Source organism: Rutidosis leptorrhynchoides, chromosome 6, assembly GCF_046630445.1.
Source record: "Rutidosis leptorrhynchoides isolate AG116_Rl617_1_P2 chromosome 6, CSIRO_AGI_Rlap_v1, whole genome shotgun sequence".
NCBI lineage: Eukaryota > Viridiplantae > Streptophyta > Magnoliopsida > Asterales > Asteraceae > Rutidosis > Rutidosis leptorrhynchoides.
The window spans coordinates 66,704,079-67,238,509 of record NC_092338.1 but is presented as its reverse complement, the minus strand read 5'-3'; the positions used below and the strand labels follow the sequence as shown (position 1 = coordinate 67,238,509).

General features: G+C 33.8%; 7 protein-coding genes, 4 long non-coding RNA genes, 1 other non-coding gene and 1 pseudogene across 22 annotated transcripts; 8 read left to right on the top strand and 5 right to left on the bottom strand.

Moving 5' to 3' along the window:
* The first annotated feature begins 93,205 nt into the window (after positions 1-93,205).
* On the top strand, positions 93,206-97,649 carry LOC139856204 (TMV resistance protein N-like). Its single transcript, XM_071845457.1, has 4 exons — positions 93,206-93,790; positions 94,817-95,924; positions 96,000-96,335; positions 96,503-97,649. Exons 1-4 carry the CDS (start codon positions 93,318-93,320, stop codon positions 97,457-97,459), a joined length of 2,874 nt encoding a protein of 957 aa, XP_071701558.1. The 5' UTR covers positions 93,206-93,317; the 3' UTR covers positions 97,460-97,649.
* A 3,952-nt stretch (positions 97,650-101,601) lies between these two features.
* On the top strand, positions 101,602-103,792 carry LOC139852638 (TMV resistance protein N-like). Its single transcript, XM_071841951.1, has 2 exons — positions 101,602-102,090; positions 102,488-103,792. Exons 1-2 carry the CDS (start codon positions 101,618-101,620, stop codon positions 103,608-103,610), a joined length of 1,596 nt encoding a protein of 531 aa, XP_071698052.1. The 5' UTR covers positions 101,602-101,617; the 3' UTR covers positions 103,611-103,792.
* On the top strand, positions 103,770-106,810 carry LOC139853719 (TMV resistance protein N-like). Its single transcript, XM_071843084.1, has 3 exons — positions 103,770-104,006; positions 104,174-105,043; positions 105,779-106,810. The coding sequence occupies exons 1-3, from the start codon at positions 103,770-103,772 to the stop codon at positions 106,304-106,306; spliced, it is 1,635 nt and encodes a 544-aa protein (XP_071699185.1). The 3' UTR covers positions 106,307-106,810.
* Positions 106,811-148,076: 41,266 nt separating this feature from the next.
* Positions 148,077-150,643, top strand: LOC139852643 (uncharacterized). Its single transcript, XR_011761142.1, has 3 exons — positions 148,077-148,863; positions 149,199-149,318; positions 150,272-150,643. It is a non-coding gene; the product is annotated as an uncharacterized lncRNA (long non-coding RNA).
* A 1,242-nt stretch (positions 150,644-151,885) lies between these two features.
* Positions 151,886-152,362, bottom strand: LOC139853718 (uncharacterized). Its single transcript, XM_071843083.1, has one exon. The coding sequence runs from the start codon at positions 152,360-152,362 to the stop codon at positions 151,886-151,888; it is 477 nt and encodes a 158-aa protein (XP_071699184.1).
* A 6,382-nt stretch (positions 152,363-158,744) lies between these two features.
* LOC139853717 (TMV resistance protein N-like) lies at positions 158,745-175,455 on the top strand. Its single transcript, XM_071843082.1, has 3 exons — positions 158,745-159,040; positions 166,320-166,960; positions 175,178-175,455. The coding sequence occupies exons 1-3, from the start codon at positions 158,745-158,747 to the stop codon at positions 175,453-175,455; spliced, it is 1,215 nt and encodes a 404-aa protein (XP_071699183.1).
* Positions 175,456-179,826: 4,371 nt separating this feature from the next.
* On the top strand, positions 179,827-452,938 carry LOC139853716 (TMV resistance protein N-like; annotated as a pseudogene).
* On the top strand, positions 199,931-203,118 carry LOC139852639 (synaptotagmin-5-like). Of its 4 annotated transcripts, none has more exons than XM_071841954.1 (9): positions 199,931-200,387; positions 200,462-200,563; positions 200,749-200,772; positions 200,878-200,967; positions 201,079-201,229; positions 201,309-201,539; positions 201,628-201,912; positions 202,395-202,508; positions 202,698-203,118. In XM_071841954.1, the coding sequence occupies exons 5-9, from the start codon at positions 201,098-201,100 to the stop codon at positions 202,842-202,844; spliced, it is 909 nt and encodes a 302-aa protein (XP_071698055.1). In that variant the 5' UTR covers positions 199,931-200,387; positions 200,462-200,563; positions 200,749-200,772; positions 200,878-200,967; positions 201,079-201,097; the 3' UTR covers positions 202,845-203,118. The 4 variants fall into 4 exon arrangements, with proteins under 4 accessions (XP_071698055.1, XP_071698053.1, XP_071698056.1 ...); XM_071841952.1 differs by having other exon boundaries at positions 200,749-200,823; positions 200,893-200,967; XM_071841955.1 differs by lacking the exon at positions 200,749-200,772.
* On the bottom strand, positions 227,731-227,837 carry LOC139856533 (small nucleolar RNA R71). The gene has a single exon (XR_011762009.1). It is a non-coding gene; the product is annotated as a small nucleolar RNA R71 (small nucleolar RNA).
* LOC139852640 (uncharacterized) lies at positions 237,633-240,519 on the top strand. Of its 4 annotated transcripts, none has more exons than XR_011761134.1 (5): positions 237,633-238,038; positions 238,373-238,722; positions 238,976-239,156; positions 239,321-239,412; positions 240,051-240,292. It is a non-coding gene; the product is annotated as an uncharacterized lncRNA (long non-coding RNA). The 4 variants fall into 4 exon arrangements; XR_011761133.1 differs by lacking the exon at positions 237,633-238,038 and having other exon boundaries at positions 238,061-238,722; positions 238,976-239,000; positions 239,127-239,156; XR_011761135.1 differs by lacking the exons at positions 237,633-238,038; positions 240,051-240,292 and adding an exon at positions 240,324-240,519 and having other exon boundaries at positions 238,061-238,722.
* On the bottom strand, positions 337,637-339,504 carry LOC139852641 (uncharacterized). 2 transcript variants are annotated; one of them, XR_011761137.1, is made up of 4 exons: positions 338,958-339,504; positions 338,247-338,332; positions 337,861-338,064; positions 337,637-337,763 (listed from the first exon to the last, which is right to left on the bottom strand). It is a non-coding gene; the product is annotated as an uncharacterized lncRNA (long non-coding RNA). The 2 variants fall into 2 exon arrangements; XR_011761136.1 differs by having other exon boundaries at positions 338,247-339,504.
* Positions 339,508-344,791, bottom strand: LOC139852642 (uncharacterized). Of its 4 annotated transcripts, none has more exons than XR_011761139.1 (7): positions 344,735-344,791; positions 344,534-344,585; positions 344,206-344,307; positions 343,804-343,907; positions 343,550-343,692; positions 342,946-343,146; positions 339,508-340,944 (listed from the first exon to the last, which is right to left on the bottom strand). It is a non-coding gene; the product is annotated as an uncharacterized lncRNA (long non-coding RNA). The 4 variants fall into 4 exon arrangements; XR_011761141.1 differs by having other exon boundaries at positions 339,508-340,499; positions 340,667-340,944; positions 344,206-344,585; positions 344,735-344,772; XR_011761140.1 differs by having other exon boundaries at positions 339,508-340,169; positions 340,667-340,944; positions 344,206-344,585; positions 344,735-344,772.
* A 69,605-nt stretch (positions 452,939-522,543) lies between the features above and the next one.
* Positions 522,544-524,264, bottom strand: LOC139853715 (protein LATERAL BRANCHING OXIDOREDUCTASE 1-like). Its single transcript, XM_071843081.1, has 4 exons — positions 524,037-524,264; positions 523,275-523,522; positions 522,848-523,175; positions 522,544-522,780 (listed from the first exon to the last, which is right to left on the bottom strand). The coding sequence occupies exons 1-4, from the start codon at positions 524,262-524,264 to the stop codon at positions 522,544-522,546; spliced, it is 1,041 nt and encodes a 346-aa protein (XP_071699182.1).
* Positions 524,265-534,431: the final 10,167 nt, after the last annotated feature.

Genomic DNA, 534,431 nt, shown 5'->3' with positions numbered 1-534,431 from the left:
AATGATAATATTAGGGGTTGGAATGGAAAAAGAAAAAGAACATGGTAATCTCTTTTATCTCTCTCTCTTTTATTAAACAAGAGAAACATTATCTCTCCTAATTAAACAAGATAGCCCCTTACTCAAACTTTACTCAAACTTTCTCACCAAACCCAAACCCAAACCCAATTTACTCACCAAACCCAATTTACTCAAACTTTCTCAGATCTAAATCTATCTTCTCAACCGCCTCCGCAAATCTTCTCTGCTCCTCCTTCTTCCTCTTCAGGTCACCATCAACACGACGGTTTGTAAGTTCCTTCGCACCCTCTCCGTTTCCGCCCACCGGCATCTCGCCGGTGGTTCGACCTTTTCTTGTTTTCCGTTTCAATAAGGTTCAACCGCTCCCCTGTTCTTCCGGCGTCGATGGTTTCGCCTTACCTTTCCGGTAACTTTAACCGTAACCAGGCGGCAATTTCGTGCCTTTGTGTTCGGGATCTGGTTCTATTAGGTTGTTGGGTGGGTTTTGGGTTCCGGTTCGTCGGAGTTATGGGGTCTGCTGCTGCTCCCTCTCGGTCTTACATTGCTGCCGTCTCTCTTTCTCTGGGGTGTTGTAGGCGGCGAGTTCCTTCGGAACTCTACAACCACCTCGGTCGGTTTGGGGTTTTGTGGTGTGGCTGGGTGGGTTCTTGGCGGGTTGCGGTTGGAGTGTTTGTGTTGAGATCTAGCGGTTCTCGGTAGTTTGGTTGACTGCTTGAGTCCGGGGTCTGTAAATGTCCTTAGAAAAATTGGCGGAGATGACTGGTCCTTATATGGTTCGTTTCTGTTTTTGTTTAGGTTCGGTTGCTGCTTATTTGGGTCTTTCATTCCATTTTTCCCGTCGTTGAGTCTTTTATGGGCTTGATGTTGTTGCCGGCGTTGTTGACTTTGTTGACTTCGGCAAATAGGCCTCGGGTTAGGTGTTCTTGGGTTGCCCGGTGTTTGATTTGGGTACGCGGCTTCTGAGGAATGACGTTGCGGTTGTGAATACGGGATCGGGTTTATGTATTTGTGTTAGACTTAGGATTGGTGGTTTTATATGTAATCTCTTTTTCAATTTCAATTTCAACGACGCTCGTTTTGTGAGCGTTTGTCAATGAGTTTTGGTCGTGTGTGACCAAGTACTCACAATCAATGTAACTCCAATGTACTCCACCGGATCTTCTGATCTATTATATATATATATATATATATATATATATATATATATATATATATATATATTAATATTTTCGCCGGAAAAAAAAAAAAAAAACAAGATAGCCCCTTTATGACCATAGGAATATAGGATCACTACTAACTTTTAATCACAACCATCCATTTGGGGTATCAACTAACAAAAAAACTAAATTAGCTAATCATCCAGTTAAATGACTAACATACCCTCATATTAAATTGTAATCTACAACAGATACCACTCAAATATCCTCCAAACATTGAATCAGAAAACCTAATCACTCTTCCAATCTCTCTCTCACGATCTTTCTCATTACACTAATTATACATCGTACTAGATCGTTCAATAAATGGAATTAACAATCAAATGATCGATTGTTAATGAAATTCATAACATGCGACTAATCAATCATCTCACCTGTTTCATCGTCTACTCGAAAAGCCATAAATTCAAACAAGTGAAACCCTTAACCCAATAATCAATTATATTCAAATCGATCATGATCCTCATACGATTAAACGCTTGCGTATAAGAGCATTCCTAACCATGACGCCCTTTTTCAGATTAACACAATGACACATCAACGCCACATCAGCAATTTCTCTTTCATCACTAACCAATCACATTTTACTTCAAACCATGAAATACATACTAAATTAATCAATAAATGCTATATGTACAAGTAAATCAAACTTACACTTCAGTGAATCAAAATGATGAATTTTGACGAAATAATTGGCTAAATGAAATTGGCAAGTGATTGGCAATTCACTCCAAAGGTGATTATTGACACTAAAGAATCCTAAGGGTATTATTGACACTACCATTGTGCTCTAAGAAAATTTTCACAGATTCAATCTAAGGTCGGCATAATCTCACTATTATATGTCGGATTCAGTTTGTGAAAGTTGTCGTGTAATCGATCATCAGGTACGTCATCATCTAATTTGATATGCTGAATAAATTGATTCTTATAATTTGAATTTTTTATTTGATGCTTATATTATATCGATTTATCAGTTACGTCATCTTCTATTCTAATTTTATGTAAAATTCGATTCGATGGGAAAATTAATGGGCTCCAAAAACGACGCTTTGGAGATCAAAGGGTTTCCAATCATATCTTAACATACTTGTATTCAGTTAAATTTGTTTTGGTTTTTTAGTGATTGATTTCCTTTCTTTGTTATGGTATTTAATTTGTTATCAGTATGGTATTTAATTTGTTTAGGCATAGTCAAAACCGGAGATCATCGCAACGGGTGGTTTACTCCCCCTCGGGTGATCCCGCTGTTAAAAAAAAAAGTATGGCGTAACACCAATCTTCACAAATTCAACATCGTTCGGATAAGGTGCAACACGAATTTTAATTTTTTTTCCGCCTGTAAAATAAGAGAAGACCCATTGTATTTTTCTGATGATGACGATGGCTTGAAACTGGTAAAAATGAAAAGTAGATAGAAACTTGATTATTTGGGTTTTTCATTTGAATTGCAGCTGCATATGGCGTGCGGACCCTAAGTTCCCTTTTTTCTCTTTTATAGGTTATAATCTTCATGTCCTAGTGTTGTTCAAAGGATGAATCCAAGCATTGATTTTATAAGCTTTGTATATTCCTTACTGAAATCGATGGAAGAAATAGATTACCAGGGATTTTGAGCAATGGCTCTTTTTCTCCATATAAGATGAATTCTAGCATGTTCATGTAGAAGATGATAAGTTGCTCAAATTCTATGCCAGTAAGTATTGTTTCACTTTATGATTACAATTTGTTGTAAAAGTTGGTGTATTTCAATTTGTAAAACTATTGTTTTAATCTATTCCTAAGTTAAAACTGAAATGTATTTCAGTTTTAGATAATCGTACAATTAGTGTAATTACAAAGGTATGTTAATTTGTAGGTTTTAATATACTGAAGTTTCTTATACAAGTGTCATGTTAATAGTGACATGTGCTGATCGAAAATTTTAGAAGTTACTCAGGTGTTGTTTGTTTTTCTGTCTACAGACCTTATTATGTCTTATGTCTGCGCGCCCGCAGATGTTTTTAATGCAGACAGTTTATTTTTCTGAAGACGTAAGATAAAATAATGTCCTATTATGTCTGCAGCCTCGCAGACTTAGAAATGTGCTTCTGAGTGCTGCAGACAGAATTAAGTTATGTTGCAGACATAAAAACAAACAGTCTCCATTATTCAACATGCAAACCTTCAGACTACATCTTCTTAACAGAAATGGTCCGCAGATCTTCAGACAAAAACATCTTAAAAAACAAGCAGCACCTCAGATTTTATATTAGAAGTTGCTGTTACATGACATGATTTGAGGTTGAACTTCAAGAATCAATATAAAAAGCCATTTAAATTCGATGTATCATCCATGATGTCGCTTCATTTAAGATTATCTTGTTGTCGTTAATGGGTGAACTTAACTCTTGTTATATCAATAAACATTCTTCCTTTTAGGTGTAATGGGTCCCGTTTAAACTTTTGAAATTTTGATTGTTATTGCTTATGGGTCACTTTAATTTGTCACTTTAGTTTCAATATAATAGTTGAAATTCTCGAGGCATGATAACTGAAAATCTGTATATAATTACGTTACATATGAAATTGATCGGGGTGGGACAGTTGGAAACAACTCAGAATGTGTTCATGTTAAGATGGGTAATATCGGGTTCCTAGTTGAAATGGGTCAGAGTTACGGCGGATCAGTAACTATGTTTTGTCCTGGAGTTATAAACAACTGACAAATATTTCTATTGTATCAACAATATGATTATAAAGCAAGATACAAACTTAATGACAATCTACTTTACTATAAGAGTTTAGGACACTGTAAGCATTTAAACGAACGGTTCAAGAAAATGTCTAGGACTAGGAATTCTGGTTAAAAAGTCAATGTTGACTTTTTTGTTATATTAACTTAATTACATGTATGGTCACTGTGGTTTGTCAAATCTTGCAAGTTTAGTCACTATGGTTTTATTTTTGCAAGTTTAGTCATTAGGGTTTTAAAAAATTACAAGTTCAATCACTCAAGTTGACTGATGTTAATTTAATCCGTTAGAACACATCAGGTGCTGATCACGTGAGGGGTAATTTCATCAATTACCCTTTAACAGGAATGGCATGCTTACATGTGAGGGCATTTTAGGTATTCTATCACTTTCCCCTTTTTATTTACCTTCAACAACCCTATTTCAATTCCAAAACACAATTTCACTGGTGGGCTTATGAACACAAATCAAGTCAATCATTATCGAACAAAAATCCCTACATGTAATTCCAAAACACCATCTCTTTGTTGCAGACAAATCTCAGAACAACCACCGTTTCCAGTTGATGTCAATTTCACCATTTGTCATCGTCGTCCGGCATCGATGGTGACCGGAGTTTGGTATAGAAATTAGTTCGTAACTATATTCCGGCATTGAAATCATCGTTGATAGATCTGGTTTGTAAGGTCTGACCCACATCTGCAGATTCCATAGATCTGAAACCCAGATCTGCGGATTCCGTCGCTGTCCGCATTAGATTCCGCCACCCATCGGAAACTCATGTGTTCGATCATTGATTAAGGTGTCGATGTGGGTGTTTGTGTGTGTGAAATTGTTCCTTTGAACAAGATTCTTATCAATTTTTAAAAAGTATCATTATAGGACAAACGCATAAGAGGTCAACCGTAGCACCACCACCTCAATTGCAATGTTTACCGTTACTGGAACCGGGAATATGTTGAAACAAGAAGAAAACGGTGGTGGGGGCATGAGACAAAGAGAAAATGATATAATTGATGCTGGTTTGATTTTAATACTCACCTTAATTTCCACCATCAAATATTCTTGAAATATGAACAACACACGTCTCTATTTTTATTCTCGAAGATATAATCGAAGTCTTTTTATATTTAAATTTTTTCTTGGTTTATGAGAAAATTGAGTTTGAGGATAACATTAGACACTTCGGAACCATTGTTATTAATGGACAAAACAGGGTGGAACCCATTTGAGATTTGGATGCGTCTCATTTTTGGGGAATAAGAAAATTAAGCAGCAGCAGCAGCGTTTAAGAAAAATGACAAATATACCCTCATGTGTTAGACATGTGATGTGACTTAACAGCTTAAATTAACGTCTGTTAGACGGAGTGATTAAATGTGCAAGATTTGCAAACTTCAGTGACTATCTTTGCAAGAAAAAAAGTTTAGTGACTAAACTTGTAATATTTGACAAACCACAGTGACCATCCGTGTAATTAAGTCTAACTTTTATTAAAAAGTGAGTAAGGTAATTTAAATAGGATTGTATTGTGTATATACATGTGGGTCACCATAATCACAAATTGGCAACTTTAGCATGTGTGTCGTTTGCATTTGTCATCTTGTCTTTGTTGTTCATTTTTGTTCTTGAAAATATATAATAATGCTACTAAATTTTACTATAGTTTTTGTCAGACTTTAAGAAAATCTTGATTAGTTATATTTTTATACTCATTATTATTATTTATTACATCATTTTGAGGCAAGAATTGTCGAAGTAACCATATGACTTTTTATGCAGTAACTGATTAAGATACCAGGAAACAATATTGGAAAATGGGGCAGAAAGCCAGATGTGTTAGTTACTTGTGTTAGTGGATGATCAACTTCCTTGGAGAGATTGTTGTCTTTCATGGTGCCATGAGCTAATGTATTTTCACATGGAGTGATAGATAATTGAGTTGAATTCTTCTATTGAAGATTTTTCTCACATTAATTATTGTAAGCATCGCCATGAAATAAAGTTATGGGCAAAAGTGGGTAACAAGTGGTATGGGCGGGGTAATGTATAGATTGAATGCTATACGTATATTCACTAACAGGTATACTAAAAAAAAGTTTGAGCATTACTGGTTAATAAGTCAATCTCTTCTCTCTTTTCTCTATATAATATAACAAAACCAATCTGCAAAGGAGATTGACTTTAAGCCTACATGTCAAATGGCATACCCTAGATTGCAAGGTACGATTGAATAACAAACGTCAGATCAAATGTCATTCCATTATTGGCCAATGTATAGTGGCCAATTTATAGTGTCTAATGCATGAAAACGACGTGTACAAGTGAATTGCCCCTTGGACATGTATATATTCGTAGAAGAAAAAAAAAAGGGAAAACAGATAAACTTGACACAAGTTGCCCAAAGTGTATTTTGTAATTCCTTATCACGTTACTTGGAAATTACCATTGGAATAATAAAAAAAATTATTATTCTTATTCAGCGTATGAATTAGTTATAAACATAGAGTGTTTTGAATCATTTATATATAACATATTTACTCAACCCGCCCATTTGTCATCTCCGTTAGCATTCTTCTAATATTTATAGTTTCGTGAAATAGCCAATTATTTTGGTTTGGAGAATTACAGATTATACATGGAAAACGATCAAGAGGTAAGATTGGACTGCACTATGAGAGTTAGCTCATCTACGACTAGAATTAGGAGACGGTGGAGTGTTTCACGGGTGGAGAGAAGGAAACTTTGAATTCGCACCTACTTATAAGTACTGAAGATTTAATTTCAACTGCTATTTGGGTACCCCCTTCCTAGCATGTCAGGAGAAAAACAATGGACACTAGCATGTTATGCACATCTTCTAGATATATCTATATATACCTCATTAATGTCAGTACAATATTTAAATTTAAACAAATTATGTTAAATGATAATAGAAAGTTTTTTAGTTCAATGCATACATACGAAGGAACACCAAAGCTGAATACATTTTGTTGCAAGTAAACGAAAGTGGATATTTTAACTTTTGGATTGGAAACAGACACCGGGGAGTTATACTACAACTAAACTTGTAGTTTTTGACACTTTTTGATGAGTTTTTAACGTTTAAAAATGTGAATACAAGTTAGAAACGTGAAAAAATATAGCATCAAAATTTTGATGCGTGATAAAATGTTGCGTCAAAAATCTAAATATTATTAACTTTTTGACACTTTTAAGTGTCATTGGGTTCTACTTTTTTGACGCTTTTAAGTTTCAAAATTTGTTTGGCCTTTATACGTGTCAAAAACATTATTCACCTTTTAAAGTGTCAAAAATGATGAAAACGTTAAAAAAATGAAAGTTTTTTTTTATTTTTTTTATTTGTAGTGAGGTTGGAATTATCGCCCTCTCGGGTAACCCAAAAATGAAAATGTGACGACGAAATTTTTGACTAAATTTAAACTTAATCTTATAATGATTTCCACACGATAAGCAAAGTCTGTAATGTTGAGTCTCAAAGTTTTGAACTGTTCATTTACCCTTTGACTGTACTCGACGATTCACGAACCATTGTGTGAAATAAATATGTAAATAAATAGGTGTGTATATATATATATATATATATATATATATATATATATAAGTGTATATACAATAACTTGAGATAATTGTAAGAGCTAAATTGTAAAATAATAAACGATATAATAATCAAGTTGTTAATAATCTATACATATAAACGTATGATTTATGTACATATTTATTATTAGATGTATATTATAATATATATATAAAAGGTATAAATATTCAATTATATATATATATATATATATATATATATATATATATATATATATATTATATAATAATTATTAAACCATTACATATTCAATGAATTGTAATATTAATATATGAAATTATAATTTAAAATATGGATATTATATCAATATTATTATTAATACTTTTTCTAAAATAAATATTAAGATTAATATTATTAAAAATTATTATATATTGATGTAAAAATTTGTTACATGTAATTTGTTATATTATTATTAAGATTATTGTTATCATTATTATTAATTAACAATATTATCATATTTTTATTATTATCTTTAATAATATTATTATTATTAATATTATTATTATTTTTATAGTATTATTAATAGAAAATAATACACTATATTATTATTAACATCAATAATATAATTTTTATCATTTTTATGATCATTAGTATTATTATTTATTTTTTATTATTAATATAATAATAATAATAATAATAATAATAATAATAATAATAATTATTATTATTATTAATGTAGTTATTAATTATTAATATTATTTATATAAAATTATATATAAATGGAAAACAGAATCTCAATTTGTTACGAGTAGTTATCAATCTGTATTCAGATTGATTTCTTATCCTTAATACTGTTACCAGTCGAAATCAAGCTTCAATTAACAAACCAATTCTGTTTTGGATCTTTATTCAATTTTCTTAGCTTCCTGTTTCTGATTTATTCACTGTCGACACCCATATCCTGCATAAAACAACGATTAGCTAATTAATTATAAACCATACAACCTCACACTACCAATTACAATTCAATGAAATCATTAATAATCTCAAACTGATCGAATCAAAATCAGAAAAACTGAGGAACGCATGTAAAACTCTGTTCTTATATTGAATTTTCAAACAGTTCGAATTGTTAATTTCAAAAATTATTAATGTAATATTGTTAGAAATACTCATTTAAAACAATCTGGAAAGTTTCATTTGTCAATTTGCTATATTGAAATCAAATTTTGGAGTCAAAGTTGATTTTGAAAAAGTCAAACTATTTGTTCATCGCCAAATTTGATTTCTAGTTGATGTTTTAGGTTCAATTGAGGTTATAGAAAGTTTCTAGGAGATAAATGAAACCTTTTTCATGTTGGGATCGAGGTCTATAACTGTCTATAAGGTCGAGTTTGATTTTTAGTTCATTAACGATTTTTTTTTAAACTGTTACAGCTAAGATTCTTATTTGTTTTGTTTAAATGGATTTAATCCAGATTGAGAGTCGTTCTGTATAAATTTTTAGTCTTAAAACTAATTAAGAAACTTGATACTAACATGGTATGATCCTTGATCGTTTTTCAATTTGAAGAAGAAGAATATAATAAAATACTGAATATAAATAAATGGATCCGTGTTTAAACAGAAAAATAGTCATGGAGCCATGGTTTGGTGTTGGTTCGTGTTTGCAAGAGGTCACGGGTTCGAGCCCGGTTTGGGGCAATTATGTTTGCAAAAGCTTGTAAAGGGTATAATCCTTTTATTTCTATTATTATTATTATTATTATTATTATTATTATTATTATTATTATTATTATTATTATTATTATTATTATTATTATTATTATTATTATTATTATTATTATTATTATTATTATTATTATTATTATTATTATTTCTATTACTATTATTATTATTATTATTATTATTATTATTATTATTATTATTATTATTATTATTATTATTATTATTATTATTATTATTATTATTATTATGATTATTGTTATTATTGTTATTATTAATGTTATAAACATTATTATTATTATTATCATATGTATAAGTATTATCATTATTATCATTATAAGTATTAATCATAATATTATTTGTAATAACCTTATCATTTTAGTATTATTACCATTATTATGATTATTATTATTATTTTCAGTATTGATATATGTATTATTAATATTATTATTATTATTATTATTATTATTATTATTATTATTATTATTATTATTATGTGTGACGACCCAGAAATTTCCGAACAAATTTAAACTTTAATCTTTATATGTTTCCGACACGATAAGCAAAATTTGTTAAGTTGAATCTCAAGAATTTTAAACTATGTTTATACATTCATTTAAACCTCGACCAAATTCCAATGATTCACGAACCATTATATGAACGGATATGATTATAGATGTATTCGTATATATTATAACTTGAAAACATTAACAAAGTATTAGAAGTATAATACTTTACATAAACGTATTTGTTTCAAAATATATATTCAAATAATTATCGATGGAATTAGAAGATGTTATCAAATAATTGATTTAACAGTTACATTGAATTACGATTACGAGTCTCTGTTGAGAGGTCCACTTTGATTTAAGAAATATATTTTCTCTTTAATGGTATCCGGAATATTTGGTAAATGTGATTTACAAAAGTGTCATTAACAAGAGTTACTCAAAAGTTAGTAATCATTTTCGTTTAAATTTCAAAAGTGTACCTTACTCGTGTCCTTGATAAATCAACTATTTAGTTTTCATATTAAAAACATTATTTGGTAAAATAACTACTATTATTTAAAACGAATTAAATTATATAAAATGAACTTTGAAATGTAATTGGTTTTGAAAGACTAAATATTATATCATTAGATAAATATTTCAAACATATATATTATGTACAAATTTACAATTCTACATAAATATATATATATATATTTTAACTTAGTCATAAAACGTCCTGATTTAAAATAATATATTTTGATAAACAACGAGTCACTGATTTTTAGAAGCAAATGATCACAATGCTCAATTTTATAAGTTACATTTTTTAAAAGGTAATATATCGATGAGAAAGTCAAATTATTAATAAGGGTACACGTCGCGTAACGTAAAAGGCTAGTTTTCTAAACGTGCGAAAGTGCGTTCGAAAAACCGAAAGTAGAACATGAGTCGAGTGACAACGTACGTTTCATTTTAGTAAAAATTACATTTTTACCATGATTGTAAATATAATATAATATATAATTAATTATATAAATTAAATAAATATATATAAATAATACGAGTGTCGGCAAGAAAAAGTTAAACGAATGTGTAATGGTCACTTGACCAATGCGACCGCATGGCTAACCCATGCAAACCCCATGCGATCGCATGGGGTGGGTTAGGTGGGCCAAATGTCTTAAAACTCGATCGTTCTCACATTCTGATTCACAATCCATTTCTCTCTAAATTTATATTACTCCGTATGTAATTTATTTTATTTAAATTATTATTATTATTATTATTATTATTATTATTATTATTATTATTATTATTATTATTATTATTAAGATTAATATTATTATTAATCTTATAGTTAGGAATATTATTATTAGTATTTATACATAAAATACTACGACGGAGTGCTGCTCGCGTAATTTCAAAATAAGTTTTTCGAGTAGGATAGGGCTAAGGAAATTATGGGTTATAGCTATGGAGGTGATGGGTAATGTTTATGGGTATGCTCGTGAGATCAATTTAGTGTTTATCATCTTCGTTGCGTCTACGTACCTTTCCTGCAATATTGAACCTCAATATTGATACGTGAGTACTCGTAAATAAATTTTTACATATTAATAGTGTATCCCTGACTAGTGCAATATAGGATTATGCATGCTTGTACTTTTGATATTGCCATTAGTTAGGTTATGTTGAATCCTGAATTAGTTACATATGCGGTTGAGATAAGGTATAAGATATGCATGTCGTTGGAAAGCTAGCTAAAAATTAAAAGCTTTTCATTTAGATATCGAATGGTTTCGATGAACGGATTTGAAGTTATAGTCAATTGAATTTTTGTATTAAAAATGATTATTATTATCGTCGTTATTATCGTCGTTCTAATTTTTATCTAATTACTATTATTATTATTATTATTATTATTATTATTATTATTATTATTATTATTATTATTATTATTATTATTATTATTATTATTTTTATTATTATTATTATTATTATTATTATTATTATTATCATTATCAATAAAAAGTATTATCATTAAAAATTGTTATTTTTATTATTATTACTATCGTTATTATCGTTAAAGTTATAATTAGTATTATCATTAATATTATCATAATATTTATTATTATTAGTATTACTATGATTAAAAACTAAATATTAGTAACACTTAAATGTTATGATTACTATTATTATCATTAACATGAACGCGATATAAAAGACGATTTAAAAACCATTAACAAATTGATTAGGAAATAATGTGTATGAGTATCATGATGAAATTAAAATATTGTAATATATTGATTTAGATAAAATTGTCGTTCTTATTATTTTTATCATTACTATTATTATTAAAAGTATCGTTAGTATTAAATCTATCATTTTTAATAAAAAGTGTCATTTTAATGGAAATGTCATTGTTAACATAAAATATCATTATTATTATCATTTTAAATAAAAATTAATATTTTAAAGTTATCATAATTAGAATTATCATTTTATCATAATATCATTTTTAGTAAATATAAATATTGATATTTTTATTAATAGAATGATAATAATTATTATTACAAAATAATACCACTTTTACCTATTATTATTATCGATATTATTTTATCAAATAAATATGTAATACAAAGATATTTTACTACGTGTAATATAATTACATTAATACTACCTATTATATTATTTTTATGATATTAAATGAACTTTATAAATGTTATTACTTAAGGTATATAAAAGTATATTTTTATTATAATAAATGAATTATATTATTTACTCTAGAAAAATCTTTTAAAAATATTAAAAAAATATAAAACGACGATATTTAAACTATATAATAATCATGTATAAATTTTGGAAATCATTTTGAGTCAAACTGACTTTTGTTGACCTCTGCATATTAGCCTCGAGCATTAGGATTGTGATACACTACAATTTAACCTAAATTGTTAGACAAATATTGACCAACATATAAATATATATAATTAATTTAGGTTCGTGAATCCGAGGCCAACCTTGCACTTGTTCAATGACGTAATATGTATTTTTACTACGAAATACAGTATGGTGAGTTTCATTACTCCCCTTTTGAATGCTTTTGCAATATATATTTTTGGGACTGGGAATACATGCGCTTTTATAAATATTTGACTAAATAGACACAAGTAATTAAAACTACATTATATGGTTGAATGATCGAAGCCGAATATGTCCCTTTTGCTTGGTAGCCTAAGAATTAGTAAACCGATCTACTAATTGACGCGAATCCTAAAGATAGATCTATCGGGCCCAACAAGCCCCATCCAAAGTACCGGATGCTTTAGTACTTCGAAATTTATCATGCCCGGAGGGTTTCCCGAAATGATGGGGATATTCTTATATGCATCTTGTGAATGTCGGTTACCAGGTGTTCAATCCATATGAATAATTTTTATCTCTATGTATGGGATGTTTATGAGAAATGGAAATGAAAATCTTGTGGTCTATAAAATTGATTGAAATGAATATTGATGATAAACTAATGAGCTCACCAACATCTTGGTTGACACTTTAAAGCATGTTTATTCTCAGGTATTAAGGAAATCTTCCGCTGTCCATTTGCTCATTTTAAGGATATTACTTAGAGTCATTCATGGCATATTTCGAAAGACGTTGCATTCAAGTCATTGAGTTCATCAAGATTATTATTAAGTCAAATATAGTTGGATAGTGGATATTATGAAATGGTATGCATGCCTGTCAATTGTCGATGTAAAGAAAGTTTGTCTTTTAAAAACGAATGCAATGTTTGTAAAATGTATCATATAGAGGTCAAATACCTCGCGATGTAATCAACTATTGTGAATAGTTTATATGGTATATGAACGAGTCCTTTCATTATGATTGTTATTATTAGTGTTATTATGAAAAGATAACACAAGTTATTATTATCTTCATTAATATTAGTATTAGTATCATTTTATAAGTATTAGTATTATTATTATTATTAAGTGTTATACATAAATTGGTTATTATTATTATTATTATTATTATTATTATCACTAATAGTTGTATTATTATTATTATCATTATGAGTAGGATTATTAATATGAAAATAATACAAGTTATCATTATTTTAGTATTAGTATCACTTTTGTAACTATTAATATAATTAGTATTATTATTAAACAAAAGTATCTTTATTAACAATATCATTATTATTATTAATATTATCATTTTAATAAAGTTATTATTAATATTAGTTGTAAATTAGTAATATCAAAACTATCACTTTTAAACAAATAAATATTTTGTACATAAAACATATTATTTACATATATATTAATATTCTATATATAAATCATATTAACATTACATATATAAAAACTTACATACAATAAATTAAGTATTTTTAATATAATATTAAATATATATAGATATCAAAATAACTATATTAATCACTTTAAATACATATACAAAATAAATATATACAACATATAATTTAAGATATAAAATAAAGTATATATTTTTAAAATGGAATCTAGTATAAATCTTATATAACTACAAAATATATATAAATAATATATATTAATAAATGAAATTTTGAGATTTCAATTATATGTTTTAATATATATAATTGATATAGGTTCGTGAATCCGAGGCCAACCCTGCATTGTTCAATATCGTCATATGTATTTTTACTACAAAATACATTATTAGCAACAACCATTTCTTCATCTATTCATTGATTTTTGTAGAGGGAGAACGACAAGAAATCAACAACAATACTCTATCTGACTGAAGTATGAGAGAGGTCTAATGTAGACAATAATTCTTTTTCTTGCAAAATACCTCTAAGTGTAATAATAAATAGACAAAATGCTTATTTCGTCCCTGTATTTTTCACTTTTTGCCCGTTTCATCCCTGTATTTTATTTTCTGCTTTTTTCATCCTTAAAAGCATTTTAAAGTTCTTATTTCATCCCTCACCCTAACGAAGGTTAACTGAGTTCGTTAAAACTATTCACAGGACTATCTACATCATCTTAAACTAAATCAGTATACATTCCTTCAACCGTCAATCAAATTCACATAACTTTATCATATCATGAAACAAAATCTATACTAATCTGCTAGTACAAAATTCATCACAAAAAAAAAAAAAAAAAAAAAAAAAAAAAACATAATCTTCTTAGTGATCATAAGTCTAAAAAACCAAGGAAAGAATCTGAATGTCTTACACAACAAGCTATTGATATATGGAGTTACAGATACTGCAAAATAAGAATAAGTACTCAGCCATGGGTGTTAAAAGCTTCCCAAGGTAAATTTTGTGGGGCCGGGTTAGTCAAATCTCGAGCCTGTAAATACAAATTAGTAAGTTTGATCATACTTGAGGAAGCATATGCATCTAAAACAACAAAGTTAACACATGTGATTATACGTCAGATACATATCTAGTGCATCGCTAAACAAAATAGTTAGCAGACCGCAAGAAACTTAATTCCATGAGCATTTGCTAATATACGAATCCTCAAAAGATAGGAAAACAAACACATTAAAAATTATATTCAATTTTAACCAACAATTTTATAAAATTGAAGACAAACAAACACGTTGGAAATTCTATTCAATATTAATTAACTACTTTATAAAATTGAAGACAAACAAATGGTTAATTAGATTAATAAAACACAACAATAAAATAGTGAGGATAAACATTATAGTGTTAATTAGTATCTCAGGGTTTCAAAATTATAGACTATATATAACTTACGTGATCTTCTGTAAGAAAAATGACTTACCGACACCACATCCAAAAACCATCGCAACCATAGCAGCTAATAGTAGCAGCGACCATAAACTGCAACAATACCTGATGAAGTTGTGATGAAAACTGAAAAGAGCAAAAAGATTAAATTTGATGTTTGAAGAAGACCATTGAAAAGAGCAAAAAGATTAAATTTGAAGTTTTAATCAGGTCTTTGATGGAAACTGAAAAAGTTAGGGTTGTAGGTAGATGAAATTGGAATAAGATGGATGAAATAAGAATAGGGAAGATTACGTGGATTAAGGCATTTAGGATATATAGAATTAGTTGAAGATCACGTGATAGTCATGTGAATAGTTTTAACGGACTCAGTTAACCTTCGTTAAAATGAGGGATGAAATTGAGACTTTAAAATGCTTTTAAGGATGAAAAATGCAGAAAATAAAACGCAGGGATAAAACGAGCAAAAATTGAAAAATACAGGTACGAAATGGACGATTTTATCTAATAAATAAATACACAAACAATTTAAACAAATTTTGTTTTTGGAAAAGTCAACTCTTTTAAAAGATGAAAACTTTCTAATAAATTGAGGCTCAGATTTGTTTACAAACGTGGCAAGAGGATTAATCCATGGATTAATCCGCCATGGCTCCAATAACAAAGGTTTCAAACTGTGAAGAATAATATCACACTTCACTATCCTCTGAAATTGCCCACCTAAGCTACACATCAACTCTAAAACTTGCCCCATTAACAATTCAGATAAATATCATCACCGCCTCCTATTATTGTTGTTGCGTCATAAGACGAAAATACCCTCACATGCTATATGCTATGAAAAAAGGCAATCCAAACACCCTGTGTTAATAATCTTTGAATGCTCAGACTCAGATATGGCTGAACAGCATCTCAACTTTCTTTCTCGATCTCTATACATACACACACTGACACACATAGAATGAAACTATGAATGAATGAGGGTTGTTGATTTGAAGCAAAATTAGAAATCACGGGCTGCGAGAAGGGCAACCACCCTCAGAAACCTCAATTTTCTTTTCGCAAGCCTCGTTCTTTGATCCAAGTTGTTTTGTAAACCTAACCCTAAAATGGACTGGACTGGTTCAGCTGAAAAATGTGATTAAATGTTTAGTTACGTTAGATGATAATTTAATAGGGATGGCAAAAAGACCCGTACCCGATGGGGAAATCCGAAACCCGACATTTCTGGGCCGAGTTCGGGCCGGGTTTTGCGGGTCCGTGGGCCGGGTATGGGGATGGTTTCAAAATTTTATCCGGGTTCGGGGACGGTTTTAGACATAAATCCGATTACCCGGCCCGTATACCCGAAAAAAGACCCGATCCGACCCGTTTAAATTGCAATTATATATATATATATATATATATATATATATATATATATATATATATATATATATATATATATATATATATATATATATATATAGTAGAGGGATCAAATGAGAACCATTTTTAGAATGAGAACTCTGAGAACTAAGGTAGTCGAGCAAAAATTTGGACGCGGCCGAACAAAAATTGTTCTAGTCGAACAATTTTAATTTTTTGTCTTTTAGATGCATTGTTTGCTTGGTTCTACATTTTATGTAGAACATGATGTAGAACAGCATGTAGAACATGCTGTTCTACACTTGTTCTACATCAATTTTCATCAAATTAAGTTAGGGTTTAGATTTAGGGGTTTAGGGTTTAGATTTTAGAGTTTAGGGTTTAGGGTTTAAGGTTGAGGGTTTACGGAGTAAACGCGAAAACTCTAAACCCTAAACTCTAAATCGGGCTAAATAAAAAAAAAAAGAAAAAAAGTTGATTTTGAAAAAAAAGGTGAAATTCGAACAAAAAGGTGAAATTCGAACAAAAAATGTATGATTCGAACAAAATGCTTCAATTGGAACTAATTTTCGTTCTACAATTTTGTAGAACCGAACAAAATAATTTTAGAACCGAACAAAAACGGGAAATTCGAACAAATTTTGTGAAATTCGAACAATTTTAGGTTCTACTTTTTTGTAGAACATGGAGGAATTCGAACAAAAATTAGGAAATTAGAACAAAATAATGTAGAACATGATATGTAGAACAGAAATGTAGAACGAAAATTGATTTTGTGCTTTTGATTTTTTGTTCGACTTCATTCAAAATTGTTCGGCCGCGTTGATTTTTTGCTCGAATATCGGTTCTCAGGTTCTCACAGTAGAATAGTTTTCAGTGGATCCCTATATATATATAATGGACCAATCGAGGGATAAGCACTAAATGAGGTACAAACGGGATAAGTAAAATTTCAAAAAAATAAAATAAAAAAAAAACGATCCTTTAATATGCAAATAGAAGAAAACGAAAAAAATTTAAAAAGTTTTTTAACAAAATTGTTCGAAAATCGATGATGAATGGTAAACATCGATGATGAATGGTAAAAATTGATGATGAATGGTAAAATTAACCATTCATCTGGTTAATTTATCATTCATTTTGTTCGCGATTAATGATAAAATTAATCAATGCTAAAAAAAGCAGATGAATGGTTAATTTAACCATTTATCTGTTTATGATGAATGATAAAAAAACAGATGAATGGTTAATTTAACCATTCATCTGGTTTTTTTTGCATTGATTAATTTTATCATTCATCGTAAACAAGATGAATGATAAATTAACCCGATGAATGGTTAATTTTACCATTCATCATCGATTTTTGAAAGATTTTGAATTTTTTTTATGAAAAAAATTGATTAGAGGTGCATTTTAATGCAGATTTATGAATGTAAAAAAAAATTCAAATTTTTTTTTTATTTTGCTTATCTCGTTTTTACTCCTTTTAAGCTTATCCATGAATCGTGCCCATATATATATATATATATATATATATATATATATATATATATATATATATATATATATATATATATATATATATATATATATATATATATATATATATATATATATATATGATTCAACTTAGTGGTTGGTTTAAAAATATGAATTTAGGTTGACAACTACACTCCCTTTCAGTTAGTTTAGCATGTATTATTGTAGTATATATAGTAACAGTAGCTCGATTGCATTTGTATCTATTTTTGTATCCTCATTTTTATATATAGTATTGTGTATGGCCTTTCAGAAAATTTTGTTTGGTTTAAGCAAACTTGCATATACTATAACTACGTATTAGATTAACATTTAAAAATTTCACATAATACCAATAATAATCTAAAAACAACTGCTTTACGTGGTTTGTCCAATTATATATATAGGGGACCCGAATACCTGTGGGGAAACCCGAAACTCGATAGTTAGTAAGTAAATGGGGACCCGCCAGGTTTGAGATCGGGTTTGGGACTGGGTTTCTTAATCGGGTTTGGGACTGGGATTACCTGGACCCGGCCTGTGACGATCGCTCCAAATCCATATGGACGAACACGTCATTCATCGATTTCATTGCGAGGTATTTGACCTCTATATGATACGTTTTGTAAACATTGCATTCTTTTAAAAAGGCACACCATAAATGAATATTTAAATCAAAAGTTTTCGACATCTGATGATTTCTACATATAGACAATCACCGTAAATAATAGTTTACAATAGTACTTCAGTTGACAATGCAGTCAAAATAAGATACATGGTGATGATTTGGTGAATGCAACGTTTCCTTGATAAATATGTCATGTAAGACTCCATGCACACATAGCTTGTCTAACATATAAGCAAACAGCGGAAGACTTCTAGGGAACCTGAGAATAAATATACTAACAAGTGTCAACACAAAGATTGGTGAGTTCATAGTTTTAATGTTGCGCATAATCTGTATATAAAGGTGGATCATAAGATTTCAGTTGTTTCATCCAGAAACGTTTATCAAAATATTCTACGAAATTGAGCACCCTGGTAACTAAACTTAACGTATATATAATTTATACCCTTTGTATAATCATCTTAATAGTACACGCAAACCAACGTGTACATTTCTCAAATAGCATACGTCCGTTAAAAGGCTAGTGCTCTAGCTCGGACGGGGATATCAAGCCCTATGGATCCATATATAACTACTCGCGCCCACCAGTTCTTATAACCGGCAGTTACTAGTTACCAAAGCTAAGGGATTTTTGGTTCAAACTCGGTGTAGAATTTAGTATGTACTTGTATCCATTGCGTTTGAAATAAAATGTATGTATTCTCAGCCCAAAAATATAGATTGCAAAAGCAATTAAAAAGGGAGCAAATGAAACTCACTTTAGCAGCATATAAAGTCGTTCACCAAAATGTGATTGAAACTCGGATTACCAAATAACCGTAGATCTCAACCTAGAGAACATATGTTGGTCAATAAATGTCTATTAAGCTAGGTCAGGTCATAGTGTATCACAATCCTAATGCTCGAGATTGACATACAAAAGTTATCCAAAGTCGTTTCAAAAAGTCAATTTTGACAATAGTTTAACAAAACGAGACGTGCCTTACATAAGGATTCATTTACTCGGCTAGTAGTATTCAAAAATCCAATTTATCAATCTTATAAACAAGTTGTTTAAGTATCAATTGCGGATTCAAAAGCAATTTCAATTAACGTCAATCATAATTCAGTTGACCATATCTTTTAATCCATTCATCGAAACTATTCGATATCTAAATGAAAAGTTATTGATTTTTCGCCAGCTTTCCAAAAACATGCATATCATATACCTTTTATCAGTAATATATGTATTTACTTCGTGATTCATCATAACTGTTTAACGACGAAATTTAGCATACAAGCATGTATAAATATATATACTCGGGCACTAGACATGGATATACAATTAGTATATAAAAGATAAAATATGAGTGCTTACGTATCAATATTGAGATTCAATATTGAAATGACCCGTCCTAATCCATCCGGACGAAGTCCATATCGATTATAAACGATTCACAACAGTTGATTACATCGCGAGGTACTTGACCTCTATATGACACATTTTACAAACATTGCATTCGTTTTTAAAAGACAAACTTTCGTTACATCGACAGTTGACAGACATATATAGCATTTCATAATATATCCAAATATAATTGACTTAAATATAATCTTGATGAACTCAACGACTCGAATGCAACGTCTTTTGAAATATGTCATGAATGACTCCAAGTAATATCCCTAAAATGAGCAAATGCACAGCGGAAGATTTCTTTCGTACCTGAGAATAAACATGCTTTAAAGTGTCAACCAAAAGGTTGGTGAGTTCATTAGTTTAACATAAATAATTATTTCATAATTTTTAATAGACCACAAGATTTCATATTTCCATTTTTTATAAACATACGTCCCATGCATAGAGACAAAAATATCATTCATATGGATTGAACACCTGGTAACCGACATTCACAATATGTATATAAGAATATCCCCATCATTTCGGGATCCTCCTTCGGACATGATATAAATTTCGAAGTACTAAAGCATCCGGTACTTTGGATGGGGCTTGTTGGGCCCGATAGATCTATCTTTAGGATTCGCGTCAATTAGGGTGTCTGTTCCTTAATTCTTAGATTACCAGACTATATAAAAAGGGCATATTCGATTAGATAATCCAACCATAGAATGTAGTTTCGATCACTTGTGTCCATTTCGTAAAACATTTATAAAAGCAGCGCATGCATTCTCAGTCCCAAAAATATATATTGCGAAAGCATTTAAAAAGGGAGTAATGAAACTCACGCATATAAATATTTTAAAACAGTTAATAAAGCATTTGCATGTATTCTCAGCCCAAAAACGTAATGAGTAAAAGGGAGCAAATGAAACTCACTCTACAATATTTTGTAGTAAAAATATTCATTCGACGACACTGAACAATCCAGGATTGGCCTTGGATTCACGAACCTATATCATTCATATATATATTAAAACATAGAATGAAAATCAACTAATTCCATCTATTAATTATATAGTATTTATATATTTAGTGTTGTAGTTTATATATATAATTTGTACTAAATTCTAATATATTTTATATCTTAAATTGCATGTTATATATATATATATATATATATATATATATATATATATATATATATATATATATATATATATATATATATATATATATATATATATATATATATATATATATATTATTTATTTTGTATAAACATAATAGAAATATTAATAATTTTAATATATAATTATAGGTAATATTAATATAATTTTAGTGTAAGTATATTTTTATCTACAAAATATTTATTTTGTTATAATAATATAATAATAATAATGATAATGAAATTTTTAATAAAAAGGTAGTTTTAATAATAATGTTAGTTATAATAATAATATAAATCTTATTAAAAATGATAATTTTTAAAAAATAATGGTTCTTTTAATAACAATAATAATAATAACAAATATAATAATAATAATAATAATAATAATAATAATAATAATAATAATAATAATAATAATAATAATAATAATAATAATAATAATAATAATCATAGTGAGAGAATACTACCTCAAAGTAATGCCCTAAAAAATATAATGCCTCATTCAGGGCTTGAACCCACGACCTTTCGTATAACACAAACACCCTGAACCGTCCTCCTATCTTTGTTTTTCTGATTAATATCCCGATTTAATTATCTTTAACCCGTATTATTTTGTTTCCCCTTCTTATTCAAAACTAACCCATTTAATCTCATTCATCATCATCCCATTATCTTAATCATCTTGTTACTCTTCATCAACCATTATCATGTATCATTATCTTTGTAAGTATCTTCATAATCATATTCATCATCATCATCATCACAGTTAACAATTTTATTATCCTAACTTCGTTATCGTCATGTCATACCCGATTATCATAATCATACTCATAATCTAATCTTCCTCATCTAAGTTTTGAAATGGGTATGTGATGGGTTTTGGTTTATTAGGAAACAAACATTGGAACTCGCCTAACACTTAATGATAATCACAAGCTTCTATAATCCTAACCATTATCATGATCTCGTTAACACCATCATCAACAAAAAAAATATACGTACATGGCTCAAGCTGAACAAAACTCTCGGCCAAACAGGAATCTAAACAGGCCCTTGGTTCACGGCCTAATTCCTATCTTTAGTCCAATGATAAATCGAATAAGAATAGTCCACGAGCCACTTATTAATATGCAAGGTTTAAACCAAGACCACTAGACAAAAAGAATCCATTATTTAACTACTACTATATTACGCTGAAGGAGGAGTATCGAATCTTTTGGGATAGAAAAAGAAATCACAGCTCATCCATAGACTTTTGTTTTCCCACTTTGTTTGCCAATAAATCTTAGATTGTCCCACTTTATTCTTTTTTTTTTATACCCAAGTGGGGTTGTCAGGGTTTGGTAAGTGTATTCCATAAAGGAAAGTAGTAGCCTTTATATAATAGGCAATATAAATTAATCTATAGAGTAGGAAATTTAAAGAAGTACCATTCGTTGATGGGTGAGTGATTCAAGCAGCAAGAAAATATAGGAGTAGCGAAGTAGACATAAAACATGTATATAGTAGTAGAATAAAGAGTTGCAGGTTTGGAATGGGTTATGGGAGTCATTGAAACAGAAACTAAGTGGTGTTTGCGATAGATATATATACAGGAAGAAAGAAATGTAGCAGTTTCAACGATGAGCTTAGTTGTCGATGGTTTGCAGGGAGTAGGGTGGAGTGGTGATGATTTAAGTGGGTTTTGTGCAGCAACAACAGGAAACAAATAGATTTTCGTGTGTACGGTTTAGATAAGTGAGGGTAGTTGTAGTGGTCATTTACAAAGGTGGTGTTCAAACAATGATAAAGTGATGGTTGTACTCGACCATCAATGGAAACCGATTAGCAGTTGAAATACATGATGATGGTTCATGGTTGGTGGCCTATGATGAAGGTGAGGATGATGGGTTTGATGGTGGCTGTATGATGGTAGTCCGGCTGCAGGAGGTGGAGGCAGTGGCGGTTACAAATGGGAGAGGTGAGGTGGTGTTGGTTGATCATATATGGAAGGTGATGTTAGTGGATTGATAATTGAGGAAGATACACATATATATTATATATATACATTGTATCTAGTTAGATAATGATAAGTTAATAATAATTAAAGTGGACTATTATATAACTTTAAAATATCTATGAGGAGTTGGAGAAGACGTGTGAAACAGATAGTACACTTAATTTAATTCGTGGTTAATTTTGCAATCAAACAAGTTAGTGGGATCACAATTCCAATCAAAATAGTAATCAAAGAATTATTTGCTAGTGGATGTGAGGTCACAGAAACAATAACATAATTAAATCATGTACACAGTATAGCCATCGGTTCAATTGTCATTTTATTACCGACAGTCCTATTAGGGATAATATTTGTGCTCCGTTGTTAATTAGTGGCGGTTAAAAGTGTTCAGAAAAATCTCATATTTTTAAATTAACTGTGTTTATTTATTTTGGTCATTATGGTAAAAATTCAATCATTAATTTATTACATAAAAATTACATCAAATTATATTTCAAATTATTATTTATATATACATACATACATATCTATCTATACTTAATTGTTCGTGAATCGTCGAGAGCAGTCGAATGTCAATTGAATATATGAACATTGTTTAAAAATTTTTCTAGACTCAACATTACATACTTTGCTTATCGTATCGAAATCATATAAAGATTAAGTTTAAATTTAGTCAGAAATTCCCGGGTCGTCACAAATATTGTAGGAAAGTATGTAGACGTAACGGAGATAATAAACACTAGGTTTGACTTGCGAACAATACCCATGAATATTACCCATAACCTCCATAGTAATAACCCATAATTTCCTTAGCTCTATCCCGCTCGAAAAACTATTTTGAAAGTGACATGCTCATGACCTCGACGTAGTATTTTATATATAATACTAATTAATAATAATACTACTAATAATATTAAGATTAATAATAATATTAATCTTAATAATAATAATAATAATAATAATAATAATATAAATACGGATTATGATATATGTGTGTGTAAAACAGAGACCAGAATGCTCGAGCTTTATAGTGTGGCCAGATTTCAGACTCCATGCGATCGCATGGTTTCTGTGTGTTATGGCCATGCGATCGCATGGCCTAGGATTCCAGCTCACATCTGATTTGTAATCTAGTTCGTCGACATATTAATTTATTATATATATAATATATTTAATTTATATAATTTATTATATATTATATTAAATACACGTGCATAGTTGACTTGTAATTTTTGTTCCGATAAGTCGTACGTTGTCACTCGACTTATGTCCCGGTTCCGATTTTTCGAATGTCCTTTCGTACATTTAGAAAACTTGCATTTTACGTTTCGTGTCACGTACCTTTGTCAAAATATAGCCTTAAGTTATCCATGAACTATACCACTCAAAGTATATCTTAAACTTTCGAGTGTTTTGGTCATTTACTTCTATAAATCATCGTCTCGCTATTTGTTAATATATATATAATGTATACATTTTCATTTTAAAATAGTGTTTTACTGTAGCAAAGTTTTTTTACTGTAGCAAATAGTGATTTTCGAAAACACTGTAGCTTTTCGGGTACTGTAGCAATTCGAAAATACTGTAGCAAATTAGTGTTTTACTGGTTCATCTTAAACGTTTTAGTTAACTTATCTAAATATTAATCGAATCAATAATCGAATGTTAATATCGTTTACTAAATAACTTGAAATCACATATATATATATATATATATATATATATATATATATATATATATATATATATATATATATATATATATATATATATATATATATATATATATATGCACATTAAGTTATATATATTGTTCGTGAATCTTTGAGAACAGTCATAGAATAATCGATTACAGGAATATAGTTCCAAAACTTTGAGACTCAACATTACAGACTTTGCTTATCGTGTCGAAAATATTAAATTATTTAAAGATAAAGTTTTGGTCAGAAATTTCCGGGTCATCACAGTACCTACCCGTTAAAGAAATTTCGTCCCGAAATTTAAGTGAGGTCGTCACGGTTACTGTGATGACCCGAAAATTTCTGACCAAATTTAAACTTAATCTTTGTATGATTAACATTTCCGACACGATAAGCAAAGTCTGTAAACTGAATCTCAAAATTTTTGAACTAGTTTCATATATTCAAATACCTTTCGGTTGTTCTTGACAATTCGCGAACAATTATATGTATATAGATATATATATATATATATATATATATATATATATATATATATATATATATATATATATATATATATATATATATATATATATATATACTATAACTTGAAAACGTAACAATGGATTAATTGTTTAATACCGTACATTAAACTTATTGGTTTAAATGTTTATTTGAATATATATGATAAGTTGGAATATTAATTGTATGAATAACTTGCGACGTATATTTTAAAACGTGTTTAAAAATATTGAGAATAGATATTAACTTGGTTATGAAACGTTTGATAAATACTATTATATTAATAAATAACGAGACAATGATTTATAGAAGTAAATGACTAAAACACTCAAAAGATTAAGATATACTTTGAGTGATATAGTTTATGGATAATTTAAAGCTATATTTTGACAAAGGTACGTGTCACGAAACGTAAAATGCAAGTTTTCTAAGTGTACAAAAATGCATTTGAGAAACCGAAACCGGGACATAAGTTGAGTAACAACGTACGAGTCATCGGAACGAAAATTACAGGTCAACTATGCACATGAATTTAATATAATATATAATTAATTATATAAATTAAATATATTATATATATTTAAATAATATGTCGACAAACAAGAAAACAAAAGTTTGTGAGCTGGATCAGAGGGCCATGCGATCCTTGAAGCACAAATCCCATGCGATCGCATGGGGTGCTTTTTCAGAAAAAGTTCTATAAATTGCACGATTCTGGTTCAGTTTTCTCACACTTTATATTACTCCGTATTACTTATGTTATTTATTTAATTTATTATTTATAATTATTATAATTATAATAATAATAATAATAATTATTATTATTATTATTATTAATATTAAGATTATTATTATTAATCTTATTATTAATAGTATTAGTATTATTATTTTTACGATACAAAAATAATAATATATATATAATATCACGACGGAGGGATGTCCAAATGATTTCGAAACGGGTTTTCGAGCGAGCTAGAGCTAAGGAAATTATGGGTTATTGTCAAAGAGGTTATGGGTAATATTCGGGGGTATATTTGTGAATCAAACCTAGTGTTTATCATCTCTGTTGCGTCTACGTAATTTCCTACAATATTAAATCTCAATATTGGTACGTAAGCACTCATATTTTATCTTTTATATATTAATTGTGTATCCATATCTAGTGCTCGAGTATATATATTTATACATGCTTGTATGCTAAATTTCGTCGCTAAACAGTTTATAATGATTCACGAATTAAATACATATATTACTGGTAAAAGGTATATGATATACATGTTTTTGGAAAGCTGGCGAAAAATCAATAACTTTTCATTTAGATATCGAATAGTTTCGATGAACGGATTAAAAGATACGATCAACTGAATTATGATTGACGTTAATTGGAATTGCTTTTGAATCTGCAATTAATATTTAAAACAACTTGTTTGCAAGATTGATAAATTGGATTTTTGAATATTACCAACCGAGTAAATGAATCCTTATATAAGGTATGTCTCGTTTTGTTGAACTATTGTCAAAATTGACTTTTTGAAACGACTTTGGATAACTTTTGTATGTCGATCTCGAGCATTAGGATTGTGATACACTGATGATGTAGCGTGAGGGTACGAAATAGTATTATTTTTAATACAAAATACTACAAAATATGACACAAGTTTTAATTATTTATAGAGTGGGATATACCTAAATCTTGCTACAACACTATAGGCAGTGTACCTAATCGTAGAGTAGTGTAGTTTTTAGTAAGTCCGGTTCGTTCCACAGGGAGCTGGTGATACTTACTATATTTTTAACAACTATATTTATACAAAATATATATAATTATATAAGTAGTAATATTATTATAAAAGGGGGGTTTTACCGTTTAATGACCGGAAATTTGGTCGACTGGATGACGATTCTAAAGAAAAATCAACGGCGGCGATATTCGCTAAATGTCTTGATCGAGTTACAGGTGGTGAACGTATGACCGGCGGCGAACGTCTTGCTCGGTGCATTCACAGAATATCCTATTAGTTATAAAAATAATAAGAAAAACTTAAATAAGCTATCCAATTAATAGACTTTTCTGATTTTTGCCCACGTTTCGAATAGCCAAAAGATACAGCAGAGGGGCAGGATTCGTTTGGTCTCAATATAATTGAGGACTGTTTGGCTCCAACAACCCGTTCCACGTACAAATCCAACTATTACTACGAACCAGAAAAATGTCAACGTCTATTAACTTAACCACTTAGATAATTTCTCTTTCCGTTTAAGAAATATTAGATAAGAAGTAGATAAAATTCTATGTCCTATGACTAGAATGACGAGAAATAAGGAAGAAATATATTGCGCGTCGAAAAGTGTCGAAAAATGAAAAAGGCGAAGAGTGGCTTATAAGACTTAAAAACACGCGATTAATCCAACCTTATAACTATTACTATCTTAAAATTAAAATTACAAATGGAGATTACTAATTGGAATTGTAATTGATACATAGGTAAAAGCGTTGAAAAATAAGAAAATAGCACGAAAAATGGCGTCGCAAAATTCTAAAGCACCTAAAATTTAGTCTAAGGAATAAGCACTTAAGGGATTTTACGGCAAAGCCTAAAAATCTAAAAAAAAAAAAAAATAAGCTACGGCAAAAACTATGTCTAAAAACTAGGTACGAACGAAAAAAAATTACAAATATTACGCTAAAACAAATAAAAAGATACAAAATATAAAAATAAACTTAAAGTTGTAAAAAGTACAATTTTTATAAAAATGTTATTTTTATATTATTATTTATAAAAGTATTAATTTTTAAAAAAAAAACGTACATCTGTTTTCCTTTGAGATGTAAATGTTTATGATTAACAAGGAGTTGGTAATGAGCTGTAAAGTGGCCAACATCTTAATGCATATGTTATAAATTCCAAATATGGTGGACCTAGATTGAAATCATAAGCATGCAATTTGAAGACCTTGTGGGACGATTTTTATGAGTTGATTTTTGTTTCCTTTCTTTTTTTTGCCACTACTGCTACACGCATTTACTTGTTATTAATTAAAGATACCAAACTAAAAAGACGTTGAATAGTACATTAAGATAATGATGATGAGGCTTAATGATTACATGATGATAGTGATGTGTATGGTGACAAGTTGACGATTAGATAAAGAAAAAGAAAGCGTGTATAAGCTATTTAGTTACTTGAGGAAGTACTGGACTATTTATCGGGCTCCTTAAACGATAAATGGAATTTTTTTTTTTTTTTAATAGGCAAAATCTTGAAAATAATATTTTTTTTTTACAAATATAGATTAAAATATAGATTAAAATAAACCTAGATGTTATAGATTATGCTTTTGCGATGTATAATAAATAAAATTAAAAAATTCTCGCTCAACTGGGTGTTTAAGAGAATGATTCTTGTCCACTTGTTATTTTTCCTCATAAAAAAAAATATGAGGCGTGATTATAGATTATATTTTTTTTATATATAATTATATTTTTACAAATATAGATTAAAATATAGCGTTTCGCGCTCTCCCCGGCAGCGGCGCCAAAAACTTGATGATGTAGCGTGAGGGTACGAAATAGTATTATTTTTAATACAAAATACTACAAAATATGACACAAGTTTTAATTATTTATAGAGTGGGATATACCTAAATCTTGCTACAACACTATAGGCAGTGTACCTAATCGTAGAGTAGTGTAGTTTTTAGTAAGTCCGGTTCGTTCCACAGGGAGCTGGTGATACTTACTATATTTTTAACAACTATATTTATACAAAATATATATAATTATATAAGTAGTAATATTATTATAAAAGGGGGGTTTTACCGTTTAATGACCGGTTTGTCGATTCTATATTTTAAGCGCAAAGATAAATGACGATAATTAAAGTGCGTAAAATAATGACAATAAATAAAATGACAGTAAATAAAATTGCGAGTAATAAAATGACAGTAAATAAAGATACGATGAGAAATATAATAAAAGAATTATGCTTATTTAAACTTCCGTAATCATGATGTTTGACGTGTTGATTTTAATTTATTACCATGGGTTAATTGTCCTTTGTCCTGGTTTATTTGATACGTCTATCTGGTTTTTGTCCATAATAGTCCATCGGTCATAAATATAAAGTGCGAGTATCCTCGTCAAATTACCCTTATACCCGAAGTCAAATATTCCAACTGATTAAGGATTTAAACTGTGACGCAGTTATCACTTCTGTCAAAAATTACACCAGTTATCAATGTATGTAATCCACCCCTGTTTTAATTAGTTTATGAATATTAATTCATCCACTTGATCAGAATGAATAATCAATTACCCAACCCAATTGATTAATTAAATGATTATAACAGATTCCATATGAACGTCACTAAATAGGACAACCATAATCATTATTAATTATTAGGTTAATTAATTTGAAGATAGGTTCGACAGACTCCAATGAGTTGTCACTCAATTAGACAATACCCCCCATCTATTAATAGTCAATAATCCAATTTCCACAAGTGTCGGTCTTTTGCCCAAACCTTAATTATGGTCCAAAGTTCAATAACCCAATTTTAGTAATTAGCCCAACATCATGAGTACTTCATTTTAAATAAGCATAATAACGACTTAGCTACGAGACATTAATGTAAAAAGGTTGAACATAACTTACAATGATTAAAAATAGCGTAGCGTTACACGGACAGAATTTCGACTTACACACTCAAACGATCTCTATCATAAATCTTATTATTATCATAATTTAAAATTAAAATTAAGATTATTGTTATATCTGATTACATTAACATTATGATAGAGAATTATAAATATAGATATTGATATTTGATATAGAAAAGTAAGAAAAAGATAGAAAAAATGATCGAAAAAAAAGTCTCCCATATTTTGATCGTAAATCATCGCTTTTATAGCGAAATTAGAATTGAAATTTTCATTTACGACCCCTGAACTATGCTCAATTAACAACTTTTTATTATTTAATATTATTCTTATTATGAATTATTTAAATATTATATTTTATTCTTGTGCATAGTTGACTCGTAATTTTTACACCGTTGCGTCGAGCGCTGAAAGTTGGTTCATGCCTCGGTTCCGGATTTTCGAACGCCCTTTCGTACAATTTTATATCGTGTACTTTGCGTTTTGTAACTTGTACTCTTGTCATTTTTAGACGTTCTTCATCAATAATTTGAACCTTTTTGATTGTATCTTGTACTTTTGAGCTTTTTGGACCTTTGCGTCTTCAAATCTTCGTTTTCGCCTTTTGTCTTCGCACTTATTTAAAATAAACGAATATTACTCGAAAATGGAACAATTGCAACTAAAATCTTGTCTTTCTTGGGGGATTTTGCTATGAAATATATGTTCCTTTTTAGCCTTATCAATATCCCCACACTTGAGCGTTGCTTGTCCTCAAGCAATACAGTCTTGAAATAATATAATACATCACACGAATCACTTCTTTATTCTTCACACTTTGTACATCAGTGATTTTGATAGAGCGGTATAAACAATGATATTAACAATAGAACCATGGTTAAAGGTGGGTGTGTCATCCACAGTTGCCTTGGGTTTAGGTCAACGACACTTGCAATCAAATAGCCGATTTACTTTCAGTTTCCAAAGCAAAGTGCACATTTGAAAGGCGGTTTACAGTCCCACATGACTATAAAAATGTAGATCCTTTAGGAAATTGGATCTTTATGAAAACATTTGATCTTTTAAAAATTCAAGCTAGATTTTACCCTAGACAAGTTTTCTGATTTGACCCACCATCGGTGTTGCAAAATATATTTGTGGATCAATATTTTGGCTAAAAACATTTAGGTTCGTGTAATCCACTGCTATCCCGGTATCGGAAAGCACACATCCAGTTTACTTGTTCCGTATATTACCTTTCGGTAAACTACCGTCCGGTTGTAAAGGAAAGCGATGAACAAGAAACTGTTAAGGCAATGTCCCGTGACATGCATTTGATTATGGTCTTTTAACGTGTAGGATGCTAGAACTATCCTTGGTAGGAGTGATAGTAAAGATCATCCTATGATTTTTCGGTCTGGCACAAGGTCCTGTCTCCGACCATGCTATGCAACCACCGTTCTTACGGTTGACACCCGATTTGGTTCAGGTGACCTAATGAATTCCAGGTGAATTCCTAGGATTTTACGTTCAATGGTAATGAACGCATTGAAAATGGGTTTTCAGAAAACAAATCGGTTTGTAATTTTGATCAAAATATTTTCTCGTTCAAGCTCGAGTTTAGATATCATTGAATTCCATGAGTTTGAATTCTCAATCTTTAAGGTCAATCTCAAGGATTGAGTAATATCAGTCTTAAAAGCTGATTTTTAATCTTTAAGGAGATTATCCTTTCTGGGGATCTGATTCATTAGTCTTATCAAGCTAATTTGCACGGTGCCCCCCATTGTACGAGATAAATCCTTCTCATGGTTAGGATAAATCTGATCACATGGCGACCCTGTTTGATGCTGAGGTCCGTGGATTTCCTGCTGATTTTAGAGATGACTTTTCTAGATTTTTCGTCAACCTACAGCTGGTCTGGACGACAACTTCTTGACCTAAATCAAGAAGCACGTGTCTTTTTCGGAAGACTTTACTTCCTTTTAATGATGGAATTGATTCATCGTGTAGATCCATCTTTCTTTAAAATATATTACAGTAAACCGGGTAAAACTGATTAGTATCGTCCAAAGCAAAAGTACCTGCAATAATTCTTATACAAAAATGTGATAGATAGTTTTTAATTGAATAACTTGGTACATTCTCCCCATACTTAGCTTTTATTTATTCTTTTCTTTGCCTTTTTATTCTCTTCTATCCCATTTTAAATGAATTCAAGCGTTTTGGGTTGTTTCTCAATTTATGTCCTCGAGGTAACAATAATTTCGGCATTAACACCTAGTTTTATCGTTCATAAATATGTATAAACATGATTTTGAATTCATTTAGTTGAAATTTTTTCAAATTTTCACAAAATTTGGCAATTAAAACAAGTGTAAACCCGAAAGAATTTATAACCCTTCCCCACACTTGAGATCTTGCAATGCCCTCATTTGCAAGAAATCAGTAAAAATTTAAATTCATGAGGGTGATTAGTGTAGAAAAATGATTAAAAATACCGAGTTTGCAAACATATTGTTGTTATTTCACATTTAATATTTTGTTTCTTGTCGTCAAAATTAGTACCTTTTTCTGAACTTAATGACAGTCTTTGAAAGTGCGTTGTTTTACCCTGTTTTGTATATAACATAAAATACAAACATATATATACATATTTTTGAAGTTTGGTATATAACCCCACGTTCAAAAATTTAGAAAATATAATATTTTTTTGGCATACTTTAAATCAATATAATAATGATAACAAAATTTGTCGCCCCGCCCTCGGGTAAAGCAATTTCGGTTCAATGACCTAGTGTTCAACTTACGACGAATTTTAGAAATCATTTTTTTTAAACTTAATGAAATAAAGTAAATTTTTGTTTTTAAATACACACAAAAATTAAATTTAAAAAGCATATTAATTTCATATAAAACCTAAAAAAAAATTCAGAATGGAGGGAGAAAACTAGTTCTTTAGTGTCTGCTAGCGGAAAAGACCAATCGGATTCCATTCTCGGAACTACACGAGAACAGAACAACTAATTCTAGATAACATCGTCTTCTTTTTAGAACATTTGAATCTCCCCACACTTAGGTAGCTGTGGTGTTGAAATTGTGATTAACTTCATCGTCAATTTCTCTTGGTCCATAATCAACTTGCATATCTGTGACTTTTTCTTTAAGCCATTGGTCGGATTCATGTGTTATATCCACAATTTCAACTAGCTTCGCCTTTTCTTTAGGCGACAGATTGGATACTAATCGGTTACATAACTTAAAGTTCCCCTTGGTTCTAGCATCGCGAATTCGTTTAATAAGTTTCTTCATTGAACTATTAATAACGGGATTATCTAATTTCGTATCAACAACGGGGTTCTTTGTTATCAAGTCATCATTAGGCGTTACTTCATTTTCCCCACACTTAGGCGTTTTATTATTGTTAAGCACTACCGTTGGAGTTGGTAAAACAACATGGTTCTTACCAATCGTTTTTGCTGATTCAACGGTTTTGGTTGGTGGAGATTTTGACTTTCGAATCATAAAGGTGATTGATTTGTCACCACTTTTAAGTGTCATTCTTCCGTTTCCTACATCAAAGAACGCCCCGGTGGACGCTAAGAATGGTCGTCCTAAAATTAGAGGAATGTTTGGGTCCTCTTCTATGTCAATGACAATGAATTCGACTAGAAAGGTTAAATTGCCTACTTGAATGGGTAGGTTGTCAGCAATTCCAACTGGGTGTTTAATGGTCTGATCAAAGAGTCGAACACTCATATTTGTTGGACTTAACTTACCTACACCTAATCTCTTATATAACGAAAGAGGCATAACACTCACACTCGCACCTAAATCTGCTAGTGCATCATACATGACACAATCACTAAGTAGACAAGGAACAATAAATTCACCCGGATCACCTACTCTAGGTGGAGGTTTTGGTGGAACTGTATTCACCGGGTTTATTTCTACGGTTTTTGTTTCTTGTACTTTCTTCTTCTTTTTCTTCTTCTTCTTTCCAATGGTATCACCAAATTTATTACCTATTACTTGCTCATACTCAACCCCTTTTCTTGGAAACGGGATGGGTGGTTTGTATGGTGCCACCACTGGCTTTACATACTCGGGTGGTGGTGGTGTAACTTCTTCATTGTTACTCACATCTAAAACCTTCCCATTTTCTTGAGCTGGTTTTTCAGAATTCGTTGAGACCATATTAACATTCTCATTTCGAGGATTTACTTCAGTATTACTCGGTAGCTTTCCTTGTTCCCTCTCACTCATCATGCTAGCAAGAGTACCTACGTGTTTTTCTAGATTCAAAATGGAAGCTTGTTGAGTTCTTAATGACTGATCAAACCTCTCGTTCGTTTGGGTTTGAGATGTAATAAATTGTGTTTGAGATTCCATTAGCTTTGCCATCATTTCTTCTAGATTTGGCTTTTTCTCTTCGGTTTGTTGTGATGGTTTATACAAGCTAGGTCTTTGTTGATTGAAAGTGTTGTTTTGAGTCGGTTGGTTATTCGGACCTTGTTGGTTATACCAGTTATTTTCGGGTCCTTTTGGATTGTAAAGAATGTTTTGATTTCGATTTAAGTTTAGCCTTGGCGGTTGATAATTATTTTGATAATTATTTCCCGGCCTTTGGTTCATATAGGAAACATTCTCACGTTGTTCCATCGTTTGTTCAATGTGACAGTCTTTCATTAAGTGTGGTCCACCGCATTGCTCACAACTAATTCGTATTGCGTGAATATCTTTATTCATCTTTTCCATTCGTCTCTCGAAAGCATCTATTTTTGCGGAAACGGAATCAAAGTTATGGCTAGAATCGGCTCTAGCCGCTTTAGATGATCGAAAGATATCTTTTTCTTGGTGCCACTCATGCGAGTGGGAGGCTGTGTTATCAATAATTTTGTAAGCTTCAGTTGCGATTTTCTTCATAATGGATCCACCAGCGGTTATGTCGATGTCCTTTCATGTAGCAACGTTGACACCTTGGTAGAATATTTGTACTATTTGATAAGTGTCTAAACCGTGTTGAGGACATCCTCTCAACATCCTTCCAAATCTTGTCCACGCCTCATATAATGTTTCATTTGGCTTTTGCGTGAACGTAACAATTTCTCCTTGAAGTCTCACGGCTTTGGATGCCGGAAAGAATCGTTTAAGAAATTTTTCAACTAAAACATCCCATGTGTCAATCACCCCTTCAGGTAACGATTCTAACCAATCTTTGGCTTCTCCCTTTAAAGTCCAGGGAAACAACATGAGATAGATCTGTTCATCCTCAACTTCTCGGATTTTGAATAGTGTACAAATTCTTTTAAACGTACGAAGGTGTTCGTTAGGATCTTCATTCGGTGCACCACTGAATTGGCATTGGTTAGTTACCATGTGTAGAATTTGTCCTTTGATTTCATAATCTGGCGCATTAACGTTTGGTTGAGTAATTGCATGACCTTGGCCAGTGCGTTTAGCTCTCATTCGGTCTTCCATACTTAGAGGTTCTAGATTTTCCATGATTGGAAGTGTTGTATCCGAATCACTAGAGGTTTCTGATTTAATAGTTTCTTCCTCAACAATCTCTGTTTGTATGATTGGAGGTTCCGGAGGAATAATTAATGGATCAGGGTCTCTGAATTGTCCCTGAGTATTCTCTGGATTCTCAATTGTGAGGTTTGTTTCAAAAACTGGATTATCGGAAATTTGAGTTTGAGTAATTGGTCGACTGGATGACGATTCTAAAGAAAAATCAACGGCGGCGATATTCGCTAAATGTCTTGATCGAGTTACAGGTGGTGAACGTATGACCGGCGGCGAACGTCTTGCTCGGTGCATTCACAGAATATCCTATTAGTTATAAAAATAATAAGAAAAACTTAAATAAGCTATCCAATTAATAGACTTTTCTGATTTTTGCCCACGTTTCGAATAGCCAAAAGATACAGCAGAGGGGCAGGATTCGTTTGGTCTCAATATAATTGAGGACTGTTTGGCTCCAACAACCCGTTCCACGTACAAATCCAACTATTACTACGAACCAGAAAAATGTCAACGTCTATTAACTTAACCACTTAGATAATTTCTCTTTCCGTTTAAGAAATATTAGATAAGAAGTAGATAAAATTCTATGTCCTATGACTAGAATGACGAGAAATAAGGAAGAAATATATTGCGCGTCGAAAAGTGTCGAAAAATGAAAAAGGCGAAGAGTGGCTTATAAGACTTAAAAACACGCGATTAATCCAACCTTATAACTATTACTATCTTAAAATTAAAATTACAAATGGAGATTACTAATTGGAATTGTAATTGATACATAGGTAAAAGCGTTGAAAAATAAGAAAATAGCACGAAAAATGGCGTCGCAAAATTCTAAAGCACCTAAAATTTAGTCTAAGGAATAAGCACTTAAGGGATTTTACGGCAAAGCCTAAAAATCTAAAAAAAAAAAAAAAATAAGCTACGGCAAAAACTATGTCTAAAAACTAGGTACGAACGAAAAAAAATTACAAATATTACGCTAAAACAAATAAAAAGATACAAAATATAAAAATAAACTTAAAGTTGTAAAAAGTACAATTTTTATAAAAATGTTATTTTTATATTATTATTTATAAAAGTATTAATTTTTAAAAAAAAAACGTACATCTGTTTTCCTTTGAGATGTAAATGTTTATGATTAACAAGGAGTTGGTAATGAGCTGTAAAGTGGCCAACATCTTAATGCATATGTTATAAATTCCAAATATGGTGGACCTAGATTGAAATCATAAGCATGCAATTTGAAGACCTCGTGGGACGATTTTTATGAGTTGATTTTTGTTTCCTTTCTTTTTTTTGCCACTACTGCTACACGCATTTACTTGTTATTAATTAAAGATACCAAACTAAAAAGACGTTGAATAGTACATTAAGATAATGATGATGAGGCTTAATGATTACATGATGATAGTGATGTGTATGGTGACAAGTTGACGATTAGATAAAGAAAAAGAAAGCGTGTATAAGCTATTTAGTTACTTGAGGAAGTACTGGACTATTTATCGGGCTCCTTAAACGATAAATGGAATTTTTTTTTTTTTTAATAGGCAAAATCTTGAAAATAATATTTTTTTTTTACAAATATAGATTAAAATATAGATTAAAATAAACCTAGATGTTATAGATTATGCTTTTGCGATGTATAATAAATAAAATTAAAAAATTCTCGCTCAACTGGGTGTTTAAGAGAATGATTCTTGTCCACTTGTTATTTTTCCTCATAAAAAAAATATGAGGCGTGATTATAGATTATATTTTTTTTATATATAATTATATTTTTACAAATATAGATTAAAATATAGCGTTTCGCGCTCTCCCCGGCAGCGGCGCCAAAAACTTGATGATGTAGCGTGAGGGTACGAAATAGTATTATTTTTAATACAAAATACTACAAAATATGACACAAGTTTTAATTATTTATAGAGTGGGATATACCTAAATCTTGCTACAACACTATAGGCAGTGTACCTAATCGTAGAGTAGTGTAGTTTTTAGTAAGTCCGGTTCGTTCCACAGGGAGCTGGTGATACTTACTATATTTTTAACAACTATATTTATACAAAATATATATAATTATATAAGTAGTAATATTATTATAAAAGGGGGGTTTTACCGTTTAATGACCGGTTTGTCGATTCTATATTTTAAGCGCAAAGATAAATGACGATAATTAAAGTGCGTAAAATAATGACAATAAATAAAATGACAGTAAATAAAATTGCGAGTAATAAAATGACAGTAAATAAAGATACGATGAGAAATATAATAAAAGAATTATGCTTATTTAAACTTCCGTAATCATGATGTTTGACGTGTTGATTTTAATTTATTACCATGGGTTAATTGTCCTTTGTCCTGGTTTATTTGATACGTCTATCTGGTTTTTGTCCATAATAGTCCATCGGTCATAAATATAAAGTGCGAGTATCCTCGTCAAATTACCCTTATACCCGAAGTCAAATATTCCAACTGATTAAGGATTTAAACTGTGACGCAGTTATCACTTCTGTCAAAAATTACACCAGTTATCAATGTATGTAATCCACCCCTGTTTTAATTAGTTTATGAATATTAATTCATCCACTTGATCAGAATGAATAATCAATTACCCAACCCAATTGATTAATTAAATGATTATAACAGATTCCATATGAACGTCACTAAATAGGACAACCATAATCATTATTAATTATTAGGTTAATTAATTTGAAGATAGGTTCGACAACTCCAATGAGTTGTCACTCAATTAGACAATACCCCCCATCTATTAATAGTCAATAATCCAATTTCCACAAGTGTCGGTCTTTTGCCCAAACCTTAATTATGGTCCAAAGTTCAATAACCCAATTTTAGTAATTAGCCCAACATCATGAGTACTTCATTTTAAATAAGCATAATAACGACTTAGCTACGAGACATTAATGTAAAAAGGTTGAACATAACTTACAATGATTAAAAATAGCGTAGCGTTACACGGACAGAATTTCGACTTACACACTCAAACGATCTCTATCATAAATCTTATTATTATCATAATTTAAAATTAAAATTAAGATTATTGTTATATCTGATTACATTAACATTATGATAGAGAATTATAAATATAGATATTGATATTTGATATAGAAAAGTAAGAAAAAGATAGAAAAAATGATCGAAAAAAAAGTCTCCCATATTTTGATCGTAAATCATCGCTTTTATAGCGAAATTAGAATTGAAATTTTCATTTACGACCCCTGAACTATGCTCAATTAACAACTTTTTATTATTTAATATTATTCTTATTATGAATTATTTAAATATTATATTTTATTCTTGTGCATAGTTGACTCGTAATTTTTACACCGTTGCGTCGAGCGCTGAAAGTTGGTTCATGCCTCGGTTCCGGATTTTCGAACGCCCTTTCGTACAATTTTATATCGTGTACTTTGCGTTTTGTAACTTGTACTCTTGTCATTTTTAGACGTTCTTCATCAATAATTTGAACCTTTTTGATTGTATCTTGTACTTTTGAGCTTTTTGGACCTTTGTGTCTTCAAATCTTCGTTTTCGCCTTTTGTCTTCGCACTTATTTAAAATAAACGAATATTACTCGAAAATGGAACAATTGCAACTAAAATCTTGTCTTTCTTGGGGGATTTTGCTATGAAATATATGTTCCTTTTTAGCCTTATCATACACTATGACCTGACCTAGCTTGATAAACATTTATTGACCAACATATGTTCTCTAGGTTGAGATCTATGGTTATTTGGTAATCCGAGTTTCATTTTGGTGAATGACCTTATGTGCTGCTAAGGTGAATTTCATTTGCTCCCTTTTTAGCTTTTGCAATATATATTTTTTGGGCTGAGAATACATGCAATTTATTTTAAACGCAATGGATACAAGTACATACTAAATTCTACATCGAGTTTGAACCGAAAATCCCTTAGCTTTGGTAACTAGTAACTGCCAGTTATAAGAACTGGTGGGCGCGAATAGTTGTATATGGATCCATAGGGCTTGACATCCCCGTCTGTTCCAGGTATAGAAACCCTAGCCTGAACTATAAAACAGACGTATGCTATTTGAGTTTAGTACACGTTGGTTTGCGTGTATTGTACATGTTGGTTGCATGTATGTTAAAACAGGGGTACTTATTATAACGTTAAAGTTTAGTTACCAGGTTGCTCAATCTTGTAGAATATTTTGATAAACGTTTCTGGATGAAACAACTGAAATCTTGTGATCCATCTTTATGTACAGATTATGCAAAACATTAAAACTATGAACTCACCAACCTTTGTATTGACACTTGTTAGCATGTTTATTCTCAGGTTCCCTAGGAGTCTTCCGCTGTTTGCTTATATGTTAGACAAGCTATGTGCATGGAGTCTTACATGACATGTTTATCAAGGAAACGTTGCATTCACCAAATCATCACCGTGTATCTTATTTTGACTGCATTGTCAATTGAAGTACTATTGTAAACTATTATTTACGGTGATTGTCTATATGTAGAAATCATCAAATATCTAAAACCTTTGATTTAAATATTCATTTATGGTGTGCCTTTTCAAAAGAATGCAATGTTTACAAAACATATCATATAGAGGTCAAATACCTCGCAATGAAATCGATGAATGACGTGTTCGTCCATATGGATTTGGAGCGATCGTCACAGCTAACAATAAAAATATTTTCATGATGAATATGAGTTGATAAATAGAATTTTATCACCGTTGAATAATATGGATAAAACAATCCGATTTCTCGAAGCGTATGAGAGAAGTTATCGTAAAAGAGTGAAATGAAAGAATAGATATTCGTCTTAACTTTTTTACGTAGTTACGATTGATTTTCGGAATTTAAGGAATAGAAAATCTTCATAATCTAAATAAGATTTGATTCTTGGGAATTTAAGGAAATTAAGATTTCCTTTAAATGCGTAATCTGCCTCGATTGCTATATCTGATATTTCGCTATAAATTGACCTCTTTCGTTTCATTATTTTCACAACTCCTATAATCTTCTTTCTTATTTCATATTTACAAAAGATTGTGAAATGCTTCATCCAGTTCTGATTCTTGATATACTCCTAACTTTCATATCTGTCATTCTTCTTTTTCATCTACCGCCAGAGGAAGTTATTTTCTTCTACTATTACCTTGGGGTTATAGTATTTTTCATTCTTCCGTGTCTTTATATTGCTATACGCATTGATATAAACGGTTTGTAATATATGTGTTGTTGTCAGGCTTTATATTTTCCCTTATATTTAGGAGCTCCATGCTTTCGTTTTTCCTTCCCGACGTCAAGTCAAGCGAATAATGGTCCAGAATTCGTAGCTATACATTTCAGAATTAACATAGTTAATGTTCTAAGAAAGAAATTGTAATGACACGATCTTGATTTGTCAAATTACCAGAATATCTGGAAAAGACCGAATCATCAAGAAAAGTATTTTCTTGATATATTTAGAGATTAAATAGAATGAAAGAGTTATGTAACATGGTTCATGATGAGGGTGTGATATGTGAACCTTTATCACGTTCCATTAAAAACTCAGCATGACTTACTGTAATATAATCACGATGATCAAGTGTCATTATATTATACTAACTCATGCTTCAGTTCCCAACATTACTTCAAAACATCCATTTTTTTTTTTTTGAATTTTTCAGATTTTAGAAACTAAAATAGTTTCTTTTATAATGTAACACAGATAGTGCGAAGAGATGAATGATTTCCGATAAGAATAGGTATGAAAATATCTCCAGAAATATCGAGGATATTTATAATGAAAGATACGATGATATCTTAGAATTTCTAATATCAAAGGATGATGCGAAAAATCTGTCTGTGAAGGTTTAGAATAAGAAGTAAGGTTCTTACTAATGGTTTCAGCAGTCACTGAATCTTTTGGATTCTTTGAAGGTAGGTTCAGTCTTTGTGATTTATCCACAGCCTCTTTCATACTTTACTCAATTCGTTTTTCAGTTCCAAACCTTCTCTTTTTCTCAGCTTTACCACCATACTATTATTTATCATCAAACTTTTGACTGTTAAGGTTGTTTACAGTTTTTGCTGCTTCATCAGCATTTTTCCAATTTCAGAGAACTAGTTCATAGTTTGGGATGTTTTTCAGAAACTTCATATTCAAAGTATGTAAGTCTAGAAGATAGATGTTATCTATATATAACTGTTGGCGTAGAATTGCTGCGAAGTTCGAAATACTGATTGCTAATTCCTGGTAGTCGGTATGGCAATTACCGTTACAAGATGTGGATGAGTACATGATAGGGTTTCAATGACCAATTATAATGGTTTTTTAGAGAGACTTAAGTCACAGATTAATGAATTTGCTGGTACGTTTACTGTTAATGTGGTGGAACATAAAAGGTTCCCCAGTAACAAAACGCATATATCAAGGTTACAATAAGGCTTAATCTGAAAAGTTGAAGTTGACTGGTTGGAAGTGTGATAAAAGTGGATACTTTGAAAAGGGATTGCAATATTATTTTTAGTAATAACAATGCTAAAGGATCTTTCACATTTTTGAAGTCAAAGTATAGCTTTGAAAGATGTAGAGATATAAGAATGATGTCACCCGTTAAATCTTGACTTGGATTCTGATCCGTCAATATCAGAATATGTAATTGAATTTGTATGGAAACGATTGTATATCGCTGTGAGCATAGTTAATAATTTTTTTGAATCAAAGTTGAAGAATGTACAGTATAACATATTAATTGTGAACTTATATATTTCCCGGGAATTACCTACCCGTTAAAGATTTCACAAGTAATATTTTGTACAAAAGAATTTTCATTACAGTCTTTATGAAAATATATGTATGTATATTTCTTCAGATGTAATACAGATTTAATGAGTTAATATCATATTAAGATCATTTGATTTTCGGCTTGACTTAGAAATGATTAATCTTTAAAATATTAAAGATTACATAATCTTTACGGAGTATTTCGCTAATGAAATCAATACTTCATTATTTATTCTTATAGATATTCCTTGGTGAAGGGTGTGGTGCTCGTGGAAAATTTGTGTGAACCTTACAAGGCACATATGATGTTTTCTGGAAAGTTTTGAGTACATCGAAAATGAAAATGTAAAATCAATTATATAATTGAATAATACACCTGGTTTATTATGAAATGGAATTCATTAAGTTGAAACAGAGATTGTATTTAACAATGGTTAAGTTGTTAAGGAAGGATGTACATCATTGCATATTAGTAATATGAAATAACCGAGTAGTACCTACCAGTTAAGATTCACAGTAATAGCTTAGTACGAAAAGATTTATTTTTATTTCAAAATTCATATATATTAAATATACATAAAATTTCTTCAGGGGAAATGAGTTAATACTTCATCGGTTATTGTTGCTGGTATTTCTTGGTAACTACGAGGCGTATGACATTGATGTTCAAGGTACATATTGTGATGTTGAGGCTTGCGGTGCGGATGTTGTTGGTGGTGGTAATGGTACTGTTGGTGTTGTTGTCGGTGGTACTGTTGATGCCGGTGATTCTGCTGGTGCTTGTAACCTTTGCACCATATTCTCCAAAGCCACTACCCGAGCGAGAAATTCGTTGACTTCTTCTACTACACCGGGATGATTGGCGGTTCGAACGAGCGGATGAATAAGATCCAGAATTTGAGAGAGTATATGATCATGACGAGATATTCTGGAGATGAGAGAGAAAATGGTATTACGAACAGGTTCGCCGGTAAGTGCTTCAGGTTCTTCGCCAAGAGGGCAATGTGGTGGATGGAAGGGATCGCCTTCTTCTTGTCTCCAATAATTAAGTAGGCTACGAACCTGATGTGTGCAGCGGTGTATACGAAATACTATTATTTTTACTACGAAATATTACACAAGTTTTATTAATTTACGGATGGGATATACCTAAACCTTGCTACAACACTTATAGGCAGTGTACCTAATCGTAGAGTAGTGTAGTTTTTAGTAAGTCCGGTTCGTTCCACAGGGAGCTGGCTAAGTTTAACGCTATATTTATTTTACACTATATTTGTATAACTATATATATAAGTAATATTATTATTATTATAAAAGGGGGGTTTTACCGTTTAATGACCGGTTTGTCGATTTTAAATAAAGCGTAAAGATAAATGACGATAATATAAATGACAGAATTTAAATTGCGATAAAGTAAATTGCAGTAATTAAAATGACAGTAAATAAAGGTACGATGAAATATGAAATAAAAGTATTATGCTTATTTAAACTTTCGTAATCATGATGTTTGACGTTTTGATTTTAATTAATTGTTGCCCGGGTTAATTGTCCTTTGTCCTGGTTTATTTGATACCTATCTGGTTTTTGTCCATAATAGTCCATCGGTCATAATTATAAAATGCTCGTCAAATTAACCTTATTCCCGAAGTCAAATATTCCAACTAATTAGGGATTCGAACTGTAACAAGGTTTTAATACTTTGTTAATAATTACACCAGGTTATCGACTGCGCGTAATCCAAGGTTTTAATACTTTGTTAACAATTACACCAATTATCCTTGTATGTAATCCACCCATATTTTAATGAGATATGAATATTAATTTACCCACTTGATCAGAATGAATAATCAATTACCCAACCCGAATAATTAATTAAATGATCGTAAAAGATGTCGTATAAACATCACTAAATAGAACATACATAATTATTTTAATAATTATTAGATTAACTAATTTGAAGATAGGTTCGACAGATTCTAATGAGTTGTCATTCGATTAGACAATACCCCCTATCTATTAATAGTCAATAGTCCAATGTCCACAAGTGTCGGTCTTTTGTCCAAACCTTAATTATGGTACAAAATTCAATAACTCAATCTTAATTTTTAGTCCAACATCACGATTACTTCGACTTAAATAAGTATAATAATAACTTAGTTACAAGACATTAATTTAAAAAGGAAGAACATAGCTTACAGTGATTATTTATCGCGTAGTGTTACCCGGACAGAGTTCCGACTTTAAAACCCGTAAAACATTTCTTACAATAACCCAACTAAACCATAATTTATTATTAATCTTAAATTAAAATTATAATTATAATATAAATATATTACATATAGAGAAGAGAGATTGATATTTTTGTGTACCTAACTCGTCCGAAAAACTGACTTTTTATAGAATGTGGCCTGCTACAGTAACTCATGCGGTCGCATGAGATTTTAGTGCAAATCTCATGCACTCGCATGGGCTCATGCACTCGCATAAGTTTTATGCCTATTTCCCATGCGATCGCATGGCAGTCAGATCCAGCTCACATATTTTTTGTTTGCTAGTTTGTCGACGTTATTTAATATAATATATAATATATAAATAATTTATATAATTATTTAAATATTATATTATATTCTTGTGCATAGTTGACTTGTAATTTTAGCTCTGTTGCCTCGCGCGTTGATAGTTGGCTCAGGTCCCGGTTTCGGTTTTTCGAACGTCCTTTCGTATAATTTAATATCTTGTACTTTGCGTTTTGCGGCTCGTACTTTTGTAATTTTGAGACGTTTCTCATCAATAAATTGAACCACTTGAATTATATCTTATACATTTGAGCTTTTTGGTTATTTGCGTCTTCAAATCTTCGTTTTCTTCTTTTGTCTTCGCACTTATTTATTTAAATGAATATTACATAAAAATAAAATAATTGCAACTAAAAGCTTTACATATTGGAAGGATATTGATACTAAATATATGTTCCTTTTTAACATTATCAGAACCCATCCCCAATTCATCCAGAATAGATGATGGCTAATTGGTTGATCCATTCTGGTTACACTGTCTTTGGAATTCAGGTGAATATCCATATCGGAATGGCCGTCAGATTTTAAGGAATTTGAACTAGATACGGGATGCATCTTGTATAATTAGGGAGATGATTTTTGATATGAATTAGATTATAGAATTTAGTTTGGTATTCTTCAATACATAATTTACATATGTATATATAATACCAAATTCCATAAATCACGGAGAAATTTTCGGAAGATGTCAGGAAAAGTTTACAGTAACAGATACGCTAAGATATGAATTTTAGTCTATACACTATTTATGCAATAAATGCAGGAAAACGTGTCTAGACTTAATAATGATAAGCATGTAATTTCCGACAAGAAATGATAAGCAAAACTTTTAACATGCAGACACGGTCGAAGTCCAGACTTACTAATGCATCTTAACAACTATCAGTTAGACACACTCATGCAAGACCTGGTTCGCTAGGACCAACGCTCTGATACCAACTGTGACGATCGCTCCAAATCCATATGGATGAACACGTCATTCATCGATTTCATTGCGAGGTATTTGATCTCTATATGATTCATTTTGTAAACATTGCATTTTTTTAAAAAGGCACACCATAAATGAATATTTAAATCAAAAGTTTTCGACATCTGATGATTTCTACATATAGACAATCACCGTAAATAATAGTTTACAATAGTACTTCCGTTGACAATGCAGTCAAAATAAGATACATGGTGATGATTTGGTGAATGCAACGTTTCCTTGATAAATATGCCATGTAAGACTCCATGCATATAGCTTGTCTAACATATAAGCAAACAGCGGAAGACTTCTAGAGAACCTGAGAATAAACATACTAACAAGTGTCAACACAAAGGTTGGTGAGTTCATAGTTTTAATGTTGCGCATAATCTGTATATAAAGGTGGATTACAAGATTTCAGTTGTTTCATCCAGAAACGTTTATCAAAATATTCTACGAAATTGAGCACCCTGGTAACTAAACTTAACGTATATATAATTTATACCCTTTGTATAATCATCTTAATAGTACACGCAAAACAACGTGTACGCTTCTCAAATAGCATACGTCCGTTAAAAGGCTAGTGCTCTAGCTCGGACGGGGATATCAAGTCCTATGGATCCATATATAACTTCTCGCGCCCACCAGTTCTTATAACCGGCAGTTACTAGTTACCAAAACTAAGGGATTTTTGGTTCAAACTCGGTGTAGAATTTAGTATGTACTTGTATCCATTGCATTTGAAATAAAATGTATGTATTCTCAGTCCAAAAATATAGATTGCAAAAGCAATTAAAAAGGGAGCAAATGAAACTCACTTTAGCAGCATATAAAGTCGTTCACCAAAATGTGATTGAAACTCGGATTACCAAATAACCGTAGATCTCAACCTAGAGAACATATGTTGGTCAATAAATGTCTATTAAGCTAGGTCAGGTCATAGTGTATCACAATCCTAATGCTCGAGATTGACATACAAAAGTTATCCAAAGTCGTTTCAAAAAGTCAATTTTGACAATAGTTTAACAAAACGAGACATGCCTTACATAAGGATTCATTTACTCGGCTAGTAGTATTCAAAAATCCAATTTATCAATCTTATAAACAAGTTGTTTAAGTATCAATTGTGGATTCAAAAGCAATTTCAATTAACGTCAATCATAATTCAGTTGACCATATCTTTTAATCCATTCATCGAAACTATTCGATATCTAAATGAAAAGTTATTGATTTTTCGCCAGCTTTCCAAAAACATGCATATCATATACCTTTTATCAGCAATATATGTATTTACTTCGTGATTCATCATAACTGTTTAACGACGAAATTTAGCATACAAGCATGTATAAATATATATACTCGAGCACTAGACATGGATACACAATTAGTATATAAAAGATAAAATATGAGTGCTTACGTATCAATATTGAGATTCAATATTGTAGGAAAGTATGTAGATGTAACGGAGATAATAAACACTAGGTTTGACTTGCGAACAACACCCATGAATATTACCCATAACCTCCATAGCAATAACCCATAATTTCCTTGGCCAGTGCGTTTAGCTCTCATTCGGTCTTCCATACTTAGAGGTTCTAGATTTTCCATGATTGGAAGTGTTGTATCCGAATCACTAGAGGTTTCTGATTTAATAGTTTCTTCCTCAACAATCTCTGTTTGTATGATTGGAGGTTCCGGAGGAATAATTAATGGATCAGGGTCTCTGAATTGTCCCTGAGTATTCTCTGGATTCTCAATTGTGAGGTTTGTTTCAAAAACTGGATTATCGGAAATTTGAGTTTGAGTAATTGGTCGACTGGATGACGATTCTAAAGAAAAATCAACGGCGGCGATATTCGCTAAATGTCTTGATCGAGTTACAGGTGGTGAACGTATGACCGGCGGCGAACGTCTTGCTCGGTGCATTCACAGAATATCCTATTAGTTATAAAAATAATAAGAAAAACTTAAATAAGCTATCCAATTAATAGACTTTTCTGATTTTTGCCCACGTTTCGAATAGCCAAAAGATACAGCAGAGGGGCAGGATTCGTTTGGTCTCAATATAATTGAGGACTGTTTGGCTCCAACAACCCGTTCCACGTACAAATCCAACTATTACTACGAACCAGAAAAATGTCAACGTCTATTAACTTAACCACTTAGATAATTTCTCTTTCCGTTTAAGAAATATTAGATAAGAAGTAGATAAAATTCTATGTCCTATGACTAGAATGACGAGAAATAAGGAAGAAATATATTGCGCGTCGAAAAGTGTCGAAAAATGAAAAAGGCGAAGAGTGGCTTATAAGACTTAAAAACACGCGATTAATCCAACCTTATAACTATTACTATCTTAAAATTAAAATTACAAATGGAGATTACTAATTGGAATTGTAATTGATACATAGGTAAAAGCGTTGAAAAATAAGAAAATAGCACGAAAAATGGCGTCGCAAAATTCTAAAGCACCTAAAATTTAGTCTAAGGAATAAGCACTTAAGGGATTTTACGGCAAAGTCTAAAAATCTAAAAATAAAAAAAAATAAGCTACGGCAAAAACTATGTCTAAAAACTAGGTACGAACGAAAAAAAATTACAAATATTACGCTAAAACAAATAAAAAGATACAAAATATAAAAATAAACTTAAAGTTGTAAAAAGTACAATTTTTATAAAAATGTTATTTTTATATTATTATTTATAAAAGTATTAATTTTTAAAAAAAAAACGTACATCTGTTTTCCTTTGAGATGTAAATGTTTATGATTAACAAGGAGTTGGTAATGAGCTGTAAAGTGGCCAACATCTTAATGCATATGTTATAAATTCCAAATATGGTGGACCTAGATTGAAATCATAAGCATGCAATTTGAAGACCTTGTGGGACGATTTTTATGAGTTGATTTTTGTTTCCTTTCTTTTTTTTGCCACTACTGCTACACGCATTTACTTGTTATTAATTAAAGATACCAAACTAAAAAGACGTTGAATAGTACATTAAGATAATGATGATGAGGCTTAATGATTACATGATGATAGTGATGTGTATGGTGACAAGTTGACGATTAGATAAAGAAAAAGAAAGCGTGTATAAGCTATTTAGTTACTTGAGGAAGTACTGGACTATTTATCGGGCTCCTTAAACGATAAATGGATTTTTTTTTTTTTTTTAATAGGCAAAATCTTGAAAATAATATTTTTTTTTTTTTACAAATATAGATTAAAATATAGATTAAAATAAACCTAGATGTTATAGATTATGCTTTTGCGATGTATAATAAATAAAATTAAAAAATTCTCGCTCAACTGGGTGTTTAAGAGAATGATTCTTGTCCACTTGTTATTTTTCCTCATAAAAAAAAAATATGAGGCGTGATTATAGATTATATTTTTTTTATATATAATTATATTTTTACAAATATAGATTAAAATATAGCGTTTCGCGCTCTCCCCGGCAGCGGCGCCAAAAACTTGATGATGTAGCGTGAGGGTACGAAATAGTATTATTTTTAATACAAAATACTACAAAATATGACACAAGTTTTAATTATTTATAGAGTGGGATATACCTAAATCTTGCTACAACACTATAGGCAGTGTACCTAATCGTAGAGTAGTGTAGTTTTTAGTAAGTCCGGTTCGTTCCACAGGGAGCTGGTGATACTTACTATATTTTTAACAACTATATTTATACAAAATATATATAATTATATAAGTAGTAATATTATTATAAAAGGGGGGTTTTACCGTTTAATGACCGGTTTGTCGATTCTATATTTTAAGCGCAAAGATAAATGACGATAATTAAAGTGCGTAAAATAATGACAATAAATAAAATGACAGTAAATAAAATTGCGAGTAATAAAATGACAGTAAATAAAGATACGATGAGAAATATAATAAAAGAATTATGCTTATTTAAACTTCCGTAATCATGATGTTTGACGTGTTTATTTTAATTTATTACCATGGGTTAATTGTCCTTTGTCCTGGTTTATTTGATACGTCTATCTGGTTTTTGTCCATAATAGTCCATCGGTCATAAATATAAAGTGCGAGTATCCTCGTCAAATTACCCTTATACCCGAAGTCAAATATTCCAACTGATTAAGGATTTAAACTGTGACGCAGTTATCACTTCTGTCAACAATTACACCAGTTATCAATGTATGTAATCCACCCCTGTTTTAATTAGTTTATGAATATTAATTCATCCACTTGATCAGAATGAATAATCAATTACCCAACCCAATTGATTAATTAAATGATTATAACAGATTCCATATGAACGTCACTAAATAGGACAACCATAATCATTATTAATTATTAGGTTAATTAATTTGAAGATAGGTTCGACAGACTCCAATGAGTTGTCACTCAATTAGACAATACCCCCCATCTATTAATAGTCAATAATCCAATTTCCACAAGTGTCGGTCTTTTGCCCAAACCTTAATTATGGTCCAAAGTTCAATAACCCAATTTTAGTAATTAGCCCAACATCATGAGTACTTCATTTTAAATAAGCATAATAACGACTTAGCTACGAGACATTAATGTAAAAAGGTTGAACATAACTTACAATGATTAAAAATAGCGTAGCGTTACACGGACAGAATTTCGACTTACACACTCAAACGATCTCTATCATAAATCTTATTATTATCATAATTTAAAATTAAAATTAAGATTATTGTTATATCTGATTACATTAACATTATGATAGAGAATTATAAATATAGATATTGATATTTGATATAGAAAAGTAAGAAAAAGATAGAAAAAATGATCGAAAAAAAGTCTCCCATATTTTGATCGTAAATCATCGCTTTTATAGCGAAATTAGAATTGAAATTTTCATTTACGACCCCTGAACTATGCTCAATTAACAACTTTTTATTATTTAATATTATTCTTATTATGAATTATTTAAATATTATATTTTATTCTTGTGCATAGTTGACTCGTAATTTTTACACCGTTGCGTCGAGCGCTGAAAGTTGGTTCATGCCTCGGTTCCGGATTTTCGAACGCCCTTTCGTACAATTTTATATCGTGTACTTTGCGTTTTGTAACTTGTACTCTTGTCATTTTTAGACGTTCTTCATCAATAATTTGAACCTTTTTGATTGTATCTTGTACTTTTGAGCTTTTTGGACCTTTGCGTCTTCAAATCTTCGTTTTCGCCTTTTGTCTTCGCACTTATTTAAAATAAACGAATATTACTCGAAAATGGAACAATTGCAACTAAAATCTTGTCTTTCTTGGGGGATTTTGCTATGAAATATATGTTCCTTTTTAGCCTTATCATACACTATGACCTGACCTAGCTTGATAAACATTTATTGACCAACATATGTTCTCTAGGTTGAGATCTATGGTTATTTGGTAATCCGAGTTTCATTTTGGTGAATGACCTTATGTGCTGCTAAGGTGAATTTCATTTGCTCCCTTTTTAGCTTTTGCAATATATATTTTTTGGGCTGAGAATACATGCAATTTATTTTAAACGCAATGGATACAAGTACATACTAAATTCTACATCGAGTTTGAACCGAAAATCCCTTAGCTTTGGTAACTAGTAACTGCCAGTTATAAGAACTGGTGGGCGCGAATAGTTGTATATGGATCCATAGGGCTTGACATCCCCGTCTGTTCCAGGTATAGAAACCCTAGCCTGAACTATAAAACAGACGTATGCTATTTGAGTTTAGTACACGTTGGTTTGCGTGTATTGTACATGTTGGTTGCATGTATGTTAAAACAGGGGTACTTATTATAACGTTAAAGTTTAGTTACCAGGTTGCTCAATCTTGTAGAATATTTTGATAAACGTTTCTGGATGAAACAACTGAAATCTTGTGATCCATCTTTATGTACAGATTATGCAAAACATTAAAACTATGAACTCACCAACCTTTGTATTGACACTTGTTAGCATGTTTATTCTCAGGTTCCCTAGGAGTCTTCCGCTGTTTGCTTATATGTTAGACAAGCTATGTGCATGGAGTCTTACATGACATGTTTATCAAGGAAACGTTGCATTCACCAAATCATCACCGTGTATCTTATTTTGACTGCATTGTCAATTGAAGTACTATTGTAAACTATTATTTACGGTGATTGTCTATATGTAGAAATCATCAAATATCTAAAACCTTTGATTTAAATATTCATTTATGGTGTGCCTTTTCAAAAGAATGCAATGTTTACAAAACATATCATATAGAGGTCAAATACCTCGCAATGAAATCGATGAATGACGTGTTCGTCCATATGGATTTGGAGCGATCGTCACAGCTAACAATAAAAATATTTTCATGATGAATATGAGTTGATAAATAGAATTTTATCACCGTTGAATAATATGGATAAAACAATCCGATTTCTCGAAGCGTATGAGAGAAGTTATCGTAAAAGAGTGAAATGAAAGAATAGATATTCGTCTTAACTTTTTTACGTAGTTACGATTGATTTTCGGAATTTAAGGAATAGAAAATCTTCATAATCTAAATAAGATTTGATTCTTGGGAATTTAAGGAAATTAAGATTTCCTTTAAATGCGTAATCTGCCTCGATTGCTATATCTGATATTTCGCTATAAATTGACCTCTTTCGTTTCATTATTTTCACAACTCCTATAATCTTCTTTCTTATTTCATATTTACAAAAGATTGTGAAATGCTTCATCCAGTTCTGATTCTTGATATACTCCTAACTTTCATATCTGTCATTCTTCTTTTTCATCTACCGCCAGAGGAAGTTATTTTCTTCTACTATTACCTTGGGGTTATAGTATTTTTCATTCTTCCGTGTCTTTATATTGCTATACGCATTGATATAAACGGTTTGTAATATATGTGTTGTTGTCAGGCTTTATATTTTCCCTTATATTTAGGAGCTCCATGCTTTCGTTTTTCCTTCCCGACGTCAAGTCAAGCGAATAATGGTCCAGAATTCGTAGCTATACATTTCAGAATTAACATAGTTAATGTTCTAAGAAAGAAATTGTAATGACACGATCTTGATTTGTCAAATTACCAGAATATCTGGAAAAGACCGAATCATCAAGAAAAGTATTTTCTTGATATATTTAGAGATTAAATAGAATGAAAGAGTTATGTAACATGGTTCATGATGAGGGTGTGATATGTGAACCTTTATCACGTTCCATTAAAAACTCAGCATGACTTACTGTAATATAATCACGATGATCAAGTGTCATTATATTATACTAACTCATGCTTCAGTTCCCAACATTACTTCAAAACATCCATTTTTTTTTTTTTTTGAATTTTTCAGATTTTAGAAACTAAAATAGTTTCTTTTATAATGTAACACAGATAGTGCGAAGAGATGAATGATTTCCGATAAGAATAGGTATGAAGATATCTCCAGAAATATCGAGGATATTTATAATGAAAGATACGATGATATCTTAGAATTTCTAATATCAAAGGATGATGCGAAAAATCTGTCTGTGAAGGTTTAGAATAAGAAGTAAGGTTCTTACTAATGGTTTCAGCAGTCACTGAATCTTTTGGATTCTTTGAAGGCAGGTTCAGTCTTTGTGATTTATCCACAGCCTCTTTCATACTTTACTCAATTCGTTTTTCAGTTCCAAACCTTCTCTTTTTCTCAGCTTTACCACCATACTATTATTTATCATCAAACTTTTGACTGTTAAGGTTGTTTACAGTTTTTGCTGCTTCATCAGCATTTTTCCAATTTCAGAGAACTAGTTCATAGTTTGGGATGTTTTTCAGAAACTTCATATTCAAAGTATGTAAGTCTAGAAGATAGATGTTATCTATATATAACTGTTGGCGTAGAATTGCTGCGAAGTTCGAAATACTGATTGCTAATTCCTGGTAGTCGGTATGGCAATTACCGTTACAAGATGTGGATGAGTACATGATAGGGTTTCAATGACCAATTATAATGGTTTTTTGGAGAGACTTAAGTCACAGATTAATGAATTTGCTGGTACGTTTACTGTTAATGTGGTGGAACATAAAAGGTTCCCCAGTAACAAAACGCATATATCAAGGTTACAATAAGGCTTAATCTGAAAAGTTGAAGTTGACTGGTTGGAAGTGTGATAAAAGTGGATACTTTGAAAAGGGATTGCAATATTATTTTTAGTAATAACAATGCTAAAGGATCTTTCACATTTTTGAAGTCAAAGTATAGCTTTGAAAGATGTAGAGATATAAGAATGATGTCACCCGTTAAATCTTGACTTGGATTCTGATCCGTCAATATCAGAATATGTAATTGAATTTGTATGGAAACGATTGTATATCGCTGTGAGCATAGTTAATAATTTTTTTGAATCAAAGTTGAAGAATGTACAGTATAACATATTAATTGTGAACTTATATATTTCCCGGGAATTACCTACCCGTTAAAGATTTCACAAGTAATATTTTGTACAAAAGAATTTTCATTACAGTCTTTATGAAAATATATGTATGTATATTTCTTCAGATGTAATACAGATTTAATGAGTTAATATCATATTAAGATCATTTGATTTTCGGCTTGACTTAGAAATGATTAATCTTTAAAATATTAAAGATTACATAATCTTTACGGAGTATTTCGCTAATGAAATCAATACTTCATTATTTATTCTTATAGATATTCCTTGGTGAAGGGTGTGGTGCTCGTGGAAAATTTGTGTGAACCTTACAAGGCACATATGATGTTTTCTGGAAAGTTTTGAGTACATCGAAAATGAAAATGTAAAATCAATTATATAATTGAATAATACACCTGGTTTATTATGAAATGGAATTCATTAAGTTGAAACAGAGATTGTATTTAACAATGGTTAAGTTGTTAAGGAAGGATGTACATCATTGCATATTAGTAATATGAAATAACCGAGTAGTACCTACCAGTTAAGATTCACAGTAATAGCTTAGTACGAAAAGATTTATTTTTATTTCAAAATTCATATATATTAAATATACATAAAATTTCTTCAGGGAAAATGAGTTAATACTTCATCGGTTATTGTTGCTGGTATTTCTTGGTAACTACGAGGCGTATGACATTGATGTTCAAGGTACATATTGTGATGTTGAGGCTTGCGGTGCGGATGTTGTTGGTGGTGGTAATGGTACTGTTGGTGTTGTTGTCGGTGGTACTGTTGATGCCGGTGATTCTGCTGGTGCTTGTAACCTTTGCACCATATTCTCCAAAGCCACTACCCGAGCGAGAAATTCGTTGACTTCTTCTACTACACCGGGATGATTGGCGGTTCGGACGAGCGGATGAATAAGATCCAGAATTTGAGAGAGTATATGATCATGACGAGATATTCTGGAGATGAGAGAGAAAATGGTATTACGAACAGGTTCGCCGGTAAGTGCTTCAGGTTCTTCGCCAAGAGGGCAATGTGGTGGATGGAAGGGATCGCCTTCTTCTTGTCTCCAATAATTAAGTAGGCTACGAACCTGATGTGTGCAGCGGTGTATACGAAATACTATTATTTTTACTACGAAATATTACACAAGTTTTATTAATTTACGGATGGGATATACCTAAACCTTGCTACAACACTTATAGGCAGTGTACCTAATCGTAGAGTAGTGTAGTTTTTAGTAAGTCCGGTTCGTTCCACAGGGAGCTGGCTAAGTTTAACGCTATATTTATTTTACACTATATTTGTATAACTATATATATAAGTAATATTATTATTATTATAAAAGGGGGGTTTTACCGTTTAATGACCGGTTTGTCGATTTTAAATAAAGCGTAAAGATAAATGACGATAATATAAATGACAGAATTTAAATTGCAATAAAGTAAATTGCAGTAATTAAAATGACAGTAAATAAAGGTACGATGAAATATGAAATAAAAGTATTATGCTTATTTAAACTTTCGTAATCATGATGTTTGACGTTTTGATTTTAATTAATTGTTGCCCGGGTTAATTGTCCTTTGTCCTGGTTTATTTGATACCTATCTGGTTTTTGTCCATAATAGTCCATCGGTCATAATTATAAAATGCTCGTCAAATTAACCTTATTCCCGAAGTCAAATATTCCAACTAATTAGGGATTCGAACTGTAACAAGGTTTTAATACTTTGTTAATAATTACACCAGGTTATCGACTGCGCGTAATCCAAGGTTTTAATACTTTGTTAACAATTACACCAATTATCCTTGTATGTAATCCACCCATATTTTAATGAGATATGAATATTAATTTACCCACTTGATCAGAATGAATAATCAATTACCCAACCCGAATAATTAATTAAATGATCGTAAAAGATGTCGTATAAACATCACTAAATAGAACATACATAATTATTTTAATAATTATTAGATTAACTAATTTGAAGATAGGTTCGACAGATTCTAATGAGTTGTCATTCGATTAGACAATACCCCCTATCTATTAATAGTCAATAGTCCAATGTCCACAAGTGTCGGTCTTTTGTCCAAACCTTAATTATGGTACAAAATTCAATAACTCAATCTTAATTTTTAGTCCAACATCACGATTACTTCGGCTTAAATAAGTATAATAATAACTTAGTTACAAGACATTAATTTAAAAAGGAAGAACATAGCTTACAGTGATTATTTATCGCGTAGTGTTACCCGGACAGAGTTCCGACTTTAAAACCCGTAAAACATTTCTTACAATAACCCAACTAAACCATAATTTATTATTAATCTTAAATTAAAATTATAATTATAATATAAATATATTACATATAGAGAAGAGAGATTGATATTTTTGTGTACCTAACTCGTCCGAAAAACTGACTTTTTATAGAATGTGGCCTGCTACAGTAACTCATGCGGTCGCATGAGATTTTAGTGCAAATCTCATGCACTCGCATGGGCTCATGCACTCGCATAAGTTTTATGCCTATTTCCCATGCGATCGCATGGCAGTCAGATCCAGCTCACATAATTTTTTTGTTTGCTAGTTTGACGACGTTATTTAATATAATATATAATATATAAATAATTTATATAATTATTTAAATATTATATTATATTCTTGTGCATAGTTGACTTGTAATTTTAGCTCTGTTGCCTCGCGCGTTGATAGTTGGCTCAGGTCCCGGTTTCGGTTTTTCGAACGTCCTTTCGTATAATTTAATATCTTGTACTTTGCGTTTTGCGGCTCGTACTTTTGTAATTTTGAGACGTTTCTCATCAATAAATTGAACCACTTGAATTATATCTTATACATTTGAGCTTTTTGGTTATTTGCGTCTTCAAATCTTCGTTTTCTTCTTTTGTCTTCGCACTTATTTATTTAAATGAATATTACATAAAAATAGAATAATTGCAACTAAAAGCTTTACATATTGGAAGGATATTGAAACTAAATATATGTTCCTTTTTAGCATTATCAGAACCCATCCCCAATTCATCCAGAATAGATGATGGCTAATTGGTTGATCCATTCTGGTTACACTGTCTTAGGAATTCAGGTGAATATCCATATCGGAATGGCCGTCAGATTTTAAGGAATTTGAACTAGATACGGGATCCATCTTGTATAATTAGGGAGATGATTTTTGATATGAATTAGATTATAGAATTTAGTTTGGTATTCTTCAATACATAATTTACATATGTATATATAATACCAAATTCCATAAATCACGGAGAAATTTTCGGAAGATGTCAGGAAAAGTTTACAGTAACAGATACGCTAAGATATGAATTTTAGTCTATACACTATTTATGCAATAAATGCAGGAAAACGTGTCTAGACTTAATAATGATAAGCATGTAATTTCTGACAAGAAATGATAAGCAAAACTTTTAACATGCAGACACGGTCGAAGTCCAGACTTACTAATGCATCTTAACAACTATCAGTTAGACACACTCATGCAAGACCTGGTTCGCTAGGACCAACGCTCTGATACCAACTGTGACGATCGCTCCAAATCCATATGGATGAACACGTCATTCATCGATTTCATTGCGAGGTATTTGATCTCTATATGATTCGTTTTGTAAACATTGCATTCTTTTAAAAAGGCACACCATAAATGAATATTTAAATCAAAAGTTTTCGACATCTGATGATTTCTACATATAGACAATCACCGTAAATAATAGTTTACAATAGTACTTCCGTTGACAATGCAGTCAAAATAAGATACATGGTGATGATTTGGTGAATGCAACGTTTCCTTGATAAATATGCCATGTAAGACTCCATGCATATAGCTTGTCTAACATATAAGCAAACAGCGGAAGACTTCTAGAGAACCTGAGAATAAACATACTAACAAGTGTCAACACAAAGGTTGGTGAGTTCATAGTTTTAATGTTGCGCATAATCTGTATATAAAGGTGGATCACAAGATTTCAGTTGTTTCATCCAGAAACGTTTATCAAAATATTCTACGAAATTGAGCACCCTGGTAACTAAACTTAACGTATATATAATTTATACCCTTTGTATAATCATCTTAATAGTACACGCAAAACAACGTGTACGCTTCTCAAATAGCATACGTCCGTTAAAAGGCTAGTGCTCTAGCTCGGACGGGGATATCAAGTCCTATGGATCCATATATAACTTCTCGCGCCCACCAGTTCTTATAACCGGCAGTTACTAGTTACCAAAACTAAGGGATTTTTGGTTCAAACTCGGTGTAGAATTTAGTATGTACTTGTATCCATTGCATTTGAAATAAAATGTATGTATTCTCAGTCCAAAAATATAGATTGCAAAAGCAATTAAAAAGGGAGCAAATGAAACTCACTTTAGCAGCATATAAAGTCGTTCATCAAAATGTGATTGAAACTCGGATTACCAAATAACCGTAGATCTCAACCTAGAGAACATATGTTGGTCAATAAATGTCTATTAAGCTAGGTCAGGTCATAGTGTATCACAATCCTAATGCTCGAGATTGACATACAAAAGTTATCCAAAGTTGTTTCAAAAAGTCAATTTTGACAATAGTTTAACAAAACGAGACGTGCCTTACATAAGGATTCATTTACTCGGCTAGTAGTATTCAAAAATCCAATTTATCAATCTTATAAACAGGTTGTTTAAGTATCAATTGTGGATTCAAAAGCAATTTCAATTAACGTCAATCATAATTCAGTTGACCATATCTTTTAATCCATTCATCGAAACTATTCGATATCTAAATGAAAAGTTATTGATTTTTCGCCAGCTTTCCAAAAACATGCATATCATATACCTTTTATCAGCAATATATGTATTTACTTCGTGATTCATCATAACTGTTTAACGACGAAATTTAGCATACAAGCATGTATAAATATATATACTCGAGCACTAGACATGGATACACAATTAGTATATAAAAGATAAAATATGAGTGCTTACGTATCAATATTGAGATTCAATATTGTAGGAAAGTATGTAGATGTAACGGAGATAATAAACACTAGGTTTGACTTGCGAACAACACCCATGAATATTACCCATAACCTCCATAGCAATAACCCATAATTTCCTTAGCTCTATCCCGCTCGAAAAACTATTTTGAAAGTGACATGCTCATGACCTCGTCGTAGTATTTTATATATAATACTAATTAATAATAATACTACTAATAATATTAAGATTAATAATAATATTAATCTTAATAATAATAATAATAATATTAATAATAATAATAATAATAATATAAATACGGATTATGATATATGTGCGTGTAAAACAGAGACCAGAATGCTCGAGCTTTATAGTGTGGCCAGATTTCAGACTCCATGCGATCGCATGGTTTCTGTGTGTTATGGCTATGCGATCGCATGGCCTAGGATTCCAGCTCACATCTGATTTGTAATCTAGTTCGTCGACATATTAATTTATTATATATATAATATATTTAATTTATATAATTAATTATATATTATATTAAATTCACGTGCATAGTTGACTTGTAATTTTTGTTCCGATAAGTCGTACGTTGTCACTCGACTTATGTCCCGGTTCTGGTTTTTCGAATGTCCTTTCGTACATTTAGAAAACTTGCATTTTACGTTTCGTGTCACGTACCTTTGTCAAAATATAGCCTTAAGTTATCCATGAACTATACCACTCAAAGTATATCTTAAACTTTCGAGTGTTTTGGTCATTTACTTCTATAAATCATCATCTCGCTATTTGTTAATATATATATATATATATATATATATATATATATATATATATATATATATATATATATATATTTTTATTTTTTTTAACGACCCGGCTTTTTCGACTTGCTTTTGTGCCTTGTATTTTTGCGAAACTGCGTATTTGTGCGTACTGTGTTACTTTATTACTCCGGAACCTTGGCACACGTGTTTTATATTCATATTTACTTTAAAACGTGCCTTGGTGTATGTAGAATGCTTAACTTGTCCATTGGATGCTTTATAACCGTTAGTGTTATTTACCGTTACGTTTAAAACGCGGACTGCGCGCACGTTTGACTTTTGTCGGAACCGGAACTTTTGGACTGCGAAATATTAATTATTATTTTCTAATAATAATTACCTGGGCCTTTGGATACTTAATTTTATTTATTTAATTGCTAAAGCCCAATAGTTAGCCTTTTTGGACTTTTTACCTTGTTGGGCTCAAGCCCACCCTACTCTAGCTAGTGACCCAATTAATTAGTCCCAAGTATTATTACTAGTAGCCCATAATAATAAATAAATAATAAATTAATTAATTAATGAGTCATACTAGCATAATGGATAAAGATTATCAACTTTGTTACATAAGATTATAGCAAAAGGACATACTTTAGACACCATTAGCCAAAAAGCAAGATTTTGTCCCCCCTCCCCCTCTAAATTTCGTCCACCACCTCCACCATAGGCCTTGCCACCTCATCAATCCATGTGAATCTCTAATGCTTATAAATACTAGCCTTTAGCCTCTCATTTCCACACTTGATCATTTTGGCATTTCACACACTTATTCTTTCTTTCTTTCCTAGCTTGTAAGTTCTCTCTTTTCTCCCTCTTTTCTTCTTAATTTCGTGGCTATCATCATCATCAAATGGAAGATCAAGTTCCTTTTAGCTTTGATCTTACTTATATCTTGTTGATTCAAGCATGAATCTTTCAAGAACATGGAAGATTCAAGCTTTTAGCTTGAATCTTCATAACTTTTGTAGATCTACTTCTTTTATACTTTAAGCTTTCTATTTTATGATAAAGATTCAAACTTTTGTTTGTAATCTTCATGCATCTTCAAGATCCAATCTTTATGCTTCAAGATCTTCAAGAACAATCAAGATGCAAGCTTTCTAGCTTGAATCTTCATATCTTTTTGTTAGATCTAAGTTCTTTTTGCTTTGATCATATTGTTTTGTAAAAAAGATTCAAACTTATGTTTGTTATCTTCATATATCTTAAAGATCCAAGCCTTATGCTTCAAGATCTTCAAGAACACTTAAAGGTTCAAGCTTTCTAGCTTTGTAACCTTGTAACTTGTGTGAAATGGATCCAAGATCTCTAGCTTTGGGTTCCATCACCTCTTTTCACTTAGATTGTGTTCATACTTGTTAAATTGATGTAAAGTTTGTAACTTTAGTTGTTATTGTGACTTGTATTAGTGTTAAGACTAAGGATATGATGTAACCTTGGTTCATCATCCATCTAAGACTCATGAATGAGTTGTATTCTTACTTGGTCTTAACATATTATGTATTGATGGTGAATCTTGGTCAAAATTGATGTTAAACCATCAACGAGTTGTACACTTGAAGCTACAAGCATCAAGGATGAGAACCGTGATGAGCATTGAGCACCAAGAACCCCACCGGAGCACTTGTCCACTGATTTTCGTATCTGATCAGATCACCTGGGCTACTGTAAAGTTTATTTTCAGTTATTTTGGTTCGAGTAGATGATTTTCCATTTAGGCCTCGTCTTAATCCGAGTTACGGTTTAGGATTTATGGCCCTCCGAGAGTCACTACACCCTATTAATGTTGTGCTAAAATTTCTGACCTACTCGCACTTAAACCATTGCCACGGTCAAACGAAGACGAGTTAGGTCCTGAAAATTGGTCAGCTGTTAGGGGACTCATATACGGAGCCATAGCCACTGACCATGCGTCTTTTCAATTTACGTAGAGGTCGTAGCAGCTGACCGAAGTCAGCCTATTGTTTCGATCTCTATTCTTGTCAAACTCACTTAGCTTTTATGATGATGAATGATGATGATGATGACACTTAAACTTATTTTATGCACTATTAGAACTTATTAAGACAACCTACTGACCTAGTAACCTTTGATTTAGGTTGACGACCTTTCGGACCGACTTACTACTTGCGTACTTTCATTACCGACTTTACCACTTTTATCACTTTGAGTTATAGCATCCCTTTTTACTTTAAGTATTTTGGGACTGAGAATACATGCGCTTTTTTACATTTTACATGTTAGGCACGAGTACTTAAACTTTATATGTGTGTGGGTTATATAACGGCATAAACATTCCCTTTAGCACGGTAACGTTTAGTCATTGGTTTTTGAACTGGTCAACGCGAATCTTAGATATGGATCCATAGGGTTTGACATCCCCACTCGGGCTAGTCGCGCTAGCATTTAACGGGTGTTTAATACTTCGTAAGTCATACGCACTTTCCAAGTGCACTTTCAGGGGGTTATAAACGTTAAGTCTAGTTACCGGGTGCCCACGGTTATACATATACTTATTCATACTGATTTGAACATACTATTTTGATACTCGGTTTGCAGCACTGAAATCTCGTGGCCTACGTTACATTACTGATACAAACAAACTATAGCTCACCAACATTCGTGTTGACTTTTTAAGCATGTATTTCTCAGGTGCTTAGACTATGTTGCTTCCGCTGTTAAACTTGCTGTTCTAGTCTTGCTGTTAAACTTGCTGTTCTAGTCTTGGTGTTAGACTTGCTGTTACAGACCTGCTGTGTTAGACTTCCGCTGCATTACTTAGAGATGTCTCAAGCATGGAACTTTACTTTGCATTCGCAACTTATGTTATTTTCAAAACGATAGCTTTGTAATGACCTTAGTATCATGTACTCATGTTAATGTTTCCTATTTATCTTTTGTAAAACGTTATCTTCTATGAATGCAAATCGATTTTCAAATAGCATATAGTGTTTGACCTTGTAATGATCATGTTTTTGGTGATCCGTACATGATGGTTTTGTACGGGGCGTCACATTTGGTATCAGAGCATTGGTTGTAGGGAATTAGGTTGCATTAGTGAGTCTAGACCGGACCAAGTAGGATTCACTAATAGGACTAATCTACAACTTGCTAGTTTACTTGTTTTTGCGGACCACTGCATGCTACTATGTTATATTACTGCATGTTACTGCTTACTACTACTGTATGACACTGCTTATTTCTACTGCTGTATAATCTTACTGCATGCTACTACTTACCTTTACTGCCATGCGAACTTACTGTATGCTTATTTTACGCTGCTGCATGCTACTATCTGCTTTCGCTTGTTACTTCTGTTTAGTACTATTTTCATTTCCATGCTATGCACTGCTGTAGACGATCTAGGCTGCTGTAGTTACTATGCCTGATTACGTGCTTGCTACCCGTCTGCTTTTCGCTATACCGACTTGAAGAACTTATCTTTCCTAATTCAGATATTTTCTGAACCCTTTTCCCCACTCTTCTAACTCTAAGTACTAGTAATGTAATCCACCTGTTACTACCGTTCCACCATTCCAGAAATCGAAACATTACTTCACGCAATCTAGGAGGATTTTTCGGAGTAACCGCACCTCGAGCTCACCCTAGTTAGCCACGTACAACGTATGAACAATAGAAGGTTGTTCAGTTCCCGCAAGTTGACCCGTATCCCGTACGATTTCATGACCGTCACTTATCTCTTTCATTCTTCACTACTACTCGACGATCTAATGACACTTCCGGACTTAGGTCCCTAACACTCTTACGCAGTGGAGAATTCGGGAGGACATCTCCTTTCACAAGGTCAGAGTGCCTTTTACTGATGCTCAGCCATACCCAAAGACTTGGGAGTCGCCTCAAGACATATCGTATTACCACTTGCTACACGTACAACTCGACACGAGACCCCAATGGAATTTCTAGAAAGGAACCTAACGACACTACCTGAACCCGAACATTTTGAAGAAATTTCGGGACATTTAGGCATTGATGCATGATCTGCGGGACATACGCACCCACACCGAGGAACCGTGAGATTAACTATGTAGATTATGTTTTGAGATAGCATAGATAAAGCAATGTTATATGAAACTGAGTAGAACTTGAAGTGATCACGTTACATTAACCATATGGAGCGATATTGGAATGAACGCGCGATTTAGTACAATATAATGACGCCAGGCCAGCGTGATTATATTGAAGTAAATCATACAGAAGTCCCAACGTTACTACATGAGGAATATGAAGTGATTCAAAGGAAATTTTGGTAGGAACTGCTTGAGTATACGCATTATGGTCCGTTAGAGGTAGGGAAAGAATAACCACGTAGCCTAGATACTGTAACCCAAAAATTTGTTATAGATATAGACACCCTGAATACTTAAGGAAAAAGTTCTTAAACAGGAAAAACTTTGGACTTACTTGCGGTAGAGCAATCATTACCTCAGTTATGGAGACTAGCATGGATCTTGATTTTAGTTAGGGTACATTTCTTCACAACGTTTATTGTCTCGAAGTTGTTTAATACTAGAGTGATAGAAACCTTACATCTAAGAACCTTAGTGTTATGACTAGTAAGCCATTAACAACCATGAGGGTTAAGTATTCTCTAAGACAAGTTAATGGTAATCTGACAGAGATAGAGGAATAATTTAAGGTAGTACCTTAAAATTAACAGGTGGGTCATTGGAAATGACCTCATGTCAACAAAACTTGGAAAGTTTTAAAGTAGTAGTTGGAAGTTTTAAAGGATTAGTCATCTACGCACAATCAGATGTTATTTGAGAAGGTTGATAGAATTTTTCGCGGTAGTATAATAAGATTTAGTTGGAATGGACTTTAAGATTAACCTAATACTCATCAAGTCAGGAAGCTTGATATAAAAGTTGGAATGGACTTTAGGATTAACCTAATACTCATCGAGTTGGGAAGCTTTGATGAAATAGTTGAAACGGACTGGCTTTCAAGGATGAAAGCGAAAGATATTGATAGTGACAAGATTATTCGCGTACCTCGATAGGATAGTGAGCCAAAAGCCATCTAGGTTACTTCAACAACCCGAGATCCCACAATGGAAATGGGAAGGGATGACAATGGATTTCATCCCGAAGCTGCCGAAAACAATAGGCAGTTATGACACTACCTGGGTTATTGGTGATCGTCTCACCAAATCTGCTCACTTTCTAACTACGAAAGAAACCGATACTATGGACAATGATACATAAAGGAAATTGTATTCCGTCACTTCGGCAATTCAAATTCTATCTTAAGGACTACCCAAGAATCTTATTCGATGCTCATTCTTACCCGACTCTGAATCCTAACTTATCCCGAAAGAATTCTTATTCGATGGTAATCACACCAACATCCTTCTTACCTCGATATTAGTCATATCAGTTCGAGATTTCCAAAATCAATGGGTAGTTAATTCCCATCCTCATACTCTCCCTTTCGTATCTCACTTATAAGCAACAACTTTACACTTAAACATTTTTGGTCGAAGGACTTATGCACTACTAATAGTCATCAACCACATTTAGATCCAACAGTTTTCATTACCTCGTAACATTTTTGCTCAAATGTCACCCGAAATTTTCAAAAAAATCTTTTACTCGATCTTTTTCCAACTTGTAACCTCCGAAATATGAAAATTTAGTTTGCTAAAAATTTTTACTTACACTATTTTACTGTGCGATCCTCTCAAAGTTTTATGAAAGTAAATTTATTTTATTTACCGTTCGTGCGAATTTTTGAAATCATATACGTTATATACAATAAAGTAAATAATTACTTATTTTGACAGATACATATGAAATTTTACTTTTACAAATCAAATCTTTTGTTCAAAAGATATTTTACCTTGAATGGTACAAGTTGTACATAACCCTAGATTACAAAGAACTTCGTTTCTTTTCTTACATTGTCACCTAAAACGATTTCTATAAAAACTTTCGTTGCTTATTATATAAAACTTTTCGTTGCTTATTCGTATCCAAGTCATCATGAAGACTTTACAACCGTCAAAATTGAGTGATTTATGTGTGTGTAAGTGATGAAGGCACTTACTACCACGCCATGCAGAGCCTTAGGGCATCCACTAACACTTAAACCATTCAAAGCTATTGCGTTACCCCAAGGATCTTATTTGCCACGCCTGTTAGAACGATGCTCTTTCTTACATAACTCGAAGTCCTGACTTATTTCAAGAGATTCCCATCTAGAGATATTAACACCGTCAGTATTCCGACTTTAATATTAGTCATAACCTATTTGGCTTTCTGCAAAGTCAAGAAACGATTAACTTCTCATCCTCACGCCTTACCCTTCGTACCTCACTTTTTAACGGCTTCACACGTGAACATTTTTGCCCAAAGACTTATGTTATCAAAACTACATTTAATTCATTAGTTTTCATTACCTAGTAACATGTTAACCGATGATTCAAAGATTTTCCACTCAATCTTTTTCAACTCGTAACCTTTGAAATGCGAAAAACTATGTTTATCAAAAATTTCCACACGTTGATTTTTACACGTTGTTTATTTGTGCGGTCCTCACGAGATTTATGGACAAATGAAAGTACTAAAAACTTTTCTGTCACTTATGCGATTTATAAAAGCATATATGTATAAATTTACCCTTACTTATTTTGGTTAATACATTCCAAGTTATACCTCCAAATTATTTAAAAATCGCTCCTTTATTAAGTTGAAGTCAAATGGTTTTGAGCAAATGATACACGTTGTACATACTTCTAAATTTACCAAGAACTTCGTTCCATTTATGTTGTCGCATCAAACTTTTAAAGGCTTTTCAAAACTTCCTCGGTTGATTTTATTAAAGGTTTTCGTATTAAACTACACCATGTATGGATCACACTTCTTTTCGCCCCCCGTTAGGGATAAAAGCTTACTATTAAGATCTTTATTAAAAACTCTTTAGCCACTTTGGATGGCAGATTTATAAATTTATTAGTAAGTCTTTGTGCTCGTAAAATGTTCCTCTTAAGGTTAGACTTGGCAAAAACGCGGGCAGATAAATCAGTTCTCTGGGACCCACCCAGTGGTCACCCTATCGTAGGAAAGGCATTAGGCGGGTTTCTACTCTCAATGTTTCACGACTAATCGCAACACCCTCGTAAACATCATCTCTATCAATCAGTATGTTGAGGTACAAGAATCATTTTTTTGAGATTCTTTTCACTAAGAGAAAACCATTCTTTATGACCAAGAGTTCCCGTATCTTCTCATCTGCGCATCCCCTTAAGTATAAGGATAAATTCAGGACAACCCGCTCGAAGAGTTCACTCTCGTTCCAAGATTACACCCTTCGTGCGATTTCTTTCGGAAATATAGTATAAAATACTTTAAGAATCTATGAATCTTGTTATCCTCTTGGAAGGGACTGCTTAAAACGTCTGTAACACGGATATGGTTACTCTACACATTCCTTCCTTCATTGGTTGCAACTATATGTTGTTCTGGTTAATGTTAACCCTAACTTCAACATGTAACTGAAAGGATAAAGTTACGTTATGGAACTGTGTTTTCATTTCATCTAAGGATAAGTTCACCTGCAGTATGGTAAACTGGGTGATATCCTTCATTGTTCGTTCAGACCGCCCTGGAGACACTATAAATAATTATGGCTTGCATTGTATATAAGTCCGATTAGTCACTTCCCGCTAACATTTCAATTCATTTAGTCAAATGAAACGTTCTTAAATATCGAGTTCATTATGCCTATGGCCTCCTTCCGAAATCAAGGGGTCAGTAAAATCCGTGGCTAACACTATCCAGACATCAAATCACATGGTTGTGATCACCATGTTTTCCGTTCTACCTGTCAGCCTAGTATTGCGACATAAGCGCTCAATGTTTTAGATGAGTTTAGTAACATTCATGATGCATTTTACGCATCCAGCTTACTGAAGATGCCTGTAAGGCTAAAAACATCATCTTTCCCTCTGTGGATACATATATTCGAATGACATACTCATGTTAACCAGAGACAAAATCAATTTATTGATCTCTTAGGACAAGAGACTTAATTAATGGCATATATCTATCCTTACTTTTATACGCCCAAGTACCCTTCGAGGCAAATAACTCACTTCTGAGCCCACGAGTCTCACGGAACTTTGATACGCTACTTCTTATTTAAATACTGTACCATTTTTGGTCACTCCTCAAATTTCGGGACGAAATTTGCATTAACAGGTAGGTAATGTAACGACCCGGCTTTTTCGACTTGCTTTTGTGCCTTGTATTTTTGCGAAACTGCGTATTTGTGCGTACTGTGTCACTTTATTACTCCAGAACATTGGCACACGTGTTTTATATTCATATTTACTTTAAAACGTGTCTTGGTGTATGTAGAATGCTTAACTTGTCCATTGGATGCTTTATAACCGTTAGTGTTATTTACCGTTACGATTAAAACGCGGACTGCGCGCACGTTTGACTTTTGTAGGAACTGGAACTTTTGGACTGCGAAATATTAATTATTATTTTCTAATAATAATTACCTGGGCCTTTGGATGCTTAATTTTATTTATTTAATTGCTAAAGCCCAATAGTTAGCCTTTTTGGACTTTTTACCTTGTTGGGCTCAAGCCCACCCTACTCTAGCTAGTGACCCAATTAATTAGCCCCAAGTATTATTACTAGTGGCCCATAATAATAAATAAATAATAAATTAATTAATTAATGAGTCATACTAGCATAATGGATAAGGATTATCAACTTTGTTACATAAGATTCTAGCAAAAGGACATACTTTAGACACCATTGGCCAAAAAGCAAGATTTTGTCCCCCCTCCCCCTCTAAATTTCGTCCACCACCTCCACCATAGGCCTTGCCACCTCATCAATCCATGTGAATCTCTAATGCTTATAAATACTAGCATTTAGCCTCTCATTTCCACACTTGATAATTTTGGCATTTCACACACTTATTCTTTCTTTCTTTCCTAGTTTGTAAGTTCTCTCTTTTCTCCCTCTTTTCTTCTTAATTTCGTGGCTATCATCATCATCAAATGGAAGATCAAGTTCCTTTTAGCTTTGATCTTACTTATATCTTGTTGATTCAAGCATGAATCTTTCAAGAACATGGAAGATTCAAGCTTTTAGCTTGAATCTTCATAACTTTTGTAGATCTACTTCTTTTATACTTTAAGCTTTCTATTTTATGATAAAGATTCAAACTTTTGTTTGTAATCTTCATGCATCTTCAAGATCCAATCTTTATGCTTCAAGATCTTCAAGAACAATCAAGATGCAAGCTTTCTAGCTTGAATCTTCATATCTTTTTGTTAGATCTAAGTTCTTTTTGCTTTGATCATGTTGTTTTGTGAAAAAGATTCAAACTTATGTTTGTTATCTTCATATATCTTAAAGATCCAAGCCTTATGCTTCAAGATCTTCAAGAACACTTAAAGGTTCAAGCTTTCTAGCTTTGTAACCTTCTAACTTGTGTGAAATGGATCCAAGCTCTCTAGCTTAGGGTTCCATCACCTCTTTTCACTTATAGTGTGTTCATACTTGTTAAATTGATGTAAAGTTTGTAACTTTAGTTGTTATTGTGACTTGTATTAATGTTAAGACTAAGGATATGATGTAACCTTGGTTCATCATCCATCTAAGACTCATGAATGAGTTGTATTCTTACTTGGTCTTAACATATTATGTATTGATGGTGAATCTTGGTCAAAAGTGATGTTAAACCATCAACGAGTTGTACACTTGAAGCTACAAGCATCAAGGATGAGAACCGTGATGAGCATCGAGCACCAAGAACCCCACCGGAGCACTTGTCCACTGATTTTCGTATCTGATCAGACCATCTGGGCTACTGTAAATTTGATTTTCAGTTATTTTGGTTCGAGTATATGATTTTCCGTTTAGGCCTCGTCTTAATCCGAGTTACGGTTTAGGATTTATGGCCCTCCGAGAGTCACTACACCCTATTAATGTTGTGCTAAAATTTCTGACCTACTCGCACTTAAACCGTTTCCACGGTCAAACGAAGACGAGTTAGGTCCTGAAAATTGGTCAGCTGTTAGAGGACTCATATACAGAGCCATAGCCACTGACCATGCGTCTTTTCGATTTACGTAGAGGTCGTAGCAGCTGACCGAAGTCAGCCTATTGTTTCGATCTCTATTCTTGTCAAACTCACTTAGCTTTTATGATGATGAATGATGATGATGATGACACTTAAACTTATTTTATGCACTATTAGAACTTATTAAGACAACCTACTGACCTAGTAACATTTGATTTAGGTTGACGACCTTTCGGACCGACTTACTACTTGCGTACTTTCATTACCGACTTTACCACTTTTATCACTGTGAGTTATAGCATCCCTTTTTACTTTAACTATTTTGAGACTGAGAATACATGCGCTTTTTTACATTTTACATGTTAGGCACGAGTACTTAAACTTTATATGTGTGTGGGTTATATAACGGCATAAACATTCCCTTTAGCACTGTAACGTTTAGTCATTGGTTTTTGAACCGGTGAACGCGAATCTTAGATATGGATCCATAGGGTTTGACATCCCCACTCGGGCTAGTCGCGCTAGCATTTAAAGGGTGTTTAATACTTTGTAAGTCATACGCACTTGCCAAGTGCACTTTCAGGGGGTTATAAACGTTAAGTCTAGTTACCGGGTGCCCACGGTTATACATATACTTATTCATACTGATTTGAACATACTGTTTTGATACGCGGTTTGCAGCACTGAAATCTCGTGGCCTGCGTTACATTACTGATACAAACAAACTATAGCTCACCAACATTCGTGTTGACTTTTTAAGCATGTATTTCTCAGGTGCTTAGACGATGTTGCTTCCGCTGTTAAACTTGCTGTTCTAGTCTTGCTGTTAAACTTGCTGTTCTAGTCTTGGTGTTAGACTTGCTGTTACAGACCTGCTGTGTTAGACTTCCGCTGCATTACTTAGAGATGTCTCAAGCATGGAACTTTACTTTGCATTCGCAACTTATGTTATTTTCAAAACGATAGCTTTGTAATGACCTTAGTATCATGTACTCATGTTAATATTTCCTATTTATCTTTTGTAAAACGTTATCTTCTATGAATGCAAATCGATTTTCAAATAGCATATAGTGTTTGACCTTGTAATGATCCTGTTGTTGGTGATCCGTACACGATGGTTTTGTACGGGGCGTCACATATATAATATATACATTTTCATTTTGAAATAGTGTTTAATGTAGCAAAGTTACTGTAGCAGAGTTTTTTACTGTAGCAAATAGTGATTTTCGAAAACACTGTAGCTTTTCGGGTACTGTAGCAATTCGAAAATACTGTAGCAAATTAGTGTTTTACTGGTTCATCTTAAACGTTTTAGTTAACTTATCTAAATATTAATCGAATCAATAATCGAATGTTAATATCGTTTACTAAATAACTTGAAATCATATATATATATATATATATATATATATATATATATATATATATATATATATATATATATATATATATATATATATATATATATATATATATATATATATATATATATATATATATATATATATATATATATATATATATATATATGCACATTAAGTTATATATATTGTTCGTGAATCTTCGAGAACAGTCAAAGAATAATTGATTACATGAATATAGTTCCAAAACTTTGAGACTCAACATTACAGACTTTGCTTATCGTGTCGAAAACATTAAATCATTTAAAGATAAAGTTTAAATTTGGTCAGAAATTTCCGGGTCATCACAGTACCTACCCGTTAAAGAAATTTCGTCCCGAAATTTAAGTGAGGTCGTCATGGCTAACAATAAAAATGTTTTCATGATGAATATGAGTTGATAAATAGAATTTTATCACCGTTGAATAATATGGATAAAACAATCCGATTTCTCGAAGCGTATGAGAGAAGTTATCGTAAAAGAGTGAAATGAAAGAATAGAGATTCGTCTTAACTTTTTTAAGTAGTTACGATTGATTTCTGGGATTTAAGGAATAGAAAATCATTGCATTCGTTTTTAACGGACAGGCATGAATAGAAAATCCGCCCTGAAATGACCCGTCCTAATCCATCCGGACAAAGTCCATCTCGATTATAAACGATTCACAATAGTTGATTACATCGCGAGGTATTGACCTCTATATGATACATTTTACAAACATTGCATTCGTTTTTAAAAGACAAACTTTCTTTACATCAAAATTTGACAGGCATGCATACCATTTCATAATATCCACTATCCAACTATAATTGATTTAAATATAATCTTGATAAACTCAATGACTCGAATGGAACGTCTTTTGAAATATGTCATGAATGACTCCAAATAATGTCCTTAAATTGAGCTAATGCACAGCGAAAGATTTCTTTAATACCTGAGAATAAACATGCTTTAAAGTGTCAACCAAAAAGGTTGGTGAGTCATAGGTTTAATTTTTATATAATAATCATAATATTTAATAAGCTACAAGATTTCATTTAATTAAATGCGCAGAATCATTACAACTGCAAAAATCATTCATACGATGAGTCGCCTGGTAACCGACCTTAACATAGTGTGCTTAAGATATCTGGCATCATACATTCCACTATTCAAATGTATGACAAGAACCCTTCGAAGTACTAAAGCATTTCCACTATTCGAAAATGGGGGTGGTTGGTGCTCGTAGATCTACCTTTAGGATTCGCGTCAATTAGTGTTTTCACTAATTCTTAGGTTACCAAGCATAGTAATAATAAGTACAGATATCCGGTATAATAAAACAATCGTAGAATGTAGTTTCATGAACTTGTGCTTATTTTGTAAAATATTTATAAATTTTCAAGTATTCTCATCCTAAAATAATTTAGATAGTAAAAATGGGACTATAACTCACCATACTGTATTTCGTAGTAAAAATACATATAATGTCATTGAACAAGTGCAAGGTTGGCCTCAGATTCACGAACCTATATTAATTATATGTTTTTCTATGTTGGTTAATATTTGTCTAAAAATATTAGGTTAAGTCATAGTGTACCACAATCCTAATGCTCGAGTCTAATATGCAAAAGTCAACAAAAGTCAATTTGACTAAAAATGATTTCAAAAATTTATACATGATTATTACATAGTTTAAATATTGTCAATTTATATTTTTAAATATTTTAAAAGATTTTACTAGAGTAAATAATATAATTCTTTTATTAATAGATATAATTTTTATATAAAAATATACTTTTATATATCTTAAGTAATAAAATTTATAAGGTTCATTTAATATCATAAAAATATTATGATAGGTTTTATTAAGGTATTTATATTATTTGTGTTACATATTTATTTGATATAATAACATTGATATTACTAATAATCAAAAGTTGTATTATTTTGTAATAATAATTATTATTATCTTATTAATAAAAATATTAATTTTTATATTTACAAAAAAAAATGATATTATGATAAAAAGATAATAATAATAATAAAATTTTTGATTAACAATGATATTCCTCTTAAAAATAATAATTTTTCGTAAAAATGATATTTTTAATATTAATAATACTTTTAATAATAATAGTGATAAAAATAATGAAAAACGTTAATTTGATCTAAATCAATGTCTTACAATATTTTAAATTTCATCATGTTACTCATACTCATTATTTCCTATTTGATTTGTTAGTAGCTTTTAAATCGTCTTTTATATCGCGTTCATTTTAATGATAATAATAATAATCATAATAATTAAGTGTTACTAATATTAGTTTTAATTATAATAATACTAATAATAATAAATATTATGATAAGGATAATACTAATAACTATTTTAATGATAATAATAATAATAATACTAATTATAACTTTAACGATAACAACGATAGTAATAATAATAATAACAATTTTTAATGATAATACTTTTTATTGAAAAAAATAACAATAATAATAATAATAATAATTTGATAAAAACTAAAACGACGATAATAACGACGATAATAATAATCATGTTTACAAAAATTCAATTGACTATAACTTCTAATCCGTTCATCGAAACCATTCGATATCTAAATGAAAAGTTCTTAATTTTTCACTAGCTTTCCAATGACATGGATATCTTATACCTTATCTTAGCCACAGGTGTAACTAATTCAAGATTCAACATAACCTATCTCAGGGCAATATCAAAAGTACAAGCATGCATAATCCTATATACTCGAGCACTAGTCAGGGATACACTATTAATATATAAAAGTTAATTTACAAGTACTCACGTATCAATATTGAGATTCAATATTGCAGGAAAGGTACGTAGATGCAACGGAGATGACAAACACTAAATTGACCTCACGAGCATACCCATGAACCATACCCATCACCTCCATAGCTATAACCCATAATTTCCTTACCCCTATCCTAGTCGAAAAACTCATTTTGAAATTACGCGGGCAGTACCTCGTCGTAGTATTTTATGTATAATACATAATAATAATAATGCTTAATACTCCTAATAATAATAATATGATTAATAATAATAATAACAATTATAATATAAATAATAATAATGAAAAACAGAGGGAGTAATAGAGTGGATATATGTGTGTGTGTTCGTCCGAAGCCAGAATGATCGAGCTACATAATGTGACCAACTTTATGACCCCATGAGATCACATGGGGTTCTTCTTTCTTTTCATGCGGTCGCATGACACAAGGTACCAGCTCACATTCAACCAATCTCTATTGCCGACACTCGTATATATATTTATTTAATATATATTTATTTAATTTATATAATTACTTTTATATTATATTATATTTACGTTCATGAAAAATATAATTTTTACAAAAAAGACTCGTGCGTTGTCACTCGACTCATGTACCACTTTCGATTTTTCGAGCGCACTTTTGTACGTTTAGAAAATTAGCCTTTTACGTTACGCGACGTGTACCTTTAATAATAATTTGACTTATTTATCAATAAACTACTTTATGAAAATGTATCTTATAGAATTTGAGCGTCGTGGTCGTTTGCTTCTATAAATCAGTGACTCTTTGTTTACCAAAATATATTATTTTAAATTGAGACGTTTTATGACTAAGTTAAAATATATAGATATTCATATACATATTCAGAAATATAAGTTTGTGTTCAAAATCCTTATTTAATAATATAACATTTAGTTTTTCAAAACTATTTATATTTCAAAGTTTATTTTTATTTCGTTTAGAAAAATAATTTAACGCGTAACGTTTTCATTTTACAAATTTAAATAGATACAATTAATTTATGTACTAATCGTGTTAAATATCAATTGCGTCACTATGCGAGTGTTACTACCGTGTACTTGAGTTAAAAACATATATATTTAATGTGCATGTTTTAAATACACGTTACAACCAATATTCCAACTTACGTTTATTTAATCAACTGCAGTTTAGATAGCCAAGTCCTATTATATCAACAAGTGTTTTCGTACAGTTGAAAACTACATCAATTGATTACTATGAAACTCCATTGATAAACATATGAAACAATTACTATTATGTAAAGTATTTATATTAAATAGTTCGTTAACGTTATCGAGTTATAATATATACACATATTCATATATAATCATTTACGTTCGTTTAATGGTTCGTGAATCATGAGAATTTGGTCGAGGTTAAATGATTGTATGAACATAGTTTAAAATCCTTGAGATTTAAGTTAACAAACTTTGCTTATCGTGTCGGAATCATATAAAGATAAAGTTTAATTTTGGTCGAAAATTTCCGGGTCGTCACAGTACCTACCCATTAAAGAAATTTTGTCCCGAAATTTAAGCGAGGTGGTCATGGCTAACAATAAAAATATTTTTATGACGAATATGAGTTGATAAATAGAGTTTTGTCGCTATAGAGTAATAAGGATAAATAATTCAATTCTTCAAAATGTACGAATGAAGCTATCACAAACAAATGAAAATGAGTAAATGCAGATTTGAATTAACTGGTGACATAGTCCTAGTTGAATTCCGGAATTCAAGGGATTTAAAGAAAATCTTCGAAATCTAAAAGATTTGATTCTTTGGCGAGGAAGGGAATTAAGATCTCTACAATTAAATACGGTGATCTGCCTCGATTACTCTTTCTGATATTTCCACTATAAATTAAACTCTTCCGTTCCATTATTCTCACCATTCCTATATTTTCTTTCTTAATTCATACATCCAAAAGATTATGAAAATGCTTAATCCATTTCTGATCCTTGTCCTTATCCTTACTTTCGCAACAATCATTCTCCTTTTTCAACTTCCACCAGAGGAATCTGCTTACTTCTACTTCGCCCTTGGGATTATAGTGTTTTTAATTCTCCCGTGTCTTTATGTTGCGATAAACATTGATATACACGGTTTGTAATTTATGTGTTGTTATCGGGCTTTATATCTCCCCTTATATTTCAATGTCCCTATTTCTGTTTCCTATAATCATTGTCATCCACATTTAATACTACCTCTTATTTGCTGCGATTTATACTCCAATTTCTATTTCAGAGCTTTGTCCCTTCGTTTCTTCTTCTTGCGATTGGGCATCTCTTGTAATAGTCCATAATTCGCAGATATAAATTTTCGAATGAACATTGTTAATGTTCTAAGAAGGGAATGGTAATGGCACGATCTTGATTTGTTAAATTACCAGAATACCCTGGGAAAAGACCGAATCATCAAGAAATATTTTCTTGATATTTTAGAGGTTTAAATAGAATACAAGAGTCGTGTAACATGGCACATGATGACGTTAGAGTCTGTGAATCATCACGTTTCATTAGAAACTCAGCATGAATTACTGTAATATAATCACGTTGATCAAGTGTCATTATATTATACTAACTCATGCATCAGTTCCCAACACTACTTCAAAATATTCATAGTTTAAACTCGAAAGTTTACAGAATATAGAAACTAATAGTTTCTTATATGATGTAACACTGATAGCGCAAAGAGATATATGATTTCAGATAATAATAATTATGGGAATATCTTCAGAAATATGGAGGATATTTATAATGAAAGATATGATAATATCTTAGAATATCTAAGATCAGAGGATGATGAAGAGTATTATCCACATGAGTTTAGAGTAAGGAGCAAGATACTCGCTAAAGACTTCAGCATGCATTGAATCATTTGGATTTTTTTTTTGAATTCAAGTTTAGTCTTTGTGATTTGTCCACGACTTCCTTCATAGTTTCGCATAATCCGCTTGTCGATACTAAATTTTCATTCGAGCGTTTTCAACAATCCATTCTTGATCATCAACTTTTGACGTTTAAGGTCATTTACATTTTTTTTTTTGCTGCTTCGTCAGCATTTCAAGAACTAGTTCGCAGTTCAAGGTGTTTTCAGAAACTTTACATTCAAAGTATGTAAGTCCAGGAGATAGATGTTATACATACACATATATCTATTGGCGTAGACATGCTGCGAGATTTCAAAATACTGATTGCTAATTTCTGATGATTCGTATGGCAATTCTCGTTACAAGATGTGAATGAGTAAATGATTGGATTTTGATAAATATAATGATTTTTTGGAAAGTCAAAGATAAGTGAAGTTGTCGGTAAGTTTATTGCTAATGAAAGGTTCCCCAGTAACGATGATGAAAGGGCAACGTATATACCAAGGTTATAATAAGGCTCTTTCGACTGAAGAATCGAACTTGGCTTGCTGGAGCTGTGACAAAATTAACTACTTTGGAAAAGAACTGCAAAGTTATTTTGGGTAATAATAATACTAAGGAATTAGCACAATTACGTGTTAAACATTTACTCAGTTTCCGAGAGTTTTTCAGATGCATAACTATATGCATCAATCTTTTCTTTAGTAGATGAAGTGCAGTTGATTCATCCTCTCAATTGAGGTGTTTTCAAGAATTATGAAAGGGTTGAATGCAGATTGTAATTGTCAAGATACAAATGAGGTTTAAGATGAAATCTAGTAGCAAACTTGAAGAGATGTTTAGTTTCATATGTTTTAATCAATATTTTAATTCATTTTGATTGTCCAATGTTGGTCCTCAGTTGATAGTCCACAGTTAGCAATTCAATAATTCATATATAGTTATATATATAATATTCGAATTAAATAATACGTATCATGACCTGTGTACATGTCTCAGACTCGATCACAACTCAAAGTATATATATTATTGTAGAATCAACCTCAACCCTATATAGCGAACTCAAGCATTACAACATATAGAGTGTCTATGGTTATTCCAAATAATATATATACATGCGTCGATATGATATGTCAGAACTTTGTATACGTGTCCCGATATTTAAAGTGCGTAAAATAAATAACAGAAATTAAATGACGATAAATAAAATTGAGAGAATGTAAATTGCGATAAATAAAATGTAACCGGTTAGCTAGGAACAGTTAGCGTGGATTCTTAACAAATTTCTTCTCATAGTTAAATTGTTTGTTTCTAACAAATTTTATTTTGTCCAATGTTTTCTTCATTATGCCACTTGTTGGATTCTGAGAATTCAAAATCCAAATATAAAATTTGAATGGAAATAGTTATTTTGTGGTGAACAGATTCGTATATCGGTGAATGTAAGTAGGATAGCAAATGACTGTTGAACCAGATTCGCAGAATGTACTGTGTAACTAATTAATGTGCAATCTAAATATTCCTCGGGTATTACCTACCCGTTAAAAATATTTTTACCATTAACAGTTTGTACAAAAGAATTTTTAATTACAATCTTTATGAAAATATATATACATATATATTTTCTTCAGATGTAATCATAGATTTAATGAGTTAATATTAAATTAAACTCATTTGATTTACGGTTGAAACTAGAATTGAGTAATCCCTAAAACTTTAGAAATAAGTATTTCTTCAATGATATTGAAATTATGAATCAATACTTCATTATTTGTTGATGCATGATGTTGGTTTTTGGGAAATTCTTATGAACTTCGCAAGGTATGAATGATTTTATTTGAAAAGTTTCGAGTACATCGATGATGAAAGTGTAAAATCAAACATATATTTGAATAATACACTTGATTTATTAAGAATTGAAATTTATTGGATTGCGATAGAGATTGTAGTTAATGATGGTTAAGTTGTTGATGAAGGACGTACATTATTGCATATTTGTAATATGAATTAACCGAGTAGTTAAGATTCACACAAAATAGCTTAGTACGAAAAGATTTATTTTGATCTCAAAATTTATATATATAAAATATATATATAATTTCTTCAGAGGGAATGATTAATACTTCATAACTCGTTGATACAATATACGTGTTATCGATTCGTAATGATGTCCACAGTGATTCTTGAACTGACGGAGTTTGTGATGTTATAGGTGTTGCTGATTCTGATGATGCTGGCGGCACTGACTGTGCTGGTGAGGCTAACGGTACTGTTGCTGCTGTTGGTAAAACAAGTCTAGCTTGTAAATAACACACCATTCTTGTCAGGGTTTCTGATATTCCTTCTATCATTTTGGCTCACTCAACTGATTTATGGTTAGGGCTAAAATAGATAATCTCTAAGACTTTAGAGATTATTTAACCGTAGCGGAGTGTTTTTCCAATGAAGTTAATACTTCATCGTTTGTTGTGTTTACTATTCCTTGGTATCTACAGAACGTATGATATTGGTACTCGCAGAATATAGGTTGTGATGCTGAAGTGTGGGGTGCGGATGTTACTGTTGGTGGTACTGATTATGCTGCCGATGCTGCTGCTGGTGTTTGTAACCTTCGCACCATATTCTCCAAAGCCACTACCCGAGCGCGAAGTTCGTTAACTTCTTCTATTACACTGGGGTGATTGTCGGTTCTGACGAGTGGATAAATAAAATCTAGAATTTGATGTAATATATAATCGTGACGAGATACTCTGGAAATGAGAGAGAAAAATGATGTTTCGGACAGGTTCGCCGGTAAGTGCTTCAGGTTCATCGTCAAGAGGGCAATGTGGTGGATGGAAAGGATCACCTTCTTCTTGTCTCCAATGATTGAGGAGGCTATGAACCCATCCCCAATTCATCCAGAATAGATGATGGCTGATTGATTGATCCATTCCGGTCACACTGCTTTCGGAGCTTGAGTGAGATTCCATTTTGAAATCCGAGTGACTTGAATTGATGACGAATTCCATTTCGTATGATTTGAATAAGGGATTGATTTTTGAATATTGGATGGTATTCTAACTATATAGAATATCTATATATATAGAGCAAAAGGTTTCATAGATTACGGAGGAATTTACGGGATATGTCAGGCAAAGTTTACAGTAATAGATACGATAAGATATGATTTAGCAGATACGCTAAGATATGAATTTTGTCTATACACTATTCATGCAATTAATGCAGCAAGACTTGCCTAGACTAAGAATGATAAGCAGGAAATTTTCAACCCAAAATGGTAAGCAAAACTTTTTGACATGCAGACCAGGTTTAAGTCCAGACTTATTAATATAATCTAACAACTACTAGGTCGAAGTCCAGACTCACTAATGCATCCTAACCACTTATCAGTTAGACACACTAATGCAGACCTGGTTCGCTAAGACCACCGCTCTGATACCAACTGAAATGACCCGTCCTAATCCATCCGGATGAAGTTCATCTCGATTATAAACGATTCACAATAGTTGATTACATCGCGAGGTATTGACCTATATATGATACATTTTACAAACATTGCATTCGTTTTTAAAAGACAAACTTTCTTTACATCGAAATTTGACAGACATGCATACCATTTCATAATATTCACTATCCAACTATAATTGATTTAAATATAATCTTGATAAACTCAACGACTCGAATACAACGTTTTTTGAAATATGTCATGAATGACTCCAAATAATGTCCTTAAATTGAGCTAATGCAAAAGTCAACAAAAGTCAATTTGACTAAAAATGATTTCAAAAATTTATACATGATTATTATATAGTTTAAATATCGTCGTTTTATATTTTTAAATATTTTAAAATATTTTACTAGAGTAAATAATATAATTCTTTTATTAATAGATATAATTTTTATATAAAAAATATACTTTTATATATCTTAAGTAATAAAATTTATAAGGTTCATTTAATATCATAAAAATATTATGATAGGTTTTATTAAGGTATTTATATTATTTGTGTTACATATTTATTTGATATAATAACATTGATATTACTAATAATCAAAAGTTGTATTATTTTGTAATAATAATTATTATTATCTTATTAATAAAAATATTAATTTTTATATTTACCAAAAAAAATGATATTATGATAAAACGATAATAATAATAATAAAATTTTTGATTAACAATGATATTCCTCTTAAAAATAATAATTTTTCGTAAAAATGATATTTTTAATATTAATAATACTTTTAATAATAATAGTGATAAAAATAATGAAAAACGTTAATTTTATCTAAATCAATGTCTTAAAATATTTTAAATTTCATCATATTACTCATACTCATTATTTCCTATTCGATTTGTTAGTAGCTTTTAAATCGTCTTTTATATCGGGTTTATCTTAATGATAATAATAATAATCATAATAATTAAGTGTTACTAATATTAGTTTTAATTATAATAATACTAATAATAATAAATATTATGATAAGGATAATACTAATAACTGTTTTAATGATAATAATAATAATAATACTAATTATAACTTTAACGATAACAACGATAGTAATAATAATAACAATTTTTAATGATAATACTTTTTATTGAAAACAATAATAATAATAATAATAATAATAATAATAATAATAATAATAATAATAATATTAATAATAATAATAATAATAATTTGATAAAAACTAAAACGACGATAATAACGACGATAATAATAATCAGGTTTACAAAAATTCAATTGACTATAACTTCTAATCCGTTCATCGAAACCATTCGATATCTAAATGAAAAGTTCTTAATTTTTCGCTAGCTTTCCAACGACATGCATATCTTATACCTTATCTTAGCCACAGGTGTATCATAACATATCTAAGGGCAATATCAAAAGTACAAGCATGCATAATCCTATATACTCGAGCACTAGTCAGGGATACACTATTAATATATAAAAGTTAATTTACAAGTACTCACGTATCAATATTGAGATTCAATATTGCAGGAAAGGTACGTAGACGTAACAGAGATGACAAACACTAAATCGACCTCACGAGCATACCCATGAACCATACCCATCACCTCCATAGCTATAACCCATAATTTCCTTAGCCCTATCCTAGTCGAAAAACTCATTTTGAAATTACGCGGGCAGCACCTCGTCGTAGTATTTTATGTATCATACATAATAATAATAATACTTAATACTCCTAATAATAATTATATGATTAATAATAATAATAATAATTATAATATAAATAATAATAATGAAAAACAGAGGGAGTAATAGAGTGTATATATGTGTGTGTGTTCGTCCCAAGCCAGAATGATCGAGCTATATAATGTGACCAACTTTATGACCCCATGCGATCTCATGGGGTTCTTCTTTCTTTTCATGCCGTCGCATGACACAAGGTACCAGCTCACATTCAACCAATCTCTATTGCCGACACTCGTATATATATTTATTTAATATATATTATATTTAATTTATATAATTACTTATATATTATATTATATTATATTTACGTTCATGGTAAAAATATAATTTTTACAAAAAAGACTCGTACGTTGTCACTCGACTCATGTACCACTTTCGGTTATTCGAGCGCACTTTTGTACCTTTAGAAAATTAGCCTTTTACATTACGCGACGTGTACATTTAATAATAATTTAACTTATTTATCAATAAACTACTTTATGAAAATGTATCTTATAGAATTTGAGCGTCGTGGTCGTTTGCTTCTATAAATCAGTGACTCTTTGTTAACCAAAATATATTATTTTAAATTGGGACGTTTTATGACTAAGTTAAAATATATAGATATTCATATACATATTCAGAAATATAAGTTTGTGTTCAAAATCCTTATTTAATAATATAACATTTAGTTTTTCAAAACTATTTACATTTCAAAGTTTATTTTTATTTCGTTTAGAAAAATAATTTAACGCGTAATGTTTTCATTTTACAAATTTAAATAGATACAATTAATTTATGTACTAATCGTGTTAAATATCAATTGCGTCACTAGGCGAGTGTTACTACCGTGTACTTGATTTGAAAACATATATATTTAATGAGCATGTTTTAAATACTCATTACAACCAATATTCCAACTTACGTTTATTTAATCAACCGCAGTTTAGATAGCCAAGTCCTATTATATCAACAAGTGTTTTCGTACAGTTAAAAACTACATCAATCGATTACTATGAAATTCCATCGATAAACATATGAACCAATTACTATTATGTAAAGTATTTATATTAAATACTTCGTTAACGTTATCGAGTTATAATATACACACATATTCATATATAATCATTTACGTTCATTTAATGGTTCATGAATCATGGGAATTTGGTCGAGGTTAAATGATTGTATGAACATAGTTTAAAATCCTTGAGATTTAATTTAACAAACTTTGCTTATCGTGTCAGAATCATATAAAGATAAAGTTTAATTTTGGTAGGAAATTTTCGGATCGTCACAGGCCGAGTTCAACCCAAAGTCCGATTATGATGCTCGGATTACAAACAATCCATACATAAACTAATATCATCATTGCCATCTCCAAAAATTTCATACTTCATTTCATCAAACAGCGATTGACAATACACACACACACAAACATATCTCTTTAGAGTTATGTTTAAGTAGACAAAGATTGAGATTGAGATTGAGATGGTGGAAACAGATATTTGCGTAGACAAAGATTGAGATTGAGTTTGTTTGTGTTTTCGAGCATCATTTGCTTCAGATCCCTAATTTTTTGATTTGGAGATTTAAAACTGTTACGTAATTAATACGGGATTATCACCAAAATACCCTTTTTTTGAAGCTTGTTGACTGACAGCCCTAAAAAAAAAAGTTTGACAATTTTCCCTCGCAAGGCGCAAGACACCTTACGTCCTTGCGACCTTGCGTCTTTGCGACCTTGCGACGTTGCGACCTTGCGTGTTTCCCTAAAAGAACTAGTTAACTGATCAGTTTGCGTTCACTGTTCCCTTACAACCACACACATACGCAAACTCCTCTCTGGTGCCCTTTCGCTCGTCATTCGCAAGATCGTTATCAAGCTTTCTTACATTCTCCAAACACTCGCAAATCACTCGCAAAATCTTCATCATCATCCTCACGCCATCCTCCTCACATCTTCATCGTTACTAGATCTTCTTCATCCTTCCATCTTCGATCTTCCCGAGTACAAGCGAGCTTCTACGCCACCAACATCATCGAATCACCATCATCGTTCACTATGTCACAAGAACAGGTTAGATTTCTTAGATCTATGTTATATTATTCGATCTACTTCATAGTTCTTAGATTTATGTGCTAAAACAAAGTTTTTTCACTCTTTGCACGCCAACTGTTCGATAAAATGTGTCAAAGAAATTTGTTGTTTGTATTTTGTGTTTTTAATTGTATATTATTGAGATTGCGTACGATACACAGGAATTTTTGCTAGATTTAAGTTGTGTAACTCTGTTGCTATGTAGACGCAAGACAATCCTTGCGTCCTTGCATATGCCTCACAATGTACGCAAGGTGATATTTGCGTCCTTGCGTTTGTCATTAGGTTACATTTGCATGTGCACACAAGGTGATCCTTGCGTCCTTGCATCTTGGTGATAGGTTACGCAAGGTTAACCTTGCGTCCTTGCATCTTGCACAGAGGTTACGCTAGGTTAACCTTGCATCCTTGCGGCCTTGTACGCAATCTCTGTCTTGCGTGCTTTGCGTCTATGTGATTTTCTTCTGATGTTCTTTTGACTTTTACAGGGCTATGTGGAAGGTAAATTGACCATGAAGAATACGTTGACCGTGATTCCTCAGGTCAAGAAAATGTTAACTGAGAGACAAGAAAAATTATTTAGAAGTACATGCTTTGGTCCCTGGTTAGATCTTTCATACACGGGTAATGATCCTGGCCTAGTACATGCCATGCTCCAACGGAAATGTGAGTGTTTAGCAAAATTAGATGCTAGTAAGTACCCTGAAGAGCAACAAGATATATGGTTTCATTTTTCTCCTAATTTTATGATTAGATTTGGTCGGCGTGAATTTTGTTTAGTCACCGGCTTTATGTTTGGTAGCCGGACGGACATGGCACATTACATCCCTCGAAATTATGAATCTAAGACCGCACCCATTAGACGGCGTTGTTTTCCAGAGCGTCCCGATGCCAGCAACATTTTGGTTAGTGATATACAAAACATCCTTATCAAAAAACAAGGCGATGTAAAGGTTCCCAAGGTTAGTGAAGATGATATTGTTCGACTAGCTATAATTTTGATCGTAGAGAGAGTGTTTATGGGGAAGCAGGGGCAACATGTGGTTAGTAAACAGTTTCTATGGTTGGTTGAAGATTTCAATAAGGTGAACGCGTACCCATGGGGGTCTCGTATTTGGGATGCTACTTACTCAGCGGTGAGCGAAGGTTTTGAGGTTCGAGAAAGCCAATTAGAGAGTGGGGGTGGAAAGGCTTACACTTTGGCTGGTTTTATGTGGGCATTTAAGATTTGGATCCTCGAGGCATACCGTCGTACCATTAAGAGTTTTGCAACCAAAACTGATAAGGATGGAGTACCAAGAGCATTATTTTGGAAGCGTTCATCTGCTGAAACCTTTACAGTGTCTGACTACCTAAAACTTTTACATATAATGGTTAGTTAATATCTCCAAGAGCTTTTTATATAGTGTATATACAGCAGTTTCTGTTTGAACAGAGCAGTTTTGTGTATCGCAAGAGGACACAAGATAAACCTTGCGTCCTTGCGTATGTCGCAAGGATGTCCTTGCATCCTTACGTGTGGTCCCTGGGTTATACTTGTTACAGGCGCAAGAACCATGCTTGCGTCCTTGCGTGTGTCGCAAGTTTACTCTTGCGTCCTTGCGTCTATCGCAAGATGCTCTTTGCGTTCTTGCGTCTTGACGCAAAATGACTTATGCGTCCTAGCGTCCTTTTGTTTTTACTAATATAAGTTCATTTCAGGATGATTGTCCGAAGAAAAAAAGACCTTTTCGTTCCCTGCACCCATCTGAGATAGAGAGAGGTTGTTAATGGTGGATCCAGAGTTCCTCTTACTTTCAAGGAGAGGTTGTTGAAGACGAGGAAAATACACAAGATGATAATCAAGTTGAAGAGGAGTTGGGTGGCAGTTTGAAGGAATTATTGCAGGAGGAGTCAGAGCAGACCTCGGACCCTCATCCAACACAAAAAGGCAACAATTTGCAGGAATTATTGCGTATGGTTAATATGTTGACTAAGAGGGTGGATGATCAAGAAAAGGAGTTGGCTGATTGTAAAAAGAAGCTTGATGATCATGAAAAACGTTTGAAAGAACAGGAACACCAGGAACACCATCAGGTAAACTAGGCGCAAGGTTGTTTTGCGACCTTGCGTCTTGCCTGTTATATTGGCGCAAGGTTTTCCATGCGTCCTTGCGCCTGAGGTTAAATCAGACGGAAGTACCATCTTGCGTCCTTACGTCTTGATTGTAATTTAGGCGCAAGTTTTACTTGCGTCCCTAACTCAGACGCAAGGACTTATTTGCGACCTTGAGTATGTCTTCTTTTCTTATTTTTTGCGTTTTGTTCATTATAGTGTGTTGATAACAAGGATGCATATGTGGATCCTCGATCTTTCTCTGACAATGATACATCTCCGATGGGTTGTTAGACGTGGGAAAAGAGAAAGAAGGCCCACTCATGTTTTAAATTCCCCTTTCACAATACCGGGCTACAGAAAACCATTGGAGAAGGTATGTCTGTAACATTCACCAGACGCAAGGTTTTCCTTGCGTCCTTGCGCCTGATGTTTATTAGTCCTTGCGTTTTGCGTCTTTGTTTACGCAAGATATATCTTGCGTCCTTGCATATGATTGCTGACTCATAGATATTATACAGTTGTCTGACGAAGTAGCTTCTAGAGTAAAAAGGCTGAAAGTTTCTCATCAAGGGACTAAAGAAGCTGAGAATGTGTTGCCAATGGAAACTGAAAAGCCTAATGAAAAAGCTGTTGATAAATCTGTTAATAAACAAGAAGAGAATGTGGCTCTGGTGTCTGAGGAAATTCAGGAAACTGGTGATTTGCCATTGGTTAGTGAAGCAGAAAAACAACCAGACCAGAATGAGGTGAGTGAATGACGCAAGGATCTCCTTGCGTCTTTGCGTATACTTCATTGTTGGACGCAAGACCTACCTTGCGTATTTGCGTCTGGGTCACACAGTTTCCTTGCGTAGTTGCGTATACTTCACTGATGAACGCAATACCTACCTTGCGTATTTGCGTCTGCATTACACGGACGCAAGACAATTCTTGGGTCTTTGCGTCTTTATTACTATTTTTTTTTCAGAAAAAGGAAAGGAAGAGAAAAAGGAAGGAAAAGGATTGGGTTGGTGAGGAGGAAATTTGGTCCATGGTTGATAAATTTATAAACGATCAAGGAACTTTGCAACCACCACCACCAAATGCATGGAGAGATCAAAGGAAGCATGTGGGGTCAGCAAAAGATTGGAAATCACTGATCCTTAATAAGCAAGATACGCGTTGCATGTTCATTTTCCAAAATGAAACTTTCCTCTTCATTGATGCTGAGTTTTGGAAACGTTTACTTGGAATTGCATTTTCTGGTTATTTGAAAAACATAGTAAGTTTGTTAATAATTATAAACTTATGGCATGTTTTGTTGTTGCTTTATAACATTCATAATCAACTTGATCTGATTATAGCATATTGATGGATGAGCTACCTTCCTGTTGAGATTTCGGCAGAGGTTTCTGCCCCGAGCTAGCCAGATGTCCTCGAGTCCTCAGTTTCCGATTGCAGATTATACATGTAGTTCTCGATGGACGATTATGCCATTGGGTTTCCTCAATCAACTAGAGAAATTCAAATCCTTTTATGATAATGACACTCAGGAGGAGGAGAAGGGGGATACATCTAATCCTGAAGCAGAGGGGATCATTAAATCCAATCCCCCAGATTATATGTATTTTATTGGTCTTGGGGATGGTAGTGATGACCTTTATCCATCCTGGGCTGAATGTGATAAGGTTAGTGCTTTTTTTTATATCAACTATCCAGTTTGAGTAAACTGTAATAGGCGCAAGACAAATCTTGCGCCCTTGCGTCAGTACGCAAACACTCTCTTGCGTCCTTGCGACCCTCGCAAGATTAACCTTGCGTCTTCACAATGGACGCAAAGTCAAACTTGCGTCCATGCGTCCACTCGCAAGGTATACCTTGCGTCCTTGCGCCTGACGCAAGGTCTACCTTGCGTCCTTGCGTGACTCGCAAGGTCAACCTTGCGTCCTTCCTTATTGACTTTTTATGTTTCTTTTGTTGCAGATTTTGATTCCAGTACATTTTTCAGATCCTGAACATTTTATACTACTCACTTTGAACTTAGATGAACAGAGAGTATTAGTCTATGATAGTTTAAAGGGTTGTTTGAAAAAAGGTCAACTCGAGGCTGTCTTCAAAAACTTGTCAGACAACTTGCCGATATATTTGAAGGCTATTGATTACTTTAACAAGAAGTAGGACTCACAAATTGTTGACTATTATGAGAACAGAGAAGATGTAGAGTTGATGATCGAGAATGCACCGTATGTGCCAATGCAGAGTGGTGGCCATGGTGATTGTGGTGTTTGGGTCTGCCTTCATATGGAGAGGATAGTTTTTGGTTGGGATCAGATTGACAACATTGGAGACCCTAAAAAGGCTGCTAAGGACTATAGAATTCGAATGGCAAGAACATTCTTCCGTGCACGCTTTGATACACAGGAACCACCACCACCAGAGGACCCAAAGGTTGTTAATTAGTTAACTTGTAGATGTAATTATTATACAGTTTTTAGGTAAAACATGTAATTTTTGAATGTAAATAATCTGGGATAGACGCAAGGCTTTTTTTGCGTCCTTGCTTCTGGTTATTTGTCAGACGCAAGGTATTGTTTGCGTCCTTGCATCTCTTTAAATGGCATACGCAAGGTTTTGTTTGCGTGCTTGCGTATGTTTGATGACATACACAAGGTTATGTTTGCGTCCTTGCGTCTCTTTAAAAGACGTACGCAAGGTGTTGTTTGCATGCTTGCGTATGTTTGATGACATACGCAAGGTATTGTTTGCAAAGTTGCGTCTTATTAAAAGCCATACGCAAGTTATTGTTTGCGTGCTTGCGTCTGGTTGATGACATACGCAAGATTTGTCTTGCGTTCTTGCTTCTGTATGTAGGTCTATCCATAACACAAATTTAAACAACAAACTGAGACTGATAAACATAAACAATAAACTTAGACTGATAAACATAAACAACAAACTTAGACTGATAAACAACAAACTGAGACTGATAAACAAGCAACTAATTCTGGTCCCCTAATTCTGGTCTAAATCGTACGTTCAATAAAATTGAGACTGATAAGCTTGCGAAGGTTTGACTTTCTCTTTCGACTTTGACTTTGATTTTGAGGCTGTTTTTTTAACCCTCTGAGAAGTAGATTCACCGGTTAGGTCATAAGAAGCGCTACATGTTGTTCGGTTATGACCTGCTTGCATGCAACTAGTACATGTTCTTACTCTCTTTTTAGTTTCTTCACCTTGAGATGGAATCCGATCGGTACTTTTTGGGCGTCCAGGTGCTCTTTTCTTTTGAATTAGGGGCTTTACGATTTTCAAGATCTTGGGCACTGGATCGGACCATTCGGATCGATGGGGCAAAGGAAGGATGTGTTCGGAATATGTATTTATATAAGTTTGAGACAAGAACCAATGTGATACATAACATGTAACATCTTCCACTCCGAAGAGTCGTGCTGCTGCCAATACATGTCCGCAAGGTATGCCTGATAATTGCCATTGCCCACATGTACATGTTCTATCTTCTAGATTAACGAGGTCGTTTTTCCTTCCATCACGCACCTCTATTAGATTGTTTGTAGATGGAAATGCTTGCCATCTTCTTGATTTGTTCGTCCTCTTACCTAATTTACGTTCAACATATGGAGTAACCGTCGAAGTAAGACTAACTGCTTTGTTGTGATGTTTGAAAAACCAATCATGTATAGAAGCGCGAAAAAATTCCAATAACATGCAAACTGGTAGTTTGCGAGCATGTTTGGATAGAGCGTTAATAGACTCTACACTGTTGCTAGTAAGGTATGCATACCTAACATGATCAGCATGGCTTCTGGACCATTTGTTGAAACCAACGTCATTTAGATACTTGTGAGACGCTTTTAATCTTCGTTGAAATACACTAACATGATCTTGAAAATCTGACAAACGATAAGCCTTAACCATTTTTCAATAGTGCCATTCAAAATATTTGAATTTGTTGGACATCGTTTTTATGTTCATGAATAGATGACGTCGCAAAAAGAGTGAAAGGCTTCAGGAAACACATTTGAAATACCATGTGCTATTGAAGGAGCACGATCAGAAATAAAGGTAATCTCTGACATACGATTACTCATACCACAACTCTCTAAATGATCTCTTAGATTGCCAAAAAACCATGACCAAACCTCGTTTGTCTCGCCTTCTCCAATTCCATAAGCCAATGGCAAAATTCCGTTATTAGCATCCATTGCAACAGCGACTAAATTTGTACCCAAGTATTCAGCTTTCAAATGTGCACCATCAACGATGATAATAGGGCGAACATTTTGGACAAATGATCGTATCTGCACGCAAACAAAGCAAATGAGATTGCTATTAGTTTAAGATAAAACAATTTTAGGATGAGTGATACTTACAACTGCGCCAAAAGACATGTAACACGTCACGAATCTATTTTCATTGTCAGTCACCACATTTGTCATGCTTCCTGGGTTATGAATCTTAATGTTATGAAGATAAATGGGAAGCATTCGTAACGATTCATCCATACTGCCACGAAGCATCTCTATTGCATGACACTTGGCTCTCCATGCTTGATTGTAAGAAATGCTCACCCGAAAACGGTTGCCAACATCATCACGTATATCTTTTGGATTATAGTCTCGATTTGTAGCTTTGAACGATTCCATCAGAATACTTCCTAGCACCTTTTTGGAAGCATGTTTATTATTTCCCATAATTTGGGTACGTGAGCATGTGTGTACGTCATGCAATTTCTTTACGATGAAGTTGTCAGTGTGGCGTATTTTGTATGCACTACATTTTCACTCACAATTTGGCAACATGCATTTAGCAGTGAATCGAGATTTGTCCGACTTTACAGGCTTAATTTGGAAGTTTTCTTCAAGACATTTTGTGTATAGATGGTTTACAAAATCATCCTTGTTTAAAAAAGTTTGTCGAACTTTAATCAAATCGGATACTCTATAACTGGTTGTTATTTGGCTCGTAGATTCAGTCTCTTGGTCATGCTCACTCAATAAAAGTGGCATATTCCAGAATACATCCTTTTTTTTCTTCCTCTTTTTCATCTTCATCTTCATCTTCTTTGTCATTTTCTTCCTCCGAAGCACTAGACGCGACAACTGATTCAAAAGGGTGATCTGTTTTTTTAATTTTACATACGTTCTCAACTCCATAGTTGAAGAAATCAAACTCTTCTGTGTTTGGAGGTGGTACTTCAGGTCGTGCTTCTTCCAAATTGGGTGTCTGAAGGTTTGTGCTCTCCTCGTTTGTTGGTAGGTTTTGTTGGACATCGTGTGTTGGTAGGTTTTGATGGACATTGTGTATTGGTAGGATTTTCACTAACTGTAAGTTTTCTGGGAGTTGATGCATTGTAACTTTGTCGACAATGTAAATATTAATAGGAGCATTTGATATTGCATGTTGTAGAAAATCACGAAAGTCTTCATAATCATCAGTAATATCAAAAACAAGATTATCGACAACATATCTCATTGAAACAGGAGCATTAGGTGGCAAATTAATTTTTCTAAGAACATTTTTTAACAATATTCTTCGAGTAATTGGTTTTTGGGGAGCAACTGGGAGTTTTAATCGTGTTCTAAAACAATCTAGAGGCAAATACATAGGTAAGTTATTAATAAATTGAAAAGAACCACCACAACATATATGAATAACAAAGGTTTCATTATCACTAAAACTCATTATTTAAAACAAAGAAAGTTACCTTAATGACGCTTGAAATTATATGATTTATGTGGAAATGGTGGAAATGAAGTGAAAATAGAGCTGGTAATATGTACCTTATATGAAGTGAAAAAGTTATCCGTAATAGTACAAAAATCGTACAAAATCTTATCCACGAAATCATGAAAATCTTATCGGGATAAGACGCAAGACGCAAAGGCGCAAGTCGCAAGACGCAAGGGGACGCAAGTCTCTTTGTTGCGTTTGTCATTAACGCAAGGTCGCAAGGTCGCAAAGACGCAAGGTCGCAAGGACGCAAGGTGTCTTGCGCCTTGCGAGGGCAAATTGTCAAACTTTTTTTTTAGGGCTGTCAGTCAACAAGCTTAAAAAAGGGCATTTTGGTGATAATCGTGTGCCAATTAATACTCGTACGAATATTCGTTAATGGGCTTGGTTTTGGGCTTGGGACCTTGCCGGGTAGTATCGATAAATTGTCGCAACTTGCAAATATGGTCCTTTGTTGCAACTGTAACTCAACTATGTAAGTTGACTTAATACGGATCGATTATTAGTTTCATCATCTTTTTACACCTACCACCATTTCACTCAGTCAAATAAACTACTACTGTAGTAATTATTATACAGATCTCAAACGCGTCAATGGCTTCTTCTTCTGGATCACGGAAGTATGATGTGTTTCTTAGTTTCAGAGGGGAAGATACTCGCAAGAGCTATGTCGATCATCTCTACAAAGCTCTTTCGGATCAACTAATTCACACTTACAAAGACGACCAAACACTTCCTCGGGGCGATTCTATCGGTCCATCCCTGTTGATGGCCATCGAGGAATCGCAAATTGCAGTCGTTGTATTCTCGGAAAACTACGCTGATTCATCATGGTGTTTGGATGAACTTGTACATATCATGAAGTGCAGAGATGAGAGAGGACTGATAGTTATACCTATATTCTATAAGGTGGATCCATCAGATGTGAGGAAGCTGAAAGGCCAATTTGGAACAGGATTTGCCAAACCAAAGCGCGATAAGAGCATCATCAAAGAGGAATTATGGAAAAAAGTAATCGTTGATGCAAGTAATATTTCAGGATGGGAACCCAGTCACATAGCTAACGGGTATTCTCTTTTTTCTTTTTACTTCATTATAATTATATTTTCTTTCTTACAGAAAGTTACTCATGTTTTTAATCATCTATTGTTTTATTTATCAATTTCAGTTATAATAGCATCACTTGTTTTGACCCCTTATAATCGATCATTAAAATTAAATAGTCAAAGCATTAAATATTTTGTTCCTTTAGTTTCAAACTATTAAAGATTAATGACAGATTAACTGATAATAGGCGAACAATGATCGTAACATAGAGGAAGTCAGGAGTTCAATCCCGTTGGCTACATATTAAACAACACAATTTCATCCCTGCCATGAAGTATCCACTCATGGCACCTTTCCCATATCGCGATGGGGGCGGGGTTATTATCACTGCATCGGCATAGTCTTAACGGGAGATGATCGCAACGGGTGGTTTAGTCCCCATTGGGTGATCCCAATCGCTGTCAAAAAAAATAAAAAAAAATTGATCGTAACATTTTTTGTGATATTGATTGAATTGCTGCTTCAATTATAACTGGAGAGTTTTATATTAATTTAATAAAGACTTGCCGGTCTTTTTTTTTTTTTTTTGGGAAACTATTACTTGTGAATGTTCGGCTCTAGTTATTGAGTAGACAACGAGCGTCGATTTATTGGCGACTTGACTGACTCTTGGAGCCTAAATTAAATTTCAGGCAGGATTTAAAACCCATGGAAATTTGATTTTACCATTTTCATGGCGTCTCAATTTAATTTTTAAATTTTTTTTTCTACTTATTGGCCGGAGGTCCACTCGGAAGCAATCTCTCTATCCGTCGAATAGAGAGAGGGATGACTTTCTCTACTTTTGAGAGTGTTTTCACCCTGGGCGGATAAATGACTTGTCTTTATTCTCGGATAGGGGAAGGATTGTCTACATCTCACCTTCCCCATACTCCACTTATGTGGTATTGAGTTTTGTTGTTGTTGTTGTTGTTGTTGTTGTTGTTGTTGTTGTATTACTTGTGAATGTCAGCATACACTAATCATTCTTAATCTCGAATATTCAGGCATGAAGCAGCGGGCATCAAATCAATTGTTGATACGATTTTAGAAAAATTGTTTTCCTTCGATGAAGATGCCGATGTTGATGAAGACCTTGTTGGAATGGGGACTCGCTTGCAATATTTGGAATCACTGCTTGATATTAACTCCAGTGGTGTGCACATGGTTGGGATATGGGGTGTTGGGGGTATTGGCAAAACAACTCTTGCTTATTGTGCTTATGAAAAATTCTCTCATCATTTTCAAGCTCATTGTTTTATTGACCAAATTCGGGAGGAGTCAACAAAACATGATGGTTTGAAAAAAGTTCAAGAGAAAATTCTATCAGCTCTTTTGAAAACAAATGTGAATGTACAGAGTGTTGAGGAAGGGAAAAAAATGATAAGAAGGAGGTTACGTCGTAGTAACATTTTAATTGTTCTTGATGATGTTGATCAAGATGACCAAATAGAGGCGTTAGCTGGATCCTATGAATGGTTTGGGGATGGGAGCCGAATAATAATTACAACTAGAGATGAGCATTTGCTACACAGAGACAAGGTGCAGATATCTCATGCAAGTTTACTATCAGATGATGAGGCGATTCAACTCTTTAATAGACATGCAATGCAGAAGGATAAACCTCTAATAGAAGACTATGATACGCTTTCGCAACGCGTGATTTCTTATGCAGATGGGCTCCCATTAGCACTTAAAGTTTTAGGATCTTTACTACGTGGCAAAGACAAGAAGGTGTGGGAGAGTGTCTTAGAAAAGATGAAAAACATCCCAAATCCTACAATCATGGAAAAACTCAAAATAAGTTACGATGGACTGGAACCTAACGAAAGAGAGTTATTCTTGGATATCGCTTGCTTTCTTAGGGGCGATCATGTAGATGGCGTAAAGGAGATATTTGAAGCTTGCGGGTTTTACCCTGATACCGGGATCCAAGTGCTTAGAGAAAAGGCTCTCATAACTATTTCGGAATATGGTACGTTTGAGATGCATGATCTGGTTCAAGAAATGGGCCACTACATCGTTCGAGGCCTACATCCTAAAAATCCCGAGAAACATAGCAGGGTGTGGAAGGAGGAAGAAATTGTAGAAATGTGTTCTGGGGATTCAGCAAGGGTAATAGTTAATTAGCTATCTTTGATATCCCTGAAATTGTTGCAAATTTAACAAGGTTTTCTTCCATTATTGCAGGAAAATAACGAGATTGAAGCAATAAGTTTTTTCTGTTCTGATAAAACAGTATTAAGGTTTGGTGACAAGTCATTGGGGTTTTTCAAACTTGTTTCGAACATGAAGAAATTAAGGTTGTTAATTGTTAAAGGAGTTAGGTTTCATGATGAAGATGTTGAAGGAGATAGGTTTCATGATGAAGATGTTGAAGGGCCTTGTTTTCTTTCAAATGAGTTGCAGTATATTTCATATAATAATTATCCTGGAAGTCCGTTTCCAGCAGATTTTCAACCAATGAAGCTTGTTGTTTTAACGTTGCGTTATACCTTGCAGAAAGAACTTTGGCAAGATTACAAGGTAAACTCAAATAATGTTCCTCTAAGTAATTTAACAATTAACATATTTAACATACAAGTATTGTAGAAGTTACACCTTGTAAAAAGGAATTTACGCCATAAGTATAGAGTAAATATATCAATACAGTAACTTAGTCTTAGCTTTAAAATTTTACTTGTATGCATCAGCGTCTACCACAACTGAAAAAGCTTACCATCGAGTATTCGAAGAAGTTAGTCAGCACACCAAATTTTGATGGATTTCCATGTCTTGAATATCTGAAACTCCATCATTGTGACAGTTTGGAAGAGATCCATCCATCACTTGGAAACTGTAACAGTCTAGTCAACCTATTTGTAAATAAATGTAAGAAGCTTAGAAATTTTCCAACCATCGTGTGTATGAAGAATTTGGAGATTCTTGAAATCATTAAATGTCAAGCGCTTGTTAAGTTCCCAGAGATCCAGGCAAGCATGGATAGCTTGAAAAAGTTAATTATGAAGAATGTTGGGATAGAAGTTCTGCCGGCCTCATCAATTGGATACTACTGTACCAACCTTATTTTTCTAAAACTGACAGATTGTGAAAAATTGAGAAGAATAGAAGGAAACTTTCATGCCTCGAAACACTTGGAAAAGTTGAAGATCAAAAATAAGCATAAGCTTGAGAAGCTGCCAAACGATCTGTTTAGTGTATGTGTATGTAATTTAAAAAGGTTGGATCTCAGTGATTGTAAATTGGAAGATGGAGAGATCCCTTGTAGTGTTGGTGAGTTATTCAACTTAATAAAGTTGGATCTAAGTGGAAATAACTTTTCAAGATTACATTTTAGCCTCTTGAAACTTACTCGCCTCAAAGCACTCAACCTCAGTGATTGCAATAAGCTTCTAACATTTCCGGAACTTCCATCCAATGTGGATTTATTTCTAGGGTATAATTCCGACTCACTTGAATCCATGGGAGACTTTTACAAAAACTGTAAGAGCTTATCTCTAGTTTTTCTTGCTGAGTCGAATGATGTCAGTGGTGCAGAAGGATTACTACAATGTATGCTCCATGTATGTCTCTCTCTCTCTCTCTCTCTCTCTCTCTCTCTCTCTCTCTCTCTCCCTCCTTTTTACTTGTTTGGCATATGGCATATTTGAGTAGTTATTTTTTTAATGAGGGGTCCATTTCGCCTATTAATGATGCCTTTCTCTAAGAAATCACGGGTCCCTCGGGTTATAAGCAATGGGTGGAATGGGTTGTGTTTATCACGGGTCCAACAAGCCCCCTCCAACTAGGAGGTTGTGGGTTCAAGTCCATGGACATTTGTAAATATTCATGAAAAATCGTATAGGGTGTGTGAGTATCTTTCAAAAGAATATAAGTGTTGGGATCATGCTTAATCAATAAGTAAGTTAAACTAACTTTCAGAATTTCAATTGTGTGTTTTACACCGTTTAATAACTTGAGGGTTGTAAATCACATATTTTTACAATTTTAAACTTGTGTTAAATTAAAGTGATGCGAACTGTGTGTTTGGAGAGACATGGAAAGAGTTAAAAAAAAAAAAATCAAGGGAAAATAACTGGGTCACCAGACCCGGCCTGTTTAATCTGTTTAATAACTTGACCCCTTTGAATCCAGACCCAATCCTAAGCAAGCAGTCCATTTTTGCAGGCTTTGGGTTGTGTGTATGAACATGCTGTTAGAATTACAGGGTTATATATATGTATGTACACTACCCGTTCAACAAAAATAATGATTGTGTTGTTTTGATTAGGGAAAAGCTATAAATCACCATATGGTACTCTGTGTTGATGGCCTTGAGATTCCAAAGACGTTTAAACCTCCTCTGCTTGAAGGAAGTAGATGTAGATTGCAACTTCCTAAGAATTGGTACAATGACTTTTCTGGATTCTTAATGTGCGCTGTCTTAACGGAAGATGATGCTCCTGACATTAATTTGAAGCACGAGCAGAGTAATACGATGGGCATGAATCTTGAAGCTGAGTTATGGAACGAGTGTAATGATGATGATTATGTTACATCAGTGAGTTATGTTTCCTTTGATTCACTGAGACACACTACTTGGTGGGACTCCAATTCCAACGCGGTTTCATTTTCATTCGAAGGCTGTCAAAATATATGGTGTAGTGGTTTTGGAGTTAAGCTGGTTGCCAGAGAAAATGAAAGTGTTACAACAGAAACAGCTACAGATTCCTCTGAATTTTGGGAGGACGAAGACGATTATACGTTCAAATTCAATTTTGTAGATGATACAAAGTCGTCTTTGAAGCTTCGCTGTTAAAGCTACTATGTGCTTCCACATCCCTTTAATTAATTGCTAGTACTAAAATTAATTGCTAGTACTAGTACTGTTTCGGGATGGGACTCCACTTCCAGCACAGTTTCAGTTTCAAATGATTTCACTGGAGGTCTATGTAGTGGTTTTGGAGTTAAACAGCCACAGATTCCTCTGAATTTTACGAGAACGAAGACGATTATACGTTCAAATTCAAGATTGTAGATGATACAAAGTCGGCTTTGGAGATTGACTATGAAAGCTACCACGTGCTTCTCCACATCCCTTTTAATTGCTAGTACTAGTAATGTTTCAGGATGGGAACCCAAGAACGTTGCTATCGGGTTATTCTCTTTCTTCGTTTTCATATTTCCTTTATTTTATGCTATTTGTGTTGTAATTGACACGGTCAATAAACTTGTTTCACTGGTTGGGAGTTTACTTCTCAAATGACTAATTGATATCTCATGAAAAGTGGTTTTGTGTTCAAGTTATATAGCAAACAATACTTTGGCCATAAAATTGTTTCAGATAGGTTTAAATTAGGATATATTAGGATGTTAGTAGGTTACTCATGTTTTTTAATCAATCATATTATATACTTATATATTAGTTTGTGATATTATCACTTGTTTTAACCGTTAGCTCTTGACCTTCAATCTTCATTTTGTCATCGACTTCATTGAACGTTCGTCTATTTAGACATCTTCAGAAACAACTTAAATTATCTTGGAGTAGTTTTTTAAATGCTTTGTGCAGATGCACCTATCAAGTACGATGGACATGAATCTTGAAGCTGGGTTATGGAAGGAGTGTAAGGATGATAAATATACATGGGTGAGTTATGTTTCCTTTGATTCATTGAGACGCTACTTGGTGGGACTCCACTTCCAATGCGGTTTCATTTTCAAGACCTGCGTCGATGAAGGGGATATAAATAGCAAATGTCGCGTGTTTGGGTTTACACTTGTTTCGAGTAGAAATGAAGTAGGTCAAACAACAGATTTTTTTTTTCTTTTGCTAAAAAAACGTTTACATTAAAACCAAGTCTTTTCATCAATAGATGAAAAGACGAATAGAGTTACAAAAGAACCAAAAGCACTGCAAGGCTCAGAAGCAGTAAACGAACACTAACACTAAACAAGAATCAAAAGCTAACTAAAACCGAGCATTGGGCATCCGGATCACAAAACGAGCCCGGAACACAAACAAATACAAGTCCCAGTTAACCCTATATAACCAAATAAGGACAAAAAAACTCTAAAAATAACCATCTCAACAACAGATGATATGCCTAAATTTAGGGTCCTAAATGATACCAAGTCTGCTCTTGAGTTTTCTTTAAGTCAGTAAAAAGTCAATCATGTAAGATGAATTAGAAATTTGATTCACAGAATCAGTAATTTTAACAAACACGAACGATATAATGATGCTTGCAAAAGTTTTCATCGATTTGTATTTTGTTAAGTATTTGTAAATGTAAATATTAGTACTGTACAAGTCAATCAATCCCTAAATTCTGTATGCTGAACAAAGGCCCTGTTAACTAATTAAGTGACTCCTTACCCAGACGATTGCAGTTCCCTTAAATCATTGTTACTATACAACTATCACTTTGTTTGACGAAGTAGCATCTAGGTAGTTAACTAGATAAAAGAATAAGGAAACCTGAAACTAACTATATAAAATCTTCGAGGTACAAACAAAGTCAGCAATATGTACAATCAATTACGTGCATCTAAGAGAGATCAACTGGAAATAATGAGCTCGTACACAGTGGGCATGGAGGATCCCTTCTATCTTTATAAGTAGTTCTTGTTTCCAAACAATCAGCATGATAAACATGACCACAAACAAGAACTGCAGCAGCAACAGAGGTATCACTAGTAGAACCCGAACATAATCCACATAGCATCTTCCTTGCATAAGAAGTTATTACATCTATTACCACAGATATATTTGCTCTAATTCTATCTGGTCTCCATTAAGCCTTTTCCTTCCTCTCTTCACCAAAAATGAATGATCAATTAAAGTCGAAAATGTTTGAAAATTCTAATTTAAGAAAATGTGACACAGTTTCTGTTAAAGTTAGTCACTTTTACAGAGTAGGGAGACTTAAATAAAAGTGAAACCTGTGTTACCTGAACGTGACTCCGATTTATGACCAAACTTTGAAGGGGGAATAGTTTTCCCATGAGAGGTTGATGTGGCAGGACCAAGATTTTTGTGTGAATGTTGGACTTTATAGTTATGACGTGGAACCTTGAATGGTAATGCACGGTTAAGATTATGGTGGTGGTGGTTGTGGCGGTGGTGACGGTTTGGTGAATGGTGGTGGGCATTTGGTGAACCTTCTTTGATATTTGAATGCGATGATGAAGGAGCATTTTTCTGGTAAAAAGTACGAGTAGATGTTAGAAGAAAAATGCAATAAGGTTGCAGGGCATTTATCTTATATTTCCTTAAACCATTCATGTTTTATTCATTTGCATATTTTCATAAGATATATATACTCAATTTAGGCAGGAAAATAGGCAAAGAAAAGACGTTAGAATAAAACCGACCTCTTTTGATGATGATTCCATTTGAGAGTCATGGAACTTGAAGGCTGCAATATTCGATATGAACATGTAATAGTCAGTTAATCTTAAGTTTTGGAAATATGTTCTTCACTCAAATTGAAAATCTAAATGATCATTACTCGAAATTAAAATGTAAATGTTCATTACTCAAAATGAAATGTAACTTTGATTGTGGTCTGAAGAGCTTGACAATAAGGGAGAATGTCAAATGTTTTGTTTGTATTTAGTGTTTGTGCGATATGTGCCAAGGTCATGGTTAGTCAGTAGCAAATATAGATCGATGGATCTTGTGGATCAGAATTACTAGAGTCTGAATCAATTTGTATGTTAGTTATATCTTGGGACACGTGAGCTTATCGAGATAAGTCCGTGACACCTACCACCATTTCTTTCTGTCAAATGAACTAATTATTATACAGATCTCAAACGCGTCAATGGCTTCTTCTTCTGGATCACGGAAGTATGATGTGTTTCTTAGTTTCAGAGGGGAAGATACTCGCAAGAACTATGTCGATCATCTCTACAAAGCTCTTTCGGATCAACTAATTCACACTTACAAAGACGACCAAACACATCCTCGGGGCGATTCTATCGGTCCATCCCTGTTGATGGCCATCGAGGAATCGCAAATTGCAGTCGTTGTATTCTCGGAAAACTACGCTGATTCATCATGGTGTTTGGATGAACTTGTACATATCATGAAGTGCAGAGATGAGAGAGGACTGATAGTTATACCTATATTCTATAAGGTGGATCCATCAGATGTGAGGAAGCTGAAAGGCCAATTTGGAACAGGATTTGCCAAACCAAAGCGCGATAAGAGCATCATCAAAGAGGAATTATGGAAAAAAGTAATCGTTGATGCAAGTAATATTTCAGGATGGGAACCCAGTCACATAGCTAACGGGTATTCTCTTTTTTCTTTTTACTTCATTATAATTATATTTTCTTTCTTACAGAAAGTTACTCACGTTTTTAATCATCTATTGTTTTATTTATCATTTTCAGTTATAATAGCATCACTTGTTTTGACCCCTTATAATCGATCATTAAAATTAAATAGTCAAAGCATCAAATATTTTGTTCCTTTAGTTTCAAGCTATTAAAGATTAATGACATATTAACTGATAATAGGCGAATAATGATCCTAACATTTTTTGTGAGATTGATTGAATTGCTGCTTCAATTATAACTGGAGAGTTTTATATTAATTAAATAAAGACTTGCCGGTCTTGTTTTTTTTGGGGAAACTATTACTTGTGAATGTCAGCATACACTAATCATCCTTAATCTCGAATATTCAGGCATGAAGCAGCGGGCATCAAATCAATTGTTGATACGATTTTAGAAAAATTGTTTTCCTTCGATGAAGATGTCGATGTTGATGAAGACCTTGTTGGAATGGGGACTCGCTTGCAATATTTGGAATCACTGCTTGATATTAACTCCAGTGGTGTGCACATGGTTGGGATATGGGGTGTTGGGGGTATTGGCAAAACAACTCTTGCTTATTGTGCTTATGAAAAATTCTCTCATCATTTTCAAGCTCATTGTTTTATTGACCAAATTCGGGAGGAGTCAACAAAACATGATGGTTTGAAAAAAGTTCAAGAGAAAATTCTATCAGCTCTTTTGAAAACAAATGTGAATGTACAGAGTGTTGAGGAAGGGAAAAAAATGATAAGAAGGAGGTTACGTCGTAGTAACATTTTAATTGTTCTTGATGATGTTGATCAAGATGACCAAATAGAGGCGTTAGCTGGATCCTATGAATGGTTTGGGGATGGGAGCCGAATAATAATTACAACTAGAGATGAGCATTTGCTACACAGAGACAAGGTGAAGATATCTCATGCAAGTTTACTATCAGATGATGAGGCGATTCAACTCTTTAATAGACATGCAATGCAGAAGGATAAACCTCTAATAGAAGACTATGATACGCTTTCGCAACGCGTGATTTCTTATGCAGATGGGCTCCCATTAGCACTTAAAGTTTTAGGATCTTTACTACGTGGCAAAGACAAGAAGGTGTGGGAGAGTGTCTTAGAAAAGATGAAAAACATCCCAAATCCTACAATCATGGAAAAACTCAAAATAAGTTACGATGGACTGGAACCTAACGAAAGAGAGTTATTCTTGGATATCGCTTGCTTTCTTAGGGGCGATCATGTAGATGGCGTAAAGGAGATATTTGAAGCTTGCGAGTTTTACCCTGATACCGGGATCCAAGTGCTTAGAGAAAAGGCTCTCATAACTATTTCGGAATATGGTACGTTTGAGATGCATGATCTGGTTCAAGAAATGGGCCACTACATCGTTCGAGGCCTACATCCTAAAAATCCCGAGAAACATAGCAGGGTGTGGAAGGAGGAAGAAATTGTAGAAATGTGTTCTGGGGATTCAGCAAGGGTAATAGTTAATTAGCTATCTTTGATATCCCTGAAATTGTTGCAAATTTAACAAGGTTTTCTTCCATTATTGCAGGAAAATAACGAGATTGAAGCAATAAGTTTTTTCTGTTCTGATAAAACAGTATTAAGGTTTGGTGACAAGTCATTGGGGTTTTTCAAACTTGTTTCGAACATGAAGAAATTAAGGTTGTTAATTGTTAAGGGAGTTAGGTTTCATGATGAAGATGTTGAAGGAGATAGGTTTCATGATGAAGATGTTGAAGGGCCTTGTTTTCTTTCAAATGAGTTGCAGTATATTTCATATAATAATTATCCTGGAAGTCCGTTTCCAGCAGATTTTCAACCAATGAAGCTTGTTGTTTTAACGTTGCGTAATACCTTGCAGAAAGAACTTTGGCAAGATTACAAGGTAAACTCAAATAATGTTCCTCTAAGTAATTTAACAATTAACATATTTAACATACAAGTATAGTAGAAGTTACACCTTGTAAAAAGGAATTTACGCCATAAGTATAGAGTAAATATATCAATACAGTAACTTAGTCTTAGTTTTAAAATTTTACTTGTATGCATCAGCGTCTACCACAACTGAAAAAGCTTACCATCGAGTATTCGAAGAAGTTAGTCAGCACACCAAACTTTGATGGATTTCCAAGTCTTGAATATCTGAAACTCCATCATTGTGACAGTTTGGAAGCGATCCATCCATCACTTGGAAACTGTAACAGTCTGGTCAACCTATTTGTAAATAAATGTAAGAAGCTTAGAACTTTTCCAACCATCGTGTGTATGAAGAATTTGGAGATTCTTGAAATCATTAAATGTCAAGCGCTTGTTAAGTTCCCAGAGATCCAGGCAAGCATGGATAGCTTGAAAAAGTTAATTATGAAGAATGTTGGGATAGAAGTTCTGCCGGCCTCATCAATTGGATACTACTGTACCAACCTTATTTTTCTAAAACTGACAGATTGTGAAAAATTGAGAAGAATAGAAGGAAACTTTCATGCCTCGAAACACTTGGAAAAGTTAAAGATCAAAAATAAGCATAAGCTTGAGAAGCTGCCAAACGATCTGTTTAGTGTATGTGTATGTAATTTAAAAAGGTTGGATCTCAGTGATTGTAAATTGGAAGATGGAGAGATCCCTTGTAGTGTTGGTGAGTTATTCAACTTAATAAAGTTGGATCTAAGTGGAAATAACTTTTCAAGATTACATTTTAGCCTCTTGAAACTTACTCGCCTCAAAGCACTCAACCTCAGTGATTGCAATAAGCTTCTAACATTTCCGGAACTTCCATCCAATGTGGATTTATTTCTAGGGTATAATTCCGACTCACTTGAATCCATGGGAGACTTTTACAAAAACTGTAAGAGCTTATCTCTAGTTTTTCTTGCTGAGTCGAATGATGTCAGTGGTGCAGAAGGATTACTACAATGTATGCTCCATGTATGTCTCTCTCTCTCTCTCTCTCTCTCTCTCTCTCTCTCTCTCTCTCTCTCTCTCTCTCTCTCTCTCTCTCTCTCCCCCCTTTTTACTTGTTTGGCATATGGCATATTTGAGTAGTTATTTTTTTAATGAGGGGTCCATTTCGCCTATTAATGATGCCTTTCTCTAAGAAATCACGGGTCCCTCGGGTTATAAGCAATGGGTGGAATGGGTTGTGTTTATCACGGGTCAAACAAGCCCCCTCCAACTAGGAGGTTGTGGGTTCAAGTCCATGGACATTTGTAAATATTCATGAAAAATCGTATAGGGTGTGTGAGTATGTCTTTCAAAAGAATATAAGTGTTGGGATCATGCTTAATCAATAAGTAAGTTAAACTAACTTTCAGAATTTCAATTGTGTGTTTTACACCGTTTAATAACTTGAGGGTTGTAAATCACATATTTTTACAATTTTAAACTTGTGTTAAATTAAAGTGATGCGAACTGTGTGTTTGGAGAGACATGGAAAGAGTTAAAAAAAAAAAAATCAAGGGAAAATAACTGGGTCACCAGACCCGGCCTGTTTAATCTGTTTAATAACTTGACCCCTTTGAATCCAGACCCAATCCTAAGCAAGCAGTCCATTTTTGCAGGCTTTGGGTTGTGTGTATGAACATGCTGTTAGAATTACAGGGTTGTATATATGTATGTACACTACCCGTTCAACAAAAATAATGATTGTGTTGTTTTGATTAGGGGAAAGCTATAAATCACCATATGGTACTCTGTGTTGATGGCCTTGAGATTCCAAAGACGTTTAAACCTCCTCTGCTTGAAGGAAGTAGATGTAGATTGCAACTTCCTAAGAATTGGTACAATGACTTTTCTGGATTCTTAATGTGCGCTGTCTTAACGGAAGATGATGCTCCTGACATTAATTTGAAGCACGAGCAGAGTAATACGATGGGCATGAATTTTGAAGCTGAGTTATGGAATGAGTGTAATGATGATGATTATGTTACATCAGTGAGTTATGTTTCCTTTGATTCACTGAGACACACTACTTGGTGGGACTCCAATTCCAACGCGGTTTCATTTTCATTCGAAGGCTGTCAAAATATATGGTGTAGTGGTTTTGGAGTTAAGCTGGTTGCCAGAGAAAATGAAAGTGTTACAACAGAAACAGCTACAGATTCCTCTGAATTTTGGGAGGACGAAGACGATTATACGTTCAAATTCAATTTTGTAGATGATACAAAGTCGTCTTTGAAGCTTCGCTGTTAAAGCTACTATGTGCTTCCACATCCCTTTAATTAATTGCTAGTACTAAAATTAATTGCTAGTACTAGTACTGTTTCGGGATGGGACTCCACTTCCAGCACAGTTTCAGTTTCAAATGATTTCACTGGAGGTCTATGTAGTGGTTTTGGAGTTAAACAGCTACAGATTCCTCTGAATTTTACGAGAACGAAGACGATTATACGTTCAAATTCAAGATTGTAGATGATACAAAGTCGGCTTCGGAGATTGACTATGAAAGCTACCACGTGCTTCTCCACATCCCTTTTAATTGCTAGTACTAGTTATGTTTCAGGATGGGAACCCAAGAACGTTGCTATCGGGTTATTCTCTTTCTTCGTTTTCATATTTCCTTTATTTTATGCTATTTGTGTTGTAATTGACACGGTCAATAAACTTGTTTCACTGGTTGGGAGTTTACTTCTCAAATGACTAATTGATATCTCATGAAAAGTGGTTTTGTGTTCAAGTTATATAGCAAACAATACTTTGGCCATAAAATTGTTTCAGATAGGTTTAAATTAGGATATATTAGGATGTTAGTAGGTTACTCATGTTTTTTAATCAATCATATTATATACTTACATATTAGTTTTTGATATTATCACTTGTTTTAACCGTTAGCTCTTGACCTTCAATCTTCATTTTGTCATCGACTTCATTGAACGTTCGTCGATTTAGACATCTTCAGAAACAACTTAAATTATCTTGGAGTAGTTTTTTAAATGCTTTGTGCAGATGCACCTATCAAGTACGATGGACATGAATCTTGAAGCTGGGTTATGGAAGGAGTGTAAGGATGATAAATATACATGGGTGAGTTATGTTTCCTTTGATTCATTGAGACGCTACTTGGTGGGACTCCACTTCCAATGCGGTTTCATTTTCAAGACCTGCGTCGATGAAGGGGATATAAATAGCAAATGTCGCGTGTTTGGGTTTACACTTGTTTCGAGTAGAAATGAAGTAGGTCAAACAACAGATTTTTTTTTTCTTTTGCTAAAAAAACGTTTACATTAAAACCAAGTCTTTTCATCAATAGATGAAAAGACGAATAGAGTTACAAAAGAACCAAAAGCACTGCAAGGCTCAGAAGCAGTAAACGAACACTAACACTAAACAAGAATCAAAAGCTAACTAAAACCGAGCATTGGGCATCCGGATCACAAAACGAGCCCGGAACACAAACAAATACAAGTCCCAGTTAACCCTATATAACCAAATAAGGACAAAAAAACTCTAAAAATAAGCATCTCAACAACAGATGATATGCCTAAATTTAGGGTCCTAAATGATACCAAGTCTGCTCTTGAGTTTTCTTTAAGTCAGTAAAAAGTCAATCATGTAAGATGAATTAGAAATTTGACTCACAGAATCAGTAATTTTAACAAACACGAACGATATAATGATGCTTGCAAAAGTTTTCATCGATTTGTATTTTGTTAAGTATTTGTAAATGTAAATATTAGTACTGTACAAGTCAATCAATCCCTAAATTCTGTATGCTGAACAAAGGCCCTGTTAACTAATTAAGTGACTCCTTACCCAGACGATTGCAGTTCCCTTAAATCATTGTTACTATACAACTATCACTTTGTTTGACGAAGTAGCATCTAGGTAGTTAACTAGATAAAAGAATAAGGAAACCCTTCTATCTTTATAAGTAGTTCTTGTTTCCAAACAATCAGCATGATAAACATGACCACAAACAAGAACTGCAGCAGCAACAGAGGTATCACTAGTAGAACCCGAACATAATCCACATAGCATCTTCCTTGCATAAGAAGTTATTACATCTATTACCACTGATATATTTGCTCTAATTCTATCTGGTCTCCATTAAGCCTTTTCCTTCCTCTCTTCACCAAAAATGAATGATCAATTAAGTCGAAAATGTTTGAAAATTCTAATTTAAGAAAATGTGACACAGTTTCTGTTAAAGTTAGTCACTTTTACAGAGTAGGGAGACTTAAATAAAAGTGAAACCTGTGTTACCTGAACGTGACTCCGATTTATGACCAAACTTTGAAGGGGGAATAGTTTTCCCATGAGAGGTTGATGTGGCAGGACCAAGATTTTTGTGTGAATGTTGGACTTTATAGTTATGACGTGGAACCTTGAATGGTAATGCACGATTAAGATTATGGTGGTGGTGGTGGTGGTGGTTGTGGCGGTGGTGACGGTTTGGTGAATGGTGGTGGGCATTTGGTGAACCTTCTTTGATATTTGAATGCGATGATGAAGGATAATTTTTCTGGTAAAAAGTACGAGTAGATGTTAGAAGAAAAATGTAATAAGGTTGCAGGGCATTTATCATATATTTCCTTAAACCATTCATGGTTTATTCATTTGCATATTTTCATAAGATATATATACTCAATTTAGGCAGGAAAATAGGCAAAGAAAAGACGTTAGAAAAAAAACCGACCTCTTTTGATGATGATTCCATTTGAGAGTCATGGAACTTGAAGGCTGCAATATTCGATATGAACATGTAATAGTCAGTTAATCTTAAGTTTTGGAAATATGTTCTTCACTCAAATTGAAAATCTAAATGATCATTACTCGAAATTAAAATGTAAATGTTCATTACTCAAAATGAAATGTAACTTTGATTGTGGTCTGAAGAGCTTGACAATAAGGGAGAATGTCAAATGTTTTGTTTGTATTTAGTGTTTGTGCGATATGTGCCAAGGTCATGGTTAGTCAGTAGCAAATATAGATCGATGGATCTTGTGGATCAGAATTACTAGAGTCTGAATCAATTTGTATGTTAGTTATATCTTGGGATCTATTTTAAATTAAGTTCCGTTTTATTACAGAAAAAGAAAAGTAAGAACAAACGGATATGTAGCCTACGTTCAGGGGGCGGAACGTGAGTTTTTATATTAGGGAGGCCAAAACTGAATATTCAAAGTAATTAAATAAAGGGATTGACTAACTCATGCCCTAAAGGGGATAAGCTAAACCTATATTAATACACTCAAACTTTCCAAAATTAATATATAAACTCAATTAATAAACTCAACAATTTCCATTTATACATAAATATTTATTGAAATTTATATTATTCATGGCAAGTTTTGTACATTAAATACTTCTTATCTCATGCTCTTAGGACACAAGTTAACAAGTTAGATAATCCCAATAAATAAATATATAGTAGTAGTACACCACAAAATGAAGGGGGTAGGGTTACTCTCGAAAGTTTTAGGAAAGCCCATTAAACTTTAAAAGTTCTTAACCCATGAAATATTATAAAAATTACACTGCTAGCCCAAAAATATGTTTACGCCCTTGCCTACGTTTAAACAAATACACCCAGCATTGACACACCATAACGTACAATTAAAACATACAAATACAAGCCAATAAACCAACAAATAAACATAAATAAACAAGAAGCTACAGCCCCATCGAGCACAAAACCTCTAAATACATAAACACTCGGTCACAAACTAGAACACCACAGAGGGGCTCCAACACTCCCATCACAAACGGTGAAAGTTGAGTCATGAGAAATCCAACAAGACACATCTATCGAGAAATTCAAGAACACCCACTCGAGATCAACTTATTGAAAAAATCTCTCGTAACTAATAAAACCGAGGAACCCACAACATCCGTGAGCCACCAAGATCTATCGTACAGGCATAAACCACCGTTCGGGTAGTCAAAAACCCTCGCGAGACCACTGAAATGTCCCGTTCTTATTGATTAAAAACGTTCCATATTAATTGATTTCGTTGCGAGGTTTTGACCTCTATATGAGACGTTTTTCAAAGACTGCATTCATTTTAAAACAAACCATAACCTTTATTTCATCAATAAAGGTTTAAAAAGCTTTTACGTAGATTATCAAATAATGATAATCTAAAATATCCTGTTTACACACGACCATTACATAATGGTTTACAATACAAATATGTTACAACAAAATAAGTTTCTTGAATGCAGTTTTTACACAATATCATACAAGCATGGACTCCAAATCTCGTCCTTATTTAAGTATGCGACAGCGGAAGCTCTTAATAATCACCTGAGAATAAACATGCTTAAAACGTCAACAAAAATATTGGTGAGTTATAGGTTTAACCTATATATATCAAATCGTAACAATAGACCACAAGATTTCATATTTCAATACACATCCCATACATAGAGATAAAAATCATTCATATGGTGAACACCTGGTAACCGACATTAACAAGATGCATATATAAGAATATCCCCATCATTCCGGGACACCCTTCGGATATGATATAAATTTCGAAGTACTAAAGCATCCGGTACTTTGGATGGGGTTTGTTAAGCCCAATAGATCTATCTTTAGGATTCGCGTCAATTAGGGTGTCTGTTCCCTAATTCTTAGATTACCAGACTTAATAAAAAGGGGCATATTCGATTTCGATAATTCAACCATAGAATGTAGTTTCACGTACTTGTGTCTATTTTGTAAATCATTTATAAAACCTGCATGTATTCTCATCCCAAAAATATTAGATTTTAAAAGTGGGACTATAACTCACTTTCACAGATTTTTACTTCGTCGGGAAGCAAGACTTGGCCACTGGTTGATTCACGAACCTATAACAATATATACATATATATCAAAGTATGTTTAAAATATATTTACAACACTTTTAATATATTTTGATGTTTTAAGTTTATTAAGTCAGTTGTCCTCGTTAGTAACCTACAACTAGTTGTCCACAGTTAGATGTACAGAAATAAATCGATAAATATTATCTTGAATCAATCCACGACCCAGTGTATACGTATCTCAGTATTGATCACAACTCAAACTATATATATTTTGGAATCAACCTCAACCCTGTATAGCTAACTCCAACATTCACATATAGAGTGTCTATGGTTGTTCCGAAATATATATAGATGTGTCGACATGATAGGTCGAAACATTGTATACGTGTCTATGGTATCTCAAGATTACATAATATACAATACAAGTTGATTAAGTTATAGTTGGAATAGATTTGTTACCAATTTTCACGTAGCTAAAATGAGAAAAATTATCCAATCTTGTTTTACCCATAACTTCTTCATTTTAAATCCGTTTTGAGTGAATCAAATTGCTATGGTTTCATTTTGAACTCTATTTTATGAATCTAATCAGAAAAAGTATAGGTTTATAGTCGGAAAAATAAGTTACAAGTCGTTTTTGTAAAGGTAGTCATTTCAGTCGAAAGAACGACGTCTAGATGACCATTTTAGAAAACATACTTCCACTTTGAGTTTAACCATAATTTTTGGATATAGTTTCATGTTCATAATAAAAATCATTTTCTCAGAATAACAACTTTTAAATCAAAGTTTATCATAGTTTTTAATTAACTAACCCAAAACAGCCCGCGGTGTTACTACGACGGCGTAAATCCGGTTTTACGGTGTTTTTCGTGTTTCCAGGTTTTAAATCATTAAGTTAGCATATCATATAGATATAGAACATGTGTTTAGTTGATTTTAAAAGTCAAGTTAGAAGGATTAACTTTTGTTTGCGAACAAGTTTAGAATTAACTAAACTATGTTCTAGTGATTACAAGTTTAAACCTTCGAATAAGATAGCTTTATATGTATGAATCGAATGATGTTATGAACATCATTACTACCTTAATTTCCTTGGATAAACCTACTGAAAAATAGAAAAATGGATCTAGCTTCAATGGATCCTTGGATGGCTCTAAGTTCTTGAAGCAGAATCATGACACGAAAACAAGTTCAAGTAAGATCATCACTTGAAATAAGATTGTTATAGTTATAGAAATTGAACCAAAGTTTGAATATGATTATTACCTTGTATTAGAATGATAACCTACTGTAAGAAACAAATATTTCTTGAGGTTGGATGATCACCTTACAAGATTAGAAGTGAGCTAGCAAACTTGAAAGTATTCTTGATTTTATGAAACTAGAACTTTTGGAATTTATGAAGAACACTTAGAACTTGAAGATAGAACTTGAGAGAGATCAATTAGATGAAGAAAATTGAAGAATTAAAGTGTTTGTAGGTGTTTTTGGTCGTTGGTGTATGGATTAGATATAAAGGATATGAAATTTTGTTTTCATGTAAATAAGTCATGAATGATTACTCATATTTTTGTAATTTTATGAGATATTTCATGCTAGTTGCCAAATGATGGTTCCCACATGTGTTAGGTGACTCACATGGGCTGCTAAGAGCTGATCATTGGAGTGTATATACCAATAGTACATACATCTAAAAGCTGTGTATTGTACGAGTACGAATACGGGTGCATACGAGTAGAATTGTTGATGAAACTGAACGAGGATGTAATTGTAAGCATTTTTGTTAAGTAGAAGTATTTTGATAAGTGTCTTGAAGTCTTTCAAAAGTGTATGAATACATATTAAAACACTACATGTATATACATTTTAACTGAGTCGTTAAGTCATCGTTAGTCGTTACATGTAAATGTTGTTTTGAAACCTTTAGGTTAACGATCTTGTTGAATGTTGTTAACCCATTGTTTATTATAACAAATGAGATGTTAAATTGTTATATTATCATGATATTATGATATATAATATATCTCAGTATGATGTATATACAGTTAAATGTCGTTACAACGATAATCGTTACATATATGTCTCGTTTCGAAATCATTAAGTTAGTAGTCTTATTTTTACATATGTATTTCATTGTTAATACACTTAATAATATATTTACTTATCATTTAACATAATTAACCAAGTGTATCAATATATTAATATGATTCATATGTACCTAGTAAGACGTTGTTATAACGATAATCGTTATATATATCGTTTTCGAGTTTCTTAAATTAATAGTCTCATTTTTATGTATATAACTCATTGTTAAAATACCTAATGAGATACATACTTATAATAAAAACATGTTAACTATATATATAACCATATATATGTCATCATATAGTTTTTACAAGTTTTAACGTTCGTGAATCACCGGTCAACTTGGGTGGTCAATTGTCTATATGAAACCTATTTCAATTAATCAAGTCTTAACAAGTTTGATTGCTTAACATGTTGGAAACATTTAATCATGTAAATATCAATCTCAATTAATATATATAAACATGGAAAAGTTCGGGTCACTACAGTACCTACCCGTTAAATAAATTTCGTCCCGAAATTTTAAGCTGTTGAAGGTGTTGACGAATCTTCTGGAAATAGATGCGGGTATTTCTTCTTCATCTGATCTTCACACTCCCAGGTGAACTCGGGTCCTCTACGCGCATTCCATCGAACCTTAACAATTGGTATCTTGTTTTGCTTAAGTCTTTTAACCTCACGATCCATTATTTCGACGGGTTCTTCGATGAATTGAAGTTTTTCGTTGATTTGGATTTCATCTAACGGAATAGTGAGATCTTCTTTAGCAAAACATTTCTTCAAATTCGAGACGTGGAAAGTGTTATGTACAGCCACGAGTTGTTGAGGTAACTCAAGTCGGTAAGCTACTGGTCCGACACGATCAATAATCTTGAATGGTCCAATATACCTTGGATTTAATTTCCCTCATTTACCAAATCGAACAACGCCTTTCCAAGGTGCAACTTTAAGCATGACCATCTCTCCAATTTCAAATTCTATATCTTTTCTTTTAATGTCAGCGTAGCTCTTTTGTCGACTTTGGGCGGTTTTCAACCGTTGTTGAATTTGGATGATCTTCTCGGTAGTTTCTTGTATAATCTCCGGACCCGTAATCTGTCTATCCCCCACTTCACTCCAAAAAATCGGAGACCTGCACTTTCTACCATAAAGTGCTTCAAACGGCGCCATCTCAATGCTTGAATGGTAGCTGTTGTTGTAGGAAAATTCGGCTAGCGGTAGATGTCGATCCCAACTGTTTCCGAAATCAATAACACATGCTCGTAGCATGTCTTCAAGCGTTTGTATCGTCCTTTCGCTCTGCCCATCAGTTTGTGGATGATAGGCAGTACTCATGTCTAGACGAGTTCCTAATGCTTGCTGTAATGTCTGCCAGAATCTTGAAATAAATCTGCCATCCCTATCAGAGATAATAGAGATTGGTATTCCATGTCTGGAGACGACTTCCTTCAAATACATTCGTGCTAACTTCTCCATCTTGTCATCTTCTCTTATTGGTAGGAAGTGTGCTGATTTGGTGAGACGATCAACTATTACCCAAATAGTATCAAAACCACTTGCAGTCCTTGGCAATTTAGTGATGAAATCCATGGTAATGTTTTCCCATTTCCATTCCGGGATTTCGGGTTGTTGAAGTAGACCTGATGGTTTTTGATGCTCAGCTTTGACCTTAGAACACGTCAAACATTCTCCTACGTATTTAGCAACATCGGCTTTCATACCCGGCCACCAAAAATGTTTCTTGAGATCCTTGTACATCTTCCCCGTTCCAGGATGTATTGAGTATCTGATTTTATGAGCTTCTCTAAGTACCATTTCTCTCATATCTCCAAATTTTGGTACCCAAATCCTTTCAGCCCTATACCGGGTTCCGTCTTCCCGAATATTAAGATGCTTCTCCGATCCTTTGGGTATTTCATCCTTTAAATTTCCCTCTTTTAAAACTCCTTGTTGCGCCTCCTTTATTTGAGTAGTAAGGTTATTATGAATCATTATATTCATAGATTTTACTCGAATGGGTTCTCTGTCCTTCCTGCTCAAGGCATCGGCTACCACATTTGCCTTCCCCGGGTGGTAACGAATCTCAAAGTCGTAATCATTCAATAATTCAATCCACCTACGCTGCCTCATATTCAGTTGTTTCTGATTAAATATGTGTTGAAGACTTTTGTGGTCGGTATATATAATACTTTTGACCCCATATAAGTAGTGCCTCCAAGTCTTTAATGCAAAAACAACCGCGCCTAATTCCAAATCATGCGTCGTATAATTTTGCTCGTGAATCTTCAATTGTCTAGAGGCATAAGCAATCACCTTCGTTCGTTGCATTAATACACAACCGAGACCTTGCTTTGATGCGTCACAATAAATCACAAAATCATCATTCCCTTCAGGCAATGACAATATAGGTGCCATAGTTAGCTTTTTCTTCAATAACTGAAACGCTTTCTCTTGTTCATCCTTCCATTCAAATTTCTTCCCTTTATGCGTTAATGCAGTCAAGGGTTTTGCTATTCTGGAAAAGTCTTGGATGAACCTTCTGTAGTAACCAGGTAGTCCTAAAAACTGCCGTATGTGTTTCGGAGTTTTCGGGGTTTCCCACTTTTCAACAATTTCTATCTTTGTCGGATCCACCTTAATACCTTCTTTGTTCACTATGTGACCGAGGAATTGAACTTCTTCCAACCAAAATGCACACTTTGAAAACTTAGCGTACAATTCTTCCTTCCTCAATACTTCTAACACCTTTCTCAAATGTTCACCGTGTTCTTGGTCATTCTTTGAGTAAATAAGTATGTCATCAATGAAAACAATGACAAACTTGTCAAGGTATGGTCCCCACACTCGGTTCATAAGGTCCATGAACACAGCTGGTGCATTAGTTAAACCAAACGGCATGACCATAAACTCGTAATGACCGTAACGTGTTCTGAAAGCAGTCTTTGGAATATCATCTTCTTTCACCCGCATTTGATGATACCCAGAACGTAAGTCAATCTTTGAATAAACAGACGAGCCTTGTAGTTGATCAAATAAGTCGTCGATTCTCGGTAGTGGGTAGCGGTTCTTGATGGTAAGTTTGTTCAACTCTCGGTAGTCGATACACAACCTGAATGTACCATCTTTCTTCTTGACAAACAAAACAGGAGCTCCCCACGGTGATGTACTTGGTCGAATGAAACCACGCTCTAAAAGTTCTTGTAATTGGCTTTGCAGTTCTTTCATCTCGCTGGGTGCGAGTCTGTAAGGAGCACGAGCTATTGGTGCAGCTCCTGGCACAAGATCTATTTGAAATTCAACGGATCGATGTGGGGGTAATCCCGGTAATTCTTTTGGAAATACATCGGGAAATTCTTTTGCAATAGGAACATCATTGATGCTCTTTTCTTCAGTTTGTACTTTCTCGACGTGTGCTAGAACAGCATAGCAACCTTTTCTTATTAGTTTTTGTGCCTTCAAATTACTAATAAGATGTAGCTTCGTGTTGCCCTTTTCTCTGTACACCATTAAGGGTTTTCCTTTTTCTCGTATAATGCGAATTGCATTTTTGTAACAAACGATCTCTGCTTTCACTTCTTTCAACCAGTCCATACCGATTATCACATCAAAACTCCCTAACTCTACTGGTATCAAGTCAATCTTAAATGTTTCGCTAACCAGTTTAATTTCTCGATTCCGACATATATTATCTGCTGAAATTAATTTACCATTTGCTAATTCGAGTAAAAATTTACTATCCAAAGGCGTCAATGGACAACTTAATTTAGCACAAAAATCTCTACTCATATAGCTTCTATCCGCACCCGAATCAAATAAAACGTAAGCAGATTTATTGCCAATAAGAAACGTACCCGTAACAAGCTCCGGGTCTTCCTGTGCCTCTGCCGCATTAATATTGAAAACTCTTCCGCGGCCTTGTCCATTCGTGTTCTCCTGGTTCGGGCAATTTCTAATAATGTGGCCTGGTTTTCCACATTTATAACAAACTACATTGGCATAACTTGCTCCGACACTACTTGCTCCGCCATTACTCATTCCGACACCATTTGTTCCTTTCGTTCTATTAACCCCTGGTCCGTAGACCTCACACTTCGCCGCGCTATGACCGTTTCTTTTACACTTGTTGCAAAATTTGGTGCAGAACCCCGAGTGATACTTTTCACACCTTTGGCATAGCTGCTTCTGATTGTTGTTGTTGCGGTTATTATTGTTGTTGGGATGATTGTTGTAGTTGTTGTTGTTGTTGTTGGGCCGTTTGTTGTAGTTGCGATTGATGTTGCGATTGTTGGGATAATTGTTGTGATTATTGTTGTAATTGCTGTTGTTGTTGTATTGGTGATTCTTATCACCGTTTTCCTCCCACTTTCTTTTGACTTGCTTCACATTGGCCTCTTCAGCAGTCTGTTCTTTAATTCTTTCTTCAATCTGGTTCACTAGTTTGTGAGCCATTCTACATGCCTGTTGTATGGAGGCGGGCTCGTGTGAACTTATATCTTCTTGGATTCTTTCCGGTAATCCTTTCACAAACGCGTCGATCTTCTCTTCCTCATCTTCGAATGCTCCCGGACACAATAGGCACAATTTTATGAATCGTCTTTCGTACGTGGTAATATCAAATCCTTGGGTTCGTAACCCTCTAAGTTCTGTCTTGAGCTTATTGACCTCGGTTCTGGGACGGTACTTCTCGTTCATCAAGTGCTTGAATGCTGACCACGGTAGTGCGTACGCATCGTCTTGTCCCACTTGCTCTAGATAGGTATTCCACCATGTTAACGCAGAACCTGTGAAGGTATGCATAGCGTACTTCACTTTGTCCTCTTCAGTACACTTACTTATGGCAAACACCGATTCGACCTTCTCGGTCCACCGTTTCAATCCGATTGGTCCTTCGGTTCCATCAAATTCCAAAGGTTTGCAGGCAGTGAATTCTTTGTAGGTGCATCCTACACGATTTCCTGTACTGCTAGATCCAAGGTTATTGTTGGTATGTAGCGCAGCCTGTACTGTGGCTATGTTTGAAGCTAGAAAAGTACGGAATTCCTCTTCATTCATATTCACGGTGTGTCGAGTAGTCGGTGCCATTTCCTTCAAAATAGTCAAATGGAACAAGTTAATCATACAGAATATTAAGAGTAGTTAATAGTATTTCGTAGCATAATATGAACTCATTTATAAAAGCTTTTTCTTCATATTAGCATTTTATAAGTTTAAATTCGGGTAGTACCTACCCGCTAAGTTCATACTTAGTAGCTAATATACAATTCAACTACTACAATTCTATATGAAAAACTGATTATAATAATATTTCGCGTTCAAACTTTTATACAATATTTTACAAACTTACAATACCGCTTATTTTACATAAAGCATGAAATATAACACACAATAACTTTGATACACGATAGTTGTGAAGATAATTCTAGCTAGTACACAAGTCGTTCAGCAAAGGCAATAAAGACACGTAATTCATACGTCCAGAAACAAGTCATGCATTCTGGTTTTACTAGGACTACTTCCCATCCTTGGTCTTGTGGAACATAACCGTTATGGCCGTTGATAAGACAGCGTGTTGTAACATCGTCAAAGGGACGAGGGTTACGTAATGTCCAACAGTCCCGTAACAATCTAAAAACCTCATTTCTTACCCCAATTACCGACTCCGTCACTTGTGGAAACGTTTTGTTTAATAGTTGTAGCCCGATGTTCTTGTTCTCACTTTAGTGAGAAGCGAACATTACTAATCCATAAGCATAACATGCTTCTTTATGTTGCATGTTAGCCGCTTTTTCTAAATCACGAAGTCCAATATTCAGATATATTGAGTCAAAATAATTTCTTAACCCGTTGCGTAAAATAGCATTTGGGTTCCCCGCAATATATGCGTCAAAGTAAACACATCGTAACTTATGGGTTTCCCAATGTGATATCCCCCATCTTTCAAACGAAAGTCTCTTATAAACCAAGACATTCTTGGAACGTTCTTCGAATGTCTTACAAACTGATCTCGCCTTAAATAGTTGTGCCGAGGAATTCTGACCGACTCTAGACAAGATTTCATCAATCATGTCTCCGGGTAGGTCTCTTAAAATATTGGGTTGTCTATCCATTTTGTGTTTTTAAACTGTAAAATAGACAAGAGTTAGATTCATAAAAAAATACTTATTAATACAAGCAATTTTTACATATATCATAAAGCATAAGCACACTATATTACATATATTACACCACACGAATACAACTATCTTATTCCAACTCGCTCGTTTCTTCTTCTTCAGTTTTGGTTCGTTTTGCCAAGTTTCTAGGGATATATGATGTTCCCCTAATACGAGCCATCGTTATCCACATTGGTTTAGAAAAACCTGGTGGTTTAGAGGTTCCCGGGTCATTGTTACAACTTAAGGACTTCGGGGGTTGACGATACATATAAAGTTCATCGGGGTTGGAATTAGATTTCTCTATTTTTATGCCCTTTCCCTTATTATTTTCTTTTGCCTTTTTAAATTCAGTTGGGGTAATTTCTATAACATCATCGGAATTCTCGTCGGAATCCGATTCATCGGAGAATTGGTAATCCTCCCAATATTTTGCTTCCTTGGCGGAAACACCATTGACCATAATTAACCTTGGTCGGTTGGTTGAGGATTTTCTTTTACTTAACCGTTTTATTATTTCCCCCACCGGTTCTATTTCTTCATCCGGTTCCTCCTCTTCCGGTTCTGATTCTTCTTCCGGTTCCGACTCTTCTTCCGGTTCCTCTTCGGGAATTTGTGAATCAGTCAACGAATCATTCCAATTTACATTTGACTCTTCATTATTATTAGGTGAGTCAATGGGACTTGTTCTAGAGGTAGACATCTATCACATAATATCAAACGCGTTAAGAGATTAATATATCACATAATATTCACATGTTAAAAATATATAGTTTCCAACAAAATTTGTTAAGCAATCATTTTTCAAGTAAACACGGTCGAAGTCCAGACTCACTAATGCATCCTAACAAACTCGATAAGACACACTAATGCAAAATTCTGGTTCTCTAAGACCAACGCTCGGATACCAACTGAAATTTCCCGTTCTTATTGATTAAAAACGTTCCATATTAATTGATTTCGTTGCGAGGTTTTGACCTCTATATGAGACGTTTTTCAAAGACTGCATTCATTTTAAAACAAACCATAACCTTTATTTCATCAATAAAGGTTTAAAAAGCTTTTACGTAGATTATCAAATAATGATAATCTAAAATATCCTGTTTACACACGACCATTACATAATGGTTTACAATACAAATATGTTACAACAAAATAAGTTTCTTGAATGCAGTTTTTACACAATATCATACAAGCATGGACTCCAAATCTCGTCCTTATTTAAGTATGCGACAGCGGAAGCTCTTAATAATCACCTGAGAATAAACATGCTTAAAACGTCAACAAAAATGTTGGTGAGTTATAGGTTTAACCTATATATATCAAATCGTAACAATAGACCACAAGATTTCATATTTCAATACACATCCCATACATAGAGATAAAAATCATTCATATGGTGAACACCTGGTAACCGACATTAACAAGATGCATATATAAGAATATCCCCATCATTCCGGGACACCCTTCGGATATGATATAAATTTCGAAGTACTAAAGCATCCGGTACTTTGGATGGGGTTTGTTAAGCCCAATAGATCTATCTTTAGGATTCGCGTCAATTAGGGTGTCTGTTCCCTAATTCTTAGATTACCAGACTTAATAAAAAGGGGCATATTCGATTTCGATAATTCAACCATAGAATGTAGTTTCACGTACTTGTGTCTATTTTGTAAATCATTTATAAAACCTGCATGTATTCTCATCCCAAAAATATTAGATTTTAAAAGTGGGACTATAACTCACTTTCACAGATTTTTACTTCGTCGGGAAGCAAGACTTGGCCACTGGTTGATTCACGAACCTATAACAATATATACATATATATCAAAGTATGTTCAAAATATATTTACAACACTTTTAATATATTTTGATGTTTTAAGTTTATTAAGTCAGCTGTCCTCGTTAGTAACCTACAACTAGTTGTCCACAGTTAGATGTACAGAAATAAATCGATAAATATTATCTTGAATCAATCCACGACCCAGTGTATACGTATCTCAGTATTGATCACAACTCAAACTCTATATATTTTGGAATCAACCTCAACCCTGTATAGCTAACTCCAACATTCACATATAGAGTGTCTATGGTTGTTCCGAAATATATATAGATGTGTCGACATGATAGGTCGAAACATTGTATACGTGTCTATGGTATCTCAAGATTACATAATATACAATACAAGTTGATTAAGTTATAGTTGGAATAGATTTGTTACCAATTTTCACGTAGCTAAAATGAGAAAAATTATCCAATCTTGTTTTACCCATAACTTCTTCATTTTAAATCCGTTTTGAGTGAATCAAATTGCTATGGTTTCATTTTGAACTCTATTTTATGAATCTAATCAGAAAAAGTATAGGTTTATAGTCGGAAAAATAAGTTACAAGTCGTTTTTGTAAAGGTAGTCATTTCAGTCGAAAGAACGACGTCTAGATGACCATTTTAGAAAACATACTTCCACTTTGAGTTTAACCATAATTTTTGGATATAGTTTCATGTTCATAATAAAAATCATTTTCTCAGAATAACAACTTTTAAATCAAAGTTTATCATAGTTTTTAATTAACTAACCCAAAACAGCCCGCGGTGTTACTACGACGGCGTAAATCCGGTTTTACGGTGTTTTTCGTGTTTCCAGGTTTTAAATCATTAAGTTAGCATATCATATAGATATAGAACATGTGTTTAGTTGATTTTAAAATTCAAGTTAGAAGGATTAACTTTTGTTTGCGAACAAGTTTAGAATTAACTAAACTATGTTCTAGTGATTACAAGTTTAAACCTTCGAATAAGATAGCTTTATATGTATGAATCGAATGATGTTATGAACATCATTACTACCTTAATTTCCTTGGATAAACCTACTGGAAAAGAGAAAAATGGATCTAGCTTCAATGGATCCTTGGATGGCTCGAAGTTCTTGAAGCAGAATCATGACACGAAAACAAGTTCAAGTAAGATCATCACTTGAAATAAGATTGTTATAGTTATAGAAATTGAACCAAAGTTTGAATATGATTATTAACTTGTATTAGAATGATAACCTACTGTAAGAAACAAATATTTCTTGAGGTTGGATGATCACCTTACAAGATTGGAAGTGAGCTAGCAAACTTGAAAGTATTCTTGATTTTATGAAACTAGAACTTTTGGAATTTATAAAGAACACTTAGAACTTGAAGATAGAACTTGAGAGAGATCAATTAGATGAAGAAAATTGAAGAATTAAAGTGTTTGTAGGTGTTTTTGGTCGTTGGTGTATGGATTAGATATAAAGGATATGAAATTTTGTTTTCATGTAAATAAGTCATGAATGATTACTCATATTTTTGTAATTTTATGAGATATTTCATGCTAGTTGCCAAATGATGGTTTCCACATGTGTTAGGTGACTCACATGGGCTGCTAAGAGCTGATCATTGGAGTGTATATACCAATAGTACATACATCTAAAAGCTGTGTATTGTACGAGTACAAATACGGGTGCATACGAGTAGAATTGTTGATGAAACTGAACGAGGATGTAATTGTAAGCATTTTTGTTAAGTAGAAGTATTTTGATAAGTGTCTTGAAGTCTTTCAAAAGTGTATGAATACATATTAAAACACTACATGTATATACATTTTAACTGAGTCGTTAAGTCATCGTTAGTCGTTACATGTAAATGTTGTTTTGAAACCTTTAGGTTAACGATCTTGTTGAATGTTGTTAACCCATTGTTTATTATAACAAATGAGATGTTAAATTGTTATATTATCATGATATTATGATATATAATATATCTCAGTATGATGTATATACAGTTAAATGTCGTTACAACGATAATCGTTACATATATGTCTCGTTTCGAAATCATTAAGTTAGTAGTCTTATTTTTACATATGTATTTCATTGTTAATACACTTAATAATATATTTACTTATCATTTAACATAATTAACCAAGTGTATCAATATCTTAATATGATTCATATGTACCTAGTAAGACGTTGTTATAACGATAATCGTTATATATATCGTTTTCGAGTTTCTTAAATTAATAGTCTCATTTTTATGTATATAACTCATTGTTAAAATACCTAATGAGATACATACTTATAATAAAAACATGTTAACTATATATATAACCATATATATGTCATCATATAGTTTTTACAAGTTTTAACGTTCGTGAATCACCGGTCAACTTGGGTGGTCAATTGTCTATATGAAACCTATTTCAATTAATCAAGTCTTAACAAGTTTGATTGCTTAACATGTTGGAAACATTTAATCATGTAAATATCAATCTCAATTAATATATATAAACATGAAAAAGTTTGGGTCACTACAACCACTATCGAAAACCTCAATTTTTTGAAACCGGACAGAGTCAGCAAAAACGGTAACAAACTAACAACGTCCATCCCACCCGAACAACAAACGACGACGGGGAAGATGGAGCAAACAAGTCCGGACATATGGCAAACAAGAAAATAATTAGTGACTGAAAAAACAAAGACCGAATGTTTCATAATGTGAATGGTAAAATTGAATGATTAAGCACTGAATGATTTATGAATTATTCAAAAGTTATTGAGTTAGTTTCGAACGACTACTTATTTTATACTGTAATAATTTTGAATAACTTCATGATCAATCATTCATCAGCAACATAATATAGAATCGATCCGGAACGAATACTTGGAAAGAGACGATTAATGGTAATCTGAAAAGAGCGGGACCTAGAGGTTGAGATCTTGGGTTTGTCTTGTGATCCTTCGTTTATTTTTTATTTTTTTCTGTTGGTTGATTTCTATTTAGATCGTTTGGCTTGGATCATGTATTTTTTTCGGGTTATAGTGGACACTCGTTTATAAATAGTTTTTGTTTTGAATGATTGTTTTCTAGGCTCGAGCTTTCGTGTTCTCCGTTTCTTTTGTATTCTTCGTTGAGGGCGTTTTTCTTCGTAAACGATCTCGTTTTTATATGAGTTTTAGTTTTTAGCAAAAATAAAATAAAATAATAATAATAATAAATTTCAGTAACATAATAATAACTAGTGAAATGACCCGTGAAATCACAAATTCGTTTAAACAAAACAGTTTAATAATATGTTTTACGTATTAAGAGAATGTAAATATTAAATTCGTTTAGTTTAATGACTCGTGACAACGAATTCCGACTAAGAAACTTGTCGTTGTTTTTAAAAATATATTGATGTACTTAACTTGGTCAGAATAAATGAACAATATGGTTCAAAGTTTGTACACGTGTTTATGAGGTGATATGTAAAAGATCATACAATTTGTTTTAAAGATTATACATATGGTCATGTGAGTGTTTTATCATAAGGTTGTACATAATTTTCAAATATTGTACATATGGTCCTGAGGGTATTTTACCATAAGGTTGTACATAATATTTCAAATATTGTACATTTAGTCAAGAGAGTGTTTTATCATAAGGTTGTACATAATGCTCCATATATTATAAAATTAACATGTTACTATTTTTACTAAATATAGTGACATTATCATGAGGGTTTAGAATTTTTTTTCTTTATTTTTGATTATTTTAGGTTTAGATAAATCTTATTTATGATATCATTAAGTAGATTTAATTTAATTGTAAAAAATAATTGTATTTATGATACCATTTACATGCTCTTACATTTTTTATTTTTTCTTTTTGATTTTCTTTATAGAATGGAAAAAGGAAACTATTAAATCATCATTTTAGCATTTTAATAGAGCTTATAGATTATAGTTAGATAGATAGATAGGTAATAATAGTAAATAGTACTTAATATGTCCCATATTAATAGTTCATTATTCTATTTTGAGATGTAACAAATTAATAGTCCACTTCCATAAATGTAAAAGAATAAGAAGTTTAAGTTCTATTATGCCCTTAGTTTTTTTTTTTTTTTTTTTGAAAAGCAAGTATTATTGAAACAAAAACCAAGGATACAACGAGCATGAGCAAGCTCATGAGAGTACACGAACGGGTTTGCAGAGAAAGCAAACCATTACACGAAATAGATTAAGTAGAGTACAATTATGCTATGCTAAAAGAAAACGAATTACACTAAATGAAGATAAACACAAGGGTCGTTTAGCCAAGTAATCCAATCTAGCTTTCGCTTCTTCAATCTTTTAGAGGTCCACTCGAAAGATTTGACTTGAATTTCATTTACCGCCACCGGGGTATTCCAACTTTTGCCTCGAAAAACCTTCTCGTTTCTATTCCTCCAAATTAGATAAGAACAAACCCATTCGATAGCTTGCCAAATTTTCTTTCCAAGTATCACACCCCCAGTTAGGGCCTGGGCGAAATGTGACTTAATATCAAAATATACCAACATATTATAATAACGAGAACAATACTAAATGAGAAAGTTAAACTTTATTGAGTACGCAGCGGAAAATAAAATGTCGTTACAAAGGAGTAAAGTAAATATTTAAATGCAATAGTAATAAATGCGATAATCTCTTGATCCTATGTCCAAGTAGCATCACATAAGCAGTAGATAAGTAAGCTTGAATCAAACAGCACCTGAGACAAAACATGCTAAAGTGTCAACCAAAAAGGTTGAGTGAAGTTCATAGGTTTAACAAAAGTTTGACCGTAGTTTTAGACCACAAGATTTAGTTTGTAAAGTTGATCTCCCGCAGGATCAAAAAGTTATGCCAAAGCATGATATTTAGACTAAACGTTCAAGTTTACCCCATGACAAGTTGTGTCTGTCCTTGTCGGTTTAATTTCATTATCAAGTAATACAAAGACTTAGTCAAATGTATCGGGGACGTTACTCCCGATAGGCCTACCCTCAATAATTAAGCATGCAGCAGCAATTAAAAATATCACTGTAGGGACTTAGTCGGACATAGCCGGGTATAGCATAGTTTAACAATTTGGTACTTGTGTCTAAATTGTAAAAAGTAAAAACAGCATGTGTCTCACTCCAAGTAAAGTAAGTAAGTTTGCTAGCAATAAAGAGGGGTTATGAATTCACCTTAAATAGCAGTTGAAGTATTCCACGCAAGAAGGAAAGTAAAGCAAGTAAATGATCTGGATATCAACCTAGAGGTATAACGTTTGATTAGTTAATGTCTAACTGACATAAATTATGTTTATTAATATAGCAACTATATTGACAGTGACGGTTTTCGAGAAAAGTTCCTATTTCTCAAAAGTTTCTATTTTTGGAAATTTACTATTTATGGAAAGCTTCCACTTATAGTAAGCTTCTAGTTTAAGAATGTTCGGGTTATAATTCTTAACAAAGATGTTGTACAATCTCGCCCAAACTTCGTTGCTAACATGCAAGTCACTCGAATGATCTATTGTTACCGAGTGGCCCAGGATCTCTTGACCAGGATCTAAGTCTTGGCATTCGACATCCACAAACGTCCCATAATGGTAACAAAGATCACCCTAGGCCACAAGTAGCGGTGATGTTTGTAGTCTTTGTACGCTATCTTTAATTATAACCTTCACGTTAGGTGCGTATATACATATATATTCATTAATTCGATTTTAATTATAATTCCTATATATTAACTCATAAAAATACTTTTATAATTTTTAGTAACATATATTACTAATTATAACATGTTATTTATTTTATTTTTAATTGCATATAATTTATAACATTATTTACATGTTTTGGTAAAAAATAAAATAATAAACCGAAGTAAAAAGTAAAAAGTAAAAAGTAAAAAGTAAAAAGTAAGAAAAGAATACTTACTAGTAGTAATTCTTCAAAAAGAGAATGAGAGAACTTTTGGTGTGAGTTTGAATGAGAAATGAGAGGTATTTATACTTGAAAAAATTAGGTAAAAAGAATAAAATAATTAAAAGAAAAAGAAATATTTTAATTTTTAATGGGATTTTAAAATTCAAAAGTATTAAATGTTAGGTCATGGGATAATGCACAAAATAAAATAATAAAAGTAGTTTTTCCATTATAATTTTTTAATTAAAAAGTAATTTATTTATTTTTTTTTTAATTTTTTTTTTAATTTATTTATTTATTTTTTTAATTAATTTATTTTAAGGATTTTTTTTATATAAATAAACAAATTGATTTAGTGCTTTTCCAAGAATATTTGTCAATATTTTTTTTTTAATTAATAAATACAAATTTTGCATAAAAATAATAAATAATTCGGTATTTTGTATTTTTAATAATGATTATGATTTTAATTATTAAACTATAGTTTTAGTAAGTTTGTAAATATTATTACATTTATATATAATTGGATTTATTATATAGTTAAATATATAATACATTAACTAAATAATAAAAGTGATACAAAGTTTATATACTTAGTTAAATTATGTCAAATTATATAAATTAATAATATATTATTTATTTAAGCGTACATTGTTGACTAAAAATTACTATTCGGTCAATATTTAATTGTATATAACAACTCTTAAAACATATAGTCAGGCGGATAACCCTAGGGTTAATTCACTAAATTTAGAAGTCGAAAAGTGAGGGTTGTTATAGTACCTCCCCGTTAATAAAAACTTCGTCCCGAAGTTTTAGGTAGACTTCTCGGATGCATCAGCGGTTGAGAAGAGATGGGGATATTTCTGTTTCATTTGGTCTTCACGTTCCCAGGTATACTCGGGGCCACGTCGTGAATTCCAACGGATCTTAACAATAGGTATGGTGCTTTGTTTTAAGCGTTTAGCAGATCGGTCCATGACTTCTACGGGTTCCTCTATGAAGTGCATTTTATCATCAATGCGAATGTCATCCAAAGGAATAACGAGAGTGTCATCAGCAATACACCGTTTAAGATTTGAGACATGAAACACATCATGTACTTGACTGAGTTCGGTTGGTAGTTCTAATCGATATGCCACGGGACCAGTTCTTTCAGTGATTGTGAAAGGTCCAACATATCGTGGACTGAGTTTACTTCGTTTACCGAAACGGACAACACCTTTCCAAGGGGATACTTTCAACATGACTTTATCTCCAACTTGGTATTCGATGTCCTTTCGTTTCTTATCGGCATAACTCTTCTGTCTGCTACGGGCAGTTTCTAAACGTTGCTTGATTTGAACGATCTTTTCGGTAGTTTCGTGAATAATTTTAGGACCAGTTAAATGTCTGTCCTCAAGTTCATCCCAACACAGAGGGGATCTACACTTTCGTCCATATAGAGCTTCAAAAGGTGCAGCTTTAATGCTAGAGTGATAACTATTGTTATAAGAAAATTCAACCAAAGGCAGATGTCTATCCTAGCCTTTGCCGAAGTCGATAACACAAGCGCGAAGCATATCTTCTAATGTTTGAATGGTTCGTTCACTTTAACCATCGGTTTGCGGATGATAAGCAGTACTCATGTCGAGTTGAGTTCCAAGAGCAGTTTGTAAGGATTTTCAGAATCTGGAAGTGAATCTACTGTCGCGATCGGATATGATTGATATAGGAACACCATGACGAGAGACAATTTCTTTGATATACAGTTGTGACAATCTCTCCATCTTGTCGGTCTCCTTGATCGGTAAGAAATGAGCAGATTTAGTAAGACGATCTACTATGACCCATATAGTATCATTTCCACTAGAAGTCTTGGGCAATTTAGTAATAAAGTCCATAGCGATACATTCCCACTTCCACTGCGGAATATCGGGTTGTGTCAACATACCAGAAGGCTTTTGATGTTCAGCCTTGACTTTCAAACAAGTGAGACACTTACTAACATAAGTAGCAATGTTGGTTTTCATGTTAGGCCACCAGTAGAATTCCTTCACATCGTGGTACATCTTACTGGAACCCTGATGAATAGAATACCTAGTCTTATGCGCTTCATCCAAGACTAGTTCACGGAGATTACCGAAGCGAGGAACCCAAATTCTGTTGCCAAAGTACCGTGTACCATTAGCTTTCACTTGGAGTTGGTTTTCAAAACCAATAGGTCCTTCACCTTCGATAATTGTTGGTTTAATAGCTTCTAATTGAGCTTCACAGATTCGTGAGATAAGATTCGATTTGATTTTCAGATTCAGAGCACGAACACGTTTAACGTCGTCTTTTCGACTAAGGGCATCGGCAACTACATTCGCCTTGCCAGGATGATATTCCATCTTACAGTCATAATCGTTCAATAACTCGAGCCATCGGCTTTGCCTCATATTCAGCTGTTTTTGATCAAAGATGTGTCGAAGACTTTTATGGTCAGTGTACACCGTAAACTGGGTACCATATTGATAATGTCTCCATATCTTTAATGCAAATACCACGACACCTAACTCAAGGTCATGTGTGGTATAGTTCTCCTCGTGTTTCTTCAACTGTCTAGATGCGTAGGCAATAACCTTTTCACGTTGCATTAAAACACAACCAAAGCCTTGCTTTGAGGCATCGCAGTAAACAACAAAATCGTTAGTACCTTAAGGTAAAGATAGAATTGGGGTTGTGGTCAACTTCTCCTTCAGAATCTTGAAAGCAGATTCCTGTTCTTCGGACCACTCAAATTTCTTCCCTTTTTGTGTTAGCTTCGTAAGAGGTTTAGCAAGAAGTGAAAAATCCTTTATAAATCTCCGATAGTAACCGGCAAGTCCCAAAAATTGGCGAATATGCTTCACAGTCTTTGGTATCTCCCAGTTCTGAATAGCAGTGATTTTAGCAGGATCAACATGTATTCCTCTTCTATCAACAACATGTCCAAGGAATTGTACGGTTTTGAGCCAAAACTCGCACTTAGAAAATTGAGCATAGAGTTGTTCCTTTCTTAAGAGTTCAAGAATCATACGCAATTGTTGCTCATGTTCTTTCTCACTCTTGGAATAGATCAAGATATCGTCAATGAACACAATAACGAATTTATCGAGGTAAGGCTTGCAGACACGATTCATAAGATCCATGAATACAGCAGGAGCATTGGTCAAACCAAAAGGCATGACACAGAATTCATAATGTCCATATCGAGTACGAAAAGCAGTCTTAGGAATATCGGATTCCTTGACTTGGAGTTGGTGATAACCAGATCTCAAATCGATCTTTGAATAGACGCTTGACCCTTGAATTTGGTCGAATAGATCATTAATGCGCGGCAACGGATAACGGTTCTTGATAGTAAGCTTGTTAAGTTCGCGATAATCAATACACATCCTTAACATATCATCCTTCTTCTTAACAAACAGAATAGGAGCTCCCCATGGGGACGAGTTAGGACGAATGAAACCTTTATCCAATAGTTCTTGGAGCTGGTTGGATAATTCCTTCATCTCGGAGGGTGCTAAACGATACGGCGCTTTAGCAATAGGAGCAGCACCATGAGTTAAATCAATTTGAAATTTAACTTGTCGAGGAGGTGGAAGATGAAACGACCCGTCCATATTACTATAAACGCAGTACGTTATTCATTGGTCCCATAGCGAGGTATTTGACCTCTATATGATACGTTTTTAGAAAATATTGCATTCGTTTCATAAAAAAAAACACACCATTATTATACATAATGCATGTTTTAAACAGGTGGGCGATTATTTAAGGAATAATCCCCATATTACATCGGTTTACAAATACTAGACACGTGCCATAACAGTCGAATATATTACATGGCAAAGGTTTTATTGAATGCAACACTTCATTTAAACAAAAAACATGAGACTCCATGCACAGCTTGCTCAGATAATGCAACAGCGGAAGACTTTCTTAAGGACCTGAGAATAAACATGCTTAAACAGTCAACACAAAGGTTGGTGAGATATATAGGTTTAAAGCTAGCATCGATATAAATATAGACCACAAGATTTCATAGTTATAAACATTTCAATAAAGATATTCTATAAGTTGTTGAGCGCTTCGGTAACCATACTTAACCAATAATGTGGCATATTCCCTTTATTATGAAATCTCCCTACACTGTACCAAGTGTAGTAAAAACGAAGTACTATGCAACCGTTTACGATACTAGAGCGACTAGCTCGGTTGGGGTTGTCAAACCCGATAGATCTATCAATAGGATTCGCGCTTACATGTTCTTACAACATGTAAATATTAGTTACCAAGCTATTAGGGAAGATATGCAAGGTGGTACAACTCAACGTAGAATATATTTTAAGTACTTGTGTCCATAGCGTAAACCATAAAATGCATGTATTCTCATCCCAAAATGTTTTTAGAGTTTAAAAATGGGACCATATACTCACGGTAGTAAAAGTATATTAATAATAAGTTTTCAACTTATTAAAAATATAGCCGTCGTCCTTGGATTCACGAACCTATAACAATAATAATGATTCAGATAATAATGCGACATATGAATAAAATAAAGCAAGTTCATAGAATACTTATTAATTTTTAACATTTTCATGTTAGTAATCCTTTGTTAGTTGTCCTTTGTTAGTAGTCCTTTGTTATTAGTCCAAATATAGTCTAATAGTCCAATAGTCCAATAGTCCAACAGTCCAACAGTCCAACAGTCCAATAATCGGTATGTATATATAATCTTAGAATTACCCCACGGCGTATTGTATACGTATTTTTATAGACTCAATCATGACCCATGGTACGCGTATTGTCTTAGAATTAACCCAGACGTATTGTGTACATGGTGTCTTTCGATTTATCCGAACGTATTGTATACGTATTGTCATGGAACGTACCAAGATTATTATATATATACAATCTCGGAATTATAATATTTTGTTATACTAATGATAACATGTCTAAATATATATAGGATATAGGAAAAGTTAGCAAGGATATGGTTAATATAGTTTTTATAAGATAAATTTCGTCCATATAAAGTTAATTTTAGCAGATTTTGTTTTGCTCGCCAAATATTCGTTACAACTCCGTTTAAAGTGAATCAAATTGCTATGGATTCCTTAAGAAGTTAATTTTTCAAAACCAATTCGAAAAGTTCATCCCAAGTAGTAATTTTTAGAGTTTTACCCTCTTTTTGTGCCGGTGGTCAGATTTGGAAGAATCCCGGCATCCACCCGATATATGATTTTTGATAAAATACTTCCACTTTGTCTAAAATCATGAAAAAATTACTGGAAGTCTTATTTACATATATTAACATATTTCCAAAGTCTTAGCCTCGAACTCAAAGTCTAAGATAGGTTTTTAATTCCCAACCCAAAACAGCCCGCTTTTTACCGAATAGAGATTAAACGATATATGTTAAGTTTCAAGGTGTTCTTCATATGTACAAGTTATAAGTTCTTATATTAACTTAATTTAACATAATAATACATATAAATAAGTGTTATTAGAGTTAAGCTAGAAAGATTAGATTAGTTTTTCAAAAAAGTTTAGAATCAACTAAACTATGTTCTAGTTTATAAACTCTTATATAGATAGCTATAAACATATGTATTGGACAAGAGTTGAAGTAGAGTTTTTACCTCAAGTTTAGAATGTAAAGTTGCTAGAAAGAAGTAGTAGAACAAAACTTGAGAGAGTTCTTGCAAGTGTGTGTGAAAATTGGAAGTAAAAACTGGAAAATGAATGTGTAAAAATGAGTTAGAAATGGTGCTTATTTATAGGCTCATAAATTTGGTTTTTAGTGAAAAATATCTAAGATAAGTTAAAAATCATTAGGTCATGCATGACATAATACATCAATAATTGAAGATTACTATTCGTATATACCAATAGTAAATACTTCTAGAAGCTACGTATAATACGCGTATAAATATCGTATAAATACGTAATTGTAGATTTCTATTGGTATATACCAATAGTAAATACTTCTAGAAGCTGCGTATAATACGCGTATAAATACCGTATAAATACTGTATAAATACCGTATAAATACCGTATAAATACTGTATAAATACCGTATAAATACGAGTAGAATTCTTGAAAAAAATGAACGGAAAATATGAATATAGCTATTCCTTATTTGTATATTATTAAGTATATTCAATACTTTTAAAGATGTATTTACACTCATAATACATTGTATGTAAATACATTTTAACATAAGTTAATTACGTCGTTTAAAAAGTAACATATATATTGTCCGAAAACTCCTTAAATTAATAGTATGAAAATGTATATATAATACCTTGTTAATATACTTAATGAGATATTTAATTATCATATTTTCAAGTTATATATATATATGTATATATATATATATATATATATATATATATATATATATATATATATATATATATATATATATATATATATATATATATATATATATAAAATACAAGTTATGACATTCGTGAATCGTATGAATAAAAGGGTAGTCAAATGCTTATATAAAACTCTTTCCGGAGGTTCAAGACTTATTAAAATTCATTGTTTATCAAGTCAAAAATATTAAATAATGTAAATAGTATAATCAAGTAGTCGGAAAAATCCGGGTCATCACAGTACCTACCCGTTAAAGAAATTTCGTCCCGAAATTTGAAGTAGTACCTATTCAATGGGAGGTGTTTGTAAACAGATGTGGATACTTCTGTTTCATCTGGTCCTCTCTTTCCCAAGTGAACTCGGGACCTCTTCGAGCATTCCAACGAACTTTAACTATTGGTATGTTGCTTTGCTTGAGCTTTTTGACTTCATGGTCCATGATTTCGACAGGTTCTTCTATAAAATGCAGTTTCTCGTCGATTTGGATTTCTTCAAGAGGAACAGTGAGGTCTTCTTTTACAAGGCATTTCCTTAGGTTCGAGACGTGAAAGGTATTGTGTACTCCAGCAAGTTGTTGTGGTAGCTTAAGTCTATAAGCCACTGGTCCAATACGTTCGATGATCTTGAATGGTCCTACGTATCTTGGGTTCAGTTTACCCCTCTTACCAAAGCGTATCACACCTTTCCAAGGTGACACCTTTAACATAACCATGTCATCAACCTGAAATTCCAATGGCTTCCTTCGAACATCGGCATAGCTCTTTTGACGACTTTGGGCGGTCTTTAATTTCTCCTTGATTTGCACAATCTTTTCTGTAGTCTCCTGTATGATCTCGGGACCAGTTAGTTGTCGGTCTCCTACTTCATACCAACAGATCGGGGATCTACACTTTCTTCCATAAAGTGCTTCAAATGGTGCAGCTTTAATACTCGTATGGTAACTGTTGTTATACGAGAATTCTGCTAATGGTAGATATTTATCCCATCCGCTTCCGAAATCGACCACACATGCTCTAAGCATGTCTTCAAGATTCTGTATGGTCCTTTCACTTTGTCCATCGGTTTGCGGATGATATGCAGTGCTTATATCTAAACGAGTTCCTAGGGCCTCCTGTAGTGATTTCCAGAACCTTGACGTAAACCTAATGTCACGGTCAGATATAATGGAGATAGGTACTCCATGTCTAGAGACAACTTCTTTTAAGTATAGTCGTGCTAATTTTTCCATCCCATCCTTCTCCTTCATAGGTAGGAAATGTGCAGACTTGGTGAGACGATCGACAATTACCCAAATGGTGTCGTAACCCCATGTAGTCTTTGGTAGCTTCGTGATGAAATCCATTGTAATACATTACCACTTCCATTCTGGGATTTCTGGTTGTTGCAGTAGACCTGATGGTTTCTGATGTTCTACCTTGACTTTGGAGCAAGTCAAACATTCTCCGATGTACGTTGCAATATCAGCTTTCAAATTTGGCCACCAAAAGTGTGCCTTAAGATCTTGATACATCTTTCCTGCTCCGAGATGTATCGAGTATCTTGTTTTATGTGCTTCGTCTAGTACCAATTTTCTTAACCCTTTAAACTTCGGTACCCAAATGCGTCCAGCAAAATATCGGGTTCCGTCTTCCCGTGTAACAAGTTGCTTATCTAACCCTTTAAGCATCTCATTTCCAAAGTTTTCTTTAGAAAGAGCTCCTTGTTGAGCCTCCTTAATTTGGGTGGTGAGGTTCGTACGAATCTTCATATTCATTGCTCGTACTCGAATTGGCTCTCTTTCCTTCCTGCTTAAAGCATCTGCTACTACATTTGCTTTCCCGGGATGATAGCGAATTTCATAGTCATAGTCGTTTATCAGCTCGATCCACCTCCGTTGCCTCATGTTCAGTTGTTTTTGGTTGAAGATATGTTGAAGGCTTTTATGATCGGTATACACAGTACATTTAACCCTGTACAAGTAGTGTCTCCAAATCTTTAATGCAAATACCACTGCTCCCAATTCTAGATCATGAGTCGTATAATTTTGTTCATGAATCTTTAGTTGTCGGGATGCATATGCAATAACCTTCTTTTGTTACATGAGGACACAACCAAAACCTTGTCGCAAAGCGTCACAATAAATTTCAAAATCATCGTTTCCTTCAGGTAACGATAGAATAGGCGATGTAGTCAACTTCTTCTTCAATAATTGAAATGCGGCTTCCTACTCAGAAGTCCATTTCTTCCCTTTGTGTGTTAATGCTGTCAATGGTTTGGCTATCCGGGAAAAATCTTGAATAAACCTTCTGTAATAGCCAGCAAGACCCAAAAATTGGCGTATTTGCGTTGGAGTCTTTGGGGTCTCCCACTTCTCAATAGCTTCAATCTTGGTTGGATCAACCTGAATTCCTTCACTACTAACAATATGACCAAGGAACTGTACTTCCTTCAGCCAAAAGGCGCACTTGGAAAACTTTGAGTATAACTGTTCTTTCTTTAACAGTTCCAATACCAACCTTAAATGTTGTTCATGTTCTGTTTCATTCTTAGAATAAATAAGAATGTCATCAATAAAGACGATAACAAACTTATCTAAGTACGGACTGAATACCCTATTCATGAGGTCTATGAATACAGCTGGTGCGTTGGTCAACCCGAACGGCATGACCAAAAATTCATAATGACCGTAGCGTGTCCGAAATGCGGTTTTCGGAATATCTTCATCTTTAACTCGCAACTGATGATAACCCGATCTTAGATCGATCTTGGAGTAAACACGTGATCCTTGCAGCTGATCAAACAAGTCGTCAATTCTCGGTAATGGGTACCGATTCTTGATAGTTAACTTGTTTAGTTCACGGTAATCTATACACATGCGGAAGGATCCATCTTTCTTCTTAACGAATAAAATCGGAGCACCCCACGGTGAAGTGCTTGGTCGAATGAATCCACGGTCCAGTAGTTCTTTTAACTGGCTTTGTAACTCTTTCATCTCAGATGGTGTAAGTCTGTATGGAGAACGAGCCACTGGTGCAGCTCCTGGTACTAGATCTATTTGAAATTCTACAGATCTAAATGGAGGTAATCCCGGTAACTCTTCCGGAAAGACTTCAGGAAAATCTCTTGCCACAGGCACATCATTGATGCTCTTCTCTTTCTCCTTCGTTTCAACTTTATTAACATGTGCTAAGATAGCATAACACCCTTTCTTCAAGCACTTTTGGGCTTTCAAACAGCTAATGAGTTTTAGCTTTGAGTTACCCTTCTCTCCATAAATCATTACTGGCGTTTTATTCTTACGAGGAATGCGAATTGCCTTCTTGGCACAAACAACTTCAGCTCCTATTTTGGACATCCAGTCCATGCCGACTATTACGTCAAAACTTCCTAATTCTATGGGTATCAAATCAATTTTAAACGTTTCTCCGGCTAAATTTATTTTACAATCACGGCAAATTTTATCGGCTTTAATTAGTTTACCATTAGCTAACTCAATCATGTACTTAGCATCTAGAGGTAATGATGAACAAATCAATTTAGCGTAAAAGTCTCTACACATGTAACTTCTATCGGCACTAGTATCAAATATAATAGATGCTGATAAGTTATTAATGGTAAACGTACCCGTAACAAGCTCTGGGTCTTCACACGCCTCTCTAGCATTAATATTAAACGCTCTTCCACGTGCAGGTCCATTATTCTTCTCTGGATTCGGGCACTGGCTCTTAATATGACCCTGTTTCCCACACCCGTAACAAGTAACAGTAGCCAAGGCAGTTCTATTTGCATTGGTTGCAGGAGTCTTGGTGCCATTTGTATTTGTAACGGGAACCCTACAATCTTCAGCAATATGACCCCTTCGATCACAATTGTTGCACACCACATTACAAAAACCAGAGTGATGTTTGTGGCATCTGTTACATAAGGGATTTCGTCCTTTGTAACCCGAGCTTGAACCACTACCCGCACCTTGCGTGGTTTCCTGTTTCTTGAGAGATTGTTGTTAGTGACCTTGATCACGGTTTCCATTCCACTTTCTTTTGTTATCCGATACCTTGGCATCGGTATTTGATGCATTCTTATCCAGAATGATCTGGTCCATTAGCTCGTTTGCCATGGTGATAGCTTCATGAATTGTCTTAGGTTTGGATGCTGTAACATTGGCCTTGATGTTTTTTGGCAGACCATCCTTGTACAATTCAATCTTTCGCTCTTCAGTTGGTACCAACTCAGGACATAACAAGGCTAATTCCATGAATCGCCCGTTATAGTTGGTAAGTTCCGTGCCGACAACTTTCAGATTACGTAACTCGGCTTCCATTTTCCTAACCTCGTTCCTTGGGCAGTATTCGTTGATTAGCATATTTTTCAACTCCTCCCAAGGAGTATCATATGCTGCATCGCCCCCTACAGCTTTTACATAGTTTTTCCACCATGTAAGTGCACCATCTTGTAATGTGCATGAAGCATACTTGGTCCTATCTCCTTCCATACAACCACTAATTTTAAATACAGACTCCAGCTTTTCGAACCATCGGGTTAAACCGACTGGTCCTTCTGTTCCGCTGAATGATGAAGGTTTGCAACCTTGAAACTCTTTATATGTGCATCCAACACGAGGATTTGTGTTGTTTGCTGCTGCTCTTGCCGCTTCAACCCAAAGCACTCGATCATTTACGCGTTGGTTGATAAGCTCTTCAATTTCTTGTTCCGTCATTCGATTCACTCGAGCCATGTTTCTTCAATAAACATATAAGATAATTAATCACATAGAATATTATAGATGTAGCGAGTAATTAATGGTACATCGTGGCATATTAATAATATGAACCCATTATTATAAAAGCCTTTTCTTTTTATTAGCGTTTTATAATTATTTCTAGGGTATTACCTACCCGTTAAAGTTCATACTTAATAGCTTAGTACAACAATTAACTACTACCATCCAAGTAATATTCTATCATGAAAAACTAATGCATTATCATTTCACGCTTTACTCTTCAATGCATTATGGTACAACAATACAATACCACTTATTCACATAAATTTATTTTACATAAAACATATGTAAGATAAAGTAAAGCACACTAGATAATATTATACAATGTGTGAAGTGATGTCGTAGCGAAAATGGTTTTAAAAACGGCGGGGCCTCTTGTTATCAGGTACTGGCATAACGCTTATTCGAGCAGTACGTTTATATCTTGGTCGGGGTTCTGAGGTACTTGATACTTCAATAGAGTTGGTAAGACAAAAATGATTAGGGGTAGAAATGTCAGGAGCACTTTGTACAACAAATGCTTTATTAATTTCCGGATTTGGAAATTTTGGTTTGGCGACTACAGGTTCCTTTGCCTTTTTAAATTCTTTCTCAGTTATCTCTTTTACTTCCTCCTCCGCCTCAGGATCGTTTTCAGGTTCTTTCACTTCCGGTTCTTCCGGAAATTGTGAATCTTCCCAGAATGTGTCCTCTTTCGGGTCTTCATCATCATCAGACAAATTGATGGTCGATACTTTTGCTGAAGATTTGGACTCGATTTCGGAGTCGTTGAAAATGAATACTAATTCGAAGCTAGATGCAGACATCTATCACATAATAACTAGTGCATTAGTAATATACCACATAACATTTACATGTTAAAATATTCAATTTCCGACCAAAAATGATAAGCAATGGTTTTCAAAACAGACGCGGTCAAAGTCCAGACTCACTAACGCATCCTAACAAACACCGGTTAGACACACTAATGCAATTCCTGGTTCGCTAAGACCTCCACTCTGATACCAACTGAAATGACCCGTCCATATTACTATAAACGCAGTACGTTATTCATTGGTCCCATAGCGAGGTATTTGACCTCTATATGATACGTTTTTAGAAAATATTGCATTCGTTTCATAAAAAAAACACACCATTATTATACATAATGCATGTTTTAAACAGGTGGGCGATTATTTAAGGAATAATCCCCATATTACATCGGTTTACAAATACTAGACACGTGCCATAACAGTCAAATATATTACATGGCAAAGGTTTTATTGAATGCAACACTTCATTTAAACAAAAGCATGAGACTCCATGCACAGCTTGCTCAGATAATGCAACAGCGGAAGACTTTCTTAAGGACCTGAGAATAAACATGCTTAAACAGTCAACACAAAGGTTGGTGAGATATATAGGTTTAAAGCTAGCATCGATATAAATATAGACCACAAGATTTCATAGTTATAAACATTTCAATAAAGATATTCTATAAGTTGTTGAGCGCTTCGGTAACCATACTTAACCAATAATGTGGCATATTCCCTTTATTATGAAATCTCCCTACACTGTACCAAGTGTAGTAAAAACGAAGTACTATGCAACCGTTTACGATACTAGAGCGACTAGCCCGGTTGGGGTTGTCAAACCCGATAGATCTATCAATAGGATTCGCGCTTACATGTTCTTACAACATGTAAATATTAGTTACCAAGCTATTAGGGAAGATATGCAAGGTGGTACAACTCAACGTAGAATATATTTTAAGTACTTGTGTCCATAGCGTAAACCATAAAATGCATGTATTCTCATCCCAAAATGTTTTTAGAGTTTAAAAATGGGACCATATACTCACGGTAGTAAAAGTATATTAATAATAAGTTTTCAACTTATTAAAAATATAGCCGTCGTCCTTGGATTCACGAACCTATAACAATAATAATGATTCAGATAATAATACGACATATGAATAAAATAAAGCAAGTTCATAGAATACTTATTAATTTTTAACATTTTCATGTTAGTAATCCTTTGTTAGTTGTCCTTTGTTAGTAGTCCTTTGTTATTAGTCCAAATATAGTCTAATAGTCCAATAGTCCAACAGTCCAACAGTCCAATAGTCCAACAGTCCAATAATCGGTATGTATATATAATCTTAGAATTACCCCACGGCGTATTGTATACGTATTGTTATAGACTCAATCATGACCCATGGTACGCGTATTGTCTTAGAATTAACCCAGAAGTATTGTGCACATGGTGTCTTTCGATTTATCCGAACGTATTGTATACGTATTGTCATGGAACGTACCAAGATTATTATATATATACAATCTCGGAATTATAATATTTTGTTATACTAATGATAACATGTCCAAATATATATAGGATATAGGAAAAGTTAGCAAGGATATGGTTAATATAGTTTTTATAAGATAAATTCCGTCCATATAAAGTTAATTTTAGCAGATTTTGTTTTGCTCGCCAAATATTCGTTACAACTCCGTTTAAAGTGAATCAAATTGCTATGGATTCCTTAAGAAGTTAAGTTTTCAAAACCAATTCGAAAAGTTCATCCCAAGTAGTAATTTTTAGAGTTTTACCCTCTTTTTGTGCCGGTGGTCAGATTTGGAAGAATCCCGGCATCCACCCGATATATGATTTTTGATAAAATACTTCCACTTTGTCTAAAATCATGAAAAAATTACTGGAAGTCTTATTTACATATATTAACATATTTCCAAAGTCTTAGCCTCGAACTCAAAGTCTAAGATAGGTTTTTAATTCCCAACCCAAAACAGCCCGCTTTTTACCGAATAGAGATTAAACGATATATGTTAAGTTTCAAGGTGTTCTTCATATGTACAAGTTATAAGTTCTTATATTAACTTAATTTAACATCATAATACATATAAATAAGTGTTATTAGAGTTAATCTAGAAAGATTAGATTAGTTTTTCAAACAAGTTTAGAATCAACTAAACTATGTTCTAGTTTATAAACTCTTATATAGATAGCTATAAACATATGTATTGGAAAAGAGTGGAAGTAGAGTTTTTACCACAAGTTTAGAATGTAAAGTTGCTAGAAAGAAGTAGTAGAACAAAACTTGAGAGAGTTCTTGCAAGTGTGTGTGAAAATTGGAAGTAAAAACTGGAAAATGAATGTGTAAAAATGAGTTAGAAATGGTGCTTATTTATAGGCTCATAAATTTAGTTTTTAGTGAAAAATATCTAAGATAAGTTAAAAATCATTAGGTCATGCATGACATAATACATCAATAATTGAAGATTACTATTCGTATATACCAATAGTAAATACTTCTAGAAGCTGCGTATAATACGCGTATAAATACCGTATAAATACGTAATGGTAGATTTCTATTGGTATATACCAATAGTAAATACTTCTAGAAGCTGCGTATAATACGCGTATAAATACCGTATAAATACTGTATAAATACCGTATAAATACTGTATAAATACCGTATAAATACGAGTAGAATTCTTGAGAAAAATGAACGGAAAATATGAATATAGCTATTCCTTATTTGTATATTATTAAGTATATTCAATACTTTTAAAGATGTATTTACACTCATAATACATTGTATGTAAATACATTTTAACATAAGTTAATTACGTCGTTTAAAAAGTAACATATATATTGTCCGAAAACTCCTTAAATTAATAGTATGAAAATGTATATATAATACCTTGTTAATATACTTAATGAGATATTTAATTATCATATTTTCAAGTTAAATATATATATATATATATATATATATATATATATATATATATATATATATATATATATATATAATTAATACAAGTTATGACATTCGTGAATCGTAGGAATAAAAGGGTAGTCAAATGCTTATATAAAACTCTTTCCGGATATTCAAGACTTATTAAAATTCATTGTTTATCAAGTCAAAAATATTAAATAATGTAAATAGTATAATCAAGTAGTCGGAAAAATCCGGGTCATCACAGAAGACCAGGAAGATCTTCGGGAAACACATCGGGAAAGTCTTTAACCACTGGTACATCTTCAATACGCTTCTATTTCGATTCAATCATCTTAACATGAGCTAGAATAGCTGGATAACCTTTCTTAAGGTATTTGCGAGTTTTAATACAGGAGATGATGTTGAGATTGGAACCACTCTTTTCACCTTGGATGATGAGAGTCTCTCCATTTCCCAATGGAACATTAACAGTTTTATCGTAACACATGATATATATAAAACACTTTATATTATTAAGGAACGAGGCATTAAATAAGCCTTTTAGTGCACGATTCGGAAATAGAAATAGTTTTAAGCCATAGCCTTTACATAGATGGAAAAATAGGAAAGATAACTAAAGAATATTAAGATTGAAATAATCTTCATATTTCTTCTTCTCGTCCTCAAACTGCTTCATCACTTTTTCCATGTTATCCTTCACAAGTTTCTCTAGCCTTTCGGTTTGAGAGTCGAGGGACTCTTGGATAATTTCCTTCAAGATTTTGTTTTCTTTTTCTAGGTTGTTTAGACGCACTTCTATTCGAGCAACATGACGTCTACTAAACTCCCTATTCTTCTCACAGCTACTCTGAAGGTTGATGATAACAGTCTTCACCCTTACATGCTTCTCGTTATTACAGAATAATGGACTGGTAGCGGGTTCGGGTTGCTTTCTCTTTAGAATTGGGTTTTCAGACGATTCTTCCATAGGCTCTTCTTCGGGTTCATAATTGGAGAAGTCGCTGTTGTAGTTATGGAGGTTTTGAAGAGCATCCCATTCAGGAGTACTAATCGGTTTATGTACCAATGAGTGAAAAGAGCCAGAGTTAGCAGAATCAGCAGGGCTTTCTCCTTCGCTTTCAGATCCTTGAGTTGGGTGAAGTTCAGGATAAGCAGGTAGTGTATCTGGACTATAGTTTGGTGAAGCAGGACTGCAAGAAGGACTTCGAACAGGTCTTAATGTTTCAGAGTGTCCCACACCTACTTCGGTAGTAGGGTTGTGAGTTGCCTTGTTAGGCTTGTTAACGCTTGGGCTTGACATCCTATCATTAGGAAAGAGACTTTGATTAGCATTTTAAGCCAAGATTATCAAAGCAAGGTTGTTAAGATTATAAGATAATCCTAAGTGCTTTAAGTCTAAGGCAGGAAAGGTTATAGTTTCCTAGATTGCTAAGGCACCCTAGCTAACACATAAGGCACACACAAAAATGCAATCCTGGTTCTCTATAACAGCCTGGTTATGCTCTGATACCAATCTATCACACCCCCAGTTAGGGCCTGGGCGAAATGTGACTTAATATCAAAATATACCAACATATTATAATAATGAGAACAATACTAAATGAGAAAGTTAAACTTTATTGAGTACGCAGCGGAAAATGAAATGTCGTTACAAATGAGTAAAGTAAATGTTTAAATGCAATAGTAATAAATGCGATAATCTCTTGATCCTATGTCCAAGTAGCATCACATAAGCAGTAGATAAGTAAGCTTGAATCAAACAGCACCTGAGACAAAACATGCTAAAGTGTCAACCAAAAAGGTTGAGTGAAGTTCATAGGTTTAACAAAAGTTTGACCGTTGTTTTAGACCACAAGATTTAGTTTGTAAAGTTGATCTCCCGCAGGATCAAAAAGTTATGCCAAAGCGTGATATTTAGACTAAACGTTCAAGTTTGCCCCATGACAAGTTGTGTCTGTCCTTGTCGGTTTAATTTCATTATCAAGTAATACAAAGACTTAGTCAAATGTATCGGGGACGTTACTCCCGATAGGCCTACCCTTAATAATTAAGCATGCAGCAGCAATTAAAAATATCACTGTAGGGACTTAGTGGGACATAGCCGGGTATAGCATAGTTTAACAGTTTGGTACTTGTGTCTAAATTGTAAAAAGTAAAAACAGCATGTGTCTCACCCCAAGTAAAGTAAGTAAGTTTGCTAGCAATAAATAGGGGCTATGAATTCACTTTAAATAGCAGTTGAAGTATTCCACGCAAGAAGGAAAGTAAAGCAAGTAAATGATCTGGATATCAACCTAGAGGTATAACGTTTGATTAGTTAATGTCTAACTGACATAAAGTATGTTTATTAATATAGCAACTATATTGACAGTGACGGTTTTCGAGAAAAGTTCTTATTTCTCAAAAGTTTCTATTTTTGGAAACTTACTATTTATGGAAAGCTTCCACTTATAGTAAGCTTCTAGTTTAAGAATGTTCGGGTTATAATTCTTAACAAAGATGTTGTACAATCTCGCCCAAACTTCGTTGCTAACATGCAAGTCACTCGAATGATCTATTGTTATCGAGTGGCCCAGGATCTCTTGACCAGAATCTAAGTCTTGGCATTCGAGATCCACAAGCGTCCCATAATGGTAACAAGGATCACCCTAGGCCACAAGTAGCGGTGATGTTTGTAGTCTTTGTACGCTATCTTTAATTATAACCTTCACGTTAGGTGCGTATATACATATATATTCATTAATTCGATTTTAATTATAATTCCTATATATTAACTCATAAAAATACTTTTATAATTTTTAGTAACATATATTACTAATTATAACATGTTATTTATTTTATTTTTAATTGCATATAATTTATAAAATTATTTACATGTTTTGGTAAAAAATAAAATAATAAACCGAAGTAAAAAGTAAAAAGTAAAAAGTAAAAAGTAAGAAAAGAATACTTACTAGTAGTAATTCTTCAAAGAGAGAATGAGAGAAATTTTGGTGTGAGTTTGAATGAGAAATGAGGGGTATTTATACTTGAAAAAATTAGGTAAAAAGAATAAAATAATTAAAAGAAAAAGAAATATTTTAATTTTTAATGAGATTTTAAAATTCAAAAGTATTAAATGTTAGGTCATGGGATAATGCACAAAATAAAATAATAAAAGTAGTTTTTCCATTATAATTTTTTAATTAAAAAGTAATTTATTTATTTATTTATTTATTTTTTTAATTAATTTATTTTAAGGATTTTTTATATAAATAAACAAATTGATTTAGTACTTTTCCAAAAATATTTGTCAATATTTTTTTTTAATTAATAAATACAAATTTTGCATAAAAATAATAAATAATTCGGTATTTTGTATTTTTAATAATGATTATGATTTTAATTATTAAACTATAGTTTTAGTAAGTTTGTAAATATTATTACATTTATATATAATTGAATTTATTATATAGTTAAATATATTATACATTAACTAAATAATAAAAGTGATACAAAGTTTATATACTTAGTTAAATTATGTCAAATTATATAAATTAATAATATATTATTTATTTAAGCGTACATTGTTGACTAAAAATTACTATTCGGTCAATATTTAATTGTATATAACAACCCTTAAAACATATAGTCAGGCAGATAACCCTAGGGTTAATTCACTAAATTTAGAAGTCGAAATGTGAGGGTTGTTATACCAAGTGTCGTCAGGTTATTTGCCCCGTTTCCACGCATGATTTCATTTATACTAAGGTTTGACATGTTGCCCAAACCCCACCAATTATAGATCCGATCCCAAATTTCCAACGCGTGCTTACAAAAGATTAGGGTATGATCCACGGTTTCTAAGTCATCATCACACAACGGGCATCGCACACTATGCAAGTCTAACCCCCTCTTGTCAAGTTCGGTCATGACGGGAAGCCTTCTTTGGCATGCCCGCCAAGCAAAGATCTCCAATTTTTTTGGAACTAAGTTGTTCCGCATAGTTTCGTAATTGTTAGAGTGAATTGTGAGCAATTTATTATCAATATGCAAGGCTAGAGTTCGCACAGTGAAGATACCGTCATGTGAGATGGCCCATGAACACGTGTCTCTACCCGTATTGTTGAAATTATAGCCCGCAATCAACTCAGTTAATTCGTCCAGCTGACTTCGTGTTCTGCGTGAAGGTGAACGAATCCAAACACCCTGAAAAACAACTCCCGAAACTGAATTGCTGATCCTGTCTCTGATGCAGACCTGTTTCGAATCTTCCAGCATGTAAAGGCGTTGAAATCTGTCCCATAGTTTGCTGCCTCCGATCCAGTTTGCTTCCCAAAACTCTAATTCTGATTCCCTGCTGATCGAACGGATGAAAGAGTTCCGGAAGTTGATGTCCAAGTCTTGAATGTGTGTACCTGAAAGAATAATGTTCCTCCAAGTAGTTGACTTTAAGGAGCGAATTTCTTCACTCCCCAAATCCAAACCACCGCAAGAACCATAAATACTACGAATTAATTTTGCCCAAAGTGAATCGGTTTCGGTATAAAACCTCCACCACCACTTTCCCAAAAGCGCGAGATTTTTACTTTTTAAAAGCCCAATGTTCAACCCCCCGTTTTCATAAGAGGAAACAACCTTTTCCCATTTGACCCACGGAATTTTTGAGTTTGATTCCGACCCGCCCAAAAAAACTCTCTCCTCACACTCTCAAGTATTTTTATCACACTAGACGGGGCACGAAAGATCGAGAAATAATACAATGGAAGGCTACTTAGGACCGAGTTGATGAGAACTAATCTTCCACCAAAAGACCCTTAGTGTATGTTGATAGAATTAAAGGAGAAAGAAAATGTAAGGGTAAAACTGGAAAGTAGATAGAAAGTACATATATTTTCTTAATCTGTGTGTTTTTTGTCAGTGTACTATTAATATGTGACGGAGGGGGTAATTTATTTATTTATATTTTATCTATCAACAGCAAACAATACACGGCGCGTCTTTTATCTTTTACAAACACTATCCAAAATTCAAAACTTTTAGGGCACAATTTGTATGTACCTCAACTCATTGCTACTACTCTCAAATCTCAATCATCGTTATCACATCAATTAATATACAAATTAACAATGCATTATAGGGTTTCTCCCTCTAAAATTCAGTCCAAACAGGGTTGACGATGTAATTCCAGCTTCAATTAATAAGCTTTACTGCAAGAATCAAATTAGAAGTCGGGTAAGTATTGAATTTATTTGTTTATTGATAGTATCGAAATTAAATTTTGTGTGTATATGTGTTTGGGTTGAGTTTGGATTAATAATTTTTGAACTTTTATCAAGGGAATCTATAAACTGATGATTTATGTATGTATTCGCTTTTGAATTTCGGTTTGTAAAAGAAAAGATGCTAGTTTTGTGGTTGTAATTGCGTTTGTAATGGAATTGTGCTGCCAGTTTGTAAAGGTAATGTAAATAAGTTAGGGCGCGGATATAGTAATGATTGATACTATTTGTATCTCATGAATACGTTTTGTAGTTACTTATATTAACAAGTCTAAACGTTAATGGAACGAGAGTCACGAAGTATCAAATTAATCACCAATTGAGGTGCATTTTTTTTTTTTTTTTTGAACGGCTATTTTTTGGCATCAATAGATCATTTATTTCAACGACCCTCATCATTTGCACGTAACACCCACGTTCGGGCGGAAACCCGAACCCGATCAACGGTACCCGGGAACACATCCATTTGGGCAGTGTTTCGGGTAGAGGTCCGTGAACGAATCCGGTAAAACCTTCCTACGGATCGAACTCATGAACTCTCCCTATCCCATGACTTAAAGGACATGGGGGAACCGTTGGGCTATGCCCGCAAGTTCATTGAGGTGCATTTATATGGGTATGAAATATAATAACCTTTTACACAATATGGACTTTGATTAAGTAGGTCCGTGATGTTTTGGAAACCAAAAAGGCGTATTTAAGAATGTTTTGTGATGATCAAGTAAGTGAAACTAGGATAAGTGTTTCGTAACTGAAACACATGAAATTCATCGGAATTTTCCATGGCTCACGAATGCGCCTATTGTGCCCATTTTGTTGGTTTGATGAATAATACATGTAATATTTTTTTTTTGGCAAAATAACGATAACATTGAACGGATCCAAAGATCAACAAGTACAAAACAGTATAAAGGGAAATCCAAATAATGGCTAAACAAAGAGTAAACTAAGTAAACGGTCTACTAACAGGGTAGAGACACACTTTACTAAACTACTAATCAAAACAAGCCAACACGGATACCCTAAATAACGTAAGTACTAAAATAAGGTAAAAACAAAAACAAAACACAAAACAATCCTACCGCCGGCCACCCACCGATGGGCAGCCGGAAAACAAAGCCGGAGATAAAACCGACCACTTCCAAGGAACCGCCACTACCGTAACCCAAGGCGAGAGAACGTCACCAGAATTTGATAAAAGGCAGCACCCATGAAAACCCACCAGAAGCACCAAACCGGCAAAAAAGAGGACGGCCGGAAAAGACGAAATACACCCGGAACCACCACGCCACACGATCTCGGAGACATCTGCCAAAAACCCCAGCACCACCAAACTCAGAAGACCAGAGTGCCAACGGGGCACTCGTCGCCTGGTCACCGAGAGGAGCAGAACCAGAAATCAGAACTCCGGCGAATAAGCAAAAATTCCGGCGAAGTTGCAAACCCATCGGAACCACGATCAAAGGCAAGATCCACGAAGAAGAAGCCTCTGTAGCACCGACGGTCGAGAGAACGTCGACAAGCCGGTTTACGGAAGCCACTCCGGCGAGATCTAGACACATAGAAATAGATTCCGGCGAAAAAGCAAGAAAGGTGGTCACCGAAGAAGAAACAACCCAACATACATCGAGGATCCTGACTACCTCTTAAAACCTACCACGAGAACAGCGGCAAGAAAAAAGAAGCAACCCGGAAAACCTTGTCGTCTGCCGGAAAAAAAAGGAAGAGATCCGAGCCACCGGCGAGATGCCGGTGGCTGGAGAAGAAGGAAAGAAAAGGTTCACAAACCAGCAGTGAAGAAAAGGTTCAAAAACAACGGCAAAGAAGACGACTTCCGGCGAGTTCAAAAAGAAAAGGAGAGTTGCACAGAAAACGAGGTTAGGAGCGTTTAGTAAATTGGTTTTGTTAACGGGTTATTATTTTTTTTTTTTTTGATCTCTTCCACTTGAGTATTGGTGAATTAATTAGTTTGTGCCTCTACTCATTATTAATGATGGACAGTAGGTAGTCACAAGTGAAGTATTGAACATAAATAAATGAACTTTAAATAGCATCCTATTCAAACTGATTATTCCTAAATATAGTCGCTTAAAAAACGCAATCACAAACTCTATAAGCTCTTTCAGTTCTATAATTTAATTGTTTTCTTAAATTCTAGTTTCATAAACAGTAGACTGCATGATTGATTCCTTTTGATATACGTAAGATTCAGGATCTTAATTGTTGTTTCCTCGTGTTTTCAAGAATCATGTTTTCAAGAGCATTGTCTAGTTGTGAACTTGTGATGGTATTTTTGAAGGTGAACACCCTGCCAACTAGTTCAGCATGCACAGTATGACTCATCTTTGTTTCTTTTCATTATTCCGATAATTTTGCTTATGTGTTCAACACAAAGACATAAACTTTTTACTGTGCACTTGTCATATAATATGTTTTATATGTAGTGGTTTCAAAAACAATATCTGGTGTCATTTCTGGTGTGCTCTTTTATGTTCTTATTCAGCAATAAAGTTTCTGGTGTTTTTTTGTTCATATTCAGCACTAAAGTTTGTTAATGCTTCTAATGCACACTACATGTGGCAAATTCGACCCATTTTGTGTAAATGGGTCAATCTGGTTTGCGTTTTTATGGTCAAAATGAATCAAATAGTATTTGTAGCTAAATGGGTACATTTCAAATGGGTTAAAAGCCGAATATAGAATCTTCTTGGAAGTGTAGTTTCAATAAATCTGAATAGTTAATTTTTAAGATGTTGTTTTAATGATCTTATCAGTCAACATATACTGATTATTTATTTATTTATGGATCAACAGCACCTGACCTGACCCAACCCCTTTTGATCCTTACTAAAAATAGCCTATTGACCTATCATGAAACCCACCCGATCTACCCATCTTGCCACCTTCTAAGAGTTTGGGGATTGGTCAGTATGTAGCTCAGTGTGGACATCAACGTTAAGTTCAGCAGTGTGAACCATATCTAAGGGGAGTGGTTCAGTGTGTAACACATTGTAAAAAGGGACCCACAAATTAATTTCAGCCAATTAGATTGCAAAAGTAATTAAATATTAAAATCAAATTGGTCGGACCCACCGTGCTCTTCTCTCAAACGTTCATCTTTTAACACAGCCCCTTCCACATTTGTCTTCCACGCTTTGAAAGAAGTTTCCACATTGGAAAATGGCTCCACTCGTGATTCCCAACATAAAAGAACCTGTTGTGCGTAGCTGTCAATTTGTGAAATAGTGAATTACTTAAAAGACCTTTTTGTTATTCATTTGTCAGGTTCTGCACAAACAATTACCTCTGTGGATCCACGGGGGCCCACTTATAGCGCCGTGTTGGATGTTCAATCTTCAGGTAAAGACTTGATATACACTCTTCATGGTAATACAAAACTGCGTGTTTTAGAACGAAAAACTACTGCAGAATGTGGAGTATCGTTGTTGTCTTTTGGGAACAATTACTATTCAGGTGTAAAGGTGGAAGATAGTTTTTTTATTTTTATTTTTTATTTTTATTTTTTTTGTGATCCGGTTGTGTGTCTGGTGGAACTACGGATGTCCGGTTGTGGTTCGTTGGTCCGTTGGTGGTTCAGTGATCCGGTGACGGTCCGGTCTTGGTTTGTTGGTCTAGTGGTTAGTTTGGCACCAACAATGTCAAGCTTAATTCGCATTTTAAACTTTTAAGAGTGTATTCACTACCTCTACAACTTTGTTTGTTGTTAGTTTGACACCAACACATGCCAAACACATCCTCTCTGAACTCTTCTTTGCCGCTCATTTTTTATGATTTCACTCCATTCTTTTTGCTGACAAACAAACTAATAATGCCGATCACTTGGAAAATAATTTTGTAAATTAGAAACCGTTTTCTAAAGTTAATTACAGTATTTGTTTGAATTTGGAACTCCAGAAAATATAGCGAAAGGAATAAAAAGACATAATAAGTAAATAAGTAATGAATACTTAATATGCTTGGAATTGTGTGAAAAGAAGTTAAATGTCTTTCACGTTGCTATGGCATAATTGCAAATAGTCCAAAGTTTCATCAAGTCATTATTATTAGAGAAAATTGCGCGGATAGTCCCTGTGGTTTGTACCCGCCAGCATGGATAGGCAAAGTTGCTGTTTTGAGTGTGGATAGTCCTTGTGACTTAAAAGTAGAGCAAGGATAGTCTAGTTCACTAACACTGTTAACTTTTTCCGTTAAAGTTAGTCATGTGCCAAGTATGTGAGGGTATAATTGTCATTTAACTTTCAGATCTAAACTGAAACTTATTCTAATTCAATATTCCAAATCACAAACACAATTCAACATCATTCAGATTCACTCCACATTTAAACAGAAAATTAAATTTTCAAAATTATATTCTGTCTACTGTTCGTGATTCATTCACTAGTTCATCAAGCTTAAAATTGCATCATCATCATTTGATGTTATTCACAACGAATTGAAATCAGAATCATGATCGCAATTCATCTCGTGAAGCTATCTGCTAATTTACAGATCCTAACTCCTTGAATCGTGTTCATGATGTTTTTGCTCGTGTTCATCACTGATTTACAGGTTTGAAGAATTTTTCGATCTCGATTCTTCACAAACAATTCAAATCGCTGCTCTAGGATCATTTTCAACGAATTTTAAGGATCAATTCCATCAATTTCGGAATTCCTGGCCCATACAGTTCACCAAACATCAATCACCGTTAAAACTTTCAATCATTCCTACTTCAATAGCTATCACAATTTCACAAATATTAAATTCCAATTTTAAACAAAACAGATGCAACTTACTCAAATTCATATTAAATTTATCTAATTTATGCACATCATCAAAATTATAAATGGATAATTAATACATGGCTATACATATATGATTGTATTTATATAATACCTTTCAAGAAGAAGAGTGTTTTTTGCCTTCACATTGAGGACTAACTTCAAAATTCTTAGAAGGATATTTAGCAGTCACCATCCCAACCTCAAACACCAAATCATCACCGTTAATTTTAATTCCAGTAATCCCCCACCACTGAAAAAAAGCCCTAACCCTAATTCCATTAAGCTCTGCAATTCGATTCTCCACGATCTTACCAGTAACTTTCTTCGAATAAGTAGCTAAGTAATTATCCGGTAGTAAAAGAAGCTTGCAAGGAGTTCCGAGATCGACGGAAAACTCACCGAAAGTACGGTTCAGGTTATATGAACGGACGTCTGTGGAAAGTAGTCCGATGGGGAAGCCGTGGTGAGTAAGTACAGAGTGTGCCGTTGTTAATGGTGTCAACAGTAGTGGATTAGGGTTAGGGTTTGATGATGAGATGGTGATAAACAAGGCGAGAATTAGGGTAGAGATAAAGAAGAGGGATGAAGACATTGTTTTTGTGTGTGAGTTTTTTCTGATTGGTATATGTGATTTTTGGAGAGAAATAAAAGGATATAAAATTTATTTTATATTTTTTAGATGATAGATGATATAACCAATTGAAACGACGAAATTGAGGGTGACGTGGTGGGGTGTTTTAACCAAGTTAGATTTGTTTGTTTGATGAAACTCCTTAAATGACGAAAATACCCTCACATGCTTGGCACATGATTCAATTTTAACGAAAAAAATTAACAGTGTTAGTGAACTAGACTATCCTTGCTCCACTTTTAAGTCACAAGGACTATCCACACTCAAAACAGCAACTTTGTCTATCCATGCTGGCTGGTACAAATCACAGGGACTATCCGCGCAATTTTCTCTTATTATTATTACCATTTTACCATACATACTAATAGACAAAAGTTATTATTAACAGTACTATTCGCACACTTTAATCACTTGTAAACTGCACAACAACGGTTGTACACCGGCCACTACTCATGTGAACAACACTATTCACGTGAACAGTACTATTTCACCATATATACTAATAGACAAAAGTTATTATTAACAGTACTATTTGCACGCTTTAATCACTTGTACACTGCGCAACAATGGTTGTACACCGGTCACTATTCACGTGAACAGACTATTCACGTGAACAGTACTATTTCACGGTACTGTAGTAATTTTTTTTTCCCTCGTAACAGGCTTTTTCCCATTTTTTTTTTTTGGTTTCCTTTATATTTTTCTTCACCCGTAGCAAATATCTGCTAGACAAAAAATATGAATAGTACCGATGGTTTCTTTATAATTAGCAGCAGCAAATATCTACTAGGCAAAAAATATGAATAGTACCGATTGTTTCCGTTATATTTTTCTCTACCCGTTGTAACAATTTTTTTTTTATTTTTCCTTTTTTGGTTTCCTTTATATTTTTCTCCACCCGCAGAGATGCACCTATATTGTTAATTTAAAATAACATTTAAAACTTTGACGGGTTATACCTTTTAGTTCGACTCGATTTGCGCTTCAACGACATCATCGTTAAACTAAACGCAATAACATACATTGAAAACCAAACCCCCGGCGCGAAGCGAGGGTAAACAACTAGTTTTAGCTATAAAAAAAAACAAATACTCCGTAATAAATATCAATAATTTGCGATGAATTTTTTTTTTTTTTTTTTTTTTAATTGGGATGAAGATAATATTCATTCCCTACCGCGAAACTTGGATGAAAATGTTGGAAGTTAAACTTGATTTTGAGCTATGTGTTTTGGATATGGGCTTGCAAGTATACAAGTATATGGATCAAGATTGTAGTCCAATATCTAGAAACTTCTTGTAATATCTAGTAGTGAAAGTGAGTAGAAACATCTTGTAAAATATCTAAGATAATATTTAGGAAATATCTAGATAATACTTAGAAAATATCTAGATATTAGTAGATGATGGCGAGTTCTAGACTACTCCATTGAGTAGTATAAATAGAGGGCTTCACCCCTCATTTGTAATCAAGCAAAGCAAAGCAAAGCAAAGCAAATCAAGTAATAAACAAAGCCTTCAAGATCAATCAAACATCTAAATCATCAATCCTCTCTCCCACAAATAATATACATAACCTCCTATTTCCAACAAATTGGTATCAAGAGCTTGGTTCGACAAGATGATGGCCAACAATGTCATCACGTTTCCTCGTCTCACAAAGGATAATTATGATCGATGGAGCATCCAAATGAAGACCTTCCTAGGTGGACAAGACTTATGGGAGATTGTGGAGGAAGGCTATGAGGAACCTACAGAAAAAGGTTCTCTCAGCAAGGAGAAAAAGTTATTGAAGACCAACGATCAAAAGGCTCTTTCCATCATCCAACAAAGTGTAGATGATGGAGCTTTTGAGAAAATTGCAAGTGCAACCACCGTCAAGAAAGCATGGGAGATCTTGGAGAATTCTTTTAAGGGAGTTGATAAGGTGAAAAAGGTTCGACTACAAACACTACGAGGTGAGTTCGAATCCTTAAATAAGAAAGACTCGGAATCAATTTCTGATTATTTTACAAGAGTCTTGGCAGTTGTCAATCAATTAAAGAGGAATGGTGAAACTTTAAGTGATGTGAGGGTCATTGAGAAAATTCTTAGATCATTAGATTCAAAATTCGACTATATAGTCGTAGCCATCGAAGAATCTAAAGATCTAGAATCAATGACTATCGATGAACTCATGGGTTCACTACAAGCCCATGAAGAGAGGTTCAATAAGAATAATAAGGAGCCATTGGAGCAAGCTTTACAAGCAAAACTGTCTTTCAAGGAAAAGAGCAGTGAAAAGACTCATCAACCGAGTCAAATAGGTCGTGGTCAAGTACGTGGCCGAGGACGAGGGCAAGGATATTTCAAACGTGGAGGCTACAGTTCTTACAAAAATGAAGAAAGAAGCCAAGATTTTCACTCAACAAGAGGTCGCGGGAGAGGCTACACAAGTAGAAGGCCAAGGTATGACAACTCTCAAACTAAATGCTATAATTGTCATAAATTTGGCCACTATGCTTCGGAATGCGAGAAGTCAAACAATTACGTGCAAGCAAGAGTAAATTTTGCACAAGAAGATAACGAAGCCGTGGAAAACACTTTGTTACTAGCATGCAAAGGTGATGACAACGGAGAATCGAATTTGTGGTATCTTGACACGGGTGCAAGCAACCATATGTGTGGTGACAAAAGCATGTTTGTCCAGTTAGACGAGGTAATAAGTGGAAATATCACCTTCGAAGATTCCTCAAAAGTCCCGGTTAAAGACAAAGGTAAGATCCTCATCCGCTTGAAAAATGGAAGGCATCAATTTATCTCTAACGTGTATTATGTGCCCAATATGAAGACAAATATACTGAGTATTGGACAACTCTTAGAGAAAGGCTATGATATTCACATGATAAATCGTAGTCTTTATCTAAGAGATCAAAAAGGAGGTTTGATTGCTAAGGTGCCAATGTCAACGAATAGGATGTTCTTGCTAAATATTCAACATGACATTCCAAGATGTTTAAAAGCATGTTTCAAAGATAATTCTTGGCTTTGGCACATGAGATACGGGCACTTAAATTTTGGAGGCTTAAAATTATTATCAAGTAAAGGAATGGTGAAGGGTTTACCTCCAATTAATCATCCGGATCAAATATGTGAGGGATGCCTTCTAGGAAAGCACTTCCGAAACAGTTTTCCAACAGAAGCTTCTAGTAGAGCGAAGAAACCTTTAGAACTTATTTACACGGATGTGTGTGGACCCATAAGCCCACCGTCTTTTGGTAAAAATAGATATTTTCTTCTATTCATTGATGATTTTAGTCGAAAGACATGGGTCTATTTTCTAAAAGAGAAGTCGGAAGCTTTTGGAATGTTCAAGAAGTTTAAAGCATTTGTGGAGAATCAAAGTGGTCTCACCGTAAAGGCGATGAGATCCGATCGTGGAGGAGAGTTCACATCCAAGGAATTCAAGGAATTTTGCGACAACAATGGGTTACGACGTCCTCTAACACTTCCGTATTCACCTCAACAAAATGGTGTTGCGGAAAGAAAAAATAGGACCATTCTTGATATGGCTCGGAGTATGTTAAAGAGCAAAAGGATGCCTAAGGAGTTTTGGGCTGAGGCAGTGGACTGTGCGATCTATCTAGCAAATCGCTCGCCCACTAGAAGCGTCAAGAACAAAACGCCCATTGAAGCTTGGAGTGGAAGGAAGCCCGACATCTCACACCTTCGAGTGTTCGGAAGTGTGGCATATGCTCATGTGCCAGATCAGAAGAGGACGAAGCTCGATGATAAAAGCGAGAAACTCATATTCGTGGGCTATGACTCAAGTTCGAAGGGTTACAAGTTATACAATCCCAAGACCGGTAAAGTAATCTCAAGTCGAGATGTGGTGTTCAATGAAGAAGCAACATGGGATTGGAATGTTCCCGAAGAGGAGAACTACGACTTTCTCCCTTATCCATTCGAAAGTACTGCAAGGAACGAAGAATATCTAGAAGTTCAAGAACCTTCTAGTACACCATCTCCGCACTCTCCACGTACTCCAACCACTACACCTAATGAAGTGACACCAACATCAGGAGGAGAATCAAGTAGGCTACAACATCACACAAGGAGCATTAGGGAGTTGTACGAGGTAACCCAACCTATGGAGGATCTATCATTGTTCTGCCTTCTTGCCGATTGTGAGCCAATAAGTTATGAAGATGCAGCAAAAAGCCAAAAGTGGAAACGTGCTATGGACGAAGAGATTCAAGCAATCGAGAAGAATAATACGTGGGATCTTGCCACACTACCAAAGGGACATAAGGCTATTGGTGTAAAATGGGTGTACAAGGCCAAGAAGAATTTCAAAGGTGAAGTTGAAAGATACAAGGAAAGGTTAGTGGCGAAGGGATATAGTCAACGAGCCGGCATAGACTATGACTAGGTATTTGCTCCCGTCGCTCGTCTAGAAACTATAAGATTAATAATCTCACTTGCGGCTCAGCATAATTGGAAGATTTATCAAATGGATGTCAAATCCGCGTTCCTTAATGGCCACTTAGAAGAAGAAGTCTATATAGAACAACCTTTGGGATACATCGTGAAAGGCCAAGAGAATAAGGTGCTAAAATTGAAAAAGGCCTTATACGGGTTGAAGCAAGCGCCTCGGGCATGGAATAGCAGGATAGACAAGTATTTCCAGCAGAATGACTTTACGAAATGCCCCCATGAGCATGCCCTCTACACCAAAGTTAGCAATGATGGAGATGTTATGATTGTGTGCCTATACGTAGATGACTTGATATTCACCGGTAGTAATCCAAAAATGTTTGAGGAGTTCAAGAAAGCAATGGTTCGGGAGTTCGAGATGACCGATATTGGACTTATGGCTTACTATCTTGGGATCGAGGTGAAACAAAAGAAAGAAGGAATATTCATATCCCAAGAAGGTTATGCGAAGGATGTGCTGAAGAAGTTTAAGATGAATGACTGCAAGTCAATGAACACACCGGTGGATTGCAATCTCAAATTGTCAAAAGATGATGAAGGATACTTGGTGGACCCAACACAATATAAGAGTTTAGTTGGAAGTCTGAGGTACCTAACCTGCACGAGGCCGGATATTCTCTACGGAGTTGGACTAGTAAGTCGATACATGGAAGCACCTACAATAAATCACTTGAAGGCGGCCAAGAGGATACTTCGCTACATCAAAGGTACGATTGACTATGGCCTGTTTTATTCGCCTTCTGATCACTTCAAGCTAGTTGGATATAGTGATAGTGATTGGGCTGGAGACATAGATGATCGTAAGAGTACGAGTGGTTTTGTGTTCTATATGGGAGACATGGCTTTCACATGGAGCTCGAAGAAGCAGCCCATTGTGACTCTGTCAACGTGTGAAGCCGAGTTTGTTGCAGCAACATCGTGCACCTGTCATGCAATATGGCTCAGGAAGTTACTAAATGAGCTTAAGTTTTTTCAAAAGGAACCCACGGAGATATATGTGGATAACACGTCTGCGATTGCTCTAGCAAAGAATCCAGTCTTCCATGATCGAAGCAAGCACATCGATACGAAATACCATTACATCAGGGAGTGTGTAACAAATAAAGAGGTGCAGATAAAGTGCGCGAAGTCATTTGACCAAGTTGCTGATATTTTCACAAAGCCTCTAAAACATGAGACGTTTCAGAGATTACGGAATATGCTCGGAGTGACGAAATCAAGTTTAAGGGGGGCTGTTGGAAGTTAAACTTGATTTTGGGCTATGTGTTTTGGATATGGGCTTGCAAGTATACAAGTATATGGATCAAGATTGTAGTCCAATATCTAGAAACTTCTTGTAATATCTAGTAGTGAAAGTGAGTAGAAACATCTTGTAAAATATTTAAGATAATATTTAGGAAATATCTAGATAATACTTAGAAAATATCTAGATATTAGTAGATGATGGAGAGTTCTAGACTACTCCATTGAGTAGTATAAATAGAGGGCTTCACCCCTCATTTGTAATCAAGCAAAGCAAAGCAAAGCAAAGCAAAGCAAAGCAAATCAAGTAATAAACAAAGCCTTCAAGATCAATCAAACATCTAAATCATCAATCCTCTCTTCCCCAAATAATATACCTAGCCTCCTATTTCCAACAGAAAATATTAATAGTATGAAACCAATTCAACGGTATGTGGAAAATTAAGGCAATATCCTATCATCTTATCTTTTTGGATGGCTATAAAGTGTTTCTATATTATTATCTTTTCATTCAGCTAAAATAATACAGTAATAATAAGCTTCTAGTTATTATACAGACTAGATCTCAAACACATCAATGGCTTCTTCTTCTTAGTTATTATACAGATTAGATCTCAAACACATCAATGGCTTCTTCTTCTTCTTCTGCTGGATCATGGAAGTATGATGTTTTTATTAGTTTCAGAGGAGAAGATACTCGCAAGAACTATGTAGATCATCTCTACAAAGCTCTTTCGGATAAACTAATTAGCACTTACAAAGACGACGAATCACTTGTGGACAGCAACTTGAGAGGCATGCCGGGTGGAAGTTGTTGCGCAAGCAATAAACAGAGCCAGAAGACCTTGTGGACAGCAACTCGAGAGGCATGCCGGGTGGAAGTTAACAGAGCCAGAAGACCTTGTGGACAGCAACTCGAGAGGCATGCCGGGTGGAAGTTGTTGCGCAAGCAAAGAGCCAACCACCCGTAACAAACCAACCACCACTCATGCACCTTTACGGTAGACATCCCCGAAGCCACACAACTAAAGGAAACCAACCAAGCTCAAGAGCAAAGAGAGTCGTCCTCAGCCATAATGGCCCCAAGATGCACCGAACGATGCTAGACACCTAATCATACAAACATACATACAAACATAAACATACATACACACAAACATAAATCTATATACATGCTTACATCCATCCTTACACAAACATACCTACGTACACACATGAAATGTACCCACGGACATACATACAACCATACATACATACCATACACACCTAGATAAGCATACATATTACATATATACATAACTAGTTACATACACGCATACATACAAACATACATACATACCTACATAAGCATACATACATGCAAAAACTTACATACCTACATCTGTATGCGTTGATACAAACCAAGTCATCCATAAACCTATGGACAAAAACATACATGCATGCATACATATATACACACCTACAAACAAACAAACAAAACATACATACATACAAAAACAAACTAACAAACATAAACATGTGTACATACATCACACACACAGCCATACCTACATCCCACATACGTGCACACACATATAAACACATACCAAGAAGATGTACGGGTAAAAAGCAAAAACGAGAAAAACCTAAATCATTCAGCATGAAGATACATACAAGCGTAGACATACATACATAGATCACTTAGAAAGAAGCTACATAAGCAAACATCCTCTTTGCATACCTACATACATAAGCATAATTACATACATAACAAAAACTTACATACATACGTCAATAAACATACGTCCATACATACAAACAAACAAACATGCAGGCATACATACAAAAACCTACTCGTTTAATATTACTAAAAATAGTAGATTGAAATAGTAAAAGTGATAGTAGTAGTAACACTAATAATAATATTAGTACTAATAGTTAATAAGGATAGTAATAGTATTAATATTGATAATACTTATACTAATAATACTAATAATTAATAATAATAATAATAATAATAATATGCTAATAATAGTAAATAGTAATAATAGTAATAGTAAAATGTAATAATACTAAGGGTACTATAATAGTAGAAGTGTAACAACCCAGCCCATTTTACAATCAAACACGCGGAATAAATTTTTTTTTTTTATATCAGTATAGTGCGCGGCGCGCACCACCATATGTGCGCGGCGCGCACAAGCCCAAAACAGTTCTGTCCAGTTTTGCAATTTTTCAAATAAAGATCTCCCACTTCCCGACATATTTAGACGAAACGCTTTTCACAATATGTTCTAATATGAAAAACTCATACGATTCAATCATAAAATGCGTTTTACAAAACGGGGCCCACATCGTCCGTTTTACGAGTTTTGTTCAAAACATACAAATTCGACCATAAGAGTTTAAATTCCAAACGACACTATGAGCATGGTGTTTGGGGGTTAAACTACCCAATCTCGGTCAAACTTCAAAAGCTATAACATCCAAAAGCGTCCTCTATCAAACAAGCGGGATCTCTAATCCAATCGTACGCCCTTACCCTTGTCAACGCCCGAGCCTATAAAAAGATAAACAACGAGAGGGTAAGCAAAGCTTAGTGAGTGCAACAATTATACATACACATATATAACCCATCTATTTGCATTCGCACCCACCAAATACCTCATACGAGAATATAACTCAATTAGCATACCGTCATACTCATAATGCTAGTAACTCATACACAAATCACAATACCACATTAGCATATACTCAACACAATGTATATATATATCGCATGCTAAACAATATCCAACAACACAATATGGTTAACCATAACGCTATGGTGCTACCGGCACGTGGTTTACACCATACGCTGTGATGACCCGAAAATTTCTGACCAAATTTAAACTTAATCTTTAACGTTTCCGACACGATAAGCAAAATCTATGAAGTTGAATCTCAAAATTTTAAACTATTCAAATACCCTTCGATTTTCTCAACGATTCGCGAACAATTATATGTAAATAGATACATTTATATACTATAACTTGAAAACGTAACAAAGTTTTAATTGCATGATACCGTACATTAAACTTATTGGTTTATATATCTATTTGAATATATATGATTTCAAGTTATTTAGTAAACGATAGTAACATTCGATTATTGATTCGATTGATATTTAGATAAGTTAACTAAAACGTTTAAGATGAACCAGTAAAACACTAATTTGCTACAGTATTTTCAAATTACTACAGTACCCGAAAAGCAACAGTGTTTTCGAAAATCACTATTTGCTACAGTAAAAAAATTTGCTGCAGTAACTTTGCTACAGTAAATGCTATTTCAAAATGACAATTACAAGTTTTCTCAGAGTACGAAGGGACACTCGAAAAACCGGAACCGGGACATAAGTCGAGTGACGACGTACGACTTATCGGAGCAAAAGTTACAAGTCCACTACGCACGGGAATAAAATATAATATATAATTAATTAATTTAAATTATATATATTATATATATTATTATTAAATTATGTCGACAAACAAAAAGTTAAAACAATGTGAGCTGGATCAGAGGGCCATGCGATCGCATGGCCTTGATGCCCAAAAACCATGCGATCGCATGGTGGGCTGGGGCAAGTCAGATAGTATAAAACGCGAAGCCAGTGATCGAATTCAATTCATATTTATCTCTCTGCTTTCCATATTTATATTTAAATTTATATTATTATTATTATTATTATTATTATTATTAAGATTAATATTATTATTAATCTTATTATTATTAATATTATTAATTAGTATTATACATAAAATACTACGACGAGGTTATGAGCGTGTCACTTTCAAAATGGTTTTCAAGCGGGATAGAGCTAAGGAAATTATGGGTTATTACCAAGGAGGTTATAGGTAATGTTCGGGGGTATATTTATGAATCAAACCTAGTGTTTATCATCTCCGTTACGTCTACGTACTTTCCTACTATATTGAATCTCAATATTGATACGTAAGCACTCATATTTTATCTTTTATATATTAATTGTGTATCCATGTCTAGTGCTCGAGTATATATATTTATACATGCTTGTATGCTAAATTTCGTTGCTAAACAGTTTATAATGAATCGCGAATTAAATACATATATTACTGGAAAAAGGTATATGGTATGCATGTTTTTAGAAAGCTAGCGAAAAATCAATAACTTTTCATTTAGATATCGAATAGTTTCGATGAACGGATTAAAAGATATGATCAACTGAATTATGATTGACATTAATTGGAATTGCTCTTGAATCTGCAATTGATATTTAAACAACTTGTTTGTAAGATTAATAAATTGGATTTTTGAATATTACCAGTCGAATAAATGAATCCTTAAATAAAACACGTCCCGTTTTGTTAAGCAACTGTCAAAATTGATTTTTTTTAAAAATAACTTTTGATAACTTTTGTATGTCGATCTCGAGCATTAGGATTGTGATACACTATGACCTGACCTAGCTTGATAGACATTTATTTACCAACATATGTTCTCTAGGTTGAGATCTACGGTTATTTGGTAATCCGAGTTTCGGTCACATTTTGGTGAACGACTTTATATGCTGCTAAGGTGAGTTTCATTGATCCCTTTTTAATTGCTTTTGCAATATATTTTTGGGCTGAGAATACATGCACTTTATTTTAAAAACAATGGACACAAGTACATACTAAATTCTACACCGAGTTTGAACCGAAAATCCCTTAGCTTTGGTAACTAGTAACTGCCGGTTATAAGAACTGGTGGGCGCGAATAGTTGTATATGGATCCATAGGGCTTGACATCCCCGTCCGAGCTAGTAGCGCTAGCCTTTTAACGGACGTATGCTATTTGAGAAGCGTACACGTTGGTTTGCGTGTATTATTAAGATGATTATACAAAGGGTACTTATTATAACGTTAAAGTTTAGTTACCAGGGTGCTCAATCTTGTAGAATATTTTAATAAACGTTTCTGGATGAAACAACTGAAATCTTGTGATCCACCTTTATGTACAGATTATGCAAAACATTAAAACTATGAACTCACCAACCTTTGTGTTGACACTTGTTAGCATGTTTATTCTCCGGTTTCTAGAAGTCTTCCGCTGTTTGCTTATACGTGATATAAGTTATGTGCTTGGAGTCATACATGCTGTATACAAGAAACTTGCATTCACCAAACCATTACCATGTACCTTATTTTGACTGTATTATCAACAGATGTATTATTGTAAACCATTTAAATGGTGATTATCTATACGCAGGAATCATCAGATGTTAAAAACCTGGAATTTATATATTAATTTATGAAATACCTTTTCAAACGAATGCAATGTTACAAAACGTATCACATAGAGGTCAAAACCTCGCGATGAAACCAGTGAATAACGTGTTGCGTCAAAAGGGATTTTGACCGGCCGTTACATACGCATTTGAGTCTCACTCTTTTATAGTGCTACCGGCTCGTGGTTCACACTTTAGCGCTACCGGCACGTGGTTCACGCTTCATTTTATAGTGCTACCGGCACGTGGTTCACACTTGATGCTACCGGCACGTGGTTCACATCCAAAGTTTATAGTGCTACCGGCACGTGGTTCACACTTGATGCTACCGGCACGTGGTTCACATCCAAATACTCGTCACATACATGTTATGGCACTACCGGCACGTGGTTCATACCATAACATTCACAAATAAATACGCCATATACATATACGCATAATTATTCCACTCACCTTAACGATTCGGTGACGATTTTATACTTCCGCAAGCTTCAAAGCAAAGTACCTAATATAATAAGTACTTCAATCAACACATAAACTAGTTGGACTTATTACCAACAATTCACTTAAGTGCATTTAATGACTTAATGCATTAAATGCCCCATTTTCACCAAAACCGCCCTTAAGGGCCAAGACCATCATTAATCACTTAAAAGCTAGTGATTAAGGTCCAACAACACTAATTATAACATAATTAGGGTAATTCATACCCATAATCCCCAACTATGTCAATCGTTACTCTTTTGACCATTTTAAAGCCAACACACCCATTTCGGGTCATTCACAAACCCACATACACTCATTTACTAAACATCTAGGTGTGCTAGTAATTAACTAACCCATTTTAGGCTCATAAAACTCAATTAACACTTTGAAACCCTAGGTTAGTTACTATTGAGTCTTCATGACTCAATCTTACCCAAGAACACCCAAAATCACCAAATATGGGTTTTAATGTTCTTCATTTACACAAACCCTAACCCTTAAACAATTAAAATAAGAAATCAAAGTTAGAACATACCACAACAACCAAAACGTAGCTAGAGAGGAGATGAACAACTTTAACACTCGCACTTTGGCCCGAGAACAACTTCTTCCTCTTAGATTGGAGCTTTCTCACACAAGAATCACTCTCTCTCTAAAATTGAAATAAAAGAGATGAAGTAGTTGGAAATGGAGTGAGAGACACCCCAAGATCTGACCTACTGACCTCAAACTCGTCCACAAGTGAAATTACCAAAAAGCCCATCAAAATATCAGATTAAAACAAGCAGAACCCGGCAACAGTAATAGTGCGCGGCGCGCACCATTAGGTGTGCGCTGAGCGCACTAAGCCCAGCTCAGCTTCTGACTTCTGTTCAACTGCACAGTCATTCCCACACTTTATGTACTCTATTTACTCTGCTGTACAATGAAGATTAGGGTCTTACAAGAAGTAATAATAATAATAATAATAATAATAATAATAATAATAATAATAATAATAATAATATTACTGTTATAAATAATAACGATAATAATAAAAATAATAATAATGATAGTAATAATAATAATATTATTAATAATACTAGTATAATAACACTAATAAAAATAATAATAGTAAAAAGCAACCCTACTCTACACTTCTAATTCTAGCCCTCCACGCATCCCTATCAGAAGTCATGTCCTCGGTTAGCAAAAGCTCCTTCATGTCGAGCCTTAAGAAATACTTTATAGTTTTACTCTTACTTTTTTTCTAATTTTTGTTTTATAAACATTGGGTATAAAAGAAGTTTACTGACTTTCCAAAAAAGAATAGTGGAATATTAAATTAGGATTCACTATAGTAAGTCTATATATCAAAATTATCACACAAATTAGGCAACTGAATCTACTTGTGTCCTAATTAGAAAAAGAGTAAGAGTGTGTTTGTTTACCTTTTAATTGAATAGCATTCAGCGCATTTGTTACTGACCTCTTAATGGCATATGATGATGAATGGTTCAACATTCAGTGCTGAATTATTCAGAGTTGAAACTCTCTATTAACCATTAAGCATCTAATTAATATCATACTTAAATAATATACAGAACACTTATCAAACAAAGATATCGAATTTTTTTTTCCATTTTAAAAGTTAACAAGTTTTGGGGTCGACCGCGCTTCGCTGCTGTCGCAGTGCAGTTGACCATGTAATAACTTTTAATGGATATTGCTACTAAATGTCTACGTAACTTTTTTCGTACATAATTATATGTTTTCAATTAAAATAATTTGACGTTAATGAGTCTAACGTAACTAAAAAGAGAGTTATAGCCGCGCGTTGCGGCAACGATATCTGAAAAATGAGGTAAAAAAAAATATTTTTTTTTTCTATATAAGTATATAAGATAAAATAAAATAAGTCATATAAATATTATAAAAAATGTTAGACTAAAAAAACATTTATAAATAAAATAATGGAGTGAGAGGATTAGATTGAAAATAAAAAACTTTAAGGGGTAAATTAAGAAAAAAATATGTGTGTGTGGGTGGGGTAGAAAGAATTAATGGGATAAAGTAAAGAGAGAGAGAGAGAGAGAGAGAGAGAGAGAGAGAGAGAGAGAGAGAAGCTGGGACTCGAGCCCGTGACCTCTTGATAACCATTCTAACACGAGTTCAGCTAAGGATTGATTAGAAGAATTCTATTTCGCTCTGAAATAAATTTTTAAAAATATGATTGATGTTTTTTATGAATTTGTTTAATTCGGTTATGAATGTGTAAGAAGATTGAGAGAGAAATGTTCAAAATATCTCTGTCAAATGCTTAAGGATATTACAAAATGAGCTCACATAGTTTCAACTTACGAGGGGAAGGGGTTATTTCTATTCTTATTAAACATCACAAACCCACACCATTATTTGTGTTCTAACAGAATGCCACCATAAACAAATCATCTATATGTCAAATGTGCAGGCATGAAGCAGCGGGCATAAAAGTAATTGTTGATACGATATTAGAAAAATTGATTTTCATAAAGTCAGATATTGATGATGACCTTGTTGGAATGGGGACTCGCTTGCAATCGTTGAAATCACTCTTAGATTTTGAGTCAGGTGGTGTGCACATGGTTGGGATATGGGGTGTTGGGGGTATTGGCAAGACAACTCTTGCTTATTCTGCTTATCAAAAAATCTCTCGGCAGTTTGATGGTCATTGCTATATTGACCAAATTCGGGAGGAATCAGGACCACATGGTTTAAAAAAACTTCAAGAGAAAATTCTATCAACTCTTTTGAAAAAAGATGTGAATGTACAAAGTGTTGAAGAAGGAAAAAATATGATAAGAGGGAGATTAAGTAGTAATAAAGTTTTAATTGTTCTTGATGATATTGATAAAGATGAACAAATAGAGGCTTTAGCTGGATCCCATGAATGGTTTGGCAGTGGGAGCCGAATAATAATCACAACTAGAGATGAGCATTTGCTAAAAAGAGATAACGTAAGGATATATCATGCCCGTTTATTATCAGACAGTGAGGCGATTCAACTCTTTAATAAACATGCAGTGCTGAAGGATAAATCTCCTACAGAAGACTATTATACTCTTTCATGGCGTATGGTTTCTTATGATGGAAAATCGTGTGTACTTTTACCAAAACAGATTAACGCAGCGGATAGTTAAAATAATAATCTTTTATTATTTTATGAACAAAATTTAACAAGATTAAATTTTCACTTATTTAATGAAACATGCACACGATTAATCTTTCCCAATGATCTAGTTACATCATAATAATTGTCATGAATATAAAACAAAAGAGGAGTTAACGATATACCTTTCTTGAAGAATTGATGAGACGGAGAGAAACTTACGATCAAAAGTATGACCGTCTCTTTGGATAGTCCACACTACACTTCAAACGACCGTCAATGGATGCTAGTCCAAACCCAAGTAATATTAATCAACCTTTGGTTAATATTATGAAATCAAAATATGTAATATGTGTTTTAGTTTTCTGAAAATAATGAATGATGATTACTCCGATGGTACAATATATATAGAAATATGAATTCATAAAGTCGTATTTCTCAAATACTTCAGGGGTATGTTATGTAACTTATAATTAATAATTTCTATCATGTCGCTTTCATGTGAATAGTAAATTAATTAATTTCGATTCATTTACTATTCATATGAATAGTAAATGAATTAATTTCGATTTACTATTTTGTTACTTGAGTAATATATATACATCATATATATATTTTATTTGACGTCTCGGTGTATATGTGTGTGACCCCGAAGGCTCAAATGATGTTGGCCATATAGTTATATGTTGTACCTTGCACATTAATCCTACAGACTCCCACTTGTGCATGGCACAACACCAAGTAACTATACAAACAATGGTAAGCGTCTAGCAACACGTCATTGTCCCCAAATTCATGTGAGGGTAGTTTCTCGAAACTGTTTATGGTAAGTTTTAAATGTCATTCGTCCTTTTGTTTCAGATACTTTAGTTAAACTTGAGATATGGATCATCGGTCATTCTCATTTGTTTAACAATTTTGTTTCTCTATCTTAGAACTGAATTAGATCACCAAATTAATTAAGTATCATCTTAATTACATCTGGGTGCGGCCACACAAATATCTTATTCATTCATCGATGAGCTCAAAAAGTATCTAACTCCAAACATTTTAGAGGAACAAATCCTATATTGCATACACGTGTCTATCACGGGCTTTACATTATACCCAATAATGGCCTTTATAACAGCCTTATTCAGGACAGCGTTTAACCATATCAAAGTACAATGTTCCACACATCAAAACTGGCGTGCATCTCAAGTCTAAGGACATAAAGACATGATCACTAAAAGATTCACTACTGACAATGATCCATGTAGTGACATCTCGGATGGGTCATTCCAACATTCATCATCAATGAATACATATGAATTTTGGTCTCAACAAGTTAACTATTTATCATCAATAAATATAACCAAAACTTCATATTAATCTTAATTCATGTTATTCCCATAACATAACCGATTATGGAGATTTTGAATAATCAACAATTATTCATGGATTAAACATGCTAATATAGAACACATTGATATAAATGAAACTGATCATACCAACTATATATCAATTCATAAAGATAAAACTGCTTAATGTTCCAAAAATATCCAAATACTAAATTACAAATTAAAAAGATCAGCAGCATAATGAAGTCCAATACTACTAGCATGATCATCATGCTTGTTGTGTGTCATGGGCTTCGTGAACGGGTCAGCCACATTATCATCTGTATGAATCTTAAGAATACTAATATCATTCCTCTCAACGACTTCTTGAATGTAGTCAAACTTTCGAAGAATGTGTCTGCTACCTTTACGTACACGTGATTCTTTTGCAAGTATAATAGCACTTGAATTATCACAGTACATTTCCATAGGGGATTCAATGCTGGGAACTACTCCGAGTTCAGCAATAAACTTCCTAATTCAGACAGCTTCTTGAGCAGCTTCTGAGGCAGCAATGTATTCTGCTTCCGTTGTAGACTGTGCAACTGTGCTCTGCTTTGAGCTTCTCCAATCACCTGCCCCGCCATTCATGACAAAGACATACCCTGACTGGGATCGAGAATCATCTCGATCAGTTTGGTAACTAGCATCTGTATAACATCTAATACTCAACTCTTCTTCCAAACCACCGTAAACCAAGAACATATATTTAGTTCTCCGCAAATATTTAAGAATGCTCTTAACAGCAATCCAATGTTCTTCACCTGGATTCTGTTGATAACGACTCGTCAAACTCAAAGCTAACGACACATCAGGTCTATTACATAACATGGCATACATAATGGATCCTATAGCCGAAGCATACGGAACACATTTCATTCGTCTTATCTCATCAGGTGTGATAGGACTTTGAGACTTGCTCAAGGTTATGCCCTTTTGCATGGGCAATGCTCCGCGCTTGGAGTTTTGCATGTTAAATCTTCATAAGATTTTGTCAATGTATGTACTTTGACTCAAACCAATAAGCCTTTTGGATCTATTTCTATAGACCCCGATTCCTAGAATATACTTAGCTTCTCCAAGATCTTTCATGGCAAAACATTTTCCAAGCCAAGATTTGACATCTTGTAAAGTTGGAATGTCATTTCCAATAAGTAGTATGTCATCAACATACAAGATCAAGAAGACAACTTTGCTCCCACTAGCTCTAATGTAAACACAGGGCTCATCTTGGTTTTGAAAAAAACCAAACTCTTTGATTTTCTGATCAAACTTAAGATTCCAGCTCCTGGATGCTTGCTTTAATCCATAAATGGATTTTAGAAGCTTGCATACTTTAGTAGGATGCTTAGGATTCACAAACCCTTCCGGCTGAACCATATATACGTCCTCGCTTAGGTCGCCATTTAGGAAAGCGGTTTTGACATCCATTTGCCATATTTCATAATCATGAAAAGCAGCTATGGCAATAAGTATCCTAATTTATTTAATGCTCGCTACTGGTGAAAAAGTTTCCTCATAATCAATTCCTTGAGTTTGAGTATAACCTTTTGCCACCAATCGAGCCTTAAAAGTGTTTACATTATCGTCCATGTCAGCCTTCTTCTTGAAGACCCATTTACTGCCCACTGTCTTGCAATTGGGTGGAAGATCAATCAAGTTCCATACTTGATTATCTTTCATGGACTGCATCTCTGCCTTCATAGCATCTCCCCATTTGTCAGATTGTGGATCTGACATGGCTTCACCATAACTAGAGGGTTCATCATAATCCCCTAGATGAGGTTCATCTGAATTAATCAGAAGATTTAACCTCTCAGGTTGATGAGGAGTTCTACTAGATCTACGAAGTATAGGTGCAACACGTTATGGCTCACCAACAGTGTGTTCAGCTTCAACGTGCGGTTGGCTAGTGCCTTCAGAAGGTATGTTACTTTGTGATTCTTGAATTTCTTCAAGATCTACTTTACTCCCACTAACTTCTTGTAAGAGAAGATCTCTTTCCAAGAATTCAGCAAACCGAGCAGTAAACACTTTGTTTTCAGCTTGGTAGTAAAAGTAGTAACCCATTGTTTCCTTTGGGTATCCCACAAAGTGACATTTGATACCTCTGGGTTCTAACTTGTTTGAAGTGTCACGTTTCACATACGCTTCACAACCCCAGACTTTCAAATAAGACAACTTAGGACTCTTTCCATACCATAATTCATATGGTGTCTTTTCTACCTTCTTGGTTGGAACCATATTGAGTATGCGTGCAACAGACTCTAATGCATAACCCCAAAAAGACATCGGCAGAGTAGTTAGACTCATCATAGATCGAACCATATCAAGTAAAGTTCGATTCCTCCGCTCCGACACACCATTATGTTGTGGTGTGTAAGGTGGAGTGAACTGTGAGACTATCCCACGATTCTTCATGTGGTCCAAAAACTCTTGACTCATATATTCCCCTCCCCGATCAGAGCGAAGGGCTTTAATGGTCTTTCCAAGTTGATTCTCTACTTCATTTTGGAAGATTTTGAATGTTTCAAAAACTTCATGTTTATGTTTCAGCAAGTAAACATAACCATATCTACTATAATCATCAGTAAATGTAACGAAGTATGATTCACCATTTCTAGACATAGTTCTAAAAGGGCCACATACATCAGTATGTATTAGTCCTAAAAGATCTTTAGCTCTTTCCCCTAAACCGGAGAAAGGAGCCTTTGTCATCTTTTCACATAAACATGACTCGTATACATCAAATGACTCAGAGCCAGTTGATTCCAAAAGCCCATCAGATTGGAGTTTTGAAATGCGTTGCTTGTTTATATGACCAAGACGACAATGCCATAGATAGGTATTATTCAAGTCTTTCTTGACTCGTTTGGCAGTACATGTATATATAGAATTATTATTTGAAATTACACCACGCATATCAATTTCAAAAATACCATCACGTGGAATAGCATTAAAATAAAATACATTATTCTTAGAAACTGAAATACCAAAGTGCGTAAATGTTAGTTCAAAACCAACATTTTTCAAAAGAGAAACTGAAATTACATTGCTCGTAATACTAGGAGCATAATGACATTGTTCCAACAAAACAATAAGACCACTAGGTAGAGTAAGCTCATAGGTGCCAATACCTTCGACAGCAGCTCGAGCCCCATTCCCCACTCTTAAGTCTAGTGTGTTGTTCTTCAGTCTCTTACTTCTTCTCATTCCCTACATATTGTTACAGATGTGAGTACCACAACCAGTATTAAAAATCCAGGAATCACTAAAAAAAGTATATAACTGTATATGAAATATACTTGATTTGCTGGTCTGGCCAGCTTTGCCTTTTCTCAACTCAGATAGGTAGGAAGGACAATTCCTCCTCCAGTGGCCAACTTTTCCACAGTGGAAACATTCGGCGTCTTTCACTGGGTTTTCTTTCTTGGGAGGTGGTGGAATCTTTTTCTTAGCAATTGACTTGCCTTTTCCTTTTCCCCAAGTTTTCGACTTATTCTTTTTCACCTTACCATCCCTAATCATTAGGACACCTGGATTGGAAACCTTATATGGAATATCCTGTTCAGCAGTTTTGAGCATCGAGTGCACCTCTGCCAGAGATTTCTCCCAACCTTACATATTGTAATTCATTACAAATTGGTGATACGATTTTGGTAGTGAAACCAAAACCGTGTTCACAGCCAAGTTAGGCGGCAAGGTAGTTCCAAGTTTTTCCAATCGGTCAATGTAGCTTTTCATTTTCAAGACATGAGAGCTCACTGATTGACCCTCCTCCATTTTGCATGTTTGAAGAAGCTTATAAGTTTCATATAACTCTTGACTAGCCTGTTTTGAAACATATTTTTCAGCTCAGTCATCATATCATATGCTGTACGATCTTCCATTTCCTTTTGGAGGTCAGAAGTCATACTAGCAAGCATGATTAAAGCTATCTTCTCTTGCTCATCAAACAACTTCTGATAAGCATTCTTTTGAGCAGCAGTAGCTGTCTCAGGAGGAGCTTCGGGTAAGGGTTCTTTAATTTTGTTCAACTTCCCTTCATATTTGAGAACAATTCTCAGGTTGCGGTACCAATCGAGGAAGTTTGAACCATTGAGTTTCTCCTTCTCCAACAAAGAACGGAGGGTGTTTTGGTTTACGTTTTGATTGTTTGACATCTACAAAAGAACAAGGTTCAATTTTAGTATTTTCGATATAATACTTTAATAAATTAATTACCCAAGTTTTAATATATTTAAAAACAATTAATTTACGAAAGCCTAAGATCCACATAGAGGTTCCATAACTACATCTGTTGATCAGCTAGCAGTTATAGAGTCTACTGGTAGGTAGCGAGTACCAATTGCATCACAGGTGCAACTCTTAGATCTTTATGGGACCTTGAGATATGTGTAGTCTAACAAACCACTATTATCTATTGGCATGTTTGTCCCATCCTTGCCTCGAACTCAGATCTCATCGTGAATACGATTAAGTCGTCCAATTTGGAAACAGTGGAAATTCAGCCTAGTCTCACTCGTAACTGAAAATCCACCTCGTGGCTATAATTCGATTAGGTCTCACCGTAATCAAAAAATAACGAGGAGTGTTTGCAAGCTCAATGGATGGCATGACTTAAATTTGACGGGTATTTTGAAAATGTTCGTGTTAACAAATAATGCATGCACACAAGATTCGCTACACTATTTGTTAAAAATCATTTTAACCAATTTTATATACGTCGATCGTGTTTATGCGTCTAGTTTGTTATTTTATTTTATATAAAAAAAATAACAAATACACATTGTGTATCATTTTAAAACATTTTTAAAAGATGTCGCCCATATATATTATTTGAGTTTCAAAAAAATATTTAACTTTAAACTCATTAGAGTTTAACTTTTTAAAATCATCAATTTTAACCTTTGAAACTCGTTACTAGTTTTATTTGATGTTTTCATCAAAAACATTTAGCATACATTATAATCAACAATTAAATATAAATGCGTAAAAATAAAACACAACCATACCATGCATCACACACACATAGCCTAGCCCAAAAATCCTATGCTTGATCCCATGAGCCGACATGGGATCAAGAGGTCAAACTAAGGGTAATATCATAGCTCCCACTTAATTTAAGAATCAAATGAAAACTTGACAAACGCCATTGTTGTAAACTTGACCTGTTCGCCATCTTCTAAGTCAAACTCCACGTTGCATCTTTATCTTTAATCTTCATCTTATTACATATATTTAAAATTGAAAAATACAACTAATCTAGTACTTTTACAATTTAGAATAAACTTAAATACAATACTATGAAAATTAAAAAATAAATATAATACAACTTTGGCTTCAAATGGCCTTTCTAATAAATAATCAACATGACATAATATTGCCGTAATCAACAATCACAACAATCATACATAGGTTGGGGCATTATAGGCTATGTGTGCAATCACAATTTTAATAACTACATTATTAAAACCATGGTTGCAAAAATCGGGAGAACTCGGCGAGAACTCGGGGAGAACTCGGAATTTCATTTCTGGCGAGAACTCGTTTTGAAATCGGCCAAAAAATTGGTCAACGACCAAAAATCGGTCAAATCTCCAAAAAATCGGCCAAATCTCGGAAAAATCGGTCAAATCTCAGAAAAATCGGTCAAATCTCGGTAAAATAGGTCAAATCTCGGAAAAAAACTCGATAAAATCTCAAAAGTCAACGAAAGTCAACTGCCGATAACTCCCCGAGTTCTCCCCGAGTTCTCCGAGTTCTTGTTTTGGAGACCCTGCCGAGAACTCCCCGAGAACCGATTTCTGCAACCTTGATTAAAACCTACATATGGCTTGTCCATGGTTACAATGCATGTGTACAACCATGGAATGAAATAAACAACAATTATTCAAGCCATAAAAATAAATTCAAAATTTATAACAGTGATTTTTTCCAGATCTTATTTGTGCGTCATGAGGTAATCAACAAAGTTGACTTTCAAAACCATAAAGGTTTTGACTGTTACCAATTCACCACAAAACTAAATCTAAAGAAAATCACGCGACAATTAAATGATGTAAAAGCGGCTCGGATACCACTGATGGAAAATCGTGTGTACTTTTACTAAAACAGATTAACGCAGCGGATAGTTAAAATAATAATCTTTTATTATTTTATGAACAAAATTTAACAAGATTAAATTTTCACTTATTTAATGAAACATGCACACGATTAATCTTTCCCAATGATCCAGTTACATCATAATAATTGTCATGAATATAAAACAAAAGAAGAGTTAACGATATACCTTTCTTGAAGAATTGATGAGACGGAGAGAAACTTACGATCAAAAGTATGACCGTCAACGACCGTCAATGGATGCTAGTCCAAACCCAAGTAATATTAATCAACCTTTGGTTAATATTATGAAATCAAAATATGTAATATGTGTTTTAGTTTTCTGAAAATAATGAATGATGATTACTCCGATGGTACAATATATATAGAAATATGAATTCATAAAGTCGTATTTCTCAAATACTTCAGGGGTAGGTTATGTAACTTATAATTAATAATTTCTATCATGTCGCTTTCATGTGAATAGTAAATTAATTAATTTCGATTCATTTACTATTCATATGAATAGTAAATGAAATAATTTCGATTTACTATTTTGTTACTTGAGTAATATATATACATCATATATATATTTTATTTGACGTCTCGGTGTATATGTGTGTGACCCCGAAGGCTCAAATGATGTTGGCCATATAGTTATATGTTGTACCTTGCACATTAATCCTACATCTTATGCAGATGGGCTCCCATTAGCACTTAAAGTTTTAGGACCTTCACTGCGTGGCAAAGACAAGAAGGAGTGGCTGAGTGCTTTAGAAAAGATGGAAAATAACCCAAATCGTACAATCATGGACAAACTCAAAATAAGTTATGATGGACTAGATCGTGTTGAAAGAGAGTTGTTTTTGGATATTGCTTGTTTCCATAGGGGCAATCGTGTAGATCGAGCAAAGGATATGCTTGATGCTTGCAAGTTTTATCCTGATGATGGGATCAGAGTGCTTAGCGATAAGTGAAATGTCCCGTTCTTATTGATTAAAAACGTTCCATATTAACTGATTTCGTTGCGAGGTTTTGACCTCTATATGAGACGTTTTTCAAAGACTGCATTCATTTTTAAAACAAACCATAACCTTTATTTCATAAATAAAGGTTTAAAAAGCTTTACGTAGATTATCAAATAATGATAATCTAAAATATCCTGTTTACACACGACCATTACATAATGGTTTACAATACAAATATGTTACATCGAAATCAGTTTCTTGAATGCAGTTTTTACACAATATCATACAAACATGGACTCCAAATCTTGTCCTTATTTTAGTATGCAACAGCGGAAGCTCTTAATATTCACCTGAGAATAAACATGCTTTAAACGTCAACAAAAATGTTGGTGAGTTATAGGTTTAACCTATATATATCAAATCGTAACAATAGACCACAAGATTTCATATTTCAATACACATCCCATACATAGAGATAAAAATCATTCATATGGTGAACACCTGGTAACCGACATTAACAAGATGCATATATATAAGAATATCCCCATCATTCCGGGACACCCTTCGGATATGATATAAATTTCGAAGTACTAAAGTATCCGGTACTTTGGATGGGGTTTGTTAGGCCCAATAGATCTATCTTTAGGATTCGCGTCAATTAGGGTGTCTGTTCCCTAATTCTTAGATTACCAGACTTAATAAAAAAGGGGCATATTCAATTTCGATAATTCAACCATAGAATGTAGTTTCACGTACTTGTGTCTATTTTGTAAATCATTTATAAAACCTGCATGTATTCTCATCCCAAAAATATTAGATTTTAAAAGTGAGACTATAACTCACTTTCACAGATTTTTACTTCGTCGGGAAGTAAGACTTGGCCACTGGTTGATTCACGAACCTATAACAATATATACATATATATCAAAGTATGTTTAAAATATATTTACAACACTTTTAATATATTTTGATGTTTTAAGTTTATTAAGTCAGCTGTCCTCGTTAGTAACCTACAACTAGTTGTCCACAGTTAGATGTACAGAAATAAATCGATAAATATTATCTTGAATCAATCCACGACCCAGTGTATACGTATCTCAGTATTGATCACAACTCAAACTATATATATATATTTTGAAATCAACCTCAACCCTGTATAGCTAACTCCAACATTCACATATAGAGTGTCTATGGTTGTTCCGAAATATATATAGATGTGTCGACATGATAGGTCGAAACATTGTATACGTGTCTATGGTATCTCAAGATTACATAATATACAATACAAGTTGATTAAGTTATGGTTGGAATAGATTTGTTACCAATTTTCACGTAGCTAAAATGAGAAAAATTATCCAATCTTGTTTTACCCATAACTTCTTCATTTTAAATCCGTTTTGAGTGAATCAAATTGCTATGATTTCATATTGAACTCTATTTTATGAATCTAAACAGAAAAAGTATAGGTTTATAGTCGGAAAAATAAGTTACAAGTCGTTTTTGTAAAGGTAGTCATTTCAGTCGAAAGAACGACGTCTAGATGACCATTTTAGAAAACATACTTCCACTTTGAGTTTAACCATAATTTTTGGATATAGTTTCATGTTCATAATAAAAATCATTTTCTCAGAATAACAACTTTTAAATCAAAGTTTATCATAGTTTTTAATTAACTAACCCAAAACAGCCCGCGGTGTTACTACGACGGCGTAAATCCGGTTTTACGGTGTTTTTCGTGTTTCCAGGTTTTAAATCATTAAGTTAGCATATCATATAGATATAGAACATGTGTGTAGTTAATTTTAAAAGTCAAGTTAGAAGGATTAACTTTTGTTTGCGAACAAGTTTAGAATTAACTAAACTATGTTCTAGTGATTACGAGTTTAAACCTTCGAATAAGATAGTTTTATATATATGAATCGAATGATGTTATGAACATCATTACTACCTCAAGTTTAGTAGGTAAACCTACTGGAAGTGACAAGAAATGATCTAGCTTCAAAGGATCTTGGATGGCTTGAAAGTTCTTGAAGTAGGATCATGACACAAAAACAAGTTCAAGTAAGATTTTTACTCGAATTAAGATAGTTTATAATTATAGAAATTGAATCAAAGTTTGAATATGAATATTACCTTGAATAAGAAAGATAACCTACTGTATATAACAAAGGTTTCTTGATCTTAGATGATTACTTGGAATGGATTAGAAAGCTTGGAAGTAAATTAGTAAACTTGAAGGGATTTTTGAAGTGTTCTTGAAGTGTTCTTCCTATGATGATTATAGCTTGATTCTTGAAGTGATTTTTGATGAAGATGATGATTAACTACTGGAAAAATACGTTCATAATAGTGTGTGTGTTGAGAGAGAATTAGAAAGAGAATTGGAAGTGAAATGGAGTGAATGATGAGTGGTAATTGATGAGTGGTGAGTGGGGTTAAAAGGAGTTCTAGTTAGTTGACTAGCTCATGGTAGAAGTTAAAATTGATTAGTCATACATGACATAATCAAGAGTGGAATCCCATGCTAGTTCCTATTGGTATATACCCATAGTAAGTACGTTTTGAAGCTGTGTATAATACGGGTAAGAATACGACTAGAATTCTTGATGAAAGAAAAGAATGAGAAAGTAACTGTAACCATTTTCGTTAAGTATGAGTGTTTTGATATATGTCTTGAAGTCTTACAAAAGTATTTTAATACATCTAAATACACTACATGTATATACATTTTAACTGAGTCGTTAAGTCATCGTTAGTCGTTACATGTAAGTGTTGTTTTGAAACCTTTAAGTTAACGATCTCAATTAATGTTGTTAACCCATTGTTTATTATATCTAATGAGATGTTAAATTATTATATTATCATGATATTATGATATATTAATATATCTTAATATGATATATATACATTTAAATGTCGTTACAACGATAATCGTTACATATATGTCTCGTTTCGAAATCCTTAAGTTAGTAGTCTTGTTTATATGTATATAACTCATTGTTAATATACTTATGGAGATACTTACTTATCATAATCTCATGTTAACCATATGTATATCCATATATATATCGTCATGTCGTTTTTACAAGTTTTAACGTTCGTGAATCGCCGGTTAACTTGGGTGGTCAATTGTCTATATGAAACATATTTCAATTAATCAAGTCTTAACAAGTTTGATTGCTTAACATGTTGGAAACATTTAATCATGTAAATATCAATCTCAATTAATATATATAAACATGGAAAAGTTCGGGTCACTACAATAAGGCTCTCATAACTATTTCGAATGGCAGGTTCGAGATGCATGATCTGGTTCAAGAAATGTGCCACAACATCGTTCGAGGCCTACATCCTAATGATCCTGAGAATCATAGCAGGGTTTGGAGGCATAATGAAATTATAGAAATGTGTTCCAATGATTCAGCAATGGTAATGGTCAAGCTAACTTTTTTAATATACACAAACATACATATACATCGATACCCATGAAACCTACTGTATACTTATAACGCAAATATAACAAGGTTCTGTTTTATTATTGCAGGAAAATTACAAGATTGAAGCAATAATGTTTAATGGCCGGTCTTCTTCGGAGTTTTCCAAACTTGTTTCAAACATGAAGAAACTACGGTTGTTAATTGTGTCTCCCACAGAATATGCACGTGATATTTCTTGTCAAGATATTGAAGGGCCGAGTTTCCTTTCAAATAAGTTGCAGTATATTTCATATGACCATTATCCTGGAAGTCCGTTTCCAACAGATTTTAAACCAAAGAAGCTTGTTGTTCTAATATTGCCTCATACCTTGCAAAAAGAACTTTGGCAAGGCTGCAAGGTAGACTCAAATGTTCCTCTGATTTAACATATATTTACAAGTATAAGTGTATAACAGAGGTTACACCTTGCAATAAGGAATTTACGCCCTAACTTTAGAATAACTATATCAACACAGCTACGTACTCGTAGCATTAAATATTGATGTAACTATAAAAACTATATTAGGTAACGCGCATCACATTTTTTTGGTTCCTTTTCGGGCCCGAGTTTCCGAATCGCTTTGCGAACCGACTAATCTCGAGGCGACAGAGTCGTGCATGGAATGCTTCTTTCTCAACTTCCAAAACATCAACTATTTTTCTATTGATAAATTTGTCCTTTGTCTAGTTGTCAAATTCCTACGAAAAACTTTTGTAAGACATTAATGTTTTAATCATTCCTTTTAATTTTATCATAAAGTTATGAAAATAATATGTAATATATAATATATTGATATATTAAGTTACTATTATACAGTAATCATAAAGATAGTTTGGAGGTCCTTCGGGAAGAGCTTTCCCTCGGTTAGAAGGAGGGAAGACTTTCTCTACCCTTAGTGGAGAAATGACTTACTTTTACATCTCACCTCCCATATATCTCACAGTTTTAAGATTGGGTATCGTTGTTGTTGTTGTAACAATCATAATGATACTCTGATAAATAATGTATTAACTATGTGTTGGCAAACGTCAGGTTCTACCACAATTGAAAGAGCTATACCTCGAAGATGCAGAGAAGTTAGTCAGCACACCAGATTTTGATGGACTTCCTTGTCTTGAATATCTGAAACTCAGTGATTGCAAATGTTTGGAAGAGATCCATCCATCACTTGGATATCGTAACAGCCTAGTTCACGTATTTGTATCTGATTGTGAAAACCTTAGAACTTTTCCAACCATTGTCTCTTTAAAAAAACTAAAGACTCTTGAAATCGAGCATTGTAAAGAGCTTCTTGAGTTCCCAGAGATCCAAGCAAGTATGGATAGCTTGATAAAGTTGTATTTAAGGTGTGTTGGGATACAAGTTCTGCCAGCCTCATCAATCGGTAAATACTGTACCAACCTTATTCTGCTAAAATTGGAACATTGTATACATTTAAAGAGAATAGAAGGCAACTTTCAAGACTTAAAACAGTTGGAGAACTTTGAGTTGAATGGTTTGTATAATCTTGAGAAGCTTCCAAGCAATCTCTTTAATTCAGAATGTTCTTTAAAAAGCTTGGATCTCAGTGACTGTCAACTGGGAGATGGAGAGATCCCAGGTGATGTTGGTGAATTATGCGACTTAAGAGAGTTGAATCTAAGTGGGAATAGAATTTCAGTGTTACCTTTCAGCCTCTTGCAACCTACTCAACTGAAACTACTCAACCTGCGGCATTGCTACAATCTTCTTGAGTTGCCCGAACGCCCATCAAGTATAACTATACTTACGAATGGTTTCCACTCACTTGAATCACGGAAGTATGATGTGTTTCTTAGTTTCAGAGGGGAAGATACTCGCAATACCTATGTAGACCATCTCTACCATGCTCTTTCCGATCAACTAATTCACACTTACAAAGACGACGAATTACTTCCTTGAAAGACGACGAATTACTTCCTTGGGTGATTCCATCTATCCATCCCTGTTGAATGCTATTGAGGAATCACAAATTGCGGTCATCGTATTCTCGGAAAACTACGCTGATTCATCATGGTGTTTGGATGAACTTGAATACATTTTGAAATGTAGGGAGGAGAGAGGACTGATAGTTCTACCGATATTCAATAATGTTGATCCATCAGATGTGAGGAAGCTGAAAGGGAAATTTGGAACAGCATTTGTGAAACGAAAGCTTAATAACAGCACCAAAGACGAATCATGGAAAAAAAGCAATCGTTGAAGCATGTAATATTTCTGGATGGGAACCCAAGAACGTTGCCATCGGGTTATTCTCTCTCTCTCTTTTTTTTTTTCTTTTCTTTTTGCTTTGCGTTATATTTATATCCTTTGTTTTAGAAAGTTACTTATGTTTTATTTATCATTTATGATTATGATATTTTTACTTGTTTTAACCCCTTATAGTCGATCGTTAAATTAAGGGATTAAATTGTCAAAGTATAAAATATTTTGTTCCTTTCCAAGCTATTATAAATGTAAATTCGTGATAAGCGAATAATGATCATAACACTTTTTGTGATATAGATCAAATTGTTTCAATTATAACCGGAGATCTTGTATTAATTTAATGTAGACTCGCCGGTCTTGGTTTTTTTTTGGGAAAATTATTACATGTGATGTCAGTATACATTAATCATCCTTAATCTCGAATGTGCAGGCGTGAAGCAGCGGGCATCATATCAATTGTTGATACGATCTCAGAAAAATTGTTTCCCTTAAAATGGATATGTTGATGAAGACCTTGTTGGAATGAAGACTCGCTTGCAATATTTGGGATGGCAATCCTAATATAATACTGCCTTTCAAAAAAAAAAAAAATCCTAATATAATACTTGATGTCAAGACTAGACTTGGTGTGCGATTGCCTGTGCAGGTGATCTAATTTATTACCCATTCGTGCTATTTTTTGGTTCTGATCGATGTAACTATGCTTCAAAATAATAAACATATTCTTTTTTTCTTTTTTGTGAGTAAAAGATGTGAACGGTGATTATGAAGTTAAAGTTTCCATTGTAAACATGATTTTGAATCAATGGTCTCACCCAAAAAAGATAATCATGTTATAATTCAGTAGGCTTATAACTACCTTTAGTGGTTTGATTCTTGATGTTATAATTCAGTAGGCTTATAACTACCTTTAGTGATTTGATTCTTGATTTAGAATACTAATAATGAAGTGTAAGAACAAAGATGATAATGGAGAGAAAGAAAGAAACACTTTGTAAGTGTGAGAAATGGTGCAAGTTTAATGCTTGCATTCATGGCTATTTATAGCAAAAATATCACAAGTTTAGGTAATACAATAATATTACTTTTGTGTATCAATAATTGACTATCCATTTATATATATATATTTATATATTATAACACTCCCCCTTGGATAGCAATTTTGTTTGTTGAAGATCAACTGTAAGTTACTGCCTCGTTAAAAACCTTGCTAAAGAAAACCCAGTGGGAAAAACTTTAGCTAAGGGAAAAAGAGTGCAGCATGGAGTTGACTCCCCCTCAAGTAGACATCGCTTCGGTTGTTACATCTTTTGAACATGTCTCATGCCAATGTTATGAACGTGTGTTCTGAAAATAGCAGTTGGAAGTGCTTTCGTGAAAAGATCAGCAGAGTTTTTGCTGGATTGAACATATCTCATTTCAATCTCGTTGTCCTTAATGAGATTTTGAGTGTATGAGAAGAATCTAGGAGGTATGTGTTTGGTTCGGTCACTTTTGATATACCCTTCTTTCATCTGTGCTATGCAAGCTGCATTATCTTCATAGATAATTGTTGGACTTTTATCGCGTTCTAGTCCACAAGAATCAGTAATGATTTGTGTCATTGATCTCAACCAAAAACATTCCCGAGTAGCTTCATGTAATGCAATCACTTCGGCATGATTTGATGATGTAGCAACAAGTGTTTGTTTTTGAGAACGCCATGATATTGCAGTACCTCCATTTAGGAATACATATCCAGTTTGAGATTTAGCTTTATGTGGATCAGATAAATAACCTGCATCAGCATAACCTGTCATAACCCGTCCTTAACCATAAGAACGCGTTAGATAACGTATGATTTCATTGCGAGGTATTGACCTCTATATGAGACATTTTTGAAAGAAAACTGCATATATTATACATTACAAACCATAACCATTATTTTTGTTACAAGCTTAAGACAATAAAAAGAAGATTAACGTTTAGCGATAATCTTCGACTTACAAACTTTACAAATGATGACAACAACACGGTTTCTAGCATATTTTACAATACAACATCTCGGATATGCAGTTTTATTTTTGACACAAACATGCGTACGCAAGATCCTGGTTAGATCCAACATGATGCAGCGGAAGCTTTAGAAATCACCTGAGAATAGACATGTTTTAAAAAGGTCAACATAAAGTTGGTGAGATATAGGTTTAGTGCCGGCAGCAATATATATATAGACCACAAGATTTCGTATATAAACACTTTAATAAAAGTATTCTAAGTGGTTGAGCACTTGATAACCATACTTAACATTTTCACGTCGCATATTCCCTTTAATATGAAATCTTACTACACCGTACCAAGTGTAGTCACAAAACGAAGTACTGTGCAACCGTTGAATACTGGTCGTCCAGTCCGGTTGGGGTCGTCAGGCCCGATAGATCTATCAACAGGATTCGCGTTTACAATACCGCTGTAAATATTAGTTACCAAGCTACAGGGAAGTATGCCAGTGGTACAACTCAACGTAGAACATATTTTTCAGTTACTTGTGTCCATATCGTAAAACATAAAATACATGTATTCTCATCCCGAAATATTTAGAGTTTAAAAGTGGGACTATATACTCACTCTTGTCTTGATGATATAAATAATTTGACTCGGTCTTCCGGTTGATATCACGAACCTATCCATATATAATATATCAATATGTTTTCATTTTTAAACAAACGTTATAAATATATACTTGTTATACTTTTAATACTTTGAATAATTCCTTAGTCCGTAGTTAGCAGTCCGATGTTAGTAATTCAATTTTAATGGTTCATTTTTAGATGTTTAATATACCCGCAATGAAATAAATAAAACCCCCAACGAAATCAATAAAACCCCATCGTATATGTGTTGGTCGAGATTAATCTTGACCCATGGTACCGGTGTTGTCAAATGACGTGTTGCGTACATAAAGTACCGGTGTTGTCAAATGACGTGTTGCGTACAATCATGGGATCTTATGATTAATCTTCTCGTGTTGTTTACGGGTGATCCTGAACCATATAAAATTGAATTATAAGTACATATATATAAAATATCATGTTATCTTAGAAATATGTGATTTATATCATTTTTTCCAATTGATCCCGTAGTTGAAATGATCTAGGATAACCAATTTTGTTTCGGTCATAGTTTCTTCGTTACAAATCCGTTTTCGTTGATTCAAATTGCCATCTTCTTGGATCGAGTTCTTCTTTAAGACTATGAACTGTAAATACCTTGGTTTGTATTCAAAATCATACGGCATAAGTGAAACATTAGTGAAACATATGAAGTTAAACATTTTTGTTACAACAAAATCATTTAATGACCATTTTTCTAAAAATACTTATACTTTGAAAAACCAAGTTTTACCTTGTTAAATTAGCATATACATAAGTTATATTACAGGTCTTGAAGTATTTTAAAAGTTAAGTTAGAAGGATCTATTTAGTTTGCAAACAAGTTTGAAAACATTCAAACTATGTTCTTGTTGTTAAACTTTTGTACCACAAAATAAGATAGCTATATATATATGAATCGAATAAGGTTATGAACATAGATTCTACCTCAAGTTCCTTGGATAAGTTTGCTGTAAAAGAGGAGTAAGAAGCTAGAATCAAAAGGGTGATAGAAGTGGATGAAAGATTGGTAGTAAGTTGGTGTTCTTGGAAGGTTTTCTTGAAGTGTTTTTGTATGGTTTTCTTATGGTGTTTTAGTATGGTTTTTGAAGCTAGATCTTTATGGAATTTTGCTGGGTTGTTATGGAGTTTAGAGAGTAAGAAAGAGTGTGTGTTTTAGCTAGGAAATTGAAGTAGTAAATGAAGCAAAATGATCATGTATATATACTACAAAAAAAACGTGGCATAAGGAGTATATGGACAAAATTTTCAAGTAATCATTTTATGTATCTAGTCCTAATTGTTTCCAAATACAATTACCTAGCTCTAAGGGCATGAACATGGCTGGTTAGGTGGTGATTTTGATGTGTATTTACTATTAGTAAATACGTATAGAAGCTAGGTATGATACGAGTACAAATACTCTAAATATACGTATAGAAATTTTGTGAAAAATGGAATGAGGATTCAAATATAGCTATCTTTTGTGAATACACTTATATGATTTTATGTATTTAAGTTCTTAAAAGTGATTAAATACATTACTTATACAATATATGTATAAACATTATAGTCTTAAGTATTTAAGTCAAATAACGTTACGTATTGTTATCGTTTTGAAAACTTAAGTTAGTAGTTTCAAAATACACATATAACTTGTTGTTATTAATACAAAATGAGATATTAAAACATTCATTAATCATGTTAAATATGTATATATACATATATATATACACAAACGTATAATTATCATATATTGTATAGTTCGTGATATCATCGGTCAAACTGGACGGTCAAACGTTGTGTAAAACTCTTTTCGGAAATATAAGTCTCGACAATTTGGATTGCTTATCATGTTGGCAAGGTTTAATTTATGTAAATATTAATCTTATAAGTATAGAATGATCGAAAAAGTGCGGGTCGTTACATTACCTCCCCGTTAAATAAATTTCGTCCCGAAATTTTAAAATTGTACCTATTTTGCGTCATCGAGAAACAAATGCGGATACTTTCGTTTCATCTGATCCTCTCGTTCCCAAGTAAACTCGGGACCTCTTCTAGCATTCCAACGAACCTTAACAATCGGTATATTGCTCTGTTTGAGCTGTTTAACTTCACGGTCCATGATTTCAATTGGTTCTTCGACGAATTGTAGTTTCTCGTCGACATGGATTTCTTCAAGAGGAATGGTGAGGTCTTCCTTTGCAAGACACTTCTTAAGGTTTGAGACGTGAAAGGTATTATGTACTCCGGCGAGTTGTTGCGGTAACTCGAGTCGATAAGCTACCGGTCCAATGCGTTCGATGATCTTGAACGGGCCTACGTACCTTGGGTTCAGTTTACCCCTTTTGCCGAAACGTATTACACCTTTCCAAGGTGACACCTTTAGCATAACCATGTCCCCGACCTGAAACTCTAATGGTTTCCTTCGAACATCGGCGTAGCTCCAATGCTCGCATGATAACTATTATTATACGAGAATTCTGCTAACGGTAGATATTTATCCCATCCGTTTCCAAAATCGATCACACATGCCCTGAGCATGTCTTCGAGAGTCTGAATCGTTCTTTCACTCTGTCCATCGGTTTGTGGATGATATGCGGTACTCATATCCAACCGAGTTCCTAGTGCCTCCTGTAGTGATTGCCAGAATTTTGAAGTAAATCTACTATCACGATCGGATATAATGGAAATAGGTATTCCATGCCTTGAAACTATTTCCTTTATATATAATCGTAATAATTTCTCCATTCTATCTGTTTCCTTTATAGGCAAGAAATGTGCAGATTTGGTAAGACGATCAACAATTACCCAAATGGTGTCGTATCCCCAGGCAGTCTTTGGTAACTTCGTGATGAAATCCATGGTAATACCGTCCCATTTCCATTCTGGAATTTCTGGTTGTTGAAGTAACCCTGACGGCTTCTGGTGTTCTGCTTTGACTTTGGAACAAGTTAAACATTCCCCAACATATGTTGCAACGTCTGTCTTCAAATTAGGCCACCAATAATGCGTCTTAAGATCTTGGTACATCTTTCCAACTCCAGGATGTATCGAATATCTTGTCTTATGTGCCTCGTTCAATATCAACTTCCTTAATCCACCCAACTTCGGTACCCAAATACGATTTGCAAAATATCGAATTCCATCTTCCCGCATAACGAGTTGCTTCGCATACTTCTTCATTATTTCATTTCCTATATTTTCTTTAGTAAGTGCTTCTCGTTGAACTTCTTTGATTTGTGAGTTGAGATTCATGCGAATTTTTATGTTCATCGCTCGTACTCGAATTGGTTCTCGTTCCTTTCTGCTTAGTGCGTCAGCCACCACATTCGCTTTCCCGGGATGATAACGAATTTCACAATCATAGTCGTTTATTAACTCGACCCACCTACGTTGCCTCATGTTCAATTGTTTCTGATCAAAAATATGTTGAAGGCTTTTATGATCAGTAAACACAGTGAATTTAACCCCATACAAGTAGTGTCTCCACATCTTCAATGCAAACACGACTGCTCCCAATTCTAGATCATGCGTCGTATAATTCCGCTCGTGAATCTTCAATTGTCGGGATGCAAATGCAATTACTTTCTTTCGTTGCATAAGAACACAACCAAAACCTTGTCGCGAAGCGTCACAATATATTTCAAAATCATCGTTCCCTTCTGGTAACGATAAAATAGGCGCCGTAGTTAACTTCTTCTTCAGTAATTGAAATGCGTTCTCCTGCTCCGAGGTCCATTCGTATTTCTTCCCTTTTTGTGTTAATGCTGTCAACGGCTTAGCTATTCGGGAAAAATCTTGAATAAACCTTCTATAATAACCGGCTAAACCCAAAAATTGGCGTATCTGTGTTGGTGTTTTAGGAGTCTCCCATTTTTCAATAGCTTCAGTTTTTGCTGGATCAACCTGAATTCCTTTGCTATTAACAACGTGACCAAGAAATTGCACTTCTTTCAACCAGAAAGCACACTTAGAAAATTTAGCGTATAGCTGTTCTTTTCTCAACAACTCTAATATCAACCTTAAATGCTGCTCATGCTCTTGCTCACTCTTGGAATAGATAAGAATATCATCAATGAAAACGATAACAAACTTATCCAAATACGGACTACAAACTCGATTCATGAGGTCCATGAATACAGCTGGCGCATTTGTCAACCCAAACGGCATGACCAAAAATTCGTAATGACCATAACGTGTTCGAAAAGCAGTTTTCGGAATGTCCTCTTCTTTGACACGTAGTTGATGATAGCCCGATCTTAGGTCGATTTTCGAATAAACACATGATCCCTGGAGTTGATCAAATAAGTCGTCAATTCTCAGTAGTGGATATCGATTTTTGATAGTTAACTTATTTAATTCACGATAATCTATGCACATCCTAAAAGATCCATCTTTCTTTTTAACAAATAGAATCGGAGCTCCCCACGGTGAAGTACTTGGTCGTATGAATCCACGGTCTAGTAATTCTTTTAACTGACTTTGAAGTTCTTTTAATTCGGACGGTGCAAGTCTATATGGCGCACGAGCCACTGGTGCAGCTCCTGGTACTAAATCTATTTGAAATTCTACCGATCTAAATGGAGGTAATCCCGGCAATTCTTCCGGAAAAACTTCAGGAAAATCTCTTGCCACAGGCACATCGTTGATACACTTTTCTTTCTTTTCAACTTTATTAACATGTGCTAGAATAGCATAACATCCCTTTTCTAAACACTTCTTGGCTTTCAAACAGCTAATGAGTTTTAGCTTTGAATTACCCTTCTCTCCATAAATCATCACTGGCATTTTATCCTTACCAGGAATACGAATTGCCTTCTTGGCACAAACAACTTCCGCTCCTATTTTGGACATCCAGTCCATGCCGACTATTACATCAAAACCTCCTAATTCTACGGGTATTAAGTCGATTTTAAACGTTTCTCCGGCTAGATTTATTTCACAACCACGACAAATTTTATCGGCTTTAATTAGTTTACCATTAGCTAACTCAATCAAGTACTTAGCATCTAGAGGTAATGATGAACAATTCAATTTAGTGTAAAAATTTCTACACACGTAACTTCTATCGGCGCCAGTATCAAATAAAATAGATGCTGATAAGTTATTAATGGTAAACGTACCCGTAACAAGCTCCGGGTCTTCACGTGCCTCTCTAGCATTAATAACAAACGCTCTTCCACGTGCAGGTCCGCCATTCTGATTCGGGCACTGACTCTTATAGTGACCTTGTTTTCCACAACCAAAACAAGTAACGGTAGCCAAAGCAGTTCTATTTGCGTTGGTGGCAGGAGTTTTGTTACCATTTGTAACGAGAGCCTTACAATCTTCAGCAAGATGACCCTGTCGATTGCATTTGGTGCACAACACACTACAGTAACCAAAGTGATGTTTGTGACATCGGTTGCATAAAGGACTTTGTCCTTTGTAACCAAAGCCTGAACCGCTACCCGCACCTTTCGTGGTTTCTTGTTTCTTATAAGGTTGTTGTTGGTAACCTCGATCATAATTTCCATTCCACTTTTTCTTGTTCCCCAATACCTTCACCTCAGTATTGAATGCTTTCTTGTCCAAAATGACCTGATCCATTAGCTCGTTTGCCATGGTTATAGCTTCATGAATTGTCTTAGGTTTCGATGCTGTAACGTTTGCCTTGACCTTTTTGGGCAAACCACCTTTGTACATTTCAATCTTCCGTGCTTCGGTTGGAACCAATTCAGGACATAGTAAAACCAATTCCATGAATCGCTGATTGTAGTTGGTGATTTCAGTACCAACCACCTTCAAACTTCGTAACTCATCTTCTAACTTAATAACCTCATTCCTTGGACAATACTCGGTGATTATCATTGTTTTGAATTCTTCCCATGGAGTATCATAAGCTACATCTCCTCCTACCGCCTTCACATAATTCTTCCACCATGTGAGTGCACTATCTTGTAAAGTGCACGATGCAAACTTGGTCATGTCTTTTTCATCACAACCACTGATTTTAAACACCGTCTCCATCTTTTCTATCCATCGGGTTAAACCGATCGGTCCTTCCGTTCCACTGAATGATGAAGGTTTGCAAGCTTGGAAAGTCTTGTAAGTACATCCTACACGAGGATTTGGATTAACTGCAGCAGCTCTTGCAGCCTCAACCCATAACATTCTGTCGTTCACTCGCTGGTTGATGAGTTCCTCGAGTTCTTGTTCCGTCATTCGATTCAATCGCGCCATTTCCTAATGAAAGAAAATAATTATTCACATGGAATATTATAGATGTAGTGTGTATTTATAGTACATTTATAGCTTGTTAATAATATGAACCAGGTATTATTATAAAAGCCTTTTCTTCTTATTAGCGTTTTATAATTATATCTTGGGTAGTACCTACCCGTTAATGTTCATACTTAATAGCTTAGTACAGAATCAATTACTACAATCTAAATAATACTTAACCATGGAAAATTATTGCATTTCATACTTCGCTATTTTACATATGCTTACATCAAACTTTAAACAAACCACACTAATAATATTATACAAAACATTATGTGATTCCATGGTTTAATACGGCAGCGCATCATTTGGTCTATTTCCCAAAACATTTATGTCCAGGGAATCCCCCAACGCGAATCCTAGCTGTCTCCCTACGTTTTGGCTGAGGTGCCGAAGAACTAGATGCGGGGATAGCACTAATAGGAATAGCGGGGATAGGGGTGGTAGTGTTGAGTGGAATTGGTGCTACGTCATTCTCACTAAGTTCGGGATTTGAATTTTCTAATTCATTCGCTTTTCGTTTCTTTCCTTGATCGAATTTTTCTTTCGTAATTTCTAGTATTTCTTCCTCGGGTTCACTTTCTTCTTCGGGTTCACTGTCCTCTTCGGGTTCACTTTCCTCCTCGGGTTCACTTTCCGATATTTCTATAGTTGGTTCATCCGGAAATTGTGAGTCTTCCCCAAAAATACCACTTTCGTCATCGGATATGTTAATGACTGAAACACAATCTGAAGGTTCTGATTCGGAGTCGCTGAATGTGATAATAAGTTTCGAGCCCGACATCTATCACACAACAACTAACCCATTAGTACTACATAATATTTACATATAAATTTTAACCAACAGTGATAAGCAATGGTTTTTTTTTTTTTTAAAATCAGACCCGGTCAAAGTCCAGACTTTACTAATGTATCCTAACGACTTCTCGGTTAGACACACTAATGCAAACCTGGTTCGCTAAGACCAACGCTCTGATACCACATGTCATAACCCGTCCTTAACCATAAGAACGCGTTAGATAACGTATGATTTCATTGCGAGGTATTGACCTCTATATGAGACATTTTTGAAAGAAAACTGCATATATTATACATTACAAACCATAACCATTATTTTTGTTACAAGCTTAAGACAATAAAAAGAAGATTAACGTTTAGCGATAATCTTCGACTTACAAACTTTACAAATGATGACAACAACACGGTTTCTAGCATATTTTACAATACAACATCTCGGATATGCAGTTTTATTTTTGACACAAACATGCGTACGCAAGATCCTGGTTAGATCCAACATGATGCAGCGGAAGCTTTAGAAATCACCTGAGAATAGACATGTTTTAAAAAGGTCAACATAAAGTTGGTGAGATATAGGTTTAGTGCCGGCAGCAATATATATATAGACCACAAGATTTCGTATATAAACAGTTTAATAAAAGTATTCTAAGTGGTTGAGCACTTGATAACCATACTTAACATTTTCACGTCGCATATTCCCTTTAATATGAAATCTTACTACACCGTACCAAGTGTAGTCACAAAACGAAGTACTGTGCAACCGTTGAATACTGGTCGTCCAGTCCGGTTGGGGTCGTCAGGCCCGATAGATCTATCAACAGGATTCGCGTTTACAATACCGCTGTAAATATTAGTTACCAAGCTACAGGGAAGTATGCCAGTGGTACAACTCAACGTAGAACATATTTTTCAGTTACTTGTGTCCATATCGTAAAACATAAAATACATGTATTCTCATCCCGAAATATTTAGAGTTTAAAAGTGGGACTATATACTCACTCTTGTCTTGATGATATAAATAATTTGACTCGGTCTTCCGGTTGATATCACGAACCTATCCATATATAATATATCAATATGTTTTCATTTTTAAACAAACGTTATAAATATATACTTGTTATACTTTTAATACTTTGAATAATTCCTTAGTCCGTAGTTAGCAGTCCGATGTTAGTAATTCAATTTTAATGGTTCATTTTTAGATGTTTAATATACCCGCAATGAAATAAATAAAACCCCCAACGAAATCAATAAAACCCCATCGTATATGTGTTGGTCGAGATTAATCTTGACCCATGGTACCGGTGTTGTCAAATGACGTGTTGCGTACATAAAGTACCGGTGTTGTCAAATGACGTGTTGCGTACAATCATGGGATCTTATGATTAATCTTCTCGTGTTGTTTACGGGTGATCCTGAACCATATAAAATTGAATTATAAGTACATATATATAAAATATCATGTTATCTTAGAAATATGTGATTTATATCATTTTTTCCAATTGATCCCGTAGTTGAAATGATCTAGGATAACCAATTTTGTTTCGGTCATAGTTTCTTCGTTACAAATCCGTTTTCGTTGATTCAAATTGCCATCTTCTTGGATCGAGTTCTTCTTTAAGACTATGAACTGTAAATACCTTGGTTTGTATTCAAAATCATACGGCATAAGTGAAACATTAGTGAAACATATGAAGTTAAACATTTTTGTTACAACAAAATCATTTAATGACCATTTTTCTAAAAATACTTATACTTTGAAAAACCAAGTTTTACCTTGTTAAATTAGCATATACATAAGTTATATTACAGGTCTTGAAGTATTTTAAAAGTTAAGTTAGAAGGATCTATTTAGTTTGCAAACAAGTTTGAAAACATTCAAACTATGTTCTTGTTGTTAAACTTTTGTACCACAAAATAAGATAGCTATATATATATGAATCGAATAAGGTTATGAACATAGATTCTACCTCAAGTTCCTTGGATAAGTTTGCTGTAAAAGAGGAGTAAGAAGCTAGAATCAAAAGGGTGATAGAAGTGGATGAAAGATTGGTAGTAAGTTGGTGTTCTTGGAAGGTTTTCTTGAAGTGTTTTTGTATGGTTTTCTTATGGTGTTTTAGTATGGTTTTTGAAGCTAGATCTTTATGGAATTTTGCTGGGTTGTTATGGAGTTTAGAGAGTAAGAAAGAGTGTGTGTTTTAGCTAGGAAATTGAAGTAGTAAATGAAGCAAAATGATCATGTATATATACTACAAAAAAAACGTGGCATAAGGAGTATATGGACAAAATTTTCAAGTAATCATTTTATGTATCTAGTCCTAATTGTTTCCAAATACAATTACCTAGCTCTAAGGGCATGAACATGGCTGGTTAGGTGGTGATTTTGATGTGTATTTACTATTAGTAAATACGTATAGAAGCTAGGTATGATACGAGTACAAATACTCTAAATATACGTATAGAAATTTTGTGAAAAATGGAATGAGGATTCAAATATAGCTATCTTTTGTGAATACACTTATATGATTTTATGTATTTAAGTTCTTAAAAGTGATTAAATACATTACTTATACAATATATGTATAAACATTATAGTCTTAAGTATTTAAGTCAAATAACGTTACGTATTGTTATCGTTTTGAAAACTTAAGTTAGTAGTTTCAAAATACACATATAACTTGTTGTTATTAATACAAAATGAGATATTAAAACATTCATTAATCATGTTAAATATGTATATATACATATATATATACACAAACGTATAATTATCATATATTGTATAGTTCGTGATATCATCGGTCAAACTGGACGGTCAAACGTTGTGTAAAACTCTTTTCGGAAATATAAGTCTCGACAATTTGGATTGCTTATCATGTTGGCAAGGTTTAATTTATGTAAATATTAATCTTATAAGTATAGAATGATCGAAAAAGTGCGGGTCGTTACATAACCAACCAAATCTTGTTTTGATTCGTTAGAATAAAATAATCCTAAATCAGTAGTTCCTCGAAGGTATCGAAATATGTGTTTGATCCCATTCCAGTGTCTTTTGGTAGGAGCAGAGCTGAACCTTGCCAACAAATTAACTGCAAAAGAAATGTCAGGTCTTGTACAATTTGTAAGATACATAAGAGCTCCAATTGCACTAAGATATGGTACTTCTGGTCCAAGAATATCTTCATGATCTTCACATGGACGAAATGGATCAGTTTCAACATTGAGTGATCTAACAACCATAGGAGTACTTAATGGTTTTGCCTTGTCCATATTGAAACGTTTCAAAATCTTTTCAGTATATGTTGTTTGATGTACAAGTAAACCATTAGGCATATGCTCAATTTGTAAACCAAGGCAATACTTGGTTTTTCCGAGATCTTTCATTTCAAATTCTTTCTTTAGAAGTTGAATGGCTTCATAGATCTCTTTATTTGTACCTATGATGTTAAGATCATCAACATAAACAGCTATGATCACATATCCGGATGTTGTTTTCTTAATGAAAACACAAGGGCAAGTAAGGTTATTTGTATACCCTTTGCTTATCAAGTAATCACTTAATCGGTTATACCACATACGTCCCGATTGTTTTAACCCATATAAAGATCTTTGTAATTTAATCGAATACATTTCTTTGGGTTTTGCATTTGATGCTTCTGGTACCTTAAATCCTTCAGGTATCTTCATATATATATCACTATCAAGTGATCCATATAGGTAAGCAGTCACAACATCCATGAGATGCATTTCTAAATTTTTAGAAACTGCCAGACTGATTAAGTACCTAAAAGTAATTGCATCCATAACAGGGGAATAAGTTTCTTCATAATCAATTCCCGGTCTTTGAGAAAAACCTTGAGCTACAAGTCTAGCTTTATACCTTGTAACTTCATTTTTCTCATTTCTTTTTCGGACAAAAATCCATCTGTATCCTACAGGTTTCACATCTTTAGGAGTGAGAATGATGGATCCGAAAACTTTTCTTTTATTGAGTGATTCTAATTCAGCTCGTATTGCTTCTTTCCATTGAGCCCAATCATGTCTATTTTGACATTCAACCATAGATGTTGGTTCTGGATCATCATCATTATTCATGATGTCATATGCAACATTAAATGAAAATTTCTCATCAAGATTTTTCATTTCATTTCGGTTCCATAATATTTTTGAATATGCATAATTGATTGCAATTTCTGTATTGACATCATCAATCTCCTCTGCAGTAGGAGTACTGATTTGTGGTTCTTCTTGAACACTTTCTTTTACTTCATTATCAGCTGATTTTCTTTTTCGAGGATTTTTATCCTTTGAACCAATTGGTCTTCCACGTTTCTGACGTGGCAAAGATTCATGAGTGACGTTATTGCCAGCTTTTGGAATTTCAATTCGAGCTGGAGTATTTACTGCTGGTATATATGATTTTGTCACCGTTTTTGTATCTGTAAATGCATCAGGCAATTGATTTGCAAGTTCTTGTATATGCATTATCTTTTGAACTTCTGTCTCGCATTCTTTTGTGCGAGGATCAAGATACTTTAATTGAGGTTCACACCATGAAACATCATTTTCTTTATTTTTCATTTCTCCCCCTAATCTAGGGAACAATGTTTCATTAAAATGACAATCAGCAAAACGTGCTGTAAAAACGTCACCTGTCATAGGTTCAATATACCTTAATATTGAAGATGTTTCATATCCAACATATATTCCCAACCTCCTTTGAGGACCCATTTTTGTACGTTGTGGTGTCGCAATTGGAACATACACTGCACAACCAAATGTTCTAAGATGGGAAATATTTGGCTCTTGACCAAAAGCAAGTTGTAGGGGGGAATATTTATGACTTGCACTTGGTCTGATGCGAATCAATGCAGCAGCATGTAAAATTGCATGACCCCATATAGATACAGGGAGTTTTGTTCTCATTATCAATGGTCTAGCGATTAACTGTAAACGTTTAATCAATGACTCGGCTAAACCATTTTGTGTATGCACATGAGCAACAGAATGTTCAACAACAATTCCTATAGACATGCAATAGTCATTAAATGCTTGAGATGTAAATTCACCAGCATTATCAAGTCTCACCCTTTTAATGGTGTAATCAGGAAAATGAGCTCTCAATTTAATAATTTGGGCAAGAAATTTTGCAAATGCCACATTACGGCTTGATAACAGACAAACATGAGACCATCTGCTAGATGCGTCTATTAGAACCATGAAATATCTAAATGGTCCACATGGTGGATGAATTGGTCCACATATATCACCTTGAATTCTTTCAAGAAACATTGGTGATTCTTTCTCAACCTTAAGTGGTGAGGGTCTAGTTATCAATTTTCCAAGAGAGCAAGATGTACATGGAACCATTGTATCATGATGGATTTTTCTATCCTTTAGTGGATGTCCATGAGTACATTCAATAATCCTTTTCATCATTGTTGATCCTGGATGGCCTAATCTGTTATGCCATAAACTGAATACACCAGGATCAATATATTTTTCGTTAACTACCATATGTATTTCTGGTACATTTATATGTGTATAATGTAATCCAGAACTAAGTCTTGGCAGTTTTTCAACCACATAACTCTTGTCAGTGATACTTAAATATTTCTCATTTTCTGTTGTCACTGACTGATAATCATACCCGTTAAGGTATATGTCGGAGAAACTCAATAAATTTCTGCTTGACTTGGGAGAAAATAAGGCATCATTTATTAAAAATTTTGTACCATTTGGTAGTATGAAATTTGCCTTTCCTATCCCTTTTATCAAGTTAGCAGGTCCTGATATTGTATGTATAGTTCCTTCCGTTGGTTTTAGATCAATAAAATATTTTTCGGATTTAAGCATAGTGTGTGTAGTTCCACTGTCTGCTATACAGAGATCTCCACCACTTGATTGATGTTGTATTCCAGCAAAATTCATATTGAACTTCATATATAAGAAATAAATAGTGAGTACATTAATATTACACAATATTTTAAACGCAAATAGATAGTACTGAAACATTTAGCAAACATAATGACAAAGACAGACGATATTAAATCGTTTATTTTTCGAAAGACACACAACTTAAACATTCAAGAAATCTTCATATAAATCAGATGGTTTCTCAGTGACTGTTGGATCGACGTTATCCACAAAGTTTACTTCCTTTTCTTTATCTTTCAGCGAATCCTGATACATCTTAACAAGATGTTTAGATGTTCGGCAAGTATTAGCCCAGTGGCCCATTCTACCACATCTGTAGCAAGATTCTTCAGAATTTTTAGAAGAATTTTCTTCAACATCTTGTTTAGTGGGCTTGTTTTGTGGTTGATATTTATATTTTCGTGGATTATTATTTCTTTGACCACCACGGCAACGACCACGACCACGTCCTCGCCCATTACCATTACCATAAGGATGGTTTCTACCATAGTTATGGCTTTTGGCATGATGATGGTGATGGTTATTATAACCACGACCTTGCCCGCGTCCTTGTCCCTGTTTATAATTATTTGCAGTATTTGCTTCAGGGATTGCAAGTGTACCAGTAGGACGGGATTGCTGATTTTTCATTAATAGCTCATCATTTTGCTCTGCAACTAAGAGATATGAATTAAGTTCAGGATATGTTTTGAACTTTAGCATTCTCAAATTTCTTTGCACTGTGATGTTTGCAGCATTCATTGTGGAGAAAGTTTTCTCCATCATGTCTGCATCACTTATTTCATGTCCACAGAATTTAAGTTGTGAACATGTATTATACAGAGCTGAGCTATATTCATTTACTTTCTTAAAGTCTTGGAACCTTAATGTTCTCCATTGTTCCATAGCAGCTGGAAGTAAAATTTCTCTTTGATTATTGAATCTGCTTTTGAGACCTTCCCATAAAACATGGGGATCTTCTACAGTCACATAATTATTTTGTAAGCATTCATCAATATGTTGATGAATAAAGCAACATGCCGTTGCTTGTTCTTTTTCAGAACAAGTGTTGTTTTCATTTATGGTTTCAAGAATACCCATTGATTTAAGATGCATTTTTACTTTTATAACCCATGGCATGTAGTTGTTTCCAGTTGATTCTAAAGGAGTAAATTTAAGCTTTTCCAGATTCGACATTTTCTATTAAAACAAACAACATGATAAATTATAGTCACTTTATATTCATAAGTATATAAAAATTAAACATAAATTTAATATAACATAAATGATAAGTAGGTGACAGTGTCGACCATATGAAAGCAATCATTAATAAATGTTATATAACATAAATATAAATATTAGTAAACATAAATGATAATTAGGCGACAGTGTCGGCCATATAAATGTTAGATAATAGAAATATAAATGTTAGTAACATAAATGATAATTAGGCGACAGTGTCGGCCATATAAATGTTAGATAATTGAAATATAAATGTTAGTAACATAAATGATAATTAGGCGACAGTGTCGGCCATATAAATGTTAGATAATTGAAATATAAATGTTAGTAACATAAATGATAATTAGACGACAGTGTCGACCATATATTATTCAGGTGGTATAACCGACCATATATCATTTAGGTGGCAGAGCCAACCATAATTAGTATTAAGATTATCGTGCTGATAACGTGTTATAATTCAGTAGGCTTATAACTACCTTTAGTGGTTTGATTCTTGATGTTATAATTCAGTAGGCTTATAACTACCTTTAGTGATTTGATTCTTGATGTTATAATTCAGTAGGCTTATAACTACCTTTAGTGATTTGATTCTTGATTTAGAATACTAATAATGAAGTGTAAGAACAAAGATGATAATGGAGAGAAAGAAAGAAACACTTTGTAAGTGTGAGAAATGGTGCAAGTTTAATGCTTGCATTCATGGCTATTTATAGCAAAAATATCACAAGTTTAGGTAATACAATAATATTACTTTTGTGTATCAATAATTGACTATCCATTTATATATATATATTTATATATTATAACAAATCATAATTTACACCATGCTTTGTGACTATATGAAAAATTCATAGCCTAAATAAATTAGGTTTTATAACAGCTTTCAATAATATTTTTTTTTTACGGCGAAAATATTAATATATATATATATAAAGATCGTAAAGATCCGGTGGTACATACGAACAATAATGATTGAAAGGTCTCGCTCTGATCGTCATACAAAATGGACGATAACATTGAAAGAGAGCGAGCACATTGAAAGTGTAAATGACAGTACAAGAGAATAACCACCAAACCTAAATCTAAAAATATTTAAAACCGGGCACGTATCAAACGCTGCAATTGCCTTAAACTCAAAAGCCGCACAACTACAATGAACACCGGGCACTCCAGTAGCACCTAACCCGAAGCCTGCGAATCAAAGTAACCTCTCGTACCCGAAAAACTACGTAACAACTCCTAAACTAGAGAACCACAAGACCGTCGAGTAAGATCAAATCCCCGTTCGAGCGGAAGAAAGGACCCCAAGAGAAACACTTCAATAAACATCAATTTTGCGAGGTCAACTAAGTCAACACACGCCGGCAACGACATCGAGTCCACCCGAATAGACTCGACTACGGGAAAGGTATGAACACTACAGCCGAGCAACAACCAAACAGTGCAAATCACAAAGTCAAACCAATGGAAACCAGGCTATCATCACCGAATTTTCTGAGGACATTTACAAACCCGCGGGTTCCAACAATCAAAGCAACAACCAGCATTCGTCGGTGGCCGCCGGTAAAACCAGCAGCTACCCTCAAACACCAGCCACCATAATGAGCAGCCACCAGCAACCACCTCGATCCGCCAGTGACCGCTATCATCGAAACTTGGCGGCCAACAGTCACCAACGGCCCAAAGTAGCCGCCGGCTGCCACCACACCGTCAGAAACCGCAGCTTTCAACACTAAACACACACCTACCACCAAACCCACAAATCTAAGCTACAAGCACCAAACCAAAATCCGACCTAAAAGGGTATAGAGTTCCTACCGGAACTCGCCGCCTATACCCACCCATGAACGAAACCCCAATTAGGTACAAAAGCCACAGAAAACGCAGGTGAAACCCACCTCAATCGGCAAGAAAAAAGGCACACAACCAAACAACCCAAAACCAAAACCAACTAACAGATCTCGAACGTACAAACACGGAATCGCCGCCTGAAAGCAGAAATCAGAAATCAGACGGAGAAGAAGATTGTACCTCAAATCGCCAATAGAAGATGGTGGTGATCGGTCTTATTTCAACAAGCATAAAAAATCGAACCACCGGCGAGATGCCGGTGGTCGGACATGGCGGCACCAAGATCTACAACGTGAAGTGGAAGGAGCCCGGAAGAAGATCCTGGAGACGACGACGGAAAGGCAGCCGGAGAAGAGGAAGGTTGCGTTCAAAGGAAGATAACTCTTGTGTTAGTTGCTGTTAAATATCAGAGAAGGAAGATGAATCGGTGCCGGAAAAGTAGATCTGGATTTGGTTGAAAAAGTTGATCTGCTCACGTGACGGTTGAGGAGAAAAGTACCAGAGAGAAACTATTTCATTTTTTAAGTCATAGTAGGTTCAATCCATGCTTCAGCTTTCAATAATTTATAATTACGTATTAAGTTGAATTTAATTCGCTTGTATAGGTGACGAATATTGCGTTCACCGGGGTTTTTAGGTTAATATTTAAGCCACTAGTCAATGAATTTCCTTGCTTTGGAGCTGTCTCATTTTCTTTGAGAGAGAAGGTAATTTCATTCATATTTAAAAATGTTACTTTGGAAGAGCATATATATGTACTCTAAATAATTGAGAAAAAAACAAAATTTGGAATTTTTTTGAAATTCTTTATATGATACAGGACCTACATTTCCAAAACAATGATCCAATGGCTGAGGGTAACAATGTTTATTTATTTTTATAAAATTTGCAGAAAAAGATGGATTTTACATTAAAGGTAGTTGGTGGTGACATATCTGCTATTCCTGGTGTTGCTGATGCTCTTGAGGTTTGACTTTCATTGACTATTTAATTAATCTCTTTCCCTTTTTTATATTTTTAGTTTCAAATGGCCTAGATCATCAGTACCTGTTGAGGATTCAATTACATGGCCAGTTCGAAAAGTTTTTCCTATTATCCCTGGTGATTACAGGTATGACTTTTTTAAATTTGAATATAGCGTAAATATCCCTATGTTATGAAAATTATAAAATTTTGTCAACATATCATATTATCAATTTGTTATTTATATTTATTTATTTAGTGACCTTGAACTAAAGCCTATGGGGACATTAGAGGTGAAGCTTGTACAAGCACACGGTCTAACCAATAAGGATCTTATTGGAAAATCAGATCCTTTTGCTAAATTATATATACGCCCCTTGCATAATAGAACGAAAACAAGCAAAGTAATTGTAAGTTTTTTTCTTCCTGTTTCTTTCTAATCCCATCTACAAGGAGCAAAATAACCTTTTCTGGTTAATTACTATTCAGGACAACGATTTGAATCCTGTATGGAATGAACATTTCGAGTTTGAAGTTGACGATATATCGACCCAACACTTGACTGTAAAAATATACGATGACGACGGGCTTCAAGTCTCGGAACTCATTAGTTGTGCTCAGTTAAAACTTAGCGAACTTGTGCCGGGTAAAATAAAGGATGTTTGGTTAAAATTGGTAAAAGATTTGGATATTCATAGAGACAATAAAGATAGAGGAAAGGTAATTCATATTAACGAACAGATCCGAATTGAAGTACTTAAAATGTTTCTTTGTTGTTGTTGATGTTTGTATGGTTTTGTTTGTGAAGGTACATTTGGAGTTATTATATTGTCCATATAGTGTGGAAAATGGGTTCGCCAACCCGTATAGTTCCAATTTTATGATGACATCACTTGAGAAGGTTCTAAAAACTGGGCCGCTTGTTGTAAATGGTGAACGGGTCGATATTAAAAGAAAAACGGTAATTGTAAGAGGAGTGTTATCTGTAACAGTAATATCTGCAGAAGATTTACCACCTACAGATTTGATGGGGAAAGCCGACCCGTTTGTGGTGCTCACTATGAAGAAAACAGGAACCAGAAATAAGACCCGGGTATATTTGTTTTTTTAATATGATGTTCATTTATGTCTTTTGTCTGTAACAAACACAGACTTGTGCGTCATTAATGAAGAGGTGGCAAAATGGGTGGGTTGGGAATTTGAAAACGGTCCAAAAAGGTCAGTTGACCCGTTGACACTTTTTATCCTTTTCTTTTTTCAAAAATTATATAGTAATATAGAGTAGTATATATGATTTATGATTACAAATTAAAATACTAGAAATATCAACGCAATTTGATTTTGTGATTTAAAGTGATTTAAGAGGGTGTAATAATTGGAATGCACATTTAGGCAATTTCGGCCCGTATGAACTGTTACATGTTTAGCCAAGTTTTTAAAATTTTGTGATGTTTGTCTGTTGGTGAATAATTACAACCTAAATTGATCATTTATAGGCTAAATGGGATTGACTTTTCCGCCCCTAGTTTGATGGATTATACTTAAATTTTAAATGTTATCTTTGTCAAATTGTAGGTTGTAAATGAAAATTTGAATCCAATTTGGAATCAAACTTTTGACTTTGTTGTTGAAGATGGTTTACATGATATGCTAATCGTCGAAGTATGGGACCATGATACATTTGGGAAGGTACCCCGTTCACTAAATTCTTCTGGTCGTTAAATAATTTCATAATTATTGTATGCATGTATACAAAAATATAAACATATGTGTTCTTCTGACTTGAGTTTGGAAATAGTCCCTGTAGCTTTTTACTATGCTAACTTCATTGTGTGTGTGTGTGTGTGTGTGTGTGTGTGTGTGTGTGTGTGTGTGCAGGATTTCATGGGCAGATGCATTTTGACACTAACAAGAGTTATATTAGAAGGGGAGTACAAAGACAGTTTTCAAGTTGATGAAGCCAAATCGGGAAAATTAACCTTAAATCTTAAATGGTCAGGGCAGCCAATTTATCGCAATTCTTAGCAGTCTTGTATATGGCTCACATTGAACTGCTAATGAGGAAATATCTTGAAAAAAAAACTGTATTTGGTTTAAGTGTTTAAGAAAAAATTTGGTCAGCGACTACACTTGGTGTACTTGGCGATTGCAAGTGAGAATTTTGTGGGTAAGAAGATGTTCATGCAGGTCCTAATGATAGTTACAAAGAACATTAAAATTGTAAGAGTTTATATTCTTGGTGCAATATTGTGTGCATCTCAATTTTGATATTTAAATAACTTCATGATAAATTTTTCAGTGACAATTCTGTGGAGCTAGATGTTTTTTTTAGCGAAAGAACATAAATTAAATAAACTAGATCTCTGATCTAAGAAAGTTACAAGTGATGCAAGTCGAATGAGATCATAGATCTACTTGACCGAAATACATTGCCTTACAAACTGAATTAAATACACAAGCATGATGTCAACAAACAAAATCATAGAAAACAAACTAATGCAGCAATACGCTAAACATAAATAAAACAAACACTTGAACAAATCAACAACAACCTCGAACAACCATTGATGCATCAAAGACAATCACAAACCAAAACGAAGCTGCCCCAAACCCTAACATCACAAAAAGAAGGCCACTCAACACCCTTGAGCTCCTTGTAACATCCAACAACAAAAGAACTGGAGCCAGATGGTGACGGTAAGAACTTAACTGGATATAAATGCGAAGAATATATAAGAGTACTATTTAAAGTAATTTTGGCATATTGAAACAATGATAATATTAGGGGTTGGAATGGAAAAAGAAAAAGAACGTGGTAATGATAATGATAACAGTAATTAAACATACAAGGAATTAATTAGTAATGAAAAAAACAAGGGCATAATCATATTGCCACTGGTGTTGGTGGTGGCTAGGTTGGATGTAATGCCGCTGTCATTCCCACCAGTGTATATGGTGGCTCACCACAAGGGTGGTGGCTGCCAAGTACATTGGCAGCGTTTATGGTATAATTATTTATTCCGAGTCGTCAATATATCTACCTCATAAGTTTAAAAGAAGTTTCTGTATGAGTAGTCAATTATTCTTCCGAATCTCAAATGGTATATCTCAGTTCTATAGTGTTAATATTCCCGATTATTTTAAATATTTTGCTCAACGTTATGATGCACTCGGTAGACAATCTTTTATTATGCTTCAAAAAATGTAATTCTGTCATGCGTCAACTGGCATAAGGAACAATTGCAGATATGTTCGATGAATATTTATAAATGAGCGAACAATCGTCAATACTATGTATTGACAACTTTTGTAAATATATCATAGACTTATATCGCACAAAGTATATGAGAAGGCTGACAGAACAAGACATTGCACAACCAACTCACGGATGATTTAGTCGAGCACAGTTGACATCTTCCTCTTAATTTCCGCACTTTGAATGTTTATGTAACTTTTAAATTTATGTTGTTTAATTTATATCATTTTTATCCTATGAATTTAAATAAATCATTTTTATTTTGATGTCTCTTGTATTCTATAAGATTTAATTTATATATATTAATATTATTATATGTTACATATTAAATAGAAAATTTAATAAAAAGCAAATTTGGTTGGTCCTTTTTGTTACATATTAACGAAAGCATCAAAACACATCACGCCTCTCGGATATGGCAAACCCTGTATTCTATTATGCTTAATAAAGTTTAGACCTCTGTGGAATGTTAATACGTCACCCAACTGAGTCGCTCAATTGGATGAGCCGTCTGAACGTGTATGCTTGTAGTCAGACTGCACGGGCGTCGAGGGTAAGGGACGTTGCTGTCTATTCAGAATCTTCAAGCCTAACGCATTACCCAGTGACATGTCTTATGACATGGGCGTTTAGGACCAGTGTAATGAACACAAGGTCACTACCTATTCATGAGCCGACATTCCATAATCTCGGCAAAATAACTGACGAAACCATAGTATGCACTTGCTTTAACCTTATCTGAATCACAAATTTTATCGCATTTACTTTACTTTATTTTATAAACTAGAAAACCCAAAAATTAGGTATAAATCACTACTCCTTCACTTTAGAATTATCTTAAGATTTAATTAAAGGTTCGATTCTACTGATATCTTAAAATACGACCCTAGGTCATACTTCCCTTACTCATAATAAGGAGTAGTACGATTTAGGCTCCGCTAAATATAAATTTAAAACTAATGATCCCCCCCTCTTGGCAGCTGATTCTGACGCCTTGCGACCTGACGACACCGCATAAATAAAGCCGTCCGTTTTGGCCATATCGAGAGAGGGATATCAAGTTTTTGGCACCGCTGCCGGGGAACAGACAATACTGCTTCCATCAAACTCATTCACAAACATTTAGTGGTGTCTAAGAAAGACAATTATACACGGACTTGGTTGTTGAATTTTCTGAACAGTCTCCAATTATATTGGAACCAAAAGGATCATGCCTCTCCGTAGTCGGCCTAGCCATTGGGTTTTTTGAATAGTTAGTGCGAAGCTCTGTTATCAAAATACCAGGGAATCAGTAGCAAGAACCAAAAACATATTTAAACTTATGATAATTAAATTAGATTACCTTAAATTAAATTACCTTAGATTACCTTAGATTAAAATTACCTTAGACTACCTTAGATTAAGATTGTTTTAGATTATCTTAGATTAAATTAGGGACTTAGCTTATCTACCTAAAATTAAAAATAAAAAGGCATACCCAGTGTATGACCCAAACCCGATCTAGACCAGGGCCGTTGTTATACGTACCTGATCCAGACGCAAATCTCTAAAGCACGCAAAGAAGAGCGAATCAGAAATCGAATGGCGTTACGCGTTACTTTAGCAGAAAATACCAAACCCTCGATTGAAGGTCGAGGAGGACCGATTAGATTCCCAGAGATTCAAGGATACTCGTTCGAGTTAAAACATCACATCATACAGCTCATCCAAAACAGCTGTCAATTCCACGGATTACCGAATGACGATCCTAATTCTCACCTTGATAAATTCATATCTCTTTCGAACTCCTACAAACAGCCAGGGATAGGACAAGATATAGTCTGGCTATACTTGTTTCTCTATTCTCTCACTCATCATGCACAAACATGGTTCGAAGGACTGGAAAAAGATTCCATCACGTCATGGACGGAGGTGACTACTAAATTCGTAACCAAATATTTCCCTTATTCTAAACAAACCAAGCTTAAGAATGACATCATTAACTTTAAACAAAGTTATGATGAATCTCTTTACACTGCATGGGAGCTATTCAAAACTCTGCTGAAGAAATGCCTGATCACCAGTTAGAACGGTCAGCCCAAATATGTACCTTCTACAATGGTCTTACAGTAAATCATAGGACGACGATTGATGCAGCAGCTCAAAGAAATCTGATGAACCAAACCGCAGACGAAGCATGGGAGTTGCTCGAGAACATGACAATGCATCATCATGACTGGAACAGTGGTGAAACAACTTCATCATCTGCCCCACTCTCCGCACTTAACAATCAAACATAGGCCATCAATTCCCTCACGGATAAGTTGGTATCTCTCGCCAAACAACTCGGAGAATTGAAGACGCAGCCACAGCAGGTTAACCAGGCTCAGGCCTGTGTTAATTGTACCAACCCGCAACCCACTGAAGAATATCAAGTTGAGTACGAGAACCCTAATAGTTCAGTCTGTTACGTTCAATACCCAGCTCGTCAATCAAATCCCGGATTCAATCAACAACATAGGGTTAACCAGTTTCAAAGGAACAACAGCCTTTTTGCTATCGTTACCCACCTTATCCACCCCAACAATCTCAATTGACCTACGATCAACCACTACTACTCACTGGTCCACCAGCTGAGGAGAATTCCCCAACCACCTAAATTATGAAAGTAACCAACCCTGCTCTCGGGACTGATGATCAATTGACTCAGTTCATTCAAGGTCAACAACAGCTAAATCAGAGAACTGCATCTAGACAAGACCAGACAGAGATACTAATGAGAAATCAATTGGCTCTGCTCAAAAGTCTAGAAAAGCAGTTCGGAAAGTTATCACAACGCCTTAAAACTCGACCACAAGGAAGATTACCTAGTAATATTATCCAAAATCCCCACATAGAGGAAGCTAAGTAAATGGACTCCATAATCCCAAAGGAAGAACCACAGAGAAGGTCAGCTAGGCTCAAGAACAAATCGACATATACTCAGAAGTTGCCCACTACAACTCCAGTTCATATACCTTACCCTGGGAGGCTACAGGAAGAACCATCCAAGCTCGATACCTACAAACTTGATGGAAGGTTCCTGGAAACCATGTCCAAAATTCCCAACCAGAAGATATACATCCGAAGGCTTCTCTCAACAAAGGAGAGGATACCAGATTCCAACAAAATTCCACTGAGTGAAGAATGCTCGGCATTACTCAGGAACTCTCTACCAAAGAAGCTAGGAGATACGTGCTGATTCATTTTCCCGTGTTCAATCTACCAGTCTGGAACCATTCATGCACTAGCAGATTTAGGAGCAAGTATCAACCTAATCCCATATTCTCTCTACAAGAGATTAGAATTAGGAGACTTGTCACCAAATAAAATGACAATCCAGCTTGTCGATCATACAATTCGTTATCCTAAGGGTATAGTTGAGAACGTCTTAGTGAAAGTCGACAAATTCTTGTATCCTACGGATTTCGTAGTGATGGACATTAAGGAAGACCTACATACACCAATAGTATTAGGGAGACCTTTCATGAATACGGCTAGGACTGTCATTGATGTGTACAATCAAACCTTGATCTTGCGATCACATGGGGAGAGCGTTACCTTCAAAATTGATCGACCTACCGATCTTTCTGGACTGACAGAGATGTTTGCTATTTCTACAAGACGGATCACTTTCGATGATGAGTCTCTACCACCTGCTAATGATATCAAAATGGGTGTCACAGTCTGCTGACGACCTAGAAATGGAAGAAGAGGATCCCAGCGAAGAAATAGAGGAAGAGGAAGAATTTGAGGAGGTAGAGGAAATGGGAGACGTAAAAGAAACTACGATAATACCCTCTCTAAGCTTGGAACGTCACGAAGAATTAATGAGGCTCGAGATGGAAGATCACAGTTTAATCATTCGTTTCAAGAAGAAAATTGATAAGGGTGAGGTTAAAGATATAGAAATTGACCCTGCAAGTGTCAAAGTGAAGCACCAAAATACTAAAGAAGCCCGTTCATCAGACGAATCCACAGAAGAATACTATACCGATGATGACGAGGAAGAGCAACATGAAGACATTATGGATGACTCATATTCTCTACCCGAACCATATCAGGAGGAGCTGGACTCTTCTTCAGATCGGATTCCGGTTATATCCAATCACGCCGACATGATAACTTTCATCAATGACACCGATGAATTTGAAGATATTTTCGAAGCCATCCGTAAATCAACAATTGATTTCACACTACGCTTAACAGAATGGATCATGGCTATCCGAGACGAATACAACCTCTATCTACAGAGAAAAGACAATAATGTTGAAATCTTAGAAGGGCGCATTCAAGACTTTATCAATACTCTTCACGATCATATATACCATGAAGAAAGGCAACGAGAGCACAACTCAGTGGTTCACACTATTCTCGAAACAAGACTTTGTCGAGATCAGAAGATCATTTACTCTAAGGTTTACAACGCCTTGGCCGGATCTGCACTTCCATTCTCAGTAAACCAACGAGCACTACTGACTCTCATCCGGAAGCATATGGATCTTTCCACCGGATGCCCAACTTATCACTCTGATTTGCAAATGATCGAAGATATTCATAGCCTCTTCACTCTCTTGGAAAGAGATAATTTCGAACGCACACCAGACATGCTAGTGATTTACGTAACAATTGATCACCTTGCTGATCTGATTATCAAAGAGTTACGAGGCGTAGTAACGGAAGAAGTAAGACGCAACAATCCATTCTCACATCTTGAACCAGATTGAGTCAACATTGCCACCTATGTTACGAAGCAGATAGCACGTATCTTCCACGAATCCACAGATCCTAGTTTCATATTTAAAGCTGGATGTCGGGAGAAATACTCAAAGACGGTGACATTAGTGCTTAGGTCAGGACTGCTTTTCACTTCTTTTCAGCTTCGCCTCTTGACCAATCTGTGCAAGGCTACAGACTCCTACTGTGGAGATCATCGTTCCGAAGATTTTGAGATATTGAAGATACAATTTCTGACACTATTTGAAGACCTCTAAAATGAACATCCTATCAGAGAGACAATCACCACCAGCACTGCCTCAATGATTGACATTCACAGGTCAATCAGCAGAGCCGTAGATCATATTCTCATCAGACTTCAAGATTTGTCACGAGCTGAAACTGCACATTACCTATCTTTCAGAGAAGTACCAGACCTGTTACCACTTTTGGTCCGACACTTTCTCAAGATTTATCCACCAAGACTCACATTCCCTCGAGAAGTCCAAGATCACAACTACCAGAGGGGAATGTCTGCTTTTTAGGCATCATTACGGTCGAGCCAACAACCTTAAACAAAAGCGCTTATCGGGAGGCAAGTCGTGCAATAAAGTAGAGTAGAAGAATAAAGGATGACAAATGAGCCGATCAATAAAGGACGTAACTTCCAAGATTGCAAGCCAGTCAGTTTCTTCACAAGCAACCACCACCATCTGTTGGGGATACTCCTATCTCCTCGTTATTAGCTCAAATTTTAATTATGCCACATCCTAGCTTATCACTAAGTGTAGGATTCCAACCCAAATAAACACTAGACAAATATTCCCAAATCTTTAATAAAAACTCCTAAGTGTGGGATACACTAGGAACATTGAGGACAATGTTCGCCTAAGTGTGGGATGTTGGTATAATCTTTTTATGCTATATTAAAATAACCCATTACAAAGATTCCGGGTTCTTAAGCCAAATTTCAAATTTTTTAACAAGAGAAATCCTTTCCGAAAAAGTACTTTCGAAAACCTGAAACGTTTGTAAATAAAATTAAGGCTTAAGTAAGGTAGAAATCTTGTTGGGACGAACCGAATCTCTAATAGAGCATTACATGACTAGGCATTGTCGACCTAAATTGATTATGGTGAGGCACCCAAATAAGACCATATGAGAATTCATCTTTAATGCTTTACTATTTTCCGTTGAGAGTGCCGATGTCTGTACTCAGAATCAGAACTTGCTTTAGATCTGCGTTTCCAAGTAACGAAATGTGATTCGTGTATAATCAGAAGAGCTAGCCATTTGTCAAAATAAGCCGTTCACACCTTCACCACTTCTACCACATAACCCCCATCCACATCATCTTTACTATCACTCGAAAAATTCAGAAAATGAGATTCCTTCCGAAAATCCGATGTTATGAGCCTCTCAAGTATCATGGCAAAGGTCTTGAAAAAGTTTATCGGCAGAAAGTTTCTCGAGATAAAATCTAAAAAAATGTATTTCCAAAAAGTTCTGAGAAAATGAGCAGAACTTTTAATGAGAAATGCCGAAGAAGAACTTGATCACAAATGCTTATCACTTTAAAGGAGAAAAGTTCAAAAGTGCTTCTCAAAAATATCAGCACTCATATCTTATGTTTTCCGAAATTCCGAATAAAAGTCTTTAAAAAGACTATTTCTCACCTCTTAAAAACAACTTCATCACCACTCCAAAATTCCTTTCCATCATTGACAAATGACCTGGAAGCTATGGTTACTACCGTTTTCACATTAGTAGCAAGGATTTGAGTCTTTATCAAGCTTATAACGATGGGTGCAACAAGACTGGCTATGAGTGAATTTATTTCTTAGATCTATAGGGAACCCTAAACACTTGTGTGATTTGAGTGACACGTGAAAGTTAGCCTAAGTCATGTAACCTCCTCGCATGCTTGCAGAGATAGTTTCAACCCTAACATAGATAACTCACCTTATTTTATGCCCTTATAGTAAAAAAGCAAACCGCTTAGGTTAATAGAAAAGAAACTCCGAAAAGATTTTTTAAGGTAAAAACGAGAAGTTTGCTTGAGGACAAGCAAAGTCTAAGTGTGTGATATTTGATATCGACTAAAAAGTCACGTTTTCACCCCGGTATTGAGGCCCCAAAACAATAAAGTTCCGAGCTTTATCGCCAAAATGCGCACTTTGTCAGCTAAAATTGAAGATCAAGTAATTACGAAGACGGTGTAAAAATAATCAAGAGAATCGGAGCTAAAACAAGATTCTAGAGCAAAAACGGTGAAAGACAAGAAACCAAGTTACGATCAAGGAAATCAAGTTACGATCCAGTGAAATCAGCAAGCCAAACGGCTTGCCAAACGGCCTACCATAAGGGAAAACGGCCTGCCATATGACCCAGGCAAACGGGTATCACAAACAGCTGACCAGGCAAACGGGCTAGGCAAACGGCCTGCCAAACGGCTTGCCAGCCATTTGCAGACAAAAATTCAAGCTTATTTAAAGGGTCTTTGTCATCTATTTTTACACACACTTCAATTCACTTCCTTCTCTCTCTTTCTACAATATTAGTCATACTTTCAAGGTCTTCGACTCCGTGCGGGAAACCTAGTACCCGGAGAAGAACGCCGAAGATTGTATTAGGAGCGGTCTGGAGTTTGAAGTTGTCACTTTTGTATTCAGAACTCGTTTAATCTACCGGTACTTATATCCTTTGCCTTTATACTATGTATTCCATTATTATGTTTTGTGATATTGTTGTCATGATTAGCGAGTAGTTATCTTTAGTGTATGCTATGATGTAGTCAGTTATAATGCCAAAATAATATTATGGTTTGTGTATGTTGTTAAGATGCTTTCCGATTATGCTTTAAACTAAATCGCTTTTCTAACTAATAGAACGTAGTTATCGGCTCTGTTATTGGGAAGTCGCGAACCCCGATTCAGAGTACACTATCTGTGTCACCCCTTGGTAAGAGAAGTTTATCGGATACAATGTAAGTTTGACTAAGGCACACCGGTTGTAGTAAGTCCACCGAGCCTTGGATTTCAACTGAGGAATCTTTCATAGTGAAACATCTAACTAGACCCCTAGTACATTGTCGGTCCTAGACCATGCTTGTGTAGTCACCAAGCATATAAACTTCGTATATGCACGCTGAAGCAAAACAGTTGTTGTAAGCTGTACCTCTGCTACGTAAGGCCATGAAACCCGGTCAGTGCTGATTAGTATATGATATCGGCTAAAAAGTCACGTTTTTACCCCCGATATTAGCCCCATTTATAATAAAGTAATTGACTTTATCATCTAAATAAGCATTTATTTGCTTCATTTGGTAGATTATGTCATTACAAATGCTATGTTTCAAGAATCACTAAAAACGGATGAAAAACGAGGAAAAACGAGCAAAACCGGCTAAGACGATTAACTCGCGTTTAAATAACTTATTTTATAATTTTTAAAAAAGTTTATTTACTTAATCTAATGTTGTATGATATTCAATTACAAACGCGTGTGCGCAAGAATTGTCAGAAACGGAGCTAAAACGAAAATTCTAGAGCGAAAACGGTGAAAGACAAGTTACGATCCAGCCAACGGCCTGCCACTAGGGAAAACGGCCTGCCACACGGCCAAGGAAAATGGGCACAGCAAACGGGCCACCTGGTCAAACGGGCTCTGCAAACGGCTTGCCAAACGGCCTGCCAGCCGTTTGCCTGGAAAATTTTACCTATTTAAAGAGCTTTTTGCATTCATTTCAACACACACCAATTCTTCACTTCTCTCTCAAATATCTCTCTATAGTCGCTCTCTAGTGATCTATAGGAGATTAGTTCTCTGTCTACTTTCTCTCTCTAGATTTTAGAGAGAGAAAAGTACAGAGATTAGGAAGTATAATTATCTCTCTATTGTCGCTCTCTAGTGATCAATAGGAGATTAGTATGTAGTTAGTAGTAGAAGCTATCAAGCATTGTAACACTATGGATATTATGAATAAATACAAGTGTTATTCTGCCGACATTATTCGGTAATATCTATCCTCTCTTTTATTAATTTATTATATTATTCTTACTCGATGTTTGTGATTTATTAATATTAGAAATGCTTGTTGTCATGATGTGTGAGTAATTGCTTGATTGTTTTCCATGATATAATAATGTTAGTTAGGGATGATTATCGTTTCATAATCGCTTTCTGTCTAAGATATTAAACCTCATTATTATCGTCCTTCCACCAATAAACGTGATAAAAACCTTTTATAAAGTCGACAATTATAAGGTAATTAATTATTTGTGTTTATACATTGGTCAAGGTATGAACCCATTAGAAATACTATAAAGTACATGGGGAATTATCATAGGACCAGATCAAGACATTGGTCAAGAGTATAAGACTCGAGGAAATACTGTTGCAACAGTAGAGTATAGTGTTGATATACTATAGGACCACTTGAGCATGGTCAAGGTTAGAAGCTATGGAACCACCATAGGTGTAAGTACATTATGGAACCTCTATATGAGAAATACATTCTAGGAAACACTGAGAGTGGAGTCCATTATGGATAACTAAGGGATTTATTGGGTAGATCGTAAGGGCTGGTTTAAGTCATAAATAGGAATTTACGCACTACAATACAAACTAAGTTTATAAATCTTTAAGGATGACTGAGAACTAGAAGAGGTTCTAATTTGTCTATACACCTTAGATTTTACCAAACCATTGACAGAAACTAATTTGAAACACAATCATAACCACTCACTTAGGTGATACACTAAGGTGTTAGGAAATGTCGGATATTATCTATATATGGCTATGCTACTTTATTCGTGCGCCCAAGGTATGCATTGCATCCAAGATGGGCCGCTTATATCCTCAAACCAGATAAAGCGTCGAGAGTTGAGCATAGTCCATCCGATCAGAATCACAATAGCCTAGTTCCTCGTGACATGCTAATCGAGAAATCAATTAGTAGGGAATCTAGTGTTTACACCAAGGTATATCTATTCAATGAATGTCTCGCAATCATCCTGACACTACGTTATCATAAATCATGGTGAACCACGTCTTCTTTGTCCTTAGCTGTTGCATGCTAGCTAGCTTATTTTAATTATATTGCTATAATATTTTAAATACAATTATAAATCAAATCAGCCCAACTATCTCCTTTACACATGTTGATATTCCGGATGAAAGTGGTGTCTAGAATAAACCGGTTGGACTTGGTTGTTGGATTTTTCGAACAGTCGCCAATTTATTGGGACTAAAAGGATCCTGCCTCTCCACACAAGGTGTACCTGGCAACTAGTCTTGGATACTAAATTGTGTACAAACTGATATCGGCTAAAAAGTCATGTTTTTACCCCCGATATTGAGTCCCAAAAGCATAAAGTTCAAAACTTTATCGGAAAAATAATCGCTTTTTCGGTTAAATTATTAGATAAAGTAATTACAAAGATGATGCAAAAAGAATCAAGAGAAACGGAGCTAAAACGAAGATTCTAGAGCGAAAACGGTAAAAGACAAGAAATTAAGTTACGATCCAGGAAAATCAGCTGATTAGGCAAGCCAAACGGCCTGCCAAATGGCCTGCCAAACGGCTTGCCTGGATCACAAACGGCCTGCCAAACAGCCAGGGCAAACGACCCCTGCAAACGGGCTGGTCTGGCAAACGGGCCCTGCAAACGGCCTGCCAAACGGCCTGCCAGCCGTTTGCAGGGAAAATCCAAGTCTATTTAAAGGCTTTTTGTCATCCAATTTCAATACACCTCTCCTCACTCTCTCACTACAATACACTTTCTCTCACTAGAGATTTCAAGGCCTTCTCACCTCTGAGCGGGAAAATAAGTACCCGGAGGCAAATGCCGAAGATTGTTGATAATGCTAAAAAGGAACATATATTTAGTATCAATATCCTTCCAATATGTAAAGCTTTTAGTTGCATTTGTTCTATTTACAAGTAATATTCGTTTAAATAAATAAGTATGAAGACAAAAGGCATAATTGACGATTTGAAGACGCAAATGACAAAAAAGCTCAAAAGTACAAGATACAATTCAAGTGGTTCAATTTATTGATGATTAACGTCTAAAAATGACAAAAGTACAAGTCGCGGAACGCAAAGTACAAGATATCTCAGCGTACAAAAAGACGTTCGAAAGTCCGGAAACGACACATGAACCAACTATCAACTTACGACTCAACGGAGCTGAAAGTACAAGTCAACTATGCACAAGAATATAATATAATAGATAATTAATTATTTATATATTATATTATATTAAATTATGTCGACAAGCTAGATTACAAATTCTTACCAGCTGGAAAAGGGAACTCCGCGATCGCGGAGCCCCAAGGCACAATAACTACGCGATCGCGGAGCAACGGAATTCGAATATGCCTATAAAAGCAGCCGAGTTCTGCTGAAACCATACAGATAATTTTTACAAAATACTAAATTTCTTTCTCTGTATTTATGTTATAATTTTAAGTTAAGATAATTTCAATAATAAGGTTATTGTACAAATGTTTTAAGGTTTTGTAAGTCAAAACTCTGTCCGTGTAACACTACGCGATTTTTAATCACTGTAAGTTATGTTTAACCTTTTTATTTTAATGTCTCGTAACTAAGTTATTATTATGCTTAATTGAGCCGAAGTAATCGTGATGTTAGACTAAATATTAAAGACCGGGTTATTGAACTTTGGACCATAATTAATGTTTGGACAAAGACCGACACTTGTGAACATTGGACTATGGACTATTAATAGATGGGGGGTATTGTCTAATTGAGTGACAACTCATTGGAGTCTGTCGAACCTATCTTCAAATTAATTAGCCTAATAATTAAAAAATGATTATGGTTGTCCTATTTAGTGACGTTCATACGGAGTCTATTATAATCATTTAATTAATTATTCAGGTTGGGTAATTGAGTATTCAAACTGATCAAGTGGATAAATTAATATTCATATCTAATTAAAACAGGGGTGGATTACATACAGTGATAACTGGTGTAATTGTTGACAGAAGTGATAACTGCGTCACAGTTTAAATCCTTAATTAGTTGGACTATTTGACTTCGGGTATAAGGGTAATTTGACGAGGACACTCGCACTTTATATTTATGTGACGATCGCTCCAAATCCATATGGACGGACACGTCATTCATCGATTTTATTGCGAGGTATTTGACCTCTATATGATACGTTTTGTAAATATTGCATTCTTTTGAAAAGGCACACCATAAATGAATATTTAAATCAAAGGTTTTCAACATATGATGATTTCTACATATAGACAATCACCTAAAATAATAGTTTACAATAGTACTTCCGTTGACAATTTGTCAAAATAAGATACATGGTGATGATTTGGTGAATGCAACGTTTCCTTGAAAAATATGTCATGTAAGACTTCATGCACATAGCTTGTCTAACATATAAGCAAACAGCGGAAGACTTCTAGGAAACCTGAGAATAAACATGCTAACAAGTGTCAACACAAAGGTTGGTGAGTTCATAGTTTTAGTGTTTCGCATAATCTGTATATAAAAGTGGATCACAAGATTTCAGTTGTTTCATCCAGAAACGTTTATCAAAAGTTTGTCAATAGATTCTACATAACAGAGCACCCTGGTAACTAAGCTTTAACGTTATAATGATAAATACCCCATTCGTTTTAATACACGCAAACCAACGTGTCCTAAACTCAAATAACACACGTCCGTTAAAAGGCTAGCGCTCTAGCTCGGACGGGGATATCAAGCCCTATGGATCCATTTACTGTTATTCGCGCCCACCAGTCCATATCCTATGTACTGGCAGCTACTAGTTACCAAAGCTAAGGGATTTTCGGTTCAAACTCAGTGTAGAATTAAGTATGTACTTGTATCCATTGCGTTTAAAATAAATTGCATGTATTCTCAGCCCAAAAATATACCAAAAATATATATTACAAAAGCAATTAAAAAGGGAGCAATGAAACTCACCTTAGCAGCATATAAAGTTGTTCACCAAAATGTGACCGAAACTCGGATTACCAATTAATCGTAGATCTCAACCTAGAGAACATATGTTGGTCAATAAATGTCTATTAAGCTAGGTCAGGTCATAGTGTATCACAATCCTAATGCTCGAGATCGACATATAATAGTTATCCAAAGTCGTTTCAAAAAGTCAATTTTGACAATAGTTCAACAAAACGAGACGTGCCTTATATAAGGATTCATTTACTCGGTTGGTAATATTTAAAAGTTCACTTTATTAGTCTCGTAAACAAGTTGTTTAAATCTTAATTGCAGATTCAAAAGCAATTTCAATTAACGTCAATCATAATTCAGTTGATCATATCTTTTAATCTGTTCATCGAAACTATTCGATATCTAAATGAAAAGTTATTGATTTTTTGCCAGCTTTCCAAAAACATGTATATCATATACCTTTTACCAGTAATATATGTATTTAATTAGTGATTCATTATAAACTATTTAAAGATGAAATTTAGCATACAAACATATATAAATATATATACTCGAGCACTAGACATGGATACATAATTAATATATAAAAGATAAGATATAAGTGCTTACGTATCAGTATTGAGATTCAATATTGTAGGAAAGTACGTAGACGTAACGGAGATGATAAACACTAGGTTTGATTCACAAATATACCCCCAAACATTACCCATAACCTCCTTGGCAATAACCCATAATTTCCTTAGCTTTAGCTTGCTCGAAAACTCGTTTTGAAAGTAACACGGTCATGACCTCGTCGTAGTATTTTAAGTGATATAATTAGTAATAATAATAATACTACTAATAACAATAAAATAAATAATAATAATAATAATAATAATAATAATAATAATAATAATAATAATAATAATAATAATAATAATAATAATAATAATAATATTAATAATATTAATATAAATAATAAATAATAATAATAATATTACAGAGGGAGTAGTATGTGTAAATAAAACTCGTGCAAAAACTGGACTTTTATAGGCAACTTTTTGGAATCTGATGCCCATGCGATCGCATGGGGTTTTAGTGTATTTTCCATGCGATCGCTTGGCCGCCTGATCCAGCTCAAAATGTTTTTGTTTTCTTGTTTGTCGACATATTATTTTATAATATATATAATATATATAATTTAAATAATTAATTATATATTATATTAAATTCATGTGCATAGTTGACTTGTAATTTTCGTTCCGATGACTCGTACGTTGTCACTCGACTTATGTCCCGATTTCGGTTTCTCGAACGCATTTTCGTACGCTTAGAAAACTCGCAATTTACGTTTTGTGACTCGTACCTTTGTCAAAATATAGTCTTAAATTATCAATAAACTATATCATTCAAAGTGTATCTTAAACTTTCTAGTATTTTGGTCATTTACTTCTATAAATCATTGTCTCGCTATTTGTTAATATATATAATAACAAATCGTTTTATGACCAAGTTAATATATACTTTCAACATTCATAAACACGTTTTAAATATACGTCGCAAGTTATTCATATAATTAATATTCCAACTTATCATATATATTCAAATAAATTTTTAAACCAATAAGTTTAATGCACGGTATTAAACAATTAATACATTGTTACATTTTCAAGTTATAGTATATATATATGTATCTATATACATATAATTGTTCGCGAATCGTCAAGAATAACCGAAAGGTATTTGAATATATGAAAGTAGTTCAAAAATTTCGAGATTCAGTTTTACAGACTTTGCTTATCGTGTCGGAAACGTTAAAGATTAAGTTTAAATTTGGTCAGAAATTTCCGGGTCATCACAGTACCTACCCGTTAAAGAAATTTTGTCCTGAAATTTGAGTGAGGTCGTCATGACTAACAATAAAAATGTTTTCATGACGTATATGTGTTGATAAATAGAGTTTTATCACCGTTGAATAATATGGATAAAACAATCCGATTATTCGAAGCATATGAGAGAAGTTATCGTAAAATAGTGAATTGAAGGAATAGAGATTCGCCTTAACTGTTGACGTAGTAACGATTGATTTCCGGAATTTAAGGAATAAAAAATCTTCATTATCTAAATAAGATTTGATTCTTCGGAATTTGCGAAAATTAGGATTTTCTTTGATTAAATGCGTAATCTGCCTCGATTGCTATGTCTGATATTTTGCTATAAATTAAACACTTCCGTTTCATTATTTTCACCACTCCTACATCTTCTTCTTAATTTCATACTTCCAAAAGATTGTGAAATGCTTCATCCAGTTCTGATTCTTGATATACTCCTAACTTTCATATCTGTCATTCTTCTTTTTCATCTACCACCAGAGGAAGTTATTTTCTTCTACCATTACCTTGGGGTTATAGTGTTTTTCATTCTCCCGTGTCTTTATATTGCTATACGCATTGATATACACGGTTTGTAATTTTGGGGTTGTTATAGGGCTTTATATTTTCCATTATATTTCGGAGCTTCATGCTTTCGTTTTCTCTTCCCGACTTTAAGTCAAGCGAATAATGGTCCAGATTCGTAGGTATGGATTTCGGAATGAATATAATTAATGTTCTAAGAAAGAAACGGTAATGGCACAATCTGACTTGTCAAATTACCAGAATACCTCAAAAAAGACCGAATCATTAAGAAAATATTTTCTTGATAGTTTAGAGGTTAAATAGAATGAAAGAGTTATGTAACATGGTTTATAATGAGGGTATGATCTGTGAACCTTTATCACGTTCCATTAGAAACTCAGCATGACTTACTGTAATATAATCACGTTGATCAAATGTCATTATATTATACTAACTCATGCTTCAGTTCCCAACACCGCTTCAAAAATATTCATATTTTAAACTCGAAGGTTTCAGAATTTAGAAACTAAAATAGTTTCTTTTATGATGTTACACGGATATCGCAAGGAGAAAATTGATTTCCGATAAGAATGATTATGGAATTATCTCCAGAAATATGGAGGATATTTATAATGAAAGATACGATGATATTTTAGAATTTCTAATATCAGAGGATGATGAAGAATATTGTCCGCAAGGGTTTAGATTCGGAAGCAAGGTATTCGTTAATGGCTTCAGCAGATACTGAATAATTTGGATTCTTTGAAGGCAGGTTTAGTCTTTGTGATTTATCCACAGCCTCCTTCATACTTTGCTCAATCCGTTTTCTAGTTCCAAACCTTCTCTTTTTCTGAGCTTTGCCAACACACTATTCTTTATCATCAAACTTTTGGCTGTTAAGGTCGTTTACAGTTTTTGCTGCTTCATCAGCATTCAAAGTTATCATAACCGAATCGTTGGTTATCAATCTGAGGTGTTTTCAAAAGTTTGAAGGGTTTGTATGAAGATTGTAATTGTCAAGATACATATGATGTTCTAGAATTTTGAACGATACAAATTTTTTTCTTTCTTTCTGGGTTTATGAATAGAAGTGATGTTCTAGCACAGTTTTGAAGTCAAAGTATAGCATTTGAAAGATGTAAGAATCTAAGAGTGATGTTTTCTGTTAAATCTTAGCTTGGATTCTGATTTTTCAAAATCAGAATATGTAATTGAATTTGTATGGAAACGATTGTATATCGCTGTGAGCATAGTTAATAATTTTTGAATCAAAGTTGAAGAATGTACAGTATAACATATTAATTGTGAACTTATATATTTCCCGAGTATTACCTACCCGTTAAAGATTTCTTAATTAATACTTTGTACAAAAGAATTTTTTTTACCGTCTTTATGAAAATATATATATGTATATTTTTTTCAGATGTAATACAGATTTGATGAGTTAATATCATATTAAGCTCATTTGATTTTTGAATTGAATGAATAATCTCTAAAACATTAAGGATTACATAATCTTCACGGAGTATTTCACTAATGAAATCAATACTTCATTATTTATTCTTATTCCTCGGTGAAGGATGTTGATGCTCGTGGAATTCTTATGAACTTCATAAGATATAAATGATGTTTTCTAGAAAGTTTCGAGTGCATCGAAGATAAAAGTGTAAAATCAAACATGTAATTGATTAATACACTAAGTTCATTATGAAATGGAATTCATTGAGTTGAAACAGATATTTGTAGTTAACGATGGTTAATTTGTTAACGAAGGATGTACATCATAGCATATTAGTAATATGAATTAACCGAGCAGTATCTACCCCTTAAAATTCACACGTAATAGCTTAGTACGAAAAGATTCATGATAGTTTTAAAATTTATATATATAAGATATACATATAAATTCTTTAGATGAATTGAGTTATTACTTCATAACTCATTGATACAATATACTCGTTGTTGACTCGTAAAGATGTCCACGGTGCTTTCTTGAACTGACGGAGCTTGTGATGTTAGAGGTGCTGCTGATTCTGACGATGTTGACAGCACTGACTGTGCTGGTGAGGCTAAGGGTACTGTTGATGCTGTTCGTAAAACAAGTCTAACTTGTGTCTTACACCATTCAGATAAGGGTTTCTACTCTATCTGATTTAAGGTTAAGGCTAGAATAGATAATCTCTAAACTTTAGAAATTACATAATCGCCGTAGAATGTTTCTTCAATGAAGTTATGAATCCATACTTCATCGTTTATCGTTGCTGGTACTTCTTGGTACCTATGGTGCATATGATGTTGATATCCGAGGTACAAATTGTGGTGTTGAGGCATGTGATGCGGATGTGGTTGTTGGTGGTGGTAATGATCCTGTTGGTGTGGATGATGGTGGTATCGGTTATGCTGCCGGTGCTGCTGCTGGTGTTCGTAACCCTTGCACCATATTCTCCAAAGCCACTACCCGAGCACGAAGCTCGTTGACTTCTTCTATTATACCGGGATGATCGGTGGTTCGGACGATCGGATAAATAAGATTTATAATATGGGATAGTATATAATCATGATGAGATACTCTGGAAATGAGAGAGAAAATAGTATTACGAATAGGTTCACCGGTAAGTGCTTCATGTTCTTCGCCAAGAGGTGAATGTGGTGGATGGAAGGGATCACCTTCTTCTTGTCTCCAATGATTAAGTAGGCTATGAACCCATCCCCAATTCATCCAGAATAGGTGATGGCTGATTGGTTGATCCATTCCGGTTATACTTTCTTCAGAGTTCAGGTGAATATCCATATCGGAATAGCTGTCGGAATTTAAGGAATTTGAACTAGATACGGGATCCATCTTGTATAATTAGAGAGATGATTTTTGATATGAAATAGATTATAGAATTTGATTGGTACTCTTCAATACATAATTTACATATGTATATATAATACCAAAATCCTGTAAATTACGGAGAAATTTTCGGAAGATGGCAGTCAAAGTTTACTGTAATAGATATGCCAAGATATGAATTTTGTCTATACACTATCTGTGAAATCAATGCAATAAGACGCGTTTAGACTTAAGATGATAGTCAGGTAATTTCTGACAAGAAATGATAAGCAAAACTTTTGACATGCAGAAACAGTCGAAGTCCAGACTTACTAATGCATCCGAACAACTATCAGTTAGACACACTTATGCAAGACCTGGTTCACTAGGACCAACGCTCTGATACCAACTGTGACGATCGCTCCAAATCCATATGGACGGACACGTCATTCATCGATTTCATTGCGAGGTATTTGACCTCTATATGATACGTTTTGTAAATATTGCATTCTTTTGAAAAGGCACACCATAAATGAGTATTTAAATCAAAGGTTTTCAACATATGATGATTTCTACATATAGACAATCACCTAAAATAATAGTTTACAATAATACTTCCGTTGACAATTTGTCAAAATAAGATACATGGTGATGATTTGGTGAATGCAACGTTTCCTTGAAAAATATGTCATGTAAGACTTCATGCACATAGCTTGTCTAACATATAAGCAAACAGCGGAAGACTTCTAGGAAACCTGAGAATAAACATGCTAACAAGTGTCAACACAAAGGTTGGTGAGTTCATAGTTTTAGTGTTTCGCATAATCTGTATATAAAAGTGGATCACAAGATTTCAGTTGTTTCATCCAGAAACGTTTATCAAAAGTTTGTCAATAGATTCTACATAACAGAGCACCCTGGTAACTAAGCTTTAACGTTATAATGATAAATACCCCATTCATTTTAATACACGCAAACCAACGTGTCCTAAACTCAAATAACACACGTCCGTTAAAAGGCTAGCGCTCTAGCTCGGACGGGGATATCAAGCCCTATGGATCCATATACTGTTATTCGCGCCCACCAGTCCATATCCTATGTACTGGCAGCTACTAGTTACCAAAGCTAAGGGATTTTCGGTTCAAACTCAGTGTAGAATTAAGTATGTACTTGTATCCATTGCGTTTAAAATAAATTGCATGTATTCTCAGCCCAAAAATATACCAAAAATATATATTGCAAAAGCAATTAAAAAGGGAGAAATGAAACTCACCTTAGCAGCATATAAAGTTGTTCACCAAAATGTGACCGAAACTCGGATTACCAATTAATCATAGATCTCAACCTAGAGAACATATGTTGGTCAATAAATGTCTATTAAGCTAGGTCAGGTCATAGTTTATCACAATCCTAATGCTCGAGATCGACATATAATAGTTATCCAAAGTCGTTTCAAAAAGTCAATTTTGACAATAGTTCAACAAAACGAGACGTGCCTTATATAAGGATTCATTTACTCGGTTGGTAATATTTAAAAGTTCACTTTATCAGTCTCGTAAACAAGTTGTTTAAATCTTAATTGCAAATTCAAAAGCAATTTTAATTAACGTCAATCATAATTCAGTTGATCATATCTTTTAATCTGTTCATCGAAAATATTCGATATTTAAATGAAAAGTTATTGATTTTTCGCCAGCTTTCCAAAAACATGTATATCATATACCTTTTACCAGTAATATATGTATTTAATTAGTGATTCATTATAAACTATTTAATGATGAAATTTAGCATACAAGCATATATAAATATATATACTCGAGCACTAGACATGGATACATAATTAATATATAAAAGATAAGATATAAGTGCTTACGTATCAGTATTGAGATTCAATATTGTAGGAAAGTACGTAGACGTAACGGAGATGATAAACACTAGGTTTGATTCACAAATATACCCCCGAACATTACCCATAACCTCCTTGGCAATAACCCATAATTTCCTTAGCTTTAGCTTGCTCGAAAACTCGTTTTGAAAGTGACACGGTCATGACCTCGTCGTAGTATTTTAAGTGATATAATTAGTAATAATAATAATACTACTAATAACAATAAAATAAATAATAATAATAATAATAATAATAATAATAATAATAATAATAATAATAATAATAATAATAATAATAATAATATTAATATTAATAATATTAATATAAATAATAAATAATAATAATAATATTACAGAGGGAGTAGTATGTGTAAATAAAACTCGTGCAAAAACTGGACTTTTATAGGCAACTTTTTGAAATCTGATGCCCATGCGATCGCATGGGGTTTTAGTGTATTTTCCATGTGATCGCATGGCCGCCTGATCCAGCTCAAAATATTTTTGTTTTCTTGTTTGTCGACATATTATTTTATAATATATATAATATATATAATTTAAATAATTAATTATATATTATATTAAATTCATGTGCATAGTTGACTTGTAATTTTCGTTCCAATGACTCGTACGTTGTCACTCGACTTATGTCCCGGTTTCGGTTTCTCGAACGCATTTTCGTACGCTTAGAAAACTCGCAATTTACGTTTTGTGACTCGTACCTTTGTCAAAATATAGTCTTAAATTATCAATAAACTATATCATTCGAAGTGTATCTTAAACTTTCTTGTGTTTTGGTCATTTACTTCTATAAATCATTGTCTCGCTATTTGTTAATATATATATAATAACAAATCGTTTTATGACCAAGTTAATATATATTTTCAATATTCATAAACACGTTTTAAATATACGTCGCAAGTTATTCATATAATTAATATTCCAACTTATCATATATATTCAAATAAATATTTAAACCAATAAGTTTAATGCACGGTATCAAACAATTAATACATTGTTACATTTTCAAGTTATAGTATATATATATGTATCTATATACATATAATTGTTCGCGAATCGTCAAGAATAACCGAAAGGTATTTGAATATATGAAAGTAGTTCAAAAATTTCGAGATTCAGTTTTACAGACTTTGCTTATCGTGTCGGAAACGTTAAAGATTAAGTTTAAATTTGGTCAGAAATTTCCGGGTCATCACAATTTATGACCGATGGACTATTATGGGCAAAAGCCAGATAGATGTATCAAATAAACCAGGCCAAATAACAATTAACCCGGGGTAATAATATATAACCAAAATATCAAACATCATGATTACGGAAGTTTAAATAAGCATAATCCTTTTATTTCATATTTCATCGTATCTTTATTTACTGTCATTTTAATTACTGCAATTTACTTTATCGAAATTTAAATTCTGTCATTTATATTATCGTCATTTATCTTTATCGCTAAAACTAAAATTTGACAAACCGGTCGTTAAACGGTAAAAACCCCCCTTTTATAATAATAATAATTATATATATATATTTATAGTTTTGTAAAATATAGCGTTAAACTTGGCTAAAGATCCCTGTGGAACGAACCGGACTTACTAAAAACTACACTACTGTACGATTAGGTACACTGCCTATAAGTGTTGTAGCAAGGTTTAGGTATATCCATCTATATAAATAAATAAAACTTGTATCATATTTCGCCGTATTTCATATTAAAAATATAAACTATTTCGTACCCCTCCGCTCGCACATCAATTGTAATAGGAGCGGTCTAGGGGATGTCAGCACTTGTAATGGTCCAGATCTCGTCTGTAAACGGTGAACTCTTTCCTTAATTTAATGAAGTTATCTTGTTATCTTGAGTTGCTTTCATCTTGCATGCTTATCTATCTGTTACAAATGTTTATTATATGTTGAATACTTTATCTGAAACTTATCCTATGGTTATGCTGAAACCCTGACGGTTTAGAAGTTTAATTTATGGATCACCCTTTCCGCTTATTCACGTGGCTATAACCTAGTATTAGGACCTGATCAACCCTAGGATACAAGGTAAGTAGTTATGTGTGCTTAACGTCACAATAGGGATATAGTACATACGTACGAATAACCATTTATTCGTCAAAGAAGAGCTGCCCATTTAGGTTGCGATTAGAGTAGGCAACATAGAGTTCAGTGAACACTAGCTTGCTCAAAAGCATGATTCGCGTCAGAAGCAACGTTCTTGAGATGTTGTAAGATGATCCGGGGTTGAATAAGTGATCGCAAAAGAGAGACCTCTAATCCAATTAGCAGTACCTTAGAATATCGAAGATTGCACGTCTGTTAATGTTAAGGCATAGCGTAGTGTTAAGTGGAGGAATATTGCTTTAGTTAGACCAACTAGGATTAAGAAAAGCCGAGACTTTCCTTTATGGGTATACCACTTTGTTCATGCACCTAGGATTCTATCCATAAGGTCGTTTAAACCCTTTAGGTTAACGTTGGGAGTAGGGATATCCGTCTTAGCCAGAATCTTCAAGGCCTAAACTCTTAGTGACAAATCAGTTAGGTTCATAGCCCAGTTGATTGAGGTTTAGTGTTTATCCTAGGAAGTTGAACTCTTGTGATAATTCCCCATTAGAATTCTATTCTATTGAACTCTTTACAAGTTAAATTACTATTTTATTAGTTAATCTTAATCTATCACCTCTTGTCACTAGGGTTAACTATATAGGCACTTTTGTCTCACGTTACTGAGCAAACATACAAAAATGCGAACCTGAGTTATATTTACCACTTACTTGTTAAAAAGAATAAAAGTAGGTGAGTTATAGCTAGGAAACCCCAGATAAATATAAATGATAAAACCCTTACTCTCTTTTGATAGCTGATTCTGACGTGTTGCGACCTAACGACACCGCACAAATAAAACCGTCTGTTTTGGCCATATCACAAACCCATCTTAATTACTAAATCATCCAGATAAGCCCCGTTTCAAATTCGACCGCTCAAGGAATGACCCTAGGTCATATTTGCCCTTGCTAACCCATAGGAAGGAATAATAGATTTAGGACCATCATATATAAATTAAACAATCAACTTCTTCTGTTGGTATCCTGAATTGACGTTTTGTGACCTAACGACACCGCATAAATAAACCGCCTGATTTAGGCATATCATAAGGAGTAGTTAATTTTTGGCGCCGCTGCCAGGGAGCGGTAGTACGATTTGGAGCCTGTTTAGATTAGTTAGTTTTTAAGAGACCCTTTTGACTGAGACTAGCTTTGTTAGAAGTTACTAGTTTATCGTAGTTAGGTTAGATAATATTAGCTTAATTTAGATTAATTAAAATGTTTAAAATGGACTTCCTTATTAGTGAACCCTTAGGATGGTTTAACCAACTTAGACCGCTAAGAATTCTTCTGACACGTCCTTTCTTCTATCCGATATCATACATTGTACCCATCCGACGAGATCCACACTTACCTGCCAATAGTTCGACGATGGCCGCACGCATCACTCTCGCTGACATCACCAAACCCTCGTTAGAAGGACGAGGAGGACCGATACTCTATCCAGAGGTTAACGGAGCGTCTTTTGTGCTTAAGCATAGCATCATACAACTCATTCAGAATCACTGTCTATTCCATGGCTTACCAATTGACGATCTCAACTCTCACTTAGATAGATTCCTCTCCTTATCCAACTCATATAAGCGAAACGGGGTTGAACAAGATGTAGTTCGTCTGTATCTGTTCCCCTATTCCTTAATTCTTCATACAAAAACCTGGTTCGAGGGGTTAGAACCCAACTCTATCACCTCATGGGAGGAAATGGCAACAACTTTCTTAATCAAGTACTTTCCCCCATAAAAACAAATCAGACTTAGGAATGATATCGTAAACTTTCAACAAGAATACGATGAATCACTCTACACTGCATGGGAAAGATTCAAACATTTGCTTCGAAGATGCCCGAACCATCGTCTTGAGAGCTCTGATCAAATTTTGACCTTCTACAAAGGTCTGAATCAGAACAACAAGTCTACTCTTGATGCTGTATCTCAAGGTAACTTCATGAACTTCACTCCTGACGAGGCCTGGAGATTGATCGAGGAGATGACTATGCACCATCACGATTGAAACACGGAAGAGCACATTTCATCAGCAACACCACTTTCCGCCTCCGATCCTATCGAAAATAAAACCATCAAATTTCTCTCGGACCAAATAGAAAACCTTACCAAAGAAGTCGGAGAGCTAAAGAAACCCCCCACAACATGTGTCTCAAATGCAATTATGCCAGAATTGTACTGACCCACATCCAGCCAAGGTATACAAGGCTGAATGTGAGGACTATGTTGTCTACTCTGATAAGATCCTAGATCATCTTCACAACCAACCTACCAAACCCACTACCCCACCAGAGACAAGTCCAGACGATGTCCTACTGCGAATCATCAACACGATCACAGCAAGACAAGACGTAGCTGACTTAGTCATGACTAATCACTTGAGTAGTCTTGAAAATCAAATAAGCCAGCTAAATCAACGTCTCGATTCTCTAGGTTGTCCTAAAAATGACTCAAAGGTGGCACATAGCCAACCTTCAGTTTCTTCTAAGGAGAATAAAATAACTAATACCCGTTCGGTAGTAGTCATTGAGTCATCACCTAACCTACTTAGAAAACATCCATTCCATTCCCGGGCCGTCTCAAGCAAAGACATAACAAGATGAAATCTTTCAAGCTTGACAGTAAATTTTTGGACACTGTGTCCAAAAATCCTCATGGTAAGAAGTATTTTAGGAAACTCCTATCAACCAAGGATAAGGTACCCGAAGTACCCAATGTCCCGCTGAACGCGGATTGTTCAGCCATTCTCTTAAATACTCTTCCTGAAAAACTAGGGGACACCGGACGATTTACCCTTCCGTGTTCTATCTACCAATCTGGTACTATCTATTCTCTCACTGACCTTGGTGCCAGCATCAATCTCATGCCCTACTCACTGTTCCAGAGACTCGAAATTGAAAACCTTAACCCTACCAAAATGAGCATCCAGCTAGCTGACCAATCCACTAGATATCCTAAGGGAATAGTTGAGAACGTCATGGTTAAGGTCAAAAAATTCATTTTTCCAACCGACTTTATGGTTATGGACTATAAAGAAGACGTGAAAACCCCTATCATCTTAGGAAGGCCTTTCATGAATACATCCAAAGCGATCGTTGACGTTTATTCACGGACTAGAGAGCCCGTGGAGAAGAGGTCAGTTTTACGATCGACGAGTTTGTATGTCCTTCTGATGGGAACGCCGAAGTAAATACCATCTCCACTAGAAAAGTCACCTTCTATTCCGAGAATGAAGAGAAGAAGATAAAAGTAGAAGACGAGAAGAATAACCACTCCACACCAACCCAATCTTCACTCCCACTTTATTTTGATCTTTTAATGACTGGAGAGGACTTCGTTCTAGAAGAACTCTCTGAACCAATTATTCTTGATACTCCTGACCAGAGTGACGAGGAGGTTGATGAAGAAATTGAAATGGAAAGCCCGGATAAGAAGAAAGATTCTAGCATCGAAGTAGTTGTTAATGCTGCTACCACATTGGAGACATCAATGGACATCGTCCCACCTCGATGCCTAGAGTACAACATTATGACCAACCAAAAGTCACTAAAGACGAGTTTTGTGTTAGGGCTACCCTATAAACCATCACTCAAATACATAATGACATACACGTCATGGAGTGATGAGGACTCCTTTAACTAACCCGCACAAATCAAGGAGGTAGAAGGAATTGATAGCTTTATTTTACCTCAAGTTAAACAAAGCATTCACTTCAAACCACCTTCTTCGCTCATTGGACATACCTTATTCTATGTTCGATTCAATTCCATCGGTATGTTCCAATATTACCTCTTATGTCTACTGATGGATGCAAGGGAGACGCCTAGATTTCCTGAGAAATAAGACTAGAGTCAGGCTCGTGACTCGAACAAAAACAAGCGCTTATCAGGAGGCAACCTATGTGTTTATTTTTCTATAGCTTTAGTAGTAGTTAGATAGGGTAATTAGGTTAATTGAATAAGTGAAAAGTGAATCTTAAAATAAAATTTTCAACGTTTCTTAGGACGAATTTACTTCTCCTACTTGTCTAGGGCTTAAGTGAATTAATTGCTTTTCAAAAGTCTTAAAATTAAAGGTAGTCAACACTTTAAGTGTGGGATTAAGCTTTTTAGTCATACACTGATTTGTTGAATTTTCAAAAACCTAATTTGAAACCCTCAAGTTTTCAAATAACTTTTTCATCAAAACGCGAATCAGTGAGTCTATGGCCAAAAGCTTAATCACATGTCTAGGTTTGATCTTTTCCATTTTTACAAGTAATAGACAGTTATTGATGCCTGTGGTGGAGACTCTTTGAATAATGATGAAACGACAAGGAAACCCGTTGATTATTTCATTACAAGTTATTGGTGGATGTTGTATGGAGGATGAAAACACCCTAATGAGCTCGAGTACACTTCAAGAAGACCGATTCGAATCAAACAGAAGATGGTTCGGACTCAGTCTACCTTCAGATCCTCGGCTCATAGCCCAAGGGGAGTAATTCGTTTCTTTCTCTCAGTTTATTTATTCTTCTTCGTTATATCCTTAAACTATACCCTATCCTAAGCTTATCACTAAGTGTAGGATTCCAACCCGATATTGAGCTTAGATACATTTTTTGACATGTTCAAATCTAAGTGTGGGATTTTAGCTCCCTAAAATCTAAGAATGAACATTAGGGGCAATGTTCCTCTAAGTGTGAGATAGCGGTGTAGTACACCGTAATTAGCTACGGGATGCTCGAAAAATGTTTAACTTAAAAATTTTACTAAGATTTTCGAGTATACCTACTATTTAGATTCTTTGTCCTCAACATAAATTTTTCAAAATTTTTGGCTAAATGATACTTTCTGAAAAAGTACTTTCGAAAATCAAGAGTGTTTGTTCTAAAATTAAGACAAATGAGGACAGAAATCTTCTTAAGGATGAAACGATTCTCTAAAAGAGCATTGCATGACTAGGAATTATCGACCCAATATAATTGTTGTGAGGCACCCCAAAAATGGCCCAATAAGCATTCATTTTTAATGCTTCACTATCTTTTCCATTGAGTGTGCTGATGTTAGCATTTAGAGTTAGAACTTGACCTTGACTTACATTTCGAGGCCAATGGTTAGTAAGCACCATACGTGGTGTAGGTGCGATACTCCTTCCGAAATCATTTTGAATAGAGAAGACAAAAACCATCTGTTTCCGTTTCCACTCCATGCATTTAAACCGACCAACTCATCCTAAAGAGTTGATGAATCATAAAATACTCACCCCAAATTCACTATCAAATATGTTACCCTTTCCACCCTCTTTTCTTTCTCATTTCCAAAATTCAGAGATTCAAAGAGATAGATCGACCAAGTTTGCTTCAAACACTTGTCGAAAAATTCCGAAATTCCAGACTGTTTTTGATAGGTCAAAAAGACCTATTTCTGGTGAAATACCTTTCTCTGTAGGCACAAGAAGAAATAGACAAAGTTATGAAGATGGGATATGCAAAAAAAAAAAAAGTTGATCAAAGTATCAAAAATAAAGAAGAGAAAAGTCTTCAAAAGCATAGATCCCCCAAGAAAATGAAGATTGTGACTCAGAAGGATTGCAGAAAGAAGCATAGTCTTCGCTAAAAATCAGCACCCTCTAAAGGAACTCTTCAATAGAAATAGAGTATCATCTTTCCTAGAAAAAGTATATCCTCATTGAAACCCAAATCTATCGAATCTCTCTAAATTTCAATGATTCAAAAATTACCCGTTTCGCCATATCAAAACCTTCACTTTTCTCCGCAAACCAACCTTTAAACCCGCTCTTCCTCTTGAAAGAATGATTATGGAGAAGATCAGTGCCGTCCTTATCTAACCGGTGGAGATTTGATTCTTGGTTAAGCCTATGACAATACTTGCAACATGATTGGCTATGAGCGATTTCATTTCATAGATTGGTAGGGAACCCCCAAACACTTGAGTGATTTGAGTGACCCGTGTAAGGAAGCCAATGTCATGTAACCTCTCCTCATGCTTGCAGAGATAGTTTCTACCCTTTTAGAAGACGGTTAGTCTGATTTTTCTCTTATAATAAATAACAAGCCACTTGAATAATAGAACGGAAACCCTAGAAGCACCCTTGAACTCAAAATAAAAGAAAAGTTTTCTTGAGGACAAGCAAAGTCTAAGTGTGGGATATTTGATATCGGCTAAAAAGTCACATTTTTACCCCCGATATTAGCCCTATTAATGATAAAGTAATTGACTTTATCATCTAAATAAGTATTTATTTGCTTCATTTCGTAGATTATGTCATTACAAATGCTATGTTTTAAGAATCACTAAAAATGAATGAAAAACGAGGAAAAACGAGCAAAATCGGCTAAGACGATTAACTCGCGTTTAAATAACTTACTTTATAATTTTTGAAAAAGTTTATTACATAACTTCATGTTGTAGGATATTCAATTACGAACGCGTGAGCGCAAGAATCGTCAGAAACGGAGCTAAAACGAAGATTCTAGAGCGAAAACGGTGAAAGACAAGTTACGATCCAGCAAACGGCTTGCCACTAGGGAAAATGGCCTGCCACACGGCCAAGGCAAACGGGCACAGCAAACGGGCTACCTGGTCAAATGGGCTCTGTAAACTGCTTGCCAAACGGCCTGCCAGCCGTTTGCCAGGAAAATTTTGCCTATTTAAAGAGCTTTTTGCATTTATTTCAACACACACCAATTCTTCACTTCTCTCTCAAATATCTCTCTATAGTCACTCTCTAGTGATCTATAGGAGATTAGTTCTCTCTCTACTTTCTCTCTCTAGATTTTAGAGAGAGAAAAGTACAGAGATTAGGAAGTATAATTATCTCTCTATTGTCGCTCTCTAGTGATCAATAGGAGATTAGTATGTAGTTAGTAGTAGAAGCTATCAAGCATTGTAACGCTATGGATATTAGGAAGAAATACAAGTGTTATTCTGCCGACATTATTCGGTAATATCTATCCTTTCTTTTATTAATTTATTATAATATTCTTACTCGATGTTTGTGATTTATTAATATTAGAAATGCTTGTTGCCATGATGTGTGAGTAATTGCTTGATTGTTTGCCATGATTTAATAATGTTAGTTAGGGATGATTATCGTTTCATAATCGCTTTCTGTCTATGATATTAAACCTCGTTATTATCGTCCTTCCACCAATAAACGTGATTAAAACCTTTTATAAAGTCGACAATTATAAGGTAATTAATTATTTGTGTTTATACATTGGTCAAGGTATGAACCCATTGGAAATACTATAAAGTACATGGGGATTTATCATAGGACCAGATCAAGACATTGGTCAAGAGTATAAGACTCGAGGAAACATTGTTGCAACAGTAGAGTACAGTGTTGATGTACTATAGGACCACTTGAGCATGGTCAAGGTTAGAAGCTATGGAACCACCATAGGTGTAAGTACATTATGGAACCTCTATATGAGAAATACATTCTAGGAAACACTGAGAGTGGAGTCCATTGTGGATAACTAAGGGATTTATTGGGTAGATCGTAAGGGCTGATTTAAGTCATAAATGAGAATTTACGCACTACAATAAAAACTAAGTTTATAAATCTTTAAGGATGACTGAGAACTAGAAGAGGTTCTAATTTGTCTATACACCTTAGATTTTACCAAACCATTGACAGAAACTAATTCGAAACACAATCATAACCACTCACTTAGGTGATACACTAAGGTGTTGGGAAAGTTCGAATATTATCTATATATGGCTATGCTACTTTATTCGTGCGCCCAAGGTATGCATTGCATCCAAGATGGGCCACTTATATCCTCAAACCGGATAAAGCGACGGGAGTTGAGCAAAGTCCATCCGATCAGAATCACGATAACCTAGTTCCTCGTGACATTCGAAATCAATTAGTAGGGAATCTAGTGTTTACACCAAGGTATATCTATCCAATGAGTGTCTCGCAATCATCCTGACACTACGTTATCTTAAATCATGGTGAACCACGTCTTCTTTGTCCTTAGCTGTTGCATGCTAGCGAACTTATTTTAATTATATTGCTTTAATATTTTAAATACAATTATAAATCAAATCAACCCAACTATTACCTTTACATAATTTGATATTCCGGATAAAAGTGGCGTCTAGAATAAACCGGTTGGACTTGGTTGTTGGATTTTCCAAATAGTCGCCAATTTATTGGGACCAAAAGGATCCTGTCTCTCCACACAAGGTGTACCTGGCAACTAGTCTTGGATACTAAATTGTGTACAAACCCATCTTAATTACTAAATTATCTAGATAAGCCCCGTTTCAAATTCGACCGCTCAAGGAACGACCCTAGGTCATATTTGCCCTTGCTAACCCATAGAAAGGAATAATAGATTTAGGACCAGCATATATAAATTAAATAATCAACTTCTTCTGTTGATATCCTGAATTGACGTTTTGCGACCTAACGACACCGCATAAATAAACTGTCCGATTTAGGCATATCAGTACACTTCACCATAACGCGGTCTCAAGCATTGCACACCGCTTGAGGGATTCTTAGTTAATTAAAGAACTGTTTGTTTAAACACATAAAGGATTGGACCGTTTGGATAAACGAATGTGTTCATGGAAGTCAAACCTGACTTGGCCATGGTGTTCTTTATGGTTGAACTCTTTTAAGGGCCTAACTATCTTTTTAACCCAATCATTAACGAAAGCATCAAAACACATCACGCCTCTCGGATATGGCAAACCCTGTATTCTATTATACTTAAGAAAGTTTAGACCTTTGTGGAGTGTTAATACGTCACCCAACCGAGTCGCTCAATTGGATGAGCCGTCTGAACTGTATGCCTGTAGTCAGACTGCACGGGCATCGGGGGTAAGGGACGTTGCTGTCTATTCAGAATCTTCAAGCCTAACGCATTACCCAGTGACATGTCTTATGACAGGTGCGTTTAGGACCAATGTAATGAACACAAGGTCACTACCTATTCGTGAGCCAGCATTCCATAATCTCGGCAAAGTAACTGACGAAACCATAGTATGCACTTGCTTTAACCTTATCTGAATCACAAATTTTATCGCATTTACTTTACTTTATCTTATAAACTAGAAAACCCAAAAATTAGGTATAAACCACTACTCCTTCACTTTAGAATTATCTTAAGATTTAATTATAGGTTCGATTCAACTATATTTTAAAAATACGACCCTAGGTCATACTTCCTTACTCATAATAAGGAGTAGTACGATTTAGACCCCGCTAAATATAAATTTAAAACTATTGATCCCCCCTCTTGGCAGCTGATTCTGACGCCTTGCGACCTGACGACACCGCATAAATAAAACCGTCCGTTTCGGCCATATCGAGAGAGGGATATCAGGTGGCGTGCTGAGTGGCGTGTTGCTGGGTAGGGGTGGGGTATTTTTTTTATTTCTTTTTCATTTTTCTTTCATTTTTTTGATTTTAATTTATTTTGTTTAATTAGTTATATTATTATTTTGTAAATTATAAAAAATAAATAAATTTAATAAATCACACAACATAAAATTAATAATACGATTACAATAATTTAAAAGTCCTAAAAATAAAAGATTACAATAAAAATTCATTAAAAAAGCATTGCAATAATTAAATAGTCTTTAAATGGTGCGGCGGAAATTTAGTGGAAGATTCCATATATTCTTGGTTTAGTCTGCACGAAGGTGATTATGCACATCTTTGTTTCGTATTTCCTTTTCTCGTGTTGCTTGATTACTATTTCGATTCCTAACAAAAGCAGGTTGATTTCCTGGCTCTCTTAAATACTCTTCGTCGAGTGAAGTTATACTAAAACCGTTATCCTCTTGGATCATATTGTGCAATAGAATACAAGCGTATAAAATGCGGGACATTTTTTATTTAATGTTTTTAAAAAGTGTTCGTTTCGCGTATAGGTGGTTGCGTTGTGTTCGTAAAATTATTTCGAGTTGAACGGTGACATTATAAGAATTTAACTGGCAGCGAGTGAGAAGATGTGATCCGTTAAAAACGTTGGTGGAGTTTGTGTAAGTGTTTTTAATAAATTAATAAAGTTACACTTTTAACCCATGAGAAGTTGTCACATGGAAAATTGTTTGAGGGGGAGTTTTGTAACATTGTTGTTTTTGTCCTTTGGAAAATGTGTATGTTGTAAAACGACATAATTTTGCAGCTCTTTTAACATGAAGGGTTGTCCAGGTACACGTAATGTATTGAATCTACCTTGAAGAACACCGAATGTGCGCTCGACATCCTTTCGTGCACTTTCTTGAAACCGTGTAAACTTTGCAGCTAGGTCGTCAGTTGAGGATGAATATGCTTTAATAAGTGTAGCCCAATACGGATAAATACCATCGACGAGATAATAACCATGTGTGTAGTCATGACCATTTACTGTAACGCAGATGTGCATTTTTTTTATAGATATTAAAACTTTGAGACCACTGATGTGTAAAATCGCGTCTATAATTTATATTAGAAAAAATACCGATTTAAAGAATATTACACATTCACGAGCAGTGTACCCGATCGTGTAGTAGTATAGATTTGGTAATTTCAAGTATCGTTTCAAGGACAGTTTAGACGCAATTCAAGATTATTGACTAATAAGTGATTTAAACTAAAAAAATGAAATAAATAAACATGCAAACAATTTGGGTTGACTATTTAACGATTAGCCAAATCAGAAACAGGTTCAAACATAAAGACAATATTTTTGGTTTTTTTATATATTAATAAAGACGGAATGAAAATAGATTTAAAACAAATGATAGAAAATATGTCCACCTAGGCTTTCTTCACTATGCTGGATGTATTAAAATTAAGTCCTGATTAAATATCACACATATGCAATTCAACTGACCGGTTCACCAAGAGTTCTCTTTAGTAAACACAACAATTCAGATTACACAGTGTAGGGTTCCCTGTTACTGACGACCTCTAAACTATGGCTAGCTAACTCGACTGATTTAAAGACTTGAACTGTGACATAGAGTTCTCTGAAATCAACAATCGTGTCAACGTTCGTTGCACGCGATCAACCCCTATATCAACTAATTAACAAATTAATTCATATCCTTGGTCCAGATAGTGCTCAATTTACCCAACCCAAATAACCACCTGAAACAATGATGACAGACTCTAATAAACGTCACTAAATTGGGCAACCACTATAGATTAGATAGCAATGGATCAAACAATTGAAAATAAATGCAACAGACTCCTTATAGTGTTCACTAAATTGGACAATCACAATTATCAATTAATTTGCATAAAAATATCAATAAGAGCATTCATGTATTCAAGTAATAAATCATCATACATAAGATAATAAAATCATAAAAGTACATCCAAAATAGTATTTAGCCTAAGTAGACATAAATAAATTTAGCTCATAATAATGATTCAACAAGAACACAAATAATTAAACCACAAATTCCCTACATCACATAAAGCGTGACATCTACTGCCAATGTGTCAGAAGCCCGTCCCTTCACTCTCCAACTGACAAGTGTCACAATACTACTCCATACTTTCTAATTCCTATTGTCCCATGATGATAACACGTGTCCACAATAACAGCAACACACTACCAAAGCAAGCGTTATTTCATCCATTCTCTCTCTCATCTCCCATTATTCTCTCCTCTTAGTTTCAAAAAAAAACGAAACAATCCATGCTTGATCTTCCAGCCATTTCTCTGATCCTTCGATGACAAAATCAAACGGAAAGGTTATAGTATTATTCCATACATTTTTACAAGCATAACGGTACCGATTAATCGTATTACTACCGTTGCTCGATGAATCTCATAGGTCCGATGAACGGAAGCTCGCCGGATAATCTGACCCACCTAGAGTTCAGTCTTTTAACACTACCCCGGTTGCCATCCATAATTCATCTTTCTCCGGTAACTTTCGTTTTTGTAAATTTCGTCAATTCGTATTAAAATGACAAAAGAAACATGGATCACGAATCGAAGGTTTGTGGCGGTTTTAACCGCTGCGGTGGTTTCCGGTGGTTTTATTGACGAACGATTCTTTCCTTTTCAATCCACTGATTACCGTGAAAGGTAACGGTTTCAATTTTTTTTTTCCGGTTTACGTCTTTCATTGTTCGGACGTTATGCGTAAAATTGATAATTAACATCATAATCAATTAGTTTCAAAAAAATTAAGTAATCAGTGGTTGTTCTTTTTTTTATAAGTTATAGCTGCTTTGTGTTCATATTTCAGAATTTGGGTTATATGTTTTTTTTTTGTTCGGTAGTCAACATGATGCACACAACCTGTTTGATGAAATGTCAACACCAAAAAGTGGTTATTTATTTATTTTTATTTTTTGCTTAATATATGTGGTTTAAGATTTATGTACTAAACTATTTACAACTTAATGTCCGGGCTAAGATGCTAAGCATGCAGACACTGATCAGGCCAATGTTTGGCAATGGCTTTTCGTTTCTTATGTAATAGCAACAAATGATCAGGTATATAGAAACATCTATATTTTTTTATTACCTTTTAATAATATCTGTCACCATAATAGTGCATTTCCAGGAACAAGTTGATATTATCTCAGCATCTTCATTCAAAGTTTTCACGAATTTCGTACGTGGTGGCTGACTTATCGAATTGTGAGGAGTGCATTTAAGGGCCAAAGCTCCTTCCAACAAGGTTGTGAAGAAATATTGAAATTGTCATTTAAACAGTCAGAACTGGTGCAAACTGTTTCCCAGTTTTGAAGATCATTGAAGACGGTAATATGGTTTAGTGTTTTAATTTAAATGCTCTTTGTCTTGGCGAATGTGGGTTTGGTAATGGTCAAAATTTTCTAGATCAAGTAGTTAAGATTTTACTGCGGATCAAAATGGGTCGGTTGATTAACCGCAGACATTGTCAGTACATATATTTATCTTTAATGATTAGTTAGGAACATGTTAGTTATGATTATATATATTGTTTTTTCGTTACTTGTATTACTTATCAATGGTTTTATTTGTTATTTTACAGCTGCTTTAGTATTGAGATTGAGATGGTATGCTTCTTCAGCTGACCCATTCCCTTTATGTTGTATTTGTAAATATCAGTTTTGTATCGTTGATGATTTACAGTTAAATTTTGATTTACATAAATTGCTTCTTTTTTTTTGGTGTGATTGCAGGTTAAAAATAACAGCTTCTCATAGCACAAAGTAAGCTTTTATGTTAATTGCTGATTAGTCTTATTCTTATAGATGCATGTTACTTAACAAATAGGCAATAGTCCAATAATAGTCTCTATTTAGGGTCATTTCCCCACCCCACACAAAAAGATTTGAGGAAAGAACTAAAGTGAACATGGTTGCTTTTGTAACAGGTAATTTTAGGCTCATGCCACATTGTACCAAAAACTGTTGGTGAGCTCTTAAGAACTCTGATTTCCGTGAAGTTAATGATAGTTAAGTGAATGTAAGTGAACATTAGTTATATTCCACCTTTGGTTCGTGTTACATTTGTGGAGTTTGATCATCTATCAGGTTGATAGTCACCCATATGTTTATGTAGAATTGGAAAATAGGTCAGTTCAAATGGGTAAGAAATACATGGCTGGATGGTAAACGGGTCGAATAGGTCAAACAGGTTGATATTCACACACATGTTTATTTAGTGTGTGTACAACCTTCTAACTACAATAGTTTTACACACTTATTTTTGTGTAAGCTAATTTTGCTTTGTACTATTTTATTTTTTGATTCTTTCATATCTTAAATGCACCCATTGAAATTTAGGATAGTGATTCACTACTTATGCATTTGGTGGTTGAGTGATTGAGTTATTATGATTTCGCTTTCTACTAATATAGGCAAGATGCTTATACATTTCGTAGTTGAGTTAGTTATAAAGATTTGGCTATCTACTAATACGAAATAGAATAATGAAGGCTAATATTAAATAAGACTTAAGAGTAGGATATAGGTGACATTTAAGACGCCATTTACTATGACGGGTAAATTTTAGTTTTTTCTTTCTAATTACTCCGTATTTTAATAATCTCAAACATGTCACATTTATCAAATTAAAATTACATGTACATTCCCTTATTTCAGTGTTAGTCAAGATTGTGCTCTAGAGAGGCCTCGAAAACTTGAAAACATTGCTCGAAGAAGTCAGAAGGATGCCACTTCAAATATGTGTTTAGTGTTTAGTGTTTAATACGGAGTACATTTTTATAATGTCTTAGAAAAGCCAGTAGTGTAGAACCTGTGACAGTTTTTTTTGATATTATGTGTATGCGTGTTTATCTTTTATTGGCTTCTGTATATAAATAGTTCAATTCTTTTAAAGTAATTTAAAGTTTGTTTACTTTCTTGGTTATATAGTTGGACTTGGGTTATAGAAGAAAGCAACGTACATCAAAGCGCATATGCATTTGGGTAATTGATAGCATACAACAGTAATTATCTTTCATCAGTGCATATATTGGTTTTCTTTTTTTGCTTTTGAAGTTGTAACTGAAGACCCGTAAAAAAATTTAAAGTACCCTACCAAGTCCAAATACAAGTCATTTGCATGTTGTTTTTTGGGTTTTTAAAGTTTTAGTTGATTTACAAATGAAGTAACACACCTAAAACATGTTTGGATAGTGGTAAATGATATCTAGCAACATTTAACAGCTCTAGAAGCTTGCAACTAATTTAAAAGCTTTTTAACTTGCTACACGGGCTCTAACGTTTTATGTGAACATACTACTAACGTGTTTTATCATTAAACCGGTCTCAACATTAAACAATCCTTAGAACAACTTAATTGCATTGGTTGAATTAAAAACATTGTTTGTTTAAATGTCTACTAATATGTTTTATATTGACGATGTTGTGTACTTTTTTAATAAGTTCATTAATATTTTATACTTGGTTTTTATTATGGCCCGCCGTGCAACGCACGGGCTCTTAAAGGCTAGTATTTTATCATCCGCATAGACACAAACAATTAAATAAAAGTAGTAATAATAAATATGTTCATATAAAATCACCCGAACACAGTATAAACGTTCAAAGCATATAATAAATTGAAACTGATAAAATCACTCCCCTTCTGATGTCGAGAGAACCACACACCTTTTTGTCACTAGCCACACACCAACAAAAAAAAAAATTTCAAATCTCCTTGTCTTCTTTGCACACTTGGACCAATAAACTAACAAGAGATGGTCCTCTTGTTTTTCCCTTCTGTACACGTGACAAGCAAAATCAAAGCACCTTTTTTATCGGGAAATGATATGTACACAACTTAAGCTTGTTATATATACAACCTTCATGTTTTACAGTATTATACTGTACAATACTGTAAAACATCATGATTGTGTACATAACAATTTGAGATTGTGTAGATATCATCACCATGTTTGATTTTGTTAGTAAACTAAAAATAGTATAAAGGGTGGGACCCACGAATTTTGACACTCTTTTTACCTCTCTTCCTCCTTGTTTCTGTCAGCGGGTTACAGCCTCAACAGGTGGGTGGTCCCACGGCTTCTGGTCCACGCAGCTGCACCCTCAACCTACAAAAACCTACTTTTTTTTTTGTTACGTATGTATGTAAATTGATGAGATAATACAAAACTAAAAATGGCCCATGTCTCCTTCCTTCATGTCCAGCCCACAATCTAAAAAAATAATAATATGTAATTTTATTAAATGGGCTGCCATTCTCTAGTCCATTTGCTACTTGAAACCCACGAAAGAAACGTAACTGACGTCAAAATAATGGAGAGCCATGCTGCTACTTGTTTACCCGGCTACTCGCTCCAAATATCAGAATAGTTCAAAAATAAAAGTTGTAGTATGAAGAGTTACGAACGTCTGACTTTATTTTAATCACTTAAATATAGCTCCAATGAAAAAGTTATGGCCGAAATAGTAGAAGCGCGCAAACTTTGCAAAATCACCAACTTAATACACGACTTCACCAAACTCAAACAAAACTCGATAACTGACACCTCAAGATAAAACAATATTTAATGTACCTTAAAACGCTTAAATATCCAACGTTATCATCTTTGTAGCTCTTAAACTTGAATTCTCACAAATATCAACAAAACGCCTCCAAACCGTATCAAAGGACTAACATATGACGGATATTGCTAAGATAAACGTAGTTGAATTATGCAATATCAACCACCAGGGTCGGACCTGGCATAGGGCTAACAGTGTGGCCGCACTGGGCATCAAAGAAAGAAGGGCATCAACTGTTCTGGTGTGTATCTATAATTTTAAAGTTGATCTTAAGTTTATAGAAGCCATGGTAGAATAAGAAAAAAAAAATAAAGTTTGATGTATTTTGGGAGGAAGACGACTCGATTTCCAAGATTTTTGTTTGCTTTTGATGAAAAGTTTGTTTATTTTTTATTATTATTATTTTTTTAAGGCAAGGCCCTAAAGTGGGTTACCAAGTGCATATCTTTAATCCAACTAAATATTAAATTATTAAATATTACTTAAATTAAATAAACACCTTAAAGTAATTTAGTGTGAGATGTGATGCTCGTTTCACAAACATATATTTATCTTCAAATTTTATACTTAAATGTGGACTCAACTATGTGACAAGCATACGAGAAACAATTACTCGGTAGTTGCAATTAGTAAGTTTTCCATTTAAGGTTCGTCCCAAGAGAGCGGTAGTTGCTAGTTGAATCGATGCAAACTCATAATCATCCTAAGTTGTGTTTGATTGGGGAGTTTTGAAGTTGAGATTTTAAAGAAAACTAATTCAATTGAAACTAAGAAAACTAAAAGTGATTAAGTAAATATCAATATTAAAGACATGCACACTTGCTTAATCCACTTGAAGCATTTGGGTTGTTCTTTGTTCACTTAAGGTCTAATTGTGTTCAAACTTTGGACTAGTATCCCTACTAGATGTTATTGTGATCAATTTAATACTTGCAAATTCCCATAAGCTTATACCAATTGATCTTAGTTGAATCATGCAATTATCACAAGTACTTAGCGTGGGTTAAAGTCTCTTAAAACCTTTTTGGTGATCAAAATCCCTTAAGAAAACCAACCTCACTATGTTGACTAAAGATCAATTGATTACCAATCCAAATCAAGATCCCAATCCCTTGAAAGCCTTAATTTGATTGTCTAGATCACTTAAGTGTTGAAGTACAAGATGCTTCACTAATCAAATCCATTTGAAAGCTACACAACTCATATAATCAAAGTAAAGTCTAAAACAAGCATAACAAAGGATCTTTTGGCTAATTCTAATGAAAATCACAATCATCAAGCTAATAGATTCATCTAAACACAATCAATAACATCAATATGAGCAACCCATAGCATTCAAGCTTCATAACCAAGTGTACATAATAAAATCTAGCCAATCATGGCTAGAACAAGATCACTACAAGCAAATAGAGTAAATCTTAACATAATTAAGCAATAAACAAGAGTAGATTGTACCAAACTTAAGAAATTACAAAAGTGCTAAATGAAGAAGATGAAGATGATGAAGAACAAGCCCTAGATCTTGCTCCAATCTCTTAATCTTTGATGTAGAATGGAATGGATGATGGAAACTTGATGAAAACCTTAATAAAATAGCTAAGAAACCCTAAAATTGATCAGCCACCACGAACTATTCTATTGAGTGAATGATATGGATGAAACCCTCATCTCTTTCTATTTATACTCTTCCAAAAACTGCCCAGAATTCGCAGGTGGAACGTCGTTCCTTGACTCTTAAGATGGAACGCCGTTCTGGTGGTCACAACGTCGTTCTTGAACAAATTTGGAACGCCATTCTTTCAAAGGAACGTCGTTCCTGAATCGTGCTAGAATTTTCATCTTTTCCTGTTTCCATTTCCTTTGTAAATTTCCCAGGTAGAACGTCGTTCTTGGCTTTAGAACGTCGTTCTTGATGCCAGGATGAGCACTTTGCAGTTCTCTTGATTTGTTTGCACATTTTGGTCAATTTTACACTAACTTTACACTTGGGACTGCAATAGTACTCAGAACGCAATTAAACCCAAGATCATAGCTTTCCGAGCACTTTGGAAACGAAAACCGTGTAGAATGAGGTAGATTTTGCGTGGGAAACATAGCGTGGATGAGCAGTATCAAACCCCTACATTTGAACCTTGCTTGTCCTCAAGCAAGCATAACAATAAACAAGTCTTGGAGATAAAGAGCAATAACATGATCAAAGCCAAAGTGAAAAAGTTTGGGCACAAATTGATACCTTAGTGAATGTGCACTTGATGGCTAGAGTGATCTCCAAATACTTACACTTGCTTAGGACCAAGCACAACCTCATATTCTCTTCTTCTTCTTCTTTCAATACTAGCAAAAACTCAAACATCAATGCTTCAAACCTCTTTAATTTGTCATTTCATCAAGTGGGGCGATGGTGGGGTGGCAATCCTTGACTAAATCTTCTAATGAGCTCCCAAAGATAAACCACTTTCCAATTCAAGTTCCTAATTAACATCCTTCACAAACCATCAATTCAAGCCTAGGCTAATCATCTTAACATCATCAATCATCTTGAAACGAACCATCAAATAACATGCTCCCTAAAAAGGCTCAAATATCCACAAGATTTGCAATTTAAGAACAAACATATCAAGATTCGAGCTTTTTAGTGCAAACCTTTCTAGGAGAATTCGATAGACCATCACACGCAAAGACTTCACCTTCTTGCCCCAATTTCATCACCACCTAGCCAAGGATTGCCCGCAAGCTTATTTGAGTATGATGGAGCACCAAGTCACATGAGTTATCCAAGAAAAACGTTTTAGCCTTAAGGAAGACAAGGCCTTTAGAAAACCATTTTTGTTTTGGAAAATGGGAAACGAGTCGAGTTGTGAAACAAAACAAGTTTTCCGAAAATTTATGGTTTAAAAGCTTTGTGCATTCCAAAGCCATCCCGATTTTGGGACAACTGCACGGATAGCTATTGCCCCGGTATATCACCGAAGTGAACTACCCCCCGGTATCGAAGGCGATGAGACAATAATTATCTTGGGCTCATAAAAGTGATGTGCATATAAGCCATCCCGGTGGTGGGACGACCGCATGGGTGGTTACTTTCCTGGTATATTACCGAAGTGAACTACCCCCCGGTATCGAAGGCGATGAGAAAGTAACTACCTTGGATGTAAGATTGGTGGTGGGTCAATTGCTCGATACTTGGAATACTTTACTTCCAAGCGTAGGTCTTTTTGGTACAAACTTGACTTGGGAGACTTTACTCCCAAGTTTGGAACACAACTTAACTTGGAAGACTTTACTTCCAAGTTTGGAAGACTTGACTTCCAAAATGAGGCATTGGGAGGACTTGACTCTCCCAGGAGTCTCAAAGCTCAAGGCTTTTATTCACTCGTCTACTTCCCACATAACAAGCTTTTATGCTTATATTGAGAAAATGTAGGAAGTAGGAACTACCTTTCCGTTAATTGATAGCACAAGTGTGCCATAGCTTTTGGCTATGGCGTGTGTTTTCTAGCAACACTAGCACGAAGTCATTACTCTTCATCAAGAAGATAGCACACGGTGAAGCTCGGTGACTCCTCTTCTCTCGGTATGATACATCGGTTGAAACATCGTGAAATGATGAGACAACCAATGTCAATATAAAATGGTGCGGATTAGGAAGTGTCCCACACCAAGTAAAACAAAATTCGGGAGACTTGACTCCCTATCATGGATGGACTTGAGTCATCCGGAAGTGTTAAAGCAATGAGCTTTAAACACTTGTTTTTTTTTTTTTTTGGAACAACATGCATGGAAGACTTTAACTCCCATGCAAAAGATTTGATTTTTTTCTCCTTTTGATTCATCATTATAAGCACAAAAATCATTAGACACAAAGGGAAGACTTTAATTCCCTAGTTTTGAGATAACAAGGAAAAGACTTTACTTTTCCCTAATTTACAAGCTCTAGCCATTTAGATTTTATGATTTGTATTAGTGTAATGGCTAGAGACTTGTTCCAAAAATTAGTTTTCATCAACATTGCAATTATAATCTTTGGTAAGCACATGCGACAAGTTTAACCCAAAAAGTTCAAAATGACCTAAAATTTTAACTTTCCTCCTACATTTAGTTTGATACAATGCCCTCATTGCAGTTAAACGATAGAATAAGTAAAAATGAGGGGCATTTTGAAAATAGAATAGAAGAGAGAAGAAAGGTAAAACCGGATTAGATCAAATGATCTTTGTTGTCACCATTTAAAAAGAAAAACTTAGTCACCAATAATTGCAAGTCAATGAGCTTGACGCCTGAACTTAATGCCAGGCTTGGATCAATCATCACAAATTTTCCTGCCACTAAGATCCACATACAAGCAACGAATACCACAAACAAATCTGCAAGTGATCATAAAGTTATTACAAGCATAAGTGTGAAGTTGTGCGAGAGTAGCAATACAAGTGTACTACCTCGCACCAAATCAATGATCCTTGAATCTCACACAATTATCAAATTAGTTTAAATTACAACCCCAATCATAAAATTGTTTCATGAATCACGATGAACAATAGTTATCAATTTATCCTTTTCGCGCCGAGGTTCCTTCACATTCACAACGAGTCATCGAATTGCATGATTTTGCCTTCAAAACATGCCTTTGCTTGAACTCCTTAACACCAAATCGTGTCATTGGAAGTTTCTCCAATCCATCTAAGTTAATTCTTAGGTACTTAGCAATGCGAGTAACATAGTGACCACCAACACTTGGAAGCTTGGCTTTTTCTCCGGTTCCATCAAAGAGGTAACTTGCAGTGAGGTTAGGAAGATGGACATGTTTCCGCTTATGAATCTTATGAATTAACCAAATATCGAACAATGTCATCTTATCCTCATCCTCCATGCGGTGGAAAACCGTATTTGCATAGATCCCTTGAACACATCTAAGTATAGGACTTGAAAGTGCTTGAGGCACTAGGTTGTTGGGTGTGAACTTGTGACAACCCGGAAATTTCTAACCAAATTTAAACTTTAATCTTTATATGTTTCCGACACGATAAGCAATATTTGTTAAGTTAAATTGCAAGAATTTTAAACTATGTTCATACATTCATTCAACCTCGACCATGTTCCAACGATTCACGAACCATTAAACGAATATGATTATATATGTATATGTGTATATATATTATAACTTGAAACGTAAACAAAATATTAGATTAAATACTTTATATGATTGTATCTGTTTCAAAATATTTATCAATGGAATTAGAAGATAAGATCAAATGATTGAATTATCAGATATATTGAATTATGATTACAAGTCTCTGTTGAAAGGCCCACGTTGATTTGAGAAATCTTTCCGTTTTAACAATATTCGAAAAATGGTAAAGTGATTTATAAATAAGAATAAATTGTCAATCATTGAGAACTAGACAAAGGATAGTGGAAGATTGAATCTCATAAAGACTCGATTGATCTATTTAGTTTCAAACGTACAAAAACGTTTTTAGTTTAAAAAGAACTTTATTATTAAAACGTATATAACTTTTATAAATATCTAGAACCACTTTTGACAACTCATTACTTAACTAGTATGATAAAGATAACGATATTTATATTTTATTTTATTAAATATATATAACGATTTAAATTAATATTATATATATTTATATGCGTATTATACGTACATAGTTTTATACTTTTACTATACTTAAACTTTACCTTTACTTTACTTTAACTTTAATAATTCACTTTAATAATTCATACTTTAATAATTCACTTTAATAATTCATACTTTAATAATTCACTTTAATAATTCATACTTTAATAATTCACTTTAATAATTCACTTTAATAATTCATACTTTAATAATTCACTTTAATAATTCAAAAATCTATTATAAATAGAATTCAATAGGTTTCATTATTTCATAGAAACTTGAAAATATTTTTCTCTAAACTCTCTCAATCGATTTACATATATATATTTACTCCGTATTATTTCAAGATATTATTAGTATACATAAAATATTACGACGGAGTGCTGTCCGAATGATTTCGAAATTGTTTTTCGAGTAGGATAGGATTAAGGAAATTATGGGTTATAGCTATGGAGGTGATTGAGTATGGTTCATGGGTATGCTCGTGAGGTCAATATAGTGTTTATCATTTCCGTTGCGTCTACGTACCTTTCCTGCAATATTGAATCTCAATATTGATACGTGAGTACTCACAATTTAACTTTTACATACTAATAGTGTATCCCTGACTAGTGCTCGAGTATTTAGGATTATGCATGCTTGTACTTTTGATATTGCCCTTAGACATGTTAGGTTGAATATTGAATTAGTTACACTTGCGGTTGAGATAAGGTATAAGATATGCATGTCCTTGGAAAGCTAGCGAAAAATTAAGGACTTTTCCTTTAGATATCGAATGGTTTCGATGAACGGATTAGAAGTTATAATCAATTGAATTTTCAATATTTTTATTAAAAATGATTATTATTATCGTCGTTTTTATCGTCGTTCTAGTTTTATCTTATTATTATCATTATTATTATCTTTATCAATAAAAGAGATTTATCATTAAAAATTATTATTATTTTTTATTATTACTATCGTTATTATCGTTAAAGTTATAATTAGTAGTATTATTATTATTATCCAATTATTATTATTATTATTATTATTAGTATTATTATTATTATTATCATTATTAATATATACATCATTATTTAAAAATGGATATTGTCATTGTTATTATTATTATTACTATATTATCATTAAGATAATTATTAGTATTATCGTTAAAAATATTATAGTAACTATCATTATTAATATTAGTGTAATTAAAACAAATATTTGTAACACCTAATTATTTTGATTACTATTATTATCATTATTATGAACACGATATAAAAGACGATTAAAAGCTATTAAACGAAACGATTAGGAAATAATGAGTAAGAGTATCATGATGAAATTAAAATATTATAAGATATTGATTTAGATAAAATTATCGTTCTTATTATTTTTATCATTACTATTATTATTAAAAATATCGTTAATATTAAAACTATCATTTTAACAAAAATTATCATTTTAATAGAAATGTCATTGTTACTATAAAATATCATTATTATTATTATTTTATATAGAATTATTATTTTAAAGATAATATTAAAAATTATCGTAAATATTAAAGTTATCATAATTAGAATTATCGTTTTATCATAATGTCATCTTAATAATTATAAATATTGATATTTTTATAATAATAATTATTATTACAAAATAATACAACTTTTACTTACTATCATTATAGATATTATTTAATCAAATAAATATGTAATACATGTAGTGACCCGAACTTTTCCATGTTTATATATATTAATTGAGATTGATGTTTACATGATTAAATGTTTCCAACATGTTAAGCAATCAAACTTGTTAAGACTTGATTAATTGAAATAGGTTTCATATAGACAATTGACCACCCAAGTTGACCGGTGATTCACGAACGTTAAAACTTGTAAAAAAAAACTATATGATGACATATATATGGTTATATATATAGTTAACATGATATTATGATAAGTAAACATATCATTAATTATATTAACAATGAACTACATATGTAAAAACAAGACTACTAACTTAATGATTTTGAAACGAGACATATATGTAACGTTTATCGTTGTAACGACATTTAATGTATATATATCATATTAAGAGATATTCGTACATCATAATATCATGATAATATAATAATTTAAAATCTCTTTTGATATTATAAACATTGGGTTAACAACATTTAACAAGATCGTTAACCTAAAGGTTTCAAAACAACACTTACATGTAACGACTAACGATGACTTAACGACTCAGTTAAAATGTATATACATGTAGTGTTTTAATATGTATTTATACACTTTTGAAAGACTTCAATACACTTATCAAAATACTTCTACTTAACAAAAATGCTTACAATTACATTCTCGTTCAGTTTCATCAACAATTCTACTCGTATGCACCCGTATTCGTACTCGTACAATACACAGCTTTTAGATGTATGTACTATTGGTATATATACTCCAATGATCAGCTCTTAGCAGCCCATGTGAGTCACCTAACACATGTGGGAACCATCATTTGGCAACTAGCATGAAATATCTCATAAGATTACAAAAATATGAGTAATCATTCATGACTTATTTACATGAAAACAAAATTACATATCCTTTATATCTAATCCATACACCAACGACCAAAAACACCTACAAACACTTTCATTCTTCAATTTTCTTCATCTAATTGAACTCTCTCAAGTTCTATCTTCAAGTTCTAAGTGTTCTTCATAAATTCCAAAAGTTCTAGTTTCATAAAATCAAGAATACTTTCAAGTTTGCTAGCTCACTTCCAATCTTGTAAGGTGATCATCCAACCTCAAGAAATCTTTGTTTCTTACAGTAGGTTATCATTCTAATACAAGGTAATAATCATATTCAAACTTTGGTTCAATTTCTATAACTATAACAATCTTATTTCAAGTGATGATCTTACTTGAACTTGTTTTCGTGTCATGATTTTGCTTCAAGAACTTTGAGCCATCCAAGGATCCATTGAAGCTAGATCCATTTTTCTCTTTTCCAGTAGGTTCATCCAAGGAACTTAAGGTAGTAATGATGTTCATAACATCATTCGATTCATACATATAAAGCTATCTTATTCGAAGGTTTAAACTTGTAATCACTAGAACATAGTTTAGTTAATTCTAAACTTGTTCGCAAACAAAAGTTAATCCTTCTAACTTGACTTTTAAAATCAACTAAACACATGTTCTATATCTATATGATATGCTAACTTAATGATTTAAAACCTGGAAACACGAAAAACACCGTAAAACCGAATTTACGCCGTCGAAGTAACACCGCGGGCTGTTTTGGGTTAGTTAATTAAAAACTATGATAAACTTTGATTTAAAAGTTGTTATTCTGAGAAAATGATTTTTATTATGAACATGAAACTATATCCAAAAATTATGGTTAAACTCAAAGTGGAAGTATGTTTTCTAAAATGGTCATCTAGACGTCGTTCTTTCGACTGAAATGACTACCTTTACAAAAACGACTTGTAACTTATTTTTTCGACTAGAAACCTATACTTTTTTTGTTTAGATTCATAAAATAGAGTTCAATATGAAACCATAGCAATTTGATTCACTCAAAACGGATTTAAAATGAAGAAGTTATGGGTAAAACAAGATTGGATAATTTTTCTCATTTTAGCTACGTGAAAATTGGTAACAAATCTATTCCAACCATAACTTAATCAACTTGTATTATATATTATGTAATCTTGAGATACCATAGACACGTATACAATGTTTCGACCTATCATGTCGACACATCTATATATATTTCGGAACAACCATAGACACTCTATATGTGAATGTTGGAGTTAGCTATACAGGGTTGAGGTTGATTCCAAAATATATATAGTTTGAGTTGTGATCAATACTGAGATACGTATACACTGGGTCGTGGATTGATTCAAGATAATATTTATCGATTTATTTCTGTACATCTAACTGTGGACAACTAGTTGTAGGTTACTAACGAGGACAGCTGACTTAATAAACTTAAAACATCAAAATATATTAAAAGTGATGTAAATATATTTTGAACATACTTTGATATATATGTATATATTGTTATAGGTTCGTGAATCAACCAGTGGCCAAGTCTTACTTCCCGACGAAGTAAAAATCTGTGAAAGTGAGTTATAGTCCCACTTTTAAAATCTAATATTTTTGGGATGAGAATACATGCAGGTTTTATAAATGATTTACAAAATAGACACAAGTACGTGAAACTACATTCTATGGTTGAATTATCGAAATCGAATATGCCCCTTTTTATTAAGTCTGGTAATCTAAGAATTAGGGAACAGACACCCTAATTGACGCGAATCCTAAAGATAGATCTATTGGGCCTAACAAACCCCATCCAAAGTACCGGATGCTTTAGTACTTTGAAATTTATATCATATCCGAAGGGTGTCCCGGAATGATGGGGATATTCTTATATATGCATCTTGTTATTGTCGGTTACCAGGTGTTCACCATATGAATGATTTTTATCTCTATGTATGGGATGTGTATTGAAATATGAAATCTTGTGGTCTATTGTTACGATTTGATATATATAGGTTAAACCTATAACTCACCAACATTTTTGTTGACGTTTTAAGCATGTTTATTCTCAGGTGATTATTAAGAGCTTCCGCTGTCGCATACTTAAATAAGGACAAGATTTGGAGTCCATGCTTGTATGATATTGTGTAAAAACTGCATTCAAGAAACTTATTTTGTTGTAACATATTTGTATTGTAAACCATTATGTAATGGTCGTGTGTAAACAGGATATTTTAGATTATCATTATTTGATAATCTACGTAAAGCTTTTTAAACCTTTATTGATGAAATAAAGGTTATGGTTTGTTTAAAAATGAATGCAGTCTTTGAAAAACGTCTCATATAGAGGTCAAAACCTCGCAACGAAATCAATTAATATGGAACGTTTTTAATCAATAAGAACGGGACATTTCAGTTGGTATCCGAGCGTTGGTCTTAGAGAACCAGAAAATTTGCATTAGTGTGTCTTATCGAGTTTGTTAGGATGCATTAGTGAGTCTGGACTTCGACCGTGTTTTCTTTAAAAATGATTGCTTAACATTTTTGTTGGAAACTATATATTTTTAACATATGAATATTATGTGATATATTAATCTCTTAACGTGTTTGATATTATGTGATAGATGTCTACCTCTAGAACAAGTCCCATTGACTCACCTAATAATAATGAAGAGTCAAATGTAAATTGGAATGATTTGTGGACTGATTCACAAGTTCCCGAAGAGGAACCGGAAGAAGAGTCGGAACCGGAAGAAGAATCGGAACCGGAAGAAGAATCGGAACCGGATGAAGAAATAGAACCGGTGGGGGAAATAATAAAACGGTTAAGTAAAAGAAAATCCTCAACCAACCGACCAAAGTTAATTATGGTCAATGGTGTTTCCGCCAAGGAAGCAAAATATTGGGAGGATTACCAATTCTCCGATGAATCGGATTTCGACGAGAATTCCGATGATGTTATAGAAATTACCCCAACTGAATTTAAAAAGGCAAAAGAAAATAATAAGGGAAAGGGCATAAAAATAGAGAAATCTAATTCCAACCCCGATGAACTTTATATGTATCGTCAACCCCCGAAGTCCTTAAGTTGTAACAATGACCCGGGAACCTCTAAACCACCAGGTTTTTCTAAACCAATGTGGACAACGACGGCTCGTATTAGGGGAACATCATATATCCCTAGAAACTTGGCAAAACGAACCAAAACCGAAGAAGAAGAAGAAACGAGCGAGTCGGAATAAGATAGTTGTATTCGTGTGGTGTAATATATGGAATATAGTGTTCTTATGCTTTATGATATATGTAAAAATTGCTTGTATTAATAAGTATTTTTTTTATGAATCTAACTCTTGTCTATTTTACAGTTTAAAAACACAAAATGGATAGACAACCCAATATTTTAAGAGACCTACCCGGAGACATGATTGATGAAATCTTGTCTAGAGTCGGCCAGAATTCTTCGGCACAACTATTTAAGGCGAGATCAGTTTGTAAGACATTCGAAGAACGTTCCAAGAATGTCTTGGTTTATAAGAGACTTTCGTTTGAAAGATGGGGGATATCACATTGGGAAACCCATAAGTTACGATGTGTTTACTTTGACGCATATATTGCGGGGAACCCAAATGCTATTTTACGCAACGGGTTAAGAAATTATTTTGACTCAATATATCCGAATATTGGACTTCGTGATTTAGAAAAAGCGGCTAACATGCAACATAAAGAAGCATGTTATGCTTACGGATTAGTAATGTTCGCTTCTCACCAAAGTGAGAACAAGAACATCGGGCTACAACTATTAAACAAAACGTTTCCACAAGTGACGGAGTCGGTAATTGGGGTAAGAAATGAGGTTTTTAGATTATTACGGGACTGTTGGACATTACGTAACCCTCGTCCCTTTGATGACGTTACAACACGCTGTCTTATCAACGGCCATAACGGTTATGTTGCACAAGACCAAGGATGGGAAGTAGTCCTAGTAAAACCAGAATGCATGACTTGTTTCTGGACGTATGAATTACGTGTCTTTATTGCCTTTGCCGAACGACTTGTGTACTAGCTAGAATTGTCTTCACAACTATCTTGTATCAAAGTTATTGTGTGCTATATTTCATGCTTTATGTAAAATAAGCGGTATTGTAAGTTTGTAAAATATTGTATAAAAGTTTGAACGCGAAATATTATTACAATCAGTTTTTCATATAGAATTGTAGTAGTTGAATTGTATATTAGCTACTAAGTATGAACTTAACGGGTAGGTACTACCCGAATTTAAACTTATAAAACGCTAATATGAAGAAAAAGCTTTTATAAATGAGTTCATATTATGCTACGAAATACTATTAACTACTCTTAATATTCTGTATGATTAACTTGTTCCATTTAACTATTTTGAAGGAAATGGCACCGACTACTCGACACACCGTGAATATGAATGAAGAGGAATTCCGTACTTTTCTAGCTTCAAACATAGCCGCAGTACAGGCTGCGCTACATACCAACAATAACCTTGGATCTAGCAGTACAGGAAATCGTGTAGGATGCACCTACAAAGAATTCACTGCCTGCAAACCTTTGGAATTTGATGGAACCGAAGGACCGATCGGATTGAAACGGTGGACCGAGAAGGTTGAATCGGTGTTTGCCATAAGTAAGTGTACTGAAGAGGACAAAGTGAAGTACGCTACGCATACCTTCACAGGTTCTGCGTTAACATGGTGGAATACCTATCTAGAGCAAGTAGGACAAGATGATGCGTACGCACTACCGTGGTCAGCATTCAAGCACTTGATGAACGAGAAGTACCGTCCCAGAACCGAGGTCAATAAGCTCAAGACAGAACTTAGAGGGTTACGAACCCAAGGATTTGATATTACCACGTACGAAAGACGATTCACAGAATTGTGCCTATTGTGTCCGGGAGCATTCGAAGATGAGGAAGAGAAGATCGACGCGTTTGTGAAAGGATTACCGGAAAGAATCCAAGAAGATATAAGTTCACAAGAGCCCGCCTCCATACAACAGGCATGTAGAATGGCTCACAAACTAGTGAACCAGATTGAAGAAAGAATTAAAGAACAGACTGCTGAAGAGGCCAATGTGAAGCAAGTCAAAAGAAAGTGGGAGGAAAACGGTGATAAGAATCACCAATACAACAACAACAGCAATTACAACAATAATCGCAACAATTATCCCAACAATCGCAACATCAATCGCAACTACAACAAACGGCCCAACAACAACAACAACAACAACAACAACAACAACAGCAACTACAACAATCATCCCAACAACAATAATAACCGCAACAACAACAACAATCAGAAGCAGCTATGCCAAAGGTGTGAAAAGAATCACTCGGGGTTCTGCACCAAATTTTGCAACAAGTGTAAAAGAAATGGTCATAGCGCGGCGAAGTGTGAGGTCTACGGACCAGGGGTTAATAGAACGAAAGGAACAAATGGTGTCGGAACGAGTAATGGCGGAGCAAGTAGTGTCGGAGCAAGTTATGCCAATGTAGTTTGTTATAAATGTGGAAAACCAGGCCACATTATTAGAAATTGCCCGAACCAGGAGAACACGAATGGACAAGGCCGTGGAAGAGTTTTCAATATTAATGCGGTAGAGGCACAGGAAGACCCGGAGCTTGTTACGGGTACGTTTCTTATTGACAATAAATCTGCTTACGTTTTATTTGATTCGGGTGCGGATAGAAGCTATATGAGTAGAGATTTTTGTGCTAAATTAAGTTGTCCATTGACGCCTTTGGATAGTAAATTTTTACTCGAATTAGCAAATGGTAAATTAATTTCAGCAGATAATATATGTCGGAATCGAGAAATTAAACTGGTTAGCGAAACATTTAAGATTGATTTGATACCAGTAGAGTTAGGGAGTTTTGATGTGATAATCGGTATGGACTGGTTGAAAGAAGTGAAAGCGGAGATCGTTTGTTACAAAAATGCAATTCGCATTATACGAGAAAAAGGAAAACCCTTAATGGTGTACGGAGAAAAGGGCAACACGAAGCTACATCTTATTAGTAATTTGAAGGCACAAAAACTAATAAGAAAAGGTTGCTATGCTGTTCTAGCACACGTCGAGAAAGTACAAACTGAAGAAAAGAGCATCAATGATGTTCCCATTGCAAAAGAATTTCCCGATGTATTTCCGAAAGAATTACCGGGATTACCCCCACATCGATCCGTTGAATTTCAAATAGATCTTGTACCAGGAGCTGCACCAATAGCTCGTGCTCCTTACAGACTCGCACCCAGCGAGATGAAAGAACTGCAAAGCCAATTACAAGAACTTTTAGAGCGTGGTTTCATTCGACCAAGCACATCACCGTGGGGAGCTCCTGTTTTGTTTGTCAAGAAGAAAGATGGTACATTCAGGTTGTGTATCGACTACCGAGAGTTGAACAAACTTACCATCAAGAACCGCTACCCACTACCGAGAATCGACGACTTATTTGATCAACTACAAGGCTCGTCTGTTTATTCAAAGATTGACTTACGTTCCGGGTATCATCAAATGCGGGTGAAAGAAGATGATATTCCAAAGACTGCTTTCAGAACACGTTACGGTCATTACGAGTTTATGGTCATGCCGTTTGGTTTAACTAATGCACCAGCTGTGTTCATGGACCTTATGAACCGAGTGTGTGGACCATACCTTGACAAGTTTGTCATTGTTTTCATTGATGACATACTTATTTACTCAAAGAATGACCAAGAACACGGTGAACATTTGAGAAAGGTGTTAGAAGTATTGAGGAAGGAAGAATTGTACGCTAAGTTTTCAAAGTGTGCATTTTGGTTGGAAGAAGTTCAATTCCTCGGTCACATAGTGAACAAAGAAGGTATTAAGGTGGATCCGGCAAAGATAGAAACTGTTGAAAAGTGGGAAACCCCGAAAACTCCGAAACACATACGCCAGTTTTTAGGACTAGCTGGTTACTACAGAAGGTTCATCCAAGACTTTTCCAGAATAGCAAAACCCTTGACTGCATTAACGCATAAAGGGAAGAAATTTGAATGGAATGATGAACAAGAGAAAGCGTTTCAGTTATTGAAGAAAAAGCTAACTACGGCACCTATATTGTCATTGCCTGAAGGGAATGATGATTTTGTGATTTATTGTGACGCATCAAAGCAAGGTCTCGGTTGTGTATTAATGCAACGAACGAAGGTGATTGCTTATGCGTCTAGACAATTGAAGATTCACGAACAAAATTATACGACGCATGATTTGGAATTAGGCGCGGTTGTTTTTGCATTAAAGACTTGGAGGCACTACTTATATGGGGTCAAAAGTATTATATATACCGACCACAAAAGTCTTCAACACATATTTAATCAGAAACAACTGAATATGAGGCAGCGTAGGTGGATTGAATTATTGAATGATTACGATTTTGAGATTCGTTACCACCCGGGGAAGGCAAATGTGGTAGCCGATGCCTTGAGCAGGAAGGATAGAGAACCCATTCGAGTAAAATCTATGAATATAATGATTCATAATAACATTACTATTCAAATAAAGGAGGCGCAACAAGGAGTTTTAAAAGAGGGAAATTTAAAGGATGAAATACCCAAAGGATCGGAGAAGCATCTTAATATTCGGGAAGACGAAACCCGGTATAGGGCTGAAAGGATTTGGGTACCAAAATTTGGAGATATGAGAGAAATGGTACTTAGAGAAGCTCATAAAACCAGATACTCAATACATCCTGGAACGGGGAAGATGTACAAGGATCTCAAGAAACATTTTTGGTGGCCGGGTATGAAAGCCGATGTTGCTAAATACGTAGGAGAATGTTTGACGTGTTCTAAGGTCAAAGCTGAGCATCAGAAACCATCAGGTCTACTTCAACAACCCGAAATCCCGGAATGGAAATGGGAAAACATTACCATGGATTTCATCACTAAATTGCCAAGGACTGCAAGTGGTTTTGATACTATTTGGGTAATAGTTGATCGTCTCACCAAATCAGCACACTTCCTACCAATAAGAGAAGATGACAAGATGGAGAAGTTAGCACGACTGTATTTGAAGGAAGTCGTCTCCAGACATGGAATACCAATCTCTATTATCTCTGATAGGGATGGCAGATTTATTTCAAGATTCTGGCAGACATTACAGCAAGCATTAGGAACTCGTCTAGACATGAGTACTGCCTATCATCCACAAACTGATGGGCAGAGCGAAAGGACGATACAAACGCTTGAAGACATGCTACGAGCATGTGTTATTGATTTCGGAAACAGTTGGGATCGACATCTACCGTTAGCAGAATTTTCCTACAACAACAGCTACCATTCAAGCATTGAGATGGCGCCGTTTGAAGCACTTTATGGTAGAAAGTGCAGGTCTCCGATTTGTTGGAGTGAGGTGGGGGATAGACAGATTACGGGTTCGGAGATTATACAAGAAACTACCGAGAAGATCATCCAAATTCAACAACGGTTGAAAACCGCCCAAAGTCGACAAAAGAGCTACGCTGACATTAAAAGAAAAGATATAGAATTTGAAATTGGAGAGATGGTCATGCTTAAAGTTTCACCTTGGAAAGGCGTTGTTCGATTTGGTAAACGAGGGAAATTAAATCCAAGGTATATTGGACCATTCAAGATTATTGATCGTGTCGGACCAGTAGCTTACCGACTTGAGTTACCTCAACAACTCGCGGCTGTACATAACACTTTCCACGTCTCGAATTTGAAGAAATGTTTTGCTAAAGAAGATCTCACTATTCCGTTAGATGAAATCCAAATCAACGAAAAACTCCAATTCATCGAAGAACCCGTCGAAATAATGGATCGTGAGGTTAAAAGACTTAAGCAAAACAAGATACCAATTGTTAAGGTTCGATGGAATGCTCGTAGAGGACCCGAGTTCACCTGGGAGCGTGAAGATCAGATGAATAAGAAATACCCGCATCTATTTCCAGAAGATTCGTCAACACCTTCAACAGCTTAAAATTTCGGGACGAAATTTATTTAACGGGTAGGCACTGTAGTGACCCGAACTTTTCCATGTTTATATATATTAATTGAGATTGATGTTTACATGATTAAATGTTTCCAACATGTTAAGCAATCAAACTTGTTAAGACTTGATTAATTGAAATAGGTTTCATATAGACAATTGACCACCCAAGTTGACCGGTGATTCACGAACGTTAAAACTTGTAAAAAAAAACTATATGATGACATATATATGGTTATATATATAGTTAACATGATATTATGATAAGTAAACATATCATTAATTATATTAACAATGAACTACATATGTAAAAACAAGACTACTAACTTAATGATTTTGAAACGAGACATATATGTAACGTTTATCGTTGTAACGACATTTAATGTATATATATCATATTAAGAGATATTCGTACATCATAATATCATGATAATATAATAATTTAAAATCTCTTTTGATATTATAAACATTGGGTTAACAACATTTAACAAGATCGTTAACCTAAAGGTTTCAAAACAACACTTACATGTAACGACTAACGATGACTTAACGACTCAGTTAAAATGTATATACATGTAGTGTTTTAATATGTATTTATACACTTTTGAAAGACTTCAATACACTTATCAAAATACTTCTACTTAACAAAAATGCTTACAATTACATTCTCGTTCAGTTTCATCAACAATTCTACTCGTATGCACCCGTATTCGTACTCGTACAATACATAGCTTTTAGATGTATGTACTATTGGTATATACACTCCAATGATCAGCTCTTAGCAGCCCATGTGAGTCACCTAACACATGTGGGAACCATCATTTGGCAACTAGCATGAAATATCTCATAAGATTACAAAAATATGAGTAATCATTCATGACTTATTTACATGAAAACAAAATTACATATCCTTTATATCTAATCCATACACCAACGACCAAAAACACCTACAAACACTTTCATTCTTCAATTTTCTTCATCTAATTGAACTCTCTCAAGTTCTATCTTCAAGTTCTAAGTGTTCTTCATAAATTCCAAAAGTTCTAGTTTCATAAAATCAAGAATACTTTCAAGTTTGCTAGCTCACTTCCAATCTTGTAAGGTGATCATCCAACCTCAAGAAATCTTTGTTTCTTACAGTAGGTTATCATTCTAATACAAGGTAATAATCATATTCAAACTTTGGTTCAATTTCTATAACTATAACAATCTTATTTCAAGTGATGATCTTACTTGAACTTGTTTTCGTGTCATGATTTTGCTTCAAGAACTTTGAGCCATCCAAGGATCCATTGAAGCTAGATCCATTTTTCTCTTTTCCAGTAGGTTCATCCAAGGAACTTAAGGTAGTAATGATGTTCATAACATCATTCGATTCATACATATAAAGCTATCTTATTCGAAGGTTTAAACTTGTAATCACTAGAACATAGTTTAGTTAATTCTAAACTTGTTCGCAAACAAAAGTTAATCCTTCTAACTTGACTTTTAAAATCAACTAAACACATGTTCTATATCTATATGATATGCTAACTTAATGATTTAAAACTTGGAAACACGAAAAACACCGTAAAACCGAATTTACGCCGTCGTAGTAACACCGCGGGCTGTTTTGGGTTAGTTAATTAAAAACTATGATAAACTTTGATTTAAAAGTTGTTATTCTGAGAAAATGATTTTTATTATGAACATGAAACTATATCCAAAAATTATGGTTAAACTCAAAGTGGAAGTATGTTTTCTAAAATGGTCATCTAGACGTCGTTCTTTCGACTGAAATGACTACCTTTACAAAAACGACTTGTAACTTATTTTTCCGACTAGAAACCTATAATTTTTTTGTTTAGATTCATAAAATATAGTTCAATATGAAACCATAGCAATTTGATTCACTCAAAACGGATTTAAAATGAAGAAGTTATGGGTAAAACAAGATTGGATAATTTTTCTCATTTTAGCTACGTGAAAATTGGTAACAAATCTATTCCAACCATAACTTAATCAACTTGTATTATATATTATGTAATCTTGAGATACCATAGACACGTATACAATGTTTCGACCTATCATGTCGACACATCTATATATATTTCGGAACAACCATAGACACTCTATATGTGAATGTTGGAGTTAGCTATACAGGGTTGAGGTTGATTCCAAAATATATATAGTTTGAGTTGTGATCAATACTGAGATACGTATACACTGGGTCGTGGATTGATTCAAGATAATATTTATCGATTTATTTCTGTACATCTAACTGTGGACAACTAGTTGTAGGTTACTAACGAGGACAGCTGACTTAATAAACTTAAAACATCAAAATATATTAAAAGTGATGTAAATATATTTTGAACATACTTTGATATATATGTATATATTGTTATAGGTTCGTGAATCAACCAGTGGCCAAGTCTTACTTCCCGACGAAGTAAAAATCTGTGAAAGTGAGTTATAGTCCCACTTTTAAAATCTAATATTTTTGGGATGAGAATACATGCAGGTTTTATAAATGATTTACAAAATAGACACAAGTACGTGAAACTACATTCTATGGTTGAATTATCGAAATCGAATATGCCCCTTTTTATTAAGTCTGGTAATATAAGAATTAGGGAACAGACACCCTAATTGACGCGAATCCTAAAGATAGATCTATTGGGCCTAACAAACCCCATCCAAAGTACCGGATGCTTTAGTACTTCGAAATTTATATCATATCCGAAGGGTGTCCCGGAATGATGGGGATATTCTTATATATGCATCTTGTTATTGTCGGTTACCAGGTGTTCACCATATGAATGATTTTTATCTCTATGTATGGGATGTGTATTGAAATATGAAATCTTGTGGTCTATTGTTACGATTTGATATATATAGGTTAAACCTATAACTCACCAACATTTTTGTTGACGTTTTAAGCATGTTTATTCTCAGGTGATTATTAAGAGCTTCCGCTGTCGCATACTTAAATAAGGACAAGATTTGGAGTCCATGCTTGTATGATATTGTGTAAAAACTGCATTCAAGAAACTTATTTTGTTGTAACATATTTGTATTGTAAACCATTATGTAATGGTCGTGTGTAAACAGGATATTTTAGATTATCATTATTTGATAATCTACGTAAAGCTTTTTAAACCTTTATTGATGAAATAAAGGTTATGGTTTGTTTAAAAATGAATGCAGTCTTTGAAAAACGTCTCATATAGAGGTCAAAACCTCGCAACGAAATCAATTAATATGGAACGTTTTTAATCAATAAGAACGGGACATTTCAATACAAACATATTTTACTACGTGTAATAACTTACTTTAATAATACCTATCATATTATCTTTATGATATTAAATGAACCCTATAAATTTTATTACTTAATATATATAAAAGTATATTATATTATATAAATTTAATATAAAATTTTATTTATTAATAAAAAAATTATATTATTTACTCTAATAAATCTTTTTAAAATATTTAAAAATATAAAACGATGATATTTAAACTATATATTAATCATGTATAGATTTTTGGAAATTATTTTGAGTCAAATTTACTTTTGTTGACTTTTGCATATTAGTCTCGAGCATTAGGATTGTGGTACACTATGACTTGGCCTAATTTGTTAGACAAATATTGACCAACACATAATTATATATAATTAATTTAGGTTTGTGAATCTGAGGCCAACCTTGCACTTGTTCAATGACGTTATATGTATTTTTACTACGAAATACAGTATGGTGAGTTTCTTTTTCCTTTTTACCCTTTATATTTTTGGGCTGAGAATACATGCGCAATTTTTATAAATGTTTTACGAAATAGACACAAGTAATCGAAACTACATTATATGGTTGAATGATCGAAATCGAATATGCCCCTTTTTATTAAAGTCTGGTAATCTAAGAATTAGGGAACAGACACCCTAATTGACGCGAATCCTAAAGATAGATCTATTGGGCCTAACAAACCCCATCCAAAGTACCGGATGCATTAGTACTTCGAAATTTATATCATGTCCGAAGGAGGATCCCGGAATGATAGGGGATATTCTTATATGTATCTAGTTAATGTCGGTTACCAGGTGTTCACCATATGAATGATTATTTTTGTCTCTATGCATGGGACGTATATTTATGAGAACTGGAAATGAAATTCTTGTGGTCTATTAAAATGATGGAAATAAATGATTATGATAAACTAATGAACTCACCAACCTTTTGGTTGACACTTTAAAGCATGTTTATTCTCAGGTGTTAAAGAAATCTTCCGCTGTGCATTTGCTCATTTTAAAGATATTACTTGGAGTCTTTCATAGCATATTTCGAAGAACGTTGCATTCGAGTTATTGAGTTTATCAAAGATTATTATTAAATCAATTTATAGTTGGATAGTGGATATTATGAAATGGTATGCATGCCTGTCAATTTTCGATGTAAAGAAAGATTGTCTTTTAAAAACGAATGCAATGTTTGTAAAATGTATCATATAGAGGTCAAATACCTCGCAATGTAATCAACTATTGTGAATCGTTTATAATGTATATGAACGGGTCCTTTCAGAACTCGGCTTTGCTAATTTTATGCCACACCTTCTTTGGATCAAACTCATTCGGATTGAAAGTTACACAATCCGCCAAGTACATGAAGGTGCTATTGGGAGAGGCATCATCGTAAAGATTTAGACTTACCATGAATTGTGCCATACTAAATTTTCACTCTTCACCCCCTAACCTAAACGTGAATCGTTTATAATGTAATCAACTATTGTGAATCGTTTATAATGTATATGAACGGGTCCTTTCAGTTGGTATCAGAGCGGTGGTCTTAGCGAACCAGGTCTTCATTAGTGTGTCTAACTGATAAGTCGATAGGATGCATTAGTGAGTCTGGACTTCGACCGTGTCTGCATGTCAAAAGTTTTGCTTATCATTTTGTGTCAAAAATTAACTACTTATCATCCTCAGGAAATTACCTGCTTATCATTTTTAGTCTAAGACACGTCTTGCTGCATTAATTGCATGAATAGTGTATAGACAAAAATTCATATCTTAGCATATCTGCTAAATCATATCTTATCGTATCTGTTACTTTAAACTTTGCCTGACATATCCCGCAAAGTCCTCTGTAATCTACGAAATCTTTTGATATATATATATATATATATATATATATATATATATATATATATATATATATATATATATATATATTCTATGTAATTAGAATACCATCCGTTAGCCAAAATCATTTCATATCAAAAAAAAAAAAAAAAAAAATCCTTTATCCAATCGTACGAAATGGAATTCGTCATCAGTTCAAGTCACTCAGATTCCAAAATGGAATCCCATTCAAGCTCCGAAAGCAGTGTGACCGGAATAGATCAACCAATCAGTCATCACCTATTCTGGATGAATTGGGGATGAGTTCGTAGCCTCCTCAATCATTGGAGACAAGAAGAAGGTGATCCCTTCCATCCACCACATTGCCCTCTTGACGAAGAACCTGAAGCACTTACCGGCGAACCTGTCCGAAACACCATGTTCTCGCTCATTTCCAGAGTATCTCGTCACGATTATATATTACATCAAATTTTAGATTTTATTTATCCGCTCGTCCGAACTGACAATCACCCCGGTGTAATAGAAGAAGTCAACGAGCTTCGCGCTCGGGTAGTGGCTTTGGAGAATATGGTGCAGAGATTACAAACATCAGCAACAGCATCAGCAGCATAACCAGTACCACCATCATCAGCGCCAACAGTACCATTACCACCTCCAACCACAACCGCGTCGTAAACCTCAACTTCACAATCTGTCCCACGAGCATCAACGTCATACGCACCATAGATACCAAGGAGTACCAACAACAATAACTGATGAAGTATTAATTCATAACTTCATTGGAGAAACATTATGCGGTGATTATGTAATCTCTAAAGTCTTAGAGATTATCTAATCTAGCGCTAACCATAAACCAGTTAAGTGAATCAAAAATGATAGAAGGAAGAGTAGAAACCCTGACAAAAATGGTGTGTGATTAACAAGCTAAACTTGCTTTACCAACAGCATCAGCAGTACCGTCAGAGTTACCAGCATCGTCAGTACAGTCAACATCCGAATCAACAACACCGATAACATCACAAACTCCGTCAGTTCAAGAATCACTGTGGACATCATTACGAATCAATAACGTGTATATTGTATCAACGAGTTATGAAGAATTAACTCATTCCCTCTGAAGAAATTATATGTATATTATATATATATATATATATATATATATATATATATATATATATATATATATATATATATATATATATATATATTGAAATAAATCTTTCCGTGCTAAGCTATTGTGTGTGAATCTTAACTACTCGGTTAATTCATATTACAAATATGCAATAATGTACGTCCTTCGGCCGTAACTTAACCAGCGTTAACTACAATCTCTGTCGCAATTCAACAAATTCCAATTCATAATAAATCAAGTATATATTTGATTTTACACTTTCATCATCGATGTACCCGAAACTTTTCAGATAACATCATTCATACTTTGCGAAATTCACAAGAATTCCACGAACCGAACATCATACATCAACAAATAACGAAGTATTGATTCATAATTTCAATGTCATTAAAGAAATACTGCGTAAAAGTTATGTACTTTTTAAAGCCTTTAGGGATTATTAAATTCTAGTTTCAACCGTAAATCAAATGAGTTTAATTTAACATTAACTCATTAAATCTATGTTACATCTGAAGAAAATATACATATATATATTTTCATAAAGACTGTAATAAAATTCTTTTGTACAAAATATTAATTGTGAAATTTTTTTTAACGGGTAGGTAATACTCGAGAGATATATAAATTCACAAATAATATATTACATTCTTCGAATCTGATTCAGCAAATTATCCATTATACTCCCTACTTTCACAACAATATACATTCTTTTATAGAAATCAAAACAACCATACTCATTCAAAATTTAATTACATATTCTGATTTTGAAATCTCAAAATTCAACTCGAGATATGACCAAAATCATCACTCTTAGATCCTTACATCTTTCACAAGCTATATTTTGACTTCAAAACTGAGTTAGAACATCAAATGTATGTTAACGATTACAATCTGTGTTCAAACCCTTCGAAAATTTCTGAAGACAGTTCGAATGATGAGCAATCGAGATGATGATCCAACCACATGTTACCCATAGTTATGTACCCGAAAAACTCTTGAAACTAAAGTAAAAGTTTAAACAACATATCCGCGTCAGATTCTTTGGCATTTAGTAGCAAAAATAAGTTTGCGACTCCTATTCAAAGTAGCTAGTTTTGTCACAGCTCCAGCAAGTCAAATTCAACTTTTCAGTCAGACTAACCTTATTATAACCTTGAGATATACACCATCATTACCAGGGAACCTTTTACATTCCACCACATTATTAGCAGATGTACCAACAACTTCATTACCCTTTGACTTTAGCCTCTCCAAAAAGTCATTATAATTATTTATTGAAACCCCATCATTTACTCATTCGCATCTTGTAATGAGAATTGCCATACGAATCGCTGGGAATTAGCAATCAGTATTTTGAAATCTCGCAGCATGTCTACGCCAACAGTTATATGTGTATATATAACGTCTATCTTCTGGACTTAATTTGAATGTGAAGTTTCTAAAAAACACTCCGAACTAAGAATTGGTTCTCCGAAAATGGAAAAATGCTGATGAAGTAGCAAAAACTAAAAACGACTTTAAACGGTAAAATCTGAATGATAATGATGAAGTGTGCTGGCAAAGCGCAGAAAAAGAGAAGTTTTGGAACTGGAAAACGGATTGAGCAAAGTAGGAAGGAGGCTTTGGACAAATTACAAAGACTGAACCTGACTTCAAAGGATCCAAATGATTCAGTACCTGCTGAAGTCATTAACGAATACCTTGCTCCTGACTCTAAACCCCTGCGGACAATATTCTTCATCATCCTCTGATATTAGAAATTCTAAAATATCATCATATCTTTCATTATAAATATCCTCCATATTTCTGAAGATATTTTCTTAATTTTTCTTATTTGAAATCATTTACCTCTTCGCACTATCTGTATTACATCATAAAAGAAACTATTTTAGTTTCTAAATTCTGAAACATTCAAGTTTAAAATAGGAATATTTTGAAGTAGTGTTGAGAACTGAAGCATGAATTAGTATAATATAATGACACTTGATCAACGTGATTATATTACAGTAAGTCATGCTGAGTTTCTAAATGGAACGTGATGATTCACAGATCATAATATCATCATGTGCCATGTTATATGACTCTTGTATTCTATTTAACCTCTAAAATATCAAGAAAATATTTCTTGATGATTAGGCCTTTTCCAAGGTATTTTAGTAATTTGACAAGTCAAGATCGTGCCATCACAATTTCCTTCCTAGAACATTAACAATGTTCATTCTGAAATTCATATCTGTGAATTCTGGACCATTACAAGCGGTGCTTAATCGCAAGAAGAAGAAGAAACAAAAGGACAAAACTCCGAAATAAAAATTGGGGTATGAATTGCAGCAAATAAAAGAGAGCATTAACTGTTAATGATAATGATTATAGAAGACAGAAGTAGAGACTTTGAAATATAAGGGAACATATAAAGCCCAATGATAAACCAGAAATTATAAACCATATATATCGATGCATATAGCAATATAAAGACACGGGAGAACTAGAAACACTATAAACCCAAGAGTATAGTAGAAGTAAATAGATTCTTCCGGCGGTAGATGAAAAAGAAGAATGACCGATATGAAAGTTAGAAGTATATCGAGAATCAGAACTGGATGGAGCATATTGATGAATACTTTAAAATATGAGTTGAGGGGGAAAGAATAGAAGGTGATGAAACATGACTAGGAACTTAGAAATCAACAGATTTAACTCACACAATGGCAGAATAAGTGAATCAAACCCTCTAGTTAATAGGTTAATTTTTTTGATTAATTTAGTCAAACCACAACTAAATCAAGTGTGATTAGATCAACACCTAGAGCTATTATTCACCACCTGGGTGATTTGGACTGAGAGAAAATTGGAGGAGCTCACTAGATCTGAGTGTGTGTAACAAATGAGAGGCTTAACCTAAAATGAAGAACATAAGACTTTATATACCCCTGATGTTGACTCACCTATACGATTCATTCATCACACGTACGAGTTGGCTTCATCAGTCGTACGGGTGATCACTCACTCGTGTCTTCTCATTTAGGTTGTAATTGTGACTTAGCTCAGCATCAACCGTGCGTATGAGCCTGTCAGCCATACTAGTGAGGCTTCACTCGTACGTCTAACTAAGTCTAACATAGTCAAACATCTAAATCTCGTTCCTGCAGTTCCTGTAACTACATACAAACACGTATAGGATAATAACGAGCAATCATGGTGGCCTGTAAACTGTTGTACCTACAATGGACGTGGGTAGATGTCTAGGGACTTGCATAAAATGCATCAACAGAAGGTGTGAGTTGTAATGAAATGAAGGAGGTGAAATTATAAGAAAATCTCTGACAGAACAATTAAAATGGACGATCGCATTTAAAGCGGATCCTAATTCCCTTGATTACCGGAGAGTCAAATCTTATTAAGAAGATTTTCTTCAAATCCCTTGAAATCTGGGAATCAATCATATCTACGTCAAATGATAAGATGAATCTACACTTACTCATTTCACTCTTCTATGTTAGCTTCATTCGTACTCTTCATATAAATGGATTGTTTATCTAAATTATTCGCTGATGATAAAACTCTAATTTTCAGCCCGTATGCATCATGAAAACATACTTATTATCATTCACGACCTTTCCACTCAAATTTCGGGATGAAATTTCTTTAACGGGTAGGTACTGTGACAACCCGGAAATTTCTAACCAAATTTAAACTTTAATCTTTATATGTTTCCGACACGATAAGCAATATTTGTTAAGTTAAATTGCAAGAATTTTAAACTATGTTCATACATTCATTCAACCTCGACCATGTTCCAACGATTCACGAACCATTAAACGAATATGATTATATATGTATATGTGTATATATATTATAACTTGAAACGTAAACAAAATATTAGATTAAATACTTTATATGATTGTATCTGTTTCAAAATATTTATCAATGGAATTAGAAGATAAGATCAAATGATTGAATTATCAGATATATTGAATTATGATTACAAGTCTCTGTTGAAAGGCCCACGTTGATTTGAGAAATCTTTCCGTTTTAACAATATTCGAAAAATGGTAAAGTGATTTATAAATAAGAATAAATTGTCAATCATTGAGAACTAGACAAAGGATAGTGGAAGATTGAATCTCATAAAGACTCGATTGATCTATTTAGTTTCAAACGTACAAAAACGTTTTTAGTTTAAAAAGAACTTTATTATTAAAACGTATATAACTTTTATAAATATCTAGAACCACTTTTGATAACTCATTACTTAACTAGTATGATAAAGATAACGATATTTATATTTTATTTTATTAAATATATATAACGATTTAAATTAATATTATATATATTTATACGCGTATTATACGTACATAGTTTTATACTTTTACTATACTTAAACTTTACCTTTACTTTATTTTTACTTTACTTTAACTTTAATAATTCACTTTAATAATTCATACTTTAATAATTCACTTTAATAATTCATACTTTAATAATTCACTTTAATAATTCATACTTTAATAATTCACTTTAATAATTCACTTTAATAATTCATACTTTAATAATTCACTTTAATAATTCAAAAATCTATTATAAATAGAATTCAATAGGTTTCATTATTTCATAGAAACTTGAAAATATTTTTCTCTAAACTCTCTCAATCGATTTACATATATATATTTACTCCGTATTATTTCAAGATATTATTAGTATACATAAAATATTACGACGGAGTGCTGTCCGAATGATTTCGAAATTGTTTTTCGAGTAGGATAGGATTAAGGAAATTATGGGTTATAGCTATGGAGGTGATTGAGTATGGTTCATGGGTATGCTCGTGAGGTCAATATAGTGTTTATCATTTCCGTTGCGTCTACGTACCTTTCCTGCAATATTGAATCTCAATATTGATACGTGAGTACTCATAATTTAACTTTTACATACTAATAGTGTATCCCTGACTAGTGCTCGAGTATTTAGGATTATGCATGCTTGTACTTTTGATATTGCCCTTAGACATGTTAGGTTGAATATTGAATTAGTTACACTTGCGGTTGAGATAAGGTATAAGATATGCATGTCCTTGGAAAGCTAGCGAAAAATTAAGGACTTTTCCTTTAGATATCGAATGGTTTCGATGAACGGATTAGAAGTTATAATCAATTGAATTTTCAATATTTTTATTAAAAATGATTATTATTATCGTCGTTTTTATCGTCGTTCTAGTTTTATCTTATTATTATCATTATTATTATCTTTATCAATAAAAGAGATTTATCATTAAAAATTATTATTTTTTTATTATTACTATCGTTATTATCGTTAAAGTTATAATTAGTATTATTATTATTATTATCCAATTATTATTATTATTATTATTATTATTAGTATTATTATTATTATTATCATTATTAATATATACATCATTATTTAAAAATGGATATTGTCATTGTTATTATTATTATTACTATATTATCATTAAGATAATTATTAGTATTATCGTTAAAAATGTTATAGTAACTATCATTATTAATATTAGTGTAATTAAAACAAATATTTGTAACACCTAATTATTTTGATTACTATTATTATCATTATTATGAACACGATATAAAAGACGATTAAAAGCTATTAAACGAAACGATTAGGAAATAATGAGTAAGAGTATCATGATGAAATTAAAATATTATAAGATATTGATTTAGATAAAATTATCGTTCTTATTATTTTTATCATTACTATTATTATTAAAAATATCGTTAATATTAAAACTATCATTTTAACAAAAATTATCATTTTAATAGAAATGTCATTGTTACTATAAAATATCATTATTATTATTATTTTAAATAGAATTATTATTTTAAAGATAATATTAAAAATTATCGTAAATATTAAAGTTATCATAATTAGAATTATCGTTTTATCATAATGTCATCTTAGTAATTATAAATATTGATATTTTTATAATAATAATTATTATTACAAAATAATACAACTTTTACTTACTATCATTATAGATATTATTTAATCAAATAAATATGTAATACAAACATATTTTACTACGTGTAATAACTTACTTTAATAATACCTATCATATTATCTTTATGATATTAAATGAACCCTATAAATTTTATTACTTAATATATATAAAAGTATATTATATTATATAAATTTAATATAAAATTTTATTTATTAATAAATAAATTATATTATTTACTCTAATAAATCTTTTTAAAATATTTAAAAATATAAAACGATGATATTTAAACTATATATTAATCATGTATAGATTTTTGGAAATTATTTTGAGTCAAATTTACTTTTGTTGACTTTTGCATATTAGTCTCGAGCATTAGGATTGTGGTACACTATGACTTGGCCTAATTTGTTAGACAAATATTGACCAACACATAATTATATATAATTAATTTAGGTTTGTGAATCTGAGGCCAACCTTGCACTTGTTCAATGACGTTATATGTATTTTTACTACGAAATACAGTATGGTGAGTTTCTTTTTCCTTTTTACCCTTTATATTTTTGGGCTGAGAATACATGCGCAATTTTTATAAATGTTTTACAAAATAGACACAAGTAATCGAAACTACATTATATGGTTGAATGATCGAAATCGAATATGCCCCTTTTTATTAAAGTCTGGTAATCTAAGAATTAGGGAACAGACACCCTAATTGACGCGAATCCTAAAGATAGATCTATTGGGCCTAACAAACCCCATCCAAAGTACCGGATGCTTTAGTACTTCGAAATTTATATCATGTCTGAAGGAGGATCCCGGAATGATAGGGGATATTCTTATATGTATCTAGTTAATGTCGGTTACCAGGTGTTCACCATATGAATGATTATTTTTGTCTCTATGCATGGGACGTATATTTATGAGAACTGGAAATGAAATTCTTGTGGTCTATTAAAATGATGGAAATAAATGATTATGATAAACTAATGAACTCACCAACCTTTTGGTTGACACTTTAAAGCATGTTTATTCTCAGGTGTTAAAGAAATCTTCCGCTGTGCATTTGCTCATTTTAAAGATATTACTTGGAGTCTTTCATAGCATATTTTGAAGAACGTTGCATTCGAGTTATTGAGTTCATCAAAGATTATTATTAAATCAATTTATAGTTGGATAGTGGATATTATGAAATGGTATGCATGCCTATCAATTTTCGATGTAAAGAAAGATTGTCTTTTAAAAACGAATGCAATGTTTGTAAAATGTATCATATAGAGGTCAAATACCTCGCAATGTAATCAACTATTGTGAATCGTTTATAATGTATATGAACGGGTCCTTTCAGAACTCGGCTTTGCTAATTTTATGCCACACCTTCTTTGGATCAAACTCATTCGGATTGAAAGTTACACAATCCGCCAAGTACATGAAGGTGCTATTGGGAGAGGCATCATCGTAAAGATTTAGACTTACCATGAATTGTGCCATACTAAATTTTCACTCTTCACCCCCTAACCTAAACGTGAGGTAATCCTCGAGCCACGGTGAACTTACTCTAAAATGAACCCTCGAGGTTGTTAGAGATTCTCGAGTGTAGACATCCTCGCGGATATCAAGTAAGGTTTCCCATGGGTTCGTATTGTTTCGGTATTCCTCCACCTTAAATGCATCACGAATCTCACTAACCATCCCTGCTTGTTCTAGTGGAGCCCAATCTATGTACTTGGCTGGGCACACCGGCAATTGAATTCTATTAAGCATTCGAGACTTTAAAGCTTCATTTTGAAGAACCTCTTGTAACCATTCAACGACATTGGATGCTCGCTTCTTTCATTTGTAGATCACCTATAATACAAACACAAACACAACAAACGCATCCATGAATTCATAGCGTTAGCAAACAACAAATTTCTCGCAATCAAACAACAATGGGGGCCACACGCCCCCTACATTTAATCCATTACCAAAAAGCTTCACAATTTGTAATGTTTAGGCTAAAATGATCAATATGCAACGATGGTACAATGGTCAACTCGGGTCAAACTAGATAAGTGCAATTCTAGAAAACCCAAATAACCGCGCAAACATACCGAAAGCACATATTAAAATCACAGGCCAAAGTGTCCCATGCTTTAAATCGCAATTTCAATGCCTCAAAAGTCAATGCCGATCAAACCCCAAAGTTATTAACCTTAATCTCAATTTCACAACGAAAGAATCACTAAATTTAAGGGTACATAACAATAGCATGTTGGTTAACTAGAAAATAACTTTAGACAACACCCAATTTCATCCCTTACATCCAAACTTAAAAAGACCCAATTTTGAAGAACCCTAGAATCACAAAGTTGAAATTTGTGCAATTAAACATGGCAAACATGTAAATCAACAACATTGCAACTTCGAATCAACAATAATAACATCATAATCAACTTAGATCTAGCATAATTAACAAGCAAGGCACATAGAGTAAAAAGCATGAAGATTTCATAAAGAAGTGCAATTAAGTGAAATAAGTGCAAGATCATACTTGAAACATGTTTGATGTTGACAAATTAGCAAGATCCTTGTAGACAATTGATGAATTAGATGAAAGAAATCAGGTTTTTAAGTGTGTAAGTCGGAGGTAATAAACTTAGATGAGTGAGAAAAAGTGATTTAAATAAACCCCCAAAACACATTCAAAACAGGGCCTGGAACATCGTTCCATATGCTGGAACGTCGTTCCAGTTTACCAGTGCAGTTTTCAACATTTTACCTCAAACAAGCACAATCGTACTCAAGTCATAAACTGTTTTTTGGTCTTTTCAAACTTATCAAATGCATGAAATGCAACTACATGTCAATGCAAAGCTAACAAAAGCACAAAAACAAACAATTCTACATGAAATGCAAACTACCATGAACAAGTATATACAGAAGCGTGATCATTTTGGTCTAGGGTCTATCACTTGACCTGTTTTAGCACAATGGTGTCACTTTGGGTAGAGATTGATGTCATCAAGCTCGAAAGCATTGATTTCATCAAAGTAAGGTCTCAATCGGTTCCCGTTTACCTTAAAAGTGTCATTATCCCCATACAACTCAACATAGCCTGTTGGGTAAGCTCTTTTGACTATGTAGTGTCCCGACCATCTAGATTTTAGCTTACTGGGCGAGAACTTAAATAGGGAATTGAACACTAGAACCTTGTCGTTTGGGTGAAATTCCTTAGATCTCTTAAGTCGGGCGTCATGCCATTTCTTAGTCTTCTCTTTGTATGACAAAGATTTTTCGTATGCTTCCAACCTAAGTTCCTCTAATTCATGGAATTGCATAACCCGTTTTTCCTTTTGCTTGGCCAAGATCTAGGTTCACCTCTTTCAATGCCCAAAAAGCCCTATGCTCAACCTCCACCGGGAGGTGGCATGCTTTCCCATATACTAGACAAAATGGTGTAGTTCCTATTGGTGTCTTATATGCGGTTTGAAACGCCCATAAGGCATCGTCAAGCTTGGTCGACCATACTTTGGGGTTGTTATGAACCGTCTTTTCTAAAATCCTTTTCAATGCGCGATTTGTATTCTCGACTTGACCGCTCGTTTGAGGGTGGTAAGGGGTCGAGAAATGATGCGTTACACCATACTTTTTCATGACTTTTTCCATAAGATGGTTTGCAAAATGTGTGCCTAGATCCGAGATCAACGCTTTTGGAACTCCAAACCTAGCAAACAAACTTTTCAAAAGCTTTATCACGACTCTCCCGTCATTGGTTGGCAAGGCTTTAGCCTCGTTCCACTTCGAGACTTAATCAACCGCGAACAAAATGTAGAGACACTTATTCGAGTTTGGAAATGGGCCCATGAAATCTAGGCCCCATAAGTCAAATATCTCACATATTTGGATCCCGGTTGGGGGCATTTCGTCCCTTTTATAAATGGATCCGGACCTTTGACAAGAATCACAACGTTTACTAACTCGTGGGCGTCTTTGAATATAGTGGGCCAATAGAAACCCAAATTGAACACCTTCTTGGCGGTGTGATTCGGTCCAAAATGGTCACCCGTGGGCCCACTATGACAACTTTTTAAGATCTCACGGGCTTCTTGCCCATACACACCTTCGGATTACTTGATCCGCCCTAATGCGGAACAAGACCGGGTCTTCCCAAAAGTAGTACCTTAGGTCATTGAAAAACTTCTTCTTTTATTGGTACGAAAGCCCCTTTTTCAAAACATTTGAGGCCAAATAGTTTGAAAAATGGGCAAACCATGGAACTTTATCGACTAGATCAACCCTCATTAAGTGTTCATCCGAAAAAGTGTCCCGAATTTTGGACTCATCCAAAGGTTGTAGCCTGGGGTTCTCTAGTCTTGACAAATGGTCGGCCGCCACATTCTCGGCCCCCTTTTATCCCTTATTTCTATATCAAACTCTTGTAAGAGAAGAACTGATAATGCTAAAAACGAACATATATTTCATAGCATTATTCCTCAAGAAAGACAAGCTTTTAGTTGCAATTGTTCTATTTACAAGTGATATTCGTTTGTATAATAAAAGGTGAAGACAAAAGACAGATTCGACGAATTGAAGACGCAAACGACCAAAAAGCTCAAAAGTACAAAAGACAATCAAAAAGGTTCCAATTATTGATAAGAAACGTCTCGAAATCACAAGAGTACAAGATTCAAAACGCAAAGTACAAGATATTAAATTGTACGCGAGGACGTTCGAAAATCCGGAACCGGGACCAGAGTCAACTCTTAACGCTCGACGCAACGGACTAAAAATTACAAGTTAACTATGTATATAAATATAATATAATATATAATTAATTATATTAATTATATATATATTATATATATATATTAAAAACCGTCGGCAGAGAAAACTCCAAGGACTGAGCTGTAAAATTAACCTCCGCGACTCGCGGAGTTTGAAGGGGATTTTGCCGCGAGTCGCGGAGCCCCAAATTTCAACTCTGGCTATAAAGCAAACCGAATTCTGATCAAAATATTCATATTCTATTTTCTCTCTTCTCTCAATATATACGATATATATATATATAATTTATATTTTAATTTTAATTTTAATTATAATTCTAATAATAAGGGTATGTTAGCGAATGTTGTAAGGGTGTAAGTCGAAATTCTGTCCGTGTAACGCTACGCTATTTTTAATCATTGTAAGTTATGTTCAACCTTTTTATATTAATGTCTCGTAGCTAAGTTATTATTATGCTTATTTAAAACGAAGTAATCATGATGTTGGGCTAATTACTAAAATTGGGTAATTGGGCTTTGTACCATAATTGGGGTTTGGACAAAAGAACGACACTTGTGGAAATTAGACTATGGGCTATTAATGGGCTTTATATTTGTTTAACTAAATGAAAGTTTGTTAATGTTAATATAAAGATTTACAATTGGGCGTCCCTATAAATTACCATATACACTCGATCGGACACGATGGGCGGGGTATTTATATGTACGAATAATCGTTCATTTAACCGGACACGGGAATGGATTAATAGCCACTAGAATAATTAAAACAGGGGTGAAATTACATTCAAGGGTAATTGGTGTAATTGTTAACAAAGTAGTAAAACCTTGGTTTACACGCAGTCGATAACCTGGTGTATTCATTAAACAAAGTATTAAAACCTTGTTACAATTCGAATCCCCAATTAGTTGGAATATTTAACTTCGGGTATAAGAATAATTTGATGAGGACACTCGCACTTTATATTTATGACTGATGGACTGTTATGGACAAAAACCAGACGGACATATTAAATAATCCAGGACAAAGGACAATTAACCCATGGGCATAAAACTAAAATCAACACGTCAAACATCATGATTACGGAAGTTTAAATAAGCATAATTCTTTTATTTCATATTTAATTTCCTTTATTTTATATTTAATTGCACTTCTAATTATCGCACTTTTATTTATTGTTATTTAATCGCACTTTTAATTATCGTACTTTTTAATTATCGCAATTTTATTTTATCGAACTTTTATTATTCGCAATTTCATTATCGTTATTCACTTTACGCTTTAATTTAAGTCTTGTATTTATTTTATATTTTACATTAGGTTTTAACTGCGACTAAAGTCTTAAAATCGACAAACCGGTCATTAAACGGTAAAAACCCCCCTTTATAATAATAATATTACTTATATATATATTTGTATTTTTAATAAAAGTAAACTAATATAGCGTTGAGCTTTGTTTAAAGATTTCCCTGTGGAACGAACCGGACTTACTAAAAACTACACTACTGTACGATTAGGTACACTGCCTATAAGTGTTGTAGCAAGGTTTAAGTATATCCATTCTATAAATAAATAAATATCTTGTGTAAAATTGTATCGTATTTAATAGTATTTTCTGCTAAAATTAATAACTATTTTATATACACCTCGCATAACATCAAGCAATTTTGGCGCCGCTGCCGGGGATCACTCTTAAAAGCCGGAAGCGCAACGCTAATATAAAAAAAAAAGATTTTTAGCTTACTTCTATTAAAAATTCGTTTTTGTAAAAATACGTTTTAAAAATTCGAAAATATAAAAAGAAAAACAAAAATATAAGTATTTTTTTTTAGATTTTGTTAAATATTTAAGTTTTATAAGTTTCTTTATTTTTATTTTATTTTATAAAAATATAAGTTTAATTTTAATATCTTTTATTTATATAAAAATTAAAAACAGAAAATAAAATAAATAAATAAATAAAGAAAAACGCGTTGAAGATAAAACCTGTCAGCTGAAATTCTGAACCCCGCGACTCGCGGGGTTTTCTTCATTAATCACCGCAACTCGCGGAGCTTCTCTGACACGCGAACAGGAAGCCCTAATCGAGCATTAATTACGGTAATTATTAATTATTATTATTTTAACCTAATTATGTATTATTATTATTATTAGTTTTATTTTAACTTTTACTTTTTATTTATTTTATATTTTGTTTAATTAGTTTAATTAAAATTGTAAAATTAATAGTTTAATAAAATAAATAATATAAAAATAATATTTTTATAAAAATTGTACTTTTTACAACTTTTTGTATATTTTTATATTTTGTCCCTTTTTAATCGTTGTAGCGTAATATTTGTATTTTTAGCTCATATTTAATTTTAAACTTAGTTTTTGCTATAGTTATTTTTACTCCTAGATTTTTAGGCTTTGCCGTAGAATTCCTTAAGTGCCTTGTCTTTAGACTAAGATTTAGGTGCTTTAGAATTTTGCGACGCCTTTTTAAGTTTTAGTTTCTTTTTAAGTTATTTTTATTTGGGATTTAGTTTTTCTTGTAAGCTTTAATATTTTTAGACCTTTTACTATGTATCAATTATCATTCCAATTAGTAATCTCAATTTGCGATTATAATTTTAAGTTAGTTGTAGTAATAAGGTTAGGTTAATCAAGTATTTTTAAGTTTTATAAGTTTCTTTTATTTTTCCGTCACCTTTTATTTTTCAACCATTTTTCTTTTTCGACCTTTTGCGACGAACTCTTTTTCTCTCTTATTTCTCGCTATTCTAGTTTTTAGGACTTAGAATTTTTTCTACTTCTTATCTAAATTTCTTAAAATTACGAAAATTTATTTTAAGTGGTTAAATTGATAGACATCAAAATTTTCTGGTTCGTAGTAATAGTTGGATTTGTACGTGGACCGGGTTATTGGAGCCAAACAGTCCTCAATTATATTGAGACCAAACGAATCCTGCCCCTCTGCTGCATCTATTGGCTATTCGAAACGTGGGCAAAATCAGAAAAGTCTATTGATTGGATAACTTATTATAATTTTTCTTTCCTTTTAAAAACTAATAGGATATTCAGTGAATGCACCGAGCAAGACGTTCACCACCTTTTGTACGTTCACCACCTGTAACTAGATCAAGACATTTAGCAAATATAACCGCCGTTGATTTTTCTTTAGAATCGTCATCTAGTCAACCAAGTACTTCAGTTCAAATTTCCGATAATCCATTTTTTGAACCCAACCTCACAATTGAGAATCCGGAGAATATTCAGGAACGGTTCGTAGATCCTGAACCATTAAACTTTCCTCCGGAACCACCAATCATTCAAACAGAGATTGTTGAGGAACGAACCATTAAATCAGAATCATCTAGTGATACCGATTCAACAAATTCAATTATGGAGAATCTGGAACCTTTAAGTATGGAAGACCGAATGAGAGCTAAACGCACTGGCCAAGGTCACGCAATTACTCATCCAGACATTAATGCGCCAGATTATGAAATCAAAGGACAAATTCTACACATGGTGACTAATCAATGCCAATTTAGTGGTGCGCCGAAGGAAGATCCAAATGAACATCTACGTACCTTTAATAGGATCTGCACACTATTTAAAATCCGAGAAGTAGAGGATGAACAGATATATCTCATGTTATTTCCCTGGACTTTAAAGGGAGAAGCCAAAGATTGGTTGGAATCGTTACCTGAAGGGGCGATTGATACATGGGACGTTTTAATTGACAAATTTCTTAAACAATTCTTTCCTGCATCTAAAGCCGTAAGACTTCAAGCAGAAATTGTTACGTTCACACAAAAACCAAATGAAACTCTATATGAGGCGTGGACAAGATATGGAAAGTTATTAAGAGGATGTCCGCAACATGGTTTAGACACCTGTCAAATAGTACAAATATTCTACCAAGGATGCGACATCACTACAAGAAAAGACATAGATATAGCAGCTGGTGGTTCTATTATGAAGAAAACCGAAACTGATGCTTACAAAATTATTGATAATACTGCTTCCCACTCACATGAGTGGCACCAAGAAAAAGATATCATTAGATCATCTAAAGCAGCTAGAGCCGATTCTAGCCATGACTTAGATTCCATTTCCGCAAAGATAGATGCTGTGGAACGACGAATGGAAAAGATGACTAAAGATATTCACTCAATACGAATTAGTTGTGAGCAGTGTGGAGGACCACATTTGACAAAAGATTGTCTCAGTATTGAATTAACAATGGAACAAAGAGAGAATATTTCATACATAAACCAAAGGCCTGGAAATAATTATCAGAATAATTATCAACCGCCAAGACCGATTTACAACCAAAACCAGAATTATAACCGAAATATTCCATACAACAACCAACAAGGTCCTAGCAATCAACAAGTATCCAATAATACTTATAATCAGCAAAGACCTAATTTTCAAAACAAACCACCACAACAAACTGATGATAAAAAGCCGAATTTAGAAGATATGATGACGAAGCTAGTTGAAACTCAAACGCAGTTTTTCACATCTCAAAAACAAACTAATGAACAAAATGCTCAAGCATTTAGAAATCAACAAGCTTCGATTCAAAATTTGGAACAAGAAGTGAGCAACCTAGCAAGGTTGATAGGTGAAAGAAAACCGGGAAGTCTACCTAGTGATACAAATGCTAACCCCCGGAATGAAACAGCTAAAGCTATTACCACAAGAAGTGGTACAACACTTAAACCACCTGAAATACCTGTAACTTCTGATGAAACTATTCCTACTCCACAAGAACCACAACCTGATCAAGATAAGGAAAAAGAACCGGTAGTTGAAAAGGATAATGAAGATAACACAGTTAAGGATAAACCTTATGTTAAACCATACCAACCACCACTTCCTTACCCGAGTAAAATGAAGAAAGAAAAACTTGAAGCCGAGCAATCCAAATTCTTGGATATGTTTAAACAGATAAATGTAAATCTTCCTTTCATTGATGTGATTTCAGGAATGCCAAGATATGCTAAATTCTTGAAAGATCTAATCACGAATAGAAAGAAAATGGAAGAACTCTCGGCTGTCACTATGAATGCAAATTGTTCAGCAGTGCTGTTAAATAAGATACCAGAAAAACTATCTGATCCAGGAAGTTTCACAATTCCATGTTTTCTGGGTAGTCTTAGTTCAATAGAAGCATTGGCAGACTTAGGTGCTAGTATAAATCTAATGCCGTATTCACTATACGCTAAACTAGACCTTGGAGAATTGAAACCAACAAGAATAAGCATACAACTAGCAGATAGATCAATAAAATATCCTAGAGGGATAATGGAGAACATGCTAGTTAAAGTTGGTACTTTAGTATTTCCAGTAGATTTTGTTGTTTTGGGCATGGAAGAAGATTCTCAAGTTCCTCTCATATTAGGAAGACCATTCTTAAACACGGCTAAAACAATGATAGACGTGTTCGGTAAGAAACTGACCCTAAGTATAGAGGATGAGAGTGTTACCTTTTCAGTTGATAGAGCAATGCAACAACCACAATCTGCAGATGATACATGTTATTATATTCAAACTATAGATGCACATGCAGAATTATTAGAAGAATTTCCAGAATTACAAGGAACAGGAGAATGTTCTTTAGGAGAAGGTAATGAACCAATTGATGAAGCTGAAATGTTAGCTACACTTATAGCTAATGGATATGAACCAACAACAGAAGAAATTCAAATGCTAAAAGAAGAAGACAGATATCGATATAAATCATCGATAGAAGAACCTCCGAAATTAGAGTTAAAGCCACTTCCAAACCATTTGGAATACGCTTATTTACATGGTGAATCTGAATTACCTGTAATAATATCGTCTTCTCTTACTGAAAATGAGAAATCACAACTCATTTCTGTGTTGAAAGCTCATAAACCAGCCATTGCATGGAAGATTCATGATATTAAAGGAATAAGTCCTTCGTATTGCACACATAAAATCCTTATGGAAGAAGGTCATAAAACGTATGTGCAACGCCAACGAAGACTAAATCCTAATATGCAAGATGTAGTTAAGAAAGAGATTATTAAACTGCTAGATGCAGGTTTGATATATCCAATTTCTGATAGTCCATGGGTAAGCCCAGTTCAATGCGTACCTAAGAAGGGTGGCATGACTGTCATTACAAATGAGAAAAATGAGCTTATTCCTACTAGGACTGTAACAGGATGGCGTGTATGTATTGATTATAGAAAATTAAATGACGCCACCAGAAAAGATCACTTTCCCTTACCTTTCATAGATCAAATGTTGGAAAGATTAGCCGGAAATAGTTACTATTGTTTTCTAGATGGATTTTCCGGATATTTTCAAATTCCAATAGCACCCGAGGACCAAGAGAAAACCACATTCACGTGCCCTTATGGTACTTTTGCTTACAAAAGAATGCCATTTGGACTTTGTAACGCCCCTGCAACCTTTCAAAGGTGTATGATGGCGATTTTTCATGACATGATAGAAGAATGCATGGAAGTATTCATGGATGACTTTTCAGTCTTCGGTGATACATTTAAATCATGTCTAGTTAATCTGGAACGAATGCTAATTAGATACGAAAAATCAAATCTAGTACTTAATTGGGAGAAATGCCATTTCATGGTTAAAGAAGGCATCGTTCTTGGACATAAAATTTCAAAAGAAGGGATTGAAGTGGATAGAGCTAAAGTAGATGTAATTGCTAAACTTCCACATCCCACCAATGTTAGAGGAGTTAGGAGTTTTCTAGGGCATGCCGGTTTTTACCGACGTTTCATAAAAGATTTTTCTAAAATTGCCACTCCTATGAATAAACTCCTAGAAAAGGATGCGCCATTCATCTTTTCAGATGAGTGTATCAAATCTTTTAATATTCTTAAAGAAAAACTCACTAATGCGCCGATCATGATAACACCAAATTGGAATCTACCATTTGAACTAATGTGCGATGCAAGTGATTTTGCAATGGGAGCCGTTTTAGGACAAAGGATTGAAAAATGATTTCAACCTATATATTATGCTAGTAAGACGTTACAAGGAGCACAAACGAACTATACAACTACTGAAAAAGAACTCCTTGCTATTGTCTTTGCTTTTGACAAATTTCGATCATATCTCGTTCTAGCAAAAACGGTGGTCTATACCGACCATTCTGCTCTTAGATACCTATTTTCAAAACAAGATGCTAAACCAAGATTAATCCGTTGGATCTTACTCTTACAAGAGTTTGATATTGAAATCCGAGATAAAAGAGGAGCAGAAAATCTCGCCGCTGATCATCTTTCTCGTCTTGAAAATCCCGAATTAGAAGTTCTAAATGAGTCAGCCATACAAGACAACTTTCCTGATGAATATCTATTGAAGATAGATTATAAAGAAATCCCATGGTTTGCAGACTATGCAAACTACTTAGTTTGTGGATTCCTTGAAAAAGGATTATCGTACCAAAGACGAAAGAAATTCTTCAGTGATATAAAACACTATTTCTGGGAAGATCCACATCTGTTTAAAAGTTGTCCCGATGGAATAATACGCCGATGTGTATTTGGAGATGAAGCTAGTAAAATTTTAAACCATTGTCACACAGGACCAACAGGAGGGCATTATGGGCCTCAACTAACAGCAAGAAAAGTTTATGAAGCTGGATTCTATTGGCCTACAATTTACAAAGACGCACACCTTCTTTGCAAATCCTGTGATGCATGTCAAAGGGCCGGAAAAATAAGTCAACGTGATGAAATGCCACAAAATGTCATCCAAGTATGTGAAGTATTTGACATTTGGGGTATTGACTTTATGGGTCCATTTCCAAAATCTAATAATAATCTATATATACTCGTAGCCATTGATTATGTATCTAAATGGGCGGAAGCACAAGCTCTCCCAACTAACGATGCACGAGTTGTAGTCAACTTTTTAAAACGTCTTTTTGCAAGGTTTGGAACACCGAAAGCTTTAATAAGTGATCGGGGTACTCATTTCTGTAATAATCAACTTGAGAAAGTTCTTAAAAGATATGGAGTAACTCATAAAATCTCCACCGCATATCATCCACAAACAAGTGGACAAGTTGAAAATACCAACCGAGCTTTAAAACGTATTCTAGAGAAAACCGTAGGATCAAATCCGAAGGAATGGTCCATTAAATTGGAGGATGCACTCTGGGCTTTTAGAACAGCCTACAAAACTCCAATCGGAACCACACCTTTTAGACTTGTTTATGGAAAAGCATGTCATCTTCCAGTAGAAATTGAACACAAAGCATTTTGGGCTTTGAAGACATGTAATCTTGATTTACATGAAGCCGGACGTCTACGATTAAGTCAACTAAACGAATTAGAAGAATTAAGACATGAAGCATACGAAAATTCGTTAATCTATAAAGAAAGAACGAAGAAATGGCATGATAAAAGAATCAGAAGTTCAAAAGAATTTAAAGAAGGAGACAGAGTTCTTCTTTTCAATTCACGATTCAAGCTATTTCCTGGAAAATTGAAATCAAGATGGTCTGGACCATTCATAGTCAAAAGAGTTTTCCCATACGGAACAATAGAATTAATAAATTCAAATGGGATGGAATTTAAAGTTAATGGTCACAGAGTTAAACATTACATACATGGTCCGATGGAAGTCGACAACGAAGTTAATCACAATTTCGACACCACAGCTAACTAAGTGTGGGGAGAATCAAGTCTTTAAAGGATAATATGTATTTCTGTTAGAGTTAGAGTGTCTGTTTTCGTGTAGTTCTCGAAAATGGAACACGTATGGTCTTTCCCTAGCAGACCCTAAAGAACTAGTCTTCTCCCCCCATTCTGAATTTTTATTTTTTTTTAGGTTTTTACGAAATGAAGACTGCCTGTGAACTAAACCATGGTCTAATGCTACACGCTTTGATCACTAAACGTAATAATGACATACTACCGAGTGAAATAGTATCAGTAATCAGAGAAAGAATGGACGGAGTTAGAAAAGAATCCAGATGCGAAGATAATAAGTTACAATTTGGTAAAGGAAAATCAAAATCCGCAGCGAAAAGAAGAGCACGACACTTAGAACGATGTCACAAATGCGGAAAATGGTCACATGGAGGTAAATGTTCCAATAATCAAACCTATTCAAATACCGAATTTGTTACTTTATGCAGAGACGGACCGTTCATATGTTTAGAAGAAAAGACACTGAATGCTCGAGGTTACGCCTATGTAGCCATGGAAAACCAATTAAACCGACTATCTTATGAATGGAATAGATCATATAACTAAGAAATCTATTTCACAGGTATGTCTGTACAGTTTTTTTATTTTTATTTTTATTTTTAACCTTTTGATAATAAACGCTAATTTGTTCGCTAAAAAGTATTAAATTGGTATTAAATAAAATTAGGTTTGGCGACCGAAATTATTGATATCATTCAAAAATTTATTACATCACTGCGAAATTTAACGTTTATTCTTAAGGTATAAATATCTTTAATCAATCAACCCAAAATATTTCAAAAATTCGTCATGAGTTAAATTAGGTCTTGGAACCGAAATTACTTTACCGAAAAGAGGGGCGCATATTTTTGATAATATTTGATTGATTAAAGTGGGATAAAAAGACAAAAAGATTTTTAAATTTATTTTTACCATGTTTTTAAAAATTAATATTTAAATCTTAAATTAATATTGTAAACTTTGTAAAAACAATATATTTAAAATTGTAAATATTTGAAAAATTAAAATAAGTTTGGTGTGAATTTATAATATGAATTTTTAAATTAAGTCTGGTGTGAATTTTTAAAATATGAATTTTTAATTTTATGCATTTCAAATTTTAAGTTTGGTGTGATTTTTTTAATATTAATTTTGAATTTTAGATTTAAGTTGTGTGAATTTAAAAACAAAAATTTACTTTATCTCATTAAGTTAAGAATATGATTTTTAAAATTCGTCGTAAGTTGAAGACTAGGTCTTTGAACCGAAATTGCTTTACCCGAGGGAGGGACGAGAACTTTTATTATCATTATTTTTAATCTTATTGAATTAGAGTATGCCAAAAACATTGAAAAAACCCAAAAATCTTAGCTTTTAAAACAATCGCTACAAAAAGACAAATTTTAAGATTTTGTCGAAGGACGGACTAGGACATCAATCCGAAACGACCTCGTCCTAAATAACAAGGGAAACAAAATTTTAAAATTAAGTACTTAATTGTTTCAAAAGTTAATGATTTAAAAAAAAAAAAAAAAAAAAAAAAAACAAACTCCGCGACTCGCGGAGTTTGAAGTGCAAAACCTCCGCGACTCGCGGAGGGACCGAAAATCAGAAAAAAAAATATAAAGAGCTGAACGATCAGTTCACTCAACCACAAAAACACAGCGAATTAAACTGCGAAAAAACCCCGAAAATACACCCAAAAACACCCCAAAAATCCCAATTTTTAACCGTTAATCACCAAATTTTTTGCTAAAATCATGTTGAAAAGGATGCTATCTAAGAATTACTCAAGAAAAACGGTAAATTTCTACACCTAAACACCATTTAATTCGAAATTTGGTGTTCTTGAGCTATTTTTTCCCCAATTTGATTTTGATGCTTTTTAGTGTAATTAAGCTTAAATTGTTTATGTATTATGCTTGTATAACCTAGATTGATGCTGTTTAACATGATTAGAAGCCTTAAACTTCAAATTTTGAGTAATCTAGGGTTTGTGTTCTTGAGCAAATTTGGGGCTTTTTGATATAAACAGGTTATGGCCGATTTTTGTCATGAATTGTTGCTAAATTAAGTAGTGTAACATGTTTAGGTAGTTAAATGATCCAAACTTTGAGCCTAAACATGATTTTGAGAATTAAAGTGGACTTTTTCAAGTCTAAAATTCATGAACTTGATTTTTGAAAGATAATGCCATTTGAGACTTGTTTGATTGTTAGTAATGATTATTTTGACATGTTATTTGAGTTGAATGCTTATGAACTTGGCAAAAATTTTCGTATATGCTTATTTGAAAAAGTGTAGATTTGATAAAAATGTGAAAATAAGCTTAAGTTTGATATAAATTGATAATGTCATTGTAATTATTTTGATTGATGATTTTGCTGACACTAATGCATATTTGGATGCACAAAATTTGTGTTTGATGTGTTTTGCAGAATGAAAGGGGTGAATCTTCATCCCAAGCCCGCAATGCTCCTGCTGAGAATTTGGAACAACAGGAGGTGGATAACTACTACAAGCAGGATGTACCTCATCCAGTCATGACCTTTTCCGATATGCATTTGGAAGAGTTGCACCCGAACCTGAGATTTGACAGACTTTGGATAGATTATCCAAAATATCAACGGGGTTTGCATACTCTTCACTCTAAGGTTGTTGAGGTACCGAGGGTCATAGAATGGGGACCCTTAGAAGCTGTAGAATTGGCCGGGCCAATTAGGGAATTACTTGTACAGAGGTATGGTAATTCTTCTTTTAATGACTGGATATGTTTATTCACCATACGTAGACCTGTATATAAAGTATGGTGTGAAGAATTGTTATGTAGTATAGAGTTAAATGATCGGGTAGCTAGTTTAACCGATCGTTCTTTTATTAGATTTTTGTTAGGCGGTTCGATGCGCCACATGTCTTTACTAGACATGGCTCAGGCTTTACGTATATATACGCCTGAGGAGTTAGCGTCTGCCGATTGTAGGGGATTGATACTAAACGGTAGAAAGATAGATGAGAATTTTGATACACACGGTGTGTGGAGTCAAATGACAAGCCATCACCGTTTCAAAGGGGGAAACTACTCTTATTTGGATATAGATAGAGCCGAATTAAGAGTGATACATAGGTTTTTAGCTAATTCGATTACACAAAGGGGTAAGAACAAAGAAAAGGTAAATGAACAAGATTTATTTTACCATATGTGTATTCGAGACCCACAGAGCGCTGTAAGTATACCATATTGTGTGGGTTATTATTTATCAGCTATGGTTCGGGGGATGCGTCCACATAGCATAATAGGAGGTGGTATTTTTATTACTTTGATTGGTGAATATCTCGGTGTGGATATAAGTCGGGGGGGATTATTACTAGAAGAGCCGGAACCCCGCGATACTATAGGTTTAAATGTATACCATGGTGCGAAAGTTTTGAAGAGGCGAAATAACGCCGCAGTACGATACCATGGTAGACATCCACAGGTGGAGAGAAACCAGCAACAAGGTAATGTAGGAGGGGGGAATGAGATGCAAGAAATGCATAGGTTTATAGCTTCTCAGGAATACGAAAATGCTAGACAGAGAGCATTTGAAGATTGGCAAGTTCATCAGAACCAGATCATAGCTCATTGCCAACATATAGGTAGAAACTATATTCCTACACCGAAACCCGTCTTCCCTCCTTGGTCTATAGAGATGCAGCCACCATATCCTACGTATGACCCTGCCGAAGCATTCTATAGCACTTATGGTTATGCCTGGAACCCCTATTGGTACCAATATCATCCTTAGTTTACTTATTATTTTTTTTATTATTTTGTAATTTGTAATTATTGATACATTTAATATTTTTGTTAATATTGTAATCATTTTTATAATTATCTAACTTTTATTCTTAAACTTTAATAATTTTTGAATGTGGGGTAATATACCAAACTTCAAAAATATGTATATATGTTTGCAGTTTATCTTATGTACACAACAGGGTAAAACAACGCATTTTCAAAGACTGGCATTAAGTTCAGCAAAAGCAACTAATTTTGACGACAAGATGAAAAATATATGTGAAATAACAACAAGACGGAATGAACAAATGATGTGCACCATTTATCATTCAGCAAACAAACGCCAATATATTTGGAAACTTTGGTAAAAATTTAATCATTTTCACACAAATCACCCTCAATAATTGTTACTGATTTCTTGCAAATGAGGGCATTGCAAGATCTTAAGTGTGGGAAGGGGTTAAATTCTTTCGGATTTTAAAATTTTTATATTAAACACTTGGTTACCATTAAAAATACTAGTAAAGCAGTAGTTGTATTAGAATCTAGTGCTCTCTGATAAAAAAGAACAGCCCTAGTCTTATATACTGACTACCCAATTCTAGTAAAATTTTTCAAAATTTTCAATTAAATGAATTCAAAATCATGTTTATACATATTTATGAACGATAAAACTAGGTTTTAACACCGAAATTATTGTTACCTCGGAAAGGACATAAATTGAGAAACAAACTAAAATGTTAAAATTCATTTAAAATGGAATAGAGGACGATAAAAAGGAAAATAAAAGCCAAGTGTGGGAAAATTTACCAAGTTATCTTAAACATATGTCACATATATCTGTAACAAATAACTGAAAATACTTTTGCTTTGGACTAAACTAAACTGTTTTACCCGATGAAAGAAAAGAAAAGATGGATCTACACGATGAATCAATTCCATCACTAAAAGGAAGTAAAGTCTTCCGAAAAAGACACGCGCTTCTTGATTTAGGTCATGAAGTTGTCGTCCAGACCAGCTGTAGGTTGACGAAAAATCTAGAAAAGTCATCACTAAAATCAGCAGGAAATCCACGGACCTCAGCATTAAACAGGGTCGCCAAGTGGTCAGATTTATCCTAACCATGAGAAGGATTTATCTCGTACAATGGGGGGCACCATGCAAATTAGCTGGATAAGACTAATGAATCAGATCCCCAGAAAGGATAATCTCCTTAAAGATTAAAAATCAGCTTTTAAGACTGATATTACTCAATCCTAGAGATTGACCTTAAAGATTGAGAATTCAAACTCATGGAATTCAATGATATCTAAACTCGAGCTTAAACGAGAAAATATTTTGATCAAAATTACAAACCGATTTGTTTTCTGAAAACCCTATTTTCAATGCGTTCATTACCATTGAACGTAAAATCCTAGGAATTCACCTGGAATTCATTAGGTCACCTGAACCAAATCGAGTGTCAACCGTAAGAACGGTGGTTGCATAGTGGTCAAAGACAGGACCTTGTGCCATACCGAAAAATTATAAGGGTGAGCTTTACTAATGCTCCTACCAAGGATAGTAATTGCGTCCGACACGTTATAGACCATAATCAAAAGCATGTCACGGGACATTGCCTTAAACAGTTGCTTGTTCAACGCTTTCCTTTCAACCGGACGGTAGTTTACCGAAAGGTAATATACGGGACAAGTAAACTGGACGTGTTGCTTTCCAAATACAAGGTTAGCAAGTGGGTGACACAAAACCGCAAGTTTTGAGCTAAAATTTTCAAATCTGAAACCCACCAAACCCACAAAAATATTTTGCAAACACCGGTAAAGGGTTATTCCGGAAAACTTATCTAGGGTAAAAACTAGATTTAATTTTCAAAAGATCAAATGTTTTCATAAAGATCCAATTTCCTTAATGGATCTAAATTTTTATAGTCATGTGGGACTGTAAACCATATCGTTACTACCATTGTTTATACCGCCGTATAGAAATCACTGATGTACAAAGTGTGAAGAATAAAGGAGTGATTCTAGTATTTCAAGACGATATTGCTTGAGGACAAGCAACGCTCAAGTGTGGGAATATTTGATAATGCTAAAAACGAACATATATTTCATAGCATTATTCCTCAAGAAAGACAAGCTTTTAGTTGCAATTGTTCTATTTACAAGTGATATTCGTTTGTATAATAAAAGGTGAAGACAAAAGACAGATTCGACGAATTGAAGACGCAAACGACCAAAAAGCTCAAAAGTACAAAAGACAATCAAAAAGGTTCCAATTATTGATAAGAAACGTCTCGAAATCACAAGAGTACAAGATTCAAAACGCAAAGTACAAGATATTAAATTGTACGCGAGGACGTTCGAAAATCCGGAACCGGGACCAGAGTCAACTCTTAACGCTCGACGCAACGGACTAAAAATTACAAGTTAACTATGTATATAAATATAATATAATATATAATTAATTATATATATATTATATATATATATATTAAAAACCGTCGGCAGAGAAAACTCCAAGGACTGAGCTGTAAAATTAACCTCCGCGACTCGCGGAGTTTGAAGGGGATTTTGCCGCGAGTCGCGGAGCCCCAAATTTTAAATCTGGCTATAAAGCAAACCGAATTCTGATCAAAATATTCATATTCTATTTTCTCTCTTCTCTCAATATATACGATATATATATATATATATATATATATATATATATATATATATATATATATATATAATTTATATTTTAATTTTAATTTTAATTATAATTCTAATAATAAGGGTATGTTAGCGAATGTTGTAAGGGTGTAAGTCGAAATTCTGTCCGTGTAACGCTACGCTATTTTTAATCATTGTAAGTTATGTTCAACCTTTTTATATTAATGTCTCGTAGCTAAGTTATTATTATGCTTATTTAAAACGAAGTAATCATGATGTTGGGCTAATTACTAAAATTGGGTAATTGGGCTTTGTACCATAATTGGGGTTTGGACAAAAGAACGACACTTGTGGAAATTAGACTATGGGCTATTAATGGGCTTTATATTTGTTTAACTAAATGAAAGTTTGTTAATGTTAATATAAAGATTTACAATTGGGCGTCCCTATAAATTACCATATACACTCGATCGGACACGATGGGCGGGGTATTTATTTGTACGAATAATCGTTCATTTAACCGGACACGGGAATGGATTAATAGCCACTAGAATAATTAAAACAGGGGTGAAATTACATTCAAGGGTAATTGGTGTAATTGTTAACAAAGTAGTAAAACCTTGGTTTACACGCAGTCGATAACCTGGTGTATTCATTAAACAAAGTATTAAAACCTTGTTACAATTCGAATCCCCAATTAGTTGGAATATTTAACTTCGGGTATAAGAATAATTTGATGAGGACACTCGCACTTTATATTTATGACTGATGGACTGTTATGGACAAAAACCAGACGGACATATTAAATAATCCAGGACAAAGGACAATTAACCCATGGGCATAAAACTAAAATCAACACGTCAAACATCATGATTACGGAAGTTTAAATAAGCATAATTCTTTTATTTCATATTTAATTTCCTTTATTTTATATTTAATTGCACTTCTAATTATCGCACTTTTATTTATTGTTATTTAATCGCACTTTTAATTATCGTACTTTTTAATTATCGCAATTTTATTTTATCGCACTTTTATTATTCGCAATTTCATTATCGTTATTCACTTTACGCTTTAATTTAAGTCTTGTATTTATTTTATATTTTACATTAGGTTTTAACTGCGACTAAAGTCTTAAAATCGACAAACCGGTCATTAAACGGTAAAAACCCCCCTTTATAATAATAATATTACTTATATATATATTTGTATTTTTAATAAAAGTAAACTAATATAGCGTTGAGCTTTGTTTAAAGATTTCCCTGTGGAACGAACCGGACTTACTAAAAACTACACTACTGTACGATTAGGTACACTGCCTATAAGTGTTGTAGCAAGGTTTAAGTATATCCATTCTATAAATAAATAAATATCTTGTGTAAAATTGTATCGTATTTAATAGTATTTTCTGCTAAAATTAATAACTATTTTATATACACCTCGCATAACATCAAGAACCCACCTAATTAAGCGATATTTCGAATCTTGTTTTTGAAAAAGATATCGTAACGCGGAGTGGTCCGTGTATACAATCGTTTTGGAAAGCACAAGATAAGATCGAAACTTGTCAAAGGCAAACACTACCGCGAGAAGTTCTTTCTCGGTGGTAGTGTGATTCAATTGTACCCCAGTCAATGTTTTGCTTGCATAATAAATTGGTCTAAAGTGTTGGTCAACCCTTTGACCAAGCACCTCGCCAAGCGCATAGTCGCTCACATCGCACATCAATTCAAAGTCTTTGTCCCAATCGGGAGAGATAAGAATCGATGGATTGATGAGCTTTTCTTTCAACAAGTTAAATGCCTCGGTGCAATCATCATCAAATAAGAAAGGTTGGTCCGTTTCTAACAATTTGGTCATGGGGCGGGCGATTTTTGAAAAATCCTTTATGAACCGACGATAAAATCTTGCGTACCCAAGAAAACTTCGGATTGCTTTCACATCCGACTGTTTAGGAAGGTCTTTTATCACACTAAATTTAGCTTTATCTACCTCAATTCCCGCCTTTGAAATTTTATGACCCAAAACTACCCCCTTGTTGACCATGAAGTGACATTTCTCCCAATTAAGTACCAAGTTTTCCTTTTCGCAACGGGTCAACATTTTATTAAGATTTTTAAGACAATGGTCAAACGAGTCCCCAAACACCAAAAAATCATCCATGGACACCTCCATCGTGTCCTCTACCATATCCGAGAAAATTGTAAGCTTGCATATTTGGAATGTCCCCGGGGCGTTGCACAACCCGAAGGGCATTCGTCGGTATGCAAAGGTACCATAGGGACACGTAAAGGTCATCTTTTCTTGGTCCTCGTGATCTATGGAGATTTGGAATTATCCCGAGAACCCGTCAAGAAAACAGTAAAACTCTTTCCCACTTAAACGTTCAATCATTTGGTCAATATACAGGAGAGAGAAATGATCCTTTCTCGTGGCATCGTTGAGACGCCGATAATCTATACATACCCGCCATCCCGTGATGGGTCGGGTCGGGACAAACTCGTTTTGGTCATTCAAGATCACCGTGGTCCCACCCTTTTTGGGCACCACTTGGACGGGACTCACCCATGGTGAGTCGGATATTGGGTAAATAAGGCCCGCATCTAGCAATTTAATAACCTCCTTTTTCACAACCTCTTTCATATTAGGGTTAAGTCTCTGTTGTCTTTGGACAACCGGTTTAAAGTTCTCCTCCATGAGGATCTTGTGAGTACAATATGATGGATTGATCCCCGGGATATCCGTGGTCTTCCATGCTATCGCTTTATGGTGAGACTTGAGAAGTGAGACAAGCTTTGACTTTTGGTCAACGGTGAGTCTAGATGAGATTATCACCGGAAGTTGGCTTGATTCTTTAAGATAAGCATACTCAAGATGCTCGAGGAGCTCTTTAAGCTCAAGAGTAGGAGGTTCTTCCCATGAAGATTTGATTCTTAATCTATCTTCATTAGGGATAGCCTCGAATGACTCTTCCCGAGGTGTTTCACTTTCCAGCTCACTTTCATCAATATTAACATTCATCAATTCATTAAAGTCGGCTTCTAAGTCCACAATTTCATTTTCAAAGATTTGGTTAACCCCCCAAAAGCTTTTTAAGCTCCTCATCAACATAAAGGTCAATATGGTCAAGGGCATAACACTCATCATCATCGGTATTGCTCGGTTTCTTCATAGCTTCCAGGATATTTATGGGCACACGCTCTTCGCCAACTCCAATGTTGAGTTGGTTGCGTTGTACCAAGATGATGGTGTCGGCAGTAGCAAGAAATGGTCTTCCTAATATGAGGGGGACTTGAAGGTCCTTGGCGATTCCAATAGTGGTGTCAAATGAATGGTTGGCCAATCTTATACGAATTCGGGTCGATTTAAGAGGTCCAGGGCCAAGTCTTTCGTAAAGTGAATAGGGCATTAGGTTAATGCTTGCTCCTAAATCGGCAAGTGCATTGAACACTTCGGAGTCACCGAACTTACATGGGAAAACAAATTTTCCCGGATCTCCCAACTTTTTAGGAATCCTTGGCCTTGATACAAGTATCTTATTGCACTCCTGTTCAATAAAGAAAGATGTTTCCTCATGGTATTTACCCCTTTGAGAGATCAACTCTTTAATGAAGTGTCCATAGTTGGGCATTCCTTTGAGCACATCGGTAATTGGCAATTTGACCGACACATTTTTCATCATATCTTGAAACTTTTTGTATTGAGCCACCAGCTTGTCCTTCCTTAAAGCTTTTGGATATGGAACCGGCCTTGTAACCTTCAAAGGCTCTTTACCCTTATCCTTACCATTTTCATCATTACCCTTACCTCGGTTGAGTTAACCTTTTCTTTACCATTCTCCTTATTAACCCCGATTTCCTCCTCGATAAAGCTAGGTAGTGGTTCTTGGGTGATAAAGGGGTGTGGGTTTGGATCCTCGATCCCTTCATTCAAGGGTAGACCACTTCAAGTGGTTATGGCATTGAAATTTTCATTTCAATTTGGGTAGTTAGGGTTTTGATTGGTGTTGCTCTCAATAGAAATGACCCTTGTGTTGTTGTTGTTTTGGTTTTGTTGTCGGTTGTTATTGTAATTGTTGTTTGGGTTGACTTGGGTGTTGGGTGGCAATGTGCCTTGAGGTCTCTCGGCAACTTGGATTGAAAGTCTCCCAACGGTACTCTCTAGGTTTTGAAATGATGCTTGTTGGTGCTTCAATTGTTGCTTCAAGAACTCGTTCTCCTTTAACAAAAATGCTTTGGTGCTTTCTGCCTTCTTAATGTAGTTTTGCATGATCTCCTCTAAACTTTTAGAAGGCTTAGAAGAATGGTTGTTTTGTTGATTATAACCTTGGTTATTTTGTGGTTGACTATAACCTTGGTTGTTTTGATAATTTTGATTGCTTTGGTAATTTGAGTTGGGTAGGTGGTTATAAGGTTGATTGCTGAAAGGTTGTTGGTTTTGAGTTTGGTAATTGTTGTTTCGGTTTTGGTAATAGTTGGAGTTGTAACCTTGGTTTCGGTTTTGGTTTTGGTTGGTGAATCCGGGTGGTACATTGGTTTGATTGTTGAAGGACACTTGCTTTTGGTTAGGGTTGTAGTAGCTTTGGTTCAATTGATAAGAATTGTTGCCTTGGTTAGATGTTCCACCCCTTTGATAGTTTTGATTACTCACATAATTGACATGAGCATCCGAATTTATGGGAATGTCATCCAAATTAATGTGAATGCATTCATTGATTTGGGGACAATTCTTGGTGAGATGTGGTCCATCGCACCTTTGACAACCTACTTGCATTGCAACTATCGATTGTTGTAGCTTCTTCAACTCTTTCCCATACATTTGAAATTGATTGTTTAAGCTTGCAAGGGTGATTTGACCGTTATTACTCTCCACTTGAGCTACACTTTTCCTTGATAAATCTCGTGGTGAAGGTGCCCATTCGTAAGTATTAACCGAGATATCCTCTAACAAATTTTCGGCCGCATGCGGTGATTTGTACATAAACACTCCTCCTGCAGAAGAATCAAGATGTTGTCTAGTCAAAGGAGTAGTACCTCGGTAGAATGTGCTGATGTACTCCTTCTTTGTCAAACCATGTGGTGGGCAAGCTCTTAGCATTTTCTTGAACCGTATCCATACATCATACAAAGACACATCACTCCGTTGAGTGAATGCATTAATTTACATCCTTAATCGTTCCGCCTTTGATGGTGGAAAGAAATGATTAATAACAACGTCGCTTAGATCTTGAAAAATCCTAATTGAATCGGGAGGTAAATTCCTTAACCATGCATTCGCATCACCTTGAAGAGTAAACGGAAACGCCCTCAATTTATATGCATCATCGGTAACATCCTTGTTCTTATAGATATCACAAATGTCGTTAAATTAGTGAAGGTGTTCAAAAGGATTCTCTTCTATTAACCCATGAAATAGTATATCCTTGATCATTGTGAAGAAATTACCCTCGGTCTTCCAATTATCGGCCCCGATGGGCCGTTTAGTAATAGTCGGAGGCACCACCGTTGGTGCAACCAACCTAGCGTTCCACATTGGCGTATCATTAGGATCATCTTGTATCTCTTCATTAACCGGTAGACCATGACCAATTGGATTACCCTCTTCACCTCCTTCCATATCTATCAAACAAAATGGCAAAACCTCAAAATATTTCCTTAAATTTTCTTTCTTCTCTACGCTTGTAAACTCCGTTCACGTGTTTCTCCGGGTCGGAAAATGGATGTGTAAACTCTTGATCCTTTTGGGATCTCCTTTTCATACACCAAAGAACCTAACCTTCAATAACAACATAAACACAAACAGTTTTCCAAACACAAATAATATATAAAAACAAGAAAAGTAACTTTTGTAAGGATGAATCCTTACAAAAGGATCGAATAATCAAAAGCTTAAAACAACGATACAATTAGATAACCGCTCCCCGGCAGTGCCGCGAAGAAGTTTGATGCTCGTTTCACAAACATATATTTATCTTCAAATTTTATACTTAAACGTGGACTCAAATATGTGACAACCATACGAGAAACAATTACTCGATAGTTGCAATTTGTAAGTTTTCCGTTTAAGGTTCGTCCCAAGAGAGCGGTAGTTGCTAGTTGAATCGACGCAAACTCATAATTATCCTAAGTTGTGTTTGATTGGGGGGTTTTGAAGTTGAGATTTTAAAGAAAACTAATTCAATTCAAACTAAGAAAACTAAGGGTGATTAAGTAAATATCTATATTAAAGACATGCACACTTGCTTAATCCACTTGAAGCATTTGGGTTGTTCTTTGTTTACTTAATGTCTAATTGTGTTCAAACTTTGGACTAGTATCCCTACTTGATGTTATTGTGATCAATTTAATACTTGCAAATTCCCATAAGCTTATACCAATTGATCTTAGTTGAATCATGCAATTATCACAAGTACTTAGCCTATGTTAAAGTCCCCTAAAACCTTTTTGGTGATCAAAATCCCTTAAGAAAATCAACCTCACTATGTTGACTAAAGACCAATTGATTGCCAACCCAAATCAAGACCCCAATCCATTGAAAGCCTTAATTTGATTGTCTAGATCACCTAAGTGTTGAAGTACAAGATGCTTCAGTAATCAAATCCCTTTGAAAGCTACACAACTCATATAATCAAAGTAAAGTCTAAAACAAGCATAACAAAGGATCTTTTGGCTAATTCTAATGACAAATCACAATCATCAAGCTAATAGATTCATCTAAACACAACCAATAACATCAATATGAACAACCCATAGCATTCAAGTTACATAAATAAGTGTACATAATAAAATCTAGCCAATCATGGCTAGAACAAGATCACTACAAGCAAATAGAGTAAATCTAAACATAATTAAGCAATAAACAAAAGTAGATTGTATCAAACTTAAGAGATTACAAAAGTGCTAAATGAAGAAGATGAAGATGATGAAGAACAAGCCCTAGATCTTGCTCCAATCTCTTAATCTTTGATGTAGAATGGAATGGTTGATGGAAACTTGATGAAAAATTTAATAAAATAGTTAAGAAACCCTAAAATTGATCAGCCACCACGAACTATTCTATTGAGTGAATGATATGGATGAAAGCCTCATCTCTTTCTATTTATATTCTCCCAAAAACTGCCCAGAATTCGCAGGTGGAACGCCCATCCTCTTTGAGGAACGTCGTTCCTTGACTCTTAAGATGGAACGCCGTTCTGGTGGTCACAACGTTGTTCTTGAACAAATGTGGAACGTCGTTCTTTCAAAGGAACGTCGTTCCTGAATCGTGCTAGAATTTCCTTCTTTTTCTGTTACCATTTCCTTTGTAAATTTCCCAGGTAGAACTTCGTTCTTGGATTTAGAACGCCGTTCTTGTTGATGGAACGTCGTTCCTTGATATTGGAACATCGTTCTTGATGTCAGGATGAGCACTTTGCAGTTTTCTTGATTTGTTTGCACATTTAGGTCAATTTTACACCAATTTTACACTTAGGACTGCAATAGTACTCAGAACGTAATTAAACCCAATATCATAGCTTTTCGAGCACTTTGGAAATGAAAACCGAGTAGAACGAGGTAGATTTTAAGTCTAAATCTGCCTTCTATCAGAGTAGAACCCTAATCGATTAACAATCACAAACAAGCAAGCCGAATAATAAACACAGAATAAAAACAACACGAGAATTATAGTGGTTCGATTTCTAGGTGAAACCTACATCCACTTTGGAACTAGAGAGTATTATTATTAATTTGGAGGTGATGCATTACAAGTACATATGAGGGAGTATTTATAGACAAGGATTAAGACAAACCCTAGTCTAATTAACCTAAGCCCGGCCCATTTAAATTAGGGTTGGCCAAACCCTAACTTAACCACCAAGTAAGCCTCTACCGAAGCCTACATACATTAACAATCTCCCACTTGGAGGCTTCGAATAACATCGATATGCACTCTTGTACTTCTGCAATGCAAGACTCAGCTCATCTCTTCGCTCTCTCTAGTTCCTGCCTTCTCTTCAGTGTTCCTGAAGGCCAGTTGAAGCTATGCACAGTTTCAACTTATCCAGCGTTACTGGTTTGGTGAACATATCTGCTAGATTCTTTGAACCTGGAATGCTCTCCAGATTAAATATTCCATTGCTTATCCGTTCTCTGATAAAGTGATACTTCATGCCAATGTGCTTCGTCTTAGCATGATAGACTGGATTCTTTGCTAACTTGATTGCGCTCTCATTATCACAATATAAGACAAATTCTGTCTGTTTGCTGCCCAGTTCTTTCATGAATGTCTTCAACCATACTAGTTCTTTACTGGCTTCAGTCAAGGCCATGTATTCTGCTTCAGTAGTAGATAGAGCCACGCTCTTTTGAAGCCTAGACATCCAACTCATTGCTGTTCCTCCTATAGTGAATACATACCCGGTGGTGCTCTTGAAGGTATTATTGCATCTACCCAGATCTGCATCAGAATAACCCCTGAGAGTAGTATCCCTGTCCTTGAAACATAACCCAACTTTGGGAGTACCCTTTAAATACCTCAGTATCCACTTCACTGCTTCCCAATGTTCTTTCCCCGGAGCTGACATAAAGCGACTAACCATCCCAACTGCATGTGCTATATCAGGTCTTGTACATACCATAGCATACATTAGACTACCCACGGTGGATGCATAAGGAACCTTAGCCATTTCTGCTTTTTCTACTTCAGTTTTAGGAGACTGATGTTTAGAAAGCTTTAGATGACTTCCCAACGGTGTGTTTCTTGGCTTTGTAGACTCACCATTCATTCTGAACTTTTCAAGAACCATGCGAATATACTTTTCTTGAGATAAAGAAACTGACCCATCTTTATTCCTGCATATACTCATACCGAGAATCTGCTTAGCTGGCTCGAGATCCTTCATTTCAAATTCTCTAGATAATTGCTTCTTCAAATTGCGTATTTCAACCATATCAGAACCTGCAATTAACATATCATCGACATAAAGAAGCAATATAATATAGGAGCTCTTGAACTTCTTCAAATAACAACAATGATCTGTAGAACTTCTCACGAATCCTGTCTTCTCCATGAAATTATCAAATTTCAAGTACCACTGTCTGGGAGCTTGTTTCAAACCATACAAGCTTCTCTTTAGATTACACACAAGATTCTCCTTTCCTTTGACACAAAACCCCTCTGGTTGAGACATATAAATGTCTTCTTCAATGTTGCCATGCAGGAAAGCTGTTTTAACATCCAACTGTTCTAAGTGTAACTTCTCGGTTGCAACCATACTTAGAACTAATCTGATAGTCGTCATCTTCACTACTGGAGAAAAGATTTCAGCATAGTCGACTCTTTTCTTTTGTTGAAATCCTTTGACAACTAATCTTGCTTTGTATCGTTTAGAACCATCCGCTTCATCTTTGACTCTGAAAACCCATTTATTCTGTAAGACTCTTTTTCCTGGTGGTAACTTGGTCAACTTCCAAGTTTGATTTTTCAATAAAGATTCCATCTCGCTTTTCATAGCCTGCTCCCACTGGAACGAATCTTTCACCTTCATTGCCTCAGAGTAACTTTCTGGTTCCCCATTTTCTGTCAAAAGAAGATAGTTAACTGTTGGATTAAACCTATTTGGCTGTCTTGTGACTCGTGTAGATCTCCTGACCCAATTGGACTGGTCAGGTTGTGATGGGGGCTGTGGGGGCTGCTCATCATCAGAATCTGAGCTCCCACTGTCTGAAGTCTGCTCGTGATCAGACTCCGAGCTTTCACTGTTAGGAACTCCCACTGGAACTTCAGTTTCATACTCTGGAGTTTCCCTTTCATCTTCTCTAGTTGTCTCTGTGTCAACCTCAAATTCAACTGATTCTTTTTCTTTTGGTGTTGAGTTGAAATCCTTGTACAATTCTGCTTCATTGAATGTTTACTTCTGATAACATGTTTTCCCTTGTTATCCCATAACCTGTAACCCATGTCATCTCCCCCATAACCAATGAACACGTACTTCTTTGCTTTTGCATCTAGTTTGTCACCATCTTTATTAATATCATATGCACTGCACCCAAAGTTTTTTAGATGCTCATAACTGATTGCTTTACCTCTCCATTCTTCTTTGGGTATTTTCAAATCAAGCGGAGCTGATGGAGAACGGTTGATCAAATAATCGGCAGTGCTTACTGCATCAGCCCATAGAGTCTTTGGTAGCCCACAATTAAGTCTCATGCTACGTGCTCTCTCATTTAAAGTACGATTCATTCTTTCTGCAACTCCGTTTTGTTGTGGAGTACCTGGAACCGTCTTGATCATCCGAATGCCATGATCAGCACAATAGTTAATGAATTCTGTGCTGATGTATTCTCCTCCATTATCCGACTTCAAACATTTTACCTTCAAATCACAAGATAATTCAACAGCAGATTTCCATTTCTTAAAAGCTTCAAATACATCAGATTTATTTTTAAGAAAGTAAACCCATATCTTGCGTGTTGAATCATCGATGAAAGTAACATAATAGCGTGCTCCTCCCAATGAAGAAACAGGAGTAGGCCCGAACACATCCGTGTGTACTAGCTCCAACTTCTGAGCCTTTAATGTTCTGCCTGCTTTTGCAAAGGTGACCTTCTTCTTTCCCAGAACACATGACTCGCAAAAGTCCGATTCAACTCTCTTTAGACCAGGAATTTTACCATTAGACACTAGCATTTTCATTCATTTGTCACTCATGTGACCTAAACGTTGGTGCCACTGACTGGTTAAGCTACGATCATTGGAAACTGTATTTACTTCATTAGCTGGAACTTCTACCATATAAAGAGTGCCTCTCTTCTTACCCTTGGCTATTACTAAGTTCCCCTTTATTACTTTCCACTGACCTTCACCAAATAGCACACTATATCCTTGATCATCAAGCTGTCCAACAGAGATTAGTTTCTTCTTTAGGCCAGGAATAACTCGGACATTTTCCAAGGTCCAATTAGTGCCCAAAGAGGTCTTCAGCTCTAATTCTCCAATCCCTGTAATGTCAAGACAATGATCATTAGCCAAACGAACTTTACCAAGGTTACCTGTTCGTAGATTCTTCATCAAATGTGGACTTGGGGTAGCATGAAACGATACTCCTGAATCCATAACCCATGCATCAATTGTATTCTCAATGCAGCAAACAAGGACGTTATCATAATCATCAGTTGCAACTGCAACATTAGCTTCCTTTGGCTTTGATGATGTTACTGGCTTAGTGCACTGGTTTCGGAAGTGTCCAGTCTCCTGACAATTCCAACATTTAATATCATTCCTCGTTCTCGACACACTCCTCCTTCTTGACTTTGACCTGCCCCTGGTGGTGTTACTTCTGCCTTTTCTCCTACCCCTCTCTTCTGTGCTCAGCAAGTTTCCTGATGGTTCTCCTGAACTCTTTCTTCTTATATCTTCTTCAAGAATAAAATCACGAATGCTCTCAAACTTTAGCTTTGAGGACTCTGTGGATCCACTGATAGCTGTGACTGAACCTGACCAGCTTTCAGGTAACGAAGATAATAATAGAAGAGCTTTGACTTCGTCATCGAACTTGATATCAACTGACAGTAACCGAGAGATAATATTGTTGAAGTTATTAACATGATTTGTTACTGAAGCACCTTCTTTCAACCTGGTGTTTACCAACTGTCTGATCAAAAACACCTTTTTAGAAGCAGACGGCTTCTCATACATATTTGCTAAGGTCTTCATCAAACCATGTGTCTGTAACATCCCGCGTTTTTCCGTTAAATTTATTTTTTTAACACTATCTTTTTTTTTTAATAATACCTTTCGTGATTTAAATTCGTGGTTTCCATTGACTAACGTTCATAATATTCCCGTTATTTAATTATAACATCACTCGTTTACTCGAGCGTTTTTAAAATATTCGTTTGGTTAATTCCCGCACCCGCTTTGAAACTTGAGGGACCAAAGTTGGCTAGTGGGCAAACTAGTTGACTAGGTCAACTAGTCAACCCACCACTACCACCACACATTCAATCCCACCTCTCTTTCTCTTTTTCTCTCTACTTCCATTATTGGAACTCAAACACCAAATTCACAAATTCATCATCTAAATCCGATTGGAGAAGCAAACATCAAAACAAATTACATTTTCGTGATCCTCTCTTCATCCTCTTCGATTTGGTACCAATTTCATAGCTTGGGGTAAAGTTTCTAAAACTCTAGATTTTCTCTAAATTCGTGTTTTTATACTTGAAATGGTGTTAGTTAGTGTCTATGGCCCGTGTGTAACATGAATATATATTTTGTTTGCTCGATTTGTTGTTTTGAGTAACTAGTTTGAACATTTGAAATGGGTTTGCTTAATCTTGCATTTTAGAAGATTAAATGTTGTTTGATTGTTAAAGTTCATGTTTTAATTGTGTTACTAGTATCACTAGCTTCGTTTTGATGCGTAGGTTGATTAAGAAAACTTCAAACACATGATTATTGATTTTTGTGAATTTTGGTTAGGGTTTGATAGACTTTGAAATGAACTTTTGATGCGTTGAATGCTTGTTAATGTTGTTAGTAAGTGTTTAGATGCAATGTATGCTTAATTACCTTCGAAACGGCATATCGTATGTGTAAATTGGATTCCCGAATCATAAAATACGTTTTACGAACTTGAAACTTTGAAAATAAACCTTTCTTGATCAATTGACGAGTTTTCGGTTATTGTAAATGATGTTTTTGCTTGATGAAAAGTGGTTAGTTGTATTCCTTGTCAAAATACCTTTCCAACGATATAAGATACTTGTTTTGGATGTTTACGGTTTAGGATTTATGGGTATTTGAAGTTGGATTCGTGCTTGAGTGTGAAAACTGCCAGAATTTCTCTGCACAGGTAATGGCGCGGCGCGCCATATACCCGCGCGGCGCGCCAAAGTGGTCTGTCCAACTTTGTCGATTTTTTAATAATGTTTGCTATGCTACACACCCCCGATCAACATGAAACTTGGACAACATGCTCATATATGATTTCTAAGCTCATGAAAATAGTTCGGGACCCGACCCGACCCCATTGACTTTTTCATTGACTTTGACCAAGTTTGACTTTTAGTCAAACTTAACAAAACACTTATGCAATCGTTCTAATCTTATTTTATACTTGATTCTTGCATGAAACTTGACAACGTGATTCACTTGCTATACTATTCGAGTCGTAACGAGCCATAGGACTAATTGAACACATTTCACCCGACCTTGTGTCGTAACCGGTTAATTGATACAACTTATTTGTTTAGGTCAAGGCTAAACAACTATCATGCACACGTTTACTTTGTGAAGTACTTTTATACTCGTGCACTCGAGGTGAGATCATAGTCCCACCTTTTCAACAACTTTTTATACTTTTAAATTGTGGGCTGAGAAATATATACTTTGTTACATTTTGTACTACTTACTTTTATACTTTGAACACAAGTACAAGGAAAACAAACATTCCACAGCGAGTTAGAACAAAAATCCTCAATTCGATTATCATTAGTTACACTTGCAGGGTGTAAGCGAGAACTTATATTGTGTGGCCATACGGGTTTGACAAACCCTCATTACGGACGGTTCGCTACCGTCTACGGATGAAATATATTTTCGAGAAACAGTGTATGTTCTAACACTATTGTGATGGGGTTATAAGGAAGGAAACGTTAAGTCTTGATAATTGGGTGCTCGCGAACAATACTTTTGGAATGCAAACGATTTTGATAATCAACTATGGGAATACTAAATCTTGTGGTTCAAAAACAACGTTTACAAATACACCTATGATTTCACCAACGTTTTTCGTTGACAGTTTTCTATATGTTTCTCAGGTTCATACTCGGCTACTTGATACATGCTTCCGCACACTTTGATTACTTGCTTGAGGTCAAGCATACATGCATACGCTAGTGATAGCACTTTTGGATTAAACCTTAAAGCATACATACTTACGCTATTTATAGCAACTGTGATTTTCAACTTATATTATGTCGCAAGTTATTTCATTTATACTTTACAATTTTTGTAATCTTAAACTTGTTGTCGAATTGTTTGTAAACTAAACTTTGCAAGTCTTGTACGTTTCAAATGAATGCGACATAATTTTGGTCAAATGAGTCTCATATAGGGACTATGACCACGCAACGGGACCTAAGTAGTCGGCGCCGTCAATGACGATTTTGCCGGGTCGCTACAGATGGTATCAGGGCGTTGGTTGTAGGGAACTAGGATATGCATTAGTGTGTCTGACAGAGTCGTTAGGACGCATTAGTGAGTCTAGACTACAACCGGATAGTTAACCATTGCATTCTGACATACATTTGCTATAGATAGCACTTACTTGACTACTTGTGCATTATACTTGAATCATTCTTAGGCAAACTTTTTAATGGTACCCAACCTTCATCATACGAACCCGTATTCTGCCACTTTTTGGTAACACACGTGAATTCAAGGTTTATACGCGTACGGATGACCACGACTTCGTTAGTCACTCTAGTTCGGGAATTCTGACTCCTTGGTTATTATCCACCCCGTCTCAGCTTACTATCCACAAGTGTTGTAAAGTTACCACCACCACTCTAGATGAGTATCGTCATCACTATTTATCACTACGGTTGCGTACTACTCGTTATCATGACTCGTTACTCTTTTCATACCTAAATACATTTTTGTCTGACTCGAACCGCATTGACGTGAACAATCATTTATACACTTCCCTCGGGGAACGCTTCCTTAGAGTTGCAGAAATTCTTTCGATTTAATACGAGTCACGTTTGAGACGTCGTTACATTTTATTCATTTTAGGTCTTCACGATGACACGAACTTGAATCTATGGAGTGATGTGGGAATGGAGGTATGAGTTAGCGTAATATAACGACACTCGATCAACGTGGTTATATTACGGTAAGACATACCAAAGTTCTAATGACTCGTGATGGTGATTGGACTCGATCAACCTAATCACCACCATGTGCCATGTACATGACTTCATCTATTCATGTTTGGACATCTGAAAACTCCGAAAGTACTGACAACAACCATGCCGGGGACACACCTTCGAATATTGTCGAAACATATTTATGCTTCCGAATGAATGACGAATTCTTTCAACTTCAAACATACATTATACATGAATACTATCTCGTCCTCGCACAGTCTTATTGATTAACTACAATTTACTCGTTATGCTTACATCGGGGCGGAAACTTCTCTTGCATCACCCTCATAATTCCGATTCGGGAAATCTTTTATTCTAAACTCTCAATGGAGAGAGAGACTCTCCACGTTATACTAGTATTCGCCTCGAGGGTGAATAGTCCCGACGAACATTTTTGGAAAACGATAAATCTTCCGCGGCGCGAATTTCTTGAGAAACTTGTTCTATCTAACGTTTTCAAGTCCTAACAAACTTTTTCAAACATACCTTACAGAAATGTACCTCATTTCAGATCGAGATTCTCGTTTCACTTCTAAATTTCAGGGTGCCTTACAAAAAGCCCCGGGACCACGTTTAAACATGGGTACCGCGTATCATCCACAAACCGACGGACCAAGCAAACATATGATTCAAACCTTGGAAACCATAATACGAGTTTGCGTTATCAACTTTAAAATTTACTTGAGAAAAGTTTTTGCCTTTAACCAAATTCTCCTACAACGATGGTTATCATTCAAGTCTTAACGTCACACTTCTCGAGGACCTGTATAGCCGTAATTGTCGTTTTCTTAAATTGTTGAACCGAAGTAGGTGACAAGCGAACCACCGGACCCGAAATCATTCATGAAACAACCGAAAAATTTTTCAATTCCAAGAAAGGCTCAAGACGGCCCGTAGTCGCCAAAAGAGCCATACAAATGTTAAACTTAAACCTCTCGAATTCCAAGTGGGAAACCGCGTAACATTAAAAGTCGCACCTTGAAAAGGTGTAGTCCGTTTCGGTAACGTAGAAAGCTAAATCCGCGATATTTTTAGTCCTTTTGAAATTTTGGGGTGTGTTGTGCCCGTTGCTTACCGCTTCGAACTTCCGACTCAAACAAATTCCGTTCATCCTACATTCTATGTATCAACTAAAAGACGTATTTTGCGAAACAAGAACTTGTTATTCCTTTTCGATGAGCTTACTAACGACGATAAACCTCACTTCCAAGGAGGACCGGTTGAAACTATAAATCGTGGAACCAAACTTTAAACCAACGTAAAATCGCGACTGTCGAAGTTCGTTGAAAAACCCGAAGGAGTACCTTCACTTATTCGTAGAACCGACAACGCAAGATCTCGAGGAAGAAACAACGACTACTACTTCCAACTAAATTTCGGGACGAAATTTCTTTTAAGGTGTAGGTAATGTAACATCCCGCGTTTTTCAATTAAATTTATTTTTTTAACACTATCTTTTTTTTTTAATAATACCTTTCGTGATTTAAATTCGTGGTTTCCATTGACTAACGTTCATAATATTCCCGTTATTTAATTATAACATCACTCGTTTACTCGAGCGTTTTTAAAATATTCGTTTGGTTAATTCCCGCACCCGCTTTGAAACTTGAGGGACCAAAGTTGGCTAGTGGGCAAACTAGTTGACTAGGTCAACTAGTCAACCCACTACTACCACCACACATTCAATCCCACCTCTCTTTCTCTTTTTCTCTCTACTTCCATTATTGGAACTCAAACACCAAATTCACAAATTCATCATCTAAATCCGATTGGAGAAGCAAACATCAAAACAAATTACATTTTCGTGATCCTCTCTTCATCCTCTTCGATTTGGTACCAATTTCATAGCTTGGGGTAAAGTTTCTAAAACTCTATATTTTCTCTAAATTCGTGTTTTTATACTTGAAATGGTGTTAGTTAGTGTCTATAGCTCGTGTGTAACATGAATATATATTTTGTTTGCTCGATTTGTTGTTTTGAGTAACTAGTTTGAACATTTGAAATGGGTTTGCTTAATCTTGCATTTTGGAAGATTAAATGTTGTTTGATTGTTAAAGTTCATGTTTTAATTGTGTTACTAGTATCACTAGCTTCGTTTTGATGCGTAGGTTGATTAAGAAAACTTCAAACACATGATTATTGATTTTTGTGAATTTTGGTTAGGGTTTGATAGACTTTGAAATGAACTTTTGATGCGTTGAATGCTTGTTAATGTTGTTAGTAAGTGTTTAGATGCAATGTATGCTTAATTACCTTCGAAACGGCATATCGTATGTGTAAATTAGATTCCCGAATCATAAAATACGTTTTACGAACTTGAAACTTTGAAAATAAACCTTTCTTGATCAATTGACGAGTTTTCGGTTATTGTAAATGATGTTTTTGCTTGATGAAAAGTGGTTAGTTGTATTCCTTGTCAAAATACCTTTCCAACGATATAAGATACTTGTTTTGGATGTTTACGGTTTAGGATTTATGGGTATTTGAAGTTGGATTCGTGCTTGAGTGTGAAAACTGCCAGAATTTCTCTGCACAGGTAATGGCGCGGCGCGCCATATACCCGCGCGGCGCGCCAAAGTGGTCTGTCCAACTTTGTCGATTTTTGAATAATGTTTGCTATGCTACACACCCCCGATCAACATGAAACTTGGACAACATGCTCATATATGATTTCTAAGCTCATGAAAATAGTTCGGGACCTGACCCGACCCCATTGACTTTTTCATTGACTTTGACCAAGTTTGACTTTTAGTCAAACTTAACAAAACACTTATGCAATCGTTCTAATCTTATTTTATACTTGATTCTTGCATGAAACTTGACAACGTGATTCACTTGCTATACTATTCGAGTCGTAACGAGCCATAGGACTAATTGAACACATTTCACCCGACCTTGAGTCGTAACCGGTTAATTGATACAACTTATTTGTTTAGGTCAAGGCTAAACAACTATCATGCACACGTTTACTTTGTGAAGTACTTTTATACTCGTGCACTCGAGGTGAGATCATAGTCCCACCTTTTCAATAACTTTTTATACTTTTAAATTGTGGGCTGAGAAATATATACTTTGTTACATTTTGTACTACTTACTTTTATACTTTGAACACAAGTACAAGGAAAACAAACATTCCACAGCGAGTTAGAACAAAAATCCTCAATTCGATTATCATTAGTTACACTTGCAGGGTGTAAGCGAGAACTTATATTGTGTGGCCATACGGGTTTGACAAACCCTCATTACGGACAGTTCGCTACCGTCTACGGATGAAATATATTTTCGAGAAACAGTGTATGTTCTAACACTATTGTGATGGGGTTCTAAGGAAGGAAACGTTAAGTCTTGATAATTGGGTGCTCGTGAACAATACTTTTGGAATGCAAACGATTTTGATAATCAACTATGGGAATACTAAATCTTGTGGTTCAAAAACAACGTTTACAAATACACCTATGATTTCACCAACGTTTTTCGTTGACAATTTTCTATATGTTTCTCAGGTTCATACTCGGCTACTTGATACATGCTTCCGCACACTTTGATTACTTGCTTGAGGTCAAGCATACATGCATACGCTAGTGATAGCACTTTTGGATTAAACCTTAAAGCATACATACTTACGCTATTTATAGCAACTGTGATTTTCAACTTATATTATGTCGCAAGTTATTTCATTTATACTTTACAATTTTTGTAATCTTAAACTTGTTGTCGAATTGTTTGTAAACTAAACTTTGCAAGTCTTGTACGTTTCAAATGAATGCGACATAATTTTGGTCAAACGAGTCTCATATAGGGACTATGACCACGCAACGGGACCTAAGTAGTCGGCGCCGTCAATGACGATTTTGCCGGGTCGCTACAGTGTCGTGGTTTCGTTCACAATATTAAAGGCAACACTTTTTGTCAACGTGAGTCTGACAACTGCTAGGGCTTTCCTGTCAAGTGTTTTCCACTCGTCGTCTTTCATTCCTTCTGGTTTATTCTCATTCAAGGCTTTGATCAGATCCTTCTGACATAACAAATCTTCAACCTGCATCTTCCACCACCCAAAATCTTGCCCGTCAAACTTGTTGATTTTGATCCTTCCTTCTTCTGCCATTGAAGTAGCTTAGATCTAAAGAATAGCAGCAACTATGATGAACCTGCAATAGGCAGCAGCTTTGATCAGCTGAGTGGCTGTTATTTTAATCGTAACAGCAGCAACAACAAGTGTTTGGTGGCAGCTAGGGTTTAGAACTTGCAATCTGCAGTAGACCTAGGTGACGGCAGCAATCTGTAACAGCTAGATTTGTAACAGCTGTTCTGAAAAAAAAAAAAAGGCAGATCTGTAAGAGTAACGGCTGTTCTGATCAGATCTGTAACGTACTGTAGCAGCAGAGCCTGATCTGGATCTGGATCGTACAATAGCAGCAGTCTGATCTGAGATGTCGGCTAGGGTTAGAACCTGTGCTCTAGATACCAGTTGTTAAGTCTAAATCTGCCTTCTATCAGAGTAGAACCCTAATCGATTAACAATCACAAACAAGCAAGCCGAATAATAAACACAGAATAAAAACAACACGAGAATTATAGTGGTTCGGTTTCTAGGTGAAACCTACATCCACTTTGGAACTAGAGAGTATTATTATTAATTTGGAGGTGATGCATTACAAGTACATATGAGGGAGTATTTATAGACAAGGATTAAGACAAACCCTAGTCTAATTAACCTAAGCCCGGCCCATTTAAATTAGGGTTGGCCAAACCCTAACTTAACCACCAAGTAAGCCTCTGCCGAAGCCTACATACATTAACAGTAGACATTGCGTGAGAAACATAGCGTGGATGAGCAATATCAAGATGTATTAGCATGAATGAATATAAATCGACTAGCTCGATTAGTTTTCGGAACTATAAAAATGATGTCACATTTTATCACACACGTTATTATAGGGGCATATTTATTAACTTCGCACTGGGCATCAAAAAACTCAGGACCGGCCGTGACTACCACACGCGTCGCATTTTTTTTTAATATTCATAGTACGCGGATAAAGGATCATAGAGCATTCAGATATACCTATTATGATACGCATGAATAATTGCGGTTGCATTCGAAACCGTCTTTTAAATTTGTGATCAGGAAACGTAGGATTATCAGAAAAATAGTCATTCCATAGACGTTGAGCCGCACCTTCGCGATCCCTATGAAGATACATTTGGGGTCCTCGTGGAGGTCTCTGACTTGAGCCTTCACCAGATTTTTGGTCTAGCTCTTCGCCGCACGAACGCGTAACATTTAATAATATTTCATCGTCCGAAGAATCATCGCCGACAATGCGCAAAAAGGCATCCATTTGGAGTAATGTTTTGTTTAGAAAATTGAAAGAGTATAGAGAAATGAATGTGAAAGTGTGTTTTGTTTAGAAAATTAAAACTAGAAAGAAAATAATAAAATAAAAATGTTTACGTAGAAGGACAAATATACCCTCATGTGCTAAGCATGTTGTCTGACTTAACAAAAAACTTTAACGTCTGTTAGACTAAGTGACTAAACGTGTAATATTTTGAAACCACATTGACTAAAATTGCAAGGAAAAAAAAATCACAATGACTAAAGTTGTAAAATTTGACGAATCACAGTGACCATTTGTGTAACTAAGTCTTATTTAAATTGTAAAATTTTATATCTCTAAAACTCACAGGTCATGGATATCTGCGGGTCACGAGCATGAGCAAAAGTATTACCCATTGACGGGTACACAGGCATGGACGGGTAAAAATAATTTACTGATGGGTGGGTTGCGGACATAAAGAATCCTCATTATCCTTAGATCAAATTGAATAAGTGATGGTTGCGTACATAAAGAATCCTCATTATCCTTAGATCAAATTGAACAAGTGATAGGTTAAAATCTTGTTGTTCATTGATTTTTGAAGAGGGAGAATGACAAGAAATCAACAACAATACTCTATCTGATTGAAGTATGAGAGAGGTCTAATGTAATGTAGACAATAATTCTTGCAAAATACCTCCAAGTAATCAGTAATAATAAATAAATAAACTAAAACAATTTAAACAAATTACTCCATCCGTCTCAAATCAAGTGTCCAGAAGGAATTTTTGTTGGATTTAAGATAGGTACGATAAGGAAAGGCAGGCTCGGATGAAGTTGATCCATTTAGGACCGAACCCCGTGCATTTCATGGTATCAAAAAGGAAGTCTCATTCGATGCAGTCGAATGCCTTTTCGAAATCCACTTTGAATATGAGGCCTTTTTATTTTTTTCTTTTGAGTTCATCTATTATTTCGTTTGCAATTAGGACACTATCGAAGATATTTCTACCTTTTAGGAAAGCGGTTTGTTCAATACCGATTATTTTGTGGATGATTTTTGAGAGTCGATTGGATAATATTTTGGTGAGAATTTTATAATAGCTTCTGATTAAACATATAGGACGGTATTCATTAAAACCAATTGAGTTAGTTTTCTTAGGAATTAGTGTGAAGAAAGAGGCATTGCAGCTCTTGGATATTTCAGAATTAATCCAAAACTAGTCGAGGGCATTATTGAGATCCTCTTTTATCAACCACCAGTATTTTTTGAAGAATTTCATGTTGAAGTCGTCAGGACCGGGAGCTTTTGAGCTATCGCACTCATGAAGTGCATCCCACACTTCTGTAACATCCCGCATTTTTCCGTTAAATTATTTTTTTAACGCCGTCTTTTTCTTTTTAGATAATATTCCTCGTATCTAGATTCGTAACCTCCGTTAGCTAACATTCTAAATATTCTCGTTATCGGATTTTAATACGCGTTTTAAAATATTCCGTTTAGGTATTTTCCGCACCCGCTTCTAAACTCGAGGGACTAAAATTGACACGGGGCAAACTAGTTGACTAGGTCAACTAGTCCACCCCAATCACCACCATTCAATCACCTCCATCTCTCTCTCTTTCTCTCTAGCAAGAACACACACACAAACACCCAATTCAATCATTCATCATCTAAATTCGATCTAGGAGGCTTACAACAAAACAAATTACATATTTGGAATCCAATCTTCATCCTCTACAATTTGATACCAACTTCATCTCGTTTGGGTAACATTTCTAAAACTCTAGATTTCTCTAAATTCGTGTTTTTGATTTGAAATGGTGTTAGTTAGTGTCTATGGCTCGTGTCTAGCATGAATATATGATTTACTTGCTCGATTTGTTGTTTTGAGTAACTAGTTTGAACATTTGAAATGGGTTTGCTTAATCTTGCATTTTGGAAGATTAAATGTTGTTTGATTGTTAAAGTTCATGTTTTAATTGTGTTACTAGTATCACTAGCTTCGTTTTGATGCGTAGGTTGATTAAGAAAACTTCAAAAACCCGATTATTGATTTTTGTGAATTTTGGTTAGGGTTTGTTAGACTTTGAAATGAACTTTTGATGCGTTGAATGCTTGTTAATGTTGTTAGTAAGTGTTTAGATGCAATGTATGCTTAATTACCTTCGAAACGGCATATCGTATGTGTAAATTGGATTCCCGAATCATAAAATACGTTTTACGAACTTGAAACTTTGAAAATAAACCTTTCTTGATCAATTGACGAGATTTCGGCTATTGTAAATGATGTTATTGTTGGACCATAAGTGCTTAGTTGTATTCCTCGTCAAAATACCTTCCCAACGATATATGATAGGCATTATAAGTGTTTGCGGGTCAAGAGTTGGGTTGGAAAAGGTTTTGGTTCGTGCATACTTTGAAAAACTGACCAGAATTCTCTGCCCAGATGGTGGCGCGGCGCGCCCCATCCCCGCGCGGCGCGCGGATTGGCCTGGTCAGATTCTGACCACTTTGTCCCATTTCACGTGAAATGTTTGACTAGCTACCGACCTCCGATTCACATGAAACTTGTTCTAATATACTTGTATATGAATAATTAGCATAGAAAAATAGTCCGGGACCCGACCCGAACATGTTGACTTTTTCGTTGACTTTGACCCGACCAAGTTTGACTTTTTGTCAAACTTAACCAATTAATTATGCAATCTTCCTAACATGCTTTTATACTTGTATCTTGCATGAAACTTGACAATTTGCTTCACATGCTATATTAATCGAGTCGTATTGAGCCATAGGACTAATTGAACATCTTTGACCGTTTTGTGTTTACTGTTATTGATATAACCTATATGTTTAGGTCAAGACTAGCTTTGTCTTTGCACGCATTTACTTGTCGAAGTACTTTATTAACTCTTGCACTCAAGGTGAGATCATAGTCCCACTTTTTCAATCACTTTTATTCTTTACATCGTGGGCTGAGAAACACATACATTTCATACTTATTTACTTTTCATGCTTTTACATTGTGAACAAATACGAATACAAAGATGCATACGAGTTTGAACAAAAGTCCTCAATCCAATTATCATTAGTTCCACTTGCAGGGTGTAAGTGTAAGCGTGTAACTATGTTGTGTGGCCATACGGTTTAACAAACCCTCATTCAGACGGTTCGCTACCGTTAGTGAATGAAATATAATTTCAACAATGTATAGTGTAAGTTCTAACACTAAATTCAAAATTCAGAGGGAAGATTCGGTTAAGCCTTGATAATTGGGTGCTCGTGATACAAATACTATTTTGGAATGTGAATGATTCTGGTTGAGCAATTCTTAAAGAACCTTGTGGTTCAATACAATTTACTTACTAAACCTATGATTTCACCAACGTTTTTCGTTGACAGATTTCTATGTTTTTCTCAGGTCTTGCACGATATGTGATACATGCTTCCGCTCATTATTTGATACTTGCTTTGGATGTCGAGTATACATGCTTTTCATGGAGCGTCTTTTGACTTTACTTTAAACCGTGTCGCCTAGATTTCAATCGTACTTATAACGTTGTAACTTAACTTTTGGTTGAACAATTCTTGTAAACTTTGAAACAATCTTTATTTTGAAATGAAGGCGACATATTTTGGTCAAACGTTATCTTAAAGACTTATAATCAGGTAATGGGACCCACGTAGCCGACGCCGTCACTTGACGATTTGTCGGGGTCGCTACAAGTGGTATCAGAGCCTTGGTTGTAGGGATTTAGAGTTCATTTGTGTCCACCCCGAGTCATAAGGTACATAGGTGAATCTAGACTACAACCGGCATATAGACTGAAGTAGGAATTACTTGACTATTTGTGCATTTATACTCGAACTCTTCTATCATATCTAACTCGTATTCGATCTTGATCTTACGTTGATAAATTTTGTTGATGCGCCACCTTGACTTTATGAAGTAATGTTAAATGCACATGAGAATCAGGGTAATATAATTTCCGGGATTATATTACGGTGATTCACATGGACGTTCCGACATTATGACATAAAGAATTTAGGGCGAGTCAAGGAAAATTTTCTCTCTATCCTTAATCCATACTCCGGTTAGTATTGTTGAAAATACTAACCAACGATATTCTCGTGTCATGAAGGAACAATGGCTCGTCGACGCGCTCCTCCCGAAACTCCCGAACAAGCACTCCAACGTATGATAGCCACTGCCGTGGATGCGGCCATGGCCGGTCACTCCTCCAACAACAACAATAACAACAATCATCATAACAACAACAATGGAGCCAGAAATTCCAACGAAGGATGCTCCTATAAGAATTTCATAGGGTGCAAACCTCACACTTTCGATGGAACCGGGGGACCGGTTGTGCTCACCCGATGGTTTGAGCAAACGGAAGCCGTCTTTAGCATAAGCGGTTGTCGAGACCAAGACAAGGTTAGATATTCCACTCACACCTTCGCCGGTATCGCTCTCACATGGTGGAATTCGTATGTACAATCGGTGGGTATCCACGAAGCCCACGCTCTCTCTTGGGCCGACTTAAGAGGAAAGATGATCACCGAATATTTTCCTCGCGAAGAAACCCGAAGGCTCGAACAAGAACTAAGAGCTCTGAAAGCGGTCGGGAACGACCTTAAGGCCTATAATCAACGATTCTCCGAACTTGCTTTGATGTGCCCAAATCTTGTGAACCCCGAATCTTTAAGGGTTGAACTTTACATGGATGGTCTCCCCAAGAGCATCAAACAAGGAGTAATGTCATCCAAACCCGCTAACCACCAAGAGGCTTTGAATATGGCCCGCCAATTGATTGAAACAGTGGACGAGATTGAAGTGCCGGCACGTAAAGCCGAGGATAAGTCGGGTGACAACAAAAGAAAATGGGAAGCCCCCCAATCAAGCAATTACAACAACCCCGCCAAGAAGCCCTTCATCCCCAACGGCAAGAAAGGTTATACCGGACACCTACCGTATTGTAACGAGTGCTACAAACATCATTTAGGTGAATGTGGCAAACCATTTTGCTTGAAGTGTCAAAAAAGTGGCCATGTAGCCCACGATTGTAGGAATACCGCTCCCGTCGCCCAAAAGGAGCACAATGCACCCAAGACGGGTGTTTGTTTTGAATGTGGCCAACCGGGTCATTTTAGGAGTGCGTGCCCAAACAAGAAAATCAACCCCAACGCACGCCGTTGAACTTTCAACATCGACACCTAGGATGCCCGAGACGACGATGGACTAGTCACGGGTACGTTTCTTCACAACAAACAGTATATTTCATACTTATTCGATTCGATTACCGCAAGATGTTTATTAACCAAGTCTTTGACTCGTGCTCTTTACATTCCACTTTTTTTTTTCCCTAGATATTACTTAGACGATTTAAGTGACCAACGGAAAATATTGTGTGCCTATAAATTTTATTGGAGGATATACGTTAAGACTTTTGACTTGACACCTATAGAACTAGGGAGCTCGAAACCTATTCGTTTAAAAAAAAAAAAAAAAAAAAAAAATGTTTCCCCATCATCTTGTATAGATTGTTGTGAACTGAGTAATTTTCGGTTGGAAACCGATACCCTCTCCCTCGTATCCATTACCTCATGATTATTTGCACGAATCCCGTAGTTTCCAAATCGACCTCCGTTCCGGTTATCATCAATTGGGGGTTAAGGGAGACAATGTCTCCTGAGTCTTTTCCGAACTCGCAACGTTAGTTGTAAATCTCTCTTAGTACCATTCGATTTATCCAAGGCTCGTCCGTATCCATAAACCTCCTAAACCACGTATGCAAACTTATCTAGACAAATCTGTTATCGTATTTATAGATGACGTCTTAACTTATTTAAGTAAAGAAGGAAAACGAACAACATCACCATCTTACGCTCGAACTTTTGAGAAAAGAGCAACTTTATACCAAATTCTCCGAGTGAGAATTTCTGTTGAACGAAGTCCAATTTTCTAGACCATGATGTTAATGGTCGAGGCATTACAATCAATCTCCAAATCAAGCCACATGTAATCAGGAAACTCTCATGACTCAGACTTACCGCAGATTCATTTTCGACTTTTTCTCGTGATGCTCGTTCTTTACCCTCGATAACTCATTAAGGTAGAAATCTAAACCTCTACGTGCCCGAATCTTGAACGTGATTATTCACACCAACCTTACTAGCTTAATTCGTATAGCACCAGGTGGGACTCAAATATGGAAATATTTCTACTTGGACGCCGAAAGGCATACTCTCTCGACTCAAAAATCAACATAACTAAAATTCGTTATTTTACACGAAGAATTCGAATACTAAATTGTGGATCCGATCAATCTTCTCGTCATCACGTACCACACTACATACCTCTGTTATTTCACCGTCACCGTCTGATATTACTGGAATTTAAGATAGCACACAATCCAACGATACTTCACTCTTCTTTGACTTAACGCCCTTGCGTTGCTGATAATCGTCCAACCATTATACAATTACGTGTACTATCTCGTTTCTCTTTCAGGTTTCATTTTTTTTTTACAACTAGAGGCACGTTATGGCAACCTCGAGATGTAAGCTCATCCTATTCAAAGTCCTCATTTCACTCCTATCCTCATCGCTCGCATTTCCGTTAAGGAAACTCCTTGTAACATTTCTCCATGGATAGAGAAACTCCTCATATTACATTAGTATTCGCCACGAGGGTGAATAGTCCTAACGAACATTTTTCGAACCCTAACTGACTTGTTCAAACATATCTTAAGAAATTCTATTCCAACACGGTGTATCTTCGTCATTTATCCTGTATTGAAATACTCGTTTCACCTCTAGCGTTGCAAGAGACCTTGGGAACCCGCTTAGACATATGTACCGCGTATCTCCCACAACCGACGAACCGAGCAAACGTACGATTCAATCTTGGAAAGACATGTTACAGACTGGTATTGTCACCTTTAGTAGTTCCCCTTACTACGACAGCTATCACTCGTATATTAACGCAGCACTTCCGAAACCCTATATGACCGCAAATGTCATACCCCTGTTCATTTAACCAAAGCATGCGGCAAGCAAATCGCCAAATCTGAACTCCATCAAGAAACAACAATTGAGATCGTTCGAGTCCGAGGCGGGCTAGAGACAACCCATGGTCGCCAGAAGAGTTATACCAAACTTAGATGAAAACCTCACAAATCCCAGTGTGTAATCGCGTAATATTGAGAACCCGCACCTTGGAAAGGTGTAATCCATTTTGGGAAATCGAGGAAGGTTATAACCGCAATATTGAACCTTTTGAAACCTTGGGGCGTATTAGAACCACTTCCTACCGTTTAGAACTTCCGACTCAATTAAGTTTCCATTTATCCTACATTTCGTGTAACAAACTTAGAAACGTGTCATGCGGAACAGGAATGTGCAATCCTTTTAGATGCACCAACTATTGATGACAAACTTCTCTTCATGGGAAAACTGGTTGAAATCATGGATCGTGAAATCGAACCTCAATACAACGTAACACCCCGACTATCCGGATTCGTGGAATGTCCAAGAAAGTACCTTCACTCATTCGTAGAGTTAATACTCTAAGTCTCGAGTAAGAGATATCGACTACTACTTCCAACTAAATTTCGGGACGAAATTTCTTTTGAGGTGTGGATAATGTAACATCCCGCATTTTTCCGTTAAATTATTTTTTTAACGCCGTCTTTTTCTTTTTAGATAATATTCCTCGTATCTAGATTCGTAACCTCCGTTAGCTAACATTCTAAATATTCTCGTTATCGGATTTTAATACGCGTTTTAAAATATTCCGTTTAGGTATTTTCCGCACCCGCTTCTAAACTCGAGGGACTAAAATTGACACGGGGCAAACTAGTTGACTAGGTCAACTAGTCCACCCCAATCACCACCATTCAATCACCTCCATCTCTCTCTCTTTCTCTCTAGCAAGAACACACACACAAACACCCAATTCAATCATTCATCATCTAAATTCGATCTAGGAGGCTTAAAACAAAACAAATTACATATTTGGAATCCTCTCTTCATCCTCTACAATTTGATACCAACTTCATCTCGTTTGGGTAACATTTCTAAAACTCTAGATTTCTCTAAATTCGTGTTTTTGATTTGAAATGGTGTTAGTTAGTGTCTATGGCTCGTGTCTAGCATGAATATATGATTTACTTGCTCGATTTGTTGTTTTGAGTAACTAGTTTGAACATTTGAAATGGGTTTGCTTAATCTTGCATTTTGGAAGATTAAATGTTGTTTGATTGTTAAAGTTCATGTTTTAATTGTGTTACTAGTATCACTAGCTTCGTTTTGATGCGTAGGTTGATTAAGAAAACTTCAAAAACCCGATTATTGATTTTTGTGAATTTTGGTTAGGGTTTGTTAGACTTTGAAATGAACTTTTGATGCGTTGAATGCTTGTTAATGTTGTTAGTAAGTGTTTAGATGCAATGTATGCTTAATTACCTTCGAAACGGCATATCGTATGTGTAAATTGGATTCCCGAATCATAAAATACGTTTTACGAACTTGAAACTTTGAAAATAAACCTTTCTTGATCAATTGACGAGATTTCGGCTATTGTAAATGATGTTATTGTTGGACCATAAGTGCTTAGTTGTATTCCTCGTCAAAATACCTTCCCAACGATATATGATAGGCATTATAAGTGTTTGCGGGTCAAGAGTTGGGTTGGAAAAGGTTTTGGTTCGTGCATACTTTGAAAAACTGACCAGAATTCTCTGCCCAGATGGTGGCGCGGCGCGCCCCATCCCCGCGCGGCGCGCGGATTGGCCTGGTCAGATTCTGACCACTTTGTCCCATTTCACGTGAAATGTTTGACTAGCTACCGACCTCCGATTCACATGAAACTTGTTCTAATATACTTGTATATGAATAATTAGCATAGAAAAATAGTCCGGGACCCGACCCGAACATGTTGACTTTTTCGTTGACTTTGACCCGACCAAGTTTGACTTTTTGTCAAACTTAACCAATTAATTATGCAATCTTCCTAACATGCTTTTATACTTGTATCTTGCATGAAACTTGACAATTTGCTTCACATGCTATATTAATCGAGTCGTATTGAGCCATAGGACTAATTGAACATCTTTGACCGTTTTGTGTTTACCGTTATTGATATAACCTATATGTTTAGGTCAAGACTAGCTTTGTCTTTGCACGCGTTTACTTGTCGAAGTACTTTATTAACTCTTGCACTCAAGGTGAGATCATAGTCCCACTTTTTCAATCACTTTTATTCTTTACATCGTGGGCTGAGAAACACATACATTTCATACTTATTTACTTTTCATGCTTTTACATTGTGAACAAATACGAATACAAAGATGCATACGAGTTTGAACAAAAGTCCTCAATCCAATTATCATTAGTTCCACTTGCAGGGTGTAAGTGTAAGCGTGTAACTATGTTGTGTGGCCATACGGGTTTAACAAACCCTCATTCAGACGGTTCGCTACCGTTAGTGAATGAAATATAATTTCAACAATGTATAGTGTAAGTTCTAACACTAAATTCAAAATTCAGAGGGAAGATTCGGTTAAGCCTTGATAATTGGGTGCTCGTGATACAAATACTATTTTGGAATGTGAATGATTCTGGTTGAGCAATTCTTAAAGAACCTTGTGGTTCAATACAATTTACTTACTAAACCTATGATTTCACCAACGTTTTTCGTTGACAGATTTCTATGTTTTTCTCAGGTCTTGCACGATATGTGATACATGCTTCCGCTCATTATTTGATACTTGCTTTGGATGTCGAGTATACATGCTTTTCATGGAGCGTCTTTTGACTTTACTTTAAACCGTGTCGCCTAGATTTCAATCGTACTTATAACGTTGTAACTTAACTTTTGGTTGAACAATTCTTGTAAACTTTGAAACAATCTTTATTTTGAAATGAAGGCGACATATTTTGGTCAAACGTTATCTTAAAGACTTATAATCAGGTAATGGGACCCACGTAGCCGACGCCGTCACTTGACGATTTGTCGGGGTCACTACAACTTCATTTTCAGAAAATCGGGTTTCTAGTAAAAGGTTATCCGTATTAGTTATATACTCACGATGTGGTTCGTTTTCGAAGGGGCATCTGCCTTTGCGTTTTTTGGATTTGAAAAGTGTCTCGAAATATTTAAGTGCCTCGATTTTGATTATGTAAGGATCCTCGGACCATGAACCATTTAAATAGATGCCATGAATGTTATTTTTATTTGCGCGTCTTTTAATATAGTTATGGAAGTATTTAGAGTTTTTGTCGCCCTCGAGATTCCATTTTATACGAGCCTTTTGTTTTAGCATGTTGGTTTTCTTTTTTTCTTTTTCTATATGTTGTATTTTATCATTTACCCAGTTTTTTCTTTCGAATATAGTTAGTGGCCTGGATCCCAGACTAGGGAGCTCTCTCCCGGAAGGGGTATCCGTTAAGGTGATCCAATTTCCCCGTTCCTCTTCATCATTGATGCTGAAGGTCTTAACATCCTTGCTAAACGTGCAATCGCAAATGACCAATTTTGTGGTATTTGTGTAGGTCACGATAAGATTGTGGTATCCCATATTCAATATGCGGATGATACAATCTTTTTCGGCGAATGGAGCAAACACAATGAAAAAAATATCTCTAAACTTTTAAAATGCTTCGAAAACATATCCAGACTAAAAGTAAATCTTAAAAGAGTAACTTATATGGAATAGGGGTCACAAAAAATGATGTCGAGTAGATGGCCAAATATATCGATTGCGGGGCCGGCTCAACTCCTTTCACGTATCTTGGATTACCGATTGGTGTCCGTTCCACAAAAGCTTCATCATGGCAACCAATCATCGAAAAATTTGACAATCGTCTTTCTGATTGGAAGGCTAAATCCATGTCATACGGTGGACGACTCACCTTAATTAAATCTATTCTTTCCAGTATCCCATTATACTACTTTTCCTTATTTCACGTTCCCATTAAAATAATTAACACACTCGAAACAAAAAGAAGAACTTTTTTTTGTGGTGGTTCAAATGCGGATAATAAAATAAATTGGATTAAATGGGAACACATCATGTTACCATACGACAAAGGTGGGTTGAACATCGGGTCTTTAATTTGCAAAAACATATCCCTACTATGCAAATGGTGGTGGAGATTTTATAACAAAAAAACGCATTTTGGGTCAAAATCATTTCGAGCATATATGGGGAGGGGGGGTTGTACTAACGCTTTATCTAGAAATGTTTCAGGTACCACAATTTGGAATGAAATCATCAAGGCAGGGGATCGCGAACAACTTCTTAGCTAACTTCACCAACTCCATAATCAAAAGCATCGAGAACGGAAAAAAACCAAGTTCTGGCTTGATAATTGGTGCAGAACAGGAAAATTCAGCATTCAATTTCGAAGACTTTACATGCTCGAAACCAACAAAAATGCTTTAGTCTCGGAACGCCTCGCGACAAGCAACACGTCTTCAACCGGAGTCTGGAATTGGTCCCGGGAACCTAATGGTCGTGTACTTAACGAACTTTCGATACTAAACAACCTACTTGCATCCATTGGTCTCACCGACAAACCCGATACTTGGAAATGGAACTTAGACCAATCCGGATTTTTTACAACAAAAACCCTTGCTTCTATTCTCGACAATCTAAAAAGCGATTTACCTTCCACCATCTTCAAGACACCTAGAAACAAACTTGTACCCCAAAAAATCAACATTTTTTATTTGTAGGGTCACACTTGGTAGAATTACGACTCGGGTAGAACTTGACAAACGCAACATTGACCTTGACACTTTACTTTGCCCGCTTTGTAACTCGCATGTCGAATCCATTGAACACATTCTTTTTCATTGCCCAACAACACATTGTGTATGGAACTGAATCCTACATTGGTGGAACCTTCCCGCTAACACCATCTCCAACTTCCACGACATAACCATAACCGACCAATCATTTACCACATCACATATTGATACGTTCATTTGGCAAGCAACAAAATGGGCCACATCATACATTTTATGGAAACATCGAAACCTCAAAGTCTTGAACAAAAAAGATTGGTGCACCACCACAATTCTTTCTGAGATCCAAACCCATACGTTTGCTTGGATATCCAAAAGATCAAAGAAAACAACACTTGAATGGCACCAATGTCTCATCAATCCCTCGTATTACACATCCTTGAATCTACAAAGAATGGGTATTGGCTAACTCGGATAAAAGCCCTCCTTTGATAGTTGATCATTTCTCACGAATGCATGTCTTGGTTCTCCATTATTCACTTGGTTAAATGGGTAGTAGCGTCCAACTTTGTCATCGCATTCACGGTACTGTCTGGCCGCTCCTCCCCAGCTCGAACTATTCAAGTGTCGCGGTGTCTAATGATCTCTCGTTCATGTTTTTCATGAGTAGTAGTTTATACTCCATGGTTCAATATATTGTATAGTATATAGGGCTTTGTAAATTTTTCGATATATTAATAAAAGTTTTACTTGCTTTTCAAAAAAAAAGATAGGTATGATAAATATCATTTATGCCCTTATATTAAAGGTAAGTTTGACTGAATTTATTTTTGATATGAGTGAAAGAGAGTAATAAATGAGGGTAAATTTGAGAGTTTAATGATATTTAGGAGTTATTTTTTGTAATTGGACAATTATTTTGAAACAGATATAAATAGTAAGGTAGACACTTATTTTGGGACGGAGTGAGTATGTTTTTGGAAAAGTCGACTCTTTTAAAAGATAAAAACTTTCTAATAAATTAAGGCTCGGATCTATTTACAAATGTGGCAAGAGGATTAATCTAGCCATGGCTGTAATAACAAAGGTTGCAAACTGTGAAGAATATTATCACACTTCACCATCCTCTGAAATTGCCCAGCCAAGCTAGAGATCAACTCTAAAACTTGCCTCATTAACAACTTGGATCAAAATTCAGATAAATATCATCATTGCCTTCTATTATTGTTGTTGTTGCATTATAAGACGAAAATACCCTCACATGCTATATGCTATGAAAAAACGCAATCCAAACACCCTGTGTTAATAATCTTTGAATGCTCATAATCAGATATGGCTGAACAACATCTCAACTTTCTTTCTTGATCTCTATACATACACACAATGACATACATATAATGAAACTATGAATGAATGAGGGTTGTTAATTTGAAGCAAAATTAGAAATCACGGGCTGCGAGAAGGGCAACCACCCTCAGAAACCTCAATTTTCTTTTCGCAAGCCTCGTTCTTTGATACAAGATGTTTTGTAAACGTAACCCTAAAATGGACTGGACTGGTTCAGCTGAAAAATGTGATTAAATGTTTAGTTTCGTTAGACGATAATTTAATGACGTAAATGGAGAGAATTTGGCTCAGATTCTGTAAATGTGAAGTCAGACAAAGGGGTCAGACACCGCGATGGCTACAACACTGGTTGAAATTTATCAAATTACCATCCGGGTTGCCACGCCAAGATACAGGCCGATTTCAACCCAAAGTCCGATTATGATGCTCAGATTACAAACAATCCATACAGAAACTAATATCATCATTGCCATCTCTAAATTTTAGATTTCATTTCATCAAACACTTTTGTATGTTAAATGATAATCACACACACACACACACACATACACAAACACATCTCTATAGAGTAACTAGTGGTAAGGTCCGTGCGTTGCACGAATTTCGGTACGATTCAACATTTAAGAACATTATCGTTAGTCCTATTTTGAGGTTTAACTCGTGAAACGACATTCCGTGATACTTAAGGTATTTAATAATTCAATAATATAGTTATTTTTTAAAGTGAATTGTTAAACACTTACATATCTTGTCCGAGATTTTTATATGTCATTCCTAGTTCATGTGTCAAAATATTAAATAATGATGATTAACATGAAGAACAAAAAATGATCTAATGATTGTTAAAAACATACATGAAGTTCAAAGAAGTTGGTAAATCGACTTTATAAAACAACGAAATTTTTTCTTCCCTCACTCTTCCGACACTACTTATTAATCTCTCATAGACATGTTTAATATCATCAACACCAAGTAAATAACAAATTAAAAATACATAAATGTGTAATTTCATTCAGTTAGCACATTAGCACTTGTAGGTTTTGGAATGACTTATTCTTCAATTTGCGACATGAATATATGTGTTGTATTTGACATCTAATGATTTAATTTATACCGATCACAACCTAAACGCTTACTTAGGCCCACACCATATATATAAAGTTTCTATATATAAATTTCTTGAATGTAATACTTAGACAAATATAAAAGACTACAATAATTATTTAACTTTACATCTTTTATCACACATAACACAAAAAAAAATTATGAAACCATCAAGTTTACTATATACATGCAAACATATTTTATAAGCACTTTAATAGAACATGTGTTTGTTGTAGCAATATGTGACTATTTTTTTAAGTCAAATTGATGGCAAAAATATCACAATTGTAATATAAAATGTTTGTCTTCAAATATGCAACATTATATATAATATTGAGATGACATACAATAAATTTTACAATCTAAAAATGTAATTATCACAAACATCTAAATGAAATATTCATACTCAAAGTGATAAAAAAAAATAAAGGAAAATTATGAACTAAAATGAACATGGATAAAATAAAATTACATATAAAGTCTATATGTACATAAATAATATCTTAAAGAATGGCTAATGTAATATATCTTCTTCAACCTTCATGTGATCGATGATATTTGACATTGAAAGATCAAACATATTAAAATTGATGATATAACTCTATTAGTTATTTCATTTAGAAAGTGTAGGTCATGTGAAAACGCAAAAGTAGTATTTATAAGTAACAATGTCTATCAATTTAATTAAGTATTTAATATAAAGAAAGTGAAAAGACTAAAACTCTTGTTATTACTTATGATATGACATAAATTTATTATGGATGTTTAGGAAAAATGAAAAGATTAAAACTGTTGTTATTTATGAAAGAGATTAATTTTAGTTATTAAAAATATTTGCGATCAAATTTATGATAACAATTTAGTATTTTAATAATAACACAATTTTAATATTTTAAAATAATTACTTTAAAATTAATTATCTAATTATATAGATATAAAGCTATAAATAAAATTAATATATTTATAAATGAAGTAATTATTTAGATGAAATTAAATGTGCATACTTAATACACTTGGAGTATATATATTTGTGTGTGTGTGTGTGTGTATTTTGTTGACGGATGAATGACATAAATGATTCATAGTTTTAATAAATTATATACTAATAAAAAGATTATAATGGAATGTCTATAACGACGTAAAAGAAACACTAAATCAAACATGTTAATATATAATTAAAAAGTTGGACAAAAATCAAAAATATAACTATAAATGAACTGTAAGTAACAATCTACGAAGATAACAATTACATTAGAAGGAAACAATATGATGAACACCAATAACATAACATCTTAAGTTGAAGTATGTTGATTAATGATTATAGATTGTGGATTGTAAATTGTAGATATATCATTCAACCGTTTTCTACGTTTAGAAATTAAGAATGCCAATAACTCCATGCATTATCTAAGATACAAAAATAATTAAAATAGAACTAAAAGGATTTATCGATATAATATAAAAAGTAGTTAAAGCAATAGTTTTTTTAATCAACACCACAAATCGTATTTACTCCTATGTTAATCGACAATATAGTGAAAATGTTTCAATATTACTCGTAATATTTTAATATACACACGAAACTAAACACATTAATATATATCATAAAACTAACTGAAACTCAACCATACTCTATTTAATATACATCTAATTAATGAAGTGACTTAATTTCATAAAAAAAAAAGTACTTACAAAATGTTCTTCGACCACTTACAAATCACCATTGAATTCCATTGACATGTCTTTTGATCATTTCACTTATAACATTAGCAATATAAAAAGTAATCCATTATATATCACCACCTATTTAGATAACATAACATATAACAATACAAACAACATAAAATAATATAATAACAGAAAACTTGAAATTGTAACGCGCAAAAAAGGTTAGTAGGATAAGAATGTAAATTGATAAAGGGATGCAAAAAGTGATCAACACGTATAATAGATCTAATTGAAGGTTTTACACGACTATAGATTTCATAAAAACTTGATTTTTTTACTCATTTAGATTTTGATCTTCAAATTTATGTCTCAAACAAAATGGTGAGCTATTTATAATATAGCTTTTAGAGTTCATTTCATATTCTCACCATAATTACATTACTTTTGTACTCAAAAGGTTATGATAACTTATTTGATGTGTTAATTAACATAAATACACCAAATACTCAAAAGTTAGAGTATTGAATAGTTATAGATATCATTAATTATAATAAAATGAGATTAGCATCAAACTAATACGTGCTATTACTTCTTATGTTACCTTTTTACCATCATTTACTTAATTTAATGGTTAATTAACATTATTACATCATATTATTATTTCACGACTTAACTTTTACTATAGATGATAGATGATAGATACATTTTTAATAAATAGACATAAGTTATCTTTATGTGGTTAAATCATTTTTATTATAACTTATTATATGAGGTAAACTATATTTATGATTTTAGGACTCAACTTATCATGATATATATATATATATATATATATATATATATATATATATATATATATATATATATATATATATATATATATATATATATATATATATATATATATATATAACATGGGTAAATAATCATCTATATATCTATAGTAATTGAGTTTTAGATCATTAAGTATGATTTACCCATCTCATTTATTGTGGTGGTAAAGAATGGTAAAAACTTGAAATCTATATATCTATATACTATAGTAATTGAATCTATGCATTTAATTTAGATTTAGAGACTTATGTTAATCTCATTTATTAAATTTAAACCTTATGTTATTTTTAATTTTGGCCATCAAATATCTATCTAATCTAATCTTCTAATATAATCTAATCTATCTAACTATATATAAAAGTTGAGTCGTCGAAAAATAATTATGATTTACTATTCTTAATATAATTTATTTTAGAAAAAAATTCGGCCCGCGCATAGTTGCGGAGCCTTTCGGATTACATACTCATGTTTAACGTGACGTTATTTATTTACATAATCAAAAACGCGATGCTGCATTGTTTTTTCAAAATATAGCCCGAAATATTTATCGTTTTTCAAAAAATGTCTATTTCGCGTATAAGAGTTGCATTGTGTTCGTAAAATTATTTCGAATTGAACGGTGGCGGCGGAAAATTTTAACTCACGGTGTGGAGGAACATATGTCCCGTTAAAAATTCGGATGGTGTTTGTTTTTGTTTTTTAATAAAAATAATAGCTTTATATTTTATGCCCATGAGAAAATGAGGAATGTACAATTGGGAGTCTGAATGAGGGGTGAAAATTGATAATTAAGACAAAAATAAATAAATAAATAAATAAATTAGTAAAAAAAAGTTATCAATCATGATAATAGTTATTGGTAAAAAAAATACTTTAACTTAATAGCTTTAATGCTTTAAGTAAATTAAATACGAAACAATTGTTTTAGCCAAAAGTTTCAACCAAAGGTCACTTCATCATTATTAAATAATGATAATTATTAATGAGTGTTAAAAAAGGATGATGAAAAGAGGCTAATCTCTTTGTGACTTTTAATATTTTTCAACATATAAACAATTATGACATATAAATATTTAACAACACTAAGAGGAAAAGAGAATACATAAATTGAATGGTATATCAGTGTGGAATTGAAAAAGAGGCATAGATTGAACGGGGAATGTGATGCATCCTAACAATTTTCGTAATCATAATTCATAAATTCATGATAATCGTTTCTCATACTTTTTAAGGTGTGTATTCATTATCGTCTACGTATGCAAAATGTAAGTTCTTTATACTTTCGCTTGAATTTTATTTATTCACTTTCGATATACATATATCATTATTGTGTTCTAGATTTGTATTCATCATCATCATCATCATCGTCATCATATTCAAAATGTAAGTTCTTCAGTCCTCATACTTTCGTTTAAATTTTAGTTGTTCATTTTCGATATAAATATTATTATTGTGTTTTAGATTTGTATTTATCATCATCATCATTATCATCGTCATCGTCCATCATTATCATCAGATGCAAAATGTAAGTTCTTCAATCCTCATTTGTTTGTTCACTTTTGATATACATGTTAGTACTGTGTTTTAGATTTGTATTTATTATAATCGTCATATGAAAAATACAAGCTCTTCCGATATTATAATGGTATAAAAATTCCAATTATGATGTATTTATAAATTGAATTTAAAGCTTAAAAACATAGTTTACCCCACCATAATAATAACTATGGTAAAAATAATAATAAAAAAAGAGTGTAGCCACATTAACATTTAATCTTAAGAGACTGATAATGTATTGAGCTCAAAGATAATACATGTGGCTTACCCTATAATAAATTACGATAAAAATGTTTTTCAAAAAAAGTTTAAGGACATCAGAATTGAATCTTAGTATATTATATTGTAGAAGCATTACGATGTATTTGAGAATGGAGTTTAAAGATAATAAATAACAATTCTGGTTACCCTACAATAATAATAACTATGGTAAAAATAAGAAGACAAAAAGGTTAATCACATCTAAATTGTATGTTAGGTGATTGAAATTGTATAAGAATTACATTTAGGATGTAATTTATATTTTGATTGGTTTGGAATATCTAACCTTTTACATATAAATAAATTAAAATTAAACAAAAATCAATTGACGTAAGTGTAACGGAAGTAATGTATATATGTATTTTCTTTAAAACATTATCTATAGTTCTTACTTTTTAACGAAAAGGTAATTATACATTACTTAATGTCGTTTGCAATGAAATTTTATTTAATCTATATTAAATTGCTATTTTTGATAGAACATTTAATAATATGTAACAGTTTGAGTAAGGATATACATAAAATTTCTCAATAATTATAACTATAAATATTTTTAAATATTGTGATTTTTTCAAATTTTCACTTTTGATTTTGCTATTGATATGACATGTGAATATTAAGTTACTTTAACTCAAATTCCATAACATTATATAACATCTCTTACAAACTTCATATCAACATTACCCGTAGTCAATATTATAACATCCTGAGCCTCATTATGATATTACCAAACCTTATTATATCACCTCAAGTTTATCTTTATCTTATACCAATTCACATGAATAACATAATATTAAAATATAAAGCAAGACGTACAACGAACGGGCATTGCTATCTAGTTGAAATAATGATTGACATTAAAATTGAATGATATGTATAGTAGTGATACTGAAATCGTTGGAACTATTCATTTGTGTTTTTCAATCAGAAATAAAAATAGAACTTAGAAGGCAAAAGATTTGAAAAAATCAATAGGGAAAAAATCACCATTTAAAAAGGCTGTTTTCACATCCATTTGGTGGATCACTAGATTGTGAGTTGAAGCAAGATTTATCAACAATCTAATGGTGGTAATACGTGCAACCGGTGCATAGATATCGAAGTAATCAATATCTTCCTTTTGTCTAAAGCCTTGGATAACCAAACGAGCTTCATACTTATCAATCGTCCCATCAACCTTCATTTTCCGCTTGAAGATCCATTTATTGCCCAATGATTTACATCCTAGTGGTAAGTCCGCTAAAACCCAAGTATTATTTTCCATAATAGAATCCATCTCGTCACGGATTTCTTCTTTCCAAAAGGCAACGTCACGAGATCTCATAGCTTCATCATATGTTCTAAGATCTTCCTCTATATTGGCCACGACACAAGAAGTCATCGTTGTCCCACTTGTTCCTAAGCCGGGTGTGTTTCAATGTCTCGTCCTCCATCTCAGCGGGCCTTGGGGCTGAATATTTAATAAATTAGGAGTTCTTATTTTATTATTTTATTTAACTATTGTATTTTATTTAATAATTAATGAACCCTAATTATTATATCATATTTAATTTTCTAGGAGTATATATATATATATATATATATATATATATATATATATATATATATATATATATATATATATATATATATATATATATATATAACATGGGTAAATAATCATATTTAATAAATTAGGAGTTTTTATTTTATTATTTTATTTAACTATTGTATTTTATTTAATAATTAATGAACCCTATTTATTATATCATATTTAATTTTCTAGGAGTAAATATATATATATATATATATATATATATATATATATATATATATATATATATATATATATATATATATATATATATATATATATATATATATATATATATATATATATATATATTTACTCCTAGAAAATTAAATATGATATATATATATGGCCATTTGCGATAGTGGTTTTGTTGTGGTCATTTGATTTTTACTAATGAAAAGTCACAAACATTTATTAAAAATATATACAGTTAAGTAATAATAATATATATAAGAATAAATTAAACTTTAGTTAAATGAATAAAAATTTACTTTCCTCATTAATAAGCATATTTACTTTTCAAGGAGTCAATATTATATATAGATAGATCTTTGAGTAGAGTGAGAGTGAGATTGAGATCCTGGAAACAAGTACTCTGTATTTATGTATGTATATATATATATATATATATATATATATATATATATATATATATATATATATATATATATATATATATATATATATATATATATATATATATATATTGAGATTTAATCAAGAGGGAAGCACTTTTTTGGAGGGAAGTAATTTTTTTTCTTGTTTTTCGATTTTTTTCAGGCATCAAGTTTAGGTGAAAATATGAACATTTAAAAAAGACACTTTGTGATAAATGTTATTATTTTGGCGGTAAAACACTCGAATAAAAAAATGAAAACATTCAATGCATTGAATTTTTTGATTCTGAGTTTTTTAAGGGGTTAGAAATTATGGTTTAGAAATTAGGGGGTAAAAATTAGGGTTTAGCTATTATGGTTTAGAAATTAGGGTTTTGGGTTTAGAAATTAGGGTTTAGATTGAATATTTTAACACGGACGGTTTAGAGTTTAGGGTTTAGTGTTTAGGGTTTTCGCTTTAGGGACTAAACCCAAAACCCTAAACTCTAAATCGGGCCAAATTTCGAAAAAAACACTTCACACAAGATGAAAACAAAACGATGCAAATAAACTCAGAATGAAAACATTAAATGCATTAAATGTTTTCATTTTTTTCTTCGAGCGTTTTACAGCCAAAGTAATAAAATTCATCACAAAGTGTCTTTTTTAAATGTTCATATTTTCACCTAAACTTAATGCCTGAAAATTTTTTCGAAAAAAACGAAAAAAATTACTTCCCCCACTTCTCCCCAAAAAAGTGCTTACCTCTTGATTATGACTAGGGTTGTAAACGAGGCGAGCTGAGCCCGCGCTCGGCTCGTTTATATTTCAAAAAGCTCGAGCTCGGCTCGATTCGAGCCTTATATTTTGAGCTCGAGTTCGACTCGTTATAAATAAGAGAAGCTCGAGCTCGGCTCGTTATAGGCTCGTTATTTATCTAAAAACTACAATTAGCTCGGCTCGTAATATAAAAGATAAGAGCACCAGGAGTCGCATATTTTTTTCACCGTTAAAGGGATTTAACGGTGGGGACGGTGGCCAACACCACTCAGCCCCGCCGTTAAATCGGAGTTAAATCGATTACACGGTGGCCACCGTTACCTGGCCAACGGTGAGAAATTAAGCCGTTAATGGGGTTTGACCGTTGCAACGGTCGAATTCCTTTTTTTTGTTTTTTTATTTATTAATTTAATTTATATCCTATAAATACTCACCATTTCTCATCATTTTTTCACACATCTTTCACTCTTTTTCTACAATTCTATATACTCAAAAATTTAATTTTCAAAAATGTCTAGCAATCAAGGAAATTCCAACTTCCCCAACCAAATTAATCCAAACTTTTCCAACCGAGGTGGTCCTAACTATCCCGCAAACCATCCAAACCATCCAAATAATCTAAACGATCCCATGAACCCATACTCTAGTAAATGGAATCCGTTTACACCCTTTCACAACGTACCAAACGCGTTTCAAAATTACGCTCATCAAACACAAGTTCCACAAACTCAAGTCCCACAAACCCCCTTGATGAGTCCCGAAGACATGGAACAATTTATGGCTTGGAAGTCTAGTCAACAACTTAGCGAATCGAACGCACAATCGGTTCAAGACGAGGTGGTCCCAACACCAACGTCTCAACGTGTTCGCGGTAAAGGAAAGGAAAAGATGGTTGAGGAAGAACCGACCAAAAAAATGAGGGCAAGACGTACCGGAGTCGTGATGAACCCGTGGTCCGAGGTAGATGAGTTACGTTTGGCGAAAGCTTGGGTTCATACTTCCGAAGATTCACTCAAAGGAAACGACCAAACCGGTATATATTTATTTTATATTTTTGTGAGTTAAATATGTATATATAAATATATATATTATATATATTATTATATATATATTATATTTATACTTTATATATAAATATATACATATACATACTGTTAACATGGGTATGTATATTTTATATATATATATATATATATATATATATATATATATATATATATATATATATATTAAATTTATAATTATAAATATCTAAATGTATTATATATATTATATTTATATTATAATTCGCTATATAATTTTGTAGGTGCGTCATTTTGGTTTTTGGTTACGGACGACTACAACGGACGAAATCCGCCATGTCCTTGGTTTAAGGATGCGTTGTCGTCTAAGTGGACGAAAATGAATGGCGAATGTCAAAAGTATAATGGGATTGTTAGTCGTTTGAAGAAAGATTGTCGAAGCGGGGATAACGACCTTGATTTTCGTGTGCGGTGTGATCAATAATATATCGACGAGAACATGGGAAAGAAGTTTTGTAGTTATCAAGCGTGGAATTTTTTGAAGGACAAGTCAAAGTGGCTAAATCCCAATCCCGTTGTTATCGGTACGAGAAACAAACGACGTGAGACCGTAGTTATTGAAAATGTTGGTGAGCCCGTAATTAATTTGAACGAAGAAGTTGCAAGTGCAAGTGCAAGTGCAAGTGTTGAAGAAAATCCGAATGCGGGGATGTATGGTCCCGATCAATTGAAACGTCCAAAAGGAAAGCCAAGAAAATCGAGGAAAAAGTCGCACGATTCCAACCCTTCATCTCATTCTTCTCGTGAGTCTCTATGTGTATCGGTTAAGGAAAATTTTAAAAAAACGGCCGACCTTAAAAAGAAGTATTATCAAGATAAGCAACTTGAAATGCGTTTAAGGATATTAAACATTGCTCCCACCGAAGCCGACATGGAACTAAATTATGACCTTAAGGAGCAAATTCGACGCGATGCTCGTAGGGATTTTACAATCGGGATCGGGTGCGAATGACGACGAAGGCAACGAATCGGAGTAGATGATGGATAATCGAGTTGTTTGTTTTTTTATTTCAATAAGTTGTAATTTAGTTTTTATATTGTATTGTTTTTAAATTAATGTAATGGATTTTAGTTTTTATTTTATGGTTTTATAATATTTATTATACTAGCTTAAGACCCGCGGATTCGCGGGTTTCGTCCAATAAAAAATTTGAAATATATTATAAATTACGTGTTACGTCAAGTAAATATTTGGCACAAATGTTGTATAGTAAATGATTACAATTATGAAGTGTGATATTGCAACTCCAATAAAAAGTAATAGTGTTTTGTTAACTATGACGAAGTAGTGTATGAGTTAGCTCAAGCAAAAGTTGCATAACATGGTTAGTATAGTGTTAGCAGTCACGAATAGCCTCAGTAGGCAGGCGGTCCACTTTTAAGCGTTCCTCCACCAAATGCCCTTGAAGCCTTCCTCCAATTTCTTCATCCTTTTTACCTATAAAAACATATCACATGATAATCAGTTTTCTACTTCCGATTTATACTTATATGATGGTCAACTACCTAAATTCCAAGATGAAAAAAATGGTTTTAGTTTAAGTCGCCATTGTCAAATAATATCCATCAGAGCTTAGCACACATCAGATAGCTATGACAAGAAACAGTACCCCATAATCAAACTTATTATTGGTATTAATACAATAAATTTATATTAAGCTGTTCAATACTCATATGAGATATAGATATAACTAGATAAAGGTCTGGCCGCGCGTTGATCACGGTCATATATTGGATGATTCATATACACTTAAGTAGTTGTGATGATGGTAATATTAGCCGGTGTTGCTTAAAAACAAGGGATTATCACTAAAATGCCCATTTTTTCTCCCATATTTGACTCGGAGCCTATAAAAATAAAAATTTGACAATTTGCCCGCGCAAGACGCAAGGACGCAAGGTGCTCTTTGCGACCTTGCTCCCCGGTGGACGCAAGGACGCAAGGTGCCTCTTGCTCCCTTGCTTCCCGGGGATGCAAGGACGCAAGGTGCGTCTTGCTCCTCCCTGATGTCATAATCAATATTTTCTTTCAGACATTTCATCAAACACCTTACGTGCATATCTTTGTTTTGCTTAAAAAATAAGCAAAATGATTATGTAAAACCCTTTAATTGTGATGACAAACTATTACAAACACCTTACGTCATTTTTGATTATGTAAAACCCTTTCCCAAGGCTTGCTTACGCTGAAGCAATAAGTCGATACGGTTCAGACAGGCCAGATACCCGCTTTGATCTTGAACTCAAAGATGTAATTTATTTTATTTTTTATTTGTTTAGTATTATTTTTCTTTTTGGTGTTTACAGTGCAAAGCTTCTTCTTTAAGCTTTGTTGTATTGAAAGTTGAAACATTCATGTAACTACTTATCTTGCTTTCAGTTACCATAAAGATTCCGTTTGTCATCACAATTAAAGGGTTTTACATAATCATTTTGCCCATTTTTTAGAGCAAAACAAAGATATGCACGTAAGGTGTTTGATGAAATGTCTGAAAGAAAACATTGATTATGACATCAGGGAGGAGCAAGAGGCACCTTGCGTCCTTGCGTCCCCGGGAAGCAAGGTCGCAAGAGGCACCTTGCGTCCTTGCGTCCCCGGGAAGCAAGGGAGCAAGAGGCACCTTGCGTCCTTGCGTCCACCGGGAAGCAAGGTCGCAAAGAGCACCTTGCGTCCTTGCGCGGGCAAATTGTCAAATTTTTATTTTTATGGGCTCCGAGTCAAATACGGGAGAAAAAATGGGCATTTTAGTGATAACTAGTAAAAACAATGATATTCCTACATTTATTAAATGGTCCTGCTTGAGGTACATTTACAAAATGGCTACATGATATGGCTAATTAGTGATAAAAAAATTGCGTTCCTTAGCTGCTACTCTTTTTTTTCCTTCGGACTGATGTTTTCTTCAGTTGCAGTTTGTTTTGTCTTTTACGGCGATTAACCTCTGCTAGTGAAGCTCAAATCATTGCAAAACTCAGAATCAGTTGTCACATAACATGAAACAAAGTAAGATCAAGGAAATAACACAAACACATTGAATGAAGTTAACATATATAAAATCAACATGATATACGCATAAAAATGAGAATACTTTAAACCTCCAGCAACAAATTATAAACACCTGAGCAAACGAACGGATTACAACGAACATTATCAACAAACAAACAGCCCCTGATCATTTTTCAAATATAAGCATGCAGATAGTAAGTATATCTGTGGTGTTTGCTTTGCACTAAAATAAATCAACAATCATAATAGGCTTAATAGCAATCAACATTTTTTGTCATTTTCAGGAAAATCAACTCTTATGTCTTCCATTGATATAGTAAAACCATGGAGAATGGGTCAAACACTTAAAGCCGTTTGTTCATCCTTGTAGTCTCAAAGGAGTAGTAAGTAAATGCTAATCATTTTAAAATGTGCAATAAATTATTAAGCCAAATGATGGCTGTAACTGTAAGACTTACAGTCATTGAAAGTTGTTCTAGCTAAATGGGCATATGTTATTTTTAAGTTGGTAGTTTTGAATGTGATGTAGAGTACATAAATATACACGAAAATTTCTTTCTTATGATAAAAGAAGGAAACAAAATTTGAGATAGATTACTTACAATTAAGTTAATTAGGGTTTGTTGGCAAGGAAAGGGAGAACTTTGCAGCTGCTGAAGCCAAATTAGTGTTGCTTGAATATTAATCTTGATGTACCTGACAATAGATCTCGATTTGTTTCCAAGTTCCTGTTTTTCCTTCAATATATGACAAATGCATCTTGTATTATAAGTACTACAATCCATTTTTACATTCAATAAAAGCACTATATACAAACTGAAGGTGTAGAGTTACCTACGATTCCGATAACTGTTTTTTCTCCAAGAGATGCAAGAAGAGTTGAAAGCTCAAGTTTAGAATTTGCAAATGCTTGAAGAAGTTGTGCCCTTGATTTTGCTCGTAAACTTTCCTCTTGTATACATCAAAAAACACTTGCTCAAACTAAAGAAGCATCCTATCCATTTCCTCATCACTTTCACCTTCCTCATCTCAAATGTTCTGCATTAACAGTAAATAATAATAAAAAAATCATCCTATGGTCGTTTTCCCCACTTAAACGACCTCCTATTAGTCACATATAAAAAACATGAGTTAATAGAAATAATTAAGATCTAATTATATGGCAATCTTCTTTATATATATATATATATACAAATAAGCCATATTTTTCTATAAATTACCTTCACAGTTGCAGACCAACGAATGCAGTATAGACAAATACCAGAAACCCAACTTCTTTCCAGCAAACATTTGGAATCGAAGTCACCTGAGGTTGTTCATGTTCTAAATATTTATATGAATCCAGAATCCAGAATCAGCCTAAACAAACTCCTATAATTAGCCGTTTAACTCATGTTTCGTTGATCTTTCAGGTTTTGAGAACTACTAATTAAAAATATCGTATTCCTCCATTTGTGTTGTGTATCCCTAATCTCCAACATTAAAACAACCGATTAAAAAAGGACAATCGCACAATTCAGACAATGGAAACCTTTAAATCGCAAGAAAAGGAAACTCTAACCTGTTAACTTTATCAGTCACTTCATAGAACAACAATCTTTCATCAGGACAAAAAGAATATAGTAATTGAACCATCAATATGAATAAAATAGAAAATACAAAATCAATATGAATATAATAGAAAATTTAAGTCAGAAACAAAAACTAACAGCAATATTGATACACATATAAGCATAAATTATCAGATCTAAAGCAAAATTTCATACAAAAATCTTCAAAAAAAAATTGAACCATCCAAAATTATAATATATAGCATAGATAAATTTCACTATAACTTAGATTGAAGATTACCAAAAATTTACTCTAACCAACAAATTTTATAGACTAAATTGTGCGCTATTTAATTCTAAAATATTATAAGATAACTGTACCTCTTCTTTGACTTCACCTTCATCATCGTGATCGCTATCTACACTGTCATCATCGTCGTCGTCCCCATCTTCATTTTCCTCCTCGTCATCAGCTTCTACAGGTTAAGTTGCTTGGACGAACGGAAATATCTCCAATTGCGGCAGCGGTTACAACGGTGGTGGCTATGGCAGAACCCTAATTTGCAATCGTACTTTGAATCGATTATAATTAATCAGGGAAAAACGGATAAGCTACCAACAACGTCAGTCGGTTCTCACTAATCAGCGAAAAGAAGGTGGTTTTCAAACACACCAAACAAAGATTTTACTATACCTCCAATTGATTGTGAGAAATCAGGAAGAAATCGTATGCATCTTTAGACGATTTTAGCGGATCAGGGAACAGAAATTAGAGAGGAAGAGGTGGGGGAGGGAAATTAGGGACGGTAGGTAAATCCAGGTTTTTTTTTAATCAGGGAAGTGGAGGTATTTAAAGGGAGTGAAGGATGTGGTATTTGTGGGTTTTGTGAGGTAAACGACCAAAAGGCAGGTGGCTGTCAGCATATAGTGTAATTATAGGCGAGTCTAGTTTAGATGTAGTAAACATATCAGCATATACTTCTTATCCTAACCGAATGTCCATGAACCAATGCAAATAAAGCTCTTGTGATGTATTAAGAATACAAACTTCAATTTTGTTGAAATAAAATATAACCAGATCAGACCATCCAGTTCTCAAATGGGTAATGGTTTAAAATGGGACATTTTAATATGATCAAATTTGACTTCGTAGACATCATGAGTCTTTAATCAGTTTAACCCATTTCCCTTATAACTATGCTCTTATTAACCCGTTTGACATAAATCATTGGGCACTATTATGTTTGTGACTGAAGTAAACCAATGATATCACGAAGTCAATGTCAGCGTAGAAGGAAGGAGGGGGGAAATAGTTTCAACAAATAGCATTGTATCCAGGTGGACTAATGATATTTACAACATGGTAGCAACCCTATGTATGATACTTGAAAACTCGCTCACAAGCTGTTAAAGAATAATAATATTTAAATTGTTGGAATCTTACCCGAAAACAGCGAATTCTTTTGTGTGATATTAAACCGGAACGATTTAATTTTTAAGATAAATCAAAACATGTTCGATCTTGATACGAATAGATGATAAAAATAAACATTCCTGAATAGCTCCACACCAAGGAGCTTATATCCAATGACCCTACAACATTAACCGAAGGGTGAAAAATATTCCTGAATAACACTTAAATTAGTAAAAACAAATTACCAAGCATAATTCAATCAAAACGCCTAGCTTACCAATTTGCCATCAATTGTATTGATTTGAGTCTTTATGAAATTTGGTAATTCGCAGACAAAATACAATAAATAAATGAACAGAATAAAACAAAAGATATAGAAATTAAACTGAAGATTCAGTAATGGTCACATCTGAAAATGTGGCCTTCTTCTTTATGCTTTAAAATTGGTGGTCTAAGAGGACAAACCAGTATAGACACCAATCAAAATGACTTCCATGTGTCACATGTACCTTAACACCATCACACATATGAACTGTATTCAGTTTAGATAATTAGTTTTTTATATTCATTAAAGTTTCTCATGTAACTAACTAATTGGGTTGCAAGCAAAGTATTTAAATACCTCTAATTTAAACATCAAGTATCACAAAAATGCATGAGTAATAGAATGACACACCTGCTCTGATTTGGCCAAATATTTCTTATCCCGGATATCATTCATTAGCTGATCCAACCTCATCTTGAACATCCTAGACAGATCTGGCTTGTCTTCCAGTTTAAAATTGGTATCTTTCAAAGTTCTCGTGATATATTGCCAGTTTGGATTGCACGTAAAAGTCAGGAAAAGGTTTGGATAACCAAATGATCTAAATAAAAAATCTTGCAATAGCATCCCGATAGTTTTCCACCGTATATCCAACAGTTCCCGTGAAAGTTTGTTTGTGTTTCATGAACCTGCAACATTTGTTATGTCTGACTGTCGGTGAAGTAAACATCAAAAGTAATAGGTTCAAATATTATTTGACTTGTGACGAGCAGATTTTTTTGAGTTGAGTCCAAATACTACTACCAAGGGTGGCAAAACGTACAGAATGGGCTTGTTCTAGATACATTTAGTGCATTTTTGCATCAAATTATTGTGTTACTAAAAAAATTTTAACTGTGAAACGGTCCTAGTGTGCATCTTTCTTTGAAATTTAATCTAAACACCAGGTAATAATATCACCATCTCGTAAACCATCTTTTAATTGTAAAGGAAGTGAATTTTCATCTAAACTAAAAGTCCAGCCTTTCAAACTATCGGTTTTTTGGGTTAACCCAAATAGTTAACTGGTTAGCTACAATGATCAAACAGTCGTGTTGGATTAAAGGTGATGATGTTGGTGATAACTCAGATGGGTGATCGAAAACTTTGTCGGAGACAGTCATAATCCGACGGATCATATTGCAGGTCACCGGCGGGGAGATCTAATAAGTTTCAATGCGACTTTAACGCCATTTAAGTTAACTAATCTTAAAAACATAGAAATGATCATTGAAATTTTAAATATAAAGACCAAACACATACAGTACTTGTTAGGATACCGTGAATCCGTTAAATGGGTATAATTGATTATAACAAACAAAATAAAACCCAAATTAAATCAGTAAAAAAGTTCATAATTTTACCAGGTGATATAGTTTTTGTCAGTATGTTTTGATCGTATATCCAACACCATCCTTGAAAGACGGTCAACAACGGTTAAGAACGGTCGAGACGGTAAAAAACCGCCGAGACGGTCGATATTAATCTTTTACCAATGTTGACATTTTAGATAAATTTCAAAAATAAACCTTTCAAACATAAATATTTTGAATTAAAGGCAAATATCTATGTTTACTTTGAAATAATTATGTTTGAAATATATACAAAAAGTCAACGTTGGTCAACATCCGTCTAGACCCCATCTCAACCCCGTTTTTTCCATGAGACGTTTTAAGGTCTCTACCGTCTCGACCCCGTCTCGCATCTTTTTCAAACTTGGATGCAAGAGATGACATATTGGTGGGCAGTTAGGGTTTCGATTATACGATATAAGGCGTATTGTTATAGACTGACCATATATGAAAAAGAAGACCCAAAAAACCTTGGATCAAAAAACGAAACACCAATCAATGGATACCTGATTCGTGAGTGTGAGGTTCCGTGAGCACTTTCTACCGATATAATCATGTAAACGAACTAATTAAAAACACCACCAAAATCATAATATAAACTCATCAAATATTTATAAAAACCCTAAATTCAATAATCAAACTTAATGTATCTTACCACGAATATAAAACTTAATCTTGGTCTTCATCAAAACAAAATCAGCACCAAGAAACTAATATACAAACTTCAAACTTGCACAAGTCTATAAAATTCAAACTTAAAAATTGTACAGTTTACCTTGATCATAAGTATAGAATACTTAGATTTGACCCACCCACAATGCCAACCTTATTGGGGGTGAATGGCATTGACAAAAACACGCACAAAAAGACCTTTTTAAAAAATAAAAATAAATAAGCAATGTATAACTCGCATAAAAAGACTAATCAGAATATGCAATTAACTTGTAAAAAAAGATTATAATCATGTGTATCACAAAATCGGGTATCTCATTTTAATGACAATATCAAGGAAACAACTTAGTGGCACCACTATGCATGTAAAGGTTGAATATAAATTATAAGTTACCTCATAAAGGTCAAATCCTGGTCCCTAAGAGAAATTAGTTACCTCATAAGAACTTTCAATCGATACATACCCACTAATCGCACCCGATCCTAAAAATTAAAAATCCATATCACAACTATTTCTACGCTACATACCCATCCCTCAATATTTGGAATGCCGAGAAAAAATTCCCCTTCCCATTCATCCGAATCATCGTAACCACAATCAATATCAATAAAATGTATCAAAATTACCTTGAACACTAACGAATACGAAGGTTCAGTTCTAAAATGATGTCCTCCCAGACGTTTCGCTTCATAAACTCTTGTTTGATCTTTTACTGAATTTCTTAAAAAAAAAATATCAACGATTCCCACATATTTTTATTCAACGAATCACCAACAAAAACCAACCGTTTACCCCTCAATAATTGCATCATCTTGCTTCCATCCAACCTACACAAATACAATCAAAATCACAATTCACAATCAAATTTAAGAGAAAACATTATATTCTATTATTCAATATTCCAATCTTTTATCCCAAAACAGACATGCTCAATTTAAATTACTAACCTATAGATGTTGAGTGTATTTTTTTTTTTTTAAAAAGAAGCAAGCAAGTATATAATATTACTAAATAAAAATAGTTGGTTACATAGAAACAATCCTACAGCATGCATGGGATGGAGCTATACATTGAACCTAAAACCCATAACCCATATGTACACTCCTAACTATACATAAGAAACAAAGAAGACCTATTTGTACAGCAAAATATACGAAGCAGCTTAACAAAAAATCAAATACGCATCCGGTTAATACATGTGTATTTGCGTATGTATAATAAGAATATTACCTTCTTTCGATGAGCACCGGTCATGGACAACATACACCTCCGGCTTTGAAAACTTTAAAAACGTTGTTTTTACTTCGGTCTCAGCTTTTAGTGCAATCACATCAGCTGTGTTATCCTCACCATTTTTGTTACCAATGACAGTACTGCAATTAGATCAAAACTGAATGAGAAATCTTATTTGTAACATTTATGAGCAAATTTATTTATGATCATAAAAAAACATATGCAGCTGTATAGAGAGTTATTGGTTTAACATCTGCGTTAATTGCATCACGATCGGTGCACGGTTGCTTCAACACGTAGTCATACAGACTGCTTGAGTGGATACCCCCATAGACCACATCTAACACACTGACCACTGTATGCATGTACAATAACTCCATGTTAATACAAACAATTCGATGGTACGTGCATAGGAGTAGTAACAATAAAACACCATCATATATGCAGTAAACTTATAGATGAATGAGAATGGAATATTTAAACAGTTTAAATTGTTTATAATAGCAACTATGATGTCTATAATAATCATTCAATACAGATTTACAAATTTGGGTCCATATTTGTATAAAAATATATTTCCAGTGAACATCATTTATATGGATACCATATATACAGTTTAATTCAAATAATGGTAAATCGAGTTGGATTGATACCCTTTGTTTTATCACTGATGTGCAATTTTATCATAGTGAATCGATTGATAACATATCATATCCGACAACTGACTTGTGTTATCTTCCGATGGAATCGATTATCTGCAAGTTATGATAGAAGGATATAAATTCAATAATCTATAAATTATAAAGCATTTAGGTTTTTTGTTAAAAAAATTCAAGTAACACGTACCTCTTTCACGTCATTACCTAGCAAATGAAAAGATAGGTACGACAAATCTCAAAGGGTTCGCACAGATTAAACAAAACCATAGTTAAAACACGAAATATTAACTTTTATCAATAGAAAATAAGAGGAACTCCGTACCCTTTGTTAAGCAAGAATTCAGTTATTCCATTCATCCAATAGATCTTGTACTCTGACAACCACAAAATCACTCGATTTGTCAATTAAACATAAAGCATGAAGATCGTAAAACCCTAATATTGAAACAAAAAATTTGAAAAACTAACCCGTGGGCAGAATCGTAAAACCCTAAAATTAAAGAACGACATCAAGAATACTCACCCGCGGATGAGTTCTGGAAAATCGAAGTTTGAAGATAGTCCGCATGCGATTGTATCGATCTCTTCGAGTTAAAAAAAAATTCTTCTATCTGTTTTGTAAAAAAGAATTTTTTTCTACATAACATTACTTGTTGCTTTTATGAAAGTTGCTTTTTTTAGCATTCGAGTTTTATTTTAAAAAGAAAAAGTTATTAAAGTGGAGGTTCGATTTGTATTTTAATAAAAGTTAGTGCGTTAAGTTTGTGAAATTTGAAAAAACTTTATGTATAAAGTGGGGGTTCGATTTGTATTTTAATAAAAGTTAAGAGGTTAAGTTTGTGAAAATTGAATATTAGTAAAAAAAAAAGTTAGTAAAGTGAGGGTTCGATTTGTATTTTAATAAAAGTTAGGGGGTTAAGCTTGTGAAATTTGGGGAAAAATATAGGGTTCGATTTGTATTTTAATAAAAGTTAGGGGGTTAAGCTTGTGAAATTTGGGGAAAAATATACGTATAAAGTGGGGGGTTCGATTTGTATTTTACTGAAAGTTAAGAGGTTAAGTTTGTTAAAAGTGGGAAAATGAATATCACTATTTATTTCCTTTTATCTTTTAGATATAGGTATAATATAATATAATATAATTAAGCCGCTTTTTGTTAGGGTTGATGATAATGGGGTGAAGGGCGTAAATGGCGTGACCCCTAGTTAGATGCAACTAGTTGTGGAGCCCTCGCTTCGCGTCGGGACTCCGTTTTGAATGCGAGTTAAAAAAAAGTCTTGATCTATTTTGTAAAAAAGAATTTTTTTCGACATAACATTGAAGGGTTGTTCCTTTTGTGAAAGTTGCTTCTTTTAGCATTCGGGTTTTATTTTAAAAAAAAAAAGTTAGTAAAGTGGGGGTTCGATTTGTATTTTAATAAAAGTTAGTGGGTTAAGTTTGTGAAATTTGAAAAAACTTGACGTATAAAGTGGGGGTTCGATTTGTATTTTAATAAAAGTTAGGGGGTTAAGTTTGTGAAAATTGAATATTAGTAAAAAAAAAAGTTAGTAAAGTGGGGGTTCGATTTGTATTTTAATAAAAGTTAGGGGGTTAAGCTTGTGAAATTTGGAAAAAAATATACGTATAAAGTGGGAGGTTCGATTTGTATTTTAATGAAAGGTAGGGGGTTAAGTTTGCAGAAAGTGAAAAAATGAATAGCACTATTCATTTCCACTTTATCTTTTAGATATAGGTATATAATACTCCCGTAATTTTATTCCATCAAGGGTATTATGGGAAGTCGTGTGAGAATGCAAATACTTATAAGGTTATAGGTTGATCAAATGATTATCAAAGGTAATGGAGGTCATTTTTTTGATCTAAGGGTCCAAATTCAATAATGCTAAAAAAGTGTATCTCAAATTTTTTTTTTTTAATAGTATAGATATAGATATAGATAGATATAGATATAGATAGATATTAAATAAAATATATATTTATTAAAATAAATAATTAAAAATAAAATTTAATAATTAAATAATAATTTAAGACTGAAATTTAACACTGAATCATTTACCCTGTTTTGGCCTCAGTGTTAAAATTAACACTGAGATTTAACACCGAACGACTCCCTATAAATGTTAACCTTCAAACCATATCAGGTGCAAATTATTAATATTTTATTTATACTACCTAGTGCGTTTAACAATGTAAATAAGAAAATACAATATTTACGGAGTATTAATTAATCAAATAAACATTTAGCTTAACTTATAGTCCCATTGATGATCTTCTATTGTTCTTCCTTGTTTTAGTCCACTTAAGTTTTATGTGGATAGTTTCTACTCAGTGGCAATTATGCCTTTTTTGTGAGCTTTGTTGGGCGTATTTGTCAATTGTCGTACTCTTTGTATTTATTTGTTATAATATATATAATTATAATTATAATTATAATTGTTATAAAATATCTAGATTGTATTATAAAATATCTAGATTGGATGTTAATTTTATTATTATGATATTTCTTGCATAGTAATATTTTATACTATAAATAGACATGTATGGTAACCATTTAAGGGGTACCATTTCTCTTGAAATATCAATATCAATATTTCTTCTCTCCTTCTTCTCTCTTTTCTCTCTTTGTTCTTATAACCATTAAAGGTAGTTATAAGCCTACTGAATTATAACACGTTATCAGCACGAAAAGCTTAGTGTAATTAAAAGATATCTCAAACGATCACGAATCACTAATCAAGGTATGAAATTATTAATAATTTTCAGACTCGAATATATCAAATTTTGGACTACTAACATTTATATTTATGTTATTTAAGTTATATATGGTCGGTTATACCACCTGAATTATATTTCTGTAATCTAACTTTTACTAACTTCACTAACATTTATATTTATGTTATTTAAGTTATATATGGTCGGTTATACCACCTGAATTATATTTCTGTAATCTAACTTTTACTAACTTCACTAACATTTATATTTATGTTATTTAAGTTATATATGGTCGGTTATACCACCTGAATTATATTTCTGTAATCTAACTTTTACTAACTTCACTAACATTTATATTTATGTTATTTAAGTTATATATGGTCGGTTATACCACCTGAATTATATTTTCTGTAATCTAACTCTTATTAACTTCACTAACATTTATATTTATGTTAATAAGACCTCATGATTGTACGCAACACGTCATTTGACAACACGGTACTTTATGTACGCAACACGTCATTTGACAACACGGTACCATGGGTCGAGATTAATTCCGATCAATACGAATACGACGGGGTCTTTATATGTTATCTAACATTTATGATTACTTATGCAATTAATCATTATTTATTTCATGCATACTAATGTTTATTCTTAAATTTATAATTTTAAAAGTTAAAATAAAAAAATAGTTTGTATTTTTATTAAAAGTAAATCTTAAAAGTTAAAATAAGAAAAGGTAGTTTGTACTTTTATTAAAAGTAAATCTTAAAAGTTAAAATACAAAAAGTAGTTTGTATTTTTATTAAAAGTAAATCTTAAAAGTTAAAATAAGAAAAAGTAGTTTGTATTTTTATTAAAAGTATATCTTAAAAGTTAAAGTAAGAAAAAAAGGGATGGTAAAATGGAATAGTTTTTTGTCAAAAATGAAGTATTGAAAATGAAGTGGTCTCCTTCTATAACTAAAAAAATATATATATACTTTTATTAAATGAATTTTTTTGTGGCCGACAATTTCAAACACGAGTCCGTGTTTAGTTTATCAAGAATATCTCTTGCTTTGGTGAAAGGTCACGATCACGATATCAGGTGTTGTGAAAGAATTAAAAAATTGGTCAAGTGGCCTTTTAAAAACTAGAAAAAAATTTAAACAAAAAGTTATTTTTATATATTTATAATTTACGGGTAACGTAAAAAAAGGAAGTTTTTTTAAAAAAAAAAAACAAAGAAAGTGTTTAAATGAGTTTTACAGAAAGGGGGAAAGCAAAGTAAAAAAAAAAAACTTTTTTCCAAACAAAGGTAAATGAAAGTAGGACTTAATACAAGAAAAAAGTAAACATCTCCTAGACGTGATAAAATCTATCAATGATAAGTATTAGACTTGATGAGCTAAATGTGACAAAAATGTTTCAACATGTCTTATGTTAATTTTCTAAAATAAGTTATTATTATTCCGAGTTTAACACATATACATATGTTAATTAAAAACAACCTTTTTGTTCTTATGTAGTGTTGGGTTGCAATTTTGGTTGTATGCCATAATTCCATCCAGTAGAGTGACAATAGAAAACTTTTGATGATAATCAATAAAAAACTTTTTTCCAAACTTGTCAAATGTTTTGTTAAAACGTGACCGTTGAAAAAAGGAGGTTGAATAATAAAACTTAAAAAACAAATTATTTTTTTAAGAGTGTGCATCAAAATTGCCCGTTTAATAATGGGGAGTAAAAATATAGTCAAATTGTTTCAACGAACAAGGGTTCAATTGGATGTCTCTTAAAAAAATCCGCGGGTACGGGTGATGGATCCAATGGATCCGCATCCACGACCCGCGGGTGCTATCCCTAATTGTGACAAGTACAAATCAACTAAAAGTCTAAAAAATAAATGCTCTTATAGGGACCAAATGTTCACAATAATTGCCTAAGCTAGATATGAAACAAATAGTTCATAAAAAAAAAAAGGTCGTTGTGCGTTTTCGGGATGATAGCCGAAATACACTTACAAAAGTAGGTCAGCCGTCAATTCTTTATGGCCATATCAACGTAGATCAATAAAATCATTTATGGTTTTGATAAAAGATTAATTAAAAATTAATTGTTTTTTGGTCTTGGATTCTCGGTAACAAAAGCAAAGGTTGTTTTTGGTTGCCACAACAAACAAGACAGAGGTTGTTGACTTTTGTTGTTAAACATGGTACAAGTGAACAATAACAATAGATTATTGTTTTTGAAAAGAATAATGATGCGTTAATTTTATTGTATAAAATAAAATTAAAGAAAATGGTTTTCATTGATGACTATGAACAAACGCAAATAAAGTGTTTGTGGTATTTGGTGATAAAAAAAAAGTGCATCTAAAGCTTCTACTGAAAATAATATGCATCTAAAGCTTCTACTGAAAATTAATGTGCAAGGTACAACGTATAACTATATGGTCAAATTCATTTGAGCCTTCGGAGTCACAAGTATATGATGTATATATATATATTACTCAATTAACAAAATAGTAAATCTAAATTAATTCATATGAATAGTAAAACGAAATTAATTAATTTACTATTCACATAAAAAAGCGCATATGATAAAAAGCGCATCGCATATGATAAAAAGCGAATATGATGAAAAGCACAACGCATATGATGAAAATCGCATATGATTAAAAGCGCATATGGTGAAAAACACAGCGCATATGATTAAAAGCGTATATGGTGAAAAGGATATATGATAAAAAAAAAACACATATGGTGATTTATAAAAAAAAAAAAAACACATATGGTGATTAATGGAAAGCACATATGGTGATTAATGAAAAGTATATTGTGAAAAAGAATCACAAATGTTTCTTGAAAGAATTCAAGGTAAGATATATGAACCAATTCATCCATCATGTGAACCATTTTGATATTTCATGGTTCTAATAGACGCATCTAGCGGATGGTCTCATATTTGTATGTTATCAAGCCGTAATATGGCATTTGCAAAGTTTCTTGCACAAATTATTAAATTGAGAACACATTATTCTGATTACACCATTAAAAGGATGAGACTTGATAATGCTGATGAGTTAACATCTCAAGCATTTAATGATCATTATATATCTACAGGGATTGTTGTTGAACATCCAGTTGCTCATGTGCATACACAAAATTGGTTTAGCTGAATCAATAGATAAACGCTTACAGCTAATAACTAGACAATTGATAATGAGTACAAATCTCTCAATATTTATATGTGGACATGTAAATTTACATGCTGCGACATTAATTCGCATTATACCATGTGGAAGTCGTAAATATTTTCACTTAATACTTGATTTTGGCCAAGAGCCAAATATTTTCTACCTTAAAACATTGGTTGTGCAGTGTATGTTCCAATTGTATCACCACAACACAATAAAATGGTTCTTCAAAGAAAGATGATAATATATTTTGGATATAAAACATCTTCAATCATAAGATATATTGAACCCATGATGGGTGATGTTTTTACAGCACGTTTTGCTGATTGTCATTTTAATAAAACATTGTTCCCTAGATTAGGGGGAGAAATAAAAATAAAAAATAAAATGATGCTTCATGATGTGAACATCAATTAAGGTATATTGAACTCGCACAAAAAAATGTGAAACGAAAGTTAAAAAATAATGCATATGCAAGAACTTGCAAATTAATTACTTTATGCATTTACAGATATAAAAAAGTGACTAAATCATATATACCAGCGATAAATGCTCCAGCTCGAACTGAAATTCCAAAAGCTGGCAATAATGTCACTGTTGAGTCTTTGCCACGCATCAAACGTGGAAGATCAATTGGTTCCGAAGATAAAAATCCTCGAAAAAGAAAATCAGCTGATAATGAGGTAAGAGAAAGTGTTCAAGAAGAACCACAAATCAATATTCCTTCTGCAGAGGATATTGATAAATGTAAATACTAAAATTGCGATAAATTATGCAATATTATGGAACCGAAATGAAACTAAAATCTCTATGAGATATTTTCATATAATGTTACAATGACATCATGAATAAAGATGATGATCTGGAACTAAAATCTGTCATTGAATATACAAAATGGACATGATTGAGCTCAATGGAAAGGAGCAATAAGAGCTGAATTAGAATCGCTCGATAAAAGAAAAGTTTTCGGATCAATCGTTATCACTTTTAAAGATGTGAAACGTATGGGATACAAATGAATTTTTATCCGAAAATAAATGTGCAAATGAAGTTACAAGGCAAAACTAGACTTGTAACTCAATATTTCCCACAAAGACCAGAAATGAATTAGGAGAAAAAATTATCCTCCTGTAATGGATACAATTACTTATTAGATACTTAATCAACCTGGTAGTTATTTAAATGCATCTCATGAATGTTGTTACTACTTATCTGTATGGATCACTTAATAGTGATATATATGAATATACCTAAAGGGTTAAGGTATCATAAGCATCTAATGTAAAATCCAAGGGAATATATTCCATTAAATCACAAAGATTTCTAAGTGGGTTTATACAAACGGGACGTATGTGGTATAACCGATTAAATGACTACTTGATAAAAAAAAAAGGGTATAAATATAAACTTATTTTGCACGTATGTTTTATAAAAACAATGTTCGGATATGAGATCGTAGTTGTTTATGTCAATGTTCTTAACATCATATGAACAAATAAAGAGATCTATGAAATCATTCAACTTCTAATGAATTATTTTGAAATGAAAGATCTTAAAAAAACCAAGTATTACCTTGGATTGCAAATTGAGCATATGCCTAATGGTTTACTTGTACATCAAACAACTTATACCGAAAAGATTTTAAAACATTTTTTTTAAAGACAAACTCATTGTTGTTAGATCACTCAATATTGACACTGATCTATTTCATCCCTGCGAAGATCATGAAAATTTTAACAGATCGGAAGTTCTATATTTTAGTGCAATTGAGGTTCTTATGTATCTTATAGATTATACAAGATCTGACATTTCTTTTGCAGTTAATTTGTTGACAAGGTTCAGCTCATCCCCTACCAAAAGACATTGGAATGGGATCAAACAAATAGTTTGATACCTTCGGGGAACTACTGATTTATAATTATTTTATTCTAACAACTCGAAACAAGATTTGTTTGGTTATACAGATGCAGATTATTTATCCGATCTACATAAAGCTAAATCTCAAACTGGATATGTATTCCTAAATGGAGGCACCGCAATATCATGACGTTCTCAAAACAAACACTTGTTGCAACATCATCAAATCATACCGAAGTGATTGCATTACATGAAGCTACTCGGGAATGATTTTAGTTAAGATCAATGATACAAATCATTATTGATTCTTGTGGACTAGAACGCTATAAAAGCGTAACAACTATCTATGAAGATAATACAGCTTACATAATACAAATGAAAGAAGAGTATCAAAAATGACAGAACAAAAACATAAATGCTGACGAGGCGCTAAAGCTATAAACGGTCTTAACGGTCATAAGTTTGATGGAAAAGAATGGTATATTGGTAAGGCTCAGAAAAAGACTGAAAGGGAATAGGAACTGAAACAACGGTTTGAACAAACCATGAAGGAGACTGTAGACAAATCACGAGGGCTAAACTTGTACATAAAAGATTTAGATGATACAGTTTCAGATGAAAACCTCAGATTTTTCTCATATACTCAAGATCTCGTAAAAGACAACCAGATTAAAATGAGATACGTTCAATCAACAACTCTGCTGATCTTTATACCAAAGCACTACACACGTTCATAATATTGGCATGAGGCATGTTCAGAAGATGTAACAACTCAGGCGTTGCCTACTTGAGGGGGAGTCAACTCTATGCTGCACTCTTTTTCCCTTAGCTAAAGTTTTATCCCAATGGGTTTTCTTTAGCAAGGTTTTTTTAACGAGGCAGTACTAGTTATTCTCTAATAAAATTGTCATCCAAGGGGGAGTGTTATAAAATATCTAGATTGTGTTATAAAATATCTAGATTGGATGTTAATTTTATTATTATGATATTTCTTGCATAGTAATATTTTATACTATAAATAGACATGTATGGTAACCATTTAAGGGGTACCATTTCTCTTGAAATATCAATATCAATATTTCTTCTCTCCTTTTTCTCTCTTTTCTCTCTTTGTTCTTATAACCATTAAAGGTAGTTATAAGCCTACTGAATTATAACAATAATAAAATTATAAATATAAAATATAAACTATATTTGCTTTAAAAAAATTATAATTATAATTGAAAAATATGAAAGCTCGTTTAGGCTCGCGAGCTTGTTCGAGCTCGAGATACGAAGCTCGAGCTCGGGTTCGTTAACTAAACGAGCCATATGCTAGGCTCGAACTCGGGCTCGAGCTCGTTTAGGCTTGGCTCAAATCGAGCTTTTAACGAGTCGAACTCGAATAGCTCGCGAGTAGCTCGGCTCATTTACACTCCTAAATTTATGACCTATATATATATATATATATATATATATATATATATATATATATATATATATATATATATATAGGGGCAGGATCAATGGGGAAGTAACCAATCGGGGGAAGCAAAAAATTTTTTTTTTCGTTTTTTTTGAAAAAAAAAATTTCCGGAATCAAGATCACACGAAAATATGAACATTTAGAAGAGACACTTCGTGATGAATGGTATTATTTATGCGGGAAAACGATCGACAAAAATAACATTCAAGATAATATTGTTCGTGAAGAATATGAACGTTTTTTTTATCATGTTTTGTGAAGTAAAATTTAGCCCGATTTAGGGTTTAGGGTTTGGTGTTTTGGGTTTATTCCATAAACCCAAAACACCAAACCCTAAACTCTAAACCGTTCGTGTTAAAAACTCAATCTAAATCCTAAATCTAAACCCTAAATCTAAACCCTAAGCCCTAATTTTCTAAACCCTAATATCTAAACCCTATAAACACTAATATCTAAACCCCAATAGCTAAAACCTCAAAATACGCTCGAAAAACACGATAATTGTTATATATTACTTCTTCGAGCGTTTTCCCGCCAAAATCAAAACATTTATCACAAAGTGTCTCTACTAAATGTTCATATTTTCATCTCATCTATTGTGATGACCCAGAAATTTCTACTAAATTTAAACTTAATCTTTGTATGATTAACATTTCCGACACGATAAGCAAAGTCTGTAAAACTGAATCTCAAAATTTTTGAATTACTTTTATATATTTAAATACCTTCGGTTGTTTTCGACGATTCGCGAACAATTATATGTAAAAAGATACATATATACTATAACATGAAAAGGTAACAATGTATTAATTGTTTGATACCGTACATTAAACTTATTGGTTTAAATATCTATTTGAATGTATATGATAAGTTGAAATATTTATTATTAAAATTTATTTATAAATAACGTCCAATGTGTATTTAAAAACTAATTTATGTATATTAAAAAGATATATACATATATATAATAAACGATAGTAACATTCGTTTATTGATTCAATTGATATTTAAATAAGTTAACTAAAGCGTTTAAGATGAACCAGTTAAACACTAATTTGCTACAGTGTTTTCAAATTGCCACATTACTCAAAATGCTACAGTGTTTTCGAAAATCACTATTTGCTACAGTGAAATTGACTTGCTACAGTGAATTGCTACAGTAAAAATTGACTTTGCTACAGTAGCTTTGCTACAGTAAAACACTATTTTAAAAATGTATTTTAGCAAATAGCGAGACGATGATTTATAGAAGTAAATGACCAAAATACTCGAAAGTTTAAGATATACTTTGAGTGGTATAGTTTAGGAATAATTTAAGGCTATATTTTAACAAAGGTACGAGTCACGAAATGTAAAATGCAAGTTTTCTCAGCGTACGAAAGGACATTCGAGAAACCGGAACCGGGACCCGAGTCAAGAAGAAACGCCCGACGCAACGGACCAAAAATATCTAGTCTACTATGCACAAGAATAAAATATAATATATAAATAATTATATTAATTATTTATATATTTATATTTATTTTATATTATGTCGACAAGCTAGGAGCCAAAACAATGTGAGCTGTCCCTGGTCCTCATGCGAGTCGCATGGCCAGAAGGCCATTTCCATGCGAGTCGCATGACTCCAAATTTCAGGCCAAGTGCTATAAATTCTCGAGTTTTGGCCAGATAAATCACACACACATATATATTATTTTTACTCCGTATTTATTTATTTTATTATTATTATTATTATTATTATTATTATTATTATTATTATTATTAATAAGATTATTATTAATCTTATTATTTTTATTATTAGTGTTATTATTTTTGCGATACAAAAATAATAATGTACATAAAATATTACGACGGAGTGCTGTCCAAGTAATTTTTCAAAACGAGTTTCCGAGAAAGCTAGAGCTAAGGAAAATATGGGTTATTGCCAAGGAGGTTATGGGTAATATTCGGGGGTATTTTTGTGAATCAAACCTCGTACTTATTATCTCCAATGCGTCTACGTGCTTTCCTACAATATTGTATATCAATATTTAACTGTGAGTTTCATATGATCCCTTTTTACTCATTACATTTTTGGGCTGAGAATACATGCAAATGCTTTATTAACCGTTTTACAATATTTATATGCGTGAGTTTCATATGATCCCTTTTACCCTTTACATTTTTGGGCTGAGAATACATGCAAATGCTTTATTAACTGATTTACAATATTTATATGCGTGAGTTTCATATGATCCCTTTTTACTCATTACATTTTTGGGCTGAGAATACATGCAAATGCTTTATTAACTGATTTACAATATTTATATGCGTGAGTTTCATATGATCCCTTTTACCCTTTACATTTTTGGGCTGAGAATACATGCAAATGCTTTATTAACTGATTTACAATATTTATATGCGTGAGTTTCATTTGCTCCCTTTTTAATTGCTTAATCAATGGAGACAAGAGGAAGGCGATCCTTTTCACCAACCGAATTCACCTCTTGGTGAGGAACCTGAGGCACTTACCGGCGAACCCGTACGAAACACTATCTTCACCCTCATTTCCAGGATATCTCGCAACGATTATATGATAACCAAAATTTTAAACTTTATTCATCCTCTCGTACCAACCGCCAATCATCCCGGAATAATAGAAGAAGTTAACGAGCTTCGCGCTCGAGTTGTGGCTTTGGAGAATATGATGCACAATTTGCAGGCATCACAGGCAGCACCGGTAGCACCACCAGTACCAGCAGCACAACCAACAACAGTACCAGTACCACCAACAACAACATCCGCACCGGAAACCTCAACCTCACAATCTGTTCCACGAGTATCAACCTCATATGCACCGTAGGCACCGAAGAATACTAATAACCATAAACGATGAAGTATTGATTCATAACTTCATTGGAGAAATATCCTGCGACGATTATGTAATCTTTAATATAGAAGAGATTATTCGTTTCTAGTTCCAACCGAAAATCAAATGAGTTTAATAACTCATTAAATCTATATTACATCCGAAGGAAATATACATACATATATTTTCATAAAGATTGTAATTGAAAATCCTTTTGTACAAACTGTTAATGATGAGAATATTTTAACAGGTAGGTAATACCCTAGAAATATATAAATTCCACATTAATATGTTACACTATACATTCTTCAATTCTGATTCAGCAATCATTAACTATACTGCTCAAACCTATAGATATACGTATCTGTTCATCGCAGAATAACCATTTTCATTCAATTTCATATTCTGATTTCGATAGATCAGAATCCAAGTCAAGATTAAACGAAAAACATCACTCTTAGATTCCTACATCTTTCAAAACCATGCTTCGAAAACCATGCTTTGAATTCAGAACAGTACTAGAACATCATATGATTACATTTTACGTTCAAACCCATCGAAATTATTGGAAACACTTCAACTAATGAACAAACGAGAAGACAAACCAACTACCCGATATCTACGAGAAGAAAGATTTGTACTTATAATCATACATCTGGAAAGCTCTCGAAACCTAAGTAAAACTTTAACACGTATCTGTGATAAATCCTTCGGCATTATTAGTACTGAAAATAATCTTACAATTCCTTTTCAAGTATCCAGTTTTGTCACAACTTCAGCAAGTCAACTTCATTTGGATAAGCCTTAATTAAACCTTGACATATAGGATTACCCTTTCTATTGTTGTTACCGGGAAACCTTTTATATCCCATCATATTAGCAGTAAATGTACCAGCGACTCCGTCACTCTGCTATTTAAATCTCTCCGGAAATCACTATATATACCTTGAAATCTGAACATGTACTCATCCACATCTTGTAACAATAGTTGCCATTCCAACTATCGGGAATTTGCAATCAGTATTTTGAAATCTTGCAGCACGTCTACGCCAACAGTTATATGTGTACATATAACGTCTACCTCCTCGAATTACATACTTCGAATGTGAAGTTTTTGAAAAACACCCCAAACTATGAAACTAGTTCTCTGAAATTGGAACAATGCTGATGAAGCAGCAAAAACTGTAAACGACCTTAACAGTCAAAAGTTTGATGATAAAGAATAATATGGTGGTAAAGCTGAGAAAAAGAGAAGGTTTGAAACTGGAAAACGGATTGAGCAAAGTATGAAGGAGGGTTGTGGATAAATCACAAAGACTAAACCTGCCTTCAAAGGAATACAAATGATTCAGTATCTGCTGAAGTCATTAACGAATACCTTGCTCCCGATACTAAACCCCTACGGACAATATTCTTCATTATCCTTCGATATTAGAAATTCTAAGATATTATCATATCTTTCATTATAAATATCTTCGATATTTCTGAAGATATCTTCATAACTATTATCATCCAAAATTATTTATCTCTTCACGCTATCTGTGTTACATCATAAAAGAAACTATTTTAGTTTCTAATTTCTGAAAATTTTGAAAAATGGATGTTTTTGAAGTAGTGTTGGGAACTGAAGCATGAGTTAGTATAATATAATGACACTTGATCAACGTGATTATATTACAGTAAGTCATGCTGAGTTTCTAATGGAACGTGATAAAGGTTCACAGATCCCACCCTCATAATGAACCATGTTACATAACTCTTTTATTCTATTTAACCTCTAAACATATCAAGAAAATATTTTCTTGATGATTCGGTCTTTTCCGGATATTCTGGTAATTTGACAAATCAAGATCGTGCCATTACGATTACCTTCTTAGAACATTAACTATGTTCATTCCGAAATGTATAGCTACGAATTCTGGACCAGTATCCGCTTGACTTAAGGTCGGGAAGAGAAAACGAAAGCATGAAGCTCCGAAATATAATGGAAAATAAAAGCCAGATAAAAACACATAAATTTACAAACCGTGTATATCAATGCGTATAGCAATATAAAGACACGGGAGAATGATAAATACAACTATCCCTAGAGCATAATAGAAATAAACAGATTCTTCTGGTGGGAGCTGGAAAAGAAGGATGAGTGTGGCAAACGTCAATATTAGGTCAAGAACCAGAACTGGATTAAGCATTTTCACAATCTTTTGAATGTATTAATTGGGAAAGAAAGTAGGAGTGGTGAAAATAAATGAAACGGAAGAGGTCAATTTATAGCGAAATATCAGACATAGCAATTGAGGTAGATTACGCATTTAATCAAAGGAAATCATAATTTCCTTAATTCCCGAAGAATCAAATCTTATTTAGATAATGAAGATTTTCTATTCCTTAAATTCCGGAAATCAATCGTTACTACGTCAAGAGATAAGACGCATCTCTATTCTCCATTTCACTCTATTACGATAACTTCTCTTATACGCTTCGAGTAATTGGATTGTTTTATCCATATTACTCAACGGTAATAAAATTCTATTTATCAACTCATATTCGTCATGAAAACATTTTTATTGTTAGCCATGACGACCTCACTCAAATTTCGGGACGAAATTTCTTTAACGGGTAGGTACTGTGATGACCCAGAAATTTCGACTAAATTTAAACTTAATCTTTGTATGATTAACATTTCCGACACGATAAGCAAAGTCTGTAAAACTGAATCTCAAAATTTTTGAATTACTTTTATATATTTAAATACCTTCGGTTGTTTTCGACGATTCGCGAACAATTATATGTAAAAAGATACATATATACTATAACATGAAAAGGTAACAATGTATTAATTGTTTGATACCGTACATTAAACTTATTGGTTTAAATATCTATTTGAATGTATATGATAAGTTGAAATATTTATTATTAAAATTTATTTATAAATAACGTCCAATGTGTATTTAAAAACTGATTTATGTATATTAAAAAGATATATACATATATATAATAAACGATAGTAACATTCGTTTATTGATTCAATTGATATTTAAATAAGTTAACTAAAGCGTTTAAGATGAACCAGTTAAACACTAATTTGCTACAGTGTTTTCAAATTGCCACATTACTCAAAATGCTACAGTGTTTTCGAAAATCACTATTTGCTACAGTGAAATTGACTTGCTACAGTGAATTGCTACAGTAAAAATTGACTTTGCTACAGTAGCTTTGCTACAGTAAAACACTATTTTAAAAATGTATTTTAGCAAATAGCGAGACGATGATTTATAGAAGTAAATGACCAAAATACTCGAAAGTTTAAGATATACTTTGAGTGGTATAGTTTAGGAATAATTTAAGGCTATATTTTAACAAAGGTACGAGTCACGAAATGTAAAATGCAAGTTTTCTCAGCGTACGAAAGGACATTCGAGAAACCGGAACCGGGACCCGAGTCAAGAAGAAACGCCCGACGCAACGGACCAAAAATATCTAGTCTACTATGCACAAGAATAAAATATAATATATAAATAATTATATTAATTATTTATATATTTATATTTATTTTATATTATGTCGACAAGCTAGGAGCCAAAACAATGTGAGCTGTCCCTGGTCCTCATGCGAGTCGCATGGCCAGAAGGCCATTTCCATGCGAGTCGCATGACTCCAAATTTCAGGCCAAGTGCTATAAATTCTCGAGTTTTGGCCAGATAAATCACACACACATATATATTATTTTTACTCCGTATTTATTTATTTTATTATTATTATTATTATTATTATTATTATTATTAATAAGATTATTATTAATCTTATTATTTTTATTATTAGTGTTATTATTTTTGCGATACAAAAATAATAATGTACATAAAATATTACGACGGAGTGCTGTCCAAGTAATTTTTCAAAACGAGTTTCCGAGAAAGCTAGAGCTAAGGAAAATATGGGTTATTGCCAAGGAGGTTATGGGTAATATTCGGGGGTATTTTTGTGAATCAAACCTCGTACTTATTATCTCCAATGCGTCTACGTGCTTTCCTACAATATTGTATATCAATATTTAACTGTGAGTTTCATATGATCCCTTTTTACTCATTACATTTTTGGGCTGAGAATACATGCAAATGCTTTATTAACCGTTTTACAATATTTATATGCGTGAGTTTCATATGATCCCTTTTACCCTTTACATTTTTGGGCTGAGAATACATGCAAATGCTTTATTAACTGATTTACAATATTTATATGCGTGAGTTTCATATGATCCCTTTTTACTCATTACATTTTTGGGCTGAGAATACATGCAAATGCTTTATTAACTGATTTACAATATTTATATGCGTGAGTTTCATATGATCCCTTTTACCCTTTACATTTTTGGGCTGAGAATACATGCAAATGCTTTATTAACTGATTTACAATATTTATATGCGTGAGTTTCATTTGCTCCCTTTTTAATTGCTTTTGCAATATATATTTTTGGGCTGAGAATACATGCACTTTATTTTAAACACAATGGATACAATTACATACTAAATTCTACACTGAGTTTGAACCAAAAATCCCTTAGCTTTGGTAACTAGTAACTGCCAGTTATAAGAACTGGTGGGCGCGAGTAGTAGTATATGGATCCATAGGGCTTGATATCCCCGTCCGAGCTAGAGCGCTAGCCTTTTAACGGACGTATGCTATTTGAGAAGCGTACACGTTGGTTTGCGTGTATTATTAAGATGATTATACAAAGGGTACAAATAATATAAGCATTAAAGTTTAGTTACCAGGGTGCTCAATTTTGTAGAACCGATTGATAAACGTTTCGGATGAAACAACTGAAATCTTGTGATCCACCTTTTATGTAAAACCTATTGATAAACGTTTTAAATAAAACAACTGAACTTTTGTAATCCACATTGATATACGGATTATGTGTAATATTAAAACTATGAACTCACCAACCTTTGTGTTGACACTTGAAGCATGTTTATTCTCAGGATTCTAGAAGTCTTCCGCTGTTTGCTTATACGTGATACAAGATATGTGCTTGGAGTCATACATGCTATATACAAGAAACTTGCATTCACCAAACCATTACCATGTATCTTATTTTGACTGTATTGTCAACAGATGTATTATTGTAAACCATTTAAATGGTGATTGTCTATACGTAGAAATCATCAGATGTTAAAAACCTGGAATTTATATATTCATTTATGAAATACCTTTTCAAACGAATACAATGTTACAAAATGTATCACATAGAGGTCAAATACCTCGCAATGGGACCAGATGTTGACGTGTTCGTCCATATGGATTTGGAGCGATCGTCACATCTATAATGTTCGTGAACAAAGTTTTTTCAAAAAACGAAAAAAAAAAAAGTTTTTGCTTCCCCCCGCTTCCCCCGATTGATTACTTCCCTCTTGATCCTACCAATATATATATATATATATATATATATATATATATATATATATATATATATATATATATATATATATATATATATATATATATATATATAGGGGAGGGATCCACTTGTGACGACCCGAAAATTTTCGACCAAATTTAAACTTAATCTTTAAATGAATTAATGTTTCCGACACGATAAGCAAAGTCTGTTAAGTTGAAATTCAAAAATTTGGAACTGTATTCATGTAACCATCGACTTTTCCGGACGATTCACGAACCACTATTTGTAAATAAGATATGTATATAAATATATGTATATATTTGAGATTGATATTTACATGATTAAATGTTTCCAACATGTTAAGTAATCAAACTTGTTAAGACTTGATTAATTAAAATGGATTTGATGTAAACATTTGACCACCCAGTTTGTCCGACGATTCACGAACGTTAAAACTTGTAAAAACGACATGATGATATATATATGGACATGTATATATATATATATATATATATATATATATATATATATATATATATATATATATATATATATATATATATATATATATATATATATATATATATATTTAACATGGTATTATGATAAGTAAGTATCTCATTAAGTATTTTAACAATGGGTTATATACATAAAATGAGACTACTAAATTAAGGAATTTGAAACAAGATATATATGTAACGGTTATCGACGTAATAACGTCTTAATTAAAATAAATACATATGTATTGTATTAAGATATATTAATACATTATGTTTAACATGATATAATGATAATTAAGTATATCATTAAGTGTATTAACAATTAACTATATACATAAAACGAGACTACTAACTTAAGGGTTTCGAAACAATATATACAAGTAACGATTAACGACGAAATAACGACTTAATTAAAATGTATATATATATGTATTGTATTAATATGTATTAATACACTTTTGAAAGCCTTAAGAACATATATCAAAATACTTATACTTGACAAAGATAGTTGTAATCATATTCTCGTTCGTTTTCATCAAGAATTCTACTCGTATTCATTCAGTATTCGTAACCGTATTATACCCAGCTTCTAGATGTATTTACTAATGGTATATACATATAAAATCATCACCTTAGCAACCATAGATCAGCCATCAAATATGTGGGAACCATTCTTTGTAATCTAGTGTGAATTATTTAGCAAGATTACAAAAAATATTATTAATCATTCATGAATTATTTACAAGAAAACAAAACTTACACATCCTTTATATCTAATCGTTATACCACGACCCAAAACACATACAAACACCTTCATTCTTCAATTTTCTTCATCTAATTGATCTCTCTCAAGTTCTATCTTCAAGTTCTAAGTGTTCTTCATAAATTCTATAAGTTCTAGTTTCATAAAATCAAGAAGACTTCAAGATTTCTTTCAATCCTTTTAATCCAATCCAACAACTCATCAAATATCAAGAATTTCCATCTAATCTCAGTAACTTTTCATCTCATAATCAAGGTAATAAACTTATTCAAGCTTTGGTTCAATTCTTATAAACATAACTATCTTAAATCAAGATAGAATTCTTACTTGAACTTGTTTTCGTGTCATGATTCTACTTCAAGAACTTCCAAGCCATTAAAGATCCTTTGAAGCTCAAGTTTATTTCTCATCATTTCCAGTAGGTTTACCTACTATACTTGAGGTAGTAATGATGTTCATAACATCATTCGATTCTTACTTATATAACTATCTTATTCGAAGAAAATAACTTGTAATCACTAGAACATAGTTTAGTTAATTCTAAACTTGTTCGCAAACAAAGTTAATCCTTCTAGCTTAACTTTTAAAAACAACTAAATACATGTTTTATATCTATATGATATGCTAACTAAATAATTTAAAACTTAGAAACACGAAGAACACCGTAAAACCGGACATACGCCGTCGTAGTAAAACCGGGGGCTGTTTCGGGTTGGATAATTAAAAAAAAACTATCTTAGACTTTGATTTAAAGATTTGTATTTTGGGAAAATAATATTTCATATATTTCATATAAACATGATAACATATCCAAAAATTATGGTTAAACTCAAAGTAGAAGTATGTTTTTTTCAAAATGGTCATCAAGATGTCGTTCTTTTGACGGAAATGACTACCTCTTTCAAATATGGACTTGTAACCTGTAACTCCGACTATAAACCACTACTTTTTCAGTTTAGTTCTAAATACTACAGTTCGTTATGAAACCATAGCAATTTGAATCACTCAAAACCGATTTATAACGAAGAAGATATGGGCAAAACAAGATTGGTTAGAAATCACCAAAATAGCTACGGGATTAGTTTGCAAAAATCTGTACTAACCATGTCCTAGCTAACTTTTCTTGTATTATACATGTATTTATACATATTTCCTTGTACTATACTAGTCTTGGTTAATCGTAAGACACATGTACACAATACGTCGAGATAACTTCAAAGACAACAGTTTGTACAGTGGGTCGTGATTAAACCTTAGACAATATATATACAATACGTCAGATAAATCGTAAGACACATGTACACAACACGTCGAGATAACTTCAAAGACAATAGTTGTACAATGGGTCGTGATTGAGTCTTAGACAATATATTTACAATACGTCAGATAAATCGTAAGACACATGTACACAACACGTCGAGATAACTTCAAAGACAATAGTTGTACAATGGATCGTGATTGAGTCTTAGACATTATATTTACAATACGTCTTGATTATTCCAGGGTGATGTATTGAACTATATATATGGACTACTAACGTTGGACTGCTAACATTGGACTACTAACGTTAGATTGCTAACTTGACAACTTAAATCATCAACACGAAAATAAAAATATGATTTGAATATATTTATCATACTTTGATATATATGTATATATTTGTTATAGGTTCGTGAATCGATCCGTGGCTAAGTCTGATTTTTCGACGAATTGAAAATTTGTGAAAGTGAGTTTCATTACTCCCTTTTTACATATATTTTTGGGCTGAGAATACATGCGCTGTTTTATAAACTGTTTTACGAAATGGAGACAAGTACTTAAATTATATTCTATGGTTGGATTACGAATACCGAATATCGCCCCTTGTTAGCTTGGTAGCCTAAGAATTAGGGAAATGGCCCCTAATTAACGCGAATCCTAAAGATAGATCTATGGACCTTGACACGTCCCATTCGGGTTACGAATGCTTTAGTACTTCGATTGATATATATTGATTGCGACGGCCGGTATATAGCATGCAGATTTCGAAATGCCTGTATGCGGGGGATATTCTATATGCATCCTGTTAGTTCGGTTACCAAGTGTTCACCATATGAATGATTTTATCTTTATGCAGATTGCGAAATGCCTGTATAATGATTATGGAAATGAAAATGAAAACGAAAATATTGTGGTCTATTAAATTGTTAGAAATGAATATTTATGATAAACTAATGAACTCACCAACCTTTTGGTTGACACTTTTAAGCATGTTTATTCTCAGGTATGAAAGAAATCTTCCGCTCTGCATTTGCCCAATTTAAAGATATTACTTGGAGTCATTCATGACATATTTCAAAAGATGTTGCATTCGAGTCGTTGAGTTCAACAAGATTATATTAAAGTAAATAACAGATTAAGTCATTTATAGTCTGTTTATATTGTGAAATGGTATGCATATTTGTCAACTATCGTTGTAATGAAAGTTGTCTTTTAAAAACGAATGCAATGTTTGTAAAACGTATCATATAGAGGTCAATACCTCGCAATGGGACCAAATGTTATTGTATTCATCCATATGGATTTGGACGGGCCATTTCAGTTGGTATCAGAGCGTTGGTCTTAGCGAACCAGGTCTTGCATTAGTGTGTCTAACTGATAAGTTGTTATGATGCATTAATGAGTCTGGACTTCGACCGTGTCTGCATGTCAAAAGTATTGCTTATCATCTGTTGTCATAACCCGTCCTTAACCATAAGAACGAGTTAGATAACGTATGATTTCATTGCGAGGTATTGACCTCTATATGTGACATTTTTAAAAGAACAACTGCATTTATTTTACATTACAAACCATAACTCTTATTTTAATACAAGCTTTAGACAATAAAAAGATGATTATCGTTTAGCGATAATCTTAGACTTACAAACTTTACATGTGATGATAACAATATGATTTCTAGCATATTTTACATTACAAATCCTCCGATATGCAGTTTTATTTTTGACACAAATATGCATACTCAAGATCTTGTTTAAATTCAACATGTTGCAGCGGAAGCTTCTAATTATCACCTGAGAATAGACATGTTTAAAACATCAACATAAAGTTGGTGAGATATAGGTTTAATGCCGGCAACAATATATATATATATAGACCACAAGATTTCATATATAAACGTTTTAATAAAAATATTCTAAGTGGCTGAGCACTTGGTAACCATACTTAACATTTAATCACGTCGCATATTCCCTTTATTATAAAATCTTACTACACCGTACCAAGTGTAGTCACAAAACGAAGTACTGTGCAACCGTTGAATACTGGTCGTCCAGTCCGGTTGGGGTTGTCAGGCCCGATAGATCTATCAACAGGATTCGCGTTTACAATAACGCTGTAAATAACAGTTACCAAGCTACAGGGAAGTATGCCAGTGGTACAACTCAACGTAGAATATATTTTTCAGTTACTTGTGTCCATAACGTAAAACATAAAATACATGTATTCTCATCCCGAAATACTTAGAGTTTTAAAAGTGGGACTATATACTCACTTTCGTCTTGAAGATATGTAATTTTGACTTGGTCTCCGATTGATATCACGAACCTATCCATATATAATATATCAATACCTTTTCTTTTTAAACAATCGTCACATATATATACTTATAATACTTTTAATACTTTTAATAATTCCTTAGTCCGTAGTTAGCAGTCCGATGTTAGTAATTCAATTTTAAATGGTTCATTTTTAGGTGTTTAATAAGCCCCCAACGAAATAAATAAAACCCCCATCGTATATGTATTGGTCGAGATTAATCTTGACCCACGGTACCGGTGTTGTCAAATGACGTGTTGCGTACATAAAGTACCGGTGTTGTCAAATGACGTGTTGCGTACAATCATGGGAATCTTATGATTAATCTTCTCGTATTGTTTACGGGTGATCCTGAACCATATAAAATTAAATTATGAGTACATATATATGAAATATCATGTTATTTTAAAAATATGTGATTTATTTAATTTTCTCCAATTATTTTCGTAGCTAAACTAGTCTTAGATATCCGATCTCGTTTTGGTCATAGTTTCTTCGTTACAACTCCGTTTTCGTTGGTTCAACTTGCCACTTCCTTGGATCGAGTCCCTCTTTAAGAATATGAACTGTAAATACCTTAGTTTGTATTCGAAATCACAGGTCATAGGTCAAACTTTAGTGAAACTTATGAAGTTAATCATTTTCTATCATGTAAACAACCTTAAATGATTATTTTTCTAAAAATACTTATACTTTGAGTTAAATCATGAAATTTTTATGTGTTATCATATTCATAGTAAAAATCATTTTTTTCCAGAAAATAAACCTCCAATTCAAAGTTTAAGATGGTTTTTAATTATCCAACCCAAAACAGCCCCCGGTTGCACTCCGACGTCGTAAAAACAGTTTTTAAGATGTTCTTTGAAAAACCAAGTTATACCTTGTTAAATTAGCATATATTTAAGTTATATTACAGGTCTTGAAGTATTTTAAAAGTTAAGTTAGAAGGATCTATTTAGTTTGCAAACAAGTTTGAAAACATTCAAACTATGTTCTTGTTGTTAAAATTTTATACCACAAAATAAGATAGCTATATATATATGAATCGAATAAGGTTATGAACAAAGTTACTACCTCAAGTTACTTGGACAAGATTGCTGTAAAAGAGAAGTAAAAACCTAGAACCAAAAGGGTGATGGAATTGGATGAAAGATTGGAAGTAAGTTTGTGTTCTTGGAAAGGATTCTTGAAGTGTTTTTGTAAAAGTTTTCTTATGGTGTTTAAGGCTTGTTTCTATGGCTAGATCTTCATGGTTTCTTGCTGAATGGTTATGGAGTTTAAGGCTCTTGAGAGTGTGTGTGTTTTTAGCTAAAGATTTGAAGTAAAAGTGAATCAAAAATGGAGTACTTCTTACTCCTTAAAAACGTGATCAAGGGGGGGACATGGACAAATTTCAAGCTTGTAATCTTATGTATTTAGTCAAGCAATCATACAAAGTAATTACCTTATACATAAGGCATTGAACAAGGGCTGGTTGGTGGTGATTTGATGTGTATATACCAATAGTAAATACGTATAGGAGCTAGGTATGATACGAGTACATATACTCTAGATATACGTATAGAAATTTTGTGAAAAATGGAATGAGGATTCAAATATAGCTATCTTTTGTGAATACACTTATATTGTTTTATGTATTTAAGTCCTTAAAAAGTGATTAAATACATTACTTATACGATATATGTATAAACATTATAGGTCATAAGTATTTATGTCAAATAACGTTACGTATGGTTATCGTTTTGAAAACTTAAGTTAGTAGTTTCAAAATATACTTGTAACTTATTGTTATTAATACAAAATGAGGTATTAAAACATTCTTAGATCATGTTAAATATGTATATATACATATATATACACAAACGTATAATTATCATATGTTATATAGTTCGTGATATCATCGATCAAACTAGACGGTCAAACGTTGTGTAAAACTCATTTCAAAAACATAAGTCTCAACAATTTGGATTGCTTGTCATGTTGGTAAGGTTTAATTTATGTAAATATTAATCTTATAAGTATAGAATGATCGAAAAAGTGCGGGTCATTACAGTATCTACCCGTTAAATAAATTTCGTCCCGAAATTTTTAAATTGTACCTATTTTGCGTCATCGGGAAACAAGTGTGGATACTTTTGTTTCATCTGATCCTCTCGTTCCCAAGTAAACTCGGGACCCCTTCGAGCATTCCAACGAACCTTAACGATCGGTATGTTGCTCTGCTTGAGCTGTTTAACTTCACGGTCCATGATTTCGATTGGTTCTTCGACGAATTGTAGTTTCTCGTCGACATGGATTTCTTCAAGAGGAATGGTGAAATCTTCCTTTGCAAGACACTTCTTAAGGTTTGAGACGTGAAAGGTATTATGTACTCCGGCGAGTTGTTGCGGTAACTCGAGTCGATAAGCTACCGGTCCAATGCGTTCGATGATCTTGAACGGGCCTACATATCTTGGGTTCAGTTTACCCCTTTTTCCAAAACGTATTACACCTTTCCATGGTGACACCTTTAACATAACCATGTCACCGATCTGAAACTCTAATGGTTTCCTTCGGACATCGGCGTAGCTCTTTTGGCGACTACGGGCTGTTTTCAATCTCTCCTTGATTTGTACTATCTTTTCAGTAGTTTCATGTATGATCTCGGGACCAGTTAATTGTCGATCTCCTACTTCATTCCAACAGATAGGAGATCTACACTTCCTCCCATACAGTGCTTCAAATGGCGCAGCTTTAATGCTCGCATGATAACTATTATTATACGAGAATTTTGCTAACGGTAAATACTTATCCCATCCGTTTCCAAAATCGATCACACATGCCCTGAGCATGTCTTCAAGAGTCTGAATTGTTCTTTCACTCTGCCCGTCAGTTTGCGGATGATATGCGGTGCTCATATCCAAACGAGTTCCTAGGGCCTCCTGTAGTGATTGCCAGAACTTTGAGGTAAATCTACTATCACGATCGGATATAATGGAAATAGGTATTCCATGCCTTGAAACTATTTCCTTTATATATAATCGTAATAATTTCTCCATTCTATCTGTTTCCTTTATAGGCAAGAAATGTGCAGATTTAGTAAGACGATCAACAATTACCCAAATGGTGTCATATCCCCAGGCAGTCTTTGGTAACTTCGTGATGAAATCCATGGTAATACCATCCCATTTCCATTCTGGGATTTATGGTTGTTGAAGTAACCCTGACGGCTTCTGGTGTTCTGCTTTGACCTTGGAACAAGTTAAACATTCCCCAACATATGTTGCAACGTCTGTCCTTAAATTAGGCCACCAATAATGTGTCTTAAGATCTTGATACATCTTTCCAACTCCAGGATGTATCGAGTATCTTGTCTTATGTGCCTCGTTCAATATCAACTTCCTTAATCCACCCAACTTCGGTACCCAAATACGGTTTGCAAAATATCGAATTCCGTCTTCCCGTATAACGAGTTGCTTCTCATACTTCTTCATTATTTCATTTCTTATGTTTTCTTTAGTAAGTGCTTCTCGTTGAACTTCTTTGATTTGTGAGTTGAGATTCATGCAAATTTTTATATTCATTGCTCGTACTCGAATTGGTTCTCGTTCCTTTCTGCTTAGAGCATCGGCCACCACGTTCGCCTTCCCGGGATGATAACGAATTTCACAATCATAGTCGTTTATCAGCTCGACCCACCTACGTTGCCTCATGTTCAGCTGTTTCTGATCAAAAATATGTTGAAGACTTTTATGATCAGTGAACACAGTGCATTTAACCCCATACAAGTAGTGTCTCCATATCTTCAATGCAAACACGACTGCTCCCAGTTCTAAATCATGCGTCGTATAATTCCGCTCGTGAATCTTCAATTGTCGGGATGCGTATGCAATAACTTTCTTCCGTTGCATAAGAACGCAACCAAAACCTTATCGCGAAGCGTCACAATATATTTCAAAATCATCGTTCCCTTCTGGTAACGATAAAATAGGCGCCGTAGTTAACTTCTTCTTCAGTAATTGAAATGCACTCTCCTGCTCAGAGGTCCATTCATATTTCTTCCCTTTTTGCGTTAACGCTGTCAACGGCTTAGCTATTCGGGAAAAATCTTGAATAAACCTTCTATAATAACCGGCTAAACCCAAAAATTGGCGTATCTGCATTGGTGTCTTAGGAGTCTCCCATTTTTCAATGGCCTCAATTTTAGCTGGATCAACCTGAATTCCTTTGCTACTAACAACGTGACCAAGAAATTGCACTTCTTTCAACCAGAAAGCACACTTAGAAAATTTAGCGTATAGCTGTTCTTTTCTCAACAACTCTAATATTAACCTTAAATGCTGTTCATGCTCTTGCTCACTCTTGGAATAGATAAGAATGTCATCAATGAAAACAATAACAAACTTATCTAAATATGGACTACAAACTCGATTCATGAGGTCCATGAATACAGCTGGCGCATTCGTCAATCCAAACGGCATGACTAAAAATTCGTAATGACCGTAACGTGTCCAAAAAGCAGTTTTCGGTATATCTTCTTCTTTGACGCGTAATTGATGATAACCCGATCCTAGGTCGATTTTCGAGTACACACATGATCCTTGGAGTTGATCAAATAAGTCGTCAATTCTCGGTAGTAGATACCGATTTTTGATAGTTAACTTATTTAATTCACGATAATCTATACACATCCTAAAAGATCCATCTTTCTTTTTAACAAATAGAATCGGAGCTCCCCAAGGTGAAGTACTTGGTCGTATGAATCCACGATCCAGTAATTCTTTTAACTGACTCTGAAGTTCTTTTAACTCGGACGGTGCAAGTCTATATGGAGCACGGGCAACCGGTGCAGCTCCTGGTACAAGATCTATTTGAAATTCTACAGATCTAAATGGAGGTAATCCCGGCAACTCTTCCGGAAAAACTTCAGGAAAATCTCTTACCACAGGCACGTCGTTGATGCACTTCTCTTTTTCTTTCTTTTCGACTTTATTAACATGTGCTAGAATAGCATAACATCCCTTTTCTAAACACTTCTTGGCTTTCAAACAGTTAATGAGTTTTAGCTTTGAGTTACCCTTCTCTCCATAAATCATCACTGGCATTTTATCCTTACAAGGAATGCGAATTGCCTTCTTGGCACACACAACTTCAGCTCCTACTTTGGACATCCAGTCCATGCCGACTATTACATCAAAACTTCCTAATTCTACGGGTATTAAGTCAATTTTAAATGTTTCTCCGGCTAAATTTATTTTACAATCACGGCAAATTTTATCGGCTTTAATTAGTTTACCATTAGCTAACTCAATCATGTACTTAGCATCTAGAGGTAATGATGAACAATTCAATTTAGCGTAAAAGCCTCTACTCACGTAACTTCTATCAGCACCAGTATCAAATATAATAGATGCGGATAAGTTATTAATGGTAAACGTACCCGTAACAAGCTCCGGGTCTTCACACGCCTCTCTAGCATTAATAACAAATGCTCTTCCACGTGCAGATCCATTATTCTTCTCTGGATTTGGACACTGGCTCTTATAGTGACCTTGTTTTCCACACCCATAACAAGTAATGGTAGCCAAAGCAGTTCTATTTGCATTGGTGGCAGGAGTCTTGGTACCATTTGCATTTGTAACGAGAGCCCTACAATCTTCAGCAAGATGACCCTTTCGATTACATTTGTTGCATACCACATTACAGTAACCAGAGTGATGTTTGTGGCATCGGTTGCATAAAGGATTTTGTCCTTTGTAACCAAAGCCTGAACCACTACCCGCACCTTGCGTGGTTTCTTGTTTCTTAAAAGATTGTTGTTGATTACCTCGATCATAACTTCCATTCCACTTTCTTTTGTTACCTGATACCTTCACATCAGTATTGGATGCTTTCTTATCCAAGATGACCTGATCCATTAGCTCGTTTGCCATGGTTATAGCTTCATGAATTGTCTTAAGTCTCGATGCTGTAACATTTGCCTTGACCTTTTTGGGCAAACCATCTTTGTACATTTCAATCTTCTGTTCTTCGGTTGGAACCAATTCAGGACATAGCAAAACTAATTCCATGAATCGCTGATTGTAGTTGGTGATTTCAGTACCAATAACCTTCAGACTTCGTAATTCATCTTCCAACTTCCTAACCTCGTTCCTTGGACAATATTCGTTGATTAACATTGTTTTGAATTCTTCCCATGGAGTATCATAAGCTACATCTCCTCCTACAGCCTTCACATAATTTTTCCACCACGTGAGTGCACTATCTTGTAAAGTGCACGATGCATACTTGGTCATGTCCTTTTCAACACAACCACTGATTTTAAACACAGTCTCCATCTTTTCTATCCACCGGGTTAAACCAATCGGTCCTTCTGTTCCACTGAATGATGAGGGCTTGCAAGCTTGAAAAGTTTTGTAGGTGCATCCTACACGAGGATTTGGGTTAACTGCAGCAGCTCTTGCAGCCTCGACCCATAACATTCTGTCATTCACTCGCTGGTTAATGAATTCCTCGACTTCTTATTCCGTCATTCGATTCAATCGTGCCATATTCTTCTATAAGAATGAAAAGAAAATAATTATTCACATGGAATATTATAGATGTAGTGTATATTTACAGTACATTATAGCTTATTAATAATATGAACCAGGTATTATTATAAAAGCCTTTTCTTCTTATTAGCATTTTATAATTATATCTAGGGTAGTACCTACCCGTTAATGTCCATACTTAATAGCTTAGTACAGAACCAATTACTACCATCTAAATAATACTTAACCATGGAAAATTATTGCATTTCATACTTCACTATTTTACATATGCTTATCTTACATCGAACATTAAGCAAACCACACTAATAATATTATACAAAACATTATATGATCCCATGGTTTAATACGGCAGCGCATCGTTTGGTCTATTTTCTAGGACGTTTAGGTTCAAAGAATCGCTTAACGCTTATCCTGGCTGTCTGCCTATATTTTGGCTGTGGGGCTGAAGAACTGGATGCCGGGATAGAACGAATAGGAATAGCGGGAATAGGGGTGGTAGTGTCTAGTGGAGTTGGTGCCACATCATCCTTACTAAACTCGGGATTTGAATTTTCTAATTCATTAGCCTTTCGTTTCTTTCCTAGTTCGAACTTGTCTTTTGTAATTTCCTGTATTTCTTCCTCAGGTTCACTTTCCTCCTCGGGTTCACTTTCCTCCTCGGGTTCACTTTCCGGGTTCTCTATAGTCGGTTCATCCGGAATTTGTGAGTCTTCCCCAAAGATATTATTTTCGTCATCGGATAGGTTAATGACTGGAACACCATCTGAAGATTCTGATTCGGAGTCGCTGAATGTGATAATAAGTTTCGAGCCCGACATCTATCACATAACAACTAACCCATTAGTACTACATAATATTTACATATAAATTTTTACCAACAATGATAAGCAATGGTTTTTAAATCAGACCCGGTCAAAGTCCAGACTTACTAATGTATCCTAACGACTTATCAGTTAGACACACTAATGCAAACCTGGTTCGCTAAGACCACCGCTCTGATACCACATGTCATAACCCGTCCTTAACCATAAGAACGAGTTAGATAACGTATGATTTCATTGCGAGGTATTGACCTCTATATGCGACATTTTTAAAAGAACAACTGCATTTATTTTACATTACAAACCATAACTCTTATTTTAATACAAGCTTTAGACAATAAAAAGATGATTATCGTTTAGTGATAATCTTAGACTTACAAACTTTACATGTGATGATAACAATACGATTTCTAGCATATTTTACATTACAAATCCTCCGATATGCAGTTTTATTTTTGACACAAATATGCATACTCAAGATCTTGTTTAAATTCAACATGTTGCAGCGGAAGCTTCTAATTATCACCTGAGAATAGACATGTTTAAAACGTCAACATAAAGTTGGTGAGATATAGGTTTAATGCCGGCAACAATATATATATATATAGACCACAAGATTTCATATATAAACGTTTTAATAAAAATATTCTAAGTGGCTGAGCACTTGGTAACCATACTTAACATTTAATCACGTCGCATATTCCCTTTATTATGAAATCTTACTACACCGTACCAAGTGTAGTCACAAAACGAAGTACTGTGCAACCGTTGAATACTGGTCGTCCAGTCCGGTTGGGGTTGTCAGGCCCGATAGATCTATCAACAGGATTCGCGTTTACAATACCGCTGTAAATAACAGTTACCAAGCTACAGGGAAGTATGCCAGTGGTACAACTCAACGTAGAATATATTTTTCAGTTACTTGTGTCCATAACGTAAAATATAAAATACATGTATTCTCATCCCGAAATACTTAGAGTTTTAAAAGTGGGACTATATACTCACTTTCGTCTTGAAGATATGTAATTTTGACTTGGTCTCCGATTGATATCACGAACCTATCCATATATAATATATCAATACCTTTTCTTTTTAAACAATCGTCACATATATATACTTATAATACTTTTAATACTTTTAATAATTCCTTAGTCCGTAGTTAGCAGTCCGATGTTAGTAATTCAATTTTAAATGGTTCATTTTTAGGTGTTTAATAAACCCCCAACGAAATAAATAAAACCCCCATCGTATATGTATTGGTCGAGATTAATCTTGACCCACGGTACCGGTGTTGTCAAATGACGTGTTGCGTACATAAAGTACCGGTGTTGTCAAATGACGTGTTGCGTACAATCATGGGAATCTTATGATTAATCTTCTCGTATTGTTTACGGGTGATCCTGAACCATATAAAATTAAATTATGAGTACATATATATGAAATATCATGTTATTTTAAAAATATGTGATTTATTTAATTTTCTCCAATTATTTTCGTAGCTAAACTAGTCTTAGATATCCGATCTCGTTTTGGTCATAGTTTCTTCGTTACAACTCCGTTTTCGTTGGTTCAACTTGCCACTTCCTTGGATCGAGTCCCTCTTTAAGAATATGAACTGTAAATACCTTAGTTTGTATTCGAAATCACAGGTCATAGGTCAAACTTTAGTGAAACTTATGAAGTTAATCATTTTCTATCATGTAAACAACCTTAAATGATTATTTTTCTAAAAATACTTATACTTTGAGTTAAATCATGAAATTTTTATGTGTTATCATATTCATAGTAAAAATCATTTTTTTCCAGAAAATAAACCTCCAATTCAAAGTTTAAGATGGTTTTTAATTATCCAACCCAAAACAGCCCCCGGTTGCACTCCGACGTCGTAAAAACAGTTTTTAAGATGTTCTTTGAAAAACCAAGTTATACCTTGTTAAATTAGCATATATTTAAGTTATATTACAGGTCTTGAAGTATTTTAAAAGTTAAGTTAGAAGGATCTATTTAGTTTGCAAACAAGTTTGAAAACATTCAAACTATGTTCTTGTTGTTAAAATTTTATACCACAAAATAAGATAGCTATATATATATGAATCGAATAAGGTTATGAACAAAGTTACTACCTCAAGTTACTTGGACAAGATTGCTGTAAAAGAGAAGTAAAAACCTAGAACCAAAAGGGTGATGGAATTGGATGAAAGATTGGAAGTAAGTTTGTGTTCTTGGAAAGGATTCTTGAAGTGTTTTTGTAAAGGTTTTCTTATGGTGTTTAAGGCTTGTTTCTATGGCTAGATCTTCATGGTTTCTTGCTGAATGGTTATGGAGTTTAAGGTTCTTGAGAGTGTGTGTGTTTTTAGCTAAAGATTTGAAGTAAAAGTGAATCAAAAATGGAGTGCTTCTTACTCCTTAAAAACGTGATCAAGGGGGGGACATGGACAAATTTCAAGCTTGTAATCTTATGTATTTAGTCAAGCAATCATACAAAGTAATTACCTTATACATAAGGCATTGAACAAGGGCTGGTTGGTGGTGATTTGATGTGTATATACCAATAGTAAATACGTATAGGAGCTAGGTATGATACGAGTACATATACTCTAGATATACGTATAGAAATTTTGTGAAAGTTGGAATGAGGATTCAAATATAGCTATCTTTTGTGAATACACTTATATTGTTTTATGTATTTAAGTCCTTAAAAAGTGATTAAATACATTACTTATACGATATATGTATAAACATTATAGGTCATAAGTATTTATGTCAAATAACGTTACGTATGGTTATCGTTTTGAAAACTTAAGTTAGTAGTTTCAAAATATACTTGTAACTTATTGTTATTAATACAAAATGAGGTATTAAAACATTCTTAGATCATGTTAAATATGTATATATACATATATATACACAAACGTATAATTATCATATGTTATATAGTTCGTGATATCATCGGTCAAACTAGACGGTCAAACGTTGTGTAAAACTCATTTCAAAAACATAAGTCGCAACAATTTGGATTGCTTGTCATGTTGGTAAGGTTTAATTTATGTAAATATTAATCTTATAAGTATAGAATGATCGAAAAAGTGCGGGTCATTACATCTGTGATGACCCAGATTTTTCCCGACTACTTGATTATACTATTTACATGATTTAATAATTCTGACTTGATAAGTAATGAATTTTAGTAAGTCTTGAACCTCCGAAAAGAGTTTTACACAAGCTTTTGGTCACCCTTTTATTCCGACGATTCACGAATGCCATAACTTGTAATAATTATATATTGGTGTATATATATCTAACTTGATAATATGGTAATTAAGTATCTCATTAAGTATATTAACAATGAAGTATATACATAAAAATGAGACAACTAACTTAAGGGTTTCGAAACGATATATATATGTAACATTTAACGACGTAATAACTCTTAAGTTAAAATGAATATATATGAATTGTATTAAGAAGTATTAATACATACTTAAAAGACATAAATACTTAAGTTAACATACTTATACTTATTAAAGATAGCAACATTCGTATTCCGATTCATTTTTATCAAATATTCTACTTGTATTTTCACGGTATTTATACGTGTATTATACGCAGCTTCTAGAAATATTTACTATTGATATATACCAATAGAAATATGCATTAATGGAATAATATGTCATGCATGACTTAATACATTTTAACTTATCTTAGATATTTTTCACTAAAAACCAAATTTATGAGCCTATAAATAAGCACCATTTCTAACTCATTTTTACACATTCATTTTCCAAATTTTACTTCTAATTTTCACACACACTTGCAAGAACTATCTCATTTTTTTTACTACTTCTTTCCAGGAACTTTACATTCTAAACTTGAGGTAAAAATTCTACTTCAACTCTTGTTCAATTCATATATTTATAGCTATCAATATAAGAGTTATAAACTAAGAACATAGTTTAGTTGATTCTAAACTTGTTTGAAAAACTAATCTAATCTTTCTAGATTAACTCTAATAACACTTATTTATATGTATTATGATGTTATATTAAGTTAATATAAGAACTTATAACTTGTACATATGAAGAACACCTTGAAACTTAACATATATCGTTTAATCTCCATTCGGTAAAAAGCGGGCTGTTTTGGGTTGGGAATTAAAAACCTATCTTAGACTTTGAGTTCGAGGCTAAGACTTTGGAAATATGTTAATATATGTAATTAAGACTTCCAGTAATTTTTTCATGATTTTAGACAAAGTGGAAGTATTTTATCAAAAATCATATATCGGGTGGATGCCGGGATTCTTCCAAATCTGACCACCGACACAAAAAGAGGGTAAAACTCTAAAAATTACTACTTGGGATGAACTTTTCGAACTGGTTTTTAAAAATTAACTTCTTAAGGAATCAATAGCAATTTGATTCACTTTAAACGGAGTTGTAATGAATATTTGGCGAGCAAAACAAAATCTGCTAAAATTAACTTTATATGGACGAAATTTATCTTATAAAAGCTATATTAACCGTATCCTTGCTAACTTTTCCCATATCCAATATATATTTGGACATGTTATCATTAGTATAACAAAATATTATAATCTTGGTTGATTCCGAGATTGTATATATATAATAATCTTGGTACGCTCCATGACAATACGTAAACAATACGTTTTGATAAATCCTAAGTCAACAAGTCTCTGGATTGATGCAAGACAATATGTACACAATACGCCATGGGGTAATTCTAAGATTATATATATATACCGATTATTGGACTGTTGGACTTTTCGGACTATTAAGGACTACTAACAAAGGACTACTAACAATGGACTACTAACATAAAAATGTTAAAAATTATTATATAAGTATTCTATGAACTTGCTATATTAATTTTATTTACATGTATTATTATCTGAATCGTTATTATTGTTATAGGTTCGCGAATCCAAGGACGACAGCCATATTTTAATAAGTTAAAAACTTGTTATTAATATACTTTTACTACCGTGAGTTATAGTCCCATTTTTACCATCTAATATTTTTGGGCTGAGAATACATGCACTTTATTTGTACGCAATGGACACAAGTATTTACTCTTTTAATTCTACACTGAGTTTAAACCGAAAATCCCTTAACTTTGGTAACTAGTAGCTGCCAGTACATAGGATGTGGACTGGTGGGCGCGAATAATTGTATATGGATCCATAGGGCTTGACATCCCCGTCCGAGCTAGTAGCGATAGCCTTTTAATGGATGTATGTTATTTGAGTTTACGACACGTTGGTTTGCGTGTATTAAAACGAATAGGGTAATTATTATTATAGCGTTAAGTTTAGTTACCAGGGTGCTCTATTACGTAGAATCTATTGATAAACTTTTGATGAAATCTTGTGGTCCATCTTTATATACTTATGACTCGAGCAATTAAACCTATAACTCACCAACATTCGTGTTGACCTTTTTAGCATGTTTTATTCTCAGGTCCTTAGACTGCTTCCGCTGTGATGTGCTTGTGGCCTGCATGGAGTCTCTCATACTTTGTTTAAAGTTTATTGCATTCGAAACAAAATTATGTTGTGTAATAAATAATTTGTGACGACCCGGAAATTTCTGAACAAATTTACACTTAATCTTTATATGATCTCGACATAATAAGCAAAGTTTGTTAAGTTGAAATTCAAAAATTTGGAACTGTGTTCATGTAACCTTCGACTTTTTCGGACGATTCACGAACCACTATTTGTAAATAAGATATGTATATAAATATATGTATATATTTGAGATTAATATTTACATATATATAAATGTTTCCAACATGTTAAAAAAATCAAACTTGTTAAGACTTGATTAATTGAAACGGATTTTATGTAAACGTTTGACCACCCAGTTTGTCCGACGATTCACGAACGTTAAAACTTGTAAAAACGACATGATGATATATATATGGACATATATATATATATTTAACATGGTATTATGATAAGTAAGTATATCATTAAGTATTTTAACAATGGGTTATATACATAAAATGAGACTACTAAATTAAGGAATTTGAAACAAGATATATATGTAACGGTTATCGACGTAATAACGTCTTAATTAAAATAAATACATATGTATTGTATTATGATATATTAATACATTATGTTTAACATGATATAATGATAATTAAGTATATCATTAAGTGTATTAACAATGAACTATATACATAAAACAAGACTACTAACTTAAGGGTTTCGAAACAATATATACAAGTAACGATTAACGAAGAAATAACGACTTAATTAAAATGTATATATATGTATTGTATTAATATGTATTAATACACTTTTGAAAGCCTTAAGAACATATATCAAAATACTTATACTTAATAAAAATTCTTACAATTACATTCTCGTTCATTTTCATCAACAATTTTACTCGTATGCACACGTATTCGTACTCGTACAATACACAACTTCTAGATGTATATACTATTGGTATATACACTCAATCATCAGCTCCTTAGCAGCCCATGTGGGAACCATCATTTGGCAACTAGCATGAATGATTACACAAAATTACAAAAATAGTATAAATCATTCATGAATTATTTACATAAAAACAAAATTACACATCCTTTATATCTAATCCATATACCAACGACCAAAAACACCTACAAACACTTTAATTCTTCAATTTTCTTCATCTAATTGATCTCTCTCAAGTTCCATCTTCAAGTTCTAAGTGTTCTTCATAAATTCTACAAGTTCTAGTTTCATAAAATCAAGAATACTTCCAAGTTTACTAGCTGACTTCCAATCTTGTAAAGTGATCATCCAACCTCAAGAAATCCTTATTGTTTACAGTAAGATATCATTTTAAATCAAGGTAATACTCATATACAAACTTTGATTCAATTCCTATTACTATAACTATCTTAATTCGAGTGATAATCTTACTTGAACTTGTTTTCGTGTCATGATTCTACTTCAAGAACTTTCAAGCCATCCAAGAATCCTTTGAAGCTAGATCATTTCTTGTCACTTCTAGTAGGTTTACCTACTAAACTTGAGGTAGTAATGATGTTCATAACATCGTTCGATTCATACTTATATAATCATCTTATTTGAAGAAAATAACTTGTAATCACTAGAACATAGTTTAGTTAATTCTAAACTTGTTCGCGAACAAAGTTAACCTTCTAACTTAACTTTTAAAAATAACTTAACACATATTTTATATCTATATGATATGCTAATTTAATGAGTTAAAACTTGGAAACACGAAGAACACCGTAAAACCGGACATACGCCGTCGTAGTAAAACCGGGGGCTGTTTCGGGTTGGATAATTAAAAAAAAAAAAACTATCTTAGACTTTGATTTAAAGATTTGTATTTTGAGAAAATAATATTTCAAATAAACATGATAACATATCCAAAAATTATGGTTAAACTCAAAGTAGAAGTATGTTTTTCAAAATGGTCATCAAGATGTTGTTCTTTCGACGGAAATGACTACCTCTTTCAAATATGGACTTGTAACCTGTAACTTCGACTATAAACCACTACTTTTTTAGTTTATTTATAAATACTAAAGTTCGTTACGAAACCATAGCAATTTGAATCACTCAAAACCGATTTATAACGAAGAAGATATGGGCAAAACAAGATTGGTTAGAAATCACCAAAATAGCTACGGGATTATTTTGCAAAAATCTATACTAACCATGTCCTAGCTAACTTTTCTTGTATTATACATGTATTTATACATATTTCCTTGTACTATACTAGTCTTGGTTAATCGTAAGACACATGTACACAATACGTCGAGATAACTTCAAAGATAACCGTTTGTACAGTGGGCCGTGATTAAACCTTAGACAATATATATACAATACGTCAGATAAATCGTAAGACACATGTACACAACACGTCGAGATAACTTCAAAGACAATAGTTGTACAATGGGTTGTGATTGAGTATTAGACAATATATTTACAATACGTCAGATAAATCGTAAGACACATGTACACAACACGTCGAGATAACTTCAAAGACAATAGTTGTACAATGGGTTGTGATTGAGTCTTAGACATTATATTTACAATACGTCTTGATTATTCCAGGGTGATGTATTTGATGTGCGTAGAGGTGTATACGAAATAGCTTTATTTTTACTAGGAAATACTATTAAATACGATACAATTTTACACAAGATATTTATTTATTTATAGAATGGATATACCTAAACCTTGCTACAACACTTATAGGCTGTGTACCTAATCGTACAGTAGTGTAGTTTTTAGTAAGTCCGGTTCGTTCCACATGGAGACTTTAAACAAAGCTTAACGCTATATTAGTTAATTTATAAAAATACAAATATATATATAAGTAATATTATTATTATAAAGGGGAGTTTTTACCGTTTAACAACCGGTTTGTCAATTTTTAGTTTTAGCGTAAAGATAAATGACAATAATTAAAGTGCGTAAAATAAATAAAAGTAAATAAAATAGCAATAATTAAAAGTGCAATTAAATATGAGATAAATAAAAGTGCTTAATTTAGAAGTGCAATTAAATATGAAAATAAAGGAATTATGCTTATTTAAACTTCCGTAATCATGATATTTGACGTGTTGATTTTAGTTTTATAATCATGGATTAATTGTCCTTTGTCCTGGATTATTCAATATGTCTGTCTGGTTTTTGTCCATAACAGTCCATCAGTCATAAATATAAAGTGCGAGTGTCCTCGTCAAATTGTCCTTATGTCCGAAGTCAAATATTCCAACTAATTAAAGATTTAAACTGTGAAGCAGTTATCACTTCTGTAAATAATTACACCAGTTATCACTATACGTAATCCACCCCTGTTTTAATTAGATATGAATATTAATTTACCCACTTGATCAGTTTGAATACTCAATTACCCAACCCGAATAATTAATTAAATGATTATAATAGACTCCGTATGAACGTCACTAAATAGGACAACCATAATCATTATTAATTATTTAGATTAATTAATTTGAAAATAGGTTCGACAGACTCCAATGAGTTGTCACTCGATTAGACAATACCCCCCATCTATTAATAGTCCATAGTCCAATGTCCACAAGTGTCGGTCTTTGTCCAAACATTAATTATGGTACAAAGTTCAATAACCCGGTCTTTATTATTTTAGCCCAACATCACGATTACTTCGGCTTAAATAAGCATAATAATAATTTAGCTACGAGACATTAATGAAAATGATATAAACATAACTTACAGTGGATTAAAAATAGCGTAGCGTTACACGGAGAGAATTTCGACTTACACCCTTACAACATTCACTAACATATCCTTATTATTAAAAATTAAAATTAAAATTATAAATTATATATATATATATATATATATATATATATATATATATATATATATATATATATATCTGTGAGAGAGAGATTGAAAAATTATATTATAAACTGAACCAAAACCGCGAAATTTATAGGAATGTGGCCATGTACAGTAGCCCATGCGATCGCATGGGCTTGAGGTTATAATGCCATGCGATCGCATGGATGGGATTTCCAGCTCACAATTTTTGGCCATTTGCTTGTCGACATAATATAATATTAATATAATATATAAATAATTTATATAATTATTTAAATATTATATTATATTCATATGCGTAGTTAACTTGTAATTTTAGCTCCGTTGCGTCGCGTGTTGAGAGTTGACTTTGGTCCCGGTTTCGGATTTTCGAACGTCCTTGCGTACTATTTTATATCGTGTACTTTGCGTTATGAATCTTGTACTCTTGTAATTTAGAGACGTTTCTCATCAATAATTGGAACCTCTTTGATTGTACTTTGTACTTTTGAGCTTTTTGGTCGTTTGCGTCTTCAATTCGTCGAATCTGTCTTTTGTCTTCACCTTTTATTATTTAAACGAATATCACTTGTAAATAGAACAATTTCAACTAAAAGCTTGTCTTTCTTGAGGGATAATGCTATGAAATATATGTTCGTTTTTAGCATTATCAAATATTCCCACACTTGAGCGTTGCTTGTCCTCAAGCAATATAGTCTTGAAATAAAAATACTTGAATCACTCCTTTATTCTTCACACTTTGTACACAGTGACTTTAATACGGCGGTATGAACAATGATAGTAACGTTGTGGTTTACAGTCCCACATGACTATAAAAATTTAGATCCTTTCAGAAATAGGATCTTTATGAAAACATTTGATCTTTTGAAAATTCAAGCTAGGTTTTACCCTAGATAGGTTTTCCGGAATAACCCTTCACCGGTGTTTTGCAAAATTGTTTTTGTGGGTTTCAGATTTTTTTAAAATTTTGGCTCAAAACTTGTGGTTTTGTGTCACCCACTTGCTAACCTTGTATTAGGAAAGCACACATCCAGTCTACTTGTCCCGTATATTACCTTTCGGTAAACGACCGTCCGGTTGTAAAGGAAAGCGATGAACAAGCAACTGTTAAGACGATGTCTAATGACATGCGTATGATTATGGTCTAAAACGTGTCGGATGCAATTACTATCCTTGGTAGGAGCAATAGTAAAGATCACCCTATAGTTTTTCGGTCTGGCACAAGGTCCTGTCTTCGACCATGCTATGCAACCACCGTTCTTACGGTTGACACCCGAATTGGTTCAGGTGACCTAATGAATTCTGACGAAATCTTAGGATTTTACGTTCAATGGTAATGAACGCATTAAAAATGGGTTTTTCAGAAAACAAATCGTTTTTAGTTTTGATCAAAATATTTTCTCGTTCAAGCTCGAGTTTAGATATCATCGAATTCCATGAGTTTGAATTCTCAACCTTTAAGGTCAATCTCAAGGATTGAGTAATATCAGGCTTAAAAGCTGATTTTTAATCTTTAAGGAGATTATCCTTTCTGGGGATCTGATTCATTAGTCTTATCCAGCTAATTTGCAAGGCGCCCTCCCCATTTTACGAGACAGATCCTCTCATTGTTAGGATAAGTCTGACCACTTGGCGACCCTGTTTGATGCTGAGGTCCGTGGATTTCCTGCTGATTTTAGAGATGACTTTTCTAGATTTTTCGTCAACCTACAGCTGGTCTGGACGACAACTTCTTGACCTAAATCAAGAAGTTCGTGTCTTTTTCGGAAGACTTTACTTCCTACAATGATGGAATTGATTCATCATGTAGATCCATCTTTCTCATATATTTACAGTAAACCGGGTAAAACTGATTAATATCATCCAAAGCAAAAGTACCTGCAATAATCTTGTACAAAAATGTGTGATATATGTTTTAAATAACTTGGTAATTCTTCCCACACTTAGCTTTTATTTATGTTTTTCTTTCCCTTTTTATTCTTCTCCATTTCATTCTTAAATGAATTCTAATATTTAAAGTTGTTTCTCAATTTATGTTCTTTTTGAGATAACGATAATTTCGGTTTTATCATCTAGTTTTATCGTTCATAAATATGTATAAACATGATTTTGAATTCATGTAATTGGAAATTTTGAAAAATTTTACTAGAATTGGGTAGTCAGTATATAAGACTAGGGCTGTTCTTTATTATCAGAGAGCACTAGATTCTAATACAACTACTGCTTTACTAGTATTTTTAATGGTAACCAAGTGTTTAAATCAAAAAATTTTAAAATCCGAAAGAATTTAACCCCTTCCCACACTTAAGATCTTGCAATGCCCTCATTTGCAAGAAATCAGTAACAATTTAAATTATTGAGGGTGATTAGCGTAGAAAAATGATTAAATTTTACCAAAGTTTCCAAACATATTGGCGTTTGTTTGCTGAATGATAAATGGTGCACATCATTTGTTCATTCCGTCTTGTTGTTATATCACATTTATTTTTCGTTTTGTCGTCAAAATTAGTAGCTTTTGCTGAACTTAATGCCAGTCTTTGAAAATGCGCTGTTTTACCCTGTTTTGTACAAATTACAATATACATACATACAAATATAAACATGCATGGTAATTTGAAATGGGACTTAATATCCCACTTTCAAATCAAAATATGAAATATTAGTACACAATAATAATAAAAATGATAAAGATTACATAAATATATCCAATACATAAGTTTAAACATGAAAAAGTAAAAAGATAAAAACATAAAAATCATAAAACTAACCAATGGAACTAAATCAGTCTGGATAGGGGTTCCAATTCATCTCGTCAGGTGGGTTCTATGGTTGGTTATAGGTGGTCTGATAGGCTTCATTATAGTCATACCGGTTATAGGGTGGTCGGATGTCGGGGCTGTATGGAGGAAAATGAGCAGGTCGAGTAGGCACATAATTATTTGGTACCTGATATGATAGCTGGCTCATGATTTGGTACTGATGAACTGCCCAGCTATCGTGTTGGCGTCGCCTATAATCCTCGTATACTCGCTCGGAGTTCCACTGCTCGTACATACTATGTCTGGCCTCGCTCGCCATTGCTTCCTCATCTATACGAACGTGGACGTCCAAAATAGCATTTTGAAAGACATCCCTAATGTCTCCCGCTTCCTCCATTTCCTCGTCTGATCCTCTTTCTACCTGAGGATGATTACCTTCATAGGGTACTGCTTGGTTACGTCTACTCTTTAATACCTTAGCACCCACATAAACTTTCAATCCTAAAGGCTCAACCTGTTCTCTACAAACCTGTAATGGACCCCCTTGGTTCCTATCAACACCTAAATACTCTTCAATGAGAGTAACAAAAATACCTCCTCCTATTATACTCCCTTCCTGCATTCCTTCTACCATTTTAGATAAATAAAAACCAACACAGTAAGGGATATTAACAAAGCTTCTCGGGTCTCGAATACACTTTAGGTAAAATAAATCATGTAAGGTCATTTTCTCCTTATTGTGACCTCTTTGTGTAATCGAGTTAGCTAAAAATCTATGAATTACATGAAGCTCAGCTTTGTTAATATGTAGGTAGGAGTGTTTTCCTCCTAGTGTAAAAACATTATAGTTTGACATACGCCTCCAAACGGCGTTTGCGTCAAAATTCCTATCTACCCTTTCACCACGATAAATCAAACTCATACAATCGGGTAGTAGTAATTCACTAGGAGTGTAAATCTGTAATGCCCTGGCCATGTCCATCATGGACATCCTGTACATTCTACCGCCAAGGATAAATCTAAGAAAACTTCTATCGTCTAACCTATCTACATCTACGTTTAATGCTATAGTACTCATCAACTCAACACACCATTCCTTATATACAGGTCTACGAATGGTGAAAAGACGTTCCCAATCTGTAAAAGAAGAACTACCATACCTTTGAATCAGATGCTGTCTGACACGGTCAGCTAGATTGACCCTTTCCAAAGGATTCCAATCAATTACCCTTGGCACCTCTACCTCTTTTGTTACTAATTTAAATTTATTAATTTGATATGCCGGGTAATCTCTCCAACTTCTATCGAATCTCAGATTAGGATGCAATGTATGTTCAGGAACCGTTGGGTATTCTACTGGTTGATGTCTCTGAAATACTATGAAGTCTTGAACATTCTGTAGCAGATCATAATAGGGTACATGTTGATCCGGCTGTTGTTGTGGTTCCTGTTGTGGTTGTTGTTCAGGTTCTGGCTCGTATTGCATTTCTGGTTCTGGTTCTGGAGCTTGAGAAGGTTGTCTAGATGATGATGCTCCTGAACCTCCAGTATCGGCATTCTGCAAAACACAGTAAAAACAAAATTTGTGCATCCAAATATGCATTAGTGTTAGCAAAATAACAATTTAAAACAATCACAATAACATGTTAAATCAAAATTAAACTTATATACATTTTCACAATTTTTACAATTCTACACTTTTCCAAATAAGCACAAATGAAAATGTAGATAAAGTTCATAAGCATTTAACTCAAATAACATGTCAAAGTAGTCATTACTAACAATTAAACAAGTCTCGAATGGCAATTATATCAAATTAATCAAGTTCATGAATTTTCGCCTAAAAAGTCCACTTTAATCTCAAAAAATCATGTTTAGGATCAATGTTTGGATCATTTAACTACCTAAACATGTTACACTACTCAATTTGGCAATAATTCATGACAAAAATCGGCCATAACCTGTTTATATCAAAAGCCCCAAATTGCTCAAGAACACAAACCCTAGATTTCTAAAATTTTTGAAATTTTTGGCTTCAAATCATGTTAAATAGCATCAATCTAGGTTATACATGCATAAAATACTAACAATTTAACACTAATTACACTAGAAATCAACAAAATTGCATTAGGTAAAATATTGGTAATTATCACAAAAACTAGAAATTTATAGAGTTTAGGGGTGTAATTTTTACCTTTCTGCTGAAGAATGAGAATCTAGGCATGATTAGAGCAAGAAATTTGATGAATTACGGTGGATTTTGGTGAAATTTGGTGAAGATTTGAGAGTATTTTCGTGTATGTGTGTGTGTTTTGTGTGTTGAAGAACAAACCAGTCGAGTTATTTGTTTCTGGCCAGATTTTTAGCCTCATGCGATCGCATGAGGTTGGAGTTCATTTCCCATGCGATCGCATGGGGGTCCGGGTACAGTACTTTGGCATTTTTTTTATTTTTTTTTATTTTTTTTTATATAAAAACCTTATACTTTTAACACAAAATAATTAATAAAATTTTAAAATTTTATTTCTTTTTAGGATGAGGGTGTTTCGGATCGTTGTCCTAGTCCGTCCCTCGACAAAATTTTAAAATTTGTCACTTTTAAGCGCGGTTTTAAAAGTAAAGATTTTTGGGTTTTTTAATGTTTTTGGCTTACTTTAATTCAATAAGATTAAAAATAATGATAATAAAAGTTCTCGTCCCTCCCTTGGGTAGAGCAATTTCGGTTCAACGACCTAGTCTTCAACTCACGATGAATTTTAAAAATCAATTTTTAACTTAATGAAATAAAGTAAATTTTTGTTTTTAAATTCACACCAAACTTACATTTAAAATGCATAAAATTAAAAATTCATATTTTTAAAATTTTAAATTTACACCAAACTTATATTACAAACTTATATTAAAAATATAATTTTTCAAATATTTACAAACTTAAATATATTGATTTTAAAAAGTTCACAATATTAATTTAATATTTATATATTAATTTTAAAAACCTGGTAAGAATTAAAATTCAAAATCTTTTTGGTCTTTTATTCCACTTTAATCAATCAAATATTACAAAAATATACGTCCCTCTTTTGGGTAAAGTAATTTCGATTTTATCACCTAGTTTTACTCCTGACAAATTTTTGGAATACTTTGAATTGATTGATTAAAGATATTTATACCTTATGAATAAACGGTAAATTTCGCGGTGATGTAATAAATTTTTTATGATATCAATAATTTCGGTTACGCATACCTAGTTTTATTGAATACCAATATAATACTTTATAGCGAACAATTCAGCGTTTATTATCAAAAGGTTAAAAGTAATAAAATAATTAAAAACTTACCTTTGAAGCTTATTAAACCATGGCTGATATCAAATGCATGCTTCATCTTGTAAAAACCTAAAAACAAAAAATTCAGAATAGGGGGAGAGGACTAGTTCTTTAGGGTCTGCTAGTAGAAAAGACCAATCGAATTCCATTCTCGGAACTACACGAAAATATAACTTCTAGATAGCATGAAATTATCTTTAAAACTTTTAAATCTCCCCACACTTAGCTAGCTGTGGTGTTGAAATCGTGATTAACTTCATCGTCAATTTCCATCAGACCATCATCAACTTGCATATCTGTGATTTTTGCTTTAAGCCATTGGTCGGTTTCTTTTGTAATCTTCATAAAATTAACTAATTTCTCTTTTTCTTTTGATGACAGATTAGATACTAATCGGTTATATAACTTAAAGTTCCCCTTAATCCAAGCATTGTGAACTCGTTTATAAAGCTTCTTCATTGAACTGTTAATAACGAGGTCATCTAATTTCGTATCATTTGTGGGATTCTTTGTTTTCTGGTCATCATTGGGTGTTACTTCATCTTCCCCACACTTAGGTGTTTTAACATTGTTAAGCACTACCGTTGGAGTTATTGGATCAACGGTTTTGGTTGGTGGAGATCTAGACTTTCGACTCACAAAGGTGATAGATTTTTCACCATCATTAAGTGTCATTCTACCTTCTCTTACATCAATTAACGCCTTGGTTGACGCTAAGAATGGTCGACCTAAAAGTAGAGGAAAGTTTGAGTCTTCTTCTATGTCTATGATAACAAATTCGACTAGAAAGGTTAAATTCCCTACTTGAATGGGTAGGTTGTCAGCAATTCCAACTGGGTGTCTAATGGTTTGGTCAAAGAATCGAACACTCATTTTTGTTGGACTTAACCCTCCTAAATTTAACTTCTTATATAATGAAAGAGGCATAATACTCATACTTGCACCTATATATGCTAGTGCATTATACATGACACAATCACTAAGTAAACAAGGTACAATAAATTCACCCGGATCACCCGACTTAGGTGGAAATTCCGGTGGAATAGTATTCAATGGTTCTATTTTTAAGGCTTTGGTTTCTTGTTCTTGCTTACTCTTCCTTTTCCTTTTTGAGGTATCACCAACACAAACTTTATTACCTATTTCTTGCTCATATTCAACTTTTATTGGAAATGGAATAGGTGGTTTGTATGGTGCATATATTGGTTTTTCAAAACCTGGTGGTGGTGTGATTCCTTCATCGTCTGAAATCTTTTCCTCTTTTATTTCTGGTTTTTCAGAATTCGTTGAAACCATGTTAACATTTTCATTTCGAGGATTTACTTCAGTATTACTTGGTAACTTTCCTTGTTTCCTTTCACTCATTAGGCTCGCTAGAGTACCTATTTGTTTTTCTAGATTTAAAATGGAAGTTTGTTGAGTTCTAAATGATTGATCAAACTTTTCATTTGTTTGGGTTTGAGATGTAATAAATTGTTTTTGAGATTCAACTAACTTTAATACCATTTCTTCCAGATTTGACTTTTTCTCTTCAGTTTGTTGTGGTTGTTTATATAAGCCTGGCCTTTGTTGATTGAAAGTGTTATTTTGATTATTATTGTTATTGTTGGGTCCATTTGGATTGTAAAGAATGTTTAGACTTCGGTTTAAGTTTTGCCTTGGCTGTTGATAATTATTTTGATAATTATTTCCCTGCCTTTGGTTTATGTAGGAAACATTCTCACGTTGTTCCATCGTTTGCTCAACATTACAATCCTTCGTTAAGTGTGGTCCACCGCATTGCTCACAACTGATTTGTATTGCATGAATATCTTTAGTCATCTTTTCCATTCGTCTTTCAAAAGCATCTATTTTTGTGAAAACGGAATCAAAGTCATGGCTAGAATCAGCTCTAGCCGCTTTGGATGAATGTAAGATATCTTTCTCTTGGTGCCACTCATGAGAGTGGGAGGCTGTTTTATCAATAATCTTGTGAGCTTTGGTTGCGGTTTTCTTCATAATGGAACCACCAGCAGCTGTGTCAATATCTTTTCTTGTAGCGATATTAACACCTTTATAGAATATTTGAACTATTTGAAAAGTGTCTAAACCGTGTTGAGAACATCCTCTCAACATCTTTCGGAATCTTGTCCAAGCCTCAAATAAAGTTTCATTTGGCTTTTGTGCGAACGTGGCAATTTCTCCTTGAAGTCTCACGGCTTTAGATGCCGGAAAGAATCTTTGAAGAAATTTCTCCACTAAGACATCCCATGTATCAATTGCTCCTTCTGGTAATGATTCTAACCAATCTTTAGCTTCCCCAATTAAAGTCCAAGGGAACAACATAAGATAGATCGTTTCATCTTCAATTTCTCGGATTTTAAATAAAGTACAAATTCTATTAAAGGTTCGAAGATGTTCGTTTGGATCTTCTTTTTCTGTACCACCGAATTGGCATTGATTAGTAACCATATGTATGATTTGTCCTTTGATTTCAAAATTTGGTGCAGTAACTTCTGGTTGAGTAATGGCATGACCTTGACCAGTACGTGTGGCTCTCATTCGGTCTTCCATAGTTTGAGGTTCTAGATCTTCCATATTTGAATTTGTTGAATCTGAATCACTAGAAGATTCTGATTTAACGGTTCCTTCTTCGACAAATTCCGTTTGAATAAATTGTGGTTCAGGAGGAATGTTTAATAGTTCAGGATCTTGGAATTGTCCCTGAATATCCTCTGGGTTCTCAATTGTGAAGTTGGGTTCAAAAAAATGGATTATCAGAAATTTGAATTGAAGTACTTGTTCGACTAGATGATGATTCTAAAAATTCAATGGCAGCAATATTTGCTAAATGCCTTGATCGAGTTACAGGTGGTGAACGTATGAAAGGTGGTGAACGTTTCGCTCGGTGCATTCACTGAATATCTTATCTTATTAGTTATAAAAATAAAAATTATATAAGTTATCAAATTAATAGACTTTTCTGATTTTGCCCACGTTTCGAATAGCCAATAGATGCAGCAGGCAGCCAGGACCCTTTAAATCGGAAGCCCACAACTCGCCACTAACAAATCCAACTATTACTACGAACCAGAAAATTTTGGACGTCTATCAATTTAACCGCTTAAAATAATTTTTCGTTTTGAAATTTTAGAGAAGAAATAGAAAATTCTACGTCCTAAAAACTAGAGCGTCAAGAAATAAGAAAGAAAAAGAGTGCGTCGAAAAATAAAAGGTCGAAAAATAAAAATAAGAAAGAAAAACGTCGAAACTTAAAAGTCTAAAAACTAAACCTAAAAAGTTGCGCCTAAAGCCTGTAAAGACCCGTCCTTATCCATCCGGACGATATCTTCAACATTTGGTCCCATTGCGATGGTCGACTCCAAGTAATGTCCTTAAATTGAGCAAATGCACAGCGGAAGACTTAATTCGTACCTGAGAATAACATGTTTTAAAACGTCAACATAAAGTTGGTGAGATATATAGGTTTGTTGCTAGCAGCGTTATAACTATGGACCACAAGATTTCATATGTAAACATTTTAATAAAAATATTCTAAGTGGTTGAGCACTTGGTAACCATACTTAACAATTAATCACGTCGCATATTCCCTTTATTATGAAATCTTACTACACCGTACCAAGTGTAGTCACGAAACGAAGTACTGTGCAACCGTTGAATACTGGTCGTCCAGTTCGGTTGGGGTTGTCAGGCCCGATAGATCTATCAACAGGATTTGCGTTTACAATACCGCTGTAAATATTAGTTACCAAGCTACGGGGAAGTATGCCAGTGGTACAACTCAACGTAGAATATATTTTTCAGTTACTTGTGTCCATATCGTAAAACATAAAATACATGTATTCTCATCCCGAAATATTTAGAGTTTAAAAGGGGACTATATACTCACCATACTGTATTTTGTAGTAAAAATACATATAACATCATTGAACAGGTGTAGGGTTGGCCTCGGATTCACGAACCTATATCATTTATATATATCTATTAACACATATAATTAACATGTAATAATAATCAAACTATTTTATATACATTACTTATCTAGTTTAGTAACATATATTTTTTTTTTTAATTCAAAGGTTATATATTTATTTTGTATATTAATATTTATACAATAAGTGTTTATGAACTTTCATGTAATATTAATATAAGTATATAATATTTGTTTGTTATATCAAAATAATACCGACTATGATAAAAATTCCGATAGTTCTAATAATATTGATAATTTTAATAGATATGAAAATTTTAATGAAAATAATAATTTTGATTATAACTTTAGAAATAATGTTATTTTTAAATGGTAATTTTCTAATGATGATAATAGTAATAATAATAATGATAATAATAATTATTTATAATAATTACTAATAATACTAATAATATTAGTGATAACATTATTAATAATAATCATAATAATAATATTATTAATAATAATAATGTTAATAATCAATTTATAATAGTGATTAATACAAAAGAAAAATTGGAAGTCCATTAAGAGTCTAAGTTTTGTTAGTTTATTTAAACCCCATTTGACCCATTTATTAATTGGATCCAAAAGCCCATTTGTAACAAATTAAAATTCCGGTTGTCTTTAATCGATTAAATCGAACAGAAGTGGCAGTGTGTAGCAGATTAGGGTTTCGGTCGTTCCCTGTTCTCCATCGATCCAACCTCATTCGATCAGGTAACCAGTTTCATAATTGGTGAAATAGGTAATTAAATTCTCTTACTTCCCTCCTCTTTCTATTTAATTACTCTATTCTTTTTAAATATATCAAACATGGATAGTAAAAATTGGTATTCTTGGTTGATTTTGATTTGGGTACTCCATGGTGATCGAAGGAAAAAAAAAAATGAAATTGTTCATATTTGAAGCTGTTTGGGTTTGATCTGAATGTCATAGGAACAGGCTGTAATAGTCAATCGGTTATTCAAGAATAACAGGTCAGTTAATTAGGAGTGATAGATAATGATTTGTGTCCCTATAGTATATACATAGTCATAATGACCCGTTTTGATTAGGTTGCAGCTGAGAAACCAAATCCTACGATATTTCTAAAAGCGTGCGAGTTATAACCTGAGGATGCAGTCCATGTGGGTGATGACCGTAGAAACGATATTTAAGGTGTCCGAGATGCGGCTGTGATGCTTGGTTTTGAGGAAGCGATGTTTATTCCTTCAAAGAGGTAAACCGTACGTATCTTGGAAGTGCTAAAATGGGTGGGTCGGGTGGATTTTAGATTAATTGTCAAAATCAGTTTGGGTTAAATATGGTTTAATGATGGTGTGGTTGTTTGAATTCAAAACAGGAAAACAGAAAGAGCAGAAAGATGGAGTAGCTGCAGTGTGGCTTGTTGTAGAGTGGCGATAAGATGGTGTTCGAGTTGAGTAACAAACAGGAAGGTATTTGCAGGTGCTCGATGAAGATAGTATTGATGCTTGATGAAGGTAGTGATGAAGTGGAGGTGTTTGGTGGTTTAATAGTTTTCGAACAATTGAAAATAGGAGCAATTAGCGGTGGTATAGGTGATCATGGTCTTGGTTGGTGATTGAAGTTGTGGGTGGTTCTTTAATGGTTTTGAGGTGATGAACCGAAGGAGAAAATAGCACACATGTTCTTGAATTTGGTTTTGTGTATGATAGAAAGTAAATGTTTGTAGTTTTGAGCTGAAGTAGGAACAATAAAAATTGTTGAAGGAGGTGATTCTTGTTGGGTGATGTTGACGATGGAAAAACAAACAAATAAGTTTTCTTTTTCTTTTGTATTGATTAAAGGATAATGAAAGGTGCATGTATGTGTATTTATATATAAGAAAGTAATTATTGATAGTGATTGAAACAATAAGAAAAGCGGATATTAACAGTAAACAGAGGAAATATCAAATGTGGTTGTGTGTGTTTTGATACATGAATGAATAAGTAACATATATAATTGTATGTAAATGTGATTGCTCGACAAAGTCACTAACCTATATGATATTTAATGCAATTATTTCACACTAGCATGAATAATTCAACCACTCTCATTTGTTTCCTTCTACCACTAATTCAACAAAATAAAAAGATAAAACAAACATGATACATTTTGATATTTAGTGTGCCGACATTGTTATATAATACACGGTCCGTATCTCGTGCTCTGTTATTAATCAGTGATGGTTAAAAGTCTTAAGAAGATCCCATATTTTAATATAGTATTTATATATTTATATGTATATATCTATTTATATATATATACTTATTTATATATATATCAATATTGATTTACTAATAGTTGTTCGTGAATCGTCGGACCTAGCCGAAGGGTAATTGGTTACATGAATATAGATTTCAGACTTTCTAGACTCAACATTAGGGTTTTTGCTTATCGTGTCGGAAACATATAGAGTTGAAGGTTTAAATTTGGTCGGAAATTTCCGGGTCGTTACAGTACCCACCCGTTAAAGAAATTTCGTCCCCGAAATTTGGTAGAGGTTGTTATGGATAACAATAGGAATGTTTTCATAACGAAAGTGAGGTGATAATGGAGTTTTATCATTATTGAGAGATATAGATAAAACGTTTCGATCATGTGGAGCGTACGAGTGAAGCTATTCAAAAGAGTGAAATGAGTAAATAAATATATTCCTTTCAACCGATGACGTAATTACTATTGACTTCCGGGAATTAAGGGATTTAAAGAAAATCTTATGTAACAAGATTTGGCTCTTCGGCGATCAGAATCTTCTTTGATTTAATACGGCAATCTGTTTCGATTTCTTTGTCGAATATCTCACTATAAATCTACCTCCTTCCCTTCCTTATTTCCATACCTCACATCTTCTATTCTTTCTCCTTCAATCCATATCTTAAAGTATTCTTTAAAATGCTTCATCCCATTCTGATCCTTGATATACTCTTAATTTTCACATCTATCATTCTTCTTTTTCATTTACCACCAGAAGAATCTATTTACTTCTACTATACTTTTATGTTTATAGTGTTTCTAATTCTCCTGTATCTTTACGTTGCAATACGTATTGATATACATGGTTTGGGTGGTTGTTGGGTTTGATATCTTCCCTCATACTTCGATGTTCCTGCTTCTGTCTTCTATAATCATTGTCATCCACAGTTAATACTCTCTTCTATTTCTTCGATCTATACTCCAATTTCTATTGTGGGGATTTGTCCCTTCGTTTCTTCTTCCCGTCCTCGAGTCAAGCGAATAAGGGTCCGGAATTCGTAGGTATGAAATTTTGGAATAATCATAGCTAATGATATTAGAGAGAAATGGTAATGACACGATTTTGATTTGTCAAATTACCAGAATATCCTGGAAAAGATCGAACTATCAAGACGATATGTTCCTAATATGTTTGGGAATTTAATAGAATATAAGAGCCGTGTAACATGGCACATGATGACGGTACTGTGAATCATCACATTCCATTAGAAACTTAACATGACTTACTGTAATATAATGAAGTTGATCAAGTTTCATTATATTATACTAATTCATGCATCAGTTCCCAACACTGCTTCGGAACATTCCTATTTTAAACTCGAAGGTTTTAGAACTTAGAAACTATCACAGTTTCTTTTATGTTGTAGCGCAGATGTTACGGAGAGATAAATGATCCCAGATAAGAATAGTTGTGAAAATATCTCCAGAAATTTGGAGAATATGTATAACGGAAGATATGAAGATATCTTATAATATCTAAGATAAGATGATGATGATAAATATCATCTGGAAAGGTTTAGAATAAGGAGTAGGGTTCTTACTAACGGTTTCAGCAGGCACTGATTCGTTTGGATTCTTTGAAAGAAGATTCCATTCTTTGTGATTTATTCACAACCTCTTTCATACTTTGCTCAATCCATTTTCCTTCTCTTTTTATGAGCTTTACCAACTCACTGTACTTTATTGTCACACTTTTGACTGTTAAAGTCGTTTACAGTTTTTGCTACTTCGTCAATATTTCAAGAATTATCTGTAGTTCAAGATGTTTTTCAGAACTTCACATTTGGAGTATGAAATTCTTAGGGTTAGACGTTGTAGGTATAACTGGAGAAGTTCTACGAGATTTTAGGAATACTGATTGCCGATTTCGCCAAAGGAATGACGATCTGCTGGTACATCTGCTGATGATGTCGTGGAATATAAAGGTTTTCCGGTAACGACGGCGAAAGGATATCGTATATATATCAAGATTATAATAAGGCTAGTCTTTCTGAGAAGTCGAAGTGGAGCTGTAACAAAATTGGTTACTTTGAAAAGGATTTGTAAAGTTGTTTTTGCCAATGAATGATAGGGAATTCGACGCGGACGCGTTTTAACTATAACTTCGGTTTCGAAAGTTTTTCAGGTGCATAACTGTATGCATGAATCTTTCTTCCATAGACGAGGTGTGGCTGGTTCAACTTCTCGATCGAGGTGTTTTCAAGAATCATGGAAGATTTGAACGCGAATTGTAATTGTCGAGATACAGGTGAGGTTTAGGATAAAAATCAAGTGGCAAACTTGAAGAATTGTTTAGTTTCATATGTTATAATCAATATTTTAATTCATTTTAATTGTCCAAAGTTAGCAGTCCAATAGTCCAGTTGTCCACTAGTCCAATATATTCATATATAATTTAATATATAATATTCGAATTAATTAATACGTATCGTGACCCGTGTACCGGTCTCAGTATTGATCACAACTCAAACCATATATATATTTTGAAATCAACCTCAACCCTGTATAGCCAACTCCAACATTCACATATAGAGTGTCTATGGTTGTTCCGAAATATATATATAGATGGGTCGATATGATAGGTCGAAACCTTGTATACGTGTCCCGTTATTTAAAGTGCGTAAAATAAATAACAGAACTTAAATGACAATAAATTAAATTGCGATAAAATGTAATACGAAATTAACAGTTAGCTGGGAACAGTTAACTAGGAACAGTTAGCTTGGATTCCTAACAATATTTCAATTTAGTTAATTCGTCTGTTTCTAACAAATTTTATTTTGTCCAATGTTTTCTTCTTTATGCCACTTGTTGGATTCTGATAAGTCAAAATCCAAATATGAAATTTGAATAGAAATGATTATTTTGTGGTGAACGGATACGTATATCGGTAGTTGTAAGTAGGATAGTAAATGATCGTTCAATCAGATTCGAAGAATGTATAGTGTAACTTATTAATGTGAATTCTAAATATTCCTCGGGTACTGCCCACCGGTTAAAATATTTTCATCATTAACAGTTTGTACAAAAGAATTTTTAATTACAATCTTTATGAAAATATACTTGTATATATATTTTCTTCAGATGTAATCATGGATCTAATGAGTCAATACGATATTAAATTTTTTTTTTTTTTGATTTATCGTTAATACTTGATTACATGATCTCTAAAACATTAAAGATTACATAATTACCATGTCGAACGAAGATAAATGAGATAGAACGATAAGTAAAGCGAAGATAATCGATATAGAATGATATGTAAAACGAAGATCATACTCGAAGTACAGATAGTGATATTGAGGTGTGTGATGTTGATATCTGAGGTACAAATTGTGATGTTGAGGTTTACGACGCGGTTGTGGTTGAGGGTGATATGGGTACTGTCGGTGTTGATGATGGTGGTACGGATTATGCTGCTGGTGCTGCTGCTGGTGTTTGTAACCTTCGCACCATATTCTCCAAAGCCGTCACGCGAGCGCGAAGTTCGTTAATTTCTGCCAGTACACCGGGATGATTGGTGGTTGGAGTGAGCGAATGAACAAGATCTGAAATATGGGATAGTATATAATCGTGACGAGATACTCTAGAAATGAGAGAGAAAATGGTTTCTCGAACAGGTTCGCCGGTAAGTGCTTCAGGTTCATCGCCAAGAGGGCAATTTGGTGGATGGAAGGGATCACCCTCTTCATGTCTCCAGTGACTTAGTATATTACGAACCCACCCCCAATTCATCCAGAATAGATGATGGGAGATTGGTTGATCCATTCCGGTGATGCTGCCTTCGGAGCTTGAATGAAAATCCATATCGGCATAGCTGTCATAATCTGAGGAATTCGAACTAGATGCGGAATCCATCTTGTATAATCGGAAAAATGAATTTTTGGTATGAAATAGATTATAGAAGTTAGATTTGGTACTCTTCTATACATACTTTTCATATGTATATATAATACCAAAATCCCGTAAATTACGGAGAATCTTTGAAAAGATGTCAACTAAAGTCCAAAGTAACAGATATGCTAAGATATGAATTTTGTCTATACACTATCGATGCACTAAATGCAGTAAGACGTGTCTAGACTTATGAATGATAAGCAGGCAATTCCCTAAGGATGATAAGCAAATAATTTACGACTAGAAATGATAAGCAAAACTTTTGACATGCAGGCACGGTCGAAGTCCAGACTCATTAATGTATCCTAACAGCTACTAGTTAGACACACTAATGCAAGACCTGGTTCACTAAGACCAACGCTCTGATACCACCTGTAAAGACCCGTCCTTATCCATCCGGACGATATCTTCAACATTTGGTCCCATTGCGATGGTCGACTCCAAGTAATGTCCTTAAATTGAGCAAATGCACAGCGGAAGACTTAATTCGTACCTGAGAATAACATGTTTTAAAACATCAACATAAAGTTGGTGAGATATATAGGTTTGTTGCTAGCAGCGTTATAACTATGGACCACAAGATTTCATATGTAAACATTTTAATAAAAATATTCTAAGTGGTTGAGCACTTGGTAACCATACTTAACAATTAATCACGTCGCATATTCCCTTTATTATGAAATCTTACTACACCGTACCAAGTGTAGTCACGAAACGAAGTACTGTGCAACCGTTGAATACTGGTCGTCCAGTCCGGTTGGGGTTGTCAGGCCCGATAGATCTATCAACAGGATTCGCGTTTACAATACCGCTGTAAATATTAGTTACCAAGCTACGGGGAAGTATGCCAGTGGTACAACTCAACGTAGAATATATTTTTCAGTTACTTGTGTCCATATCGTAAAACATAAAATACATGTATTCTCATCCCGAAATATTTAGAGTTTAAAAGGGGACTATATACTCACCATACTGTATTTTGTAGTAAAAATACATATAACATCATTGAACAGGTGTAGGGTTGGCCTCGGATTCACGAACCTATATCATTTATATATATCTATTAACACATATAATTAACATGTAATAATAATCAAACTATTTTATATACATTACTTATCTAGTTTAGTAACATATATTTTTTTTTTTAATTCAAAGGTTATATATTTATTTTGTATATTAATATTTATACAATAAGTGTTTATGAACTTTCATGTAATATTAATATAAGTATATAATATTTGTTTGTTATATCAAAATAATACCGACTATGATAAAAATTCCGATAGTTCTAATAATATTGATAATTTTAATAGATATGAAAATTTTAATGAAAATAATAATTTTGATTATAACTTTAGAAATAATGTTATTTTTAAATGGTAATTTTCTAATGATGATAATAGTAATAATAATAATGATAATAATAATTATTTATAATAATTACTAATAATACTAATAATATTAGTGATAACATTATTAATAATAATCATAATAATAATATTATTAATAATAATAATGTTAATAATCAATTTATAATAGTGATTAATACAAAAGAAAAATTGGAAGTCCATTAAGAGTCCAAGTTTTGTTAGTTTATTTAAACCCCATTTGACCCATTTATTAATTGGATCCAAAAGCCCATTTGTAACAAATTAAAATTCCGGTTGTCTTTAATCGATTAAATCGAACAGAAGTGGCAGTGTGTAGCAGATTAGGGTTTCGGTCGTTCCCTGTTCTCCATCGATCCAACCTCATTCGATCAGGTAACCAGTTTCATAATTGGTGAAATAGGTAATTAAATTCTCTTACTTCCCTCCTCTTTCTATTTAATTACTCTATTCTTTTTAAATATATCAAACATGGATAGTAAAAATTGGTATTCTTGGTTGATTTTGATTTGGGTACTCCATGGTGATCGAAGGAAAAAAAAAATGAAATTGTTCATATTTGAAGCTGTTTGGGTTTGATCTGAATGTCATAGGAACAGGCTGTAATAGTCAATCGGTTATTCAAGAATAACAGGTCAGTTAATTAGGAGTGATAGATAATGATTTGTGTCCCTATAGTATATACATAGTCATAATGACCCGTTTTGATTAGGTTGCAGCTGAGAAACCAAATCCTACGATATTTCTAAAAGCGTGCGAGTTATAACCTGAGGATGCAGTCCATGTGGGTGATGACCGTAGAAACGATATTTAAGGTGTCCGAGATGCGGCTGTGATGCTTGGTTTTGAGGAAGCGATGTTTATTCCTTCAAAGAGGTAAACCGTACGTATCTTGGAAGTGCTAAAATGGGTGGGTCGGGTGGATTTTAGATTAATTGTCAAAATCAGTTTGGGTTAAATATGGTTTAATGATGGTGTGGTTGTTTGAATTCAAAACAGGAAAACAGAAAGAGCAGAAAGATGGAGTAGCTGCAGTGTGGCTTGTTGTAGAGTGGCGATAAGATGGTGTTCGAGTTGAGTAACAAACAGGAAGGTATTTGCAGGTGCTCGATGAAGATAGTATTGATGCTTGATGAAGGTAGTGATGAAGTGGAGGTGTTTGGTGGTTTAATAGTTTTCGAACAATTGAAAATAGGAGCAATTAGCGGTGGTATAGGTGATCATGGTCTTGGTTGGTGATTGAAGTTGTGGGTGGTTCTTTAATGGTTTTGAGGTGATGAACCGAAGGAGAAAATAGCACACATGTTCTTGAATTTGGTTTTGTGTATGATAGAAAGTAAATGTTTGTAGTTTTGAGCTGAAGTAGGAACAATAAAAATTGTTGAAGGAGGTGATTCTTGTTGGGTGATGTTGACGATGGAAAAACAAACAAATAAGTTTTCTTTTTCTTTTGTATTGATTAAAGGATAATGAAAGGTGCATGTATGTGTATTTATATATAAGAAAGTAATTATTGATAGTGATTGAAACAATAAGAAAAGCGGATATTAACAGTAAACAGAGGAAATATCAAATGTGGTTGTGTGTGTTTTGATACATGAATGAATAAGTAACATATATAATTGTATGTAAATGTGATTGCTCGACAAAGTCACTAACCTATATGATATTTAATGCAATTATTTCACACTAGCATGAATAATTCAACCACTCTCATTTGTTTCCTTCTACCACTAATTCAACAAAACAAAAAGATAAAACAAACATGATACATTTTGATATTTAGTGTGCCGACATTGTTATATAATACACGGTCCGTATCTCGTGCTCTGTTATTAATCAGTGATGGTTAAAAGTCTTAAGAAGATCCCATATTTTAATATAGTATTTATATATTTATATGTATATATCTATTTATATATATATACTTATTTATATATATATCAATATTGATTTACTAATAGTTGTTCGTGAATCGTCGGACCTAGCCGAAGGGTAATTGGTTACATGAATATAGATTTCAGACTTTCTAGACTCAACATTAGGGTTTTTGCTTATCGTGTCGGAAACATATAGAGTTGAAGGTTTAAATTTGGTCGGAAATTTCCGGGTCGTTACAGTATTAAAGCTTAAAAGAAATTCTATATCCAAAATGGCAATAACTTTCAAAATAAATACTAAAATTTTAGAATACGGCGTCGCAAAATTCTAAGGCATATAAATCTTAGTCTAAAGAAAAGGCACTTAAGGGATTTTACGGCAAAGCCTAAAAATCTAGAAATAAAAATAACTACGGCAAAAACTATAGCTTAAACTAATTACGAACGATAAATATACAATTTACGAATAAACGATTAAAAAGATACGAAATATAAAAATAAAACTTAAAGTTTATAAAAGTATAATTTTTATAAAAATATTATTTTTATATTATTATTTTATAAAAGTATTAATAAAACTAATTAACACTTAATATTACAAATTAATAAAAAAAACTAAAACTAAATATTAAATAATTAAACCCTAATCTTAATTAATAATAATAATGATTATTAATTATAACCCTAATTCGAAGGATCCAATGTTTCAGGCCTGTCAAGTCACTCCATGCGATCGCATGGAGTGTTAGTTATAAAGTCATGCGGTCGCATGACCTGCGGATCCAGTTCAAATATTGGGCTGCTACAGTGTAGTGACCCGATTATATATATATATATATATATATTTTTTCTGTTTTTAATTTTATATAAAATATTTATATTTATATAAACTAAATTAAAAACTTATATTTTAAAAACTAAAATAGAAATAAAAATACTTTATAATTTTATATATTTTAAACAAACTCTTAAAAATATATAAATATATTTTGTTTTTCTTTTTATATTTTCGATTTTTTAAAACGTATTTTTACAAAAACGTATTTTTATAAAAGTAAACTAAAAATTAATAAAAATCTTTTTTTTATATAGCGTTGCGCTTCCGGCGTTTAAGCAAAGCTCCCCGGTAGCGGCGCCAAAAATACTTGATGTGCGTAGAGGTGTATACGAAATAGCTTTATTTTTACTAGGAAATACTATTAAATACTATACAATTGTACACAAGATATTTATTTATTTATAGAATGGATATACCTAAACCTTGCTACAACACTTATAGGCAGTTTACCTAATCGTACAGTAGTGTAGTTTTTAGTAAGTCCGGTTCGTTCCACAGGGAGACTTTAAACAAAGCTTAACGCTATATTAGTTAATTTATAAAAATACATATATATATATATATATAAGTAATATTATTATTATAAAGGGGGGTTTTTACCGTTTAACGACCGGTTTGTCAATTTTTAGTTTTAGCGTAAAGATAAATGACAATAATTAAAGTGCATAAAATAAATAAAAGTAAATAAAATAGCAATAATTAAAAGTGCAATTAAATATGAGATAAATAAAAGTGCTTAATTTAGAAATGCAATTAAATATGAAAATAAAGGAATTATGCTTATTTAAACTTCCGTAATCATGATGTTTGACGTGTTGATTTTAGTTTTATAATCATGGGTTAATTGTCCTTTGTCCTGGAATATTCAATATGTCCGTCTGGTTTTTGTCCATAACAGTCCATCAGTCATAAATATAAAGTGCGAGTGTCCTCGTCAAATTATCCTTATGTCCGAAGTCAAATATTCCAACTAATTAAAGATTTAAACTGTGACGCAGTTATCACTTCTGTCAACAATTACACCAGTTATCACTGTACGTAATCCACCCCTGTTTTAATTAGATATGAATATTAATTTACCCACTTGATCAGTTTGAATACTCAATTACCCAACCCGAATAATTAATTAAATGATTATAATAGACTCCGTATGAACGTCACTAAATAGGACAACCATAATCATTATTAATTATTTAGATTAATTAATTTGAAGATAGGTTCGACAGACTCCAATGAGTTGTCACTCGATTAAACAATACCCCCCATCTATTAATAGTCCATAGTCCAATGTCCACAAGTGTCGGTCTTTGTCCAAACATTAATTATGGTACAAAGTTCAATAACCCGGTCTTTATTATTTTAGCCCAACATCACGATTACTTCGGCTTAAATAAGCATAATAATAATTTAGCTACGAGACATTAATGAAAATGATATAAACATAACTTACAGTGGATTAAAAATAGCGTAGCGTTACACGGAGAGAATTTCGACTTACACCCTTACAACATTCACTAACATATCCTTATTATTAGAAATTAAAATTAAAATTATAAATTATATATATATATATATATATATATATATATATATATATATATATATATATATATATATATATATATATATATATATATATATATATATATATATATATATATCTGTGAGAGAGAGATTGAAAATTTTTATTATAAACTGAACCAAAACCGCGAAATTTATAGGAATGTGGCCATGTACAGTAGCCCATGCGATCGCATGGGCTTGAGGTTATAATGCCATGCGATCGCATGGATGGGATTTCCAGCTCACAATTTTTGGCCATTTGCTTGTCGACATAATATAATATTAATATAATATATAAATAATTTATATAATTATTTAAATATTATATTATATTCATATGCGTAGTTAACTTGTAATTTTAGATCCGTTGCGTCGCGTGTTGAGAGTTGACTTTGGTCCCGATTCCGGATTTTCGAACGTCCTTGCGTACTATTTTATATCGTGTACTTTGCGTTTTGAATCTTGTACTCTTGTAATTTCGAGACGTTTCTCATCAATAATTGGAACCTCTTTGATTGTACTTTGTACTTTTTAGCTTTTTGGTCGTTTGCGTCTTCAATTCGTCGAATCTGTCTTTTGCCTTCACCTTTTATTATTTAAACGAATATCACTTGTAAATAGAACAATTTCAACTAAAAGCTTGTCTTTCTTGAGGGATAATGCTATGAAATATATGTTCGTTTTTAGCATTATCAGTATTAAACGATATATATGGACTACTAACGTTAGACTGCTAACATTGGACTACTAACGTTGGACTGCTAACTTGACAACTTAAATCATCAACACGTAAATAAAAATATGATTTAATTATATATCATACTTTGATATATATGTATATATTTGTTATAGGTTCATGAATCGATCCGTGGTTAAGTCTGTTTTTCGACGAATTGAAAATTTGTGAAAGTGAGTTTCATTATTCCCTTTTATTATATTTTTGGGCTGAGAATACATGCGCTATTTTATAAACTGTTTTACGAAATGGACACAAGTACTTAAACTATATTCTATGGTTGGATTACGAATACCGAATATCGCCCCTTGTTAGCTTGGTAGCCTAAGAATTAGGGAAATGTCCCCTAATTGACGCAAATCCTAAAGATAGATCTATGGACCTTGATAAGTCCCATTCGGGGTACGAATGCTTTAGTACTTCGATTGATATATACTGATTGCGACGGCCGGTATATAGCATGCAGATTGCGAAATGCCTGTATGCGGGGGATATTCTATATGCATCCTGTTAGTTCGGTTACCAAGTGTTCACCATATGAATGATTTTATCTTTATGCAGATTGCGAAATGCCTGTATAATGATTATGGAAATGAAAATGAAAACAAAAATCTTGTGGTCGATTAAATTGTTAGAAATGAATATTTATGATAAGCTAATGAACTCACCAACCTTTTGGTTGACACTTTTAAGCATGTTTATTCTCAGGTATGAAAGAAATCTTCCGCTGTGCATTTGCCCAATTTAAAGATATTACTTGGAGTCATTCATGACATATTTCAAAAGACGTTGCATTCGAGTCGTTGAGTTCAACAAGATTATATTAAAGTAAATGACAGATTAAGTCATTTATAGTCTGATTATATTGTGAAATGGTATGCATATTTGTCAACTATCGTTGTAATGAAAGTTGTCTTTTAAAAACGAATGCAATGTTTGTAAAACGTATCATATAGAGGTCAAAACCTCACAATGGGACCAAATGTTATTGTATTAATCCATATGGATTTGGACGGGCCATTACAGTTGGTATCAGAGCGTTGGTCTTAGCGAACCATGTCTTGCATTAGTGTGTCTAACTGATAAGTTGTTATGATGCATTAATGAGTCTGGACTTCGACCGTGTTTGCATGTCAAAAGTTTTGCTTATCATCTCTTGTCGGAAATTACCTGCTTAACATTCTTAGTCTAGACACATCTTACTGCATTGATTGTATGATTAGTGTATAGACAAAATTCGTATCTTAGCGTATCTGTTACTGTAAACTTTGTCTGACAGCTTCCGAAAATTTCTCCGTAATTTGCGGAATCCTTTGTACTCTATATAGGTATTCTATGCAAATAGAATATCATCCGATATCCGAAAATCATTTCATACCGAAAATCCTTTATCTAACCGTGTAAGATGAATCCTGCAACTAGTTCAAGTTCCTCAGATTCCGACAGCTATTCCGATATGGATTTCTACCTGAGCTCCGAAAGCAGTGTAACCGGAATGGACCAACCAATCAGCCATCACCAATTCTGAATGAATTGGGGATGGGTTCGTAGTTGACTTAATCAGTGGAGACAAGAAGAAGGCGATCCCTTCCATCCACCAAATTTCCCTCTTGGCGAAGAACCTGAAGCACTTACCGGCGAACCTGTCCGGAACACCATCTTCACCCTCATTTCCAGAATAGCTCGCAATGATTACGTCATATCTACTATTCTAAACCTTATTCATCCTCTCATTCCGAACGCCCATCATCCCGGAGTAATAGAAGAAGTCAACGAACTTCGCGATCGAGTAATCAATCTGGAGAATATGGTGCACAACTTACAAGCACCAGGAACACCACCGGCATCACCAGTACCCCCATCAACAACACCTGTATCACCAGCAGTCTCACCATCATCATCAACACCGACAGTACCACAAGCTCCACAAGTTCCATAACCACCGCAGATATCAACACATCAATCACCAATAAGAATATTATACTATCGAGTTATGAAATATTAACTCATTCTTTCCAAAGAATTTATATATATATATATATATATATATATATATATATATATATATATATATATATATATATATATATATATATATATATATATATATATATATATATATTTTATATATGAATTTTGAAACCATATTATATCTTTTCATACTAATCTGATACGTGTGAATTTTGAAGGGTAAATACTACTCGATTAATTCACATTACTAAAATGCCATGATATACATCCTTCGTTAATAACATAAATCTCTGCATCACCTCAAAGAATTCTATCCCCTAATAAACTAAGTGTATTATTCAATTATAAGTTTGATTTTACACTTTCATTTTAGATGTACCTGAAACTTTTTAGAAAATATCATTCGTACCTTACGAAGTTCACAAGAATTCCACAAACACCAACATCTTCTACCGAAAAATATTTAAGTTCACAATTAATATGTTACACTGTGCACTCTTCAATTATTCGATATTCATTATCTATACTCACTACTTTCACAACGATATATATTCTTCCATAGAAATCAGAACAACCATTTTCATTCAGATTCAATTACATATTCTGATTTTTACAGATCAGAATCCAAGTCAAGATATAACAGATAGCATCACTCTTAGATCCTTACATCTTTCAAAACCATACTTTGAATTCAAAACTGTGCTAGAACATCACTCTTATTCATAAAACTCATAAATATATTCATTCAAAATTCTGAATGATTTCATCTTGAACATCATATGTATATTGACGATTACAACCTGCGTTCAAACCCTTTATGATTCTTGAAAATACCCCAACTACTGATCAATCGAGAAGATGAACCAACCACACATTATCGACAGAAAGAAACAGTTATACTTATAGTCATACACCTGGAAAGCTCTCTAAACATACGTAAGACTTTAACACGTATTCGTGATAAACCCTTCGGCATTATTATTACTGAAAATAACTTTGCAATTCCTTTTCAAGTATCCAGTTTTGTCACACCTTCAGCAAGACAACTTCGATGTTTCATTTGGAGAAACCTTAATTAAACCTTGATATATACGATTGCCTTTCTATCGTTGTTACCGGGGAACCTTTTATGTTCCACCATATTAGCAGTAAACGTACCAGCGACTCCGTTACTTTGCAACTTAAATCACTCCAAAATATCACTATCATTATTCATTGAAATCCATCATATACTCATCAACGTCTTGTAACGATAACTGTCATACCACATACCGGGAAGCATCAATCATTATTTCGAATTTCACAACGTTTCTACGTCAACTGTTATATACTTACATATGACGTCTATCTCCTGGAGTTACGTACTCCAATTCTGGAATTCTGAAAAGCACCCCAACCTGCGAATTACTTCTTTGAGTTTTGAAAATGATGAAGAAGCAGCAAAAACTGTAAACGACCTTAACAGTCAAAAGTTTGACGATAAAGAATAGAGTGTTGGAAACGCTCAACAGAAAATTGATACTAGAAAGCGGATTAAGCAAAACTATGAAGGAGACGGTGAACAAATCATAAGGACTAAACTTATACATAAAGAATCCAGATGATTCTGTATCCGATGAAATCTTTAGCGAATATCTTGCTCCTTACTTATTCTATTTACTTGCGGAAGAATTTTCCTCATCAACCTTCGATCTTAGAAATTCCAAAAATATCATCATAAATATCCTCGATATTTCTGAGGATATTTTCATAAATATTCTTGTCCGAAATTACTTATCTCTTCGTGCTATCTGTGTTACATCTTAAAGGAAACTGTTTTAGTTTCTAAATTTCTATAAACTTCGAGTTTAGATTATGAATGTTTTTGAAGTAGTGTTGGGAATCGAAGCATGAGTTAGTATAATATAATGACGCCTGATCAACGTGGTTATATTACAGTAAGTCATGCTGAGTTTCTAATGGAACATGATGATTCACAGATTATATCGTCATCGTGTGCCATGTTACACGATTCTTTCATTCTATTTAACCTCTAAAAATATCAAGAACATATTTTCTTGATAGTTCTATCTTTTCCGTGATACCGGTAATTTACCAAATTAAATCGTGCTATTATAATTCCTTTCTTCTTAAAACATTAGGTATGTTCATTCAAAATTTCGTACCTACAAAATCGTGACGTCTTGATCGCTTTACTTAAAGTTGAGAAGAGAAAACAAAAGCATGGAGCTCCGAAATATAAAGGAAAATATAAAGCCCGATAACAAATCAGAAATTACAAACTGTGTATATCAATGCGTATAGCAATATAAAGACACGGGAGAATGATAAATACAACAATCCCTAGAGCATAATAGAAATAAACAGATTCCTCCAGAGGGAGCTGGAAAAGAAGGATAATGGTGGCGAACGTCAATATTAGGTCAAGAACCATAACTGGATTGAGCATTTTTTACAATCTTTTGGATGTATGAATTGATGAAGAAAGTAGGGATGGTGATAATAATGAGTCGGAAGAGGTCAATTTATAGTGGATATAACAGACAGAGCAATCGAGGCAGGTTATCGCATTTAATTAAAGAGGATCCTAATTTCCTTAAATCCTGAAAAATCAAATCTTTTATAGATTTCAAAGATTTTCTTTACATTCCTTGAAATCCGGAAATCAACTGTGACTACATCAAAAATCAAGACGAAACTTTATTTTCTTAATTCCATCTTTTACGATAGCTTCATTCATACTCTTCGCGTAATCGAATAGTTCTATTCATATTTTCGCAAAGATGAAAAACTCTATATTTATTGAACTCGTGTTATTCGTACACGGAACTCGACTCATTCAAGGTATTCAAAATACTCCATTAATCTATTTCCTTGATAATTATTATATGAACGATCGAATTCATGATAAGAATTCAAGTTATAGTTCTTGATACAAGAATAATTTTACTTCCATTATCAAACTTTCCATAACCAAATTTCGGGACGAAATTTCTTTAACGGGTAGGTACTGTGACGACCCGGAAATTTCTAACCAAATTTAAACTTAATCTTTATATGATCTCGACATAATAAGCAAAGTTTGTTAAGTTGAAATTCAAAAATTTGGAACTGTGTTCATGTAACCTTCGACTTTTTCGGACGATTCACGAACCACTATTTGTAAATAAGATATGTATATAAATATATGTATATATTTGAGATTGATATTTACATATATATAAATGTTTCCAACATGTTAAAAAAATCAAACTTGTTAAGACTTGATTAATTGAAACGGATTTTATGTAAACGTTTGACCACCCAGTTTGTCCGACGATTCACGAACGTTAAAACTTGTAAAAACGACATGATGATATATATATGGACATATATATATATTTAACATGGTATTATGATAAGTAAGTATCTCATTAAGTATTTTAACAATGGGTTATATACATAAAATGAGACTACTAAATTAAGGAATTTGAAACAAGATATATATGTAACGGTTATCGACGTAATAACGTCTTAATTAAAATAAATACATATGTATTGTATTAAGATATATTAATACATTATGTTTAACATGATATAATGATAATTAAGTATATCATTAAGTGTATTAACAATGAACTATATACATAAAACGAGACTACTAACTTAAGGGTTTCGAAACAATATATACAAGTAACGATTAACGACGAAATAACGACTTAATTAAAATGTATATATATGTATTGTATTAATATGTATTAATACACTTTTGAAAGCCTTAAGAACATATATCAAAATACTTATACTTAATAAAAATTCTTACAATTACATTCTCGTTCATTTTCATCAACAATTTTACTCGTATGCACCCATATTCGTACTCGTACAATACACAGTTTCTAGATGTATATACTATTGGTATATACACTCAATCATCAGTTCCTTAGCAGCCCATGTGAGTCATTAAACATGTGGGAACCATCATTTGGCAACTAGCATGAATGATTACACAAAATTACAAAAATAGTATAAATCATTCATGAATTATTTACATAAAAACAAAATTACACATCCTTTATATCTAATCCATATACCAACGACCAAAAACACCTACAAACACTTTCATTCTTCAATTTTCTTCATCTAATTGATCTCTCTCAAGTTCCATCTTCAAGTTCTAATTGTTCTTCATAAATTCTACAAGTTCTAGTTTCATAAAATCAAGAATACTTTCAAGTTTACTAGCTGACTTCCAATCTTGTAAAGTGATCATCCAACCTCAAGAAATCCTTGTTGTTTACAGTAAGATATCATTCTAAATCAAGGTAATACTCATATACAAACTTTGATTCAATTCCTATAACTATAACTATCTTAATTCGAGTGATAATCTTACTTGAACTTGTTTTCGTGTCATGATTCTACTTCAAGATCTTTCAAGCCATCCAAGAATCCTTTGAAGCTAGATCATTTATTGTCACTTCCAGTAGGTTTACCTACTAAACTTTAGGTAGTAATGATGTTCATAACATCGTTCGATTCATACTTATATAATCATCTTATTTGAAGAAAATAACTTGTAATCACTAGAACATAGTTTAGTTAATTCTAAACTTGTTCGCAAACATAGTTAATCCTTCTATATTTACTTTTAAAAATAACTTAACACACATTTTATATCTATATGATATGCTAATTTAATGAGTTAAAACTTGGAAACACGAAGAACACCGTAAAACCGGACATACGCCGTCGTAGTAAAACCGGGGGCTGTTTCGGGTTGGATAATTAAAAAAAAAACTATCTTAGACTTTGATTTAAAGATTTGTAATTTGGGAAAATAATATTTCAAATAAACATGATAACATATCCAAAAATTATGGTTAAACTCAAAGTAGAAGTATGTTTTTCAAAATGGTCATCAAGATGTTGTTCTTTTGACGGAAATGACTACCTCTTTCAAATATGGACTTGTAACCTGTAACTTTGACTATAAACCACTACTTTTTTAGTTTAGTTATAAATACTAAAGTTCGTTACGAAATCATAGCAATTTGAATCACTCAAAACCGATTTATAACGAAGAAGATATGGGTAAAACAAGATTGGTTAGAAATCACCAAAATAGCTACGGGATTATTTTGCAAAAATCTATACTAACCATGTCCTAGCTAACTTTTCTTGTATTATACATGTATTTATACATATTTCCTTGTACTATACTAGTCTTGGTTAATCGTAAGACACATGTACACAATACGTCGAGATAACTTCAAAGACAACAGTTTGTACAGTGGGTCGTGATTAAACCTTAGACAATATATATACAATACGTCAGATAAATCGTAAGACACATGTACACAACACGTCGAGATAACTTCAAAGACAATAGTTGTACAATGGGTTGTGATTGAGTCTTAGACAATATATTTACAATACGAATACGTCAGATAAATCGTAAGACACATGTACACAACACGTCGAGATAACTTCAAAGACAATAGTTGTACAATAGTTGTACAATGGGTTGTGATTGAGTCTTAGACATTATATTTACAATACGTCTTGATTATTCCAGGGTGATGTATTGAACTATATATATGGACTACTAACGTTGGACTGCTAACATTGGACTACTAACGTTGGACTGCTAACTTGACAACTTAAATCATCAACACGTAAATAAAAATATGATTTGAATATATTTATCATACTTTGATATATATGTATATATTTGTTATAGGTTCGTGAATCAATCCGTGGCTAAGTCTGTTTTTCGACGAATTGAAAATTTGTGAAAGTGAGTTTCATTATTCCCTTTTATTATATTTTTGGGCTGAGAATACATGCGCTATTTTATAAACTGTTTTACGAAATGGACACAAGTACTTAAACTATATTCTATTGTTAGATTACGAATACCGAATATCGCCCCTTGTTAGCTTGGTAGCCTAAGAATTAGGGAAATGGCCCCTAATTGACGCGAATCCTAAAGATAGATCTATGGACCTTGACAAGTCCCATTCGGGGTACGAATGCTTTAGTACTTCGATTGATATATACTGATTGCGACGGCCGGTATATAGCATGCAGATTGCGAAATGCCTGTATGTGGGGGATACTCTATATGCATCCTGTTAGTTCAGTTACCAAGTGTTCACCATATGAATGATTTTATCTTTATGTAGATTGCGAAATGCCTGTATAATGATTATGGAAATGAAAATGAAAACGAAAATCTTGTGGTCTATTAAATTGTTAGAAATGAATATTTATGATAAACTAATGAACTCACCAACCTTTTGGTTGACACTTTTAAGCATGTTTATTCTCAGGTATGAAAGAAATCTTCCGCTGTGCATTTGCCCAATTTAAAGATATTACTTGGAGTCATTCATGACATATTTCAAAAGACGTTGCATTCGAGTCGTTGAGTTCAACAAGATTATATTAAAGTAAATGACAGATTAAGTCATTTATAATCTGATTATATTGTGAAATGGTATGCATATTTGTCAACTATCGTTGTAATGAAAGTTGTCTTTTAAAAACGAATGCAATGTTTGTAAAACGTATCATATAGAGGACAAAACCTCGCAATGGGACCAAATGTTATGTAAGACCCTAATCTTTATTGTACTTGTAACATCCCGCGTTTTTCCGTTAAATTATTTTAACACTGTCTTTTTTTTTAAAATAACATCCCTCGTTACCTATACTCGTGCACTTCGTTAACTAGTGTTCATGATAATCCCGTTACTCGATTATAACATCTCTCGTTAACTTGCGTTTTTAAAAATAGTCGTTTGGTTATTTCCCGCACCCGACAACAAACTTGAGGGACTAATCTCGCCACTCGGGTAAACTTGGCTAACTAGTGACTCCTCACCACCACACACTTCATTTCACCATCTTCTTCCTCTTTTTCTTTCTTCCTTTTCTCTCAAGAACACAAACACAAATTCATCATCTAATTTTGATCTTGGAAGCTCACAACAAATCCGACTACATATTCTTGATCCTCTCATCATCCTCTTCGATTTGATGCTAACCACTTCGATTTTGGGTAACATTTCTAAAACTCTAGATTTCTCAAATTCGTGTTTTTGACTTGATATGTTGTTAGTTAGTATCTATGGCTCGTGTATAACATGAATATATGATTTGTATGCTCGATCTTGATGTTTAGGTGTAACTAGCTTGATAATGAAAAGTGTATGCTTAATCTTTGATTTTGGATGATGAAATGTGTTTAGATGTTAATGTTTGTGTGTTCAAAGTGTTAGTTACTTCAATAGCTTCGTTTTGGTGTGTTGATTGACATGAAAACCTTACATTAACATGATTAGTGATTTTGAGGTTTGGTTAGGGTTTGACAACTCTTAAAAACGAACTTTTGATGCGTTGAATGCTTGTTAATGTTATTGATAAGTGTTTAGTTGTATTACACATTTCATTACCTTCAAAACGGCATATCATATGTATAAATTGGATTCCCGAAACTTGAATTGCAATTGATGAACTTGAAACCTTGTTTTGGAACGTTTAACGAACTTTCGACGAGATTTTTGTTGTCTAAAATGATACATTTGATTTAGGAAATGTATCTAGTTGTATTCCTTGTCGAAAGAGCTTTCCGGTGATATAAAATACATGTCTTGATTGTTTGCGGATCATAAACTAGGATTGATTGAAGTTTGGCTCGTGCCTTGTGTTTTCTGCAAACAGGACCTGTAAACCATTTGGGACGCCGTCCCAACCACCTAGACGCCGTCCCACCCTTCATATTGGGACGCCGTCCTGACAATTGGGACGCCGTCCCACTCTTCATATCAGGGCGCCGTCCTGACAATTGGGACGCCGTCCTGATACACTAAAATGGGCTGTTTGCTTTGTCGTTTGACGTAAAAATGTTTGCTATGCTACGGACCTCCGATTAACATGAAACTTGGCCAACATGCTCATATATGATTATATAACTTAGAAAAATTGTCGGATACCCAACCCGACCCCGTTGACTTTTCTGTTGACTTTGACCCGACCAAGTTGACTTTTAATCAAACTTAACCAAATACTTATACAACCTTTCTAACATGTTTATTTACTTGTATCTTGCATGAAACTTGACTAGTTGATTCACATGCTAATATAATCGAGTCGTAACGAGCCATAGGACTAATTGAACATCTTTACCCTTCGTGACTATCGTTATTGATACAACCTATTTGTTTAGGTCAAGACTAGCATTGTTCTTTGCACACGTTACTTGTCGAAGTACTTTTTGGTTCGTACATACAAGGTGAGATCATAGTCCCACCTTTTCAACAACTTTTATTCTTTTAAATCGTGGGCTGAGAAACATATACATTACATATTTATATACATTCCACATGTATACATACTTTTCATACTTTTATACTTTGAACACAAATACGAATACAAAGATACAGACGAGTTAGAACAAAAGTCCTCAATCCAATTATCATTAGTTCCACTTGCAGGGTGTAAGTGTAAGCGAGTGATTATGTTGTGTGGCCATACGGGTTTAACGAACCCTCATTCAGACGGTTCGCTACCGTTAGTGGATGAAATATAATTTCAACGTGCATAGTGTATGTTCTAACACTATATTCAAAATTCAGAGGGAAGATTCAGTTAAGTTTTGGTAATTGGGTGCTCGTGATACAGACAACATCTTTTGGGATGTATACGCTTGATATTCACTTTATACTAAATCTTGTGGGTTACAAACACATCTTTAGAGATGTATACGCCTTGATACTAAACCTTGTGATTCAAAATATACTTTTACAAATACATTTATGATCTCACCAACGTTTTCGTTGACAGATTTCTATGTTTTTCTCAGGTCTTGCACGATATGTGATACATGCTTCCGCTCATTATTTGATACTTGCATTGGATGTCGAGTATACATGTTTTTCATGGAGCGTCTTTTGACTTTACTTTAAACCGTGTCGCCTAGATTTCAATCGCACTTATAACGTTGTAACTTAACTTTTGGTTGAACAATTCTTGTAAACTTTGAAACAATCCTTATTTTGAAATGAAGGCGACATATTTTGGTCAATCATTATCTTAAAGACTTATAATCAGGTAATGGGACCCACGTAGCCGACGCCGTCACTTGACGATTTGTCGGGGTCGCTACAGTTGGTATCAGAGCCTTGGTTGTAGGGATTTAGAGTTCATTTGTGTCCACCCCGAGTCATAGGGTACATAGGTGAATCTAGACTACAACCGGCATATAGACTGAAGTAGGAATTACTTGACTATTTGTGCATTTATACTCGAACTCTTCTATCATATCTAACTCGTATTCGATCTTGATCTTACGTTGATAAATTTTGTTGACACGCCACCTTGACTTTATGAAGTAATGTTAAATGCACATGAGAATCAGGGTAATATAATTTCCGGGATTATATTACGGTGATTCACATGGACGTTCCGACATTATGACGTAAAGAATTTAGGGCGAGTCAAGGAAAATTTTCTCTCTATCCTTATTCCATACTCCGGTTAGTATTGTTGAAAATACTAACCAACGATATTCTTGTGTCATGAAGGAACAATGGCTCCTCGTCGTGTACGCCGCAATGAAACTCCCGAACAAGCTCTCGAACGGATGATAGCTACCGCCGTAGATGCGGCCATGGCCGGTCACTCATCCAACAACAATAATAATAACAACCACAACAACAACAACAACAACAATGGAGCCGGAAACTCAAACGAGGGATGCTCCTATAAAGCTTTCATGGGGTGCAAACCTCACACTTTTGATGGAACCGGGGGACCGGTCGTGCTCACCCGATGGTTTGAGCAAACGGAAGCCGTCTTTAGCATAAGCGGTTGTCGGGACCAAGACAAGGTCAAATACTCCACTCACACTTTCTCCGGAATTGCTCTAACATGGTGGAACATCTATGTTCAATCGGTGGGTACCGATGAAGCTCATGCCCTCTCTTGGGCCGATCTAAAAGAAAAGATGATTGTTGAATATTTTCCGCGCGAAGAAACCCGAAAGCTTGAGGGAGAACTAAGAGCTTTGAAAGCGGTCGGAAACGATCTTAAAGCCTATAATCAACGCTTCGCCGAACTATCCTTGATGTGTCCTAATCTTGTTAACCCCGAATCTCAAAGGATTGAACTCTACATGCTCGGTCTTCCAAAAAGCATCAAACAAGGGGTGATGTCATCCAAACCCACTACTCATCAAGCCGCTATGAACATGGCTCGCCAGCTAATTGAAACGGTTGACGAAATCGTAGTTCCGGCACCTAAGGCCGAGGATAAATCGGGCGGCAACAAAAGAAAGTGGGAACCCTCTCAATCAAGCAACAACAACTTTGCTAAGAAGCCTTACACCTCCGACGGCAAGGGGGGTTATACCGGACACCTACCGTATTGTAACGAGTGCTACAAACATCATTTAGGCGAATGTGGCAAACCATTTTGCTTGAAGTGTCAAAGAAGTGGCCATGTAGCCCACGATTGTAGGAATACCACTCCCGTCGCTCAAAAGGAGCCCAATGCACCCAAGACGGGTGTTTGTTTTGAATGTGGCCAACCGGGTCATTTTAGGAGTGCGTGCCCAAATAAGAAAATCAACCCCAACGCACGCCGTTAAACTTTCAACATCAACGCCTAGGATGCCCGAGACGACGATGGACTAGTCACGGGTATGTTTCTTCTCGAAATTCTCACGTTTCATGTTTATTCGATTCGGTTACCGTTAGACATTTTATAAACAAGTCTTTGACTCGTGCTTTTTACATTCCACTTTTTCCCCTAGATACTACTTAGACGATTTAAGTGACCAACGGAAAATATTGTGTGCCTATAAATTTTATTGGAGGATATACGTTAAGACTTTTGACTTGACACCTATAGAACTAGGGAGCTCGAAACCTATTCGTTAAAAAAAAAAAAAAAAAAAAAAAAAAAAAAAAAAAAAAAAAAAAATTGTTTCCCCATCATCTTGTATAGATTATTGTGAACTGAGTAATTTTCGGTTGGAAAACCGATACCCTCTCCCTCGCATCCATGACCTCATGATTTCTTGCATGAATCCCGTGTGTATTCCAAAACGACCTCCGTTCTGGTTATCATCAATTAGGGGTTAAGTGAGACGATGTCTCCTAAGCCATTTTCCGAGCTCGCAACGTTAGTTGTAAATCTCTCTTAGTACCGTTTGATTTATTTAGGACTCCGTCCGTATTCGTGAACCTCCTAAATCACGTATGCAACTTATCTAGACAAATCTGTTATCGTATTTATGGATGACATCTTAACTTATTTAAGTAAAGAAGGAAAACGAACAACATCACCATCTTACGCTCGAACTTTTGAGAAAAGAGCAACTCTATACCAAATTCTCCGAGTGAGAATTTCTGTTGAACGAAGTCCAATTTTCTAGACCATGATGTTAATGGTCAAGGCATTACAATCAATCTCGAAATCAAGCCACATGTAATCAGGAGACTCTCCCCACTCAGACTTGTATTCGTAAAATCTTAGATCTCGTCTATTTTTTTACCGAAGATTCATTTCTGACTTTTCTCGTGTTACACGACTTTTAAACTCGTTAACTCACTAAGGAAAACTCTAAACCTCTCCGTGTTCGAACCTTGAGCGTGATTCTTCACACCAACATTTCTAGTTAAATTCGTTATCTTGCACGGAGAAGTCGAATACTAAATTGTGGATCCGATCAATTTTCTCGTCATCACGTACCACACAACACACCCCTGATATTTCACCATTTCCGTCTGATATTACTGGAATTTAAGATAACACACAATCCAACGATACTTCACTCTTCTTTGACTTAACGCCCTTGTGTTTCTGATAATCGGTCAACTATTATTCAACCCCGAACTATACAACTATGTGTACTACCTCGTTTCTCTTTCAGACTTCAACTTTTGACAACTAGAGGCACGTTATGGCAACCTCGAGATGCAAGCTCATCCTATTCTAAGTCCTCATTTCACTACTATCTCTACCGTTCGCATTTCCGTTTAAAGAAACTCCTTGTAACATTTCTCCATGGATGGAGAAATTCATCATATTACATTAGTATTCGCCACGAGGGTGAATAGTCCTAACGAACATTTTTCGAACCCTAACTAACTTGTTCAAACGTATCTTAAGAGATTCTATTCCAACACGGCGTATCTTTGTCAATTATTCCGTATCGAAATACTCGTTTCACTTCTAGTTTTACAAGAAACCTTGGAGACCCGTTTAGACATGAGTACCGCGTACCACCCACAAACCGACGAACCGAGCAAACGAACGATTTACGTCTTGGAAAGACATGTCACAAACTCGTATTGTCACTTTTAGTAGATCACTCTTACAACAGTAGTTACCACTCGTGTGTTCACGCGCACTTTCCGAAACCCTATATGACCGCTAATGTCATACCCCTGTTCATTTAACCAAAACATCAACCACCGAAATCTGAACTCCATCAAGAAACAACAATTGAAATCATTCATATCCGAGGAGGGCTCGAGATGACCCGTAGTCGCCCAAAAGAGTCATACCAAACTTAGATGAAAACCTCACAAATCCCAGTGTGTAACCGCGTAATATTGAGAAACCGCACCTTGGAAAGGTGTAATTCATTTTGGGAGATCGAGGAAGGTTATATCCGCAATATTGAACCTTTTGAAACCTTGGGGCGTATTGGAACCACTCCCTATCGTTTAGAACTTCCGACTCAATTAAGTTTCCGTTTACCCTACATTTCGTGTAACAAACTTAGAAACGTGTCCTGCGGAACAGGAACGTGCAATCCTGCTAGATACATCAACTATCGATAACAAACTTCTCTTCATAGGAAAACCAGTTGAAACCGGGGATCGTAAAAATCCAAATTCATGAGAACACTCAAGGACGTACCTTCACTTATTCATAGCATTGACATCTCCGGTCTCGAGTGAGAGGCATCGATTATTACTTCCAACCAAATTTCGGGACGAAATTTCTTTTAAGGTGTGGATAATGTAACATCCCGCGTTTTTCCGTTAAATTATTTTAACACTGTCTTTTTTTTTAAAATAACATCCCTCGTTACCTATACTCGTGCACTTCGTTAACTAGTGTTCATGATAATCCCGTTACTCGATTATAACATCTCTCGTTAACTTGCGTTTTTAAAAATAGTCGTTTGGTTATTTCCCGCACCCGACAACAAACTTGAGGGACTAATCTCGCCACTCGGGTAAACTTGGCTAACTAGTGACTCCTCACCACCACACACTTCATTTCACCATCTTCTTCCTCTTTTTCTTTCTTCCTTTTCTCTCAAGAACACAAACACAAATTCATCATCTAATTTTGATCTTGGAAGCTCACAACAAATCCGACTACATATTCTTGATCCTCTCATCATCCTCTTCGATTTGATGCTAACCACTTCGATTTTGGGTAACATTTCTAAAACTCTAGATTTCTCAAATTCGTGTTTTTGACTTGATATGTTGTTAGTTAGTATCTATGGCTCGTGTATAACATGAATATATGATTTGTATGCTCGATCTTGATGTTTAGGTGTAACTAGCTTGATAATGAAAAGTGTATGCTTAATCTTTGATTTTGGATGATGAAATGTGTTTAGATGTTAATGTTTGTGTGTTCAAAGTGTTAGTTACTTCAATAGCTTCGTTTTGGTGTGTTGATTGACATGAAAACCTTACATTAACATGATTAGTGATTTTGAGGTTTGGTTAGGGTTTGACAACTCTTAAAAACGAACTTTTGATGCGTTGAATGCTTGTTAATGTTATTGATAAGTGTTTAGTTGTATTACACATTTCATTACCTTCAAAACGGCATATCATATGTATAAATTGGATTCCCGAAACTTGAATTGCAATTGATGAACTTGAAACCTTGTTTTGGAACGTTTAACGAACTTTCGACGAGATTTTTGTTGTCTAAAATGATACATTTGATTTAGGAAATGTATCTAGTTGTATTCCTTGTCGAAAGAGCTTTCCGGTGATATAAAATACATGTCTTGATTGTTTGCGGATCATAAACTAGGATTGATTGAAGTTTGGCTCGTGCCTTGTGTTTTCTGCAAACAGGACCTGTAAACCATTTGGGACGCCGTCCCAACCACCTAGACGCCGTCCCACCCTTCATATTGGGACGCCGTCCTGACAATTGGGACGCCGTCCCACTCTTCATATCAGGGCGCCGTCCTGACAATTGGGACGCCGTCCTGATACACTAAAATGGGCTGTTTGCTTTGTCGTTTGACGTAAAAATGTTTGCTATGCTACGGACCTCCGATTAACATGAAACTTGGCCAACATGCTCATATATGATTATATAACTTAGAAAAATTGTCGGATACCCAACCCGACCCCGTTGACTTTTCTGTTGACTTTGACCCGACCAAGTTGACTTTTAATCAAACTTAACCAAATACTTATACAACCTTTCTAACATGTTTATTTACTTGTATCTTGCATGAAACTTGACTAGTTGATTCACATGCTAATATAATCGAGTCGTAACGAGCCATAGGACTAATTGAACATCTTTACCCTTCGTGACTATCGTTATTGATACAACCTATTTGTTTAGGTCAAGACTAGCATTGTTCTTTGCACACGTTACTTGTCGAAGTACTTTTTGGTTCGTACATACAAGGTGAGATCATAGTCCCACCTTTTCAACAACTTTTATTCTTTTAAATCGTGGGCTGAGAAACATATACATTACATATTTATATACATTCCACATGTATACATACTTTTCATACTTTTATACTTTGAACACAAATACGAATACAAAGATACAGACGAGTTAGAACAAAAGTCCTCAATCCAATTATCATTAGTTCCACTTGCAGGGTGTAAGTGTAAGCGAGTGATTATGTTGTGTGGCCATACGGGTTTAACGAACCCTCATTCAGACGGTTCGCTACCGTTAGTGGATGAAATATAATTTCAACGTGCATAGTGTATGTTCTAACACTATATTCAAAATTCAGAGGGAAGATTCAGTTAAGTTTTGGTAATTGGGTGCTCGTGATACAGACAACATCTTTTGGGATGTATACGCTTGATATTCACTTTATACTAAATCTTGTGGGTTACAAACACATCTTTAGAGATGTATACGCCTTGATACTAAACCTTGTGATTCAAAATATACTTTTACAAATACATTTATGATCTCACCAACGTTTTCGTTGACAGATTTCTATGTTTTTCTCAGGTCTTGCACGATATGTGATACATGCTTCCGCTCATTATTTGATACTTGCATTGGATGTCGAGTATACATGTTTTTCATGGAGCGTCTTTTGACTTTACTTTAAACCGTGTCGCCTAGATTTCAATCGCACTTATAACGTTGTAACTTAACTTTTGGTTGAACAATTCTTGTAAACTTTGAAACAATCCTTATTTTGAAATGAAGGCGACATATTTTGGTCAATCATTATCTTAAAGACTTATAATCAGGTAATGGGACCCACGTAGCCGACGCCGTCACTTGACGATTTGTCGGGGTCGCTACAGTACTGCAGTGTAAATAGAGTACATAAAGTGCGGGAACGATTGTGCAGTTAAACAGAAGTCAGAGACGATTCTGAGCTAGGTGCGCTCAGCGCACCCTTAATAGTGCGCGGCGCGCACTAACACTGTAGCCGTGTTTCTGCTTGTTTTATTCAGATATTTTGATGGGCATTTTGGTAATTTCACTTATGGTCGAGTTAAAGGCCAGTAGCTCTGTTGATGGAGCTTCATTCACTCCATTTCCAACTACTTCATCTCTTTCATTTCAATTTGAGAGAGAGAGTGATTCTTGTGTGAGAAAGCTCCAATCCAAGAGGAAGAAGTTGTTCTCGGGCCAAAGTGCGAGTATTAAAGTCGTTCATCTACTCACTAGCTACGTTGTGGTTGTAGTGGTAAGCTCTAATCTTGATTTCCTTGTTTTAATTGTGTAAGGGTTAGGGTTTGAGTTAGTGATGAACATAAAACCCATATTTGGTGATTTTGAGTGTTCTTGGGTAAGTTTGAGTCATGAAGACTCAATGGTAACTAACCTAGGGTTCCAAAGTGTTAAGTGATGTTTATGAGTCCTAATTGGTTAGTCAATCACTAGCACACCTAGTTAATTAGTAAATGGGTGTTATCGGGTTAGTGGATAACCCGAAATGGGTGTGTTGGCTTTAAAATGGTTAATGGTGTAATAATTGACCTAATTGGGTGAAATGGGTATAAATTACCCTAAGTGTGTGTTAGCTAGAGTTAGTAGACCTTAATCACTAGCTTTTAAGTGATTAGTGATGGTCTTGACCCTTAAGGGACGGTTTTGGTGAAAATGGGGCATTTAATGCTCATAAGTGTAGTGTTGGTATTAAGTCCAACTAGTTTGTATGTTGATCGAGTACTTATTGCATTAGGTACTTGGCTTTGAAGTTTGCGAAGGATAAAACCGTCACCGAAGTATTAAGGTGAGTGGAATATCTATATATGTATGTATATGATTTACGTGCCATGTTAATGGTGTCACATAGCCGTTTTGTGACCATAGTTGTGAGACATAGCCGTTTTTGTCCACGTTTAATATGTATGCACATAGTCGTGTTTGTGCATATAGTGGCGAGTAATAGCCGTGTTTTACTCCCACGATGTTATTCGTATTATTTGTGCACATAGCCGTGTTTGTGTACATGATTGTGAGTAATAGCCGTGTTTTACTCACACATTGATCAAGTGATGCCATAGCCGTTTTTGGAACACTTGGGGGTGATGCCATAGCCGTTTTTGGAACACCTCGGGGGTTAGCATGCCATATCCGTGTTTGGAAGCTAACGGTTGTTATGAACATCGATGACTTGTTTCGCGAAGTCATTCCCTTGCGAAGATTTGGTTAACCATGGTTTATAGTTGTCGACGTTAGCATTTAATTATTATTGAGAATATTATGCTATTGATGTTGCTAGTTGTACGATTTGACGATACTAGCTTGATTATTGAGACGTTATGCGTTTGTATGCGTTATATGATATCGTGGATGCGAGTAGGTAAGTCTTATATGCATGTATATATTCATTCTACTAACTAAGCGTTAGCTTACCCTCTCGTTGTTTACCATTTTATAGGTTCCGGCGTGGACAAGGGTAAGGGCATACGGTTGGATTAGAGATCCCGCTTGTTTGATAGGGGACGCTTTTGGATGTGTTAGCTTTTGAAGTTTGACCGAGATTTGGGTAGTTTAACCCCAAACACCATGCTCATAGTGTCGTTTGGAATTTAAACTAGTGTGGTCGAAACTCGAACTTTTGTATGAAACTCGTAAAACGGCATATGTGGGCCCGGTTTCGTAAAACGTATTTTATTATTGAAACGTGTGAGTTTTAACTATTATAACATGTTGTGAAAGGTTTTTCGTCTAATTATGTCGGAAAGTGGGAGATCTTTATTTGAAAAATTACAAATTTGGACAGAACCTGAAGAGGCTTGTGCGCGCCGCGCACTGTACTGTTTAAAAAAAAAAAAATTTATTCCGCGTGTTTGATTGTATAATGGGTTGGGTTGTTATAAGTGGTATCAGAGCATGGTCTAAGGGATTTAGGCGACTTGAGATAGGTGCCTAGACTTAGACTTTATTGTGTATGCGCATTATGCGGGACTTGTAGGAGACGGGTCGGACCGGGGATCGGTTAGTGCTTAGGTTTATGTGAACTAACCTTGCACTAATTGTTTGTGTGTGTTGTGTAGCAATCATCAAGCGAGATAAACGTTGTACTAGCAAGTTAATGCGACTTGCTCGCGTAACAATGATTAGCTACCATTGTTACGGGTTCAAATCGTGTCAAACAAGCGATGTACGACGATTGTTGAGCAAGATGGGGTGGCGTGATATATATATATATATATATATATATATTTATGTGTTAAGTCTTTTCGTTTCGTTGTTTAATCTTTTCCATCTTATAGAATGAAGATGAGAAACGGACATGATATTAACGGCGGAGGTACTAGTGAAGACGCCGAGTTCACGGCCAAGGTTGAGGCCATTATTAAAAAGCAAAGAGCGGAATTCCTTGAGGATGTCCGAAAGGTTTTCCAAGAATCGGTTGATGGGCAAGTAACTGAAATGATCAACGAGCGAATGAATGCCGCGATCGAGGAGGCATTAGAAGCTAGAAACATTTATCCTCGTGGTGAAGGGGGTGATGGTAATGGTGGTCATGGAAGGCGAGATTTCCATTACAAAAATTTCAAGGATGCTCAACCTCCGATGTTTAATGGGGTACGAGATCCGTTGAAAAGCACATGTTGGATTTCCGATATCGAGGGAGCTTTCCGTACAGCGGAGTGTCCTCCCGAGAAGAAGGCAAGGTATGGTTCTAGCATGTTACGAGAAGAGGCGAAGTTGTGGTGGGATGATAAAATCCAATTATATGGTGAGGAACAATGCATGAGCTTGACGTGGGAGGAGTTTAAGATAGAATTCTTCAAAGAATACCGAACTTCTTCCGACCTTGATAGAATCCAGGACGAGTTGCACAATTTGCAACAAGGTTCAATCGACTTGGTTACTCTCAAGTCTACCTTCTTGGCAAAGACTCGTTTTTGACCGGAATATGTTGGTGATGATCACAAGCTAATGAAGGATTTCTACCGTACGTTGAACGATGAGTTGAAGGGTAAGATTAGTCGGGGTATGGCTAAGTCTTTTGAAGAGTTATTTGAGTTGGCTCGGGGTTTTGAGCCAGAGATTCCAAGAAAGAGTGATTTCGTCTTTTCCAAAAGAAAGTTTGAAGGTTCTAGTCATTCTAACTTTTCAAACAAGAAAAACAAGAAAAGAAAGGGTCCGAAAGCGTCGGAAGTGTGAAGAAGGGTGGTTCTAATACTTTTACGCCTACTTGTTATAGTTGCGGGAAGCCGGGTCATTACGCCCGTGATTGCTTGACCAAGTCGGTTACATGTTTTAATTGTGGTAAAGAGGGGCACAAGAGGCCGGAATGTCCCGATTTGAATAATGATCATGTCAAGAAGTTAGAAAAGACGGCGGGCACGGCTTGGGGTCGCAACTACTTAATGACCAATGATGAAGCTAAACAATCCAACGAAGTTGTCTCAGGTACTTTTATGGTTAATTCTAATCCGGCAAGAATTCTATTTGATAGCGGTGCAAATTTGTCTTTTGTGTCTCCAAAATTTGTGCCTAAACTTAATAGACCGTTAGCTAAGTTAAGTCATCCGGTAGAAGTCGAAATAGCGGATGGCAAGACGGTGCTCGTGATTGATGTGTGTAAAAATTGTGATGTTGTGTTTGGTGCCGAAAACTTTAAAATTGATCTTATCCCGATGACTTTGGGTGATTTCGATATCGTTGTTGGTATGGATTGGCTCGATCATAATAGGGCCGATATTGCATGCCATAAAAAATTTATTCGTGTGAAGACCCCAAGTGGGGGAGAGTTAATTATTCACGGTGATAAGCGTAGAAGACTTGTGCCGATATGCACTTTTACACGGGCACGTCGTTTTCTTGTTAGTGGTGGCATGGCTTTTCTTGCCCATGTTGTCGATACTCGAGATGAGCCACCATCCATTCGTGAAATTCCGGTGGTAAGTGAATTTGAAGACGTTTTTTCGGATGAGTTACCGGGTGTTCCGGCGGAAAGACAAGTTGAATTTCGCATTGAGTTGGTTCCGGGGGCTACCCCCATTGCTAAAACTCCTTATCGTTTAGCACCAACGGAAATGCAAGAGTTGTTAAATCAAACCCAAGAATTTCTTGAAAAGGGTTTCATTCGATCGAGTGCTTCTCCATGGGGCGCTCCAGTTTTGTTTGTGAAAAAGAAAGATGGTAGTATGCGGATGTGCATCGATTATCGGGAGTTGAATAAAGTGACGATCAAAAATCGTTATCCATTGCCTCGGATTGACGATTTGTTTGACCAACTCCAAGGTGCAACGTATTTCTCTAAAATCGACCTACGGTCCGGCTATCACCAAATGCGGGTCCGTGAGGAAGATATTGAGAAAACGGATTTCCGAACGCGTTATGGGCATTTTGAGTTTGTAGTTATGCCTTTTGGTCTTACGAATGCACCGGCGGCATTCATGGATCTTATGAACCGGGTGTGCCAACCTATGTTGGACAAGGCGGTGATAGTGTTCATTGACGACATACTTGTCTATTCGAAGAGTATGAAAGAACATGAACATCATTTGCGTGATGTGTTGAAGACATTGCGGAAGGAGAAGTTGTATGGTAAATTCTCCAAATGTGAATTTTGGCTAAGAGAAGTTCAATTCCTTGGTCATATTGTGAACAATGACGGTATTCAAGTAGATCCGGGGAAAATAGAGACGGTGAAGAGTTGGGGACGACCGACTATGCCTACGAAAATCCGAAGTTTTCTCGGATTGGCCGGTTATTATCGTCGATTTATCCAAGACTTTTCTAAGATTGCTTCTCCATTAACGAAGTTGACAAGAAAGAACACGAGATTTAATTGGGAGAACGAGCAAGAAATTGCTTTTCAATTGTTAAAAGAGAAGTTGTGTCAAGCTCCGGTGTTGGTATTGCCGGAAGGGGTGGAAGACATGACGGTTTATTGTGATGCTTCTCTAAATGGACTCGGGTGTGTTTTAATGCAAAGGGGTAAGGTCATCGCTTATGCCTCTCGACAATTAAAGGAACATGAAACGAGATATCCGACTCATGATCTTGAGTTGGCGGCGGTTGTTCATGCGTTGAAAATTTGGCGCCATTACTTGTATGGTGTTAAGTGTACGATTTATTCGGATCACAAGAGTTTGAAACATCTTTTTGATCAACGAGATTTGAATTATCGTCAACGTAGGTGGATGGACGTGGTGAAAGACTATGATTGTGAAATACTTTATCATCCGGGTAAGGCGAATGTGGTCGCGGATGCGTTAAGTCGAAAGGGTCAACATCCGGCGATACGGGTAGGATCGTTACGCATGATTATTACTAACGATTTTCTTGTAAAGCTTGGCGAGACTCAAATCGAAGCTTTTGTTAACAATAAACATGAAGAACGAATCGTGGGACAAACGGAGTTTATTACCTTAGGTCCGCATGGTTTGTTATCTTTCCAAGGAAGAGTGTGGGTGCCTAAGATGGGTGATTATCGACGAGTGCTACTTGACGAAGCACATAAGTCAAAGTATTCTATTCATCCGGGCGCGACGAAAATGTATCTTGATTTGAAGAAAGAGTATTGGTGGCCGGGCATGAAACGTGATGTTGTTAAGTATGTTGAACAATGCGTCACGTGTTTGCAAGTTAAAACCGAACACCAAAAGCCGTATGGTATGTTATAACCGTTAGAGATCCCGAAATGGAAATGGGAGCACATTACCATGGATTTCATTACAAAGTTACCTAAAACGGCGAGAACCCAATTTGATTCGATTTGGGTGATAGTTGATCGGTTGACGAAAAGTGCTTTGTTTCTTCCCATTCGGGAAGCGATATCTTCGGAAACCCTGGCTAAGTTGTTTATCAAGGAAGTGATCTCAAGGCATGGGGTTCCTATATCTATTGTTTCGGATCGAGATACCCGTTTTACATCTCGGTTTTGGGAAAAGTTACATGAAGATATGGGTACACAATTGAGATTGAGCACGGCGTATCATCCTCAAACGGACGGTCAAACCGAACATACGAATCAAACATTGAAGGATATGTTACGAGCGTGTATTATTGATTTCGGTGGTAGTTGGGACGAGCATTTACCTTTGGTGGAATTCTCGTATAATAATAGTTATCATACTAGTATCGGGATGCCACCTTATGAGATGCTTTATGGGCGTCGGTTTCGGACTCCAATTTGTTGGGGTGAAGTGGGCCAAAAGGAAATCAGGAGTACTGATTTGGTTTTAGAGACGAATAGCAAGATTGATATGATTCAGACTCATTTGAAAAAGGCTCAAGATAGACAAAAGTCGTATGCCGACAAGCGTAGACGAATGATCGAATTTCAAGAAGGTGACATGGTGATGCTTAAGGTTTCACCATGGAAAGACATTATTCGGTTTAGAAAATGGGGAAAGTTAGCTCCTCGGTTTATTGGTCCATTTAAAATTTTAGCTCGTGTTGGTGAAGTCGCGTATCGTTTGGAATTACCCGAAGAGCTTGCGGGGATCCATAATACATTTCATGTTTCCCATCTCCGTAAGTGTCTTGCGGATGATTCTTCTTGGATTCCTTTAGACGAAATCGAGTTAAACAACAAGTTAGAGTATGTTGAGGAACTTATTGCTATACTCGATGAGAAGGTCAAACGGTTGAGAAATAAAGAGGTGAGGACTTTTAAAGTTCAATGGCGTCGTAATAAAGGTTCCGAGTTTACTTGGGAACCCGAAGAATTCGTGTTGGTTTATCTTCCCTCTTGTCATGCGGCTTGGATCGCGAGGACGCGCTCCGATTCAAGTGGGGGAGAGTTGTAAGACCCTAATCTTTATTGTACAGCAGTGTAAATAGAGTACATAAAGTGCGGGAACAATTGTGCAGTTAAACAGAAGTCATAGATGATTCTGAGCTAGGTGCGCTCAGCGCACCCTTAATAGTGCGCGGCGCGCACTAACACTGTAGCCGTGTTTCTGCTTGTTTTATTCAGATGTTTTGATGGGCATTTTGGTAATTTCACTTATGGTCGAGTTAAAGGCCAGTAGGTCTGTTGATGGAGCTTCATTCACTCCATTTCCAACTAATTCATCTATTTCATTTCAATTTTAGAGAGAGAGTGATTCTTGTGTGAGAAAGCTCCAATCCAAGAGGAAGAAGTTGTTCTCGGGCCAAAGTGCGAGTATTAAAGTCGTTCATCTACTCACTAGCTATGTTGTGGTTGTAGTGGTAAGCTCTAATCTTGATTTCCTTGTTTTAATTGTGTAAGGGTTAGGGTTTGAGTTAGTGATGAACATAAAACCCATATTTGGTGATTTTGGGTGTTCTTGGGTAAGTTTGAGTCATGAAGACTCAATGGTAACTAACCTAGGGTTCCAAAGTGTTAAGTGATGTTTATGAGTCCTAATTGGTTAGTCAATCACTAGCACACCTAGTTAATTAGTAAATGGGTGTTATCGGGTTAGTGGATAACCCGAAATGGGTGTGTTGGCTTTAAAATGGTTAATGGTGTAATAATTGACCTAATTGGGTGAAATGGGTATGAATTACCCTAAGTGTGTGTTAGTTAGAGTTAGTAGACCTTAATCACTAGCTTTTAAGTGATTAGTGATGGTCTTGACCCTTAAGGGACGGTTTTGGTGAAAATGGGGCATTTAATGCTCATAAGTGTAGTGTTGGTATTAAGTCCAACTAGTTTGTGTGTTGATCGAGTACTTATTGCATTAGGTACTTGGCTTTGAAATTTGCGAAGGATAAAACCGTCACCGAAGTATTAAGGTGAGTGGAATATCTATATATGTATGTATATGATTTACGTGCCGTGTTAATGGTGTCACATAGCCGTTTTGTGACCATAGTTGTGAGACATAGCCGTTTTTGTCCACGTTTAATATGTATGCACATAGCCGTGTTTGTGCATATAGTGGCGAGTAATAGCCGTGTTTTACTCCCACGATGTTATTCGTATTATTTGTGCACATAGCCGTGTTTGTGTACATGATTGTGAGTAATAGCCGTGTTTTACTCACACATTGATCAAGTGATGCCATAGCCGTTTTTGGAACACTTGGGGGTGATGCCATAGCCGTTTTTGGAACACCTCGGGGGTTAGCATGCCATAGCCATGTTTGGAAGCTAACGGTTGTTATGAACATCGATGACTTGTTTCGCGAAGTCATTCCCTTGCGAAGATTTGGTTAACCATGGTTTATAGTTGTCGACGTTAGCATTTAATTATTATTGAGAATATTATGCTATTGATGTTGCTAGTTGTACGATTTGACGATACTAGCTTGATTATTGAGACGTTATGCGTTTGTATGCGTTATATGATATCGTGGATGCGAGTAGGTAAGCCTTATATGCATGTATATATTCATTCTACTCACTAAGCGTTAGCTTACCCTCTCGTTGTTTACCATTTTATAGGTTCCGGCGTGAACAAGGGTAAGGGCGTACGATTGGATTAGAGATCCCGCTTGTTTGATAGGGGACGCTTTTGGATGTGTTAGCTTTTGAAGTTTGACCGAGATTTGGGTAGTTTAACCCCAAACACCATGCTCATAGTGTCGTTTGGAATTTAAACTAGTGTGGTCGAAACTCGAACTTTTGTATGAAACTCGTAAAACGACATATGTGGGCTCGGTTTCGTAAAACGTATTTTATTATTGAAACGTGTGAGTTTTAACTATTATAACATGTTGTGAAAGGCGTTTCGTCTAATTATGTCGGAAAGTGGGAGATCTTTATTTGAAAAATTACAAATTTGGACAGAACCTGAAGAGGCTTGTGCGCGCCGCGCACTGTACTGTTTTAAAAAAAAAAATTTATTCCGCGTGTTTGATTGTATAATGGGTTGGGTTGTTACATGTTATTGTATTCGTCCATATGGATTTGGACGGGCCATTACATAATTTGGCTGTGATGTCAACCTGTATTATTAAAACTTATGTATTTTGGGGATTTGCTTATACTTAAGCACTCAACCACATGTTTATAACTTTCTATGTTTAGAAAGTTGTTTAATTAATGAATGTAATATTTTATCAAAACGTATCATATAGAGGTCAAAACCTCACTGTGAAATCAATGAATAACGTACCGCGTCAATAGCGATTTTGACGGGTCGTTGCAGTTGGTATCAGAGCTTGAGGCCATAGGGAACCAGAATTTGCATTAGTGTGTCTAACTGGTAATTGTTAGGATGCATTAGTGAGTCTGGACTATGACCATATCTGTTTTTACCGATTTTTTTTTTATCATTTTTGGTCGGAAATTGAATATGTTATCATGTAAATATTATGTGGTATATTACTAACGTACTAGTTATTATATAGATGTCTACATCTAGCTTGGAATTAGTATTCACTTTCAGCGACTCCGAAATCGAGTCCAAATCTCCAGCAAAGGTACCAATCATCATTTTGTCTGATGATGATGAAGATCCGAAAGAGGACACATTCTAGGGAGATTCACAATTTTCGAAAGAACCGGAAGTGAAAGAACCTGAAAACGATCCTGAGGAGGAGGAAGTAAAACAAATTACTAAAGAGGAATTCAAACTTTCTATAAATAATAAAAACAACCACAATAATAAAAAGTCCTTAATTATTAAAAAGGAACAGGACCATTCGGTCTGTAACCATCCTTACCATATTAAACCCACTGAGGCACCAGGTACCTCAAAACCTCGACCAATAATTAAATACACTGCTCGTATGCATGTCGGACCATGCACACAAAAACAATTAGCGGAAAGAACCAAGTAGGAAGAATCTTCTGATAGTTCTAAATAAACGACATCGCAACCATAAATCTTCCATGCGCTATTCTATTGCTTATGTGTGCTACTCTATCTTATTATGTAAAATAAGCATATATAAAATATCGGTATTTTATGGTATTGTATTATTTGGTTTATTAATAATAAAAGCATGGAATGATTATTTGTATTATTACTACTTGTTATTATTATTACTACATAATAACGTAGTAACTCGCTATAATTTTTCATAGTAGAATATTATTAGGATTTTAGTAGTTAATTCCTTGTACTAGCTATTATGTATGAACTTAACGGGTAGGTACAACCCGAGTTATAATTATAAAATGCTAATAAAGAAGAAACAGCTTTTATAATAATTGGTTCATATTATTAATATGCTACGATGTACTATTGATTACTTATTATACCTATAATATTCTATATGATTAATTTATCTCTGTTGTGTTTACTGAAGAAACATGTCTCAAATGACGGATGCTGAGTTTGAGGAACTAGTCGAGAAACGTGTGAATGAAAAGATTGCTGCAGCCGAGACAGTAAAAACAGCAGCTGAAGCAGCAGCCGTGAATACAAACTCACGAAACGGATGCTCATACAAAACCTTTCAAGCATGCAAACCACAGACGTTTAGTGGAACTGAGGGACCAGTCGGTCTAACCCGATGGTTCGAAAAGATGAAGTCCGTTTTTAAAATCAGTAATTGTGCAGACGAAGACAAGTCAAAGTATGCTTCGTGCACATTGCAAGACGGTGCACTTACTTGGTGGAACAATTATGCTAAAGCAGAAGGAGTAGATACGGCATACGATATCTCTTGGGAAGAATTGAAAAAGATGCTAATCGAGGAGTACTGTCCTCGAAACGAAATCAGAAAAATGGAAACTGAATTACGTAATCTGAAGGTTGTAGGTGCGAATCTCACCAACTATGAAAAGCGTTTCATGGAACTAGCTTTGTTGTGTCCAGAATTAGTACCAAACGAGAAACGAAAGATAGAGATGTATATTGACGGTTTGTCAATCAATATCAAAGGAAATGTTACATCGTCTAAACCAAATACGATGCAGGAAGCCATGAGAATGGCACACCAACTCATGGACCAGATCACAGAGAGTTCGATTAAGGCACCAACTACCGAAGTCAAGACAACTGAAGGAAAAAGGAAATGGGAAGACTATAAGGGCAAAATTTCTCACCCGAAGAGGCAAGAGACTTTTAAGGGCAAACAAGATGGGGCAATTGCTAGCCCAAACTACAAGGGACCCCATCCGTTCTGCAAAAGATGTTACACACATCACTCAGGTTATTGCCAGGTGGTCTGTGATAAATACAACAAGAAAGGACATGTGGCGAAAGATTGTTATGCCACTGTTTCTGGAGTGAAGACAAACTCGACCGATGTCAAGAAATATTTTGGATGTGGGAAGTCTGGTCACTTTAAAGATCAATGCCCTGATAAGGAGAAGAACAAAGAACCCGCACGAGGGAGGGAATTTAATATTAGTGCCAGTGAAGCGCATGAAGATCCTGATCTTGTCACGGGTACGTTTACCATTAATAACCTATTAGCCTACATTATATTTGATACGGGTGCCGATAGAAGTTATATGAGTAGAAACTTTTGCACTAGGCTAAACTGTCCATTGTTACCTCTAGATGATAAACATACTGTAGAGTTAGCTAATGGTAAGCTAATAAAAGTTGATAAAATTTGTCGTGGTTGTAAGATAAACTTTGCTGGTGAAACATTCAAAATTGATTTGATACCCGTAGAATTAGGAAGTTTTGACGTAATCGTTGGCATGGACTGGATGTCCAAAACAAGAGCGGAAGTTGTTTGCGCTGAGAAAGCGATCCGCATCCCTCGTAAGGATGAAACGTCATTAATGATTTATGGGGAGAAGAGAAACTCAAAGCTGAACCTCATCAGCTGTATGAAGGCCCGGAAACTTATAAGAAAAGGTTGTTATGTTGTTCTAGCACACATGAAGAAGATCAATACCGAAGAAAGAAGCATTGATGACGTGCCAGTTGTAAAAGAATATCCCGAAGTATTTCCAGAAGAATTACCTGGGCTACCTCCACACAGATGTGTAGAATTCCAGATTGATCTCGTACCAGGAGCCGCACCCGTAGCCCGATCCCCATATAGACTTGCACCTTCAGAAATGCAAGAATTACGAAACCAGTTACAAGAATTATCGGACCGTGGATTTATTCGTCCCAGTTTTTCACCTTGGGGTGCTCCTATTCTGTTCGTCAGGAAGAAAGATGGATCTATGAGAATGTGCATAGATTACCGAGAATTAAACAAATTAACGATCAAGAATCGGTACCCATTACCGAGGATTGATGATTTGTTTGATCAATTGCAAGGATCGAGTATTTATTCTAAGATTGACTTACGCTCCGGATATCATCAACTGAGATTGAAGGAAGAAGATGTTCCTAAAACCGCGTTTAGAACCCGTTACGGTCACTATGAGTTTTTAGTCATGCCTTTTGGATTGACTAATTCTCCAGCAGTATTCATGGATCTAATGAATCGCATCTGCAGACCGTATTTAGACAAATTTGTCATTGTTTTTATCGATGCCATATTGATTTACTCGAAGATCGAAGCCATTAGTAAATGGGAAACACCGAAGACTCCAACACAAATCCGCCAATTCTTAGGTCTTGCTGGTTACTACCGAAGATTCATTCAAGATTTTTCTAAAATCGCTAAACCCTTAACTGCATTGACTCAAAAGGGAAAGAAGTATGATTGGTCCACGGAACAGGAATCTGCATTTCAACTATTAAAGAAGAAGTTAACGTCTGCACCCATTTTGTCATTACCGGAAGGAAATGATGATTTCGTGATCTATTGTGATGCGTCGCGCCTAGGTTTAGGATGTTTATTAGTGCAACGCACAAAAGTTATCGCATACGCCTCACGACAACTAAAAATTCACGAAAGGAACTATACGACGCACGATTTGGAACTTGAAGCAGTAGTTTTTGCACTCAAAATATGGAGACACTATCTATATGGAACTAAGTGTACAGTGTACACCGACCATAAGAGTCTTCAGCATATTTTTGATCAAAAACAACTCAATATGAGGCAACGTCGCTGGGTAGAGTTATTGAACGATTACGATTGTGAAATCTGTTACCACCCCGGAAAGGCTAATGTTGTAGCTGATGCCCTAAGTCGGAAAGAAAGAGTAAAACCTCTTAGGGTCCGAGCTTTAAACATTACAATTCGTACGGATCTCACAAAGCAAATTCAAGCAGCACAGTTAGAAGCTTTAAAAGAAGAAAACATAAAAGGCGAAATGAGCAAAGGGTTAGAAAAACAACTTGAAGTAAAAGCCGATGGAACCCTGCATTTTGCTGGTAGGATATGGGTACCAAAACATGGTAACCTAAGGCAACTAGTACTAGATGAAGCGCACAAAACGAGGTACTCAATTCACCCGGGAAACGGGAAAATGTACCACGATCTCAAAAAGTTCTATTGGTGGCCTAATATGAAGACAAAAATTTCTACTTATGTAAGCAAATTTTTGACATGTGCGAAGGTCAAAGCTGAACACCAAAAGCCGTCAGGGTTACTGCAACAACCGGAAATTCCTCAATGGAAATGGGAAAGAATAACCATGAATTTCATTACGAAATTGCCAAGGACTGCAAGTAGTTACGATACTATTTGGGTGATAGTTGATCGCCTCACTAAATCAGCTCACTTTCTACCAATAAAGGAGACAGACATTATGGAGAGATTAGCACGCTTATATTTGAAGGAAGTAGTTTCTAGGCACGGTGTACCTATATCCATCATATCTGATCGCGACACCCGATTTACATCACATTTTTGGCAGTCATTACAAAAAGCATTGGGAACTCGATTAGATATGAGCACCGCTTATCACCCACAGACAGATGGCCAAAGTGAAAGAACAATACAAACATTAGAAGACATGTTACGAGCATGCATGATCGACTTTGGAACCAGTTGGGATCGACACTTACCCTTGGCAGAATTCTCATACAATAACAGCTATCATACGAGCATCAACGCAGCGCCATTTGAAGCACTTTACGGTAGAAAGTGCAGATCTCTTATTTGTTGGAGCGAAGTAGGAGAAAGACAACTTACTGGACCAAAAATTATTCATGAAACCACCGAAAAGATCATTCAAATACAACAGCGATTGAAAACGGCCATGAGTCGTCAAAAGAGTTATGCTGACGTAAGAAGAAAATCGCTAGAATTTCAAGTGGGTGACAAAGTCATGTTGAAAGTGTCACCCAGGAAAGGCGTTGTACGATTCGGTAAACGAGGAAAGCTAAGTCCTAGGTACGTAGGACCCTTTGAAATCACCGAAAGAATTGGAACAGTTGCTTATCGATTAAAGTTACCGCAAGAACTTAGTGTTGTTTACGACACATTTCACATGTCAAATTTGAAGAAATGTTTAGCTGAAGAGGATGTCATAATTCCTCTTGACGAAATACGAATCAATGATAAACTCCATTTTATCGAAGAACCTGTTGAAATCATGGACTGTGAGGTCAAACAATTAAAACAAAGCAAAATACCGATAGTTAGAGTTCGTTGGAACGCTAGACGAGGACCCAAGTTTACTTGGGAACGTGAAGATCAAATGAAGCAAAATTATCCACATTTGTTCACTGATATCGCTCATAAAACAGGTAATACCCAAAATTTCGGGACAAAATTTTCTTTAACGGGTAGGTACTGTGATGACCCAGATTTTTCCCGACTACTTTATTATACTATTTACATGATTTAATAATTTTGACTTGATAATTAATGAATTTTAATAAGTCTTGAACCTCCGGAAAGAGTTTTACACAAGCTTTTGGTCACCCTTTTATTCCGACGATTCACGAATGCCATAACTTGTAATAATTATATATTGGTGTATATATATCTAACTTGATAATATGGTAATTAAGTATCTCATTAAGTATAATAACAATGAAGTATATACATAAAAATGAGACAACTAACTTAAGGGTTTCGAAACGATATATATATGTAACATTTAACGACGTAATAACTCTTAAGTTAAAATGAATATATATGTATTGTATTAAGAAGTATTAATACATACTTAAAAGACTTAAATACTTAAGTTAACATACTTATACTTATTAAAGATAGCAACATTCGTATTCAGATTCATTTTTATCAAATATTCTACTTGTATTTTCACGGTATTTATACGTGTATTATACGCAGCTTCTAGAAGTATTTACTATTGGTATATACCAATAGAAATATGCATTAATGGAATAATATGTAATGCATGACTTAATACATTTTAACTTATCTTAGATATTTTTTACTAAAAACCAAATTTATGAGCCTATAAATAAGCACCATTTCTAACTCATTTTTACACATTCATTTTCCAAATTTTACTTCTAATTTTCACACACACTTGCAAGAATTCTCTCATTTTTTTTTACTACTTTTTTCCAGGAACTTTACATTCTAAACTTGAGGTAAAAATTCTACTTCAACTCTTGTTCAATTCATATATTTATAGCTATCAATATAAGAGTTATAAACTAAGAACATAGTTTAGTTGATTCTAAACTTGTTTGAAAAACTAATCTAATATTTCTAGCTTAACTCTAATAACACTTATTTATATGTATTATAATGTTATATTAAGTTAATATAAGAACTTATAACTTGTACATATAAAGAACACCTTGAAACTTAACATATATCGTTTAATCTCCATTCGGTAAAAAGCGGGCTATTTTGGGTTGGGAATTAAAAACCTATCTTAGACTTTGAGTTAGAGGCTAAGACTTTGGAAATATGTTAATATATGTAATTAAGACTTCCAGTAATTTTTTCATGATTTTAGACAAAGTGGAAGTATTTTATCAAAAATCATATATCGGGTGGATGTCGGGATTCTTCCAAATCTGACCACCGGCACAAAAAGAGGGTAAAACTCTAAAAATTACTACTTGGGCTGAACTTTTCGAATTGGTTTTTAAAAATTAACTTCTTAAGGAATCATATCAATTTGATTCACTTTAAACGGAGTTGTAATGAATATTTGGCGAGCAAAACAAAATCTGCTAAAATTAACTTTATATGGACGAAATTTATCTTATAAAAGCTATATTAACCGTATCCTTGCTAACTTTTCCCATATCCAATATATATTTGGACATGTTATCATTAGTATAACAAAATATTATAATCTTGGTTGATTCCGAGATTGTATATATATAATAATCTTGGTACGCTCCATGACAATACGTAAACAATACGTTTTGATAAATCCTAAGTCAACAAGTCTCTGGATTGATGCAAGACAATATGTACACAATACGCCGTGGGGTAATTCTAAGATTATATATATATACCGATTATTGGACTGTTGGACTTTTCGGACTATTAAGGACTACTAACAAAGGACTACTAACAATGGACTACTAACATAAAAATGTAAAAAATTATTATATAAGTATTCTATGAACTTGCTATATTAATTTTATTCACATGTATTATTATCTGAATCGTTATTATTATTATTATAGGTTCGCGAATCCAAGGACGACAGCTATATTTTTAATAAGTTAAAAACTTGTTATTAATATACTTTTACTACCGTGAGTTATAGTCCCATTTTTACCATCTAATATTTTTGGGCTGAGAATACATGCACTTTATTTGTACGCAATGGACACAAGTATTTACTCATTTAATTCTACCCTGAGTTTAAACCGAAAATCCCTTAACTTTGGTAACTAGTAGCTGCCAGTACATAGGATGTGGACTGGTGGGCGCGAATAATTGTATATGGATCCATAGGGCTTGACATCCCCGTCCGAGCTAGTAGCGCTAGCCTTTTAACGGATGTATGTTATTTGAGTTTACGACACGTTGGTTTGCGTGTATTAAAATGAATAGGGTAATTATTATTATAGCGTTAAGTTTAGTTACCAGGGTGCTCTATTACGTAGAATCTATTGATAAACTTTTGATGAAATCTTGTGATCCATCTTTATATACTTATGACTCGAGCAATTAAATCTATAACTCACCAACATTCGTGTTGACCTTTTTAGCATGTTTTATTCTCAGGTCCTTAGACTGCTTCCGCTGTGATGTGCTTGTGGCCTGCATGGAGTCTCTCATACTTTGTTTAAAGTTTATTGCATTCGAAACAAAACTATGTTGTGTAATAAATAATTTGGCTGTGATGTCAACCTGTATTATTAAAACTTATGTATTTTGGGGATTTGCTTATACTTAAGCACTCAACCACATGTTTATAACTTTCTATGTTTAGAAACTTGTTTAATTAATGAATGCAATATTTTATCAAAACGTATCATATAGAGGTCAAAACCTCACTGTGAAATCAATGAATAACGTACCGCGTCAATAGCGATTTTGACGGGTCGTTGCATCATCTCTTGTCGGGAATTACCTGCTTAACATTCTTAGTCTAGACACATCTTACTGCATTGATTGCATGATTAGTGTATAGACAAAATTCATATCTTAGCATATCTGTTACTGTAAACTTTGTCTGGAGCTTCCGAAAATTCCTTCGTAATTTGCGGAATCCTTTGTACTCTATATAGGAATTCTATGCAAATAGAATATCATCCGATATCCGAAAATCACTTCATACCAAAAATCCTTTATCTAACCGTGCAAGATGAATCCTGCAACTAGTTCGAGTTCCTCAGAATCTGACAGCTATTCCGATATGGATTTCTACCTGAGCTCCGAAAGCAGTGTAATCGGAATGGATCAACCAATCAGCCTAGCTAACTTTCGGGTTGGATAATTAAAAAAATAACTATCTTAGACTTTGATTTAAAGATTTATATTTTGGGAAAATAATATTTCATATAAAAATGATAACATATCCAAAAATTATGGTTAAACTCAAAGTAGAAGTATGTTTTTTTCAAAATGGTCATCAAGATGTCGTTCTTTCGACGGAAATGACTACCTCTTTCAAATATGGACTTGTAACCTGTAACTCCGACTATAAACCACTACTTTTTTAGTTTAGTTCTAAATACTACAGTTCGTTACGAAACCATAGCAATTTGAATCACTCAAAACCGATTTATAACGAAGAAGATATGGGCAAAACAAGATTGGTTAGAAATCATCAAAATAGCTACGGGATTAGTTTGCAAAAATCTGTACTAACCATGTCCTAGCTAACTTTTCTTGTATTATACATGTATATATACATATTTCCTTGTACTATACTAGTCTTGGTTAATCGTAAGACACATGTACACAATACATCGAGATAACTTCAAAGACAACAGTTTGTACAGTGGGTCGTGATTAAACCTTAGATAATATATATACAATACGTCAGATAAATCGTAAGACACATGTACACAACATGTAGAGATAACTTCAAAGACAATAGTTGTACAATGGATTGTGATTGAGTCTTAGACAATATATTTACAATACGTCAGATAAATCGTAAGACACATGTACACAACACGTCGAGATAACTTCAAAGACAATAGTTGTGATGACCCGGAAATTTCTGACAAAATTTAAACTTAATCTGTAACGTTTCCGACACGATAAGCAAAGTCTGTAATGTTGAGTCACGAAAGTTTTGGAACTATATTCATGTAATCAATTATTCTTTGACTATTCTCGAAGATTCACGAACAATATATATATATATATATATATATATATATATATATATATATATATATATATATATATATATATATATATATATATATATATATATATAAAATTTCAAGTTATTTAGTAAACGATAGTAACATTCGATTATTGATTCGATTGATATTTAGATAAGTTAAACGTTTAAGATGAACAAATAAAACACTAATTTACTACAGTATTTTCGAATTGCTACAGTACCCGAAAAGCTACAGTGTTTTCGAAAATCATTATTTGCTACAGTAAAAAACGACTTTGCTACAGTAAAACACTATTTGCTACAGTAAAAACGACTTTGCTACAGTAAAACACTCTTTGCTACAGTAAAACACTCTTTGCTACAGTACTACAGTAAATACTATTTGCTACAGTAAACACTATTTGCTGCAGTAAACACTATTTGATGTCGACGAACTAGCAAACAAAACATTGTGAGCTGGATTTTACAGCCATGCGATCGCATGGCAAACCAGTACAAACCCCATGCGATCGCATGGGGTACTGTTTCAGGCCAGGTAGTATAAATAGCTCGATCTGGTTCCAGTTTATTTCATTATTTATTTTACTCCGTATTATTTAAATTATTTATATTATTATTATTATTAATATTATTATTATTATTAAGATTAATATTATTATTAATTATTATTAGTAGTATTTGTATTATTATTAGTATTACACATAAAATACTACGACGAGGTAATGTCCAAACGATTTCAAAAATGGTTTTCGAGCGGGATAGAGCCAAGGAAACTATGGGTTATAGCTATGGAGGTTATGGGTAATATTCGCAAGTCAAACCTAGTGTTTATCATCTTCGTTACGTCTACATACTTTCCTACAATATTGAATCTCAATATTGATACGTAAGCACTCATATTTTATCTTTTATATATTAATTGTGTATCCATGTCTAGTGCTCGAGTATATATATTTATACATGCTTGTATGCTAAATTTTGTCGTTAAACAGTTATGATGAATCACGAAGTAAATACATATATTACTGATAAAAGGTATATGATATGCATGTTTTTGAAAAGCTGGCGAAAAATCAATAACTTTTTATTTAGATATCGAATAGTTTCGATGAATGGATTAAAAGATATGATCAACTGAATTATGATTAACGTTAATTGAAATTGCTTTTGAATCTGCAATTAAGATTTAAACAACTTGTTTAAAAGATTGATAAAATGGATTTCTAAATATTACCAGCCGAGTAAATGAAATCTTATATAAGGCACATCTCGTTTTGTTAAACTATTGTCAAAATTGACTTTTTGAAACAACTTTGGATAACTTTTGTATGTCGATCTCGAGCATTAGGATTGTGATACACTATGACCTGACCTAGCTTGATAGACATTTATTGACCAACATATGTTCTCTAGGTTGAGATCTACGATTATTTGGTAATCCGAGTTTCGGTCACATTACGATGAACAACTTTATGTGCTGCTAAGGTGAGTTTCATTTGCTCCCTTTTTAATTGCTTTTGCAATCTATATTTTTGGGCTAAGAATACATGCAATATATTTAAACGCAATGGATACAAGTACATACTTAATTCTACTTTGAGTTTAAACCAAAAATCCCTTAGCTTTGGTAACTAGTAACTGCCAGTACATAGGATATGGACTGGTGGGCGCGAATAACAGTATATGGATCCATAGGGCTTGACATCCCCGTCTGTTCCAGGTATAGAAACCCTAGCCTGAACTATAAAACAGACGTATGCTATTTGAGTTTAGTACACGTTGGTTTGCGTGTATTGTACATGTTGGTTGCATGTATGTTAAAACAGGGGTACTTATTATAACGTTAAAGCTTAGTTACCAGGGTGCTCAATCTTGTAGAATATTTTGACAAACGTTTCTGGATGAAACAACTGAAATCTTATGATCCACCTTTATATACAGATTATGCGAAACACTAAAACTATGAACTCACCAACCTTTATGTTGACACTTGTTAGCATGTTTATTCTCAGGTTCCCTAAAAATCTTCCGTTGTTTGCTTATATGTTAGACAAGCTATGTGCATGGAGTCTTACATGGCATATTTATCAAGGAAACGTTGCATTCACCAAATCATCACCATGTATCTTATTTTGACTGCATTGTCAACGGAATTATCATTGTAAACTATTATATTACGGTGATTGTCTATATGTAGAAATCATCAGATGTCAAAAACCTTTGATTTAAATATTCATTTATGGTGTGCCTTTTCAAAAGAATGCAATGTTTACAAAACATATCATATAGAGGTCAAATACCTCGCAATGAAATCGATGAATGACGTGTTCGTCCATATGGATTTGGAGCGATCGTCACAATAGTTGTACAATGAATTGTGATTGAGTCTTAGACATTATATTTACAATACGTCTTGATTATTCCAGGGTGATGTTGTAATGGCCCGTCCAAATCCATATGGACGAATACAATAACATTTGGTCCCATTGCGAGATTTTGACCTCTATATGATACGTTTTACAAACATTGCATTCGTTTTTAAAAGACAACTTTCATTACATCGATAGTTGATAAATATGCATACCATTTCACAATATAATCAGACTATAAATGACTTAATCTGTCATTTACTTTAATATAATCTTGTTGAACTCAACGACTCGAATGCAACGTCTTTTGAAATATGTCATGAATGACTCCAAGTAATATCTTTAAATTGGGCAAATGCACAGCAGAAGATTTTTTTCATACCTGAGAATAAACATGCTTAAAAGTGTCAACCAAAAGGTTGGTGAGTTCATTAGTTTATCATAAATATTCATTTCCAACAATTTAATAGACCACAAGATTTCCATTTTTCATTTTCATTTCCATAATCATTATACAGGCATTTCGCAATCTGCATAAAGATAAAATCATTCATATGGTGAACACTCGGTAACCGAACTAACATGATGCATATAGAATATCCCCCGCATACAGGCATTTCGCAATCTGCATGCTATATACCGGCCGTCGCAATCAGTATATATCAATCGAAGTACTAAAGCATTCGTAACCCGAATGGGACGTGTCAAGGTCCATAGATCTATCTTTAGGATTCGCGTCAATTAGGGGCCATTTTCCTAATTCTTAGGCTACCAAGCTAACAAGGGGCGATATTCGGTATTCGTAATCCAACCATAGAATATAGTTTAAGTACTTTTGTCCATTTCGTAAAACAGTTTATAAAACAGCGCATGTATTCTCAGCCCAAAAATATAATAAAAGGGAATAATGAAACTCACTTTAACAGATTTTCAATTCGTCGAAAATCAGACTTAGCCACAGATCGATTCACGAACCTATAACAAATATATACATATATATCAAAGTATGATAAATATATTCAAATCATATTTTTATTTACGTGTTGATGATTTAAGTTGTCAAGTTAGCAGTCCAACGTTAGTAGTCCAATGTTAGCAGTCCAACGTTAGCAGTCCAACGTTAGTAGTCCATATATATAGTTCAATACATCACCCTGGAATAATCAAGACGTATTGTAAATATAATGTCTAAGACTCAATCACAACCCATTGTACAACTATTGTCTTTGAAGTTATCTCGACGTGTTGTGTACATGTGTCTTACGATTTATCTGACGTATTGTAAATATATTGTCTAAGACTTAATCACAACCCATTGTACAACTATTGTCTTTGAAGTTATCTCGACGTGTTGTGTACATGTGTCTTACGATTTATCTAACGTATTGTATATATATTGTCTAAGGTTTAATCACGACCCACTGTACAAACTGTTGTCTTTGAAGTTATCTCGATGTATTGTGTACATGTGTCTTACGATTAACCAAGACTAGTATAGTACAAGGAAATATGTATAAATACATGTATAATACAAAAAAAGTTAGCTAGGACATGGTTAGTATAGATTTTTGCAAAATAATCCCGTAGCTATTTTGGTGATTTCTAACCAATCTTGTTTTGCCCATATCTTCTTCGTTATAAATCGGTTTTGAGTGATTCAAATTGCTATGGTTTCGTAACGAACTTTAGTATTTAGAACTAAACTAAAAAAGTAGTGGTTTATAGTCGAAGTTACAGGTTACAAGTCCATATTTGAAAGAGGTAGTTATTTCCGTCGAAAGAACGACATCTTGATGACCATTTTGAAAAACATACTTCTACTTTGAGTTTAACCATAATTTTTGGATATGTTATCATGTTTATTTGAAATATTATTTTCCCAAAATACAAATCTTTAAATCAAAGTCTAAGATAGTTTTTTTTTTTAATTATCCAACCCGAAACAGCCCCCGGTTTTACTACGACGGCGTATGTCCGGTTTTACGGTGTTCTTCGTGTTTCCAAGTTTTAACTCATTAAATTAGCATATCATATAGATATAAAATATGTGTTAAGTTATTTTTAAAAGTTAAGTTAGAAGGATTAACTTTGTTTGCGAACAAGTTTAGAATTAACTAAACTATGTTCTAGCGATTACAAGTTATTTTCTTCAAATAAGATGATTATATAAGTATGAATCGAACGATGTTATGAACATCATTACTACCTCAAGTTTAGTAGGTAAACCTACTGGAATTGACAAGAAATGATCTAGCTTCAAAGGATCTTGGATGGCTTGAAAGTTCTTGAAGTAGAATCATGACACGAAAACAAGTTCAAGTAAGATTATCACTCGAATTAAGATAGTTATAGTTATAGGAATTGAATCAAAGTTTGTATATGAGTATTACCTTGATTTAGAATGATATCTTACTGTAAACAACAAGGATTTCTTGAGGTTGGATGATCACTTTACAAGATTGGAAATGAGCTAGTAAACTTGGAAGTATTCTTGATTTTATGAAACTAGAACTTGTAGAATTTATGAAGAACACTTAGAACTTGAAGATGGAACTTGAGAGAGATCAATTAGATGAAGAAAATTGAAGAATGAAAGTGTTTTTAGGTGTTTTTGGTCGTTGGTATATGGATTAGATATAAAGGATGTGTAATTTTGTTTTTATGTAAATAATTCATGAATGATTTATACTATTTTTGTAATTTTGTGTAATCATTCATGCTAGTTGCCAAATGATGGTTCCCACATGTTTAATGACTCACATGGGCTGCTAAGGAGCTGATGATTGAGTGTATATACCAATAGTATATACATCTAGAAGCTGTGTATTGTACGAGTACGAATACGGGTGCATACGAGTAAAATTGTTGATGAAAATGAACGAGAATGTAATTGTAAGAATTTTTATTAAGTATAAGTATTTTGATATATGTTCTTAAGGCTTTCAAAAGTGTATTAATACATATTAATAAAATACATATATATACATTTTAATTAAGTCGTTATTTCGTCGTTAATCGTTACATGTATATATTGGTTCGAAACCCTTAAGTTAGTAGTCTCGTTTTTATGTATATAGTTCATTGTTAATACACTTAATGATATACTTAATTATCATTATATAATGTTAAACATAATGTATTAATATATCTTAATACAATACATATGTATTTATTTTAATTAAGACGTTATTACATCGATAACCGTTACATATATATCTTGTTTCAAATTCCTTAATTTAGTAGTCTCATTTTATGTATATAACCCATTGTTAATATACTTAATGAGATACTTACTTATCATAATACCATGTTAAATATATATATATATAATTACAAGTTTTAACGTTCGTGAATCGTCGGACAAACTGGGTGGTCAAACGTTTATGTAAAATCCGTTTCAATTAATCAAGTCTTAACAAGTTTGATTGCTTAACATGTTGGAAACATTTAATCATGTAAATATCAATCTCAAATATATACATATATTTATATACATATCTTATTTACAAATAGTGGTTCGTGAATCGTCCGGAAAAGTCGAAAGTTACATGAACACAGTTCCAAATTTTTGAATTTCAACTTAACAGACTTTGCTTATCATGTCGGAAAAATTAATTCATTTAAAGATTAAGTTTAAATTTGGTCAGAAATTTCCGGGTCGTCACAGATGTATTGAACTATATATATGGAATACTAACGTTGGACTGCTAACATTGGACTACTAACGTTGGATTGCTAACTTGACAACTTAAATCATCAACACGTAAATAAAAATATGATTTGAATATATTTATCATACTTTGATATTTATGTATATATTTGTTATAGGTTCGCGAATCGATCCGTGGCTAAGTCTGATTTTTCGACGAATTGAAAATTTGTGAAAGTGAGTTTCATTACTCCCTTTTTACATATATTTTTGGGCTGAGAATACATGCGCTGTTTTATAAACTGTTTTACGAAATGGACACAAGTACTTAAACTTTATTCTATGGTTGGATTACGAATACCGAATATCGCCCATTGTTAGCTTGGTAGCCTAAGAATTAGGGAAATGACCCCTAATTGACGCGAATCCTAAAGATAGATCTATGGACCTTGACACGTCCCATTCGGGTTACGAATGCTTTAGTACTTCGATTGATATATATTGATTGCGACGGCCGGTATATAGCATGCAGATTGCGAAATGCCTGTATGCGGGGGATATTCTATATGCATCCTGTTAGTTCGGTTACCAAGTGTTCACCATATGAATGATTTTATCTTTATGCAGATTGCGAAATGCCTGTATAATGATTATGGAAATGAAAATGAAAACAAAAATCTTGTGGTCTATTAAATTGTTAGAAATGAATATTTATGATAAACTAATGAACTCACCAACCTTTTGGTTGACAATTTTAAGCATGTTTATTCTCAGGTATGAAAGAAATCTTCCGCTCTGCATTTGCCCAATTTAAAGATATTACTTGGAGTCATTCATGACATATTTCAAAAGATGTTGCATTCGAGTCGTTGAGTTCAACAAGATTATATTAAAGTAAATAACAGATTAAGTCATTTATAGTCTGTTTATATTGTGAAATGGTATGCATATTTGTCAACTATCGTTGTAATGAAAGTTGTCTTTTAAAAACGAATGCAATGTTTGTAAAACGTATCATATAGAGGTCAATACCTCGCAATGGGACCAAATGTTATTGTATTCATCCATATGGATTTGGACGGGACATTACACCACTGAGAACTCACTAAGAGTTGTAAACTCTAAACCGTTCGTGTAAAAAACTCATTCTAAACCCTAAATCTAAACCCTAAACCCTAAAATCTAAACCCTAAACCCTAAAATCTAAACCCTAACTTAATTTGAATAAAATTGATGTAAAACAAGTGTAGAACAGCATGTTCTACATCTACATCATGTTCTACATAAAATATAGAACCAAGCAAACAATGCACCTATTTTTTTTGTTCGGCCTTGTTATTTTTTTGCTCGACTACCCATTTTTTTGTTCGGCCGCGTCTTATTTTTTGCTCGACTAACTTAGTTCTCAGAGTTCTCATTGCTTAAAAGTTCTCATTTGATCCCTCTACTATATATATATATATATATATATATATATATATATATATATATATATATATATATATATATATATATATATATATATATATATATATATATATATATATATATATATGTATATATATATTATTGTTTTTGCAATTCAAGGGTTGTTTTGTTTGAATTCAGCGAAAAATTGGGGACAAACTCATCGACTCAACATGATCAGATCAAAATCAGATCATGGCAAAAGAGAGGCAACAACCCTTAAAAAACACCCGTCTCTCTCCGGAACCTCATCTGTTTGTGTTTCTGAGCATCATTTTCTTCATATCCCCAATTTTTGTATTGACGATTTAAAACTGTTACGTAATTAATACTCAACTTGCAAATATGGTCCTTTGTTGTAACTGTAACTCAACTATGTAAGTACTAAATTGACTTAATACGGATCAATTATTAGTTTCATCATCTTTTTACACCTACCACCATTTCATTCAGTCAAATAAACTACTACTGTAGTAATTATTATACAGATCTCAAACGCGTCAATGGCTTCTTCTTCTGCAACACGGAAGTATGATGTGTTTCTTAGTTTCAGAGGGGAAGATACTCGCAAGAACTATGTCGATCATCTCTACAAAGCTCTTTCTGATCAACTAATTCGTACTTACAAAGACGACCAAACACTTCCTCGGGGTGATTCCATCGGTCCATCTCTGTTGATGACCAAACAACTAATTCGATGAAGATGTCGATGTTGATGAAGACCTTGTTGGAATGGGGACTCGCTTGCAATATTTGGAATCACTGCTTGATATTAACTCCAGTGGTGTGCACATGGTTGGGATATGGGGTGTTGGGGGTATTGGCAAAACAACTCTTGCTTATTCTGCTTATGAAAAATTCTCTCATCATTTTCAAGCTCATTGTTTTATTGACCAAATTCGGGAGGAGTCAACAAAACATGATGGTTTGAAAAAAGTTCAAGAGAAAATTCTATCAGCTCTTTTGAAAACAAATGTGAATATAAAGAGTGTTGAGGAGGGGAAAAAAATGATAAGAAGGAGGTTACGTTGTAGTAACATTTTAATTGTTCTTGATGATGTTGATCAAGATGACCAAATAGAGGCGTTAGCTGGATCCTATGAATGGTTTGGGGATGGGAGCCGAATAATAATTACAACTAGAGATGAGCATTTGCTACACAGAGACAAGGTTAAGATATCTCATGCCAATTTATTATCAAAGGATGAGGCGTTTCAACTCTTTAATAGACATGCAATGCAGAAGGATAAACCTCTAATAGAAGACTATGATACGCTTTCGCAACGCGTGATTTCTTATGCAGGTGGGCTCCCATTAGCACTTAAAGTTTTAGGATCTTTACTACGTGGCAAAGACAAGAAGGTGTGGGAGAGTGTCTTAGAAAAGATGAAAAACATCCCAAATCCTACAATCATGGAAAAACTCAAAATAAGTTACGATGGACTGGAACCTAACGAAAGAGAGTTATTCTTGGATATCGCTTGCTTTCTTAGGCGCCATCACGTAGATGGCGTAAAGGAGATATTTGAAGCTTGCAGGTTTTACCCTGATACCGGGATCCAAGTGCTTAGAGAAAAGGCTCTCATAACTATTTCGGAATATGGTACGTTTGAGATGCATGATCTGGTTCAAGAAATGGGCCACTACATCGTTCGAGGCCTACATCCTAAAAATCCCGAGAAACATAGCAGGGTGTGGAAGGAGGAAGAAATTGTAGAAATGTATTCTGGGGATTCAGCAAGGGTAATAGTTAATTAGCTATCTTTGATATCCCTGAAATTGTTGCAAATTTAACAAGGTTTTCTTCCATTATTGCAGGAAAATAACGAGATTGAAGCAATAAGTTTTTTCTGTTCTGATAAAACAGTATTAAGGTTTGGTGACAAGTCATTGGGGTTTTTCAAACTTGTTTCGAACATGAAGAAATTAAGGTTGTTAATTGTTAAAGGAGATAGGTTTCATGATGAAGGAGATAGGTTTCATGATGAAGATGTTGAAGGGCCTTGTTTTCTTTCAAATGAGTTGCGGTATATTTCATGGGATAATTATTCAGGAAGTTCGTTTCCAGCAGATTTTCAACCAACAAAGCTTGTTGTTTTAAAGTTGCGTTATACCTTGCAGAAAGAACTTTGGCAAGATTACAAGGTAAACTCAAATAATGTTCCTCTAAGTAATATAACAAATAACATATTTAACATACAAGTATAGTAGAAGTTACACCTTGTAAAAAGGAATTTACACCATAAGTATAGAGTAAATATATCAATACAGTAACTTAGTCTTAGCTTTAAAATTTTACTTGTATGCATCAGCGTCTACCACAACTGAAAAAGCTTACCATCGAGTATTCGAAGAAGTTAGTCAGCACACCAAATTTTGATGGACTTCCATGTCTTGAATATCTGAAACTCGATGTCTGTGAAAGTTTGGAAGAGATCCATCCATCACTTGGAAACTGTAACAGTCTAGTCAACCTATTTGTATATGAATGTAAGAAGCTTAGAAGTTTTCCAACCATCTTCTGTATGAAAAATTTGGAGACTTTTGAAATCATTAAATGTCAAGCGCTTGTTAAGTTCCCAGAGATCCAGGCAAGCATGGATAGCTTGAAAAAGTTAATTATGAAGAATGTTGGGATAGAAGTTCTGCCGGCCTCATCAATTGGATACTACTGTACCAACCTTATTTTTCTAAAACTGACAGATTGTGAAAAATTGAGAAGAATACAAGGAAACTTTCATGCCTCGAAACACTTGGAAAAGTTAAAGATCAAAAATAAGCATAAGCTTGAGAAGCTGCCAAACGATCTGTTTAGTGTATGTGTATGTAATTTAAAAAGGTTGGATCTCAGTGATTGTAAATTGGAAGATGGAGAGATCCCTTGTAGTGTTGGTGAGTTATTCAACTTAATATTCTTGGATCTAAGTGTGAATAACTTTTCAAGATTACATTTTAGCCTCTTGAAACTTACTCGCCTCAAAGCACTCAACCTCAGTGATTGCAATAAGCTTCTAACATTTCCGGAACTTCCATCCAATGTAGATTTATTTCTAGGGTATAATTCCGACTCACTTGAATCCATGGGAGACTTTTGTTGGAAAATAAACTTGATTTTAGGCTATGTGTTTTGGATATGGGCTTACAAGTATACAAGTATATGGATCAAGATTGTAGTCCAATATCTAGAAACTTCTTGTAATATTTAGTAGTGAAAGTGTGTAGAATGTGTGTAGAAACATCTTGTAAAATATCTAAGATAATATTTAGGAAATATCTAGATAATACTTAGAAAATATCTAGATATTAGTAGATGATGGAGAGTTCTAGACTACTCCATTGAGTAGTATAAATAGAGGGCTTTACCCCTCATTTGTAATCAAGCAACAAAGCAATAAGCAATAAGTAATAAAACAAAGTTTTCAAGATCAATCAAACTTCTAAATTATCAATCCTCTCTTCCACAAATAATATACATAACCTCCTATTTCTAACAAATTGGTATCAGAGCTTGGTTCGACAAGATGATGGCCAACAATGTCATCACGTTTCCTCGCCTCACAAAGGATAATTATGATCGATGGAGCATCCAAATGAAGACCTTCCTAGGTGGACAAGACTTATGGGAGATTGTGGAGGAAGGTTATGAGGAACCTGTAGAAAAAGGTCCTCTCAGCAAGGAGAAAAAACTATTAAAGACCAACGATCAAAAGGCTCTTTCCATCATCCAACAAAGTGTAGATGATGGAGCTTTTGAGAAAATTGCAAGTGCAACCACCGCCAAGAAAGCATGGGAGATCTTGGAGAATTCTTTTAAGGGAGTTGATAAGGTGAAAAAGGTTCGACTACAAACACTACGATGTGAGTTCGAATCCTTAAATAAGAAAGACTCAGAATCAATTTCTGATTATTTTACAAGAGTCTTGGCGGTTGTCAATCAATTAAAGAGGAATGGTGAAACTCTAAGTGATGTAAGAGTCATTGAGAAGATTCTTAGATCATTAGATTCAAAATTCGACTATATAGTCGTAGCCATCGAAGAATCTAAAGATCTAGAATCAATGACTATCGATGAACTCATGGGTTCACTACAAGCCCATGAAGAGAGGTTCAATAAGAAAAATAAGGAGCCTTTGGAGCAAGCTTTACAAGCAAAACTCTCTTTCAAGGAAGAGAGCAGTGAAAAGACTCATCAAACGAGTCAACGAGGTCGTGGTCAAGTACGTGGCAGAGGACGAGGGCAAGGATATATCAAACGTGGAGGTTATAGTTCTTACAGAAATGAAGAAATAAGTCAAAATTTTCACCCGACAAGAGGTCGTGGGAGAGGCTACACAACTAGAATGCCAAGGTATGACAATTCTCAAACCAAATGCTATAATTGTCATAAATTTGGCCGCTATGCTTCGGAATGCGAGAAGTCAAACAATTACGTGCAAGAAAGAGCAAATTTAGTGCAAGAAGATACCGAAGCCGTGGAAAACACTTTGTTACTAGCATGCAAAGGTGAAGATAACGAAGAATCAAATTTGTGGTATCTCGACACGGGTGCAAGTAACCATATGTGCGGTGACAAAAACATGTTTGTGGAGTTAGACGAGGTAATAAGTGGAAATATCACCTTCGGAGATTCCTCTAAATTCCCAGTTAAAGGTAAAGGTAAGATCCTCATCCGCTTGAAGAATGGAAGGCATCAATTTATCTCTAACGTGTATTATGTGCCCAATATGAAGTCCAATATGCTGAGTGTTGGACAACTCTTAGAGAAAGGCTATGATATTCACATGATAAATCGTAGTCTTTCTATAAGAGACCAAAGAGGAGGTTTGATTGCTAAAGTGCCAATGTCCACGAATAGGATGTTTTTGCTAAACATTAAACATGACATTCCAAGATGTTTAAAAATGTGTTTCAAAGATAATTCTTGGCTTTGGCACATAAGATACGGGCACTTAAATTTTGGAGGCTTAAAGTTATTATCAAGTAAAGGAATGGTGAAGGGTTTGCCTCCAATTAATCATCCGGATCAAATATGTGAGGGATGCCTTCTAGGAAAGCACTTTCAAAACAGTTTTCCAACAGAAGCTTCTAGTAGAGCGAAGAAACCTCTAGAACTTATTCACACGGATGTGTGTGGACCCATCAACCCACCGTCTTTTGGTAAAAATAGATATTTTCTTCTATTCATTGATGATTTTAGTCGAAAGACATGGGTCTATTTTCTAAAAGAGAAGTCGGAAGCTTTTGGAATGTTCAAGAAGTTTAAAGCATTTGTGGAGAATCAAAGTGGTCTCACCATAAAGGCGATGAGATCCGATCGTGGAGGAGAGTTCACATCCAAGGAATTCAAGGAATTTTGTGACAACAATGGGTTACGACGTCCTCTAACACTTCCATATTCACCTCAACAAAATGGTGTTGCGGAAAGAAAAAATAGGACCATTCTTGATATGGCTCGAAGTATGTTAAAGAGCAAAAGGATGCCTAAGGAGTTTTGGGCTGAGGCAGTGGACTGTGCGATCTATCTAGCAAATCGCTCGTCCACTAGAAGCGTCAAGAACAAAACGCCCATTGAAGCTTGGAGTGGAAGGAAGCCCTGCATCTCACACCTTCGAGTGTTCGGAAGTGTGGCATATGCTCATGTGCCAGATCAGAAGAGGACGAAGCTCGATGATAAAAGCGAGAAACTCATATTCGTGGGCTATGACTCAAGTTCGAAGGGTTACAAGTTATACAATCCCAAGACCGGTAAAGTAATCTCAAGTCGAGATGTGGTGTTCGATGAAGAAGCAACATGGGATTGGAATGTTCCCGAAGAGGAGAACTATGACTTTCTCCCTTATCCATTTGAAAGTACTGCAAGGAACGAAGAATATCTAGAAGTTCAAGAACCTTCTAGTACACCATCTCCGCACTCTCCACATACTCCAACCACTACACCTAATGAAGTGACACCAACATCAGGAGGAGAATCAAGTAGGCTACAACATCACACAAGGAGCATTAAGGAGTTGTACGAGGTAACCCAGCCTATGGAGGATCTATCATTGTTCTGCCTTCTTGCCGATTGTGAGCCAATAAGTTATGAAGACGAAACAAAAAGCCAAAAGTGGAAACGTGCTATGGACGAAGAGATTCAAGCAATCGAGAAGAATAATACGTGGGATCTTACCACACTACCAAAGGGACATAAGGCTATTGGTGTAAAATGGGTGTACAAGGCCAAGAAGAATTCTAAAGGTGAAGTTGAAAGATATAAGGCAAGGTTGGTGGCGAAGGGATATAGTCAACTAGCCGGCATAGACTATGACGAGGTATTTGCTCCCGTCGCTCGTCTAGAAACTATAAGATTGATAATCTCACTTGCGGCTCAACATAATTGGAAGATTTATCAAATGGATGTCAAATCCGCGTTCCTTAATGGCCACTTAGAAGAAGTCTATATAGAACAACCTTTGGGATACATCGTGAAAGGCCAAGAGAATAAGGTGCTAAAATTGAAAAAGGCCTTATATGGGTTGAAGCAAGCGCCTCGAGCATGGAATAGCAGGATAGACAAGTATTTCCAACAGAATGGCTTTACAAAATGCCCACATGAACATGCTCTCTATACCAAAGAGTTCAAGAAAGCAATGGTTCGGGAGTTCGAGATGACCGACATTGGACTTATGGCTTACTATCTTGGGATCGAGGTAAAACAAAAGAAAGAAGGAATATTCATATCCCAAGAAGGTTATGCGAATGAGGTGCTCAAGAAGTTTAAGATGAATGACTGCAAGTCGATGAACACACCGGTGGATTGCAATCTCAAATTGTCAAAAGATGATGAAGGATACTTGGTGGACCCAACACAATACAAGAGTTTGGTTGGAAGTCTGAGATACCTAACCTGCACGAGGCCAGATATTCTCTACGGAGTTGGACTAGTAAGTCGATACATGGAAGCACCTACAATAAATCACTTGAAGGCGGCCAAGAGGATACTTCGCTACATCAAAGGTACGATTGACTATGGGCTGTTTTATTCACCTTCTGATCACTTTAAACTAGTTGGATACAGTGATAGTGATTGGGCTGGAGACATAGATGATCGTAAGAGTACGAGTGGTTTCGTGTTCTATATGGGAGATACAGCGTTCACATGGAGCTCGAAGAAGCAACCCATTGTGACTCTGTCAACCTGTGAAGCCGAGTTTGTAGCAGCAACATCGTGCACCTGTCATGCAATATGGCTCAGAAAGTTACTAAATAAGCTTAAGTTTTTTCAAAAGGAACCTACAGAGATATATGTGGATAACAAGTCTGCGATTGCTCTAACAAAGAATCCAGTCTTCCATGATCGAAGCAAACACATCGATACAAAATACCATTACATAAGGGAGTGTGTTACAAATAAAGAGGTGCAGATAAAGTACGCGAAGTCACTTGACCAAGTTGCTGATATTTTCACAAAGCCTCTAAAACATGAGACGTTTCAGAGATTACGGAATATGCTCGGAGTAACGAAATCAAGTTTAAGGGGGGCTGTTGGAAAATAAACTTGATTTTAGGCTATGTGTTTTGGATATGAGCTTACAAGTATACAAGTATATGGATCAAGATTGTAGTCCAATATCTAGAAACTTCTTGTAATATTTAGTAGTGAAAGTGTGTAGAATGTGTGTAGAAACATCTTGTAAAATATCTAAGATAATATTTAGGAAATATCTAGATAATACTTAGAAAATATCTAGATATTAGTAGATGATGGAGAGTTCTAGACTACTCCATTGAGTAGTATAAATAGAGGGCTTTACCCCTCATTTGTAATCAAGCAACAAAGCAATAAGCAATAAGTAATAAAATAAAGTTTTCAAGATCAATCAAACTTCTAAATTATCAATCCTCTCTTCCACAAATAATATACATAACCTCCTATTTCTAACAACTTTTACAAAAACTGTAAGAGCTTATCTCTAGTTTTTCTTGCTGAGTCGAATGATGTCAGTGGTGCAGAAGGATTACTACAATGTATGCTCCATGTATCTCTCTCTCTCTCTCTCTCTCTCTCTCTCTCTCTCTCTCTCTCTCTCTCTCCCCCCCTTTTACTTGTTTGGCATATGGCATATTTGAGTAGTTATTTTTTTAATGAGGGGTCCATTTCGCCTATTAATGATGCCTTTCTCTAAGAAATCACGGGTCCCTCGGGTTATAAGCAATGGGTGGAATGGGTTGTGTTTATCACGGGTCCAACAAGCCCCCTCCAACTAGGAGGTTGTGGGTTCAAGTCCATGGACATTTGTAAATATTCATGAAAAATCGTATATGCTTAATCAATAAGTAAGTTAAACTAACTTTCAGAATTTCAATTGTGTGTTTTACACCGTTTAATAACTTGAGGGTTGTAAATCACATATTTTTACAATTTTAAACTTGTGTTAAATTAAAGTGATGCGAACTGTGTGTTTGGAGAGACATGGAAAGAGTTAAAAAAAAAATCAAGGGAAAATAACAGGGTCACCAGACCCGGCCTGTTTAATCTGTTTAATAACTTGACCCCTTTGAATCCAGACCCAATCCTAAGCAAGCAGTCCATTTTTGCAGGCTTTGGGTTGTGTGTATGAACATGCTGTTAGAATTACAGGGTTTATATATATATATATATATATATATATATATATATATATATATATATATATATATATATATACACACTACCCGTTCAACAAAAATAATGATTGTGTTGTTTTGATTAGGGGAAAGCTATAAATCACCATATGGTACTCTGTGTTGATGGCCTTGAGATTCCAAAGACGTTTAAACCTCCTCTGCTTGAAGGAAGTAGATGTATATTGCAACTTCCCCAGAATTGGTACAATGACTTTTCTGGATTCTTAATGTGCGCTGTCTTAAATGCATGCTACGACTACGATGATGATCTTAGCATATCTTTGAAGCACGAGGAGAGTAATAGGATGGGCATGAATGTAGAACCTGGGTTATGGAAGGAGTGTGATGATGATGAGGAACGTACATGTGTGAGTTATGTTTCCTTTGATTCATTGAGACACACTACTTGGTGGGACTCCAATTCCAACGCGGTTTCATTTTCATTTGGACTCTTTAAAGATGAATGTAGTGGTTTTGGAGTTAAGCTGGTTGCCAGAGAAAATGAAAGTGTTACAACAGAAACAGCTACAGATTTCTCTGAATTTTGGGACAACACAGATTCCTCTGAATTTTGGAAGGACGAAGACGATTATACGTTCAAATTCAAGATTTTACTTGATACAAAGTCAGCTTTGAAGATTTGCCATTAAAACTACTATGTGCTTCCACATCCCTTTAATTAATTGCTAGTACTAGTACTGTTTCGGGATGGGACTCCACTTCCAGCACAGTTTCAGTTTCAAATGATTTCACTGGAGGTCTATGTAGTGGTTTTGGAGTTAAACAGCTACAGATTCCTCTGAATTTTACGAGAACGAAGACGACCTCAAATTCAAGATTGTAGACGATACAAAGTCGGCTTTGGAGATTGACCATTAAAGCTACTACGTGCTTCTACACATCCCTTTTAATCGCTAGTACTAGTAATGTTTCGGGATGGGAACCCAAGAACGTTGCTATCGGGTTATTCTCTTTCTTCGTTTTCGCTTGCGTTATATTTTCTTTATTTTATGCTATTTGTATTGTAATTGACACGGTCAAGAAACTTGTTTGACTGGTTGGGAGTTTACTTCCCAAATGACTAATTGATATCTCATGAAAAGTGGTTTTGTGTTCAAGTCATATAGCAACACTACTTTGGCCATAAAATTGTTAATTTGAGATAGGTTTAAATTAGGATATATTAGGATTTTAGTAGGTTACTCATGTAGGATTTTAGTAGGTTACTCATGTTTTTTAAACAATCATATTATATACTCATATATTAGTTTGTGATATAATCACTTGTTTTAACCGTTAGCTCTTGACCTTCAATCTTCATTTCGTCATCGACTTCATTGAACGTTCGTCGATTTATACATCTCAAGAAACAACTTGAGTCATCATGGAGTAGTATTTCAAATGCTGTGTGCAGATGCACCTATCAAGACCTGCATGGATGAAGGGGATATAGATAGCAAATGTCGCGCGTTTGGGGTTACACTTGTTTCGAGTAGAAATGAAGTAGGTCAAACAACAAATGATATGTCTAAATTCAGGATCCTAAATGATACCAAGTCTGCTCTTGAGTTTTCTTTTAGTCAGTAAAAAGTCAATCATGTAAGATGAATTAGAAATTTGATTCACAGAATCAGTTATTTTAACACACACCAATGATATAATGATTCTTGCAAAAGTTTTCACCGATTTCTATTTTGTTAAGTATTTGTAAATGTAAATATTATTACTGTACAAAGTCACCTTTATGTACAACCAATTATGTGCATCTAAGAGAGATCAATTGGATATAGTGAGCTCATACACAGTGGGCATGGAGGATCCCTTCTATCTTCATAAGGAGTTCTTGTTTCCAAACAATCGGCATGATAAACATGACCACAAACAAGAACTGCAACAACCGATGCATCACCAGTAGAAGCCGAACATAATCCACACAACATCTTCCTTGCATCACAAGTTATTACATCTATTACCACTGATGTATTTGATCTAATTCTATCTGGTTTCCTTGAAGCCTTTTCCTTCCTCTCTGCAATAAAAGTAACCACCAAAAACAAAGGATCAATTATAGCCCAAAATATTTGAAATAGGGAGACTCAAATAAAAGGCAAACCTGCTTTACCTGAACTTGAATCAGATTTATGAGCAAAAATTGAAGGAGGAATAGTCTTCCCATGAGAGGTTGATGTAGTAGGACCCAGATTTTTGTGTGAATGTTGGACGTTATAGTTATGACGTGGAACCTTAAATAGTAACGCACGATTAAGATTGTGGTAGTGGTGGTTCTGGTGGTTGTTGCGGCGGTGACGGTTTGATGAATGGTGGTGGGCATTTGGTGAACCTTCTTTGATATTCGTGTGAGATGATGAAGGAGCATTTTTCTGGTATAAAAAGTAAAAGTTAGAAAAAATATGCAATAAGTTTGCAGCAACGTTTATCTTATATTGCCTTGAACCATTCATGTTAACTTTAAATTTTGCATATTTGCCAAGAAAAACAAATATATACTCAATTTAGGCAGGAATAAAGGGAAAAAAAGACGTTAGAAAAAACCAACCTCTTTTGATGATGATTCCATTTGAGAGTCATGGAACTTGAAGGCTGCAATATTGGAAATGAACATATAATGGTCAGTTAATCTTAAAATTTGGAAATTTTTGCACTACTCAAAATGAAAATTTAACATTAACTGTGGTATGTAGAGCTTGACAATAAAGGGTTATGGCTTAATACATTAATACAGGATGAAGGTAACTATTTGAATTAAACAAAACCTAACTAAATTCATTAGGTTGCATCATTGACTAAATATCAGCTATTTTACATAACATTAAATTATCCTCTGTATACAAAAACCCAAAACCTAAATATCCCTAAATCAACCTCCCGAAATCTAGGGTTTATAATGCAACTTGCAAACATAATTTCAGGCCTTATTAATCAGGGATATCTCAAAGTTAACATTTAGATCTTCACATTGTTTAGCAAGATTAAGTAAATTCTATTTAAAATATTTAAATCAATTGTCCTGCTAGTATTTGATCATCAACAAGCCCACATTACATGATTATAATTATACATCAACAATCTAACAGAAATTACATAATTAATTATAATTATAATTATCATATATAAAAAAACCCATTACAGATTACGATTAAATAACCAAAACCCACGATAAAATTCAAGTTTTTTAAACATCGAGAAATTAACAGAATTTGTTGAGAAATTAACAGAAATTTATTGAAAAATTAACAGAAATTTTTTGAAAAATGGAATTCTTACCAGGAGAAGGAGGTGAGTTGGTGGTGTCAGCTCTTGGATTTATCATCAACATTTCTATCATATAATGCAGGTAATACAAATGTAATACACCAGGATTGAGAATTTAACGGTTATGAAGAATCAGAAAAAGAAAAGGGTTTCTGGGTCATTAGAATTTTGTAGGAGAAATAAAGGGTGTAATGGAATATTGGATTGCGGTTGAAATTTTGTGCTAACTATAAATTAACGGATTCATAACTACCATGTAATTACAAATAAGTATAAGTAGTTTTGTTAAACAAATGGACATGTGCAAGATAGGTCATTGAATAAGACTCAAGTTTTTGGAAATGCTTTTAAAAACACTTTATATATACTTGTTTTGTTATCGGTCCTAGTAAAGCAAAAAGAAATTACATTTGAAAAGAAAGTCTTTTTTTCTTCTTTGGACACAAGTTAACCCAAGTCAAAAGTCAAACTGATTGAGATATATCGAAGACAAAGATAATTTTTTTGCTATTTATAATGATAATTTTTTAATAGTATTATTTTTTTGTATGTAGTGAAACATTTAAAGTTTATGAAAGCTTAACATTGACTTATAAATTAATGACACGGATGATGGCTACTTCACTTATTATTATATTACTAAACACCTTAAATTTTACATTTTAACCCCCTTAAATGAGTGTTAATTTTGACGATTATTTACAAGTGTCCACCTATGAGCTTGAACTCGTAAACTCTTGATTCGGGGAGCTCCTGATAAACCGCTAGGCCGACCATATTGGTATTTTAGTTTTTACTATGAAAAATGATTTTTCATACTACAATTTCATCCTAACAATACCTCTACCATTCTAGGACCATGACATATGTTTTTCACTAATTTTCTCTCCAGCTCATGAATCTTAGATCTTTACTAAGTATTTTTATGCTATTAACTGAACCTTTTTTTCAAAATTAAGCCTTCACTTCCATGTTCACATAGTTAATTATGTTTATTTTGTTTGCAACATGAACACACAACTTAAGAAAATAATAGTAACAATGAAAAATAATCAAAAATTCAAGAAAAAAAAGAGATCAATACAAATACAATATCTTACAACTAAGGTTTGTAATCTTATATATAGTATATACGCATAGTCAAATCTTGTAAGCATCAATGAGTTTGTAAGGGTGCAAATTAAAGTCTCACATTGGTCATGAGACAGAACAAATGTATGCACATAAGTCTAAGGAGAACTCCCTCTACTACAATTGGTTTAGAAAATGATGGACTTTTGGGCTTATATTGTAGGACATGTACGTTGTTAGGTTATATGATCCTATCAGTGGTATCAGAACCAGGCTATAGCCCGCATGTGGTGGACGACGAAGTGGGCGCACCCATGAGCGCACGGTGTGACGTAGCGCACCCCTCGCTAGTCTTAACAATGAGTGGATCCAGCTATTTTTCGAGTGGAGGCCTAAGAGAGGGACTTAGGTTAGAGGGGAGGTTTGTAAGGATGCAAACCAAAGTTCCACATTGGTTATGGAACAAAACAAATGTATGCATATAAGTCTAACGGGAACTCCCTCTAGTACTAATTGGTTTTAGAAAAAGAGAGACTCTTGGACTTTTATTGTAAGACATGTTGTTGAGCTATACGATTCTATTAGTCTCCTACCACTATGGACATACTCAAAAAAGAAGTCGAGTGAAAACGTGATGTTCTCATATAACCTCGGTCTTTGAGATTTACGAGTACAAATGACCAGATTGCAGATATCCAAAGCCATTACCTACCAATCAGTTTCTATTTCCTGAGATAAGCTACAGGTCGTTCCCCGCCATTAGCTTGCGGGGGTGTATTAGACATATAAACCCATGTGCTTTAGGGTTTAGATTTGACTTAGGCTTCAAGTTGGTTAGCGTTTATATTCGATGTAATACATTGTTTGAGATATACAATATACATTACAATTTTCTGAAATTATAGACCCGAGTTGTGAAAATACTCTTTATGACCCAAACCCATTCAATGTGACTCAACCAGCCCATTTTGCTACCTTCACTAACAGTCAACTTTTGCTAGTAATGTAAAACTTACTAGCCTAATACTTTCAAACTATAAATGTTTATAGATACTTTTGGAACATTCAGAAATCATATTTGACCTCAAAGTAAAAATACACAGTAAACTTCAATTACTATAAGCCTTTCATAAGAAAATATATCCGCGAACAGGAAAAAAAATACAAATATACATGACTCCAGTCCCTATTTTATTTAGATGTCACCGAATGAGTCGAGGTAAACGAATGAGGCTATCTGTGTTTAAGTTGCTCGGAGAGGGTGATTATTTTTAGTCAGATATACGCAACCTAATTGAATTATCTATGACCATTTAATCATTTATTACCCTTTCTTTGGCAAATGTCTTGCTTGGAGAGGTAGCCAACCATGGGTCGCCCTCAAGGTTAGGTGACTACTGACTAGCTGACTTAAATGTCAAAATGATTAGTACTCAATTAACTAACTATCACAACAGTCAACAGACAATTAGATCTATTTACATTTATAGATATCACATCAATTAACTAATAACAAGTAATAACACATAATTCAACAAAATAACTCAACTAACTGTAACAAAGATAGATATAGACCTGAAAGCATCCCCAAGTAGAAACTGCAAATTATAGTTTATCGAGCTCTAACGTTGATGATGAAGCTAAAAGAGTAAAATTGTTGGTGCATAATCCCGAGTTCTATATTGTAATGAGTTCTATTTGTTTTGTCATTTACATTTCAGTCATGTATGAACATTATGGTTGATATATTGTGTTTGATATTATTAACCAATGTCGTGAAATGGTTTAGAGCTGATTGGTTGGCAGCTCAGACCATCGACTGATGGTAGGGACCATCGGTCGAGGGACAAACACCATCGGCCGAAGGTCAGAGACCATCGACCGATGGACACTGTAAGTATATATATAAATAGGGAAGTCGGGTTTCATTCTTAGGTTACAAAAACTACACCCTTTAGCCGACGTTTTTCGTTCTTGCAGTTGTCCTAGACCAAACCCCAACCGAATACACATTCCTAGGCGTCGATTCCATCAACATTAGTTGGTATTATTGATCCCGAAGAGTCTAAGTATTCGTTAACCTCATAGATTAGTGGTCTCCGCCTCTAATCTTGTTAGTACGATTAATCTAAGATCCTAAATACGTCTACAAAGTGGTATCAAAGCTGTGGATTGCTGATTTAATCATTTTTCAATCGTTCGAAGTGTTTTGGTTTGTAGGATTTTTGGTCAAAACGGGTTTTGCTTCAAAAGTTATAATCTTTACGTGTTTCTTTCGAGTTTTTGTGTCTTTTTAGCTTCTAAGTGTATTTTCCAAGCTTTCCTGTCAATCGTTTGTGTTTTGGACGTAAAAATTGTGTTAAATTCGAAGTTTAGGTGAAAACCCTAGTTTTTCTGCCCAGATCACGTAAGAACTACCCTCGGCCGAGTGTCCTTGACCCTCGACCGTTAGTCAGAGTCATTCGCTCGATCGTCTCACCTAGAACCGAAGGAGAGTTTGTCATAACCTTGAGCAGTTTGTCTTTACCTTCGGCCGTTCGTCACTGACCATCGACCGAGCATTCATTCCATCGACCGAAGGACTTAGAACTTACTTACTGCTACTTAAGTACTCACCATCGGCCGTTAGTCAACGACCTCCGACCGACAGTCAAAGACCATCGACCGATTGTCACACCTTCGGCCGACACTGTTTGGAACAGAATTTTCAATACTTCACTTAATCAAACTTAGTTAATCAAAATGTCGGACACTAATGAACAAGTGGCTAATGAATACAGTGCTCTAGTGATAGCACCTGGACTACAAAAAATGTTACTTTCCGAGAGTGAGTCGGGAACTTCGAATAAGGTTCCAAAACTTGAGAACCTCAAAGACTTCTTGGACTGAAAAACCAGATTCATGATTTACTTGAATGGTATAGACTCTAGATTGTGGGAATTCATTGAGACTAAGTATGTATGGCCAGAAGGGAGCGATGGGGAACCGAAAGAAACATCGCAGTTTGATCTAGCTGAACGTGAACAGTATAACTTGGAGTGTAAGTGTTATGCTCAACTTACTCAGGCATTGTCAAAGGACATTTTTCTGCAGTTTAAGAACAGAAACAAGACATCATATACACGGTGGCTTGCGCTTCAGTCAGCCACCGAGGGTACTGCTACTTACCGTGCGACTAAGGGTAAGGTTTTGAAAGATGAATGGAGAGTGTTTGCTACTCTTCCTTCCGAGACTCTTGGACAGACTTTTTTCAGATATCGTCTACTTATCTCAGAAATGTCTGATTATGGAATTGAAGTGTCAGATGTTAAGGCTATCAAGGTTTTGAAAGATGGTCTTCCTGAAAGATGGGATACTGAAATTGAACAGATTCAGAACAGGTACATTGCATCAGGTCGAACACTGACACTAACAGCCTTTACCTCCAAGCTTATGGAAAAGGATGTCCAGGTTGAAGCCAAAAGAAAACAGCTTGGAACTGTAGCTGCTTCTTCATCTGCTGGGTCTTCCTTAGGGGTTCATGCTCCTTTGCAGACCGCTTATATCTCAGCTAATGCTACACAGACTTTGACACTTCAGTCAGAGTCTGGGTATTTTCAAGCTAAATCTCAAGCACAGGTCTCATCCGCTAAGTTAATTGACTCTTATTCTGTCCAACAAAGTCAGACATCAGTGCTTAAGACTGAGAACATCAAAAGGAGACCTCTAAAATTGATTCAGGAGGATATAGCACTGGCGGCTATTGTTGTCAACTCTTACAACGATATGATAAGTGAGCAGATAATTAATGGTCATCTTGAAAATGAAGATTATGATCAGATTGATGAGGATGAGATAGAGAGAATGGATATCTTTTATGCAATGGGTAGTATTGTGAGACGAGCATGAAAGTATTTGAAAAGAACAGGTCAGAGAACTTTGAGTTTAAATTGTAATACCAAATTTGGTTTTGATATGTCCAAGGTTAGATGCCATAATTGTGATGAACTTGGTCACTTCAAGAGGATGTGTACAAGACCTCCTAATCCTGGTTTTCATAACCCATTTCATACTACTTCCATTGATGCGATTCCTGGAAAAACTGGTTCAAATGTAAATAAGGATGCTACGCCTGGGGGTAAATCTAAAGCGTTGACTACTACTTATGCTGATGAGGTGTGTGATTGGTCTATTTCTGTTGATACTGAGAAAGCGAATGTGGTTTTTGTAGGTAAGAGTGAAGCTGAAATTGAAGAAGAAAGAGTAATAAGAATGAGAGCTAGTTGTGTAGGTAAGGATAATCCAAATTGCAAATGCTATGTCTGCAAGTGTGACGCTAGATTGAAAAGAGCTGAGGAAGTTATGAAGCTTTGTTTCAGAAAGAGAATTCGAGATCATCTGTATGATAAGTTTCGTCAAGCCCAGGACTTGTCAGATCTTGAGTTTACCAGTGATTCTTTAGATGATGATGTATCGTTGGGAATGAGTTGTCATGTGGGTACCTGGTTCAGAAAAGAACTAGAGCATTTGTTTGAAAATGATGGTACATGCTCTAATGAGAAGAATGTTACGGTAAAGGATTCTGATAGTATTGATAAGGTTGAAGGGGCAGGAGGTTATGATGCTGATTATTCAGAAAGTACAAGCTCGGAGTCTGAATCAGAATCAGATGCAGATTCACAGGATGATCGGAACAATTATGCTTTCATGGCCAACACCTCTTCCATGATAAGGTATGTACTGAATCCCAGTCTGTTTGTTCTAAGTGCATTGATTTTGAGCAGGAGATTGATAGACTTGAATGTGTAATTTATAAGCTTAGTGAAATTCCTGTATCATGTGAGACCTGTCCTAAACTCAAGTTAGAGCTCAAAAACTTAAGTTTAGAAAATCAGACAAATAAGAAGAATTATCAGGATGCAGTGTATTATCTCAATAAGCAGAAGGAGTACGTAGAAGTTATTAAGACCTTAGAAACTCAGATAGGGTCCTTAAAAGCAACTATTATTGATGATCAGAAAGTCATTACTTTGTACTTGAATCAGATAGAAAGCCTTAAGAAAGAGAAGGAATCCTTTAAGATTAAATAAGAGACTGAGAAGGCTAGGATTGACAATTGGTAGAGGTCAAAGTATGTACTACAAACTTCTAATCCTTCTAAGGAGAATAAACAGAAAGGTGTTAGCTACAACGAGTATGCACCTCCTCTTATGGGTGTATATCTTAAGAAGCCTAGTAAGAAAAGTAAGGATGATATTGTTGAACAGCAATACAGTGAGTGTAGTGATACACAGGTTAAGCTTGAGAATAAAAGTGAGGATGTAAAGGATAAGCAACCACTGGAATTTGTCTATGAGATGGAGTCCGATACTGATATCGACACCGAGAAAGATAGTAAACCTTTTAAGCTTGTGACTAAGCCGATCGCCATTATGAAAAATCCTAAGAATGTTCGTAGGGAAAGTGATAGTCAGAAACCTCCGATGAAGAGTGTTGAAAAACTTAAGCAGACTAGAAAGAAGTACACTCCCTTATCTCCGCCTAAGTTTGTAAAAGGAGGTATTGTATCAAACTCGGACATTCTTGATTCTAAAATCGAACTTCCACCAAAGGGTGAGAGCTGTAATTCCGGGAGCGTGCCGAAATATGCTCCCCTAGTCGTCGACAAACTGTTAAACCACAAGTTTCGTTATCCCCACCAACTAATCAACAAACCACACCACCTAGGAGACAGTTCTCACCTCCTAGGAATCAAGTTTTTAATTCTAATTGCTTTGATAATGTTAAGTATTTTAATTGTGGGATGTTGGGGCATCAGGATATGAATTGCAAACCCATTAATCGAACACCACATAGGAAGATTGATCTGAGTCCCAAGAGATCACTCAATCAAAGATCATCTTCACCTGTGTCAAAAACGTCTTCTGTTAAATCAAATGCGATTAATGTTTTACAAACTAATGATTTTTACAGGAAACCATTACCTAAGAATACTGTTTGGAAACATAAATCTAAAGTTAAGGGTGTTCAGAACTCTGACGGTCCTTCTGGATCTAAGGGTCAATGGGTGGAATTGCCAGTAGTTGGTATTGATGGGAAACCCACTGCCATTAGGGCATGGGTCGCCCTATCGAACTAATCTCCTACTTTTCATGTGCACGTCATCTACAATCCATGCTGCAGTACTTGGATTGTTGATAGTGGGGCGTCTAGGCACATGACAGGGAACTTGTCCTTGCTGTCTAATGTCAAAACAGTGGATGGTGGACTAGTTTCTTTTGCAGGTAGTCAAGGAGGTTATATTACTGCATAGGGGGTGATTTCCAATGAGAATGTCAGTTTTGATAAAATTAATTTTGTAGAGCAGATGTTAAACAATCTGCTTTCAGTTTCATAGGTTGCTGACAAAAAGTATACAGTTGCATTCGATGACAAATTGTGTTACATCTTGAGAAAAGAGTTTGTCATTCCGGAAGACATGATTCTGATGACTGCTCCAAGGAGCAAGGACCTTTATATTCTTGATATGCGAAAGGCTTATGTGAAAGCAGCTACTGGCCATCAGGCCTTTGTTTCTAAAGCTACTGAACAGGAGTCAATCTTATGGCACAAGCGTATGGGTCATCTGAGTCTAAGGAAGATGAACAATCTTGTCCACAATGGACTGGTTGATGGTGTAAATATTAAAAGTTTTCATATTCCTGAAGGTTATCTTCCGTGTAAGAAAGGGAAACAGGTTAAGAAGTCTCATGCTACCAAGAAACATCATTCGGTTAGTGTTCCTCTGGAATTGTTGCACATGGATCTATTCGGTCCAGTTAATCACAAAACTATTACTGGAGATGTTTATTGCTTGGTGGTTACTGATGAATATTCACATTTCTCATGGGTTGTTATGTTGAAGAATAAATCAGATACTTTTGAGCACATTAAAGTATTGATTTTGAAGCTTGAAAGTTTGTATAAGTTGAAGCCAAGGAAGATTCGTACAGACAATGGTACAGAATTTAAGAATAATCAGATGCTGCAGTTTTGTAATGAAAAGGGGATACAACAACAGTTCAGTCCCGCTTATACACCACAGTCAAATGGTGTCGCTGAGAGAAAGAATATGACACTTATTGAGACTGCTAGAACGATGTTAGCTGATTCGTGTTTGCCTATTATTTTCTGGGGTGAAGCATTCAGTACAGCCTGTTATGTCATGAACAAAGTGCTAGTAGTAAAGCGTCATGGGAAGACTTGTTATGAATTACTGCATAGGAGAAGGCCAAATATTAAACATCTTGAACCTTTTGGTGCTCCGTGTACTATCCTGGTACGGGACACTGGAGGGAGATTTAATCCGAAGGCAGTTTCTGGTATCTTCTTGGGCTATGGGAATCCTAATAAGCGAGTGTACAACACCGAAACTAGGTGTGTTGAAGAAATATTTGAGGTTGATATTCAACATAATGCTCCTGCTCGTGTCAGTAAAGGATTCGCATGGCAATTTGAATATGACAAATTGTTTGATTCTTTCAGTCTTCCACCAGAAATTACTGACGATGAAGTAATTGCTCAAATGTTATATGATGCTCAAAATTCCACAGAGAACGTCATATCAATTCCTTGTTAGACTTAAAATCAGATTCAAGGTACTTCGTAGAGTCCGATTCCTAGTTCGCATCAGAGTTCTCAAGGTGATAGATCTATTGTAGATCCAAATGTGGAGATTGTGGATGAAACTGATGATGACAGTGATATTGAGGATCTAGAAGAAAGAAATTCGACACAGTGAACATTTGAATCCTCTTTATAGTCAACCACCAACTGTGATAGTATCTGAACAGCCAACTGAAGCAGGAGGTGTTCGAAGATCGAATCGTGTTATTATTCGTCCAAAACGCTTGGATGATTATCTTTTTGATCCTACAGGTATTCCTCATATCAGTATTCCTCATGCAACTACAAATGAAGCATCAACATCTGGAGTTCAATCTACATCAGATGTTCCAGTTTCTATTGACAATTCTAATCCATCAGAAGATGAAGAGACTGTGAGGGCAAATGTGGTGACATCTTTCTATTCTTCTTTGAATAAGACCGACAGAATATTTGTGAATGCTCATTCCTGCTATGTTTGTCAAATTGAACCTAAAGATGTCTATGAGGCATTACAGTTTGATGAATGGGTAAGTGCATTGCAGGAAGAGCTGTTACAATTTAAGCATTTGAAGGTTTGGAAGCAGGTTAATCCACCACATGGTTGTGTACCATACGGTCTTCATTGGGTTTTGAAGAATAAGAAGGATGAACAGGGAATCGTGATCAGAAATAAAGCACGATTGGTGGTGAAGGGATATCAGCAGATCCCTGAAATTGATTATAATGAAGTGTTTGCTCCGGTAGCTAGACTGGAAGCAATTAGGATCTTCTTGGCATTTGTATCTTTTATGGGCTTCAAAGTCTATCAGATGGATGTCAAGAGTGCATTTCTGTATGGTGAAATCAATGAGAGAGTTTATGTTGAACAACCACCTGGTTTTGAAGATCCTTATTTTCCTGAAAAGTTTTATCGACTAGAAAAAGCACTGTATGGGCTTCATCAAGCTCCGAGAGCATGGTATGCTACTTTATCCAACTACATGCTTGCAAATGGTTTCAGAAGGGGTCTCATTGATCAGACTCTTTTCATCAAGAAGAAAGGAAAGCATCTCATGCTTGTGCAGGTCTATGTTGATGATATCATATTTGGATCAACAGATCAGTCGATGGTTGATGAGTTTGAGAAGGTTATGCAACGGAAGTTCAAAATGAGTTCCATGGGAACTATCAAGTTTTTCCTAGGACTGCAGGTAGCTTAGACGGATAAAGGAATATTCTTGCATCAAACCAAGTATGTTGCTGATATTCTAAAACGTTTCCAAATGGAAGCTGAAAGGCCGGCTAAGACTCCGTTGTCGGTGAATCATGGTATTTCACCAGATTGTGAAGGTGCTAAGGTGGATCAAACTTTGTACATGGCAATAATTGGGTCTCTAATGTATCTTACAGCTTCTCGACCAGATATTATGTTTGCAGTTTGCTTGTGTGCTCGTTATCAAGCAAACCCAAATGTTCATCATATGCTCGTGGTTAAGAAGATTCTGTGATATTTGAAAGATACACCAAGTTTGGGATTATGGTACCCATGTGATGATGGTTTTGAACTTACGGCATATAGTGATTCAGACTACGGCGGATGCAAGAAAGATTTCAAGTCAACTTCTGGGGGATGTCAATTTTTCGGAAGTAGATTAGTTACTTGGCAATGTAAGAAGCAGACAGTAGTAGCTCAGTCTACTTGTGAAGCTGAATATATTGCTGCAGCAAGCTGTACATCTCAGGTCATCTGAATCCAACAGCAGCTACGTGACTACGGTTTACATATTTCTAACACTCCTATTTTTGTTGATAATACTACCGCCATAGCTGTCACTAAAAATCCCGTAAATCATTCTAAAACGAAACATATAGGGATTAAATACCATTTTATTAGAGATTGCTATGAGAAGAAGTTAATAGATGTAGTGCATATAGACACTACAACCCAAAGGGCTGATCTCTTCACTAAAGTTTTTGATAAACCACGCTTTGATTACTTGTTAAAGGAAATATGTATTAAAATGTTGAAATACGTGGTTCCTGAAACTGAGGTCCCTAACACAGAGGAACCTAACAAGGAGACTGAGTTGTGAATGCCTTAAAACTGCTTGTATAATATGTGTAATTTTGCATGATAGCTTGTAGTTGCTTGCATGTTTAATTTCTGTTTTCATGATAGTTAGTTTATTTCTGAAAGTGTTGCATGCTAGTTTATGTTTTGTTATATTTTCTATTGTTTGTGTACAGATAAAATCGAAAAGCCATAAAAAATCATAAAACCAGAAAATCAAATAAAAAGTTGAAAAATCGAAAATCCAGAAAAATTGGAAAACCCTGAAAATGAGTTGCTTATTCTATCTGTGGGGAAGTGATTGCAATACTGAACTGACATGTAACTGGTGAAAAACAAGTAGTACAGAATAATTGATAATGTATTGCTAGACTTTATTGACCTAATTCTAGATAGAGATGATCACACTAACAACGCATAAATATCATGATGAGGAAATCATGGAAAGGTTTACAGCGGTTGAGGGTAGTCACCTACTTATCACTGAATATGTACTGAGAAATGATTGTTCAGAAACTCAACAGACGGTTGAGGTCTCCCCTACTAAGATTTATACTCGGTAGCAAAGGATAATTTTGTGAGTCCTTAAGGTGAGCATACTTTGTCTAGGATGCATACTTGTTTCTATTTACCTTTATTACTTGGACCAAAAGTCAAGATCACACATGCCGGGTATCCAAAGGGAGGTGTTCTCTCTATACGGGTTGAGAAGTGCAATCTTGTATCACAGACACATAATGATTTGTAAGACAACGTCATCGGGTTATAGATTTCAACATCAGAAGATTGTTTTTCCGTGCAGATACAACAAAAGTCAAAGACAGTGGTGCATCAACATGTATAGTTGTATTTATTTTATTTGTTTAATTTAAGTTATGTAATATAGCATGGAGTAAAGTGAAACATCATAAAATTCCAAAAAAAAAAAAAAAAAAAATGAAAAAACATCATATGTTTGTTTGGTTATTCAAGTTGTAAATAAAAGGATGCACCACATTACTGCAAGAGAATCATGGATCAAGAATTGAACAGATTTTGAAGAATTCCTACGTTATCTAAGTCTGAGACAACAGATGTTTCAATCAGAGAACTGTTTAGAAGATTTAGTTATCTACATCCGAGGGGGGGAAGTTTATCAAAATCATCAGATATAGAGAACTTAAATCATTCACTCCACTTCACTAATTTGGTGGACTTTACATCTTTTGTCTATGGTATGGGATTGTACCTATTGACCTAGATAGTAGGGGGTATCTTCTGGAGGATATCTTAGCATTCCATCACTCAAATATATATCATTACCATCCATCCAACATCATACATCATACGATTTCCGTTCAAGTATGGGGTTTATAGCGGCCGGTGTGCGTCTTTTCAAAGTATGCAATAAATTTGAGACAAACAATGCTATCTGAAACAAAAAGTCTAAGTTTAAGGTAGAAGCTCATGGCTGACAGGGTTGCTAGAAACATCGTGAGATGGTTCTGTTCAATCAAATCAAAAGTAAATTGATGTGATAAGAGGACAGCGTCAAGACTTTTGTGCTCAATTGTTCTACCTGAAACATCGTGCGATCTCAAATGAGGACTGACTTTGTGATCAAAATCTAACATTGAAAAATGTTAATTTAATTAATTTAACGTGGTCATCAAAGTCTAAGGTGAAAGTTGGTAAATGTTTATTGATATATTTGAAAGTTATTCTGTATATGCTTTATTAAACATGAAAATGTATGAATCGTGAAATAGTATGTCAACATAATTCAGTTCTGATCCCCGAATCAAAAGATTGAATCAATTTGGTATGTCAACTCACAAAAACATGCGTTATGTTCTTCTAAAGTTGCTCTTAATAAACAGTATTACTTATTCTTATTATAATAACATCTAATTTCTGATTATGCTGTTGATTAATGAAACTGATGTTATAAGCTGAATGTGAATGATCGCAGAAGATTTACTGAACATGCCTGTTATAATATTGTTTATCATGACACACTGGATCTTGTACAGTATCTTGCTTTGTAGCTTTGCATGTGCTTATATATTTGAAAAATCCAAAAATATTTGCATTATTTGTTAGTTGCATGTGCATTTATGTTTTAATTATTAAGCTTGACAACTCAGTTCTCAGAAAGGTTCACTGTGTAAGGAATCCTATGTTTTTATTTAAACCTGAAAATAAGTTATTTGGAGCTTAAAGGAACAAAGCGTGTTTAATTTCATACTGTAGAGATCAGTCCCAGGGGGAGTGGATGAAAAAAAGAATGTAAATGTTGAAATTGAAAAGCATTAAGTTTGAAATTTTTTCAAAACCAAGACTACCGGTCGACAGTCCAGACCTCCGGCCGTAGGAAAAGACGATCACCCGATTATCTAGACCATCGGTCCGTAGGACTAGACCATCGGCCGATGGTCACTGAAAGGGTATAAAAAAGACCCAGACTCCATTGGGTCAGTCACTTGGTGTTTTTGGAGAAATTTTGCAATCGATTTTCAAGTAAAGGCGATAGTGTTTTTCGACCGATTGTTTTGTGCATCTTTTCATCGTGATCACATCGCTATAATCAAGGTATTGTAATTCGATTTTGTTTGTTAGTTATCATTGATTTTAGGTTTGAAAAGTTAAAACCTTTAGTGCCTAATTAGATGATGTTTTGAGTTGTTTTTGTTTGATTGATTGTTATGTTAACATTAATCGGCATTGTCTGATGCCTATTTGCATGTTTTTGATCAAAATAACATCGATTTGGTGAAAAAGTGTCAATTATTTGGGTTCAGATCTGATGAACTACCCTCGGCCGACAGTCTCTGACCATCGACCGATGGAGACTTACATCCGGCCGTAGGTCTTCACCTTCGGTCGTAGGTCCGAAAGTAGAACAGGTGGTGAAATCTAAGAAGTTTGTCTAGACTAACTGCCATAGGTCAAGACCATCGGACCGATGGTCTACTCCATCGACCGAAGGTCATTTGTTTGGACCGATGGTGCAGTTTTCTACATTATTTGTATGATTCTTAGATTTCTTATTGTTTGATTATGCTTATCTAATGTTAGTACTCTTAGTTTGTCTAAGAATGTCAGGTGGTTCATTTGTTGGGCAATGGATGTTTAATATCGACCGTAGGAGACTCTTAGCTAGGGAACGACTTATCCGAGTGGAACAAAAGGTCATTGCAACCCACAAGACCTATGATCTTTGGGAACACATTGGGTGTCAGGCATTTCTAGACATCGGAGATTATTACTGTCCCCAATTGGTGCGTGAGTTCTATGCCAACGTGGCTTTAGAAGATGGTAAAAAGAAGTATGTTCACTCTGGTCTATTTGATCAACAGTATAAATGGACCATGGAGGAATTTTCAGATCTTTTGAATGTTCCACACACTGATATTAAGCTATTGTATCCTAGTAAAGATCTTAGAAAGCTTCCCAACAAGATCAATCTGTCTGACTTGATTGCAAGGATATGCAAGCCAAGACGAGTAGCTAGTGCTGGTAGAATTGAGATAAGTGACGACGATGTGTTTTATCATCATGAACCTCACCTGAGGATAATCAAATGAAATGTGACTTTAGGAAAGATGAGGATAAGGTTTTGAGTGGTACTGAGGCTTTGCTACTGTACTGTCTTCTTGATGGCACTAAGGTGAATATGGGTCACTATCTGATTAATGTGATGAAAGACTTTCTCGAGTCGGAAGAACCATTCACTTATGCTACTCTATTACATAACATGTTCGAGAAACTTGGAATAGTGAAGTATGTCACAAAGCTTGTGCCGGAAGACCCGTTTGTGGGTTAAGATATCATGCATCAGCCATTATGTGTTTGTTCTTGTTTAATATGTAATTTTAGCTTGATGTGTAATTTGATAATGCTAGCCTGTTAGCATTAGTACACAATTCTGAATCTGTAATAACTCTATTTAGGACATGTAATCGCGTGATCATGACATTGATCTACTATGAATAATGATGTAATATATCTTGTGATGATTACACTGTGTTAACAGCTATGTCATGAATATGTGATACTGATTTGAATTGTGTTTGCAGTTATTGTTTATAATGTGAGGTGTTCAAATTGACCAAGAGCATGTTGTTCATGGATCTGATACTGAATCTTCAGGAGGTCCTGAATCTGCTAATCTTCCAGGATTAAAAGCTTGTAATGGTTCAAATCTGACTGCTTGTTTGAATGAGAAAGGTCCTAATGCTGGTAAATACAATGGTGTGATCGAGTTTATGAAACGTTCTAAAGTTTATGCTGCTGTGTCTATGCCGTGTACAGCTTATTATTCTCATCAGAGGGAATTCTGGGAACATGCCAGGATTGAAACTGAAAATGACAAGAGGGTGATTGTGAGCTCAGTTTCTAATCAAGAAGTAAAGGTGTCAGAGGATACAATTCAGAACACGTTCTTGTTTGAAGATGAGGAAGACATGCCTAAGAAACTATCAAAGACCAAGATTACTGGGTGCATACTGAGGTGCAAATATGTTGGTGATATTTAGAAGGCTACGATCAAAAGAAGTGGATTCACTCCACCATACCGATACTTGTCGCTGGTTGTACTTAGATGTTTGAGTCCGTTACAAGGAGGTTTTGATGAGTTGAGTGAAATTTATCAGGGGATGTTTGCTGCTTTGGTGTTGAAGGCTGATTTTAATTTCTCAGGGGTTATCTTTGATTTGATGGTTGACAATGTGACCAGCAAGCTGTATTTGATTTATCCGAGGTTCTTGCAGATAATGATCAACCGTCAAACCGTTGACTTGCCTAGACTGAAAAAGGATGTTATTGAACAGAAGCATATGACTGATCTTACTTTCAATAGACTGAATCAGAAGAACGCCTCAAATGATGGTAAGCTTGTGTGTCATCTTGCGAGAGAGGATTATCAGTGTCCTCCAGGGAAGAAGTGGAGAAATGAAACTAGTGTTTCTGATAGAGAGCCTGATTTCGAGGTTGCTAACAGTGATGAAGAGGTTGATCAACCGGTAAATCCATACAATGCTGGTAGATCTGGTACTGGTGTTTTAGTTGATGAGAGAGCTGATGTTCATCCTGATGCTGGTGGTGATGATGCTTCTAGAGGTTTAAAGAGAAGAATGGTTGAAGATGAGGGTTCTCAAGTGTCAACAAAGTTCAAACCAAAAAGGAGGTTCAGACTGTAATGGCCCGTCCAAATCCATATGGATGAATACAATAACATTTGGTCCCATTGTGAGGTATTAACCTCTATATGATACGTTTTACAAACATTGCATTCATTTTTAAAAGACAACTTTCATTACAACGATAGTTGACAAATATGCATACCATTTCACAATATATCCACATTATAAATGACTTAATCTGTCATTTATTATATAATAATCTCTTTGAACTCAACGACTCGAATGCAACGTCTTTTGAAATATATCATGAATGACTCCAAGTAATATCTTTAAATTGGGCAAATGTACAGCGGAAGATTTCTTTCATACCTGAGAATAAACATGCTTAAAAGTGTCAACCAAAAGGTTGGTGAGTTTATTAGTTTATCATAAACAATCATTTCCATCATTTTAATAGACCACAAGATTTTCATTTTCAATATCATTTCCATAATCATTATACAGGCATTTCGCAATCTGCATAAAGATAAAATCATTCATATGGTAAACGCCTGGTAACCGAACTAACAAGATGCATATAGAATATCCCCCGCATACAGGCATTTCGCAATCTGCATGCTATATACCGGCCGTCGCAATCAGTATATATCAATTGAAGTACTAAAGCATTCGTAACCCGAATGGGACGTGTCAAGGTCCATAGATCTATCTTTAGGATTCGCGTCAATTAGGGGCCATTTCCCTAATTCTTAGGCTACCAAGCTAACAGGGGCAATATTCGGTGTTCATAATCCAACCATAGAATATAGTTTTAAATACTTGTGTCTATTTCGTAAAACATTTAAAAAAACAGTGCATGTATTCTCAGCCCAAAAATATATATAAAAAGGGAGTAATGAAACTCATAATCCAATATTTTGTAGTAAAAATATTCACATGACAAAACTGAATAATGCAGAGTTGGCCTTGGATTCACGAACCTATATCAGTTTTATATATATATATATATATATATATATATATATATATATATATATATATATATATATATATATATTAAAACATATAACAAGTTCATATATTAATAATATTAATATACTTGTTATATTTAATGATTCATATGTCATGTTTAATAAATAACTTAAATATATTTATTTTATATATCTTGAATAATTAATTAATACTTATTAATATAATAATCGAGTTAGGTTATCTGTTTTAAATATGGTTTTATATATTTAATAGTTATTTTAATAATAATAATGATACTAGTAATAATAAAAAAATGATAATAATAATGATAATACTAATTATTATTAATGGTAGTGCTAGTAATAATATTGATGATAATGATATTAATAATTAATAGCTCACGTAAATCATAATTTTACCCACGGTTTTTAAATCCATAAATTTATATATATACTTAATATTATTTAACAAAATATTATTTTCATATTCGAAATTTCGAATTAACATTTGTAACAATACTTTTTAAATCATGATTTTTACTTAAGCTTAATTATATTACACTTAATTCATAACTTAATTATAATACTTTTATTTCATAACATTCTTCATAATATTCTAATATCTTAAGATCTTAACGGTTTTAAGTCTGTACGTACATATATATAAATACTCTGTTTATAATTTTCATGACCATAACTATGTTATTCATATCCTAATCAATATAAACTTTATAGTTATATACATACTTAACTATTCAATATCCTAAGACTTTAGTTCATAAACTTATAATACTTAGTAATAACGATAATCTTAATTGTAACTATAGTCATAATAATAATAGTAAATGATCTAAATGATAAAAAATTTAATAATAACAATACTTATAATGATATTAATAATAATAATGGTATTATTAATAATTATACTTATTTTAATAACAATAATAATCATAATCATAATAATAATAATAATAATAATAATAATAATAATAATAATAATAATAATAATAATAATAATAATAATAATAATAATACATATATTAGTAATAATATAACGACCCTCATCTTTCCATTCTATATTTTTCCAATATTAAATGCCCAAACAATATAATTAAAACTTAATGATTAAACTTTAATTAATGATTGTTAAGTATTAAGAATTATAAAACATATTAATTAACTTTGTACAATAAATTACAAGTTAATAAAATATGAAAAATAAAAGCTAATTAACTTTCATAACCAAAATGTAAAACTCTAGAACTTGTAGCCTTTAAATATTTAAACTTGAACTCAACAGGAGCTATTTTAAACAACCAAAAGTACAAGGTCTAAAACGAAAAAGTTCCAACCCTAACCCTAAACCCTTTGGCTAATTTTTTTAATGGGCAAAAGGACCCTTTTGCCCTCCTATTTACGGCCACCATCATCACCACCCTAAACCCTAACTTTTCCTCCAAGTATTTCTAACCTAAACCTAATTCTAGAATGCTCCATGTGTGTGTATAAATAGGGAGCTAGGTTAAGGGTTTTCTCATCCCATTCTCTCATCCACAAAATCACCTCTCAATCTCTCTCTCCCTCTCTTTGGCTCACGGCCAAGAAACCACCACCACACCACCACCATCTTCAAGTGATCTTCAAGTAATCTTCAAGAGTGTTCATCATGTTCTTCGTGTTCATCAAGATCTTCAAGTGTGTTCTTCGTTATTCAAGTGCTTTGATCTTCATCACCAAGTTTTCTCATTGTTTTCTTGTTAATCTTCATCATACATTATCTAGATAAAACCCTAGATCCAAATATTTTAAATTCTATCTTTGATTCATGTTTATGTTCATAATCATATTCATGTTCTTGATCTTATTCATAATCATATTTATATTCTTCATGTAAAAAAAATATAAATATACATATACATACATACATACATACATACATACATACATACAGTTTTTAAAAAAAGAAAAGAGAAAAGGTTTAGATCTCCAAAACCCTAAAGATTTATTAAAGATTATGTTAATGTTTAAAAATGGTAACAAGATATATACATACTATATATAGGTATACCATATATATATGTTAAAAATATATATATATACATGTATACATATGACCGAAATTTTTATAATATATATATATATATATATATATATATATATATATATATATATATATATATATATATATATATATATATATATATATATACACGACATATATATATATATATATACATAAACATTAAATAAATAAAACCCTAATACTACCTAAACCCTAAACATTTATTTATATAACCCTAATAATCATTACCTAATCATTACTTTCCTAAACCCTAATCATTAATATTACTTTAATTAATTAAACCTAATTAATTAAAACTACTACTTACTACTTAACCCTAACTACTAATACTACTTAACTAATAAACCCTAATACTACTAATCATTTACTTAATACTACTCTAATTAATTAAAACCCTAATATTACTTATACTACATACTACTTAACACTTATACACCTATACTACTACTAACACTTATAGGGTACTACTTATATTATAACACTTATGTTATAAGATTAAAACATGCACGATATTGTGAATTTGCTCGAACGTTAACGCTACTTAAGGCCTAGGGTGATCCTTGGTACCACTATGGGACGCTTGTGGATTTCAAATGCCAAACTTAGATTTTGGTCAAGAAATCCTGGGCCAACCGGTAACAATTGATCATTCAAGTGACTCGGCGGTGGCATAGATGTTTGGGTATGGTGCACAATGTCAAACCCGGCTATAGTAATCATACACTCACTTAATTACTTTCACACTTAAAAAGTGGTAGAATTATTAAGGACAACTCACTAGTGTTCAACACTAACTTACTAAAAATGGAAACTTACTAAAAGTGGAAACTTACTAAGAATGGGAACTTAGTAAAACAAACTGCACTTAAACACTTTCATACTTAAACTTGGGCAAAAACATTTAACTACTCTTAAATGTCATTAGGTTGACTTTCTGCTCACATTCATCCAACTCTTCTATTCCAAGGAATAACAACTCTTCTTCTACTTACTAAGGTGAACTTCATAGCCCCACTTTATATTGTGCACAACTTATTGGGATGAGACACATGCTACTTTTACTATTTACAATTTAGACACAAGTACCAACTGTTAAACTATGCTATACCTGGCTATGTCCTGCAAAGTCCCTACAGTGATATTTTTAATTGCTCGTTAAATACATTGTTAATTATTGGGGGTTGGCCTATCGGTAGTAACATCCCCGATACATTTGACTAAGTCTTTGTATTACTTAATAATGAAATTAAACCGACAAGGACAGAACAACTTGTCATTGGGGCGAACTTTAAACGTTTAGTCTAAATATCACGAACTGGCATAACTTTTTGATCTGCGAGATCAACTTTATAAACAAAAATCTTGTGGTCTAAAATAACGGTTAAACATATTTGTTAAACATATGATTTCACTCAACCATTTTTGGTTGACACTTTATCATGTTTTGTCTCAGGTGCTGATTGATCAAGTTTACTTACCTACTGCTTATGTGATGCTACTTGGACTTAGGATCAAGAACTATCGCATTTATTATTCTTGCATTTGAAACATTTACTTTATTGTAATTTCCATTCTTGTAACGACTTTCTATTTTCCGCTGCGTACTCAATAAAGTTTGTTTTTATCATATAGTATTGTTCTCGTATTACATAATATGTTGGTATTTTTGGTATTAATGTCACATTCACCCAGGACCTAACTGGGGGTGTGATAGATTGGTATCAGAGCATAACCAGGCTGTTATAGAGAACCAGGATTGCATCTTTATGTGTGCCTTACTTGCTAGCTAGGGTGCCTTTAGGAAACTATAACCTTTCCTGCCTTAGACTTAAAGCACTTAGGATTTCCTTATAATCTTAAAACATTGCTTTAACATTCATCACTAAAAATCTAATCGAAATCTCTTTCCTAATGTTAGGATGTCTAATTTTCATCAAGCGAACAAAATGACTCTTTTCAAGCCGACCGAAAAAGATACTGAAAGGTCTTCCACTGAAAGACCAGTCCAAAGTCCACCTTATGGCTTTGGTGGTCCTGCCTCACCACCATTGAACTACAGTCCAAACACTCACCAAGATTCATCTAAATCTCCCGAATACTACCCGACTCCGAGAACTGAAGACAAGGGGAAACGTCCTGAGGAAACTGGTCCATCCAGAAAAAGAGCCCGATCTCCTTTTTGTGATGATGATGCTAAGTATGAGATAATGAACTTGCGAAATACTACCGAAAAGAACTTGGAAGGTTTGCTTCGCCATGTGTTAAGAGTTGAGGTTCGAATGGACGAGAAAGACCGAGAAGTTAAGAAACTGGTGGAAGAGAATGCTAAGCTAAGAAAAGAGTTAATGATGCTGAGGTATGAGGAAGAACGTAACACCCGTTGGGGAAAGCAATCACTTGCTTATCTCAAGGAGGATGTTGATTTCCGGATGAATATGGAAAGAAATCGAGTTGATAAGCAGCTTGCTCTAAAGGGGTATGACAACAACACAGTCAACAACCGTGTTACTAACCTCTATGATAACCTCGAGTACCTCTATGAGAAACAAAAGGCGAATAACGAGAAAGTTGAGAAGTTTATGAAGAAGGTTGAGGACGAGAAGAAGAAATATGAAGACTACTTCAATCTTAATATTTCCTAGTTATTTTTCTAATTTCTTATCTATGTAAAGGCTTTGCCTAAACTATTTCCTATTTCCAGCTCGTGTAATAAAGGCTTATTTAATGCCTCATTCCTAATAATATAAAGTGTTTCATTTATGTCATGTCGATATCAATACTTTATCTTTATCATACTTGTAATTGCTCAACTTATAACTTGTCAACTTATCAAACTTATGTTCACTTCTATGTAGTGACATCATGGTTCGTCCAGCTGCACCTACCGTTAACAACATTGTGTTGACCACTGAGCAATTTCAACAGTTACTTGCTGCCGCCCAAGGCAACGCCCAAGCTAATCATGCTAACACTCAACCAAAACCTTGTTCTTACAAGGACTTTATGAACTGCAACCCTCCAGCTTTCAAGGGAAGTGAAGAGGCCGTTGAACTAGTCCGATGGTTCGAGAAACTAGAGTCCATCTTCCGTGTCTGCAACTGCGGGGACAATGACCGAGTTAAATATGCCACTAGTTCATTAGCTGGCAATGCTATGACTTGGTGGACTGCTCATGCTAAGTCTGTGGGAATCAATAATGCTAATGCAACTCCATGGGATGAACTTAAAAGCATAATGGTTAATAAGTTTTGTCCTAGAAGTCATGTTCAAAAGCTTGAAGCCGAGTTCTGGGAACTCAAGGTTAAGGGTACCGACATAGAAAGCTACACTAATCGTTTTCTTGAGCTTTCTACATTGTGTCCCGAAATGTTTCCTACCGAGCCGAGAAAGATCGAAAGGTATATCGAAGGTCTCCCTGAGGATGTTCAGGGAAATGTTATCGCTGCTGAGAAAGTTACCCTTGGTGCCGTGATTCTCATAGCTCAAAATCTGATGATGGCCAAAAGAAGAAGAGCTTTGGCTAGTAAGCCAGTTGATACTAAGAGTAGTGATGGTAAAAGGAAATTTGAACCATCTAAAGGTTCGACTCAGAATATTAGTAAGAAGCCTGCGGATAGTATAAGGACGAATTATAAAGATACCTATCCTTTTTGTGTTCGTTGTGAGAGGCACCACCCAGGGCGGTGCACTGCTACTTGTTCTTTATGTAAGAAAGTGGGATATGTAGCTAAGACTTGTAAGACTCCTCCGAAATATAAATCTATTGTTCCTGCTAAAGCTCCTTCTACTTGTTACACTTGTGGGGAAAAGGGACACATTAGTCCAAATTGTCCTAAGAAGAAAGATACTCCCGCTACTGGAGCCAATACTACTGCTGCAAAGGGCCGTGCATTTGTTATTACTACTGCTGAAGCCCGAGAAGAAGATGAGGTCATCACGGGTACGTATCTTGTCAATAATTGTTACGCAACTATTTTATTCGATACGGGTGCCGATAAGAGTTACGTGTCTAGTGAATTTTGCACCTTATTCACTGAAAAGCCTCAACCCTTAGAAACTAAACGATTAGTAGAAGTGGCCAATGGAAAGATCATGAAAGTCGATAAGATCTATAAAAACTGTAATCTAAAACTAGCCGACCAAGAATTTAAGATAGATCTTTTGCCAGTCGAGCTAGGAAGTTTTGATGTCGTAGTTGGAATGGATTAGTTACGTCCATTACATGCTGCAATCTTGTGTTTTGATAAGACCGTTAACATTCCGTTGGGAAATGGAGAGACTCTAGTCATTCAAGGCGACAAGAGTGGTTCCAAGCTCAACATCGTTTCTTGCATCAAAATATGCAAATACCTTATGAAAGGTTATCCCGCGATACTAGATCATGTTAAGATAGTCGAAACGAAGGAAAAGCTTATTGATGACGTGCCGGTGGTTAGAGATTATCCCGAGGTATTTCCTGAAGATCTTCCTGGTATTCCACCTCCTCGACAAGTCGAATTTCAGATTGATTTATCTCCTGGTGCTGCTCCTGTTGCTAAAGCACCATACTGTTTAGCACCTTCCGAAATGAAGGAACTTTCCAACCAACTCCAAGAACTATTGGATAAAGGTTTCATTCATCCAAGCTCGTCCCCATGGGGAGCTCCTATTCTATTAGTTAAAAAGAAAGATGGTACGTTGAGGATGTGCATTGATTACCGCGAACTTAACAAGCTTACTATCAAGAACCGTTATCCATTACCGTGTATTGATGATCTATTTGACCAACTTCAAGGGTTGAGTGTTTATTCAAAGATTGATTTGAGGTCCGGATATCACCAACTTAGGGTCAAGGAATCCGATATTCCTAAGCCTGCTTTTCGTACTCGTTATGGGCACTATGAATTTTGTGTTATGCCTTTTGGTTTAACTAATGCTCCTGCCGTGTTCATGGATCTTATGAATCATGTCTGCAAACCATATCTCGACAAATTTGTCATTGTTTTCATTGACGACATCTTAATCTACTCCAAGAGTGAGAAAGAACATGAGCAGCATTTGCACATGATTCTTGAACTCTTGCGAAAGGAACAACTCTACGCTAAGTTTTCAAAGTGCGAGTTTTGGCTCAAAACCGTACAATTCCTCAAACATGTTGTTGATAGTAACGGAATACATGTCGATCCAGCTAAGATTACCGCTATTCAAAACTGGGAGATACCAAAGACTGCGAAGCATATTCGTCAATTTTTGGGACTTGCCGGTTATTATCGGAGATTCATAAAAGATTTTTCCCTCCTTGATAAACCCCTTACAAAGTTAACTCACAAAGGGAAGAAGTTTGAGTGGTCCGAAGAACAGGAATCTGCTTTCAAGATTCTGAAGGATAAATTGACCACAGCCCCGATTCTCTCTTTACCTGAAGGTACTGACAACTTTGTTGTTTATTGTGATGCCTCAAAGCAAGGCTTTGGTTGTGTTTTAATGCAACGTGAAAAGGTTATTGCCTACGCATCTAGACAGTTGAAGAAACATGAGAAGAACTATACCACACACGACCTTGAGTTAGGTGTCGTGGTATTTGCACTAAAGATGTGGAGACATTACCTCTATGGAGTTAGAATCACGGTGTATACCGATCATAAAAGTCTTCAGCATATCTTTGATCAGAAGCAATTAAATATGAGACAAAGACGATGGCTCGAGTTATTGAACGATTATGACTGTGAGCTGAAATATCATCCTGGCAAGGCGAATGTAGTTGCCGATGTCCTTAGTCGAAAAGACAATGTCAGACGTGTTCGTACTTTAAACCTGAAAATCAAATCGAATCTTATATCACGAATCTGTGAAGCTCAACTTGAAGCTATTAAACCAACACTTATCGAAGGAGAAGGACCTATCGGTTTCGAGAACCAACTCCAAGTGAAAGCTAATGGTATACGGTACTTTGGTAACAGAATTTGGGTTCCTCGCTTCGGTAATCTCCGTGAACTAGTCTTGGACGAAGCTCATAAGACTAGGTACTCTATTCATCCTGGTTCCAGTAAGATGTATCACGATGTGAAGGAATTCTACTAGTGGCCTAACATGAAATCCGACATTGCTACTTATGTTAGTAAATGTCTCACTTGTTTGAAAGTCAAGGCTGAACATCAAAAGCCTTCTGGTCTGTTGACACAACCCGATATCCCGCAGTGGAAGTGGGAATGTATCACTATGGATTTCGTTACTAAGTTACCAAAGACTTCAAACGGTAACGATACTATTTGGGTCATAGTTGATCGTCTTACTAAATCTGTACATTTCTTACCGATCAAGGAAACCGACAAGATGGAGAAATTATCACAGCTTTATATTAAAGAAATTGTCTCGCGTCATGGAGTTCCCATCTCGATTATTTCTGATCACGACAGTCGATTCGTTTCTAGATTCTGGAAAACTTTGCAATCTGCTCTTGGAACTCAACTCGACATGAGTACAGCCTATCATCCGCAAACTGATGGTCAAAGTGAATGAACCATTCAAACAATGGAAGATATGCTACGTGCTTGTGCAATTGATTTCGGCAAAGGATGGGATAGACACCTACCTTTAGATGAATTCTCCTACAACAACAGTTATCACTCTAGCATTAAAGCTGCACCTTTTGAAGCTTTATACGGTCGGAAATGTAGATCCCCTTTGTGTTGGGATGAACTCGAGGACAGACATTTAACTGGTCCTGAAATTATCCATGAAACTACCGAAAAGATCGTCCAGATTAAACAACGATTAGAAACTGCCCGCAGCCGACAAAAGAGCTATGCTGATAGAAAGCGAAAGGATATAGAATTCCAAGTTGGAGATAAAGTCATGTTGAAAGTACCCCCTTGGAAAGGCGTCGTCCGCTTCGGTAAATGAAGTAAACTCAGTCCACGATATGTTGGACCTTTCACAATCACTCAAAGGGTCGGTCCCGTGGCGTACCGATTAGAACTACCAACTGAACTTAGCCAAGTACATGATGTGTTTCATGTCTCGAATCTTAAAAGGTGTCTTGCTGATGACACACTTGTTATTCCTTTGGATGATATCCGCATTGATGAGCAAATGCACTTCGTTGAAGAACCTATATAAATCATGGAAGGAAAGGTCAAACAAATGCGTAAAAGCAACATACCTATCGTTAAAGTCCGTTGGAATTCGCGTAGAGGCCCCGAATATATATGGGAACGCAAAGACCAAATGATACGGAAATATCCCCATCTCTTCTCAAACGCTGATGCATCCAAGAAATCTACCTAAAACTCTAGGACGAAGTTTCTAATAACGGGGAGGTACTATAACGACCCTCATCTTTCCATTCTATATTTTTCCAATATTAAATGCCCAAACAATATAATTAAAACTTAATGATTAAACTTTAATTAACGATTGTTAAGTATTAAGAATTATAAAATATATTAATTAACTTTGTACAATAAATTACAAGTTAATAAAATATGAAAAATAAAAGCTAATTAACTTTCATAAACAAAATGTAAAACTCTAGAACTTGTAGCCTTTAAATATTTAAACTTGAACTCAAAAGGAGCTATTTTAAACAACCAAAAGTACAAGGTCTAAAACGAAAAAGTTCCAACCTTAACCCTAAACCCTTTGGCCGATTTTTTTAATGGGCAAAAGGACCCTTTTACCCTCCCATTTACGGCCACCATCATCACCACCCTAAACCCTAACTTTTCCTCCAAGTATTTCTAACCTAAACCTAATTCTAGAATGCTCCATGTGTGTGTATAAATAGGGAGCTAGGTTAAGGGTTTTCTCATCCCATTCTCTCATCCACAAAATCACCTCTCAATCTCTCTCTCCCTCTCTTTGGCTCACGGCCAAGAAACCACCACCACACCACCACCATCTTTAAGTAATCTTCAAGTAATCTTCAAGAGTGTTCATCATGTACTTCGTGTTCATCAAGATCTTCAAGTGTGTTCTTCGTTATTCAAGTACTTTGATCTTCATCACCAAGTTTTCTCATTGTTTTCTTGTTAATCTTCATCATACATTATCAAGGTAAAACCCTAGATCCAAATCTTTTAAATTCTATCTTTGATTCATGTTTATGTTCATAATCATATTCATGTTCTTGATCTTATTCATAATCATATTTATATTCTTCATGTAAATATATTTATATATATATATATATATATATATATATATATATATATATATATATATATATATATATATATATATATATATATATAATATAAATATACATATACATACATACATACGGTTTAAAAAAAAAAAAAGAGAGAAAAGGTTTAGATCTCCAAAACCCTAAAGATTTATTAAAGATTATGTTAATGTTTAAAAATGGTAACAAGATATATACATACTATATATAGGTATACCATACATATATGTTAAAATATATATATATATATATATATATATATATACATGTATACATATGGCCGAAATTTTTATAATATATATATATATATATATATATAAACTATATATATATACATATACATGACATATATATATACATAAACATTAAATAAATAAAACCCTAATACTACCTAAACCCTAAACATTTATTTATATAACCCTAATAATCATTACCTAATCATTACTTTCCTAAACCCTAATCATTAATATTACTTTAATTAACTAAACCTAATTAATTAAAACTACTACTTACTACTTAACCCTAACTACTAATACTACTTAACTAATAAACTCTAATACTACTAATCAATTACTTAATACTACTCTAATTAATTAAAATCCTAATACTACTTATACTACATACTACTTAACACTTATACACTTATACTACTACTAACACTTATAGGGTACTACTTATATTATAACACTTATGTTATAAGATTAAAACATGCACGATATTGTGAATTTGCTCGAACGTCAACGCTACTTAAGGCCTAAGGTGATCCTTGGTACCACTATGGGACGCTTGTGGATTTCGAATGCCAAACTTAGATTTTGGTCAAGAAATCCTGGGCCAACCGGTAACAATTGATCATTCAAGTGACTCGGCGGTGGCATAGATGTTTGGGTATGGTGCACAATGTCAAACCAGACTATAGTAATCATACACTCACTTAATTTCTTTCACACTTAAAAAGTGGTAGACTTATTAAGGACAACTTACTATTGTTCAACACTAACTTACTAAAAGTGGAAACTTACTAAGAATGGGAACTTAGTAAAACAAACTGCACTTAAACACTTTCATACTTAAACTTGGGAAAAAACATTTAACTACTCTTAAATGTCATTAGGTTGACTTTCTGCTCACATTCATCCAACTCTTCTATTCCAAGGAATAACAACTCTTCTTCTACTTACTAAGGTGAACTTCATAGCCCCACTTTATATTGTGCACAACTTATTGGGGTGAGACACATGCTACTTTTACTATTTACAATTTAGACACAAGTACCAACTGTTAAACTATACTATACCTGGCTATGTCCTGCAAAGTCCCTACAGTGATATTTTTAATTGTTCGTTAAATGCATTCTTAATTATTGGGGGAAGGCCTATCGGGAGTAATGTCCCCGATACATTTGACTAAGTCTTTGTATTACTTAATAATGAAATTAAACCGACAAGGACAGAACAACTTGTCATTGGGGCGAACTTTAAACGTTTAGTCTAAATATCACGAACTGGCATAACTTTTTGATCTGCGAGATCAACTTTATAAACAAAAATCTTATGGTCTAAAACAACGGTCAAACATATTTGTTAAACCTATGATTTCACTCAACCATTTTTGGTTGACACTTTAGCATGTTTTGTCTCAGGTGCTAATTGATCAAGTTTACTTACCTACTACTTATGTGATGCTACTTGGACTTAGGATCAAGAACTATCGCATTTATTATTCTTACATTTGAAACTTACTTTATTGTAATTTCCATTCTTGTAACGACTTTCTATTTTCCGCTGCGTACTCAATAAAGTTTGTTTTTATCATATAGTATTGTTCTCGTATTACATAATATGTTGGTATTTTTGGTATTAATGTCACATTCACCCAGGTCCTAACTAGGGGTGTGATAAATAATAATAATGATAAAAATTATAATTTTAGTAATAATAACAATAATAATAATAATAATAATTTTGGTAATGAAATCTACCTTCCAAAGCCTTTCTAAAAAAAATATTTTCCAAACAGGGCTCGAACCCGAGACCTCTCGCTCACCCGCAAACACACTTATCCATTCTGCCATCCTTATTTTTCCGATTTATATTACATCTAAAATATATTTAACCCATTATCAATACTCATCATCTTCTTCATCTTCTTCCTCAAATCAATTTAACCATGGAACTTCAAAAATCGAAATAACGAATTTGTGGTTTTGTGTAAGACTTATAAACACTTAGAAAAATATATATTGGGTCCTTGATTAACAAAATAAAAATGAAAAAAAAGACCCCCTGTTGTTCGACATTTAAAAAAAAAAATGATTTTCAATTTTTAGACGTTTTTAGATCATGATTTCTTCACGAACTATTTTTCAAATCACTCCTAGAAACTATTGGAATCGTCAATTGAACTTAAAACATCAAAACAAGCTCAAATTTCTCGATGAACAAATTGGTTGACTTTTGAAAAAATAACTTTGACTCGCAAATTCGAATTCGTTATTAAGAATTGAAACTTGAGATTTTACAGAAAGTTTAAGTAAATGATTCCTAACAACTCTGCATTTTTAGTTTTTGAAATTTGTTTCGAATTCAAGTTAGTGTATATCACTGTCAAGAACACATGAACTCAAAAATTGATTTTTGAGTTTAAGACTGTTATAGATTATGATTACAACATGAATTGTGTTGGAAATCATTCCTATAATCTTTATGGATCATCAAGTTAACTGGAAACATCAAAACAAACTCGAATTTGATTCAAGAACACTTAGTTGACTTTTAAAGCCCAAAACTTTGACTCTCAAATTAGAAATTAATAGAAAGAATTGAGAATTGAAAACTTACAGATAATTTAGATAGATGATTCCTAACAAGACTGTATTATTACATTTTGGAAATTTGTTTGAATTCAAAATATGGTAAAAATGATCAAGAACAGAGGTGTCGAGCTTATTTTGTGATTTTTGGTTTATAATTCAATCCTTAACTTCAGTAGTTCATTTATAATGTAATATCCTTTGTTTTGTAATGGACTTTGAAGTTGACAGATAACAAAATGCACACAAGAAACAAAAATTTGTAAAGCTCGATCGTGATATGTAACAGACTGGGAATCTACTTGTACCATTTTTATTTATATATAATTATTATAAATATAAATATATTAATAATAATAATACTTTTAATATTATTAATAAAATATTAATAACAAGGACAATGATTTTTATTAATAAATATGTTAATATTATTATTAGTAATCATAATAACATTAATGATAAAAATGGTAAGTTTGTATCTTAATAGAAAAATAACAATACTTATAATAATTTTAATAATCTCAATGAATACAATAATATTAATATTGTTAGAAATACTGATATAACCAATTATGCCTATCAAATTTCATGTCTATGTATTTAATATTACTGTTACTAATATTATTATTAGTATTATTATTAATAATAATAATGAAAGTAATGATCTTAATATAGCACTTATATTCAAACTTGTAATTACATTATATTAATATTACAATTTATTAATTATGTAATTTTTAACATATCTTCTATATTTAATATTTATACATTTTTATATATTACAATATACATGTGTGACGATCACTTCAAATCCATATGGACGAACACGTCATTCATTGATTTCATTGCGAGGTATTTGACCTCTATATGATACATTTTGTAAACATTGCATTCTTTTGAAAAGGCACACCATAAATGAATATTTAATTCAAAGGTTTTCGACATCTGATGATTTCTACATATAGACAATCACCGTAAATAATAGTTTACAATAGTACATCTGTTGACAATACAGTCAAAATAAGGTACATGGTAATGGTTTGGTGAATGCAAGTTTCTTGTATATAGCATGCAAGACTCCAAGCACATATCTTGTATCACGTATAAGCAAACAGCGGAAGACTTCTAGGAAACCTGAGAATAAACATGCTAACAAGTGTCAACACAAAGGTTGGTGAGTTCATAGTTTTAGTGTTTCGCATAATCTGTATATAAAGGTGGATCACAAGATTTCAGTTGTTTCATCCAGAAACGTTTATCAAAATATTCTACAAGATTGAGCACCCTGGTAACTAAGCTTTAACGTTATAATAAGTACCCCTGTTTTAACATACATGCAACCAACATGTACAATACACGCAAACCAACGTGTACTAAACTCAAATAGCATACGTCTGTTTTATAGTTCAGGCTAGGGTTTCTATACCTAGAACAGACGGGGATGTCAAGCCCTATGGATCCATATACAACTATTCGCGCCCACCAGTTCTTATAACCGGCAGTTACTAGTTATCAAAGCTAAGGGATTTTTGGTTCAAACTCGGTGTAGAATTTAGTATGTACTTGGATCCATTGCGTTTAAAATAAAGTGCATGTATTCTCAGCCCAAAAATATAGATTGCAAAAGCAATTAAAAAAGGAGCAAATGAAACTCACACAAAATTAGTTTTAGTATTTGTATCCATTTAGTAAAACAGATATAAAAGCATTGCATGTATTCTCAGCCCAAAAATGTAAAGAGTAAAAGGGATCATATGAAACTCACTGTTTAATATTGATATACAATATTGCAGGAAAGCACGTAGACGCATCGGAGATGATAAACACGAGGTTTGATTTACAAAAATACCCCCGAACATTACCCATAATTTCCTTGGCAATAACCCATATTTTCCTTAGCTCTAGCTCGCTCGGAAACCATTTTGAAATCATTTGGACATAACCTCGTCGTAGTATTTTAAGTATAATACTAATAATAATAATAAGATTAATAATAATAATATTAATCTTAATAATAATAATAATAAGTATTATACGGAGTAATATATGTGTGCAAAAAAAATGAAACGAATTCGACTGAATTTATAGATGTGGCCTGATTTCCAACCCCATGCAATCGCATGGGTTTTGGGCATCAAGGCCATGCTATCGCATGGCCCTCTGATCCAGCTCACAAACTTTTAACTTTTTGTTTGTCGACATAATTTTATATAATATATATAATATATTTAATTTAAATAATTAATTATATATTATATTAAATTCACGTGCATAGTTGACTTGTAATTTTTGTTCCGATAAGTCATACGTCATCACTCGACTTATGTCCCGGTTCTGGTTTTTTCAAATGTCCTTTCGTACGCTGAGAAAACTTGCATTTTACGTTTCGTGTCACGTACCTTTGTCAAAATATAGCCTTAAATTATCCCTAAATTATATCACTCGAAGTATATCTTAAACTTTCGAGTATTTTGGTCATTTACTTCTATAAATCATCGTCTCGTTATATACATATACATATATACATTTTCATTTTAAAATAGTGTTTTACTGTAGCAAATAGTGATTTTCAAAAACACTGTAGCTTTTCGGGTACTGTAGCAATTCGAAAATACTGTAGCAAATTAGTGTTTTACTGGTTCATCTTAAACGTTTTAGTTAACTTATCTAAATAACAATCAGATAATCAAACCAATAAGGTTAATGCACAGTATCATTTTCATAACACTTTGTTACGTTTTCAAGTTATAGTATATATATGTATCTATTTACATATAATTGTTCACGAATAGTTGAGAACAATCGAAGGGTATTTGAATAGTTTAAAATTTTTAGATTCAACTTCATAGACTTTGCTTATCGGGTCGGAAACGTTAAAGATTAAGTTTAAATTTAGTCAGAAATTTTCGGGTCATCACAACATGTAATATTAATGGTATATAGAAGTCATATATATATATATATATATATATATATATATATATATATATATATATATATATATATATATATATATATATATAATAGCTTAATTATTTTATATATATTACATTACATTTTCAATTCAATTGATTAAATTGTATTTTATTAATTCCAATTAATATATATACTCATATATTTAAATTTATATATATATATATATATATATATATATATATATATATATATATATATATATATATATATATATATATATATACAAATAGTTGTCCGTGAATCGTTGGGACTGGTCAAAGGGTATTTTAATATATGAAAATGGTTCAAAAATTTTAGAGACTCAATATTACAGACTTTGCTTATCGTGTCAGAACATTAAATCATTTAAAGATAAAGTTTAAATTTGGTCAGAAATTTCCGGGCCGTCACAGTACCTACCCGTTAAAGAAATTTCGTCCCGAAATTTGGCGAAGGAAAGTTTGATAATGGAAGTAAGATTATTCTTGTATCAAGAACTATAATATAACTTGAATTCTCACCATGAATTCGATTGTTCATAATCATTATCAAGGAAATAGATTAATGGAGCATTTTGAATACCTTGAATGAGTCGAGTTCCGTTTATGACTAGCATGAGTTCAATAAATATAGAGTTTTTCATCATTGCGAAAATGTGGATAGAACAATTCGATTACGCGAAGAGTATGAACGAAGCTATCATAAAAGATGGATTTGAGAAAAATAAAGTTTCGCCTTAATTTTTGACGTAGTCACAGTTGATTTCCGAATTTCAAGGAATGTAAAGAAAATCTTCGAAATCTATATGAGATTTGATTTTTTGGGATTTAAGGAGATTAGGGTCCTCTTTAATTAAATACGGTAATCTGTCTCGATTGCTCTGTCTGATATTTCCACTATAAATTGATCTCTTCCGTCTCATTATTTTTACCATCTCTACTTTCTTCCCCCAATTCATACATACAAAAGATTGTAAAAATGCTCAATCCAGTTCTGGTTCTTGACCTGATATTGACGTTCGCCACCATCCTCCTTCTCTTCCAGCTTCCTTCGAAGGAATATGTTTATTTCTACTATGCTCTAGGGATTGTTGTATTTATCATTCTCCCGTGTCTTTATATTGCTATACGCATTGATATACACGGTTTGTATTTCAGATTTATTATCGGGCTTTATATTTTCTTTTATATTCTGGAGCTCCATGCTTTTGTTTTCTCTTCTCGACTTTAAGTAAACGATCAAGACGTCTCGATTAAGTAGGTACGAAATTTTGAATGAACATTACTAATGTTTTAAGCAGAAAGGAAATATAATAGCACGATTTGATTTGGTAAAATACCGGTATTACGGAAAAGATAGAACTATCAAGAAAATATGTTCTTGATATGTTTAGAGATTAAATAGAATGAAAGAATCGTGTAACATGGCACATGATGACGGTATAATCTGTGAATCATCACGTTCCATTAGAAACTCAGCATGACTTACCGTAATATAACCACGTTGATCAGGCGTTATTATATTATACTAACCCATGCTTCAGTTCCCAACACCACTTCAAAAACATTCATAATTTAAACTCGAAGTTTATAGAAATTTTAGAAACTAAAACAGTTTCCTATAAGATGTAATATGGATAGCACGAAGAGATAAATAATTTCGGACAAGAATATATACGAAAATATACTCAGAAATATCGAGGATATTTATGATGATATTTTCTGGAATTTCTAAGATCGAAGGTTAATGAGGAAAATTCTTCCGCAAAAATAAGGAGCAAGATATTCGCTAAAGATTTCATCGGATACAGAATCCTCTAGATTCTTTATGTACAAGTTTAGTCCTTGTGATTTATTCACAGTCTCCTTCATAGTTTTGCATAATCCGCTTTTCAGTATCAAGTTTTCTATTGAGCGTTTCAAACACTCTTATTCTTTATCGTTAAACTTTTGACTATTAAGGTCGTTTATAGTTTTTGCTGCTTCATCAGTATTTTTAAACTCAGAGAACAAATTCGCAGGTTGGGGTGCTTTTCAGAATTCTAGAATTGGAGTGCTTAAGTCCAGGAGATAGATGTTATATGTAAGTATATAATTGTTGACCTAGAAACATTATGAAATTCGAAATAATGATAGATGTTTCCCGGTATATAGTTTGACAATTATCATTACAAGACGATGATAAGTACATGATAAGATTTCAATGAATAATGATAGTGATATTTCGGAGAGATTCAAGTTGCAAAGTAACGGAGTCGCTGGTACGTTTACTGCTAATATGGTGGAACATAAAAGGTTCCCCGGTAACAATGACAGAAAGAGCAATCGTATATATCAAGGTTTAGTTAAGGATTATCCAAATGAAAAGTCGAAATTGACTTGCTGAAGGTGTGACAAAACTGGATACTTGAAAAGAAATTGCAAAGATATTATTCAGTAATAATAATGCCGAAGGATTTATCACGGATACGTGTTAAAATCTTAGTTAGGTTTTGAGAGCTTTCCAGGTGTATGACTATATGAATAAATCTTTACTTCCGTAGATAAAGTGCGGTTGGTTCATCCTCTTGATTGAGGTGTTTTAAGAATCATGAAGAGTTTGGAAGGTTGAAATCGTCAAGATACAAATGATTGTTTAGGATGGTATCAAGTGGCAGACTTGAAGAAATGTTTAGTTTCATATGTTATAATCAATATTTTAATACCTTTTATTTGTCCAATGTTAGTAGTCCACAGTTAGTAGTCCAAATATAGTCCAATAATCCATATACAGTTTGATATATAATTTTTGAATTAATTAAGACGTAATGTATTGCCTAGGACTCAATCTCGACCCATTGTACAACTATTATCTTTGAAGTAATCTCGATGTATTGTGTACATTTGCCTTATGATTTATTCGACATATTGTATATATATTGTCAAAGATTCAATCACGACCCATTGTACAACTATTGTCTTTGAAGTAATCTCGACGTATTGTGTACATGTGTCTTATGATTGATCTGAATTATTTAAAGTGCATAAAATAAATAACAGTATTTAAATGACGATAAATAAAATTGCGAGTATTAAAATTGCGATAAATAAATTGCGGTAATTAAAATGACAATAAAATGTAATAAGGAATTAGTTTATAACGAATATAGGAACAGTTAGCTAGGATATTGTTAGCGTGGATTCTTAACAAAATTTTTACATAGTATTAGTTTGTTTCTAACAAATTTTATTTTGTCCAATGTTTTCTTCATTATGCCACATGCTGGATTCTGATATGTCAAAATCCAAATATGAATTTGAATGAAAATGGTTATTCTGTGATGAACGGATACGTATATCTGTGGTTGTAAAGAGTATAGTCAATGCCGGTTGAATCGAATTTGAAGAATGTACAGTGTAACATGTTAATGTGAAATCTAAATATTTCTCGGGTATTACCTACCCGTTAAAATATTCTCATCATTAATAATTTGTACAAAGAATATTTGATGAAAAATGAAGATAAATGATTATAGAACGCTAGGTAGAACGAAGATTATGTTCGAGGTACGGATTGTGATATTGGAGCATGTGATGTTGAGGTTCGTGTTGATGGTGGTACAGGTGATGTTGATGTTGGGGGTACTGGTGATGCCGGTGGTGTTGCTGGTGCTTGTAAGTTGTGCACTATGTTCTCCAGATTGATTACTCGATCGCGAAGTTTATTAACTTCTTCTATTATTCAGGGATGATGGGGTTGTCGGAATGAGCGGATGAATAAGGTTTAAGATAGTAGATATTACGTAATCGTTGCGAGCTATCCGGGAAATGAGGGTGAAGATGGTGTTTCGGACAGGTTCGCCGGTAAGTGCTTCAGGTTCTTCGCCAAGAGGGAAATTCGGTGGATGGAAGGGATCGCCTTCTTCTCGTCTCCATTGATTGAGTCGGCTACGAACCCACACCCAATTCATCCAGAATTGAGGATGGCTGATTGGTTGATCCATTCCGATGACACTGCTTTCAGAGCTTAGGTAGAAATCCATGTCGGAATAGCTGTCAAACTCTGAGGAACTCAAACTAGTAGCGGGATTCATCTTACACGGTTAGATAAAGAATTTTAGATATGAAATGATTTTTAGATACCGGATGATATTCTATTTGCATAGAATACCTAAATAAGGTACAAATGATCCCGCAATTTACGGAGGAACTTTCGAAAGCTGTCAGACAAAGTTTATAGTAACAGATATGCTAAGATATGAATTTATCTATACAATAAATGCAGTAAGATGTGTCTAGACTTAAGAATGATAAGCAGGTTATTTCCGACAAGAAATGATAAGCAAAACTTTTTGACATGCAGACATGGTCGAAGTCCAGACTTACTAATGCATCATAATAACTATTAGTTAGACACACTAATGCAATACCTGGTTCGCTAAGACCAACGCTCTGATACCAACTGTGTGACGACCCGGAAATTTTCGACCAAATTTAAACTTAATCTTTATATTCGACAAGATAAGCAAAGTCTGTAATATTGAATCTCAAAATTTTTGAACTACTTTTACATATTTAAGTACCCTTTGACTGTTCTCGACGATTCACGAACCTTTAACGTATATATAGATGTTTGTATATGTAAATAGTTAAATATAATAAATTAAATGTGTTACTGAACTATTAAAAGATAACTTAAAATAACCAAAACTTGTTGTTTGAATATGTAGCGTTTATTAACTATAAAAGATTTCGAATATGATTGTCAACGATTAAATGTATATCTTAAATTATTTGTTTCAAAATAAGTAATTAATATATTTATCTAAGTAACAAAAGTTAGTATTTAAAACAATATTATGTATAATAGTTGAATATATATATATATATATATATATATATATATATATATATATATATATATATATATATATATATATATATATATATATATATGATTTCAATACATAATTGATGATTATATGTTTATTGAACATATATTAAAATGTATAAATATTAAATATTAAATATATGTTATTATATAGATAATAATTATTAAATATTACATATTAACTTATTAAATGTAATTATAAGTAAAATATAGTTATAGTATTTTTGGTACTTTTATTAATACTATTAATATTAATATTAGTATTATTATTTTTAGTATTATTATTAGATATTATTATTATTATTATTATCATTTTTATTATTATCTATAAATCTTATAAATGTTATAAATATAAATACTATTAGTATTATTATTAATAATAATAGAATAGAATTGGTACTAATATTTATTAACTATAGATTAAACACACACATAAACAAAAATTCAGTTACATACATATATAGATAACTACATGTATACTGATGTATACAGATAATACGGTGCATATATAAAAAAAATACAGATTTATATACCTAATTATATACACAGATATAGATAAAAATATGTATATACGAATATATACACTTGCATACGTATTCAGTTAGATATCGTTATCAAGCTGAGTGAAATTTTGTTTCTGTGTCTCCAAAATTGATTACAATATCAATTCAAATTCGATTAAAGGCAAAGCCAGTACAAATCAGTATCAAGCTTATTTGTTCTCTTCTTCAGCGTATCCTTCTGTCAATTTAATTGTCAAAAATTGTTACACGTCCACATCTCATGTCTGTACCCAACAAATTAGGATTGATAATAGGTAATATAATTCATTAAATGACTCGGGGAAATTCAATTATCATCATAATTCAAAAAATAAAACAGATGAACCTATACCGACCCCTGTTCTTAACTTTTTTTCCAATACGTCGAGTTCGAGTTTAATTTAAAAATCCTTTAATGTAGTCCTGTTAGAAACTTTTCATGTAAACTATCTGCACAATTTCGAACTTCAATTCTTCCTATCAAGCCTTAATTCTTGAGTCAAAGTTTATTCATAAAAAGTCCAACCATCGTGTTCTTGGAGGAATTCGAAGTCAGGTTTATGTAATTGTTTCAATTGAGTATTTATAAAGTTTCTAGGAATCATTAGAAACACAATTCATGTTATATGTATTGTCTAAAACGTTCGTGAAATCAAAATCACAGGTTATGTTCTTCAAAAAAATTTTACGAGTACAGTGGTCTGTTTTGATTTTTTTTTTATGTTTGTTAATTTAAAGTCACAGGTTTTCAAATCATTTCTGTTCGTTTAGAATAACCTAAAACCAAATCATCAACTTATTTGTAAGATAGTTTATGTGCTCTGTCGATTAATCTATGAAGAAGAGGGAAGAGATACAGAAAACTAAATGGGTTTAAAATATATAAGTTATGGGTTTAATCAGAAAAGAACAGAAGTGGTGCAGTGGTTGAGAGTGTTTGCATTATCCAAGAGGTCTTGGGTTCGAGTCCCGTCCTGGGCAGCTTATTTCTTTTTAATACTCCTAAGGTATTATTTGATATTATTAAGATTATTATTAAGTATTGTTATTATTATTATTATCTTTATTATTATTAATAATATTATTATTAATTCTATTGTTATTATGGTTAAGATTAAGTATATAAGATAATATATATGTATGATTATTATTGTTACTATTAAAACCGTAGTAATTATTATTATTATTATTATTATTATTATTTTTTTATCATTTTTAAATTTATTAAAAATTATCATTTTATTAATTATCATTTTTATTATTATTAAAAACTATCATCATTGTTATCATTACTAATATTATCACTATTTTTTTTATTACTATTATTGTTAAGATTATTATAAAGTATTATCATTATTACTATAAGTATTATTATTATCATTATCGTTATAAAATATGACTCTTTTATTATTATTAACTCTATTATTATACATACAACTTATATATACATATATATATGAAATGTATTACGAATATAAATATTTTATAAAGAAATATATATATATATATATATATATATATATATATATATATATATATATATATATATATATATATATATATATATATATATATATATATATATATATATATATATATATATATATATATATATATATATATGAAATAATATTATTATAAATATATTATAAAGATATAAATCTTATTACATTATAAAATATATATACTGTTCGCTATTATTATTTGATATATACATATACAAATGATATAGGTTCGTGAATCCGAGGCCAACCCTACACTTGTTTAATGTTGTCATATGTATTTTTACTATAAAATACAGTATGGTGAGTTTCATTTGATCCCTTTTACTCTTTACATTTTTGGGCTGAGAATACATGCGATATTTTATAACTGTTTTACGAAATGGACACAAGTACTAAACTTAATTCTACGTGGGTTAGAATCACAAATATTCCCCTAGCTTGGTAACATTAATCTATTGTTTATGAACTGGTAGGCGCGAATCCTATTGATAGATCTATCGGGTTTGACAACCCCATCCGGGCTAGTCGCGCTAGCATTTAACGGGTGTTTAGTACTTCGAGGTTAACGAAACGCACTTGATTCTGTGCAGATATTATTATACATCAGGGGTATTCATCATTACTATTGTTAAGGCTTGTTACCGGGTGTGACGACCCGGAAATTTCTGACCAAATTTAAACTTAAATCTTTAAATGAATTAATATTTCCGACATGATAAGCAAAGTCTGTTAAGTTGAAATTTAAAAATTTGGAACTGTGTTCATGTAACCTTCGACTTTTCCGGACGATTCACGAACAACTATTTGTAAATAAGATATGTATATAAATATATGTATATATTTGAGATTGATATTTACATGATTAAATGTTTCCAACATGTTAAGCAATCAAACTTGTTAAGACTTGATTAATCGAAACGGATTTTACATAAACGTTTGACCACCCAGTTTGTCCGACGATTCACGAACGTTAAATCTTGTAAAAACGACATGATGATATATATATATATATATATATATATATATATATATATATATATATATATATATATATATATATATATATATATATATATATATATATATATATATATGGACATATTTATATATATATATTTAACATGGTATTATGGTAAGTAAGTATCTCATTAAGTATATTAACAATGGGTTATATACATAAAATGAGACTACTAAATTAAGGAATTTGAAACAAGATATATATGTAACGGTTATCGACGTAATAACGTCTTAATTAAAATAAATACATATGTATTGTATTAAGATATATTAATACATTATGTTTAACATGATATAATGATAATTAAGTATATCATTAAGTGTATTAATAATGAACTATATACATAAAACGAGACTACTAACTTAAGGGTTTCGAAACAATATATACATGTAACGATTAATGACGAAATAATGACTTAATTAAAATGTATATATATGTATTGTATTAATATGTATTAATACACTTTTGAAAGCCTTAAGAACATATATCAAAATACTTATACTTAACAAAAATGCTTACAATTACATTCTCGTTCATTTTCATCAACAATTTTACTCGTATGCACCCGTATTCATACTCGTACAATACACAGCTTCTAGATGTATATACTATTGGTATATACACTCAATCATCAGCTCCTTAGCAGCCCATGTGAGTCATTAAACATGTGGAAACCATCATTTGGCAACTAGCATGAATGATTACACAAAATTACAAAAATAGTATAAATCATTCATGAATTATTTACATAAAAACAAAATTACACATCCTTTATATCTAATCCATATACCAACGACCAAAAACACCTACAAACACTTTCATTCTTCAATTTTCTTCATCTAATTGATCTCTTTCAAGTTCCATCTTCAAGTTCTAAGTGTTCTTCATAAATTCTACAAGTTCTAGTTTCATAAAATCAAGAATAATTCCAAGTTTACTAGTTCACTTCCAATCTTGTAAAGTGATCATCCAACCTCAAGAAATCCTTGTTGTTTACAGTAAGATATCATTCTAAATCAAGGTAATACTCATATACAAACTTTGATTCAATTCCTATAACTATAACTATCTTAATTCGAGTGATAATCTTACTTGAACTTGTTTTCGTGTCATGATTCTACTTCAAGAACTTTCAAGCCATCCAAGATCCTTTGAAGCTAGATCATTTCTTGTCACTTCCAGTAGGTTTACCTATTAAACTTGAGGTATTAATGATGTTCATAACATCGTTCGATTCATACATATATAATCATCTTATTTGAAAAAAAAAATAACTTGTAATCACTAGAACATAGTTTAGTTAATTCTAAACTTGTTCGCAAACAAAGTTAATCCTTCTAACTTAACTTTTAAAAATAACTTAAAACATATTTTATATCTATATGATATGCTAATTTAATGAGTTAAAACTTGGAAACACGAAGAACACCGTAAAACCGGACATACGCCGTCGTAGTAAAACCGGGGGCTTTTTCGGGTTGGATAAATAAAAAAAAACTATCTTAGACTTTGATTTAAAGATTTGTATTTTGGGAAAATAATATTTCAAATAAACATGATAACATATCCAAAAATTATGGTTAAACTCAAAGTAGAAGTATGTTTTTCAAAATGGTCATCAAGATGTCGTTCTTTCGACGGAAATGACTACCTCTTTCAAATATGGACTTGTAACCTATAACTTCGACTATAAACTACTACTTTTTTAGTTTAGTTCTAAATACTAAAGTTCGTTACAAAACCATAGCAATTTGAATCACTCAAAACCGATTTATAACGAAGAAGATATGGGCAAAACAAGATTGGTTAGAAATCACCAAAATAGCTACGGGATTATTTTGCAAAAATCTATACTAACCATGTCCTAGCTAACTTTTCTTGTATTATACATGTATTTATACATATTTCCTTGTACTATACTAGTCTTAGTTAATCGTAAGACACATGTACACAATACGTCGAGATAACTTCAAAGACAACAGTTTGTACAGTGGGTCGTGATTAAACCTTAGACAATATATATACAATACGTCAGATAAATCGTAAGACACATGTACACAATACGTCGAGATAACTTCAAAGACAATAGTTGTACAATGGGTTGTGATTGAGCCTTAGACAATATATATACAATACGTCAGATAAATCGTAAGACACGTGTACACAATACGTCGAGATAACTTCAAAGATAATAGTTGTACAATGGGTTGTGATTGAGTCTTAGACATTATATTTACAATACGTATTGATTATTCTAGGGTGATGTATTGAACTATATATATGGACTACTAACGTTGGACTGCTAACATTGGACTACTAACGTTGGACAGCTAACTTGACAACTTAAATCATCAACACGTAAATAAAAATATGATTTGAATATATTTATCATACTTTGATATATATGTATATATTTGTTATAGGTTCATGAATCGATCTGTGACTAAGTCTGTTTTTCGACGAATTAAAAATTTGTGAAAGTGAGTTTCATTACTCCCTTTTTACATATAATTTTTGGGCTGAGAATACATACGCTATTTTTATAACTGTTTTACAAAATAGACACAAGTACTGAAACTATATTCTATGGTTGGATTACGAATACCAAATATCGCCCCTTGTTAGCTTGGTAGCCTAAGAATTAGGGAAATGGCCCCTAATTGACGCGAATCCTAAAGATAGATCTATGGACCTTGACACGTCCCATTCGGGTTACGAATGCTTTAGTACTTCGATTGATATATACTGATTGCGACGGCCGTTATATAGCATGCAGATTGCGAAATGCCTGTATGCGGGGGATATTCTATATGCATCCTGTTAGTTCGGTTACCAAGTGTTCACCATATGAATGATTTTATCTTTATGCAGATTGCGAAATGCCTGTATAATGATTATGGAAATGAAAATGAAAACGAAAATCTTGTGGTCTATTAAATTGTTAGAAATGAATATTTATGATAAACTAATGAACTCACCAACCTTTTGGTTGACACTTTTAAGCATGTTTATTCTCAGGTATGAAAGAAATCTTCCGCTGTGCATTTGCCCAATTTAAAGATATTACTTGGAGTCATTCATGACATATTTCAAAAGACGTTGCATTCGAGTCGTTGAGTTCAACAAGATTATATTAAAGTAAATGACAGATTAAGTCATTTATAGTCTGATTATATTGTGAAATGGTATGCATATTTGTCAACTATCGTTGTAATGAAAGTTGTCTTTTAAAAACGAATGCAATGTTTGTAAAACGTATCATATAGAGGTCAAAACCTCGCAATGGGACCAAATGTTATTGTATTCGTCCATATGGATTTGGACGGGCCATTACACCGGGTGCCCATGGTTATAGAATACTTTTATACACTTGCGAGTGTACATATATTTATGAAAACTGAAATCTTGTGGTCCATTACTGTTACTAAAAGTATTTATGATAAACCTATGAACTCACCAACCTTTTGGTTGACACGTTTAAGCATGTTTATTCTCAGGTACGAATTAAGTCTTCCGCTGTACATTTGCTCGTTTGAAAGATTTTACTTGAAGTCATTCATTACATATTTCAAAAAGACGTTGCATTCGAGTCGTCGATTTCATCAAGATTATTATTAAGTCACTTATAGATGGATATATTATGAAAGGTTATGCATGCCGTCAATTTTCGATGTAAATGAAAGTTTGTCTATTAAAAACGAATGCAATGTTTATAAAATGTATCATATAGAGGTCAAGTACCTCGCAATGAAATCAACTATTGTGAATCGTTTATAATGTATATGAACGGGTCCTTTCAGTTGGTATCAGAGCGTAGGTCTTAGCGAACCAGGTCTTGCATTAGTGTGTCAAACTGATAGTTGTTATGATGCATTAGTGAGTCTGGACTTCGACCGTGTGTGCTTGTCAAAAGTTTTTGCTTATCATTTCGTGTCAAAAATTACTTAAGTCTAGACACGTCTTACTGCATTTACTGCATAGATAGTGTATATACAAAATTCATATCTTAGCGTATCTGTTATTTTAACTTTGCCTGATAGCTTCCAAAAGTTCCGCCGTAATCTACGGGATCTTCTGTACTACATAAAGGTATTCTATGTAATTAGAATATCATCTGATATCCGAAAATCATTTTCTATCAAAAATCCTTTATCTAACCATATAAGATGAATCCTGCAACCAGTTCAAGTTCCTCGGGTTCTGATAGCTATTTCGATATGGATATTCATTCGAATTCCGACAGCACTGTAACCGGAATGGAGCAACCGATTAGCCATCATCAATTCTGGATGAATTGGGGATGGGTTCGTAGTCGACTCAATCAATGGAGACGCGAAGAAGGTAATCCTTTCCATCACCCTTATTGCCCTCTTGGCGAAGAACCTGAAGCACTTATCGGTGAACTAGTCTGAAACACCATTTTCACCCTCATTGCCAGAATAGCTCGCAACGATTATATAATATCTAGAATTCTAAACTATATTCATCCGCTCATTCCAATCGCAAATCATCCGGGAATAATAGAAGAAGTCAACGAGCTTCGCGCTCGAGTAATCAATCTAGAGAATATGATGCACAACTTACAAACACCAGCAGCAGCACCAGCTTCATCTGTACCACCAACATCAACACCGACAGCTGTACCACCAACAACACAAGCCTCAACACCACACGCCTCAACATCACAATCTATACCTCGAGTATAATCTTCGTTCTATCTAACATTCTGTCTATCATTCTATATCATTTATCTTCATTCTATGTATCTTTCTATATCGATTATCTTTGTGCTACATATTATTCTACATCGTTTATCTTCGTTCTATATGGCGACTATGTAATCTCTAGTGTTTTAGAGATTATGTACCCTAGTTCTAACCGTAAATCAGATAAGTTTAATATCTTATTGACTCATTAAATCCATGATTATATATGAAGGAAATATATATATAAGTATATTTTCATAAGGATTGTAATTAAAAACTCTTTTGTACAAACTATTAATGATGAGAATATTTTAACGGGTAGGTAATACCCGAGAAATATTTAGATTTCACATTAATATGTTACACTGTACATTCCTTGATTCTGATTCAACAGCTTTTAAATATCCTATTTACATCCACAGATATATGTATCCTTTCACCACAGCATAATCATTCTCATTCAAATTCAATTTCATTTTTGGATTTTGACATATCAGAATCCAACAAGTGGCATAATAAAGAAATAATGAACACAATAAAATTTGTTAGAAACAAACTAATATTGTAAGTAAAAATTTTGTTAAGAATCCACGCTAACAATATCCTAGCTAACTGTTCCTATATCCGTTATGACTATTTCCTAATTACATTTTATTTATTGTCATTTTAATTATTGCAATTTTATTTATCGTCATTTAAATACTGTCATAATAGTCTTGGTTAATCCCGAGACAATATAATATAATCTTGATTAATTGAGACAATAGATATACAATACGTCGGATAAATCGGGACACATGTACACAATACGTCGGATTAATTCTGGGACAATAGTTTGTACAATGGGTCACGATTGACTCTTAGGCAATACGTATACAATACGTCGATTAATTCTAAGATTATATATTGGACCATTGCACTATTGGACTATATTTGGACTACTAACTGTGGATTACTAACATTGGACGTTTAAAAGATATTAAAATATTGATTATAACATATGAAACAAAACATTTCTTCGAGTTTGCCACTTGACTTCATCGTAAACATCCTTTGTATCTTGATGTTTACAATCAGCGTTTAATCATCTAAAAACACAATTCTCTTGAAACCTCTCGAATTGATAACCGATGATTCAGATATCGTAGCATTAAATGCAGAGGAAACAGCAAAATTGTAGATGGTCTAAACGGCCAAAAGTTTGATGATAAAGAATGGAGTATTAGGAACGTTCGATAGAAAATATGGTACTGAAAAACGGATTGAGCAAACCATGAAGGAGACCAAGGACAAATACAAGGACCAAACCCTATATTCAAAGAATCCAGATAATTCTGTATCCGATGAAATCTTTAGAGAATATCTTGCTCCTTACTCATGTTAAATCTTACGGAAAATCTTTCTTCATCAACCTTCGATCTTAGAAATTCTGAAAATATCATCATAAATATCTTCGATATTTCTGAAGACATTTTCATAAATTTTCTTGTCCGAAATTATCTACCTCTTTGTGCTATCTGTATTACATCATAAAGGAAACTGTTTTAGTTTCTGAATTTCTATAACATCTGAATTTGAATTATGAATGAATTCTGGAGAAGTGATGAGAATAAAAGCATGAGTTAGTATGATATAATGACGCCTGGCCAACGTGATTATATTACAGTAAGTCATGCTGGAAGTTCTAATGAAACATGATGATTCACAGATCATAACGTCATCATGTGCCATGCTACACGACTCCTTCATTCTGTTTCACCTCCGAACATATCAAGAAAATATATTCTTGATAGTTCCGTCCTCAGTGATTCTGGTAATATAACAAATCAAATCGTGTTATTACGTTCCTCTCTGCTTAGAACATTAGGATCATTCGAAACTTTGTACCTACGAATTCTGAATCATTACTCGCTTTATTAGAGGTTGAGAAGAGAATAAAAAGGCAAAGAACTCTGAAATATAAGGGAAGATATAAAGCCCGACAACAACACGGAAATTACAAACCGTGTACATTAATACGAATAGCAATATAAAGACACGGGAGTATGATAAACACAATAACCCCAAGAGCATAGTAGAAGTAAACAGATTCCTCAGGTGGTAGTTGAAATAGAAGAATGACAAATACACTAGTTAGGAAAATATTAAGGATTAGAACTAGATTAAGCATTTTCACAATCTTTTGAATGTATGAACTGAGGAAGAAAGTATGGGAATGGTGAGAATAATGGAGCAGAAGAGTTTAATTTATAGGGGAAATATCAGACAGAGTAATCGAGGCAGATCACCGTATTTAATTATAGAGATCTTAATTTCCTTATTCGCCGAAGAATCAAATCTTTTAGATTTCCAAGATTTTCTTTTAAATCCCTTAAATTCCGGAATTCACTGTGACTACGTCAAAAGTTAAATCTCTATCTCGATCTTTTGTGACAGCTTCACTTGTACGCTTCACATAATCAAATCATATTGTCTATATTAACCAAACTCTATTTATCAGCTCATATGAGTCATGAAAACATTTTTAGTGTTAACCATGACGACCTCACTCAAATTTCGGGACAAAATTTCTTTAACGGGTAGATACTGTGACGACCCGGAAATTTTTGACCAAATTTAAACTTAATCTTTATATTCGACAAGATAAGCAAAGTCTGTAATATTGAATCTCAAAATTTTTGAACTACTTTTACATATTTAAGTACCCTTTGACTGTTCTCGACGATTCACGAACCTTTAACGTATATATAGATGTTTGTATATGTAAATAGTTAAATATAATAAATTAAATGTGTTACTGAACTATTAAAAGATAACTTAAAATAACCAAAACTTGTTGTTTGAATATGTAGCGTATATTAACTATAAAAGATTTCGAATATGATTGTCAACGATTAAATGTATATCTTAAATTATTTGTTTCAAAATAAGTAATTAATATATTTATCTAAGTAACAAAAGTTAGTATTTAAAACAATATTATGTATAATAGTTGAATATATATATATATATATATATATATATATATATATATATATATATATATATATATATATATATATATATATATATATATATATATATATATGATTTCAATACATAATTGATGATTATATGTTTATTGAACATATATTAAAATGTATAAATATTAAATATTAAATATATGTTATTATATAGATAATAATTATTAAATATTACATATTAACTTATTAAATGTAATTATAAGTAAAATATAGTTATAGTATTTTTGGTACTTTTATTAATACTATTAATATTAATATTAGTATTATTATTTTTAGTATTATTATTAGATATTATTATTATTATCATTTTTATTATTATCTATAAATCTTATAAATGTTATAAATATAAATACTATTAGTATTATTATTAATAATAATATAATAGAATTGGTACTAATATTTATTAACTATAGATTAAACACACACATAAACAAAAATCCAGTTACATACATATATAGATAACTACATGTATACTGATGTATACAGATAATACGGTGCATATATAAAAAAAATACAGATTTATATACCTAATTATATACACAGATATAGATAAAAATATGTATATACGAATATATACACTTGCATACGTATTCAGTTAGATATCGTTATCAAGCTGAGTGAAATTTTGTTTCTGTGTCTCCAAAATTGATTACAATATCAATTCAAATTCGATTAAAGGCAAAGCCAGTACAAATCAGTATCAAGCATATTTGTTCTCTTCTTCAGCGTATCCTTCTGTCAATTTAATTGTCAGAAATTGTTACACGTCCATATCTCATGTCTGTACCCAACAAATTAGGATTGATAATAGGTAATATAATTCACTAAATGACTCGGGGAAATTCAATTATCATCATAATTCAAAAAATAAAACAGATGAACCTATACCGACCCCTGTTCTTAACTTTTTTTCCTATACATCGAGTTCAAGTTTAATTTAAAAATCCTTTAATGCAGTCCTGTTAGAAACTTTTCATGTAAACTATCTGCACAATTTCGAACTTCAATTCTTCCTATCAAGCCTTAATTCTTGAGTCAAAGTTTATTCATAAAAAGTCAAACCATCGTGTTCTTGGAGGAATTCGAAGTCAGGTTTATGTAATTATTTCAATTGAGTATTTATAAAGTTTCTAGGAATCATTAGAAACACAATTCATGTTATATGTATTGTCTAAAACGTTCGTGAAATCAAAATCACAGGTTATGTTCTTCAAATTTTTTTTACGAGTACAGTGGTCTGTTTTGATTTTTTTTTATGTTTGTTAATTTAAAGTCACATGTTTTCAAATCATTTCTGTTCGTTTAGAATAACCTAAAACCAAATCATCAACTTATTTGTAAGATAGTTTATGTGCTCTGTCGATTAATCTATGAAGAAGAGGGAAGAGATACAGAAAACTAAATGGGTTTAAAATATATAAGTTACTGGTTTAATCAGAAAAGAACAGAAGTGGTACAGTGGTTGAGAGTGTTTGCGTTATCCAAGAGGTCTTAGGTTCGAGTCCCGTCCTGGGCAGCTTATTTCTTTTTAATACTCCTAAGGTATTATTTGATATTATTAAGATTATTATTAAGTATTGTTATTATTATTATCTTTATTATTATTAATAATATTATTATTAATTCTATTATTATTATGGTTAAGATTAAGTATATAAGATAATATATATGTATGTTTATTATTGTTACTATTAAAACCGTAGTAATTATTATTATTATTATTATTTTTTTTATCATTTTTAAATTTATTAAAAATTATCATTTTTATTATTATTAAAAACTATCATCATTGTTATCATTATTAATATTATCACTATTTTTTTTATTACTATTATTGTTAAGATTATTATAAAGTATTATCATTATTACTATAAGTATTATTATTATTATCATTATCGTTATAAAATATGACTCTTTTATTATTATTAACTCTATTATTATACATACAACTTATATATACATATATATATGAAATGTATTACGAATATAAATATTTTATAAAGAATATATATATATATATATATATATATATATATATATATATATATATATATATATATATATATATATATATATGAAAAAATATTATTATAAATATATTATAAAGATATAAATCTTATTACATTATAAAATATATATACTGTTCGCTATTATTATTTGATATATACATATACAAATGATATAGGTTCGTGAATCCGAGGCCAACCCTACACTTGTTTAATGTCGTCATATGTATTTTTACTATAAAATACAGTATGGTGAGTTTCATTTGATCCCTTTTACTCTTTAAATTTTTGGGCTGAGAATACATGCGATATTTTATAAATGTTTTACGAAATGGACACAAGTACTAAACTTAATTCTACGTGGGTTAGAATCACAAATATTCCCCTAGCTTGGTAACATTAATCTATTGGTTTATGAACTGGTAGGCACGAATCCTATTGATAGATCTATCGGGTTTGACAACCCCATCCGGGCTAGTCGCGCTAGCATTTAACGGGTGTTTAGTACTTCGAGGTTAACGAAACGCACTTGATTCGGTGCAGATATTATTATACATCAGGGGTATTCATCATTATTATTGTTAAGGCTTGTTACCGGGTGCCCATGGTTATAGAATACTTTTATACACTTGGTAGTGTACATATATTTATGGAAACTGAAATCTTGTGGTCCATTACTGTTACTGAAAGTATTTATGATAAACCTATGAACTCACCAACCTTTTGGTTGACACTTTTAAGCATGTTTATTCTCAGGTACGAATTAAGTCTTCCGCTGTGCATTTGCTCGTTTGAAAGATTTTACTTGAAGTCATTCATGACATATTTCAAAAAGACGTTGCATTCGAGTCGTCGATTTCATCAAGATTATTATTAAGTCAATTATAGATGGATATATTATGAAAGGTTATGCATGCCGTCAATTTTCGATGTAAATGAAAGTTTGTCTATTAAAAACGAATGTAATGTTTGTAAAATATATCATATAGAGGTCAAGTACCTCGCAATGAAATCAACTATTGTGAATCGTTTATAATGTATATGAACGGGTCCTTTCAAACTGTAATGCAGTTGGGGACGCATCCCACTTAGTGCCTTCCCTGCTAACCGCATGGTGACCACTGAGCGTACCTCAGACACTGATTTTACGGCCCGCCTCTCGGCAAAAGCCAACCCTAAAAGGATCGCGAGGAGTAAGAGCCAATGCTTCGTCACAGGTAACACTGTGAGAACCCCCTCTACGATTAAGCCGACGAGACAGCATTAAACCAGCTCTGATACCAACTGTAATGACCCGTCCAAATCCATATGGACGAATACAATAACATTTTGTCCCATTGCGAAGTATTAACCTCTATATGATACGTTTTACAAACATTGCATTCATTTTTAAAAGACAACTTTCATTACAATGATAGTTAACAAATATGCATACCATTTCACAATATATCTACATTATAAATGACTTAATCTGTCATTTATTATATAATAATCTCTTTGAACTCAACGACTCGAATGCAACGTCTTTTGAAATATGTCATGAATGACTCCAAGTAATATATTTAAATTGGGCAAATGCACAGCGAAAGATTTCTTTCATACCTGAGAATAAACATGCTTAAAAGTGTCAACCAAAAGGTTGGTGAGTTCATTAGTTTATCATAAACAATCATTTCCATCATTTTAATAGACCACAAGATTTTCATTTTCAATATCATTTCCATAATCATTATACAGGCATTTCGCAATCTGCATAAAGATAAAATCATTCATATGGTGAACGCATGGTAACCGAACTAACAAGATGCATATAGAATATCCCCCGCATACAGGCATTTCGCAATCTGCATGCTATATACCGGCCGTCGCAATCAGTATATATCAATCGAAGTACTAAAGCATTCGTAACCCGAATGAGACGTGTCAAGGTCCATAGATCTATCTTTAGGATTCGCGTCAATTAGGGGCCATTTCCCTAATTCTTAGGCTACCAAGCTAACAGGGGCGATATTCGGTGTTCATAATCCAACCATAGAATATAGTTTTAAATATTTGTGTCTATTTCGTAAAACAGTTATAAAAACAGTGCATGTATTCTCAGCCCAAAAATATATATAAAAAGGGAGTAATGAAACTCACAATCCAATATTTTGTAGTAAAAATATTCACATGACGGAACTGAATAATGCAGAGTTGGCCTTGGATTCACGAACCTATATCAGTTATATATATATATATTAAAACATATAACAAGTTCATATATTAATAATATTAATATACTTGTTATATTTAATGATTCATATGTCATGTTTAATAAATAACTTAAATATATTTATTTTATATATCTTGAATAATTAATTAATACTTATTAATATAATAATCAAGTTAGGTTGTCTGTTTTAAATATGGTTTTATATATTTAATAGTTATTTTAAGAATAATAATGATAATAATAATAATAAAAAAATGATAATAATAATGATAATACTAATTATTATTAATGGTAGTACTAGTAATAATATTGATGATAATGATATTAATAATTAATAGCTCACGTAAATCATAATTTTACCCACAGTTTTTAAATCCATAAATTTATATATATACTTAATATTATTTAACAAAATATTATTTTCATATTCGAAATTTCGAATTAACATTTGTAACAATACTTTTTAAATCATGATTTTTACCTATGCTTAATTATATTACACTTAATTCATAACTTAATTATAATACTTTTATTTCATAACATTCTTCATAATATTCTAATATCTTAAGATCTTAACGGTTTTAAGTCTGTACGTACATATATATAAATACTCTGTTTATAATTTTCATGACCATAACTATGTTATTCATATCCTAATCAATATAAACTTTATATTTATATACATACTTACCTATTCAATATCCTAAGACTTTAGTTCATAAACTTATAATACTTAGTAATAACGATAATCTTAATTGTAACTATAGTCATAATAATAATAGTAAATGATCTAAATGATAAAATTTTTAATAATAACAATACTTATAATGATATTAATAATAATAATGGTATTATTAATAATTATACTTAATACTTATTTTAATAACAATAATAATCATAATCATAATAATAATAATAATAATAATACATATATTAGTAATAATAATGATAAAAATTATAATTTTAGTAATAATAACAATAATAATAATTTTGGTAATGAAATCTACCTTTCAAAGCCTTTCTAAAAAAAATATGCCCCGAACAGGGCTCGAACCCGAGACCTCTCGCTCACCCGCAAGCACACTTATCCATTCTGCCATCCTTGTTTTTTTGATTTATATTACATCTAAAATATATCTAACCCATTATCAATACTCATCATCTTCTTCATCTTCTTCATCTTCTTCCTCAAATCAATTTAACCATGAAACTTCAAAAATCGAAATAACGAATTTGTGGTTTTCTGTAAGACTTATAAACACTTAGAAAAATATAAATTGGGTCCTTGATTAACAAAAAAAAAAATGAAAAAATAAAAAAAAAGACCCCCTGCTGTTCGACATTTTAAAAAAAATTATTTTCGATTTTTAGACGTTTTTAGATCATGATTTCTTCACGAACTATTTTCCAAATCACTCCTAGAAACTATTGGAATCATCAATTGAACTTAAAACATCAAAACAAGCTCAAATATCTCGATGAACAAATTGGTTAACTTTTGACAAAATAACTTTGACTCGCAAATTCGAATTCGTTATTAAGAATTGGAACTTGAGATTTTACAGAGAGTTTAAGTAAATGATTCCTAAAAACTATGCATTTTTAGTTTTTGAAATTTGTTCCGAATTCAAGTTAGTGTATATCACTGTCAAGAACACATAAACTCAAAAATTGATTTTTGAATTTAAGACTGTTATAGATTATGATTACAACATGAATAGTGTTGCAAATCATTCCTATAATCTTTATGGATCATCAAGTTAACTGAAAACATCAAAACAAACTCAAATTTGATTCAAGAACACTTGGTTGACTTTTAAAACCCAAAACTTTGACTCTCAAATTAGAAATTAATAGAAAGAATTGAGGATTGAAAACTTACAGATAGTTTAGATAGATGATTCCTAACAAGACTGTATTATTACATTTTGGAAATTTATTCGAATTCAAAATATGGTAAAAATTATCAAGAACAGAGGTGTCGAGCTTATTTTGTAATTTTTGGTTTATAATTCAATCCTTAACTTCAGTAGTTCATTTATAATGTAATATCCTTTATTTTGTAATGGACTTTGAAGTTGACAGATAACAAAATGCAGACAAGAAACAAAAATTTGTAAAGCTCGATCGTGATATGTAACAGACTGGGAATCTACTTGTACCATTTTTATTTATATATAATTATTATAAATATAAATATATTAATAATAATAATATTATTAATATTATTAATAAAATAATAATAACAAGGACAATGATTTTTATTAATAAATATGTTAATATTATTATTAGTAATCATAATAACATTAATGATAAAAATGATAAGTTTGTATCTTAATAGAAAAATAACAATACTTATAATAATTTTAATAATCTCAATGAATACAATAATATTAATATTGTTAGAAATACTGATATAACCAATTATGCGTATCAAATTTCATGTCTATGTATTTAATATTACTGTTACTAATATTATTATTAGTATTATTATTAATAATAATAATGAAAGTAATGATCTTAATATAGCACTTATATTCAAAGTTGTAATTACATTATATTAATATTACAATTTATTAATTATGTAATTTTTAACATATTTTCTATATTTAATATTTATACATTTTTATATATTACAATATACAAGTAATATTAATGGTATATAGAAGTCATATATATATATATATATATATATATATATATATATATATATATATATATATATATATATATATATATATATATATATATATATATATATATATATATATATATATATATATATATATATATATATATATATTCATTTTAATAATAGCTTAATTATTTTATATATATTACATTACATTTTCAATTCAATTGATTAAATTGTATTTTATTAATTCCAATTAATATATATACTCATATATATATATATATATATATATATATATATATATATATATATATATATATATATATATATATATATATATATATATATATATATATATATATATATATATGTATATATTTATTTATTTATTTATTTACAAATTGTTGTCCGTGAATCGTCGGGACTGGTCAAAGGGTATTTTAATATATGAAAATGGTTCAAAAATTTTAGAGACTCAACATTACAGACTTTGCTTATCGTATCGGAACATTAAATCATTTAAAGATAAAGTTTAAATTTGGTCGGAAATTTCTGGGTCGTCACACAGACTTGTTTATAAAGATGGCGGTGGATCATCTACTTGAACTCAATAGGGAAATCAACCACCTCCAACTCAGGGACAACCACTGCAACAACAACCACAACAAACACATCAATCTCCACCTGTAGTTCAACAAGTTTCTCAGGAGACTGTATCTACTCCTACTCCTGAAGCTCCTCCACATACTGGAACCGAGGGAGGTGTTGGATCTTCAACTCTCCGTATGTTAAATGATTTATATGTGCAAGCTATGGCTGATAATCTGAGGATGTTAAAGGAGATGGACGAGAAGTATGAGAAACTTCAGGAAGAGAACAGGGTTAAGTCTGAAGATGTTGAAAGGTTAACTATGCAGGTTGACTTGTTACAGAAAAAGGTTGGTGATCAATCCTTGCTGCTGACAGATGCTAAGAGAGAGGCAACAGAGGCTAAACAGTTGGCGGAATCAGCTATTGCGAGGCTGAATGCTTGGGATGAAAAGTTTGAATTGATTGAAATGACAGAGGACGAGCCTGAAAACAGAATGGTGGAGGCTCCTGGTTCATCAAATGCCACTGCACTGTCAGTAATTCCTCTTAATATTGATTATCATTTTAGTGAATTCTTTTCTAAACAGGATGAGCTCAAGCATTCTGTTGTTTATGATGATCTAGAAGAGGGAGAAATCCCTCACAACCTCTCTAGAGAAGAGCTGGACGAACTGGTGCGTCTAGAGCAAGAAGAGGCTAAAACAGCTGACGCACAGTCCGACGATCCTCCATCAGAGGATGATTCTTTTGGCCCAGAGATTACTGAGGGTTTTAGTGACAAAGATGTGGATGATCTAGTGGAGGATGTAACTCATGAAGAATTTCCTACTTATCAAAATGATAAGAATGAAGATCTTCCTGGTTTTGATGAGTTGTTTAAAACAAATAATGAGGTTTTGAATCGAAGGTGTAAAGAAAAGGAAAGAACTGAAGTTTTGCCTGAAGGTTTCTTACCGGTTAAGTATAACAATGAAACAATTGAGAAGTTGGAAGCTGATTGGAAAGATATTTGGAGGATTAGGAAGTATTGTGAGAAACCAAAGCTTGAGCCAAAGTATTTGAAGATGATAAATTTAAGGAAAAATGCGAAGGGAAGGATTCTAGCATGGACATACATTGAAGAATTCAATATATTTGCGGTTAAACGAGAATTTGGTGTTGATTACTTTAAACATGGTAATGAATTCAAGTCATTACCGTACTTTGAGCTGATGCAAATTGCCAGGTTGAGAATGTTATATTGTGGTATGAATGATTTATCTTCGCTTTTGGTAAAGAAGATTCGAAATGCCTTCAGATCAAAGAATTGGGAAGGATTTCGACCGCAGTTTCCTAGGATTAGCTTCAAGGTTGATCCTCGAACTAGTGAATCTCGGAGGATTGTAAAGTACAAGTGTGCAAAGACAATGAAGAAAGTACCTTTGAGGAAATTGCCACAAAATTGGAGTCAGAGATTCAGATGGTGGTTTTATGATGACCGTTCGGAGGAAGCTGTGATTGTGTTGGATAAAGTGAATGAGCATGATATAGATTGCATTCGTGTGTTGGATCCAATTTGGCTAAGAAACTGTACCGAGGCTGATATTTTTACTTTGTATTACAATCGTATGCTCTATCGACGAGAGAACAAGGTGCAGGCTGAACAGTATGTGAAGGTGGCTAAGCTGTGTTATTTGAACAACATGGTGATTGATCCGTACGAATGAATCTAATGATGACTGAAGACTTTTGATATAGAAGTAGGTCTTAGGGGGAGTTTGTTGGTGCATAATCCCGAGTTCTATATTGTAATGAGTTCTATTTGTTTTGTCATTTACATTTCAGTCATGTATGAACATTATGGTTGATATATTGTGTTTGATATTATTAACCAATGTCGTGAAATGGTTTAGAGCTGATTGGTTGGCAGCTCAGACCATCGACCGATGGTAGGGACCATCGGTCGAGGGACAAACACCATTGGCCGAAGGTCAGAGACCATCGACCGATGGACACTGTAAGTATATATAAATAGGGAAGTCGGGTTTCATTCTTAGGTTACAAAAACTACACCCTTTAGCCGACGTTTTTCGTTCTTGCAGTTGTCCTAGACCAAATCCCAACCGAATACACATTCCTAGGCGTCGATTCCATCAACATTAGTTAGTATTATTGATCCCGAAGAGTCTAAGTATTCGTTAACCTCATAGATTAGTGATTTCCGCCTCTAATCTTGTCAGTACGATTAATCTAAGATCATAAATACGTCTATAAAAATGAATAGTATGAATCTGGGCAGCTGTTATGACAATTTGCCGAGCGCACCCACACTAGCGGAAGCGAGGATATAATTTGTTTGAGACAAATTTGCGAGAAATAATAGAAAACAAATAAAGTAACTGCTAACACGACGATTTAACGTGGTTCGGCAAAACCCTGCCTACGTCCACCCCAAGAGTCTCCTTTATTCTTATAATATAAAAGAACTCGGTACAAGAAAAAGTACACTATGAGTTAAACCCAAGCCCAAGCCCCTTAGATTTTAGTATAAAATCTAAGTTTCTCGTACACTCTTTTACACTCCTTATGAGAATAAAACTCTCCCTCACAAATAAACATACTCCGTTGATATTATCGATCAACTATGTTTTTCTCTCAATTGTGATACTTGATCCTCCCTTGAATTGGATGCTTTTACTTCCCTCCATGGCCATCTATATATAGATGTTCCTTTGACATGTGAAACCAACGTATGAAAACAACTCCATAAAAATAGCCACACTATTCTTCCTACGACTTCACAATTTACACATGTATACTTTTATTCTTTGACTTCACACCATCTCATATGTGAAAGCAAATAACAATCAATTAAATGTTTGTCACATGTTAGACCACCGTCCAACAATCTCCACCTTGACGAACATTTATCTTCTTCGTCACCGAAAATACTATCACCGAGTACTTTCACCATTGGCCTCCTTATCCCCGCTACACACACCTTGAATCACCTCGGTCCTGAAACCGATTCAAATAAACGGCCAATAATCATGTGCAGCTAACCCTGTTAACTTACCTAGTTAACACCGGAGAGGAGTCTCGAATCACCTCTCCCACCACAGTAGGATTTTCCTTCTCACCATCGTCTACCTTGGTCACACATGTCCCAACATATTCCCGACCTGTTTCCCGCGTGCACGCTTTCTAAACCTTCGAGACACGAGTACATTTTGTACTCGCCACCAGACGATATAAACCCTCATACTTCTCTCGCTTCATCAGGACCTTCACGCCACGTGTGATTTTCATAACTCCACCTACGGCCTAATAACCGTATCCTTGAGAATCCAACACGCATAAGGAAACTAGATTCTTGCACATCCTTGGTGTGTACGCCACACCACCAAGAGCATAAGCAGCTCCGTGAAACAATTTTATTTTCACCATGCAAACACCCTCAACATCACATGTTGAACCATCACCTAAAGTCAGCACCCCGCTTTCTTTAACATAAGTTTATCAAAATAAGCTTCCTTGGAACACACATGCATCTTACAATCAGAATCTAAAATCCATTCATCTTGAGCAGAAGTAGAACTTTTGGAGATTGTAAAAACATCTCCCACCGGTACAATAACTGCTACCGCAGCCGATGAACCCCCAGATTTACCTTCACCATTCCTCCAGAGTGGACAGTCCTTCCTTAGTGACCCCACTCATGACATTTGAAGCACTGAATACCCTTCACGCTGTCTCCTGATCTAGACCTACTGTTATCACTAGATCTTTTCTCGGCAAACCTTCCCCTTCCATGACCAACCATAGCAAGCCCATGCTCAAAAATGGTCACTGGATCTTCGTCTCTTATCCTGTGATAAGATTACTGGTACTACATCCTCCATATTTATAGTAGTCTTTCCGTAAAGAAGAGTAGTGACCAAAATATCATACGAACTGGGAAGAGAGGCAAGAAGAATAAGGGTCTTATCTTCTTCCTCAACATAAAACCTCAACTTTTGCAAGTTGATACACTAGACCATTAAACACGTTCATGTGTTCAATGATATTCCAATCGTCATCCGCTATCTGAAATGGCTCCACCTTAAATTGCATACTGCCATTTCTCGCCATCTCCAAACAAAAACTATCCGATAAACCTGGATACGCTCTGATACCACTTGTTATGACAATTTGCCGAGCGCACCCACACTAGCGGAAGCGATGATATAATTTGTTTGAGACAAATTTGCGAGAAATAATAGAAAACAAATAAAGTAACTGATAACACGACGATTTAACGTGATTCGGCAAAACTCTGCCTACGTCCACCCCAAGAGTCTCATTTATTCTTATAATATAAAAGAACCTGGTACAAGAAAAAGTACACTATGAGTTAAACCCAAACCCAAGCCCCTTAGATTTTAGTATAAAATCTAAGTTTCTCGTACATTCTTTTACACTCCTTATAAAAATAAAATTATTCCTCACAAATAAACATACTCCGTTGATATTATCGATCAACTATGTTTTTCTCTCAATTGTGATACTTGATCCTCCCTTGGATTGGATGCTTTTACTTCCCTCCATGGCCATCTATATATAGATGTTCCTTTGACATGTGAAACCAACGTATGAAAACCACTCCATAAAAATAGCCACACTATTCTTCCTACGGTTTCACAATTTACACATGTATACTTTTATTCTTTGACTTCACACCATCTCATATGTGAAAGCAAATAACAATCAATTAAATGTTTGTCACATGTTAGACCACCGTCCAACAGCAGCCTTAGGTGATGTGGCATCATAGGTGGCAGTACCATGACCGTATTCTTCATCTAGTTTACGTAAATATATATTTTTTTGGTAGCTGTTGCAGGTTGCACTCTGCTGCTAATTCTTGAACTTGCTTATACATGAACAGTTAATTTTGTTTCTATATTTGATTAAATATTGATGATAAACAAAGTTGTGATGACAGGCTTTTGGTTAGGGACACACTGATCATAGTGATACACACATAATATACATAACATAAATGAAAACTTCAAGCTTTTAAGAAAACAAACAGATCAATACATACATTACCGTACAACTAAGGTTCACAATCTTTTACTTGCAATAATAGTACATAACAGAAACGAAAACTTAAAGTGTTGCACAGATAAACATTTAAGATAAGATTATTAAAAACACCATCTTCTGAACGTAGTCATCAATCATCATATCTTGCAGGCTTCGATGAATCTTTTACCTATCTGGGCATACTCAAAAAAGAATTCGAGAGAAAACGTGACGTTCTTGTATAACCTCGGTGTTTCATCCGTAATGAGTCCTTCAACGGGTCCTATATCCTTTTCGGTTTGAGGGATGCAGAACATAGCCACTGTCATCCTTTCTCTTTTTGAGTTCACCGACACTCTGTGCACCGGACTTTTGAATATCCCATTACTCATTACCTGCAAAATTTTAATTAGTACCATTCCACTAATCAAACTTTGATAATTAAGTTGATATAATAATTACCTCAATTTGATCACCAATATTTATGGTTAAAGCATCAGGAATGATAGGAACTCCAAACCACTGACCATCTTTTAAAATCTCAAGGCCTTCAACCTCTTTGTCTTGCAACAGAACTGTGACGGCCGAACCATCGGCATGCGGTTTGAGTCCCAACACTTTTTCAGGCCATTGACAAGGAGGGTAGTAACAAAATCTTGCTTGAATCTTCCCACTAGTCCCATATTGATCCAAAAAGCAATTTTCATCCAAATTTATTGATCTTGCCAGGGCCTTAAGAACAACCTCATTAATCGACACTATTTTAGAGCTATATTCGTCAACAACTTCCCTGTCACCTCATAATTGTAACAGTTTTTATCTACCTCTTTTCAAAACATAATAAAAAGAAATGAACTTTATGTTGATGATCTAAAGTCAGTTAATTTACCTAAACTGTGTGGGATTCTGAGGCCAAAATCGAAGTCGTTTTAGGTTTTGTGGAAAAACAGTAAGATAAAGCCTATCAGTCCAGTCAACAATTTGTTGATCTGAAAGTACCGTGTCATTCCCATAACCTTCAGTATCATTTTCTTCTCTAGACCATTTGTTCTTCTCCTCTGCAGGTAAACTAAAGAAAAGTTTGTGCATTTCTCGCACTTTCTCCAAAAACGAACTTTCAATTCCGTGGTTTATCGCCTGACATACATACAGTTAAATCAAATAAGAACATATATATTTACAAACAGAAATTTAGTGACCATATATGCATGGCATGCAGTTTTTTTTATAAAGACACTCACAAGCTAGTGTTAATCACTTACTTATTATGGGAACACTCTAAGCACAGTACATAAGCTACTATTCAAATAACTAATTTCAGTTGACCACCATTTGTTTATAATTAACTGAAATAACTACTTTTACGACAGACAGAGGAAAAGATTTCTTCCACTAAACAACAACGCATAATTAATTACTCAACAAATTAGGTCAAACAAACAAACAATCATATAGTATAGTGATTGTAATGAAGACATGTTGTAAACGTGTTCATGTTACCCGGGAACAGACATATTTTTACTCAGAAAGTTTAACTCAAGTGAATGTTTCCGACCTTTGTAGACACCTAGCCTATCTTGAAATAGTTAATACAAGAAATATATAACATATAAAATAAAATAATAATTAAAAAAGAAAAGAAGAAGTGGACCTGAAAGCAGCCCCAAGTTGTAATTGCTGATTTAAGCCTTTCGAGCTCCGAAGATGAAGAAATTAAAAGGTTAAAATCAATAACCGGAATGTCAGCGGCAGTCGTGGGAGATGACATGGCATCGTTATTAGCAACATGACCGTATTCTTCATGCGGTTTACGTATATATCTTTCCGGCAAACTGTTACAGTTCGCTGCTATTTCTTGAACTTGCTTCTCCATTGACATTTCTTGATTTTTTTTGTAAATTTGATTAATAATTCTGAATGTGCATATTGTATTTGTAAGGGGGTTAGTTGATCTACCTCTCCCTGTAGGTGATATTTGATCAGCTGACACACCCATCATATGTTTTTTATACTACAACTTGGGTGCTCAATGTTATATTATAATACTACTTAATAGACCCATGAAATCACAAGTTTGCTCACTATTCAAACATAATTAACTTACATTTTCTGTTTCAGCTTCAACCAAGATATACCTCTCTTAGACCATTTTAAAGAGTAGACTGTTAAATAAAATCAGGAACATGTATCAGTCCTGTCTCAAACTCAAATAGGTTCAAATTATATTTTGAATACATTCACCATTTCTAAATTGACCAATAGTAAATATAGTTCACCATAATTTGCATAATGCATGATTAGTCTTTCTCCCCAACATCTAAATATCGTTCTTTACCTTCCACCAAAGTTTTCAACCCATGAACATCACCCAATATATCCAAAATAAAAAAAATTAACTTATGCGTTAACTTGAAAAGGTCAAACATTCCATATCGTAACCACATGTCAACTCATAGCATTCCACAAGCTTCCTGCAATTAACTGAAGAATTCTAACATCCATCAGAACTTCCCAAGACATTCGAATCACAACCTTAAACAAATTACATGCATTAGGAATTGGATATATGTATGTATTGAATGTCAAAAAAATATTATGTAGTTATTACGAATTGCAAGATGTCCCTAAAGAAACTAATTAACTAAATGTATTGGCAAAGTGGATTTAAGAGAATTACCATCAACTATATATAATTGTAAGGGAAAAAGAGTATTTAACAAAATTCCGAGCTATCTCATCATTAGGATACATGTTTGCTAAGAAAACTAAAACCAAAACCTTGAAATCAAACCTTAAACCCAAACCTTAAAATCTAATAGTTATTGTCATACTGAGATGAACTGATATTTATAACAACGGATTGTCAATTATGGTGCCATAGAATAAATAGCCATACCTCTTTTGCAGAAGAATCATGCATACCATTCTTAACTTCTCCAACTACTTCCACGACAACTTCATGTTGGGTTTATTATTTAGTTTCCAATTATGTGGATAGCCCAAGCTCAACAAAAATAGGCCCAAGTGGTTGTTTGACTTGGTCAACCATCAGATGACATCTTTTAATTCAAAGTCAAGTGTCCAGCTATCTTCAATCATTCAAGAGAGAAGTGAGATCAAGAATAAAGGGAGAAAACCCCAATTCACGTTTTTTGTGTACAGCAGTTCATTAATTCGACGATCCCGGAGATCCGACCGTTGGATTTTCATAATATTTGGGCTGTGTCTTCCTGACATCAGTGCCAACATTTTCAACCGTTGAATTCGTCTAAAAAGGCCTGTAGATCATGTACTTGCTGCTGGAACAGAGAGCAGTTTATTGGTAGTGTTGTTCATCTTTTGTCTTTAATTTCTTCATATACTTGTTGATTATTGTTGTTCAAGAGTATGATGATGTTGTATACCTCTAGATGATCTAGAGAAGGATTATTATATTGCTCTCTTGTTGATGATAGTGAAGTTTAAGTGGCTTACGAGTCCCGTGGTTTTTACTCTCGGTTTTGAGAGGTTTTCCACGTAAAAATCTCGTGTGTATTGTGTGTGCTTGATTATTCGTTATTAGTTGATTTGCTACTGAATTGGGACAGATTTGGGTTGGATTTGGTATAGCTTGTTTGTTAGCATCCTCACGGGTTCATACGGGTCAGAAAAGTATTGGTCAAACGGGTTTGTTTCCGCTTTGTAGATTGTCCGTTGTGACCATTTTCCCATCAAATTGGTATCAAGAGCTAGGTTATTTGATTTGACTTGTGTGAAAGATGGAAGCTAATACAAGTAAAATGATTAGTTTAAATGGTTCAAATTATCATGTTTGGAAAGGTAAAATGGAGGATCTTCTTTATGTAAAAGATTATTATTTACCTGTTTTTACTGAGGGTATGCCTGAGGGTAAGTCTGAAGCTCAATGCAAAATTTTGCATAGACAGATATGTGGGTATATTCGGCAGTGGGTTGATGATAATGTAGTGAACCATATTACTGGGAAGACTGATGCTAAAGCCTTATGGAAAAAGCTTGAGCAGTTATATGAACGAAAGACTGGGAATAACAAGTTGTTCTTAATTAAGCAGATGATGGCTTTGAAGTATCATGATGGGACTCCTATTACAGATCACTTAAATACATATCAGGGTATTCTAAATCAGCTTACAGGTATGGGTATCAAGTTTGAGGATGAGGTTCAACGCCTCTGGTTACTTGGTACATTACCGGACTCTTGGGAGACTTTTAGGACATCTTTGTCCAACTCTGCACCGAATGGTACTATCACCATGGAATTGGCTAAAGGTAGTATTTTGAATGAAGAGATGAGAAGAAAGTCACAAGGTTCCTCTTCACAGTCAGATATCTTGGTCACAGAAACACGGGGGAGAAGTCATAGTAGAGGTCATGGTAAAAAGGGCAAGAATCGTAGCAGCTCAAGAAAAGAAAGGTTTTCTAATGTTGAGTGTTATCATTGTCATGAAAAAGGGCACACAAAGTGGTATTGTCCACAGTTGAAAAATGAGAAGAAAAAGGCATATGACAAGAATAAACAAAAGAAAAGTGATAGTGATGATGATAAGGTTGAAGTTAACACTATTACAGATGAATTCTTTGTTTGCATTGATTATGATATGATTAATCTTACTCATGATGACGCGAGTTGGATTATTGATAGTGGTGCTACATGTCATGTTGCAATATGTAGAGATCACTTCTCATCTTACACTCCAGGTGACTATGGATTTGCTAGGATGGGTAATGCCGGGTTATCAAAGATCGTTGGTATTGGAGATGTTTGTTTGAAATTTGACACGGGAATGGAGTTAGTTTTGCATAATGTAAAACATGTTCCGGATATGAGGCTTAATGTTATTTCAACAGGCATTCTTGATGATGATGGTTATCATAACGGTTTTGGTAATGGTATTTGGAAACTAACTCTTGGTTCTATGATAGTGGGAAGAGGCAAGAAAGACTCAAGATTATACATCACGCGTCCGAAGATCATCCAGAACATTGTTAACGCAGTGGACAATGTTGATTCTACTGAGTTGTGGCATAAAAGACTTGGCCACATGAGTGAAAAAGGGATGTCTATCTTGTTCAAGAAGAATGTGTTGTCGGGTGTTAGTGGTATTGATTTGAGTAAGTGTTCTCACTGTTTGGCAGGAAAACAGACCAGAGTTGTGTTTAAGAGTCATTCTCCTTTTCGAATGGAGAACGTACTTGATCTAGTTCATTCGGATGTTTGTGGGCCTATGAAGACTAGGACACTTGGTGGATGTTCCTACTTTGTTACATTCATCGATGATCATTCCAGGAAGGTGTGGGTTTATACCTTAAAGTCGAAGGATCAAGTATTTGAGAAGTTTAAGGAATTTCATGCACTAGTTGAAAGGCAAACGGGGAAGAAACTCAAGTGTATTCGGACTGATAATGGCGGTGAATACATTGGCAGATTTGATGCTTATTGTAAGGAGAATGGTATTCGGCATCAAAAGACTCCACCAAAGACACCTCAGTTGAATGGCTTAGCAGAGAGGATGAACAGAACTTTGGTTGAGAGAGTTAGATGTTTGTTTTCACATGCAGGCTGTCTGATTCTTTTTGAGGTGAGGCTTTAAATACGGCAGTTCATATTATTAATCTAAGCCCTTGTGTACCTTTGCGTTTTGATGTTCCTAACAGGGTTTGGAGCGGCAAATATGTTTCTTACCGTCATTTACGAGTCTTTGGATGTAAAGCTTTTGTTCATGTTTCCAAAGATGAAAGGTCAAAGCTTTATATAAAGACTAAGCCATGTGTATTTCTCGGCTATGGTGAAGATGATTTTGGGTACAGATTATATGATCCAGTTCAAAAGAAACTTGTACGAAGCCGAGATGTTATTTTTTCAGAAGATCAAATGTTAAAAGATGTTGAGAAGACAGATTCAGTTCCTCAACCTAGTACTGATCTTGCTGATTTGGATCCAGTTACTCCACAACATGTTGGAGATGATGTTCATAATGATGAACATGGTACTGATGATGATTATGCTCCAGAGCAGGTAGAGATTCCAGTACCAGATATTCCCTCATTTGTCCCACTTAGGCGGTCTACCTGAGACCGTCATCCTTCTGTTAGATATTCTGTTAATGAGTATGTATTACTCACTGATGGGGGAGAGCCAGAGTGTTATGCAGAAGCTATGAAAGATGAGCATAAGAAAGAGTGGGGTGAAGCCATGCAAGATGAGATGAATTCCTTACATGAAAACAATACTTATGAGTTGGTGAAGTTACCTAAAGGCAAGAGAGCTTTGAGAAACAAATGGGTATTCAAAGTGAAGACAGATGAGCTTACTTCACAACCAAGGTACAAAGCTAGGTTAGTCGTTAAAGGATTCAGCCAGAAAAAGGGTATTGATTTTGATGAGATTTTCTCTCTGGTCGTGAAGATGGGATCTATTCGAGTGGTTCTTGGGTTAGCTGCTAGTATTGATCTTGAGGTTGAACAGATGGATGTCAAGACTGCTTTTCTTCACGGTGATTTGGATAAGAAAATCTACATGATGCAACCTGAAGGTTTTCGGGTTAAGGATAAAGAAAATTATGTTTGTAGACTTCAGAAAAGTCTATATGGGTTGAAGCAAGCACCGAGACAGTGGTATAAGAAGTTTGAGTCGGTTATAGGAAAGCAAGGCTACCGAAAGACAACTTTAGATCATTGTGTTTTCTTTTAGAGGTTTGGTGATGATGATTTCATCATATTGTTGTTATACGTTGATGATATGTTGATTGTTGGTAAAATTATTAAAAGAATTGCGCAGTTGAAGCTAGAATTGAGCAAGTCCTTTGCTATGAAAGACTTAGGGCCAGCAAAACAGATTCTTGGCATTTGTATTTCTAGAGATAGAGGTGCTAAGACGTTACATATATCACAAGAGCAATATATTGAAAAGGTGTGATGACCCGTCCAAATCCCTTTAGACGTAGTACATCATTTATCGATTTCATTACGAGGTATTGATCTCTATATGATACGTTTTGTAAACATTGCATTCTTTTGAAAGACACACCATAAATGAATATATAAAATCCAAAGTTTTTGAAATCTGATGATTTCTACGTATAGACAATCACCGTAAATAATAGTTTACAATAATACATTCATTGACAATACAGTCAAAATAAGATACATGGTGATGATTCTGTGAATGCAAAGTTTTCTCGAATAAAGCATGTATGACTCCATGCACATAGCTTGTATAACGTATAAGCAAACAGCGGAAGACTTGTAGGGTCCTCAGAATAAACATGCTTTAAACTGTCAACACAAAGGTTGGTGAGATATAGGTTTTAAAGTCAGCATAAGATATAATAATAGACCACAAGATTTCATGTTATAAACGTTTCTGCAAAGATATTCTATACGTTTGTTGAGCGCCCAGTAACTATACTTAACAGATGTTTTCCGTGCATATTCCCTTTTCAAAGTTATCTCTACACTGTACCAAGTGTAGTAAAACGAAGTACTAAACATCCGTTATGAACTAGTGCTAACTAGCCCGAGTGGGGTTGTCAAACCCAGTAGATCTATCAATAGGATTCGCGCTTACATGTTAACCACATGTAACAAATAGTTACCAGACTATTAGGGATATATACAAAGGTACAACTTAACATAGAATATATATTTAAGTACTTATGTCTATTTCGAAAAACAAAAGCTGCATGTATTCTCATTCCAAAATATTGAAGAGTTTAAAAATGGGACTATATACTCACTGTCGTAAAAGTATAGTTTTAACAAGTTTCCAACTTATTAAAATATAGCCGACGTCCTTGGATTCACGAACCTATAACAATAATAACGATTCAGATAATAATACATGTGAACAAAATTAATATAGCAAGTTCATAGAATACTTATATAGTAAATTTTTTTAACATTTTATGTTAGTAGTCCATTGTTAGTTGTCCTTTGTTAGTAGTCCATTGTTAGTAGTTCAAAATAGTCCGAAAAGTTCAAAATAGTCCGAAAAGTCCACCAGTCCAATAATCGGTATATATAATCTTAGAATTACCCCACGGCGTATTGTGTACATATTGTCTTGCATCAATCCAGAGAGGTGTTGACTTAGGATTTATCAAAACGTATTGTATACGTATTGTCATGGAACGTACCAAGATTATTATATATATACAATCTCGGAATCAACCAAGATTATAATATTTTATTATACTAATGATAACATGTCCAAATATATATAGGATATATGAAAAATTAGCAAGGATATGGTTAATATAGTTTTTAAGGTGTTCTTCATATGTACAAGTTATAAGTTCTTATAATATCTTAATATTACATCATAATACATATAAATAAGTGTTATTAGAGTTTAGTTAGAAAGATTAGATTAGTTTTTCAAACAAGTTTAGAATCATCCAAACTATGTTCTAGTTGTTATTAGTTATGATCTCTTATATAGATAGCTATAAACATATGAATTGAACAAGAGTTTTGGTAAGGCTAATACCTTGATTTAAGAAAGAGAACTTGCTAAATATGAAGAGAATTTCTTGAGCTTAAAAGGCTTCTTGAAAGAGTGCTTAAAGAAGATCAACTTAAAAGCAAAACTTGAATTAAAGGAGGTGTTCTTGATTACTACTTCTATGGTGTTTATGGATTGTTTTTGTAACTAGTTTTTGTTGTAGATGATGAAGGCTTATTAGAACTTGAAGAGAGGATATTAGAGAGTGTTTTTAGAGAGAAAGAGTAGAATGAATGTAAATGTGTGTAAAAAAATATACCATGTAAGGTCTTTATATACTAGTTGTAATTTGTTGTTTTGTGAAAAATATCTAGTATAAGTTAAAAACCATTAGGTCATGCATGACATAATACATTAATAATTGTAGATTTCTATTCGTATATACCAATAGTAAATACTTCTAGAAGCTGTGTATAATATGCGTATAAATACCGTATAAATAAGCAATTGTAGGTTACTATTGGTATATACCAATAGTAAATACTTCTAGAAGCTGCGTATAATACACATATAAATACCGTATAAATACGAGTAGAATTCTTGAGAAAAATGAACGGAAATACGAATATAGCTATCCCTTATCTGTATTTGTATATTATAAAGTGTATTCAATACTTTTAAGGATATATTTATACTCATAATACATTGTATGTAAATATATTTTAACATAAGTTAATTACGTCGTTTAAAAAGTAACATATATATTGTTCGAAAACTCTTTAAATTAGTGGTATGAAAATGTATATATAATACCTTGTTAATATACTTAATGAGATATTTAATTATCATATTTTCAAGTTATATATATATATATATATATATATATATATATATATATATACATATATATAATTAATACAAGTTATGACGTTCATGAATCGTAGGAATAAAAGAGTGATCAAAAGCTTGTGTAAAACTCTTTCCGGAAGTTCAAGACTTAATAAAATTCATTGCTTATCAAGTAGGAATTATTAAATCATGTAGATAGTATAATCAAGTATTCAGAAAAATCCGGGTCGTCACAGTACCTACCCGTTAAATAAATTTCGTCCCGAAATTTGACAGAGGTTGTCATGGTTGACCACAAGAATATTTTCATGGAGAATATGAGTTGAAATTTTGAGTTTTATCACCATCGAGTAATATAAATAAGATAATTCGATTACACGAAGAGTATGAGTGAAGCTATCGTAAAAGAGAGAAATAAAGATTCGTCTTAACTTTGGATGTAGTCATGGTTGATTTTCGGATTTCAAGGAATGTAAAGAAAATCTTCGCAATCTATAAAAGATCTGATTCTTCGGTAATTAAGGAAATTAGGATCCTCTTTGATTAAATGCGGTGACCTGTCTTGATTTCTATGTCTGATATTTCTCTATAAATTAACCTCTTCCGTTCCATTATTTTTCACCATTCTCATACTTTCTTCCCCAATTCATACTTCCAAAAGATTTTGAAAATGCTAAATCTAGTTCTGATCCTTGATATTTTCCTGGTTATCATATCTGTCATTCTACTTTTTCATTTGCCACGGGAGGAATATGTTTACTTCTACTATTACCATGGGGTTATAGTGTTTTTAATTCTCCCGTGTCTTTATATTGCTATACGTATTGATATACATGGTTTGTAATTTCTGTTTTGCCATCGAGCTTTATATCTTCCCTTATATTTAGGAGTTTCATGCTTTTGTTTCTTTCCCGACTTTAAGTAAGTGATTAAGACGTTTTGGATTCGTAGTTTAAACCTTTGAATTTCTAATGAACATGACTAATGTTCCAAGAAAGAAGTTGTAGTAGCACGATCTGATTTCTTAAATTATCAGAAGTCACGGGAAAAGATAGAACTATCAAGAAAATATTTTCTTGATATGTTTAGAGCTTAAGTAGAATGAAAGAGTCATGTAGCATGGTATATGATGTGGGTAAGATCTGTGAATCATCACGTTCCATTAGAAATTTAGCATGACTTACTGTAATATAACCACGTTGGCCAGGCGCCATTATATTATACTAACTCATGCTTCAATTTCCAAACACTTCTCCAGAAATCATTCATATTTTAAACTCGAAGGTTTTTGAAGTTTAGAAACTAAAACAATTTCCTTTAATGTAATACAGATAGCGTGAAGAGATAAATAATTCCAGACAAGAATAGTTATGAAGACATCTTCAGAAATATCGAAGATATTTATAATGAAGATATGATGATATTTTGAAATTTCTAAAATTGAAGGTTGATGAAGAAAATTTTCTGTAAGGATTTAGAATAACTAAAGAGCAAGGTATTCGCTAAAGATTTCATCAAATACAGAATCATCTGGATTCTTTGAATATAGGTTTAGTCCTTGTGATTTGTCCACAGCCTCCTTCATGGTTTGCTCAATCCGTTTTTCGGTACCAAATTTTTCTATTGAGCATTTCCAACACTCTATTCTTTATCACCAAACTTTTGACTGTTAAGGTCCTTTATAGTTTTTGCTGCTTCACCAGTTTTTCAAAACTCAGAGAACTAATTCGCAGGTTGGGGAGCTTTTCAGAATTTGAGGTTCGTAAGTCCAGGAAATAGACGTTGTATGTATGTATGTATATATATATATATATATATATATATATATATATATATATATATATATATATATATATATATATATATATATATATATATATATATATATATATATATATATCTGTTGACGTAGAAACGTTGTGAATTTCGAGAATAATAACTGATGCTTCCCGGTATTTGGTATGGCAATTATAGTTACAAGATGCAGGTGAGTACATGATAGGGTTTCAATGTATAAATATAGTGATTTTTCGGAGGGACTTACGCCAAAATGTATTGAAGTTGTTGGTACGTTTACTGTTAATATGGTGGGGTATAAAAGGTTCCCCGATAACAATGACAGAAAGGGCAACCGTATATATCTAGGCTAATTCGAATGAAAAGTTGAAGTTGACTTGTTGGTAGTGTGATATTACTGGATGCTTAGAAGAAGAATAGCAAAATTATTTCTAATGATAACAATACCGAGGATCTAGCAGAGATAAGTGTTAAACTTTTACTTAGGTTTCGGGAGTTTTCCAAGTGCATGACGATGTGTATAAATCTTTCTTTCCGTAGAATGTGTGATCGGTTCATTCACTCAATTGTTCATTAATTGAAGTGTTTTCAAGAATCATAAAGGGTTTGAATGCAGGTTGTAATTGTCAATATACATATGATGTTCAAGATAAAATCATTTTGGATTTTGAATGAAATTAATATATTTATGGGTTTTATGATAAGAGTGGCGTTCTAGGACAGTTTTGAATTCAAAGTATAGTTTTAAAAGATGTAGGGATCCAAGAGTGATGATATCTGTTATATCTTGACTTGGATTCTGATCTGTCAAAATCAGAATATGTAATTGAAATTGAATGAGAATGGTTGTTCTGATTTCTATGAAAGAATGTATATCATTGTGAAAGTAGTGAGTATAGATAATGATTATTGAATAATTGAAGAATGTACAGCGTAACA

What these genes read in the sequence shown, in the direction of transcription:
- LOC139853717 (XM_071843082.1), top strand. Translation starts at nt 158,745, where the DNA reads ATGGCTTCTTCTTCTTCTTCTGCTGGATCATGGAAGTATGATGTTTTT. An exon ending in TGTGGACAGCAACTCGAGAG is followed by an intron (nt 159,041 to 166,319) that starts GCATGCCGGGTG and finishes TCAAATGTGCAG; the next exon opens with GCATGAAGCAGCGGGCATAA. An exon ending in CTATTATACTCTTTCATGGC is followed by an intron (nt 166,961 to 175,177) that starts GTATGGTTTCTT and finishes CATCTTATGCAG; the next exon opens with ATGGGCTCCCATTAGCACTT.
- LOC139853718 (XM_071843083.1), bottom strand. Translation starts at nt 152,362, where the DNA reads ATGTCTTCATCCCTCTTCTTTATCTCTACCCTAATTCTCGCCTTGTTT.
- LOC139852639 (XM_071841952.1), top strand. An exon ending in ATTATCCCTGGTGATTACAG is followed by an intron (nt 200,968 to 201,078) that starts GTATGACTTTTT and finishes TTATTTATTTAG; the next exon opens with TGACCTTGAACTAAAGCCTA. An exon ending in ACCATGATACATTTGGGAAG is followed by an intron (nt 202,509 to 202,697) that starts GTACCCCGTTCA and finishes GTGTGTGTGCAG; the next exon opens with GATTTCATGGGCAGATGCAT.
- LOC139853715 (XM_071843081.1), bottom strand. Translation starts at nt 524,264, where the DNA reads ATGTCAATGGAGAAGCAAGTTCAAGAAATAGCAGCGAACTGTAACAGT. An exon ending in CAGAATCCCACACAGTTTAG is followed by an intron (nt 523,176 to 523,274) that starts GTAAATTAACTG and finishes ATGAGGTGACAG; the next exon opens with GGAAGTTGTTGACGAATATA. An exon ending in ATATTGGTGATCAAATTGAG is followed by an intron (nt 522,781 to 522,847) that starts GTAATTATTATA and finishes AAAATTTTGCAG; the next exon opens with GTAATGAGTAATGGGATATT.
- LOC139856204 (XM_071845457.1), top strand. Translation starts at nt 93,318, where the DNA reads ATGGCTTCTTCTTCTGGATCACGGAAGTATGATGTGTTTCTTAGTTTC. An exon ending in CCCAGTCACATAGCTAACGG is followed by an intron (nt 93,791 to 94,816) that starts GTATTCTCTTTT and finishes TCGAATATTCAG; the next exon opens with GCATGAAGCAGCGGGCATCA. An exon ending in GTTCTGGGGATTCAGCAAGG is followed by an intron (nt 95,925 to 95,999) that starts GTAATAGTTAAT and finishes CCATTATTGCAG; the next exon opens with GAAAATAACGAGATTGAAGC.
- LOC139853719 (XM_071843084.1), top strand. Translation starts at nt 103,770, where the DNA reads ATGAAGAAATTAAGGTTGTTAATTGTTAAGGGAGTTAGGTTTCATGAT. An exon ending in AACTTTGGCAAGATTACAAG is followed by an intron (nt 104,007 to 104,173) that starts GTAAACTCAAAT and finishes TGTATGCATCAG; the next exon opens with CGTCTACCACAACTGAAAAA. An exon ending in TACTACAATGTATGCTCCAT is followed by an intron (nt 105,044 to 105,778) that starts GTATGTCTCTCT and finishes TGTTTTGATTAG; the next exon opens with GGGAAAGCTATAAATCACCA.
- LOC139852638 (XM_071841951.1), top strand. Translation starts at nt 101,618, where the DNA reads ATGGCTTCTTCTTCTGGATCACGGAAGTATGATGTGTTTCTTAGTTTC. An exon ending in CCCAGTCACATAGCTAACGG is followed by an intron (nt 102,091 to 102,487) that starts GTATTCTCTTTT and finishes TCGAATATTCAG; the next exon opens with GCATGAAGCAGCGGGCATCA.